We start from the raw sequence: 576,716 nt of genomic DNA, 5'->3' as shown, positions 1-576,716 counted from the left end.
TATCTCTGTAAACCCCCCTGTAATATGTGGTAGGCCCCTTCATTTGGGTAGGAATTTCTGCAGAAACTATTTCGGTTTGCTTTTATGTTTAATTTTTGGTTGCGTTGGGTCTTTGTTGCTGTGTGTGGGCTTCTCATTGCGGTGGCTTCTCTTGTTGCAGAGCACGGGCTCTAGGTGCGCGGGCTTCAGTAGTTGTGGCACACGGGCTCAATAGCTGTGGCTCTCGGGCTCTAGAGCGCAGGCTCACTAGTTGTGGCGCACAGGCTTAGTTGCTCCACGGCATGTGGGATCTTCCCAGACCAGGGCTCGAACCCATGTCCCCTGCATTGGCAGGCAGATTCTTAACCACTGCGCCACCAGGGAATTCCCACTATTTCATATTATAGTTGTATAGCTACAGCTCCTGTGCTCTCATCAGAACTATAGAGTGAAAGAAAAATCTATTTTCCCCAGTTTCTCCCAAACTGCCCAAATTAAGTCATCTGTTATTTGTACCCTAGAAATAAGTACAGAGATAGACTTGGAAAAAAGTAACTTCTAACTGACTATAAGAGTATGAAGAGGCTTAGGAGTAGAAAAGGGGGAAGGAATACCACCTATCTAGTTATACATGAGCACTGTGCTTGGGTGAGATTTCTTTCCTCTGAGCTTCTGTGGTTGAATACTTATCTTTCTTTTTCTGCAACCCTGTTGGCTAAAGAGGTGTACAGATCCCACAAGCACGAGCCTCTATAGACTAGAAGGTGAGCTTATACCGAAAAAATGGAATATTCAGCTTTGAAGAGCAAAATATCAAATAAAGTAAAACAAAAAAGAAGCAGCCAGTGAAGAAAAGCCAAAGCCCAGAGAGGCTAAATAGGGGCTTGATATCCTTGCAACCTCCAACATGTGTTCCATTATTCTTTCTGTAACATCTGTTACACTATATTAATGTTCTCTTTTCATTCCTAATCTTGCTTATTTGCAATTTCCTTCTTTAAAAAATCAATATAGCTAGAGCTATATTTTTCTTTCCAAAGAACCAATGTTAGTCTTTGTTCATTCTTTCTATAATACCTCGGTTTTCCTATTTTGGCCCTTATTCTTTCCTCCTATTCTCTTTGGGTTTATTCTGTTCTTTTTCTAACTTCTTAAGTGTACGCTTAGCTCATTCTTTTAAAATTCTCCTTTTATTGCATAATGCCACGAACTTCCATCCAAATTTTCATAGGCAGTATCTTAATTATAATTCATTTCCAAATACTTTATTTCCATAATGATTCTTCTTTGAAGTCTGTTTTTAAGCTTACAGTTATGAGGAACTTTATTTATCTTTGTGTTTCTGATTTCTAACTTAATTGCATAATGGACAGAGAAAGTAATATGTTTGATACAGACTATCTGGTATATTTAGACATGATTTTTAACTTCGCATATGGTCAGTTTTGTTAAGCTCCATTTATGCTTCTAAAGAATGAGAATTCTCTAACTGTTGTCATTATATAAAGCTTGCTAATTGCACTATTTGAATTTTCTTTAATATTTTTTCATCTCCTTGAGCTATTAATTCGTGGGAGAAATATGGATTCTCTCATTGTCTTTGGATTTTTATCAAATTTTGCTTTATATTTTCTTATATTCTTTCTGGAATACAAGAGAAAAAACCCTCAGGAGTATTAAAGAACATACAACCTAGAGTAATAGATTTCCACTGATTGAATGTATCATTAGTTGGATTTGATTAATTTGAATATTCCCCCCACTTTCACTTTTCCAGGCTTTTTAGCCTGAGGCTTGTTTAATGCCTTGTTACTTTTATGGTTCCATTACAGTCACCGTGCCCAGGGCAGAGCTTTGTTAAAAGAGATAGGAGCTGCTTCCAGGAGATTTCATGCCACCTGGAACCTGATGGTGCCTGCTTGTCTGATGGCTTCCTTTGGAGGTTTGCATTTCCATTAGTAGGGGTTTGTCACTTGCTGGTGACTCCAGCAAGTGGGAGGGAGTGAATGGGCGCTGTGTCTGCACACCTTCTTACACAATCTGTCATAGTTGAAGAAGGAGAAAAAGAGGCCCTGCCAGTCTATCACATGAGTCGAATTTAATAAATTCTCCTAGCCATGATTTAATGGCCTTCTTTTCCCATTTCATCTTCCTTGTTTCGTTTTATTCTCTTGATCCCCTTTATAACCACAAGGAGGACATTGGGTCACTGGTATCTGTTTTCTTCTTTTTTAACAGTAAATTTTTTGGAGATAATTTTAGCTTTAAAGAATTGCAAAAACAATATGGAGTTCTCACACACCCTTCATCTTTACGTGAACATTTTCCATAACCATATACACTTTTGTCCTATGTGACCATCTTCCATGAGCACAGTACATTTATCAAAAGAGAGAAATTAAGCTTGTTACAGTACTATTAACTGAAATTAATAAAATAAATAAGATAAACACAGATTTCACCAGGTTTTCAATGAATGTCTTTTTTCTGTTCTAGGATCCGATCCAGGATCTCACATTACATTTAGTGGTTGCATCTCCTCCGTCTCCTCCAATCTGTGACGGTGCCTCTTTCTTCCCTTGTCTTTCATGACCTTGGTACTCTCTCTGCTCGGTTATTTTGTGGAATATCCCTCACTTTGGGTTTGGTCGATGTTTTCTCATGATTATGCTGAAGTCCTGCATCGTTGGGAAGGACACGACAGAAGCGATGTGCCTTCCTCAATGCACCCTATCAGGGGGTACCTGACATCAGTATAGAGGTATCCCCATGTTAACCATGATCGCTTGGCTAAGGTAATGTCTGCCAGGAAGCTCCTCTGTCAATTTATTATTTTCCCTTTGTGAATTACTACATATTGCGGGGGAGGCACTTTGAGACTATGCAAATACCCTATTAGGCCTTGAACTTTTTGCGTCAGGCTACCCAAGGTCTAGTCCTCTGTGGGCATAAAATAGAAGCCCATAGGCTACTGAAACTTCCTCCTTCCTTCAAACAGGAGTCTTTCACCAGGTCAGCTTACAAGCTTACCTTGCAGGTTTGCAGTTTCCTTTTCATTTTGGCCCCAAAGGAATTGCTTCTTACTGTCTAACAAGCTCAGTTAATACACTTGAAAGAATACTTATATTTTATCCAACATTTCTCTGTGTTTCGTAATGAAAGACTTTTTTTTCAGATGATGTCAACATCTTGCTGAAAGTGAGCATTGCTCCACCCACACACAGGCACTGACACCGATATTCTCAAGGCCATCATTCCAATGGCTGTATTTTCTGAGTCCAAAATCAAGATTCCTCTTCTGAAAAAAGGACTTTTCTTGATTTGTGAAATTTTTTATGTGAAAAGACTTACAATTGTGTAAACATTACATTATCTTATACATTTAGTCAATCTTTCAGTCTTTTTTTGAAAAAATAAGATTACTTAAAATGTAGAAAATACTGGACATAGTTCTCTGCACCTATAGCTCGCTAATCATGTTGCTCAACTTCTCTGTTTCTGTTCTGGGCACGTGACCTCCTACAACACGGCTGCATCTATGGAGCACTGAGCTCCGTTGTTTTTCTGTGTTTGATGAAGATGATGATATGAGCAAATGACTATTGTTTCTAAATAGTAGGTAAATACGCAGTCTACTTAACAAAATAGTTCTTCTTAACAATTCTTAAAAATTGTTTTGATCATCTCTCATTGCTATTTTACTACGTCATCCATGTCTGACTTCTATACTGATACCACTGATACCCTTCCAGCCTGCTTCTTTCTATGTAGCTTTTTTTTTTTTTTGACTGGTACCATCTGTCATTATAACTCATCTTCCATGCTGAGTGGATTTTCACGTGGTGATTACTGGTTTCCTAGCCACTTGGATCTCACAGTTCTCCATGAAAGAGGAGGACCTCAGTCTGGCTGTATTCAGATACCTAACTCATCTGAATTTCCTGCTGAGATGAAAACCTGAAATGGAAAGTCCATCAAGTGTTTTCTGTTTAGGCTGGGATGGAGGTTGGCTCTGTGTGTGTGTGTGTGTGTGTGTGTGTGTGTGTGTACCTGCAAGTGTGCTCATTTGGAGAGTGAAGCTAGGTCTCATTGCTTAGGTCTCATTGCTCAATAAAGCAAGGAGCAGATGGCACTGTCAGTTCCAGGCACAGCACAATCACACACCATATGAGCATTCCAAAACTGTGCTGCATACGCAAACCCAAGCTGCCAGCAATCCCTCTGATACTTAAATCCCCAGAGCGCCAAGAGAGCATATTGCACTGCATTCCTGTGAACGGTAAAAATTGCTTGACTTTCTGCCTTCCCTCTACATTCTTTCCCACACCCTGCTGCCTGGGGCTAGTTGGAGATGAGCTTCAAACTAAAATTTTATGAAATCGAGTCTTTAGTCATTTGTTCTCTAAGGCAAACAGACACTGACACACGGTGATGCTAGAAATAAATGAGTGGGACTCATCATAATAAATGTGAAAATTATTTATTCACTGAACAAATATACGAAAATCTCCCTTTATGAGCAAAAGCCTATGTGGAATAGACAATAATATATATTTTTTAAAAGTACAATCCCTGCCCTCAAGCCTGTAATAAATCAGAGGTGATAAGATACACAATGTAATCAAAATATGAGCTGGACTATAAACAGCATAAAGTGAAAAAGAGTTTAAATGAATGACATCATTGCTAATTGAGAGGATAAACCTTATGGAAACAGTGGCATTTGAATTGGACTTTGAGAAAGTCAGTGTTTAGTTATAAGACAAGGGGGTGGTAGTTTAATAATGAATTAATAAAAATTATATACGTAGTAGTAGAATAATTTCTATTTTTATCACTAGTCATTTAGCCCACGGAAAATTAAAACGAGAAAAAAGTATTACATTAACTAGTTTGGGGATTTGAGTGTATTTGAGTGAGTTTCTTCTCAATGAAGATATTCCTGTGCAACATTTTCTCCTCTGCTTGAAAACTTTCAATCCAACTGGAACTCATACATTGCTGCTTGAGTGTAAACTGGTACTACCATTTGGGAAAAGTAAAACTAAATACAGGCATATCTTATGATCCAAAAAGTCCACTCCTATATTTAGTCACCAAAAGGCACCGTCTAGAATATTAACAGCAGCATTATGTAGCCCCAAACTGGAAGCTACCCAAATGCCCACTGACTTTAAAAATTGATGACTAGGGGCTTCCCTGGTGGCGCAGTGGTTGAGAATCTGCCTGCTAATGCAGGGGACGTGGGTTTGAGCCCTGGTCTGGGAGGATCCCACGTGCCGCGGAGCGGCTGGGCCCGTGGGCCACAACTGCTGAGCCTGTGGGTCTGGAGCCTGTGCTCCGCGACAAGAGAGGCCGCGATAGTGAGAGGCCCGTGCACCGTGATGAAGAGTGGCCCCCACTTGCCACAACTAGAGAAGGCCCTTGCACAGAAACGGGGACCCGGCACAGCCAAAAATAAATAAATAAATAAATTAATTAAAAAAAAAATTTGATGACTGTATCATGGAATATTCACTTAACGGAATACCATAGAGAGATCAATGAATGGTATATACATATCTACATACATATGGATGGATCTCTTAGACATAAAGTTGAGCATAAAAGACAGATACAAGAGAGTAGATAATGTATGATTCCTTTTATATAAAATACATAAACTGGCTAAAGTAATCTGAGCTGTTAGCAGTCAGAGTAATTGTTACCTTGAGGGGTAGTTAGTGGATGGGACCACAAGGAGGGGTTTCTGAGGTGTCGGTAAATTTACAATTTCTTTTTCTGGGTTCTGGTTAAGTGAGTACGTTCAGTTTATAAAAAATTACCAAATTTTATTTTTATAATATGTACACTTTTCTGTAATATAGTTTGATGAAAAGTCTTAAAATATTTTCTCAAATCAAGATAGCTTAGATTTCTCAAATATGAAGCTTAGAATAATCAACTTAATTGACCTTGCTTTTGATCTTTGAAGCCTAGTTCTTTGTCTTATTATTATTATAAAAATCCGATTTGATCTCTAAATCTCTAATGACTCTTTTGTACAGATAATATGTATTTTTCTTCAACATGAAAGCTTGGACTAAGTCAGGATTGATGTTCTTTAGGTTCTTCTTCTCCTTGAATATTGTTCTACACAGTTCTGTCCTTATATCGTTTCTCTTTGCATTCTCTCCCATCTCTACATGCTCTCTCATTCACCTCATGGCTTCAGTTTCCACCACTGATGAGTAAGACTCACTTTTCCTCCTTAGCTCCAGAGACCTTAATGGCGTCTTCACCTGGATGTCTCACAGGTCCTTTAAATGTCACATGTGCCAAATGGAGCTTGGTATCTCTCCACCCAAGGCTCTTTCCCCCCGTACTCCCTGTCCTGGTGAAAGACCCTGCTGTCCAATTCACAGTCTGACCATCATCCTAGACTCTACTCTCTTCCTTCTTCCTCACTCCCACATCTAATTAGTCCACAGGTTCTGTCACAACTACTCCCTAAAGAGCTCCTCAATCTTTATTCTTTTTTAGTCCCAAGTCCACTCAAAAAAGCTTGTGGAGATAATAAGTCTCTTCTACTAGTTGCTCAGAACAAAAATCTTTGGGTTGGTTGTCCTTGACTCATCTCATACACATCCAATTGGATAACTCCATCTTCAGAATATATCCAGAAACTGGCCATTTGTTATCACCTCTCACCCATCCTTACCACCTTGATTCAGCACAAGCCACTCTCATACCTGTATCTCGTGCTCCACTCACACTGTCCAGTGAGCTGTGCCCCAGTACACTACACCACCGTGAATGCACACTCTCTTCTCATGCTAGGGATGCCCAGCCCTCACTTAACAATCTGGAAATTCTTTCTCATCATCTAAGATGCACATATACCTCTGTCTCTCTAGGAAATCTTCCCTGGACTCTCAGGCTGAGCTAACACTCTACGTTTTTATTTATCTTTATATTCTGACTGCTGGCATGTAGTTTGTTCTCAATAAATTCAGAGACGCTGATGATGAACTAACCTACCACACTGTAATAGAGCCCTGCCATATTGTCTCTTGCAAACGTTTATCATAATAATTATCGCATCCCATTGCGATTTTTGATTTTCATGTCTAACTTCCTCACCAGGTTATGAGCTATTCAAGGTCAGGAAACGTGTGTCTTAATCATTTTCGCATTCTCTGTATGCTCCTAGTAGTGTTCAAGAATAATTGCTAAAAGGATAAGAACACAGATGAGTTGGGAGTGCATTTATAAGTCTCTTGTGCTAACTGCTATGAATTGAATTGTGTTGCCCTAATCTTCATATGTTGAAGCCCTAACCTTCAATTTGATGCTGTTAGGAGATGAGGCCTTTGGGAGTTAATCAGGTTTAGATGAGGTCATGGGGTGGGGGGCGGTCATGATGGGATTACTGTCCTTATACAAAGAGACACCAGATTCTCTCTCTCTTTTCTATGTGAGAACACAGCTAGAATCAGCTGTCTGAATACCAGGAAGAGTGATCTCATCAGAACTTGATCATCCTGGGACCCTGATCTTGCACTTCCTAGCCTCTAGAAACATGAGAAAATAAATTTCTATTGTCGGAGTCAACCAGTCTGTGGTATTTTGTTACGGCAGCCTGAGCAGATGAATACACATTCCATCTAAATTAGCTACTTCTGTCTATTGTTGACGACAAAGACTGAGAACCTCCCTGAAAATACACGTAACACTTTCTCTACAAATTATTGCCTTGTCTTGACTGTACGTTTCAACTGGTTAGTATATGGCACGAATAAGGCCAAGATCAATCAGCCTGTCATAGTACAAAGTCACAAATTACATTCTTAGCCACAACCTGTCATCTGAGGAAAAGTGAAACTGAATAACCCCACCACTAGGAAATCAGTCCAAAGCCCATTTCCTCCTAAGCAGGTGTTTATAAATGCCATGTTTATAAACTAAGAACAGAATATTGTTCCGATATACTTTCAATTACTTTCCTGTAATTGACTATTACCATTGGTCACTAATTTTTTTCCTCTTTGCTTGACTCACAGGATAATGAATAGCTCTTCATTTATGTCACCACAGTTACTTAATTTTTATATTGAATTAGGTTTTCAAGGATCTGAAAGAATCTGTTTACTTTGTGTGTTTTTAGAAGGAATATTTCCTTCCTCCACTTTTCAATTTCTCTCCAGAGAGAACTCACCTGCATCAGTTGATCCCCATGGAAGAACAACAGGTGTATTTAGAGCTTTGGGTTAATATTGTTAAGTCCAGCATACGTCCACGGCAGAGACACCGGGCAGCTGCTTGCACAGCACCAGTTTTCTTGGACTATTGCCAATGGAGAGGTTGCAGTAAACTGTAAATGTGAAACCAGAAAGGCCCAAGTCAAGTTGTAACCCCCTAATTGATTGTCTGATTCTTTTAATTTGGCGACTCAATTTAATATTCAGAAAGGAGAAGACCGAAGACTGACTTAGACCAGGGAGGGAATGATTATCTAACACTTCCCCATTGAGTTGCTTAAAGGGAAGTGCACACCAATTCTGTGTGCCTTGCCTTCTTAGTTTCTGCACTAGTTTATTCCTAAATAAAGAATAAGGAAGAGAACGGTATGTTAAGGGTCGTGGCCCATGCTGTCAAAACATAGCTGTGGCGTGGTTATAGGATGATGAGTGTTCTTCTTAAAAACAAAAGCAGGGACTTCCCTGGTGGTCCAGTGGTTAAGACTACGCTTCTACTGCGGGGTGGGGGTGCAGGTTCGATCCCTGATCAGGGAACTCCCGTGGCCAAAAAAAAAGCAAACAACAACAAACTCAAAATAGGAAAGGCTAATTCCACTGATTTCAGAGTTATGCCATCTGACACTATTATAATGAAACAGAGCAAAACTCATACCAGGGTGCAGGCTCACAAAACAGTGATCTACCTTTAAGCTCTCACTGTTTCACGCCTGCCCTATGTGCTTCCTCTAGTGCTTTCCTGGACCTTCTGAGCTCTTGCCTTTAGAAGCGATCTTTTATTTGGGGGATGGGGAGTATTAGTCTAGGTTTAGTTGGTGAGGCACCAGCTGTCTCATTACCAGAGTGATAAAATATTTACTGCATCAAACTGACAATGTCACCAGTTTTCTCTAAGCAAGTTCCCTTCAGGCTCTTCAGCAAGAAAGAAAACCACAAAGTTCAATGTGCCACTCCAGCAGTAGTACATCATGAATGTGACCCATCAAAATAGTAACTGGGGCATTTCGCCCCAGCTCTTCTGGGAGGGAAACAGCCTCTGTGTTGGAAAGTCTGAAGGAAACTGATGGCTTGGCTGTGCTTTGGCAAGTACTTCCTAGGAGGCCAAGCACACTGGCAAGAGAGAGCCAATAGAATCCAAAACTCGTGGGCTTAAATTTGCAGCACATATGCAGGCAGATGATGGTTCTCTTTGGCTCTCATACCCTGCCACTGCTTCTTTCAGGCAAATTCTCTCACCAGCTTTGCTGTTCCAGCCCTGTAGGGCCAACCAAGCAAGGAGGCAGAGCTGACTGCTGCTGAAGCTCGACTCTCAGCAGACCTCTTCAAACCCTCTTCTTCCCACTTTGCACTGCATGTGATCCTTAAGACATTAATCTAAAAACCCATCAACAAAAGAGGCTATATCCAGTCTACAGGATCCTCAATTCAGACAATGGTCTTTATCTTGACCCGAAGTTAACATGCGTTAAGACTTAAGATTTGTTTTGAATTTTGTGATATGTAGCATGATTTCCAGCTAAAATCCACTGATCAAAATATTGTGCTCAATTAAAAAGGAGAAGAGGGGTTTCCCTGGTGGCGCAGTGGTTGAGAATCTGCCTGCTAATGCAGGGGACACGGGTTCGAGCCCTGGTCTGGGAAGATTCCACATGCCACGGAGCAACTAGACCCGTGAGCCACAACTACTGAGCCTGCGCGTCTGGAGCCTGTGCTCCGCAACAGGAGAGGCCGCGACAGTGAGAGGCCCGCGCACCGTGATGAAGAGTGGCCCCCACTTGCCGCAACTAGAGAAAGCCCTCGCACAGAAATGAAGACCCAACACAGCCATAAATAAAATAAATAAATAAAATTTAAAAAAAAGAAAAGAAAATGCTCCCTATTTCACTTACAAAATTAATTACAAAAAAAAAAAGAAGAATGTGCATAAGTCCACATTTCAAACAAAATTTTATTTTGTTGGTGAAAGAAAATGGCTGTAAATTTCCTTGAAGAGAGTGGTCAGGACAGGCCCACAGCACTGACTGAAGACTCTGTTAGTCATTAGCAAGAGTTCCAGAGCAAGAAAACCCTGGCACTGCATTTCGTTGCCATCTCCTCTTGGACTTCTCTCATTTTCTTCCAGGAGAGGCCTTTTAAATGCATGAGAACTCACACACCCAAATCAAACGTAATAGAGACAGGCTGAGCATTCATAACTCTACTTAGACTCTCTGTAATTATATTCCTCCAAAGAAGGGTACCATTGAGGAGACATCTGATTAGCTATCACGAGACACGGCAGGAAGCCCAAGGAAAGTCAGGTTCAAGTTGCCTGATGTAATTACTGATGCATTTAATTAAATCATGTACAAAGGCATTAAATATTTCAGCCAAGTCTGTTTTAAGTTGTTTCACCTCTTGAAAGACACTAATATGAAATGATTTTCTCAGGTAAATGAGATTTAGCTGTGTTGGTGGGTAGAGCAGACACAGCAGCTGCAGGTTTAATTAAACGTTTGCCTAACCATGTAAAAAGGCAGTGATGTATCCTCATAGCATCTGGCAGCATCCCCGTCCCTCCCGTCATTCTTTAATTAGCATGCTGGTGAATTTAACAGAAAATGGCTTTAACTCAGGAGCAGGTGGCTTTTCTGAGTGACAAGGGGAATGACAATTTGTCATGTTTACTTGGTATGTAGCTTTTCTAGTGGGAAAGATCCCTTCAAACACAGGCCTGGTGAAATCAGGGGTCGGGTTTAATATCTTCTGAAAGCAACCACTTCTGAATCTTATTCAATTAAAAACGTCTGACTTGTGAGCTTCCAGAGATGGTTTTCCTTTGTCTCTCTGTGCTCATTTCTCATATTTTATGACAAGACTAGTCTTTCAGTTGCTGAGTTTTACATAAATTTATATAGTTTCTCCAAGGTAGATAAAACTGTCTGTTGGACCTATAACAGTCTCTGAAATAATCATCATCAGAGTTTTAAAGTTTAGGAAACAGGAATCCCATCTCCTCCTAGCTGGCAATTGGCTTGAGAGAAGAAGGGGAAAAATAGCTCTACTTTTCACAGATGTTGCTTTTGAAATGAAAGAAACAGGTAGGAAATTCTAAGGATTAAGAAAAATAAAAATTCATAAGTGTTGGTGTGCTTTGGTTCTTACGAGTCTATATTTAGAAGCTTCTTTCATACGTAAACGCTTTTCCTGTGGGTCTCTGGTCCCCGTGTGCACACTTGTGAGATAGCCATGCTGCACCTAGGAAATTTTAAACAATGAGTTTAGTTCACTTTACATGGTTAAGATTGACAGGGTCAAAAATGGACAATTTATCTGTTTGGATTAAGAGTATTATTTCTCCATTTCTCCATTTCTTCTCAGGTTTTCAATTGCAGACAAACTAGTCCAAACCAGTCATGTGCATGTACACGTGCTAATAACTGCCACTTGTAATATTAGGTACTTTATTTAAATTATCTCATTTAGTTCTCACAATAAGGACGTAAGCCTGTAACCCTTTATTACAAATGAAGAGACAGCTTATAAAGGTTACATGAGTGTCTGGACTGGTTTTGGATATAGGTCTATCAGACAGCAGTATTATTCTCTCTTCCAGGTGTTACACTGTTTAGAGACCATTCATTGCTCATGCCTGGAGACACATGTATCACATCTAATCATGTGCCAGACAGATACTGGGGATCCAAAGACCCTTAGCCCTTTGGCCTTGCCCTTGAGGAACTCTCATCTCAAGGGGTAGAGAGATGTATAGTCATAAACACAATTATTGTGGTAAGAAATACAATAAAGCTGCAGGCAACTACTTTGTGAGCCCAGAGGCAGCAGCAGGAGATTATTTCCAGGTATCATGCAGAAATTGACATTGAATTTGGTCTCTTTTTTATCCCAGTTTGATTTGAGGTATAATTGACAAATAAAAATTGTGTATATTTATGGTGTACAACGTGATGTTTTGATATATATATAAATCATGAAATGATTACCAAAATCAAGTTAATTAACATTTTCGTCACTTCACAGAGTTAACATTTGTGTGTGTGTGTGTAGGGGGAGATGGGTGTGTGTGTGTGTGTGGGTGGTGAGAATACTTAAGATCTACTCTCTTGGCAAATTACAAGCATACAATACAGTATTATTAACTAGAGTCACCATGGTGTACATTAAATCTACAGAACTTACTCATCCTGCATAATTAACTCTGTACCCTTTGACCAACATCTCCCCATTTATCCCACCCTCAGCCCCTGGCAACCACCTTTCTTTCTTTGTGTGTGTGTGTGTGTGTGTGTGTGTTTTAGTTATTTTTAAAATTTTTATTGGAGTATAGTTGATTTACAATGTTGTGTTAGTTTCTGCTGTACAGTAAAGTGAAACAGTTATACATTTATATACACCCACTCTTTTTTAGGTTCTTTTCCCGTATAGGCCATTACAGTATACTGAGTAGAGTTCCCTGTGCTATACAGTAGGTCCTTATTAGTTATCTATTTTATACATAGTAGTATGTATGTCAGTCCCAATCTCCCAATTTTTCCATCCCCTTCCTTACCTCCTGGTAACCATAAGTTTGCTTTCTACATCTGTAACTATTTCTGTTTTGTAGATAAGTTCATTTGTACCCTTTTTTTAGATTCCACATATAAGCGATATCATATGATATTTGTCTGTCTCTGTCTGACTTACTTCACTCAGTATGACAATCTCTAGGTCCATCCATGTTGCTGCAATGGCATTATTTGGTTCTTTTTTTGGCTGAGTAATATTCTATTATATACAGGTACCAAATCTTCTTTATCCATTCCTCTGCTGATGGACAGGCAACCACCTTTCTACTCTCTGCATCTGTGAATTCAATATTTTGAGATTCCACATATGTGATATTATGCAGTATTTGTTGTTCCCTGACTGGCTTATTTCACTTAACATAATGTCCTGCAGGGTCATCTATGTTGTCACAAATGGCAGGATTTCCTTCTCTCTCTCTCTCTCTTTTTTTAAGGCTGAGTAATATTCCACTGTATATATTTATACCACATTTTCTTTACCCATTCAATCTTCAATAGACACTTGGGTTGTTTCTTGTCTTAACTATTGTGAGTAATGCTGAAATGCACATGGGACTGCAGGTGTCTCTTCAAGGTTCCGGTTATATTTCCTTTGGATATATACCCAGAAGTGGGATTGCTGGGTCATGTGGTAGTTATATTTTTAATTTTTTGAGGAACCTCTATACCATTTTCCATGTCTGTACTAATTTATATTCCCTTTTCTCCACATCCTCACCAACACTTGTCTTTTGTCTTTTTAATGATAGCCATCTAACAGGTATGAGATGATAGCTCATTGTGGTTTTGATTAGGGATGTTGAACACATTTTCATGTGTCTTTTTCAATACCAGTATTATACTGTTTTGATTACTGTAGATTTATAATATATTTTGAAATCAGGAAGTGTGATGTCTCCAGCTTTGTTCTTCTTGCTCAAAATCGTTTTGGCTATTCAAGATCTTTTGTGGTTTCACATGAATTTTAGGATTGTTTTTTATATTTCTGTGAAAAATGTCATTGGAATCTTGACAGAGATTGCATTGACTCTGTAGATCATTTTGGGTAGTATGGACATTTTAAAAATATTAATTCTTCCAGTACATGAACATGGAATATCTTTTCATTTATTTGTATCCTTTTCAATTACTTTCATCAATGTTTTGTAGTTTTCATTGTACAGATCTTTCACCCCTTTCATTAAATTTATTCCTGAGTATTTTATTGTTTTTGATGCTATTATAAATGGGATTGTTTTATTTATTTCTTTTTCAGATAGATTGTTGTTCATGTATAGAAATGAGACTAATTTTTGTATATTGATCTTGTACCCTGCAATTTTACTGAATTCACTGATTAGTTCTAACAAGGTTTTTGTGGCGTCTCTAGGATTTTGCATGTATAACATCATATCATCTGTAAATGATTTTACTTTTTACTTTCCAATTTGGATACCTTTTAGTTCTTTTTCTTGCCTAATTGCTGTCTGGGACTTCCCGTACTATGCTAAATGAAAGTGGGGAGTGTGGGCATTCTTATCTTGTTCCTGATCTTACAGGAAAAACTTTCAGCTTTTTACCATTGAGTATGTTGTTAGCTGTGGGGTTGTCATATATTGCCTTTATTATGTTGAAGTATATTCCTTCTATACTTAATTTTCTAAGCGTCTTTTTTTAAACATGAAAGGATATTGAATTTTGTCAAATGCTTTTCTGCATATATTGAGACAATAATGTGGTTTCTATTCTTTATTCTGTTAATGTGGCATATCACATTTATTGATCTGCATATGTTGAACCATACTTGTATCCCAGAAATAAATCCACTTGCGCATGGTGTATGATCCTTTCAATATGCTGTTGAATTGGTTTGCCAGTATTTTGCTGGGATTTTTGCTTCTCTATTCATCAGAGATATTGATCTGCAATTTTCTTTCCTTGTAGTATCCTTGTTTGGCTTTGGTATCAGGGTAATTCTGGCCTTGTAAAATAAGTTTGGAAGTTTTCTCTCCTCTTCAGTTTTTTGGAAGAGTTTGAGAAGGATTAGCATTAATTCTTCTTTAAATCTTTGGTAGAATTCACCAGTGAAGCCATCTGGTCCTGGACTTTTCTTTGTTTTTGATTGCTGTTTCTGTTGGTAACTTACTGATTTATTCTCCTTACTCATTATGGGGTCTATTCAGAGTTTCTGTTTCTTCATGATTCAGTCTTGGTAGATTGTATGTTTTTAGGAATTTATCTGTTTCTTCTAGGTTATCCAATTTTTACCAACAAATATAATTGTACATAATATAATTGAGCTTGATTAATTGAAATTCTTAATATTTTTGAAACAAGTGGCCCCATAGTTTTGTTTGCACTGAGCCCCATAAATTATGTCACTGGTCCTGGGCAAGAGGTCTGCTTTTCTTTTGTAATGCAGAGGAGAAGAGCAATGTAAAAGGGGTGGTGGGAACAGGCCCACACCCAGGCAAAACGGTTTTAGAAAAGAGTGCACAAGAAATTTGAGGATCTAGAAGTAGATTTCCTGAACACCTTTTGGAAAATCTCATACCCTCAAGGGCGCGTGTGGCCCAGTTTGAAGACTACTGCTCTTGTCTTCCGGTTGGCACATGGCAAGACTGCTGGCCTGCTGGATTTTTACCACTTTATTCTTGAAAATGACTGTACAATATTTCTAATCAGCCTCACCCAAGTTGAGCATCATGCATTTCACCAGCAACAAAATTATTACTAATGTCTTTCATGCTACTCAATAGACCCTCTAGCGTATACTTTGCATAAGGACAGGTGAAGTGAGTAACCATTTCTGAAAGTGGGGTGTAGAGGCTTGATTAGAGAGTCTCAAAATACTAATTAATTATGCTGTAGATTAGGATTAATTTGTACCCAGTCATCTCATGGTTTTTATACTGAATTATCTTAAATTGCCACACGGACAACATTAGAGCAATCAACAGTTGCCCACTATATCAGGCTCAGGCTTTCTGACTCCAAATTTAATGCTACTTTTATTTTTTCTAATTAAAAACCATTTTTTAAAATACATCTTTATTGGAGTATAATTGCTTCACAATGCTGTGTTAGTTTCTGTTGTACAACAAAATGAATCAGCTATATGCATACACATGTCCCCATATCCCCTCCCTCTTGAGCCTCCCTCCCACCCTCCCTATCCCACCCCTCTAGGTGGTCACAAAGCACCGAGCTGATCTCCCTGTGCTACACGGCTGCTTCCCACTAGCTATTTTACGTTTGGTAGTGTGTATATGTTGATGCTACTCTCACTTCATCCCAGCTTCCCCTTCACCCCCACCTGTGTCTTCAAGTCCATTCTCTATGTCTATGTCTTTATTCCTGCCCTGCCACTAGGTTTATCAGTACCTTTTTTTTTTTTTTTTTTTTTAGATTCTATATATATGCATTAGCATACGGTATTTGTTTTTCTCTTTCTGGCTTACTTCACTCTGTATGACAGACTCTAGGTCCATCCACCTCATTACAAATAACTCAATTTTGTTTCTTTTTATGGCTGAGTAACATTCCATTGTATATATGTGCCACATCTTCTTTATCCATTCATCTGTCGATGGACATTTAGGTTGCTTCCATTAATACGCTATGCTTGTGTATTATTTTTAATACACTACATAGGAAGAAGAACTGTATCAGTCTCAGAGCTGACAGTGATGGGCAAGTGGGGTCCACGTGGTTCTGATGAGCTTCTTTTTTTTTTTTAAATCTGGGTATGTTATCTTCGCAAATGGCTGCTCTTTCTTTTTTTTTTTTTTTTAAACTTTGGGTTTATTTATTTATTTATTTATGGCTGCGTTGGGTCTTCATTTCTGTGGAGGGCTTTCTCTAGTTGCGGCAAGCGGGGGCCACTCCTCATCGCGGTGCGCGGGCCTCTCACCATCGCGGCCTCTCCTGTTGCGGAGCACAAGCTCCAGACGCGCAGGCTCAGCAACCGTGGCTCACGGGCCCAGTTGCTCCGCGGCATGCGGGATCCTCCCAGACCAGGGCTCGAACCCGTGTCCCCTGCATTGGCAGGCAGACTCTCAACCACTGCGCCACCAGGGAAGCCCCTGATGAGCTTCTTGATCCACAACATCCTGGCTTGTGTGTTTGTGTCATTTTGAAAATTATTTAGTTGATGAATTCTGCTCTAGATAAAAATATCATTCAATATCATGTAATAAAGTATTTTCTTTCTTGCAATACATCTGAACAAATGTCTAAAAACATTTTAGGACAAATGTTTAGGCTCTTAGAGACAAAATAAAGCAACTGAGCTCTAAGCAACAGAAGAGAAAGAAGTAATATTTCTGGTAATGGTGAGGAAAAGTGAAACAATTGAGTTACACTGACTCAGTGACAGAAAGATAATCGAAATGAAAGCTATTGAAATTTAAGTGGAAAGTGAAATTAACACCATCCATTCTTTCATGCACCTAATGCTTATTCATGATTACTGTACTTGAAATAAGATTAGTTGGGTTTTAATCTTAGCCCTACAATTTTCTGAATCACTGAACTTCTTGAAGACATAATTTTTGCTTCTATAAGATGATTCTAAGTACTATCTGCCCGGTGCCGCTTATAGGAATGTGTAAATTCACAGGAGAAAATAAACCTCAATTATCCTGCTGTTTCACTATTAAACATGTAACTGGTATGCGTTTTCAGGATACTAACTCAAAAGTATCAAATAAGTATATATATTTATTTCAAGCCCACATTCTGTATATAGAGAAAACTTAATCTAGTTAATTGTAAGCAAATACCATCATTTTGAGGGTTAAATTCAATCAATAAAAATCCCCTCTCCCTCCATCTTTTCTCCATGAGAGCATGAAATATCCAAGAGGCTTTTTATTTCATTTTAGAATTTTATTTTGATTTATCTATAGTATCTTTGAGCGTACTTTGAGTATGTTTTGTGTGTGTGTGTGTGTGTGTGTGTGTGTGTGTGTGTGTGTCTATCTTATCAGTGGTTAAATGATGACTGGTATTGTCATTTAACTGTTCGAGTGAAGTGTAGGACCTTATCTCCCTTTATATCCCTTCACTTTCTCCCATTTATAGTACAGTTGTTTAAACATTTCCTCGACATAAATGCATAACCACATGAGACCAGTGTTGTAATAAGTCAATGTTGGCAATGGCAGATAAAATAGTTATACTCTGTTCTGTAGAGCTATGTCCTCAAGCAGACCCTAAGAAATACCCTATAGTCCGTGGATCAGGCATCCCTGCTGAAGAAGCTGGAGCAGAACTGCTTTGTGTTTAAGTTCATGGAGATTTCCACAGTGGGTCTCAGCCAAGGTTGACCTAAGCATGAACAGTTTATCTTCCTGTGATTTGAGTGGCACCAGGAAGTTTCATCTGCTTCCAAATACTCACCCAGTCAAGTGCCTGAAATTCCTCCACTAGAGATTGGTGTATCCCGGGTTAAGTATGAGGCAATAATACAGTGCTTAGTATCTAGCAGGCATTCATTGCATCACTGCCATTGTTCTTTCTATTATAAGTATGATCTTCTCAGGTCGCGGATCTTAACTGAGAGTATTTGTAGATGTGTGGGAGCACTTTTTGGGTATCATGGTGCTGGAGGAGGGGGATTGGAAGGGCAGAAATGAGGCAGGCAGGGTGACTAAATTTCCTGTGGAGGGGAGGACTGTCTTATATAAGGATGAATTGTTCTACTGCAATCACCAGGTTTTTCTTTTATCATGTATTATAGGAAGAAAAAAAAATCTGATTTATTACTCTCTCCTTAGTGTGCCTTTATTTATCTGATTTATTTTCTTTTTAACCTAAGAAACCTATGTGCCATGCAAAACCTATGTGCCTGTGGAGATGGGGAAGCACCAAAACCCAAGCTGGCCTGATTTATAAACACAAACCTGCTAGGGGCAGGAAGGGGGTTAGGAGGGAACAGAATTAAATCAGTAAGTCTTTTGGAAATCAGCCTGTTTCTTTTTTGCACTCCCAGACCCTCACACATTTATGTGTAGATACAAGTTCAGAATATTGGAAAAAACAAGAAATGTAGAAGGATTATCTGTAAAAGAGGACAGCATAACCCTGGGAGATTTTAAGTTGGCTCTGACTTAGCCACGGGAATGGGAAAGGTGGAAGGTGGCCCACTCGACGACATGGGCGTTTCAGGATGGAAGAACCAGGTGGAGTTTATCTTGCTCCGTCACTCAAGTCATTTCAGCAGCCACAATAGTGTGCATTGAACCCATTTCGGACAATAGCATTGATCTTGTTCTGCCTAGTGGGCTGTGATGAAGCCCACGTGCCTCCCAGACAAAGCTTCACTTCCTGTGCGTGCAGTTTTCAGAGGAGTGTGGAGAATGCTCCCTTTGTTCTCCTCCAGGTTTTTTATTAGCACCTGCCAGGGTCTATGCCTCTCACCGCACCTGCTGAGTTAGCAATCTTTCAGCGTAAGTCCTGTCCGCTGAGATTGCCCTGACAGAGATCTCATGCACTGCAGCCTTCCCTTGGAGCTCTGGCAATGAGAGATTTTGAGAACTGACCTGCCTACTCTCTTCTCAAAGACCACTTGGGGATCATGCAAACATAAACATGTGGACTTTTTTAATATATGGGAAAATAAGATCCTAAAATGATTTGATGTGTCTGGGAAATAAGTTTAGCAGCCTCTGTACAAAGAACATGCTATAATTAGCCTTCAGCAAATGCAAGTGTGTGTTATCACGAATTTGAAGATATTTAAAATAAGTCTTGGAGTCAAGATCGTAGGGAATCAATAAGTGTTTTCCAAACGGTTACGAGTGAAGTTCTGTTTCAATGTGATGTTGTCTGAGCTTGGATCCAGAATGGGCTATCAGTAGAATAATGTGATAATTGCCTCATAATTCCTAGAAAACAAGCTTACCCTCTGATTGTAATTGTCAAAATGTGAGGGCTGAACTCTGTACTGATAACACTCTAGAAACAAACTATAAATTATAGCCTCACTTAAAAGGTAAAAGAATTCTGATTGTGGAGATTACAAACAAAACTTTCCATGCAGTCCTGGTCTCTGGTTCTTACCCTTCCCGTACAAGCCCCATCATTTCCTTCATCTCTGTCTCACTGCCACACACACACACACACACACACACACACACACACACACACACACACACACATACGAGAGTCATTCTGATAAAAGCAAAAGGCTCGGGCCACTGATTTCTCCAGGGACTGTTTCAGGTGAGGACCCTGGGGGAGAAAGAGATAGCAAGGCACAAATTTTAGCTGGGAGGGGTCGTGCTTCTGAGCACAAGGTCTCCTAGGGATGCGGTCTTTACAGCAGGAAGTCTGAGGCCCCTTCACAATAAAAACTCAGTTCTGGCCACAGTTATAGCCCTGTGACCACCACTGCAGACCACCCAACGGGGAAGATCATTGTTCAGTAGCAGGGCGATCATGGTATTTATTCTTACAGCTAAATAAGATGCATTCTTCCCTCCTTCTCGCCTCTCTTTATTTTTTAAAATATACATTTAAAGTGCTAAGCATTGTACTTGACTCTAGAAATGCAAGACTGAGAAAGACACAGTTCCAGCAAACAGAATATTTTGTCTGTCAGGAACCATAAACATGTACAGAAATGACCGTACTATGGGAAGATTTAGGTTAATAGACAGTCAGGAGGTCATTTTTCTCCACAATCCTGGGTATCAGGAAGAGAGCATATGAAGAGAACTTAAAAGTCGACCAACATTTCAGGGTAAATCGTGGAAAAAAGTTTGAATTAGGACTTTATCTTGAAAAACAATCCACAAAAATGGAAAATATGTATATATTTCTGAGAGAGCCAAAATTTAGTAAAAATTACTTCTATACACTAATTCACAAAATGAACAGTGATAAAACAAGCATTCATTTAGACAGTGGTATAAAAATTCTCCTTCAAATTATATTCAGCCATTTGGGATTTATGGGCCATTTGGTGGTCAGTTTGCAAAAATATTTGAGGACTTATCAATTTTTTTCAAGAGCTTTCTTAATCTTCTGGTTTAGAAGGCATTCTCTTTTGGAACTTCAATGATCTGTTTATATAGAAAATAAACTTCAACACACCTGGATGCCCAGCCAGTGCATAAGCAGCCTTTGAATTAATTCTTTATTCCTCAGCCAAGGGCTTCACTACCTCTTCTGTCTCCCCTCATGTCTGCAAGTTCGGAGAATTTCCAAGGTCCTATGAGGGTAACTCCGGCAGATTCTTCCAGCCCTTGAGCTCCCCTGTCTCTAAGTCATTGCCACTCCTTCTTTGCCTTTCTTTCTTCCAAAAATGCACTGGTATTTTTCATCCACAGATGTCTCTGTTTTTTTTGAATGATATGTGCATTCTTTCCTTTACCCTTATTTAAATGGAATCCTGTGAAGGCTTGGAGGACATCACATGAGGTGGGTCTACCACGTGAAGCAGGAGCCTGTGCAGGTTTGGATGCTGACAAGATCACCCTTGTATCCATGGAAGCTGAAATAGACAGAGCCAAGGCAGGAGGAACAGCTGGGAGGTTGTCCCTTCCCCCATTCACAGTGAGCTTCTAGACGACACAGTCTGCATTTACTGCCTCCACATTTTCCCTTGTGGGTGTTCTTTAATCTACTTCAGTGTGGCTTCTGTCACCATCACTCCAAGTGAATCTGCTTTTGCCAAGCTTACCAGGAATTTCCTCGTTGCTAAATCTAGTAGACACCCAGTAGTCTTTCTCTTAATTGGTCCACTGCAAATTTTCTTTAAAGTCTCTCCTCTTTTGACATATAGATGGCCAAGAGGCATATGAAAAGGTGCTCAATATCACTAATTATTAGAGAAATGCAAATCAAAACCACAATGAGGTATCACCTCATACCAGTCAGAATAGCCATCATTAAAAAGTCTACAAATAAACGCTGGAGACGGTGTAGAGAAAAGGGAACGCTGTTGGTAGGAATGTAAATTGGTACAACTTCTATGGAAAACAGTATAGAGGGTCCTTAAAAAACTAAAAAGAGTTACCATATGATCCAGCAAACCTACTCCTGGGCATATATCGGGAGAAAACTGTAATTCGAAAAGATACACACACCCCAAAGTTCATACCATCGCTATTTACAATAGCCAAGACATGGAAGCAACCTAAGTGTCCCTCAACAGATGAATGGATAAAGAAGATGTGGTATATTTATACAGTGGAATACTACTCAGCCATAAAAAAGAATGAAATAGTGCCATTTACAGCAAAATGGATGGACTTAGATATTATCATATTAATTGAAGTAAGTCAGACAGAGAAAGACAAATATCATATGATATCACTTGTATGTGGAATCTAAAAAAAAATTATATAAATGAACTTATTTTCAAAACAAAAATAGACTCACAGACAGAAAACAAACTTATGGTCCCCAGAGGGGATGGGGAGGGCAGCAGTAGGAGACAAATTGAGAGTTTGGGATTAACATATGTATAAAATAAACAACACAAGACCCACTGTATAGCACAGTGAACTATATTCAATGTCTTGTAATAACCCATAAGGGAAAAGAATCTAAAAAAGAATATATATATGTATTCTTTATCCCTTTGCTATACACCTAAAGCTAACACAACATTGTAAATTAACTATAGTTCAATTTTTTTAAATGGTTTTTGAAAAAAGTCTATTCTCTTTTGGTTTCTGTGCTTTCTCTCCAGGTTTTTCTGGCTGCTGTTGTTTTATCTTTTACATCCCTGCCCCATTAATAAATGTTGACATAACCCAATGTTCTATCTTTGCCCATCTTCTGTTACACGCTTCACTCTCCTTTGATTCCAAATTTAATTTCAGTCTCCTTCCCTTTCCTGAGGTCCAGATTCTTGTGTCCAAATAACTAACAAGACATCTTCATTTCGATTTTCCATGGGCACTTCGAACTCAGTATGTTTAAAATGAAAGCTCTGTTCCCTCAACTAATCTATTTCTCCTCCTTTATTCCCCATTTTCATGAATGATGCCACCATGTCGTTGGCTGCTAAGCAAAGAACCTGAATCAAATCTTTAATGCTTTCTTTTCCTTCGTGTCCCACTGCTAATAAGTCACTAAGTTTTGTTGCTTTTTCCTCCCTAAATTTCTCAACTTTTTTTCCTCCTCTTAAATCCTAAAGCCAAAACCTTAATACAGGTCTTTATCACATCTCTACTTAATTACTGCGATAACCACCTAACTTACTTAACTGTCTCATTCTGTTTCCTTGCCAATTATTTCTCCGTAATTCATAATGCCATTACATTTTTTGTTTTGTTAATCTTATCACATCACTCCTTTGTATTAGTTATCTCTTGCTGCGTAACAAATCAGCCTAAAACATAATGGCTTAAAACAGTAATAAGCATTTATTAATCTCATTGTTTCGTGGGTTAGGAATTCAGGCATGGCTTAGCTAGGTGTTTCTGTTCTAAGATTTTTCAAAAGATGACAGTCAAAATGTTGGCTTGATTGAGGCTGGCAGATGCATCTCCAAGGTGGTTCTCTCCTGTGTCTGGCTAGGTGATGCTGGCTGTTGACAGGAGGCCCTAGTTCCTCCTCACATGGTCTTCTCCACAGGCTGCTTGAGCATCCTCACAGCGTGGCTGCTGGCTCCCCACTACAGCAAGTGATCCAGGAGAGGAAGAGCCATGCAGAAGCGAACCATTTTGTGACCTAGCCTCCGAAGTCACTAGCATCACTTTGTGCCACGTTCTATTCATTTGAAGGGAAAGGAGGAAAATTATGTTTCATCTTTTGGGGCGAGGACTATGAAAAAAATTCAAAGACACATTGTAAGACCATCATACCTTATAAAATCTTTCGATGCCCTTTACAATATTCATGCCACTTCCTTCATATCCTTATCCTTCAGGTCTGAACTACTCACAGCTATACAAACCCACTGTGATTTCTCTGTGGCTGGACTTTTGCCCATGCCATTCTCTTTGCTTGTAATAGCCTTCTTTTTTTACCTTGCTAGTATCTACTTATCCTTCAGAACCCTACTCAGACATCAACATTACCAAAGTCTCCTACCTGGTTCTGCAGACCCACCACTTGCCTTCTACCAATTAGACTCAGTATGGTGCACTGTTTTGCGCCCCCTCCCTTTGTTTAACTATTTCTCCACATCTATAAGGTAAGGCTAATATCTATAATCTCTGAATCCTCATTGCTTAGCACAGCTCCTGCCACAGTTGTGGCAATACCTGGCAACTAAGAGTTTATAAAATGAAGGTGTGAATCTATTAATATTAGTGCCTGACCCTCACAAAAGCTCAACAAATAAATACACAAACAAAATAAAGTACTAAGGACTTTAACCAAGTCAGCAGCAGTAGGTATGAGAGAGAGGAAAGGGTCTGAGAAAAATGCAGGGACTGCATATAGGAAAGAGACAGGGAAGAAAGAATCAGGATGCTTTGGGAGTGTCTAATCGAGCTATTAGGTTAAGAGAAAAGAAGAGTGAGTGATAGGGGAGAACGAAGGAGGAGTTTGGTTCTGAAGAAGCAGGTCTGGGGATGCCTGTGTTTCTTTTATAGACTTGCCTTATAGGTTCTAGAAAAAAAGGTCTGTAAGTCAGGAGAAAGGTTACACCAGATATAAATATGAGAGATGTTATCTATCCCTCAAGTTACTTCATTGTTCTGGATATAGAGGGAATCATAAAAAATAAGAAAAAATATTGTGAAGGGGGAAGAGAGGCAGAATAGTTGTTACCTTTCTTAAGGTCACAAGGGCAGAGAAAAGGCTGACATTCCTTACTGCCCTTCATTCTCTGAGTGTTACTCACACCAGATATTCTGGCCAACTGGAAGTACTGCCTTCTTGAACATCATTCATGAACTACTGTGAGTGAAGCATTGGCTACTCCCTACTCCAGTATCCAGTGGTTTAGAGATTTTTACAGTTTTCAATTGCTGTACTGAATGTACGGAAGCTCAATTCAATTTCATTCATAATTCTGAAGCACCACTTAGAATTGTTGATAAACCAATCCGTTTGTTGGCTTACCTCGTATTCTAAGTGCATCTTATTTATTATTGATTTAACTATACAAATCATTTCTTTTTTTTGAACATAAAAGATAAAACTATTCTCCCAGAAGCGATTGAAGTTAGTTTGTCTGTAAGTGACACCCTCTTTAATCAGCATAAGGAAGAGGGAGAAATAGGCTTCCATGTATGCATTTTTGAAAATTAGTCTAATTCTGCCATCATCCCATGACAAATTCGAGTAATGTGCTAACAAGTTTGGGGAGAAAATCAGTGTTCAGGGTGGTTCATTTATTTTCCCAGTCAATGTTTTTTTTTCCAAACCTTGTTTGTTTTTTAAACTTGGAATACATTTGAGAAAGTTCTCAGATTCAACTTCCATAGAGTCGAATAGAGATACAGCTTCTAACCATGTCGGCAAATGTAAAAGAAGTCAACCGTAGAAGCCAGCATGAGACATACCAAAGCACTTTGGATCATTTTATTAGCGATTTCACTCTTTCAAAAGCTGGGACAAGAGGTTGTCAGAGCTCGTGCCGCTCCCAGTGTGGGCGTTTTCTCACCTCACTCCTCCTCAGCTAAAAGCAGTTGCAAGCTGGGTGGAGTAAGTTTGTCCTCTCTCCCTTCACTTTGAGCATCTTAGTGACCCAAGGGCTTTAGGCAAGCAGAAGTGCTTGTGTGTCCGGCTCTGTCTGACCTCTGCAGTCGGGGCCTCGTTGGAGAAGCAGCACCGCAGTGCACCTTGCTGTGAGTTATGTGTGCTCATAAAAACACGGTGCGGTTCACAAAGCTGTCAACTCTCAGCCACGAGACAAAAACACCTGTCAAAGAGTTTTATTCTAACTTGTTCATGACACCACAAGTAGACAGAGGACAATGCCATCATCTCAGGGGACAGTTTTACACAGCAGGCCTCTTCCGGGGCATTCAGAATACTGCAGGCTGCCTCTGATCGCTAATTAGAGACACTCCTCCACTGACACCATGAACCAGCTGTCATCAGGGAACTGCACTCTGTGTGCATGTGTTATGCAGGGCTCTGCGTGTGTTAGCAGAGGCCAAACCCCACAGCAATTACCACTGTCCAGTAGTTCCCGGACAGGGCTCATTACTCAGCAGATATCTATATCTGTCTCATAGTTCTGAGATAAAGTTGCTTATTAGGTACCATTTTGCTAATTACATTCATAGATGCAAACTCTGGAGCTCAAGCCATTGGGATAAGTTTGGAGGAGAACTCACAAAAGAACCTAACCCCTTACTGCACAGAATCCCTGAGTTCCTTGTAAGAATACAGAGCTAGATTTGGGATGGCCAGGCTTCGGCCAACCTAAGCACCCGATACAGGGTGCACTGGGGGTGGGGTTGGGCATGCCCTGTTGGGTGGAGACATTCACCCCAGCTAGTAGCTTCTTTTAGGGGCCATCCACCAGAAGGAATATCAGCAATGGAAACGGCATTAAGCACCGCTACGGGCTGAATCCCCCCCCCCCCAGATTTGTATGTTGAAGCTCTAACCTCCGTCGACTGAAAAACAAAACGCACAACCTAAAAGTTAAGAATTACGTTTTATTGGGCCAACTTGCTGAGGATTTCAAGCCCAGGACGCAGCCTCTCAGACAGCTCCGAGGGAAGGCTCCAAAGAGGGCAGGGAGGAACCAGGATATATAGGAGTTTTTATAATAAAGGCCAGGCAGTCGGAACATCAAAAGATTACTGTTAATTAAAGAAAACGAGACATCTCAAGTCAATGAATTTAGTGCTTTTTCTATGTATGGGAAGAGGCAAGAGTCTGGGCTCACTGAAATAATTGCTTTGATATGCACCTTAGCTGTCTGGGGCCAGGATCCTGTGCTTGCCCATTCTGAGTCCCCTGAGGGTGCACCGCTCTGGGGGGGCTGCAGTGGTTGAGGGCTTGGCAGTGGGCAGCCCGTTTGTCTCCATCCTGTAGGGGTAGCGGTAGTGACTGATGGCTTGATGGCACCATCCTTAGTTTGCTGATATGGCAGGCCACATTTTTCATTCACACCCCTTGTACCTCAGAAGGTGTTTGGAGATAGGGTTTTTAAAGAGGTGGTTCATTAAAAATGAGGTCAGGAGGGCGGGCCCTACTCCAATATGATTGGTGTCCTTATAAGAAGAGGAAATTAGGACACAGACCTAATTAAGATACAGAGGGAAGACTATATGAAGACACAGGTAGGAGAAGACAGGCATCTACAATCCAAGGAGAGAGGCCTCAGAAGAAACCAACCCTGCTCTCACCTGGAGGTTGGAATCTAGAGCTTGATCTTGGACGTCCAGCCTCCAGAACTCTGAAAAAATAAATTGCTGTTGTTTAAGCCACCCAATCCGAGGTATTTTGTTATGGAAGCCCTAGCAAATGAATACAAACATTTTCTAAAATCTCTTATAAAAATATGTTATTTAAACAGATGGTGACTGCCGATGACCAGTGTACTTCTCTAGAAGAGAAAGAGACAAGAACGTTTCCTTGCCTTAGGCCACATGCAAAGTAAGTCCAGTGGTTGTAATTGAATTGGGTGCACAGAACATTTGTAACAATTTAGTCCAATAGACGCATAGATTGATTTACGTTTCCGTGAAACAGCAAAAGTAACTTTAAAAAAAAATAAGGAGAAATACTATTTTTAAAAGTTTGGGGAAAGTGCTTTCGAACAAAGTTTATTTTAAAGTTAAAATGGTCAAAACTATTTCCTGGATTTACTATGGGTGAGTCTTTTGTAATAAAGATTGAGTTAAGTCTTCATTAGAGCACTGCTAACTTTTTCGAGTAAGTTATCACATTACTACTTGACTTTGTAGACCTTTCATTCCCGCCCTAGATATTGCCACTTATTTCCTCTCTGCTCAGCCCTGGAGAATGAATGAAACCCTTCCCGCCCAAGGCCTTATGAGGAAAGAACGTAACTTACCACTTAACAGCAGTGCAATCACTGCACAAGTTGCTCCTGGGCATAGAGAAGGGAGAATCAAGAAATCTGCCTGAAGAAGTCAGGGGATCCTTCACTGGAAGAGAGAAAAAGAATATCACTGTCAGCAACATGGATGGACCTAGATATTGTCATGTTAAGTGAAGTAAGTCAGAGAAAGACAGATATCATATGGTATCACTTATATGTGGAATCTAAAAAAAAAAAAGATACAAATGAACCTATTTACAAAACAGAAATAGACTCACAGACATAGAAAACAAACTTATGGTTACCAAGGGGATGGCGGGGGCGGGGAGAGATAAATTAGGAGATTGGGATGAACATAAACACACTACTGTATATAAAACAGATAAACAACAAGGACCTACTGTATAGCACAGGGAACTATATTCAATATCTTGTAATAACCTATAATGGAAAATAATCTGCAAAAAGAATATATATATGTATATATATATATGTATAACTGAATCACTTTGCTGTACACTTGAACTAACACAACATTGTAAATTAACTATATTTCAAAAAAATTACAAAAAAACCCTCCAAAACAATAACCCACCCCCCCACCCCCCCACACACAAAAAAAGATTATCACTGTGAAAAGAACCACTGCGTGACCCAGGGAAAATTAATGAACTTTCAACCCTTGGTGCCTCTTCTATAAAATTGGGAATAACAATGTATTCCTCTTAGAGACTTCAGGAAGAGTTTGTGTCACCAGAGTATCTGGCTCCTAATTTATACTCAGTAGATTTTCTTCCTTCTCTGTAGTTTTTCTCCTCCTGGTTCTGTCCCTCTTTCTCCTTCCCCCGCTCTCCCCTTCCCTCTCCTCATCCTCTTCCTCTTCCTCCTTCATCTTTGTCTGGTCTTAAAGTCTTCCTCCCACTTTAATCATCTCTCAGGCTCCGTTCTAGCAAAAAGCACCCTAAGTCCCTGCCAAGGCACCAGTGAGTCATCCATTTAGGAACTTGCCAAAACTAGACCAGGCCTGTTGACTAGGCCTAACTGTATGTACCTATCTGAAAAATAAAATTAAAAAAATAAATGAAGCCGGAGATTCTGGACCTCCAGAGACCCAGCCACCAGTCATAGAGCTATTGTTCACATCCATTTAGTTTTTGTTTTTTTAATTGGGGTATAGTTGCTTTACAATGTTGTGTCAGTTTCTGCTGTACAACAAAGTGAATCAGCTATATGTACACATATATCCCCTCTCTCTTGGACCTCCCTCCCACCCCACCATCCCACCCATCTAGGTCACCACAGAGCACCGAGCTGAGCTCCCTGCGCTATACAGCGGGTTCGCACTAGCTACCTGCTTTACACGTGGTAGTGTATATATGTCAGTCCTAATCACTCCAGACACTATTATACAACCTTATGCCAGCGTGTAACCAACATGTTACCTCACTGGTTTCAGCCCTCCAGTGGGGGGAGTTCTCCTTTTGTTTCAAGTGTCCAAGGAGAAATGTATCCCCAGATGTTTAGGATGCATATGCAAATGGTCTGATATAACAAAACATTTGTTTCCAGATGAAGTCCATATTTGGGCCCATCTTCTAACCTCTCTTGGAGTATAAATGACTGGACATGGTAAAGTCCAACGAACACCTCATTACCTCCTTTAAAGCTAGAACAATGAACAGATCCCTATCTGGATTTTTTTTTTTTAAGTAGTATTAAACAGCAAGCCAGCACAGTTTTGTGCAGTGATTTCTCATAGGAACTTTGCAAGTATGATCTAATCTATTTGTTGCAATAATGAGAAATTTATCTTTCATAGAAATTCATTGTGTGATTTATTTTAGTACAGTAAGCAGTCTCCATTTGCTGATTTCTTTTATTTCCCACAAGAAGGGAAAATTTAATGCCAGCCTGGTAAATGTTAAGAAGTTTGAGGTCAATAAAGGGAAATTCGGCTAAGAATTTCCCAGAAGACATGAATATCAAAAATGGGAAAATTTATACTTAAAAAACTTCTACATGATATGTTAAAATACCACTAAACTTGTCATCATGGGGAAAAAAATCAGAATTTAGTTGCACTTTGTTATATGAGTTTTCTGGTGTAATATTCTTTTTCTTTTGAATTAAATATTTTGAGGAGTGGCGTGGGTTAGAAAGGTCCCATGGTCTTGCTAGAGATTGGTAAAGGTCTTAATCTGACCATGCCTTGAGTCATTATCAAATAGGTAATCCCAAAGCTATTACAATTATAGTTTTGCTTATAGAAAAAGAAGGTATGTTTAAAACATACATGGGATATGGGAAGAGCAAGGTGGTGCATTTAGACTGGCTGGCTGGGCTCGGGAGCTGTGTGTGCGACAGAAAAAGGGACACAGTGGCCACATTTAGAACAGGGATTCTTCAGAACAAAAGATGAGAAATGCTGGTTTCAATTACCACGTGTTATAGTGGAAAATTTCCCCATGACCCTAGCAAGGAACATTAATGATAATTTTGATTCCTGTGAAAAACAGATTTGAGTAGAACTATATTAGAAATGAGTTTTTCAAAGAGAAGGATAAAATCAGGAATGTAAAAGATCACCAGGGAAGCACAATTTTTTCCCAAAATATGAACAATCCATGGAAAGCCATATCACTGGGCTCGGCCTCTGCAGCCCCATTCCCTGAAATTCCATTCCACCAGCTCATAAGATGTTGAGTGCTTTGAAACTGAAAACTGGGGGCTCCCAGTTAATACCACTGTGTGGGTCTGAAATATAAGTAGAATGCTAGTATTCTGTAGCGCTTATTGTGTATAGACACACTTCTAAATACTTTATATTAATTCATTTAATGTTACTTATACGAGGTAGATGTCAACTTTTATTATCCCATTACACAAATATGGACACTGAGGTGCAGGGGTACAAAAGTAACATGCTCAAGGACACACAACTGGTAAGAGGCAGACCTACTAACTGAACCCAAGTGGTACGGATCCCGAGTTCACTTGCCTGACTACTTAGCTATCCTACTTCTCAGTACGTGTAAGATGTGTAGTCTTTGACAATCATGACAGTACACTCTAGATTTTCTGGGGCATTCTGTTTTCAAATACTCTGCTCATTGCACCCACATAAATTCCAGTATCCCAGATACTTTTGGTCACACACAACAGGTGTTTGTATATATTTGTGTATGGATGTAGAATTTCCAGTTCCCAAATGTTCTGATTTTAAATGTTCCAGCAAAAACTATTCTATACTTTCCATTATCTACCTTTGTGCAAATAAAATGTTTATACCCATGATTCGTTGGCATGAGAACATCCAACTTCTGTGGCCCTCAGTCTCCTCATCTTTAAAATGGGTGTTGGACCAGATGGGTTTCCAGTGTCAAGATTTTCTATTTTACATGTGTCAGTTATATTCAGGTTTTTCTTTTTTTTTTTTTTTTATTTTATTTATTTATTTATTTATTTTTGGCTGTGTTGGGTCTTCGTTTCTGTGCGAGGGCTTTCTCCAGTTGCGGCAAGCGGGGGCCACTCTTCATCGCGGTGCGCGGTCCTCTCACTGTCGCGGCCTCTCTTGTTGCGGAGCACAGGCTCCAGACACGCAGGCTCAGTAGTTGTGGCTCACGGGCCCAGTTGCTCCGCGGCATGTGGGATCCTCCCAGACCAGGGCTCGAACCCGCGTCCCCTGCATTAGCAGGCAGATTCTCAACCACTGCGCCACCAGGGAAGCCCAGGTTTTTCTATTTGACATCTGTCGGTTATATCCTCATTTTTGCTGAAGTAGCATGCAATCAGTCCTCTAGGAAATGATGGTGAAAATCCATTCATATGCTCTAAGGTTCAGGGTAGCACATTCCTAGAGGTAATTGAGTCAGCTCAAATCAATGTCATCGGCCATCTGTAACTCTCCACGGGTTAATTACCAACACCATTGTCAAGACTCTAACCTGCTTGTGCTTAGAAAAATGTTTCTGTGGTTTTACTCTTAATTTGGCAGTAGCTGATATTAATTCAGATCCCACATTATGCTCATTGGTCTTCCACGACTGCCACCTCCCACAGGCGAGCCGATCATCCTACCCACAAAAACAGCAGCAAGCACCCAGCTTGTAAGGTAGCAGATGAACAAGGCTCAGGGAGTGAGCGTTATGTACTAAATGGGGCGTGAAGTTCATTGCTCTCCCTATCACGGTCAAGAGGACTTGTAACAGAGAGAAGAAATAAGTCATGTAAATAAACCGGAAGCGATAAAGGAAGAATTCAAAAATCGCTCAGCCAGTTAAAACCAATTTAGTACCTTCACTGAGTTTAGGACCTTTCTACGTAAAGTCCTTCAGTAGATTAAATATCCAGAGGGCTGGCAAAGAGAAAGGAACTAACATTTATGGGCATCGAATATGTGCCTGACATTGTGCAGTCTTTAAGATAATCGTAAAATAAAATAATAATAACAACAAACGCTTGTGTATGGACAATTCTAACTGCTTTACATGTCACATCAACCCCAAGGAGTAAGTACCATTTTTATCCCAATGTTATTATTGCTTTCAATCTAATAACAAATGTAAGAGAGAGTCAATATTGTCCTTATTTTTCAAATGAGACACTGTGTTTCAGAGAAGTTTATAATCTGGCCATGGTCCCGCAGATAATAAATAACTAAGACAGAGTTCACACTTATACCTGTCTGGCCCCAAAGTTGTATTTTTCCCTGCCTCACCATGAATCCCGATGCTTTTGAAAAACTCTGCGTTCTACCTTGCACCTGAGAATTTCCAAGGCGGAAAGGACTTTGATGATCCCAAGCTCATTGCTTTTATTTTATAAAAAAAATTGCTTCCTTCAAATGGTTGGCTCGCCTGAAACCTGGGTCCCCGACTTCTTGCCCTAAATCAACTTTACTTCTGTAATTGCTGGTCCATAGAACTCACACCAAAAACAATGATGTGTAAGCGGGGGTACGCATCAGAGAGCTCACCTATGGCACTTTAAAAAATACAGATTTTCCAGCACCACCATAGATCTAGCTATTGTATCCAAGTTACCTAGTCAGCGAATGTGTGATTCTGATGTCACTCTAATTTCACACAGTACCAATATAATTACTTGCTCTAAACTCCTAGAAACTAAATTTTAAGGCACCTTATTGCTGCAGAATGATAATGGGCTGGGCCTCAAGATATACTGGGACTTCAGTAGAACAAGCAAGTAGAGAGGCACGATCAGAGACTATGGGTTTTGACTCAGCGGTACGGTCATCTGTAGATCTGACCCTAACAGTGCCTAAACACTAACCCTAACCCAGGAGTTACATGACACGAATCACACAATGCCCTTTCAGTTCTTTTTCTTCTTATCTCTTTCAGTATCTTGTCACCTGCATCTTTCCCTTTATAGCCACTCTACACTCCAGCTATACTGACCTACCCAAGGCACCATTTTCTCTCCTTGCAGCACTTTTCCCTCTACATAAGAAAACTCTCTCCATCCTCTCAACCTTTTCTACCGTCTTCCCTGTCTTTATTTACACTTCTGCGAAGACTCCATGCCCTTCCAGGCGCTGTCTTGCATCCTATACCTGGCCCCTTTCAGTACTTATCATAGTGTCTGTTCAGTGGATAGCTGATTGTATTAAGCAATATTCTGAACAGTAAAATTGATTAACTCAAGCTTGCTGACAGTTGCTTTAAATCATGACCTAAAGTGATTCGATTTATCTCAAGATCACCTCATTTTTGAGCGTATTTGTTGTATCCATTAAACTGATCATAAACAGCTCTCCATGAAAATCCTTTCATTCCATGCCATATTCTGTACGCCTGTTCTTTATAAGGCTTGAATTGAAATAAAGCTGTGGCTGAGGTTCTTTAAAATGATCATTTCATGAGAAATCTGTCTGAGAGAGAATTTCTGAATCTATCTGCAGAGCTGCCATCAATCTGTCACCTTAAAATATTTTCACTAGCCGTTCCCACATGTACCAATATTATTGTCATGGAACTCACACAGTGATTTTGTTGAATGAATGAATGTTGATAAACACATGATAACGATGCTTATCAGAAACCTGAAGGTCCCCTGGGGAGAGAGGAAAGCTGTGAGGATGAGTGGGTCTCATGAAGGCCTCCAAGTTGGGACCTGTTGCGAACACCATGCAGACAGGCATGTGGCAGGATTAAGAGACTGCAGGGGACAGAATAAGGAAAACATTTAGTCGTTCAGAAGTAAAGAAGGAAACCAAGCTTCTGCACAAAATGGCTAGACTAGATAGCAAGAATGAGAATGGCAATTTTTATTGATCACTTTCCTAGTTATTTTATCTCATTCACTGAGCCTGTTATACCTAAGCTTTTGCAGAGAATAGAGCAAGGGAATACCAAACAGAAAAATGCCTTATAATGCAAAATAGTCCTATATTGACCATGTTAGCCAGAGTTCTTTGTTACAAGCAAAAGAGATCTACTCTGATTGATTCAAGCACAAATGAAATTTATTAAAAAGACACTGGGTAGTTCACAGGATAGTAACAAGGCTGGAGAATGTGGCTTGGAGGCTACTCAGCTACACACAGAAAAGTCCCCAAACACACATCTAAGCTTGTTGCTAGCCTATGCAGCTTGTACTACCAATGCTGTTGGCCTTGGAGATTGACCAGTGGCCGGAGGACACCATTATGAGTACTTATGCCACTGCTACCCTGCAAACTTCATTTACTTTAACTTTCATCACTGTGTGAGAAAACCCTTTGCCTTTCTGAACCTCTACTTCCCAAGTTAAATTCAAGGGCAGGTATGTCAGATGCTGTACAGCGAAAATAAATGACAAACAGCTACCACAACCAAACACATGAATTGATAGACTATATTGCATACATTCAACTACATTAAAATCAAGGATTCTGTTCATCCAAAACCATCATCAAGAGATTTCAAAACAAGTCAAAAGCCACAAGAAGATATTTACTTCATGTGTATTCAACAGAGGGTTTTTATTTGGAATACATAACACATTCCTCTGAATCCATAAGAAGAAATAGAGAAATGAGCAAACATAGCAAGAATTTCACAGAAACTTTAAAAGCTTATAAACATGACAAATCTTTAATATTATATATAATCAGGAAAATGGAAGTTTAAAAAAAAATTAAGATACAATTTTGTATTCATCGAATTAGCAAAAATTAAAGTCTGACCAGAATGAGTATTTGTAAGGATGTAAAAACAAAGATTTCTCATACGCTGCTGGTGTTAGCCTTAATGGAAGTAAATCTTTTAGAAAACAGTTTGGTTTTGGTTAGTAAAGTTCAACAAATATGTGGGTTCTGGGCTAGACAGAACCTAGGGCTATAACACAAAGAAACTGTTGCTTATGGGGATAAGACCTAGTAAGTATATAGCAACGTTGTTTGTGATGTAAATTGGAAATAGCCAAATGTTTATTAATAGTAGGAGTGGAATACTATACAATAGTGAAAAAAATCAATGACGTGCGGTTACTCATATCATCATGCATGGCCCTCAAAACACGGTAATGAATAAAAGAAGTAATTCTAGATGAAAACCTACAATATACTCTATTTATATAAAGTTCAAAAACTCAGCAATATATTGTTAAGGATAATCCAAGTGATTAAACTACAAAAAAGAACAACACACTGATGAAGTAAAATTCAGAATGTTGCTTGAATGGGAAAGGAGACGGAAAGAATTCACGGGGACCACAAATACAGCATCCAAAGTACCGGTTGTCTTTTATTTTTCAAGAGTTGTCTGGAGATGATATGGATGTTCATTTCACTGTTACCTTTAATATATACACATAAGCTTATTCACTCTTTGGAATGTGTCCTAAATTTCACAAGTAACAAAATTGAAGTGCTAATTAGGCAATGGGAATGGTGGTGGTGGTATTCGAAAGAATGACCATATTTTTGAGCTATGTGTTAGTGCTTACTTTTTCTGTCCCACGGGGCGTATTTGTAGACGCCCTCCTGGAGTTGTGTTGGAGACAGCTTCCTTACATGCCTCTCCCTAAGTGAGTACCAGTGCCCCTCCTGAGGGTTGGCAGCTGTTTATTGAAAGAGTTGGGGGAGGGGGAAATGAGTGGCAGGTCCAAGGAGAGAGGATGTGGGTTTTGTGCCCTTGGTCTAGCTTTCTTGTAGCACAACTACGATGTTTGCTGTCTAGGCTTTTTGCCAAGAGTCCCATGTGGATACTTCTAGATCTCCTGCCTCTCTCATTCCTTACTCTCTGCTTTCTTTATCTTGCAAAGCACTCCTCCTTTAACCTGTTCTCCCTCCTGTGTTCCTGTTTTGTCCACCTCTGCATCCCCAGCCTCTTTAACCTGGGTCCCCCTGATTCAACAGTCTCTTCATATTTAATAAATCTTACTACCTAGTGTGTTGAATTGCAGTTACGTTTCTCCTCCATCCAATTACAGCTGTGCCACAAAGAGGTGTGAGTGGTTTCTGGCTGACGCGACTTCCTAAGCCTGGGGAAAATAGTAAAGTGAGTTTTAGTCCTACAGAGGGTAGGGGGCTTATGTGGCTACGAGGAGAAGGCTTTCACCCTGGGCTGCAGCTACTTCTCTCCTGTGGTATCCAGTCAAACATCTCACCACGGTGCACATTGGTTTCCTGCCCAAAACATCTAGCGCACAGAAAAATTCATATTCTGCCTATCATGTCATTTTGACATCTCCTTTTTTTTGACAACCAGTACTAAATAGTTGGGACTTATTATCCTGAAATATGCTTGCACTAATAAGGACCTACTGTATAGCACAGGGAACTCTATTCAATACTCTGTAATGACCTATATGGGAAAAGAATCTAAAAAAGAGTGGATAGATATATATATATCTGATTCACTTTGCTGTACAGCAGAAACTAACCCATTTTAAATCAACTATACTTCAATAAAAAAAATTTTTTTAAGCCAAAAATAAATAAATAAATAAAATACGCTTACCCCGTTTTTGCCCTGAGTTGCATTACAAAACACTCTCTGCTAACTGACACTGATTGGTAAGAAACAGGAGAGCTAAGGGGGTGTTTGTGCTGCTTTTAGAAGTAGGTTGTTTGGGTTTGAATATCAGCTTCACCCCTTCACAGCTGGCTAACCTCGGACGAGTGACCTAACCACTCTGGATCAACTGTCTCCATCACATGGAAATAACGACGATCCTACCCCATCAATTAAGTGAAATAGTCTATGTAAAGTACCTGGCGCACGGCCAAGTTTCAATGTTAGTTATTATTATGTCTTGCACAAGCCACATCTGTCTAATTACAGGGTTTTCCCTTGTGAATGAGGAGGTGTGTGGGTGCGGATAGGGCAGAGCGACGCAGGGAGAGATTGATGCTTTAACATTGGGTGTTTTCATCCCAAGTGATATGTACTTTGGAAACACAACATTCATTTCTCTGGTTGGACAGGTTGGTAGATGTCAAAACAGGGCGACGATCAGTTTAAAAGCAAGAGTATTTCTTGAACCTAAATAGATCACTTTTTAAAAAATCATCAAACCTTTTACTTGATTTTTTTTCAGTGTATGCCAGAAAGACATTTGGACATATCTGCTCTTAGGAAGAGGTTTAAGAATCTGCCTTCATTCTAAATTTTCCTCTGAGGAGGAGAGATATGGCAAATGAATGTAAATAGTTAAGGGTCTCTTGTTCTTTTTTTTTTTTTTTTTTCTTTTTCTGTCAAAAGACAAGGCTGACGTGTTAAATTTCAAATTGGATCTGGAGCACAGATTTTGGAAGAAATGTCAGCTCTCAAAAGTTTCAGAGAACACTGGGAAGCAAAAGTGAATTAGATTAGGGGGATGGGGGCATGCCAATGCTGGCCTGGCCTGCCAGTGGCTGCAGATATGATTTCCCTCTGTCCTGCCAACATTTGGGGAAAAGGAGCTGGCTGCTCTTGTAAACAGAAATAAACAATAGAAGCTGACAGGAAGCTTAAGAAAGGCAAAACCTGCGTGTGTAATGGGGGTGCCAGGGAATATAAGGCTCCAGCCTAGAATAAGCAGGTTCTCCCTCTCAGATTCTTCTAGAACTCCAAATCTTAAAAAGGTATTTTAATACATTGTTAGGAAAACACTGCTCAAGCCAGTGCTTGTATCTGATATCTCCGTAGTATTTTACCTGTAGCTAGTAGTTTGAGAATTGCGGGGTGATTTTAAGCCTGTTGTATTTAGCTTTCTAACTTCTTCCCTGACGTAGTGATATGGAAATCTGTTTCCCCATCTCCACCCTATGGACATCTAGAAGTGTATCTGCATGAAAGACCCTGACATACACTGTGAAAGGCATCCAGACAAAAAGAAGAAAAAGAGGCTGTGTTCCACCCGCTTGCGGAGGGCGAATTGCAAAGGTGCCAGTCACTCCAAGATTGGGAGAAGTCAGGGGATCCTCCTAACTTTGGAACACAAGATCTGGGGTGGTAAAAGAGACCTGTGAATATAGGATGAAGCTCTGTTATCCTGGGGAACTTTCTGGACACAGACTGGATCCAGGTTTCTAAACCTGAAAGGAAAAAACTGCCTTTCATGGAAGCCGAGAGGTGAGACCTGCACTTAAAAAGACCCTGCAATCTGAGGACACCTAGCTTTCCTGCACAATATTAAGAAATGGGCCACCGATTCTCGGAGGGAATGAGGAGACCATTGTACCTGTGACAAGGACGTGGTGGTGGCACATGTTAGCAAAGCAGCCATTGGTGGACCCATGCTGTGAAACCTCCAATAAAATAAGCTAGAGGTTCCAGCTAAATGTGTCTCTGATTGTGACCCAAGATCCTTGACTCCTGTGGCCAGTGGGATCTGGAAGACATGGAAATACATAGAAATATATAAGAATAAATGGATCAGCATAACATATGATCTCAGAGTCAACTCTGGGAATATCGTAAGCCAGAAACTTCTTGGATTTGGGAAAGTATAAAAGAAATATTTATTTTCTTAATATCATCAAGAATCATCGAGATTTGTTCTGGGAATACTAGGAATTAAGGAACAGGTTTCAGGAGCTTTCTCTGTCTCTTTTATAGATTTGATGACATGTAAGTTGTTGTTATGCAAACATATTATTCACTTATTTACCCAGTTCTTACTACAAGCATTCCCCACGATGTGCCAGTTTAGCCTGGCCCATTGCCTCGCCTTTTCCTGGGCACACGTATTCATGACTAAAGTGGTACAAGTCCACTTTCACACCCTTAAACCAAACTCACATACGCATTCACACATACATCTTTCAGGCACACATAACCACACGTTCATGCCCATGCCAATGCATGGTTATTTGGGAGGACCTAGGCTGGGAGGCAGGAAATATGGAATCTAGTCGTGGCTGTCTCGGTAATAATTGGAAGACTTACATTGTTTGTGATTCAGCTTCTTCATCACAGGATGAGCGGGGTTGGAGTTTCCAAATATAATAAGTTTTTTCCTCCAAGAAGTTGTAGATGAAGAGGGGTAGAGTGAGAGGTTAGTGAATGGAGAAGCATTTAAGGCATTTCTAAGCAGTAGAGAAAGTGGAAATACAGACTTCTCTTGGGAAACGTACACACAAATACTCATAGAGTAAGTCAAATTATAAAATTTGGAGACCCTACTATTTATTGGATCTTTTCAAGTCACAGGATTACAATGCTGCAAGGGCCATATTTCTCTTTCCATCTGTCTGATACCTCGGCCACCTCCATAGCTTTCCAAGATAACCCATTCATTGCTGGTGGCTCTAATCATTTTAAAATTCCTTCTTTAGTTGAGATAAAGCCTGCCTCTTCTTGATTCTTTTCATTATTATTTAAATCCTTTTCTTCCAACCAGAATGTGGAACAAGCAGGGAACAATAGTGCGTGACAAAAGTGGGCAAAGACAGCTCTCCAAAGAGACTATGTGCAGCTGCGTTCTATTGAAAGTCAGCCCTTGACAATAAATAAATTAAAAAAAAAGAGAGATTATGCAAATGCCATTAAGTGTAAGAAAAGATGCACACTTTCTTTAGTCATCAGGGGAATGCAAACTAAAACCAGAATGAATTATCTCTGCACAAAAATCAGAATGGCAAAAATTTTAAAGTCTAACAAGTCCAAGCATGAGCAGGGATGTGAAGCAACCGAAACTCTCGTATGTTGCCGGCTAGAATGTCAAATAACACAAGCACGGTGGAAAACTCTTTGACAATTTCTGCTACAACTAACATAGGCCCATCTTATGATCCAGCAATTCACACAGAGATCAAGAAATGTGTATGTCCACAAAAATGCATGCATGAGAATATTCAGAGCAGTTTTATACATAATAAACTCAAATTAGAAATAACCCGAGTGCCCACCCACTGAAAAATTAATAGGAGCATATTCATACACTGGAAAACTACATAGTGCTCAAGAGAACAAAGTACTGAAATACACAACAGCAGGAACGTATCTCACAGAAATTAGGTTCATTGGAAAAAGCCAGACACAAAGAAACTACCTCCTACACGCCGTCCATTCACTCGAGGTTCAAGAAGGGTCAAAACTAACCAATGATAATAAAATTCAGAATTGTGGTTCTCTGTGGAAGTGGGAGGTGGATCTAGAGTGCAAAGGGGCACGAGGGAAAGTCATCGGGGGCCGGACATGTTCTATACCTTGATCTGCATGATGATCATAGAAATACATGCATGTGTAAAAATCTTAAACCTGTACTCTTATTATAAATTCACCTTATGCACTATCTCTCAATAAAAAATTAATAACTGTAAGTAAACAAAAAAGACATGAGTGTGGAGCAGGAAGACCTGTTTGGATATAGACATGAAGATAGGGAGGGCTGTGTGCCTTGGGTCTAGAACAGGCAAGGAACTGGGGGCTGGAAATATTACACTGAACTAAACCGGAACCACCGTAGAGTCTGCAAAGAGTACAGTGAATTAGTTTATTTCTCTCCAGCATTTCATTCTGACTAAGGGGTGACGAAGTTGAGAATTGTCTTAAGGTGGGTTCCCTGGAGACATGTTCTGAGATGGAGATTTTTGTGTAGGAGTTTTGCCAGGGGATGTGCTTAGGATCGTCACGAGCAAGGAAGAGAGGGGAGCAGGGCTGGGCAGGATGGTGATGTTGTTTTAGCAGAGCCAGTCGGTGCTACGGGGAGTTCTTGAGCTTGGATGGTCCTTCAGAGTTGTCCCAAATTGCAGCAGGGGGCCCAGGCCTCCGTACCCTGCAGCAATCGTTCATTAGATGTGAGCTGCCCTAGGGAGGGGTACAGATTTGGATAAGATGCTCCCTTTGTGGAGAGCAACCTCAAGAGATGGATCCAGCTATGAGACATTAGCAGTCAACACTCTTGGCAGCTGGACAAACTATCGCATTGGTCTGAAGGGGCCAATCTGGGCAACACACCGAGGTATGTATCCCTTGCACCACTTCTTATAGTAAGTTCACCGCCATCTGGGACCAGCTTCTCTGGGACTCTAATTGGTCTCATTTCCTGGGTAAACCCACAAGAGGAAGGTTAGTGGGATGAGCTGCAGACCCCACCACCCTAACTGGCTTCAAGGTCACAACTAATTCTCATCATCTCTTTTTCTACTACCCATTCAATATGCTTTTCATCCTTGGCTAGTGGCTCTGCTGGTCTAGGTGGTTTTCCTTAAAGCATGATTCTTATCTTCATCCCTGAGGGGTTTGAACTCCCAGTCACCTTGCCCTTCTCAAGCCAGGACTACTGAACTTGTCCATGTACTGTTAAAAGCGGACGGGAGTGTTCCAAGACACCTTCCCGAGAGCAAAGCTATTCTTCCCTCATCCACTGGACATTGTAAACACAAAGTCCCAAAGGGGGCTTGTTGGTAGGCAAGCCCACTCCCACTTCAACTTCCTTGGATCTTGGGCCCAATTTTCTACTTATTGAGGATGGAGCACTGTAGAATGGTCTTTTAACTGAGTTCATATTCATCTTCCAGAAGGCTAGCACTCAATTCTTGCAGGGTATCATCTTCAAATTGGTGCTTTATCTTTGTCTTTGAAAGGTAATTCCATCATTCTTTTTTTTTTTTTTTAACATCTTTTATGGACTATAATTGCTTTACAATGGTGTGTTCGTTTCAGCTTTTTTTTTTTTAACATCTTTATTGACGTATAATTGAATTCCATCATTCTTGTCCACTTGGGAGATTCTGGGTGGTGTGGTTTGTGATATCATCAGTGGATACCCTGTGCCCACAGCTGCACCTCTTTTGGCAGAAAGTGGGTCTCTTGGTCTGAGGTGCTGCTGTGCATGATACCATAGGAGTGGATCGAATATTCTGTAAGCTTTCAGGGACTGGTGCTGACTGGGGCTCCGAGAAGAGGAAAGGCAAACTCTTACCTTGAGTATGTTACTCTTCCAGTCAAAATGAATCACCGCTTCCCTCTAGGATGAAAGAGGTTCAGCGTAGCCAGTTTGCCAAATGGCTGATTTGTTCCTTCTAGGGATGGTTCTATCTAGGGGATCATTTCTTCTAGGGATAGGATATCAGGGACTGAGTGTTGATTTATGTTGCTGGCAGTTTGGATGTTCAGAGTGGCAGAAATAGATCAACCTTATGTGTGGGAGCTCATGCTATTGCAACCATGTATAGCCTTCTCCTCTGACATCATGGCTGTATTGTGCCAGAGCTGGGACGGCTGATGACAGAGACCGGATGACAGCAACCAACTGAGGCTTTTGTCTAGTTGGTTGTTTAGTGCCCCTTCCGCAGTGCATGCTCTCAGGTGGGTGCTAACCTGCGATGCACAGGTCTTCGTATTCTGTGCCCACTTCTAGGTGCATCTGCATACCTCTTCCCAGACCCCTTTCTACCTTTCTCCTTCTAGACTGCTGACTCACAAGCCAAGCCATTCACCACTGTATGTATTTATCTGTATGTATTTATGGCAGATCATTTGTCTTTATTTATAAAGTAGGTGATCAGGGATACTTCCTATATACCTCTGGTAACTGGAAAGATTTTCTTTCACCTGTGTCTTTTAGCACCACTTGAGAGTGGAGTTATATGAGACCAAAGGTTTATTTTTGGCTTGCACCTACATACCAAGACTACCCATTCTCTTTCTTTCTTCCTTCCTTCCTTCTTTCCTTCCTTCCTTCCTTCCTTTCTTTCTTCCTTCCTTTGTTTCTTTCTTCCTTTCTTCCTTCTTTTCTTCCTTTCTTCCTTCCTTTCTTCCTTTCTTCCTTCCCTCCTTCCTTCCTTCCTTCTTTCCTTCCTTCCTTCCTTCCTTCCTTCCTTCCTTCCTTTCTTCCTTCCTTCCTTTCTTTCTTCCTTTCTTCCTTTCTTCCTTTCTTTCTTCCTTTCTTCCTTCCTTTCTTCCTTCCTTTCTTCCTTCCTTTCTTCCTTCCTTTCTTCCTTCCTTTCTTCCTTTCTCTGTTTTGGCTGCACCAGATCTTAGTGGCAACATACGGACTTCTTAGTTGGGGCATGCATGTGGGATTTAGTTTCCCGACCAGGGATTAAACCCAGGGCCCCTGTATTGGGAGTGTGGAGTCTTACCCACTGAACCACCAAGGAAGTCCCTCAAAACTACCCATTCTTAAACCAAGCCTGGCCCTTCTTCCTCCTTTGTCAGCCGGGGCCGCATATATGCAGCAATAGATGCGCATTGAAAGAGAGGCAGTGATGTAATAGTAGGGAATGACACAGGGGTCACGACGCTCTGACTCCTACCCTCTGGCTCTGGCTCATGTCCAGAAACTGGGCAAAGGCTCATAACTTTTTATTGAGGCAGCTGCCTCAGCCTCTTGATCTTTCTCCTTGATTTCTTTTGGTTTTATAGCTTGAGCAGTAAATTTCTTGGTTGTCCATCCATCTTGTCCTTCGAGATTCCATTTCCTATTAACCAACTCCGTAGCTCTCTGTGGGTCATGAATCCCTAGTTGCCACTTGACCCGAGCACTTATTATGGTAAATTTATTCACTTGTTTTTGGATGTTAAGCACCACCAACCTGCCTCCATTATCAGCATCTTATCGTTCTCACTGCTGTCACAGACGCAGTTCTGTAATAGCATCTCCTACCATCAGCCAGGCCTATAGGGGAAAGACACCACTGAGCTTCTCAGTGAGGCAGGTTTCCTCCAGGCCCTCCCACTCTCCATAGTCAGTTGTGGGTTTCCACTCTCATGTGGTATATTCTCTCTAGCATACCCACTTTCGTGAGCCTTTTCATTTCTTCCACCGTTTGCCAAAACCACTCTGGCACTTCTACTTCATTTAGCGGAAGCCATCACTTATCCTAGGCTTTCAAGAGCCATCCTACTAGCATAATAGCATTGTCTCATGAGGTCTTTGCCAGAGTGTCATATTCTGTGTCTCAGGACAGTAGGCCCACACTGATAAACTCTCTCTTACACGATTTGACATTCTGCCTTCCTGGGATCTAGTTCCACGGTGTTCTCTCTGCTCCTGTAGTCTCTGCTCACTAGGTCCTAGAGCTTCTTCAGGGATAGCCTGTTTTCTCTCTTATGAGGATCAGCACTTAGCTAGCTGGGTGGGTGCTGCAAGGCTGATGCCTCTGTGTTGTCTTCAAAGGGTGAGGAGGAGTGCTACCCTTTAACAGCAGGGAAGGGGCCACTTCTGTGGGCCCAGAGAGTCCACGATGGCCTGAGGTTTCAGGTTCTTGACTGTATTGACCCAGACGTCCCCATCCCAAATTTTAGCCTCCTCTTCCTTCCTAATCAGGACCCTGCCCTTGGCATAGCAGGCTTGCTGGGGTTGGGAATTTAATAGTCTCTGGAGTCCTGAGACTGTTCCTCAGGTTTTTTTTTTTTTTTTCTGTATTCTAGCTGTAGAGGAGATGAGAGTCTATTTATATGTAATAAATGAGGCCCTCTGACTTTTACAATTCACCTTATATTAGTGATTAATCACTCTGGTGGTTTTAAACACATCAGCAAATTTTGACATACCAGCCAGTCTTTGTGACTCACTTCTAACAAATAAAATGTGGTCGAACTGACGCTGCATGACCTCTGAAGCCAAGCCATAAAAGCAATACAGCTTCCTCCTACTGTTTCCCCTCTTGGCGCTTTTGCCCTGGGAATCCAGCTACCACGCTGTGAGAGAGTCAAGAAGCTGAATGGAAGGAAGGGCCGCATGTAGTTGTTCCACTGACAGCTGGCATCGACTGCAAGACCTAAGACTCAGCAAGCCCTTGGATGATTCCAGCCTCTAGCATTTCAGCCACTCCCTCTGATGCTGAGAGTAAGAAAGATATGCTATCTTCTCTGGGTCCTGCCCAACCGCGGATTTGTGAACAAAATAAATATTGTCATTGTTGCCACTAAGTTGTTTTCTTTTTTTGCTTCTTGACCCCAGACATTTATTAAATGATTTCCCTCCAAACACTGGAAAATGTTTTATGCACATGAAGATACAACCTGAAAGACAAAGGTGGTTCCAACGAGGAAGGGAAGTCACGGTAATGCCCTAATCTGGACCATAACAAGAGCCAGTATTTATTGCCTTCTGTGCACTTTGTGTGGTTACTACTATGTGATTTGATTATATGTATTACCCCAGGTTCTCCCAATAATCATGCAAAATAGGCATCTTAATGATCCTCATTTTATGGATGAGGAAACTGACTCAAGGTCAAAAAAGCTAATAGGGTTGCCTGGTTCCAAAGTCTATGTTTTTCCATTTTGTAATTTTCTCATCATTTGAGCAAAAATGATATCTTTGCCTCAGATTCAAGATACTATTAGATTTCTCCTTCCACATCAGTGGCCAAGGAAAGGAACTAACATTTACTCCATCAAGGAAGCCACTAAGTTTTAAGTTGGCTTGTTACAGAGCAATAGATACCACGACAATCACTTGCAACATTCTGTTGTGTTTCTGCAGTGCACTGGTAGCACCTAGTAACTGCTACCCAGTTTCGTAGTCTTTATAATTATTAATTCCCTTATAGCTTTCAAACACGTGAGATATTATACCAGCTGGCATCTTCTTTTCCACTGGTATCTCTTCCCAGTTCTGCTTTGAGGAAAGTCTTAACAAATTGTACAACTATAGCACATGGCATGCCAAGGGCTATGAGGACAACACCTACCACTAGTAAAGGGGCTCTCGTTGTCATCAAAAAAATCTCACTTTAAATTCTGCTTTCTAGGACCTCTCCACCACCTCTTGTCACAGGTTTCTGGAGATGGGCATTGTCTGAGAAGAGAATTTGTGTACAGGGTATTTATGGGGGATGGCACTCAGAAATAACACATATAAGGAAATGATGGAGCCAAAACTGGGTAAAGGTAGAAGTCGAACTGTGATACAGATTCAAATTAGACCTTGGCAAATAACATGAGGTAGTCTACAGCTGGGATAGCCATTTATAATGGTCCCAAATTCAGATAGTAAGCTAGGTCTTTGACTCTTGCATTAACACAAGCAGAGGGCATAACCTTGGGCGAAGCATCTCCCAGAGGGAAAACCAGAGAGGACTGCAGAAGCCAATACTACCAAAAGTTTTGGTGGATGAATCCCAGAATTACTTCTGTAGTGAAGATCTGGGTGATGCATCACAATTTCTATTACAGAGTCTGGATGGCTCTGGATCGGAGAAGGTGATGGGAGCTGAAATCATGACAATGGGAAGCTAAGGAATTTTCAGGACAGGGTGAGAAGAAGCAATGAGGTCATGCATTCTTTGCATGATCAGGTCGCCCCAGATCATGGCACCCCATGTAACTAAATCAAACAAAGACCAGAAAAATGTGCTTTATTTTCTGCCAGCCAATGAGAGGTCATACACATATATGTAGTCACTGCTTTAAATTACTTGATGTTGTACCTTGGTATTGCACAGTTGCTCTCTGAGCATGCTCAAGAATATTTTATCACATCACTTTTAGAATCAACTCCTTGAGGACATTTTCTTTAATATCTTTACCGACTTTCCTTTAGTTCAGCAGAAATCCATTAATTTCTTTTTCTCCTACCCAAATGTCCCAACTATTTTCATGTCATCTTAAAATATTTATCTTGGACCAGTTTCCAGTCTTGCTTGATTCATCTCATCTTGCTTCAAGGGGAAATTTCCTTTGATGTTAATAGTAAACTGCTTTCTTGAAAGAGTACATGCAGTTATTTAGAAGGATGAGAAAGAATCTTGATCAGATCACTCAGTCAGGCTGTCAAGTCTCTCATTCTTTTAAACTTACCTCCAATGAGTTCCTTCAGACCCTCTGACCTGTATGGATAAGTTTCCCATTTGGGGGGGAAGGGAGTTTTTGGGTTTTCTGCCTCTTTAAAAAAAAAAACAAAACTGTTCTCATCATGGAATGGCACCATGGCACAAATATCTGCATTAAAAAAATTTATCCTAAGAGAATTTTCTTCCACGTTCCTTCCAATTTAGTGAAAAAGTAAGTAGTAGATTTTGACTTTTGGCTATATTTTAAATGCCTTTTCTTTATCTTTTTAACAACTTTCAACTCATGCTTCAATACCTTGAATTGCAAATATCACCTTCTTTTGTAAAACTTTTCTTTATCTCTCTACTACATGTCAAAAATTGTACTGAATTCATAAAATAGATATAGGGAAATCCCTGCTTTCTTGGACCAGTAAAAGAGAGAAAGAATTAAACAGTGACTGTAATATAGTGCCATACAGGTATAAAGAGGTAGACATAGAGAAAGGACTTGAGGACATGGGGTGGGAGGGGGAAGCTGGGGCAAAGTGAGAGTAGCATTGACGTATATACACTACTCAGTGTAAAATAGTAGGATGGTGGGAAGCAGCTGCATAGCACAAGGAGATCAGCTCGGTGCTTTGCGATGACCTAGAGGGGTGGGATAGGGAGGGTGGGAGGGAGGCTCAAGAGGGAGGGGATATGGGGACATGTGTATGCACATGGCTGATTCGCTTTGTTGTGCAACAGAAACTAACACAGTATTGTGAAGCAATTAACCTCCAATAAAGATTAAAAAAAAAAAATATATATATATATATAGTGCCATAATTTCTTCGACAGAGGAAGCAAAGGATGCTGAACAAACAGAATAGGGACTATCCATTCTGACTGAGTCTTAAAGAATGAATGAGTGTTTCCCAGTTGGGACGTGGATGGACATTTTTTGATAGGGAGGAATCAGTCTGAACAGAGGCAGCCTTTTGAAAGAGAATTACATGTAGCTAGGAAAGGCTAATGACCCACACATATGGAGGGAAAGGCGGTCAAGAGGGTTGGAAAGGAAGACGAATCCATGCTGAGTCACTTGGGAAGCCACTGAAGGTTTATCGCTAAGGGGGTGACATGATCACATTTGCATATTATTTTACTATAAAAGAGCTAACTATAAAATACAGTAATAATAATTTACCTAAAGGGAGAGATAAAAATATTGGATAAGCAAGTAAAAAGTAAGGGTAATATTTATAACAAATAAAATACATAGATTTAATATTCTTAGTATATAATTAGTTCTTAAAATCAGTTAAGAAAACCACTAGCATTCCAATAGTGGGCAAAGGACACATATTAACAATTCACAAAAGAAAACATTAACCATGGTTTTCTCCATATGGTGGATTAATGGGTTATTTTTTACTTTCTCTGTATCTATATCTGCACTTTTCCAAATTATTTTAAATGATTATATATTACTTTTAAAGTTATTTGGTAATGGTAAAGAAAATAATTTAAAAGATCCTCTAGTAAAAATGTGGATGAATTATAGGAGAGTCAGATGAAGGTGTTGCAACAGAATACCACAGACTGGGTGGCTTAAACAACAGAAACTTACTTCTCACTGCTCTGGAACCTGGAAGTCTGGACCAAGATCAAGTCCTTGGTGAGGATCCCCTTCTTGGTTTGAGATGGTGCTTTCTTGGATCCTCGCTTGCCCAAGAGAGAGATCATCTCTCTAGTGCCTCTTCCTATAAGGGCACTAATCCCACCATGAGGGTTCCTCCCTTTTGACCTTCCCCGAAGGTCAAAGTTGCTTCCCCGAAACCCCACCTCCTAATACCATCATATTGGGGATTAGAGCTTCTACATATGAATTTTGGGGCAACACAGACCTTCAGTGCATAACAAGGAGTGAATTATATCACAAAGTAGGAAGGTTTAAAAAGAAGCGGTGTCTGCAGCATGAAGAAGAACTGAATTGAAGACATACTTAAATGGAAAATAAATAAGACATAATGACAAATGCTACTCTGAAGTTGTATATATGGATTTGGAGTTTGGGAGGAAGGGTAGATATTTATAAAGACTGTTGTTCTAAATTATCTTATAAGGACCTATCTGTATAGGAGACACATCAAAATTCCAGAACATCATGCTGAGAACTGAGTTGGGAGTTAAGTGATTACAGAGATTCACAATAGATGCGATTAGATTAATGTTTCCTATGATATGTTAATTGATGGTACAAGATGAAAGATTTCCCTGGACAGGAGGTTTGGGAAGCTCCGGGTTAACAGGCTTCTATAGGTACATTTATGGGATAGAGTTTCTCAGAGTGTCTAATATACTAAAGTGAATGGTGAGTCACTAGTAGCGGTGATCTCGGGTGGTCTCAGCCTGCAGCGGCTTGAAGCAAGGTTTAGGTTTCCAGCCAGAGATTGAGGTCGGGCCGCGGCAGTGAGAGTGCTGAATCCTAGCCACTAGACCACCAGGGACCAGTGACCAGTGACAAGGCCCTGACCCGTCAGCTGTGTAGAAATGAATTTCCAAAAAGAGGTGGAAAGTAGTGAAGCAAGGAAAGTGTTTTTTAGGAGGAAAAGAGTGTGTGTGGATAGACACATGGGCGGGCTCAGAGAGAGAGAGAGTCAAGTCCTCGTGGTAGTTTGAATTACTTTCATGGGGCATTTCTTCTGGGTTTCCTTTGACAAATCGTCTTGCTTTGCCTGGTTCTGAGTGTGTATTTGGTATATCTCAGGGTCCTCCCCTGTGTGCGCGTGCATCTCTTACCCAAGATGGATTCTAGTGAAGAGGCCTATGGGTAGGTTGACATCACTTACTATGGGGTGGTGCCCCCTCCCATTTTGACCTCCAAGGAGCCTTTCTGTGCATGTGTAGTTGGGAAGGTCTCCTTGATTTCTAGAATGAGGAATATGTGGTCTTTTATCTCTTATCTGGGCAGGGCTCAGCTCTTCTCCTTCCTGCTATTTTGGAGTATCCGTCCACAGGAGAGAAACTGTGCAGCCTGGGGTCCATCTATCCCCTGCCTCAGTGGCATATAGTGTGCTGCATTTCCAAAACCTATTGAACAATGGGCCACTTTTTTCAGAATACCTCTGGGACAAATGTTCTGTAATACCAACTGGAAACCACAGATTAAACATTTGTAAAAATATTTTAAATACAAGATGTATATTGGGACTAAGAAGAAAAAAGAAAGAATCAAGGAACATCTACCCAGTGCACATGGCAGTAACAAACGTAAAAAAAGATTTATATCAAGAGAAGCATATTGATCGACAATAAAGCATAGAAACATAGATGAAATAATAATGGTTAATAACATTCTTAAGGCAAAGAATGGGATGACCTCCCCATGGACTTTCCCTAGGTAATCTCTGGAAGGAATTCCCTGCTGTGGGGATGGATGCATCTTCAGGCTATCCCATTAATTAACTTTGAGGTCAGCATGTAGCAATATTTCTCTTTATAAATTAATAAATTAGCATTCCGCTTATACTGGAACATGACGTATCTTGCATGATTAAGTCAACTTGAGCCTGATGAACTCTGGAGGACTGAAAATTGAGTTTCTGGATTTATGTAAACTGAGGGTTAAGCCATAATGCATGGTCCATACTCCAAGGTAATTCAACACACTTTCCTCTGCCAGACCCCTCTACTTCCCTGCAGACTTTCCTTTAAACTTTAACACCCTTTCGGGGTCAAGCTTTTTCATTTTGATATCACCACTTTGTAGATAAGTAACAGACACATAATTGGTATCAGAAGAACATAGCACTTCATTTTTCATGGAAAGCTGCAGCAAGAATAATTGTAGTTGTTGCTTTTTGAGCCCTGTGATAAAGAGGTAGAGAGATCTCAAGTGATAGATCAAGCAGTGAAGTATATAATTCAATGATTCCTTTTAGCAGTGGTGTTTCTTGTCTAGTTCCATGAAGGCTCCTATTCCCGGGTCATACCTGAGTCATGGTGTGGGTTCTAAGTAAATAATGAGGCTGTTCTTTAATGTTGAATTTGTCTTGGATTCACCTTCTAATATTTTTCACTTTGTCTACAGGTGTATGCAGCCAACTGCAGGAAGAAGGAAGGCACATTTGCAGTGTTTCCAAGCTCTTGGTTTACCCATTGTCCCAAGAATGGATGTTGAATGTGTTATTTTCTGTGCTTGCTATAACCTCTCTAATAAGAGCTGATTCATGTTTTTCTAGTTTGCATTCTCTGTCATGAGGAGAAATGATGATTTGTTCTTTTCGAAATAGAACATAAAGGGCTAGACACTCTTAAGAGGTTTATACACAGGTGTATTCCAGTTGGTAAATGTTTCCTGCTTTGAGTGATGGTCCATACCACCTCATCCGCATGGAAATAGCATGAGGAAAGGCGGGAGCTAGGTTGGTAGGGAATGGACAATGCATCAAATAGTAAGAAGGTGAGGTCAAAGCGTTACAGTTTATTACCATCATGTTTCACAGAATCTATGAGCCATTAAAATTCCAATACTGTGCCATATTATCATGATAAAGGTTGTAGCAGAAGGAAGGCATGACAACACATGAATCTGTCGTAATACTTCTGGTGGTAACATGTGCAAGGAGAGGCACAAACAAAGCCCATTCCTATATAACATGGAAATGCGCATCTAATGCTCCTGCTCTGAAACCCAAGACTCTAGCCATATATCAAAGTGAGTAAAAATAACATCAGGATGATTAATAATGTCATATTTTAGTGGACAACTTGTGGGGGGGTGATTAATCATTCTTAATTCTACAACGTGATAACCATTCCTAACCTGCTTTTGCCCAGTTTTAAATGTGTCTCTTCCATTGCCTCTCTTCATGATGCAACAGTAGTAAGAACTATGCTGTATATACTATAGCTGTTAAGAGCTCATCGGGCGCTGGTGTCAAGAAGTCCAATTCTGCATGCGTTAGCAGTACAACCCTTGTATTACTTACCCTTTCTGCATTGCAGTTTCTTCATCTGTCACATGAGAGAAAAAAATATACCTGCATCAAAGGGTGACTTTGACATAAAATAGAGAGCATGGAGCACACCATATACGTGTAGTACCATGATGGGACCGGGAGGGATTTGCTATTTTAGGTAGGATGGGGAAAGCCTCTCAGAAGAGGTGACTTTTAAGCAAAAATCTGAATTCTGAGTGGAAAAAGCCAAACGAGAAATAACACATTCATTATAAGCCCATTTATATAAAGTTCTAGTAAATGCAAATTAATCTATAGTGAGAAAAAACAGATTTGGAGATAGGATAAGGGCCGGGGCAGTGCAGGGGAGGGGAATAAGGAAAGGGGCAGGAGGAAACTTTTGGGGGTGATGGATATTTTCATAATTTTGACTGGTGGTGGGGTTCACAGTTATGTACATATATAAAAATTCATCAAATCTACACTTTAAATATATGCAGCTCATTTTATATCAATTGTACTGCAATAAAACTATTAAAAATAAATTTAAATTTAAAAATTACCAAACAAACCAACAATAAAAAAAAATCCCATCGTTCAAAATTCAGTGCCAAAATGATTTTTTTAATGTCTAAATTTGTGTAGTTTGTATAGGGACCAGGCAGAAAGCCTCTGGCCATTTCAGAGTATGGACTTACTGGTTAACTCAGTTGGTTAAGACTCGTACTCAAGAGCTCACTAATGGTGGGTAAGCCTTTAGAGAAGCTTAATGATAAAGCGTTCTTGGCTGGAGGGAAGTTGGTCTGACTCTAGGTCCTGTCTTGCCTTTACTAGGTGGGTGGCCTTGGTCCAGTTGCTCAACTGCTCTATTATCTAAAAATAATAACTAATGAGATTATTAACCACATAAATGAGAGAAATTGAGAGAAAAGCACCTGTTAGCATTGTGCTTTTGTTGTCAGGACTCTTGTTACACAGAAGTGAATCAGCCCAAGGATAGTCATGGAAACAACAGTTCCCATAGTCGAACTAACCGTCCACACCCACCCACCCAGATGCTGAGGCGTTCATTCATCGGCAAACGTTGCTTACAGAAATGCTCACGTGGTCAAACCCTGTTCGGAGGTAAAATAAGGAACTATAGTTCTGGCATCTTCAGGTGTGCTTTGTTCAAGGAATCTTGCTGGGTGGAAGTTCTGCTCCCCACCCGCCCCCATCCTGCCTTTTTGTTAAGTCGTGGGGCAAGATGGCCCCATGCATCTCTGCTTTCACAGACTTTGGATTGTCACCGCATGTCTTTGGATGGCTAATCCAAAAACGCTTTGTGAGCTCAAGAGGACCCACCATCTTTGTTTGCTCTCCCCCTGGGTTAGTCATCATACTCACCTATAGTCCCTTCAACAGATGGTTAATTTAGCTCCATAACCTGCCACCTTCAGTAAATCACAGTCACTCCACAAACACAGGTATGCCCCTTAAGGCCATGTATTTGATAGATCTTGATAGATCTTGCCACCCACCATGTGTTCGATAGATCCATTTTACAGTTACCTTAGCCACAGTCAATACCAGTGATCTGTACTTCAAGCAAGAGAGTGTCACAAAGAGAATATGTGCGCCCATGCCAGCCATTTGCAAATGCATAGGATGGCTTTTTTTTTAAATCAAGTGATAAGTGATAAAAAGCGGGGCAAACTCCTCACTATTAGAGGAAAATTAGTGCAAACGGACCAGAATGAGCAGATAAACAGCATCATCATATTCCGACTCTATCTCCCCCTTGAGGCTTACTTCCTTTCTTCTCCAGACTATGATCATTTAGTTCAGGGGTTGGCAAACCTCTACTGTAAATGGCCAAGTAGTAAATATTTTAGGGTTTGCTGGCCAAGAGGCAAAAGCAAAGATTTCATGAAGGTAATTATGTAACAATTTAAAATGAAACCATTAAAAGACATTCTTAGTCTGTGGGCTATTAAAGAGAAAGCAAGAAAGAGAAAAAGAGAGAAAGGGAGAAAGAGAGAGAGGAGAGAGAAAGAGAGAGAGAAAGAAAGAAGAAAGAAAGGAGGGAGGGAGGGGGAAGGAAAGGAGAAAGAGAAAGAAAGAAACAAGCAGAGGGCTGAAACTGCCCCACTGGCAATAGTTGGACGATCCCTGATTTCGTTGCATGTGATTTAGCTTCAGTAATTTAACACTCATGGAATCTAATTTTAAAGAGTTCTTTTTCTAACTTAATTGAAACTTGACAACATTTGTTGTTATATCCTGGTGACTTATTTTAGGACATGAGGGGGTTAAACCTCACACAGGACTTACTGGACTTACTCCAGTGGAATTACTGGGAATCTGGACTCCCTCCACTGTTTCTCTTTGAGATGTTTACCACTTCAATATTTTTGGGCTTCTTCCATAACCTATTTAACAGAAACCACATTTTCATCAGTGTCTTTAGTCTTTTCCATACTGGCATCCTTTGGATCTTAAAAAGGAACACTGTTGGGCTCATTAGTTACTTTGCAAACACTCAGAAATCAGCATTCTTTTTTGTTATTAGTATTGGTGGATGTTAGCCTAAATCGCTAGAATGCTTTTAACATATTAATATTTCTTAGATGACTAAATATTTCCTTGGATAAATGCCTTTCTGGAATCCAACTTTTCTTGGGAGATAAACTCTCACAGAACAACTTGTGCTTTTTATCCCTAAGTAATTAAAGTGATTGAGATTCCACTTGAGATAATTTTGTGTCCACTCTTTTTCAACATTTGGATCTCAGCTCCAGTAGAAATGTCAACAGCCATGTAGAACTTTCAGTCTGCCTAGGATTTGCCCCAACAAATATGCTACATTTTCCCCACCCTCTCTGAGACTGCAGCCCCACCTCCACATTCCTCATTCTCAAGAGAGGACCTTTCCTCATTTTGAATAATTGAGAACATATATCAGGACTTCAGCATTTCTGCATCTCCAGCTCAAAATTTATGGGCATCTTCACTTGCCTTTTCTTGCTTTGTTCTTATTTCTGAAGAGAGCATGGTTTTTCTCTCAAATTCTTAGCTGCTTCTTGATCTCATACACTGTTTCTTACTCCAGGATACTACTCTATTCACAAAATATTTATGGAGTTTTTTTCCTTTCCACTACTCCTTCTCTTGGCCATAAGTATACTCATATGTCTCCTATCATTAAAAATCATAACCTTGCTCTCCACCATGTAAGAACACAGCTGGAAGGTGACCATCCACAAGCCAGGGATAGAGTTCTCACCAGAAACAAAATCTGCTGGCACTCTGATCTCAGACTTCCATCCTCCAGAACTAAGTATGGAAGAATTCTTCTTTCAGGATGGAGCAGAAGTGGGGATGTGACCAAGAGGGTGTAGTAGGAAGACCCTGAGCTCACCTCCTCTCACAGATGATACACCAAAATTATAACTATTTATAGAGCAACTATTGATGAGAATGACATGAAGACTAGCAGAGAAGATTTTCCACAACTAAATATGTAAAGAAGGAACCACAACGACAAGGGTAAAAGGGGTGGAGATGCAGTATAGTCAAGACCAACACCCCCAGACAGGCAACCCACAAATAAGAGGATAATCACAACTGCAGAGGTTCTCCCCAAGGAGAAAGGGGTTTGAGCCTCACATAAGACTTTCCAGCCTGAAGGTCCTTCATTGGGAAGACAGGTCCCCAGAATGCCTGGCTTTGAAGGCCAGTGGGGCTTCCATATGGGATAGCTAGAGGGCTGTAGGGAAGATAGACTCTGCTCTTAAAAGGCACCTGCAAAATCTCACATGCTCCAAGACCCAACGCAGATGCAGTAATTTGAAAGGTGCCTGGGTCAGACCCAATTGTTGATCTTGGAGAGCCTTCTGGAGAGGTAGGAGGCAACTGGGACTCCTTCTGGGGCATAGACACTGGCAGTGGCCATTTTGGGGAGCTCCTTCTTCCGCCAGAACACTGGTGGGGGCAAGCGCGATTTTGGAGTCCTCGCACTAGCCCGTGGGAGAAGCCTCTCATTTTTAAAGAATTGTCTTGGGGACTTCCCTGGTGGTCCAGTGGGTAAGACTCCACACTCCCAATGCAGGAGGCCCAGGTTCGATCCCTGGCCGGGGAACTAGATCCCCCATGCATGCCACAACTAAGAAGCCTGCATGCCACAACTAAAAAGATCCTGCATGCCACAACTAAGACCAGGCGCAGTCAAAATAAAAATAAATAAACTAAAAAAAAAAAAGGAATTGTCTTGGCTATCATTGGACTTTTATTCTTTCATATGAATCTTAATTTGTTCAATTCCATGAAAAACCTATTGGGAATTTTTATTGGAATTGCATTTATTTTGTCAATTAAGTTGGGGAGAATTATCTGTATATTACTGAATCTTCTTCGTGAACGTGGTGTATTCTTTTACTTATTTAAATCTCTTATTTACTTCTATGCCCTTCAATAATGTCTTGTAATTTTCTCTATAAACAATTTGTACGTCTGGTACAAACTTATTCATAGTTAAATTTTTTGTATTTCTTATTACTGGGTGAGCCAAAAGGTTCGTTCAGTTTTTTTCCATAAGATGGCTCTAGTAGCACTTAGCTGTCTTTAACTTCATTCGAAGCAATTTTGTTAGATTGTGACAGCTGTCATATCAGCGTGCATTTTAAAAAAGACATCAAAATTGGTGAATTTTTGTGTAGCCATTTTAATATTGAAGATGGAAGAAAGAAAGCAACATTTTCAGCATATTACGCTTCATTATTTCGAGAAAGGTAAAAACGCAAGGGAAATGCACAAAAAGATTTGTGCAGTGTATGGAGAAGGTGCTGTGACTGATCGAACGTGTCAAAAGCGGTTTGCGAAGTTTCATGCTGGAGGTTTCTCGCTGGACGATGCGCCACGGTCGGGTAGACCAGTTGAAGTTGATAGTGATCAGATCAAAACAATAACTGAGAACAATCAACATTATACCACGCGGGAGATAGCCGACATGCTCAAAATATCCAAATCAAACGCTGAAAATCATTTGCACCAGCTAGGTTATGTGAATCGCTTTGATGCTTGGGTTCCACATAAGTTAAGCAAAAAAAACCTTCTTGACCATATTTCTGCATGCAATTCTCTACTCAAACATAATGAAAACGTTCCGTTTTTAAAACAAATTTTGATGGGCAATGAAAAGTGGATACTGTACAATAATGTGGAATGGAAAATATTGTGGGGCAAGTGAAATGAACTACCACCAACCACACCAAAAGCTGGTCTTCATCCAAAGAAGGTGATGTTGTGTATATGGTGGGATTGGAAAGGAGTCCTCTATTATGAGCTCCTTCTGGAAAACCAAACGATTAATTTCAACACGTTCTGCTCCCAGTTAGACCAACTGAAAGCAGCAGTCGACGAAAAGCATCCAGAATTAGTCAACAGAAAGCGCATAATCTTCCATCAGGATATAAGACCGCATGTTTCTTTGATGACCAGGCAGAAACTGTTACAGCTTGGCTGGGAAGTTCTAATTCATCCACTATATTCACCAGACATTGCACCTTCAGATTTCCATTTATTTCAGCCTTTACAAAATTCTCTTAATGGAAAAAATTTTCAATTCCCTGGAAAACTGTACAAGGCACCTGGAACTGTTCTTTGCTCAAAAACATAAAAAGTTTTGGGAAGATGGAATTATGAAGTTGCCTAAAAAATGGCAGAAGGTAGTGGAACAAAAGGGTGAATATGTTGTTCAATAAAGTTCTTGGTGAAAATGAAAAATGTGTCTTTTATTTTTACTTAAAAAACTGAGGACACTTTTTGGCCCGCCCAATACATTTTCTTATTGTTTACTGTCTGCATACAGGGTTGTTAATTTTTATGTTGATCATATATCAACTGGCCTCAATGAAATCTTTCATTAGCTTTAATTGTTTGTAAATTCTCTTGGGTTTTCTATGTGCACAATCATATTGTCAGAAGAAAATGTCAATTTTGTCTCTCCCTTTCAAGCACTACACAGCTTCTGTTTTTCCTGGTATTTTCACACTGGCTAGGCTCATCTGTATAATGTTGAATGACAAGGATGACAGTGGACATCCTCATCTCATTCCTTATTTAAGTGAGAATCTTTCTATTGTTGCATCATTAAGAATTATGTTTATTGTATGTTTTGGGAAAACATACTTTATCAGGCAAATGAAGTATCCTTCAATTCTAAATTGCTGGAAGTTATTAATTGTAAAGGAATTTTGAATATCTTTGAATGTTTTTCTACATCTAATGAAATAACCACATGTTTTTTTTCTCTGTTAATTATGATAGTGGATTAAAATCATATTTTTTTTTGGTCAAACAGCCATTGCATCGTGGATAAGCCCTAGGTAGTCCTGTTTGTTAGTTGCTTGATTTGTTTGATTAGTTGACAGAAGGAATTGCTTTGCTATTTCAACAGGCCTGAAAAACTGGAAGTTCTGGTTGAGACTCTAAAATGACAGCCATCAGACACAGCAGTGAACTTGAAACAGACTACTCCAGAGAATTTGGAAAAGAGGTGACTGCAGGCTTGTTAGATGATTAAAACTTTCACCTATATCAAGGGTATAAGGGATTCTGGAGGCAGAGTTTCAAAAGGGTATTTAGAAGAGCATTTTTCTGTAAAAAGTTGTAGTGTGAGCCATCCACCCACACCCTACTATCACCCCAAGGGGTGGTGTTGGGACAGGGTTTCTGCATAAGTCTGTGCTTAGTGTTCAGCACATAAGGACACACGGCAGAGGGAATGCATAGGGCCCCAAATCCCTTGTGCTCACCAAGGGGTTTGCCTGTGTGTTCTGAAGCAGGAGGGTCTTCACCTAGAGGAAGGATTGCCCTTTTCTATTTCAAGCTGAGGAACTGTTTGGGACAGTTCTGCTCTTCTCTTTAAAACTAGTGGAAAGAGTTCAACAGGATCAGTCGTGGAGCTTGCTATGCATAATTTAAACGTAGAGGGACAAAGTAGACTGATGTCTGACTCCCACCTACAGATCTAAGGGGATGAAGATGATTGGCTTCTGCTGACAGCTCAGGCCTTTGGGATCAGCCTCCCCCCCAACCCCCACCCAGAGTTGGTCCGGGAAAGAGGTGTCATATGTAAGAGAGAGTCATTATTTAAAGTTCCTCATTATTTTTTCAAATAGTACAGGGATCTTAGAATTTTTAAACTGTGACCTTACATTTCCATCTTCCATGCTATTTTTAGTTATTGTTTTCATTTTGCTTTTTAAAAAGCCATCAAAACCTCTCATTTTTATTGTTGTATGCTTACAACCAATGCACTTTTCAGTGCAAAAAATAAAAATAAAAAATAAAATAAAATAAAATGTTCTTAGAAAAAACTGTGCTTCGCTTATTATTGCTTACGTATTCCACCACTTCTTTCTAGGTTTAACTGCCTTCTTCTTAAATCATATTCTTTAATAGTTACTTTGGTGAAAGCCTGTGAACAATAATTTCTCTGGGTGCTGAATTGTATAAATATATCTTTGTTTTACCTTCGTTCTTGAATGACAGTAATATCAGTTACATAAATCTAGGTTGACAATTATTTTCCTTCAACACTATTAAGGTATTACTTTACTTTTGGGGAGCATCTATTGTTGCTGATGAGAAAATTTCTGTCAGCTGAATTGTCATTCTTTAGGGGTAACCATCTTTAAGAAAGAGAAGGTAGAAGGATTGGAAGATAAGAAAAATTAAGAATGCTACAATTCTCCAATATAAAAGCCAATAGAATCTATAGCATAACTATCTGAAGTAATATTTAAGAATGTTTATTAAGGTTAATCAGAGATTATACAAATTAACAGTATTTATATAGTCATCTATAACCAAAATCTTTGGGAAAGAGAACAGAATTTATAAAGGAACAGAACCAGAGAAAATGAAGTTCATCCTTCATGGCTGGAGTGCATGGACTAGGGTAGAGAGGGGTAGTTGACTGGACTGGAGAGAAAGAGAGGTGCCAGTTTATAAAAGAACCATCTAAGTCATACCAGAGAATGTAAGTGTAGTACTAAAAACAACGAGATCCACTTGAAGGGTATTAAGGAGAATGCAAATAATAATATTTATCATTTTAGAAAAAGCCACTGGGCTGAGAGATAGAGAAAGGATTAGAGGGGGCAAGATTAAAGATAAGGAGTGTTCTGAGAAGGTAGGTGAGAAATGCCGGTGGTCTTCAAGTGGGCTGTGGGAGTGAGGCAAAAGGGGAGGAGACACATTGGCAAGTTGTATAGAAGGTAGAGTTGATTGGATACAGCGAGTGAAGTAAGGGGGGGAATCCCAAGCAATGATCAGGTTTCTGGCACAGGTGGTGAAGTAAACGGTGCTAAGAAAGATCGGAATCCAGTTCAGCTTACATTGAACGACAGCATCTTGTAGGACTTCTACGAGGACATCTTAGAGAAAAGCTTGATATATGGACCAGCAGCTCAGAAGAGAGATGTGGGCCCCCAAATCCATACTGGGAATAACTGGGTACAGATGGTAACTGAAGTCAGAGAAGTGAATGAGATCAACACAGTGGACAGTAAATGGGCTTAGGACAGACCAAGAAACAGTTCCAAGAAATGGATTTTGCAAGATGGACATTAAAAACGTTGTTGGTATATAAAATAAAAACTGGGCAGTCAGAAGGATAGGAGCAAATCAAGAAAGTTCATGTAACTGAAGCCAACAGAAAAAATTGCTTTAAAGCTTTGTTTTCAATATAAGCGATATCATCAAAATGGGGAAATAAGAGTTTTCTACTGCTCTCCCTGCCCCCCTCATTATGATAATCATCTGTGAGTGAGAATGCCTTTGTAGAAGTCAAGGAGTCCAGTGGAGAAGTTCCAGCGCACTGTTGGAGGGAGAAAAAAAAAATCCAAGATGGGACACAGTGAAGAGGGGAAAGGGAACAGTTTACCCACATCACTCTTCCCCCAAGGTGGCAGAGCTCAGTGTAAAGAGAAACCTTCACAGCCTGTGATTTCTCCCATGGGGGAAAGTGAGAGTGTGTAAGAGCCTAATTTCTCCAGCCGTGCAGGACATTGCCAAAGAAACCCACTTATCTCCTGCCCCATCCAGAATACCGAGGTGTGCTGCATAATTGGGGGTGGGGAGCAGCTGGGAGAATAGCCTCTGGGGTTCTTGGAGGACATCAAAGTGATACAGGTCCTATCGTACTAACTGCTTTGCAGGGTCCGCCAGGAAGCCCACCCATGAGCCGCTGCGGATGCCTCACCTGTATATCTGCCCAACTGGTACTCGGGCACACCCAGCACTCTGCACACCTTACTCACACCCCCAGCTCCCTGTGCACACCCTGAGGGCAGGGAGAGCATATGCCTGGTGAGAATGTGCAGAGAACTGGCCCAATTCTGTGGGATTGGGAGAAAGCACACTAACTTGAGCCGTCCGTACTGCCATAGGGAAAGCAAACAAGAGGCTGCCACCTGCAGACTTGGCTCTGCACGATGAAGAGAAGGCATACAATCTTGACAATTTCTCTCCAAGAGGAAACAAGAAGTGTGGAACAGGTGTATCCGTAGAAAAGATCTGAGAAAGTCTCAGCATCCCTAACAGGGCTGACAGAAAGTATTTCTTCCTGAAGCCAGTTAGTTTAGACTGGAGGAGGAGATTGCTTCTTCAAATGTGAAGACAGCAATGCAAGACTTCAAGGAACATGAAAAATCCAGGAAACATGACACCACCAAAGAAACACAATCATTTTCCAGTATCGAGGGCAAAGAATTGAAGTTATTTGATTTTCCCAATAAAGAATCCAAAACAGTTGTTTTAGGGCAGCCCATTGGGGTACAAAAAAAACACAGAGAGACAATACAGTGAAATCAGGAAAACAATACATTCACAAAACAAGACGTTTAGCAAAGAGATAAAAATCATACAAAAGAACCAAAGAGAAATTCTGGAATGGAAAAAATACAATGAATGAAATAAAAAATGCAATATCTTGGCAATAATTTTTTGGATATTACACCAAAAGCACAGCGATAAACATAAAAATCAACAGGTGAGAGACTACGTTAAACTAAACAGCCTGCAGAGCAAAAGAAACAGTCAACAAAATGAAAAGGCAACCTCCAGAACGGGAGATAATATTTGCAAACCATATTTCTGATGAGGGGTTAATATCCAAAGTATATAAAGAGCTCATACAACTCAATAACCAGAACAAACAAACAAAAAACAAATAACAGAACAGACATTTTTCCAGAGAAGATATATAAATAGTCAACACGCACATGAAAAGATGCTTAACATCACTAATCATGAGGAACATGCAAACCAAAACCAAAATGAGATATCACCTCACCCTTCTTAGAATGGCTAAAATTAAGAAGACAAGAGATAACAAGTGTTTTTGAGAATGTGGAGAAAAGGGAACCTTAGTGCACTGTTGGTGTGAATGTAAATCACTATGGAAAACAGTACAGAATTTTCTCAAAAACTGAAAGTAGAGCTACCATGTGATCCAGCAATCCCACTTATGGTTATATACTCGAAGGAAATAAAATAACTATCTTGAAGAGATAGCTACACTTCCATGTTCATTGCAACATCATTCACAATAGCCAAGGCGTATATATAATAATAATATATATTATATATATATATATATATAAAAGAATATTATTTGGCCATAAAAAGAAGGAAATCCTGCCATCTGTGACAACATGGATGGATTCTGAGGGCATTATTATGCTAAGCAAAATAAGTCAGACAAAGAAAGATAAATACTGTATAATCTCACTTATATGTGGAATATAAAAAAGCTGAACTCATCGACACAGAGAGTATAATGGTATTTGGGGTAGGGGGTGGGTAAAATGGGGAGATGTTGGTCAAAGGGTACAAACTTTCAGTTCTGAGATTGATTAGTTTTGGGGACCTAGTATTCAGCACGGTGATTTTAGTTAATAATACTGTATTATACACTTGAAAGTTACCGAGAGAGTTAAATGTTCTGACCACACACAAAGAAATGGTAATTATGTAAGGTGACAGAGGTCTTAACTAACATTATTATGGTAATTATTTTGCAACATATATGTGCATCAAATCATCAAGTTGCACACCTTAAACTTACACAGAGTTATATGTTAATTATATCTCAATATATCTGGGGCAGGGGAGGGGGGAGACTTTGTTTTCTGCAGTATTGTATCCCCAACACATTAGTAAGTGATCAAGGTACACTTGTTAAACGAGTGAATGAAGAAAGGACTCACTATTTTTGGAGACTTCCTAGAGGCCAAGTAAGATGAGGACTAAGAAAAGTACATTGAATTCTCTGGTGTCTTTGGCAGGAATTGTTCCTGTGGAAAGGCAGGTGTTGAGTCCAGCCGGCAGGTGTGTTGAGGGGTAGAGAACAGTGCCACAGTGAAGATGAAAAGTGTAGAGAACTTTTTCAGTTGGAGAAAAGAGAGAAAGAACAGTATCTGGAAGATATTGTGAGATCAAAGCATTTTTTTATGTTTATTTTTTTAAGATCTGAGCAATTTGACTATGTTTAAGTGCTGATGAGAAAAACTCAGTGAGCTCAGAATGCCTGAGAGCTAGAAAATGAAGACTGAAGATACAGGAAAAAGAAGGATAATTCTAAGATATGGTCATGGGAATGGGGTCCAGAGTTCAGATAGTGAATCAGCCTTAAACAGTGGAGGGACCCCTCATCCCTGCCAGCTAGATGTATGCCAGTTTGCAGATATGGTGCAGGGAAGCTAAGGAAGGTCCTATTTAATGATACCTAATTTTTCTGTAAAGCAGAGAGCAAGAGCATTTGCTGGGAATTAGGGAAAATAATTAATTTCCTAGGCTGCCTGGAAGTTCTTACTTTATATTTCTATGGAACACATATCATCCTTAGGACATCCCCGAGAACTGTTAGTAATTAAGGTTTTTTAATAGGCCAACTGTAAGTGTTAATTTTCATCCTTTATTTCCTAATTTATGCTGCTCTCCGGCAAGAAAACTGTCATGTTATTTGGCAAAGCTAGACGTCCATCTCTCTCCTCGCAACTGTTGATTATAAGGTTCCTAAATTCTTTACCATCAGGGATCCTTGTATAATATTTTCCCACTAGTCCTTACATATTTGAAAGATACTGTCTAGCAAATGAGCTATATTTATAAAGTAATAAATAAATTTCTATTTTTTAATTGATTTCGTATAACATTTGCTCTCAGCCAAAAAAAGTAACTGATCAGCATGAGTAATCATGTTTGATTAATCTAATTCTAATGAAAATTGAAAGAATATAACATTTCAGTTATCCTGGGCAGTCTTACTGAGGATAAATGTATGGTGTTTTGGGGAGTTTCTTTTAAATATTAAAAACAACTTCTGTACTCCCATTATTATTTAATAGAATCTTGGGGGAAAGACTACTGATATACCGTGACCACCTCAGCCTTGACTGTGATCCAGCTTTAAAGTGCTTTCTTTCCCAAACCAAGGATGTGAACTCCAATTCCCCTCCATGTATACCAACCCTTTAGGAAACCAGACCATCATGTACAGAATATCTTGAAAGAGATATTTCAACCCAAATACCTTGAAGTAATTGCAAGCTTTTAGCTTTTCTTTGGGAATAACAGTGAGTAATGACTTTGTAATAAAGCTATTAAGGATGATTTTGTCTATTTCAATTCCGATGTTTTAAAATAGGTTATTAAGATTATGTAGGAAAAAAAATCCATCCATTCAATAAATATATCTTCAGACTACTGGTGAACCACACACGTGATCACTTTCAAATCTTCACAACCAGAAAGAGCTGGTGATTCGTTTGTGTATTCATTCCCATTCCTCACCTTAACTAAGGAAATGAAATGAAAACCTTTGGTGGTCAACTTCATTCTATTTAATCATTGCCCAGGGGGAGCTCTGGTGATGTCATGGTTTTCTTAGCATCACTCAATTTAAGGTGATTATTATAAATGTCACGTCTTCAATTTAAAGGTTAACTTAGAGAGATCCATGCTATTATTTGTAAAAGAAAGGCAGCACAAAGTTAATGTATGTATTTTCAGTGTAGGAGATTTAAAAGGCACTTCCCTATTCCAGAAAACTCAACAGACATGATTGTCCTGTACTTGAGCTAGTTATAATGCACAGTTCATCTTCTAAAGGGTGGAGTAACACATAAACCAGAGAGATATTCCTTGGTTAATGAATGGTCTACTAAAGAGAACTTTCTGAAAGTGTATTTGTTCTCTACAGGCATTCAGTCTTATCAGCTCTCACCACTTCCTTTTAGACAGTTACTCTACCTGTTTTTAGATAAATAAGTTGCCAGGTATAGTTAAGACTGGGAACCTAAGATCTTATAAAGCACACAAAAAAACCAGGAGGGGAGTACTTCCCAACCGTTGCTACGCAGCCCCTGGGGAATTCGTAAGATAATTGCAAAGGATCTAAAAATATAATACATACCAAATATATATTTCACACACAGATATGTACTATTATTTTCCAGATATGTATGGGCTACTGTGATAAAAAGCATTGCCAGTTTAAAGCGTTGCTGAATTCATAATAACTTTTTTTGTTCATTATATTTTTTCAGTCAATAGGTAGAAGAAACATGATTGTATTACCATTTTTTTAAACTAGAAATAAATTATGCTGCTCCGAAAATTTAGAAACTATGACTACACATTGAGTTGACTGATTAAAGCCATGGCTTGGGGGCTTCCCTGGTGGCGCAGTGGTTGAGAATCTGCCTGCCAATGCAGGGGACACGGGTTCGAGCCCTGGTCTGGGAAGATCCCACATGCCGCGGAGCAGCTGGGCCCGTGAGCCACAACTACTGAGCCTGCGCATCTGGAGCCTGTGCTCCGCAACAAGTAGAGGCCGTGATAGTGAGAGGCCCGCGCACCGCAATGAAGAGTGGCCCCACTTGCCGCAACTAGAGAAAGCCCTCGCACAGAAACAAAGACCCAACACAGCCAAAAATAAATTAAAAAAAAAAAAAAAAAGCCATGGTTTTTCAGCTTTTGATCACACATCACTATCAGTTAAAAAATTGAGTTCACACATCCCAATTAATGTATATTTATTTATAAGCAATATGTATGTACTGCTATGCTATATATTTAAGCGCTTTACAAAAGTTCTGTAAAAGAAAATTTTTAAAATAATCAGCTAAAAAATAAATACAAGTGTTAAAAATTTCTTCCGGTACCCCTGAAATTTGGTAGCCCATTTTGGAAGCTCACTGGATAGAGAGAAAGATACTAAGGGCTGTCTGTAGAAATAAGAGGAATTAGGTTAGTATGTTCTAGGAGAAACTGTGCAGGTCAGTTAGACCTTGTTACAGGGCTTCTGGGTGCTGCTGACATTAGATTTTCTACTGACTCTGGCCATTAGTATAGCAATAAATGGCAAAGGCACTGCTCTACATTGTCTCACCTGTTTTACACATCAGCACTGCTGTTTGGAAAGAAATATAGAGTAGAAATGGAAAAAATCTCGCTGTCCTCGCGCCCCATATAGACTGACCTGTATTTAGAGCAATCTTGACAGCCTGCTCTGTCCTTTGATTGCCATTCACACTTTCCCATAACCCTGAGAGCGGAGCCCGTTATCCACATGGCAGAGTGAACAGTGTGTTGGAACTGGTCTCTGTGGGGACTCACTGGGGCCTGGCATGACCTCACAGGGTTAACTTTCTTACAGGGATCCTAAATCCAGGTCAGTATATATTTGATATTGTGTATCCTTCAAAACACTTGGTGGTGGTACTGGGGAGATGTTCCTACTTGTAAAACCCAAGGAGCTATCACTAGATGAAGGGAAAAGGCTGAAATGCATGGGGACCAGACTTAGTCATTGTTAGAGTTACTGATGGCAGAGAAATGAAGCTTCGACAGCAGGCAGGTTTAAACAGCTTGAGGTGTAAATGGTCCAGTCCTTGGCTTACAGGTCCCCAATTGTCCATGCTTGTGTGTGCCATTCTTTAACAATTCATTGATCCACTTCTTACCTCATTTTCAGAAGTGCTCAGCACAAGAAGCCCCATTGCCTGCCACTTCCAGTGGCCTGAGGTTGCCTGCTTCTGTCTCCAGAAACAGTTAGCCGTGGGTTCCGATGACTACCTAGCACGCCAGCCCTGGCAGAGGAGAGTGAGCCTCTACAAGGTGCTGAAAACCTGGGCCTCATCAACTTACCATCCTAAGGTCCTGCTTTAACCCTTTGAAGTAAATAGACAAGAGCCCACAGAAACCATAAATCACTTTGATGGTGAGGAATTACACCCTGCTTCCCTAGAACAAGCCCAGATGATGTCTTTGCGTTACACTAACCGCAGCCCACACCTGAAGAGACACCCGCCCCCCCCGTAGCATTTCCACCAACGCTCATTTCCTCTTACTTCTTTTCTCCTTTTCTCTCGCAATCTCCTTGCCCAGCAATCACTCCAAAAAAATTACATGAGGGAGATGGCCTTTCAAAGAACTTTTTTAAATCTCTTTCTTCCTCTTCAGGCTAACCAGCAAACTGGAAGCCTTCATTAATACTTAATAAAGTAATTTATATTGAGCCTTCAGCCGATGTTTTCAAAGGGCTTTGCAAGCCTCAGCTCATAAATCTTTACCCAAGAACATCATTATGCTATCAAAGGTGGAAGAACTAAGACACAAAATTGTTAAGAGAGTCTCTCAAGGTTTCATGGTGAAAGATACACCACAATGCTTGAGTACGCTCTGCATCCTTAAGCCACTGAGACAAAAGAGGGCTTGGTGCCCAAGTCAGTAGCTCCAGGTAGCGTCTCCTCAAATTGTGGCCTCATGCTGGCCTGTCCCTGCCTGCTCACGGCTCACCACCTCTGGGGAGACAAGACCTCCCTGGGAACCTGCTGCCTCTCCCGAACTCCGTGTCGACGGATAACAGCATCTCCAGCCAGGCTGGGAGTTTCTTCAACCTCTCTCTTCTCACTTCCTCTGTGTCAGCAATTTCTATGAATCCTGCCTCAAAAACCTCTCTCTACATCCATTCACTTTCCCTTTCAACCATTAGTTAATCCTTTAATTAGTCCATCCTTTATTATCCTTCGTATGGACTTTTGCTTCAATCTTCTAAGTGATTTTCCATTATTTCCCCCCTCTTTGAGGCATCTTTTATTCCACCCATTGGAATGACACTTCTAAAATATAAATCTGAGCAAGTCACTTCCTTTCTTATAAAAAGATGTAATCTCCCTGCCACCATAGCAATCTATTGAACCATTGGAAGTTGGATCAAAAATATACACCCAAATTCTGTAAGTTTAAAAAGCCCCTTCCTCTTCTGATTTTTCGGAGGGTCCCTGGGGTGTTACACTATAGGCATGTGTCGTGTGGTTTACTTTGTGTGTTACTGCCTACTTAACACCGGACTTCTTCACAATCCCAGCCCTCATGGACCTTAGTTGATGTCTATACAAGCCAAGGAAGGAATGTCTCATTTAACCTTGGCAATAGTATTTTATCCACCATGGGTTCTTAAATCAGAAAAGATGACCTAGGGCTTCCCTGGTGGTGCAGTGGTTAAGAGTCCGCCTGCCAATGCTGGGGACATGGGTTTGAGCCCTGGTCCGGGAAGATCCCACATGCCATGGAGCAACTAAGCCTGTGAGCCACAACTACTGAGCCTGCGCTCTAGGGGCCATGAGCCACAACTACTGCGCCCATGGGCCACAATAACTGAAGCCTGCACGCCTAGAGCCCGTGTGCTCCACAACAAGAGAAGCCACCACAATGAGAAGCCCGCGCACCGCAACGAAGAGTAGCCCCCGCTCACCACAACTAGAGAAAGCCTGCACGAAGAAACGAAGACCCAACACAGCCAAAAAGAAATAAATAAAATAAATAAATAAATAAACAAAAAAGATGACCTAAGTGATATAGAACACATGTTGTGTTCTGGCATGTTTTTATGTACATATAATTGAGTATTTTGTTTATTAAGGGTTTCTTCATGAATGTTAAAACAATCATATTTATACTTAGAAGTAATCACATTTCCAGAATGCGCTAGGATTCATCATGTTATAGTTCATTTTTAATTGGATTTGCAAATATATCAATAGCATATAGAAAGGTGACTATGGCATAATGGCCCAGTAATATGGATGTCTGTTAGTTCTTTTCCTCAAGTCCAGGCTTCCGTCATTGGGTGACTAGGTAGATGGCAGTACCATCTTCTGAGATGTTAAAAAGAGAAGAAAAAATACATCTGGGGAAAATTATGCTGAATCTAGCTTTGAATATTGTGGTAGTCATTAATGCTTTTTTCTAAATATGTTCAGTTTTCCATTTTCCAGGCACATGGAGGGATTATACTGACTTCTGGTTGAATGGGGACATGTGACTAGCTCTGGCTAATAAATTGTGAAAAAAAATCATGTCACTTAACTGCCAGTGTGGGATCCTCGGAGCTCGCTCTCTCCCTGCCTTGACAACTGACAATCCTCCGTACGGTGCCCGCTCTGTCAACCTGGATCTCTAAGTGAGGGCCATGTGGAACAGAGTCACACCACTCCATGGTGCACATATAGCATGAGAGAGAATCACATCTCCTTTTAAGCCACTGAGCATAACTTAGTCTAACCTGAGTGGTACAGAAATGTCAAATGCCTGTGGAACATTCCGGTAGAGAAATCCGATAGGCAGATAGATATATGAGTCTGAAATAGAGGCTACAAGAATAGTATGTCAATGATCTGTTACATGTAGGAGTTCAGACTAGAAGAACATATGAAATTACCCAAGGAGAGTGATATGGCTGTTGTCCTCTCTTAAATAATCTAATGCATGACTAAGAAAATGCTCAGTTACTGTCAGTTGCTGTGGACCAAGGATGAAACCCTGGGAAACATTAACATTTAAAGAAAATTGAGAAAGAATAAATGAAATATGTCATATAAAGTTACTTTAAAAACATTAAAAGCAGGTTTGAGATTAGGCTGGGATTTCTTTTAGCACTATTAGTAAAAAGATCAATTTTATATAGATGCAAGTAATGGATTAGCAAACAACAGCCAAAAGCCTACTGGTGATGGAATATAACTTCTTCAGGATGGAAAAAAAATTAACTATGCTGATCATTTCTCTCTAAAGACAAATCACATGGAGGAGTCCACTCTCTCCCTGCAGACAGATATGAGGTTAGAGCAGGTGAGTAATCATGACGCATCGATCTTCAAACTGAGAAAACCCATACTACCCAAGGACTCTTGGCTAAATTCTGCAACAGAAAAAGGGCTGGTGGAGATGCCTTAAGGCCTCAATGAGAGACACCATTCCCAGAAAACCAAGAATGATTTGGGGCGGGGGACGGAGGGTTTGCATTTGTTTTACTCAAAGCCAGAGAAAGACCCTGGCAGATGAAGTAGAGCTTTTCACAGTGAAGGAATAAGGAGAAAGGTGTGAATTGCTTTATATTTTAATCTAAAAATTTCCGTCCCCTTATATCGTTGTTCCCAATCTAATTTATGTCTATGCCATGTTTTAAAAGTTACAGGAAGCACATTGAGCCAGCACTTAGTGAATTGCTTCCCTTTGAAAACCACCACTGAACCACAAGGCCAATAGCCCAGGAATCCCCATGATCTGTTGGAAACTTCACATCTCAGGCACAATGCTTAGAAAGAGAAGTAATTATGAGAATGTCCTACTTCTATTCCCAATCCTGGTGAACCCTCAGATCTCCCTTTATTTTCTCTGAAAATCAAGCCTAAGTAATTAGCTTTAAGTTTGTTCTCTTTCTCCTAAAACCTCAGACCTTCAAGGGCAAGATCATCTTCCAATCAAAGAGTAAACCCAACCCAATTTTACCCCCCAGCATAAAGAGACAAAAGCAATCTCGAAGGAGTAGAACAAACTTGAGTCCTCAGCTTCTATCTCAAAAACTCTACTCCCAAAAGAGTGGCCCTACGTGTCTCCATCTTGCCTCTATTTGGCCCTGAATGACCCCCAGAGCTGGATAGTACCAACAGTGGAGATGGCCCTACTGGTAATAGAGAAGCACCTGCTAAGACCCAATACTCGCCAGGTATTATGCCAGGCATTTCACAAACAACATCCCTCATCCCTGAACAACACTGCAAAGTTGCCTTCCTTATCTCCACTTAATATAACCCAATTCTCTGTGCTCTGTATATATATATTGTCTCATTAAATCCTCACACACTCTAGACCAGGCATTGTTATTTTTATTTTATGGCTAAAAATAATTGAGTTTCATTGAGAAGTAACTCACCTTGGCTCCTTTACATATTAAGGAGCAAAACGAGAATTCTCACTTAAGTCTCTGTAATAGGCTTCTGATGATCTAGTCTTAAAAATCCACATGGATAAGGAGTGACCCCATCACTATATATTTGAATGTATATCCTTGTCTCTCCTTCTAAATTAGGAAACACTTTGAATATAATTGGAAAGAAATAAAACTGAGTTTGGAAAAATTGTGATGATGAACGAATTAGTCATAATGGCAAAACAATCAATTAATCACTATGGCTATATCTAATTATCAAAGCTGTTCATTAATTCTGAGTTAGTTAATTGTAAAAATATCTAAAAGTTAATATTAAGTCAAGAAAAGATATCATCCAACATTTTTATAATTGAGACAAAATAACAGATATGCTTTTTATTCTACACTGCATGTGCCAGACTGTCTCACCCCTCACTGTGCCCCTGTTTAGTCTTTTTTATGCTTAAATGTGTTTAAACACTGCCAGCCCCACAGAGCTCGGTCCATGGGTGGGAATAGCTCCTCTCTGGTTTTACACCTGTGTTTAGCTGCAGGCTTTGCCTGTTTCTCATGTGTCTTGCTTGGCTCCTATGTCCAGTCTTCTCTGGTTTGGTTCAAGGTCACTACTAACTTAGTTGGTCCTCATTCTGTCATTGGCAGGTGTAATAATTTTCTATGGCTGCTTTACAAATTCCCAAGCGCTTAGTCACTTAAGCAATGTAAATTTATTATCATTCAGTACTGGGGGTCAGAAATTCAAAATGGGTTTCATTAGGCTAAATTTAAGGAATCAAAAAGCCTGTGTTCCCTTTTTTTTTTTTTTTTTTTGGATGCTCTAGGGGAGGATATTAGTTAGGATTCTCCAGGGAAACAGAACCAATAGTATACAGATATAGATACAAATATAGACGTAGATATAGATGAGATTTATTATGAAGATTATTATGGCTCACAATCACGGCAGCTAAGAAGTCTCACAATCTGCTGTCCACAAGCTGACCCAGGAAATCTGGAGGTGTAATTCAGTCTGAGTCCAAAGGCCTGAGAACCAGGGAAGCAAAACTTCAGTCCAAGGGCAGGAATAGACTGATGTCCCAGCTCAAGCAATCAAATAGAGAAAAAAACAACTCCCTTTCTGTGGTTTTTGTTCCATTCAGACCCTCACCCACCAATGTGGGTGGATTGATGCCCACCCACAGTTTCAAGGAGGGTGACCTACTTTACTGAGTCCATCAATTCAATTCAAATGCTTTACTGAGTCCATCAGTTCAATCTCGTCTGGACACACCTTCACGGGCATACCTAGAAATAATGTTTAATCTATGCACCCCATGGACCAGTTACATTGACCATAAAAGTAACCTTCACATGGAGAATCCACTTCCTTGTCTTTTCCAGTTTCTAGAGGCTGCCTGTACTCCTTGGCTTGTAGTCTCACCCTCCTACTTCAAAGCCAGCAATGGCCAGTTGAGTTTTCTCACATTGCATCACTCTAAGCTGCATCTCGTCACATCTGCCTCCCTCTCACTTGTGATCACATTGGACCAACCCTGATAATCCAGGATAATCTCTGTATCTTAAGGTCAGTTGATTAGCAACCTGATTTCCATCTGCAACCTTAACTCCCCTTTGCCATGTAACCTATTATATTCACAGATTCTGGGGATTTGGATGCAGACATCTTTGGGCATCCTCTATTCTGCCTACCATAGAAGAGCATGAACGTGGTCCTATAGATGGATAGAGTCATGAGGAGTGGGTAACAGGGCAAGGATGGAGAGCGTCGCATCTCGACTGAGCACGTGGCCTCTGCACTCTGGGGGAACTGAGTTCAGATCTCAGCCTCACCGCTTGCAGCCATATGGGATTCAGCAGGTCACTTCACATCTACCAGCTCAGTTCTATCATCTGTAAAGTACCTTAGTAACGGTACCCTAACAACGAGCCTGAAACATCAGAATAACAACCATAGTACCTACTATTTTTGAGCTCTTACTAAGTGCTCAGTAAAATTGCAGGTATTATTTTGATGATGATGATGAAAAAAATCAGTCTGAGCTGAAGTTTGGCGAGTCAGCAGTCTAACAAGTGGGAATGAAACCAAAGGATTTTTTTTTTTGATGTGGACCATTTTTAAAGTCTTTATTGAATTTGTTACAATATTGCTTCCGTTTTATGTTTTGGTTTTTTGTCTGTGAGGCATGTGGGATCTTAGCTCCCCGACCAGGGATCGAACCCGCATCCCTTGCATTGGAAAGCGAAGTCTTAACCATTGGACAGCCAGGGAAGTCCCGAAACCAAAGGATTAATATAGCAAAGCACTGGAGCCTGTGGTGATCTTAGTAATAATCATTACAAACTACCCACAGGGCATTTGCTCCAGTTAAAGCCAAGGAAAATTTGCCCTGTATCTTTAGATACAGCTTAATTTGCTGTATCTTACCCTACTCTTCCTACCCCTTAGAACTTCAAGACCACTGCTAGCATCTTGCCTGATTCTTCAAGGTCACTGTGCCCTGGCAGCCTCTCAAGATGCATAACGAAGTTCAAGAGCAAATCCAAATCACCAGTGCTCAGGACCTGTGTCTCCAGATGTCTCCTTATCACCTACATGGTTGGGTAGAGGCGTTAGCCTTGAAGTGATTTAAAAGACTATCCTCATGTAAAATACGCCCTCTTCATCTTAGAAAGAACACCCTTGTGAAGTAGTTCAGCTAATGGCACATTAACTGACAGAAACAATTTAGCAACTGTCATCATATAACAAAATAATGTCATCTTGGGTTTCAGGGAGAGACTGACTTACTAGGAGAGAATATCTCAGGACGACTCAGACAAAGTCGAAAACCGTTTGCCTAAATCAAGTGACAAATATGAATATTATTAAATAGCTATGGACCCATGCATATATTTCTTATTTTGTTTTTGGTAACATTAAATGGGTTTCTTATTTTAAAATGTGCCTGTGTGCTAATTTATTTGCTGTGTTTCACCCTACTCTCCCTGCCTCCTGGGCTCCTGTAAAATATTATAGCACGATGATGAAATCCAAGTCTCTAACGCAGAGGTGATCACTGGTTGAAATGCATGCTGTCCATCTGCTTCGTGCACCCCCCACCTCCACGATGGGCATAACTGAGCAATCAGCCGCAGAATCTTGGTCGATTCTGCTTTACAGGCAGGCACTACAAATCTTGTGAACGACCCACAAGTATCATCTGTGCAGACCTCCCTGAGCTACAGCATTTCAATTATACACAGAAAGGGTTGCCATCAAAGAACAAAGAGCTGCTCACATCTTATGGAAGCAAAGTCAGCAGCTGAGGTCATACAAGGAACTAGAATATTCTTTCTAAGAAATCAATTTTTTAATTAATTAAATACATAGGTAATTAAAATATTTCCCATGAGGTTAGAAATCACTTTAGCCACCGCTGTAATCTCAGCAGCTTCTTATTTTTCCAGGTCTTTTTCTGTGTATCTAAATATACCCATTTATACACAAAGAAATGTACATTATTGTCATACATTAGTTGGAGTCTTATAAAACCAAACTGTAGCTCTGAAAGGTTAATGAAAAAAGTGTATGGACATAAGTCACAAAAAAAGAAGTACAAATGACGAATAAACATATGAAAAATAGCCAACCCTTTTAAAATAAAAATTAAAATAAGTTACTATTTTGGGCATCAAATGGTCACAGGTCTGTTATACGAATATTGCCAAGATTATAGTGAGGTAGGTGCTCTCATAACAATGACGGAATAGCAAATTGGTAAAACTTTTCTAAAATGCATTTTAAAATAGATATCAAGGAACTGAACAAATATTTAGACTTCAGACTTAGTAATTTTGTTATAAATATTTATTATGTAGTTTAAAATACATGTACCTAAATATTCATCTCATTATAATCATAAAGAATTATACTTGATGTATACAGTATTTATAAGGACTCTTTATATGTTATGTGATTTTTGGAGGACATATAATCCTGAAAAAAAGAGGCTTTTGAAGAATTTTAAGTAATATGAGCAAATGGGTAAAAAAAAAACAAGCATGAGACAAGTGTATACATACCATGATCCCCATTATGTAAAACACACACACACACAAAACTAAAACTAAAGTGATATAAAATGATAGTAGTAACTATCTTCCTGGTTGTGAGATTGCTGTTGACTTTTATTTCCTTCTTTGTACTTTTTCTAAATCTTGCACATTTTAAAGAGGAATAGTTTTTACTTTTATAATACAAAATAGACACAAAACATGCTAAAAATATTGATACAATGGAAAACATTAAAACTAAGGTAAGAATTTGTGTTCTTAAAAGATGTAATAGCAAAGAGAGAATGGAATCTACAAAGTGGGAAAAGATATTTTGCAATATACATACTCAGCAAAGGGATATACAGAGAATGTGTCCCAGACTACATAGGGGAAGAGGGGGAGAGAAAGAGAGAAAGAGAAAGAGAAAGAGACTGATTTTAAATGTCAAAAAGTAAAATCTTAAAATGGGTAAAAGACTTGAACAGACACCTCACACAAGAGAATATCCAAATGATCAATAAAAATATTCAAAGACGCTCAAAATCTTAGGCTTCAGAAATATGTAAATCAAATGCTCCGGGGTGCTGCAATAAACCTACCAACACCATTAAAAAGAACAAGATGGACGATGCCAAAAATGTAAGTGGAGGAATTGGAACCCTCATACATTGCTGGTGGGAATGTAAGTTGGTACAGGAGTATGGAAAGGCATTTGGCAGTTTCTATTAAAGATAAATTGTGTACATATCCTATGACTTGGCATGTCCACTATTTGATGTATAGTCAACAGAAACGCATATGTACATTCACTGAAAGACAAGTGTTAGAATGTTCATATCAGTACTGCTGCAATGCCCATCGGCCATAAAATAAATAAATAAACTGTGGAATATTAACAATGGAATTCAGGCAATGAGAACGAAAAGTCATCCACAACAGGGATGAATCTCACAATCATAATGTTGATTGAAAATAGTATTAAAATAGTACATATTGTATGACTCTATTTACATAAAGTACAAAAACAGGCAAAACTAATCTATGGTGGGATAGTGATTGGAAAGGGACATGAGAGATGTTTGTGCTGCTGGTAATATTATTTCATGGGATGAGTAAAGATACATGGGTCTTTTCAGACTGGGACTTTATGGAGCTTCTTTTTATAGCTATTACATCATGGCTTCCAATCTGGAAAGGAGATTATTCTTGTTGTTCACATGAGCTATTCTCATTCAACTCAGTCTTTAACTCCCACTAGATAGATTACTTGATTCCATTTTACATTTCTTTGTTTCTTAAGATACGTACAGGTATTTTCTGTCTAAATCTAAAGCCTTTTGAATCTGATAGCTTCCTAAGATGCAGATGTGTTTTCTATTATGCTGATAACTTTAAACGTGATGAAATTCTACATTTTCTCCTTCATTTTTATGATCATATAACTCTTCTGCCTTTAAAAGATTAAACAACTGAATTTGGATAGTGCTAACATTTGCCTAATGTGGTGACAACTTATGATGTTATTCTACTGAATGAGACCAAACCTGTGCCACAATTTTGTTTGAAGTAAATTTTATTAGCTAAAAAAAAATGTAATGCAAATATTTTAAAATTAAATTAATTTTATTTTTTAGAATAATACATAGTAGTTGTGGCTCAAGGTTAAATACAGACATGGATTCAGATTCAAGTTCTATTATTCAAGAGTTCTATAGCATGGGGCTTTCCTCTTTCGTAACTTTCAGCAAGATTTATCTGTTAAATTGGGTCAATAACATCATTTTATTTTATATGGTTGTTTTGAGGATTAAATGAATAACACAGTATTGGCCTACTGTGAAACCTTAATAAACATTAGCTGTTACCATTATGATATTGTCACTATAGAAAACTTGGAAGATATAGAAAACAGATAGAGGAAAAAGTCACATGTAGTTCTATGTCTATAGATCAGCACAGATACAGCTTTGTGGTCCTTTGTCCAAGATGGCAGTGACCATTGTCAAGGCCCAGCCGTGTGTGTTGCTATCCTTTTTTGTATCCTGGGTTGCACTGCTTCTCCTCCATCTCATGGCTATGGCTTCCAACGTGCTGGTGAGAGATAACTACAGGGTGGAAAGTCCTGGTCAGGAAACCTAAGAAACTTACATAAGAAAAGTTTAAAGTTGGCCAAGCCATTCATATTCTAGGGATCCCTTCCAGCTCTGACGTTCTATTATTCTGTCTCCTCGTCCATCAATAACTTTGATATCCACTTATGTTCTCTCACATTGGTTCCCCGGCATCTGCAGACTAAACACACACTCGATGGACAGAATCTCTCTGCATGATACCAGAAGCCTGACTGCAAGTACTTCCTGTCTATTTGGTTTGATTTCATGTAAGCACTGCCTAGACTGGTCACTTTTTAAGTCTTTTGTTGAGGCATTATAAAGAGATATATCTTAATGACTAAAAAGACAAAGCTCTTCAGACCTTTATCTTATATTTTAGACAAGATGTTCAGCCCTTTGGCCTACTTTCCAGAGACTGGGACTCTTAGATATTAAACATAATAATAAATAACTATACCTTAATTTATGTTTTGTTAGTAAATTTTCCTTTTCATTTCTTTATTCAGTTATCCACCTGCTATATACTCTCTTGGTGACCTGCATTATCTGCTTCCTAACACTTCATTAATTTAAATAATTTCTCTTGTAAAGTTTTGGATTTTAGCCTTGTCACTAAACTGTAGTTCCAGGAGAATGGTAACTAGGTCTTTTCGTTTTGTTATCTTCAGAGTATACTGCAGTACATGGCACATAGTATAAGAGCTAATAAATATTGTCCCTTTCAATATTATTTATAGTTCCCTGTGCTGAGGATACAAAGATGAATAAGATAACAATACTTTTCCTCAAGGAACTCACAGTATAGTGGAGAAAACTAAGTACATTGACAGACACATCCACAGAGTATTACAGGAACATGAGGAAAGGGTGCCTAAGGTTGATAGGTAGAGGCATGAAGCGATGCCAGGGTGGGCTTCCTGGAGGCAATGAAATCTGAGTTAAGCATTCATTGCAAATGGACTTCAGTTCAGTCATGCACTGAACTCTTAGGTTCTTTTTGGTGGACAAACGTAGCCACCCAAGAAGTCTGAGATGGTGGGGGTCAGCCACTCCCTCATACCCTTGCTACCAGGTTATAAAGAAAGCCTCAGACCAAATTCAACCACATTTATTCACCAAGACACTCATTAGCAAAGCAGACACAAAATATCCCTACAAATGTTCTGTAAGGTCAGAGAAGTTTTGAAAGTTCCATTTCAGGAAGACAGGGCAACCATCTGAAACAAGGTTCTCTGCCTTTTTTGTCTGCGTGCTGCAGTCAAAACCCATCCTAAACCAATGGCCAAGTAGAAGACCATTAAAGAGTAGGTCTAGGGCACCATGCTTGAAAGCACAGGTTAGAAACTTAGCTGCACACTTGCCGGCTCTTCATGCTAGAGTAGAGAGTGGCTTTAAATTCTTTTGGTGACTCCACTTACCATCAATACATTTAATTTCATCAATGAGAGCTTTAACAGTCATCATGGAAACAAGTCACTAGATTTCCTAACACTCCGCACACTAAAATAATGTCACGTATGGACGGCGATACAGTTAACAGAAGGCTTGCAGTAGCTCCCGAGAAAGAGAGTGCTTTGGGCCACCCAGCCCTAGACTGGGCGTTGTTGATGGCATGTTAGCACCCCCCCCCCCCCCAGCTAAAGCATAAACTGGCTGGCACATACATAATACCATCTGATTAAAAAAAGCATTTTAAAGTGAACTAGTGATACTGTAACAATCCGATCAACGCTAGTGTTAAAAATATTACTCAGCCATAAAAAGAAATGAAATTGAGTGATTTGTAGTGAGGTGGATGGACCTAGAGTCTGTCATACAGAGTGAAGTAAGTCAGAAAGAGAAAAAGAAATACCGTATGCTAACACATATATATGGAATCTAAAAAAAAAATGGTACTGATGAACCTAGTTGCAGGGCAGGAATAAAGAGGTAGACATAGAGAATGGACTTGAGGACACGGGGTGAGAGGGCAAAGCTGGGGCAAACTGAGAGTAGCCTCGACATACATACACTACCGAATGTAAAGGAGTTGGCGGGTGGGAAGCAGCCGCATAGCACAGGGAGATCAGCTCGGTGCTTTGCGATGACCTAGAGGGGTGGGATAGGGAGGGTGGGAGGGAGGCTCAAGAGGGAGGGGATATGGGGATATATGTATGCATATAGCTGATTCACTTTGGTGTACAACAGAAACTAACACAGTATTGTAACGCAATTATGCTCCAATAAAGATCTATTAAAAAAAAAAAAAAAAGTAAGCGCTCCCTGGGCTAGGGGAAGGTTCTGCCTTCTAGGAAGAGGGGGAAGTTGGCAGTGTCTCAAATCCTCCAAGCCCATTCCTACCTCACAGCTTTGCAATTATCTCCCCTCTGCCTGGACGGCTCCTCCCCTAATGTTCTCATGGTTCCCTCCCTCACTTCACTTGGGTTTCTGCACAAAAGACTCCTACAGAGAAGCTTTTGCTGACCAATCAATCTAAAATTTCTCCTACCACCGCTCTGTTATCTTAGCAATTTTCATTTTTCTTCATAGCTTTTTTCCAGTCTGAAATTATACATATACAACTAGTCTTAAAAATCTACATCCATTTTTAGAACAAGCTCCACAAAAGGAGACACTGTTTTGATCCTCTGTCTCCCCAGGGTTCAAGTTCCTGGCGCACAGTAAGTGCTCAATAAGGCAGGATCAATACATCTATCCTTCTCTCTGAATATATGCATAGAAAAGTGTCTGGAATGGTGTTTTTCCAATGTTAATGGTTGTATGAGCACAGGAGCATATAGAGTGAGTTTTTCCTTTCTTTTTCTTTTTTTTTTTTTTTCTTTTTTTGGACCTCTCTATGTTGTTTAAATCCTTTAAAATGATCATCAATCATTTTTACATGCAAAAAGAATCATTAGTTAAAAAAATAAACTCTACTGATATATGCAGTTGGGAGAATGGTATTAGTGGGGGCAGAGAATCAGCAAACTTGGGTTCAAGTTCCAACTGGCCACTTACTTGGGTAAGCTGCTTGACTTCTTCAAGCCCAATTTCTTCATTTGTAAGTGGAAATGTTAACACTAGCTCAGTGGAGTAGCTGGGAGGTGTTATTAAGATGTACCACACATAAAGGTGCCCTAGCATTGTATGCACATGAAATGGTTTTTTTTATGGTCAGTTTTAGTGAGACTTTTACCTTCAGTAAAATTCACCTTTTTTGAAAGAAATAATGCAATTTGCAGCAATATAGATGGACCTAGAGATTATCATACTAAGTGAAGTAAGTCAGAAAGAGAAAGACAAATACCATATGATATCACTTATATGTGGAATCTAAAATATGCCACAAATGAACTTATCTATGAAACAGAAACAGACTCACAGACATAGAGAACAGGCTTGTGGTTGCCAAGGGGGAGAAAAGAGCAGAAAGGATGGGGGAGGGATGTATTGGGAGTTTGAGGTTAGCAGATACAAACTATATATATAGAATGGATAAGCAACAAGGTCCTACTGTATAGCACAGGGAACTATCTTCAATATCCTGAGATAAAACATAATGGAAAAGATTATGAAAAAGAATGTATATATTTACATAACTGCATCACTTTGCTGTACAGCAGAAATTAACACAACTTTGTAAATCAACTGTATTTCAATAAAATAAATTTGAAAATAAAAATAAAATTCATCCTTTTTAAGTTCAATGAGTATAGCCACCACTGCAATCAAGATCACTCCTTAAAGTTCCTTCATTTCCCTTATCAGCTAATTCTCTCTCGTTATACGCAGCCCCTGACAACCAGGGATTTTGGATTCTTTCCCTGTTTTCCAAAATGTCGTATAACTTTGGTATGTAACCTTTTAAAAGAGCCTGGCCTCTTTCACTAAACGTAATGCTTTTGAGATTCGTCCATGTTGGTGGGTAAAATTAGTAGTTTGTTCCCCCTTTTTGCTGACAAGTATGCCATTGTACTGATTAATCATAATTTGTTTATCCACTCATTACCTTATTGGTTGTTTCTGGTTTGGGGCTATTACAAATAAAGCTTCTATAAACATTCACGTACAAGTCTTTGTGGGCATGCATGCTTTCATTTCTCTTGGGTAAATGCTTAGGAATGGGGTTGTTGGGTTGTAAATACATATATTTTAATCTGGAAAAACTTTAACTTGAAAGTTTTGAGTTGTTCATATTTCCTAAGTGGTGAATTTACCAAATAGAGATAAACTCCATTTGTTCTGAGTTAAAAAAAGAAAAAAAAAAAAAAACAGAGAGAAGTGCTTACTTATCACCCTAGAGAAACACCTAAATGCAGTAAAATTAACTTAACAATGGTGAACCTTCAAGCTGAGAAGTTAGGAGCTGTTTTTAACAGCTGTGATATAAACTAGGTATATATTTTAGCAGAACTAAATAATTTCCTGAAGTGTAGGACTAGAATTCCTTAGATTCTTTAGAATTCAATGTGTTCTCTGATGACCATTTGTTTGTAAGAATACGGAAACACAATAGAAGGAACAGAATAAAGACATACAGACATTTTCTTGATGTCATGCTGGAGAAGAAGTCTGAAATCACCACAAATGGACTATTGACTCAGGTTTTTCTTTGTTTGTATTTTAAATAACACAGACTTTGGAAAAGTACATATGTGGGACTTTTATGAAGTTCAAAGAACTAATTCACTTACCTGGGTGGGGTTTATTCTAAAATTTTTTTAAAAATCTGAATATATCTGAAAAGAAATATTTCTAAAAAAAAAAAATTAAAAGGGACAGTCCTACCTCCTCCATTGTAGCAAGAGGTAAATCCTGAAGAGCAGACTTTACCTGAGAGTTAGGGAAAAGCACAGTCTCTTTGATCCAGAGCCAGGAGGGGGAGATTTGCTATAGGTTCTGAGACATGGGATGCTTCCACCCACAATGAGATGGGCAAGAGCAGAAAGTTGGCAGCAGGTGGGAACAGAGGCTGCTTTGTGAAGGCGGGCTGGAAGAGACCCCCAGGTCAGTTTGGGAACGTGAGAGCTAAAAGAAGACACTTTCAGTAGCAGTTGGAAATGGCCTTTTTTTTTTTTTTTTCTGTTGGTAGTTTCCCTTCCTTTAGCTGAGCACCTACCAAGTAAAGTTTAACTAGAAGATATAACTGTGCTTCAGCTGTGCTGTGGGGAGCTAGGAAAGGGTGCACTTCGTGGTGTGAACTTTGCGGCAAAAGAAAAGTCCCCTTCCTCCCGAGGCCAAGGGTTTGGACGGTGTTCTTGCTGGCCAGTGACAGCTGTGTCACAAGAAATATGGACATCAAAGCAAGAGAGTGGGGACCAAGGACCGAGAAGATGAGGATACAAGGCTTGATCCTGGTCACCCCAGAAATAGCCTCCTTGGAATACTCAGAAATGGCAAGGGGAAACTTGGAGGGAAAGCAATTTCTGGCTACAGTAATTTGAGCATTGAAAAGAGCAGTGACCCTACAATGTTCTCATGGGGTGTTGAGGTCTAGAATATTTATGGAGTGCTTATCCCAAAGTCTGCATATTGGATAGCATTAATCATCAAATGTGTAAAAAATAGGAATTCAAATCTGAATTTCCCTTACACAGAACAAAGCTTGACTCCTAAGGAATTAAAAACACTCCTTCCCCACCCCTTCTTCCAAATCTAAGAGAGTTATGTCAGTCAGGTGAGATCTTGCCCTGGCTGTGAAGGGATGTTAAGACAAATTTAGGGATGTATATGGGAGAGTGGGTGTGACTTATGAAGTCGGTTCAAACTTTAAATATAATATACTATTTAATGGGTTCTTACTATGTAACTCTGTAAACCCTTCCACCAGGACCCCATACGTAGGCTGTCCATATGTGGGCTCTAGAAATTCAATCACGTAAAACACAGAGATATGTTATTAAGAAGCTAGCGCAATGACCACCTCAATGCAGAATTCCCAGGGGTCCAGATGCAGGTTCCAAATCAGCCCAGTCCTGGCTGCAGCTGGGGCTCCGGGTGGTGGTTTTTCACTCAGGCTTCAATATAGATGAGGATTTTCTAGGTTCTGAAATGGCTGGGGATTCCAGGACAGCAGCCGCAATTTTAGGAATTGTTGGGTAGTTGGCACCCGTTTCATTGGCTCTATCTGAGGATATTGGGCCTGGAGAGTGCTGGGGACTAGGGGACCCACCCTTCTCCTCCTCATTTCTTGAAAGGGAGTTGCTTGTCATTTCTCCTTCCCACCTCACACTCTCCTGCTCTCTGGCGCCCTCTCCAGTTACTTCCCGGAAGAGCCGAAAGCCAAACTTGGCTTTAACCAAGATTGACTCTATTTCAGAGGTTTAGTTCATTATTATATTGAATAGACTTAAATATAATATAGTACATTGGTGAATGCAGTATATTGTTAACTGTCTCTTTAGTCCCTTTTTGTGGCTTTAAATTGCTATAAAATATATTTACTTTCTGAGAGTGCTATCTGAAGACCAGGAAGTCACTTACGTTTTTATTATTTTAATGATATTTTTCATTAAACCATATGGCTGTGCCTTGTCATTAATTAGACATTAACCAAAGAACCCATCACATTCAAGCAAGAGCTATACTTAACAAAAATCAATATTTTTAAGTCCTAGCCTCCAGCTCTTCATGCAGAAAGGTCTTGGAATGGAAGTTGCCTCACACTGGAAGGAAAATGAAAGAAAATGCAGAACAGACCAGCTGTGAAGCTGTTGTTGCTACTTGTCACAATCTTGAACTTGATAAAAATTCACTAAGTTGTCTCTATAATGTGGACCTCTAGGAACCTTCTAATTTCGAACATAGACCCAAGTGGGCCTTTCTTAGAGATTCATTAAGTTTTTGTTGAATTGATGAAAGAAGAATGAATAAACCAATACATTGAGTCCAGCCTACTCATTTTATGGATGATAGAGATGAGGCTCAGAGATGTCAAGTGCCTGCCCAAAGTCACACAGCCAAAGAGTGACTAAAACGGTACTGGAACATGTGTTATCCACTTACCAAACTGAAATTGTTTCCTCCATCCTACAAGCACTTTGAACTTGAATTTGAGCCCCCCCCAAGTGAATTTTCAAACTCTAATTTAATATTTCCCCTAGAGACATTTTGCCCCTGGAATTGGTTAATTTTATGTGTCACATTGTCTAGGCTATGGTGTCCAGTTGTTTGGTCAAACGTCAGCCTAGATGTTGCTGTGAAGGTATTTTTTAGACGTGATTAAATTTAGATCAGGAGACTGGGTAAAGATTATCCTCCATAATGTGAATGTGTCTCATGCAATCAGTTGAAAGTCACAAGAGAAAAGGCTGAGGGAAGGAATTCTGCCTCCAGATGGCCTTCAGACTCAGGACAGCAGCATCAAAAGTGAAATAAGTCAGACAGAGAAAGACAAATACTGTATGATAATACTTAGTTGTGGAATCTAAAATAGTCAAACTCAGGGAACCAGCGAGCAGAGTGATGGTTACCAGGGGCTGAGGGGTGGAAGAAATGGGGAGGTATTGGTTAAAGGGTACAAACTTCCAGTTATAAGACTAACAAGTGTGGGGATCTAATGTACAGCATGGTAATTATAGCTAATAATACTACATATTTACTTGAAAGATATTAAGAGAGTAGATCTTAAATGTTCTCCACACAAGGAAGTAATGGTAACTATGGGACAGGATGGAGGAGTGAGCTTATACTTTGCAATACATAGGGGTATTAAATTAACATGTTGTATGCCTTAAACTTACACAATGTTACCTGTCAATTACATCTCAATAAAGCTTGGGCAGGGAAGTGGGGGTAGAACTACTGCATCAACTCTTTCTGGAATTTCCAGCCTGCCAACCTGCCCTGCAAATGTGGAACTTGCCAGCCCCAGAATTGCATGAGCCAGTTCCTTAAAATAAATGAGCCAGTTCCTTAAAATCCCTATCTATCTACCCATCTAGTTACCTATTTATCTATCTCCTATTGGTTCTGTTTCTCTGGAGAATCCTGATGAACCCAGCCAATATAATTAATAGACGAAAAGAATTTAAAAGCTGTATGTTGCTTGAGGTCAAGCAACATTCTGGGCTCTGGACAAATGGACGACAGTAGGATTCATCTTAAAGAATTCTGAAGTAGAAAAGGGGCTATAAAGTCGCCTCATCTTGGGGTGGATTATTCTGGATTTTGTGCACTCAGTTGGGCATGGTCCTGAAGAATGAGGTAATCCATCCCGTTGCCTGGATAGGCAGCTCCAGATCTCAGACCTCCCGTCCTTTTTGGGGGTCCTGTAATCTTCATCTCTCAATAGGCCTTTAGCAATCTTCTTGGGACTTGGGGCCCCCTCTTTCTTGATAGAAAAGTTTCTATAATTTTTTGAGGAACCATTTCAGCTCAAAATTATACCTATATGTTTTCACTAAAATCTTTCCCTGTCATTATGTTAGACAGTTTACACAGGTGAAATTAGACTGTATATATTCGTTTTGATTAATACAGATCAAATTCCTCTTTAAAGATTTTCAAGAGCAAAAATCCATACGCATGAACTAGGTTTTCACAGCACTCTAAAGCAGAGGTAAAATTATTACACAATGCAAGCAAGGCGAAAGAGAGAGCTTGAAGAGAGGGGCTCCCCCCAAATTCTTCATTATTATAATATTGCAACATCTCAACTCAAGGAGAAACTACCGAAAACCAGCCCATCGGCATAAACTATATTTTCCCTATTCAGCTGGTTGTTTGAGCTCTGCCAGCTCCCCAGCAACACTAACTTTGCCCACGTCTGTGAATTGATTAGCCTCAGGGTGTTGCCCAGCTCAAAGACTACCTGTTGTACATCCTTGAAGCAAGTCCATTATCATTCTCATATGATGAATCTTCCAATCGGCATCCCTCTCCCAGGAGAACACCAGTGAAAACTTGGGCTTGTGCTAGGGATAAAATAGGAAAAGAGCAGAAAAATGATTTCCCTGCGACAGGTAGCTTTCTCTCCTCATTACTGCAAGGATGTCAGAGTGACTGATGGCAGCTAAAGGCTAATCAGCAAGTTAATTTATCTCAAATCTCAAAAGAGCCAGCAGTTTGGATTTTAAGGTTTACCTCCAGAGAGCAATCTCTTTCCTTGATCAAACTTCTGCTGTGATCTACAGACCTGCCACAAAGATCCTCAGCATGATAACTCACACTTCACCAGCCAGAGAGAGAAAAGGCTGCACCCCCGGCACAAAGATGAGAAGGAAGCAGGGCCTCACCATTCCTGCGGGTCCATAGTTCCTGTCCCACATGTGTACCGCTACCCTTGAACCTGCGTTCACTGGCAGGGCACGCACCAGGCTGCAAGTTTGGACGCAGATGTTTTTTTACCTAAGGGCCATCTTCTAACACCGATGGCAGAAAGTTTTATTTCAAGTTTATTTTGTTCCCCTTTTCTGCAGTTAATTTTTTAAAAAATCTGCACGAACATTTTCTTCTGGAATAACCCATTATTTATTTATGACTGTTTATAAGGTGTGTCGTGTGTGCTTCTTAGCAGGAGAAACGTAATGAACTGGACATCCTAGCAGTTACGCTGCGAAGAAACCAGGCAGCTTCTGTGTTCAGAGACACTCAAACAATATTAAGGTCATTTGTTACACAGGGTTTAAAATTGAGTTTTTATTAATTTGGTTCATAAAGCAAGGTTACCCTTCTGAAAAATGGTCGATGGCTTGTCACCAAATAACTACGTCCTGGTATCAGCCAGGGTTCAACCAGGGAAGCAGGACCATTGGGAGATATATGTTAAGAGGTTTATTGCAAGGAACTGACTTGGACGGCTGTGAGTGGAGGTGAGCGGAGCTGGGCGGGCTGTCAGGCAGCGCAGGCTGCGAACCTCAGGCACGCGGGCACTGCTGAAGCTGCGGCCCACAGGCGGGGTTTCTTCCTCAGGGAAGCCTAGGCTTTGCTCCTAAATCCTTTCAACTGATGGAATCAGACCCACCCAGATTACTTAACCTCATCTCCCTATTTTAAGGTCACCTGAATGAAGCAAACTTAATTCTCCCTTGAACACAACATATGGGCAGATGGTGGACATCTTGGGGGCTAGTTTTCTGCCTATCACATCTCTCTAGTAATGTTCTTTTTTTGAGAGAATCTTCCTACGCAGGTCAAGAAATACTGCCTTCTACCCTGAGCACCATTTCTCAAATGGTCCGCAAAATGTATCTGAACTTGTTCTGTTTTCAAGGTTCCCGCTTCAGGTCTCACAGAGACCGCACTACTCGCCTTGGCCGGTGGCACTTGGCTGTGAAGAACTTTGTCAGAATCTTCTCCACCGACACATAACACATACAAGTTATCACTGCTCATCTCCCAAGGGAGAATTCTAAATTGCTATTCAATTCTGAAAGATGAGAACATTTAAGAAAAACAGATTGGATGTTGTATTGAAACAGGGTGGAGAAATCTATGTTGAGGTGGGAAGATATTATCAATATTTGTTTATCTGGACAGTGTTGGTTGTCGATCTTTCCATGCAAGCCTCAAAAGAATATTTTGCCAAGGATGATGCTTAAAGATTAAATTATATATAAAACACTTTTAAAAGATCAAAATGCTATAACTACTCCGTAAAAAAGAGCAGAATGTTAGAGCTTAAAAATGACTAATGAGCATCTAATTTAATTAAAGATATAATGGATTTGGTTTTTTTCCTCCTCAATACCCTTTGTTTTTTTTTTTGAAGGTTTTCAAGTGACAGCTGTTTTTTGTGTTTTTTTAAAATTAATTAATCTATTTGTTTATTTTTGGCTGCGCTGGGCCCCCGCTGCTGTGCCCGGGCTTCCCCTACCCGCGGAGAGCAGGGGTGGGGGGAGCCACCCCCCACCGGGGTGCGCTGACCCCCCGCAGCGAGGCGGCCTCCTCTGCCGACGAGCACGGGCTCCAGGCACACAGGTCCCAGCAGCCGCGGCTCGCGGGCTCCAATGCTTAGGCTCAGTAGTTGTGTCTCGCGGGCTCCAGAGCGCAGGCTCAGTAGTTGTGGCGCACGGGCTTAGTTGCTCCGCGGCATGTGGGATCTTCCCGGACCAGGGCTCGAACCCGTGTCCCCCGCACTGGCAGGCGGACTCCCAATCACCGCGCCACCGGGGAAGCCCCGGGGAAGCCCCTCCTCAATACTTTTTAAATGCATTTTCTGATTGTTCAGAAGACAGTTTTCTCCAGAGGTCTGGACTTTTTTCTAAAGATTCATATCTTAAGATATCAATCTTATTTTAAGGTCAAGATAACTTATACATAATTCATCTTTACATTTCTAGACTAATGAAAATGACTTTTGATTTCCAAAAAGTAGAAAAAAACGAAGTAAGCACTGCACATATTTTAAAACACCCATGCCCTTTAATGTTCCTGGAAATTTTCTCTCTTAGCTAACCCTCCTTAGATTCCAGATAAGGAGAGTGGGGCAAAGAGAGCTCTTGTTTCAGGGCAGAGCTGGGGTATAAACATGGCTTTCCCAAATCGCGATTCAGAGTTCTCTTTTTTGTGCCATCATTTTCTGTAAGGTGTTTATTATCGCTCCTACTGTTTTTCTGACCCTTCAACACTGAGTTGTGTGTTTGGAAGTGACCTTCGGATGACCTTCTCTACTTTTGCTGAGCAATCCCTAGTCCTGGCTGTCCCTTTTGTGAACAGAGGCACCCATTTCAAGGCAGTAAACCACCCTCTCCTTCTTTATTTAACTAACTCTTTGTGTCCAGAACTGTCAGACACATGAGAGAAATCCAGGAAATCAACATGCTGTTTCTTCTTGGCTTTCATGCTTGACCATACTGTCCACTATTTAAAATCCTCTGTGACTCTCTTTTCCTTCAAGTTAAAGTCCCAAACTCCTTAGCCAGCCCTGCAAAGCCTCACATGCTGGGCCCCCACTAACCCCTCCACTGTCATTTGTTACAGCCCCTTCCTCACCCCAAACCCTACCCTATGCAACAGACCCACGGCCAGACCTCGTTCTGTCCTGCTTCTTGGCCTTTGCGCATCAGACCTCAAGACCTAGGATAGCTTTCCCCACCGTTTGATCCCTCTGGGTAATTGCCACCTGTCTTTCAAGTGTCGGCGTGTCTCCTCATCTAGCACGTCTTCCCTGACCACTGTCGAACTGGGTCAGCTTCATCTCCAGTGGGGCACAACCTCCGGCTCTGTGCTCACCCTTATCCAGCCCTGACCACATGTCTTGTTTCCTTCTCTATCTTCTTCAGGAAGATTGTCTGTCTTTCTATCCCCAGTACCCAGCGCCATGCCTGGCTCATAGGCGGCCCCCAGTACCTGCTGTGGAATAAACGAATGAATGAGGACATGAAGGAAGGAGCCATGTGGCCAGTCGCTCACCCAGGCCCCGGGCACAGTGTCCACTAAGCGGTCCCAGCTCCACCCACCTTTCTGCTCCCTCTGAAGGATGCCTGGGCAATCGTGTGCTTGTCCACTATCCAAGAACAGTGCTTCCAGAGGCCTGGAATTTGTGTATACCTGCAGTCAGCAGGTGACTTTGCTTTGAAACTTTCGATATTAACTGTGACTCATAAGAGATGCTGAGAACGTAACATGAAGAGTTTACATAATGCTTTTCCATAAGCTTAGATTGGGAGAGGAGGAAATCAGCATTGGGGTTTTTGTTGAAGCAACATTCTATAGCATCTTCGGAATATCTTCTTTAAGCAAGCTATTGGCAAGAATTGCCATTACCTGACATAGAATCGGAGCGTTGAATAGCGTTGCCCTGAAAACAGTCTTTTTTAGTGTCTTCAAATACAGCGCTGGTCCCTTGGTAGTTTTCCTCATCAATCACAATTCAGCCTGCCTGGTGGTGTGCCTAGCCAGACTCATGCGAAAGACATTCTTCCTTTCCTTTTTTTTAATCCTTCCCTCTTGGGGGAGAAGAGAGGGAAATGTAGGAGGAGGAAATAGATTTGTTTTAGTGATTAATGTGAGAGAAAAATCAATCTCTCCTTCCCCTAATTTGATAGTTGACTTTTTTTCATCAGTAGCCCCGATTCCTGTTGTAAACACACAAATTGTTTACAGTTTTGTTCTTGATTTTGGCATGCAGGTGACAGGAGACTCCAAATAACAGATCCCAGAGAGGGAATTGGCTTTTTAGAGAAGATTACAAGTCTCCTTGGTTACTATCTGACCAATATAAATGAGAGAACTTAATGTTCCTGTTTTATTCCTTCCATTATTCATATATCTGTTCATGGAGGGACCTTTAATTCCTTTATGTTTTAAAGAAGTATTTGTTGAGTGTCTGCTGTATGTCAGACCCTGTGCTGGGTGTCAGTGATGCAGTCAGTATCTTGGTTACTGCATGGAGCCAAGGAGTTGTGGAAAGAAAGTGGTGTAGTGGTGGGAAAATATTTTAATCACATAACAACCTCCCAAATGTAAAATCACAGCCATTGCACATACTACAAAAGAGAAATACATAGCTCTATCAGTTAACAATTTCTGAAAGCAAATAACAAAGGACATCTCAGCACCAATGAACAATAGCCATTTCTTTAGTTCTATAGCCCAGTTAGGGTTGGCTGATCTAAGATGGGCTTTATTGGTATGGCTCTACTCACATGGCTTTCATCCTGCCCTTGGACCCAGCAGGCAACCTGGGAGTGTTCTTTTCATGGCAAAGGCAGAGGCACAAGAAGATGAAACCAATTGTACAGGCCCTTTTCAGAATTCTTCTGTGTTATCTACTTTCATGCCATTGGCAAAAGAAAATCAATACCAAGCTCAACATCAACAGATACTCTTCTCTTGGAAATGGGGAGGGCGTGGGTTACTTCCAGACAATACTGCAGCCCACTGCAGTGGTTCGTGGAGAGGACATTGTGGATGATTCTAGTAGGATCATCTCATCATCTTCAAATCTATTTGAATTTGAATGAAACAAATCTATTTCCGAGCAGGGGCTTCTCTTCGTTGAGGTGCACGGGTTTCTCATTGCGGTGGCTTCTCCTGTTGCGGAACACGGGCTCTAGGCACACGGGCTTCAGTAGTTGTGACTCTCGGGCTTAGTTGCTCCGCGGCATGTGGGATCTTCCCAGACCAGGGCTCGAACCCGGGTCCCCTGCATTGGTAGGTGGATTCTTAACCACTGCACCACCAGGGAAGTCCCTCTGTTCAATATTATGTGACAACCTAAATGGGAAAAGAATTTGAAAAAGGATAGATAGGTGTACGTGTATAACTGAATCACTTTGCGGTACACCTGAAATTAGCACAACATTGTTAATCAACTATACTCCAATATAAAATAAAAAGTTTAGGGCTTCCCTGGTGGCGCAGTGGTTGAGAATCTGCCTGCCAATGAAGGGGACACGGGTTCGTGCCCTGGTCTGGGAAGATCCCACATGCCGCGGAGCGGCTGGGCCCATGAGTCACAATTACTGAGCCTGCGCGTCTGGAGCCTGTGCTCCGCAACAAGAGAGGCCACGATAGTGAGAGGCCCGCGCACCGCGATGAAGAGTGGCCCCCACTTGCCGCAACTAGAGAAAGCCCTCACACAGAAACGAAGACCCAACACAGCCATAAATAAATAAATAAAAATTTAAAAAATATATATATATTTAAAAAAATAATAAAATAAAATAAAATAAAAAGTTTAAAAGAAAAAAAAGAATAATGTATAAACCAAGACTCTCCTGGGAAAACTGGACACCAGCTCATCCCAAGTATATACAGATAGAGTTAAGCCCGTTAAGACACAAGGTGTTTCTTCTTCCCTATACAGTTAGGCAGATGATAAGCAGTACAGGATCTTGTGCATGATTCCCAAGAATTACAAAAGCTGACAACAGATTGGATGCTAACGACTGGAAGAATAAAGCATGGCTCTGTAGAGAATTGTATGTATCTAAAAAAGGAGGGGGCCATGGTATGTGGGGAAGGGTACAGGCGCTGGTGGCAGATAGACCTTTGTGCACAGCTCAGTATGCACTGTGAGCACATTGTTTTACCATCCTATGTCTCAGTTTCCTCTTCAGTAACTCGTAGGCTTGTGTGAATCTGATGAAGATACACCTAACACGTAGTAACCACTCAACAAAAGTTACTATATGCAGTAAACTAAAAATGATGTATTATGGAACAATGCCCAGTTCCTCATTACAAAGAAACTGGTAAGTAAAGTGACCAAGATACAGTAGACTCCAGTATGATTCCCTGGGTGACCCATTTCCCTCGTCCCTTGAGCTGTCTGGTTGGGGACATCTGCTTCTTGCTTCACAGGTCTTATTAGTCATTCCAGAAAATGCCTATTGTTTGTATTGCAGATGCTAGAGGTAGACACTGATCACTGAATCTTCATGAATTGCCATCTCTAGAGGACTTTTCTTCCTTCCTGATTGCTCCATGGAATGCTGACTCTCTACGTCACCTGTGGGTGGACACAGCTGCTTTCTCTGCTGAGATCAGAATTGGACACAAGGTAGAAATCCCAAGAAGTTTCCAAATCTATTTTGGAGGAAAGGGATTTTAAGCACAGAGCGATAGCTGACATCGGGTCCCCTTGCAGAGATCCATGACACGTCCTGATAACACATTAAATGTGCTCTAGTGACAGCAGATCAGAGACAGTGCTGTTTAATCATTTCCTGCTTCTATCTTTAGGGCTAGATTATACCAACACCTACTACTGTTATCTATTCAGTCTCAAGTTGCTAGCAGATACCCGGATGCCTACCAGGATTTCAGCTAGATTTCTGTTGCTCTCTCTTTATAGCAATATTCTAAATGTATTCAAGAGGATACTTTCGCCATGTACTCACATTCAAGGTCAGCTGGGTCTGGGAAATGCTGCATGCCATAGCTCCTTCTTCATAATTCATTAACATATTAAAGACTGATATGTCCTGCAGGAAAGAAATTGGTTTAACGTTGACTAAGCGTAACCAGACTTATTTGACCATGGCACTCTTTGGTCATTAGCAACTATTAACAACTATGCCACTACTAGGGAACACCCACGGAAAAGGCTGCTCCACAGGGGATAGTTCTCTTCCTCTTCATCTCAGATATTCTTTTAAAAACATCTCCTTTTGAAGGCACCATGCAGAGGTAATTCTGCTTTATTCCTCTTGGAAGGCATATGGAAATCAGTAAATTAGCTCCAAAGTGGTTTACATGATTACATGATAAATCTGAAGCACATGCAAATTACCCTGGAGTCTTTACCGTATGTGACCTATTGTAAAAGAAATCAAGCTAAGGGTGAGCAATTAAGTAGTTTAATAATACTTGAAAGAAGAATGGATAGCACAAGGTTACCAACTAGTATTGGATTCATCTGTTATGCTCTCATTTCTATGCAACTGATAAGCATGGAGTAAATCTGGGGTTAAAAATATGTCAGTCCTCTGACCACTACACGTATTGATAATTTAGGAGATTAGAACTCTGAGGGGGTTGGGCTAGCCAAGTGGGTGGAGTTAGGGAGGACTTTGGTCAAATCCCCAACTTTGCATGTTCAGAAGGTTAAACTTTATTAATTTCTCTACGAGTAATAAATTCTAAAGGACTGATCCAATTTCATAAGCCTTAGAGTCCTAAATCTAAATCTAAATTCATTCATTCCTAATTAGGGCTATTACTTTTAAAGATGGGAGGTATTTTTTCTATTTAAGGTAAAATTTATTGAGAGTGAAATACACAGATCTTCATTGTACTATTTGATGAGTTTTGATAAATATATTCATACTGAAGCCTATATTCAGGTTTCCTCTCCCTTTCCTCCACCTCCTTTCTGTCCCCATCCCATTTAGCCCTTTTCCAACTCTACCATCAAGGAACGACTCAAAATAATTTAATATCTAAGGGGAGAAGAGTAAGGAGAATCTTGTATTCTTATGAAACATTTTACGTCAACTATTGTGGAACCCAAGAAAATATCCCTTATCTACCTTTTTAATGACAAAAAGCTCAAATCTTCCATATGCTATAGGCACCCGTCTCTTAGTTGGAGCAGGAAAAATGTTAAAAATGCCTTCTCTTTTATTAGTCAGAATGTTCTCTAGCCAATAATGAATCCTAAATCAGTTAAGCACCTTAGTTTTGTTCACGTCAACTGATGTCTCTTTAGAATAACTAAATTTTAAAAAAACATAATGGTTTATTAGAAGGTTCACTGGGCCTTAGTGAGTCTAAGTGGCTTGTTGAAAATCTAACTTCTGCTAATTCTGTTCTTTGAAGAATCCAAGACTCTGATATTACCTTTACTAAAAGAACAGATACCATATTTCAACAATTAGCACCACAGACTTTTATTCAAGGATGAAGATTACAAAATTTAAATAGAATTAGTAACTGAGGGGTGATTGGAATTCCTGTGTGAAACAAGCAGAATTTTAAAACACTAGTGCATTTGAGGCATTAACTGGTTAATTAATCTGAATTCTTTGCTAAAAGTAAAGTCAGTTCTAAAGGCCTGCCATTAATATAATTTATATCATTTCTAGAAGTGAAATCATTTCAGGTTTTAATTTTAGTGATTTAACAAAGGATCGACAGAGGATTTTTCCTGGTAGAATTTCAGGAGCACAGGGTAAACAAATAATCTTGTCCCTGTGTTATTGATACTTGGTCCAAGGATAAGAAATTACAGCTGTTTGCACAGAAAATTTCTAAAATTAGACACAGGAGTTGGGCAATCTCTAGCTTGCTTTTGTTTATAATGTTACAGCTGTGTACTGTAAGAAATCCTTTGATGGAAAGTTAGTTAAGGCTTTTCCTTACAAAATGTAGTAATAACATTTGTCAAAATGAGAGAAAATTTCCCCTATTCTTTCGAGAAGTGTATGAGAAGATAGATGCTGGACCCACAAGACGGAAAATGTCTTTTCTTTATTAAAATCCCCTTCATGTCCTTAAAGAACATTTAAAGTACACAACCATCTCCATCCTAAATGGAAGGGCACACATACACAATAAAGTATGAGTCCAAATAACATTCTTAGCTACTCTTAAAACCCAAATAGACAACAAAGCAGTTTGATTGGGTTTGAAAAACACATGAGTGGATTGCAGTTGGGACTGCTCTGGCCCAAGCAAACTAGTACTTCCCTGGGGGAACCTAAACTCTTACATTGCACCGAGCGCTCATCTAAAATGAGGAGACATTTGAATTTCCCTTCCCAGAACCCAGGGATGACGATGTTTGGAGAGGTCAACTTAGGATAGATGGCCCGATTTTGCTGTTTTTATGATTTGTATTGACTTTGGAGATTAAGCCCAGTTGGCCTGTTGAGTCTATCAAAAAGGTTTAATTATTTCTGTCGAAAAGGTTTAATTAGGTACATAGACGCCATTTACCCCTTCTGAACTGTGATGTCAGGGTTAGCAGGATCACATAATAATAATCCCTTAAATGCATGGAGTGCTTTAAAGTCTAAGTGCTTTCATGCTTTCTGACTTAGTCCTTTCCGATAGATCAACGTGACCAGTAGTGGACACCAGTAGTAGGGTAATAATCAATCCTTGGCATGATATTCTAGGCCTATAATGAAAGTCTCTGTTCATCTACATAACCTCATCTCCTACAGCTCGTTGTAAACGCCTGCCTTCCAGTACTGCTGAATCACTCGTGGTGTCTTTAATGGGCCATGTTCTCTGTGATTTTCCTTCTGCGTGTTCCTGACGGTAAGTACGGTGTTAGTCTGGCTTACCATAATATCCCAATCCTTGCATACGATAGGAGCTCAGCAAATATTTGTTGAGTATTTGCTTAGATTACCCTTCCCCGCCTAGCCCTTCACACCTCAGCTAAGATACCAGCTTCTCAAAGACGTCTTTCTCAAGTCTCTCTCACATCTCATCAGACACCCTGCACTATGCATACATCTAGCATTAGCACTCAGGACCCTCTGAGGTCACTACTGATTTATTTCACTCTGGGCTGTGACTGCCTTGAGGCCAATGACTGTGTCTCATTCACATTTTTCTCTCCAGCACCTACAGAGTACCTGTCAGATAGAAGGGTCCTGAAGGCAATCTTGAGGGAAAAAAACGGAGCTGGAGGAATCAGACTCCCTGACTTGAGACTGTACTACAAAGCTACAATAATCAAGACAATACGGTACTGGCACAAAAACAGAAATATAGATCAATGGAACAAGATAGGAAGCCCAGAGATAAACCCACACACTTATGGTCAACTAATCTATGACAAAGAGGGCAAGGATATACAATGGAGAAAAGACAGTCTCTTCAATAAGTGGTGCTGGGAAAACTGGACAGCTACATGTAAAAGAATGAAATTAGAACACTCTCTAACACCATACACAAAAATAAACTCAAAATGGATTAAAGACCTAAATGTAAGGCCAGACACTATAAAACTCTTAGAGAAAAACATAGGCAGAACACTCCATGACATAAATCACAGCAAGATCCTTTTTGACCCACCTCCTAGAGAAATGGAAATAAAAACAAAAATAAACAAATGGGACCTAATGAAACTTAAAGGTTTTGCACAGCAAAGGAAACCATAAACAAGATGAAAAGACAACCCTCAGAATGGGAGAAAATATTTGCAAATGAAGCAACTGACAAAGGATTAATCTCCAAAACATACAAGCATATCATGCAGCTCAATATCAAAAAAACAAACAACCCACCCAAAAATGGGCAGAAGACCTAAATAGACATTTCTCCAAAGAAGATATACAGATTGCCAACAAACACATAGAAGGATGCTCAACATCACTAATCATTAGAGAAATGCAAATCAGAACTACAATGAGATATCACCTCACACCGGTCAGAATGGCCATCATCAAAAAATCTACAAACAATAAATGCTGGAGAGGGTGTGGAGAAAAGGGAACCCTCTTGCACTGTTGGTGGGAATGTAAATTGATGCAGCCACTATGGAGAACAGTATGGAGGTTCCTTAAAAACCTAAACATTGAACTACCATATGACCCAGCAATTGCACTACTGGGCATATATCCTGAGAAAACCATAATTCAAAGAGTCATGTACTAAAATGTTCATTGCAGCACTGTTTACAATAGCCAGGACGTGGAAGCAACCTAAGTGTCCATCGACAGATGAATGGATAAAGAAGATGTGGCACATATATACAATGGAATATTACTCAGCCATAAAAAGAAATGAAATTGAGTTATTTGTAGTGAGGTGGATGGACCTAGAGACTGTCATACAGAGTGAAGTAAGTCAGAAAGAGAAAAACAAATACTGTATGCTAACACATATATATGGAATCTAAAAAAAAAAAAATGGTTCTGAAAAACCTAGGTGCAGGACAGGAATAAAGACACAGACGTAGAGAATGGACTTGAGGATAAGGGGAGGGGGAAGGGTAAGCTGGGACGAAGTGAGAGAGAGGCATGGACATATATACACTACCAAATGTAAAATAGCTAGCTAGTGGGAAGCAGCCGCATAGCACAGGGAGACCAGCTCGGTGCTTTGTGACCACCTAGAGGGGTGGGATAGGGAGGGTAGGAGGGAGACACAAGAGGGAGGGGATATGGGGATGTATGTATATGTATAGCTGATTCACTTTGTTATACAGCAGAAACTAACACACCATTGTAAAGCAATTATACTCCAATAAGATGTTTTTAAAAAAAAATCCTCTAAAGAAGAATCCAACCAAATTACCATAAATTGTCAGAGAAACCCATTGATTTCTTTTAATAAGTAGAATTATTATTTTTTTAGAAGATTTGTAGAGCTCAAAAGGAGAAAATAGACCACCTAATTATACATCTTTATTTTATAAATGAGGACACTGGTCTCCTAAGAGGTTTTGGATAGTCATTCATTTATTTAACAAATTTACTTAATGTCTCCTCTTTGCCAGGTATTACCAAAATGCTTGTGCTTAAAGCTAATAAGGTAATCTTTGCCCTTCACAAAATGTATCTTCTCATGAAGGTGACTGTCACATAAAGAGGCTATCACAATATAACTCGATCAGAAAGTTCGTGCTTGAACCCAGCCTAAGGGCCTGTATTCCTTAGTAACCCAGGGCTTGCCCCCAGTCAACTTGTTGTGATGACTAGGAAGGCATTTCAGAATTGACTCTTTATTGGTAAGGCCTTTGAAAGTCAGGGCTTACTATTCAAGAGGACTTGGATGTATTAATCTCAACTGCAGTCTCTGTCACTTGTCTTTTACATGTGAGTTACATGAAAGAATTATAACCTTTGAATGATTTACAACTATTGAGAAGCAGCATAAGTTTACTTTAAACTAAAATTAAAGCACCCTTTGATAAACTTCTTTAAATCATTACAGAGTGTATCAGCTAGAAAAATTCCTGACTCCTTTTGACCTTTAAAAATACCTATAGCAGGATGCTGACTTTACAGATTACTATCACTTTCCCTTTTGCAAATAAAAAGAGCTATGTAAATGTTAACAGGAAATTATTTCTGAAAACTGGGCACTTTGCAAAAAACATATATGCCAAAAGAGGTCACCTCTTGGAAATTTTGAAGAGGGATCCCAAAATGTGGAAGCTAATTTTTGTATCCAAATTAGTAATTTTGTTAACTCTTCACTTCAAGCTAGCACTTCTTTTTATTTGTTAGGAATTTCCAATTAAGAAAAATTCACCTTTATTCCAGGACTTAAAATCATTCTCAGCCAGCATCAGAGAGAAAATTCTAAAACTCTATAAGTTTGAAAAAAGTACTAGTATAGATGAAGTGGTTACCTGAGATTCTGAAACCGTATTCTATTTGAGATGCATTTTGAACTTTTTGGTTAAGACAAATCACCAGATTTCTACAAAATATTATTATTTATTAAGGTTTCTGGGAAGAACTTTGTAAAAGTGTCTGTTTCCCTTAGTGTTGTTAATATTAATTGAAACTCATTTCAGTGAAGTGCCCTTTATGCTTATGTGTGAGATGAACATGTATAAATAACACTTTATAAATAAACTGTGAAAACGTGATCATTTTCAGAGGCAGTGAAATCTCATTAGGCCTTTTTTTTTCTTCTTGGATATGTAGGTAACAAAACTTTCAAAATTCTTAAAGGTTAAATTTGTGACTTCAGCAGATTTATTAGAGATGGAAATCTCTCCTCAGGAGGGGTAAGTGAAAATAAAAAGAGGCAAAGGCATAATAATTAATGGTTTCTCTGGGGAGATTGTTTCATGACATAGCTTACTGCTTCCTATACCAGTGGTGCCAAGTCTGTAATGCCTTTGTGCCTTCTCTGTTTTCCACTGAAACTACACCCCGTTTAGAAAAAAATTTAGAGGAATTAGATAAAAGGATATTGAATCGAGATTGGTTTTATTATAAAACCAAGGGTCAATCCAGTGTTGACTGGCCAAAGATGAATATAAAATGCAAAGGAAGCCCGTTGCTGTGGAGTTAGGAAAAACAGGTACCCTGTGGCATTAACTGGGCACCTGCATTGCACAAAAGATTACCAACTGCAGGGGACTGAGCTGAGCCCACAGGCAGGGAGGGGAAGCAGTGTGGTTCACATGCCTCCCATACTTCAACCATCATCCGTGTCTGCAGAATCGGCAATTCTGAGACACAAAACCCTCAACTTGCCCATGCTGGTCTTAGCAATAAAAATCCTTATTTATTTAAAAGTACACTTTGCACTTCTATTTTCATCTGAGGATTCCAAATAGCTTTCTGGGGAGACAGGCACGATTAATTCCACTTTACATGATTGGATCAAGGTCTTAACCAGAAGCCATGGTTGCCCTACACATTTCCAAGTTCAGTTTTGCTGCACAGAGAGATACATGTTGGAGAGAATTTTTCTTTAATGAGAATGTTAAGAATGAATACCCAGAATCCTTTCTCTGCTTTTTCCCTGTGGAAGTTAGATTCATTCAGTAGGACAAGTATAAATACTGTACCGTTATGTCAACTGAACTTAGTCTGAAAATGCACTTTGTCATTTCTTCCCTGCCATGGATGTTTAATAAAATAGAGAATTCTGGTCTGGTTCTCCACAACATATACTGACTTGATAAATAGGGTGGTACTTCCTCTTTCTTTTTCAAAAGAGACTTATTTCAGCTAGCCAGCAGGAAAAAACCTAAATGTATAGATGCAACATAACCCACATTTGCTCTTTTAAACAGATTGTTCAAGCACTCTGACAGTCTGACAGCACATGCCCAGAATGCGTGACTTACCTTCCATGCTGTGATGGGAGCACGCGATCGAAAGGGAATTGTCTAGGTCTGTTAAAATAGATAACCAACAAGGACCTATTATAAAAAAAATTTTTTTTAATATTTATTAAAAGACAAACCCCCCCAAAACAAAATAGATAAACAACAAGGACCCACTGTATAGCACAGGGAACTCTACTCAATATCTTGTAATAACCTATAATGGAAAAGAACCTGAAAAAGAATATATATGTGTGTGTGTATATATATATACAGAGAGAGAGAGAATATATATATATATATGGAACCGTATCTCTTTCTTGTACACCTGAAACTAACACAACATTGTAAATTAACTGTAATTCAATTAAAAAATGGTTTAAAAAAAGAAAAAAAAAATCACCTAGGTCTGCATGAGCCCAGGGATTGAGGGATGCGGGGGAGGAGGGTGAAGTAAACAAAGGTTCAGTGGAAGCTTTTTGACAATGACAAGGAGGTGAAATTAAAAAGAGGATTTAGAGCCACCAAAATGTCTGACCTCCTCTGTTAATGAAAGATGATTATCACAGATAATAATATTTAGTGATATTTAAGTAAAAAATGGAATCTACTAAAAAGCTATTTAATTATTCATAAAATAGCTGAGAAATGATTTTATTGGGATAGTAATATATCATTGTTGTATGTTTTATTAATAATAAGTTATGAAAATGGATGGATTTGTCATTTCGAATAAAGAAATCAATTGCAGACTCAGAGGTTTCTTTATTCACCTTTGGGTGATTCAAGGTTTAGAAATAAAAGGCTATAGAAACAGAGGACACAAGGCTTTTATCACCCTCCAAATTTAGGGCTTTGGCTGATAAGGGCTCTGAGTGTTATAACCCAATGCAATTCCACCTACAAAGTGCTAAAGTTAAATTGCCATTTATTCGAAGTCTCTGAGATAGCGTGTTTCATTCTTATTTTGTTTTATTTGATCTATTTCCTGGGAGCAAGCTTGGTCCTACAGGGAAAAATATTAAAGTTGCCTCTAGGGCTTCCCTGGTGGCGCAGTGATTGAGAATCTGCCTGCCAATGCAGGGGACACGGGTTCGAGCCCTGGGCTGGGAAGATCCCACATGCCGCGGAGCAACTAGGCCCGTGAGCCACAATTGCTGAGCCTGCGCGTCTGGAGCCTGTGCTCCGCAACAAGAGAGGCCGTGATAGTGAGAGGCCCGCGCACCGCGATGAAGAGTGGCCCCCGCTTGCCACAACTAGAGAAAGCCCTCGCACAGAAACGAAGACCCAACACAGCCATAAAAATAAATAAATAAATAAATAAATAAATAAATAAAATAAAGTTGCCTCTATACTATGATATGAAAACTGTGACCAGCCCTGGCTGGGAAAACATATCCTGGGAAAACAGATCCTGGGAAAACAGATCCTATCTACCAAGTTTTATTGGACAGACATCTGTCCCATGACATTAAGTATGGCTAAAGAAGAAAGCTCCAGTTTAAAATGTGTAAATATAATCTGACAAAGAATTTGGGGCTCTCTCTCACTAGCACCTTAGGAGAAATTATCTTCTGGAGTTAAGATGCTGGTTTCTTGATGGCGGGATGGGAATAGGAAGAAAGATAAAGGCCAACAGAAAGCAACAATTGGCATCCCTCGATGAAGAAAAACCATGGAGGCAAACCAGATTTCTACTAATATTTGCTAGAGTCAGGCCTGCAGGCAAGAAACTCGGTTTTAAAAGTTTTTCTTCTGATCCAGATCCATCCTCAGCTGCAGCAGACAGAAGATGAAGGTGGGAAAAAGAAGGGGAAAAAAGGAAGTGGGAAGATGCAAAGGCAAATCATGAGTGCTGAATCTTCAAGCTGTGACAAACCAGAAATTGTGTGAGGACCTTCTGAGCTACAGTTTCCCCTCTGATTTTGGAAGGGAGGAGAAGAACAGTTTAGGAGAGACCAGAGGACTTTCTCATTTAAAAATAATGTAGGGGCTTCCCTGGTGGCGCAGTGGTTAAGAATCCGCCTGCCAATGCAGGGGACACGGGTTCGAGCCCTGGTCTGGGAAGATCCCACATACCGCGGAGCGACTGGGCCCATGAGCCACAACTACTGAGCCTGCGCGTCTGGAGCCTGTGCTCCGCAACAAGAGAGGCCGCGACAGTGAGAGGCCCGCGCACCGCGATGAAGAGTGGCCCCCACTTGCCACAACTGGAGAAAGCCCTTGCACAGAGACGAGGACCAAACACAGCCATAAAAAAATAAAAATAAATTAAAAAAAATTTTAAAAATAATGTAGTGCCTGCTAACTCTAAGATATTGCTGAGAAAATAATGCTCATTTGCCTTAGAACCAGCCAAAGTGAGGTTGAATAATCCAGCACTAAGATCTCACACTGCCCACAAGTGTCAGCAAGGATTTGGAGAATAAGAAACCTCCTACACTGTTGGTGGGAACGTAAATTGGTGCAGCCACTATGGAAAACAGTATGGAGGTTCCTCAAAAAATTAAAAATAGAACTACAATACCATCCAGCAATTCTACTTCTGGGTATTCAACCAAAAAAAATGAAAACCGTAACCTGAAAACATACATGCACCCCCGTGTTCATTGCAGCATTATTTACAATAGCCAAGAAATATAAACAACCTAAGTGTCCATCAATGGATAAATTGATAAAGAAATTGTACTATATACATACATTTTTTTCCCAATAGAATATTATTCAGCCATAAAAAATAATGAAGTCTTGCCATTTGTGACAACATAGATGGATCTTGGGGACATTATCCTAAGTGAAATAAGTCAGAAACAGAAAGACAAATAATGTAAAATCTCTCTTATATGTGATATATATATATATATATATAAAACCAAGCTCATAGATACAGAGAACAGATTGGTGATTGCCAGAGTTGGATAGGTCAGGGGGTGGGAAAATGGGTGAAGAGTGTTAAAAGTAAAAAGAAAAAAGATAAAAAAGATTCCCCACTGCTTTAGGTATATTACAGTTCCTATATTTTAAAAAATTTTATTTCACATAGTTTACCACAAATGCAGTTTAACATATTGTTGTCTATTTAGAGCTCACTATTTTTCCTAATCCTCATCAAACAGCAGGGTTAAAGAATTTTTGCAAAGCAACTGTGTTATGTAGCAGAAAAACCCTTGATCTTAGAAGCAGAAGAGCTAGGCTTGTGTGACTGCGGCTAATTAGCTTTGTACATTTTTTTTTATCTTTTTTTTTTTTTTTTTACTTTTTTTGGGGGGGGGTTATTTATTTATTTTATTTATTTATTTATGGCTGTGTTGGGTCTTCGTTTCTGTGCGAGGGCTTTCTCTAGTTGTGGCAAGTGGGGGCCACTCTTCATCGCGGCGCACGGGCCTCTCATTATCGCGGCCTCTCTTGTTGCGGAGCACAGGCTCCAGACGCGCAGGCTCAGTTGTTGTGGCTCACGGACCTAGTTGCTCCGCGTCATGTGGGATCCTCCCAGACCAGGGCTCGAACCCGTGTCCCCTGCATTGGCAGGCAGATTCTCAACCACTGCGCCACCAGGGAAGCCCCCGTGTACATTTTTGTAATTCTTATAAATTCACTGAGTCACCCATAATATGGGGAAAATCAGATAATATATGAAAGTATTTTATGAACTGTAAAGCACTAAATAATTTTGTATCCACATTAAGGTTTTTTTTTTAGTTAACATCAAATTGGACCTGGCATTGAACTGAACATTTAATGTTAAATATATGTTATAAAAGTTGGGTTTTACCTAGTTACAACGTAGCCTACAACAGAAAGGGGAAATTCAGTCTCTAATTCTGGCTTTACTCTGCGGACACTCCTTCCTAGAGTGGGATGACACAGGCAACATGGTTAATCCAACCCGTTTCCAAGAATGATAGTAATCCCCACTTTCAAAAAACTAACTCTTTAGAATGGAAAATTTCAACACATGGAATCATGTGTTGGTGTCTTTGAGGGGACATTTTTACTCCATATCCTGTTCTGAAAAAATTGAGTGATAAAAAGTAAGGCAGGTGGGAAATCAAAATAGCATCTCTATAACTGAAATGAAGTTGGGAGAACATAGTTTAGTTGGAGAATCTAATATGTCTGCTAACCAAATCCTGGAATTAGAAACACTTACCCACCCAAGTCAAAAGAGTAGGTCACCGGGGTAGCCCTTTTATATATGCCCAACTTAATTCTTCAAACTTTACTAGTAGAACAAATCGCTACACCGCTGCCACCTTGGGGCGAAATGAGTAAAAGGCAGAGAGAGGCCAGGAGTTACACTTAATCGTGTTCCCTTCACAAGAAGGAAACATCAAGAGTAGTGAAAAAATATTCCTCATAACATTTCCCATTTTGATCTCTTAATTCTTTGGGCTTTTCTCTCAATCTCTAGTGGAGACGGGACCAGCAATCTTTCGAGACATTTCTGTTCTCATCTTTTGGACATTCCCCAGAATAACCACTGCTCCTCCAATAATAAAATGTATAGGTATAATTCACTAATAAAATCCAACAACATTGAGGTATTTGTTTGCTAGGGCTGCTATTACAAAGTATCACAGATGTAAGCAACAGAAATTCATTTTCTCACAAATGTAGAGGCTAGAAGTCTGAGATCAAAATGTTCGCAGTGTGAATGAAAACTCTTGCCTGCCATATCTGTAAACAAAAGATGTTGCAGCCATCAAGTCACTGCAGGCACCCCCAACGGTGCACCCTTAGGGGACTCAGGATGGGAAAGAATAGGAGCCTGGCCCCAGATAGCTGAGGTGCATAACATAGAAATGATTTCGGTGAGTCCAGACTCTTGCATCTTCCCCCACATAGAAAAGTGCTAAATTCATTAACTTGAGATGTCTGGTTTTCTTAATTAATGGTAATCTTTTGATGTTCCAAATACCTGGTCTTCGTTGCCAAAACCCCTATATATCCTGGCTCTTCCGTTACCTCTTTGGAGCCGTCCCTCAGAGCTATCTGAGAAACTGTGCTTGAAGTCCCCAGAAAGCCTGCCAAATAACACATAATTCTCAACCTTTAGGTTCTGCTTTTTTTTTTTCCCCAGTCGCTAGCAGGATTGGTTTCTTCGGTTTGTTTCTTCTGAGGTCTCTCTCCTTGACTTGCAGATGGTTATCTTCTCCTTGTCTTTACATGGCTTTCCCTCTGTACCTGCCTGTGTCTTAATCTCTTCTTTTATAAGGACACCAGTCAGATTGGATTAGGGCTCACTATAATGACCTCACAGGTAATTTTTTGTTTTTACATTACCTCTTTAAAGACCCCATATTCAAATGCAGTCACCTTCTGAGGTACTGGGAGTTAGGATTCAACATGTGAATTTTGGGAGGGACACAAGTCAACACATAACAGTTTAGGTACTCCAGATTTTAATATAAACCCCTCTTTCAATTTCAAATTTCCAAGGAGAATTTAATGTTACATTTCATTGCAGTTTGAAGTCCAAAGACTTTGAAGTCCAAAGACTTTAAATTATCTTGCCCTGTGAACTTAGACGTTTAAAGTCCAAAGTTCTTGTTAAATTAAACCAAGGACTGTCCTCTCTAATGTGTTCTTTTGCTCAGTCCAGCATATAAAAGTCTCCATGTCTCGATAGAGTTAGGGCTTTGTCAGCAGCTGCAGCCTGGGCTTTCTCGAACTGGAGTGTGTGTAGTTTCTTCTTGATAAAGTCAAGAGTCTCATCTCCTTCATTTTTTTATAGAGTCCAAAGAATTAATAGGAAATGCAATTTTATAGGATCTCACACCCACCAAATTTAGAAAACATGCCAAACCACAGTCTCTAGAGCAGGAAACAATTATGTTTCCACGACCTAGAACTTAGTTTGGTAGAAGGCCGTAGTAGATACTCAACGGTACCTAGGAGATAAAGGAAAAACAAATATATCCTTAGTTTCAGCTTTGACAGGATGCCAGTCGATGCCAGTTTTGCAGAATCTACAACTTGTAAAGAAAGTACCTTGGGGAAAGTCTCCCAACAAGAGGTTGAACTTGGCCTTATCAATACAGCCTCCACAATGTCCATGCAGACTTGTGCCTACATGCCTTTGCTAAGGCTCAGAGCCCCTTTTTAAGACCTAGTGAGCACCTCGATAGAAACTTCTATAATATTGGGTTGGCCAAAAAAGTCCATCTTATGGAAAACCCCGAACGAACTTTTTGGCCAACCCAATACTTGCCTGGGGACAAAGTCACCACAAGGTGCAATTAAAAGTCAAACGCCAAAATACTGTGCAGCCTAAACTTAAATCTCCTGTGGGTGAAGAACTTAAATGCCAGCCCGATATAGATTACTACACATCCCCAACATCTGAACTTCCTGCCCACATGCTAAAAAAGCCACACACACACACACAAAAGCCACAAAGCCCAAAGCCACAGTTCTGGCACCACCAAAATCCTCACCATATGCATACTTTCCCCACAAATTCCCTTAAAAATAAACTCATTCAACATTTATGTAGCTAATATTTTGTAACTTTTAATTTCATATTTACAGAAAAGTTACAAGAATAGTACAAAGAACTCTCATCGAGTGCATGTATATTAAATATGAGACATACTATTGATAATATATATATTATTGATACGTATGTGACACCACAGACACACATACACACATCACAGATTCACCAGTTGTATTCACTTTGCCCCACTTGTTCTATAATTCTTTGTGTATGTGTATGTATGTATTCTTATCTGAACCAATTTAGAATAAGTGGAAACATCAAGTCCTTTCACCCATAAGTACAGTGTCATTTAAGTTAAGAAATCTAATGTTGATAAAACTTTATTATGTAGTTCAAATCCATATTCAACTTTTATCAACTGCCCCTTTATAGCTTTTATTCCCTTGGTTCAGAATCAAATTTAAGATCATAAATGTTTGATTAACATTTTTTAATCTTAAAGAATCCCTCAGCTATTCTTTGTCTTTTCGCCTTTGATGTTTCTGAAGAGTACAAACCAACTATTTTGCAGAATATCTCTCAATTTGTGTTTGTCTGATGTCTCCTTATGAGTAAATCTAGGTTACACATTTTTGACAGGAACACCCCCTAAAATGAGGTTGTGTCCTTTTCAGGGTATTTTATAAGAGAGCACATGATCTTGATTTCACTATTAGTGAAATCAAGTTTAATAACTTGATTAAGATGGTGTTCAACAAGTTTACTTTGTAAAAGTACTATTTTCCCCTTTGTAATCAATAAGTGATTTGTGGGAGAGATACTTTATGACTATGTAAGTATCATGTTAATTGTGAAACTTCCACTCACTAGTTTTGGTATCCATTGAAGATCTTCTGGTTCTATTCTTCTTTCCATTTTTATTAGTTAGCATTTGATTATAAGGAAAAGTTTTTCCTTCTCCACATTTATGTATGTATATCTATATGGATTTATGAATACTTATTTGATTCAATGGATTATAATTTATTGCTCTCATTATTTATTTTCATTCTCAATTGTCCGAGATTTGGCCCATGGGAACCCCTTCAAACTCGCTTCCTTTTGACATAAGTCTCTGAACACATTTTTACTTTTGTACTTAAAATGGTGCAATACAATATTCCAGATTCGTTTTATACTTACGCTGCCCCTGCTCTGGAACTAGCCATTTCTCCAAGAAGATCAGGTCGCTTTTAACAGAAAATGGTAATTAAAAACCAAGATTTGGGAGCTAGGTGTGCTCATTCCAATATCTGTGTCACTGTCTCTAGCACTTTAAGCGACAGACCTAGGTAATACATGTTATATAAAACATATGTTTTATTTTTTATGTATGATCACACACATATATACACATATATCTTTATTTGTTTCTCTTTCTATCTATCAATCCATCCATCTATCTTAGAAATCTTTAGTTCATACTGATATCTCTAATTCCAATCCAGCAACACAGGGCGTTTCCATATTTGTAACTCCCCAAAGTGAGAAACCTGGCTCCCACTACCCTCAATATATTTACTCATTTACTCTAGCTTAGAATGCCCATAAGGTAGTTTCAGAACTGCAAAGCCGTACCGCTGTGAAAAGGAAAACTACTAACGAGAGTTCATATTTGTTTACAGTGTTTTTAGATAAAATCCATAGGTACTAAAATGCACAAGTCACTCTTTTGTTTTTATATCCTAAATTTTCCTACCTAAATTAAAACTTGTTTATTTACTTTTTAAGAATATCCACTAACGATATCTCTCTTTTCTGCCTCTACTGAGTAAATGAGAAATAAAACAAAGAGTAAGGCAGACGGAAGATCAAAATGAGAAAGTAGCTGGACTTTGTCAAATAGGCTTGCCACCTGAACCCTAGAAGTCAGCACGGTTCCTCATGCAACCAACGCCCTGCTGCAGCAGCCTTGACATGTCTCCTGCCACCCTGCAGGCAGAGAACATGTCCTGGGAGAAGCAGAACAGAATGCCTGCTTCCTGGTGGCATTTTATCCCCAGGGAGAAGAACTGGGCTAGGCTTGCAGAGTTGGTCTCCTCAAATCTACCAAAGGGTCTGAGAGAAACTAGAAATTAAATGAGCTTCCTCACAGAAAGGAAACCTCAAGCACTAGGAAGAAAGTACTCCCTCCCTCATCATTTTAATATTGTATTTATTTTGGAACTTTATTTGATTTTTTCAAATAACAATGGGAATTCATGTTATTTACAATAAGTAAAACACTATGATACAACTTTATAAAAACAAAGATAAACATCACCACTCTCTCACACCATTACAGGGACTTCCCTGGTGGTCCAATGGTTAGGACTCCGCGCTTCCACTGCAGGGGGCACAGGTCGGGGAGCTAAGGTCTTGCATGTCGCCGGGCGCAGCCAAAGAAAGAAAGAAGATCTTACACCATTACAACTCTCCCTGAGGTGACCAAGCTCATTAACTTTCCAGTGTATGCATCCTTCCAATTGTTCTAATTTTCCTTTTTCTAAGATATTTTCTTTATTTTGCTTGTAATGTTTCTCCCATCCCTAGGCAACAAATGTGAGCTCCTTGATTTTTTTGCAAGAAACGAAAATATTTATTATCTCATGGTTTCTGTAAGTCAGAAATCCAGGCACAGTTTAACTGGGTCCCCAGCTTCAGCAGTTTTCACAAGCCATAATCAAGATATTGGTCGCGGCTGCTGCCATCTCAAGGCTCCAGTGGGGAAGAAGTCATAGGTAAGAGTCAGATCTTGGTGGGTTGCTGGTTCTCCACTGGTTGTTGGCTGGAGGCTTCCCTCTGTTCCTTACTGCATGGGGCTCTTCACAGGGCAGCTTCCCACGTGGCAGCTTGCTTCATCAGAGGAAGCAAGAGCCAGAGAGAGAGCGAGAGTGCTGGCAAGACGGAAGTCACCATCATTGTAACCTAATCTTGGCAGCAGCGGCCCATCATCTTTGCCACATTCTACTCATTCAAAGCAAGTCTTTAGGGACAGTCAGCACTCAAGAGGAGGAGACTGTAAGAGGGCATGAATTCCAGGAGGCAGGGAATTCTGGAGGCCAACTCAGAAGTCTGTCTAGACCCCTCTCTGAAATATTGTTGCTTTAGAGCAGTAATAATAGCAGGCTTTCTTGCCTAGCTCCTGATTTTAGCATTTGGCCGTTTGGAGTAATATTTGTAGTTTGTCTTTCCTAAATAGTGTTTATCCATCCCCATAAAACCTAGAGTTTTTTAATTAAGAATATCTGCTCTGTTCTATTAAATAATTTTTTGGTGTCTATTAATCTAATTATACGCCTTTTCCTTTCACTTTAATGAACTGAATTGCACTGACAGATTTCCTGATAATAAAAAGAATCCTTGCATTCTTGGAATATATTCTAGTTAGTCATAGTGTACTAGTCCTTTGCTACACTGTTGGATTTTATTTGCCAATATTTTAGTTATAATTTTTACACCTACATTTAGTGCAGATGATTGTTTACAGCTTTCTTTTATGTACTATTGCTATAAAATTTTGATATTAAACTTGAGCTGGATTTAAGGAACCATAGAGTGTTCCGTCTTTTTCTGGGGTTGAAAATAGTTTAACAAATGATAGACTCATCTGTTTTTTTAATGATTAGATAAAATTCAGCTGTGAGGCCATCTGGTTCTGGAACCTTTTTAATGAAAGTTCTTTAATCACCTTTTCAATCTCTTCTATGGTAGTTGGTCTAATCATGTTTTTTATGTATTAATTTAATTTGGGTATTTTATATTTCATCAGGAAATCTCCTATTTCTTCTACATTTTTTCAAATTTGTTGCCTTGGAGTTGCAGGTATTGTTTTATAATTCTTATTTTCACATGACTATTATTATTATCATCACAAATTAAATGATCACATTCCTACTTGCTTTTTCACCCCTCCTTTTGCGATCAAAATAGATACCGAAGTCCTTCTGGGAATGAGGTAGGGGATAAATATGCATACATATACACAGAAGCTTGAATGCATTAGTGAATCAACTGCAACACCCTGGTCCATGCCATCCAATTCCTAGCACTTAAGGGAGCACTGATAATTACTGACGGAATGAATCACCTGCTGTATTAGTCAGCTCAGGATGCCATAACAAAATACCACAGACTGGGAGGCTTAAACAAGAATTTATTTCTTACAGTTCTGGAGGCTGGGAAGTCCACGATCAAGGTGCTGGACAATTCAGTTCCCTGATGAGGGCTCCCTTTCTGGCTTGCAGATGGCTGCCTTCTTGTTGCGTCCTCCCATGGCAAAGAGAGAGAGAGCAAGCTCTCTGGTATTTCTCCTTCTAAGGGCACTAATCCCATCATGATGGCCCCACTCTCCTGACCTCCTCTAAACCTAATTACTGTCCAAAGGCCCCATTTCCAAATATCATTACCTTGGGGGTTAGGACTTGACTTGTGAATTTGGGAGGGGGCCACAATTCAGTCCATAGCACCTGCTATGATAGTACCAAGTACTCATGTTGTGGGTTTAATTGTGTCCCCCAAATAGATATATTCAACTTCTAACTCCTGGTACCTGTGAATGTGACCTATTTGGAAATAGGATCTTTACAGATGTAATCAAGTTAAAATGAGGTCATAGTAGATCAAGGTGGTCTCTAACCCCCAGTGACAGGTGACTTTATAAGAAAAGGGAAACTGGGATACAGACACAGACAGGAAGAGAATACCGTGTGTCCATGGAGGCAGAGATTGGAGAGATCTCTGTTCTCCTTGACCATGGCCGTTTTACCCCTGAACCCTTCAGTTTAATTCCTACAGATAAATAAACGCTTCTCAAATATTACTCACATCATGTCACTTCTTTGTTAAAAAAATGACCCCAATGAGATTCCATCTTCTCTCGCTATCACTAAATTCTTGTCTATCTTGTTTTTGAGTTCCCAAACAATCATATACGTTTTTTTTCACATTTTTCCTTTTCTAATTGGGTTGAACTCTTTCCTGTCCAGACATACTCCACGTCCTCTTCTGTTTTCAAGGTTTTTTCCCTTCTTGCAGTTTCCTCTACCATCCTGCTTTGTAAATGTCATGCTCCCTTTGAGGTCAAAATCAAAGTGGAAATCACACTTTTCATTCATTCTGCCAACACTTCTTAACTCCTCTCCTCTGAATTTATAGAAATGTTGGAATCAATACCTCAAAATGTTGCTCCTTATTATGTATCACTTGCTTTATCTGTGCTTATCTTGACGGCTCCTCTTTGAGGTGAACACCATTTCATACTTCTGAGGCTCCCTCAGGCCTAGAGCAGTGATAAGATATGCAAGAAAGACTTTCTAATTAATTTGTAACCTCCACATGCATACTAATTGCACCCACCACGTGCATAATAAATATTGCATTTCAACATATATGCGTCCATCCTGGCCAAAGATGGCACTCTTCTGACCTACTCCATTCATAGTGCCTCTGACCTAAATTTTTCCCCACTTGAAGAAAACTAAGAGGAAACGAAGCTTCCTTTAGTCGACATGCAAAATAAGAGCTGGGACATGAGGATGATCCTGGTGGTCATTTGCAAGTGCTCTGGTTTGAGGAAACATAGAGGTTTTTTTTTTTCATAATTTAACTCAATAATCCATTATAGTCAGAAAGCACGATAAGGAAAGAGAAATTCTCTCCTGTTATCCACAGGACTCATTTATTGGTCCCTTTTGTCTTGAGAGCTACCTCATGGGACATCTGAGCTATCTGCCTATTCCAGTCTCTGCCTTTGACAATTCTCTAGGGGAGTAATTCAGTATCTGGACTTTCTCTTTGCTTCTCCCCATTGACAGTCCCAATTACTGGCGGTCTCAAGTGAACCCCACGTGCCCGCCTGTCTTAGTTTGTGCTGCCCTAACAGAAATACCAGAGACTGGGTGGCTTACAGCAGAAATTTATTTCTTACAGTTCTAGAGGTTGGGAAGCCCAAGATAAGGTGCCAGCAGATTTGGTTCGTGGTGAGGGCCCTCTTTCTTGTTTCCAGATGCCTTCTCACTGTATTCTCACATAATAGAGGTCACCTCTCTTTTCTATTTTTATAAGAGCACTAATCCCATTGTGAGAGGTCCACTCATGACTTACTTGCCTCCCAGAGGTTCCGCCTCCAAACACCCTCACACTGAGATTATGGCTTCACTATGTGAATCGGGGAAGACACAGACATTCAGACTGTAGCACGGCTCTCATTTAATTTAACTGCATATACTACGACCTTCTTTCTGATTTATCTCCTAGCTTTCTCCTCTTTGCTCAACCAGCTCTGGCCACACAGCGAATTTGCTGCTCCTCAAAGAAGGCCAAGAACACATGAGTTCTCTCTGTGTGGAATGTTCTTTCTCCAGACAGACTCATGTCTCACTCCTTACTTCATCTAGGTCTCTGCTCAGATGTCACACCCTCTGTTTTAAAATACAGTACATTCATAGACAATTTGAGGTATGGTAAGGCCAACAGATCAGGAAACACTGCCGTGGAAAGGATAGCTTGCTGCTTGCAGTTGTCAAGAAGAGGGGGCATGTCATACATGCTGGGCCCCCCGGGGATCCACCAGGGTCAGTCATGACATGCAGAAGGTGCTCTGGAATGATTAGGGCAGGTGGATAGTGGTCCCGGGTGTGAGAACCCAGTCAAGGAGGTGATTGGGGTGTGGGCTCTGGATTGGTTGGTTTACATTTGAAACACACACTAATGGGAGAGCTGTTGACTATCTCTAGGAATTGGCTAACCGAGAGAGGTAGTCCCTACGGGGTCAGGAAGACCCCCAGATGTCAAATCTTCAGAACACAGAAAATAAAATAAACGGTTACTACAATCCTCAAAGAGGCCTTCCCTGACATCCTTAGAGAGCATCCTACACTCCATCATCAGTCTCTATTCTCTTCTCCTTTATTTGTCTTCATAGCACTTCATAGAATATACCTGACAGATATTTGTTGTATGTCTTCCTCCACCAGAATGTAAACTCTATCAGAACTTATATGCCATAAGGTTACTTACTACTGTATCTCCAGTACATGGAAGGGCTTAGATCTGTTCCCAGCCCGCAGTTCATGCTCAACAAATATTTGCTGAATAGATGCATAAATGTGATATAAAGTGGTACATACATCTTGGAATATAATTTTCAGGGATAGCAGTATATGTGGATTCTGTATCACCAAAAATTACATGGACATAAAGATGTTATACTCTAGAAAAATTGTTGGATAACTGTAAAATGGCTCTAGTAATGACAGAGATTGACATAAAAAGTATATATAATGCATTTGAATAAATTTTTTTCAGGAAATATGAGAATGAAAAAGCAGTATTTCTAAATTAAACAAAACTATGATATATATTATACAATTGTCTCTGAGTTTATAAAACATATTAAGCACTATTTAATATGTAATTAGCATGTGTATAACTAAATTAACATACTGAAATTTAACAATTTCATCTACATCTGTAAAACTGTATCTATTCAAGTGGGTCAAAAAATTATCCTTGGGAAAATTACCTTATATTCGGGGTTGCTCTATATTCAGGCCTATAAAGTGTTCTTTCAGTCTACTTAATTTGGGATTGTGTTAATGTCAAAGAGTATTTGCTAGAAAGCCATTAAAAAGAAGAGAAGACAATACTGTCCAAAGTAAATTAGTGTCAATCATGGAAACATAAGAGATATAGAACCAATGCCATGTCTCCTTATCTGTTCTCATCTTGGAAGAGAAAAAGATTGGTTCTCCTTCATGCAAAGAAGCTACAGCAGAGGGCAGCAGAAGCAGAGATCACTAGGAGAATGAACTGAAGCTTCTAAGAAGAGAATTAACTTCCTTGAAAGTTAACTTCCTTTCAGTAATAACTATGCAAGTAATTAAAGAATCCTCCTTGAAAGTCCTGGAGGGAAAAAAGAAGGCCCTAAAATTTCGAGTCTTGGGGGAGCCTGAAAGAATGATGGCACCACCATTCTGAGAAAAGGAGAAAGGTTTGGGAGGTGGGGTATCTGGTCCATATATTTTGAGTTTGAAGTGATCGCAGAACATCCAAGAGGTTCTGAGAAGGGAGTGAGTTGAGCCAGACTGAAGGTTCTCAGCCATAAATGCACATTAGGATCTGTAGAAATTTCCGCGGTAGCAATCTGTCCCTCTTCCCCAGAAACTCTGATTCAGTTGATCTAGGGTGAGGCCAGGGCAGTTGTTTAAGTGACCGGGCTTAGAGATGCAAATCTCCTGCATAGAGACAGAGGTCAGGTTCAAGCTGTTTAGGTGGAGCAATCCGTCCTACCTTAAGGCAGTGTGGTTGATTGACAAGAACAGTGAGAGAGGACCAGACCTGGGTTTACATCCTTGCTCTGCCACTTCCTGGGTATTGGGACCTTCAACAGGTAATTAACGTTTCTGAGACTCACTTCCCTTTTTCGTATAATATAGATAACATCTTCTATCTATAAGATGGATATGAAAAGATTGAAGTCTACTCAGTTATAGTATGTCATCAAGTGATTCTATTCTCCCTTCTTTTTTTATATTGAAGTCTTGAAAATGGTTGTTTTTTTAAACTCATTTGCATAGTTACTGATTTGTAATACGTACTTTGCTTTTAAAAATATATTGACCAAGTACATTCTTCTATACTGATCAAGTTGCATGTTCCATTTACTGGGTGCTGAAGGGGCAGTGATAGCCATAGTGCTGATTAATGGACACTGTGACCCATGGTACATGTTTAAAGAGGGACAGTAATTGCTTGCATAAAACTGGAAAATATGCATAAAATTCCCGATGGACCATGGAACTTACGTTTAAATGTCCATGTATAATATACACCTGTATTAAACATGCAGACACATACATATCCCTGTGGCCTTCACCTACGTCTATGAAGACTCATGTGTCCTTCATTTCCTTGACAAATCTTCATTTCCTTTTATACATCATGGAAATCAAAATTCTCCATCTTCCAAGTTATGTAGACTCTTTTGACAGGAGGGTAATACCATCCAAAGCAAGAAATAGATTCTGTGAGCCTTAAAAAAATAGACCCAATGAATTGAACTAGAGACAAAAATCTGAAACCTTGAAGGTAATTTGTGTTAATGATATAGTTTGCAATAGATAAATTAAACATTTAATCTGTATGTTCCCATTTTGAAATGTTTCTATTGACATCACTCCCTTGGCAAACACCCATTTTCTCTCAATAGTTAGAATTTATCAACTACAGCATCAGTAAAAAGAGCCAAACACATGTGGCCATCAAAAATGCCTCCTCACTGTTATTCAACTATAAATAATAATCTATAAAATTATATGGTATCATTCAGTAATTGCTATGGGCTGAATGTTTGTGTCCCCCCGTCCAAATTCTTATGTTGAAATTCTAATGTCCAACGTGAGAGTGTTAGGGCCTTTGGAAGGTGGGGTCTTTGGAAGGTGTGTATGTCATGAGGATGGAGCCTTCATGAACGGGATTAGTGCCTTTATAAAAGAGATGCCCCAGAGCTCCCTAGCCCCTTCCCCTATGTGAAGACACAGTGAGAAGATGACCATTTATGAACTGGGGAGCAGGCCTTCACCAGACATAGACCTGACCACACAAGCACCCTCACTTCAGACTTCCAGCCCCCAGAACAGTGAGATATAAATTTCTGTTGTTTATAAGCTACCCAGTCTACCGTATTTTGTTATAATGGCCAGAAAGGACTAAAACAGTAATAGTCATAGTCATTATTATTGTGGTTTTTAACTTGACCTCCAGCTCTACATCTTTTATTTTCACTGTCTTGAGTTCCAAAGAAACACAGCTAGAAACACAGATTCATATAAAATTGATTTACTAAGAGAATGCCACTGAGAGGTACTTCTTCACGGGTCTCTCATACTTCTGTATGTTTTATGAGCACAGGTACTGTCTGCCTTTGTTCTGAGCTATCTTTTCAAGGTTATTTATACAACAAAGCCTTGGAAGCTAGAGATAGTGTCTCCCTCCACAGCAGAAGATCAGTTTGTTTATTGTGTAGTGAATTAAAGATAACATCTCCTTCCAGGACAAAGGAACTGATTCAATATACTGTTCTTGTAGCTGAATGTATACTTGGTAATGATGTTTTTCATGCTTATACTATGAATGCTCACAAGTGCCAGAGCAGATTCTCCTGATAGCAGAAAACCACATGTGGATACATTCTGGTGCCTTGGGGACCTCACAGCTAATGATTCCCTTGAGCTACAGATTTTTGTAGCTAGTGATCTTGATGATTTGAGTCTCTGGCAAAGGAACGTAGCCTCCACTTGGAGATGCCCTTTAGTCTTCTGGACTTGTTGTCTCTCTGATAGAACAGCTAAGTCCACCCCTTTTGAACAGCTATCAGCCTGCTACTGGGATCTTGTCAAAACTGAATGCCGAACCAATGGAAGTCTTGTGATTCTCTGCCTACTTTTCTAATTTGGGGTAAGACAACACAGAACTCAATGACTGACAAGGTGGAAAGGGTTAAGCAAGTCTCACTTTCAAATGAAAATGCAGAATGCAGCCAGCCTGATGCCAGGCAATCCCTGCAAAGCAAGAACTAGGCTCAATTATTCCATCTGAACTAGGAACCCAAGGCCTGCCAGGCTGCCAGGAGGCCACTTTAGAGGTACTGCCAACAACAAGTTAAACAACGCTTTCTTTCCAGGAGGGCCATCAATGCCCTTAGGATTGTATTTACGTGGAAAGTGGATATTAACATTCCTCCCTCCCAGAAAATACAGTGATTTAAGTTTATTCGTAAGAGATCTCTAAGTGTTTAGAAGACATCACGAATTGATGGTATAGCCCTCAGAAAAGGAAAGAGATCTTTCTAAATTAAGACTGCCCTTTGTTATTCAGGAGAGCTTTTCAGAGGGAAAACTAAGTCATTATTTATGTGTGCCTGAAAGTGTTATCCGTACAACAGGAGTCATCCAGTTAGAAAAGGCAGGACAAAATTTGTCCCTGACTGTAGCTAAAGGGACAGGATTGATGGCATCACCTTGGTCCTTGGAGGCATTCAGGTCAGTCTCAACAAACTGGCCAGGGGCTTAATGGATGATAGAATTGCCTTAGCTTTCCTTCTGTGGGTCGAGGCAGAGTCTGTGCAATTGCTAATACATCCTTTGTATCTGAGTTAATGCCTCAGGGCAAAGTAGAAGGGTCAATATGGAAACGAAGAAGATGCCTCCTGACTTTCTAAGGAAGATGCTTATGTTTTATGAGATTTATTTGGCTGAATGAGTCTGAGGCCCCAGGGTCATAGTTGAGGTCAATATTTTGTTTGGCCTTATCCTGGAGTATTATTGATAGTACCCTTAATTAATCCCATATAAAGTAAATTGAACAATTTGATCCTCACCTTTGTAAATCAGGTTAATCATTGATGAAGTGATGTAATCATGGGAAATTTTTTTCAGATACCAAGAGGATGTAGAAATGGGAGCAGAATATTATTGGGTGGCAATCCCCTTAGGTGTTTCACATCTCTGCATGCTCTGTGAGCAGAGGAATTGGCTACCTGTGTTCTGAACTATCTTTTCAAGAGTGTTTGTAGAGTGAACAGCTTTGGAAGATAGAGATACTAAATCCCTTGCAACAAAGGGCAGGTTTGCTCACTCCCTGCTATAAAATGTTCAGGATCCCTGAGCTTGGGGTGTTTCTCCCGTGTCATGATTGCATGTGCCGCTGTCATTTGGCCCTCTGAGGATAGGGGATTGGGGAATTAACATGACAATGCTGACTCTGGCTACTGCATTGCTATGTGTAGTAAACTGTCCTTTGCTCCTGATACAGGAGTCTCCTCTCTCCTTCTGCATCCATGAAAATGCGGCAGGTTAAGAGCAAATCTCCAACCCTTCACACTTCTTTACAGCGATCTCGATCTCAGGGGAGTGAGGGAAGCCAAATGGGGGGAAGGGAAGTAGTTAAGCTGTGAAGTGGCTTCAGATGAAGTCTATGCTTACCTGCATCTAATGGGGAACACTGGAGTTTAAATTAAACCTGATGTCCCACTGGAGGAGAAAATGGGTCTTTTGTATCCCTCCTGGGGACAGTCATTGGCTCTGGGTCACCCAGGGGTGATAGTGGGTGGAGGGCATCCCACCCAGACACCTCCTAGCAAGGATGGTCCAAACACCGAAGGGCAAGCCTCCACAGCCAGCTGAAGTCCGGAGGAGCAGCGACAGCCTCTGCAGCCTGTAAGTGGGGTTCCTGGGGCAAACTGTGTCTCAAAATACTGAGATTACTTTTGAAAAGATGCATGAAACCTTATCCGTGTGTTTTGGAGAACTATGGGGAAGAGAAGAAATGCTCAAAGTTCATGACCACATATGGTTTTAATTTTCCCAAAGAAGAAAGTAGATTATTTTGCTCTTAATAGCAATCTTGAGGAAAATTGTAAAATTAATGTCTTGGAAATAATGATCTGTGAGGCAATCTTCAGAAGAAGAAATGGTGATTACCAAGCCAGCATGTGTTAATTTAAAATGTTGTATAAAATTATTACATTTTCTTTTTTGGAAAGGATTACTAGACCAGCACAACAGAAGGTGATACATATGATGATTCTGGAATTCAGCAAGCCATTTGACATAACATCCAGTGGACATGCTGGGGAAATTGGGGCTGGGTAAGTTTATAACTGAGTATATGCAAAACTGATTTATCAGTGGTTGCTAGGGACTTCCCTGGTGTTCCAGTGGTTAAGACTCCACACTTCCAATGTAGGGGACACGGGTTCGATCCCTGGTCGGGGCACTAAGATCCCACATGCCCCACGGTGTGGTCAAAAAACCACAAATCGTTGCTAAACATACTGATTGATTTCCTTGGCCTCGTCTGGCTCACGATTTTAAGCAATGGGATGCTTATAAAATTGGTGGTCACATGAAGCTGTGAGAGGTGAAATATGTGTTGAATGACACAATATGGTCCAAAAAGGATCCCTTAGGCCACACTTTATATTTAGGGTGGATAAATGTAAGGTCAGGAACTTGAATCCAAATATAAAATTGATGAGACCAGGCTTAACAGGAGTATGTGTGAAAAGGGTTTTAAAACTCTTTAGATCAAAGTTGAGAATAAGTTCAAAATGAGGCAGCAGTGCAATGGAACTTCCAGAAAGTCTACTAGGCTATTATCATAAAAGTGTTATATATCAAAGAGAGAATGGCATTGGTTAGATATATTCGGAATATCAAGTTTATCTCACCCCCAGTCATTTCATAACACCCACTCAAATGGGATGTCTCCTCAGAAATCTTAGAAACAAGAGTCTTCACAAATCAATGGAGAACTCGAAAGACAAGAGAAATTCCAAAGTGAAGGAATGTATCTTGGCAATCTCCTTGATGAATGATGATGGTTTGAGGGTCTGGAATGTCATCATCAAAGACCAGTTGTTGATATGCTAGGATGAGATCAAATTTCACAAAGGCCTCCTCACTCCTCCCCTTCCCCGCCCCCTGCCTGTGAAATCCACAGAAAGTTGCTGACCTGACTGCAAGCAGTGGAAAGTGTAGGGACCGTGTAAACACTTCACGGACAGTGCACTTGAACTCATTATGACTTCCTTTTCCATTTGGCACCATTGGCACATATGCAAAAGACTCGAGAACATAGTTATGTTTACTCCTTTGCAAAATTTTCCTTTTTTTTTGTTTTTTCCACCTCTCTCAGAGCGATTATTCTCAAAGCCAGATCCATAGACCATTTGTTCTTCAAGAACATGAAACTGAATCTGTGGTCAAACAAGTGAGCAGGCTTAGTTGGAATTTTTTATTTTTAAATTGAAGTTTCACTTGTTATCAAGTAACAAAAACACAATGTTTAAAAATCAGGTGCTTCTACAGGCTTAAACAAAAATAAGCATATCTCATCTTATTTTTCCTCATACCCAATACCCTTTACATGAGACCCAATTTTTATTATTTTTCTCATCTCTAGAAGCTTCTAGGAACTTCTTTTTGTTCCCTGAACTTTGAAACTTCGTGTTGTTGTGCTAAACTGTGTGTGTGTTTGTGTGTTCCCAACTAATACACATTCTACTTTACAGCTTCCAATGTTTTGATGCCATCTCTTGTTTGCTCTTTACCTCTTTCCTATTTCCTGTTTTCTTTGTCCTTGTGGCTTCTTTTTTAAAAATCCCTGTAACTGACATTTTATCAGCAGTTAATGACGGAGCAGATAGAAGTATATGTGTGTCTAATCCACTAGGTTTTCTCAATGTTTTCTTTACTGTAGGACTTCTAAGAACCTAAAATATGCTCAAATTCTTTTTGAATATCTGCGAAGGGGATATCCTGTACAGTATTTTTACATTAGTTGATGTTGCTGCGGTAACAAACAACCCTTGAATTTCAGCAGTTTACAATACAACAAAGATCTATTTTTTATGATACATGTCACTAGTTGCAGGTCATCATGGCTCTGACCCACATGCCTACTCATTCCAGGACTCAGGCTGAAAGAACAGCCCTGACCTAGAACATGCTATTCTTGTAGGAGATATGACAGCAAGAAGGCTGGCGGAAACTTCCAAGGCATCTTAGAACTTCTGCTTGGAAGTTCATATTCCATTGGCCAAAACATGCCACACGCTGAGCCCAAAGGCTGTAGGGCAAGGGACGTCTATCTCGCCAACAGAAGGCACTGTGGATCACACGGTGATTGGCAGGGATGCAAGATTCTCTTACAAGGAAGGGGAGAGTAGACACCTGAGAACAAGAGTATCTAGCAATGATCACAAACGTGTTTGACCATGGAACCCCGTTTTTTTAATAATGGTTGCTAACATTTCATAGAATTCATGTTTCAGGGAACATGATTTGGGAAAATGTTTTCTATGAGCACGAAGTATATTGATAAAGAAGCAGAGTGATGTCACGGGAAAAATCTCAGAGTTTGAAAGCCAATCTTCATTTCAGACAATGGGTCTATCACTTGCTTAATTATGTGGCTTTGGGAAAGTTAATCTCTCTGAGGGTCTTTCCTCATTTGTAAAATGGGCATAATAACACATATTCTTCAGCTTTAATGAGAGGATTAGATATAATGTATGTAAAGGGTCTAGCATGCCATACTCTGCCATTAATAAATATTTACTGAATAAACGAATGAATAGATGAATGAATTAATAAATCAATAAAAGATATTAAGTAAAATGGTGCAATGGCTCAGTTCAGTTGAATTTGGGTTCTTCAGTGTATCAGAAGCCTAAAATGGGAGTGCCATTATTTGGGTAACCAGTTGATGAATCATAGTAATTAGACTATTTCAGTGGTGTGAATGCTTTTAACACAATCTTTTCCCAAGAAAACTTTGCATTGTTCTTCTTGCCAAATTTATATCTTACATTTATATTTTATACCTTATAAAATTTATATCATCTTGAATCTGCAAGCAGAATATAAGTATAGACAGTTTCCTGCATAATCAGAAGGAAGTATGTCTAAACTGATCCAAAGATAACCAGTGGGCAGGCATTTCCTGTGTTCCTGTGTCACACCATTGGCAAGTGTTCTTAGCTATATGCTGTGGACATTTAGATGCTCTCTCTTCAATTCTGAGCCAATTTGTGAAACATGTTTGCTAAGTTTTGGTTCATTTTTGGGGACAGTTGTAAGTAATAAATTTCCTCCATCACGAGATAGCTTTGGAGAAGTTCAGCATGAACTCCAAATACAAAGATATATCCCATAATATATCACCTAAAAAGTTCTTTTGCCTCAATAAAAAAATCAAATGAGAAGGACAATCCTGTAACTAAATGAAATACAATCTAGGATGAAATAAGAACTAAAACAAAACAAAAAACAAACAAAAAATCACTAAGTACCAGTATGGAAACAGACCGTTTGGCTGCAGAATATAATTAGAATTGCCTTTCCAAACTCATTGATTCCTTTTATGAGATGTTTGACTCTGAGTAATTACCAATCATGTTGGTGAGAAACGTACCTTTAATTACTCCAGAAGTCTTTCAAATGCCCCAGGTTTTGGTTTGGTTTTGTTTTTAATTAAATAATTAATTATTATTATTATTTTTTGGCTGCATTGGGTCTTCGTTACTGCACACGGGCTTTCTCTAGTTGCCACGAGCAGGGGCTACTCTTTGCTGCGGTGTGTGTGCTTCTCATTGCCGTGGCTTCTCTTGTAGTGGAGCACGGGCTCTAGGCACACGGGCTTCAGTAGTTGTGGCGCTCAGTTTGGTTGCTCCATGGCATGTGGGATCTTCCCGGACCAGGGCTCGAACTCACGTCCCCTGCATTGGCAGGCGGATTCTTAACCACTGCACCACCAGGGAAGTTCCAAATGCCCCAGTTTTAAACGATGAACCAATGGTGAGAAATTGTGTTGTGGGAAAACTGTGCACTTCACAAATTGTCACCAACACAGCATCTGGTTGAGAACTTTCTATTCTGTTTTCTTCCAGACAGAACGAGAGCCTTTGCTCTGCATGGCTTGCAGAAAGATGACTAACTCCACATTCATCCAGATGCCCTGTGTGGTTATTTACAGTACAAGGTGTGCTAGGGTTCTCTGGAAGAAATCACATTAATTTGCTTATGAGTAGTTCCCCTTCCAAACTCATTCTTATTATGATTAAGATTTCTTTGGGTAGGGGGAGGGAAGGGTAGTCACAGAGACAGTAAGTGTTGGATAAAAGTATTGCTTTATTGAGGCAGAATTATTCTGGCCTAACTTCACAAATCATAGAGGCATGCCACCCAGAAACTCAAAAGGCTTGAGAAATGATAATGTTTAATCACACGTTCCTTAGTTCATGTATATAATAGGTCCTTCCACCTTAAATGATTTGAAATAGAAAAAAAATTTTGAATGGGGTTTGCACTTATGAAAGATTTTCAAAGTGCTCTTTATCACTCCATAGGGAAAACATTGGTAGCAGTGATATGAAAATATCCCCCGAAAATCCAACTCCAAAGCGATCTGCTCTCCCAAATTGCCTCTGAAAGCTCTTGTGTAATGGATGAAAACGATGCAGAGTGACCCACTAAACTTACAGGCAGAAGAACTGGCTTTTTGAAAAAGAATAAGTGAGGGAAACTTTGCAGACTTTGAGAACACAGGAAGGTGTGTTTCAGGGCAAGCTATGTGATATTGTAAAATAGAGGTTCCACTGGTGAATCGGGCAGGGATGCGGCAGTTTTCAAAGCTCTGTGAGTACAGTCAGTTGAATCTATTAGAATCCTCCTTGAGGTCCATTTGGAGACTCCATCCTCCTGTCATTGCCTGACTAATCCTTCATTGCACCTTTTTGTCAAATGGAAAAAATAATCTGAGTTTACGTCGAAGCATAGGGGCTGGAAAGACTTAGGTGGGAAATAATGGTTTGTAGCTTATCCTTCATCAGAGGACCTCCAATGCTTTTCTACATGATCTTTTTTTTTTTCATCTTTTCCCGAGTTCTTGCCTGGATTAAGATAATAGGTACTTAATAGTTATGGAACTAGTGGTCCATGCTTGACCTAGTATCTGATGAGGAGGAAACAGTTAACACACAGTGGAATGAAGATCAAATTATAATGCCTTTTGTAAGAATAGAAACCACCTTTGTTTTATGATAAACCTGTTTCCATTACTGTATTTGGTCTCCCTCTACGTTCATGAAAACGATTTTTAAGGGCTAAAAATTGCAAGTGTAAATGTTCAGAATCCATCTCAGAGGACCCTCAAGGCCCACTGATGTTCAGGGTCCTGAAGAGAGATTGTCTTGTGCTTCTTCAGATGCCCGTCTAAACGTCTCAGAGAGAAAATTACCCAAAAATTATACACTTTAAATCTCTCCCCTAATAAAGGAACTCTTTGGATCAGGGGTGATTATCCACCCAAATTTAGGCTTATGTACAATTTGTTTTTAATATATATCTCAAGCTTCACATCTTTTCTTAAGCCATATGTCCAAAACTTTAACAAAGGAATATTCTTTGGAGGTATGCTTTGGACTTGTGCTTAGTGTAGAATGTAGTACCAGGACCATATTCGCAAAAGCACAGAGTTACATTTGAGAAACCGAATATGCAAATGGACTATGTCTGGGTCATATGTAAAAAAAGAACTCTGACCCAGAACCTGCCCCAGAAACCAACCCCCCCTTATCTACAATCAACAGCCCAGGAAGCCAGCCTGCTAAGCGTTAAGACTTCCAGGAGGCCAGATTGCCATCACCAGTAACAATCCAGGAAGCTGAACAATAACTTCTGCCACATTCAACCCCAAATGGCCAGGACTTAATTAGTAATTGAGTTTTTCTAACTTTTGTTCCCACTTCCAACTTCAGACCAACTAGAGAAAGCCAATATGCACCCCTAACCAATCACATAGGATGTCCTGCTTCTGTTAACCCGCCTACGGCTTCCCCATGACAACAGCGCCCACTCAAGACATACCTGAACCTTCCTTTTAGTCCACAGTAAAGCTTTTCCATTCCTCTGCCTGCTTTTGAATATCCGCCAAATGCAAGTAATGATGGCTGACTCCTGTGTAGCAAGCTCTGAATAAATAGGCTTTGCTTTTCTCATTTGGTTGGTCTTTGTTTACTTCCACACTTCTAACTTCAAAGAGGGGTATGACAACTTGGTCAAGATGTCTGCGGCTATTGAATGTGGTAAGAATGAGAAAGTCAAGGGAATACTGAAGTGTTTTATTGCAGAAATTATCAAATATTTAGAGCTGATCATGCAAGAACTAAAGAACTAGCACTGCTTTTCAAATGATTTGCTTTTCACTCACAAGCCTGATTGAATCAGGTCAAGATAAGAGGGCATTGTCTAGAAGAGATGAAGTTGTTAGATTTAAAACAGCAACACATGTATGCCATGTGAGACAGGCAACTGTAGCTGACCGTTTCCTCCAGGAATGTACAATTAAAAAGAAATCTGTTGCCAGAACAGAACAGCTGGAATATGAACACAAGAGTTTTAAATTTCATCCTTAGGCCTATGATATTAGTAAACCAGGAAAGTGACAGGCTTCTCTGTATATTTTATATTGAACTGCCCAAACAGGATTAAAGAACTGAGGTTATAATAATAAAAAGATAAGACAAATGAAAATCAAAGGATGTTCAAAATAACGATTATATGAGTCTAATAATCTGAATGTATTTCTTTCACCAAGAAGCCTGTGATTAGCTGTTGTATTCTAGGATGAGAGGTCGCAGTGAAAAGTCTATCACTGTACAATACTTCAGGGAAAAAAGACATGAGATTATTTTACTTTGGATCAAAATAATTACATTCACTCCCAGTTATTAAGTAGGATGAATTAATTATTGAAATATGTTTGTCCATTGCCAGTTATAAAGGCCCACTATGTGCCAGCAATGTGGTGCGAGCTGGAGCTGGAAATGGGCGTGAAAATAAATACTTATAGATACAACACGATATGTACAAGTGTCAATGTGACAATGCTTGTCAGCTCTCAATATGTGGTTGCTCAATGACTGAATGGCTGCAGAACAGAGCGTAAAAGGATGAGAGAGACTTCCCAACTGCACTGGGTCAAGGAGTCTTTGTTAGTGAAGTACCATAAGGCTGCATTTGTACTGCTGCCTTTTCATCAAAGTGGCCCCAACCCACCATTTTTTGGGAGTTTGGGCATATGCTGCTTTGATTTCTGATCCCTACCTTGCAGTTGAAACAAACCCTGATAGCCCATCAACAACTATTGTACCAGGTACCTGTGCATGAGCTGAAGCATCTGTATGCCAGTTGGGTACCAGGTAAATGAACCACCTCTGAGCCTCTGTACTCTGTACTCATCTTCTCTTGCTGCCATAATAACTTACCACAGCTTAAAACAAGAGCCATTTATTATCTCACAGTTTTGGTAGGCAGGAGTCCCAGAACGGTGGGACTCAGAGGGCTTCCTGCATGGATCTCACTGCACTGAAATTAAGATGTCAGCAGGGCCGCATGCCAGGTCCCTGTTTCTTGACTGGCTGTGGGCTGGAGCATCCCCGGCGAGTAGGGCCGCCTAAATTCCCAACTTCATGGTCCCTTTCCTCCATCGTCAAAGTCGCCAGCAAACACAGGTCAAGTCCTTCCCCTGCTTCCGCATCTTTTCTCCTTCCTCTTCTTCTGGTGCATCTGTGCCACTTCTGCCTCCCTCTTCCACTTTGAAAAGCCCATGTGATTACATTGGGCCCACCTGATAATCTAGGATAATATACTTTAAGATCTATAAACTTCATCTCATTTGCAAAGTCCCTTTTGCCCTGTGGGGTAATGTATATGAAGTTTCCGGGGATTAGGGCATGGACATCTTTGGGGGACCATTATTCTGCCTACCACCCTCCCCTGAAAGCTCCACAATATAGTTGTCCCACACCTGTATAGAGTGGCAGCAAGCCAATGCCACGAAAGCCTTTCTTTTAGATGAACCAAGATAAAGTACTTTCTTAAAGTTCTGGTTGTCATCTAAAAAAGGCAAAGCTGTTTTTCCAGTTTACTGTGAAGCTCCTATATACGTTCCATTTAGGGAAGAAATGAAACCTTGGGTGATGTTGGCTTCTATTCACAGCCCTGCACATCTTTGCAAAAGTTCTCCAATAATTCGGAGCCTATCTGTAATCTGAGCTTATATCTACTTCTAGCAGGCTCAATGGATGGACTGATACAATATAAAAGGTCACATTTGAGCTGTGTCTTAAAAAGAAACTAGGAAGTTTGGGGGTGGAATAACATTATTGAGGCCCTTTATACGTTAAGAACTATGATATATATATCCCTTGAACAACACGGATTGAATTGCACAGGTCCACCTACATGTGGATTTTTTTCAATAGTAAATACTACAGTACTACCCCATCACTGGTTGGTTGAATCCAAGGGTACCGTGGATATGCAGGAACTCCGTATACAGAGGGCTGCCTATAAGTTATATGCGAATTTTCGTACTAGCTCATATGATTATGGAAGCCAGCAAGTCCCACATCTGCAGGGTGTGCCAACAGGCTTGAGACCCAGGGAAGAACCAACGTTGCAGTTCAAATCTGCAAATCAGTTAGCAAAATTCCTTCTGGCTTTGGGTGAGTATGGAGAGTGAAGATCAGTTTTCTATTCAGGCCTTCAACTGATCAGATGAAGCCCATCCACATTACAGAGGGCAATTTGCTTTACTATGAAAGTCCACTGATTCAAATGAAAATTTTATTCAAAAACACGCTCACAGAAACATTCAGAGTAATGTTTGACCAAGTATTTGGGGACTGTGGCCCAGCCAAGTTGACACATAACATTTTAACCGTATCAGGCAAGTTATCAACTATTTGTATTTCATCAGTATCAAGGGTCCCCTCATACTTGTGTTTTGTGATCGTTTTTTGATGGGTGTTTGGTGAAGAGGGGGAAGCTCACAATATCCAATTAAACTTCTTGATAGCATTCTGGAAAAAAGAAGTCCATTTTTTACTCCAAAATTTCCAGGTGAATCTAGCATTAAAATTTAAAAAAAAAAAGAAAAAATTATACAAGTACTATAAGAAAACATGGGTGAATTTTTATATACTTTAAACAATGTTATATAATATTTCCTAAGTCCCCAAAGGTTGACAACTCTGACTATATTAAAAGAGAAAAGACAAAAGTTGAGAAAAAACTTTCAATACATCTGTCTAACAAAAGTCTAATTTCCTTAATGTTCTAAAAACTATAAACCAGGAAGAAAAAGTCAATAATTACATAGAAAATTGTGCAAAAGTCTTCACCAGTCTTCAGCAAACTAAGAAAGCTTCAACTTAAATCCTTCTAAGAAGAGAACATTTTTCGTATATCAAAGTAACAAAAATCAAAGTTTGATGAGACATTGCATGTGGAGGAAATGTGAAACAAAATGAATGCATTTCTGCTCTGAGTGTATATTGTTACAGCTTTATGGAGGGCAACTTGAAAATATCCAATAAAATGCAAAATGCATATTGCTTTGACTCAGCAGTTCTATTGCTTGGAAGTTATCCTATATATAGTCTCTCACATGTTCACAAAGACATATGCAGAAGAGTGTTTATTACAGCAACTGCTTGCAAGAGCAAAATGTTTAAAAACAACATAGTGTACATTAATAAATATTTGTTAAGTCAACTACAGTCCACCCACACAATAAAATACTAGCAGATATTTTAAAAAGTCATCTCTATATGTACTAAAATGGGGTCATTTCTAAAATACAGTAACAAGTGAAAAAAGTAAGACAGAGAAAAGTACATACAGTACGCTTCTGTGTATGTAAATTAATGGGGGGATAAAATATACGGTATAGGTCTGTAGAAGGATGCTCAAGAATCTGGGTAAAGCAATGAGAAACCAAGGACTGTGGGACAAAATGGGAGGAAAACAACTTCTCACTACTGTATATTATTTCATACCTTTTAAAACTGTGCACCATGTGTATACATCACCTCTTCTAAATGAATAAATAAATTCAAGGTGATTGGAAATTCTATGGGCAGAGAATTTACAAAATCAAATTGTTTAAAAAAGAAATGTTATTATAGCAATAGGAGCCACTGATGATAAGATTGTCTATTCTGTTCGTAGCATTCTTGGATAGCTAAAGACTGCATATAAGAAGTCTTCATATGCATATATGTGTATATATATTTGATATAAAAAAACTTGAAGAAAGAGGGTCAAGCAAGACATTGCAATTTCTGGACCAAGAAGTATGGGAATGATTTATGATTCATTTTTTCAACAATGAACTGAACACAATTATATGTCAAGCAATAGGAATGATAATATAAAGAAGAAAAAAATCCTTATTTCCTGCACTCAAGCCACTTAAAACTTAATAGACTAATGGGTCCAAGATAACAAGAAAGACAAAAAAACTAATGAGAAGCACTGATTAAAATAACTTGAGGTGGCTCAACTAACACTAAAAGGTTATTGTAGAGAAGTCTTACAGAAATTAAAATCTTGACCCTCTCTGACTTTCAAGACCTTAATACCTCACTGATAAAGAACCAACTCTTCCAGTTTCAAGTGAAGTTCTCAGCTACCAACAATGGCTCTTGCTACCCATGATCACCCACGTAGTTTCCATTTCCCTTAGCTGGGAATATTCTGTGCTGACTTAGCACATAGCATGGATGTGCAGCTGTCAAACAGCCAGCAACTCAGCCCCAGGGGCCAGGAGGTCTTGTCAGGCTGCAGTATGGGGGAATGGATTCTATAAATAGTGCACAGAATGCTTCAGGAAATACTTTGTAATCACTATCAGGAACATCTCTGTAGCTCCAAAGGATTAAAGAAAGCAAAAATTGACTAGAGATATTCTGATATGTAATGCAAATATGGAGAAAGTTCCACACATTCTAGTTTATCTTTATGTATAATCCCCCCTTTTCCAGGATTTTTAATTTGGTAGAGGAAAAAAAAAAAGCTCTAAAAACAATGCTTCCAAATGTACATTTTTTGGGGTACCTTCTACATTGACTTACACTTGCCATTGACTTACATATATTCTGTTTACAGTTGACAATTAGTAAAAACTTCAACTTTGGTTTAAAACTGGATTGTAAGAAAGTGCCGTCAACACTTCATTTAAAAGTTGAGGTTCTTTCCCAAAAACTCAAAAAAGATTCAGGGGCTTCCCTGGTGGCGCAGTGGTTGAGAATCTGCCTGCCAAGGCGGGGGACGCGGGTTCGAGCCCTGGTCTGGGAAGATCCCACATGCCGCGGAGCAGCTGGGCCCATGAGCCACAACTACTGAGCCTGCGCGTCTGGAGCCTGTGCTCCGCAACAAGAGAGGCCGCGATAGTGAGAGGCCCGCGCACCGCGATGAAGAGTGGCCCCCGCTCGCCGCAACTAGAGAAAGCCCTCGCACAGAAACGAAGACCAAACATAGCCAAAAATAAATAAATTAATTAAAAAAAAAAAAAGATTCAAACACAATCATCTCAGATGTGTAGATAAGCGATCAGCAATCTGTGGCTTGTGAGCCAAATCTAGCCCACAGCCTGATTTTGTAAATAAAATTCTTTTGGAACATAGCCACTATCAGTTGCTTACATGTTGCCCGCGGCGGCTTTCACGCTGTAACAGCCAAGTGGAGTAGTTGCTTTAGAGACCACATGACCGAAGCCTGAAATATTTACTGCCTGGTCCTTTTCAGAAAAAGTTTGCTGACTCCTGGTTGAGACTCATGGGGTTAGAGCCTGAAATAGCCAGAAGAAATTTTGATTCTTGGCTATGGGATTGCATCAGCGATCATTAAGATTCTCACTCTGATAATAGCTAGGACTCTGAAGCTGGAGAGGCTTGGGTTTCAATCCTTGGTCTATCATGCTTTTGCATATTAATCAAGTTACTTGTTCTCTTGGTTCATATTTTCTCATGTATCTGTAATACAAGTGTAATAATACACATGGTGCAAGATTATTGTGAGAATTATAAAGAGATGCCATTTATAATAACCATGGGGCAAGGTAAAGAAGCCAATGGATAAGAATCCAACTATCTCGGACTTCCCTGGCCGCGCAGTGGTTAAGAATCCACCTGCCAATGCAGGAGACACGGGTTCGATCCCGGGTCCGGGAAGATCCCACATGCCACGGAGCAACTAAGCCCATGCACCACAACTACTGAGCCTGCGCTCTAGAGCCCACGAGCCACATCTACTGAAGCCTGTGTGCCTAAAGCCCATGCTCTGCAACAAAAGAAGCCACCGCAGTGAGAAGACCACTCACAGCAACGAAGAGTAGCCCCTGCTCACTGCAACTAGAGAAAGCCCGTGTGCAGCAACGAAGACCCAATGCAGCCAATAAATAAATAAATAAAATTTTAAAAATAAATAAATTAATTTTTTTAAAAAAGAATCCAACTATCTCAAAGAATGCACCTTTCTGTGTGTTCAAGAATTTATTGGGGGCTTCCCTGGTGGCGCAGTGGTTGAGAATCCTCCTGCCGACGCAGTGGACACGTGTTCGAGCCCTGGTCCAGGAAGATTCCACATGCCGCGGAGCAACTAAGCCCGTGCGCCACAACTACTGAGCCCACGTGCCACAACTACTGAAGTTGGTGCGCCTAGAGCCAGTGCTCCTCAACAAGAGAAGCCACCGCAATGAGAAGACCATGCACAGCAACGAAGAGTAGCCCCTGCTCACCGCAATTAGAGAAAGCCCATGTGCAGCAATGAAGACCCAATGCTGTGAATAAATAAATAAATAAATTTATTTAAAAAAAAAGAATTTATTGGGCTTAAGACAACAAGCATTTTATTACATCACAATTGTGTGGTTAAGAGAGTCAGGCAGAGCTTAGCTGAGTGATTCCATTGTTCCACATGGGATTGACTGGATGGGCTCGTCTGGAGGTTTCAGATAGCTTCACTCCCACGTGACTTGGTAGGGTAGCTAAAAAGGCTGGGCTCAGCTCAGACTGCCTACTGGAAAACTTACATGTGGCCTATCTACCCTGGCAATCCCAGTGTGGGTGGACTTCTTAGAGGGCAGCTCAGGGCTACAGAGAGTGTGTTCCAGAGACAAAAGCAGAAGCAGCAAGACTTCTTATGACCCAGCCTGGGGAGTCACAGAGTGTCACTCCTCTAAGGCCAGACTTTACTGGGAGGACTCATGGAGAATTTATGGCCATCATTAATCTACCATGCCCTATTTTATATACATAAAATAATTTCACTAAAATCTACCACCAAAGCAACAAGAATCAGATTCAACCAAAGAACTGGGGGATTTAGGGTTGCATGACGCTGGTTTACATTAATTTGCCAATTTTCTACAAATGTTTTGGCAGCATTTAAACACAACTTGTCCATCCTAACAACCAAAGAGGTTGGAATTCTCAATACCCCTATTTTTATTTTCTAGAATTTACCAGATAGCTGAGCTACCGTGTTTTCGTTACACTTATAAAATGAGCCCAAAAAAGGTGTTTTCCTCTTCCCAAGGAAATAAGTACAGTGTATCTGAAAATATGAAGGATTTTAGCCATATTTGAGAAGTATTTTGAGCAATTTGGAATGAAAAGTCGTAGCCATCTACTATCTTTTTTCCTTCCTTGAATGTGGAAATGTAATTTGTACTTACATTTTCAAATCCATTTTTATTCCAGATGTATTGGGAGAGGAAAAAACCCGTGATGGTGAGGAATTCAGTAATATATCATTGAGCAGATCCAAGTGGGTGGTTCTTCCAAGAAATGCAGTGAAACGGAATCAGAAAAGTGAAGATCAGTCCATGAGCTGAACAGATGTTAGACCCGCAATAGACACACGTGCCCCAGAGCTCAGCTGAGGCAGAAGCTCTGTGGAACAAGGTAACAGTTTTACTTTTGGTGTTTTCTCACAAATAGTGCAAACCGTAAAAAGCGTGATGGGAGGGACGATCTGAAGTTTTATGTGTGAAAAAGAGTATCATTCTCCAAATGAGAGAAATAACTGAAACCTATTCTGGAAATTCTCCTTTTGAGCAAATTTATAGGAAACTGTATTTGGAAAATGTACTTTTCTTCTTAAAATATCACTCTCTGATACATAAAAGAATGAATTTTTAAAATAGTGTTTATTGTATTTATGTCACTTTAGTGGGCATGGCTGAGTAGCTGGATGGGAGATTGGCCAGTAAAATCCTTGGGGTACATTAGGCCTAGAATCACACTCAGTTATTTTAACCCCTAGTGTTTCACTTGAGAAAAATCAGGTCATCCATGGACACTCTAAGGTCAGAAGCATTGTTTTCATTTCCAAAGAATGCTTTCCAAAAGAACATCCGTTAATCAGATCAGCAATGAACACTTTTCAGTTTAAATAAAGCAAGTTCTTCCATTTTTTTTTCTTTAGTAATCTTAAGAACGAAAGATTAAGAAAACTCATGAACGCTGAAATCACTAAAATGTTAACCATTAGTAATTTAATATTATTATTTAAACATTTAAACCATAAAAATTGTTGAGTTTATCATTTAAGATATAATAAACTGGAAACCATGTTTTGCTTTTTTAAAAAAATATATAGGCTCTTCAACTAGAAATGTTTTGGTTCTGAGGTTGGCTCTCGGAGGGAAGATCTAAATTTGGCACACAATGTATATCTTCACGCTGAAAAATGCCATTCATGAAAGCTGAAATACCCAGACACGGGCTGTGGCTTCTTAGAAAGGAACCAGTGTTCAAGAATCCCATCCATTGATAATCACCCCCATATTTATAGTACATAGCAGTTTACAAAATGTTTTCACATAAATTGCCTCATTTGATCCTCACAAGCCTGTGAGGTAGGTTTTACTAGACCCATTCTATCGTTAAAGACTCTGAGACTCTGAAAACATAAAGCCTTTTTTTTTTTCTGTTTTCCCCCAAATCCTTGACCAGTCTCAGGCTAAGTCAGGACTCTGAATTACGTGCTTTCCACCACACCCTCCTCCTACCCTCCACCCTGCTCACCAGGGTTCCCTATTCTGGTCACATTAATTTTCTTCCTGTCACCCATACAACCTGTTCTCTCACCTGTTTGCTTGTTTGCTTTGTGTTGTTTGTTTAAATGCTGCTTCTCTTGTCCGAATACCTTTAACCCAGAAAGACTTCCCTAAACACTGTCAGCCCACATCTCTCTCACTCTTTTACAATACCCCCCCATCACTTAATATCTGTGATGCACCCCATGGCATTTGCTTGTGTCGTTTCCCCTTCCTTCTCTAATATTTGCAAGTCCTAGGCATCCAAGTGGCACATGAACACCTTGAGGGTAGGGGCCATACCACTTATTTACTCTCCTTCCCCCAAGTGCCAAGCACAGTTCTGTGTCCAGAGTAGGAGAGTACTTATTATTCAAATGAACAATTTGAAAGTCTCTTTTCTTGAGCCGGGAGCCTGGGTCTCATTCCTCTGAAGTCTGAAACACCCTCTCTGCTTCCACTTTCCTTACTCCGAATTATCCTGCAGATCACATGTCACCCTCTTTGTGAAGCTGTCCTGAATCATCAGGGAAACTTTAGTCACTGTCTCCCAGCATTTGTCACCCTCAAAGGTGATTATTTACATGTCTGTCTCTCCCAACAAACAACCCAGAACGTACACGCAGAGATCAATACCAGCCACGGTTTCAAATACCTCCTGTATGTTTCTCTAATTGTTAATAGAAGGAATTCTTAACCCCAATTTGATTGTAAACTCCTTTAGAGTAAAGAATATGGCTTGGTAGATATTTGTGGAGTGAATGAAGTCTTTGGAAAAAGATCAGCTCTAAAGCAGTGAAATCATCTCCAATGAAATGCATTCATTCATTCCTGAAAAGGAATAAAATTACCCCACAAAGCCTTTTTGAAAATCACTCAGACATTTTCAGAGGAAGTTGGTATATTTATCTGAATTTTTTGTCATAAACAAATCATTATATTCACTACGCACTTCGCATAATCCTGTTGGAAGAAAATTGATGGCGAGCAAAGGTAGCTGTCACGTAAATCACTTTTACAAAGAAAATGTCTGATGCAAATATTTCTCACGGCTCGAGGATAAGCATATTTATGTGCTCCATAAAGATTTCATCTAATTTCTAAAATATATGGAATTTGGCTTTCCATAGCATATTTTACAATCCAGATAATGAAAAGTAATGAGCTGAATATAGTCTATTACATCAAAGTGAATAGGATGATCATTATTCATTCTGAACATTAGAATCTATTTTCATTACAGCTTAGTGAATTTAGTCTATTTTAATAATATCTTAGTGAATTGTGTGGTGTGAAAGTGTATTTCATGAAAATGTAGAGTTCTGGATCAGGAATGGCAATACTACATATACAAGATTAGCCTTATATAGGAATGAATATAAGAACCAGAGCTCAGACTGCAGAATCAGGATCACCTGGGAAACTTGTTAAATATACAGATGCTCTGGCCTCAGCACCAGAAATCTGCATCAACCTCTGTACTTTTAATAAAAGTGATAGTGATTCACCCCAAAATTTGGGAACAAGTAGACTAGGGGGATAAACTCAGGGATGTGCTGAAATCAGCTCCTACTGGCTTTCTCATCTCTACCCAACTCTGCACTCTCTGGTGACACACTGCTAACTAAGCCAGTCAATGGGGCAGTATTTACACCATGGAAATTGGCAACCACTATGTTGTTAAATATTTACCAGCACTCTACTCAATAAGAAATCAAAGCCTTGGTCTCTCTTTGTAAGAGAACTTTTTGGATAAACTTTGGTCCTGTTGAAATTGTCTGATAAACAATTTTGTTATGGATTGAGGAAGAGGTCTAGTAGAAACTCAACGTTCCCAAGTTGTTAAATTAGGTATTTTTCCTTAATGAAGTGAAAATTAAAAGGCTCAAGGAAGTGAGTTAACAGTCATTTTAAAAGCAAGGAAAACTAAAATGTCTTGAGATGGTGAATATTATTAAGGATTTATGGCCCAGGTTTTACCCTGCATAAGGTGACAGGAAAGGTGTAAAGTGGGGTGACCTACAAATCTGCATTGCCAATGTTCTCACATTTAATCAGGTTCAACTGCCCTGTTGTTTTCCAACTGCAAGCCAACTCTGACTCAGATACGGGGACTTGATTGGGAGGATTACATAGTGTACACTCTCCCACTTCTCCCGGACAGGCGGTAGGCATTTATGCTCACATGATTGCCTAAAAACAAACCAGAACTTGACAGGGACAATGCTAATTTAATATTTTATCAAATAACACAGGAAACTCAGAGATTTGGCTTTCAGATTTGAATTCTTTCTCCACTCCTGCATCACACGTGAATTTTGGAATGCTTGGGTCAGCAAGGAGTCCCATGACTCTGAAACATATTCATGCTGTAGAGGGTTGTGTGCAATGTCTCAGAGTGGGAAAGCTACAGTTTTGAAGGAGAAAAAAAACCTATCTTGCAGCTTCACGCACTGATGTAAATCGAGTGATAAAAGCTTTTAAAAAAATAACTGGCAGAGTGTAATAGGTCTGGCTTCACAAGAGAATTACAAAGGATCAGGTGTTTAAGGATAATAAATATACCAAAAACTGTCTTCGGGATGAGTCTGCAATCTAAACGCTATGTGGCGTCGTGTATATTGACTGTCTGTGCCAGCTTTCCTGGTACAGTTATGATTTTTGTAAAATTCTAGTTTCTCCAGTAAAAGATTTCCATTACTGACTAACTAAATGGGATTAATGTATAGCTCATAAAGATTAAGTGACTCCACAAATCAAAAAAGAAAATCCTTTAGCCAGATGATATGACCCAGTTTGAGATTTGGAGAATATTATCACCATGTTTATAGAATTCATGATAAGATAGATTCCTTATAGCTAGATATTTGTCCAGAATTAGACTCTGTGTTTTGAAATTAAGAGCACACACACGGACACTCCCAGCATCTTAGTTTAAGTAGAAGGCTTATTTCTCGGCCCCTGCCCTCCCCTGAATCAGACCCTCTTACCTCTCTTAAGGCAGGAAGTCTGTTGAATTAGACAAAGGCCAGCAGTCTCAAGTGTCACAAGGAAAGTAATCGATGCTTCTTGGGCTATAGGTGGATCTATGGAACTAAATTAAAAACGGAAAAGACAGAGGTAAATAATAAAATCATTCTGGGAGAATGAGTGTTTTCCTAAATGCTTAACTTACTGCCATTTTCCCCAAATTTGTTCCTCCTTAATAAGAGTCATTCCATGTAGGGGTGGGTCTCTTAGGAGAGGGGATATGGGACCTGAGGATGTATACCTAGGAACAAGCTTATTGTGAGGCCTGGAGATTGAACTCTGGGTGGTGCCTGCCTGAACGGTGCAACTACGTGGTACCTAAATTCACAGGTGCCAGTGAATATCCCACACAGAAACTGCTCCCCTACATCTGATTTTCCCTGAGGAACACTGCACAATGTTTCACTGTTTTCCTCCTGAGATGGCCAAGTAGTGGCTAACGTTAGGCCCCGATATTCATGAGTCAATCTTGCCCACCCTCAAGGAACATTTTGAATGATCATGTTTTAAAAGAAATAACATTCCTAACTTAGACATTCGAAAGATGTATCGGGAAAAGGGATAGGAAAAGATCAAGGAATAAAAAGTGGTCTGTATTAACAGTTTCTAAAGTATATTCTATTTTGGGAAAATGTGTTTTATACCCTCGCATTTTAAATAATATTGCACTTGGACATAATAAAGGTTCTGAGATATCCTGCAGTTAAAACAAACATTCTTAGATTTGTTTTTCTTTCTTTTCCGTGTTAAAGTTAAATTGTGTTAAAATACACACAGCATAAACTTTACTATTTTAACCATTTCTAAACGTACAGTTCAATGGTATTAAATACATTCACATTGCTGTGCAGCTATCACCACCATCAATCCCCATAACTCTTTCATCTTGGAAAACTGAAACCCTATACCTATTAAACAATAACTCCCCATTTTCCCCTCCAACAGCCCCTGGCAACCACCATGCTACTTTCTGTCTTTATGATTTTGACCACCCTAGGTACCTCATATAACTGGACTGGATTATTTCACTTAGCATAATGTCCTTGAGGTTCAGCTATATAACACGTGTAAGAACTTCCTTTTTGTGGCTGAATAATATTCCATTGTACGTTTAGCCCACATTTTGTTTTATCCATTCATCAGTCAATGGACACTTGGGTTGCTTCCATGTTTTAGCTATTATGAATAAAGCTGCTATGAACATGGGTGCACAAATATCTCTTTAAGACTTTGCTTTCAATCCTTTTAGGTATATGCCCAGAAGCAGATAGATTTGTTTTTAATTCAGCATTTCCCAAGCTTTTAAATTATAGATCCCTGTGTATATTGAACCCCTATTAACCCATGTTCTGTAGCCCATTAGTTGGAATATCAGTCAGATATGACACTTTCTTCAGAAAAAAACAAAACAAAAAAACCTTAGAGAAGCTCCTTCCCTTGTATAGAGCTTCATACTCAAGGGTGCTTCACCAGACCAACCCACTTCTGAACTAATCAGCTGCTTAGTGAGAGCTGGGCCACAGGCAGATAATTGGACCCTTGAGGTGACCAGAGCAAAGCATTCCTGCTCAGAAGGGAAGGAAGCCAGGCCTCCACTTCTAGAGCTCAATGGTTTGCACTCCAGGGATGGCACTTCTGCTCAGGTTCCAAATGTCACTCTGACAACTCATAATTAAAGTCATCGATTTCCTTTTCTGGGGAGGTTTTACTATCCACCACATGTGCCCTATCTTTAGTGTGCATTTGTTATTGAATTATAATTCATAACTTTTTCTTGCCAAATTATTTCTAAAAAATAAATCCTCAAATCCCTTGCAGTCATACGCACAACGTGCGGATGCCGAGACGCTCAGTAATAAAAGGAAAGCTGCTAATGTAGACGCACCCATATATTCTAAAGGAGCCGAGGGATCGTAACCTCGATTCTGCAGGCAGTGGGGTGTGCTGACCTCCATGGCTTACTCACCGGGCTTTCTAGAGTCAGATGTCACTTACAGCCAGCAAGCAGATCTCTTTCACTCCTTCCGTATCCTGAGATTCTAAGTTCCCTGGTATTTAAGATGAGCTTTTCCCAGTGCCTCTTCTGTGTCTACCCAGCAAATGCCAAGCAAAAGAAGCTTAGGAAAGGGGAGGGGTAGAAGCTTTGTGTTGCAGCTCAGCAGGGAGCTCTGGGAAGGGGAGCACAGACGTCACAATACCAAGAACTGGGACTTCCCTGGCAGTCCAGTGGTTAAGACTCCACGCTTCCACTGTAGGGGACGCGGGTTCGACCCGGGGAACTAAGATCCCACATCCCTACCTGCCAAGCAACGTGGCCAAAAAAAACCCCAAGAACTGAGCATTGAGGAAATTCACATTCCTTGGGGCTGGTCCAAAGGGGATCTGGTGTTCATGAAAAGGGAGCCCTTTGGGAGTTTTCAGGGCCTTAGTGGGAAGGGCGGGCTCCTGCCCACACTGCTGGCATGTCACCCTGTAACTGTACGGGACACAAGGGCCCCCAGCTGGCTAGAGAGATGGAATGCAGAGAAACAGCCCTCTCTAAAGCGTGGTTCTCTACCACGACATGCTTCCCTCCAGACAGCCAGGGGCGCCGCCCTGAGTCCCTCTGCTGGAGCGCCCTTCTCCGGCCAACCTCCAGCCACATGTCTCTCTGGGGGACAATGTGAGGCACCAAGCCCAGGCCACCCTCCTCTCCTCCACCACACTCCAGGTGCCCAGCATCACGGAATTCCCCATCCAAGGGCTTCCGTCACTGCCAGCCTGCAGGGAGCGCATCCCTCCTCTGGAGGGCCCATCCTAAGGCCTGCAAGGTGGCCAAGGAGTGCTTATTTGCAGGACAGGAGGCACGTGGGTTTGGACAGAGCTTAGGCGTGCAGGCTGGGGTATCACACACATGCCTGGGTGAGGTACCTCGAAGTGAGGGACAGAGCTGAGAGTGGGAACGAAGTGGGAGTGGGCATAAGTTGTATTCTTGCCCCCAAGCCCTGCAGATGATGGAGCTGAACCCACTGAATCTGTCCTTTTAGGCGTCACGTGACACTGGCCAGCAGACATCACCATACACTAAACAAAGGCCTCTTGCTTTGCTGGGTACAGTAAATGATCCTCATTGCAAAAGCTACCAGCCCTTAATGTGTGCCAGACTCTGTGCTAAGAAGTTTACATGCGTTCTCTCACTTCATTAACGATGCTATATGAGAAATAATATCATTCCCATTTTACAGATGAAGAAGTCGAGGCTGAGGGGGTTAAGTAATTTGTCCAGGTTGACACAGGTCATAAGTGATGGACAGGGGCTCAAACTCTAGATGAGATCTCCAACCTGAGGAGGGGGCCGAGAAGGCTGAAGCCATGCAGGTGGGAGTTTGGTTCCTGAGGTGGAGAGAGAGCCGTGGACACCTAGGAAGGGGGCGGGAAAGAAGCAGAAACACTCCTAGAAAATGGAATGACTTCAGAAAGAGGAGAAGTGAGTCAGAGGCCAAGGACAAAGTGTTGCCAAGAGCTGGAGGCCTTATGGGTGCTGGAGGAAAATTCCAGCTTCTCCTCTGAAGACAGCCCAGCTCCATTCGCGAATTGTCTTAAAGCAAATCATGCAGGTAATCACGCAGGTAATCACGCAGGTAATCACGCAGCACACCTCGCAACCAGCTGGACCAAAATCTAATTCAATCCGAGAGAAAATTTACATTTTAGACAAAAGTAAATAGCTGGCTCTCAATGTTTGTAGTTCAAAGGAGGAGTTGCCTTTTTTTTTTTAAACTGAAATATAGCTGGAAAATCTACGAAAGGCCCTTGTCATGGGCTCCTTCACATAGTTGCAACAGCTACAGTTGTTTTTGCTTGTTGTCTAGAAACCTGGGAGGATCTGTAGGGCTGAACTTCTGAAAGAGAACTTACAGAAACCAGGTCAGTTAGAATCAAGGCAACTAGGCCTACAAGTCCTGGATGTGAATTATTCAATTAACAAATATATATTTATCGTGAAGGTCCATTTAAAGTCAGCTTGTTGAGTTTGGGGAGAAATGAAAAGTAATAAAGAAAAGTGACCCAATTAATTTAAATATGCCTGCTACCTCTTCTTTCATAATTACAGAAGAGGTTTATGAAATATCTGTATATAAGTGAATAAAGAGCACTTCCTCATTTCCCAGAAACATAAATTTTAGGACAATGAAATAACAGAAGAAAAATAGGTAGTGTCAGGGCTGTGATAATAAAATAAAGCACAAAGAGCAGCACAATCTCTCAGTACTTTGCAATTTTGTTCTTGATGCCCTGTCCCTGCCAGTTCTCTATGAAGCAGATGTCTATCAAAAACTCTTCCTTCTCTGACTACAGAGTCTGACGTTTCCCCTCCTTTTAGTTGCCAAAAACAAAAGTAACGATCCGTATCTGCAAGAGAAAAAAAATATTTTTTTTCAGAATAAGAAATGAATGCAGCAGGAATGAAGGAACACTAAACGAGCCTTCCAACAAGCCTGCTGGCGCCCGCCCCGCTGACGATAAAATTCTAGACCTGTCTTTTGGAAGTTAGGCTCACTAGAGGCACTTGATATATGTTAGTATTTTGTAAGCTTCACAGCACTTCACTTGGATTACCACCCCCCTTGTACAGTGAAGGAAATGAATATATTGGTCAATGAATTTTTACCTCATTTAAACTTTTTCTTAATTTTCTTAAACTTGCATTGAGTCAAAAGTGGATAGTCAAGGTGTAAAAATAGGGATGAAAGTAAAAACATTAATACTCCAACTCCGAACAACTTCATAATAAAGAACAGTGAAAAGGTTCCCCAGTGTAAATATAGAATTTGACTCTGCGTGTGTTGGGATAGGGAATCTATAAAGATTTTTCACAAGCATCCAGGGAATGACAAATATTCGAAAACTGAATTTTATTGGATTGTCTTTTTGTTTAACCTGAGTCCTAAGTATGTTTTCTTTTGAGAAGCCTTGTCGTACTACGACATTAGCCACAGATGCTTTTGCATCATTTTGCAAATAAAGAAAAATTGCTTTTATGATAAAGCAACTGAGTTTCTCCAGAACTTTCCAGTGCAAAGCTGTTGTTCTTGCTGCTACAAGTGGCACAGTCTAATGGGTAAGGACACAGGCTTTGAAAACTAGATGGTCTGGGTATAAATCTTGGCTCTGCCACTTCCTCATTTTGTAACTTTGGGCAAATTACTTTGGACAAAATGTCTCTTTGCCACCCTTTTCTTCATGTGGAAAGTGGTGATAATAATAGCATATACTCTTAAATATTTGCTGTGAGGGTGAAATGCATGTACATAGCTGAGAACAGTGCCTGGGAAATAGCAAGCACTAGCAGTGATTAAAGACAAAGAAAGTCTAAAACTGTAGAGGGCTATCTCAGCGTCACACTCTTCATGTAGACACAGGTACAAAGGATAGTAACCTCAAACTCAGAGAAACAGCTTGATAAGAGATTGGCAGAGCTTTCATCAAATGGAGCCATGGCTACTGCATATTATAAACAGCATACCAGGAGGAAGGACCATGACTAATTCATGTGCTGCTGGCATAGACTTCACAACTGGCTGAAGATGTATAAGTCGAATAATATAAGATTTGTCTGGTCTTTGTGCCAGGTTCCTAGGATGGAGCTTCTGAACCCTTGACATTTCCTCAGTGATAAGAGTGTTTTTGTTTTTCATGATGGGTCCCATGATGGGTCCCTAGATAGTTTCAGGCTGGGGGCCGGCCACGCATGAAAGACCTATTGTGTAACTAGGGGGTTGGCACTGTGAACCACGTGATATTAGATGTCTCTCCTAGGAGGAGAGGGATGCTGGCGACGGAGTTCAATCACGTGGCTTATGATTCAATCAGTCATGCCTATGTGGTGAAATCCCGATAAGAACTCTGAACGTTGAAGCTTGGCCAAACTTCTGGTATGAATACATTTGTATGCCAAGAGGGTGGTGCATCCTGATTTCACAGGGAGAAGACATGGGAACTCTGTATTCAGGACTGTCCCAGCCCTTGCCCTACATGCTGTTCTTTTGGCTGGTCCTGATTTGTAACCTTTATAATAAAACTGTAATCACAAGTATAGAGCTTTCCAGAGTTCTGTGAGTCATTGTAGCAAATTATGAAATCTGAGGGCGTCTTGGGAACTCCTGAACTTATAGCCAATTGGCCAGAAGTCTAGATGCCCTAGGGACTCCCGAACTTGCAGCTGGTATCTGAAGTGGACAGTCTTGTTGGGGACTCTGCCCTTGACCTATGCCGTGTGCACGAACTCTGGGTCATTCGTGTCAGAATTGAATTGCGGTATTGTATTGCATGAACTGGCCCTTAGCATATGTGCACTATGTGTATGGAGTAGATAGGCATGCAGACGCTCGGACATATTCAACACTGAAACCACGATTTGGAAAAGGAAAAATTTTTTTCAGTTAAGGATTCTTTTATGAGCCATGGTGTAGACTGGAAAAAAACGTGTTGACATGAACACCGACAGAGCGTGAGCTAAAGTCTCAGCAAGGAAAGGTCTCTGCCAGCATCCACTGAGCACTTCACATAGAGATGGCAGCTGTCAGTCAACAAATGACTCCTCCTCTGAATTCCATGGTTGTGGTGAGAAGGACAATTGTGATGCAATCAAATTAAGCCTAGGGAATAAGTGTACTGTCAGCCTACTCTGCAAATAAATTATCAGCGTAAGCCTATTTTTTCCACTCTGAAATTCCCCTACTCTCAAAGGAGAAGCTGCTCGTGTCAGCCTTTGAAGTTAAAGTTATGATAAAGCCAGATCATCACAACACTTATAAGGCCATTAAAAACCATTTCTATGCTTCCATGAAGCTTAGTCAAGTGTCATAGCTCAACAATATATCAAGAATCCTGAAGAGCCTAAACGTCTCACTTCAGAGGTGATATTTCAAGACGTCACTGCTAAAGATATGATATCAGAAATTTCTAAGAAAGCCAAGATAGGATAAAATGATCGCTGAGAGTTTAGTTCCCTCTAGAAAGTATGTGAACTACTTCACTCAACAGAGGAATTAGTGAACTTCATATTAGCTGGTATTTTAAAACCACCTTCATATGATGCAGTGGAAAGGGAAAAAAATTACTTTCCAAGGCGTAGATTAGGAAACCATAAGCTGCTTTATCCCAGGCTGAAACACTCATAAATCTGTCACGTTTACACCTGACAGAGTGCCAGAGGTCATCTTCAGTGAGAGATCACTCCTGGAATTCTGAATTCTTGCCTTGCCGTGAAAAATAGTTAACAAAGTCACAGATCATTTGCTTTCTTTTTGACTTAGCAGTTCTAATTGAGTAAAAAATAAAGAAGAAAAGAATGCTGAACCTCACTGCTGGCTAGTGTTATCTACCATCAAGCTGGATACAGTAACTTGGGAAATATTATCCATTTAACTAATATGGATTTATCATTTAAAAAATTATTTTCATTAACAAGAGCAACGACATTTATTTTACATTTTTGTAAAATTGACAGTCACTTTCCTGGATGCCTATTAACTGAGCCTCAAAATTTAAAAATAGGCCTAATAGGAAATGGGACTCTTGGAATGATGTGAATATCTAGATGGAGATCCAGGTGAATTCTCTAACAAAACGCCATTTAACTTGGTGGAAGTTATAAAAATAGAAACAGAAAAAACAACCATTTAAAATCTGTGGAAATTGCCCTAAGGATGTACAGCAGTTGGAGAGGTATTTACTCAAATTATGTTAATCTTGATAAAAAGAGAAAGTTTTTAGCATTTGAGTTAGGACCTGCTCCCATCACCCTGCCCACACTCTCTGTGATGGTAGAACTAGTCCTTGTGGATGCAGGCAAAAAGACGGCGTCTCCTGCTCCCCTTAGCTTCTACTCTATATCTTACTGTAGCTTATTTAGTATAAATCTGAAGGTGATTATGATAAAATAGGGTGCATATCGTATGCCCTAGAGCAATCACTAAGAAAATAACTGAAAAATGTATAGTTAAAAATCAATAAAGGAACAACGAGATACCACTACACACCTACTAGAATGGTTAAAATACAAAAATCTGACAACACCAATTGCTGGCAAGGATACAGAGCAACAGAAATGCTCATTCACTGACTGAAGGAATACAATCAACGGTGCAGCCATTGTTTGCTTGCATGGTCCAGTCACTGTGGAAGACAACCTGGCAGTTTCCTGACAAAGGTAAGCATAGTCTTACCCTATGATCCAGCAATCGTGCTCCTAGGTACTTAATCAACTGATTTGTAATCTTATGTTCACACAAAATCAGGAAGCAATTATTTATTGATTTACGATTGCCAAAAACTGGAAACAATTAATATGTCCTTTAATAGGTGAATGAATAAACAAACTGCTACAGCCATATAAAGGGATAACATTCAGTGATAAAAAGGAATGTGCGACAAGCCATAGAGGAATAAATCTCAAGTATGTACTGCAAAGTGAAAGAAGCCAGTCTGGAAGGGCGACATAGTATCTGATTCCATTTATATGACATTCTGGGAAAGGTAAAACTATGAAGACAGTGAAAATACAGTGGCTGTTAGGGGATGGGGTGGGGAGGGAGGATTGAAAGGGTGAAACACAAGGAATTTTTTTAGGGCAGTGCGATAATTCTGTATATTATGTTGGTGGATATATGACACTAGGCATTAACCAATACCCATAGAACTTTATAGCACAAATAGGAGACTTTTTTTTTTTTTAATGTGCTCTTTAGCCATGCTATCGCTATAGGAGATTGGTTTTTCCTTCAATATTCTCCTCAAAATATGAACTGCTAATTTCCTATTAGTCCAGGAAGGGCTTTCCCTTTTAGTGAGGTGTCAGAGCTCAGACTGGCTCAAATCTGATCCCACCACACTTTGCTTCCAGGATTTTTGTCCTGCCGGAGCCAAGGAATGTTAAGTTTCCTTTCATAAGAAGCTTTTTCTAACTGAAGATAATGAAACCTTCCCCCTTATTGTGAAGAAAAAGTGTGCAAACTGCTTCCTGTGTTACAGAAAAAATTTGTACTCAGAGGCTACCATTTTTTAAAATTTATTTATTTTATTTTTATTTATTTTTGGCTGCACTGGGTCTTCATTGCAGTGCGGGCTTTCTCTAGTTGTGGTGAGCAGGGGCTACTGTTTGTTGCGGTGCACAGGCTTCTCACTGCAGTGGCTTCTCTTGTTGCAGAGCACAGTCTCTTGGTGCTCGGGCTTCAGTAGATGTGGCATGCGGGCTCAGTAGTTGTGGCTCGCAGGCTCTAGAGCTCAGGCTCAGTAGTTGTGGCGCACGGGCTTAGCTGCTCCACGGCATGTGGGATCTTCCTGGACCAGGGCTCAAACCCGTGTCCCCTGCATTGACAGGCTGATTGTTAACCACTGCGTCACCAGGGAAGCCCGAGGCTACCATTTTTTATCAGGTAATGCAGCTAGAAATAATGATGTGTTTTGAATAAATAACGTGTTCTAGGTAGGGAATTACACGCTCCATAGACATTATTTCTTATAATACTTTCAAATAGCCTTCAAGGTAAATAAAAACACATGTTCTTTTCATAACACAAGGTAGGAGGACTTCATTCCCATTATACTGTATGCTAAATTTGCACTGATTCTTATGTATTTTGTTAGTAGGAGAACCATATGTTCTGTTAATGCATGTATGACAAATTTTAAAAGCATCATTTAGGAAGTCAGGGGAATCCCTGGATGGAATGAAGAATGTGAAAAAATCATCTAAATGAAAAAAAACAGAATTAAAGGGAAAGATAGACTATTCAACAATAATAGTTGGGGGCTTCAATATCCCACTTAGTGGAACTAGGCAGAACATCAGTAAGGATATAGAAAATTTGTACAACTCTAACCCAGCTAGACCTAACAGACATCTATAGAACACTTCATCCAACCACAGCAGAATGCATAGTTTCCTCTAGTACACAGGGAACATTGTCTGGACCATATGCTAGACCATAAAAACTGGCCTATAGGTTAATAATCTAAGTTCTTGGGCATAATGGACAAGATCCGGGTTTTATTCATGAAATTCAACAACTTTTATCGAACGTCTATTAAATGACAAGCACTGATCTGGAGGTTGGCATAGCAATTACTTTCAAGAAAATTACAATCAAGGAAGGCAGACACACAAACAAATAATCAGCAAGATAATTCTAGAGTGTTTTATTAGTCTGGAGGAAATAAACAAAGTGATAGGATAGTACTTGGGTAGTGAGGGGTGGGTAAGGGGTGGCCACGTAAATTAGATCACTCTACTTGAACGAAAATCCAAAAGCTAGGAAGGTGTTGGTCATTCAAATATATAAAAGCCCAAAATCTAGCAGAGGGAACAGCAAATATGAAGGCCCTGAAGATGAAGCAAAAAAAGTGGGGGTGGCTGGAGAATGTAGACAAAATGAAGTTAGAAGTGCAAGCAAGAAGCAAACCCCATCTGCCAAACCCCAAGGGATTTGGTTTTATTCAGAGGTGATAAAAGGCCAAAGGTCCAAGTTAGGGAAGTAGCATGATCAGATTTGTATTTGTATAAAAAGATAATTCTTACAAAAATACGAGAGAGCTGAGAGGCATGGATTACAGTAATAATCAAGGTGGCCATGGAGAAAAATAGGCAGATTTCGGATTTGTTTTGGATGTGGGCTCGGATGTGAAAGCGAAGGAAGAAGGATGACTTTTTAATTTTCAGCTTCAGTAACTGTGGGTATGGTTGCCCTTGACAGAGATGAATAAAACTGGAGGAGAAAATAAGTAGAAGAGAGAAAATCAGGGTTCTGTTTTGGACACATGTAGCTTGCATGCTGTCAGATATCTTCATGGAAACAGGTAGGTGGCAGTTGGATGTTTGGCTCTAGGGCTCAGTGAGGGGAGAATTCAGGACTGGAAATACAAACGTGGCTGTCACCAGCAATTAAGTGGCAGATGAGGTCCTTGTCCCACTCACTAGCTTCATTCTACTCTGACCCTACCCTCCTGACAGGAAGTGTCACCTCCATTTCCTCACTGTACCCAGCTCGCCTTTGCCCCCATGCCCTTGCCCGTCTGCTCTCATTTCCTGGAAGCCCTCTCTCACCACATCCAACTGCTGAGTATCTACTGATTTTTCTATTACTGAGAAAGAATTTGCAAGTACTATTCACTATATATGTTATTAACAACTTTGCAAGCTACTATAATCCCAATCTACACCTAATCTTTGCTTACCTAAAAATTCTCAGAAAACAACAACAAAACTTATAGAAATTAAACATGATATGTACTAAACTGAACCAAAGGTGGGTCCTAAGGCTCTAAGTGCAAAACCAAGGCCAAAATGAATGTATATATATGCATCACTGAATCACTTTGCTGTACAGCAGAAATGAACACAACATTGTAAATCAACTATACTTCAATGGAAAAAAACCCCAAAAACTGAGGCCAATCTGTTAAGCATTGTTGCTAAGCATTCAATCCGAGATTTTGCTAAACAACTCATTCTGCCTAGAAAGTCTATCCTAAGATTCTTGAGGAGTCTGTTTCTTTAATGACTCCCGTGTGTGTGCGCACGTGTGTGTATATATGTGTACACATGACAATAATAAGGTCTGACAAGTGCTCAATTCGGTAGCTGATTTTTCTTTAACAAGAACAAAACTCAAGTGACAACTCCTCTATATAGCTTTCCATCAATGGCAAGATAAAATAACTGCTTCCTACTATATTCCTAACTGGATCCTGTACAAACTTCTTTAATTGTAGCTCCACGTATTAACATGTCTGTCTCCCCATTCGACTGCTCCTTGAGGGTTGGACCTTTTGTTTGTAGTGTATTCTCTCATTTATAGACATAGCTCTCGTCACTTAAAAATGTAAGCTAGGGAGGGAGGGAGGGAGAAAACTGTATGCAGCGTGTTTCAAAAACAGTACAGTTCTTAATACTTTATTTAATAGGCATTCATAATTTACATTTTCTGATTTCCTAGAAAACTTGACAGCCCCCATTAAAAAAAAATATGCACCTAGCTATAACCAGAGATCATTAAAATGCAACATTGTAGTCAATTGTTTAACTAGGTCAAAACAATTCTTTCTTCCATCTCATTTCTTGCCAAACTGCCCAACACCTTTCTTTACTAATTGAATAGCTCAAAACCTCTTGCCAGAGGCAGAAAAAAAAAAAATCTAGTGAGTGAAAATGTCTGCATCAGCGACCTGACACTCAAGCAAAGCTCATGGGAATCGCTCCTTGAGAGCCTAATCGCGTCCAGAAGCAGGCCCTGATCCGTGGGAAAGCCTGCTGACAATCTCCAGCCGCAGAGGAGGGCAGGACCAGGACGCAGAGAGAAATTCCCAAGATTCTGAACTCAGGAGAGAAGGAAGTACTCATCCTGGCTACCAGCTCTGGGGTCCTGCAGTTTGGGCTGAACGTTTCTTATTGGTGTTTGTGAAAGTTTCAGGTGGTGTAACTAACACTCAGGTTTTTCTATTTCCTGCACAGCGCCTCCTGGTACATCTTTTCAACGCTCCTCCCATTGGCAGAGCTCTTCCTCCAGCACCTGATTGGACACACATAGGTCTGAACTGTTGCACGGGGAGATGGAATTTAAAGTAAACACCACATCCAATCAGATGAGTGTTGTGAACTTTTATTAAAAATATCAGTCCGTGAAAGAGCTGTGGAGAGTCCTTCTTCATTAGGTGCCGGTCTGACCAAATAGATCTTCAGGGCCTGTGACAGCTCACGTTTAGAGGTTTTATATATATTATCCAAGGAAGCTAATTGTCAGAGAACTCTAGAGCCATTGTGGACAGAAAATTTCCAATTCAGAGTCAGATGCAGACTCTTAACATTATGTAAAAGATGTTTTTATTGATTCCTAAATACATAACCGAGCATCAGACTTCAAAATGTGAAAATATTGAGTGAAAATAAAAATCACATTTACTGAGCACTCGCTTTTTGCTAAGCATTATGTTGAGGGTTTCTCATTAGGTAAGTATTATCACCTCCAGTTAACAGATGAGGAAACAGAGGTTTAGAGATTACCATTCTTGTCCAGCTAGTAAGTGGCAAAAATAGGTCTCCAACCCAAGACTGTTTTACAGTGATCTGTTATTAGTCCATGGCTTTAAACTCCAAGCGTAGCTAGGGATTACGACCGAAAAATAGAATGATTTAATCCAAAAAAGAACCAAAGAAGCAAAACCATGAAACAAGAAAGGTCAGAGCCCTCTTTTCCAGGACCCCGAGAGTTGGCTAGTGGGGTTCCAGCCAGGCCAAAGATGAATGGTCTGGAGAAAACTGCCCAGTCTGCCCTGGTCTGGTGTCTATCTAGACCCGTGGAGGAAAAAATACAATTGGTAACAGCTGACACATGCTCAGGAAGGAAGATCTAAGGCACTGTGGAAGACACACAGAATTCTATATCATCATTTTTACCTTGAGACTAAAACTGTCCTAATGAAATCAGAATTTTATTCTCAAATCCTTCTGGTATAACTGTTATCTCTCGGAAATCAATTATGGAGAGACTGAAAGTTTCCAATACGTAAAGGAACTACTAGCCACCCCTACTGGACACCTATTTACCCGGTACTACTTACTGCTCACTCCTGTTCTTCTTCTCAGCCTAGATTCCTACCAAAGAGTCAATCCCCTACGTTTCTAATTCATAACCCTTTACTAAATTGTGTGGCAGCTCTTTTCGAGAATCATCAACTGAGCCACTTTGGGTTCTTTTTATGTGAAAATAGATTTACAGGTGTATCTTTCTTTGGAAACAAGGTGTGTTCCTGTTTGAAGTCAGAATACTGTAGTTCCATTCATGTATTAAATGTATTAGAGGAGCATGCATGCCATTTAAATTATTACTCATCATTATATGTTGTGGAAATGTAGATTTTTCTTTTCTACTAAAAAGAAATGAGGAAGCCACACCTATGTTAGTAAATATTGCTGAAAAGACAATGCAGACGACTCCTTGGAGAAGAATAAGAAAATACCTGTTTTCTATTCTTTCATTTGTAATAACATTCACTTCCATTTCAAACTCAAGGTGCCTCATTTCCTCAGTAGGACATACCTGATACTCTCCAAAGTCAATAACCTTGACAGTGGTGAGGATGGTACCAGGATGGCACTCTCCACAACAGATAAAAGTAGTGAACCAGATGTATATGTGTGACTAGGGTTAATATGGAGGCTTGCTGTATCCTTCCTTATGGCTTTCTCTTTTAGTATCTTAACTTATTTTTCAAATGCAAATGAATAGTCCCTAGACCATACCTCCTGAATAATAATCTCTGACAGTTAGACCCAAGCATCTGTCCTTTTAATGAGCAGTACAGTAGGGGAAAAGTTGAGTGATCATTTTAATGCCTAGGAAGTTATTGGTAATCTTTTAATGCATAAATTATCTCTTGCATTGCCTCCAAGACACCACAGAGTGCCATAAAAGAAACCCAATCCTTGCAGTATAAACAAATAGATTTCTAATCTGTGTTTACTTTAGCAGAGCAAACCGATGGATTTTGTGCTTGGTAGAATTTCTCCATATGGAGTTAATTCACAGCACAGTCTCCAAACTAGTTTGCTGGGAAACTTCCTTTGACTCCCATTTTAAGAACTTTTGCACCCCACCTTTGACCCCTGCTGTGCTTTCTGCAGAAGACCCCGAGGAAAAGTTCTGGAGAAACTCCTTCCAGATGTAGTGTGCAATTATTTGCGCTTATTCTTGTCTTAAATGTTTTCTTCTTAAAGACCCTTAGGAGCCATCAGATAAGGAGGATTTAGGGTTTAGATTTCAAAGGACATCAGATTTATATCTTACCCATATATCTAGTTTGGGTAATTAATGTGTCACATCATTTTCCAAAGAATCACTGAAAAGTCTACAGCAACTGATATTCTTAGACACAACTACAAACAAACCCATGTGCCAACAGAAAGCCTGTGGCTGAAGTTCCTCAGTATAGCTGTTAAATTCATTCAGTCGTGCAGCCAATATTTATTGAACGCTAACAATGAGACAAAGGCAGTGCTAAGTAAGAAGGACAAAAACATTGTCCCTGTAACGACAACAGTCAAATGATACACATTAGGCGATTAATTCATTGCAACTTTGGTAATAGGAGGGTCTGCAGAGAAGCTCACCTCATCTGAGGCAGGAGGAATCAGCAGTGGTTTTATGTGTGGCCTCAATTATGCATAGGGTATAGCTAGGCTGAGAGAGGTACAGAATGATGTTCTAGGCAGGCAGGACAGGAGAGCAAATGCTACAAGGCATTTGATGTCTTGCCCCGTTGCAGAAACCAAAAGGAAGACAATGCAGTCCAGCACAATAGATGAAAGGAGAAGAATGACAAGAGACAGGGTGGTTAGAGACATACAGACTAGGTAAAACAAGAGAAGCAAGAAGTCACCGAGGCAGGGGAATGATTGGATCTGTGGTTTTACACATTGATTATTTCACCAGGCTGGAAAATGGGTTTAGAGGAGAGCAAGTGAGGAGATGGGAAGATGCCTTCAGAGTGTGCAGATAAGAAGGGGTATATTTGTCTGCAACGTATTAATCTCCTAATGTCTAATAAATATTGGCTGCAATGTATTTTTTAAACATGATATATAAATATACCTATATGTATGTACACATGTGTGTATGTTATATAATAGTATAATGTGTAACGACATGCAAATATATGTAGCTCTTTTAAATATCTACGCTAGAGGTGACTACTTAACATGCAATCTACCCTCATTAGACATCCATTCACCAGAGGCAGCAGCAACAAATATCTTCAAATATCACTATTCAACCTTCACCAGAGAGTTGGGTCATTGGCAGAGGAATGCCAGAAAGAATATTTCACTGGTAAAAGGTGTGACATTCAAAATTTTTGCATTGACTTTGGTCAACTATACAATCACTTCTACTTTGGCGTGAACGGTGTTCTGAGAGTCTCAGGGGCCCAGCAGGCTCTCTCACCCTTAGGAGCAGTAACCTAGGTCTTCGTAACCAGACACTTGGTTCTTTGTCCCACTACTTAGCAGAGGGCTCTGCTCCAAAAGAAGATGACTTGAATCCTGCTGCTAGAATATTGTCACATCTGCTCAAGTGAACGCTTCATGGTGGGTGCTTTTCAAAGTGCCTTATGTACAAATAAGTGGAACAGATTGTATGACGGTTTTTGTGCTTACTTGCAAACAAATGTTTGTATATGGGGCAGAATCTCATCGGAGTCTTGCTTTAATTGTAACATCCCATCTGGTGGTAAATCTGAGGAAGAGATACTTACAGCTCTCATAATCTCCAAACCTCCTAAGCTACTGATGTTTACAACAAGAACCTGAATGTGCGATTGGCTAAATTGGCTCAGATCCGTTCACAATAACTAGATTAAGACAGCATCAGTGGAAATGGAGAAGAGTGGAACTACCTAAAGGGTAGAATTGATGTGGAAAAGGGAGAGGAAGGCATCTAGGATGACTAAGGTTTCCGACATGAGCAACTTGGCTCATGGTCGTGTGATACACAAAGAACACTGGGGACAGAGCTGGTTTAGGAGGAAGATTACAAATTCAGTTTTGGACAGTGGGTTTGACATATGTGTGGGTTTGCTAAATGGAGATGTTGCATATGCAGTTGGGTATAAGATGTTTGGGGCTGACTATATACCCTTGCGAGCCTTTGGGAAATGGATGTAATTGAAGCCATGGGAATATGAGATTGCCCAGGAAGGTAATGGTGGAGAAGGGAAGAAGGCACTGAAGAGCTCCACCACCGAAAGTCTGAGAACCGGAGCACATAAGTCAATAACGATTCTGTTACTCTAGCAAATATGTGGCATTTTTACATAGTTTTGGAACGGATAGAAAAATTCCTTTTCAAGTAAGAATTGCCTTAATTTGAAAAAATACTCTTTTGAGCCAAGTGAAGAAGAGAACCCTGGAGTATGCTTCAGTAGTTCACAATGAAACAGGAACACAGAACCACTATGCAGCAGAGAAAAAGAATTTAGTTTGCTCTTTAAAGAAAAGAGGAGGCCAGAGGAGGCAGCCCACTGAAGAGACCAGGTTGGTGTGTTTATTGGAACTTCACAGTGGAAGGCAGCTAAAGGAAGGTAGTCTGCTGTTCCACTGACAGCTGTTTGCAATGTGGCATTGCAAATCCCTCCTCCAGCTTCACCTACCGAATCTTCAGTAAAACCTAAAAAAACTCATAAATGCTTACTGTGAGCAATTTTCTTTTATAGAAACCAAAGAAAAACCTGAGTTTTATGTCAGGGGCAAAGAAATAAAGGACAAAGGCAGCATATGGGTATATACGAGGTAGCCTCTAAAAACATTCCCCCCAGGGATTTGCAGAAATTTGGGGGCTGGCTTTGAACTCTAATAGGCTATGGAATTGAAGAGCTTATTTTCCATATGTTTTGACGGATAGACATATCTGTCCTCTCATAGCTGGGTTATACATTTTTAAATAATCTCTTTGTATTATTTTAAAATTATTTTTGAATAGGTAATGTAGTCATAACTTTAACAATACGAAGGGCACTTAAAGTAAGTCTCCTTCCCATCCCTGTATCTTATCCAGAGGCAACTACCATGGTCTGTTTCTTACTTATCTTTCTACAGATATTTCACTGGTATAAAGCAAATACACGTATATTCTTTAAAAATGTTCACAGAAATTTTAACATATTGTATAAATTCTTCTGCATCTTGCTCTTCTCTCTTAGCAGACACTGAAGATGTCTCTGTATCAGTACAGAAATGCAGCCCGTATAGTGTCTCCTACTGAAGCTTATTTCTATGTGTGCTACAAGTTAAGCATTCATTTTTAAAAAAAATTATTATGATTGATATTATAGGCTAATATATGCTAATAGAACTGTAACAAAGAGTACTCGTTTTAAGAATTTAAATGCATAGAAAAACTTAAGGGTCACAGTAAAAGATAAAATATGTCAACAGTAGAGCTATCACAGTGTATGACGCATAGTAAGTGATCAGTAAACACTTTTTAAATGAATAAATAATTAAAAGAAAAATACCAGGATATCAAAAGCCCTAAGAAAACATTGTGGGCGAGCCAAACTAAACATCTCAGACAATCCTGTGTATTAATAGGAGACACAGTATAATTTTCAAAATATGACGAGCAACAGTTCCTCCCCATATCCCAGAGAAATGGCAATTGTGAAAATTGTCAAGAAAAAAAATAGAAGGAAAGTTTCCAGATCCAATTGCTGGTGGAAGTAATTTAGCCTCAGCATTGCCATAGATGGCCTCAGAGCATGACATTCTCTCCCTGCTCTCATTCACGTTAAAAAGTTTCTTATTTTTCATCACTGCCATTTATTTTCAGATCTGAACGTTTACTTTAATGATCACTTGAGTGCACAAAACTAGAATAGAGAATATTGTCCTTTTTCCACAACAGGTGAACTCCTCCAGGGAAAAATCAATTATTTTCTCACTGACCCCCACTGGTAGGTGTTAGTGCAGTGACCCAGATCGTGGCAACCTCTTGCTCTGCTCTGGGGAATTAGTCCAATTCTGTTCCCTCAAAAATTGCTCTTGAGGTGACAGGCAGTTTCTTCTTGATCCTGTGGGCTTGCTGGAAACTGGTATAACAATCCAGTGGTCTCATTTCCATGAAGGCTCTCTGGGGAGACCCTCTCCACGTTATGACAGAAAGCCTGAATCAAAGAGGGGTACCTGCACATTTGATGTTCTGACAAATTCACTCTATCCCCAAGGGCTGAAAAGAGAGTTTTGGTTTTTTTTTTAATTAATTAATTTTTTGGTTGAAGTACAGTTGATTTATACAATATTGTGTTGGTTTCAGGTGTACAGCATAGCGATTCAGTTATACACATATATATATTCTTTTTCAGATCCTTTTCCCTTATATGTTATTACAAAATATTGAGTATAGTTCCCTGTGCCATACAGTAGGTCTTTGTCGATTATCTATTTTATATTGGGTTGGCCAAAAAGTTCGTTCGGGTTTTTCCGTAGGAGAGTATGGAAAAATCCGAACGAACTTTTTGGCCAATCAATATACAGTAGCGTGTATATGTTAATCCCAATTTCCGAATTTATCCCTCCTCCCACCTGCAAAAACAGGTTTTGTAAAGAGCACTTTGGTATTAACAAAAATGCTGAATGGATTTTGTCTTCTACCTTCCCTTCACAGCTACCCTTCTTGTTTTTGTAACTTTGTAATAAGGCATGAATGATACACAGAAACCTGACCATGTTTAATGTATATAATTTGATGAGTTTGGACATATGTACACATCCATGATACCATCACCACAATCAAGGTAACATATCCATCACCTTCAAATGCTTCCTTATGTCTCTTTTTTTGTGTGTGCTAAAAAGACTCAACATGAGATCTACAATATGAACAAAATGTTATTATCTTTTTTAATAAATTTACTTATTCATTTATTTTTGGCTGCACTCGGTCTCCGTTGCTGTGCATGGGCTTTCTCTAGTTGTGGTGAGCGGGGGCTACTCTTTGTTGCGGTGCGCGGGCTTCTCGTTGCGGTGGCTTCTCTTGTTGCAGAGCACGGGCTCTAGGCGCGAGGGCTTCAGTAGTTGTGGCACGCAGTCTCAGTAGTTGTGGCTCACGGGCTCAGTAGTTGTGGCACATGGGATTAGCTGCTCTGCAGATGTGGGATCTTCCTGGACCAGGGCTCAAACCCGTGTTCCCTGCACTGGCAGATGGATTCTTAACCACTGTGCCACCAGGGAAGTCCCTGAATAAAATTTTAAGTGCACAGTACCTTATTGTTAACTGCAGGCACCGTGTTGTAGAGCAGGTCTCCAGAGCTGACTCATCTTGTATAGCTGTGACTTTATACCCACTGAACAGAAATTCCCCATTTTCTACCCACACCCACAGCTAGGTTTCTTGAAAGAGCATAATTTTCTTCTTCTTTATCTCTTATTCAGTCTTCTACACCTAACAATTTAAGTTCCACCCCACCACTCTACTACAACTGCTCTTTTCTGTGGTCATTATTAAACTTCTCATTATTAAGTCAAATAAATATGCCTTGGCTCCCCCAAAGTATTTGCCCTAAACACTATTGAGAACTCCTCCCTCCCTCTTGAAATTCTCTTCTCTTTCACGGGTATCTGTAATAGTATCTTCTTTTGAATTTTCTCCTACCTCTGACTGCTCCTTCAACAGGGACCCTGATTTCAGTGTTCTTATCCTTTCAGTGATGATGTTCCCTAAGGTTTCTTCTGCATCCATTTCTTATTAATGCCCAAATACTCACTGATATTGTCCAAATCTATTATCTACAGACCCAAAATTTCTCCTGAGCCGGAAGCCTTAATTTTCAGCTACCCACAAGGCATCTCCACCTGGATATCTCACAGGCATCTCACACACCACGTCTTTCCTATTTTCACGTTCTTTCATATCCCATCTGTGTGTGTGGCACTCCCATCCACCCAACTGCCCCCGCTAGAGACCTGTACCACCTCTCCTCCCATCCTTACCACTCTCTATATCCCAAGGATCTGATTCTATCCCCCTGTCCTTTCTAATCTGCCCCATCCTCTTCACCTCCACTAACTTTGCCTACCTAGGTTGGGGCCCTAACGCTTCTCGCCTGGATGACATTACCCTATTTGTTTGTCCCCTTTTCCCAGGCACTTAGACCACTGTAGGTGTTCAACAGCTCTTTGTTGGTGGGATGAGTACATTGTGACAATTCCTCTCCCCACCTCTGCCCCTCACTGACTCACTATGCTTGCTCCAGGCATCTTTCTAAAACACATAGGTAGTCATGCTGCATCTCCCCCTATGCCAAATCCTTCCACTGCCTCTAGGATCAATTTTGATCCACTTAGCATGGCACACAAAGCACTTCTTGCCCTTTTCGTGCCTCATCTCCTACCATCCCCCAATGCACACTCAGTGCAGCCCTGTGAGATAACCCACAGCACCAGTACTCTTTAAGAACCTTCCCCCACCCCGTCTCTTTTTATTAAAGTACAATGAACATACAATAAGCATACAATGAAGTGCATGTATCGATCGATTCTGGCAAGTGTATACATCCATGTAACTACCACCCTCATCAATATACAGAACATTCCTATCATCTCAGGAAGTTCCCTATGTCCTCACCAGTTAATCACCTCAAATAAATCAGTCCTGATATCTGTCACCATATATTAGTTTTGCCCCTGTGTCTGGCTTCTTTTGTTCAGCATAATGTTTGTGAGATTCGTCGATGTTGTCATGTATACTAGAAATTCATTCTTTTTCATTGACGAGTAGTATTCCATTGTTTAAATATATCATAATTTCTTTATGTATTGGTGGACATTTGAGTTGTTCTCAGTGTTGGATTATTATGAACTCCAAACATTTTAATGCCATTTTTTGTGGACATTTTTTTTTTTTTTGCATGAATACCTAGAAGAGGAATTCCTATGGTTAACTTAAGAAAAACTGCCTAATTGTTTCCAACCACACATCTCCATACTTGGCAACATTTGGTGTTGTAATTTCTTTTTTTTATTTTAGTCATTCTAGTGTATGTTAAGTGGTGTTTCACTGTGGCTCCGAGTCTCATATTCTTCTTGACTATTGATGTTGAGCACCTTTTCAATGTGATTATTGGCATTTGTGTATCTTCTTTTGTAAAATATTCCATTTATTTTAACCATTCAAAAAATTGAGTTGTTTGTCTTTTTATTATTTCTTTGAAAGAGTTATTTGGAATATAAGTTCTTTGCCAGATATGTAACTTTTCGAGGCTTTGGCTTACCTTTTTGTTTTCTTAATGATGTCTCTGAAGTGCAGAAAATCATCATTTATCATCTTTCTTTTTCTTATGCCCTTTAAATTTATCTTTAATAAATAAATTAAGGTAAAGGATTCCAGTTTACCTGGGAGAAACTTCCTCCTTATCTTTGAGAGTCAATTGACATAATGGGACATGTAATCACTGATGTTCTTCTTCGTTTTCCCCCATAAGCTTAGGAGCAACTTGAGAGCAGGGGTTGTACTTTATGGAGTGCTTTACATATAGTAGTAGAATGCCTAGCAAGTAGCAGAAGCTCAAGAACTATTTGTTACTCAAATACACAAATAAATATGTTGAAAATTGGAAGAGGCAATTCAATTTCATCAATTAACTTCTTTACGTATCATCTTCTCTTCCTAAAAACAAGGAAAACTCCCCACTTACCTCAAAAGCATGTACAAGCAACGAAAGCTTTACGAGGTTGTGAATGGAGCTTTTTTGGTGCCTTACGTGTACATCAGTAAGCAGCCTGTGAATATATACTTTTCATAGATTTTATATTACTGTTATTATTAATATTATTTCATGAATCTTGATTTTCACTTGAAAAGCTGTATACGTAATTCTTTATTTTTTAGTATAATTCTTAATACATCAGATGCTCCTCATCAAATGCTGGGACATCTTGAACCAAAGAAAAATACGACTAGTCAGAATAGAGATACAAGGGTTTGCCAGTTGACTTGACCATGTCAGAGTGATCAGCTTTTTATCCTAGTGAGGTTCACTAATGTCTAAAACCCTAAGGATTACATAAAAATGACAATGTTATCATTAAATCTGTCCAAGAAATGAGACCTTAATGAATTCCATTGAGAACTCCAACTTGATAATGAGAGCTAAGAAGTCATAACACTATTCTGACAGGAAGGTACAGTTAAAGAAATTTGAAAAGCACCAGCAATACACGAAAATGATGGGCTAATTGAGGAAGCAAAGTGCAATCTTCTCCTCCCGGCAGGAAGCCACAGAGTGGAGAAGCCCCTGCTCAGTGGACAAAGAGATACAATCAAACGGCATTCAGCGCATGAAGAATTAAGCATCTGAGAGCAGAGTGACTTTTTCCATAGCAACAAAGCCTCAGAAAGCCCAGAATGTTATTGGCCAGAGTCTTGTATTGTTCTTCCAGGGCTACATCAATCCTCACCCTGGATGATTAAAAGTGCCAGAAGCAAGTGTGATATTCGGATATTCAAGTTAAATGATAAATGTGCATAGAATGAATAGAAAATATAGTTACATGTGTAAATAGCCAGAATGTTCAATTTCCAAATATGAAAAGTATATAGTTTAGAAACTAATTGAAATGGAAGTTTTAAGGATTTGATGCTTACTCAGCATCGCCTAATAAAAGAATGTATCCATTATCCAATCTTTGCTTTCGAAAGAGTTGGTTCTGTTAGGGGGTTGTGAAAGGGTCCAAATCTTTCTCTCTAGTCAAGGCTTTATGCTGGTAACAGGAGTGTGAAAGAATCTTCCTCAATGGCCAAGATCCCTGAAAGAACAGAGGTATGAAACTGCCCCTGGCACAGAAGCACCGAAGAAATGCAGCGCCTTGTAGAAAGTGGAGAAGCAGCACGTCACTGTCAGCTTGTGACCACTCTGTCATCACCCATGGAGACTGAACCGTGACCTGGTTTTCATTGCCTTCAACCACTTCTAAATATTGTCCATATTCTCAAACTTCATCCAAAATAGACTTGAAATTCTTCTCTTGTAAGGATTGGATCATGATTGAAGTGCAATGAACAGGCAGTTAGAATTCTGGTTGCAAAGAATTTAAGTTGAAAGCAGGAATTATGTCTTACTCACCTGTAATAACTTGTGTGCCGAGAGTAACTCCTGGTTGGATGACTAGTGGGTGAATGAATAGGAGGCCTAAAAATGAAATGGAAAATTTACGGGACAGTTGGAGTTGAAAGGCTGCCTTTAGGAAATTAAAGAAGCAAACCCCATAACTGAATTAACACTCTATGACACACTGAGCTACTGATCAAAGAGAGAATTTATTCACAGAGCTTTTCAAATACAAACAAAATAGCACGTTTTTATTTTTTACAAAATGAATATTGGAATAAATGTGGTACAGCACAGTACAATAATGGACGAAAGAAAACAAGATCTAGTGACTGGAAAATGTCTCTCATTACTCTCACATCTTCAACTGAATTCTCTCCTACAGTGGACAGAAAGTTGCCCCTTTACTTCGTAAGAATACCATAGCAGAAGCTACTCAGAGAAATATTGCATATTTTTTGAATAATATTGAAATACAAAGGCTTAATTCTAAAGATCTGCATAAACACTGAAAACATGTTGAGGGCATAAAGAGTTTATGCAGAGTATACAAAATACTGATAAGAGTGGCTTATTGGTCCATTTATTAGGTTTAATGTATACTTTATAAAGTGATAATACTGTATTTTAAATGTGTATTAAAAAGAAAACAGAGGAGTAATGCACTGCTAAACCTCTCATACAGACTGTGCAACAATTTAAATGTCTGTGTATGGGCATGTGTGTGGATGCGTACATCCGTAGGTGCTCGTGTGCTTTCAGAAGTGCCATGACTTACCGGGAACGTCTGTGCGTTACCCTGCTTCCCAACCTCATACTGTTTCTACTAGCCCTTTTGATTCTCTAAGTCATCATCCTTAAAAAAAAAAAAACCTTGTTTGCATATATAGGTTTGTTTTGTGTATGTGTGTGTTCTACATCAACAATACTCTGTGGAATAGAAACACCCAACACCCTGCAATATTTTTAGCCTTTGGTCCATTTTTCTCTACCATTCCATGCTCTACATTTCTTTCACAAATCTTGCACAACCCTTCCACATGGTATAATGTTTTTAATTCCACTGGGTTTCATTTCATTAGTGTTGTATGGTTTAGAACCACTATTCCACCTTTTGAGAATAGCTGGATGCTTCAGTCCCTCCCAGCCCCTTCAGCCCATCTTCTCCTCTGTTTGCTCTTGGTGGCTCCATCTCAGTATGGGTACTGTTTCTGTTTCTTGCCTGAGAAGCAAGCCAGCCATGTGCATAGCAGCATGGCGGTGGCAGCACCTGCTCCCGTGCAGTAGTAGGCCCAACCGATTTCACACTTACCTAGGGACACAAGAGAAGGAGAGAAAGCAGGCACAGATCAGGATGATTTTACAGGAGGTTCTGTTATTTCTCCCAGGGTGTGTGTTCCTGGTGTACCAAAGTGAAACTGAAATACTCATTTGAAATGTGACACTCACTCAAATGGAATGATAACAAGGGCTGAAACTTATCCCATGATGGAAGACAGCCGGAATAGTTGTGTGCATTTCAGAAGGACCTCAAGGCCTATGTCTCCTGCTAGCTAGTGATAGAAACCTTTTCTCCCCAACTGCAATGCTCACTCCCGTGGCTGAAGAAAAGGAGGAATAACAGCAATCAGGATAGGAGAGATGAAGGTATTAGTTCTGATTTAAATCACCCAAACTCATATGCATAATGAGGTACCTTAGAAAAAAATTCAAAATACAGGTAAGTCCTAAATATAGATACAGTTTCTGCAAAAGGGCCACTCTAAGGAGGAGATCCCTTTGAAGAATAATGCTAAAGTGAAAGAATCTACAAAAAAACTCCTGGAACTACTAAGTGACAACAGAAATGTTGCAGGATACAAGGGTAATATATAAAATTCAATTGCTTCCTATATACCAGTAATGAACAAGTGGAATTTGAAATTAAAAACACAATACTATTTATATTAGCATCCCGCAAAATGAAATAAGTAAAAATCTGACAAAATAGTACAAGGTCTTTATGAGGAAAACTATAAAACTGATGAATGAAATCAAAGAACTAAATAAATGAAGAGATATTCCATGTTCATGGATAGGAAGGCTCAATATTGTCAAGATGTCAGTTCCTCCCAATGTGATCTACAGATTCAATGTAATTCTAATCAAAATTCCAGAAAGTTATTTTGTGGATATCAGCAAACTTATTCTAAAGTTTATATGGAGAAACAAAAGACCCAGAATAACCAACACAATATCGAAGGAGAAGAACAAAGTTAGAGGACTGACACTACCTGAAATCAGGACTTACTATAAATCTCCAGTAGTCAAGACAGTGTGATATTGGTGAAAAAAATAGACAAATAGACTAAGGCAACAGAATAGAGAGCCCAGAAGCAGACCCACATAAATATAGTTAACTGATCTTTAACAAAGGAACAAAGGCAGTACAATGAAGCAAAGACAGTATTTTCAATAAATGGTGCTGGAACAACTGGACATCCACATGCAAAAAAAGGAAATTGGACACAGACCTTACACCCTTCACAAAAATCAACTAAAAATGGAGCACATGCTGAAATGTAAAACGTACAACTATGAAAATCCTAGAAGATAACATAAGAGAAAATCTAGATGACCTTGGGTATGGTAATGACTCTAGATATAACACAATCCATGAAAGAACTAACTGATAAGCTGAACTTTATTAAAATTAAAAAAACCTTCTGCTCTGTGACAGACAGTGTCAAGAGAATGAAAAAACAAACTGCAGACTGAGAGAAAGATGTGCAAAAGACACATCTGATAAAGGACTGTTATCCAAAATATACAAACACTTAAAACTCAACAATAAGAAAACAAACCTGGTTAAAAAATGGGCCAAACAGCTCAGACCACAGACACCTTACCAAAGAAGATATACAGATGCAGATAAGCATATGAAAAGACACTCCACATCATGTCATCAGGGAAATGCAAATTAAAATGACAATGATATGCCACTACATACCTATTAGAATGGCCAAAATCTGGAACACGGACACCACCAAACGTTGGTGAGGATGTGGAGAAACAGGAACTCTCATACATTGGTGGTAAGAATGTGAAATGTTACAACCATTTTAGAAGACAGTATGGTGGTTTCTTAGAAAACTAAACATACTCTTACCATACAATCCAGCAGTTGCATTCCTTGGTGTTTACCTAAAGGAGCTGAAAACCTGTGTCCACACAAACATCTGCACCTGGATATTTATAGCAGCTTTATCCATAATTGCCAAAACTTTGAAGCAATGGAGGTGCCTTTCAGAGTCAGGACTCAAATCTGGGTTCCAGGTTCTAAGAATAAGAAGTCACTGACCCAAAATATCCTACTTGAATTAGTGGAATAGGTTTCCGCATTCATTAATCCTTTTTTTTAAAACAACATTCAAGTTATTCTTTTTGCATGTACAGTAAGGAAGTCCTCTATATCTCTCATTCAACATTGTCTTTCCTGCCCTAATTGAATCCCCTTTTTAGTCAGTCTTAAGAAAATCAGAAATCAGACAATGCTCCAACAACAACCATTTTCTCCCTTTTCTTTTGGTTTTGTTTATCCATTACATTAGCTAAAACACATACAACCAGATGCTTGGATTTCACAGTCATTGAACATATAAACCATAGTTTGAAAACCGTATCTTTTTTTTACATGTCAGTCATTTTTACCTTGTTCATTAATAACTTCTTTATTGAAAACTACAAAGACTGTTAGGTGTAGCATGCAGTTTGACTTCCTATCTTCACTGAAGTCTACTGAAGCGGTAGTTAGCATGTGCCCCATTTACAGATAAGAAGGTGAGGTGAGGCAAAGCTTGAGTCATTGGCTTGTAGTTGCCATAAGCCAATAGTAACAAAATTAGACCAAGAGCCTCCACATCTTAAAAGTACTCTAGGGCACTACCTATGTACCAGACAATAGGATATGTTCAGCCTTCAACTTTGATTTCTCCCTCTCCATATCCAATAATAAATAATAACAATTAAGAAATAGCAAACACAGATTGATTAATATTTGCTCTGAATTGTAGAAGAGCTTTCGTGGAGTAAATATTAATACATTTAATCCTCATAAGAACACGATGTGGTAGGTACCTGAATATCATCCCCATCATTCGCATGGGGACACTAAGGCCAAGGAAAGTTCGGTAACCTGCCCAAGGACTCACCTGTAGAGTAAGAGGCGAGTCCTTTGCGTCTCTCTCCACAATTTATTCTGTGTGCCTCCACTCCTCAAGTGCCTACAGCAACCCCCGGCAGTCTTACCTGCTGTCATTGCTTTCCTGTCTCCCTGCTTTTGTTTATAGTATCATCAACAGCAAAGAGGGCAGCTATCTTTTCAAAAATCAATCATGTTAAGTCGCTCTCTTACTTAAAATCCTTTAATGATTTCTCAAACATGCAATCTCCTTCCAAAGGCCTGTGAGCCCCTGAATGAGCTGGCATCTGCCTACTTCTCAGACCTCATGACCACCTTCCCTCTTGTCTTCTTTCTGGCCATACTGGCTGTCTTCTCTGGACAACATCAGGCTTCTTGGTGGCTCCAGTGCTTCTCACTCATTATTCCTTCCACCCAAAAAATTCTACTTCCAGATCATTAGAGAGCTGGAGCTTTCTCAGATGGAATCTACCTGCCCCCCTCAACTTGTCTCATCAAAGTCACTCTATTCCTTCACCTCAATTTATTGCCTTTGTAGCACTTGCCATGGTTTGTAAATATTGTGTGTGCATGTGTTTAACTTCAGTCTATCCCACTAGAATGAAAGTTTCAATTTGGGGAGACCTTTGTATATTTTGTTCCCTACTGTACCCCTACAAAAGTGCCTGGCTCACAGTAGGCACTCAGTAAATAAATGCTGAATGAAAGACAAGGTAAAAGAAAGAGAGAAAGAAAGGAAACAAAGTAGGCAGATAGCTAGTCTTTCAAAAATAAAGTATGGGATTTTAAGAGTAACTCCAGTCTTATTTGACACAGAACTTCCGGAGAGAAGTTCCCAAACCAACTGTGCATTTATAGCTTTGTACAGAGTGTGTTCAATTTAAAAGGACAATAGATCCTGAAAGAGCACATCTCCACCCCAGGCTGGGTCTCACTGGCACAACGACCTCCATTAATACTGACAGATAGAATCAGTCTTTTCAAGGGTAACAGAGTCTCCTTCATGGACCAGATTTTCTGATAACCATAGGCTAATGTGGCTGTGAGTCTTGGGAATAATCTCCATTTTGAATTATTCTTTAGCTGGACTAAACAAATCTAGGAGGGAGAATTAATAGGTAGCTAAGAGATGGCAGGTGGTTTAGAACCAAAAAGTCAGCAAAATCTGTGGTCAGTCCATTCAGTATAAGGCTCATAACACAGAACACAATCAGTTGTTCATTAATAACAAGGTGTTGATCTTCCATGACCTAACATGAAAAGTGGAATACATAACTCTTTATTAATTATTGGACACTCACTCAAGAAAAAGTAGTTGGTGAGGCTATTTAAGAATAGTGTATGTAACAGTAGCCACGTGTGTTAAATAAAGATTAAAAAAAAAAAAAGCTACTAAAGCATTGACTATCAGAGAACCCAGGAAAGACAGTATAACTTTTTCTCTCCTCTAGAAAAGTCAATAAAATAGCGTAAGTTTAAATCTTAGGGGCTCTGAACTGGCAGGGTTGCTGTAGCAGATGGTGTAGATGCTCCACCCAATTCCTTTGGATCCCTTTGCTGGTTCTGGGCTCTCATCCATCAGTTACTGATTGCACTTTGCTCCTAACAGCTTATACTTGCAACCCTCTTCAGAGGACCCGTGAGTTGGGGGGCCACTTTGCTCCAACTCAGAAAGTTGAAGTACCCCTGGTGGGACCGGTAGCCAATGACGGGCTGGTGCAGGAGTCTAAAAGCCCTCCTTCTTGCCTCCAGGTGAGACAAACTCTGCTGTGGCATGAATGTTCCAGCGCTCGTAGGAGTCCAGACTGAGGCTGGGACCTCACCTGAAACTGCACCCTTGCTTCGCGTCTACGCTTTCACTATCTTGCTTTCCCTCTTCCTACTGGTTTCTCCTCGGCTCATTTCCTTGATCCCTTGGACAGGAATCCTCATCTCAGGGTCTCGGCTCTGGGGAACCCGATTTCAGAGAAGAGCAAATGAACACAGTCTTTCTTGTTTTTCTTTAACATGATAAGGGTCTGTGAAGTTTCTTCAGTTGTTAGAGGCTCAACCCACCCACCTACCCACCCAAGCCCTGCCATGCCCTGAAAGACCCAGAGCCAGGACAGAGCCTTCAGCCCGTCCTCCCTATGCTACCAGCTTCCCAGGGCCAATCCAACTCCTTGCCTTGATACGTGTGTATGTGTCATTTCTAATAACTGTTATGTTTCTGGAGCCTTTCTTGTTTGTGTCATAAAACAGGCAGTCAACTCAGCAGACCAACTGTCCATCACATGAAAATGGAAAGGTAGGACACCAAATAAAGGTACTTAAAGGTAGAAAATGTTTGAGGATGTTACACAGTCTTGCTGCTAATTACACACATGTGCTAGTTTATGTGTGTGATTTATACATTTTGTGGTTTAAATTTAGCAACTGGCTAAGATCCAAAATGAGCAACTAATGATCAGTGTGATTTAAAAGAAAATTATTCCTCTATTTCAGATATGAAGACTTTGGTTTGCTAAGTAATTGATAAAGTAAATCATTATTAAATCAATAAGGATTTATTCTGGTATTTTGGATTATACAGAAATATGGCCACCCCATCAATCTAACTTCAAAAAAATATACAAAAGCATACACCACACACACACGTATCTTCTGAGAAACAAAAAATGGTCAAGATCAGTGTAGTAAGATCAAGATGTGTCAATAAAATTTAGGCAAATCTAAAGAAACACTAAGTCATCCATCCCCTAATTCTTTATTCCCTTCTTCCCACCCTCTCTCTCTCCTTCAATTCTTTCATAAATTCAACAAATTACAAAAAAATTTTATTGGAGTATAGTTGACTTACAATGTTGTGTTAGTTTCAGGTGTACAGCAAAGTGAAACAGTTATACATATATCCACTCTTTTTTTTTTTTTTTTTTTTAGGCTTCTTTTCCCATGTAGGCCATTACAGAGCACTGAGTAGAGTTCCCTGTGCCCTACAGCAGATTATTATTAGTTATCTATTTTATATATAGTACTGTGTATATGTCAGTCCCAATCTCCCACAACAAATATTTTTTAACCGCTCACTCCAACTAGGAATCACTGGATGCTAGGGATGTACTCTGGAAAAAGATAAATACAGCCCCTGCCATCAAGGAGCCATCGTCTAGTCAAGGGCGTATTAAACAATAATTACTTAGATATTTATATAATGATAATTGTGATATGTGCTTTGAAGAAAAAACATCCAGGATGCTAAGACAGCAAATCACAAGGACTTTTATACAGTGAGGTCCGTGAAGGACAGCCTTAAATTAGAAGTGAAATTTAAGCTGAGACCTGGCAGATGAGCAGGGGCTAGCCAAGCCTGAATGCGGGAGGCCAGGGAAGAGTGTATTTGCACCAGGGGGATGGGAAATGTAACGGAGAAACGTAAGCAGATTTGGGTCTCGTTAAAGTACCGTTCAAATAAGAGATGGATGCCACTGTGCATGTAAACAAGAGATGGGGTTGGGTGTGACCACCTCCAGAGTTTCAGAGCTGGAAGCCTGAAGACTTCCTCTTCAAATGTTCATCTACACTGGTGTATAGACATGTGAGATAGTCAACACCCATCGGTAAGTCTTGAGCACCTACTCTTTGTGTTGCAATGTTACAGGAGACCAACGAGGGAACAAGACAGATAGCATCTTTGGTTTTACAAAGCTTATGTTCTAGTAAGGCCGATTCTTGAGTATCACTCACATCAGCTGCATTATTTTGAAACCATTCCTTGTATATTTTACACACGTCTGTTAGAAATTCAGTTAACAAGATTAACTAGATATAAAAGGGAATTTTTTTCATGAAACTATAAATGTAAATGTACCTCGAATTTCTTCAAAGGAGAAGAAAGATTTTTCTTCTTCCTGAGCATGATTCCTTCCATTGTTAAAACCCACACGCTCAATAATGAGAAATTAGCACTGTGTTTTACAGTAATAGGAGAAAAAGTCTTTCTGAGTACATTAGGCTATTAGGAAAGAGCAGATGTTTAAGTTAATATGTTTTAAACCTTACTGTAGTCCATGAGTAGTAACGGAACCAAAGGAAACCAGGAAATATGGGACCATTCTTCCCTGGCCTCTCACTTCCCCTGTCGTGGCAAAAAATTCTTGTTATTTTAATGCAAACCGAAAGCATTTTGCTAGAGGGCAAGTTTTGTCTGTGATCCTTTCAGGAAATTAGAGAAGCAAATCTGCTAAACTTTCTCTTTTGCTCTCTGTAATGCTCCATCAAACAGGACTCCAAGCACACAGGGTTGGCAAACTGCTGCTTTCAACGACGGGGAATGCCACTCTTGACAGATAAAATAGAGGTTACTGGGACAGAAAGCAGCAAACCACAGCCACCTGCAAAATCAATGGGAAAAGGTTCTGTGGCTGCATTCCAGGGCAGCCCCAGGGAGAAGATGGGTGGGAGAGGTGTGGTTGATTCTTTAGGGTGCCTCAAACTAGTTTTTAGTGCATCTTCTGTTAGTAACAGAGACAGAGGAAAAGGTACAAAGAACCCAGCTTTACTACAAATAACAGTGAAATTCCAGGGATCAGTTCATCTTTTGAGGACATTGATTGTATTCATTCACTCATTTGATTACTCTTTCAGAGCCCACCATGTGACTGCCTGTCTCATTCCTGTATCCCAAAGCTCAGTACAATGATGCCTGGACCACAGCAGACAATTGATACATATTTGTGGTGTGAATGGCTATCAGACACCATACCTGTGCTGAGAACAGAGATCTGAAATTATTAATTATATAATAGCTGTCATGGACAGCCTGTGAGCCAGGTGTTGAACAGTTTAGAAGTGGCATCTCATTTAACCATTTTTGCCTATGATGCTTTCCAGAAATTAGAGAAGCAAATCTGTTTATACTTTCCCAACATCATTCCCATTTTGAAGATGAAGACACTGAGTTAACATGCAAGATAAGTCACTGGCCCAGTATCTCAAATAAATGATGAAGCTTGAACTTGAACTTGAGTCAGTTCCAAAACTTTTTCGTGTGTTCAGATATGTTTTAGGAAGATCTGTATCACATTTTCCCCATTTGTCTCTGCTAGAACTTACGTGCCACAAAGAAATAAGATATATTTTGAGTGAAGGAAGTCAGAAAGAGAAAAACAAATATCGTATATTAATGCATATATGTGGAACCTAGAAAAATGGTACAGATGAACCGGTCTGCAGGGCAGAAATAGAGACACAGATGTAGAGAACAAACGTATGGACACGAAGGGGGGAAACTGATAGGGGGTGGTGGTGGTGGGATGAATTGGGAGACTGGGATTGACATATATACACTAATATGTATAAAATAGATAACTAATAAGAATCTGCTGTATAAAAAGTAAATAAAATTCAAAAATTAAAAAAAAAAAGATATATTTTGCATCTTTGAATTTACGAGTCTCCTTAGAAGACTCCATACACCCGTGCCTACCTTGCACAATTCTAGTTATTAAAGACCTGCAAGACTTGGCTCTCCCAATTTCAGGGCCAATGAAACCAAACTGGCACTCTCTTGGCAATCCCATCCCCCTAGGGATGTGAGGCAGTGGGGTCCAATACACTTGCTTGATCAAATTCAGATAACTGATTTTTCCTGGGTGATACCTGGCTATGGGCACGCCCTCAAACTGGATGCTTCTGACCTGCCCCCGCCAGAGCGGAGCTGAGAAAGGGCTCCAGGCCCTGGGCACCCTCCAGCCTGTAAACCCCTGGCCATCGTGCCATCCTCATACCCAGAGACTTTGCCACAGCGCCTCCTGCTGTCACAGTGATGCTCATTTAAGCACACAACAGGGTCCCTCAGGTAGTCCTGCCCTGTGACTGACGCTGTCCAACGCAAAGCTCCCTGTGTCTCCGACCTTCCCCGTGCTCTGCATTTGAACCTGAGCCCTGCCCGTTCCCAGCTCACTTCTTTCCTCACTGGGTCACTGCTGAGTTCCCAGCCTTGTGGCCACAGGTGCCTGAGTCCAGATATAAGCTGACTGCCTTCATTCATCAGGCAGAATATCTTTCATCTGTGATATTTAAAGTTTTTCAGCATGTAAAGATATCAATGCAAAGTTTGTGTAGAGAAGAAGCAGGCATGTCAGATTTCATCCCTTTTGCTGTACAAATAATGAAGGCAGAAAGGTGGAGGGATCTGTAGAGAAAAAAACTTTTGTATTCTTAAATACCATGGGTGGAAGTCTCTTCTTGAGTAAATTCCTTCCTACCTCTTCATATTCAGACCATCTTGTCTGCCCTGTGCATTAAAACCAAGAACAAAAGAATCCGTAGTGGGACCAATTCCTTTTGTCCTTTTGGGCAGTTACTGAACAGAGGTGTTGCTAGTGAGAAACAACAACAACAGGTTTTCAAATTTGACCTAAAACATACAAAAGCTTTAATTCAAACTTTTAATGGAACAAGGAGTTAAAATGACACCTGTGTCTGAAAAGAGAAGAGTGGAACTCAAACTTGATCGCTGGGCAAAAAATGTAGAAATGAAAAGGCTGAGGGAAGATAGTTTGTGAGATGGGGCTCATTTTAAAGCTCTTTGCTTGTTTCTGTCTGTTTAGGAATAGAAGCGTAAACTCACACTGCTGACCAGGGTCGTCCTGGACACAACCTCAGGGCACCATTTATACTGTACTCCCTGAGATGGACTCTAGGAGGTACTGTCCACAAGCAGATCTCAGTAACGGGGCCCCCATGGGTGCTTCCCAAGAGTAGATAGTATGGAGGTACGTGCAATGGTAGAACCCCCCTTACCCCCCAAAGACTGAGCACTGAGTCTGTGCAGAGTGTCCCAGGCAGCAGAGGCCACCTTCACGCCTCCTGTTTCCAGAGTGCGGCACAGTGGACAGACCCAGCATTTCTCCTCAAGAACTGCTGCTCTGGACTCTCATGAGCGAGGCTGCCTAAATCTTCTACCTCCCCTGCCCCTTCGCTCCCAGGTTTAGGGGACTGGACAGTTGGATTTGAACTCTCCTGGGAGTTGAATGGTACCTTTTCCCCCCAAACACATAGTACATCTCAGTGTATAAGGGTCTAGCTTGGAGCACTGGACTTCTACAAATAGACTCTTAAAAGACTCTCCACCTTCTTTGTCTGCCCTACTTGCTCCACGGAGGTATCCAGGAATGTAGAGTTAGCATATAACGCATCATGTGTCCATTGGTAAGAGCTGACACACTCAAGCTATGGCATTTGTAAGTACTCTCCATAACCTGCATGTCCAAGGGAGCAGGGATTTACTCTCTGGAAAAGATAAGATATGTTTCTGCAAAGCGCTCCTAACAGCACTATGTCTAAGGAGATATGTTACAGTCAGTTTTGATAGGGCTGGCAGACGAGTACGTGACGGGTAATGACCGCTGTGCAAGCACTGTACTCAAATATGAGCTCATGTTACATGGGTCTCAGGTTTTAGGGGGAAAAAAACCTTCTGAGTTACACATTAATTCTATTCTATTCAGTGGCATAAATTTCTCTTCTGGATTCCCACAAAGATTTTGTTAAAGAGCCATAATTTTAATTTGCTCTGTTGTGTCTCTCTTGCCCCTATAGACGTGTTTTTAGCTCCACCTTTAGGGTAAGGAGCTGAGAAATAAAGAAAAAAAGAGTTCTCCCAGGTACTATTTACCGTCTCCCATGGAAACAGCACTAGCCATCATCAACTTAGAGATTTACTAGAAAGTACCTATCCGAGGTCCCACACTTACACAGCTGCTCAAATTCATGAAAAGGCAGGACATCCAGAACAGCAGCTGGACTTGATATAAGGTTCAGCTGTTCTGACCCCAAACTATACATCAGGGGAGAAAAGACATTATGATTTATTATTATCACTTTTATTTTTATTATTAATACTTTCTGGAATCTTAAGTTCTAATATCAGAGTGTAGATTTGGACAGCAAGCTTTTTAAAAAAACTTTTTGAGCATCTGGAGATTTAAAATACTACTTTACGTTTGTTATTTTCTGAAAATGGAAAACCATGAAGTAGAAATAAAGTCCAGAACAAACAATATCTGTTATGAGAAAAATAAATTCCATCTCTCTCATGCATAATTTTATAATCACACTTATCAATCTGTAGATTAAAGTATTGTATCAATGTTAATTTCTTAATTTTGATAACTTTACTACTACATAAAAGAATGTAATTTTAAGGAATTATTCACTTAAGTGTCTAGGCATGGGGGCATCCTGTCTGAGGGAGAGATAATGGAGCAGGACAGAGGGGGAGAAGGACAAAGCAAATACGATGATACTTAACATGAAGGGAATCTGGGTGCAGAGTATATGAGAAGTTTTTGTACTATTTTTGCAACTTTTCTATAAATCTGAAATCATTTCAAAACCAAAACGAAATAAACATAAAAGTTCATATATGTAGATGTATACACAAATATATATGTGCACGCACACATATACATATATATACATATACATACATATACAGATGGTTCCTGACTTATGATGGTTTGACTTACAATACTTTGACTCTATGATAGTATGAAAGCAATACATTTAGTAGAAACCGTACTTTGAATTTTGCGTTTGGTCTTTGCCAGGGGCTAGTGATGTGCAGTCGGATCCCCTTTCTTGATGGTGGGCAGTGAGCGCAGCTGCCAGTCAGCCAGGCGATCACGAGGGTGAACAACCGATATACTTACAACCACTCTGTTTTTCACTATCAGTACAGTATTCAATAAATTGCATGAGATATTCAACACTTTATTATAAAAAAGTGTTTTATGTTAGATGATTTTCCCCAACTGCAGGCTAATGTAAGTGTTCTGAGCACGCTAAAGGAGGCTAGGCTAAGCTCTGATGTTAGGTAGGTTAGGTGTATTAAATCCATTTTCAACTCAGGGTATTTTCAACTTACGATGGGTTTATTGGGATGTAATCCCATCATAGGTTGAGGATCTGCATATAATACCAGTGGGAGGGAAGTTCCCTGGGGGTCCAGTGGTTAGGACGTGGGCCCGGGGTTCAATCCCTGGTCGGGGAACTAAGATCCTGCAAGCTGTGTTGCATGGCCAAAAATAAATAAATTAATTAAAATAAAACCAGTGGGAGACTTTTATACTTGTAAGTACAGAGAGCAAGAACTCAATACATTGGTAACATATGGCGTGCAACATGAGAAATCTGCATAATGACAATTTTTGTTGTGTAATTAAAACATGACAGCCAATGAAACAAACAGCCTATGGATTTAATCCACCTAAATAAGGAGGACATTTTAGCATGAATCATGAAACGCTGGGAAACGGCAACTGGGAAGGGATATGCGTGCAGGACACCCAGGAAACTGAGCGCGGGGCTCTGTCTTCTCCAGGATGTTCCCTGGGGGAGACCAGAGCAGCACGTGGGCACAGAGGACCGATTTTCCTCCACAAAATTACTCGGGCCTGGGAAGATGTAGGGGTTATACACTCTTTCCTTCTTACCGAAGGAAAAGGGTTTTCCAACTGATGTATAGAAGGATTTCACACAAGCTAAGCGTGTGCTCCAGAAGCAAAAGACAATAGGGATTTTTATGTGCAATCAAAGCTGTCCCCAGGCAGCTCCAGCTGTGGGTGCTTGAGGCAAAACAGGAAGGCGGGAGGAATGAGGACTACAGTAAAGGGATTAAACCTGAACAGGACAGCGGCATTTTTACATTCAAGCCTCGTCAAGAGCCAGTGCATCCACCTCCATTTCTGTGTCCTTTTGACTTTATGCTTTCTTCATCAAGGGTTGGCAACCTTTTTCTCAAAAGGGCCAGAGAGTAAATAGTTTAGGTCAAAAGCAGTCATAGACACACAGTAAACACATGAGCATAAATGTGTTCCGATAAAACTTTATTTAAAAAACAGGCAAAACAGATTTGTCTCATAGTTTGTGGATTCTCGATCTAGGTCATCTGTATTTCACTGATGAGGACCCTGTGGCCCGGGAGACTAAAGTGACTTTCCCAGATCTTTTGAACGTGTTCTCTTCAGTAGGAGAGTCTTTCTCTTCGTTTATAATGGAACATTTCCCAGTTCCCAATCTAAAGCAGGGTGCTGATGCTGGGTTATTCTTAACCAAAAATCTAGTTCTATTTGAGTAATAAGTCTCTGCACTACACAATTACCTGCTTGCACATTTAAAGTTAATTTCACATAGCTAAAGCAATAATTACAAAGTTGTGAGGGGGAAAAAAGTAAAGCAACAACCTCTTTTAAGAGCAAACCAGTACATTTAGACATATGGACTTCATGTCCATTTAAGTAAATCACTAGTGTGAAAACAGCTCTAGATACAAATGAGCAGGGTTAGATGAATGGATAAACAAAACGTGGTCCATCCACAATGGAATGTTATTTAGCCTTAAAAAGGAGTGAATGCTACAAGACGGATGAACCTTGAAGACATTATGCTAAGTGCAAGAAGCCAGACACAAAAGGACAAATATTGTATGATTCTACTTATTATATGAGGTACCTAGAAGAGGCAAATTCATAGAGACAGAAAGCAGCAGAGTGGTTACCAGGGGCTGGAGGTAGGAGATAATGGAGCGTTATTATTTAATGGGTATAGATGCTATTTGGGATGATGAAAAAGCTCTGGAAACAGACAGTGCTGATGGTTGCACAACATTGTGAATGTACTTAATGCCACTGAATTGTATACTTTAAAATGATTAAAATGGTAAATGTCATGCTATATACATTTTACCACAATTTCACAAAAAAGGAGCAGTGTTATGTGGGATAGAGAACAGAGCCGAGATGGGTCCGTCAGAGAAACTGGAAGCTCTGAGAACTAGAACTCCAGGTGACTTTGCTGGGCGTGGCTGCCTGGGAACCGACGCGTTTTCACTTCCGCTCACACCTGGGCTCCCAGGGGTTTCCCTTGTGAACCACAGAAAACCTGCTCATTGCTTTCTTTCATGTCAGATCCATCCAGGGTCCTTCCTCCTAAAGTCTACACTAAATCAGGGCCCTGCATCATCTTATCCTGAAACCCCTGTCAGAATCACATAACCACGAAAATGGTGGCAGAGATGCCTTGCCTACACAGCATTCCCACAAGACAGAGGAATAGCAAGAGAAATAAACATACCCCGGGGCCTTCAGAAAAGTGATTAAATTTCAGTTTAAGTTCAGAAAAGTAGGGTAAGTGGTGCAGCATCTGAATTCTTTTTGTTTTTTAAAACTTAAAATCTATAAATTTAACATTTAATTTTAAACAAGTTTTAAAGATGATAATTGAAGCATGTATATTACTTATTATTAGATAAGATGGTCTTAGTATTGTGAAGTTACCTAATTTATATCACAGTGCCATTAGAAGTTAATTGTATTTATCTTCATATATAGGGTACCATATGGCACACATATGATGAGATAAGTTTGTTACTATGAATATTCATATATAAAAAGAGAAAAATCTGTTACATTCTTAATACTATGACTTTTTATATTTTGGAGATCCTGCACTATATTTTAGGAATATAAAAGAATAGAAAGGTAAAGAGATTATACTCAGTAGCATTGCTGTACCAATCAAAATAATAACACTAAAAGTGTCTTTCCAGCCATGTCAGATAATTCAAGGTTTTCTATATAATCTTTAGGAAGGCAAAACACTGAAAGTTCAGTGTGTTTTACATCTCGTCACTACATATTGGTGAACTGACCACATCTCTGACAGGCAGTGCGCTAAGCAGGGACACAGGTTATCTACCATAGTCAGGGCTGGGTATTTTTCAATTTTCTCATCTTTGAAAAAAGTGCAACATATCCAGGTTCAGGTTTTTCGATACGACACATGCAGTGACATCATATCATCCTGTGGGTACGGTTATTCATTGCCATTTCTTAAAGATACCAAGATCTGTATCTGTGCCTAAGATCCCTCCCAGGAGCAGCATGTGAATTCTTATGATCACACCAATCAAATGGACCTCTGTTCCATGGCCCGGTGGATAGTTTTGTTACTATACATTTGCACGATTTACCCATAACGATGGTTTACGCTTTGTCCAGTCTGGCCAGCGGAGTCTCTGCTGGCGCGGTTGTTTATTAGTTCTTGCCCCTTAGCACCGGATCCACCCTAAAAGTTTCACTAGAGATAATGCCGTTGTTCAGATGATGAGGCACACATATTGGCTCCACATACAGAATGTGTAGCGCTGGCCTTTGTGTTCATGCTGTGAACTGACACAGAATCCCAACTCCGTGTGGAGGTGGCTGAGATAACCAGCGGTGCCTTATTCAGTGCCTGGCGATAAAGATTATCCTTTGGTTTCTTTCTATAGCTGCCATTTATAAAGGCCGAAACTACCTGAAATTCAGCTCCTTTGACTCACGGATGGCCCCAAAGACAGTGTGAAAGGACCCAGGCTGTCTCTAATTGCTGCTTCCCAGTGTGGCCTGTGCCTGCTGCCAATCTTCCAACAATCCCACGAGCCAGTTTCCAGCCGGATGGCATTTTATCTACCCTCCCGTTTGCACCTGTCACGCTTTCATTGGCCACCGAGCAGCCTCTGAATACAGTCTCGGTATCCAGTGAAATGGAAATGTGTGGCCGCAAGGGCTGCTTTGATCTTGGGTAGCTGCCCTCGGTCCAAAAGGTTTCCTTGATGATCGCTCCTTGCTTGTAAGGTAGCTCTTGGGAACGGACTTAATCCAGTTTGGTCAAGCACAACCTTGAGACTCTGGTAAATTACAACACCCACTGAAGAAGCAAGAGGGATGGTAAGGCGTAGCTACTCTCCAACAACCTCATTTCCAAGTTATCATGAAAGCAAGTCTCGGACCACATCCTGCTACACATACCGACACTTATTAAACAAACACTTACCAAAAAGCAGGCACAAATCAGCTCACTAAACTGTTCTGAGAGCTAGTTAAATCCTAGCTCCCTATCATTTTAAGTGATTGGGCTACCATCTTGCATGAAAGAAACACTGGAGGCAAATGAAGCAAGGTCCAGGGAAGAATTCTGTTCCTTCCGGCAACAAATAACCAAAAATCCTCTGAACCAAAGACTAGAAACGGAGTCCTTAGGGAGGATCAAGCTTTGACTGCCATTCCTAAGGACACAATGGGCACAGCTGGAATGCTGTAGTAAAGCTGTTCTCATTGTTAAAAATACTAAAACACATATCGCTGTACTGGTGCATGAACAGCCACTGCCCCAAGTTCTCCACATGCCCCACTGGCCCCTCGCTCCTCTGAGAACCCTAGGGAATCCTGTGTCCCAGGAGTAAAAAAGCTAGTGCTTGGCCGAGCAGGGCCCCTTGGGCGCCTGCTCCAGCATTTGTTTTAGTTTGGATTAGTCAGGGCCCATGACATACTGGTTATTAAATATTTTAAATATCTTTCAGACTTACAATAATGGCTATATGCCTGGATGGCTGTTTAAATCCTTTCACAGGGATACTCCAGTACAGGGAGTAGCTCTAGCTCTTTAAGCCAATCCATAATCTTGAATATCTTTAATTTCACCAATGACAGTCCATTTTTAACATTTATCATGTTAATAAGTAAAACACCAATTCCACCATTAAAATCCAATTCCACCATTAAAACACCAGTTTTAATAATAAAACACCAATTCTACTATTAAAATCCATTTCTGACCATGGCTATACTAATAGTGAGGCTTCTGGTGTTGGTCGAGATATGGGTAATAGTAGCCTTGAGTTTCCACTCTGGATCCTGAACCTGAGCTGTGACTTCCTATAACTCACACACACATCTCAGTCTGTCTATTCGAAAGTATTTTTAAACGAATAACAGGCATCGTAACAGTGGTCTTAAGAACTTTGAAGAATCTGAGATCTTATTCTACTCGTAAGCTAACAAGTCAGCCTGCCCCACTTTCACGGATGCTGGCGAAAGCTAGGAGACTTCTGGATCGGAGATGGAGGACTGGGTTATTACCCTCAGCACAGCAGCCAGCATGAGCTTCACGTCTGGTGAAGAATCCATCCCACAGGGGCTGACGCAGTAAACTCAGTAAGTTTGTGTCACCGTGAAGGAATCCTAAGCTTACGGATCCCCAATTTTTTTTTATAACAGGCTGCAAGCAAATCCACCCACACTTTGCCCCAGAGGGAGACATTATTATAGGGAACAATAAACAAAACCTGTCCTCTGCTCCAGCAGGAGTCATTGTCTTCCAAGGCTGCTCACTATACAAACATCTTTGAAAAGGCAGTTCAGAACAACGTGCTCCCCAGGCATGGTGGAGGACGGCCCACTAAAGAACCTGGCTAGGATTCTAAGTGGAAGCGTATTCCATTCCTTAGGAAGGTGGAACGCTCATTTTCACAGATACGATTTCAAATTAGAATTGGTGTCTGGGAGTATTTATTTGCAATAATGCCTATTGCAAGTAGAGATGTTTCTCCCTATAACCTCCCTCTGACAAACACTTTGGTAGATAATGAAATCAAGTCAAAGGAACCCAATGGCCTTCCAGCTTCCTGGGGAGATTTGAGGATTGTTGGGAGACTAGGTCTAGAATTCAGGCTTCTAAGCTTTCCAGTGTCAGACTTCCAAATGCTGCTTACCACAGGCTCTGAGTCTTCATGTGCCAGGAATCCACTTGAATAATAAATAAAAACTATGAATACTCTTTCCAGAAGAAAGCACATATGCGCAAGCATATAAACTCTGCACAGTTTTCGGTGGGGTAACAAATTCCCTGAAGCCTGTTGATGGATGGACTTTGGGCTTCTTGAATGGTCTGGAGACCCCAAGTTAAAACTCATCCCTAGAACAAGGGTTACTGTAACATTGAACTCAATTACCAGTGTCATCAAAACACCCAGCTGCTAACCCAAGCAGCTGACGTACTAAGATATCATGTAGCAGCTCTCCAAAGCATGACCCCAAATCAAGAGGTTGAAAAAAAACCCTGTCCAGAACATACAAAAATCAGTGCCTCAAAGATGCACAGTGCACAGAAACAGAGCTGAACTGTGTTTTTTTAAAGCACACTTCTCAGATGATTTATGATGACTTGAGAAAGGACACAAATTAGAAGTAAAAGAATAGGAGAGAAAGGGGTAATTAAGAACTGCAATGAATAATCGCTGACAGGGTGACATAAAACTGTTGCAAAACAACTACAAAAAGAGCAGAAAGAACTCAAAGATTTTTTCAGTCTTGGTTATTTAGTAAAAGGGCAAATCACTCAACAAATGTCCATGGCTCTTGGGGATGACTCCGCATGACAGCATAGCAAGCTAATGATTTTTTTTTTTTAAGTCTTGTTTATCTTTTATATATTCTGGCTAAAGCGATGGAAAAGTATATGATACATTCTCAGACTTTTTCAACATGACTAAAACAGGAAATGTGTTGGTGTTTCAGGCAGCAAGGAGGAACTGATATTTATTTGTACGTCTTCATGTGCAAAAGCATCTTTCACTACCCCCTTCAATCCTTTTAACAGGCAGGTGAAGCAGGTACTGTTATCTTCTTTTAGAGAATGAAGAACTGAAGTTCTGAGAGCTCAAATAACTTGCCCAGAATCAAACAGCTCTCGGGGAGTGAAACTGAGATTCAAATCCAGTCCATGTTTTTTCCTTTAAGAGGAAAATTCATTTATCTGGAATAACTCATTTGTACAGAACTTTCTGAAAAGAGCTGATAAATGAGTTTTACTCTACAAATTCTCTATATTAATTAGTTTTTGTCAACACTCTACCAGGTTAAAAATCAGGTGAAAAGTCAGATCAGCCCTTTGATTACTTTGTTACATTTTTGGTTTTATTCAAAAACCACTTTTGATGGATTATTAATCACTAATGCTTACCAATGACCCTTTCCTCACAGGAGACCTGTTAAGAGGTCTATCTTCTATTTCTATTACAGAACAAAGGCAAAAACACACAGGAAGGTCACTAACATAGGAGTTAACACAGTAATGTGAATTCTCAATTCTGGGGCAGAAATATTTCTCCCAGGATTAACAGCCACAATATAAAGATTTGAAAGAACTCTCCTCTAACGTTCATATAGACACATCTCCCAGGAACATTAGTGAAAGGTCTTTCCTCAGTGTTACTATTCCGAACGAATAGACAATTAGATAAGAGGATGGTCTAAGACAAATCTGTGTGAAATCTCTCAACTGTAATCTCCTTGAGGGCAGGGAGCTGGTAGGAGACTTCCCAAAGGGGTTGTATTACGTTATCAGAAGGAATTATCAGCTTGGGATGTTGGGGGTGGGCAGTAGATTCTTCTTTTTAATTAATAGATTTATCCCTAAATCCTTAACTATCAGAAACATTCAATAAATCTACATATTTATTCAAGATGATGTTCATATAGCCCATTTGTCTTAATTGCTCTTTCTCAGAGTCACTGTTAACATAATCGATTAAACAAAGTTCATTCCTGAGAGAGGATCTAAAACATCAAAACCCGTTAAATTTAGTGTTAGTGTATTTCTACCCCCAGATTAATATTCAAACGAAACATACTAGGAAATAGTAAAGCGCACATAATACAAAAGAATAACGAGAATGAACCAGTTCAATCTCCTAAACTTCCTTCAGTAAACTGAATCTAAAATGGCACACCACTCAGGTATATCATTTTCTGTTTTTATAAAAGGATAACATTGAAAAAACATGAAGAAGGATCTTTAAAAGACAGACTAACATATTCTTCCCAATAGTTTGGTGGCCATATCTTAATATTTCTTAATATCTCAGTATTAAGATACAGCCACCAAAATACTGGGAAGAATGATATTTCTCATTTCCTGCAGGTTTTCTAAGCACATTTCCTTTTTTCCACTAGCATTGAATTTCACTGCTGCAAATCGCTGCAAGTCACTTTAGGTTTTTAAAAGGCACTGATACAACAATGGGCAAGATCCTGCTCTAAAATAACCAGACCAAAAAAGACTTTAGGAAGAAAAGATTTAGAGCAATTTCTTTTTTCATCTACCAGGGCTTTTGGTTTTTTAAACTATGACCCTGAACTTGATTACTTTCTAGGAGATGGTTAAGCCATTAGTCCCTTAGAGAGTAATGTCATGATTCTCACCAGGATATCAGTGGCCAAGTGGATACAGAAACATGATGGCAGCTGCCTTTTTAGTGGTCAAAAATGAGCCATAGGGTTTCTTCCTTTTTATCTTCTCTCTTCCTTCCTTTTCTCTCTCAGCCTCCCTCTCTCCCTTCTTTTAACCATTTCATAGACAGCAGATATGTGACGTGCAGGTAAGAATCATATCTATCTAATTCATAATTTTATTCTAAGTATCTGGCACAATTTTTGGAACCTAGAATGTGCTTAATAAATATTTGTTGAATAAATAAATATGTCTATTAAATACTGCTATGAGCCAAACACTGAGATAGGCACCAAAGTTGCAAAAATCCTGTCCCATAGGAACCTGCAAAGATGTGTTTAGGGAAGCAGATAGAATTGGATCTATGATTATACAGAATGGGGTGCTTTTTCCTAAAGCAGGATCAGAGGCATTTACTCAGCTATAACTTAAAGTGGAAATGTTCATGCTCTAATGTTATTGTCATGGTCCCAGGAATGGGCGGGTTGAATTTATGCCCCTGAAATGAATTGATTCTTCTCCCTACTTTCTGAAATGAACACAGAAAATCCTTCATCTCCTGAAAATGAGGCCCCTAGGAAAGCTGAGTGACCAACAAAGCTGATTGTTTTTTCCTTGGAGACACTTTGCTCCGTCACTTCATCACCAGCCAAGTTGGACCTCCTCTGCCTGTGGCGGCTTCCCAGCATCCTTTCCAGCATCACCTTCTAGAATGTTCTCATGGGTCCCCCCAGGCCTACCAGTTTAGGTCTTGGTTTAACTCACAGCAGCTGCCCGGCTTCCCTCTGTCACCCTCCTGCACTAGAGCCGAGAGAAGGAATATAGGCTCATGCTGGACCTTCTAAGTGACTTCCAGCGATTAGCACTTAAGTGTCAAAAGTTTGGAACTGTTCCAGATAATAGCCACGGAGGAGGCGGGAAATCATCACTGCTTTAAAGACTTTACCTTTGGCTAAATCTCAATGCATATTCAACACCTTACCTCTAACCCGTCTCCCAAATAGCAGTCTCATAACAGGATCATCAATTACCTTTAAGCAATGACCAGAAACGCATCAAGTGTTAGCGGTCTCTTCCCAAACGGAGCAACAGATGCTGCCTGTTGCTCTTTGGGAGCGCCTAGCAGGCCAGCCCAGCTCCCGCACAGCTCAGACGGCTGCAGCCCCTGGGCAAAGCCTCCGCTTGGTCTGCATGAAGCAGCCTCAAAAGTCCACGTAAGTCACTGGAGTCTTCTCACTTCTGGCCAAAGGGATGCTTGTTTTATTCAATATCACAGAAGCTGAGAGCAGCTTCTCCTGCTATTGTCTGCAGAAATAGAAGCTTCTATGTGGACATCAGGAAAACTGGGTCACTCAGCTTCAGAAACACCCACTAACGCCAAGCTTGAGAAAGCTCAAAAAAGAAATTTTCTACTTTCGTTCCCATTTTGGCCCACTGACCCCCCCATAGCTTGCTAATCATTTTTTTTTTCAAGTGCAGTTTGATTTGGGATGAGAGAAAACACGAGTCAGGAGTCAAAGAGCTCAAGGAGACGTATCCAAAGAGATGTGCAATGGTCGTTGCTCAGATCAGAGGAGAAGAGATTTCTTCCCTGGAGTGAAAATTTGGAAGAAACAGACTCTCTTCTTTTCTGACACTGAGAGGTTCTGAGTTTTCCGAGTGTATGGTACTGTTCTTGAGAAGCCAAGAGCATAATTTCAAGAACAGGAAACATGATGGCTTCTTAATCAAATTAAATAGCAAAGTGAAAGCAATAATTACTCAAATTTACTTGGCAAATTAGCAAGACAAATTAATTGAAACTCTACTTTTTATTTTTTTAAATGTTTAAAATTTTAAAGTTTTTTTGAAACTCTATTTTTGATCATAAGGATATAGTTAGAAAAGTCTTTGGTGGATGAAAATATCTCTGAGGCATGAATTAAATCAACTGGACAGCCTGATGATAAAGCCCTTATGCTTAATGTGTAAATCCCAACTTGCTGGCATGGACTATAAAGGAAGAATAGAGATTATCAGCAAATATTCATTAAAAATGGTCCTGTACAAACAATGTGCATAATAACAGCAAACATCTACTGGGCTTTTGTTACGCGAAGATGCTGTGCTACACTATGTATTATTCTTTTCACTTGTACTGTTTTGTTCTCTTAAAAATTAATAAAGAGAATCATTACCACTTGCACAGCATAAACCATTACTGTCCCTTTGTCCACAACCATGGACTTCATGACAGAAGGAGCACAGAGCACCAAAGTCGGACAAAAAATAGAGACTGAGATGCCTTTTCTCCTCTTAGTCTCATCTTCCGCTTACAAACGTCACTACTTCTCAGTAAATCTGGTTCTGTAAAACTCTGAACACATCCACGCTGGGCCACAAGAAGCCAATCTGTACATGGTATTGCCTGACAGCAGCATTTCATTCAAGATGGGCACACGTGACAAATTGGTCCAACTAGACCGAGGAGAGAGACTTTTATTCCATTACTGGGGGAGAAGCTCGCCCTCGCCTATGTGATGTGAACAAGGATGCTTAGAGCCACAAGTGCCAAATGCAGTCCTCTTCCGACCAAGGGGAGAGCTAGCCTCAGGATGAAGGACTTCGAGATGGACAACCTCTTTGAGCCCCTGGCTCAGTCAAGTCTGAAGTTCACCTTGGCTCTGGCCTTCCTGTAATAAGGGATCTTAAATGTCTTCTTTGTTTAAGCCAGTTGCCATCAGATTTTTGTAACCTAAAGTTAAAGCCTCCTAATTTATATAAAACAAAATGAATGAATGTTTGTTAAACTAAATTCTAGCAAGACAAAAAATTAATTTTTCTATATAAATTAAGGCTTTTTTAAAAAAGTATGGTCGCTGACCACTTATACCTGAATCACCGGGGATCCTTGTTTGAAACACAAATGAGAGAAGCATAATATCCAAGGCATAGAAACTAAAAATCTATTCTCTCAACCAGCCTACCTCTGATTCCAATGCTAAAGGTTGAGAACGACTGTCAAGGCAAGCTATAAAATTTCAGTGGGGGAATTTAGAAATTCATTATGCAGCCTGTTTTAAATTCTTGTTTCCCTGTTTTTAAAATGTGTGTATTCAAACCTGCTCCTTGCTTCCTCATAAATAAGTGTGATCTAAAGGTAAGCAGAGTAACAGTCTTTGATTTGTGAAAGTGGATATTTTTGCAAAATTGCTTCAAAGCTCAGGACTTGATAAAATACGAAAATGCTTGAGAAATAATCAATAGCCTGATAAAACTGTTTTCGATGAATGTAAAACAAATTCTCCCCCAAGTGCCTTTCTAAGGAAAGCAGGCATTTAAAAAAGTAGATTCTATTAGGCTCCCACCACGTTATGTTACAACCACAAATGTGAGCTTTTTACATAGCCCCTTCCTTGCCTAAACAGTACTCATATTTCTGGACTCAGTTTAAATGCTCTTTCCCTGGGAGGCCCTTCCTAGCCCCCCAAGGATTCCTACCCCCTCTGGTGCCTAATCAGGCTTCTTCCTGACTCTTCTCCCTGACCTGCCTGCAACCTACCTCCCTGTCACCCTAAAACACGCCCACATTCACCCTTTACCTACCTAAATCCTCTACAGCCTTGAGGGGTCAGCTAAAAATAACACCTCCTTAAGAAGCACCTAGGTGAGGTCAGGGCCCCTGGTGAAATAGCAACTAAATGAAATACCAATCGGGCTGCTTTTGGCTGCAAGTAAGAGAAGGCCTGCCTCCATCTTTTACCCTGTAAGGAAATGAATTACTGTGTGTCAGCAAGGCTGGAAATTCTAGGGAATGCCTGCCCACAGGCTGGTTTCTCTGCCCGCCTCTGCCCTGCAGCCTGCACCTTCCTGCTATTCCACCTTGTCGGGGTGGCTGCCAGAGGGAGGGAGACCATGGCCTCTGAAGCCTCTTCCTTAGGCATGTGATTCCATCTTTCTCAGAAGCCTCTGGAAACATCTCCAGTCTCACTCGCCCAAATGAGCTTAAGCTTTCCATGCTAGTGTTACGAGGTGGGATGACCAAGCTTAAATAATGGTGCTTTTCACACCTTATGTCACAACACGACACAACAAGAAAATGGTAGTATTTACAAAGGACACTAGGATAACTGGATGGGGCTGCTCGGTGCCAAGTCTTGGACTGTCCTATATCCTGACCGACTGAAGGAATCGATAAATCAGCACAAATGGAATGAACACATTTCTGGCACATCAGGGGGACGCTTTGCTTGAGGTCAGGGGTCTCAGACTACAGCTCCACTACCCGTTTGTGTAAATAACGTTTTATTGGGACACAGTCACACCCATTCATATAGGAACTGTCTTACCATGTACTTGGCCATATGGCTTGCAAAGCTGAAAATATTCATGATCTGACTCTGGCTCTTTATGGAAACATTTGCCAAACTTTGGCTTAGACTGACCAACTAGAGTGGAATAATATTGGCAAGACAACCACAATGCCCATTACAGTGCCTGACCCTTTTTAACACACTTTCCATATATATATATGTGTGTGTGTGTGTGTATATACACACACATACACACACACACACACACACACACACACATATATATATATATATATATATATATATATATATATATATTCAAGTATATGTGCCTTTCCTGTTAGTTTTTAAGTTCCATGAGGGGAATAAATAGTGTCTTTTTAAATTCGTTCCTGATGCCATGTCCCCAGCACCTTGCACAAGGTCTGGCACATCGAAAGCACCCTATAAATATTCCTTTGCTGAATAATTGAATGAATGCACTCCTTAAATAATCTGCCAAAGTGGGAACAAAAGCAACAATGATTTCTTTGGGGACATGCTCTAAAGCAGCGGTCCCCAACCTTTCTGGCACCAGGGACTGGTTTCCTGAAAATTTTTCCTCAGATGGGGGGCGGGGAATGGTTCAGACGGTAATGTGAGCAACGGGGGAGCAATCGGGGTGGCAGATGAAGCTTCACTCACTCGCCCGCCGCTCACCTCCTGCTGTGCGGCCCGGTTCCTAACAGGTTGGGGACCCCTGCTCTAAAGACAGCAATCACGGTTCAGTACCGGCACGCCAAGAAATGCACCCACATTCCACTATAAGGAGGCCGTGAACCTTAATAACATCAGTAACATTGCCCGACCCTCGGGAGGAAAGATTCATTCACACGCTGTCTATGGAGAGGAGCAGAAACGAGCTCAGATTCTCAGAAGTGGCACAGGCGGTACGGCCATGGCTAGCAGCGTGAACGCCACTAAAACGGGGCTACAGAGTCACCCTTACGGAGAACGCTCACCCTCCCATGCGGCCCCCAGCCCAGCCCTAGGCTCCTTCACGTCTGCTCCGTAATCTCTGACGTCACTCACTCCCTGAAGTTCAGCTCTCATCAGTGTTCCAGAGAACGGGAATACTTTCGTAAAGACAGAAAACACAGGAAGTTCGGTGGGAGAGGTGTGGTGACATCTCCATGCCACGGTTTCCCTTTAGGTCTTCTTTAGGAAGAAAAGATCACAGAGTCTGGAAAACTAATAGTAACCTGGAGAAATGCAACTCGATAAACCCAAAATACTTCTTCAGGGGACCCAGAACTCATTTTATCTGTAGATAATGCCAGTTTTGATTTTTTTTCTCATCATCCAATCTAAGAGAAATTTAAAACTAAAAAGGCCAAAATTAAAACAACGCTGTCATTTGAAGGTTGCTAAAATGGCTTTAGTGAGTTTATAACATAAGAAAATTATCATCACTAGCAAAGAAAGAGGCAAGTGTTTTGTTTTAAAAGTTAATTTTGACATTCAAATTTTTCATCCTCAGCGCTGAGAAGCTGTAAAATCCTGGGGTGCGGTAGCGAAAACTGCAAAAACAGGATCTGAGTTTCATTATAACCTGCTAATTAATACGGCAAAACACAACAGCAGGACACCAGCAAGAACAGAATCCTAACCAAGTTGAGGCCTGTGTGAAACAGCAAAGAATCCCTCAAATACCAGAGAAAGAAAAATGCCAAACACTGTATTGCAATATCTCCCCTGGACACAGTTTGCTTTCCAAAAAAAAAAACAGGATAGCCTAGCGGTTAACTTTGTGCCAGCATTTTCCCCTTCTCTGCATTTACAACAATCACAAACTAATCTAGCCTTAGGATGGCTTTGCCTTCAATGAGGGAAGAATGGGCAGAGGGAAATCTCTTATTTTTTATCCATGCAAATTGGGTGGTATTTCAGGCACCATCTCCTCTACCCCAAAGAGCCAGTAGTATTGTGAGGGAAGCAGGTGTTTGTCATCCATTGAGTCAAACAAAAATTGCTTCATTTTCAAATTCACAGACTTTCTATATGATATCACATCTGCCCATTTTTCTCAGTATCCAACAGAATTTTTTTCTTATAAGTTCTTTTATTTATTTATTTTTTGCTGCATCACGTGGCATGCGGGATATTAGTTCCCAGACCAGAGATCGAACCCGCGCCCCCCTGCAGTGGGAGCACGGAGTCTTAATCGCTGGACTGCCAGAGAAGTGTCTTTTTTTTTTTTTTTAATAAGTTCTAACAAAAACTTTTTAAATGAATTGGGATATAGTAATACTGCCGTTAGACCAGTTCCCTCGAAATTTTTCTACTTAGAAATATTTAATGTGAAAAGCAGATAGATGTTTAAGTTAGTAACTCATTATGCGCTCATTGTCAAAAACTTAATCTGTCTATCCATATATTAGGGAAAAATATGTTGGCTATCATTTGGCAATAAGTGTTTTATGGGCTCATAATCTTCGGTCTAGTTAACACCAATTCTAGAAAAACATCCTAAGAAAATAATTCAGTCAAGAGACTTATATTCATTAAACTACTCCTTACAGTATGTTTACGTAACACAAACCGAGTAGACAAAATACCCAACTAGAAAGAAATAAGCAAGTGGTTAAGTAAATGTAGGTTTCTCAACCAACTGAAATATTAGCTAACCATTACAAATTATAATGGTACAAACCATGTTGTATTATGCAAAACATTTTTATAGGTTGCCAAGTAAGTAAAATACATTCTCTGTACAAGTGAGAAGTATCTGAAATTTTCTGATTAGTACACAGAAAAAATCATGAGCCCTTCATCGAGGTGTGAACTGTGGCCTACTTAATCACAGACCCTATTTCCTGGGTCTCTATGGTCCCCTGATGAGCTTTCTTCATCCCTCCCCTGTGCTTTGCTGAACTTTAATCCTTGCCTGCCAGAAAATCCACACGCATCACTTTAAGACCCAGCTCCATTCCCGTCTCTTTCACAAAGTTGTGTATTACCCTGGAGTGAAACTGCTTTAGATTCCTTAGCACTGACTGTCATTTTTTTTTTAAATTATTTATTTATTTATTTATGGCTGTGTTGGGTCTTCGTTTCTGTGCGAGGGCTTTCTCTAGTTGCGGCAAGTGGGGGCCACTCATCATCGCGGTGCACGGGCCTCTCACTGTCGCGGCCTCTCTTGTTGTGGAGCACAGGCTCCGGACGCGCAGGCTCAGTAGTTGTGGCTCACGGGCCCAGTTGCTCTGCGGCACGTGGGATCTTCCCAGACCAGGGCTCGAACCCGTGTCCCCTGCATTGGCAGGCAGATTCTCAACCACTGTGCCACCAGGGAAGCCCTGTCATTTTCTTGATCATATTATTTACTTTATCTTCTCAGATAGACAGTGAATTCCAAAGAGAGTTGTTTTTAGTGCATGAAATGACTCAAATATATGATTCTGAATGAATTAATTAATGAATATTAACTCCTCATAGCAAGGACCATTTCTTTTCTTTGTATCTACAGTACTTCCCATAGTACAGGCCAACAGTAGATTATACATAGCTCTTTACTAAACAGTTGAATAAATGAATGTATGTGTATTGTTACACGTGTCTGCTGGCTCCAACCCTGGGATGTGTTTTTCTTCCCCATCCCTTTTCCTCCACCTTCTCCTTCTAGGAAAGATCAGAGAAGGTTCTCTCCTAAAAGGAGTCCTATCCATGAAGAGAACTTACCCAGGTCAAACTGGCCAGAAATGTAGCCACAAGTCTGCCGGACTTCCTCACTGTCCCAGCCCAGGGGGTACAGGGCACAGCCAGCACCGATCAACAAGCCTGCAAAGAGAAAAGACGACAGGACTTTAGCAATGCCCCTCTGCAGCCCTAGATAAAGGTACAAGGGAGAAAAAATCAATATAGGCAATATGACAACGGAACATGGGGTCTGCTTTTGGGAAAGCACCAACCAGCCAAGCTCCCTTTAGTGACCTAAGTTCAGTTTAATTCCAAGAACATTCCAAGTCTGCTTAAAAGGGGGTGGGAGGTGGGAAGAACAACCTTGACAGACAGCTCAGTTTGGTTCCAACTTCCCCTTTTAAGGCATTAAAAGCCTTGCAAATCCTGTTTAGGGAGTACAGTCCAGAAGCCCTTTTAATCACTCTTGTAAAAAGCCAACCCATTCCACCCTCAATCCATGTAAACAAGTAATTCGAGAGCCAGCAAAAGGGCCTCATCGGTTATCCATCATCATTCATTAGATTGCTTTTTCCAATTTAAGAATCAAAATAGAATGTTTCAGCATCATCGAATTTTACCAGGGACGGAGAGAGCACAAAGATTTTCATGAACCACTTCAGCACATTGACCGAACTCGTGGACCATGCTACGGTTACCATGCTCCCTTGAGAAGCCGAGAATCACCAAGTGTCCACGCATCTTGGAAATACTCAAGAACACAGACGCTTACTGTGACTTCAGTTCTTCTTGCAGCGAAGACCAAAAGGTTTGATGATTAAACTAAAGCAAGTGACGGTTTTATTTTAAGTCAAGGTATCATGGCAGCTCACCCTGAGCGGACAGCTTTCGATTGGTGAGTCTTTAGTTTTGCACCAAAACCTATCAACAATATGGTTTTATGAGAAGCTGAATGAGACTGAAGCACTGACCAATCAAATCCGAGGGCTAATCTGAAAGTATCATCTTGTCACATCAGTCAGCGAGTATTAACATCACCCGTAAATCCACAAGTGTGCTGAGCCAGTGGGACCAATGCATACACTGTCTGATTGTCTGCAGGATTGTGGGTTAAAAGGCGCTAAATAAGGGAGGCCCCTAAATTAGAAAACCTGTTAATGTGGTAACGTATAGGCCGAACAACAGCGTCCCCAAAGGCATCTAAGGGAGACCTTCAGTATTTCTGGATTGAGTCTCTTCCTGTCGCCCTTTTGCTTCTCCCTTGCCCCTGGTGGATGACTTGAGTAGTTGTAACCCGTACAAATTGTCTGTTTCCTCACAGGCATCTAAGGAGGTGCTGCTTTCCACCCCACTCCCCCAACCTCTATGCCAGCTGTGTGGAGAGACACATTTTCCACCCCGTTGCCCCTCCCTCCGATCCATCCCTTAGACCGCAGTCAAACGAGCATCTAATGCAGAAGGGCTGTGATCCGAGGGAATGCCTGCAAAGAATCACTGCAGCTGCAGATCACAAATTCCAGGATACCTGTATGCAACTGTGTAAATATGAATTGTGTTGAGGCTGAAGAATAATTCAAAAAGCAATGATACGAGGTTTGCTGACTAAGCAAATGTCCCTGTGACCAGTTTCCTTAGGCTTTTTGCCTTAGGATAAAATTTATAGCATTCTGAAGACAATTCCAAACTAGTGTTATCCACCATCAGGTAAAGAGAGAATTAATGAGGATGCCAGAGTTTGTGTAAACTGAATTCCATGAATGTTGAATAAATAATGTGGCATCACTTCCATGATACTCAGTTCTTAAATTAATAAGTAACACCACTTTTTGAGATCTGGTGAGCAATGTTTAAATGATGACTCATGCAGAAAGGCAGTGAGATATAAAACGTTCAAGGGGAAGTAAAATGAAGAACAGTAAAATTTAAACCATCAGTATTCCCTTTATCTGATAGGCAAACAAATGCTAAACAGTCTCAGTTGCTGATGTTCTTACAGTACGGCAGAAAAATATGTCATGTGTTCATGAAAGAAGCCGCTGTTTTTTGTTTTGTTTTCTGTTTTGTTGTTGTTTTTATCAGAATTTATTCTTAACTTCTGAAAAGAATTGCTTTTATTTACAGTTATCCAATGCAGGTTGTTGTGTCTATATGAATTTCTTTTTTTATTTTATTGATTTATTAATTTATTTAATACAGCAGGTTCTTATTAGTTATCTATTTTATACATATTAGTGTATATATGTCAATCCCAATCTCCCAATTCATCCCCCTCCCCGCCCAAGAAGCCGCTTTCGTCCAGTATAAGGATCCCAGCATTTTGCGAGACTAAACAGAGAGGAACTTTTAAGTGCCTATTATGGAGCAAACGGGCCTGTGATTCTCTAAGTGGTACAACACTTGGTAGTCAGGGTTCTTTTGTGTAATAGAATATTGGGCTGTCTTTGTAACACTAAGAAATGTGGAGTCAACCATATAAATTAGAAATAATTTTATACATAGGAAACCTGTGTTAGGTGTAAGAATTAAAAAAAGAAAAATACCATGAGCATATGCTCACATTAAAAAAGTATTCAGTGGAGGGCAACTGGCTTATCTGGATTTTAGTACTCATGTTTATGTAGCCGTTGTTGTGTCATCTGCTAATGTTTGCTAACAGCAAAGATACTGCAGATTCTGAAGATGCGGGGAACATTTCTGGGAGAAAAGTGCACGCTGCAAACTCCTCAGGCTAAGTGATTGTTGCAGTGATTAGGTTCTGTAGGTAAATATCTGGCCTCCCCACTACCTCACTACTATTATACATTAAGGTGAAAGCAAGTCTCGGGCCGAATTCAGCCAACTACGCAACAACTGTTTACTAGCAGGCTGGCACAAAAAGCGATCAGATGACCAATACTCTAAACTCAGTGAAACCCTCCCCCCAACGCCATCAGATAGTCACTCTAACAAATACCTTCAAAACACAATAAATACAACAATTATTCAGCTAGCAGGATCAGGAACACTTCAGGTCAGATGAGACAGTATCTTTCAGTTGACGGAATGGGAGAAGTTGCAGGAGTCAAGTTCTACACCTGCCCTGCCCCAGGCAGTAGCCAGGAGCTACATGTAGCTATCTAAGTTTAAATTTAAGTTAGGGAATTCCCTGCCGCTCCAGTGGGTAAGACTGGGTGCTTTCACTGCCGGGGCCTGGGTTCAATCCCTGGTCGGGGAACTAAGATCCTGCAAGCCACGCGGTGCAGCAAAACAAAACAAAACAAAACAAATTAAGTTAATTAAAATTAAATACAAATAAAATTCAGTTCTTCAGTTGCACTAACCACATTTCAAATGCCTACTAACCACATGGCACTAGTGGCTACCGTATTAGACAGTGCAAATACAGACCATTTTCATAATCACAGAAAGTGCTACTGGAGAGGGCTGCTCTAGACCTAAGACACCACTTCAAAAGGATGGGAAAAAACTTGCCACTCTAAAATGTCCCTTTGGAATGTGGATTATTTCTAACTAAAAACAATCAAGGCCCGAAAGATTCAGGAAGAACGTTTGACCTTCCCCTTAACTGCCTAAAAGAATGTAGACAGAGGGCCTGTTCCAGGAATACAGCTATCACCAGAGATATTTGCAAAGAATATGGGCAAGTGTGGTGGAGGAAACTCTACGCAGGGATTAAAGAACAGAGTCCACTCTATGTCCCACTGTCTCTGCCCAGCCCAGTAAACATATATTTACCAAACATTTGCTTCTCCATCTCCATGTAAATTGCCTTCCTCCCCTCTGAAGCCCCAAAGGACTAACCCCCAGCATTCTCTTTGTCTTAGCTGAAGATGGTATTTAAAGTCAGTGATGGTTTTGCCATTTCAGGGAATCACTCAGTTTTTCCTGAGTCTCTCTCATGTACACATGTTATTAAACGTTTGTTTGATTTTCCTCCTCTTAATCTATCTCATGTCAAGTCAATTTAATTCTTAGGCCAGCCACAAGAACCTAGAAGGGTAATGGAAAATTTCTTCCTCCCCGACACTGGGCTGGCCAGATTCTTACACCTATGCCTGAGACTGCTTGTTAACAATCAAAGTCATCCTTACTCTTTTAGATTCTCCCTTTGTGGGTGGGGGTGATGGGTGGCTAGAAGCCAGGAAACTACGTTTCAAAAACTCTCCTGCTAGCAGAAGTTCTGGCTCATAGTCCGTCAATGAGCAGGTAAAAGGGAGGAATAAACCCTATTCCCCATTGGCAGCTGCAGCCAGATGACATGCTCTTGTGCAGACAGTAGACATGATATTTGGGGTGTGGCTTCCTGGCATCCCTCTCAGCCTCAACTCTCTAAGGGCAGATCATCAGCTGCCCTCACTTTCTATTTTTTTTTTGGATAATTTTTGATTTTTTAAAAAAAATTATTTTATTTATTTTTGGTTTTGTTGGGTCTTCGTTGCTGCACGCGGGCTTTCTCTAGTTGCGGTGAGCAGGGGCTACTCTTCGTTGTGGCGCGCGGGCTTCTCATCGAGGTGGCTTCTCTTGTTGCAGAGCACAGGCTCTAGGAACGCGGGCTTCAGTAGTTCTGGCACGCGGGCTCAGTAGTTGTGGCTCACGGGCTCTAGAGTGCAGGGTCAGTAGTTGTGGTGCACGGGCTCCGGGCATGTGGGATCTTCCCGGACCAGAGCTCGAACCCGTGTCCCCTGCACTGGCAGGTGGATTCCTAATCACTGCCCCACCAGGGAAGTCCTGCCCTCATTTTTGATCCCTGCACTTCCTGAGCTTCTGAATTCTTCAAAACAGCTTCTCTGACCTCCACTTCCCCAGACCTCCTGGTAAGTCTGTGAAACTTTAAATCCCTGGGTTACATTCCCTGCTGCTTGAAATACCTAGAGTGGTTTCTTCTATTGGCCAATCCCTGGCTGGTACGTGCCCTACTTGTGCAAGGGCAGAGGGGCTGATACGAATCTTTCTATCTGTCCATTACTTAAACATCCATTTTCTCAATTAAAAATGATCTCTAATACAATTTATGCCAATTACTAAACCTTGGGGTAAGTACAGTGATATTAAAAGGCTTTGTGTTAACTGCCTCTGTGGTGAGATCTCTGGTTAGGGAACTTATGCTAATTAACTTCTAGAGTGTGGATTTCAAAAGAGGATACATCATATGTTAACTAACTGCCTTTATATTGGCATCAACTAGAATTGTATCGTCTATACTGAGTTACTAATATTGTAAAGTTAGAGAAAATTAGGATTGGCATATATACACTACCATGTGTAAAACAGATAGCTAGCGGTAACCTACTGTACAGCCCAGGGAACTCAGCTCGGTGCTCTGTGGTGAGCTAGGTGGGTGGGATGGGGGTAGGGGTGGGAGGGAGGTCCAAGAGGGAGGGGATATATGTGTACACATAGCTGATTCACTTCTTTGTACAGCAGAAACTAACACAACATTGTAAAGCAATTATACTCCAAAAAAAAAAAAAAAACCCATAAAAATGAGAACATCCTTTTAATGGAAGAAATCTGCCATTGTTCAGTTTTAGCAGTGTTAAGTCTTAGACCATGTTGTGGAAATCAATGTTTGATGGAAACATAGTTTGAAAATCCCTGAATTAGATATCACTTAGATATTATACTTTGTGCTGAAATGAGGCTCAGAAAATATTCTGGAATGTGAAGTGGTTGCCCAAATGAAATCTTCGGGACCTAATGAGTTTTTATGGTTCTAGCTGATTAATTTGCTCCTGGGGAGTAAACGGTTCAATTAAAATCTCTGGCTCACAAACTTTTATATTATTTACGTGGATTTTCTCTATTACATTTATAAACCCTGTGGTTACCTCATGGGGCTTAATTACGTGGTATTTTAACCGAATTCCCATTTCACTGCCATTACAGACATCATGAAAAAAAGTCACACTCTGTGAAAATCTGTGCATATAGGAATGGAAGTGAGGAAAGAGGCTGTGAATCGGAGGAAACAACCTGAGGAAGGTGGTAACAGAGGTAGGTGATTAGAGGAGGTGTGAACTCATTTGCAGCTACAGGCTCATTTGCAATTAAGAAGAAGTCTATTCTTGCAATCCTAAAGACTTTGCAACTTTTAAAGGATCATGAGTCAATCACAAATTAGTGTAAATTAGTTCAGTCTTTAGTTTTCACAGGGCACCTCACTGGAATCAGTTATAGGACATCACAGACCATGGGAAAGGTCACTGTGTAGGAGGTCTTGGGGATTTAGAAAGACACTGCTTCCTAAAAAAGGAAAAAAATAATAATCCAAACAAATGACTCAATAGTTTATAAATTAAAACACACGCACACACATTTGAATCATGCATTGACTATTAGGCCATTTTAACCTGAGTCCTCTAGGGTTTGGCCTCACCCTCTTCAAGATAACTAAAATGTCTGAAGAGTCAGGTCAGTGGAATGACCTTGAAGGAGAAGCCAGTGTTAATGGAGAAGAAAGAGCCCGGATAAATGCAGAAAGGTGGATGCTGGGAGCTGCGCTGTGATGCTGTGTTATCAAAGGGGTCTGCCTTTAGCCCCACATGGGCTCCTGGGCCTAAATCTTAGGACACACTCTGCCTGCCGGTAAACTACCTTGGGGAGAGAGAGGGTCCCAGTGGAAACGCTATTCATTTTCGCACCACGCTGGAGATACCTGCCATGATATTAATTATTTTTCAGAATTTGAGTGTGAAGTCTGAAGTTTGTAAAGAGCTCCATGGTCAAAGTAAGAACCCGAGGCTGGGAATTTTCCCTTCTGCAAACCTTTTTCTATTCAGTCAGTACTTCACACTTAGCCAACGGAATATTAACATAACAATTCGGCTCCTGCCAAGAAGGCAAAACAAACCTCCAGTCAGCCAATGCCAATTGCTCCCCACAGGTGGTAAGAATAGAGTCCTCGTGTTAAACTCATAAAGTCTTATTTTTTTTCCAGGCCACTCTTGAAAGATTTTATGTGATCTCACTTTTTTTCCATGACTATTGCTCCATTCGTTTCCATGGTTTATTATTTTTTTTAATAGCCTGACTTTTTCCACCTATTGCCCCTGGAGGGGTCACACAAGCCTTTCCCATCAATTCATCTTTTATGTTTTTTGGATACTTTCATCCGTCCTCCAGTTCCTTTATCTTCCTTTCTGTGGCAAGCACCGAGGGAAATTGTTTTCTTTACTTTTCTCATGAAAGCTGCTCGGTCTTGTAGCCCGTTATCTGGACTTTTCTTTGGAAGAGGCTGGCGTATCTCCAAGTCACCGTATGTTAATTTATGTACACGATATTCATCCATTTTCAGCCCTCGATAACCGTCCTTTTACAAAATGTAACAGCAAAATAAATCCAGTAGTGGGGAGGGCACAAGGGCAAGGGCCAGTATTATAACTCTTCGGACTCTGAATTCACAATGAGGAGGAAACTACTGAAGTATTCTAGAAGAAAGAGGCTTGGTGAGGCTCTCGTAAGCCGTACCTCCTTTCACAGTGCTTTCTGAAAACTGAGGCACAGGGGATGGAGGCGGCTTGTGCAAGGACACAGAGCCCAAATCAACCCCAGGGCCCCCAGGGCCCAGCCCACGGCTCTTTTCCACCTATCGTGATCCCAATGCTTGGACATAAGTCCACTCCAAGCTCATACACTCCCTGCCCACAACCTGAGTTCAGGCCATACGTGTTGGATTTGAACAACATGGTGTTTTACTACGTCAGATTTTTCACCTGCAAGTCCAGATATCTTGACTCTCTTGAATAACTGAAAGATATGCCCATCCTGGGCCTACACCCAGCTGGCTAAAGCCAGGTCATGGCGGTCCCATTAAATGGCTCAGGCACCCTGGCCAGTTCCCCAAGGCATATCGGACTGGGGACCACTGGTTCTCTGAATATGTCTCGAATGACCTCATCTCTGAAAGTTGAATCGCTCCTCTCTAACTGAGACACTTTTATTCCTTACTTACCTACACTCAGACTCACAAACATACTAGCTGTTAAGGTCTAGAAGCCTCAACAGGCAGCTTGCCCTGGCCACCCCAGCAGTGAGCTACAGGTTTCACTCCCTCCTGTGAGCTCCTCCTGGGATGCGCTCTGTACCATTTATTTGCGGTTTACCACCTTGCACTGTAGTTATTTAAGTATCACGTTTCCTGAAAGGCCAGAAACTCTACTGTAGGCTTACTTGCATCCAACTCACTGGTTCATGATATTGGTTAAATACTAAATAGCAGTGATACTATTTATTCAGTATTTACAAAAGCTTCAAAATAATTATATAATAGTTATCGAATAGATAATAGATGATATTAAATTGTAGTGATACTATTTATTCAATATTTACAAAAGCTTCAAAATAATTATATAATAGTTATCTAATAGATAATAGATGATATTCAATTGTAGTGATACTATTTATTCAGTATTTACAAAAGCTTCAAAATAATTATATAATAGTTATCTAATAGGTAATAGATAATTGCCTTTATTTAGCAGAGGAGGAAACTGAAGCTTAGAGAAGCAGGTTCTTACTCATGCAGCTACGAAATGGTAGATCCAGGCACTGACTTTTAGGCCAGTCTGAGCTAATTCTCCTCACCACTACCTTCTAATGACGCCCAGATCCCCAAGTGTTCATGGTTCCAGCTCTGACCTTACCTCCCATGTTCACACGTGTATTGAACCCTGTGTATAAATGGAGAAGTAGGAATGGGGTAAAAAATCAGGAGAGATTTCAAGTCACCAATTCTCTACGACTGACTCTGCTTTAGCGACAGGGAGCATTTCTGCTGCTGCCTGCTACCAAAGACAAGGGACAGGCTCCTGCGAACCCTACAGATCCCCGCTTCCCTGGGTGCTGGTGAGGGAGAAGCCGGATGTGAGTTTCAGCACACAACGAGCTCTGTCCACATAGAGCACGTTGAGGCATAAAGATGAGAAATGGATTCTCCCTCATGAGAAGTTTAGCCAAGGGAAGCATATCTCATCGTAACGCTAAAACATAATAAAGAAACATGACCACTTCTGAACTATCAAAAATACTGTTACAAATCACAATAAAACTATTTCTTTGCTGAAAACATCCTGCAGAAGAGAATATACTTCAGGTTCTCTTAAAATATTTTCCAAAATGGCTCCTTGATTCTCATGTCTTCCCCTTTTCCAGTTCATGCAGCAGAAGACACAAAAGACACCAGGCGCCAGAATACCTGCTCCTTAGCTCAGGGTGAAAAATCACAAGCTGATTTCAGCTAGGAGTGACTTGTCGTCTTTGCTCTTTCTAGAGTCCTAGGCAATCATTGGTAGAAAAATTAAAGTTGCTTCAAACAGTGCAATGTGGGGGAGATTCTGTAATTCCTATGTGACAGTTTTCTGGTAAATTACATCTGCTCGAAAGCAACATCTCTCTAACCCCAGTAGTTAAGAGCACCTCGTTTCCACCGTTTCACCTCTTTAGGTCTCCACTTTTCTTATCTGTAAAATGGGGGCGGGAGGGACCTCCTTCTCAGGGTTATTGCAAGGATCAAATGAGATAGTGTATGTAAAGAGATGGGCACAATACTCACAGTAAGAGTTCAATGAATGGTCTCTACTGCTAAGCTTCGGACTTTGAGCTGATGTAGGGGAGGGTGGTGGATTTGGTTCAAGCCAATGTGTGCTTGTACTTCTCTCAGAGAAGGTCCTCTTCTTAGACAGAACGCAGAGAGGGTTCCAGCAAGGATATTCGTAGAACTGAGTCAGGAACACTTGCAGTCCTATCAGCCATGCAAACCTCAGTAAGCACGACTGAAACAGCCACAGCCTGATGACCCTCACGCTTAGGCAAAGGATCCACACACAACTCTAAGGATAATAATACTTTCATCTGTTGTGGTTTTTGTTTTTTTCTTTTTACTTTGTTGTTGTTGTTTTTTTAAAATTTATTTATTTACTTTTGGCTGTGTTGGGTCTTCGTTTCTGTGCGAGGGCTTTCTCTAGTTGCGGCAAGCGGGGGCCACTCTTCATCGCGGTGCGCGGGCCTCTCACTATCGCGGCCTCTCTTGTTGCGGAGCACAGGCTCCAGACGCGCAGGCTCAGTAGTTGTGGCTCACGGGCCCAGCTGCTCCGCGGCATGTGGGATCTTCCCAGACCAGGGCTCGAACCCTTGTCCCCTGCATTGGAAGGCAGACTCTCAACCACTGCGCCACCAGGGAAGCCCTCTTTTTACTTTTAAAGGCACTGTGACCTTTCTGTGAGGCAGACAGAGAGCCAGAACTGATGTCCCCACTTGGTTAGGATGGAGTCACAGACAAGAGCGCAGATCTGAGGGTCCCCGGGGAGATAATCAGAGGCACTGTGAACTCAGGGCCCCGGACTCCTGCTTCTATGCTTTGGTTCACTGCCTTCACTCTGAGGCTGCTGGGAAGGGAGCTGGCAAGGCTGAGGGCTGCAGCTCCAGCTCTGAAACAAAAGAAACCCTAATTTTCACTGACCCTAAGGTGTCCCGTGTTACACCAGAGGAAAAGAAAGACACAGTCCCACATTTCCAGAGGAACGTGGTTTCGGACCGTGCTTCTCAGACTAGACATGTACACAAAACAGCTGGGGGGCTTGTTAAAGGGCAGATTCTGGTTGTGCAGGGTGAGGGCAGGGCTGGGTCTCCTGCACGTTGAACCAGCTCCTGGCGAGACCCAGGCTGCTGTGTACGCCACACTTTGGGCAGCGAGGGTCCAGTGGGAATAGTGCAGGCTCTGGGGTGGTCACGGCAGGTGTGAATCCTGCCACCACCTCACCAGATGCGTGACCTCGAACAGCAAGCTTCTGACTTCCCTGAACCCAGATTTTCATCTATAAAATAGACCTAATGGTGCCCATATCTTTAGCATTGTTATTAGAAATAAATAAAAGGCTTAATAAAGGTGCCCAGTTCAGGGCTTGGCATAAGACAAGAGCTCAGTAAATGGTATCAATAGCTGTGTATCAGTATTAATAATAATACTGTATCACGGGAGTTGCAAACATTTCATTCTGTTTTTACCTGCTGCTTTCCACTTCTTCGTTACCAGCTCCAGATAATTACCGGTTTACAAGAAACCCCCAAACAAAAACTGCCTAAGAAAAGCAGAGGGCTCTGCCTTACTGCTTGCTTACATCTTCTGAATAAATATATTTTCTGGAACTAAGACCACAGCTCTACAGCGAAGGATTATGACATTTCTTCTTTGTTCCCTCCAACATTATGTTATGAAAAATTTCAAACTTAGGGCGAAGTTGGAAGAATTGTATCGTGAGCACCTAGATACCCACCATCTAGGTTCTATGATGAACAGGTTTTTTTATTTTATTTTATTTTTTTTTTATTTTTTTTTTATTTATTTTTGGCTGTGTTGGGTCTGCGTTTCTGTGCGAGGGCTTTCTCCAGTTGCGGCAAGTGGGGGCCACTCTTCATCGCGGTGCGCGGGCCTCTCACTATCGCGGCCTCTCTTGTTGCGGAGCACAGGCTCCAGACGCGCAGGCTCAGTAGTTGTGGCTCACAGGCTTAGTTGCTCTGCGGCATGTGGGATCCTCCCAGACCAGGGCTCGAACCCGTGTCCCCTGCATTAGCAGGCAGACTCTCAACCACTGCGCCACCAGGGAAGCCCTGATTAACAGGTTTTTAAAATTTGCTTTATCACCTGTCTTTCCATTTTTCCATTCCTCTATCGATCCATCAAGGCATCTTTTTTTGGGGGGGAGGGGGATTAGGGAGATGCTTGTCACAGGTTTTCAACATCAGGACATACGAAGTTCCTTTTCATTATTCATGCTCCACTCTCTTTTTTTTCCCCTTGGCCCAATGGTCTGCACAGACCTATGAGGTACACGCAAAAGTTAGACCCCAAACCCACAACTGTCACAACATTGCATCCCTAAGGCCTGATGGCACTAAGTGGGGACGCATCAACCTAGAAGTAACTTATATACGAATCTAAAGCAAGGAATACCTCTAAGCTTTCCACATTTCTCAAATAAGCACCCTATGACCTAAAATGGGATCAGCGTGCTTCTGCTGTCTGACCCAGAAATACCAGTAAGAGCTTCAAGAGACATTTCACCGAACCCAGAATGACAACAACATAAAGAGTTCCAGCCCAGCCCAGCCACGCAGCTCAGTTTCCAGTGGACACATTTTCTCTCAAGGATGCCTGCTGTTTTGTACAAAACGAATCGCTCCCAATACTCTTTAAATAAGAAAAAAAGGGTGCACAGAATCATCACGCTGCAACGTGAAAGCTTTCTAGGAACAAGGCTGGGCTCCAACAATATCCTGTTAGGAAAGTCTGACCAAGTCATGAAAGCAAAAACCAGACAAACAAAAACACCCAGGTGTAAGTAAATTTATACTGCAAGCCTGGATACATTCCACCCCTGCCCTGGATGTGCAACGTCAAGTCCAAAGCAGACTCTGGTCTGGTCAGTGCATGCTGGTTAACTGTGGTCACTTGCCCTCACTCACCTAGATATTCAAGACGTGGACTGTTAGGAACAAGGCCTTTGGAGTCTGAGAGTCCTGTATGCAAATACCGAGTGTGCTACTTAATAGATACTGACGGAGGAGGCCTCTTAAATTTGAGCCCTAAGAATTTCATCTCTAAAATGTATATACCAGTTTTTCTTTACAGAGCTGTTGAGGGGATTAGATAAAATGTCCCAGCAGAGTGCAGAGCATATAGAAGTAGTTTTGCTCTTATGAAATAAGGAAGAAAGAGAAGGGAAAAGCAATAAACACTTTTTAAAATTTAATGTGTACGAGAGTGGCTTATGAGAACAAAGTACCCCGGCACCAGGATGCTTTGCTTATTGGACAGGTTTGCAGAACTTCTGCTGGGATTGCAGGGCAGATGACACCACGTGTCTGAAGCCTCACAGAGAACACATCGTAACACATCACATGGGCTTCCCTGGTGGCGCAGTGGTTGAGAATCTGCCTGCCAATGCAGGGGACACGGGTTCGAGCCCTGGTCTGGGAAGATCCCACATGCCGCAGAGCAACTAGGCCCGTGAGCCACAACTACTGAGCCTGCGCGTCTGGAGCCTGTGCTCCGCAACAAGAGAGGCCGCGACAGTGAGAGGCCCGCGCACCGCGATGAAGAGTGGCCCCCGCTCGCCACAACTAGAGAAAGCCCTCGCACAGAAACGAAGACCCAACACAGACAAAAATAAAAATAAATAAATAAACACATCACATCATAAGCTAGAACGCCATCCCCAGCTACCTCCGAGCCTTCCCCTGACATGCGTACCGATCTTTGCTTTGATTCCTCCTGAATCACTAACTCCCAGTGTCCTTACCCTCGGGCCTGTTAGAGTGATTTGCCCTGGGTGTGGGAAATCACATCGCTGCCCATCTGACTGTGTAATTCTCCCAGAGGCCCTGGGTGAGCTGACACCAGTGACATTGGTGAAGGGACTGAGGGCCCAGCAGTGTATAGACAGAGTTGCCTGGAAAAGAGGCTCCTGCAATACACCATCTCCTGCAAGAATCAGAGTAGATTTGGGGGTTGTGTCCTGTTTGAACAGAGACAACAGCGAAACCAAGCTGCCCCAGTTCTGTGTGGATCCCGTGAGGAACTACGCTGTTTACCGCATTCATACACAACGAAGCTGTGCATCTGGGGACTCAGGGAGGGGGCTGGCTGAGTCGGGAACTATTAGAGTATCAGTAACAAAACTCCTTTGGAAGAAATAAGGGGCAGGATTGTGGGTTGGGGAGAAAGGGACCAGAGAATGAACCTCTTCATAGGGCTGCAAAAAACATTAACTTATTTTTATTATTTCTAGCCAAAGAGTCTGGAGAAAGGGCATGGCTAGGTTTTAACTCAAGCAGGGTCCTGACTTGGAAGAAGCCTGTCGCAGAGAAAGGGCAGATGGCTTGGGAGCCAGAGGCCCTTCAGTGTGGAGCCAGCCTCTGCCCTGGTTGACGGCTGATGTTCACATGGGAAAGGGGAGGGTTCCCTGGAGATCACTCAGGAAAAGCACAGAGAGAGAGGGCAATATCTCCCTCCCTATTTCTGATCTCCTAATATCATAAAGTTACCCAAGACAGTGGAGAACTCGGGTAGAGGAGTCTTCTAGAAGAGTGATGAGAGGCCTGGGGCTTTTTACTTCAGCTTTCCTACGATAAATTCCATTTTAAAAACCTGTTTCAGTTCTAACACAACAAGATTTAGGAGGAAGAGTAAAACCTCCCGTCCCACTAGTGTCTTTAACCAATACATCAAGTGCCCAAGGATGGACGGATTCTGTGTTCCAAACCCTATTCATTCATTTCTACTGGACTTAACAAAAAAGTATCACGGTTGGACATGATTTATCTTCCTATTTATTTCTAAGGTCCTTAAGTATTTAATCAGGGACCCCATGACAACACTAAAGTAGAATGTCGGGCACATTTTGAAAAAGTAGTAAACTCTACAGGTGATGAAATGAATGGTTAGTGAAAGGCTTTCTACAGGTTGACATCGAGGAGCCGTCTGTGCTGTCTGCACTTGAAGCCTCAACGCTTCAGCAGATGGAAAGAGTGATTAAAATACTTCTGAAGATGTAATGCAGAGGCTATCAAATGAAAATCCTGTGTAGTACTGAAAACAAGCCTATAATGCACCAATAGGCCACTTTTTCTTTGAGATCTAGATATTCTGATGGCAGATATTCCTTATACTTGGCTTCCAAACAAAAAAGTTAAAGCATGAGGCTGCCTGGATTTTTATCTTGACAAACTACCGTAGCAGAGGCTAGACATAAATCTAGGTTTTTACAACTGATGCTGAAGCCACAGTGAGAATCCAATACGGCACAGGTTTCACAAAGACAGCTACAATATCGTGGGATGATTCAGAGCACAGCCTTGGAAGTCTGACCATCTCTCTTTTGGCTTCGGGATCCTGAGTAACTTCCTTGCCTTTCTCTCGAGTATGTTTCCTCATTAGTAAAATAGGAATAAAATCCATATCAGAGCTGTTTATAAATAAGGATTATTTTATATACATATGCACACACACATATACATACATGCATACATACATATGTGTGCATATGCCCACATATACACAAACTCTATATATGATTGTATATATCTAGCTTATATTATTATTTGATTATAATATATACAAATTATATATGCACATATATATCTTTTGACTAGAATATATAAGACACTTGTAACAGGTTTCTACTAACTTTCTGGCTTAGCATATATACTATTCTCACTACTTATATACTCATAAGGTACGTTTTTCACCACTAAAAAATTAGAGAGTATGAAGATACCATAAGATCATTGATGGATGCCATACATGAGATGGTACAGGCGGCTAATGCACTTAAAACAGTTCTTGAAAGATATTTTTTTCCTTCATCCACCGTCTGAGACATCAGGAAAGAAAAACCGCATCTATTTTCTTCAGGTCTTTTTAAAATACCATCAGTTCCACTAAAAAACAGTAAAGCCATCTGGAATAGCTGACAGACAACAATTTGGAAGCAATGTCTTCAAGACAGCTCTAATGATTTTCCTTTTCTGTTTTCTTTCCCTCTTGAAATGTCAAGGATAACCAACGCTTTTTACTTTTCCATCTGTGATTTACTGATCGGTCCCAAACACATTTTGAAAGGACTCGAGAATTTGTTTCCAGTCAGTCCAATACTGGTTTTTAAAATTTTAATTCGATTTTTAAAGTACCATATTTTGTCATGTGTTTTTTTGATATTTAAAAATATAAAATATTTTAAAACATACATTGAAATGTGATCACAAAGTCTTTCACTGAGAAATGAGAAAAAAATACTCTGAGTGTTTAAAATACTATCGCAAGCAGTCACAAAGAAATCACTGGGATCTTTTTCAAATAGGTTATCCTAAGAAACTTATTAAAATAAATGAAAAAAGAAGTCCCAAATGGATAAATGCTGCTTCTCACATAGCAAAACTAGCAGAAGATAGAGTCAGGAATTCTCATTCTTACCCTGCTGATCTAGCTAGCTACCTGAAAATGAATTTTACACAAAGACTTTAAAACTGAACACCAGATGTATCCCCAAGGTCTAATGAGATATATTTAGAAATATATTTCTATACATTATATATATTTGGTAGAGAAAACAATACTAATTGATGTCTGCTTCATTAATTGAGCTGGTGGACTTTTGGGTCTGTGCAAAGCATGGTGCTTACACAGTGGAAAAATTAAAAACCTGAAGAAGGTCCATTCATTCTAGCATCTGCAAGAAAGAGAAGTAACACAGAAATATTTCAAGCTTGTACTTGTGTGATGCTAGCAGCAAAATGAACAGTTAACATAGAAATCAGTTAATTTTGGGTGGGAAACAAGAGACGGTGGTCTTTGAAAGATGAATGGGGTTTTGATAAGTAGATGGAGTCATGCCAGGTGAAGAAGGGGGGCCTGGAGATGGACAGGTACAAGGCAGGCTTGAGGAAAATGAAACTAGACTAAGTTGGGAACCAAGGGAGTAGAGGAGAGTAGTGGCCAAGTGGTTGGGATGTGGTCAGTGACCTTGAGGAGGTTGGTAACTCTGGGCCAAGGAAGTTGATCTTTATTCAGTCAGCAAAAGGACCTTAATGTTTGTGAACTGAGTTCTCAAATGTAAGCACTGAAAGGGACCCTCCAGATGATCTAAGCTAGTGCTTCTCAAAATCTGCCATCAAAATATTCCTAAGGACCAAGAGGAGTGAATTTCATACCTTACAGAGTCAAGTGTCCTACTTGAATCAGTCCTCCTCTGAAATAGGTCTTCTTTTTCGACTTGAGAAATTACTGTGGGATTTTCCATTCTACTCCACTTATAGCCTTATTTTTTTGTGTAAAAATGCTTTCTCCAAACTGGAGTTGGAGTAAAATGGATGCTCCCATAAGATATTTGGGGTTCATCCTGTGGCTTCACATGTGCATAGCAAAGCACCCTTTTCTCTCTCTTTTTAAAAAATTTTTTATACTGGAGTATAGTTGATTAACAATGTTGTGTTAGTTTCAGGTGTACAGCAAAGTGATTCATCTATCCATATACACATATCTATTCTTTTTCAAATTCTTTTCTCACTTAGGTTGTTACACAGTATTGAGCAGAGTTCCCTGTGCTATACAGTAGGTCCTTGTTGGTTATCTATTTTAAATATAGCAGTGCATACATGTCAATCCCAAAGACCTTTTCTCTTTCAGTGTATGTATGAGCTCAGTTTTAGAAGAATGAATCTATGAATCCAGGCTGCAGCTCAAAAAGATGAAGTGACAGTAAAGGAATCAGAAATGAAATGCTCAAAGTCATAGTTGGTAAAAGAATCAGAAATGGAATGACATCTTTTGGCCCTCTGTTCAAAGCTTGTTCTGCAACATCACATTGTCACACAAAAAAGTACCAGTGCTGATGGGCACAGGGCACATCACATTCAAAAAGGTTCAGAGGTCACCTAGTGCTACCCAATGAGTGAGAGGGAGACTTCTCCAGTTGGTCCCACGGACCCCATCACGCCCCACCATGCCAGCCACTGCTCCCCACAGGCTGCAAACAGAACAGTCTCTGGTGATGTGAAAGAAATGGTTTAGACGAGGCTTCCTCCAAGGGAACTATTTCCAACATCGAAATTTCCAGCTTATTTATGAAGGGAGAACAGAGCCTCACATAAATGCCTCCCTTCCCAAGTGGAACTGAGCAGCTGCTAATCAAAGGCTGTCAAGCATGATTTGTACCACCCAGGACTTCATGGAAGGCACAAAAAGAAAGATCATAACACCATGTTTATCTCCCTCTCATTGCTGGTTCTGGCAATAGTATTACAGTCAGGCAGGCTGAGTCAAAACAATTTTCTAAAAATATGGGTCAGCTGAGACCATTTAAAGCCTCCTTTTATGGAGTTCATGTTAGGACTTTCCCCTTGGGCTGTCCTGTGTATTCTTTCCCAGAGCCTGCCCCTCCAGCAGCACCTAGCCATCTAAAATATACAATTCTGTCTCCTTGCCAGGGGATCCCAGCCTCCCAAAGACTGATAAGCAAGTCTGCATCCTTCCCAGGAGCCTGGGTAACTATTCCAGAGGGCTCCATCGTTCAGGGTGGGATGTGGTATAAGCCTCCGTCAGAGTTTCCGGTGAGGAATAATTGGTTTTGTTGGTGGACCTGGTGCTGCCCCGCAGGAGGGACTGGCAGTGAATCTGTCTGTTTCAATCCTTCCAAGGATGAGCTTCTACTTTCCCAATTTTTATGAAAGGAGAGAGTTCGACTCTAGAGGGTGAACTGAATGCCATGATATTATATGGACGTTCAATTTTAGGGGGAAACAAAAGCAACCCCTCATCTGTATTAAGCTTTTCACCGAACTCTGTTTTGGTTTTTATAAAAAATAAATTTATTTATTTATTTATTTATGGCTGCGTTGGGTCTTTGTTGCTGCACGTGGGCTTTCTCTAGTTGTGGCGAGCGGGGGCTACTCTTCCTTGTGGTGAGTGGGCTTCTCATTGCGGTGGCTTCTCTTGTTGCAGAGCACGGGCTCTAGGCGCGTGGGCTTCAGTAGTTGTGGCATGCAGGCTCAGTAGTTGTGGTGCACGGGCTTAGTTGCTCCGCGGCATGTGGGATCTTCCCGGACCAGGGCTCGAACCTGTGTCCCCTGCATTGGCAGGTGGATTCTTAACCACTGTGCCAGCAGGGAAGCCCCCAACTCTGTTTGAAGGGCTGCTGGTGACAAGACCAAAGGGACACTGAAGGAGGTTTGTTTCCAGTATAGAGCCCATTTCATTTCTATTAAAACCAATAAACAAAGGAAACGCAACTGCTTTCAAACAAGCTTTGTAAACAGACTGTTTTCAGAATTTATGCTTCTTAAAGCTGTTTGCTATCAAGGAATGGGATCTGACTTGAGAAAGGAACCCAATGTATATCAGTTCCACAGCTTTTCATGCTGTGCCCCTCGAAGCCCTGGGGGGCTCTCCACGGTGTCTAAAGAGCGTGCACTCAGGTGGGAAGGGGCGAGGAGACGTCAGGGTGGGGTGGGAGGTGAGGGGTGGAAAGCATGAAGGTCCCAGGCTCCACTACTGCTCCCACCAGGGCAGCATTGCTCTGATCTGCACTCATACTGGGCTTCTACGTGATATTTTATATGCGGGGAAGGTGCAGCTCCTAAGTATTTTTGAAACTACCCTACCCTAGTATTATCGGTTGAATTATGTCCCCCTTCCCCAGAGAGATATATTGAGGTCCTAACCCCCAGTACCTCAAAGTGTGACCTTATTTGGAAATAGGGTCATTGCAGATGTAATTAGTTAAGATGAGGTCATCCTGGAAGAGAGGGGGCCCCTAATCCAATATCACTGGTGTCCTTATAAGAAAACAGCCATTTGAAGACACCCAGACACAGAGGGAAGACGGTCCTGTGAAGACGGCGGTGGAGTCCGGAGTGATGCTGCCACAAGCCCATGAACGCCTGGGGCCACCAGCAGCTAGAAGAGGCAGGGAAGGACTCTTCCCTAGAACCTTTAGAGGGGCATAACCCAGCGAACGCCTCGATTTCAGACCTCCAGCCTCCAGAACTGCAACAGAATACATTGCTCTTGTTTTAAGCCACTCAGTTTGTGGTCCTTTCTTACAGCAGCCCCAGGAAGCCACTATACCTGGTCAAAAATATTCTCTTCTCTCACTGTTCAATTCTTTTACCCTCTTAGGCAATAAGTTGATAAAGGAAAAGTGCATTAAAAGAAAAAAGTGGTACTTGGTATTTTCTCAGTTTACTAACCAAGTCCTGCCCCTCACCCCGCCCCCATCCCTTATGTCTCTTAAGAAAACTCATCCAAGAAGAGACATACACAGAGGCTCTGATTTCTCCAGGCACGGCGCCGAGGTTCAAAGAGGCTGCCTGCACTCCGATGCCACAGGTAGCGCCATAAATCTCTGCCTCACTTACCACTGGGTCAGAGAACGAAGGTCGATCAGGGGTCCTCATCTTTATAACCCGGAGGAAGCATAACTGAACAGATCAGACGCAGCTAACCATGCGTGCCTGACATGTGAGATGCAAGCTGTGTGATCATAATTTATATTTAAATAGCTTCTTTCGCCAAAAGGCTGAAAGAAATTTACAGACTTTTACTTAATTAATCCTTGTAAGCCATCCATGAAGAAGGTAAAGTAAGGTCATATATTCCCCTTTCCTCTGGCATCTCAAGGTTTGGCCACTTTTTCTCCTCTTTATTCTAGTTTGCAGGATTGCTGAGCTTCCCTTCTCCCAAATGCAGGCTTTTATTTTGAAGCTGATGCTCCTATTTCCATATAACCCTATTTCTGGGAGCTCCTGCTTAGAAGAAAATTAGCCCCATTTCCTGCCCCCCTCCTTTTTTGGGGGGGGGTGCTCTGAAAGGTCCAATCTATTTCGAAATTACCATTTATTTAAAGCTTTAACTCCCGAAGTATCTTGAGGTCTGGGAGACTAAGTGTTCACCAACGTGTGCATCATGTGTAGGGAGAGAAAGAGAAGCAACAGCCTTGCCAAGTGGCATTAGGACGCCATAAAAAGTGTTTCAGGGGTGGAGACAGGATCTCAGCATCTCAGCAGACACCTCATTGTTATACACATCTTTCGTAACTTTTTTGGTCCGTTTTCAGATGGTGTTCCATTTGCACTCCTCCTGTGATTGCCATGGCTGGGAAATGTGGAGGAGAAATACTCAAGAAAGCTGAAGAAGAAAGGACTTTTATCCTTAACCCTATTCCAAACAGGGCTGCTCTTCCTTTGCCTGTTTTCCTCTTGATCCTCTGACTAAGCAATTCCAACTCCTGAGGATGTTAGGCAAAGATTCCAGAAAGCTTCGTAAGTTTCTTTGAGCTCTTTGGAAAAAGAAATTATTAAAAAGAAAGCAGCAGTGCCATGAAACACTTGGTTCTCTGTGAGGCTCTGCCTTTAATTTACCTTCATGAGAGACATTAATATCCGTATTTCTCGATGTGCTAAGCGCTAAGGCTCTTCTGCACAGGGCAGAACAAGAGTTAGCCATAAAGCCACTTCAATCTGTACTCATCCGTATTTGAGGTGACTCAGTGAAGGGCTGCGTTTAACCAACTTGGAATCTTTGCTGGTACTAGTTTGCCTTCTTGGATATTGTGGATCGATAGGATTTAGCCAAGTACCACCAGCCTCTAATACAGCAGGGCACTTTTTACAATCATTTGACATGTGTGCGGCCAACCCACCTCACAACTGCAAGTCTTTCCTCGAGCCAATAATTAGTGCAAGAACTCAAGTTTTTAAAACCCTATGGTTTTTCAGACGCTATAAAAATTCCAACCCCGGGCTTTCAAAGTTTCAACACAAGTGTTTGCAAGCCAAAAGAGCTTAACGCTCAATCTGGTTTATTCTGCTGCTTATATTAAAATCTGTTACTAACCACATTTTTATAGTACTTGCAGCCATCTTGTTGAGAAAGAGTACAGAAGTCACAGTCTAAAGCGGTTTTGATATACTCATTTCTGCTCAAAATAATCTGAAGGATTCAGAGGGAAACTAAGTCTAGCCTCTTTGAACAGAAGGATGTTAAAACAGAAGGTTCTAAGACAGCAAGAAAAGCATATTAATTAGCATTGATTAGAAGAGGAAAGTGAGCTAGGAAGGAGACAATTAGAAAGGGGGGAGCACAGGTCCTTTCTAAATTCGTATCAAAAATATTTATGTAGGTATGTCTTAATTGCAAGTTTATGACAGCAGAATTGGGAAAGCAGGGCAGGAATTATTAATTCCTCTGTGTGGAAGTGGGAGAAGCATGGTGCCTGGAAGGATAGTGTCCTATAAGATCAAGCTGCAGAAAAGAAAGAAATTCACTGAGAGGTCAAAATGTTATGGCATATGCCTAATGCTGACTGTTGTGTCTTGGGCAAGATGAATTCCATCGTTATCAACACCCAAAAGGAGTTGGAAGGGCTCTGGAGATCAGAGGACTCTTGACTGTCAGGGTTAAAACAAAGAAACACATACATAAAATATGATCCAGGAGAGCAAATCTAAGTGAAGGGGAAATTAATAATAGTCATATTTAAAAAGAGGGATGGCGATAATGTGTACTGATTCAGCACGATAGATTTTGCTTCAGTTGATATTTTGTTAGCATTCACTTGTAAAAAAAAAAAAAGTTGACCTGATTGTAATCAAAATGTAAAGTAAATATTCAGTTTCTCAATAACACTAGCCACATTTCACATCTCCAATAGCAACACAGGGCTAGTGTCTACTGCATAGACAGCATAGATATAAGACATTTTCATCATTTGCAGACAATTCTGTTGGACAGTGCTGCATTAGAGGGGACACCTTTTAGATCTTTTAGACTATTATAAGAATGGCTGACATGAGTAAGGTCATTCTGTATCTTCCCAGCACCAAAATGCCAGTCAGCCTCAATCACTGTGTTTACTCTCATCTTTCTTGATTTCTTCTCATTATTATGTCTCAGTTTCGCCTATTTTCAAGCTTAACCACTAATGAAATAGATGAGGGTGAAACATTATAGAAAAAGATCACTTAAACATAAATCAAGCCATCTTATAATTAATATACAGAAAACCAGTTTGGATTATTCCTTTGTAGAGCTATGTGACATTAAATTCTGGTCTCACAACTATGTTGAGTGTAACTGAAAATATTCATAGCAGACAAACTGAGTATTCTAAGTCCAACAATTATAGAGCCCCCAAAGTCCTTTCAAATGTGAGTAATTTGACAACATTTATTTGGACTTTGAAAAAAATGCACACAAGTGCCAAAGTCACTTGCATGAACCCTCTTATATAAATAACAATGAAAGTGGAAACTAGAAACGAAGAAAACAAAGTACAGTTTGTTCCTCTTTCTGTTTCTCTCCTTTAAAACTGAGAACATCACTGTTTTCACTGAAGAGGAGAAATTCATCAGCTTCATCAGGATACAGATTAGGGCCACTTGGAGTCAACAGGGGGAAATGACCTCACCGTCTCATGCTGTCAGGTTCAAAAAGGTTTGGAGAGGGGTGTTTTCCATCTGTGCCTATTCTCACCAGGGGTTACATTACGTTGGTGCTAAAGCAGAAAGATTAGCAGTATGAACATTTCTGAACTTTTTGGAGATATACACACTCAGCCTTTCCTTTCTGTTTTTTTAAAATTTAGGTTTCACAAAAGAATCATGAGCTCTATTGCTCAATCATTCTCATACCTTTCATGATTTGCCAATACTCTGCCCCCATGAGCCATCAGTCTGTTTCTTATCATTTTTATATTGCTATGAACACTTAACCAACATGGTTCAGTTAGGGTGTGGGACTAAAAGACATGTTTGAATTCCATAAGGCCAATTAGCTCTCCTCCAGCAATACCTTTAACCCTGTCATCAAAATTAGGGGCATCAATCAGGAGAACCACTTGGAAAACAAGGAAGGATCTGGGCATACACTTTAAAAAAAAATCAACCCAAATGAAAAGCTAAATGGGAAATGGATTATTCAGATAACAGGTTTCTTAGTGATATTATTGATATACAGACTTCTGCTGTCCAATATGGTAGCCACTAGCCACTAGCACTTGAAATGTGGCTGGTCCAAACTGAAGTATGTTGAAAGTGTAAAAGACACACTAATTACAAAGACTTAGTATGAAAAAAGGAAAAGGAAAATACCTCATGAATCATTTTTATATTGATTTTATATTGATTACATGTTGAAATAATATTTTGCTATACTGGGTCACTTAAAATATATTATTAAAGCTAATTTCATGCTTCTTTTTGCTTTTTAAAATATAGCTCTTAGAAAATGTTAAATGACCTATGTGGCCACATTATATTTCTGTTGATGACATAGATATAGACCATGATCACAGGCTCTATTTGTAATACAAAAGAGCTTAGAAAATGCTGACTCATGAAAAGCAATTCTAAAAGTCATTCTAAAAGCAAGGCAAAATAATCCTCTGGCAACAAGAGCAGAAGAGTTGCTGGAATTGGAGAAGACATCATAAATATCCCCACTGTTGAGAGCAACAAAAAGGCCTGGCCAGCAGCTGAAGCTACCGCAATCTAGTATCAAAAAGACATCAAACGCAGATTTCAAAATCCCTGCCTTGTCTTTTGAACTGACTGTGGGAAAGTAGCTCTCACAGTCCGAGCAGCTGGGGCTGTGACTCCTGAGGTACTCAGATCGTCACTTTGATTTTCTCTTGATCAAAGATGGCACCTCATTATTGAAACAGAGCCAAAGGCTCCTGGGAAGAATTCTCCCAGTAGGGTACACAACGACCCAGGGAGACAGCAAGATAATTCGATAATTACATCCCAGGGTTTCCTGAATAATATTCAAATCCCCAGATATTGAGAAATAACGAAAAATAGGGATCAATAGAGTATTAGACCTGGGAGAAGCCATAGTTTTATCAAGTGGCAATTCAAGTCATTCACAGAGTCGGACAATGAAGGCTTTGCCAGTTTAGACAAGGGAACATCCAAGCAGCTCTCCTTTTCTTCCTTTATTTCCAAGTTTACACCCCTGCACTCTATAAACTCTTTGTTCTATAAATAGGCAAGAAGGGAAGTTAATGAGCATCAGCTTTCTCATCCAAAAAGAATTTTTTCCCTGCTTCCTCTCCCATCTTTCCAGGCTTAGAGATGACCATTACTCCCCTGTCACAAAGTTTGTAATTTACTTTCAGTTACTGCATAATTATCAGTGTGATACTGTGCATACACCACCAGTTGGTTTAAACATTCCCGTCCAGGAGTCATCAGCTAACACGTTATGAAGAATGTCCAAGCCAGGGTGGCAAGTAACATTCGATGAGAAAGAGCCACAGTCAAGAGGCAGCTAAGACAAGCCCTGCTGTTATCTGCAAATCAGTCAAGAGCAGAAACCAACCCTGCCAACTGCAAATAAATATCAAGGATAGGTTTTTACTGGTGAAAGTAACGTTTTGTTAATTAGCATGATGGGTGTAATAATAGGATCTCATTAGGTGACCCTTTGGATTTTTCAAAGTTTGTGCCTGAGCAAAAATAAGCCAGCTGTACCCCCTCTGCTGCATGAGGTTATAAGTATCCAGCCTGGTCAGTATCCTGTTAGGCCTGAATCTTGCACCTCTTAGATGCATGGTGCCTGTGGTTGGATCCCTAGTTGGATCTGTGCTCAGCCATTGTTTTAGAAGGATTTCTGACTTAAGATGCCAAGTAGAAGGGCTGGAATCCTGCCGTGTAAATGCTGTTGTTTTTGTCCCAAGTAAACCTTTCATAAAAGAGAAGGTCAGCACACCTAGAAATACAGAAAGCTGAGACTTTGTGGAGCTTAAAGGACAAAGTGTCTGATCTGTCTTGTGTCTGTTTTCCTAAAGGCTGTTTATTAAATAAGTGTGCCACAGAATTTTGTCTGAAATTTACATGTTCGTAACCTAGTAGCCAGGTCATAAGGGAGTGGCTTTCTCTCACCCACTTGCAATTTCTTATTTGCTATTACTTATCTAACAAACTGAACCTCAGTGACCAAGCCAGCAGACAGCAGCCCCATTCTTCACCCTGATGCAACAAATGAGCCTTCTTTCAGCCCTCGAGTGTATAATCCTTCCTGCCTTGAGGGGCTATGAAGTCCCCTCTGAGTTCTTTACTTGGCCCATTCTGATTCACCCTTCAGGTCTCAGAATAAATAACTAGCTCAGACTTGGCTGCACATCAGAATCGGCTTCTCAATAATCCCACAGCCCAGGTCGCACCCCATACAGATTAAATCAGAACACGTGGAGCTGGGAGCCAGGCATCAATATTTTTTAAAGATTCCCTGGCTGATTCCACTGGGCAGCCATTTGGGAACCATGGACTTCAATGTTATTTTCTTCAGTGAAGTCTTTGCTAATCACTCCACCTAATTTATGTCCCTCTGTCATTTCATTTCCTCTGTCTCAGAGCTCTCTGTACGTTTTCTCATTTTATAATTAGCTGTGCCATTTCTGTTTTGACACCACCTGCCTCCTAGACTGTATGCTCTATGAGGGCCAACAAACTTGGCTGTTCTTCTCATCTCAGTAGCTCTACAGGGCCTGCTACATAGAAGGTGTTCAGGACATAATTGTGTAAAATAAGTGAATAAGTGAATTCAGTATTTATCTTCTCACTGATACTTTCTCCCCCAATAAAAACTAGTCAACTAACCAAATATTTGAGTGCTAATTGAATGATCAGTTTTCTAACAGGTACTTTGGAATGATGGGAGGGAACTTGTAATCTATTTGTAGGCAGGATTAGTGCATATGAAATCATAAGAGAACTGGATAAGGCTGACTATATAAAAAGCAAGGGCTTAAAGCAACAGTGAGTGCAAGGTGATGAGTAGCCCACACATACGGGCATTTGTCCTCCTAGACTCATGTGAATGAACTTGGGCATCGACAGTCAAATTATAAGCCATAATAGTGCAGACTGTCTCTATTCATCCCAGAATACTGTGTATTCTGTCTCTCAGATTTTTGAATTCCACCACCTGGCAAGTTCTCCCAATCTTCATGCAGCGTTCACCTAATTCAGCAGCCTTTTGTTTGTCCGAATTGGAAAACTAGATGCACTCGCAAAATTTGAAAAAAAGTCACCGTCTTGAAAACTGATTGTCATCTTTATTTAATTTTGATCAAGCCCTGGGATAATATTTAAATGATTAGCCTGATGAATCATAGGGCTGTGCTAGAAGAAACAGATTTGTTTGTGCACTCTAAAATATTTATTCTGCTCTAAAATATTCTCCTCACATTCTATCTTCCACCCAAATTCTTGACGACGTAAACATTTTCTAGGCTGTCTCTACAAACCACAATTCCTACATCTAGCATGGATAGATCACTTCTAAGCAGAAACTCAGATTAGGGGGAGGGGGCCATAAATGTTCTTGCTAATTTCAAGAACCAACACATAAACAAACAGACGAAAAGAAGCTCCCGGGCCCTTCTGCCTCATAACATAAGCAGGTGCCGTAAAATAAGGTAATGTTCGTGGGCCACAGCAGAGAGTGAGGATGAATACATTTTAGGGAGCTCCAGGGTGAAGGAAATCATGTGGCAAAAGTATTAAAGGATATGCAAGATTAGTCCGAGCTGCCTGGGGGCAGGGACAGCCCTTTTTCTCTAAGCTAAATATGAGTTAAGGCAAGACTCATCCTATTAAAGCAAAGGATGGAATTTGTCCAAACTATTTTTGCAACGGGTAACCTTAAAGAGGCCTCGTGGGTGTGACTGACATTAATTTATTATTCCGTATTGTAAGCGAGCTCCCCAGGGTTCAGGATGAATGGGAAATGACAATAGAGCGTTGAGCACAATTTCCCTCCGTGGTCCAGCTCAGTCTTGTGTCTTAAAAGGCAACAGATACTCTTTCCCATCAGGGCTTGAGACTGTTACATAAAACGTTGTCCAGTTGGGTGCCTTTTCTTTTCAATAAACAGTACACCATTTGAGGAAGAATTGTATCAGGATATTACCAGAGTGTGACTTTTAATATCTCCAAGGCTGGTTTTTGTGCACAGTTAAGATTATCCTGAAGTTATTTTCTTAAAAATAAATATTCCCGAAGTTTCTAAATCCACTTTGTAAAATCTTTTATTCTCTTTTGAAATTTAGTAAATATTAACAGTGGCTTTTAAGTGATCTTTGATCAACAACTGGTCCTGTTTATTAACTTAATCCAACCCCTTAAACATTTTAAACTACATTTACAAATTTACTACCTTTGATTTCCTTCATTGCCTCAATTATTAGAGTACAAACTCTACCACATACATAAGCAGTTCTTATAAATATAACAAATTAAACCTTAAACTTAGTTGATCTTAAGTTATCTCAAATGGTTCAATATTGTTTATAAACTTATTAATATTTTGACTTAAAACCGCAAGTCTGAATAGTCAATTACCCATTTTTAATTTAATCACAGGGCTCAGTGCAGATACTCAAACACTTAAGATGCCATATACATTCAGATTTCTTAATACAAAAACATTTACTATTATGGGGTGATTTTTAAAAACATTGCACATTTAATTTTAAGTCTTCTTATGAAAACAACCAAATCACCTTAAACAAGTTTGTGGTCATGCTGACATGTAGATGTTTGAGATTATATTTCTCCACTAGGAGTGACTGAATATCAACCACAGGTTTTAGCCTAGAGGTATACTCTGGGACTGCAAGAGATCCAGGGTAGTTTTTCTCACTACCATCATCAACATGCCAAGGAAATTCTGTTTTGACAGTCAATAGGCAACATGGACCTCAAGACCATGATCTCCATAGATGGTCTTCTAGCCCAGGTCTCTAGATTAAAGTCATATCTTCATTTAATTTTCCTCTTCTAACAGAATTTTGCAGCCTATATTAAGCTTAGAGCTAATATCCTTCGCTGTTTCAAATGTATTTATTTGGGTTTCATAGGTATTTCGTTTCTTCATTGGATCCCACAGATCTCCTCCCTTTAAAAAAATTCTGTACTGACCAAGGAGTTAATGATTTTCCTAGTCTCTCCAATATGGTTGTAGATCTTCTGACTGAGAATTTCTAGGGCAGAATCTGGTTCTTCCAGACCAAGCCCCTGAGTACTCCATATTCTGGACACAGCTCAGCACGAAGTTTACCCTGATGCAGGCTAAGGCATTACTATACAGCATGCAAGTTTTCCTTTTTCCAGATCTTCAGCTATAAAACATCTTCACTAACTTTTGATCCTTCCCAGGTAAGTGCCAATTGGAGCATACGTGAAACAACTCAGAAACTGAAAACTGGAAGAATCAAGTCTGTCATCAAAACTTAGTATTTGCTAAGGAAAATGACCCAGAAAAGCTTTAGAAAATATCTGCTTGATTGAAAAAAAGGTGTTTATACAATGGAGAAAAGACAGTCTCTTCAATAAGTGGTGCTGGGAAAACTGGACAGCTACATGTAAAAGAATGAAATTAGAATACTCCCTAACACCATACACAAAAATAAACTCAAAATGGATTCGAGACCTAAATGTAAGACCGGACACTATAAAACTCTTAGGGGAAAACATAGGAAGAACACTCTTTGACATAAATTACAGCAAGATCTTTTTTGATCCACCTCCTAGAGTAATGGAAATAAAACCAAAAATAAACAAATGGGACCTAATGAAACTTCAAAGCTTTTGCACAGCAAAGGAAACCATGAACAAGACGAAAAGACAACCCTCAGAATGGGCGAAAATATTTGCAAACGAATCAACGGACAAAGGATTAATCTCCAAAATATATAAACAGCTCATGCAGCTCAATATTAAAGAAACAAACAACCCAATCCAAAAATGGGCAGAAGACCTAAATAGACATTTCTCCAAAGAAGACATACAGATGGCCAAGAAGCACATGAAAAGATGCTCAACATCACTAATTATTAGAGAAATGCAAATCAAAACTACAATGAGGTATCACCTCACACCAGTTAGAATGGGCATCATCAGAAAATCTACAAACAACAAATGCTGGAGAGGGTGTGGAGAAAAGGGAACCCTCTTGCACTGTTGGTGGGAAGGTAAATTGATACAGCCACTATGGAGAACAGTATGGAGGTTCCTTAAAGAACTAAAAATAGAATTACCATATGACCCAGCAATCCCACTACTGGGCATATACTCAGAGAAAACCGTAATTCAAAAAGTGCCCAATGTTCATTGCAGCACTATTTACAATAGCCAGGTCATGGAAGCAACCTAAATGCCCATCGACAGACGAATGGATAAAGAAGATTTGGTACATATATACAACGGAATATTACTCAGCCATAAAAAGGAATGAAATTGAGTCATTTGTTGAGACGTGGATGGATCTAGAGACTGTCATACAGAGTGAAGTAAGTCAGAAAGAGAAAAACAAATATCGTATATTAACGCATGTATGTGGAACCTAGAAAAATGGTACAGATGAACCGGTTTGCAGGGCAGAAGTTGAGACACAGATGTAGAGAACAAACGTATGGACACCAAGGGGGGAAAACCGCGGTGGGGTGGGGATGGTGGTGTGCTGAATTGGGCGATTGGGATTGACATGTATACAGTGATGTGTATAAAACTGAACACTGATTAAAAAAAAAAAACAAAAAAAGGTGTTGAGCTGCAAATACAATATAATGAGGTATGAAAGTGACGCTTTTCTACATAATAAATATTTGTTTGAAAAGGTGTTTCACCTTAATATTCACTGACCCATCCGTATACAGAAATACACAAAACATATACCTGACCCATCCATAAACAGAAATACACAGAACATATACCTTTGCACATGATTATTAATAATAACCGATTTTTGACCCATCAAGTTTTTAAAGATTTTAAGAACCACTTTACAAAAGTTGCAGTTTAATTAATCATCAATGACTATATAACAAACCAATCATTAGAGTCAGGTAAACAGTACTGGATTCGGAAAGAAACAGGGGCAATTCTTTTCTGAGAACTCATGAAGGTGGCAGATGCCTGTCTGGGACACAGTGTCCAGCATTGGGCTTTCTTTCTGCATAACAACCAAGTGTGGAAGTGGATGGCAGAGACTACTTCTTCATCTTTGTACCTGCCATAGTATAAATCAGGACGTTTGCATTCAGCTATCTCAAATCCCTCTTGAAATACAACTGGAAATTAAATAAGCAAACATGACATACATGCAATCCTAAGAATGTCAAAAACTATCTGAATAAACTATTCAATTATGCTGAGAAATAGCTGAGTTTTAGGTAAACTTATTTACAAGTCAGTTACAGAAATTGAAATTGCTTTTTATTTATAACAATATCTTCATGGTCTAACCAGTAGACTAAAATAAAGTACCCTAACACAGGCAGAAATCTCAGCCCAGACTATCAGACCAGAAGGCCAGGGAATTATGCCATAGTAATGAAGATACCTTTTCATACTCAAATTAAAAATAATGTTACAAAGTTCCAAAGTTCACAAAGTGATGATACAAAGTATAATCACTTCAATTAAGTATAATTTATTTGATCCCTTTTACAGATCTTCCAGAATTCCTGCTTGCCTATAGCCAATTATAAATACCCAGAGACTTTTCAGTTCTCATTAAAGGAAACTAAAATGCTCTAATAAATAATGTACCCTCCCACAGTTTGGGCCCATTCTATTTTTGTTACGGTGCTTTCCTATATCTTGCACCAAACACACAATAAACACTTGTTTCTTACACTGATGCCAGATTGAACTTCTGTGGCTTGAGTCATTGAAAAATAAAAATCAAGTTCAGATAGAAGTAGACCATGACAGACAACCAGTTGCCTTGTCAAAAGACACTCTGCCTGTCAACTTCAAAAAAAGCAAGCCAGAATAGTTTGGAGCTTCCAGTGACATGACCAGAAACAAAATATTCAGAGAATATATATTTTTTAAAATTAATTAATTAATTTATTTATTTATGGCTGTGTTGGGTCTTTGTTTCTGTGCGAGGGCTTTCTCTAGTTGCGGCAAGCGGGGGCCACTCTTCATCGCCGTGCGCGGGCCTCTCACTATCGTGGCCTCTCTTGTTACGGAGCACAGGCTCCAGACGCGCGGCTCAGTAGTTGTGGCTCACGGGCCTAGTTGCTCCGCGGCATGTGGGAATCTTCCCAGACCAGGGCTCGAACCTGTGTCCCCTGCATTGGCAGGCAGACTCTCACCCACTGCGCCACCAGGGAAGCCCAGAGAATATTTTTAATAGTAATGGAAAGAATGAGAAGTTTGTGTTATGATTTTTTTTGAATTGGCTAAATTGGGCGACTTTAAGAAAACAAGGACTTCTAATTTGTCTTATTCCACCCAAATTATCCTTAATGTTTTGTAAAGAGCCACCACAACAATGATGGATAGTGTACCATAGTTGGAAAGTGGCCTAGTGCACCCTAAAATATGAGGAATTTGTAGTTCGAAGCAGGTGACTTTGACAACATCACTTAGATCTATAATCAAAACTGGTTTTTGATTTATAATTCTAAGTGGGTTTTCTCTTCAAGACATAGCTCCTTGGTTTATCTGACCTGACATCTAAATACTTTATAGTTCAAATTGAGAATCACTGAGATGTTATACATGACTGGCATTTTTTGTTATCATAGTGTTCTTAAGCCCTGATGAGCTTTGGAGACTCATATATGTCTTTGGACCAAGCTGTTCTTACTAAGTGCCTTCCACCAAACACAAACAAACATGACAGTTCAACATACATAATAGCTCTTTACATTTTCTAAAGTAACCATTAAGCTACTTGGATAAAACTTATCAGAATGGTCTTTGGGTAATGGTCTTTAAAACTGGTACTTGGGAGGGAAGAGATAATGTGACCAAAAAAAAAAAAAAAAAACCCAGAAAAATCAAAATAATTCGTTCTGTAACACAGGCTCCTTTTGGCATTAGTCATCTTCTAGAAAAAGAATAATTCAACATTGCTCAATGCTATTCAACAGTACAGCAGGATCCCTAAGCCAGGTTGTAGATAGTTTTTCATTTTTGTTCCAGATAAAATAATCCTGTCCTGGAGCTTACTCAGTACCAAGTGCCAAAAAAATGTTTACAAGGGGAGCTTCTATTTAAGATAAAAATTGTTAAAAAGATTTTATAGATTGGAAATCACTGTTCAGATACCCAAATATTTTATCTATAAGTTTATGTGCTAAACTTGTCTACCTGTCTGAATTACACATCACATTTTGGTTAACAAGGACATCACCTGAAGAAAAAAATTTCTAGCTGTGATTTAAAAAAAAAAAAGTCAGGAAACAAAAAGTCTTTCACAACAGTTCAAAAATCCTGAGGCCAAATTTATTCATTCACTTGGCTTTCAAGCAGGCAACTGCTTTGTCCCCAGCAGTATTATGCAAGCTTACTTAAGAATGCAGAAGAGCTTGGAGAGCTGAAAATTCTATTCCCATTGCCATGGTGAAAACCACAGAGTATGAAGATAACAGCCCCCAGCACAAGTAGGGTGGTCTCCTGTATTCCCTCGGAACCCCGCCACTGCACTTAAAAACAAATATTACAACTTAGAAATGAACTCTCTGTTTAGGATCTAGAAAACATCACTTCAAATATCATTTAAGGGAAACAGAACTTTCCCACCTCTCATCAGCAGTGAAACAAAAAAAAACAGCATGAAAGATAAGAATTTTCCTGTATCTGGAAAAAATGTATGAATAACATTCACAAATAGATACTTCTCACATCTTGGGGAAGGGCAGCTCCTTGTAGTATAACCTAAACCCAAGTATTTTGTACAAAACCACCCAGAGGACACTCCCACTGGTATGATCAATCAACGCACAGTGGCTTTGGGATGTTTTCCAAGAGCAAAGTCTCCGGAAGAATGTTAACATTTCATTACTTCCTTCTTTTCTGAAGGTTATTGAATCAGGAAGCCATTGTCCCCGATTAATCTTTGAAGGGAAAAAAAATATATAATGGCAGGAATTGACAATAACTTCCCCACAGCACAGCACAGCTGCTTGGCTTCTAATCCCATGCCATATTTCACATTAAACCAAACAATTATAAATAAGTGGTGTATCATAGGGAAACTCTCCCAGGTGAATGTCTCTGTCAAAAGGATATTTGAATAAAAGGCTAAATTTATTTTTCGTTATGTTATGTTGCCTATAATAAACATATTTCCGCATGGGTGGTATGACATGTAAGTGTGAATAATCTGTGTACTCTGCACCCTACGGGCAATTAGTTGCTCTAACTAGGAATATACACTTCAACTGTAGGTAGCTCGTGTTTCATCAAAAGGCCACATTCCAGGGTGGTTGTTACAGATTTACTGTCATTAGTTTTTCCTCTATATTAACCTTAGAAAGTTTTATAATTGGCAACATGAATGTAAGAGGTGGGAGGTTTGTTAGTGAAATTATTGGTGCTTTAAGGTAGGTGGATTGGCTAGAATAGAAAGACATTCTTCATTCTTAGGTGTACATGCTAGAAGAATCTAGAAGAATCTGATTAGCTATGGAGGATTAACTCTCTGAATTGGCTCATGAGACTTGATTCCAAAACAGTGCTGTATCTAGGAAGGATTCATAGCACTTCAGTTGCCTGATTCCATCTCTCAAGTTAATTGAAGTCCTGGCCCTAGAATAGTGATGTGTTTATCTCAAGGGGACTCACTCCTTCACATAAGCTGTGATGGAAACACCTAAAAGGACAGATAGCTGGGATTTTGATAAGCTTCAGAAAAGACACTATCGTGTTAGGACCTGATGACTGATAAATACATGTGTGAAAAATTTTGTTCTAATTATGCTTCCATATTTGTAGTGGGATGGTCCCAGAGGGAAGCTGTAACTCTCACCTACCTCTAAATCCTAGCAAACACTGCTAGCTGTTTCCAAAACTCAGTTTCTTTTTCTGGGGCACACACACACTTCAACTACGTTCGCCAGCCTGTCTTCAGTTGAATGTGGGCATAAACTGAAGCCTAGTCAAAGGAATGTGAGAGGAAGTGATGTGGGCCATTTCATATCATGGCTTTTAAAAAGTTAATGCAGCACCTCCGTGCTCTTTTCCCCCTTGTGTCAGGTGGATATAGGGGTAGCTGAGGTTCAGGGTACACACACAGAAGGAACCTGGGTCCTTGAGTCATCATAGGGAAGCTGACTAGTGATATCTACTTGGACTGTAATGGGAGCTAAGAATAAACTTTTATTGCATTTCGGCCATTATACATTCTTGGGTCTGTTAATACAGTTTAGCCTATGTAACTGAATCAGGAGACTGTCAATATTTACCAAAAGAACCTAATAATTGTGCACGACCAGACTGAATGAGAACAGTTTGCATACATTTAACTACAAGTGATCAACACACTCTATTTGCAGAATATCTGAGAAAAAAAAGTTGTGTTTGGGAATTAGCAGACAGAAACTTGACTTTTTGACTGACCACTACTCCTAGGTCTTTTGAATTTTGTTTTTTTTCTTTTTCTCATTCAGGAATCATAACTGGACTCATACTGATACCACAATAGCTAAAAATAGCAGCTAACAATGATTGAACTGTGTGTCTGGAACTGTTCTCAGAATTTTATGCATCTAATTCATTTAATCTTTATAAAAACCCTAGGAAATAGGTGCCACAATTATCCCCCCTCCCCATTTTATATATAAGGAAACGAGTACAGAGAGACTGTTTACCCAAAGTTATACCACTTATAAAGGACAGAGAGGGGACTTGAGCCCATGCAGTTGGGCACCAGTGCACACGCCCTTAACCTCATCACCGATACTGCCTGTCTCCAGAATATCACAGGAGATTCAAAGATGAATGAGATTTGAGTTTATAAAATTAAATATTCAATATAATACAAGGTAGCCCATGTATCACTAAGGGGAATACAAAATACTGTGGAGTTTCAAAGATGGGAGAGATAATATCTAATCAAAGAAATCTGGAATATTTTATGGAGGAAAAATAGCATTTGTTATTCATTTTAATGCAATTCCACATACTTTTATTGAGCACCATTTTATGCCGACTCTTTAAAGACTTTATAGCCAAGTAATAACTACAAACTGTATCCACACTAATATGTGCTCAGGAAAATATTCTACCATTTAAAGTAAGAAAACGAGATTTGAATAGTCACAAAATAAGTTTTTATTTAAACTTCATATCCTGAGCTAATTTTGTGTTTCTTTTTAAGTATGTCTGAAATGAGTTTTTCTGCAGTTACTTTCTTTAATAAGTGAACATGTGTTTGCATTTGCACAAGTGTATTGAATCTCACATGCCTATTGAAAAGTGCACATACAGGGGCAAGGCTCAAAGAATTTTCATAAAGTGAATGTAACCTTGTAACCTTTACTCAGATTAAAAAACAAAATATGACTGGCACCTCAGAAGCCTTTCTTTTGCTCCTTTTTAATCACCACCCTATCCCAAGGGTCAGCAACATCCTAACTTCTAGCAGAACGGATTGGTTTTGCCTGGCTTTGTATTGATATAAATGGAATCGTAAAATTTGGACTCTCGTTATGGCTTCTTTCACTCCACGTTATGTTTGTGAGACGTTTATGTCATCCACATCGTTGAGCATCACTGTAATTGGTTGGTTGTAATTGTTGCATTGCATCCAGTTGTGAATATACCACAGTTTAGCCACTTTACTGTTGATAGGCATTTTGATAGTTACCAGTTTTTGTTTGCTACAAAAGATGCTTCATCTCATATATGTCTTTTCATGCACATAACTACATCTTGCTGTTTGAAATATACCTAGGATTGGAATGACTAGATCACAGGGTATGCAGGCATCTAAAAAGATATTTCCTACCTGGAAATTAAGCTCAAAAATAATGTTATGTGTGAGTAACAGTCCAAGTCACATCAGAAAGCCTTAATAAAATAAGCATTGGGCTTCCCTGGTGGCACGGTGGTTGAGAATCTGCCTGCCAATGCAGGGATCACGGGTTCGAGCCCTGGTCTGGGAGGATCCCACATGCCGCGGAGCAACTGGGCCCATGAGCCACAACTACTGAGCCTGTGCGTCTGGAGCCTGTGCTCCGCAACAAGAGAGGCCGCGACAGTGAGAGGCCCGCGCACTGCGATGAAGAGTGGCCCCCACTTGCCACAACTGGAGAAAGCCCTCGCACAGAAACGAAGACCCAACACAGCCATACATACATACATACATACATACATACATAAATTTAAAAATTAAAAAAAAAAAAAGAGTCCACAGGCCCAGCTTGTTGAAATCAGCCGTTGGCTGCACTTGGGCCACGGTGGTGCAATGAATAAAATAAGCATTGGTTGTAAGAATAGACGTGTCAACATTCACACTACATATTCTTCCTCATTACTCTTTCTAGAGTCAGATTTAGGCCACCGTTCAGTGGGAGCCTATCAAGGACACTGGCTCTTGCTGTCATTTTCCAAGAAATTGCTTTTACACTTTCATACTGAGCTTTAGGGCCTGTGCTTCAGGACATCTAAAAATGTCTTCATGGCCGATTTTGGCTGGAATACAGTTAGGACAAGGTCCCCTGCTCTTGGTGTTACGAGCCTCAGGGGAATCTCTCTTGGGACACTTTTTTCCCTTGTTCTTCTTCTAATACAGTGAAGTAAATTTCACATATAATGCTTCAAGTCCTGTTTGCTGTGGACTCATTTTTTGCCGTTTGTGTTAAAACCTGTTATGAAACTTTTGCATAGGAAACATTAACAAAGGGCATAGTAATGCCAATTATTAGTCTTATGTCTGCCTAAACACCTAAATAGCATAATTCCTTGGCAGTTCAGGGTATTTTCCATGCCCTACTGGCATTTAGACCCTTGGGAGTGTTAGACAGTTTGGGGTAAATTAAACTGAAAGAAATCAGGAGGTTAACTTATTTCAAAACATAAATAAGTTCCAAGAACCAGGCCAAATCAATGTCTTTGTCTTTACATTGGGCATGATATTTTTCTTAAAACACTTATAATTCAAGGGATCACGAAGACTTTAAAGTCTGGGCTTCTCCCTCTTCCTAACCCTTAGGTAGCAAGCACATGATCAGGTCATTTGGTGAAAAGCACATACCTCAGCCCCTGGGACAGGCCAACTTGGCCTGGTTTAACCTGGCCTGTACTTTTTTGTAATAGCAACCCTAGACGGAAAACATCTGGAAAAATACCATGACTGAGCTGGTGGGATCAAAGACCAACATGAAATGGTCTATTGTTAATTTCTAGGAACTGACATAGAGTGTAGAATGAAATAATTCAGTTGGGCATGAATCCTGTCGGATTTCTGAAAGGCTTGCATATGACTGTATTGCCGCGCCAGATAGTAGAAGGAGAAGTAGTGCAGCAAAGCTGAGGAAAAATAAATCCTGCCGTATGTGTGTGTGTGTGTACGTGTGTGCACTCAGTGTGTGCACACACATGTCAGACAACTCAAATCTGTAATCGATATGTTCCTGGTGGAGTCCTCTGATGGCAGGGACAACCTGCCATAAAAATGCTGAAAAAATACAAAAACCAGCTGAAGAAACACTGAAGTCCTGAATTGTGCTTGGAAGAAGCACCCTGGTTCCCCACTGAACTGAATTCCAGAGGCAATGGCTGTCTGGTTTATCCTTGCTTTCCACAGCGACTGGTCAGGGTCTGGTACATAGTCTGCAATGACCAAAAGTCTACTGGCTGAAGAAGAAATGAACTTATAAGTGAATGGGAGAATAAATAAAATAAGCAGCCAAGCTCTATAGTCTAAGGGCTGAATTTGACTCTTCTCAAGCGTTTCCCATTGGCAGTCAATTTATCTCCTTGACGTTTAAGTAAATACATTAAGGAAAGAGGAGAGAAAAGAAAACAATACTTACCTAACTTGAGTGGATATTTGATACTTAGGTATTTACAGAATAAGGACTAGAAAGACTTTTCAGATATCACCTCTCTATTTCTCTGCCCATGGGAAGTGTTTAGTGGGAAAGAAATGGATGCCGGAGGTTGAAGAAATGTCCAATGGATGAGATTATGAAGGTTTGCCGGGTAATATCTGAAAGCAGAGCACTGAGTAAATATAAACCACAGTGGGAATGGTAAAAAAAAAAAAATTAATATGAGCTAAAGTCCTTGCTAGGATTATGAATATTGAAAAAATCTCAGGGAAAAATCTAAACAATTAGAATCAGGTTCTATGACTCCCACAAAGAATCTGCCCTAGAATATAAACCCCAAGGGGCTGGTATCTTTATCTGTTTTGTTCACTGATGTATCTATCCCAAGGGGGTCTAGGACAATGTATGGCACATTACAGATGCTCAGCATCTATGTGTTGGATGAATGAATAAACCTTAAAATGTTAAAATGAAAAAAAGGGGGAGAAGGCATTAAAGGCTATTGTGTTAGTTACATTAGTTGGCCAGTTCACTTATTCTACATCTCAGCTGAAAGCAGAGGTCATCAATACTGTCCAACTGGGGTGCTGCATAATGATACCTATGACTGAACAATTTAAAGGACAAAAAGATGGAGAATAAAAGGTTTTGTCTGTTCTCCCACCTTGAGCTTCTTTTCCCTACAACCTCTTAATACTTGGGCAATAAAGTCAAAAGTTCGAAACTGAAGAACAGTAAAATCAGATTCATCTATTTAATGTGTGATGCATTATTTAGTTACAAGAAAGAAGAGAAAGTGCCAGCTTTCTCTCTTTTACAGTTTGTGTGAACGTAAATCAAATACAGGGAAGTCGTAAAGCCACTGTGCAGTTTTTTAAACTTTTATAACTCCGGTGTCAGGAGTGTTAGAAATCATTTGTAAATGGCATGCAAATCAAATTTTCTTCCTCAAGTTGTTAAAACCTCAGTTCTGTTAGTCCCAGCACCTATTTTTATCTTGTCGCCTATAATAGGCATATAAACGTTTGTCACGTGCAGGCATTGAAATGATGAATACATTTTGTATAATCACAAAAGGTTTTTTTCATAAAGGTGAAAACACTTTTGTTTTAAAGTGTCATTTGCAGATTTCTTCTGTCCTTGCCTAAACACTTAGGTTATTACAAATTTAGAAAAGCCCAAGGATGTATGGAGTCTCTTCTCAACTCCAGGAAGAAACAAGGGCAGAACAGGCAAAGTTGCTTTTATTATACTTTTGATCAGTGTCTTTTCTCTCCAGTGAATTCACCCTGGCTTCTTCATACCCTCATGAGAATGAGACTGGGCTTTACCCTAAAGACGGACTACTCAGCCTTTCTCCCAAAGGCAGTGTCTGTTGGCAGCCGCGGTGCAGAATCTGTGGCAATCCCTTGACTCTGACTTGTATGTGGATTGACAAGGCTAAATTAGGTCCTAGCCGCTGCATAATATTAAATGAGGCAAGGGTTGCATGGGGGAATCCACGAGAGGCCTCCATTCCTAAAAGCATGAATTAGAAGCCAAAGTGGGAGTTCTTGTTTTGCTTTTTTAAGATACATCTTTCTGTGCCCCTCTATCATTTAATCCACATCATCTCTAACTTTCCTCCCCCTCGAAAGGGCCAAGAGAAGGCGGGAAGGAGTCATCTCAATGACATGTTTCCTTCAGCAAAATTCTTCCTTGTTAGCCATTCTGCAAAAGTTCGTTAGCTGAATAAACCATTCTCTCCAGACCGCATCTTTATTCCTCTCTCTTTTCCCCTCCCCCTTCCTTTCTTTTTAACCTTTCAGCTCAGAATTAAGTCTTTGTGATATTCAGCACATCAATGAACTCTCGTCCGGCCCCTCCCCTGGGGGGCGGGTTGGTTGGCTCCTGGGCCTGGGCAGGGGCGACCCTGAGGGCTGCATTCCAATTCAGTGTGGAGGCAACAAGGAACCCAGCCCAGCCGTGAAACGGACCCTGTGTCTGAGTATGATTCATAACACAAACATGTTTAGAAAGCAAAAGAAAGGAAGAAAAAGGCATGGGATTTGGAGTCATTGAGTCAGTATTGTTGGAAGATTTAGAGCATTATGCGGGGAGAGAAAGAGGATTTATTCTTGTGTCCTGGAGGCACCCAATCAATCCACAGGCAGATCTACTTCAAAAGAAGGCCAGTGACATTCTACAACAGCTTCCAAAATAAGCTCAAGTTAAAACCAAACCAAACCAGACCCACATCTACTCTTCCCACCCCGCTAGCCCGCTTCTACCCTGTCATGGCAAAATAAATACATGAATGAGTGAACGAATGAATGAAATAAACAAGTCCTTTTCCTTTCGTTTTTTTTTTTTTTAACAAGTCCTTTTCGACATATGGCCAGCTCTGTCTATAATTTTTCTTTCTTTTGGATCATGTAGGGGCAAAAGCTGAATTAGCTGCTAATTTTTTTTATGACATTTGGAAGAAACAATGCTGCAGGGATATTTAAACAGTCAGTGAACTTAAAGAACAAACTAATTTAGGTGTTCTTATTTATCCACATGGAGTGTAGTAGATTCAAAACTAAATAACTGATTGGCTAGACATATGCTCTGATTCCTAAAATAAAATTTTTAAGGAAAAGATTAAAGCTTTTTTATTTTTTTAAGGATGCAGTAGAACTGGCCATGTCTCATTTTTGTATTACCCCCTAATTTGTAATAAATTTATGTACATTTTACATTTTATCCAGCAATCTCCTTATAATGGATATGGCCGAATATTAAAAACGGTAGAAGCTAATACCACTTTGAATGTGTGCAGTCACTGATGCCTACTGTATGTTTTAAATGATCGACGTCTCAAGACTCTCATTAAGGCAGAATGCCTTAAAGCTCCAAATAGCAGCTGTGCATTTTCTTCAGTTATCCAAATAAACTATCTGATTTAGTCACAGAAATCTCACAATAGTGCCTTATCTTTGGGAAATTAAAGAGCTTTGCCTTTCCTATTTCATACCCTCAGTAATCTCTGGCATTAACATTAAATATCCACTGTGGCCAACCAGCCCTGAGGACTTTACGGCAAATAAACAGTCATATTCATCCTAAGTTGCCTGGGAGAGTAAAGGTGGAAAATGGATTCCACTATTTAAAGATGCTGCCCGATGACCAAAACAAGGATTCCAGATTCGCTGTTTCTGGAATGTTTCAGCAGTGCTACTCTACCCCCTGCCCCTTTTTTTTTTTTTTTAAGTAATAGTTAGGGGATGGATTAAGTGCAGTTTGCCAACAGGTGTACATTTTAAACGTTAGGTTGCAAATCCATCCACTGAGTTTATTAAAATAGTCCCACAAAACGCAGGAGACTCTGCACTCCCTTATGTACGGACCTCAGTCTTCCTTACAAAAGAGAACAAACACTTTTAAATGTGGAATAAATGATACAGAATAAGGGGTTGTTTCTCTACTCTGGGACGTCTTGCTTCTTGTAAAGGACAAGCATCATTTCACCTCCTCTCTTCAGTGAGTTTAGACTGATGTCATTGGTGGGACCACAGTGGTCTGAGGTCAAAGTCTTTTATACTGTTGAACAAAGAAAGAGAGGCGCATTTTCAGGCAGCTCTGGATGAAATGGTTTCAAAATCAATTTGGTATTCCCACCCTCTTCTCTAAAAAAAAAGTGAAAAAAAATTATAGTTCTTATTTAATAAAATTCATTTAAAAACTCTAAGTAAAAAACTTTACAACCAATAAATTCCACATTCACTGTATGTGAAATAAGAGTTGAGTCAGTATTCTCAAATTAATTAAAATGTTTTAACTTCCACTAAAGCTGTTATATTCTTAATCACCTGGGCAAAGTTAAGTTCATACTTCCTTCTAAATCCTAATTTTTATTGAAATTTTTAATCATTACGAGGGCTGCACATACCAGACCCAAATTTTAAAAAACAATACATTCCCCCGCCGACAAGGAATTCAGAAATGATTTTTCTTTGTTTCTTGAGGGTCTTTCCCCAATTTGAAGCTTGCCAATACGGATGAGAATTAACAAAAACGTTTTCTAAAGATATTTTTAAAACCCAAGTACTTTTTATAACTGTTAGTAACTGTTAATATTTCTTTCACAGAAGTCAAAATGGAGGAGTAATGATTTTCAATAAAGTGACCGAAGGCACAAAGAGGTTTTATAGAGAAAACACACAGCTTAATAGCCTGTGTGTCTCTAGGTCTGGATCACCAGCTGCGTTTGCACCTGCTGAGCTGCCCCTGGCCTTTATATTATCAGGCAAGCCTCCTTCAAATTAGGCTCTCTGGAGTCTGTACCCACTGTCTCTGGCATCTCCTTTCCTAACTAATGCAAACCACACTCTCAGAAATAGGGATTATTTCCCAGACTTTGGAGTGTCTGAAGATTATGGTCTGGGTTACTATGCAATCTTCAACATACAGAGTATGCCTGAGCCTACCAAAGTGTAATCTGTACCTCAACTTGAACCCCATTAGGTGGGTTTGATTAATGCACCATTCACCCTTTGTGTCTTATTTCTATAGGTAGCAATTAATGTTGTTAGTATTATGAGGGGGAAAATAAGACTTTGCCATTTAATAGAACTGTTCTAAAGGAAGCACAGAGAATGTTCACATCCAGAAACTGGAACCCACCTCACCAATTTTCTTAACACGTTGAAGTTACAGGATTCCTTTTATACTTAAGTATATAACCCAAGACCCCTCAAAGAACTGGCTTGTGAAAATCAAGACAGGTGAGCTCTGTGATATTTGGGGAGGGAAGAAAACGCCTTAGGACTTTCACCAAGGCAGGAAAAGGGGTCTTGTCAAAAGTTAAAAAACTTTCAAAAGGCTATTTGAAAGTCTTGAAAGAATTGTATTTTCACTTTCATTGTAAGAGATACCTAAGGGACCTACCGTATAGCTCAAGGAACTATAATCAATAACTTGTAATAATCTATAAGGGAAAAGAATCTGAAAAAGAGTGTGTGTGTGTGTGCGTGTGTGTGTTATAACTGAAACACTTTGCTGTACACCTGAAACTAACACAGCATTGGAAATCAACTATACATCAATAAAAAAAAGGGAAATAAAATCTGGTGAGAGGTGGAAAAAGAGGATCTTCCTGGTGTGTGGCTGCAAATAACAACTGTAGGCAAGATAAAAATGACTATGAATTCTACAGTCTGTTTCTGTCCCGTAGGTCTGACTTTACCTGTCCTGGCAAGAACTTACCTCCTTTCCTACAGTGCTGTCCTTATAAACAGCAATACCTTGTCTTTAAATTCTCAAAACTAAGAAATAGTTTGGAAACAGAATTTAAAAGGAGTTGTGCTTTATCATTTCTGTTTTGCCAGGAGGACATTCTTATTCCTGGAGGTAGCAATATCTAATATCTGTCTATCAGATCACGAAGAAAACTGAAATTACAAAAGGGGATGCCCATCTACTTTCCTATTATGTCCCCGACAGACAGGCTGTCAATCATGGAGAAAAGCCAAAAGACTGAAAGTAAAACTTCAAAATGCACCAAAGTGATGCTTGGATATCATATTTGCTTATTGGTTTGAAATTCAATTACAAAGATGTTTTTCAAATATTTTGCAAAATATAACTAATAATTTAAAATTACTCTTTATCGATTTTACTAAATGTTGAATTCATAAACCTCTAAGCCTTAGGTTCATAACATACTAATCACACACATACTATAATGAAATAGATTCCAGCTTTATGACTGATCCTACATACTGAAAGAATTTAAAAACCATTCTCAATGTCATTTAGAATGATTTCATTGGGTGAATGACAGTCCACTGTTCCAATTTTTGTTTTACAAGGTATGAAATCAGATGTTTCATACCAATAATGGTCATCATTCCCAAATGAACATTTACTTGGCAACATCCCTTGTTAATGGACTGACAAGTTCAAGGTTCCAAGTTCATTGTCACTGAGAAACAGTGGAGAAATTAATGGGGCCATCTTGGAAACTCACAGCTGTCATCTGTTTCTACGTACGCAAAGCAGTCCAATAAAAGGACCTTAGAGCAGGGAGGATGAAGAAGTGTTCAAAAGTGGCTTCAGAATGCTGTAATTTGAAGGTTGGCTATATGAACAAGGCCACTTATATAACATATTTGATTCTGTTCCCTTACCTGGCAAAATACACACCCACAAAACCAACCTGAGGAATATGCTCATAAAGTACAATCAGGCAGACCGGCTTTCTTAAATCTCGGCTAGCACAGTAACAGAAGGAAAGAAGTAAGCATAGACAATTGGTTTGGGTGTTTTGTTATTTATTTATTTATTTTTGCTTAAATCTTCAGGAGATAACCTTGTTTCATGTCCCAGTTAGCAGATTGTGTCAGAGATGATCATGGGTCAATAACTTCTGGGCAAGTACCAAGACAAGTTATGAAAGAAGTTATGCTGCTCTCATGATCTACACAAAAAGCAGCAGACTACAAGGTCTGTTTTAACGTTAGGTATTATTAATTAAAAAAAAAAAAGTGATGCTGCTGTATCTCATTTCAAGAAAATACAGGGCTTCCCTGGTGGCGCAGTGGTTGAGAATCTGCCTGCCAATGCAGGGGACACAGGTTCGAGCCCTGGTCTGGGAAGATCCCACACGCCGCGGAGCAACTGGGCCCGTGAGCCACAACTACTGAGCCTGCGCGTCTGGAGCCTGTGCTCCGCAACAAGAGAGGCCGCGATAGTGAGAGGCCCGCGCACCGCGATGAAGAGTGGCCCCCGCTTGCCGCAACTAGAGAAAGCCCTCGCACAGAAACGAAGACCCAACACAGCCATAAATAAAATAAATAAATAAATAATTAATTAAAAAAAAAAAAAAAAGAAAGAAAATACAGCGGGTGACGGCCACAAGTTCCCTACAAAAATAAGCGTTTAATCCCAAAGCTCTCATTCCAGCTCCCTTCCCTCAGCAATTTATTTTAGGTCAGGAGCTTCTTTTGTGTGGCCTTTACTGGAATCAAGAATCAGTAAAAGGATGCTTTGTGTGCATAATTCTCCGCAGGTCTCTTACTGTACCGAGAGCATCTCAGACATTACACACGCATGTACCTGGCTGGAATATCAGCGCTTCAATACGCCAAATGACTTTAGTTAAGTCTTGCCTCAGGAATATTTGAAGATTATTTGAAACACAATATTTGTGTTTGATAGACTTTTCAAACACACAGTGCAATGAAATAGTCAAAGTTATACAGACTCTAGAGCATTAAGGACTTATACATTATTATACAATCATCACCACTATTCATCTCTAGGACTTTTTCTTCATCCCAAACTGAAACTCTGTCCCCGTTAAAAGATAACTCCCCATTCCCCCAGCCGCCTCACCCCTGGTAACCAGTATTCTGCTTTCTGTCTCTGTGAATTTGACTAATCTAGGTAACTCATTATAAGTGAAATTAGGTTGGCTTAATTTTAAAAGGCTTAAGTAGAATAATACTTATCTCAAAAAATAAACACATCAAGCTAATTAAGTTGCCTTTTATTTATGTGTAGCCCTCTTTTTTTGGCTCAGGTATCTTTAAAATAGAAAGAAAAAGTCCTCACTTTTTGCTCTAAAATGATTACAAATCCATTTAGTTTATTTTGTACGCCAAGATAACTCATTTGTCACTCAGCTCCTATCATATACCAGATACTATGCTAGGCAGGCCAGGAGCATAAAATGGTGATCAAGACAGACTATAGTTCCTAGCTTCACATAGCTTATGGTATAGTGGGAAAAACAGATAGTTAACAGAGAATTCGAAAGCTCTAATAAAGGTTCTGATAGGAGAAATGCAGCGTGCTTCCAGATACACAAAGGAGAAGCATCAAACTCAGGCTGGGAAAAGGAAGGCTTCTAGGGAAAAGTAATGTATAAGCCGAGACATGAAAGATAAGTAAAAATTAGGAGGTGGGAGAGAGTGATTCCAGGCACAGGAAAGAGTATCTGTGAAAAAGACCTCGAAGAATTTCAATGGAGAATGAGTCAAGTATGAGAAAGAGACTAGAGAGAGGTGAGATAAAGCGGGGGCAGAGCACACTGGACCTTCTGTAAGTCACGCTGATTGTCTGCATTCTTTTTCCAAAGCAATGAGGAGTTGTAGAAGGAATCTATGCAGTATTGTGACACGATTATATTTCAGAATGCTCACTCTGGCTAGAACTGGATTAGAAGTGGGAGAAACTGGACCAGGTAAAACCAGTTGGGAAATTATGGTAGTAATCCAAGGATGGCACTGGCATGAGCTATAGCAAAGGCAATGGGAGGGAAGTAAGTGAAATCTCCTTTATGTTGAATTCCTGTAAACCAGTGTAAACACACACACACACACATACACACACATTTTAAAGAGCATATGCAAAATAGTTATATGAAACCACGGCTGTTCCTAAAGGGGCTCATGAATTAAAATGAAAATATAACTGAAAATTATGTGGAATTAGATAATAAAATCAAAGAGCTTTTAAAAAATGATTTGACCTTAGATTTGGAAATTCAATGAAAATTAGAAAAAGTGCATTTCCATCTTAGAGTCTCAATCCCACCATTTGGAGGAATAAAGTTTTAAGAAAGTGTAAATAAATGAAAGTTGTCAAAATGAGAAGCACCAAGTATCAACAGTTACGGAGAGACTTCCAACTAAAGCTGTCAACGATTGCCCCATGAGCTCAGCCTCATCGCGCTGATAATAATAATGTGGACTGTGTAGGAAACACCCATATTGTGTGACTGTGAAGTACAAGGGCACGTGAGTCAGGGAAACTGCAAAGTGGCGCTCCAGAAAAATTAACTTGTTTATGTGCCAGGCATATATAGGCAGTGAGATGAAATCCAATTTAAAATGACGGGGATTTTTACAAAGTTAAAAGAACGTTATTGCAATTTTTCAAAATGATGAAAATGTCCTTATGAAATGTATAATTTCAGAGGTCTGGAATCGTTGTGGCTATCATATCTCATTTCTGTCTGCAATAAATTAATATGAAACTCAGAGAGAGGGCAATGTACGTTTTTAGAATATTTCCCAGACCTCTTAACAGTAAATAGGGCAAAGTATCTTAGCATTTTTTGACTACTAAAGTTACAATTTTATTTTGTACCCTTAAACTGTTTTAGATAGATTTATTAAGTATAAATGACATACAATAAATTCCACACACTTAAAATGTGCAATCTGATAAAATTAGGCATGTATATATACTCATGGCCACAATCAAGATAATGAACTCCCCAAAGTTTCCTTGTGCCCCTCTTTAACCCCTCTCTCTTTCCCCTGCCAGCATCTCTTCTTCCACAGACAACCACTGATTGGTTTCCAGTCATTACAGGTAAGTTTGCATTCTCTAGAGTTTTATATAAATGGAGACAGGCAGTATGTACTCTTTGGCGTCTTTCACTCAGCGTAATTATTTTGAGATTCATCCATGCTTTAGCATGTATCAGCAGTTCGTTCATTTTGTCTAGTAATCTTCCCTTGTATGGATATACCACAATTTGCTTGTCAAATGTTTTATAACATTTGTGTTGTTTTCATTTTTGTATACTGTTACAAACAAAGCTGCTATAGGCATTTGTATACAAATCTATGTATGGACTTATATTTCCTTTACTTATGGGAAAATACCTAAGAGTGGAATGGCTGGTCATATGATAGGTGTTATGTTTAACTTTTGATGTAAGTGCCAAACTCTTTTCCAGAGTGGCTTTACCATTTTTCTTTCCCACCAGCAGTGTATGAAAATTTCAGTTCATTCACATTCTCACCCACATTTTGTATAGTCCTTCTTGCTCATTTTAACCATTCTAATAGTTGCATGGTGGTATCTCATTGTGGTTTTGACTTGCATTTGATTTGATTTTCAACTATTCTTTCTCTACTGAATTGCCTTTGCACCTTTGTCAAAAATTGGTTGCCCATGTATGTGCTTGTTGCTAATATTCAATATAAAAAGATACAATTAATTTTTGTATAGCAATCTTACATCCTGCAACTTTGCTAAGTTTATTTATTAGTTCAAGAAGCTTTTTTAGGGGATTTGTTCAGATTTTCTATACGGACATACATTATATCTGAGAGTAAAGACTTTTTCTTTCATCCTCTCTAATCTGGATGCTTTGTATTTCTTTTTCTTACTTTATTGCACTGGTTAGAACTTCTAGTTCAGTGTTGGATGAAAGGGGGAGAGAGGACATCCTTGCCTTGTTCCTGATCTTCAGGGAAAGCATTCAGTCTTTCATCATAAAGAATGATGTTAGCTATAGATTTTCCATAGATGCCATTAGGCTGTAGAAGTTCCATTCTATTTCTAGTTTGCTGAGAGTTTTTATCAGGTATGGATGTTGGATTTTGTCAAACACTTTACTGCATCTATTGAAATAATCATATACTTTAATTTTTTAAAGTTTTAAAAATATAGTGATTTATATTGGGTTGATTTTTTAACTTTTTATTTTATATTGGAGTACAGTTGATTAAAAATGCTGTGCTAGCTTCAGGTGTACAACAAAGTGACTCAATTATACATGCACATGTATCTATTCTTTTTCAAATTCTCCTCCCAATTAGGTTGTTACAGAATATTGAGGAGAGTTCCGTGCACTATACAGTAGGTCCCTGTTGTTTATCCATTTTATTTATTTATTTTTATACATCTTTATTGGAGTATAATTGCTTCACAATACTGTGTTAGTTCCTGTTGTACAACAAAGTGAATCAGCCATATGCATACATATATCCCCATATCCCCTCCCTCTGAAGCCTCCCTCCCAGCCTCACTATCCCACCCCTCTAGGTCACTGCAAAACACCGAGCTGATCTCCCTGCACTATTTGGCTGCTTCCCACTAGTTATCTATTTTATATTTGGTAGTGTATGTATGTTGATGCTACTTTCCCTTCGCCCCAGCTTCCCCCTCCCTGCAACCCCCTCCCAAGCGTCCTCAAGTCCATTCTCTATGTCTATGTCTTTATTCCTGCCCTGCCACTAGGTTCATCAGTACCATTTTTTTTTTTTAGATTCCATATATATGCGTTATCATACAGTATTTGTTTTCCTCTTTCTCACTTACTTCACTTTGTATGACAGACTCTAGGTCCATCCAGCTCACTACAAATAACTCAATTTCATTTCTTTTTATGGCTGAGTAATATTCCATTGTATATATGTGCCACATCTTCTTTATCCATTCATCTGTCCATGGACATTTAGGTTGCTTCCATGTCCTGGCTATTGTAAATAGTGCTGCAATGAACATTGTGGTACATGTCTCTTTTTGAATTATGGTTTCCTCAGGGTATATGCACAGTAGTGGGATTACTGGGTCATATGGTAGTTCTATTTTTCATTTTTTAAGAAACCCCCATACTGTTCTCCATAGTGGCTGTATCAATTTACATTCCCACCAACAGTGCAAGAGGGTTCCCTTTTCACCACATCTTTCCAGCATTTATTGTTTCTGGATGTTTTGATAATGGCCATTCTGACGGATGTGAAGTGATACCTCATTGTAGTTTTGATTTGCATTTCTCTAATAATTAGTGACGTTGAGCACCTTTACATGTGCCTCTTGGCCATCTGTATGTCTTCTTTGGTGAAATGTCTATTTACGTCTTCTGCCCATTTTTTAATTGGGTTGCTTGTTTTTTTGATACTGAGCTCCATGAACTGTTTGTATATTTTGGAGATTAATCCTTTGTCTGTTGCTTCATTTGCAAATATTTTCTCCCATTCTGAGGGTTGTCTTTTTGTCTTGTTTACGGTTTCCTTTGCTGTGCAAAAGCTTTTAAGTTTCATTAGGTCCCATTTGTTTATTTTTGTTTTTATTTCCATTACTCTAGGAGGTGAGTCAAAAAAATCTTGCTGTGGTTTATGTCTAAGAGTGTTTTTCCTATGTTTTCCTCTAAGAGTTTTATAGTGTCTTACATTTAGGTCTTTAATCCATTTGGAGTTTATTTTTGTGTATGGTGTTAGGTAGTGTTCTAACTTCATTCTTTTACATGTAGCTGTCCAGTTTTCCCAGCACCACTTATTGAAGAGGCTGTCTTTTCTCCATTGTATGTTCTTGCCTCCTTTGTCATATATGAGGTGACTATATGTGCGTGGGTTTACCTCTGCATTTTCTATCCTGTACCATTGATCTATATTTCTCTTTTTGTGCCAGTACCATACTGTCTTGATTACTTTAGCTTTGTAGTATAGTTTGAAGTTGGGGAGCCTGATTCCTCCAGCTCTGTTTTTCTTTCTCAAGATTGCTTTGGCTATTGGGGGTCTTTGTGTTTCCATAGAATTGCAAAATTTTTTGTTTCTAATTCTGTGAAGAATGCCATTGGCAGTTTGATAGGGACTGCATTGAATCTGTAGATTGCTTTGGGTAGTATAGTCATTTTCACAATATTGATTCTTCCAATCCAAGAACATGGTATATTTCTCCATCTGATTATGTCATCTTTGATTTCTTTCATCAGTGTTTTCTAGTTTTCTGAGTACAAGTCTTTCACCTCCTTAGGTAGGTTTAGTCCCAGGTATTTTATTCTTTTTGCTGCGATGGTAAATGGGATTGTTTCCTTAATTTCTCTTTCTGTTTTTTCGTTGTTAGTGTACAGGAATGCCAGAGATTTCTGTGCATTAATTTTGTATCCTGCAACCTTGCCAAATTCACTGATTAGTTCTAGTAGTTTTCTGGTGGCATCTTTAGGATTTTCTATGTATAGTATCATGTCATCTGCAAACAGTGACAGTTTTACTTCTTTTCCAAATTGTATGCATTTTATTTCTTTTTCTTCTCTGACTGCTGTGGCTAGGACTTCCAAAACTATGTTGAATAAGAGTGGCAAGAGTGGACATCCTTGTTCTGTTCCTGATCTTAGTGGAAATGCTTTCAGTTTTTCACCATTGAGTATGAGGTTTGCTGTGGGTTTGTCATATATGGCCTTTATTATGTTGAGGTAGGTTCAATCTATGCCCATTTTTCTGGAGAGTTTTTTTTTATCATTAATGGGTATTGAAATTTGTCAAAAGCTTTTTCTGCATCTACTGAGATGATCATATGGTTTTTATTCCTTAATTTGTTAATATTGTGCATCACACTGATTGACTTGCATATATTGAAGAACTCTTGCATCCTTGGGATAAATCCCACTTGACCATGGTGTATGATGTTGCTGGTGCATGTGTATAACTTTCTAAAGGACATTTGGTAATATGCCTCAAAAGTTTTGAAGAGTGTTTGTCTTAATACAGCAATTCTACTTTTAGAAACATATCCCAAGGAAATCTTTACAGTTCTAGAAAGAAACAAAATGCCCCCAAACAGGAGATTGGTGGAATTAATTTTGAAAGTTCAGTGTATTGGTATTGCAGTGGTTTTCAAAGTGTGGTCTGTGGACCACTGGCAGGGGATTCATAAGGTCAGATCTGCTTTCATAATAACTCAATGTTTTTGAGCCATTTTCACTGTGCTGATATTTGTACTGACAGTGCAAAAACAAAAGAGGCTAAAATTGTAGGTTCCTTCGTATAAGTCAAGACAGTCACATCAAACTGTACTAGCAGCCACCAAACTGTACTCGTCTTCACCACCATATATTTGTAACTGATGAAAAATGCCAGTGTCACTTAAGAATATCCTTGTTTGAAATTAAGATATAATTGACATAAAACATTGCATTTGTTTTAGGGGTACAATGCAATGATTTGATATATGTATATGCTGTGAAATGATCACCACAATAAGTTAATATCCATCACCACCCGTAGCTTATTTTTTTCTTGTGATGAGAACTTTTAAGATTTACTTTCTTAGCAACTTTCAAGTATGCAATATAGTATTGTAAACTATAGCCACCATGCTGTACATTACATCCCCAGGATCTTAAACTGGAAATGTGTACCTTTGTACCTTTTGACCACCTTCATCCATATCACCCACTCCTCATCCCCATGACTGGAAATCAAAAATATCCTTGATGTACAAATAACAAATGCTGGAGAGGGTGTGGAGAAAAGGGAACCCTCCTACACTGTTGGTGGGAATACAAGTTGGTGCAGCCACTATGGAAAACAGTACTGAGGTTCCTCAGAAAACTAAAAATACAATTACCATATGATCCAGCAATCCCACTCCTGGCCATATACCCAGACGAAACTATAATTCAAAAAGATCATGCACCACTATGTTCATAGCAGCACTATTCACAACAGCCAAGACATGGAAACAACCTAACTATCCATCGACAGATGAATGGATAAAGAAGATGTGGTACTTATATATTGTACAATGAAATACTACTCAGCCATAAAAAAAGAATGAAATACTGCCATCTGCAGCAACATGGATGCAACTAGAGATTATCATACTAAGTGAAGTAAGTCAGAAAGAGAAAGACAAATACCATATGACATCAATTATATGTGGAATCTAAAATATGGCACAAATGAACCTATCTATAAAACAGAAACAGACTCACAGACAAAGAGAACAGACTTGTGGTTGCCAAGGGTAGGGGGGAAAGGAGAAGGATGGACTGGGAAGTTGGGGTTGGTAGATGCAAACTATTACATTTAGAATGGATAAACACCAAGATCCTACCGTATAGCACAGGGAGCTATATACAATCTCCTGGAATAAACCATAATGGAAAAGAATATTAAAAAAGAATGTATATATGTGTATAACTGAGTCACTTTCCTGTACAGCACAACATTGTAAATCAACTATACTTCAGTAAAAAAATTTTTTTAAAATGAAAAGATACCCAAATTTCTCACTGTTAAAAAGAAAGACTATCCTTGATGAAGAAGTAAAAATTATTAAATTTGTTAAACATCAATTCCTGAGCATGTGCCTTTTTAATATTCTATGGGACAAACCAGGAAGTATGTACACAGAAATATACTAGTTTTCTTGAGGTAAAACGCTTGTGTAATTTAAACATAATTTTTAATTATTGTAAAGTCCAATGTATCAATACTTGGAAGATCTACGTGACTCAGTAAATCAATTTTCCAAATGATTAATATATGACGTCACAAAAGTATGCAAGGTAAGGGCTCCATTCGAAATGCAAGGTAGGACAATGGATTTTAATACAACAGAATATAAAAGGTGATGGATTCCACATTTCAACCAACTTTGTCAAGTTTTGATGTAGCTTCAAAGGAGAATATCCATACTTATCTGAAAATGTCATTAAAATACTGTTTCCTTTTACAACTATATGTCTGTGTGAGCACGGATTTGCTTAACATACTTATTCAAAACAACGTATTGCAACAGACTGAGTGCACAGATATGAAAATTTAGTCGTCTTCTATTAAACCAGATGTCAAAGAAATTTACAAAAATGTGAAACAACGTCACTCTTCTTAACTATTTTTTTACTGGGAAAATATAGTTATTTATATTAACATGTACTGGGCTTAATATTTTTAAATAAATATGTTCATCTTTTCTCAGTTTTAATTTCTACTAAAGTAAATATCAATAGTTAATACTCATATAAACCAGAGTGAGTTCCTTGAAGTCTTCAAAAACTTTTAAGCATGTAAAGAGGTCCTATGAACAAACTGTTTGAGAACAGGTGATATATGAGAATTTTATGTAGCCACTCAGTATTCCAAACTGTTAACAAACTAATACTTAGATTGTCATACATGGTCATAGCTTTAGTCTAGGAAAGAAACTTTTCTAATTCTTCACTGCACTCTTCATTTTTATTCAATCCCTTCCTTTCTGCCCGACCGGTTCCTGATATGCACATTACTTCTCAACTGCCCCGCCTCCTGGTTGAGGTTTCCTAACCCTCTAGGTCTCACAATACTTTATCTTAGAAGCTTTCCTATCATCTGAAGGTTATCTATAAACACTGAAGTCATTGGTCTCCGCAATATGTATTAAAAGCCCCGTAACAACGCCACGCTTCATGCAATCATACCTGCCGCAGGTTGCACATCAGATTATGTTGATCATGCAATTTCTTCATCCAGTCTCACTCTTCAGCATCCCACTGCACACCTAACAACAGCTGTGAAATAGAGCCGCAGTCCAAACAATGGCGGAGGGGGTAAGAAGGATGACCTACATGTTGGATCCACTTAGACACTTGATGGCTCTGTGGTTCAGCCACTGGGATCCAACAGAACTGGGAGAAAACCCACAGTCGTGAATCCCTCCATATGTTTTATAACCTCTCTAAATCTCAGATTCTTCATCCAAACACTGAGGAACTTTACAGTTATTATAGATATAAAAAGTCTTACAAATTCTGGTAGATGGTTAAGTGCTCATAAAATGCTAGCTGCTGTGCTTTTATTATATTATTTTAATTCTCCATTTAGTCCTGCTTTCCTTAGACATCAATGTAACGGGGAACAGTGGTTACTTTCTTTTCTAGTCCAACCTCATTAAATAAACTGTACATTGAATCAGTTAATACACAGAGCCTGAAAGGCTGAAGTTGCAGCATAGCTTAAAAGGGACAGAGACCACATAATCTGTAGCCTAGATGGCCAGGAGGTATTTTAGAAAAAGCAACTTGGACCAATTATGCAATGATATATCACACCTCATAAAGAAGAGGTGGATATAATGGGTGGGGAAAGGGGACAGGTTTGAAGACAAGTTTTGCCAACTTCATGTTTTTCTCTCGAGTTGACTGAAAACAGTGCTTTCGGGAATACATTGCAGACTCTTGTTTCAAAAAGAGAGGGCAAATACCTGGACCCTTTCTTTAATTTTATTTATAATCTCCAGTTACACCCCTTCCTGGTGCTTGATATCTGCTTGATTAAATGCGTTGGTTAACAGGCTCTCACTTAATCAAGAGGTAAAAAAGCCTAAAAAATGATCTGAGACCACCACGGCCATAGGAATATAAAATATGTCTGAAATAGCAATTTGTAGACCAAGGGTACTTTGTTTTATGCATTTTTTTCCCAGTTGAGGTTTTTAATACAGGAGGAAAAAACCAGCCCCTTCTTAACACATTGCTCAAATTTTCTCATTTATCAAATTTAGGATTCCTCAAAAAAAAAATAAAGACTTCTTTCAGTAAATATCAAATAGTCTTCCAAGGTTGGGGGAGAGACCTGAGTCTTTTAAAAAATAATAGTAATAATAGAAAAGTTTGAATATCTCAAAAAGTATACTGTTAAATTGTTTAAAATGTTATATCACAAATTCTCTATTTCTTATTAGGAGACATATCTGTGAGTATTAAGAAATGATGAGTAAGTCCTACAGTGTAAGAAGCTCTTGGGAACAAACGTATGGACACCAAGGGGGTAAAGTGGGGTGTGGTGGTGATGGGATGAATTGGGAGACTGGGATTGACATGTATACACTGATATGTATAAAATAGATAACTCTAATACGAACCTGCTGTATAAAAAATAAATAAATTAATTAAAAAATAATAATAATAAAAAACCAAACCAAACAAAAAAATTCTACCATACATTTAAAGAAGAATTAATAACAATTCTTCACACACAAAAAACAAAAACAAAAACAAAACCAAGAAGCTCTTGGGCTAATTTTAAGAAAAAAACAAAAACACAAAATGTCCTGTGGAGAGAAACTTTCTGGAAAGATTCACATTCACGTTTAAAATACCACTTTAATCAAAACTTTGGAAATGCTAAAAGGGTGTGAGTGGGCCTTGACTGGCTACAAAGGCAACAGAAAGTGTAAAGTCGCAAAAGCCCTGGGTTGGGCCCCAGGAGATGGAACTGATCCAGGATCCACTGCTGATGAGTTGTGTGTCTTTGCCCAAGTGCCTTTATCCTTCCGGACCTCAGCTGCTCCGTGGGTGTGTAACATTGGGAAGGTTAGGCTTAAACATCTCAGAGGTCTCTTCGAGCTCTGAAATTCTATTTGTAATTTCTTTTCTTGTGTTGTGAATTTTTGCCTTGTCACCCCCTCCTGGATGTCTCTGCATCACTGACACGACTGACAACAGTCTCCTTCTGAAAAGTCTTTCCTTGGCTTTTACTGTGAAGGCAACTCAGGGTCTCATTCCAGGGACTTCCGTCCTCAGTCGTGACCCTCAGGGTTCAGCTCCTGAACTGCCTCTCTTTCTCTCCTTTCTCCGTTTAAATAGCTGAGCACTTCTAGTGTCTTCTACTAGTACCTCTATTTCGGTAACTTACAAATCTCTATCTCTAGTCCTAATGATGTCACATCGCACAAGGAAAATGAATTATGGGAATGGATTTGGAGATTTAACAATATTTAGAGATGTTCTTTAACTCAGGGCTTTGTAAAAACCTGTTGAAAATAACTTTTCCAATTTCACCAATTAAGAAACGTAAGACAAGAGACATCAGAATAATTATCCATCCAGCTACCAAAATTAACAGGAAAGTGCCCAGCCCTAGTGCAGAGCAGATTTCAACAAACTTTTGTTAAAGTATTCTTTGGAATCCCTCCCAGGTGGGGTATTAAAAGAGACAAATAATTTAAGTACTCAGGGGTGGGTAGTTACCCAGTACTTGCTCTTTATAATTTACTTGGCAACCCTTTCCAAAGAGTTATTCAATTGTCCACGTAAGTACAGATTTGGTACAACCCACTTACTTGCTGCAGAATAAAACAAACAAGAAGTGGTGCAGTTAGAACAACCTGGCCTCTTCAAAAGGCAGCCCAGAGTCCTTCAAGAAGACCCACTACCTTAGAGCACATCCAAGCTCATTTGGGACGGAAACAGCTTCTCCAAACTGGGTCTGCAAAGATGGCCAAGTTCTGCAGGACAGTTTTAGATTTAGGCTTTACTATATGGTACTTTAAGTATAACAGATGGGTCTTCATAATTAGCATCCCATTTGCATTTTTCTCTCCACAAAAAAAAAGAGCTAATAATCTTGGAAGGAGAATTAAAAAGCATCATTCCATCGTTGTTTTATTGATCTTACTTATAATTTGTAAGCAAATTTGAGCAAATCTGCAAATGAGGAAACGAGCAGATAGTTACTCAGGACCACAAACTCGAAAATGACTTTTGGACTAGAACTAACTGGAAGGCCCTGATAAAGTGGAAGAAATATGGAGACTCAGATACAACGCTAAGCCCGTCCATGTGATTTCCACCAAAAGAATAGGCCTATTTATCTTTGTGTACATTTCTGTGAGACTCGCATCCTCTCTGTGCTATGTAACTCCCATCGCTCAGAACCATTTAGTTTAAAGGGGCTATTAAATAAATGAAATCACTGAACAAACTGCCCTCCCAGGCAAGCTCTCCTGGTCTGTGGCTCCAGACAGCAGGTGACATGAACTAAGCTGGGGCATGGAGGCTGAAGAGATGCCACCTTCAGCGGCAGAGCACAGAGGGGTGGGAAGAGACACTGTGACACTGCCTACGGGAGAAAGCGTACCCCAGGGGAGCAGGGCCAGTGTAAACAAAGATCGTATCCCATCCCGGGTATAACAGGTAGCATCTTGATAATCCTCATAACTCCCCTGTGAAGCTGATCTCATCCTCATTTTGTAGATAAAGAAACTTAAGAGAAGAGAAACATCTTGCCCAAAGTCCTTTAGTAAAGTCGCAAAGCCAGGATTTTCATCTAGGTCGTATTCAACAGCAAACTTCGCTATCATAACTCATACACCATTTTGACCTGCCAAGTCCATGCAATAATTTTGCTTTGGTAATGACTTGGCCTTGATTCATTCACACACGATCTTCCGTAATCAATAGCATAACTTTGCAAGTCACCTGAATAGGAATCGGGAGTGTAATCAATGACCATGAAACAGAGAAGAGAAAACCCGTCCACAGGGAAACTAAACCTTTGACCTTAAGCTCTTGAGGGCTGACTTCTAACCAATTCAGTTAATTAGCCACAGACTATTACGTGAACAAATTAGGGTCCCAATCCTCTCAAACCACAAATCTGAGCTGACCCTTCTAGGCATACAGAGTTAACGTGCACTGATTTTGTGTGTGCCCTCACTGAACACACTGCAGGCCTTCTGAGTATCTCCAAACACATGAAGCTATAAGGGAAAATTATAATATTATTTTGAAGTTCTCTTGCAATAACAATGCCTATGCTTTGCTACATCTTTTTTTTTTTTTTTTTTTGCGTTGGAAAATGATACATCTAACTTAGGAATCAGTTTAAAAGAATCAGTTTTTCATCAGACTCATTATTCCTCCCCAGAGGCAAAATTAGACCTTAAATTCTTGAGTTGGAAGGATCCCATGGAAGACAGTGTGTCCTAAACAAGAAGCAATAGCACCACACACGTGACTGCTAAGATCTGTAAACCCAGGCACCCTGTAAAGGACACCCCTGCCCCAACCTGTTGCTACTGGGCTTCGAGCCTCTTCAACAGCACACTGAGCCCGTTCACACAAGGCTCAGTCCCTCCGATCACTTCTCACTTGAACCAGTCACTTAAGGGCTAGGTTCTCGCAAAGCAGGAGAAGGAAAGAGAAGGAAGTAAGAAGAAGGAGTTGTACCCTCCACCTGGTAACAGTATGGGGGCCACTGCCCTTCTCCACCTTCCGTAAACTCTTGATAATTTTGAAAGGACTGGAAAGTGAGAAACAGAAAGGATAAGGGGAAGGAAGAAAGGAGGGGAAGGGAACCCATCTGAGCTGCTCTTCTATTCCTCCTCCCTCCCCCTGACATCTTCCCTTTATCTTCACTGTAATTCCTTGTACCACCTTATTCCCAAATCCTAATCTCCTCCACTGTAGCCACGCCCCAGGGCACAGCAATCACGCCAGCCTTGTGGGTGTCTTTCCCACATCTCGGGAATGGTAAGAAGGCATAGATCTCAAAGCTACAGGATTTCAGTGAGAGCAGACTTGTTGGTTGCATTTAATATAAAAGTCTGTCTTTTCATAGAAACTGTTCTCCGAGATGACTTAAGTTTGATAAAACTGTTATCCTGGGTATATTCTGAGCTAAGTAGGCTTTCAGGGGCTGGCTTTAGATCTTCAACATCATTTATAACATAATATTCTGAGTCCCAATGCTTCTGTGTAGGAGCTGCGCCTGTACTGCATTGTGCATATTTATTCACTGGGTAGAAAAAGGAGGAAACACGCAAAATAGAGAAGTGCACCTGGCAGAGGCAGGGACATGCTAGCTAAAGAGTGTGGCACATGGGATAAGTTCTGTAATTACGAAGAGTAAGACCAGGCATTACATGCACTAGAAATGCATCATTTGTTCCAACATCTCTTCTTTTATTTTCCATAAACGATGTACAGTTTTATGTAAAAGAAAAAAAAATTGCTCTCATAATGTCTGGTGGCTGCTCTAGATTCAGTTATGAAAAAACCCTATTAAGAGAAATCACATGGCTGCAATTCTTTTTAATGGAATTTTTCAAACCATCATTCATGAGAGAACTCTAAATCCAGAAAGGTGATGGATTCCAATTTCCTGGTGTTAATCTGAGAAGATCATTTGGAAATATTTAAACTGCCAGGAACAGAAATCATTTACTGGAAGACTATAATAAATTCCTTCATGAGTTTATTTCAGGGCAAAAAAGAAGAGTAATGCTCCGTTTTTCAAAGGAAAAAAACCTAACAGGATTAGATTTGCAATGAAAGGAGCTTGAGGGGAACTCGGCCAATTGGAGCTGGCAAAACTGTGCGAGCAGATGCATTAGGAATCATCTGATCTGGGAGACACTGATCCCAAAGCTGTCATACCTCCTCAAACTGCCTCAGCCATGTGGATGCAAAAATGGAATTTTATTTCTAGTTTGCAGTTTCATAGAGGCAAGGGAGGTACCACTTACCTCACAGTCAGAGGGAGAAGCTTTTCAATGGCATTGGATGTCTCTCCCTTTCACAGAAACAGAAGTCCAGCTCAACTGGCAACTGACCTACTGGACTGAATGACCACTGATATTCCTTAGTATATTTCATGATAGTTACATTTAAATATGCATTAACCCATATGTGTTTGAAATGGACTTTAATGGCAAACCCAAGAAACTAACAAACACCTAATTCTAAATCAGACAAGTTAATACGAATTTTTTTACTTATATAAAGGGCTAGAGCTATAATCAATATTTCCTGATCTATCATAGTCAAGACTGCAAGTGGAAACGGTATTAGGAATCATGGAAAAGTAATGTTGATAGGAAAAGCATTTTTTCAAAGTTGTTAGCAGTATGGTTTTGCCATTTAAAAAATGTCATGACTGTGAAATATTCAACATTCACTTCAAGGTTTAGAATTAAAAGTGAGCCTAAATGTATGCAACACACCACCCTACCTTTAATTTACATGGTGGAGCTGATTTTCAGAATAGAATATAAGACGTATATATAGATAATGATTCAAGTATCCAAGCAGCTAAGCTTACTGTAGACACCGTTAGAAGCCACACTGAAATCTAAATGGGATTATGCCAACCAAGAGATGGTAACTAGAGCTGTGATTTAATTACCAAGTCCACCCAAGACAAATGGTTAAGGGTTCAATGACTCTGAGGTGAAAAAAGCCAAGAGGAATTTCAAATTAAAATGGAATAACTTTACCATCAGATTTACCATCCCTGTTTCCTTACTGTGACACCTCACTTATCCACAAATATTTACCTGGCAATCTCACACATTTGGAACATAACTAAAAAGCAATTAATCAAACCACGAAATTCAAGCAAAAAAAACTGTTAACTGTGTCTTGAAGGAGAGAGTCTTACACCATTTACTTTAAAGATTATTTGCACATAGCAGAAGAATTATGGTCGTTCTTATGTGTGATTCATTTAGAAAAGTTCATGTTTTCTTTGGCTAGTCCACTGAACAAGTCATGAAAGTACTAATTCATTTTGGAAAGGTATCCATTTAAAAGGCTTAAAACAATATCTACATGTATGTGTGTGTGTGTGTGCATGTATGGGTGGGTGGGTATCCATCTATCTATTGAGAGAGAGGCTTAGATGCAAAGAACTTCAAGCTGATATTGCCTGAGTTCAATTTTCCATTAGTTACATACTTCTTAAATTTAGCATAGTGTCTAGAATATAGAAGTAATAATAAAAAGAAAACAAATCTTCTTTATTGGTTATGGATTAAGTCCCAAACACTCTGCTAAGCTTTTTTCATACATTATTTCTAATTCTCAAAATGGCAGAGAAAGGTAGGTCTTGCCATGTCCCTTTTATCAGTGAGGAAGCTGGGCTCAGGAAAGGTAGATCACTTGCCCCAAGTTTAGAATGAAAGGGCCAGGGTCTGGACAGAAACACAGGACTGACTTATTCTGAAGTCCATGCTCTTTTCACGGTACTAATCCTTGCCCCGGAAGCACTTAGTGGATGGCTTCTTGATTTGAACCACTAAATAGTGGGGTTTTGATAGATCTGATCTAAATGAATGCCATTTTTGTAGGTGAAAAGTAGTCAAATATTGGCAATTTCATGTGGCCATAGCTAATAAGTATACATTTCAAAGCATTATGGACCACTTTGTGATGTGTTTATCTTCTTCACGTTATATTTTACTTAGGTCAATTGTAAAATTAAATTAGATTGTAAGCATAGAGTAACTGGAGAGTGAGACCCCTGTAATGAAAAGTATGGTTAATAGTCTAATAGAAATCACTGCAACGAAAAAAGTTGATATTCGAAAGATCATATATTAGAACTCTCAATTACCACAGTTTCACCATTAAGAGTTTAATATTTGATAGTATTTTATTTCTATCACCAAGAAGATAGCTGGTTGTTGACTTCTAATCACCCAGGAAATCTACACCAAAGCTGAAGTGGAAACTGTAAGGTTTTTCTCCCAGTCATGAGTTCCATTTTGTTTGTTTATTATTTAGCAAGGAGGGAGGGGTAGTTACAAATAGTTTGTAGAGCCAATGGAAGAAATGATTATGCTTGTTTGTATCTCTGGTAAAAAAGAAAAATTTATGTTATTCTGCAGCAACTAAGATATTGGGTGATTAACAATGGCAAAAAGAAAAACGTCAAATGGCATTATGATTCTATTATGAGTAAATACCTTTCTAAGCTGGGTATATGCTTTTTGATTTATGAAGACCAAGGTTTATCATAATTGATAATCTTTTCTGAGAAATAACCTGCATTCAACCTAATTACATAACCTAGCCAAGGAGAGAAAAGAAGCCACTATACCAAACATTGGTACTATTTGTAGATGATTAAATGAGATTGTTTTGTACTGAAATGTATGTTATTCAGAAGATTAAAGTAGTACATTTTGAAAGTACACAAGTTTACAGCAAAGCATTTTATTATAATGGTGGCTTGACTGTTTACATGTTCTATTAGCATATGTCTCTACTGCTAACGTTCTCTTTCCAGTAAGTCTCATAAATTAGAGTTAAGGTAGGGCTTCCCTGGTGGCGCAGCGGTTAAGAATCCACCTGCCAATGCAGGGGACACGGGTTCGAGCCCTGGTCTGGGAAGATCCCACATGCTGCAGAGCAATTAAGCCCGTGCACCACAACTACTGAGCCCGCTCGCCACAACTACTGAAGCCCATGTGCCTAGAGCCTGTGCTCCTCAACAAGAGAAGCCACCGCAATGAGACGCCCGCGTACCGCAACAAAGGGTAGCCCCCGCTCGCTACAACTAGAGAAAGCCCGCACGTAGCAACGAAGACCCAACGCAGCCAAAAATAAATAAATAAAATAAATGAATTTATTAAAAAAAAGAGTTAAGCTAAGTTTAGGTTTAATCTTCCTGTTTGTTTTCAGCTTTATCAGGTTATACTCTTCACTAACACTTCTAAAGATTTAAGTATATTCAAACAGTTCTGTTAAATTTTGGGAGAAAAATCTTATTTTTCTCCCAAAATAAAATAAAATCTTATTTAAGAAATAAAATAAAATCTTATTTAAGCACAGCAATAAAACAACAGAAAGCAGAAGCACAAAGCTACAGGAAGTGTGTGTGTGTGCGCGTGCACACGCATTGCTCTCTCTTGAGGATAGATGAGCATAAGAAATATTTTTGGATCAGGGCCATGAACTGAATAAACATGGACTTCATACAGACCCAAGAGGACCCCTGCATAGTAAAGGAACAAAAGCTTTCTATAGAGAAGGCGGTATGTACAGCTACATCAAGTTAAAAAAAAAAAAAAAAAAGAGTGTAAATCGAGAGTGTAAAAGAGGTCAGTAGCATTACACCAGCTGGTCCCACTCCCCACCAGGCTGCAGGGGCAAGTGAGGCAATCCGCGGGATATCTGAGGTTTAATCCAAACAGAGCTTCACAGAAAAAAAAAAAAAAAATCAACACAGAGAGTTGCATTGAAAAATAATCTTCAACCACCCAGATTATCGCGTACTAATCGAACTGATAGTTTAAATGTTTGCCCTTCAAAAAGAACTCTTACATACTAAGCCAGTTAACCCAGGTTTTGATATGCATCGTCAAGTTCAGAAAGACAGGCTTCCCTTTAGAGAAGAGAAAGGGAGTCATACCTTTTGGTTAATGCAAACATAAAACCGCAATTGCCAACATTGCAATAATGTCTTAAAATCTGAAGCTGGGCGGTAAGCGAGATGCTCCTTCATCTCTTTACAAACACCGGAGTTGTCTCCCACGTGTGCTGGAGCGCGGGGCGACAGGAGGACTTTGCACAGGTCTTTGATATAGTCCCCTAGGATGCTACCCAGACGTGGCCATCTTCCACTGCCTCAAACACTGGAGTTAAGATGCTGAAGACTGTAATTCTAGCTAAAGGAAGAACAGCAGGAATAATGGCCAGTGCAGGATAAGTTAAAAACAGAGATACCCACTGATTTTACTAAATGGAAAGGCCATTCAGTTATAACAGAGGACATCATAGTCCTTTTCACTTACAATGCCTACCCTTGCCTAGCTGGCCCTCTTCTTTGTGTTCCAATCCACCCTCCGGCTTTGTCCATCTGTCCCAGTTTCCTCTGCCCAGAGAGTGTAACCTTATTGCTACTCAGCAGAAAGGCAGTAAATGCACGCGCCAAAGGCAGCCTTGGGAAAACAGAGAGACCAGCAAAAAAGAAGTCTCCCTGGAATCCTGACCTTTCGAAAGCTTTTTTATGGACACGTAGGAAAAAGAGAAGCCTTTACTCACCTACACACACCGGGCAAAGGAACATACAATGCCGTTCTATTTTAGACTTTACCCTGGGAGTCGGGTCATTCTTGCACCTAATATAATACATTTTCACTGGCTTTACTTGAAGAACTACATTTAAATGTTAACACTGTAGTTATGGCTTAAGACAAGGCTGGTTTCTTCAAATAAAATATCTAAGCAACCTATCATATGAGTGCAGTAAAAAAAAAAAAAGCAGCATCAGGCTAATTAAGAAAGATTAAGCTACATCAATTTCGGGTTTCTGAAGTATTTTTATTGTAAGCCTGGAAGTAAATCATGATGTGCATTTAAACTTACGTCGTGCCTTTCATTTAAAAATACAGAACCAGGGGCTTCCCTGGTGGCACAGTGGTTGAGAATCTACCCGCCAATGCAGGGAACATGGGTTCGATCCCTGGTCCGGGAAGATCCCACATGCCGCGGAGCAACTGGGCCCATGAGCCACAACTACTGAGCCTGCGCGTCTGGAGCCTGTGCTCCGCAACAAGAGAGGTCGCGACAGTGAGAGGCATGCGCACCGCGATGAGGAGGGGCCCCCGCTCGCCGCAACTAGAGAAAGCCCTTGCACAGCAACGAAGACCCAACACAACCAAATAAATAAATAAATAAATAAATTTATTTAAAAAAAAATAAAATAAAAATACAGAACCTCTTATCTTGAAAAGCACATAGGAACTTTTATGTATCATATTTCTTATAGTGTGAAATTTTAAAAATCTTACGTTAATGGTTTTAGCTCATTTTCATTAAAAGGCGTGGCACTGGCAAGGCAAGTACAAGTTGACATACAAAGAAGTTACATGAAAATCGAGGCACACAGTTGGTGATGGAGCGTGTCTACTTCTGCTTCATCATTTGCTACCTGATCTGACGTGAGTCCCTTGCCATCCCGGGGGAGGCTGCCCATTCACTCATTCTTTAATTCAATAGATGGACAAGACAGATGGCCTAATGTGAAGTCTTCACTATAAATGGAGAAAGACCTCAACAAGCAAGTCATGTGTGTGATATACTTAAAGAAAGAATTCTTAAAGAAAATAAGAGTCTAACCTTCTCTTCAATACACTTGAAAGTCAACCACCAGAGAGAACTGAGAAAAAGCCAAAGTCAAGACCAGAGGTTCTGAGTGTCTATATGTGCATGTCTACATGAACTCCAATTGAGCTCTTTCACTACATCCCCCAGACAAATAATTTTAGAATTATCCACTGCTTTGAATGGCCCACCCCAGTTTCCCTCCATCCTTGTGGATAATTAAGAACTGATGTAAAATGGAGAATGTGAAGAACATTAGATCTCAAATTACCCTAACCTTCTAATCAGTCTTTGTTGTAAATTATTATACCCTCTGCAGGACAGGGTAAGAGCCCAGAAAAATGAAACCAAGGTTCCTGAAACCTATAGTTTTACTTTAAAACATAATCCAACACCTTTTGGTCTTCTGGATTGGTGACATTCTTATTTCTTCTATTAACATGTTAAGAGTTGTAATCCAGGGGTGCTTGGGTAAGAGTTGGGTTCACTTTAAGGATAAGACTGAAGTTCTTTCTGTAATTCTACTTTAGCACCTGATTAACACAGATGCTTTAAAGAGCTGCTTTTTGTAGATAGAATGAATTCATTATTATAAGTATTCATCACTTTGGCTTCCTAGTGATACTGTTTAAAGAGTGGAGAGACAATGTCTGCATCCAAAAGGTCACAATGCATATAACTGCTGGCATTTTAACTCATTTGGAAAAATAAATGTTATCATTGTATCACTGGAGAGTGTCCTCCACTTTTTTCTTCTTAGCATTGTCACTTTGGAGATCCTGTTGGTAAAAAGTCAAGCAGTCTTCAGTTTTTTAATATCTAAATCATTTAATAAAATTCACTGAGCAGTCAGAGTACACGCAATTCTCCACCTGTAGCTGCTACAACCTGGTGGGCAGCAACCCCTAACCCAACCTGGGTGAGTCACTGAAGAACACAGGAAATGGAGAAGTTGAAATTTCCACAGCACACTCTGAAATAACTGAATATAAAGACACCCTCTGCTCCCATCAAAGAAGAAAAAGTGTGCCTTTGTTGTCACATACCATCAATATTTTCACTGTGGAATTAATTAAATCATTTGGATGACAAAGCCCATTTTCCATTTTGTTAAAAATAATAACCATTATTTTAAACTTCCAGACAGAGGAGACAGGCTAGTCACAGCAGCAACGACTCCTGCTTAGAAGCCTAAGGAAGAGAAATGGTTTATGAGAACAATAACCCGATTTTATTTCACTAGGGAACAAGGCTTTCAAGTCTCTCGTTACTTCTCACAGTAGATGTAATGTATTTATCAAATGTTACAAAGCGTTTACTTCATCTGCTCTAGTCATCAGTGGCAAATAAGATTACCATGTGAGAGAGAAGAAAAAAGAAGTGGTTTTTTTCCCTAACCACACGATCAATATTGCTGCTTAAATGAACAAAACACATATGAAAAACAAAATAAATCATAGACATTTGATTACATTTATGAGGAGCCACGGCATGTGTGCGTGCCCACATTCCTGCCTCTAAAAAATGATGACGGGGTAAAAGTCATCATCTCCTAGACACTCTACAGAACACACAAATATATTCAAGGTAATCAACTGTTGATTCTCAGAGCTTTGACTGCCAGAGGCTGAAAGCGGTAAAAGTGGGATTGCATTACTCAGCATGGTTAACGAGGAAATTAGAACAGTCTATTTGGGAACGAGAGGAGGATACAAGCTTCCTGAGGGCAAAAAGTCACTGCTAACATATTTGGACTCACATCTAGACAAGTGTCGGTTTCTTTTAAAGTTTATATTATCCGGCCTGAGCCAAATCTTCCTGTGGGTAACTTTCAGAGTGGCAGAAAATTAAGCCCTTGGAGATAAACTTAACCTTCCAAACTTCAGAGGGCTGTTTAGAAAATGACTAAGGATTTGACTTTACTCCCAAATCTACAAAAAGTTGATCTTGGAGAGCAAAAATACAAGTTTTCGTTTTTGATAATTGGGAAGATCAAAGGATCAACGTATTCCCCTACATGACACTATTTGACCTAAGACTCTAGAACAAGTCCAGAGATGTAAAGAGTTGAGGGAGGGATGTGAATTATCTAGTGTATCATTCTCTCTGGGTTTATCTCTGCATTTTGAAAACAAACATAATAATGCCAACCCTAACCAACTCCTTCAGAAATAGAGGAAGGGTGAACACATCCCAACTCATTTTATGAGACTATTAATACCCTGATGCCAAAAAAGCCAAAGACATCACAAGAAAAGAAAAGACCAATGGAAAAAAATTCTTACCAAAATATTACAACATTGAATCTAAAAATATATAATTAGGACAATATATCATGACCAAGTGGGGTTTATCCCAGGAAAGCAAGGCAATTAATGCAATTCACCAAGGTAATTCAGTGGGGTGAAAAGAGACTTTTCAACAAATGGAGCTGTATCAACTGGATATCTGTATGGAAAAAAAACACAACAACCTTGATTCTTAACCTCACATTACATTCAAAAATTAAGTCAAAATGGCACGTGAACCTAAATATAAGAACTAAAATCTTAGAAGAAAATATACAAGAAAGTATTTGTATCATTGGGTTTGGTAAAGATTTCTAAAACAAAGATTTCTTAAGCACAAATAGTTGAAGAAAAAATTGCTAAAATGGACTTCAGCAAGGCTAAAACTTTATTATTTGAAAGATACAGTTAAGAAAAAATTACGAGCAACAGACTGGGAGAACATTTTTGCAAACAATGTCCAAGAAAGAGCTTCTATCCAGAATATATAAAGAACTCCTGGGCTTCCCTGGTGGCGCAGTGGTTAAGAATCCGCCTGCCAAGGCAGGGGACACGGGTTCGAGCCCTGGTCCGGGAAGATCCCACATGCTGCGGAGCAACTAAGCCCGTGCACCACAACTACTGAGCCTGCAAGTCACAACTACTGAGCCCACGTGACACAACTACTGAAGCCCGCACGCCTACAGCCCGTGCTCTGCAACAAGAGAAGTCACCATGATGAGAAGCCCGCACACCGTAACGAAGAGTAGCCCCCGCTCACCGCAACTAGAGAAAGCCCATGTGCAGTAATGAAGACCCAATGCATCCAAAAATAAATAAATAATAAATAAATTTTTTAAAAAAAGAACTCTTACAATTCAAGAAGACGAACAATCCAATTAAAAGTGAGCAAAATATTTGAGCAGACATCACAAAAGAAGGTATATAAGTGGGCAATAAGTACATGAAAATATTTTTCACATCACCAGTCATTAGGGAAATGTAAATTAAAACCACAAGAGATATGACTATCCACCTCCTAGGCTGGCTGTAATTAAAAAGATGGACGGTAAAATTGATAGCTAGTGGGAAGCAGCTGCATAGCACAGGGAGATCAGCTTGGTGTTTTGTGACCACCTAGAGGGGTGGGATAGGGAGGATGGGAGGGAGATGCAAGAGGGAGGAGATATGGGGATATATGTATATGTATAGCTGATTCACTTTGTTATAAAGCAGAAACTAACATACCACTGTAAAGCAATTATACTCCAATAAAGATGTTAAAAAAAAGAAAAAAAAAAGATGGACAATATCAAGGCTGGAAAGGATGTAGAGCAGGTGGAATCTGCATACACTGCTGGTGAGAATAAAAAATGGTACCGATACTTTGGAAAACAGTGTGGCAATATCTTATAAAACTAAAGATATACTTGCCATATGATCCAGCAAATCCGTTCCTAGGAATTTATCCAAGATAAATGAAAACTTCAGTATGTACAAAGGCAAAACCACAGCGACAAAAAGAAATCAGTAGTAGAGGGTGAAAGTCGACTATAAAGGAACTTTTTTCAGATGAGGGACTTTGTTCTGTATTTTGATAGTGGTGATGGTAAAACTGTTTGGTAAACAATTTTGGTGCACTACCAAAATTCATCAAGCCATACCCTCAAAATGGGTGAATTTTATTGTATGAAATACATTAATAAATAAAATTGAAAATGATATAAATGTTTTTCTTTATCCATTGCCTTTTGGTAAAAAAATGGCACAGTCCCAGGGAAAACTACCACAGAAGAACACAGTGAAGTTAAGATTTTGAGAAGAGCGTGATCGAGAATCCAGATCCTAAAATAAGTCCAGCCCAAGCAAACTACCTTCCAACCCTATGAATATTATCCGGTAGCATTTTATTTTGTAGAAAAAAATGTTCATCAGGGGAGAAAGAAAACAGTAATAACAGCTGTTTCTGGGTACATTAAATTACATAATGGAGAAATAGCTCAATCCTATAACAGATTTCCAGTGTCAGTCTGCATTAGTAAACCCTGGAGAACTGGGGAGGAAAGAGTGAGAGGGGGGAGAGGATGGAGAGGAGAATGCAGTGTCATGCAGGAGAAAGAACAGCTGGGAAATAAACCAGGAAAAAGTACCAGGCGAAAGAAGTGAAGGGAAAAGCAGAGGAAGAGTTGGATAATGTCCAAGGAAAAGGACAAAGAAAGCTAAGAGCTATGAGCACGAACATCAAGGTAAATGAAAGCAAGCAAAGTTGGAAACCAACTATTGATAGAATGAGTCAAGAGAGAAGGAAAATATGGAAACTACACATAAGGAAGGAGAGAAATGAAGTAAAGGAGGGTTAAGCAGAGCAGCTTTGGATGGGAATGTGAGACAGAAGCCTGCCAGTGTATTATTTTGTTGGAAAATTAAAATATGTTCAGGAAATACCAGAGAAATAACTTGAAGAATTGCTTTCCAGATGTCCTCAACATAATTTTTGTCCCTCTTCTATGAAATGTAACCTTCCTGGAGCCTTTCAAAAATCTTGTTTGGCTCCCTTAAACTTAAATAACTCAAGACAAGATTTCTCTTCCAAGGACATTTTAATTTACAGGTTATTTTATTTTATTTTTTGTAATTCTTTTCAAAGATTTCAGCATGCTTATGAAGTGACGTCCCACTGTGAAGCAGAAAGACAAGAGGAAGGTATATTATATAAAGACAGACCTGTACTCTGCCTGGTTCCAGGATTGTCAGAAATTGTGTGAGTTGGACACGTCCCTTATTTTTTCTGTGTGTGTATGTGTGGGTGTATTTTAACAAAGCAATCTCTCTTGCAGTTCCATTTATTTGACTCTTCTTTCTTCCTTACCCCTTCCTTTATTCCTTCCTTCCCTCAATCCTTTCTTTATGGCTTTTTCTTTTTCCCTCTCTCCTTCCTTTCTTTTGCTGTCTTCCAACAAATATTGAGAGCATATGTCATGCTGAGTGCTGTGCCAGCTACTGGGGACACAAAGCCACAAGGGGTTCAGTTCTACTCAGGATTTGGACCGGCTTGGAGATAGCTAATTCATCAGTCACTTTCAGTGTTTTAACATTAAGAAGAAGCATCTTTTGGCTGTTCTATCCTCCAATATTACTTTTTTATAGTATAAAAGCAAGACTTTCTTTCCTATGGGAATTGTAAGCCTTTTTGAATACAGCATTTTTCTAGTTATACGCAATTATTTCTCTCCCTATTTCCTAAATGTCATGTCTTCACTATTCAGTTTGAAATGTAAAAACTCAGCCTGGCAAGACAGCCTGAGGCTGCAAACAACGATTCTGTGAATTTAAGGATAACCATTTGTGGCAACAACAAAAGCTCCAACAACCCAAAACATTAATACTTTTAGAAAAACGTGCCTCATTTTAGCAAAGAATTGGATGTGCAAGGGATCATTCAAAGGAGGTTTGAAAATACACTAACTGGTGTTGGCACATCAGCACACCTTTCAACTCTTTTAGATTCCCACAATTATTGGAAAGAATGTGGTGTAGGAGGATCTATTTTTTTTTAAGATAATATACCTTTATATATCTTAATCCCTCCTCTTCTTAACTTATTTTACGCTATTCAATGAATCTCTTGAGCACCTATTGAAATTTCTCTTTTCATGCTATGTCTAATTGATTTCTGCAAGCTAGCAGGCATTTCCACCCAAACATCACATGGGATGCTTGGTAGCCTACGTGACAGAACTCTGGAAGACACGGCAGGCTCAGGAAAGAGCAGAGCTCACAGCTACCTTCACACAAGTCAAGGCTCAAGAATTCAATGGCTGATTATTAAAAGTAAGATTATGAAAAGGTTTCTGACCAAATCGATAAGCAACTCCCATCCTTTCCTTTGGGAGAAAGATCACATCCCTGCTTGCCTCAGAGCTTGTCTAGCTTCTCCTAGTGCTTTCCAGCGATGGCTCAAAAGGAGACATTTGAACAGGAACCCTGGTGCAAATGTTAAAAGTGCAGGCTTGCAAAACATCATGCATGCTGGTTTCAACCTGGCAGAAGAGAAAACAACACAAACAGCAGCTAGCCCAAGAGTCACAGCAACTTTCAGCAATGCTAAATGATGATTTCTCAAACAGCAATAGCTGGTTCTTTTAAGTTCCTTGATACAGAACCCAGGACAACATTTGTGGGCACTTAACAGTATTTGCTGGCAAAACAAATACAAACAGCGTTGGTTATTTTGAAAGTCGTGCTCTTAAGTGATTTAAACTATTAACAGTGCTCTTCGTAGGAGTTACCTCCCTTGGGGTAGACATTTAGTTTGCTCTTTGGAAATATTAATGGGGAGAAAAGACTCTCTTTGTGGTCCTGCCAATGCTTTAAAACCAAATGTTCACATCCGTACGTGTTTACGGCTACTTGTGCAAAGGCAAGTCGCGGGGGGAGCAGAACCCCACGGCCAACAGCCCATCTGGAGAAGCCGACATCATCACAAGTCACTGCCCCTCAGGCTAGCTCTTCCTTACAGCTGAGGTTTGTACTCAGAGATGCTAAGGCTAGTCCATGCCCAGAAGGAGAAAACAACTGGTCCTTAGCTAGTTATCCCTAGGGAAAGGACCAGAGGAGAGCAGAGGGGAAGGAATAGTTGCAAAAGCCATGATAAAAGTCTACCTGGAAACTTGCTGCTGAAAGATGTGTATTGAAAAAGTCTCAAACCAGCAGACAATGGTACATCCAGCTGGAAGTTCTTCTTCCCTTAAGAAAAGCTTACTACAAGCGTTTATCACATCATCAACTAGTACTGCTTTTTCAATCCCCGAGTTGTTTTTAAGCGTTAGTTAGAAACCTCTCACAAGAACAGACAGAAGAGAGGTCCAGGATTTGTAGGAAAAAAGAAAAACAAACACCCTGGAGTTGAGTTTGTCATCTGGGGATTACGCAGTCAGTCCCCCATCTCAGGTCGGTGATCAGCAGAGGTAGGGCTGACGCTTTGGGTCTCCTGCCTCAGGGGCCCAGGGAACTTGAAGCCGGTCTTCTCTCCCTGCATCCTACACTCTCTGTGGATGGAGCAGATGCTCAGTGGCTGATCCCTTTCCCCTCATTATCTCCCTCTTCAGAAAGCCTGGGGGTGATGCTGCGCTCATAAGAGGAAGAAGAGATGACTCAAAGCTCAGAAACGCTCCTCCAAGGATTCATTCATTCATTCATTCATTCATTCATTTACAGCGGTCCCCAACCTTTTTGGCACCAGGGACCGGTTTCCTGGAAGACAATTTTTCCACGGATGGGGTAGGGGGTCGGGTATGGTTCAGGCGGTAATGCGAGCGAGGGGGAGCGGCTGTAAATACAGATGAAGCTTCGCTCGCTCGTCTGACGCCCACCTCCTGCTGTGCGGCCCGGTTCCTAACAGGCTGCGGACCGATAGCTGTCCGCGGCCCGGGGGTTGGGGGCTGCTGATTTACTATCAAAATGTCACAGCAAAACAGTGCTCCCTGGGGAGAGCTTCTTTTGGACTCCACCAAAAATCCCTTTGCATTGGTTGCCTTTATGTTTGTCTTTTTTTTTTTTTTTCCTAACACGTGTTCTACTCTATCTCAAACATCGTGTCTTTGGGAAAGTTTAGTGAATTGAAAAGATCCATCTTTTGCTCCCACTCACATAATTGTCAGTCAAATTTAAAGTCATTCCCCTCATTTCCAAATTCTACCAATTCTATCCATATACAGTTGCACATCATTCAGGACTTTTAGAGAAAGGGAACAAACCTGTATTAAGTAAAAAAATAGATGCCACACACTAGGCCACGCACTTTTCATTTCTGTCTCCCTCTATGAAGTGGGGCGTAGATGCAACTGTCACCAATGTACAGGTAAGTAAACAAATGCACGTAAGTCTCACACGTAGTAAATGGCGGAGGCAAGAATCAAACCCGAGTTTGTGTGATTCCAAGTTCCAGTGGTATGCTTTCCTCTGCTTCTTGTGACCCTCAGAAAGCCTGAGGAATTGAAGTTTTGTGAGGACAAGGTGAGAGTCATCTCTGAAAGGTTTGGAATCATCCTCCAGGTTAGGGCTGGGGATGTTATCGTGGTTATTTAGCCTCAAGGAAAAACTAAGCGACACTAAACCAGGCTGCAATAATGTGAGCTATTAGTGGCTAATGCCCTCTGGTTCTCCAAGAAGGGTCCATGAGCATGTTCAGGAAGGGAAAGTAACTCCCAGGGGAACTTTACATCCTCCGCAAATGCACTCTTCCTCTACCCCACCCACAAAGCCATCTAAGGCAGTGAAAGGAAATGGGTGGCATCACTACTGTCAACTCAGATTGAGAGACACTATCAAAAGTGATGGATTGAAAAGATTCTGGGCAATGACAAGAGTACAGAATCAATTAGCCAAGCCTCACTGCCCTCCCTCCATTTATGCTCCTGGTATGAGTCTAGCCAAACGATTTCAAACTCAATGACTTCAATCCCTCTACCATCATCCCTACAACTTTTCCCCAACCACAGAACGATTTTGTTCATTGGTGATTTACATGCTGTCAAAACTGGGGAGGCAGATCCAAGATCTAGAGTGTATCCTACTATGTTTACTCCACTGGCGCTGATGTAATTAGTGGAAACTGAGCAACAATAACCTTGGTGGGTTACCTATATTGATTATAAAACTATTCAACATAAAAAGTATGCAACATGAAATAATCTAATTGACCCAAACTTTCCTATTAAACACATACCTTGCATACAGATATTAATTTGGGGTAGGGGTGACAGTCATAGTATTTTAATCTCTAGGTGGGTGCCTGTGATGGTCCATGAGTTGCCGTGTAGGTGCAGAGACTCAACTGTTGGATGAGAAAGGTCTGATGATTTCAGCTGGAGACTTTCAATCAGGCAAATTAGGAGGGAGGTTGGCAGGGAGGTGTGGAACCTCATAGTTCTTATTCTTTGAAGTGGGGAATTCCCTTGCAGTCACTGGTTTCCTGAACGGTTCTGTGGTAGCACACCCATGGCCATGTGCAAATGAACAAATCTCGATTCACGGATCCCAGATACGATAAGTGTACACTGCAAGTAGTCTGCTAGTCCCGCCCATCTGGCTACAGGTTTTCTAGATATGCACATTGAGCAGCCCTAATACGCGGACGCTGGCTGGACATGGGGCCCCCCCACTGTGACGAGGTAGCCCCCAGCTGTTGCAGCTGACAAAAGTACCTCCAGAATTGCGATCTGGAGTCATAATTCATATGGTCACGAACTCTACACAGGTAAAATATGCCAGGCACAAGGGGAATTATGAACTAGGGAGCTGTTCAAAAAAGGTGAGTGTTCAAGTAGGTCAGTGATGTACATTTCTTTCTTATAAGCTCAGTGATGAAGTAGTTCATGGATTAGGTCTCAAAGGAGTGAAGCATTAAAAACAATCTCCAGGGGCTTCCCTGGTGGCGCAGTGGTTGGGAATCTGCCTGCCAATGCAGGGGACACGGGTTCGAGCCCTGGTCTGGGAAGATCCCACATGCCGTGGAGCGGCTGGGCCCGTGTGCCGCAACTACTGAGCCTGCGCGTCTGGAGCCTGTGCTCCGCAACAAGAGAGGCCGCGATAGTGAGAGGCCCGCGCACCGCGATGAAGAGTGGCCCCCGCTTGCCACAACTAGAGAAAGCCCTCGCACAGAAACGAAGACCCAACACAGCCAAAAATAAAATAAATAAATAAAAATTAAAAACAATCTCCAGTACAGCATGGGAACACTAGTAAGAATAGGTGGATTATACCAAACTACAAGTGATATTCTGGGGTCAATTAAATCTTTCCAATAGTAATTTTTATACAAATCAGTGAATTGAGGGACTGATGCTAGCAAACACACTCTAGATAAAAGAGCAAAGGATAAACATCATTTCACACCTGACCCAGACCAAAAAAGTGAAAATAAAGATGGAAGTCAAATGAAATTGAAGATAAACTCATAACCCTAATAGTTGCTAAAGACTATTCATCTTGAATTTTGGATGAACTGTACTAGTTGACTCCATGTGAAAGAATGGATGTAAAGAAATGTTTTAACCCCAAACTGCTACAAAAAATGTAAAGAAGTCCAAATCTGAAGTTCTTTAATTTTATTCAGTGAAATGTAGTAATTAAAGGCATAGCTAAATATGATTTTATCTCTGTAATATTTGAAAGATGGAATGTAAATAAATTCAAACATCAGGAAAAAAACAGTCCTTTGTCAGATCTAATGTCTTGATTTGGGTTTTAAATATTTGGTCACTACAAAAATAAAGTATATGACCTATTTCCAGAGAACTGGAAATAATGAACTTGTTTCTCTCCTTAGTCAATAACATACAATGGTTGGGGGGGGGCAAGGGAACATGGCTATAACTATTATTCAAGCTAATTATCCTGGGATGAGACCTCAGACTCACATACTGAAGGGGTCCTTCAGATAATTCAGTGTATATTATATCTGAGAAGAGTGTCTTCTAATAGGGGTATTTACTACCTAAAGAAGAACAAAGAGCCAGCAATCTTCGGGCATGGCTGCTGTCAAACAACATACATCAGGGACCACGATTGATTCACTAATTTGAGTAGTTAGGACAGATTTGGTTGCTATGGCAATAAAGGAAGGGCTGTTGAAGATTTGATCAACTGAGAGATTCCTTATTCTCATGGGATTTCGTAAGAAATCGCCCACCAGGTTATTGACTATAGCTGTAAGATAATACTTTACAATCACTTCCCCTCTGAAGCATTTAAATGGCTTTACCAATGCTAATTTCTAAGATGACCCAAGACAGCTGGTGGCATCCCCAATCTCTCATTAACAGCATGTTCAGTGAGGGGGTTCCCAGGCACTACATGAGCGAGAACTCAAAAACTCTAGGGTCTTCCTGTCTCTGTGACCTCTAAAGAACTCACTCTCCTAATTTAGGAACTACTTTCCCAACATATTCGAGGGCTTCAAATAGCCTTTACCCGATTACTGCAATTTTAGGTTAAAGAAAATGAGAGTCCACTGTCCTCAGGTCATATCCCCCTACACTGCTGCCCTTCACTCTGGCATCCAATTCCAGTAGCAACGGTTAGAAGCTGCGTACATCGTGTATAAGGATGATCCTCCAGAAAAGACAAACTGGGAAGTCACTTCATAATCCATTATTATTATTATTATTATTATTATTTGGCCGTACCACGTGGCATGCAGGATCTTAGTTCCCCGACCAGGGATCGAACCCGCACCCCCTGCGGTGGAAGCATGGAGTCTTAACCACTGGACCACCAGGGAAGTCCTCACTTCATAATCCTTGTCTGAAGATATCTGAAATGTTCATCTATAGGGGAAAAAAGGTCAAACCTATCCTACGTGGTTTCAAGAGGTAGAATTTCAGGGTGGCCTCAAAGAGCTGAGGCAGCGCCTTGTAAAGATCCTGGTTTGAATTAATACGAACAAAAAGAAGAAAAGAATCACCTGCATGGAGAGAGTTCCTTTCCCTGAAAAATGGTCCAGCAGAGGCCAGTAACGACCTATTGAGATGTGTGTCTGGAAGATGGCCTCCCATCGCTCAGACAACTGGGCTCCCGAGCTCGGTGGTGACTTCCTCTAAGGTCCTGTGACTGTGATGGTGTGAAGCTGCTGTGAAGGAAGTGCATCCCTTCCCTGGAGCACTGCCCCCCGTGCTCCCTGAAAAGGTTTTCCCTCTTAAATGCCAGCCTTTCGATCAAAGGGGGCTCTCTTCTGTGGAGAAAGACCACTACACTCCTCTCTGTTCCTCAGCTCTGTCCCTTTCACCAGGAAGAGAGGTCTGGAGACATTATTTAAGAAGCCTTAATAGGTGCAGCTGAAATATTTGTATCTGAGTTTGACTGATTGATTGATTGATTGACTGATTGATTTTCCTAAGGTTCTCGAAGTTGCCACATAATTCACACTCCCGGATTGAGAAAAATGGAACACTCAGTCCCAAAGACAAAGCAAGAGGGGAAAAGAAGATCTCCTGATTCAGACTCACCTCTACCTGATATTGGCATACATTCAAGTTGGCAAATATCAATTATACACTGGGCACATGCCCAGAACTGTTGTGAGAAAAGCAGGGATGACATTTCTCTGTATTTGTACCTTATCGTCTTACACAGAAGACTTGAAGTACCTTACGAGTAGGATGAATACGTAGTGCCTATTTCACAGAGAAATGAGACACAGAATACTCAAGATCTCCCTCCCCTGTAAGGTGCTTATTTAGGGGAGTCATTTAATTAAGTAGTTGGGAGCCCAGGCTTTGGAATCAGATGGTCTGGGCTGAAATAACACTCAGTCAATGACAAATGGTGTGACCGTAGGTGATTTGGAATTTATTCTTATTTTATAGCATTTACCAAAGTAATTAAAGCCCTTGCTCTTCACTCACATCTCTGTATAAAATAAATAATAAATGAGGTTACAAAAGACTCCACGGTTCATCAGCAAACACGCTTTCTGACCAAACCTCTAAAGCATTTATCGTATGATGATACTGCAGAATAAATTACCTTTGTTGTTCTTACGTAGGTTTTTCTAAGTAACTTTCTAGGAACCATCTATTAAATACAACAAGGGCTAAACACAGCAATTCAGCTCTATCTTTATTCATTTATTTGCTTCATTCTGTAAGTCCTACATTACTTTTTATAAACTGATCGTTGTTACTTAGGGGCAAAACGATGAAGACAACATAGAGGTCTGCCCTACTAGAAGAACAAAAGGTGAATATGGATAAAAGTAGACGAAGAGCTAGCACAAACTTTGATTCTTATTTACAGAAGGAATCTGGGTCTATTCTTCACCCTCTCCTTCGTGCCCCTACTATAAACCCTTAACTGCTTTAATTCGTCTATGACTCCTATCTTTCTTCTAGATCCTAAGTTTCCTGAGTTTGGGTACCCTGTCTTATTTGTGTTTTTATTCCTAAGGTTTAGGAATAAACTAAGGTTTAGTACAGGGTTAAGGAGTCCTCTTGCTTATCACGTTAATGCAATACTCATTCCTCTTGGCTCCATATTCCTTCCATTCGATGTCTTTAAGGTCTTTCTCAAGGGCTACCATCCCTGAAGTTCCTGAAATAGCACCCAACTGCTGTCTTTTCTACCAATCTACATAAATCCAAATCTTCATAGTTACCTTCAATACTGCAAACTTAGTATTTGCAGATCTGTGCAAGCCTCTGTATTACTGATATTCCTTTGTCACTTTTCTCCTACAGCCTTTCTGAAAATTCTTTACTCCTTGATTCATTCCTCTTACTTATCCTTTATTTTATTTTTTTTATAATAGACAAAGAACATTAAACAGTTCCCTTTATAGCTGCTGTACAGTAAGCATGCATTTCTGCCTGGCCTTAATCATTTGATTCGAAACAGTGAGCTGGTGAGGGCAGTAGGGACTGGGGCTTAGCTTTTGTCATCAGACAGGCCATCTTGTATCGAGTGGTTCCTGAAAAAAAAAATGCTGGTTGGTTTCTTGAACTGAGCCAAGATACATGCAGTATCTTGACGTTTCTGTCACCAGCATGATACTTCCATGATGTATCTCTTCATCCTTGGCTATGTCCTAAATATAATGTCATGGTTTGCACTCTGAAGTTCTTCAGGATTATTCATAGTCTCCAGGAAATTATCCCAATACAGCTTCCTAATCAAAAGTATCCAACATTACCCCCTTTTACATTCTCATTACCCACTACTTAGGACTTCTTTACACTTGATAAAAATTCTCAGAGGAAGCCATGTGTTAGATTCTTTCTTCTTCCATCAAAAACTCATCCTGGGCTTCCCTGGTGGCGCAGTGGTTGAGAATCTGCCTGCTAATGCAGGGGACACGGGTTCGAGCCCTGGTCTGGGAAGATCCCACATACCGCAGAGCAACTAGGCCCGTGAGCCACAACTACTGAGCCTGCGTGTCTGGAGCCTGTGCTCCGCAACAAGAGAGGCCGCGACAGTGAGAGGCCCGCGCACCGTGATGAAGAGTGGCCCCCACTCGCCGCAACTAGAGAAAGCCCTCGCACAGAAACGAAGACCCAACACAGCCATAAATAAATAAATAAATTAATTAATTAAAACAAAACAAAACAAAAAAACAACGTACCGATGACTGAGCCGCACCCCGCAGCAATTAAATCTGAATGTCTACAGATAGGACCCAGTCCAGACACTATACTTAAAAAAAAAAAAAAACCTCAATCCTGATTTCATAAGGGAATTACGTTATGATTAGCATCCTCTTTTCACCATTTGTACAGTTAGAAGATGCCAAGATACAAGAATAAAAACCCATACCAGGGTCAAAATTCAACATTCTCTTCAAGTAAACGCTGAAGCATTGTTTCCTGTGCTGGAAATGTTTTAACTAATTTTGTCTGCCTTGGGCTAGCAACCCTGTGTAAAGCCTAGAGCAGCAGTAGCTATTCTAGGAGAAAAATCATATTTATAAAGATTTAACGCTAGGGTACTAGTCGCTGCAGGAGACATTTCTCAACTCTCTTGCCAGGAGAGCCGTCCTCAAAGCACTTCAAGTCAGGCTCTGTCTTTTGTATCCTGGCCTCTGGACAGCTCCCTTCCCCACTCTCCCCACTGCTCTCTCACTCCCGCCCTCTGTGCTACCAGCAGCCAGGAAGTAACTGAGTGTTCAAAATACTCCTGGGATTCAGATTCCCACGGTCTCTCAGTTCCTAGCGCTCCTGGCCCGACCACTTCTCTATCATATGCAAACCACCGACCACCACTCTCTCCCCCTCTTTATCACATGGCTCATGGTCCTGTGGTTCTTTCCTCCTTCAATACAACTGATGTCTTTCTTCACTGTGTTTCACTCATACAAAAAGTGGGACATATCAGGTTCCCAGGATGCTTGTCTACAGTTGAGAATGACCCCTGAATGCCCCCTACGATGGCCCTGCTTCCTTGTTAGCCTTGGGAGCAAGCCAATGGGTAAGTGCTCAGGATGGAAAATAAATCAGGGGAAAGTCGTCAAAAGAGTGTAAGAGGGGCTTCCCTGGTGGTGCAGTGGTTAAGAATCCGCCGGCCAATGCAGGGTACAGGGGTTCGAGCCCTGGTCCGGGAAGATCCCACATGCCGCAGAGCAACTAAGCCAGCACTAAGCAACTAAGCAACTAAGCAACTGAGCCTGCACTCAAGAGCCCGCGGGCCACAACTCCTGAAGCCCAGGCGCATGAAGCCCATGCTCTGCAACAAGAGAAGCCACCACAATGAGAAGCCCGCGCACGGCAACGAAGAGTAGCCCCTGCTCACCGCAACTAGAGAAAGCCCACACACAGTAGCAAAGACCCAACGCAGCCAAAAATAAATAAATAAATAATAATAAAATTAAAAAAAAAAAAAAAAGAGTATAAGAAGCCCTGTCTTTGCAAGACCACGCAGGCTAATGGAGTGAACCTGTACTAGATATGTGTGGTTTCTGATTGACCAACTGAGCTCCATCTATCTCCTCACCAAAGTGAAACAGAATCAAAGTAATAATTAAAGACATCTCGTAAAGTATTTGCTGAGTATCTACTGTGTGCTAGGCACTAGGGAAACCAAAGATGAAAATGCCACACAACGTCTCTTTCTACAAGGTTCTTACAACCAGCTGTGGTCTCAGACACAGACACTCACAATCACACTGCGATGGCATTGTTACTACAACAGAAACACATGCAAAGCGCTATGAGGGCACGGATAGCCAGCAATTAATTATGCCTCGAGGAAGAGTCGCAGGGAATATTCAGAAAGTACTGCAAGAGGCAATATTTTTTGGTTTTTTGTTTCTTATAAATTTATTTATTTTATTTATTTATTTTTGGCTGTGCTGGGTCTTCGTTGCTGCGCACGGGCTTTCTCTAGTTGTGGCGAGCGGGGGCTACTCTTCATTGCGGTGCGCGGGTTTCTCATTGCGGTGGCTTCTCCTGTTGCAGAGCACGGGCTCTAGGTGTGCGGGCTTCAGTAGTTGTGGCGCATGGGCTCAGTAGTTGTGGCTCACGGGCTCTAGAGCGCAGGCTCAGTAGCTGTGGCGCACGGGCTTTGTTGTTCGTGGCATGTGGAATCTTCCTGGACCAGGGCTCGAACCCATGACCCCTGCATTGGCAGGCAGATTCTTAACCACTGCGCCACCAGGGAAGTCCCGCAAGAGGCAGTATTAATCTCCCAGACTTAAAGTGAAATGGCATTTGGGGTTAAATAATCAAGCTAACCATTTCATCTCTCAACTCACTTTTAAAATACACATAACCCAAGTCAAAATAGGCTATCTAAAATGAAAAATTCCTTTGGTAAATTCTGACTAAACTAAATGGGCAAGGTGAACTCTTTTTCGGTATCTCTCATATGAAATATAATGTTTTGTGCCAGACACATTCAAATAAGTGCAAAGGAAAACCATCTAATATGTTTAATTTGTTAAGAAATCTCCTGTCAAATTTAGAGAATAACAAGATTCAATTTAATTTAATATTTTGCAATTTATTCTGTTTATATTCTATTTTTTCACACTGTCAACTTTTTAATCACCATTGTGTGTCAGTTTTTTTCTATGATAATTAAACACTGGCTGCTAAGAACTAAAGAGGAAACTTCTTTTAATTACAAACACAGACGTTAAGAAATTCCAATAAATCAAAATGAAAATTTCTTTTCTTTTGGGATTTAACAGATTGCATTTCGGCTACACACACATTTCTAACTTACTAAGGGGAGGCATGGGCACACCTGCAAATTCATGTTCCATGATATGGAGGACAGATTTTATAATAAATAGTTAAAAAAAACCAAGATAAATAATACGAAAAAGTTTGATACTTGGTTCAACAACTTTATAAACCTGAAAGCTAATCTTAAAAAGCATCTGAGTAAAAAAATACTGATTTCAAACCAAGTGTAATAATTACTCAGGTTTTAGGCAATGCTTTGAAATGTATAAAATATTATTACATAATAAGAGTAAACATTTCAATTAGGATCCAAAACAGGAATCTGATCATCATTGTAAATGCTCTCTTTTCCCTCGCTCTCCACTTCAGACCTTCAGACATTTGCTCAATAAATATTCATCGTGTATCTACAATGAGCAAAGCTGTATTCTAGGAGCCACGATCTATGAGTGAAAAAAGAGAGTCCTCCTGAAAGGACTTGGAGACCAGCCAAGGAGACACCAACAACCATAGTTCAGGTTTGGTAGAAGTAGAGGCTGGATGCTGGGGGAACGTCCAATCAGAGTGAGGAAGAAAGTCTTCTGGAGGAAATGATCCCTGTGCTGAATTTTGAAAGACGGAGGAATGAGGAAGCATTGGCCAGAAGGAAGAGAGAAGCCTATTTCAGGCAAAGGAGGCAGGAATTTCTACTATTTCCACTTTTCCACCTTGAAGACATCACTGAAATCCGTTCCTTCCTCTCCACCCTCACTGCCACTGCTTTGTTTCAAATCCTCAACATTTTCTCCTGAAAGACATTAATACACGCATTTCCTAGAGACTTTGGGTACCATGGTAAGCTGGGCAGAAAGGAGAGGGATGTCACTTGCCCACGGCAGACAGCAACGATGCCGCAGCAGCCCCGTTATCCACACACAGGGCATCCGGGAGGGTCTACAAAAATGGTCACGAGATAGTCCCGGTGCCACAGGTACTCTGTGCCTCTTTGCCTCCCAGCCTCAGCTCTGAACCCCCTGCATATAGATCTATCAAGAACACATACTGATCTGCTAAGTTGGATTTTAGCTGGCTTTATGTTATGTACTGTACAATACATGTATTGTACCATGTGTATCACTGGAGACCAGGATGGTCAACCTTAGAAATCAACCAAGGCACTATAATTCATTTTTAAGGCATTAGAAAATGTCCTGTAGTGCAAAACTTCAAACTAATATAAACATGATTATCATTCCCGTTCATGGTTATCCTAGAAAAATACAAAGTTTTTTCAATAAAAAGGGACTTATTCTAAAAAATTTTTTCAGCAACGCATCATCAAATGATCCTTATCCTTGTGGTGTGGATGGGATACATGGAAGGCATTTATTCTTTTCCACGTGGTCTCATAGGAAGGGAATAAATACTCCAGACAGGTGAGGTGGTACTCCCAAACCACACAGCAAACTGGTGACAGAGCTGGTCTGAAACCTGACTCCCGGGTCTTCTGGTTCTCAATCCACTTTTCTTTCGCCTCATCTCACTGGTCCTGGACTTTTAATAGTTTATAAACATGCCTTCTTCCTGTGGCTGAGTGCATCCTTTTTCAAATCTATCCTATGCAGTCACTGGAGAAAAGAATCAGATTATAAAAACTAAAATCGCTGATTAGTTGAACCCAATTTAAAGCACCTTCCCCTCTTCGGTTACTAGCATCCTTACAGCTGCCACCTCCGTTTGCTTTTCTTAAGGGCTCCTCCTCCCCCCAGATGTGTGTAAGGAAGACTGTGAGAGTCCCCCCCACCCCGCAGAAACAAATCTTCCCCCTTTCTCACTCTCCCGGCGTCTTTGTTGTTACAGGACTCCTGCTTTAAAGTCTGATAAACACCACGTGGCTCCCACTCGTTTTATTTATTTCCTGGGGAATATGTCAAGGCTCAGCAGTGAGAGCAGGAACTTCTTTTTTTCTCTTGATGAACTTGCAAGGTTTCTTCTCTTCTTTTATTAACCGTAGTCCTCTGCACCGGTACAGCTCTTTCTGCAACTGCAGCTAAAATCCCTTGAAGGTATTGGCACTCCAGCGATAAGTTCTCATTATGTGAGTGGTAATTACAGAATGAAGGGGACAGCCGAAGGGAGAGGGTGGCGTGCGAGTGACGAACGGACGTTTTCATGGAGCTCTCCTCTCAAATGTGAGCTCTAAAATTGGCCCAGGTCTTCTCTGCATCTACACCAGCAAGGTTTTGATGCCACCTCAGCTGTCTCCTTCAAACAGGTGTGCTTTAAGAACTAAAGGTCTTCAGGGCAATGCCCAACTCTTCCAGAATAAGGACGGGAAGACACAAGATCAAATACACACAGACTCACGAACACACACAAATTGAACACAAAATGCCACACGGAGACATGTATTATTAAACTTGCAGGCAATCACTGAGCTCCTTAGAAACTCCAGAGTGGGAGAATGAAAGCCAATACTACTTCAGCTGAAGGATGTGGCATTTTTGTTCCCCTACAATGCTATTCAAACTTAATTTCTTCCACTATAAATGTGTCCAGTTTCACTTTTTCTATAAGGTTAATCTACAAGATTTTACAGAGTTGAGCTCCCTAAAGTCTCCTTTCTTTCAGGGGCACTGACAGCAGTCTCCCCGCAATGTCATCCATAGAAGTCCTTCTTGGGTCACTTTCCATGAACCTGTCACACACCGATTTTCAGTATGAAATAATCTTTCACTGGACAGGAGTAGAAAGTAAAACTCAAAACAATTGTATTACTTAGAATTTATGAGAGCCAAATACTATGTCCAGTTACAGAGTAAATGCCATTGACATTATTTCTAAACTGGAAGCCGTGCACAAGTGCTACTGGGCTACAAAAAAAAACACTGAATGGCTGAAAACTCCAAGTGCAGGCGCTCACATTGAATGAAGAGGGCGGTTCTGAACGGAAATGGTATTTACATGAGGATGTAAATATCAACAGGTAACTCCTTGGCCAGTTGTTTGCTGATACAAATTCTCACAAATTTATAATCAGATATCCAACTTAGCACCCTGGCAAAGAGCAACTTTAAAGCTTAATAAAACCATCAATGCTACTTTAGAATCTCTTTGGATTCTTTTTGTATGACTAAGGAGTACGTTAAGTCCAATTTCTTTCTTCCTCGGTTCTTCCAGAGAAACAAAAAGAGAAATGGGGAGAAAAAAAAAAACTTTCCAAAACTTGATGACCATCTAGTAGATTTCCAATTACACAAAACGTCCTCAATATGTTAGGACAGAGTTTGGAGAGAGGGTAACTATTCAATACACAGTCATTATTGGAGGGCAAGGGTGGATAGTTTATCTTCCTGAGTAACATTGCAATTGCAACATCAGAGGTATTCTGCCACAAGCCTACAGATATTTTATGGGTATGCCTTTTCTTTTTCTTTTTTGGCTGTGTTGGGTCTTCATTGCTGCACGTGGGCTTTTCTCTAGTTGTGGCGAGCAGGGGCTACTCTTCGTTGCGGTGCGTGGGCTTCTCACTGCGGTGGCTTCTCTTGTTGTGGAGCACGGGCTCTAGGCGCACGGGCTTCAGTAGTTGTGGCGCACGGGCTTAGTTCCTCCGCAGCGTGTGGGATCTTCCTGGACCAGGGATCGAAACCATGTCCCCTGCATTGGCAGGCGGATTCTTAACCACTGTGCCACCAGGGAAGTCCCCAGGGTATGCCTTTTTTATGACCTGTATTAAACGTTCTGTATCTTGTGGTCTGAGAAGATGTAATAAAAACTTTTAAGTAATATCACTTTAGAAAGAAAAGGAATAAATTGTCTACATGTAGTAATACAGCTTTTCTATTTTATGGACTTGTTTAAAATAACAATACAAATTATTTTTCAGTTTCATGGCGAGAATTTCACTTGCCTTTATTTTTCCATTTTTCTTGGTCTAAGTCAATGTTCCAATTTTTCACGTAAGAAGGAACTTGGCAAGACAAGTGAGTAACAACTTTTTATTTTTATTTATACTTGGTCTTTATCTCATAATTTAAAATGTCATGTTATTATTTGCCCCTCATTTGTTTAAACAGGATCTCTTTTTAAAAAGAAGAAGAAAATACTATTTCTTCACCATCTTTCTTACTCTTCTGGAGTCAAATTAACAAGTCAGTCTGAGTTTAATTTCAAGGATGCTCGTAGGGTTAATTTAATGCCATGGCACGCTAATCCTGAGCTGGCAGTGAACAAATAAGCGCTTTTTAAACTCTGCTGGTGCTAAGTACTGGACAAAGGGAGCTGTCAGATGATGTCGCAGCCCACAGGGACAGACCAGTGGCAGGGCCAGGCAAGCACAGCAGACAGTGAAGTATCTCACACCACACAAGGCTAGAGGAGCAGGTGGAGAGGAGAAGCCTCGGGCAGGAGAGACCCCAGCAAGTAAGGGAGGGCCTCCTAGATGGACGATGGTGGAACTCAGCCTTCCAAGAAGGAATCTGTTTCATAGGTCAATGGTTCTTACATTTTAGGTTGAAACTGTTAAAAATAGACTCCAACTCTGCTCTCCCAGAGAATGTTACACAACACATCTCAGATCTGACCCAGAAATCTGTGTTTGTGATAAGCTTCCCATCTGATCTTGATTCACGTGGTCCCAGGACCACCCTTGGAGAACCACAAAGTAGACATATGGGGGAGTTAATCTGGGTGGGGGGCGACCGACCAGGCAGGAGGAACCATCTGTGAAGCTACAAAGTAGGGCAGTGTACATGGCCACTGAGGGACCGGGAAATCATGAAGGCCCTGCTTGCCATGTGGAATGACTTGAATCTGATCGTGAGTGTGCTGAAGAACCCATTTCAGTGTTAAAAAAATGAGAAATGAGAACAGATGTGCTCAATAATTTAATGATAGTAACAAAGCTGAGAATCAATCCTTTCAATTTGATTAGTTGATCCATTTTTTAAAGCCATGAAAAAACGAGAAATACCTTTTCTGCTGTTGTTTTTCATGCAGACATTAGTGTCAGAATACAATGGTTTCATATGCCCACCAAAATCTGGGGGGTGCCATGGTGGCAGCATACCTCCTAACAGATGATGCCAAGTGGCCCATGGATACAGCAGACACCGTCTACAGCAGCATGCAAGGGGGCTTCCAAGACAGCACCCACCTTCCAGTTGGCACCATGACATATTCTGAGACAGCCCTGCCTCCCAGGGGAGACCACCGGCGGCTGGGAGATGTCAGTTAACATCACAGGGGGACGCCCACATGAAGTAGTAGCAATGGGCTATCATGATCAGAGTATAAATGAAGCAACACCAGTCCCTGGTCCAGTAAAAACGTCAGAGGACTCATCCCACACCACCTAGGGAGAGCCCAGACAATGACAAGTGACAGTGATGCCTGGAATAAAGGGCTGAGTTCACGGCATCCTTGAATAAAGCAGCTATCTCATAAAAAAAAGCATCCCACGACAGAGGAAATGAAAAATCACATAGGTGACAGTGTGTGCTTATATCTGTGTCCTGACTATATATTACCAGTGATTTTTAAAATTATTTCATCCAAAGTAAAAAAACATTAATTGCCTTTTCCCATAAAATGATTATTTACTATTCCTATTAATGAATTACAGTAAAAGCATATGATCAATAATGTATTTAACCTAATGGAGCATCTATCCTGTTTTTTAGTCTGTATAAGGACATCTACTTTTATTTAAACATATATTAATTAAAAATAAAAATCTGAACTACAAAATAAAAACATAAGCTCTATTTTTTTGTTTTTATAAATTTATCTATTTATTTATTTATTCTTGGCTGTGTTGGGTCTTCGTTGCTGCACGTGGGCTTTCTTTAGTTGCAGTGAGCGGGGGCTACTCTTCCTTGCGGTGCGTGGGCTTCTCATTGCAGTGGCTTCTCTTGTTGTGGAGCACGGGCTCTAGGCGTGCGGGCTTCAGTAGTTGTGGCAAACGGGCTTAGTTGCTCCGCGGCATGTGGGATCTTCCCAGACCAGGGCTCAAACCCGTGTCCCCTGCATTGGCAGGCAGATTCCTAACCACTGCACCACCAGGGAAGCCCAAATAAGCTCTATTTTAAATTCAATTACTCACACACTATTTGAATAAAGGTTTGCAACTAAAATAAGATACCATGTGCCAAAGAGGTATTTGGTCTTTAGCATAACTTCTAAATTCTCACTAAAGATCTAGTAAGAATTCGGCTAAGTAGCCTAAAGAGATTCTGCTGAAGGTAATGAAAACCGAATTGAGGGCAAAGTGCATTGTTATTGTTTTTTCAAGTTTCCAATGTAATTTATATCAACTGTAGCATCACTAGAAAAATGTCTGGTTAAAAAATTTTTCAATATATTTCAGGGGTGAAGAATCTATAAACCATATTTGCAACGCGACACCAACAATAATATTTAACAATGTATGTACTCAATATTACAGAACCTGTAAGGAGCCTCCTCCCTCCAAGATGATGGCAAACAAAGGCTCCCAGGCTTAGAAGTAGTGTCCTTCATATCTAACGAAACACGCAGTCTTTGGGCCTCATTAAATGTGAGGCCCACTGCTTCAGTGCAAAGGAGGGTGTTTGTGGTTACATACAGTGAATGTCTGATAAGCTGCTGACAATATCTGCAAATAGTAACAGATCAAACAAGGGTAGGAAAAGAGAAGTTGTGACACTTTAAAACGTCATTCTTGGACTTCCCCGGTGGTGCAGTGGTTAAGAATCCGCCTGCCAACGCAGGGGACACGGGTTCAAGCCCTGGTCGGGGAAGATCCCACATGCCGCAGAGCAACTGGGCCCGTACGTCACAACTACTGAGCCTGCGCTCTAGAGCCCGCGATCCACAACTACTGAGCCCGCGTGCCACAACTACTGAAAAAAACAAAAACCAAAACCTTCATTCTCATTTCCCTTTGCACCCGAGCATGCATTTTATGCTTTCAGAACCTTGTTTTCTCACGTTCAGCCCACCCAACTCTCCCCCACCTCCTCTGACGTCACCACCACCAGGTCCCCCCGGCCCGGCCCCTGCTTCTGAGCTGTGACAGTCATCATGCCCAGATTCCTCCTCCATGACTCTGAAGCTTTTCTGTTCCATCTCAGTCGGGCTCTCTCCTTTGCCTAAACCACTGCTGTATATACAGTCAGCACCACATCGCTTGGTTTATGACAGCACTTCATGTGCCTCTGCCTCCCTCTCTAAGTAGGTTTCACGGGAAGGGACTTATTCCCAAGTATTTTTAGAATTCTGTTAGCATCTCTACCATGTGAACTATAGAATACCATGTTTAGCAGTAGGACTTGACCTGCAAGCGTGCTCTTTTTCTCAGGAGGATTTGTGAAGGGGAACACGCCTCTGTTACTGAATCCCCCAGCTACATATCCTAGGATGCTGTCAGGAAGGAAAAGAGTCTTCTGTTTATAAACCAAGGGCACTTTTGTAGGACATGGGAGTCCATCCCCAGATGAAACATGTTGCCTCTTGTTTGCTGATACACCTGCTCCCTAGTTAAGTGGGAAGAAAGTGTGACTTCTGAGAGGAAAAAAAAGACCCAAGGATTTCTCGGTTCTAGGTCCAGCTTTTCTCATGGTTTATGAGAAGCCCCTTAGCATGGTGTCATGGAATCAACAGGTAGCTAATAAGTAATGAGGGTCTCACTGAGCACGAATCATCTGTCTATTGATTTCCCTGAAAGTTGGTAATGGATAAACTTATCCAAAAAGAATGTGGATGGAAGTATGGAGTTACAAGCGAATCAATGCCAATTTAACAGCATTGAACTGGAGACCAATGTCCAATTTTGAGAGGAATTAAACTAAGAAAATGTTTCAAAATGAGGACCATCTTCCCATTTATGAAATCGAACTAAAGCATGATCAGTGTTTATTGAGCACTTACTATATGCACAGCACCATTCTAAGGAGGAACAGGGAAGGAGGTCTTTAAAAAGTGAGTGTCCTGTCCTACAAGGAGTTTTCACCCTGTGATTAATGGAAGTTCTGAGAAGTGATATCTGAATGAAATTTAGAATACTCACAGAAGGCATTGTGGAAGTCATTGGATATTTATCGGATTTTTCTTTAGAAAAGCAGAACTAAACTGTAAACATTTTCTGAGCCTCTGTGGGGTGCCAGGCACCATACCAAATGCTAGAAATGTAATAATGAACAAATAACAGTTGAAAGAAGTCACGGACTAGGAAGGGAACTAGACCTATGAACACACAAGTGTTAACTATACAACTTGTATACTAACAGTACATTACATATACTTTGGATGGATATTTTGTCTTTTTAAAAATCTAGCTCCATTACCTGGGTTTTAAGATGAACCTACCTAGAATGGTCATGAACAGAGGAAAAGCAAGACAACACAAATGCCTTTTTGGAGTGAGAGGTAGGACATAACAATTCAGAAGACATCTCTTGAGTGCTGGGAAAATCTTTGCAGAAGTTGACCCAAAAGTACTTTATCTCAATTCACAGAGGAAGTCTCTGATCCCTTCCCCAGAGGAGTTCAATCAGCCACAAGGTCAGGCAGGGACTGCAGTTTCCAGAGCTGTCTCAGGGTCACTGCAAAGCTATTGCGTGATCACAATGTGAAACAGAAAAACAGAGACAGAAATTAAAAGGAAGGACAAGGTAGGAATAAATAACAGACATCATCAACAGTAATCAGCACTCTGTGTAGCTGGGTCAGTAAACATATATTAAGGGCAGATCAACAGTGACAGTCCCCTGTGACTGACATGAACACACTTGAGATGCAAGTGCCAGGGCAAGGCAGAGACAAAAACCCATTAACATGGATCCAAGCACATTTATGACCTATTTCACGGCCCGAGTTTTTAAACTTACAGTATAAAATCAGCCTTTTCCCGTGTTATTGGAAACTCTGCAAACAAGTTAATTTGACAAACTGGAAAATATAGATAAAAAATAAAAAAGAGAAACTCCACCCATAATTCCACAAGCATTGAAAACTCCCATTAATATTTTGGCACCGATTCTTCCAAAGGTGCCAGTTGTAAGAAGGTCTTGAGAAAGTCAAGAGTATTAGTGAAGACCAAGAAGAAGAAAATCTGAAGCTGGACTTGAACTATGAGACACGTAACGCTAACCTCCTGGATGAAGATTTTTATGCATATTTAAATGAAAGGGCTCACCACCCAAAACACATGATAATTCCATGGGAATTTTATACTAGCATCTTGATACAGAAGCATCTATATCCGGCTATTTATATTAGCATTACTATGTATGTTTCATACAGAGCACCCACTTACTGTAACTCTTTTCAACTGGCCCTGACATTTGCCCACTGTTATCCACGATAAAGGGTCCCTTCTGGCACTCTTAAGAAGGAGGGATACCAAGGTGAACCGCCATTCACTGTTACCCGCAAAAGGATTTGTCTAATTAGCAGCTCGTGAATAGGTCACAGAGACAATGACACAACAGGAAGATCTCTTGTGTGGACAGAGTCCTTTCCTCTCACACGGGCTCCTTGGTTTAAGAGCCCAACCTTTTTCACTCGACAAAAATCCCTGTAGAAAGATTAGCCCCTGGAGATGGTAAATCAAAGCAGAATGAGGCAACTATGCAAACACAAAGAGACTACAAGCTTATCTCTTACCAATATTGCTAAAAGGACAAACCTTGGAATCATAGAACTCGAAATTATTTTTAAAGGTCAGAAAGAGGTACATGTTGCAATGTCATTTTAGTATTGAAAAAAGTGGAATTAACTGAATATTCATAAATAATGAATGAATTATGACATAGCTATAGGGACAAAGCATTATTTAGCTATTAAAAATATATTTCCTAGCGTGAATATTTCAATCTAATGTATTATATATTTATATGTCCATAGGCAGGTATTTATATGTCCATATGCAGATAATTATATGCAAATTATTGAGTACTGTGCACTGGTTTTCTCTCTTATTATAGTTCACTTATACTTTTAAGTTTGTCTAACCAACTTGTATTAGTCTTGGAATAAAAAAAAACTGTAAAAAATGTCCAAAAAGAGAGGAAAATGCTAATTTTATGATAGTAATTGAAAAAATCAAACAATTATATAAGGGACAATTAAAATATAGTATTTTCGTTTACAGTAAAAAAGGACTAAAGGAAACTACTTTAAAATATTTGTTCAATAATCATTCAGCCCCTATTTAATTTAGCACCTACTTTGTACCAAGCACTGTTCTATTCCTTGAGTATAAAGTGGCAAATAAAACATACAAGATTGCTGCTTTCCTGGAGTCTACATTCTAAATGAATAAAACACAATGACCAAATACTTAAAGAAGCAAGATCTTTTCAGATACTGGTAAGTACCATGACGAATGTGATGGAAGGTAAGTGGGAGGGACGGTGCTACTTTAGACCATGCAATTAGGGATTGCTGCTTTGAGGAAAGAGATCTGGGATGGAACCAGAACAGTAGGAGAAAGCAGCCAGCACGTGAGGATGTCAGGACAGGGAGGAATAAGTAACAATGAGGATAAAGACCCCTAAGTTAAATGAGCTTGTTGGGGCTAGAAAACAGAAAGCAAAAAATGGGGAGATGGGTACAAGATGCATTCAGAGGAACAGGTAACAGTCAGATCATGCAAGGCCAGAGGAATGAGCTTGTATTTTATTTTAGTTAATGAGAATTTATTTTAAGATATTAAACAGAGGTGTGACATCATCTGAGTACTTTTTGGGAGAAGAAGAGACATCAAACATGACTCCAAAGTCTCGAGCTATGGCTAGATGGCGGTGCCATACTGTGATGACCACTAAGAGGGGCACACATTTTAGAGGAATAGAATGTGGATCTAGAGAATCAAAAGTTGGTTCTGGCCATGTTTTGTTGGACATACCATGTGGAGTGCCTAGTAGGCAATTGGCTATCTGAAGCTCAGTGGAGAGGACTGGTGAAAAACTTAGGAATTATTGGCATGTAGATAAAATTTAAAGCATGGCTCCAGGGACTTCCCTGGAGGGCAGTGGTTAGGACTCTACGCTTTCACTACCGAGGGCCCGGGTTCAATACCTGGTTGGTCAGGTAACTAAGATCCCGCAAGCTGTGCAGCTCAGCCATCAAAAAAAAAAAAAGCATGGTGCTGGATGGAATCACATATTCCAGAAGAACCAATCCTGTTCAAACTAACAGGTCAAGCAGAGGGAGATGTGAAAAATAGCTGGTGAGTTGGAAGATTAGGAGGCCATGGTATCTTGGAAGATGAGCCAAAAGACTATTTCAAAAAGGAGAAATCGTCAACATGTCAAAAGCTGCACAGAGATTTAGTAAATTGGGACAAAGAACTGGCCACTGGATTTGCAACACAGAGGTCATACATGACCCAGACAACGGCAGTTTTGGCAGAGTGATGGAGCAGGATGAGGAAAGAGAATAGGAGAGGGGAAAATAAAGACAGCAAATATAGAAAATTCAATTGTGTGAAAGCTGGTAAAGTAGTAGCACTTGGAAGGGAATGCAGAGTTTCATTTAAGAAGGGAGGTACAAAAGCCTTATAACTGAAAGAGAATGGATTAGATACAGGACTCAAGTGGAAGGTCATCTTACAGCCATTGTAACAAATGGGGAGTCAGAGAATACGGAACAGATGCAGGTAGCCTGGTAAACATTATAGAGGATGGGTAGGGGGAACTTCCAAGTTTATCTTTCCAATTTTAACCGTAGTTACTCTGATGGGTTGGATTATTGGTGAATTTTACTTTAGTGTTAGAACACATTTTTGAATTTTCCAAAGTTTCTGTAATGAATATATACTATACTCATAACAAAAACACACATTGATACACCAAAAAAAGTTTTTTACTTTGATTTGGTTTATTTTAAAATGAGCTATAACTGACATATAATATTATATTCATTTCAGGTATATAACATAGTGACTTGATATTTTTATACATTATGAAATGATCATCACAATAAAACAAATATTAAATGAAAGTTAAAACCACACTGGAAACATCTGAAAACTTTAAAAATTGTAATGTTATATGAGAGATTCACTTGAACATACATTAAAAAGAGAGCAAAATTTTGTGGCATAATCTCTGCCCTGTTTTAGCTCTCCAGCTGTCAAAAACACTTCCCATCTCGTCTATTTCTTTCTAGGGGTTGTGTTTGGGGCAAGGGCCCCAGCAGCTGTACCATTGTGTCTTTGGAACTCAACCAGAAAATGGAACTTTTTTTGCCCCTAACTCAAGTCTAACATTAAAACGTCACATACACAAAAACAATAGGTCTAGATTATCCCAAACTCCTGTCTTCCTGGTCACAAATTTTTAACAAAACTACATCCTGCTGCTTTCCATTCAATTCTGCCTCAGGCGAAAACATTTTATGTTGTCATGAAATACACAGCTTACTGGTACAGATTCTATTTCCTTTTAATTTTTTTTTTTTTTTAGATGAAATACTGATGCAGTTTTCTTCGTTGGTTTCAGAATCCACATAGACCCCATTTAGGGTTTTACAAAAGCACCAAAAATCAGTGCGGAGAGGAAAAAGATGGAGCCTCCAACAGGAAAAGCTTATGACTGAGAAACAGGAAGTAGCTAAAGACAGTCAGTCATCACTTGTGAGTATCTGTCGCCCTATTCCCTCCATGGAAGAAAACGTCTTGAGACACACGGAGCCCAGTTTGCCTTTAACGTTTGTGAGATGTTTAAGGTAGTTTAAAAGCTGGCATTCCATAAGGAAGAAGGATATTACTGATCACAGCCACAAGAATTACTAGTTATCTTCTTAGTTGAATAATACGTTATTTTTCTCAGTTAAAACAGATTCACTTGATGGAGTACACTTACACAGGTACTTTTTTTTAGTTCTACTTTCCAAAGGTAGTTTTCTAAATTTCTCTTTAGTTTGCTGCAGTTGTAAGAAAATTTAATGAAAGGAAACCCTGGCTGGTCAGAAAAATCATTTCTTCAACAAACTCAGGATCGTGAATTATAAATAGGGTGGATTCTCTTGGGGAAAACCAGCCACTGATGGAAAATTCACACTGCGCCTTCCTCTCCTGCCTTCCCTCTCCTCTTATGCTTCTCCTCCCTCCCTTCCTATACTGAGATGATTTATTTTCCTTTTTGGATTGTTTTCAATGAACATGAATTTCTTCTGAAAGATCCAAGCATCACAGCAGGAGGCTGTAGCCAGTTATGAGGGTTTTACATACCAGCCTTCATCTCATTCACATTTATAATAAACTACTTTCGGGAATATCTTTCATTATATGCAGAAGGGTGAATATCAAAACGAGGAGGTGCAGGCCTGTGTGTGGTAGGCGAGTTCCCTGGAGATCGGTGTATGCGACTGCCTACCATCACCTTAACCTTCAGAATGACTGAGGGGACTTTTTTTCTTCCCTTCCTTGCATCGCAAGAGAGAACTTACTGATATTTACAGTGATGAAAACAACTGACCAAACCTGGCAGTTTTCATCTCGAGTCACAATTCACAATTATCCACCCGTAAGCCTGTGGATTCTCCACGGCCGATTTTCAATTCCAGAAAGGTTTCTATTGATACGTCCTATCCTTCAGGGTCATTCTCCCCTCATTAGTCAGTTACTGCTCAGGGAATACCAAGGACATCTAATATCAGATTAAGCAAATTATGAAGGAAAATAAATCAGCAGGAAAATTCATATTGCATACAAAGCACAAATAGGAATGTTTTTGGTATACAACATCCTTTGTATTATCAACACCACCACTTTCTAACTGAACAAAGGCATTTTAAAACGCTGAAAATTTTATTTGTATATCAGATTCAGAGAAATGAGTTCAGCTATTTTCCAAGTATCTTAAAATTAATTATCTAATTTATAAATGATTCAAGGAAAATCTGTTCTTCTGTCACCTGATAGCCATCTTTTATTCATTTCATTAGCAGCACCATGGGACAATGGGAAAGAAATAGGGAAAGAAAGATAAAAACCAGTTCACTTTGCTACTTAATAGGTTCCTGGAAGAATTCTGGTAAATTCAAGACCAGACTAGAAAGTAGACTAAAATAAGATTTCTCCATGTTCTACCTCGGAATTTCAATTATTTATGTGTTCCTTGGTTTCTGCCACTGTGAATAATCAAGAGCTAGCCAACAGGAAGGCAGCAATGAAATTCAGTACATTTTCAAAGAACAAAACAAATCAGGATAGAACTAAAGGAAAATGATGAATAGCTCCAACTTTTCAAACTCTAGAAAGTGTAGTGAAAGGAATTTAGTTTGCTTTGACCCCCTATAACATTTACACCAATATCACCAGTTTGGCACTTAGCACACTGGCTTGTGCCATTACTGTTATTAGTAATAATACCGATCTTTTACAAAGTTCTAGGCTGTGAAAGGCTGTGTACCTTTCAAACAATGTTTCCAATCCTGACAACATTCCTGCAAGATAAGTATTATCATTCAAATTTTATTGATAAGAAAGCAAAGGTTCAGGGGTAAGTAACCTGCTCAAGGCCATCAAAGTCCCTTGGGTCAGTGGTGCACAAGGGTTGGACTCAAGACTGGTTGACCCTCAAGCCCTCTCCACACAGCTTTTTCAGTGTCCGGGGGGACTGGTTACAGGTCTTATTCTCCTTCCTAACAAGACTGTAAGCATCTGATGGAGGCTGGGGTTGGAATCCTTAGTGGGACATGGACCTGGACGTTCCATATCTTTGCATCACTCATTGTCTCCAGGGCAGTGCGCTCAGTAAGTGCTATTGATTGTGGCTCCATCTTGGTAGGGGATTTTTATTTGTTTTGGTGTCATTTTTGTTTCTACAGAAAGGCCAGCTGCAGCAATGCAGTTGCTATGTGTGGGGATAGTAGTGATTCTGCTACCAATGGTATAGACTGTGTCAGCTAACATAATATTTTAAAAAATGTACAGAGCCCTGTGCTATCGGTTACAGACAGGCAATATACACACCAATCCATCCCAGCGCCCACTAGGAGCAGGTGCCGGGGTACAAACTGTATCATCCCAAGCAGTCACTGAGTATCACTGCCAACGCAATGACACCGGTCAGGGTGCCTTGCTCCACTCTAAAGATAGATTTGTCAGGAAGAGAGGCATTGCAACCTGTCACTACTAGTGGAAGTGTAATCTCTTGAAAAGCAGGGGTCATTCTGAGCCCCTTTTATAGAATAGAAAGACATGCTAGCATATCAGGGTGTCTCATTTCAAAAGAGAAAACAGTGTAGCTCCTGGATTGCTCTGCTTCATTAATTTATAACAAGTGGGTAGCCATAAAGAAAAGATTGAAAATGTGTCTCTGCTTATGAAAAATCACTAAAAGGTGTTTGAATATTCTTGTTAATTCACTCAGTGGTACTTAATCAGCACACGACGAAGACTGCAGTACAAATGCTGTCATCTTCTGAAGCAGCTACAGCTTCCACAGGGGTCACCACCCAACTCACTGAATGCACATTTACCCTTTTCATCCAAAGGAAGATGATGAAATTTGAGGTCTTTCTGAGAAACTAAGCATATAATCTTGGAAGCTTTTGGAAACTATCATACAGACAAAAAGGGCCACTCCAAAAAGGCTTTCTTCCAAAAATTGTTAAAAATGATAAATGGACCATCAGTCCGTTCGAGCCATACCACGTGCCTTTCTTATGTTATTCAAGAAACAAATGGGGATGGAATAGAGATTCCTCAGTTCTCAAAAACTTTGTAGTGCCTTTGGGGCTTGATTTTTAGTGGGCAAAAGAGCAATCTCTCCATTTTTAGTAGACAAAGGACCGTGCTTCAGGCTGGAGCTCTCCTGTCCTGCTCCAGCTGCACCACTGACTTCCTCAGAGACCTCGGGTAAAGCTCTTAACCTTCTCGCATTTTAGTGTGTGCAACTGTGCAATAAGAAAGATAATGACAACAATGATAAAGGCTCAGGACCTACATACCTCATTGAAGGGTTTTATGAATTAATCATATTGGGCTTTGAAAGTGCCTTTATGCTGTAAAAGTATTTGACAACAGCAAATTCCCACATTAATGTAATATACATAGTTCATAGGATTAAGTCAGAGGCTTTGCAGGGTAAAGAGCTTGCAGGTAACTTCCTGGGCAAGGCTTTAGGTAACATTAAAAGAGATGCATTCTTTAATTGCTATTGCTATTTATCCCGGGGAGGAACAGGAAGAAAAGCAATTTAAAAACATTGTAACCAGTTCAGTGAGAATTATAAAAGTAACCAGAAAAGGATGAAACTTTGACAGTTCTAATTCCAGCTCTGAGAAGCCATAATGGATAGCTGTGAGGTGATTCTCCCTTTTATCCCAGCAGTTTATTACTTTTCCCGGTCTGCCCTTAACACGATCATGATGAGCTCTCTCACACTCCACCATAACCTGTCCTTTCCCATCAGAGATGCAACTTCTAAGGTTAGATAAACCCTGCTTCTATCAGTCTAGCCACATGGAGAAAATCTTAACTATTACATGAAGTCGTAATTACCTTGTTAGAGGATGTAATTCATTGTTAGTTGCAGTGAACTTTATGCTGACACATGATCCCCATTAGATTGTCAGTGTAGGTGCCAAGCCCTGGGTTCCCACTTCCTAAAGAGTGATACTGACCCAGGACGGTGCTCCTCAGTTCCATAGCCATGGTGCTTATTCACTTAAAAACCATGTGTAGGGCTTCCCTGGTGGTGCAGTGGTTAAGAATCCGCCTGCCAGTGCAGGGGACACGGGTTCGAGGCCTGGTCCGGGAAGATCCCACATGCCGTGGCGCAACTAAGCCTGTGCGCCACAACTACTGAGCCCACGAGCAACTAAGCCCATGCGCCACAACTACTGAGCCCACGTTGCCACCACTACTGAAGCCTGAGCGCCTAAAGCCCGTGCTCTGCAGCAAGAGAAGCCACCGCAATGAGAAGCCCTCGCACCACAACGAAGAGTAGCCCCTGCTCGCCGCAACTAGAGAAAACCCCGTGCGCAGCAACGAAGACCCAATGCAGCCAAAAATAAATAAATAAAAAATTTAAAAACCAGTGTGTAGATATTTATCATAGCGCAAGTTTTCAAAAATACGCTATCACCAATACTCACTACTTGGACTCAACACATGTGACTCTGTAGATATCACTTTAGATTCTGTGTGCTTCGTCACGAATGTAGAAGATGTGGACAAAAACTTCCTTACTGGAAACGTGTTCAGTTTATGTCGCTCCTGTGCCTTCCTTTATCTGTTGGGTTACTTTCCTTTCCCCCATCTCTCATGCCCAATATCATTTAAAGACTCCCATCTCTCCTTTCCTATAAAGACAGATCTGACAGTAAATTGTTCAGTCCTGGGGTTTTTGGGTTTTTTTTTTTTGCTGCAGAGGGTTTTGTGGTATCTCGTCAAGCGGTTGTGGCTGGTGATTTACATCACAACCTGTGTGCCAGACTCATTGAACGATGGCGTTAGAACCTGAACGCTAACCATCAGGAGGTCTAGGGCGCTGCTGTGCTGCCCTGAGGAACTGCTTTGCAAGGCTGATAGTTTCTTCTATCTCTAGTGTTAAAGAAACTCCTTGATGGCGCACTGACCTGGAAGACAGGGACCTGGGTTCTAGTCTCAGGGCTAACCCTGAGCAGGAGCACGACCTCAGACAAGGTACTTCAGTTCCCTAAGCTGCGGATGTTCCTTCAGAAGGGCTGAACTTGTGCTATACAGTAGGTTCCTTGCTGGTTATCTATTTTAAATATAGTGGTGTGTATCTGTCACCTGAAACTAACACAACATTGTTATCAACTATACTCCATTATAAAACAAAAAAGGTTAAACTTGATGACCTCTCAGCTACCTATTATTTTATTTTATTTTTTTATTTTAATTAATTTATTTTTAATTTTATTTTTATGGCTGTGTTGGGTCTTTGTTTCTGTGCGAGGGCTTCCTCTAGTTGGGGCAAGTGGGGGCCACTCTTCATCGCGATGCGCGGGCCTCTCACTATCGCGGCCTCTCTTGTTGCGGAGCACAGGCTCCAGACGCGCAGGCTCAGTATTTGTGGCTCATGGGCCCAGCCGCTCCGCGGCATGCGGGATCCTCCCAGACCAGGGCTCGAACCTGTGTCCCCTGCATTGGCAGGCAGATTCTCAACCACTGCGCCACCAGGGAAGCCCCCTATTATTTTTAAATATGGGCACGTGTGTGTGTGTGTGTGTGTGTGTGTGTGTGTGTGTGTGTGTGAGAGAGAGAGAGAGAGAGAGAGTATGCACTATAGTATGATTCCATGACTTCTCATAATCATGTTTTTTGTAAAGATACATTAAAGGAATAGAGAAAACTGCTGTGGTTTCTTTAAATGACTGATCCTGGTTTTCTATTCAAACTTTGGAGAGCTAAAGTGTAAACTTCTATTTAGAATCCACCAAAAAAACAAAAAACAAAAAACAGTCCTCATAAACAAGAAAAGGTAACAGGCATGAAATTAAAAGCAAGCATCAATTTAAATAAAATCCAAACTGCTATTCCTGTACCAGAAGTTGAAAACAGCAAATAAAGGAATAATAGCTAACAAAAAAATAAAGTAACGGAATAAAGAGGATCCTGTGGGGACCCTGACCTCTCCTTCTACCTCTCTCCTTCCTATTCATTGATCCCAAAAGACACAGGAATTGCTTAGGCCTTTTTTATGTCCTGAATAGAGAGAACAGAGCTGCAATAAGAGTACAAACCAAGAGGGAAATAAGTCCATACAAGCCTGATAGGAGAACAAAGCAAGGTGGACAAAATCATAGCCTCTAAAGGGTAGATGGATGAATCAGTTTATAAAATGTCCCAAAGAGAAACAATTCTAGTTTTTGCCAGTGGTAGGGTATTTCTCAGGTATATCAGTCTCTGTGTTAACTCCAACTCCACTCTGGAAAAAGATGATGCTGGATGCAATGAATACTGATGTGCTGAAGTGTTTAGGAAAAGGATATGACTCCAGTAAATAAGCAGTCACTAATGCTGGAATTACAGCTACATCTGTGGCCACGTAAGTAGCTGGAAAGCTCAGCATCTGTCACAAAATTGCAACTACGATATGTGAACCACTAACACTAACAATTAAAACAATAACACCACAAAGCCTCAAAGAAGCTTTAATTATTCATTTAATTTGGAAAGTAAAGCTGGAGAGGACAGCCGCTAAAGATTCAGCTTTTCTTTACTCCTTCCTACCTGTTTGGCTCTCGAAATTTTTCTGTTGTTCATGTGATCCTCTTCTGTATTTAATGAACCCTGATTTTCCTGGAGGTCCTACCATAAAGTTCCGTGTTCAGTCCCCATACTTCCAATTACAACAGGCGTGTGAGCAAATTATTAGCTCTCTGAAATGGACATTCAACTCCAACTTCACTAGAATAGGGCCATTCTGGTATTTAATACCCTCAAATAGTGTCATTAAAATAAAGATAGTGACTGCTGTGTACCTCTAAATGTAGTCAACAAAAATCATGAGTCTTCACCATGGCACATTGAAACTACTCTTAAACTTTACAGTCAAGAAGAGGGGGATAGCACAGGGAGATCAGCTCGGTGCTTTGTGACCACCTAGAGGGGTGGGACAGGGAGGGTGGGAGTGAGACGCAAGAGGGAGGAGATATGGGGATATATGTATATGTATAGCTGATTCACTTTGTTGTAAAGCAGAAACTAACACAACATTGTAAAACAATTATACTCCAATAAAGATGTTAAAAAAAAAAAAAGAAGAAGAGGGGGGCTTCCCTGGTGGTGCAGTGGTTAAGAATCCGCCTGCCAATTCAGGGGACACGGGTTCAAGGCCTTGTCCGGGAAGATCCCACATGCCGCGGAGCAGCTAAGCCCGTGCACCACAGCTACCGAGCCTGAGCTCTAGAGCCTGTGAGCCACAACTACTGAGCCCGCGTGCCACAACTACTGAAGCCCTCGCACCTAGAGCCCGTGCTCCGCAACAAGAGAAGCCACTGCAATGAGAAGCCCGCGCACCGCAACGAAGAGTAGCCACCACACACCGCAACGAACAGTAGCCCGCGCTCACCACAACTAGAGAAAGCCGGTACACAACAATGAAGACCCAATGCAGCCAAAAATAAACAAAATAAATAAATAAATTTAAAAAAAGAGAAAAAGTGATGAGCAAAAAATACAATACAGTTTGCTATGCAGTAATGCCATGGAGGTGTTACAGATTTTGAGCCATAAGCAAGGAGGGGGAAGGGGGGGACTTCTGATTGGAGATAAAGACAGACTTAGGGCAGAGGTGGCATCTGAAGTCATTCTTAGTCTGGGCGAAGAGGGGAAGTGACATTTCTGACAGCTGGGCTAACATGAAGGGTAACTCAGAGGCAAAAAAGAGAAGAGGGAGCTTGGGAGATGGGGAGTGGTTACAGCTAGCTGAAGTCATAGATATAAGGCCTGAAAGGGAGTAGAGGATGGGTTACATATGGGACTTGTCCAAAGAGTCTGGATTTTATTGGGAAGTCAAGAGATAATTCAAGTAACATTTTAAAACGGGGGAGCCACAGGTCATCATGGTTCTTTAAGAATCATCTGTCTGATGAGGATGGGCAGGCTCAATTTCGAAGGAAATCCCTGGTGTTTACTTGGTGTGTGTATGGGGGGGTGCACAATAATAGTCTAAGAAGAACTTGGTGAGGACGTGGAGTGGAGGTGGTGGGGAAGAAGAGTGATACACTTCTTCCTAGAGTGCACTGGTCCAATACAACTTTCCGTGATGACAGAAACAGTCTATATCTGCCCTGTCCAATGTGGTATTCACAGCCACCCCACGTGCCCAATCGGGATTTGAAATGCGGCTACTGTGACAGAGGAATTGAATTTTAAATTTTATTTAATTTTAAATAGCTTTGCGTGTCTCGTGACTACTGTATTGGACAGCACAGTTTTCAAGTAATAAACACTGCACAGGTAAGAAGTCAAAAAACTAGAGAGAAATAATACTAAAAATGTTTAAGGAACAGAAGGTAGAAATTTACACACTTTTTGTAACTTCCCCCCCTATTTTTTTTAACTTCCCCCAAATTTTGATCTGAGTCAAGTGCCTGTTAAAATACATTAAGCTGTGACCTTTTAGAAAGCAAGAATAGTTTTCTGTTCATCTTTCTGTCTCCTAGTCCTTAGTACAGACCTGAGTACTGTAAGTACTCAATAAACAACTCTGAATGACTACATGAGTGAGTTAATGAGTGAACACATTGCATGCATGCAGTTTAGAGCTCACCATTCAAAGAGCTGAGTTTAGGCAAATGTCTTAATGGGTGAAGGTCGCAACTATGGGCTATCTCTATAGCTTCATTCCCTGATTGCTCCAAAATTCAAGATTCTAGAGTATATGGACAGAAGAGTCCAGAGAACTGAAGTTTCATTTTCTTAGTGAAATTGGTAGTGTTAACTTTTCTCAAGAGCTTTAAAAAAGCCAAAAGGATTCATATGAATGGTAGAAACTTAACACCATCATGCATTTAGTTTAAGACTTTTAGAAAGCTGTTTTCTGCTTCTTAAAGCAATATATATTTCTTACAGAAACTTTGGAATATATTTAAATAATACAGGAGAAAATAAAATTATCTACAATTCTATAACCAGCGGTCCTCACTGCTGAGGTATTATTGTCATCAAACCAAACTTGGTTCTGCTCACCCATTCTCAGCAAAGCTAATATACTGACACAGGATTGTGATGAAGGAAAGTGCAGCATTTATTGCAGGGCACCAAGGAAGAGTCCAGGCAGCTAATGCTCAAAAGACCCAAACTCCCCAAAGGCTTTCAGGGAAAGGTTTTTAAAGACAGGGTGAGGGAGAGGGTTGTGGGGTGCATGATCAGCTTGTAGACATTCTTCTGATTGATTGGTTGTGAGGTAACTGGGATTCAACATCATCAACCTTCTGGTTCCAGCCAGCCTGGGGTCTAAATACTAGTGGTCAGCATAGAGTTAATTTTTTTCCAGCTGGTGGCAGTTTCAATATCTGCAAAATAACTCAAGCATATGGCTTAGGATATTATCTGTAGCCCTTGAGGAGGAACGAAAGGTTCTTGACTTGGTTTAACAACTAAAGTATTATTGTTTTGTCACGCTTGACTGTTTTCCATTGTTTCTGCATTTTCTCACTTCTCTGATTAAATTTGTTCTTTGGAACTCCTGGAAGGCCTAGAAGGCTAGTTTTTCTACAAACCAGAGGCAGGTGGAGGACATGGGGCAGTCTATCCCGAGGGAGCACCACTGGGTCCTGCTCAGTTACAATCCCCCCTTTTATTTGATACTGTTCAGTCTTGAGGGGGAACGGGTACAGAACAAGAAAGGGAATAAAGTTTTGGATAGAGACGTTCATCATAAACTTGGCATGGGAACTTGATTTTAGGGAGACTCGGTCTTATTATTATATTTCTTTTATGTCTTTTTTTCTGTACAAAATATATATATAAATATGTATATATACATATATATAAACCTCTTCTCCAAAAGAAGTAAATCTTTATACCATGAGCTATGTCAACATTCTACTAATTTTCATAGCTGCATAATATTCCATCATGTTAACATGCCATGATTTATATAACCATACCTTTACTGCTGGTCACATACATTGTGTCCAATCTTCTAGAATGCCATTTGGAAATTTATATTGTGACTTAAAATATCTATAAACTTGACTGGTAACTCCACTTCTAGGAAAATATCTTAAGGAAAAGAACTTCAGTGGGCATCAAAGAATTATTTATAATAGTGTAAGACTGCTAAAAGACTTCAAAATCAACTAACAAAAGATAGTAAATTATGTTACAATGAATATTACAAAACTTATGAAAGTTGTTTACGAAAAATTTGAAGACAGAAAATACTTACAAAAGGAAACAAAAAACCTCATACAATATCAAATTACATAGATAATATAATTACCAGTTTTTAAACCAAAACCTATACATAAAGAGGGGGATAAAAGCCTGGGAAACATATAGCAAAATATAGGCAAACCTTGGAGATACTGTGGGTTCAGTTCCAGACCACCACAATAAAGCAAATATCACAATAGAGTCCTATGAATTTTTTGATTTCCTAGTGCACATAAAAGTTATGTTTACACTACACTGTAGTCTATTAAGTGTGCAGTAGCAGTAGGTCTAAAAGACAATGTACATATCTTAATTAAAAAATACTTTATTGCTAAAAAATGCTAACCATCATCTGAGCCTGCAGCGAGTTGTGGTTTTAAGAGTGAAGATCACTGATCACAGATCACCATAACAAATATAATAAAGATGGAAATGTTTGAAATATTGTGAGAATTACCAAAATGAGATGGGGGGACATGAAGTGACAAATGTTGGAAAAATGGCAAGAACAGACTTGCTTGACGCAGGGTTGCTACAAACCTTCAGTTTGTAAAAAACAAAAACAAACAAACAAAAAAACAATCAGTATCTGTGAAGGGCAATAAAGCAAAGCACAGTAACATGAGGTATGCCCGTATTAGCAATGATTGTCCTTGGCCTAGAGACTAGAAAGCAATTTTATTTGCTTCCACCCCCAATGTTTCCACATAGTAAAAAGTTCTATAATAGGCAGTTTTCTCTTCAGGAGCCACAGAGCGTAGTAGTTAAGACCACAGGGTGCTCTGACGCTCTCACTAACGTCCTCAAGGAAGACTTCATGGCCCATGGTGACATTTTTAGGAAGCTGTGAGTATTCCTATATAGAAAAGCAAGCAAGCATAATTTCTAAGCAAGCAGAGACTTAACAGGGAGTTTGAACACACTGCACGTTCTCAGTTCTCTTCAGAGAGGGGCACAAGGATGTGGTGAGCTTACTTAAAACCTCAGACAACAGTCACTGAATGTTAACTTCATCCACTTCCCATTAGGAAGAAAAATCATTACGTTACCGTGTCAGAGAGTCTCAGGTCTCCTGTAGGGGGTTCGGCCAGCGGTGCCCCATATACAGGGCAGATACACCAGGCGGCTGGCGTTTGTTTATAGACCACAGTGCTGAACCAATCACCCAAGTGACAAGGCAGTAAGTACAACTAAAGCGCGCTGGCCCCAGATGTTGTAACCACTTGCAGGACTATTCCAGTATGGGCGTCTTTTAGTGCTGTCTGTAGCAAGGCCCTACGCTAAGCACTTCACATTATTTTTCAACATTCATTTCCCCTTTGGCAGATGAGGAAATATCAATTAAGAGCTTGTTAATATCCCCCATTCTATATATGGGAAAATGGAAGGGCAAAGAGAATAAGCAAACTGCCTGAGATCCCTTACTTTAAGAAGCCTCAAAGGTGGGATTTCACCCCAGTCAGTCTGGCTCCAGAGCCTGACTCCACGTCCTCTTCTCTTCTTAAAAGCATCGCTTCACCATGCTTTTAACCTCTGCTCCGAACATTATTTACATAATCAGCATGAAGTTTGTATACTTATTTATATGTAGAGCATTTCTAGCTAATGTGAACAATTATCCCAATAGCATTACATTGAAAGAAAAATAATTCAACAAAACCCCTTTCCATAGCTAGAGCTCACTAAACTATGGATTCTCTGGAGTACTCAGTTTGAAATGGGTTACACAGTCATTTAAGATTTAATTGGAATAAAATTTGCCAAACTTACTGGATTGTAGTACTCACAGGAGAACAGAAGTGTCCCATGCCAAAAGACATGTTTCTCTGACTGAGATTATACGTATCCTTTTTCTAATGAATTAGCTCAGAATTTTCCATTTTTATTAACCCATTGTTTGTATCACTGATCACATGATCTGGAAATAAGAAAGTGACTATGTAACTATGAACTGTCTGTACCTTCATGCCACTACATTCCACATGTCATCCTGAGGCATTGAGTTAGAACAAGAAATGACGGCATGCACCCTGTTCTCCTGTCCCAAATTGTCCGTGCTCTCCACACTCATATCTGTCGGTGGAAGGGACAGATGGAAAACAGCTGAACTCAGTCACCTTTCAGGCTTAAAAGAAAAATAGGCGTTCAGAAACAGACACTGTGGATCAAACAGGGGAAGGTCCAGTTGCCAAGTCCATCCATTGTACATTGCCTCAGGGCCTTGTGACACATTTTATTAACATGAAAATACATCTCAGGTCAGTGGATCTATTCAGATTTCAGGTGGTGGGGTTCCCAGGACCTATACTAAGTTTATATTCCCAGTTTACAACCACTTGCACTCTGACCTGTGATTTCATTTAATAGGATTCAGTAAATCTGATCACTCATGTATGCAATTTTTCTTATCATTTGTTTTATGATAAGCATACCTTTCATTTGGATTGTAATTACAGTTCTCAAAGCATTCATTGAGTGATAACATTGCAGTGACAGGCATAAAAAGAAATTATGCCCATTTTAGAGGCTAAGAGTGAAGAGACAAGAGTTGTGGTACAATATTGAGAAAGGACACATCTCCTTTCAACAGCCATATTGGGATTTGTTTATAAGTCAGTCCATGAGTCAAACATTACAGATTGCTTACTAACTGCCAAAACCTGCTAGGCATCCAATTAATGTTGATTATGTGCCTACTAAGGGCCACGCACGGAGCTTGGGCTGGGATGTAACTCAAGAGTTTGGGATGTAACTCAAGAGCTTGGGACGTAACTCAAGGATTGGTTGTGTAACTAACTCTCCAGGTTACGCTACTGTCCAGCCAAGGTCAGGACCAGAAGTGCTGTGGAAAGAGTTCAGGCTTCAGGAACCCAGGTGACCTGGAGTTGAAATTCTGGCTCAACTGCTTACCAACCAGGTGACTTTGGGAGTCATTTTACTTTTCTGAGCTTCAGTTTCTTCATCTAGAGCCAACGGAAACAACCTCTCAGAGCAAATGTACAGGTAAAATGAGATAATGGATACAAATGGTCTGGCACGAGGTAGGGATTCAATTAAGAGTAACTCTATAGGGTTTCCCTGGTGGCGCAGTAGTTAAGAATCCACTTGCCAATGCAGGGGACACAGGTTCGAGCCCTGGTCCGGGAAGATCCCACATGCCGTGGAGAAACTAAGCCCGTGCGCCACAACTACTGAGCCTGTGCTCTAGAGCCCATGAGCCACAACTACTGAAGCCTGTGCGCCTACAGCCCATGCTCCACAGCAAAATAGGCCACTGCAGTGAGAAGCCCACGTACAGCAATGAAGACCCAATGCAGCCAAAAATAAAAACAAATAAATAAATTTATTTAAAAAAAAGAAAAAGAGTAACTCTATGGAAAGAGTAGATGAGAGGGGGAGGAAGAAAAAGACAGAGAGCTCAGCCAACTCAATCCCTTGATACCTTGATTAGTCCACTGTTCCGAAATGGGATATAACAGACCCTAAAGCAGACTCTTTCAAAACCCAGCACTTCAAAAACGCATGCATGCGGTGGCACTTATACCTCCCAAATGCAGAGAAGGACCAAGTGTCTGAATGCCAAAGAAAGACATCCCTCCTGCACACAACAGACTGGTAACTCAACAGCAGAGAGCTACAGAAAAGAGTGTCCAGCACCATGAGCGGCTAGGCTGAATACAGTCACCACAGGAAGGCAAGCAACCTGTTATTAGAGAAAAGGCTAATGACATCCCATTTTAGAAAACATTTGCCCTGCTGGTCACTTCAGAGATCCAGAGGTCACTCGTGCCATAGGCATTTCCAATGGCTGACTGGGCGTGAGGCACGGTCATTACTTTCTAGGAAACCCTGGGTACAGTGTGGTCCACCAGAGCACCGGCAGCGCCACTGCTGGGCAGGCTGCAGGTGGTCGCGCGAAACCTCTCTACTACCTGAAATCCTAACCCACCTCAATCCAAAATGCAGAAACTCATCCCAAATCTAACTCCTGGCTGGAAACTGTGGAGCCAGAAAGAGAAAACTGGGCAACTAAACTTCAGTAAGGAATCTGGATTTAGTGATAGATCATTCCACCCATCATCTTGTGCAAATAAACTACTTTCCAAAGCTACTAGCGGGCTTTCAGCCAAACACCCACTTAACTGCAGTCTCCACAAGAGGCAGAGCAGGGCATGACGTCAGGTTTTATGGCAATGCTAAGCAAAAACGAGGTAGGAAATCAGGTGATCGTGAAACCACGGGGTTTAGTTACTGGCACTGACTGCGAACACTATGGGAGGGACAGGTCAGGATGACAGAGGTCTCAAAGAGCTGATTTTATTCTTGATTCGTTGGCTGTATGTCATTAACTTCACCACGAAGGAGGGAGAGAAGTGAAAAGTGAGCTCTATTTACAGGGACTCCACCAAATGCCCAGTAGGAATTTCATGTCATCCCTCAAGATGCTTTCATGCTACAGAGGCATGAGGAACAAACCCCTTAGAAGAGCAAAGCGTGCATTTTTAAAAGCACTTGGTTCAACGTTACCAGCATAATTTACTCCTCTTGTGCAGCAAGAAGTTGTCTTCTTACTTTTTACAGTCGTGGGAAAAATTAGTTCAGAAATAATGAATTTTTACTGTTTGTATAGGAGTCAATCAGTGATAAGCCTTCCTGCTTTGATTTCGTATTTACTCTTCTGATATTATGACAGCAATCCCAAAGATGGGGGGAGACGCACACAGCTATTTAACTTAGGGTTTCTTTTCTCCACTCTCTTTATAGTGTTAAGCATGCCAGCGATGACGGTAATGGCCTTAACTGATCTGATTTGAGTGGCAGTCTTTTCAAATTAATAACTCTGATGGCAGCTTCCCTGTCATGCTGCCAAGTTTAATTCCCACTTCTGCCACAATTAATACTCTAATGAAGACGCGGTCTGATTTTAGTGCTAGGACACACTTAGAAAGCGTCACTCTTCTTAGCTACAATTCAAGCCTCTGCAGTGAACCATGATAAATCACCCCCGCCGAGAGTCTCTATCAGTTGAAGACTAAAAACCACTGGACATTTCCATTTCTCTCTAAAACTTGATTACACCACGATGTATTTAACATTTTAGCATCACTTTATTTTCCAAGCGTTTTACTCTGTTTTGGGGGATTCTGCCCACACCATTCCACAAAAGGTAAGTAAGTGATCTGGTCCCTACTGAAGACCTAGAGGGCAAGTGACTTTCCCGAGAGAGGAATTATCCAATGTCCAATCAAGAATTAACTCAGTGTCCATCGAACTCCATCTTTGCCTCTAAGATCTGAGATGAATGGATAAAGATGTGGTATATATACACAACGGAATATTACTCAGACATGAAAAAGAATGAAATAATGCTATTTGCAGCAACATGGATGGACCTAGAGATTATCATACTAAGTGAAGTCAGACCGAGAAAGACAAATATCAATGATATCACTTATATGTGGAATCTAAAAAAAATGTGATAAATGAACTTACTTGCAAAACAGAAATAGACTCACAGACGCAGAAAACAAACTTACGATTACCCAAGGGGAAGGGAAGGGAGGGATAAATTAGCAGTTTGGGATTAACAGATACACACTACTATATATAAAATAGATAACCAACAAGGACCTACTGTATAGCACAGGGAACTATAGTCAATGTTTTATAATAACCTATAATGGAAAAGAATATATATATATATATATATATATATATAACTGAATCACTTTGCTGTACACCTGAAGCTAACACAACATTGTAAATTAACTATACTTCAATTTAAAAAATGGTTTAAGAAGTATATATATATATATATAAAGAATTAACTGAAAACTTTGTTTTCTAGTCAATTGCCCCATTAAGGTAAAGAGCATCGATCAAGCGCCCACTCAGGTGGGGGGTTGGGCTAAGCCTGGCCAACAGGAGTTAATCATGTTCCCTTTGTTAAAGTGCTTCCCAAGTTTTGCACATGTTCCATCTACATATAGTACAGGAGGTATCAGGATACTTTTTAATTCTAGAAATACATATTAGCCACTTTTCCTCCTGTGATTTCTTTTTTTTTTTTTAATTTTATTTATTTATTTATTTATGGCTGTACTGGGTCTTCGTTTCTGTGCGAGGGCTCTCTCCAGTTGCGGCGAGTGGGGGCCACTCTTCATTGCAGTGCGCAGGCCTCTCACTATCGCGGCCTCTCCTGTTGCGGAGCACAGGCTCCAGACGCGCAGGCTCAGCAGTTGTGGCTCACGGGCCCAGCCGCTCCGCGGCATGTGAGATCTTCCCAGACCAGGGCTCGAACCCGTGTCCCCCGCATTGGCAGGCAGACTCTCAACCACTGCGCCACCAGGGAAGCCCCCTCCTGCGATTTCTTGATTTCAAAGGTTTAAATCAAGGAGAGAAAGTCATCAGAGACTGAAGCTCTGAGTTCTGAGTGTGCAGTTGTGGTCAAGAAGTCAAAAACACAGCCCGGCGCTCAACGCTTACGGTTTACGGCTACACTGGGAGGGGGCACACAAGCCCCCAAGTATCTAGTTTGACAAAGGAAACAAAAAGGCACGTGAGCACCGCCAGCTCTGTGTGCTAAGAAGTCAAGGATAAAGGATGTAGGGAGCAAATGTCCACCGCCAGCTCTGTGCGCTAAGAAGTCAAGGATAAAGGATGTAGGGAGCAAATGTCCACAGTCACATCTCTGGCCGGCGGACAGTGGCTCTTCGGTCCCCACCAGCAGCTATGAAAACCTCCCACGGTGTGATTGTGAGGTTTGCTGCTTCTCCAAACGTCTGAACTTCACCGTGACTAGGAACAGCATCAACTGATCTCTCTTCTGTACTCCAGGCATGACAATGAGGTATTTTTCTTTCATTGTGCTGTTAAAAGCCATGGTGATTACTTCTTTACAGTCATGGTCAAAGTTGGTCCTCTTTGGTTTTGAAGAAACAACTCCCAGCCTGGCCCTCATCAGTCTGTACGGGGGTCACGGCAGCAGCCTCCCTGCTGATCTTTCTTCTTCAATCCCCTCTTCCTCCTCCTTCAAATATCCCTACAGAGGATGACCCTGAAGCCCAGGACCTAGGCACACCTTTCCAACATACCTGTTCAGTGGAACCACCCGCTACCACTCAGTCCACGAGGTCCGGGTGTCAATAGCTCTACCCACCCCTCTTCCAGGAAGGACCTGGATGTGGTCTAGCCTATCCGAACCCAATTCGAGGACATTGCCTGGGTTTCTGAGCATCTGAAGCTGCACAGAGCTCCTGGCTACCTGCTTATCACCAAGAGATGGGCATCTCCCTGAGAACGGAGCTGACTCAGAGATGGCAAGAAAAGGACCTTGCTGGAGCTCCTGGATCCAGCAGGCCCGGAGCCAGGCTATCTTTGAACTTCAGTGACATAGCCAATAAATTCTCCTTTTTTGATTCAGTCACTCGAGAACTCTTCCAATGTGCTGTTTTGCTGAGGATTCTTGCAGAGTTTCCTGGGAAATCCAAACTGGTCCATCCTTCCTTTCCAAACTCCTCTCTTTGCAATTTGGTACCTTTACCTCCAGATGTGCCACTTTCTCTCTGCCTTGACCCTCCAGGTCCTGGCTCAGTGCTTTCCTTTATCATCTCCCTTTCCAAATAAAAGTCCTTTGCCTCTTTCAGTGCAAACTCATCTGAATTCCGCATTCCACCTCTTGTCAGCACTTATTCATTTCCTGTACTCCATCAGTATGCAGGTGATGACAGATTAATGGAGATGTGGTTACCTCAATTAAATTATAAATTTATTATTCCCTTATTTTAATATCCTCAAATCTTTTAAACTTCATGTTGCCCCTTTTGATAACTAAAAATTCTATTCCTCTTTTAATATCATCGGAAATTTCAAAACAAATTAAATATGATGACTAAAACCAAGCTCAATATTTATTGTAATATTAAATATGCACTTCTAAATTCAACTTGGACTAGAAAGTTGGATTGTATCCCCAAGACCAGTGGTCCTGAAACTTCAGTGATCGTCAGCATCACCTGGAAAGCTTAGGATAGCTCAGACTGCTAGGGCCCCAGAGTTTGCTTTTCAGTGGGTCTGGGGTAAGGGCATGAGGCATGTGCACTTCTAACAAGTTCCCAAGTGATGCTCTGGTTTAAGCACCACAGTTTGAGAAGCACGGCCCTCCACCCTATTTGTTGAGACGAGCATGGTCTTTGAATTCTAGGTCTAGAACTCCATCTCTGCCTCTATGATCTGAGGCAATAGAGCTTAAGGCTCTGAGTATGACCTGTAGTCACACAGAACAGGGTACCATCCAGACCTACCATGTTGCTGGGTGACCTTGATCGGGCAAATTCCTCACTCTCCCTAAGTTTCCATTTCCTAACGTGTAGCATGAAGCAACAAGCGTGCTTACCTCACAGAAAGGGTTAAAAGTGGAGTGCTTCTCACAATACTCGGCACATAGTAAGTGCACAGTAAATGCTGACTGTTATTCCTGGTGGTGGTGTTACTGCTGTCAGCAATAGGAAGTCAGCGGTCTTCTGATTCCCTGTCCAGGATTCTTTTAACTCAGCCACCATAACTCTTATGTGAATATACCTTTCATTATAATGCCAGCCTCTAATATGATCCTTTCTCATATCTCATTCTATTATTTTCATTTATTACAATGTTTGAAATTATCTTTCTTTGATCAGCCCAGAAATTTTTCCTTCTATGACAGAATGTGTTTTTTCCTTCGGCCTAATTCAATTAAAACTCAATTTTTAGAATGTCTGTGCGTTACAACAAGTAAGACACTGGGACTAAAACAGCCCCGATTCCTTTCCCCCTGACAATTATTTTCCTACAGAATATATTGAGGCTTCCCATAGGCGCTCTATCTATGGAATTCTCAACTGTACAACCATCATGGAGGATGGTTATTTGTGACATTTCACAAAAACAAGAGGAAAACAAGATCCATTGTTTCCTGCTCTCTCTCATTTACCCCATGAAGAGTGCAGGCCAGACGCTTGCTCTTCACGTGGTCATGGAGCTTCTGACGAGGTATCCACCACATGTTCAAAAGCTTGACAAGGGGCTGGGCCAGAGAGAGCCAGGGCAGAGAAGCAGGATGCTAAGGAAAATAGGAGCTAGGAGTCAAGCAATTAACGTTTTTTTCATGCTTCACTATAATTAGCCAGATCAAAGGGGACCTGGGCTTACGGAATTCACCAGCCCACGTGACTCTCTGAGGACAGTTAGGAAACAGCCCTGTAGGCCTGCAGTATGACTAATTGTTCACAGGCAGAATTTGTCTTCTTATAAATCACTCCTTTGTGAATTTACCGGCTATTCTTATCCTGAAGTGCTGCACTTGAGAACACCAGCAGGACACCTATAGTTCCTGTTTCCTGAGTGTTTCCTGCGTGTTGCAGGTGACCTGTGAACACCTCAAACCCGCCCTGCAAGGTAGGCACTGGGGTTCCAGGTTCCATGACTTGACCAGTGCTTCACTGCTAGGAAGTCGCAGGAACTGAACTCAGATCTTTCAAAAAGTCAGTGATTTGCAAACACTCCTGATCATAAAAGAATCCCCTGAGCTGCTTATTAAAAATACACCTTTTAAGCCAGGAGATCTGGAGTGAGGCTGGGAAACAGGATCTTTAAAAAGCTCCAAGTGATTCTTATTTTCCCTCAGGTTGGGTAAACCAATTGCAAAATATAAGAGAGCATCTAATTACCCGCAACGTATTGAAAACAGAAACTCCATTTCATGGGAGTCTTACAGATTTCACATGTCAGTCTCCTCTAGTCTTTTTCTCAGAGACCCAGAGTAATAAACTCATTTCTATCACTATCCACATATATGTCAGTCCCCTGCCCAGGACCCTGACTGGTTCCCAATTGCGCTCAGCGTCACAGACAGAATCCTTACCATGGCCTGCAAGGACTCCATGATCTGGCCCACTCTTACCTCTGGGACACCCTCGCTCTTTCACTCATTCCTTCGCAAACACACAGCCCCTTGCCATCCCAGAAACACTCCAATTCCTACCCTGTGCCTTTGTACTTGCTGTTCCCTCTGCCTGGAACATCCTTCCTCCAGAGATCCACTTGGCCAAGCCCCTTACCTTCTGTAAGTCTCCACTCAAACACCAGCTCCATAAGGTCTGCCCTGATCATCCCATTTAAAATTCAACCATTCTCAACTCCTGTTAACTCCTAATCCCCTGTACTAACCGCCACTATTTTCTTTTTGCCATTTACTATTGTATACATACATACACTAAAGCATATATATACCTTCTAACACACCATACAATAAGATACTCTGTAATTTATACATTATGCTTATTGTTTATTTGTTATCTTCTCCTGCTACAGAGTGAGCTCCACAATATCAGAGATATTTGTCTACTGATGTATCCCAAGCACCCAGAACAGTGCCTGATATGTAGTAGGTGCTTAATAAATATATGTTAAATTAATCAATATGACTGAAACAAGATTTTACACAACACTTCACCTTACTATGCCGATGTACTCCAATATGGTCCATCCAATTCTCTTCTAATTTACTTTACTAAACTGTTGGCTGCAACTCATTACTTGGTCACCCAACAGTTTGAAAAGCACTGACATAATTAAGGGACTTCCCTGGTGGCGCAGTGATTAAGAATCCGCCTGCCAATACAGGGGACACGGGTTTCAGCCCTGGTCCGGGAAGATCCCACGTCTGCGGAGCAACTAAGCCCATGCGCCACAACTACTGAGCCCACGTGACACAACTACTGAAGCCCGCACGCCTAGAGCCCGTGCTCCACAACAAGAGAAGCCACCACAATGAGAAGCCTGCACACCGCAAAGAAGAGTAGCCCCCGCTCGCCGCAACTAGAGAAAGCCCGTGCGCAGCAACAAAGACCCAGTGTGGCCAAAAATAAAAAGACTACATATGACACAACATTGTAAATCAACTATACTTCAATAAAATAAATTTTAAAAACCCCAAAAAACCATAGCCTCATTCTGCACCACCATCTTCCAAATTACCGTCATTACAATACAACTTTCTAGGGAACATTGTGAAGGTTTCCAATATTCAGCACTGGTTTCCAATATTCCTATTCCTTGACCAACACGGCAATTAAACCTTGTGATTTTGGACAAAAAAAAAACCCACAAAGGCATAAAATATAAACGAAAATAAAATATATATGAAAACAGACTTCTGTTACTGCTGCTAATATATCTGCCAAGCTTTTAACAAGGGGTGAGGGTTCGAATGTTCGGTGGCAAACACAGTGATCAACTGTGAGAAAGGACCTCAGGGGCACAGGAACGGCGGGACGCAGAGAAGAGAGTAAACATCTGTCAAAATTAAGTTCCATCTGATCTCACGCTCTGCTGAGCAGCGGAAATCAAAATCACCTAATTTTCTCCCCAGCCAGGCTGGGCCGATCATCCACAGTGAGAAACATTCCACACTCCTCATTTATTTTATTTTATTTTATTTTTCGCTTGTCACCCTTAAATTAATCAGGGCCACCGCCATTCAGCAGCTTAATCAACAGAGCTCCATCATCCTATCCTGTCAGCTCCTTAAGAAGAAGGAAGTGGAGGGGAGAAAGCTGGGGTGGGGGAAGAGTGGGGCAGAGAAGGAAGAAGGTGGCTAAGGATTGAGAGAGCAAGGTGTAGAAAAATAATGTGAGATCTCACATATAATGTGAAGCTGAGGCAGCCATGTAATTATGAAGCTAGCTTTTCTTTCACTTGACGGCAGAAGAATAGGAGGTGAAGAGAAGCTTTTAAATGAAACACGACATTCCCTTATTTAAAGTCTGATTTCGCTTTTAAACGACTTAGCACTTTGCATCTTTACTTCCACACTCTGGGTTATCCAAGGAGTAGACGTTTAATGAAAAAAGAAACTACAATATTTTGGAAGAACATACGCATGTTTCTAAACACACAGTCTCTTTATCAACATTTTTATGTTGATAAAAGCTTTTTATGTTATCCAAGCAGTAGTTGGGCACTGTTTGGTGAGCATAAATGTATTCTGACTTACAGGGAAAATGCATGGTATGCCTTTTGTTTAAAAATAACATGATGCATAATGTGTGCAATGCATGAAGAATTTATTGCCCATTTCTGCTTCAATTCCTCTTTACAGGGGACAGCCCACAGAAACTGTGCATCCTTACAAGCAGAGCTTGGTGGCCCACACTGCACCAGAGCATTGCATGTTGGGACCTGTAGACCACAAACAGGAGGGCAGCTGCAGTACATTTTCTGTGCGATGAGAGGTCTAACAAGTTTCAGGCTTTATTTTCCATCTCACAGCAAAAGATGATGCTACTTCTTTCCTCCCCACACCTGAAACAGAGCAGGACCCTATGGTCCTCCTCTCCCCTCCCATGTCCTCTGCCTGCCTTTTGTCTGGAGAAAAACTTTAGTCAAGAATAAGTTTAATCAGAGAAGTGAGGAAATGCAGAAGCAAAGGAAAGCAGTCCAACAAGACCAAATAATAATAGTTTAGTCAGTAAGCAAAGTCAAGGACCTTTAGTTCCTTCTCAAGGGCTACAGATCATATTCTGAGCCATATCCTGTGAGCTGTCTTGTAGATACTGTAACCCCCACCAGGTGGAAGAAGTTAACTACATGATGACCAGACTGTAGCCATGACATAAGCTGCCACAATTCTGAGAATTGGCCTCAAGGAAATGGGAACAAACTGACCCTGGAACTGAAGCCTAATTGTACTTGAAACAATCAAGATGACGCTGATCAGATCACTGCAGGACCAATTTCAAGATGACTGACAGAGCTGGCGGTGCTGCTTCTGCCTGGAGGCCCCTCCTTCCACCTATAGAAAGCTCTGGCCCACCAGCTGTCAGTGGTGGGGAGTCGGCCTTTGGACACGAGTCCACCCCCCGCCCCCCAGCTGCCAGCCTCCAAAATAAAGCAAACTTTCCTTTCCACCAACCTTGCCTCTTTATTGGCTTTAGAGCAGCGAGCAGCTGGACCCCCCTTTCGATAACACACCCACTTAAACATCCCCTCCACCCCACGGGACTCCAGACATTTCCCCCAAAGTGGGATGAAGATACTCCAGTGGCTGCAGTTTGCACCTGCGTGATAAATATCATCACTAGGAGTCATAATAATGCCTAATGTTTATAAGGACATCTGCATATGGCAAAATATTTTTACATACTTTATGTACATATGAGGTGGATGTTATAAACCTCGTTTTATAGAAAAGAAAACTGAGGCTCACAGAATGCAATTTACCCACAGATACACAGCAAGGAAATGACAAGTGCAAGACCCCAACCCAGGTCTCTGACTTTGGTCCAGGCCTTTTCCTCCCTCCCTCTCTCCTTTCTCTTTTCTTTCTTTGTCCTTTCTTTCCCTTTGTCCTTCCCTTCTCTTCTCTTTTCTTTCCCTTTCTTTTTAACAGTTTTATTGAGGTATAATTGACATAATAAGCTGAACTTACTTGAAGTGTACAGCTTGATAAATTTTGATGTGTATATAAAAGTAAAAACATGACCATAAATAAGATAACAAAGTATCCATTATCCCATCAAGTTTCCTCCTGATCTTCCGGAATTCCTCCCCACTCCATTTCCTACTCTGCCATCCCAGACATCCCCTAATCTGCTTTCTTTCACTATACATTAGTTTGAGTTTTTGAGAATTTTATATAAATGAAATCATACAGTATGTACTCTTTTTTTGTCTGGCTTCTTTCACTCAGCATTATTATTTCTAGCTTCACCCATGCCGTCACATGTATTGATATCATAAAGTCATTCCTTTTTATTGCTGAATAATATTCCTGTGAATGGATGTGCCACAATTTGCTCATCCATTCATCTGTTGACGAACATCTGGATTGTTTCCAGGTTGGGGTGATTATAATTACAGATCCTACGAACATTCATACACAAGTCTTTGTATGAATGCATGCATTCATTTCTCTTTGGTAAATTCCTAGGAGTGGAAGGGCTGGGTAGCATGGTACGTGTGTGTTTCACTTTTTAAGACGCTGCCAAGTTGTTTTCTGAAGTGGTTGTATCATTTTACGTGGCTATTAGCAGCGTGTGAACGTTTTAGTTCATCCGCATCCTCACTAACACTTAGTACATTAGTCTTTTTAACCATAATCCTTCAAACAGGTGCTAAATGATATCTCATTGTGGTTTTCACTTATGGAATTAGCTTTTAATTTAGGAAACAAACATCATTTCTCTGGTGATAAATGACATTGAACATCTTTTCATGTGGTTCTTTGCCAACATATAGCTTCTTTGTTCAAACATTTTACCCACTTTAAATGGCATTGTTTGTTTTCTTATCATCAAGTTTCGAGTGTTTTTTTTTTTAGAAATTTTGGATACAAGTTCTTTATCAGATATGTAATTTGCAAATATTTTCTCCAAGTGTTTTTCAAAGAACACATGTTCTTAATTTTGACAAAGTCAGATTTAGTCATTTTTCGTTTATGAATCATGCTTTTGATGTTGTATTTAAGAAATCTTAGCCTAACACAGGTCACAAATATTTCTTCCTATGTTTTCTTCTAGACGTTTTATAGTTTGAGATTGTACATTTAGGAATATAACATGTTTGGGGTTAATTATGGGGTTTTTTTTAACATCTTTATTGGAGTATAATTGCTTTACCATGGTGTGTTAGCTTCTGCTTTATAACAAAGTGAATCAGCTATACATACACATATATCCCCATATCTCTTCCCTCTTGTGTCTCCCTCCCTCCCACCCTCCCTATCCCACCCCCCCATCCCACCCCTCTAGGTGGACACAAAGCACCGAGCTGATCTCCCTGTGCTATGCGGCTGCTTCCCACTAGCTATCTATTTTACATTTGGTAGTGTATATATGTCCATGCCACTCTCTCACTTTGTCCCAGCTTACCCTTCCCCCTCCCTGTGTCCTCAGGTCCATTCTCTAGTAGGTCTGCGTCTTTATTCCTGTCCTGCCCCTAGGTTCTTCATGACCTTTTTTTTTTTAGATTCCATATATATGTGTTAGCATACGGTATTTGTTTTTCTCTTTCTGATTTACTTCACTCTGTATGACAGACTCTGGGTCTACCCACCTCACTACAAATAACTCAGTTTCGTTTCTTTTTATGGCTTAGTAATATTCCATTGTATATATGTGCCACATTTTCTTTATCCATTCATCTGTCAATGGACACTTAGGCTGCTTCCATGTCCTGGCTATTGTAAATAGTGCTGCAATGAACACTGTGGTACGTGACTCTTTTTGAATTATGGTTTTCTCAGGGTATATGCCCAGTAGAGGGATTCCTGGGTCGTATGGTAATTCTATTTTTAGTTTTTTAAGGAACCTCCATACTGTTCTCCATAGTGGCTGTATCAATTTACATTTCCACCAGCAGTGCAAGAGGGTTCCCTTTTCTCCACACCCTCTCCAGCATTTATTGTTTCTAGATTTTTTGATATGGCCATTCTGACTGGTGTGAGATGATATCTCATTGTAGTTTTGATTTGCATTTCTCTAATGATTAATGATGTTGAGCATTCTTTCATGTGTTTGTTGGCAATCTGTGTATCTTCTTTGGAAAAATGTCTATTTAGGTCTTCTGCCCATTTTTGGATTGGGTTGTTTGTTTTTTTGATATTGAGCTTCATGAGCTGCTTGTGAATTTTGGAGATTAATCCTTTGTCTGTTGCTTCATTTGCAAATATTTTCTCCCATTCTGAGGGTTGTCTTTTGGTCTTGTTTATGGTTTCCTTTGCTGTGCAAAAGCTTTTAAGTTTCATTAGGTCCCATTTGTTTATTTTTGTTTTTATTTCCATTTCTGTAGGAGGTGGGTCAAAAAGGATCTTGCTGTGGTTTATGTCATAGAGTGTTCTGCCTATGTTTTCCTCTAAGAGTTTTATAGTGTCTGGCCTTACATTTAGGTCTTTAATCCATTTTGAGTTTATTTTTGTGTATGGTGTTAGGGAGTGTTCTAATTTCATTCTTTTACATGTAGCTGTCCAGTTTTCCCAGCACCACTTATTGAAGAGGCTGTCTTTTCTCCATTGTATATTCTTGCCTCCTTTATCAAAAATAAGGTCACCATATGTGTGTGGGTTTATCTCTGCGCTTTTTATCCTGTTCCATTGATCTCTATTTCTGTTTTTGTGCCAGTACCGTACTGTCTTGATTACTGTACCTTTGTAGTATAGTCTGAAGTCAGGGAGCCTGATTCCTCCAGCTCCGTTTTTCTTTCTCAAGATTGCTTTGGCTATTCGGGGTCTTTTGTGTTTCCACGCAAATTGTGAAATTTTTTGTTCTAGTTCTGTGAAAAATGCCAGTGGTAGTTTGATAGGGATTGCACTGAATCTGTAGATTGCTTTGGGCAGTAGAGTCATTTTCACAATGTTGATTCTTCCAATCCAAGAACATGGTATTTCTCTCCATCTATTTGTGTCATCTTTAATTTCTTTCATCAGTGTCATATAGTTTTCTGCATACTTGGGTTAATTTTGAATATGGCATAAGTTATGGGCTGAAGTTCTTTTGCATATGTATATTTCTTTTTATTTCACTAGTCTATATTTGACTATTTTTTTTATTTTATTTTTAACTATTTTAAAGCATTCTTCTATTCTGATTATTGTCATTGCTTTTTCTTTAAGAATGACGAGATGATGAATAAACAAGAGATTTAAAAACACAGATAGTAAATATCATAAAGTAGACAATATTAAAGTAACAACAAACAAGTTACAAGAAATAGGAAAGGCTCTTTGAGAGGAACTCACTAGACTCAGAGAATCCTGATGGAAGGCTGAAGTCCATTCAATTTGGTTACTGATTGTTCTGCAGTGGGTAAAGTGAACATAGTAAATGAGCATTGTTCTAGAATCCTAGTCAATCAAGGCACCTCAGGAGAGACTGAAAAGCTAGGTAAAAATAGCATCACCCATTAAAGGTAGAGTTAAGTCTATCAAGTCATAAATTCCAAGCAGTATTGGTTTATAAGTAACATTCCTCATGTTTCCTTTATCTTCCTCCCCCCAGCTATAATACACTGTTTTCCAGAAGTGCTACTTTTGCCCTGAGGCAAACAGGGGTGGAAATGTCTGTAGTAACTGTCAAGAGGGCTGCTTTGTCCCTTTCCAGGGTAGGTTACTAGAAACTGAAAATCCAGAAACAATTGTTTCTCCTGATGCCCCAGGATTTTACTTTTAGCATTGAGAGCCAGGACTGCTGGGTACCAGAGAAACTGTATTTTTTACATACGTCTGAAATCATTAGATCTGTAACTTAAATTCTTCACCAAACCCTATGTTAATCAAGATATCAGCAAGCATCTTTCCAGAAAAAAAAAAACAAGGCGGGGGAAGGGAGGAGAATGGGGAAGAAAGTATCAAGTTAGGAGACATAGGAATTAGTTGCAAGTATTCTTTATAGAAATGGATAACTTTGCCTCCTGAACGGAAAAGTTAAGTAAAACAAAACAAAACAGTCAAAGAGAAAAACTGCAATTTTAAATTTGTAGTTTAAACCTGAAATTAAATTACTGGAACTGGCATCCTTGATTATTATTTTTTAAATATTTTCTCATGAAGTATTTCAAAATCACAGAAAGCCACAGATTAGTATATTGAACATTTCTGTATCCAAATCCTGATTTACCAAATCTTAACATTTTACCAAATTTGTCTCTTAAAATAATACAATATTACAATAAAGTTGTTCTTGACTAAAAATTTACAAATGAGAATAAACTGCAGAATATATTTAACATACTTCCTCCTACAGGCATTTAGTAATTTTCCATAGTCATCAGTAATCAGGCATTTAGTAATTTTCCATAGTCATCAGTAATCAATCACAGCACTCTTTGCCCCAACCTCTATTGATTGATTAAAATTGGTTCAAAAAAAATAAAAAGAAAATGTCACCATCCTTGACAATGCATAGGAGGAGCAAAACAAAGGGTTCAACATAGAAACAGGCGGGGGGAAATTGAACTTTCTAGACCAATTAGCTTGACTTTATGAATAAGTACAGAAATTTTGCTTTATGAAAAATGAACAACATCAAGCCACAATGCCTTTTTTTTTTTAAGATTTTTTTTGATGTGGACCATTTTTAAAGTCTTTATTGAATTTGTTACAATATTGCTTCTGTTTTATGTTTTGTTTTTTTGGCTGCAAGGCATGTGGGATCTCAGCTCCCCGACCAGGGATCGAACCCACAGCCCCTGCATTGGAAGGTGAAGTCTTAACCACTGGACCACCAGGGAAGTCCCACACATTGTCTTCCTTTTGTGAAATATCCACGGTATTTAAAGAAAGGGCTAAGGTTAGGAGGACAATGAAAAGGTTTTTTTTCCTATGAATTTTAGTAACATTTTGGAATCAATCACCAATTTAAAGTCTAGTTTTCTCTGGATCAAAGTTACACTGAAAAGGTATTTGCTATCTGTTTTCTGGTGCTCCATAGTAAGGTTCTGCCTGCTGTTAGGTGTATGCCTTCTGGAACAAAAACAGGTGCGGCACTGCCCTTGAGAAATGCTTCTTGATAATAACAGTGACACAGGGTCCCTTCCCGCACCCTCCCTTGTAACTTTGTATTGTTCCCTCCATGTTTTCCATAACTTTCTGGAGCACCTACCTGTGAGATTTCTCACCCAACCCAGCCAATGCCTGCAGGCTCTGAAAAGTTTCCGTCTCCAGACAAGCGGTTCACAAGACTCTCCCAGAGACCACTGATGAATACCTATTGTTTTTTGGTCCTGAAGTGGTTAAAATATATTTTTTTTAAAGTTATTTATTTATTTATTTATTTATTTAGCCTGTGTTGGGTCTTCGTTTCTGTGCGAGGGCTTTCTCTAGTTGCGGCAAGTGGGGGCCACTCTTCATCGCGGTGCGCGGGCCTCTCACTGTCACGGCCTCTCTTGTTGCGGAGCACAGGCTCCAGATGCGCAGGCTCAGTAATTGTGGCTCATGGGCCCAGTTGCTCCGCGGCATGTGGGATCTTCCCAGACCAGGGCTCGAACCCGTGTCCCCTGCATTGGCAGGCAGATTCTCAACCACTGCGCCACCAGGGAAGCCCGGTTAAAATATTTTTTATTTGAAGACAGTAAGTATAAAGATCCTATCAAGTTTTAAATACTTACCCACGATTTCAACAACTTCCCAACGCTTACCTTCTCCTTCACGCTGAGTGAATGCTCTGTCTTCATGTTGTCTCTTTTCTCACCCTAATTCTGGAACTCTGTCTGCGTGGCATCTGTTTCCTTGATTGAACACCAACTAACACCTTTCATTCTTTCCTTTCATAGTATGTAAGATGTATGAGAAATAAAGTCAAACTGCTCTCTGTCATCAGTTACAAAATGATTGAGCCAATCCTTTCCAATTTTTTAATTTTACTCTGTGAAGTTGTTTTGGAAAATATTCATATCTTCAGACTGCTCTTCAAATCTAAAAAGAGTTAGAGGAGCTTGACCGAGCCAGGCCGGGGATGCCTGGAATCTGGAAGAACACAGCATAAGAATCCACACTCTCTTCCTGCCAGTTTTGTTCTAAGGACCATCTCTTGCCCTTGGAGGGTTTGGATAGCAGGCAGGGGTGGGAAAGGCCCACCCAGTTATGTGATACATTGGTCTGCCTTTCCTTTCTCTGCCACTGGCCACTAGAGAGACCACACTTACCATGACTTACGGCCAAGATGTGCTGGGTGCTGTTAGAGAAGAAATATCCTCACCATTTGCTGGCTTTGCCTTTCCCTGGCCCCCATATCTCTTCCTTTGGAAGCTCAAAGGGCATTTTTTGAATAATAGTGAATAAGCTTAAAAATTTACTAACTGGAAATATTGGTTATAGAAGTGTGTCTAAGGTTAGATTCAGTCATTTTAGATCAAATCAAATAACTTCCAGTTGGAAGCAAAAGGAAATGACTCTTCTCATGGCATTCATGGAATTCTGACCTAAAGCAATTCTTTCATTCTAATCATCAAGATAAAGTCTTCTCAGCCCTTATCTCTTATACAAACTGCCAAATTTGTAGCATCTTCTACACTCAGTCTTGCTTCTGGGTTGTATTTCTATTCTACATCTTCCAGTAGCCTTGTTTATTTGAATCTGTCAAAACAGTCTTTAAAAGTCTTAAGGGCTAAACTTATATACAGTTAGAAAGTTCTGACAGTGAAGAAACAAGTACATATGTTCATTAAGATGCTTAGAAAGCTAGTTCATGGGGAAATGTGAAAATAATAAAAGTAAACTGTATTTATTGAGTGCCTATGATGTGACAAGCAGTGCAGTAGGAGCTTTCATATTAGTGTATTTATTCTTCACAATAATTCTAAAAAGTAAGTATTGTTTCCACTTTACAGGTAGGAAACGGAGCTTCAGAGAGGATACACTTCATCGTCCAAGGTCACATCTTCTAAGTCAAGACTATACCCAGGCCTTTATGATTACAACATGGATACGACCCTTTCTCCACCTATACTTAGGAAGCGTTTATCGAGTATGTATTATGTGATCCCTACTGTACTGGTATTTTGTGGGATAAATAATTTATGCAATTTAGTGCCTGGCCTCAACAGCTTTTAGTAGAATATATTCCATTTCTGCGAGGTAAGAGCCAAGTAAAAAATTGGTGGTGGGGTGGAAGTAGATTAGGACCCTCAGGCTTAAAGAGTAATCAACTCAACAAAGCTTACACAGCTAGAGGATCAAACCTGGACTTGAACTTGTTCCTTCTCCAATTTTATGCTTCTTCCACATGCTATAGTGCCAAAGCATTCTTTTTTTTCCTTTAGTTGAAGTATGGTTGATTTATAATGTTGTATTAGTTTCTGGTGTACAACAAAGTGATTTAGTTCTACATATCTCTTCTTTTTCAGATTCATTTCCATTGTAGGTTATTATAAGATATTGAATATAGTTCCCTGTGCTATACAGTAGTTCCTTGTTGTTTATCTATTTTATATATATAGTAGGGTGTATCTGTTAATCCCAAACTGCTAATTTATCCCTCCCCCCTTCCACCTTTCCCCTTTGGTAACCATAACTTTGTTTTCTATGTCCGTGAGTCTGTTTTTGTTTTGTAAATAGGTTCATCTGTGTCATTTTTTTTAGATTCCACATATAAGCGATATCATATGATATTTGTCTTTCTCCGTCTGCCTTACTTCACTTAGTATGATAATCTCTAGGTCCATCCAAAGCATTCTTCACGTTCATTCATTCATTCTTCAAGAAATATTAAATTCCAGTGTGTCTGAGAGACTGTGACAGATGCCAGGGAAATAACAGGGAATATGCTAGGTGTGGCCCCAGCCCTGCAGAGCTTAGAGCTAGATACAGACTCTCACGCTCCCTCCCCGCCGTATAGCTAATAATAAAGGCATAGAGCTACAGAACAGTTGTTTCTCCTTCCTGAAGTTTAACTGATATTAATTATCTATGAATATTACTCTATTCTCATATAAATGCTTCCTTTTAACTTACTCAGTTCCATGACTCTAGGTTATGCCAAAAGACGGTGAGAAGGCATTGTTTAGATCACTGGGTCTCAAACTTTGGTGTGCATTAGAAGCCCTTGGAAGCCTCATTAAAACACAGATTGCCAGACTCCACCCCAGAATTTGCGATACAGAGTAGTTCAGAGATGGGGCCCAAGGATTTGCATTTCTAACAAGTTTCTAGGCAGTGCTGGTGCTGGTGTGCGGACCACACTTTAAAAACCACTGGTTTAGTTCAACCCCAGAATGATCAGCCTCCCACGCAAGAAACTTAGGACAGCGGGGATAACTCCTATCATCTCTTACCTGTGATGATAAGGACTGTTGTTCTGATTTTACACATGAGAAAGCTGAGGCCAGTGAAAAATCAAAAGCTTGTCCAGGAATAGGTATGTGTCTCCTGACTAATCATGAACACGGGAGGTCAGATTTCTCCGAGCAAAACTGAAAAGGTTTTACAGAGACTAGTAGCTAGATCCTTATGAAGTATTCAAGGAATTCTGCCCTCTTTCCAACTCTGAGGACCAGTCAAGAAAACCGATGAGCCCCTCCTAAGCCTACTCTTTCCAACTTGATTCTTGAAATCCGACAATTCATCTTCATAATCCCTACTCCCGGCCATTACACCCATCTCGGTGGGAAGTTGAGTGATGAATGAGGACTGTTTTAGGACCGAAGGTCAGGAGACCCACATTCTGGTCCATCTCAGGCACTGAGTATTTCAACTGGCTGAATTAAAGTAACCGGGTTCAACTTCCTTCCTCTGTGCACTGAATAACTGCAAAGAGGACTTCTGAAGTCCCATCGAGCTCCAGCACTCTGCAATTCCCTCTGATTTTCCTGGTTAGGAATGAATTAGAAATAGATGAAAGGAGGGCTGGAGCCACAAGTGACAAAGCTCTGAGTGCAACGGTCTCTTCCAAAAGCAGAGAACAAGAATCTCATCCTCTCTCCGCACCTGCGGCTCAGCAGGGCAACGACTAGTCCGTTCTCTTGAAGTCTGATCAGTCTACTTGCTGTTTACAGCCCACAGAGGAAATGCACTTTGGCATCAACACTGGTCCCTTGGCACCGCGTTCGTACCTACTCTGAAAAGCAGGTTAACGTGGCGATCCAGTTACAAATGGGGACCACAGCAGTCAGAGCAGGAATGGCGTGCTGCATGTGAAAATAAAATTTACCAAAGAAATGTGAGCCACAAAACCCCCCAGAGTGGCTCATTATTATTCAGCCGAGGTTAAGTGAGTGCCAAGGGATGGGAGGAGGGAAAGGCACACCCCTTGTTAACTCAGCAGAGCCTCCAAACCAGCAGCAAAGCACGGACTCCAATGTAAAATGCATTTCTGCACTTACGTGGAAAGGAAAGAATTTCATATCCCCGAAGCTGAAGAAGCCAACCCAGGACATAACCGATTGATGTAAAAATTTTAATTCCAGCCAGCCAAAAACCAAAAGAAAAATAGTGAAGTGGTAAAGGATAGGGACTCCTATCCCCCATGTCACAATGCCACGTGTTAGAAACAAGCTCAAAGACTGTGTATGAGGAACATGTGAGTTTTCTGGGCATTTGTAGGAATAGACCAAATCAGTCAATAACTAGCAAATCAGTCCTAGGCATTCCTTTGAGAGCCTTCTGAGCCACTGCTGTTGAACTGCATTCATTTGATCCTGATGAGACCTGAACCCCCTTTAAATGGAATGGCTGCACTTCTAACGGCTCTGCCCACTTGGCCTGCAAAGACTCTTATTCTGTTTTACCCCTGGTGGCTTTTCTGACAAAACACTGTCCCTGCCTGTTAGCTCCACTTCTAAGCAATACAAGCCAGGGATGAGCCCGGCTGCCTTCAAGACGGGATGCACCTCACAACTTCTGCACCCACTTCAGGCTTTGCCCACTTTCCCATCAAGGGTCGATGATTTTTTTTTCCAGAAGCAAAATAAAGCCTGAAGTACACAAAAGCTATAAATCAGCATCAGGAAACAAGGTCACGTGTTTTACAGCCCATGATCCAAACACATGCTGTGCCATATTGGCCTTCAGTCACTTGAACTGACATAAAACGTGCCAGGTCTGACACTTTTATTTTCACCATTTGCCCTTATTGCAAGATAAAGGCTGTCGCCTCATCCTTCCTGGGAATTCCTCTCTGGTTGAACAGCTTCCTAAATGCTGGCCTTTGTTTGATAATCATTTTCAGGCATTGCTTTAAATCATCTTTCTCCCTTTCCAATGTATCTCCGCCTGACAGCAAAGCAGCTCCAGAGCTATCTGTGCCGAGGCAGGTGATTAAGTGGCTCGCTGATTACCTCTATGTTAGCATCAACGTTGCTTTCCCAGCCACCCTGACGCGTGAGTGCCGATGACGGAAGGTGGGGAGAGACCCAAACTGAACAAATTGCTTAAATAAAAAGCATTATTAACTGAGCGGGAAAACCAATAATCAAAAACATCTGCTTTCATTAAAAAAAAAAAATTACTCTGGGTATTCCACAGGAGAGACAAAAACTGTAGCTTGAATATAGCTTTAGATGAATTCAAACCTCAAAAGTTACATGTAATTACAGTATGCCCTTTCTCTTTATTCATGCTACTCACTTAATAGGTTTAAACTAAATTTCAACCGAGGCATTTTTTTTTGAAGTGTTTTGCCGTCTAGCATATCCTAGAAGGCTCAAGACTGTGGAGGCTAATTACAGGCTCTTACTGTCTAATCCTTCTGGAATGGTCTCCTAGCTGGATTCCTGCAAGCTCCACATTTGGTTTCGGGGCAGACAAAGCCCTTCAGGGCCAGCCACAAAAATCTAGCAGCTATGCCACACTTGCAGCAGCCTCTAGGAAATGAAAGCAAAACATTTCTCTCGTGGCAAAGGCTCCGTGCCCCTGAAATGATGTCATCTATTTGCAGGCCATCCTGCCTTCTGCCATGCCAGCCTCAAATACCAGACAGCACATGACTATCATTCCGCCCCACACAAGCATCCTAGTGGTAAACCTGAGCCTGATTTTGCTGGCCTGGGGTAACAAATCCCTAGAGAGCTGCATCTGCCATGCAAGAGATTATCATAATTGATCACTGCATGTTTTTCACTTGCATATAAAAGATAATTCATGAACACGCAGACTTCCCATAAGGTCCCACTGGTGTTGAAGGCCCTTAAACACAGCCAGTTCGTAAGGAGACAAACAAGGATGCATTGGAGGTGAATGAACTAAAAGAAAACTCTGCGCTAAGACACTGACATGCTAGACAACCTTGACCAAGGCACTTGGGCTCTGTAAGCCTCAATGAGCTGAACAGTAAAACTGAATAAAATCAAAACCTTGATGAAAATTTGACATTGAATTTAATTCACTCGGATGAACTTTCTGGAGTAAGTTACAATCCCGAAGACAACAGTCAAAACACGAAGCAAACATCAACAGTGCCAACATGGGAGGGAGTTGTATCACTGCAACTGTCCAACTTGTTACATTGTCTCTTAAATCAGCCTGTGCAGCGTTCTCTTAATGGAAAGCACATGACATGATGGCAATTTAAATCCTTCATACTGGAAATAGAGTGTGCTATGTCATTTTAAGGAGAGAAGAAGGTTTAAAAAAATAAAACCATTCTGATCTCCCTACATGATCCCAAAATAATACCTCTTCCTAGAAATTGCTTTAAAGAAACCCTACCATGGCGTCAAAGGGAAAGGCTTGCCAAGTGCTCTAAGGATTACAAAGAAAAATACTGTAGGCTGTAGGGGGGCTAATGAGAACTTCTACACTTCTAAGTTATATAAGTAGTTCCTGAGTACCCAAGACTATTTAACAGGCACTTTGCTGATTGGAAAGGAAAAACGATAATGAAGTTCAAAGAGGATAAATGAAGATACCACTAGTTAAGCCAGTAGAATGTTCACGGTATGGGAGGGAAAAAAGCAACCACCCTATTCGCTCCTGCTCCAAGCATTCAAGATTTTCAGGAGGATCAGATGACAAAAATGCTTTTTTGCTCTGTTTTTACAAAGAGAGACAGGGTCTTTGGCTCCCTTTTCTTTATTCAAAATCTGAAATAACATCAAGTAATCCAGGCGTCAACCTTTATCACTATGACCTACACTGAAGAGGCCAAATACGTCTCCAGCCCATTTTCCAGATCCAGATTTCTATCCAGTTTTCCTCAGCTTGCCCCAAATCCTTAGAAGTTGTCTCTGTTCTCTCTACAGCTAATACTGATGTATGTCCCTGTCTGTCCGGGACAGTTCCAGTCGGTGCCTGTTGCCCTGAAGTAATTATTAATAGTGCTTCCTTTCACGCGCACGATGGTCCAGATTGGAAGGATGAATTACGTGGTCACCACATCCACGTTCCCTGCTTACCGCACTCCACCCACCCCAGCTTCAGGGTGTATCATCTTCTGGATCAGCATCTCCCGCCCAGACTGCTGAAATATGCTATTAGCTGCGCTTCCCATCTCCATGGTGCCCTTCCCTTCCTCCAATTCATCCAGCACAGGTGGATCTTTTGAAAGTGAAAATCTAATCCATCACCTCCCTGCTTCATTGCCCCTCCTCCCTGCTACTTTCAGAATAAAGTTTTAAACGCTTTAGAGTGCTCAAGTTCAAAGTCCTCCATGATTTGACTTCACTCAAAAAAATCAACATTGTCTTCTATAGCCATATCGACACGTGAGTGGTGAGAGAGATGGAAGGAAGAGACACAAACTGAAGGAATTTCTTATATAAAAAGCACTATTAACTGGGAGGGGAGACCAATGACACAAACTATTTGCATGGTTGTTACATTTTTGTTGAAAAATGTATGACGTGTTGAACTTAACTCTACAGGAACCTCCCTATTAATAATAATAACGCAAAACATAGAGTTCATTTTCCCAGATCCTGAAGTGTTGAAGAACCAACATTCCAGGTCCTGAACAACTTCTTTCTGGTAAAAGACGAGAGATGTGAGACAATCTGGTTACTGTTCCCAGTAGCTGTGTTTCAAAAACTGTGACAGTCTTTTCGTATTTTGTAGCAACTTACATTTTAAATGTACTAGAGAAGCTTTCTATTTGAAACAGCCCTGTAGAAAATTCTTCTGAATGATGAAGAATTCTCTTTTAATGTATATTTTTCGGTTGGTTAACTTCTCATTTTCATAACTTCTAAATTTTTCTAAGACTTTCTGACACCTCATGTTGGACCAAACTACAAGGAATCTCAGGGTTGGAAAAGTCTCTAAAGGGCATGCCTGTCTGGTATTTATTTCAGTCCTTCTAAGATAGCCTTTCTCAGCTTTGGGATACATTAGAATCACCTAGGGAGCTTTTCAAAAATACAGATGCTCGGGCACCCCACCTGTGGTTTAATGACTCAGAATCTTCAGAGATGAGGCCCAAACAAGTGTGTTTGCTGATTTTCCCTGAAGCTGGGCAATGATGAGTAGTATTCAGTCCATGATGGGACACGCAGAGAAATGACAAACCAGCAGAACCAAAGCCTAGTTGGTTTCAATGTGAAAATAAATTACTAAACCAAGCAATAAACATAGTAGCTTCTGGGAAAATCGGAGCCCAAGTATGTGAGAAACTATGTAAAATATGTAAATATTTTTAAACTGGGGCTTATTTCTAATAATCTTGCTTCATACTATTCAAACTAGTCAAATTTTACATAACCCTAAAACTATGTCTACACATACCCAAGAGCACAGTGGAGGTAAGCAAATTGTCAATTTGTCTACATAAGAAGCTGATTAAAGAAGCCTGGATGTGGAGTTCGAACCGTGATCCACTCTGTGATCATATAAGTTTTCACATGTTGCATATAGGTTTATTCATTATATTGATCGTGATACAACCGGTCCAGGGTGAATCTTAAAGACATAGATATGAACACCAGCAATGTTAACTTGCGAGCCAATATACATAACTAAGAAAGTGAGAGGGGCAGGCAAACGTGCATTCGCTATACATTCTTTTCCTGAAAATGTTTCTATTTTCTTTAGGGCTAAGAATTAAGGTCAAAATAGCTAACTAAGCTTATAAGAGCTCGGAAACGTAAGGTAGGATTATCCATCACTATCTGTAAAGCGAGGTATGCCGGAAGCACTTCATTCTTACCAAAAAGTAGAAGGAGTTGTCACAAAACACAACACTACTAACGGCAATTTAATTTAAAAAAATAAAGCAAAAGAAATTGGATAGTCCTCCTTTGCATCAGCTCTCGGTGAATCCAAAATCCCCCAGCCTCCCACACTCATGGCTTCTACAAGTTGATTCAACTGGGTTTCTCACCTCAGGGCCACAGTTCAACCTGTCTGGCAAAATACTTGCCAAATCAATGCATATTCCTATAAAATGAGGCTTTCACTCAGAAAGCATCAAGGGACAAACAAATGGGTACTCAAAGCTAGTTAGTGACTTCTTTGCATACTATAACATAACCAGGTTCGAATTCCCCTTCAAACTCACAGCAATAACAAAAAGCAACCTGCTCATAAAAACCATACATTTAACCAATCAAATCTTGGAAGAGCAGCAACGTTCTACCAAAATGCAAATACTGTCATTAAAATGTCTTTCTTCTAAGCTGCCTCAAAACCACAATCACAAGCATGTATGTAGTAATGTTACATAACTAAACAAAGTTACACATTTTGCAAGTCCAGTGCAAATATAAATATACTGGAAGAGTTTGCTAATGATAGAAGGTCTACAATAAATCCACTTCTAAAACGTTGCCGATTTTATTTGCCTTAGGTTTGGCTTTTGAACGTAAGAAATTTTCAATGAGGCCAGCAAGAACTTTTTCCTCAAATTACTGATTAGGTTGGCATCAAAGTCCCAAGACACTCTGAATATTACAAGAGTTATCAAACACTAGTTCTTCTCCTTCTATATCTTCAGCTCCATCTGCAACTGATGTCAGATCAATTAGACCAGGGGGATTTCCTCATCTCATGGCTTTAACAACAAACAAAATCCTTACTTATTCAACACTCATGGGTAATTTTTTCTAAGCCTTTACACCAGCTAAAACAGTGAAACAGCATGACATATGAGAAATCTGTCATCAAGGCTGAGAATGGAAGCTCGAATTCATTCTTACTCTTCCTGTGACCTTTAGGTGAATCCCATACTTTCTCCTTCTATGTCAATAAAAGAATGAGCATCTACAAACCGTAATATCTCAATTTCTGGAGGATAAAGTAATATATGAAGCACCCTGGGTATTAACAAAGAAAAAAACTGAAATGAGGTTAAATCTACCCAAAGCACATCACTAATATTCAAGCCCAGACCTGTGGGGAACCCAGCTCATGCACTAACCACTGGACTCACCAGACGGAGAGATTCAGAGGAATGGTCCATGCTACAGAGGACTTCTAGCCTTGTAAATCAGTGATCTCAGTGGAAAGTGGGATGTATCAGAATCTCCCGAAGGTTCTGATCCACTCTCCTTGTCTAGGAGCATAACACCCAGCAGGTGGTCTTCAAAATGGGTTCATCCGAACCAATGCCTTTCACCATGAAAAGGGCTCTGTAAGATTCAGTGACCTACAGTTAGGGCAGAGTAAGTATATTTGAAAGGGCAGGAATCAAGAATTAGACACAGCTTTTCAACTAAAACAGACTCTGGGGGAAGCAGGACAAGATGCAGCCTCAAGGGCATCAGGTCAAATCGACCTAGCACGAGGCTACTTGAGAATATGGTGTCTGGTGGTTACTGGGACCAGGTGTCATATCAGGGACACAAGAGTGTGTCCTGGGAGAGAGAATACTGAAAAGGGGGCATTCAGGAATGGTGTCCCCTATGGAACACCTAATTAGCACTAAGAGATTCTACAGGCAATTCCCCAAGGGCAAAAAATAAAATAAAAAATCATAAAGAGTTCCAGTCTTCTAAAGACTGTGATGAACTAGGCAGATTAACGAGTCATGAACTCAGCCATAGGGAAAGAAAGCTGAACTCCAGTCATGAGAACTGGGGGGTCAAAGAGGGTTGGGGTCAAAGGGGATTTGGGTCTCTGATGCTTGTAGAGAAACCAGCTTCCAAAAGTGTACCCGTGTCAAGGTCAAGCAGCAAATATCACGGCGATGCGGAGCCAAAGAGTGTTCACCTTGAACTCCTGAGATCCCTCCTGCCTGAGGTGCAGGTGGTCTCCAGAGCGGGGCTTCCTGAGAGCCCATTAGAACCGCTGATGCCAATCTCATCACATCAGACTCCGGGCGTGGGGTCTGGGCACTGGTAGTTTTTAGCGCACAAGGTGATTTCACTGTGCAGCCAGGGTGGAGAATGACTGGGAAAGGACGACTACCGGGTCACGTGGAGTCCTAGCCATGGGAAAAGGCAACTGGACCCGTAAGCAAAAGCTTGCTGGGACCCAGACAGGATCTGAAAACACAGGTCCGTAATCAAATCCTATGGATACCTAATCCTGAACCTGTGTCTACACAGACACCGATTCTGTTCCTTTCTTTTAACAACGTTCTTACCTTCATAGGTCTCAGGTAGCATAAGGTACCTGCGGCCTTTTAGAAAGAGCATTTCGACAAATGAGAGGCAGAAACAAAGACCCTTGCTCAGGCTTCAGTGAATATTTCCTCCAAGTTGGAAGTAACGACTCCCGATTTTTAAACTACCTCCCTTATCCAGGGCTGCTTGCTACGATACTTATGTGATCCTTCTGTCTCGAATTGAATCTTAGAAAGAGAGCTTCAGAGTGTCCAAAAATACCAATTATTACATATAGCCAGCTTCTCTGTTAACATATCACTTGCTGGATATTACATACATTTCATGTGATGAAAAGGAGGTTAAAAAATGAGAAGCACATATCTTCTACTCCACATGAAGAACTTCTGGCTTGATTATCAGGTTCACACCATTTGGTCAGAGGCAGAGACGCAGGATTTTACGTAGCAACTGGACCGCTGATAAGACATGCTGTGTGCTGGGGGTTCTTATGTGTGTTTGTTGTTTATTAACCACATCGACACAGTGAGCAGCGAACTGGATGCTTTCCTCATGTTACAGAAGTAAAACGTGGTCGTGATGAAGAGTCATCACCTATCCAAGTACTGACAACATGTCTAATGGTGCCCACTGCAGAGCAGCTGAAAGATTCTTGACTGTTGACTAGCTTAGCTGATAACTTCTTTCCTCAGAAGGTGGAAGAGAACAAAAAGGAAGCTTGTGCACTGAGATTTAAATCTGACCAACCAACAAGGACAGGCCAATTAGCAAAGGGAAAACTAATGGAATACTAAATGAAGTGGTCCTCTTGATACTCTCTTTTAGACCCTTCCTCTTTACTTCTTACCTATCCCACTGGCTCTCATTGCTTTCACTCACCCCGACGCCCAGTACACACACACACACACACACACACACACACACACACACGCACGCACGCACGCGGCCTCTAACTAGCCCATCTTTCTCACTGCCACCAGTGTAAACACTCTGCCATCCAACTTTTGTCATGTCAATTTCTTCCTCCAAACAAAAAATCTCTCCTCTTTAACAAGCACTTAGTACTTACCATTTGGCAGGCATTGTGTAAGAGCTTAACAAATGGTAACTCAGTTAATCCTCACAAAAAACTTACAAGGTAGCTGATGTTTTAACTTCATTTTGCAGATAGGGAAACCGAGGCACAGGTTTTAGTAAATTACCTAGGGTTACATGGCTAGTAAAGGGCACGGCAGGATTCAAGCCAAGGCAGTCTGACTCCAGAGTCTGTGTTCCTAACCAGTACACTGTTGACAGCATGGCCAAGTCCAAGATCTCAGCATGGTAGAAGTCTATGACCAAACCCTCCAACACGACTGTACCCTGCACCCCCTACGCATTCCACATCCCATTCCATTCCACAAGTCAAAGCAGACGACTTAACTGTTTCACGCACATGGCCGGCGCCAGTCCATCTGCATATGTACAGGCAATGTTCTCTTATCCCGTATGGACCTCTGTGTCCCCTTTAAGATTCAGCTGGCATACTACTCTTGAGATGGAGCCTTCTCTCTACAAGGTCTACAAGTAGGTCTACAAGACCTACTCTCTTCCATTTCAAATTTCCCGGATCTTTCTACATCTGAGAGGAAATTCATCATGTTTTGCTTATATTAACCTGTGTACTTGCCTATTCCCTCTTGCCCCAAATCACAAAAAGACTGGGTTTTGTTCAGTGTGTCATCTGCAGAGGATCTGTTGTAGTGCCTCACTCTTGTTGATTTCAGTCGCATTAAATTCTAATGAACGATGTAAAAATATGGGCTGAACGGCAGTATGGTTAAATGGAGTCATAGATTGTTGCTCAACTCTCTCCAAAATGTGTTGATAAATGGACAGTCACCCTGATAGGAAGTTTCCGGTGGGCAACTCTCCTATGTTCTTGGTCCTGTCAATAACTTTCAGGCAGACACAGAATGAATATTTCTCAGGTCATTGGATGATGCCAAAATACGAGAAGAATAGAAAATAGACAACAAGACAAAATCAGCTCAGAAAATGGGTTAAAACTACATAATTAGAATATCATCAGAATAAGTATAAAGACCTGAAACCAACAGCATTAGAATGTAGGATGAGGGAAATGCAAGCTCAGGAGTCTTTGAAGAGAAGAAAAATAACCAAACCTGCCTAGATCCATGCTTACTTGGACAATGTACATACTCACTTTGAGTCTTTATTTAATCCTCTATATAATTTTATACTTTAGACCTGATATATGTGAAGTGCCCGTTATACAGAAAGTATGCAGTTTCTTGTTATTATTATTGTCATTATTATTATAAAGGGTTTAGGTTTCTAGAAACTCAATACTAGCCAGCCATGTGGCATGATTACTAAGGTTAGCATAGGCTTAAGCTGCATTAATAGATATGAAGACCCAGATCATAAGAGGAATGGAACAACTGGACTCTTCATTGGTCAGAGAACTTAGCAATGGCACTGGATTCTGAAGAACATTCCAGAATGACGTCAAAAAAAAAAAAAAAAAAGTAAAAAGCCTGAAAGAGAAATCCTAGGTATGGAATTTACTTTTTTATCATTTTCTACCACAGTAACTCTGCTCTCTAAGCAGGTATATCCATACAAGACCCATTTATTTTACAAACGATGAAAAAGTAAGTATAAGTTCCAGAATTAAGGCTGGTATTAGAATCAATGAGAGAAAAAGAACAGAGAGGATCTTAATGGAGCAGAGCTTGAAGAATAAAGAAAGACTCCATAAATACACGGGGTGAACTTCAAAAGAAAGTTAACATTATCTTAACATGGAAAAGAAAGGATCATTTGAATAGTCATATGAAGGAAGGACAGGAGAAGATGGCACATGTACAAATAAAGGATAATACAAAGCAAGGGCCGATGACAGGGTGGTTGATATACAAACAGATCATACTTTAAAGAGTGTACTGATGGTATGAAATATGAAACAGATGCTTAGATAAAGGGAAGAAAGAAGTTAAGGGATACAGAAACGCTGCTGTAACCTTGAGAATTAAATATTCAACAAATATCTCCTTAGTACATACACTGAGGAAAATCCAATGTATACTGGTTTTATATAGACTGGACTTTCATCCAAATAAGCAGTTTTTAAATGAAAGATGCAATTCACAGGCAGGACTTGGAAAAAAAGCGGGGTGGGGGAGATTCTAAGTGGGTCCATAAAAACCACATTTATTAATATACCTTTCAAAATTCATTACAATTTTCTATCATATAATTTGTAAGAACTGAACATATTTGGAGCTGGTACCATTGCCTGACTCAAAGGTTCACTAAAAGAAAAAAGAACAAGATCTTGATTCAACCCTTTGGAATATTTTGCAGTTGTCTGTTTTGATGTGTAGATGACGCAAAAGGAGAAGGATACCTGGGCTTTGAGAAAACCCTGCCCTTCTTTAGCTAAAAGCACCTTGAAGGAATGGAATAATTAACAGCTATATGTGACTGCCTTTCTCTGCACCTACGATGCAGCAGTGGATTTAGTGGGAGATGAGACAGATGGGTCTCTCGCGCTCAGGGAGCTCACAGGCCATCAGGAGAGGAGATCTAACACAACTGGGCACAGAAATAATGAACTATTGGGCTGGCCAAGAAGTTCGTTCGGGACTTTCATAACATCTTAGGGTAAAGCCCGAACGAACTTTTTGGCCAATCCAATATTTCCATTGGAAATGTTGTAAGTAAGTAGAAAGGAAGGGGCATTAAAATCCCCTATAAATGGGGGTTCTGCCCAAGTCTGGGGTATATGGAATGATGAGAATATTAAATCAACAAAGGAAATAAAACTTCTTGAATAATTCTTTTACCTGTCAGGAGTGGCAACTTGGCTACGCCACTGATGAAATAATGGCTAGAAAATAAGCCCAGCAGATAGAAATGAAAGAGAACACGACTGGCAGAGGCAGAAAAAGAAAAATGCATTTGTGGACCACCTATGGTACACGCTCAGGGCGTCTGAGTTCTGTACAAGGAGCCAGAGAAGAGCCCCGGTCCATGGGCAGAAGGTGGCCATGGAGACGTCAGTTGCTTTCTTTCCAATCTTGATGTAACCCTTCAAGGGCTTGTTTTTATTTTTTATTTTTCATTTTTTGGGATGTGAATCATATTCCCACTCTCAGATCCTTTTAAAAGTCATTTTCATTACAAAACCTCATCTTGGGTTGATTTCCGAGGTCACTGCCTGAAAAGGGATATTGTCTTTATAACACTTGGGTTTCATAGTTGGGTGACACAGTTCTCCCTCTGACTTAAAATTTATATGAAAGGAGATAATAAAATAACTAATTTCCATAGCAACATTTTTTTCATAGTATTGTATTTCTGGAAGGATATTATCCAATTTGGTAACGAATTTCTCTGCTTTTAATAGTATCTTAAGCCTTCATGTCAGCCGTAATAAGTTTAATGTTATTCACTAATTCCAGATGAACCACTCAAGGGTTAATTTAAATATCACTGAGCCATTGGCAAGGAAGGGTGACTGATAAGTGCCGACATAACCTCGCATCTTCTTCTTTACACACTTGGACATTGAAGAATAATGATGATAAAAAGGTAAGGATGGTCAGGTAAAAGACACAAACCCAAAAGTCGAATCATGCATTGAAGAAGCTTTAACACTTTTAAAGCGAATTCGTTAGGAAACTCTTATAATCGTATGGTAGAAACCAGTGCACCGTTCATGCAAGAGGCATTTATTATCACCCAACACAGTAAAAGCATAATCCTCACAAAAAGTCTCAAGGTTACTAATACATAATAACAAGTTTTTTTCTCATTTTACATAAAACTCAGTGGATATAGGAAGGTTAAATGAAATGCTTCTGACTAGTCCCAGAGAAAGCGCTAGCCCTTAACATGCCTAATAGGCACTCATCCTAACCAATGCAGCGTCCTTGATAGAACCAAGTCTTGCCAGTTAAAAAGACTCTCACCTTCCTCTTCTAACATTGTTTCATAATATTATCTTTGCATAATATTATCTTTGCATTTCATAATATTATCTTTGCAGAAAAAATACATGCATTATCATATCGCCAAACAGACAGAAACCTAAAAATAATCTTGTAAATAGACAACACCCCTATATTGACTAATGACACTCCTGGAACTTATTTACAATTGATCCCAAGTTCCCAGTACAAGGACTAGCATATGGTCGTGCTCAATAAATTCTAGTAAGTGCTGGCACTCTGTTGGCTCAGTGACTTTTGATACATTAAGCAGTATAAATAACTAGAAATTAGGATGCTGGGTTAAAAGACTTTATGTTCTCCTTTGTCCAATCATTTCTTACTAAACCATGACTGGATGGTGTTCGCATTTTCCCCACTGTCTTTCTTCCCTCAACTAATCCCAACCCACCAAGCTTTCATGCCCATCCCTAGCAAAGAGGCTACAGCCTGAAGTGCTCTACTTTCAACCAAAGCCAGGGATAATATCATGCAATAAGCAAGGGGAGCTCTGTAGGCTGCAAGGATGGTTCTTAGGGAAGAGACAATAAATAGCTTCAGTTAGGGCTAACGTACTGCTCATAAGAGATTTCTGTTTATTGTCCATTTTTGAACTATGGACCACATGGCTCCATCTGTTGCCCCAAGAGTACATATTCTACAATCTAATGAAACCTCAATTCTACCTCTTGAGAGGCTGATGACATGTCCGGGGTTGCTTCTTCCTTCTTTCCTATGATGGATTCACGCTGGAAGGTTTGGACCTAGCTAGTCAAGAGCAATTCCACAGGGCAACACAATGTTCCCAGGAGCAAAAACCATTTAACGCTCCATGGTCAGAACAGACTGTGTCAGCTTTCAAGTTCTGCACTGAACCCAAGAGCTTCCCAAGACTGGTATCAAATGGGGGCCATTTCTAATTATGCAGTTATTTTCCTGTGTCCTTGTTCCTTAGCTTCAGTGTTTGCTTTCAGACTTCCCCAAGAGATGATAAAATCAGCAGGACAGGGATATACTCTCATACTTCTCTTTATTTATATCCCAGAAACTTCCCTGCACATGCCAAGGGTTTGACCAAGTTATCAAACTTACATATTTAAGAACTTCCAGTTACTTCTGCTAGATATAAAATCTGCAGTCACAAAAATTCAAGCTAGAAAACAGAAGTTTTGTATCTGGCCTGTCTCCTGTTCTGTACGGACTTAGAGATCACGGTTTACTTCTAAATCATACAGAATCTCATCTCCTTCCACCTGAGATGCCCCTACGAAAAGTGAAGTCACCATAAAAGGACCTAGGAGGGGTCGACACTATGAATCAAGCGAGAACTCAGACAGAAGCACTCTTGGGCACATTCTTAACCCTGGGACTCAAGAGTCCAGGCCAGCTCCACACTCACTAACACGGTCCAGTCCTGTCCCGTCCCCGCAAACCGGGCTGAATCCGCTGCTCGGTGGGGATACTTGCTGCTCACCCCTCAACTTACAAAGCCTTCCTCTCCCCTCTGACTGAAAAGAGCTAGGCCTCTGAATACTGTGCAAGCTGACTTAGAAAGGGAAAGTAAAGGACTTCTAATCAGCTCCCGCGGTCACCTCCTAGTGCCTTTAACCTCAGCGGGGAGACCCCAGACAGGAACGGTCATGACAGGCCCAACAGCATCTTGAAGCGCCTGAGTGTCAGGCTGCGGGGTATCCCCCCCTCTCTCCCAGAAGCCAGCCACTAAAATAGACAAGCGTCCCTGTGACGGTTCGTTCACCCTAGTGTCACCATAACAAATAAAAGGGGAATTTTCCCATCTCTCTCTATGATATTAAAAATTATTTCCATTTTAGGGGAAGCGGCAGGCAAGACAAAACGTAGTGAGAAACAGAACTTAGGCGCTGCTTCCCGTACAACTGGGCGACAATTCTTGCACTTGTCACCCCCGTTGACAAGCTTAAAATAAAAGCCTGAGTTTTATTTTTAGGTCCCCAGATAGTCTTCCAGGAATTCCCTTTAAATTCATTTCCCGCCCCCCCCTTTGGCAAGAAGAATTAACACAGAATGAATAATAAATGTATTTATTGTGTTGCTTAGACCCTTTGGAAGGAAAAAAATGTATATGACTAGATTTTCCAAATAATGGCTCTCTTTTGTTAACAGAAAGAAAGATGGCTAAGGCAGTGCCAGTTAGCTTCTGTTGAAGACAGCTGGGAGGCAAGGTCACTATTTCCTAGTACCCGATTAGCAGAGATGCCACTGCCAAAGAATAATATATAATATTCATGCTAATTCCGTCATTTCTATGTAAACATATTTAATGATAGAAACCTTGTGTGCTCTGTCTCTTTATTCAATAGACATTCATGAGTCCCTGCTATGCTCAAAGTCACAGGCATGGAGGATGGAGAGGATTAGTAATGGGTAGACTCCTTAGTATCTTCATTCATACTAAGGTGTCGGGCTCTGTACTGGAAATGTACGGAACATGTTCTCATTTAAAGTCTAAGGACAAAGTAAAAACAAATAAACCTTGCTGACTTGATCTCATTTGACGTTTTTATCTCCAATACACAAATGGGGAATCCAGGATTTAGGAAAATTAATTTGCCCAGCTAGCAAGAAGTGGAGTTGAAATTCAGTCTATTCTACTCTAATTTTTGCTTTTTTGCAATTTACTGAGCTATTTGTTGGGAAACAAAGAAAAACTACGATCTTGTACTCCAAGTACTTATGGTCCAGATGGAGAAAATGCACAGATAAAATAAGCAACCACCACACAATGTAAATGAAAACAAAGCGGTAATTTTAAAGAAGTTTTGCACAAACTGCCAAGAAAGAGAAAGTTTTATAAAAGAGAGAAGTATATGCTGAGGCTTCTCCAAGGATCAATTGATCCAAATCAAGACTATACCTGAGCACCTTCTATGTGCTTAACGTAATGCACGATGCATAGTAGATGCTCAATAAATAGCTGTTGAATTACTGAATGAGTGAGTAGGATTTCCTTAGATGAACATCAAATGGGGAAAGTATCACTAAAGAAGAGATTATGTAAGACACGGAGACCTCAAAAAAGGCCAGCTCCCTTCTGGGAGCTGGAAGAGGGCGGGGAGAAGAGTCAGAAGGGAGGTGCCTGGGGTACCAGCCAGGGGCAGACTGTGCAGCATCGTACTTACCTGTGTTTAAGAACCTGAACTGAATCCCATCGGGGATGATGGGACATTTTACCACCGGGATGTGCACAACGTGGGTACTCAAGATCGGAGTTATCACATCCCACAGATCCAAAGGGCACCACCCACTTCACATTTTATATGAATAGTGCCCCTGAACTGGGCAAACGGAAGTAGATAAATGATATTGCACGCCTGTGACTGAATCTAGGGAAGCAGAAGATGGAAAAGAGCCTAAAAATCTCAGTGAGAGTCCAAACTTCCAACCACATAACATCAGAGACAAAGACGGTTCCTCAAAGGACATTCCCTGTCAAAACCACAGTGCCAGTTGTAGAATCAAACAGAAACTCCTCAATTAATGTGAACTTTTCCACTATATATAAAATAGATAACCAATAAGGACCTACTGTATAGAACAGGGAACTATAGTCAATATTTTGTAATAACCTACAAGGGAAAAGAGTCTGAAAAAAAATTATACATATATATGTATAACTGAATTATACATACATATGCATATATGTATAACTGAAAAATTATACATATATATGTATTGCTGTACACCTGAAACTAACACAACATTGTAAGTCAACTGCACTTCAATAAAATAAATACAAAAAAAAAACAAAAAACCAGAAACTCCATCTGAAACCACTGCCTCCTACTTGCTAAAGACCAGAAGACATTCAGTTAATTAAAAATAGTAACAAAGGTGGCATTCATCAGGTATTCTACAGTATCATAAGCAATATACACTTAACTGCCTCAGCTTTCCACAGAGTAACTATTTGCAAGTTATCTCATGCCAAGATCACGTATTACAGTTAATGACCAGACTGCGGCTTTTTCCAATGACATGTGTGAGGAACTTAAAAGTGCATATTAAAAACAATCTAGACATGGACCATTCCCTCGTGACATACTATTAGGAAACATCCTTATTTTTCTGGATAAATTGCCTCTAGTTTGTAATAGAAAAAGAAGCCGTATTGGTAGAAATGGCTTTTATGTAAATGAGAATTAATAAACCTCACTGTCTCTGTCAACAGTTGTGCTTACATTTTGTTCCCCTTTGGACACAACAAACTTAAAAATAAAGAAAGAATTAAAGCCACCTAAACAAAATGGGAAAAGTTATTTGAAATGAACAAAATGTACTTTGAGGTTCTGGTAAGATTCTAAACAACTCAAGTCAAAACCATGTTGTGAAATAAATAAATAAATAATCTTTTACTTAAAAAACAAAAAAACAAAAAACAACCATGTTGTGGGGTTGGAGCAGGCACGTACATTTAGAAATAAAACTGTACCACACAGAAGTACCAAATTTCAATTAGGAATTTATGAACCCTGAGGTTTAAGCAACAAAAGCTAGCTGGACCTCTTGTAGATTTCTTGCAAGTACCACACCGCTCCATCAACTGCCAAGCAATGGATATGGGTAGCCTAGAGGCTTTGCAAATCTCCTAACAAAAGTTCAACCATCACATTAAGAGCACGGGAAATTCAACTAAAGAGTAAATAACTTGGGCTCAACAAATAACACTTTACAGAACATAGTTTCATAATTCAACCCTTCTGCCACAAACATGCTCAGGGAAGGAGAGTTATGGACAAAGGGTCACGTGACATAAGCAAAGACCGTGAAAATACATCTGTTGGTTCTTTATCAATAGCTGTCAAAAGGCAACCATGAAAACTGACACGGCTTTTATATTTTCAAGTGCAGTCGTGTGCTTTCACTTTTTCATCTTTTATTATTGATTTATGTTTCTAAAAGCCCACACATCAGCTATATACAAAATATAATGCCTGTAGTAGGAGTGTGAAACATAGAAATTCTGAAAATTATCCCTGAAGCATCTTCTGTTCGTGCCTCTACCCTGGATGGTTGCAGTAGAGAATAATCCTACCTCCTGCCTGATAATCTGGCCTCCCTCCAGTATTTGCCCTCCCCAAACCATTTTTTTTTGTTCTGATGTCAGATTGCTCTTTTTAAAGAACACTAATTCTATTCCTGTCCTGTTCAGAAACCTTCAGTGGCCCCCAAATGCCTACCAAATTAAGTGTGAATTCACACCCTCCACCATACAACCCAAGTCTCTGTTTTCCAATCTAACAATCACCACAGCTTTACTAACACCAACAATGGTTTTTCAACTTATTTTTGTTGCAGCATCGCCATTTTTTGCCATTCATCTTACAGTGCAAATAAGATAAAGCAGATAAAATGGGTTATTATTAGAATATATGTATTTCATACATTCAAATTTATATAATTTTCATTTATGAAGACAAATGCTACTCTTGGGCTGGCCAAAAAGTTCGTTCGGGTTTTTCCGTAAGATGCTCCTGAACGAACTTTTGGCCAACCCAATACTTTTTAATTGTACCATGTATATAGCCCATGGGACCAAATGTGAAGAACTCCTCCAGACCTTGAAAATAAGGTAAATATGGTTCCCCTCTATGAGTTAAAGTTTTAATCAACAAGATGGATGAGATACATAGTCATCTTTAACAGAGACACTTGGTTTACACACCAGCAAGATACAAACAATTGTAACCCTGTAACACTGTAATCCCAAGCTATGTTTCAGAAGAACACTAGTTCCACAAAATGTTAATAGGTGTTCCAAAGAAAGAGATGCATGGTCAAATACTACTGGAAACATTGCACCATATCTCCCACTGGCAGGTTGGTGGTGGTAGTTTCTCATTATAGCTCTGAAGAAACTGGCTATATGACCCACAACTTTTCACACTTACTGTCTTCAAATCATTCCCTACACCTTTTTTAGAAGAACACTCATGTGATATTGTGATTTACAATAAATAGATATTTTGATCTTCATCCACAGTTCCGGGCTCATAGCTCCCAAAACTGTTGGAATGTCCTGAGCGATAACAGCAATGGGGGCATATTTTGTTATAATATTTGGTCTCTTTTCCTCAGTTCCTGAAATCACTTCAGAGCCATAAAGATGAAATGGGTGTCATACTATTCATAACAAGACCCTCTGCACCACAACTGGGTTTATGTTAATGAGGTGACTTTTGGAAAGCACCTAAGGATGTGGCTGGTTGCCAGGGAAACCCAACTTTGAATAGAGGGATGGAACTCTCAGTCCCTACCCCTGACTTTCAGGGAGGGGAGAGGGGCTGGAGGTTGAATCAACCACTAATGATCACTGATTTAACCAATAATGCCTATGTAATGAAGCCTCCAGAAAAACCCAAAAGGAGGGGGTTCGAAGAGCTTCCAGTTTGGGGAAATAGAATGCTTCCACATGCCACCATGCCGCCAGCACCAGACTCCACTGGGACAGAACCTCTTTTGTTCAGGACTTGGCTCTATGTATCTCTTCGTCTGGCTGATTCATATCCTTTAACATCCTTTGTAGAAAACCAATAACCTAGTGAGTAAACAGGTTTTCTGAGTTCTGTGAGCCGTTCTAGCAAATTGACTAAGGATGGAGGCTGCGGGGTCATAGGAACCTCTGATTTATAGCCAGCAGGTCAGAAGCACAGATGACAACCTAGACTTGTGATTTACATCTGAAGTGGAGGGCAGTCTTGTGAGATTGAGCCCTTAACCTGTGGAATCTGATGCCATCTCTGGGTAGATAGTGTCAGAATCCAGTTGAATTATAGGACACCAAACTGGTGTCAGAGAATTGCTTGTTGGTGTGGGGGAACCCCTCCCTCATGTTGGAACTGGGTACTGAATCTATAACCCATTAATACAAGTTTCCTGAAAAGTAGCTTGGAAAATATTGCTATAACCAACTTGATACTAACAAGTCTCATCTCATGCCATAAACATTCCTAAAACATAAAATTAAATCAAGGAAACAAGAGAATTGTCATCTTGGGGATTTAGGCTGCTCTGAGACTAGTAATCTGTATGTTTATATTTGATTCTAGAAGGTAGCTAAAAGATGTGGGTGGTCTAGTTCCTTACTAATAATATTTGAGCACATGGATGTATCAGTTAGGGCACAATCTAAGCTGCTGAAACAAAGAGCACCACACAAGACAGTCGTTTCTTTCTCCCTTGAGGAATAACCCATGGTGGCAGTGTGGCTTCCCTCTTGAGTAGAAGGCGGCAGCTCCACCACCAGCACGTGGATATCTGAACAGCAGTAAACAGAAAAGGAAGGTGTGCACACTCACTCCTTCCAGGGTCCTGGCCTGGAGTACCCCACATTACTTCCATCCACATCCCATTGACCAGAATTTGGTTACCTGCCATACTAGCTGCAAAGGAGGCTGGTATAAACCCCCAAGCTGGGGTGCTGATGGAAAACCATCAGCTTCTGCTACCACAGAGCTCTAGGAAAGATATAACCAACTAAAACAAGGGGGTCCCCTCTACTGTCCAAGTCCATGGCAAGAATGGGGAGTTTTTGGTGTACGGTAGTCCCCCCCTTATCAGAAGTTTCATCTCCAGCTGTTTCAGTTACCCCCGGTCAACCAGTCATAAACTATTAAATGTAACATTCCAGAAATAAACAATTCGTATGTGTTACATTGCATGCCATTCTGAGTAGTGTGATGAAATCTCATGCCTTCCAGCTCCATCTCACCCAGGGCGTGAATCATCCCTTTGTCCAGCTCATCCCACACATTAGTCATTTACTAGCCATCTTGGTTATCAGATTGACTGTCCCGGTATTGCAGTGCTTGTGTTCAAGTATCCCTTATATTACTAAATAATGGCCCCAAAGCACAAAAGTCGCGCTGCTGGCAATTCGAACATTCTCTTACTGTGCCTAATTCATAAACTAAACTTCATCATATGTATGGGACAAAACATAGTATACCTAAGGTTCAATACTATCCACAGCCTCAAGGCATCCATTGGGGGTCTTGGAACACATCCCCCTGGATAAGGGGCACCACTTTTGTGCTTTCAAAAGTAATGGTCTATTTACCCCGTTTCTACAGCAGATTGGACGACTTCTCTATTTCCAAGTCTGAAACTGGGAAATAATGCCACAGATACCTCCCCACTTCTTTGTGGCCACAGACAACATTCCACATCTTTCCAATTCCCAGCTGTCAAGTTTCCAGTGAAGAATCCATATTTGAACCCCGGGTGGTAGTGACAGTCACAGTAATCTTAGGGTGGCACGTTGGAGAGTACACGTAATTGACTCTCATCCGTAGTATAAAATACATAGGTACCCTTGTTTTGATCCCAGTTGAGAACATTCAAAAACATCAAAACCAGGCTCTGCTTTGCTTCAAATAAATTCTATAACAGAAAAATTAGATTTACAGCACCAAAGAAATAATGTTTTTTCAGTAATGACAAGTAAAACACAAGAGATAAGGATTTTAACATAAAACTAACCTTGAGGCAGTTGGCAGTAATCAGAACTACCTACAAAAATTTCCATTTTTTTATTCGTTTCAGCAGCCTACAGTACAAATGGAACTTGATCCTGTTCCACTAGTAAATATGTATTTTTTTAATGTTCTTTCGGTCGAGGAAATTGAAGCTTTCTTGTTCATCCTCCTGCTCCCAGCCAAGCACAGGTTAAATGAAATCTGTAAACCACTTTGCACAGTGCCTAGTAGATGGTAGTTTTCAAAAGGTGGTAGTATTAAGCATTCCATAATATACGGTTGTGTGGTACACTCACACGATAATAGCAACAGAAACAGTTATTGGGTTTCATAAATGGAATTCTGTATGTCAATTTTAAATATTCCTTATTACAAAGTAGCTCTACAAGTGTCAATATGCAAAGATCTCAAAGAGATATTGTAAATGAAAAACTCAGGGGTCAAAATGCATAAACAGCATGTTGTCACTTGTTGAGAGGAGATGGGAAAGGAAAGTAGATATTCTTACATGCTTGTACATGCATCACATACTTTTTGAATGATACCCAAGAAAGTGTTAACAGTGGATGTCCTCTGGAGGAGACCTAGGTAGGTGTGGGAAAATGTAGCAAGAGATGCTTTTACTATATGTACTTTATACCTTTATAACTGTGGACCATATACATGCATCACTAATTTAAATACATTAAAAAATATAAAATTATATATTTTTTCCTTTGAAAAAAGAGGGTGTAACCCTTCACTCTCTTACCATTTAAAATACTGCCTCTATTATTTTCCTAGGGCTGTCATAAAGTACCGCAAACTGGGTGTCGCAAAACCATAAAAATTTGTCCCCCACTGCTCTGGAGGCTAGAAATCCGAAATCAAGGTGTTGGCAGGGCCATACTCCCTGTGGAGCCTCGAGGGGAGGATTTTCCTTTGCCTCTTCCAGCTTCACTGGCCCCAGGCATTCTTTGATTTGTGGCAGCATAACTAATCCCTGACTCCATGGCCACATGGCATTTTCTGGGTTTATCTCTCTGTCCGAATTTCCCTCTCCTTACAATGACATCAGTCATGTTGGTTTAGGGCCTACCTTAGTCCAGTATAACCTTATCTTAACTTGATTACATCTGTAAAGACATTATTTTTCCAAACAAGGTCATATTCACAGGTACCTGGGGTTAGGACTTCAACATATGTTTCTGGAGGACACAAGTCAACTCACAACACTACCGTCATCCAGGTGATCATTCCCTACATTCTATAGACCTCGTTTCTCTGGCCCTTCTTTTTGGTGGGAGCTCAATACAGCAGAGTGCCTGGGTGACCCTGAGGCTCACGTGTCTTCCTTTTAAAGATCTGGCTGGCATTGTAAAAATGAAAATGTACTCTTCGTGGCAGAAATTTAAATAAAAGTTCGGAAGAACAGAAGAGTAGATATTTTTTAGCTCTATTAATAGGGAAACAAGGTCACTATATACCACTAAAGGGAATTTCAGGCACTTGATGAGGTGGCTCTGTGAATTCAGGGATAGTGAACACACACTGTTTTTCTAGCATCAATTTTTTTCTGGTTGAAGTTGACCTACATAGATATGTGTGCTGCTAAATTTTATAGCTAAATTGAAGCAAATAAAAAATTACATTGAAGCTTTGCTAGAAACAAAAACACCTTTCTTCTGCTGTGATTTTTACCTCTTCCTTTGAGAGTCATAATCACCTGTTGTTAGCTATTACAGGTAGTAAACAATTATGCTCGGGACAGGAGAAAGAAGGGGTAAGGGGTTAGGCAGAGACCATCAGCATTCTAAATAAATGACTGAAGTAAGTCGAGATCAGAATAAACTTACCCAACCATTCACAAAGCATTAATTAATATTAATTGATCACCTACTTCAGCCCTCTACTTGACAATCTATAGGAAAGGAAAAATGAGACATGGTAATCTCACTCCTCTCCTAATGCATTAAGTGTCTTTTTCACGGTCGAGTTAATAAAAGATCTATCTGTTTTTCAGGTCACAGCCCGAAGTTCACAAGCAGCAAGTAGTAAACTTGCATTATCAAAACACGGCAGAAAAAAAACAAAAAAAAAACATAGCAGCAATCTCTAAAATGTTTTTAAAAATGCATTGCGAAGTGTCATTATCTTTGAATTATACAACCAAGTGATTGCTACAAGGGCATGGAAACCAAGAATGAAGACGGGCAGGAGTGACAGAGGTTGCTTTCATGGACAATCTTGTCTGTGGCAGCCATAAACTTGCACCACTCAGAGGGGAGCAAGGTCACCAGAGTGGACACCAGTCACCGTATCTTTAGTCCCTCAACAACGATGCCAAAGCCACGCCTCCCCCAAGGTTGTGCCAGCCAATGACTGAGCAGTGTGAGTGTAACACTAAGTCTAGCCATTCTTGCCCAACTATGGACTCTTCCCATGGGCAATCAATCCATCCTCAGAGACTTGCCACTGGTCTGGGCGAGTTCTGCACTGAAGTCTGAAGTTCTTCCCACCCAACCATTCTTCCTTCCTCTCTCATTTCACAGGGGTCAGCCCTCCAGCCCAGTCCAGTAGCTCTCTCCACCTTTCCCCGATTCCTCCCATCACTCACCAGTGTTTCCCCCAACTCCAATCTCTTGCATGTCTGACCAATTGAATGCACTTAAAATTCTACTTAAACTACTATAATAGTGAATCAGTCAGTAATTAATCCAGTTCAGATTTATCTTTTGTCTACTTAAGACTTCAAGGGCAGGTGATGGGCAGTGTCTTTGTAGGCAGTCACTTTTCCTGAAACCATGAAGCGTAATTCTTTATTTTTCAACTCTGGAGCCTTGACCATCCCCTCTCGGTCCCTAACACATCCACCCTCCAGGAGCAGCTCCGACATTTCCCTGAGGTCATTACAAGGCTGTGCAACACGTTCCCTCTGACAGGCTTGTACTTCTGCACCTGTCATTTTGATAAACTGGCTGCCTACTGACGGGAGCCCTTTGAGCCTCGCGGGAATTTTTAAAGCTCATGTTCACTGTTCTCTGTTGGCAGTGTCTTCCTGCCTCTCACTCTATCCCTCCTTCTGCAAGGTACATAAATGCACTGCTGTCTGAAAATAATGGGACAGGTGAGGTCACTGGCAGCTCTATGTTCACAGTCCTAAACACACACACAAAACAATCCTACGTGGCTTTAGCTGAGACACATAAAATGCTACCTCTGGACTGTAAAACGCAGGTTTATGAACCAAGGAAATCAGAGTTACGAGTCAAAATAGAAAACTCAGACTAACACAGTGGAAGTCCACCTTCTAAGTTTGGAGGTTCCAGCCTGTGTCTGCCTCAGGGAGATTTATTCTTCCACACACACAGTTTATTTCGTGCCAGAGAAGGAGCCCCTGCAACTGTCACGTGAAGAAATTTCAATGCTTTAAAATTTCATTCAAATGTTTCAATGACTGTAATTACTTAAATGCAATTATTACCTTATAGCTTGGGTTTCTCTATCTAAGTTGGAATCACAACCTCCACATCTCATTATCAATCATTACAATTTTTAATCAAGTCGTTGGTTTTCTCCCATGTTACTTAAAAACGAAGAAAGGAATACAACAAAAGCAAAACCCTCAACAACTCAGAACCCAAACAAGGCAAAATTATCAGGAAAATAGGTCTAGGCCCATTCTTCTAAACCATGACTATAGAACTTCATTGAGTCAGAACACAATCCAGGGACAAGACCACTTAAAAAAGCAATAAGAGTCAAGATCAGGTTACCATGCTGAGGGGCAGCCTGGAACAGTACAGAAAGCAGGAAATCAATGTTGGGTTGCAAGTTCCATTTCTAACTCTTTATTTCTTGTACTATGTCTTCACTTCTTGGACGCCATGCCATTTTTCCCATTTTTAAAAGAATCTGTTGACTAAGCCAATGGTCAGTGTTCGTGTCACCAATGGTGGCACCAGTCTTCAGATTTGATGCAGATTTGAGGGCCACGTCTCATGATTCTGGACTACGATATGTAACCTGAATTCAGTGGGGACCTAACTTCCAGTTTAGAGTAAATCCAGGGTAGACAGGAACATACTAGTTTACACCCATCAAAAGCAATCAGACACATGACAGGAGGCGGGCCATTCTACAGGACAAGTGGCATGGCCTTTCCAGGAAGTCAGTGTCATGAAAAAAGGGACATATCTTAAGAAAAGGAGACCTTAGAGGTATCAGATGTAAGGCACAGCCCTGACTGGCTCCTGGCAAGGACAAACCAGTTGTAAATTACATTTTGGAAACAATTCAGAAGTTTGTATACGAACTGGTATCAAATTACATTAAGGAATTACTATCAGTTTTGTTATATATAATAATTTTAATTTGGCTACACAGAAAGTATTATTTTTTGAGATATCCACTGAAGAAGTTAGAGGTAGAAAGTGAGGATATCTGTAATTTACACTAAAAATCGCTAAATTAAATGTGATCTATTCATCTACCACAGGGTGATACGTATACCCCAGAGATTGACAAACTTTTTCTGTAAAGGGCAAGACAGTAAATATTTCAGGCTTTACAGACCATAGGGACTCTGTTGCATTTACTCAGTTTTACTGTCGTAGCACAAAAGCAGCCATAGACAATGCATAAATGAATGTGCATGGTTGTTTTCAATAAAACTTTATTTACAAAAACAAAGGGTCTACGGGTCATTGTTTGCTGACCTCTGATCTACTCCTTCATTTAAAAATAGATGCTGGGGGGCGGAGTCAAGATGGCAGACTAGGAGAACACGGAATTCACATCTCCACAAAACTAGGGCATCTATCAGGCACCAGTGGGGGACCACGGTCACCCAAGGGGACAGGAGGAACCGCCAGTGACTGGTTTGTGGGATCTTGGTTCCCAGACCGGAGGTAAGCCCAAGCTCCTGTGGTGAGAGCTCCAAGTCCAAACCGCTAGACTAACAGAGAACCTCAGACCCCAGGGAATATTAATCGGAGTGAGGCCTCCTGGAGGTCCTAATCTCAGCACCAAAACCCGGCTCTATCCAACTGCCTGCAAACTCCAGTCCTGGATGCCTCAGGCCAAATAACCAGTAAGACAGGAATAGAGCCCCACCCATCAAAAACAAAAAAAAAAACATGAAACAACAAAAGAATATATTACAGACAAAGGAGCAAGGTAAAAACCCACAAGACCAAATAAATGAAGACAAAATAGGCAACATACCTGAAAAAGAATTTAGAGTAATGATAGTAAAGATGATCCAAAATCTCGGAAACAAAATGGAGAAAACACAAGAGACATTTAACAAGGATCTAGAAGAACTAAAGAGCAAACGAACAGTGATGAACAACATAATAACTGAAATTAAAAATACTCTAGAAGGACTCAATAGCAAAGTAACTGAGAGAGAATAACGGATAAGTGAGCTGGAAGATAAAATGGTGGAAATAACTGCCAGGGTGCAGAATAAAGAGAAAAGCACGAAAAGAATTGAGGACAGTCTCAGAGACCTCTGGGACAACATTAAATGCACCAACATTCAAATTATAGGGGTCCCAGAAGACGAAGAGAAAAAGAAAGGGTCTGAGAAAAAATTTGAAGAGATTGTAGTCAAACACTTCCCTAACATGGGAAAGGAAATAGTCAATCAAGTCCAGAAAGCACAGAGTCCCATACCAGATAAACCCAAAGAGAAACATGCCGAGACACATATTAATCAAACTATCAAAAATTAAATACAAAGAAAAAATATTAAAAGCAGCAAGGGAAAAGCAACAAATAGTATACAAGGGAATCCCCATAAGTTTAACAGCTGATCTTTCAGCAGAAACTCTGCAAGCCAGAAGGGAGTGGCAAGACATATTTAAAGTGATGAAAGGGAAAAACCTACAACCAAGATTACTCTACCAAGCAATGATCTCATTCAGATTTCACAAAGAAATTAAAACCTTTACAGACAAGCAAAAGTTAAGAGAGTTCAGCACCACCAAACCAGCTTTACAACAAATGCTAAAGGAACTTCTCTAGGCAGGAAACACAAGAGAAGGAAAAGACCTACAATAACAAACCCAAAACAATTAAGAAAATGGTAATAGGAACATACATATCAATAATTACTTTAAATGTAAATGGACTAAATGCTCCGACCAAAAGACACAGACTCGTTGAATGGATACAAAAACAAGACCCATATATAGGCTGTCTACAAGAGACCCACTTCACACCAAGGGACACATACAGACTGAAAGTGAGGGGATGGAAAAAGATATTCCATGCAAATGGAAACCAAAAGAAAGCTGGAGTAGCAATTCTCATATCAGACAAAACAGACTTTAAAACAAAGACTATTACAAGAGACAAAGAAGGACACTAGATAATGATCAAGGGAACAATCCAAGAAGAAGATATAACAATTGGAAATATTTATGCAGCCAACATAGGAACACCTCAATACATAAGGCAAATGCTAACAGCCATAAAAGGGGAAATCGACAGTAACACAATCATAGTAGGGGACTTTAACACCCCACTTTCACCAATGAACAGATCATCCAAAATGAAAAAAAAATAAGGAAACACAAGCTTTAAATGACACATTAAACAAGATGGACTTAATTGACATTCCATCGAAAAACAACAGAATACACTTTTTTCTCAAGTGCTCATAGAACATTCTCCAGAATAGACCATATCTTGGGTCACAAGTCAAGTCTTGGTGATAAATTTAAGAAAACTGAAATTGTATCAAGTATCTTTTCCGACCACAACCTTATGAGACTAGGTGTCAATTACAGGAAAAACACTGTAAAAAATACAAACACATGGAGGCTAAACAATCTGCTACTAAATAACCAAGAGATCACTGAAGAAATCAAAGAGGAAATCAAAAAACACCTAGAAACAAATGACAATGAAAACATGATGACCCAAAACCTATGGGATGCAGCAAAAGCAGTTCTAAGAGAGAAGTTTATAGCAATACAATCCTACCTCAAGAAACAAGAAACATCTCAAATAAACAACCTACCCTTACACCTAAAGCAATTAGAGAAAGAAGAACAAAAAACCCCCAAAGTTAGCAGAAGGAAGAAAATCATAAAGATCAGATCAGAAATAAATGAAAAAGAAATGAAGGAAATGATAGCAAAGATCAATAAAACTAAAACCTGGTTCTTTGAGAAGATAAACAAAATTGATAAACCATTTGCCAAACTCATCAAGAAAAAAAGGGAGAAGACTCAAATCAACAGAATTAGAAATGAAAAAGAAGAATTAACAACTGACACTGCAGAAATACAAAGGATCATGCGTGATTACTACAAGCAACTATATGCCAATAAAATGGACAACCTGGAAGAAATGGACAAATTCTTAGAAAAGTACAACCTTCCGAGACTGAACCAGGAAGAAATAGAAAATATAAACAGACCAATCACAAGCACTGAAATTGAAACTGTGATTAAAAATCTTCCAACAAACCAAAGTCCAGGACCAGATGGCTTCACAGGCGAATTCTACCAAACATTTAGAGAAGAGCTAACACCTATTCTTCTCAAACGCTTCCAAAATATAGCAGAGGAAGGAACACTCCCAAACTCATTCTACAGGGCCACCATCAACCTGCTACCAAAACCAGACAAAGATGTCACAAAAAAAGAAAACTACAGGCCAGTACCACTGATGAACATAGATGCAAAAATGCTCAACAAAATACTAGCAAACAGAATCCAACAGCACATTAAAAGGATCATACACCATGATCAAGTGGGGTTTATCCCAGGAATGCAAGTATTCTTCAATATATGCAAATCAATCAATGTGATATACCATAGTAACAAATTGAAGAATAAAAACCATATGATAACCTCAATAGATGCAGAAAAAGCTTTTGACAAAATTCAACACCCATTTATGATAAAAACTCTCCAAAGCAGGCATAGAGGGAAACTACCTCAAAATAATAATGGCCATATATGACAAACCCACAGCCAACATTGTTCTCAATAGTGAAAAACTGAAACCGTTTCCTCTAAGATCAGGAACACGACAAGGTTGCCCACTCTCACCACTATTATTCAACATAGTTTTGGAAGTTTTAGCCACAGCAATCAGAGAAGAAAAAGAAATAAAAGGAATCCAAATTGGAAAGGAAGAAGTAAAACTGTCACTGTTTGCAGATGACATGATACTATACATAGAGAATCCAAAGATCCTACCAGAAAACTACTAGAGCTAATCAATGAATTTGGTAGAGTAGCAGGATACAAAATTAATGCACAGAAATCTCTTACATTCCTATACACTAATGACGAAAAATCTGAAAGAGAAATGAAGGAAACACTCCCATTTACCATTGCAAAAAAAAAGAATAAAATACCTAGGAATAAACCTACTTAAGGAGACAAAAAACCTGTATGCAAAAAACTATAAGACACTGATATAAGAAATTAAAGATGATACCGATGGAGAGATACACCAAGTTCTTGGATTGGAAGAATCAACACTGTGAAAATGACTACACTACCCAAAGCAATCTACAGATTCAGTGTAATCCCTATGAAACTACCAATGGTATATTTCACAGAACTAGAACAAAAAATTTCACAATTTGTATGGAAACACAAAAGACCCCGAACAGCCAAAGCAATCTTGCAAAGGAAAAACGGAGCTGGAGGAATCAGGCTCCCTGACTTCAGACTATACTACAAAGGTACAGTAATCAAGACACTATGGTACTGGCACAAAAACAGAAATATAGGTCAATGGAACAGGATAGAAAGCCCAGAGATAAACCCACGCACATATGGTCACCTTATCTTTGATAAAGGAGGCAAGAGTATACAATGGAGAAAAGACAGCCTCTCCAATAAGTGCTGCCGGGAAAATTGGACAGCTACATGTAAAAGAATGAAATTAGAACACTCTCTAACACCATACACAAAAATAAACTCAAAATGGATTAAAGACCTAAAACTCTTAGAGGAAATCACAGGCAGAACACTCTATGACATAAATCACAGCAAGATCCTTTTTGACCCAGCTCCTAGAGAAATGGAAATAAAAACAAAAATAAACAAATGGGACCTAATGAAACTTAAAGGTTTTGCACAGCAAAGGAAACCATAAACAAGATGAAAAGACAACCCTCAGAATGGGAGAAAATATTTACAAACGAAGCAACTGACAAAGGATTAATCTCCAAAACATACAAGCATATCATGCAGCTCAATATCAAACAAACAACCCATCCAAAAATGGGCAGAAGACCTAAACAGACATTTCTCCAAAGAAGATATACAGATTGCCAACAAACACATGGAAGGATGCTCAACATCACTAATCATTAGAGAAATGCAAATCAAAACTACAATGAGGTACCACCTCACACCAGTCAGAATGGCCATCATCAAAAAATCTACAAACAATAAATGCTGGAGAGGGTGTGGAGAAAAGGGAACCCTCTTGCACTGTTGGTGTGAATGTAAACTGATACAGCCACTATGGAGAACAGTATGGAGGTTCCTTAAAAAACTAAAAATAGAACTACCATACGACCCAACAATCCACTACTGGGCATATACCCTGAGAAAACCATAATTCAAAAAGAGACATGCACCACAATGTTCATTGCAGCTCTATTTACAATAGCCAGGACATGGAAGCAACCTAAGTGTCCACTGACAGATGAATGGATAAAGAAGATGTGGCACATATACACAATGGACTATCACTCAGCCATAAAAAAAAATATTACTCAAGACGAAATTGAGTTATTTGTAATGAGGTGGATGGACCTAGAGTCTGTCATACAGAATGAAGCAAGTCAGAAAGAGAAAAACAAATACCGTATGCTAACACATATATATGGAATCTAAAAAAAAACAAAAAATGGTATTGATGAACCTAGTTGCAGGACAGTAATAAAGAGAGAGACATAGAGAATGGACTTGATGACATGGGGTGAGAGGGTGAATCTGGGGCGAAGTGAGTAGCATCGACATATATACACTACCGACTGTAAAATAGTTGGTGGGTGGGAAGCAGCAGTATAGCACAGGGAGATCAGCTTGGTGCTTTGCAATGACCTAGAGGGGTGGAATAGGGAGGACGGGAGGGAGGCTCAAGAGGGAGGGGATATGGGGATATATGTATGCATATGGCTGATTCGCTTTGTTTTGCAACAGAAACTAACATGGTATTATGAAGCAATTATACTCTAATAAATATTAAAAAAAAAAACTGTATGTCGTTAACTTTTATGGAATATGGCATGTCATGAAATTTGAATAGACTTAGTACCTAAAAGAGTTCCATAGAGATAATGAGTAAATACCGAGAGAAAATTCATGTTATATAGATTCTCTATTAATAAAAAGAAATCTAAATCATGATTTAGATTTTGGGGGAAAAAAATCCACAGAGTTAAGACAGCGTATAAATTCTTCGGAAATGAGAAGCGGGGGTAGGGGTGGAGGAGTGAAACCCCTGCCAAGTTGCAAGGTCATAAAAGGAGTTGAAATAAAATACAAAGCTATATATAGAACCACATTTTTCATGGTAATATACTTTATGGTTCAAACTGGCAGTAAAGTAGGAGACTTGTGATGTGAAAAAATACCACATTAGATTCTTCAAATTAATTCTATGTATTATTTGGGGATTCTTAATTTAAATTGACCAGAAATGACATAAGAAAAAAGTTACTACTGTTAAGCCTTATTAGAAAGTTGTTTGTTGAAACATGTTATTTATTTTTAAAATAACTGCTTTTAAGTATTGTACCCACCCAAGACATAATACGTACATTATTAGAAATACTATTGTACTTCTACAATAATTTATGCCCTGAAATTTATGCAAATTTGTCAAGAGGAGGGGAGATTTATCTCTGCCCTAACCCAACAGAAAGGATTTTCTGATGAGAAATAAGGTCCTCAGGGATATATGTCATCTACTTAATGTAATAAGTTTTCATCCCATTGTGGGACTTTTTGGGTTAGCAATTAATATCATAATTATAAAATAGATGTGTCCTTCTATAAAACAGGCTTCCATTGGAAAATGCTTACCTAACCAAGTTGAAAAAACTATTGTAATGGGAAATAATAAAATTACATTCCTTTCAAAGAATTTGAAATTGTCAAACCTCGGTTTAGCTAATCGGGGATTACTTCTTTCCTGACCTGTACCAGCCACTGAGAAATGGCACTTCTCCAGTGAATGCTGCCAAACCTGAAATAAATCCATGAGCAAAAGGTTCCGCCAGTTTTGAAATCATAATTTTTTTATGAATCAAAGAACATACCTAATGTTTCCAAGCTCTTTTTTTCAATATTTATTCCTTCCTTTGTCTTCTGACATTGTTAAGAATGAAGTGTCATTCTGATATAAATTACTAATTTCATTTGTCAGAAACAATAGGTTAAGTGAAGCCAAAATGCCCCAAGGTAGGGAACAGTATGCAATGCTCTACCTTAGATGCAAACTTAAACCATTTTCCTTTTGGTAAAAAACAAGTCTACATACACCCACCCTCACCCCACTCACTCTACCCTCATCCCCAGAAAAGCAACAAAATTTAAAGGTCTTACTTCACAGATAAAACAATTATCAAGGCAAGATAAGAAGGGCTAGGTGATGTTCGCAAAGTATTATGAAAGATTGCTTCCAAAGAGTACGTCTAGGTGACTAAATTAACTTAAATAGAATATTATGGAAATATCACCTGGGAAATTACTCACTACAAAGGATTTAATAATAGAATATATTAGGAATTCAAAGCAGATAATCCTCCCCAATAACAAACCAATGGGCAAGTTTAGGTATCAAAGACTGTGTCCCTGTATGGTTTGTTTGATTGCTGTTATTCTGATAATGTCAGGAGAAAATCTTTGAAAAACGACAGATTCTACAAGTAACAGCAGAATCTCATATTAAAGGAACATCTGCATAATTGTAAACTATGGAAAGAACCAGTAATCTTTTCTATTGTTTTCCCACTGTTTGGAATAGCAGCACATCTCCCCATGGTAGGTTAGGTATGGGACAGCTAAGGACCTGTCTTAAGCCAACTCATAGTCACTGCCAAACTTTCTTCCTTATTATTTCTTGGTTGGAAAAATCACACCCTTAACTTCAGAATAAAATTAATGCCCAAAATTATTATGCAAAATTACTCATAAATCTATGTTATGTGTTAGCGGAGGAAAGAGATTTTTTTAAATTATCAAAATTCTGCTCCCTAATATTATGTTCTCAGCAAAAGGAATCAGAGATGGGTGATTACAGGATGGGCAGGGAAAGTAGTACAAGGTGAGACTTGGGACATCTTGTTATGCCAGAAAACAAAAAAAATGCTTGAAAAAAAGATGACAGTATGCCATGAGGATGCAAGGGCCAGCTTGAAAGCATCAAAAGCACTATTCATAAAGGGGGACATTGATAAATTAGACTTCATCAAAATCAGAAACTTCTGCTCTTTGAAAAACATTGTTGAGAAGAAAATGAAAAGATAGGTCACAGACAGAAAATATTTGCAAAATACATATCTGATAAAAAAAAGCTTTTATCCAGGGTATATAAGAAACTCTCAAACCTTAATCCTACTAAAACAATCCTATTACAAAATGAACAAAGATTCTGAAGAGACGCTTCCTCAAAAAGGATACATAGATGGCAGCGAGCAGGCATATGAAATAACGCTCACTGATCAGCAAGAAAATGCAAATTGAAATTGCATATATGGTCAGTTGATTTTTCAACCAAAGTGCAAAGGCAATTTAATGGAGAATCTTTACAACAAATGATGTTGGAATAACTGTATGTCCATAGGCAAAACAAACAAACAAACAAAAAAGACCCTTTGACTTCCACGATAGACCAAAGCACAAAATCTAAAACAATTAAACTTCCAGAAGAAAACATGGAAGAGATCTTTGTGACCTTGGGTTAGGCAAAGATTTCTTAGATACACCACGCAAACCACAATGAGATACCACTACACACACATAAAAATAGCTAAAATTAGAAAGACAGATCATACAAAGTATTGACAAGGATGCAGAGTAACTAAACTCTCACATGCTGCTGGTGGGCATGCACAATGGTACTGTCACTTAGGAAAACAGTTTGGCTTGTACAGTTAGGCACACATGTACCATACAGCCCAGCAATCTGATTCCTAGTCATTTACTCAAGAGAAATGGAAACTCAATGTTCACACAAACTTTTAGGCAAATGCTTATGGTAGCTATATTCACAGTCACTAAAAACAGAAAAGAAAGGAAAACAAACATCCTGTAACTAGGATATATAATACCACAATGTGGTACATGCCTACAATGGTATATTCCTCAGCAAGAAAAGAAAACAAGGTATTATATGCAACAACATGGATGAATCTCAAATGCATTATGCCAAGTGAAAGAAGCCAGACTCAAAAGGCTACATGAGATACAGAAAGCAGATTAACAGTTCCCCAAGACTGGGAAGGTTGAGGGGTCACAGGGAGTGACTACTAATGGGTATTGGGTTTCTTTTTGGAGTAATGAAAATGCTCTAAAATTGATTATGATGATGGTAGCACAACTTTGTGAATATTCTAAAAACCATTGAATTGTACACTTTAAATGGATAAATTGCAGGGCGTGTAAATTTTCTCAATAAAGCTTTTTTTTAAAGGTTATACATTGTATGATTCCACTTATATGACATTCTACAAAAGGCAAAAATCCACAGGCACCGAAAACAGATCATTGGTTGCCAGGGGCTGGGGTGGGTGGAGGATTTGACTACAAAGGGCTTGAGGGAACTTTCTGGTGGGTGATGGAACTCTTGTGTATCTTGATTGTGGTAGAGGTTACACAATTGAATGTGTTTGTCAAAACTCATGCAACAGTTAACCTAGCAAGATGAATTTAACTGCAAGTAAATAATACCTCAATAAATTTGACATTAAAAAACAACTATACCTCCTATCAGAAAAATAGTCATTAGCTTTACGGATTTTAGTTCTGTTACCAAGTCCAAGCTTGCTCTGCTCACTGCACGACAGGCCAATAAATCGGGAGATGAGGCGTTGAGGCAGGGATACGACGTTATTCAGAAAGCCGGCAGACCGAGAAGATCATGGACTAGGGTCCCCCCAAAACCATCTTGTCGGGGGTCTGGATGCCAGTTTCTTTTATAGAATCAGAGAGGGAAGCAAAGTAAAAAGGCAGAGTAGAGAGGAAGAGTCAGGGAGGAAGTAAGGTAAAAAGGGCCATCAGTCTTGCAAAATATCTCCTGGAATGGCCAGCCTCCAGGAGGGGATATGTTAATTTCTTCTTTCTGGCAGCCATTCACAGGTGGGTAGGGTTCCCTGAGGCAGGCCATTATGTACGATTATAATATCAAAAGCAACGGAAAGCAAAGGCTAAAGTAAAAGAAACAGATCCAACTTGGAGTCAAAATGGGCTCTTCCCTGTTACAGTTTCTATATTGGAGACAGTATAATTCACCTTCCCCCAGATACCATATTATCAAGTGGTCTGTCACAAACAAAACATCTACGAATATACGGTTTGTCATTACATTTTTAAACCGAAGTGGTTTTATTCCATTTTTTAAACACTTTTTAAAAATAAATACAAGGGGTAATACAGTAATATGCAATTCCAGTCACAACTGCAAAACCTGATTCTATTTATTACAGTTTTATGAATAAGATAAATTCAGTTTACATGTGCTTTTTATATTAAAAACGGACTTTAGATTCTTGAGAAACACAGACAGAGGGAAATTTAATTGCCTATTTAAGAGAAATGTTCCAAAATTGAATTATTTCATTTTTGGATATTTTATTATTATTTTTTAAAATCTATTTATTTAATTTATTTATTTTTGGCTGTGTTGGGTCTTCGTTTCTGCGCATGGGCTTTCTCTAATTGCGGCAAGCAGGGGCTACTTTTCGTTGTGCTGCGCGGGCTTCTCACTGTGGTGGCTTCTCTTGTTGCAGAGCACGGGCTCTAGGCGTGCGGGCTTCAGTAGTTGTGGCACGCGGGCTCAGTAGTTGTGGCTTGCGGGCTCTAGAGCACAGGCTCAGTAGTGGTGGTGCACGGGCTTAGCTGCTCCGCGGCATGTGGGATCTTCCCAGACCAGGGCTCGAACCCGTGTCCCCTGCATTGGCAGGCAGATTCGCAACCACTGCACCACAAGGGAAGCCCGGATATTTTCTTATAAAGTATGTTAGATTTTTTCTACTAAAGAATTAGAATATTTTTAAATCTTAAAAAAACTGAAAAAAAAACCCCTGAAAATTTGAAAGAATAAGAACATCTATATACCAAGTACCCAGATTCACCTATTTCTGACCTTTTACCCTAAATGTTGTCATTTTCTTTCTCACATATGTATCAGTCTAGTTCTGGGCTCTCTAGTCTGTTCCACTGATCTATGTGTCTACCTTTTCACTAATACTGTACGGCCTTAATTAATGCAGCTTTCCAGTTAAGCTTGAAATCTTCCAATTTTGTTCTTCCTTTTCAAAACTGTTTTTTTTTTAAATATCTTTATTGGCAGATAATTGCTTTACAATGTTGTGTTAGTTTCTGCTGTACAACAAAGTGAATCAGCTATATGTATACATATATCCCCATATCCCCTCCCTCTTGCGCCTCCCTCCCTCCCACCCTCCCTATCCCACCCCTGTAGGTGGTCACAAAGCACCGAGCTGATCTCCCTGTGCTATGCAGCAGCTTCCCACTAGCAATTTTACATTTGGTAGTGTATATATGTCCATGCCACTCTCTCACTTCGTCCCAGCTTTTGTCTATTCTAGTTCCATTACCTTCTCATTTAAATTTTTGAATCAACTTGTCAATAACTACAAAAAGTCCTGCTGGTATTCTGATTAGGAATGCACTGAATCTATAAATCAATTGGGGGAGAACTGACATCTTAACAGTATTGACTCTTCCAATGAAGGACTATTTTATCTCTCCATTTATTTAGGTCTTCCTTGATTTTTTTTCCCTAAGGAGAGACTTAGTTTTTAATTCTAGCATCTTCTTTTTCATCCCTACATATCCCTCACTCCATTCCCCAAAGTCAAGTTTTGACACATTAAAGAATGTGCTGAAGACATGGATACTTCCATATTTTTAAATTTTCAGTTACTGACATAATGATAGTCCTTTGTACCTAAAAGTTTCCACTTAATGACTCAGAACATCTTGGCTAACTTCCTTAATTATATGTGAATAAGGTAAATACAGTTGACCTGGGCTTTTTATTGGACAAGGTAATGATTAAAACATCAGAAAAAAACTCATGAGAACATAAGATTTTTTAAATCAGTACCCTCTGTGCCACGTACCATTCCCTTCATGAATCCGAAACAATATGTGATTATCTCATTCACAAGGTTTTTTGACCAAAATAAGTTGTACACACGGGTAATCTAAACCCAAAGTCAACAGTCCAGCTTAAACATGTACCCCTGAAGCCTGTCCCAGAGGCAGGGGCCAGCATTAACATAAGCAGAATCCATTAACTGAGAGGAACACACACAGCCATATTGAAGGTCTGTGACTGTGACAGTAATTGGTAAACTGGATATTTTGCAAAAAGCCCCGTTCTTAATGTCATCGAAACCATCCTTGGCTATACCACTGTCACCAACATGAACAACAGTGGTGAGTATTGGTGCATGCAAGGATCAAAAACTGTGCTGAAAGGGCTTGCAATTAATAATAATTGCTCCCCAAGTGTCTATTTTACATAAAGATTCCACTTCATAAGGGATGCATTCAAGTCCACTGGATAGGCTTAATATTTTCCCTGTGGGTGGTCCTTTCTGGGAAAGTTATTCAAAGGCTCTGCAAGGAGCTAGCAAAACATCATTAATAAGAATGATACAGAAGAATTATAGAGACAAAGCACACCTTGCCAACTGGTGACATCTTACAAAGCAGCCCATGCAGTTTCTGAAGCCTGTGAAATGAAGGGCTCCCTGAGACAATGAGGACATAATCACTTATTTACTCAAGTCTTTTATTTATGGGGGCTTTTGGGGAGGTGCTGACGGAGAGTGGGGTTGACACTTGTAAGCCTGGTTGTATGCTTAACTATTATTTTTCTGTGGGTAATTTTAAGTAAAGAGGAAAATTTTATTAATGCTTTTGAATGGAGTTAAAGACAAAAATGTAAAGCAGCAAGAACCAAGTAAAGGGAAAACAGAATCATATTCCTATAACCGCAACAAAGTGAGAAATTTAAATAGATACCAACACTTTTATGCTCACACTGGAAAATCATTTATTTTAATCTTCATTAGGAAGCAAATGAATGTAATTAGTGAAATACAATTTTTTAATTATTTTCATAATCACTTAATAATGATGAATCATGTGGTAAATTGATTAAAATAGCCCCATTCTTCACCCCTCCTTATACCTAGACTCCTTGCAGTGAAAATTTACAGCTTGACCCACTGAAGTTTGACTGGCCTTGTGACTTGCTTTGGCCACAAGGATACAGTGGAACTGATATTATGTTGGTACTGAGACTAGATCTCAAAAGGCCAGGCATGCCGTGGAATCCTGCCCTGCTGTCATGGAAACAAGCCTGAGCTAACCTGTTGGATGATGAGAAACAGAGAGAGAGCCATCTCAGCTGAGACCACCACACACCAGCCACCAGCCAATCTATCTACAGACTGAAGACATATGAGTGAGAGCAGGTGACACTATCCTAGGCCATCCCAGGCCTGATGAATTGCCCTGCCAACATATAAACTCATGAGAATAATTAATATATAATTGTTTTGCCATGAAATTTGGGGGTTGCTTGTTACATGGTACAAGCTAACTGATACAATCACCTACCTTTGCAAGTTGCTCCTTGAATTTCATTCTATACCATTCTCTTCCTGCCCTTGTGTTTTCAAAGTGACCAATATCACCATTACTAGTCCTATGACTCCTGATTATTCAGTCCACTTTGACTTCTGCCTCTCCTGTACTTCCCATAATCAGTCCCTTAGTCTTGCAGTTTCAATACAGAAGTGAGCCTCAAATCTATCTGCTAAAGCTGGAATCACTTGTCTTCTAAAATCTCTCCTTTCCTCCTCACTGTTTTGTTTTTTTAATACATTCTTTTTTTTTTTTTTTTTTTAAGGGAGATTGGCTGGGTTGGCCAATTCCAATCATAGGACCCTTTTTAAAAAATTTTTTTTATTTTATTTTTGGCTGCATTGGGTCTTCGTTGCTGCATGCAGGCTTTCTCTAGTTGCGGTGAGAGGGGGTTACTCTTCATTGCAGTGCGCGGGCTTCCATTGCAGTGGCTTCTCTTGTTGCGGAGCATGGGCTCTAGGCGCGTGGGCTTCAGTAGTTCTGGCTCATGGGCTCTAGAGCGCAGGCTCTAGAAGATTAGCCCTTGCGCATCGCAACTAGAGAAAGCCCGCGTGCAGCAACGAAGACCCAACACAGCCAAAAAATAAACATATAAAAATAAATAAATTTATTTATTTAAAAAATAAAATGCATGATTGGACCTCTCAGCTGTGTAATGCTCTTTTTTCCCCATCATTCAGCATTCTTTCATGATGCTGAAATATTTTATTCTCACCAATAGCACTTGCCTCAAAATCCTGTTTATTAGATGGCAGGATGAGAATGCCATAAAAAGAGCCACAATAAATTTATTCATGAAAACAGGTCTGACACAAGTTTTACTAAAGTTGTATGCTGGCATATGAAATAAGGTCAGGGAATATCTGACTGTAACTTTGGTTAGTAGAAAATACCATTGAGAGTAAAAACGCTTGATCTAACTTTCTCCCCAATACTAGGCAGGATACCCTATTTTAGGAAGGGAAGTACCTGTTCTTTTCTTAAATGATGTTTTCTAATCTTTAAATGCCACCCTTTTTACATGTGTTAAACCAAAGTTGACCTTTTTTGAAAATCCTTATTGGGGACTTCCCTGGTGGCGCAATGGTTGAGAATCCGCCTGCCAATGCAGGGGACACGGGTTCGAGTCCTGGTCTGGGAAGATCCCACATGCCACGGAGCAACTAGGCCCGTGAGCCACAACTACTGAGCCTGCGCGTCTGGAGCCTGTGCTCCGCAACAAGAGGCCGCGATAGTGAGAGGCCCGCACACCGCGATGAAGACTGGCCCCGGCTCGCCGCAACTAGAGAAAGCCCTCGCACAGAAACGAAGACCCAACACAGCCTAAATAAATAAATAAATAAATAGCGTTCCTTTAAAAAAAAAAAAAAAATCCTTACTGGAAATGAGGAACATTCTATGAAACACTCCGTTCTATAAAATCCCTATTCATTTAATGTAATCATGCTTTGGGTCTTGATCCGCTCAAGTTTTGTTTTGTTTTGTTGTTAAGATTTTTTTGATGTGGACCATTTTTAAAGTCTTTATTGAATCTGTTACAATATTGCTTCTGTTTTATGTTTTAGTTTTTGGCCACGAGGCATTATGGGTGGGATCTTCGCTCCTCGACCAGGGACCGGGCCGTACCCCCCTGCATTGGAAGTCGAGGTCTTAACCACTGGACCACCAGGGAAATCCCAGTCCACTCAAGTTTAATTGGACAAAACAGACTAGGAGGGGTCAGAGCCTGGAAGCAGAGCTCCCCACTGGAGAGATGCTGGTGTGGGTGCTGAGATAAGGGCCCGCCTATCAGACCAAACACAGCATCCAAGGAGATGATTACAGGCAGGTGCTGGAGGTCTCAGTAACAGTTAGCAGCAAGGGAGAGATGAGGTGGAAGGCCACGGCAGCATTCAGTGCCTCTCCTCCAGGGACAGGGGGAGATGTCCTCCCAGGAAAGCGACATCTGACACACGCAGTCGAGGCCCTCTGGCTCCATCCCCCATGCTGGGATTCAGAGACAGCGTAGGGTTTCTGGGAAGGGGAGTTATGGAGGAGACGAGGTCTTTCTTCTAATGTGATTGGCTTAAATGAACAGGAAACCAGATATGGATGCAGACAGGGTTCAAGAGAGGCACTTGTATCTCAAAAGCAATATGCAGAATAGGGCACAGCGCCAGAATGGGACTGATTGAAGAGGACACTGCAGGTCCCCAGAGCTCCTTGAGCCCCAAGGGGCCTTCACCCCACCTCCCCCAGTGTCATTCCTTTCTAGTGAGCACAGTACGTCTCATAGAAGAATTGTGAAGATGAAAGCATCTACTGAAAGCCACCTTTGTGTCCCTGCTCCAGGCAGTGGGAAATCAAAGATGAGGAAGACCACTGTCCGCCTTAAGAAGCCCGAAGTCCAGTAAAGGAGGTGAAATGTGACGGGTACTGCACTGCTGATGGTTACTACACGCTGCAGAGCACAGGCCAAGCCATCTAACCCAGATCTGCTTCAGGTAGGAAGACCTTCTCAAATGGACTGAGTATGTTTTATGGAACTAAATCCTTGGGCAGTTACTAGAGCAAACCCCTATCTTTTCTTCCTTAGACAGAAACATTTCTTTGACTTTCTTATTTTTAAACATTTAAGGAAATCCTTCCCATTCTTTACTGAACATCCTCTAAATTCTCTCAGAGTACTGTCAGATCAGACCACCAGTGATCCTTGCCACCTACAAGACCAACTGAGCTTCTAAGATGGTTTAAGAAGTCATCGGAATACCACACGGGAGAAAAGGCACTCGACAATCCATCAGTAGGGCTGCTGTCCAAATCCGCTGGGTTATTTCTTAGGCAGGAGTTTATATGAGCTCAAAATTGACATTATTAATAATGAGAAGTTAGCAAACACCTCCTGTAAGCACTAAACTGCATACTTTGCCCAAAAAATGGTGTTTCGATGAATGAAATAAATGAGTCATCTTCACAATTATTCTGTGAGATAGTCTTTATGACTTCCACTCTATAGATGAACAAACTAAGATTCAGAAAGCAAATAAATGTTCCCAACACATTAGCTAGAAAGTAAAATCCTTCTAGTGGGGGGAAAATTCAATTCCTGCTGTTTGTCTCCAAAGCCTGTAGAGGCTAAATATCCTCTTCTCACCTACAGTCTTAATCTTTCCATTTACTACCCAGGAATATTCCAGGGCACTCTACTTTAAGTTACGCAAATTACCTAAAATGATATGGCAGTGGGCTATTCCAGAGCAGTTTTACATGAATCATGCAACAGTTCTGCTAAACCTCTTGACTGCATATTGGCTCCAGCATTGAGCCTGAGGTCTTAGTTTGGCAAACGGGACCAGCCCTTCACCAACTGGCCCAAGGTGAGCATTCTAGCCTCCTCTCTTGCCATCCTTCCCCCTTCCTCTGCTTTCCTAACCCTCTATGCTGGAGCCAGCCTATGTCCACGTCCCTGTTGCCGCCTCTGACCAAAGGCCTTTCCCACTTTTCTGCCTGGTAAATTGACTCAGCACTTCAGGGCCCAGAGGGCCCACTTCACGGAAGCTTTGCCTGCCTCTTCCCATCTCTCCAGCGCTAACTGACTGCTCCCTCTTTACGCTCTGAGCATACTTTGGGATGCCAGGATTTGCAGCCCTTACCACCCTGCATTAGGACCTGTTTGCCAACCTCTCCCTAAAGGCTTAATTAGTCAAGATGTGGTCCGTGGACCAACAGCGCTGACATCTCTGGGGGTTCTCAGGTGCTCCCCAAACCCACAGCACCAGAATAGACAATGCTAACAAGATCTCCTTGACTTTGGTACACGTTAGCCTTTTGAGAAGAACTTCTCTCAGAGTCTGTGAATTTCAGCATAACAATGGTGGAGTTCTATTATTCTCCGAACTTAGCACAGGGCCCAGTACTGAGTGAATACTCTGTAAATGTCTGTTGAATCAAAGTGCATATGTGACCTCATTTGATTCTTATAACAACTTTCTAAGATAGGAATTACGCTATGTCCCAGGTGAGAAAACTGACGTCAGGGACTTGAAGGAAATTTCCTAAAACACATAGCCAGTTGATTAGCAGGATGAGGTCCAAATCTTCTAACTTCTAATTCTGTATTCTTTTCATCTCCCTATTCTATATCCCAGGCATTATAAATAAGAGCAAATATTTATCCAGTAATTCACAAGATACTTATTTTAGCATTAGAATTTTGCCAAGGTCGGGTTAGCAGACACCTTGCTTTCACGTTCATGCACCCGTTAACTCCTTCTTTGTATCTTTAGCAGTAGAAGATCTTTCCTGGTAGGTCGCGGTCATTTTCATCAATGGCTGTTCCATAAATAGTTGTAATTTTGGTGTGCCCATGAGAGCAGGTGAGCTCAGGGTCACTCTACTCCTCCATCTCGGCGGACCTCTCACTCACTCACTCCTTCATGGAGTAAAATCTTGCTGAGCAGCCACCATGTGCCATGCATTGTACTCAGAATCAAAGACGTAGAGTCTTGCCAAATCTATTCCTGCCCTCATGGCGACACCACCAAATAAAGAGCAGCCTTCGCCCAGCGTGAGAGGTGCCACGCTGGGAGTCCCGGGTGTGATGGAAACATGGAGGAGAGACCCAGGATTCAGACACAGAGTCAGGCTCTCTATGAAAATGAAAAGCACATGTTAGAACTTAGTTTATTTCATTTATCTCTGCATTTTCTAAGACCACACCTGTGAACGTGTGCACGCTGTGTGTACACAATGTGCATACAATAAAGAGGGAAACACGAGGACAAGCACTTAAAACAACCTACAGCACCTGCTGCCAAACAAACTCTGGTAAGGTAGGATAGAGAAAAAGACCCACCAGGGCACCATATGGTTTTCAATGCATCAAAGATTTACACACTCTTCCTATTATCATTAATGGCTGTTATGAACGTAATTTGTCCCCAAGCACCAAGGGGAGAATAAATTTCTCACCAAGGGAAGAAACAGAGGGTATTCAAAGAAAAAATACTTTATGCAGAAAGCTGATGACTGCTAGCTGGTAATGAATGCGGGAGGAGTAATAACAATTTTTTTAAATTCCTCATTAAACGAGTCATAAAGGTCACAGGGCAATACCAGAAACAAACACACACATACACACACACATACACACACACACACACACACACACTCACACACAGCATCTCCGAATTATCCAACAAAGCAACGATAACAAAAATTCCTTTTTTAAATGCAGGGCTAAATAAATTAAAAATAAAAATGACAATAAAAAGGAGGTGTAATTTCCAATAAGTTTAAATTACAAAGGCCATATAAAAAGCAAAAAAAAAAAGTAGGAGGATGGAGCAAGTAAGAAAACCCCTTCTCTGCTAGTGCATTCTCCCTGAAGTCACTAAATCTGCTGAGGACAGAAACAAAATATAGTGCGATATCTTTGTGCAGAGGCAGACAGCACACACGCTCCTAAGGGACCAGAATAAATGAGTCCGGTGGGTTGCGAAGTGACTTATACAGTTCAATATGGGTGTCAGAGAATGAGACAAGGGACCAGAAGTGTTCATTGAGGGTAAAAGCATACAAGTCAGCAGTCCGGAGGAATTCTGGAAAGCAGCAGGGTTGCGTATTTTCATGCCTTCTTCGCTAATAAGAATCACACAGACAGGCCGAGGGGAGGTATGGGACTTGGAACACCATTTCTACTTTCCTGGGAGCAGCATTTCTTCAGGTGATTGGAGGTTTCTGCTCCTCATCAGATCTTGATCAATCCATTGTCAGGTCTCTGTATGTTATTATCCCTACCAGGCTAACAGACTACAGTCACGATTTCAGATCATAAACTCTAACAGCTAACTCATGGGATTGGAAGCGAAATTAAGACTCAAGAATGGCACGTTCCTTTACTTGTCAGAGCCCGTGCCTCCTCCCCTGTAAAACGAGGCTGACAGCCACTCTCCCCTAGGAATGTCGAGTAAGAGGACAGACACTCGTTGTGTAGTCCCCAGAGGCAACCAAAATTGTGTCATATGTATGAAAGCCTCATAATACCACGCAGGACCATGGTGAGCTCTCAGTAAACATGGGCTACTATTATCACTGCCTTGGAAGGCTTCCTGCCCTGGAAAGTCATTAAATCCAGGAAATTCTGAGCTGTTTTCCTCTGGAGAGTTTGTTTTATTTTTTTTTTTAAAGAAATACAGCACAGGTTTAGCCAAATCAGCAGGTAAGTTGCCAAGGCTAAGGATAAACTCTCTTTCGTATACTCTGAATATAGTACCTAGCACACCATTATAAATACACAGTGCTTAATGAGGCTGTGTATTTAACTACATGGAGTAGTTGATAAAAATGGTGAAGTCTACTTACTGCCAGGATTAAATGAGGTGACCTCTTTGGATTTCCTCCAAATGGAGGCAGTTACAGAAAATGTGAACATTAAATACCTACCTACCTATCTACCTATCTATCCCTAATCCATCCTGACTATGTCATCCAGACTGGGCCAGAGCAACCTGTATCTGTGAATCTTCCTATTTCTAAACTGCAGGAAGTGGCCCATGCAGTACAAACTCAAGAACAGTAAATAATGATCCTCCATTCTGCTTGTACTACGTCACCTGTAACCACGTCACCTAGAGGTGAACCCTGTATCAAAAAGAATTACTATGGCCCCAAAAGAGACTCCCATAAAACTGCACTGTGATATCGCATTATTTCAGTTGCCTTTGGGAAATATACAAGTCGAAAACATCTAACCATGGAAAAATGAATTGAGTTTGGACCTTAGGAAACAGAAACGCTGATGAAAGAATGTTTGCTTATTTAAATATAAAGGCTTTGTGCATAAAGGGTTAAGAATACCACTTCTATATTCTGCCAGCGAACAATTCTCATCTGGAAATTGGAACGGTATGTTAACTCTCATGCAACAAAATGAGAAAAATGCTGATGGGGGCAAGGTTCTATAAACCTGTCTACATATTGTATTATATCTTGATATTGTATAGCTAGCATCCCTCAATAATAAGCAAAATAAATACAAAGGGCAACAAATTAAAGACTGCTTTCTCACACTGGGTGAATAGCAATCCCAAGGCATAAACATTCCTCCACAGTCCAAAGTCCCGAGAACACCCCTAAAACCAGAATGATCGATACTGTTTAAAGATACCATTGGCTTAGAATAAAAACTAAACAGTCCTGAAATAAGCTTGCCATCAAGCGCATCCCATATCCAGAGGGAAGACGAACCCAGGGAGAAAAAACAGAGGGCAGAGCCATCAAACCGAATTATAATACATCCCATCACAGGGTGATAAAAGTCTTCTTTTAGGGACACAATTCCAATCCAGTTTAGGTCAGAGAGCATCATTTCTAAACACTATAGTCAAAAAGAAAGTTGGCTGTTTTTTTTTAAAATTTCATTTTGAGTTCAAGTTTACTGCAAATTACATATGACAATACAGTTCTTAAATAGTGCAAAATGAAGCTCCAACTGTAATTTCGGTGTCATGGTTTTTATAGTTACGTAGTTCTTAAAATAAGCTGGAATGCTGGCAGAGACAACAGAAAACAATGAGGAGGAAATGGCCAAGGAAACAGAGCAGGAAAGTGATGGGCAGTTGGAAAGGGATTTTGATGGGAATGGTGGGGTTTTTTCAGTCTGGATTAATTGGGTTATTTCCGAATGAAAACTGATTATTATAAGAGAACAGTCTGCATAATCTAGTAAAAATCTGTAAATTTTTGGCAGGGTCGATATGAAAGTAGGAGGCTGACAAGCCCTTCTTTTGAAAATCTGATGACTCTTTGCATGAGAATTATCACTCTGAAGTGTGCAAATTCCAGGCCTGTTGACTCACTGTCTCGGCCACCTACACTGGGGCTCCCAACCCAAAGGGGCTCTAGCCCACTGTCGTGGGGATTCCAGCACCAACCCAGCTCACAGAGTCATGTGGAGAATAACAGATGTGATGAGAAAGCTGACTGCCAAATAAAAAAGAGCCCAATCAACAGAAAAGCCACAAGGCCATTTTGTTTATATTTTAACTCGACTTTTAAACTATTACACCCAAAAATATATCTGAAACACACACTCAAATAAATGCAGACAGGGCTTCTGGGAACATGAGAAACTGTAAATACTTTTTAGAGCAAGAATGTGTCTCTCAAGTTCAAATGTCAAAGTATGATTTTCGCCTGTTGGAAAGACTAGAAAAAAGAAGGAGGAGGAGGAAGTCTTCAAAGGGAACCCCTCACCACCTCTTTAAGAAGGTGGAAACTGTATTTAGCCAAGAGGAACAAAGGAGCATCTGACCACTGATAGTCTAGTACCTCCTTTTCGCTTATATGAAGGCAACTGATTTTCCTACTTGCTATACTTTAAGCATCATTTTGAGATAATACATCCTTAGAAAGCAGAAATGGTATCTCCATGACTCTCAATATAGGCATACCTGTTTTAATCGCATTTTTCTTACAAATGGAAGGTTGGTGGCAACCCTGAGTCAAGCAAATCTACGGGCTCCATTTTTCCAACAGCATTTGCTCACTACATGTCTCTGTGTCACTTTTTGGCAATTCTTGCACCATCTTAAACTTTTCCATCATTATTATATTCGTTTTGGTGATCTGTGATCAGTGATCTTTCATTTATTTATTTATTTTTTAACATATTTATTGGAGTATAATTGCTTTACAGTGGTGTGTTAGTTTCTGCTGTATAACAAAGTGAATCAGCTATACATATACATATATCCCCATATCCCCTCCCTCTTGCGTCTCCCTCCCACCCTCCCTATCCCACCCCTCCAGGTGGTCACAAAGCACCAAGCTGCGATCAGTGATCTTTGATGTTGCTATTGTAACTGTTCTGGGGTACCATGAACCACACCCATATAAGACAGCGAACTTAACTGATAAATGTTGAGTGTGTTCTGACTACTCCACCAGCAGGCCACTGCCCCATTGTGAATGCAAAGGAAAAGTTTGAAGAAAATTAGAAGTGCTACTCCAGTGAACACATAGCCTACGGCTGATATGGAGGAAGTTTTAGTGGTCTGAATAGAAGACCAAACCACAACATCCCCTTAAGCCAAAGCCTAATCAAAGCCAAAGCAAGACTAACTCTCTTCAGTTCTGTGAAGGCTGAGAGAGGTAAGGAAGCTGCAGAAGAAAAGTTTGAAGCTAGCAGAGGTTGGTTCATGAGGTTGAAGGAAAGAAGCCATGTCCATGACACGAAAGTACAAGGTGTAGTAGTAAGTGCTGATGTAGAAGCTGCAGTAAGTTATCCAGATCTAGCTAAGATCATTAATGAAGGTGGTTACACTAAACAACAGGTTTTCAGTATAGACGAAACAGCCTTATATTGGAAGAAGATGCCATCTAGGACGTTCATAGGTAGAGAGGAGAAGTCACTGTCTGGCTTCGAAGCTTCAAAGGACAGGTGAAGTCTCCTCTTAGGGGCTGATGCAGCTGGTGACTTTAGGCGGAAGTCAATGCTCTTTTACCCTTCTGAAAATCCTACAGCTCTTAAGAACTATGCTAAATCTACTCTGCCTGTGCTCTCTAAACGGAACAACAAAGCCTGGATGTCAGCACATCTGTTTATAACATGGTTTACTGAATATGTTCAGCCCATTGTTGAGACCTGCTACTCAGAGAAAAAGATCCCTTTCAAAATATGACTGTTCACTGACAATGCACCTGGGCACCCAAGGGCCCTGATGGAGATGAACATGGAGATTCATGTTATTTTCATGCCTGCTAACAAAACATCCATTCTGTAGCCCACGGATCAAGCAGTAATTTCGACTTTCAAGTCTCATTATTTAAGAAATACATTTCATAAGGCTATTGCTGCCACAGATAGTGATTCCTCTGATGGATCTAGGCAAAGTAAATGGAAAACCTTCTGGAAAGGATTCACCATTCTAGATGCCATTAGGAACATCCACGATTCAGGGGAAGAGGTCAAAATATCAATATGAACAGGAGTTTGGAGGAAGTTGATTCCAACCCTCATAGATGACTGTGAGGGATCAAGACTTCAGTGGAGGAAGCAACTGCAGATGTGGTGGCAAAGCAAGAGAAGTAGAATTAGAAGTGTAGCCCTAAGATGTGATTGAATTGCTGCAATCTCATGATAAAACTTGGTAACAGATGAAGAGTCGCTTCTTATGGATGAGCAAAGAAAGTGCTTCCTTGAGATGTAATCTATTCCTGGAGAAGATGCTGTGAAGATTGTTGAAATGACAACAAAGGATTTAGAACATGACATAAACTTAGTTGATAAAGCAGTAACAGGGTTTGAGAGGATTGACTTCCACCTTGAAAGAAGTTCTACTATGGGCAAATACTACCAGATGGTATTACATGCCACAGAGAAATCATTCATGAAAGGAAGAGTCAACTGATGCAGCAAACTTCATTGTCTTATTTTAAGAAATTGCTGCAGTAATGAGAGTGCTTCATTAATAAAACTTTTCTCTCACCCTTTCCACTATGGCAAGAACTATAAAAAATAGCCTTAGTTCCTTAGTTGAGAGGGGTTTTTGTTTGTTTGTTTGTTTGGCTACTGTTAAACACCATAAAAGCCAAGAAATTTTATACATGAAACCAGAGCTGGGGAGAGAAAACTTCTGGGCATCCATTTATTTCTTTAAATGGGTGGCATGTATTTTCATAGTCTGTGTAGCAGAGAATGGGAAATACTGCCTCTTATGAAATGTTGAAAGAAAACAATATGAAGCTGAAATAGCCTGTCCAAAAGCCCAGAATAGGATATACAACATAAACTTAGGCAAGAAAAACACCCTTTTGTGGTACATGAACATCGGGTGAGCTGGCATGGTGCTTTAGAAAACAGCTGCTCAAGTTACTCGGGACAATGACCTGCTCAGTTCTGAAAATGTCACTTCTACCTATTGATTTCAATTCAGCCTAGAAAAATGCACAAAACAGTGTAAATAGGGCAAGGCACCGTACATATCTGCCTATATGAATACAAATATCTAACTCAAATCAGATCGTTTTCAAAAGCTGCATTTCTCAGCTTTCTCTCAATTCTGTAAACAGAATCTTTTATCCTAGAAATTAAATTTGGAAAACATTAGGAAATGGTTTTCATATTCTGCATTTCACTTTCGCTCTGCATGATGCTGGAGTCAAAGCTCCTTCCTACCCATCTCAGAAGCGCCAGACTCCGGCTCCCCTGCAGCCACTGCCACTGCTTGCTCTGTCCAGTTAAAGCGGGGCCGACACAGCCTTCAGGGAAGGACTCTTGCTTTGCCACCCAGCAGCAGACCAGAATCTGAGTTGATTTTATTCAGCGACCTCCATTCTGGAGATCAGGGAATGATAGAGGATTCAACACTCCGAGAGGGTTTTCTGGTGAGCCCTCACCCATTCTCTTCAGTCACCCTTCCGCAATCTGAGGAGTTAACCATTTTCACTGGTGCTTGAAACCATTTTCCATATTGGTTTTCATTACTGCCTGAAAATCGAAAACCCCAGTATAGTAAGCTCATGTCTGCCTTGCTCACCAATGTATCTTCAGTCCTTAGCTCAGTGCCTGGTACACAGTAAATATAAATAAATATTGTTGGATGAATGGATGGATGGATGAAAATGCCAAACATCAGAATCATGTTTGATTTTTTTTGTTTAACATCTTTATTGGAGTATAATTGCTTTACAATGGTGTGTTAGTTTCTGCTTTATAACAAAGTGAATCAGCTATACATAAACATATATCCCCGTATCTCCTCCCTCTTGCGTCTCCCTCCCACCCTCCCTATCCCACCCCTCTAGGTGGTCACAAAGCTGATCTCCCTGTGCTATGCGGCTGCTTCCCACTAGCTATCTATTTTACATTTGGTAGTGTATATATGTCCATGCTACTCTCTCACTTCGTCCCAGCTTACCCTTCCCCCTCCCCGTGTCCTCAAGTCCATTCTCTACATCTGCATCTTTATTCCTGTCCTGCCCCTAGGTTCTTAAACTATGTTATGTTTAGCCATACATGTATTTGCAAACATATCTGAGTAATTGTTAAACATGGTGATTTAGGAGTTTATAAATACAGGGACTAACTAGCAATGAATTGACGACCAGGATATGAGCAAACGTACATTACCTAGTTGGCCAGATCTTGGAGCCTTTCAAACTACTCATTTTCAAAAGGGAAAAAAAAAACTTTAGTTTTTGGAAACATAGATCAATCATTTTATATTGAGAACCTGAAAAAAATGTAGATTTAATTATTAACCATATAGTCTAAAAGATTTACTCAAGAGAAAGATTACCAGAAAGCAGTGCTATATCACTAAGAATAAAGTGTATTTAATTCACCTCACCTTTAGTTTTCTGTTTGTTTGTTTTTGTGGCCGCCCTGAGCAGCATGAGGGATCTTAGTTCCCAAACTAGAGATCAAACCCACGCCCCCTGCAGTGGAAGTGCGGAGTCTTAACCACTGGACCCACAGGGAAGTCCCTCCACCACCTTTAGTTTTGATAAATTAAGGATGTGTCTTGATTTCAGCAAGATATTTGACAATGTTAATGTTCTTTATCGTCAAAATGAAAAAATGTAGATTGGATGGCAGGACGGTAAGGTGGATTCAAAACCGATGGAAAAATTATCACTAAAGAGTGTTATAAATAAATTTGTATCTTAATCCTTGTCTGTACAGAAGGTGCAACTAGAAACAACAGAAATCAGAGGAAAGCGTAAGCTTAAATAATGAAATAATGAAAATACTAACAATTCGGAAGGTTGTAAAATGGATAAATCAACTTCCAGAAGTCTTAAGCACCTATTCAAGCTCAGGGTGGCTCTGACTATCTAGAAAGGATGTTGTTGAATGGTGAGAGATAAATAAACTCTTGTGTACTTTTCGTTTTAAAATTTTATAAGTCTGCAGAGTATCTATATAGAAGGAGACTGAGGATATACAAATGAAAAACCGTAAGTAGAGGTTCTCCCTCCAATTAAGCTTTTCCAACTTAATCTTTATTTACTCCTTTTGTATTCATCACTCCAGCAAAAGTATACTACGTGTAGTTTCCCAAACGCACTCCACAATTTCCCACCTTTGCAGATTTTTTCTCTTTTTCTGAAAGACAGCATCAATATTTTATATTAATTACGTTAATATTTTAATTTTATTCCGTTATTAAAATTATCTTCATCCTCACAGGCCCATCATATACGCTATTTTTACACTTTTCTTCATCCCATCCACCCTCAAAAAAATAGTTTTTATCTTGACCTTTCCTGGGCTTTTGTAATGCCATGTTTGTAAGTCTTACAAGGCATGTTGTACTGATATTTGGCATCTACTATGCTCAGCGGTCTATTGGCTTCTACACGCTTTCTTAATTATCTCACTAACTCCCATACCTTTAAGATCACCATACACAGACGAGTACAAAGTTTATTCCTAACAAAAACAAAAAATTAACCATTTCATATAGTCCAAATTTTAGCCAAGCCTTTCTTTTTAGGAAATCTCAAGAGATGCCTCATTCTATAAATCAGGCTTAAGAATCAATGTTTGGGGCTTCCCTAGTGGCGCAGTGGTTGAGAATCTGCCTGCCAATGCAGGGGACACGGGTTCGAGCCCTGGTCTGGGAAGATCCCACATGCCGCGGAGCAACTGGGCCCGTGAGCCACAATTGCTGAGCCTGCGTGTCTGGAGCCTGTGCTCCGCAACAAGAGAGGCCACGATAGTGAGAGGACCGCGCACCACGATGAAGAGTGGCCCCCGCTTGCCACAACTGGAGAAAGCCCTCGCACAGAAACGAAGACCCAACACAGCCAAAAATAAATAAATAAATTAAAAAAAAAAAAAAAGAATCAATGTTTGTGATCACATACATTAAAAATTATAAATATAATAATTAAATTAAGGGGAGGGAAAAATTAATTAAAAAAAATTAAAGGGAGCTACTTCCCTGGTGGCACAGTGGTTAAGAATCCACCTGCCAATGCAGAGGGCATGGGTTCGATCCCTGGTCTGGGAAGATCCCATATGCCATGGAGCAACTAAGCCTGTGCACCACAACTACTGAGCCTGCGCTCTAGAGCCCGCGAGCCACAACTACTGAAGCCCACGCGCCTAGAGCCCGTGCTCCGCAACAAGAGAAGCCCCTGCAATGAGAAGCCCGCGCACCGCAACGAAGAGTAGCCCCCACGCGCAGCAACGAAGACCCAACACAGCCAAAAATAAATAAATAAATAAATAAATTTATTTATTTTTTAAATTAATTTATTAAAGGGAAAAGATATGAACTGGACAATGATATTTTACCATAGGACAAGGAATTCCTAAGTAGTATTTGTGTCCTACGTAAGTGATAGTCAGATGGCAAGATAGTAAGCTTTCACAGAAATACCTGACAGTCACCTAAAAGGAAATACAATCAAATATTAAATAAAACATTTAAGACACTGAGCAATCTAACAAGTTACTCATCTAAGGCTCAGAGTTGTAGTAGTGGATTGTTTGCTTTTTAAACTTTGTGTGTGTCACAGTGTCCACTGGGAATCAGATGAAAGAATGATACCTCTTTTCAGAAATGGCTACAACACACACGAATGCAGGGCCAGATGTAGATTTCCTACGAATAATGAATTAAGAAGTCCTAATTTAGAGGTTCAAGTCCTATGCTCAATAAACTATTACACATTATGTGCACTGCCTACTACTCAAAAACCGCTCTTTAAAAAGCAAAAGCTTCCAGATGGCCAACAGGCACATGGAAAGACTCTTAACATCACTAATTATTAGAGAAATGTAAATCAAAATTACAATGAGGTATCACCTCACACCAGTCAGAATGGCCATCATCAAAAAATCTACAAACAATAAATGCTGGAAAGGGTGTGGAGAAAAGGGGACCTTCCTACACTGTTGGTGGGAATGTAAATTGGTGCATCCACTACGGAAAACAGTATGGAGGTTCCTCAAAAAACTAAAACTAGAGTTATCATACGATCCAGCAATCCCACTCTTGGGCATCTATACAGAAAAGACAAAACCTGTAATTCGAAAAGATACATGCACCCCAATGTTCACTGCAGCACTATTTACAATAAAGACATGCAAGCAACCTAAATGTCCATCAACAGATGAATGGATAAAGAAGATGTGGTACATATATACAATGGAATATTACTCAGCCATAAAAAAGAATGAAGTAATGCCATTTGCAGCAACATGGATGGACCTAGAGAATGGATGGACCTTACTTCACTTACTTACTAAGTGAAGTCAGACAGACAAACACAAATATCATTTGATATCACTTATATGTGGAATCTAAAATACAATACAAATGAACTTATTTGCAAAACAGAAGCAGACTCACAGACAGAAAACAAACTTATGGTTAACAAAGGGGAAAGGGGATGGGGGAGGGATAAATTAGGAGCTTGGGATTAACAGATACACACTACTATGTAAAACAGATAAACAACAAGGTCCTACTATATAGCACAGGGAACTATATTGAATATCTTGTAATAACCTATAATGGAAAAGAATCTGAAAAAGAATGTATATACATATACATACATATATACACACATATATACATATATATATATATCTGAATCACTTTGCTGTATACCAGAAACTAATACATTAGTAAATCAACTATACTTCAATAAAAAAGTCAATGTCTAACCAAAAAAAAAATACATATAAAATATTAAAAAGGAAGGTTGAAATATTTTTCCTCTATTTCTAATTATTCAAACCATAGATGTTTCCAGGCTTAGTTCAAAACCTACATTTGGGTCCATGGCACCTTCTCTGATCATTCCAGAGAAAACTGAGGTTTGGCATCTTGACAGAAGACATACAGCTTTACTACACTCCATCTGTGTCACAGCGACAGAAGAACCACGTTACAGAGGGAAGAGGGACATGAGCTTTTTGCTCCAAGCTCTTGACCTCTCTAAACCTCAGCTTTCTCACCTGTGAAATGGGGCCAACCCTCCCTTACAAAAATGTGGTGAAGATTACAAACAAAAGCGTCCAGCTGACAGTGAGTATGTAATAGATCACAATTCCTATTATTTAGATTATTCATCCATTTTTGTGTGTCTGATCTTGCCCTCCCAGCTCCACTGCAGAGCAAGCTCTGGCATCAGGATTTAGCTGGATGATGACATGCCGAGGTTCCTGTGAGTTGACACTCTTCACAGGAGGCTAGAAGCACGGAGAAAGGATACCAGCAGGATGTGCTTCCTTCCTTTACCAGGAAAGGAGGAGGGTCTAACACGTTTCCATTCCATTCTCTCCTCCCCACTCTGCCTCATCAAATGGAAACACAATCATGACCACGTACATGGGTGACCAGAGAGCTACGTTCCCCTTCCTCTTCCTGAGGGTAGCAGGGCACAAAGCATTACATGAAGGCAGAAAGATAAGATAAGCCCTGGTTTGTGATCTAGCTAATGCCCACAGGCCATCATTTCAGAAGCTGCTGATAACATTTTGCTTGCGTTTCACACTTTAACACATAGTTAAGTGATGACTGTTTCTTAAATACACTTTTCCCAGGCTACTAGCGTTTCATTATCTATATAAATTTAAAACTACTATAATGGAAATCCACAGATTGTCCTATCATTTTAGTCACATCTTCCTCCTTCACTACAAAATCTTTATGTCCAAGGATCAAGAAGTACAAGCGGCCAGATTTATTTTTAGCATCATTTTCATTCCAAAAGGTCTACCTTTTGGTTGTAAGTGATATGCCATGAAGGCATCAACTAGAGGATAAGATAAGAAGCAGCAAACGATGCTGGTAGCAGTTTAACCTTCAGAAAGTTCAAAGTCCCGGGCAGGGAGGACACCAGGACGGTTCTGGAGGGAGTGAGGGGCTTCCTTGTGGGTCCGATGTGCAAGGTTTCTCCCTGTGGCTCACTTCCAGCCATTGGACAGCCCGGGTGGAGGCTGTCGGCTCCTCCCGATCTGCAGATTTACTTTCAGTGGCTGAGGATCATCTGTGCTGACAAGTCTGATTAGAAATCACCAATCTACTTTTAAATCTGCGGAGACGCATAGGGGCCAACATTTACTTTCCACTCAGGTTTATGTACTGTGCGAGCAGCCCTGAAGAACATATCTCTTCCTTCTGCTTTATTACAATTCAATTTTGCTTGTACACTAAACCTACCCCAGGGGATTTCTTAAACAGAAAGGTTTCTCTTACCTCTTCCTGGGACCGGTGACTCTTTGGCAATTCCATTTTGAACTTGTTTCTATGTCTCCAAAACCAAAGAGGAAATAAGCTCATTTGTCACTGCTCTAATTTATAATCATTTAACCAAAGCTCATACCAACTAAATTTGGGTCAAAATGATTTACTGGTGCAACACAGCTAAAGTCAGTAACATAAATACTAGCGCTGTGGAACAGAACAGATTGCTCAGGTTGATGGAGTTTACTGCTTTAAATTTTATGCTAAGAAAATTGGCACAGGCTGACTTCAAAGACAGTAAATTAAGCATCAGTTCAAATTTGCGGTGTGACAGATGCTAGTATTAGGTACTCGTTTTCACTGTTTCATTAGGAATCAAAGAAGCAAAGCTTTTATACTATTAACTAGAAATGAAAGAATAGAATATGTTTAATTCACAAGCAAAAACAGGAAGGACTGGAATTCGAACTTCTGGCTCTTTCCTGCATTACAGCAAGGCCACTTCACAGTGCACAACCTGTGCAACTGTACAGGGCCACCACTGTTCTCAGTGCTCTGCTGTCACCATCTTGCGATTCTTAATTTTTGAGCAAGGGGCCCTGCGTCTTCCTTTTGCACTGGCATTATGTCACCAGTCCTGCATGAGAGGTGTGAACATTATTAATCTATTGTCCTTCCCTCCTTACAAACAGAATAGAAATCATTCAATCATTTATTCATTCAATGGCTATTTGCTGAGACCTACTGTGTGCTAATGGGAGAAACTCTAAGACAGGTATATTCATTATCCTCATGGAGTTAACAGACTAAAGGAAAAAAAAAAAACACAGTGAAAACGATAACATTTAAATAAGAAAAATATTTAAGTGCTAAACTGACCTTTAAAACTTCAACGAAAATTCCACGTGGCAGTTAAAAAGGATGTGTTCCCAAACTGAAGAAATACACCCACCTCTGCTGCTCCTCTTAAAAAGTACCTGTCCCTTCTCTCCTCCAGGCCACACACTGAGTGACAAGGCAGCGCCCCTCTGAGCAAAACTGAGGTAGTGGACACTCGAGGGCCAACTGAATTCACAGTTTCAGGAAGTCATTTTACAAATTTGGAAAAGTCAGCATTTTGGAAAAGAGCACAAGTGCTTCCAAGGACCAGTTAAAGGAATGAAACTCAATGCACACACACTCAAGTGTTCCACTTGACTCAAAAGGACCAAGTCCCACCCACCCACCATGAGCTTCTGTCCCATTAGTGTCTCTATGTGCCCCACTGTGATCTACCAGAGGCAGTCTGGCATGGTGGCCCTAATGAACATCACAACACCCGCATTCACTCATGGTTTATGGGTATCTCTCCAATAACCCCAACACTGGTGCCTAGATTTGCTAATATTTTGATACAGAAACAAGGTTTGGTAACACGGAAGCAAGAACATCCTGGCAGCTCGCCAGATAAGACATGCTCTCCATCAACAAAGAGTGAACGGAAGAGAAGCCTGCTGAGCACATTTACCACCTTTAAAATATACCCTGAGAGCACGTCTCAACCCGTATCACTGACAACTTCTCCTTTTCCTTTCCGGGAAAGAAGCAATCGAGTTAGTTTTTATATAAAGGAAATGGGTGAATCAATCACCGTGGAGTGACAGGACCAAAGAACCCTATTCAAAACCCCTGACAAAAATGACTAAATCAACATGGAGTAAATAGCTGTGAACTATCTCGGTAACTTTTTCGATTGTTGGCTATCTCAGTACTGTCTGCTGGTTCAAATGTAACTGAAACGGGAACAGGTAAAAGAAGATCATCTTTTGAAATGAACTCGATCAGAAATATTTGCACTTAAACAGGTCTCCGTTTTAAGCACTGGGCCACTGGCATCCAAAACAGAAAATTCCACCACGTCTGTATTTTGCTATCACGTACGATAGTACCGGACAGAGGAAGTGACCTAGCCAAAAGCACAAGGGTAGTAATTAACAGTGTAACATAAAGGACACAGGCCAAGCGTGTCATGGACCCCAAATTAGAAGCTTGCTCACATGAATACCTGGATTTAAAATTTTCCGGAATGATTTTTAGCAAGTCATCCATCAAATGAATGTAAATAGTGTGATAAGTACAGGGTATGCTGAGAGATTATAGCTGAGGGGTGTGCAGTCACACACAGGAGATAGTGATCCCCCCTCCAGGGCCTCCACCAGAAAAAGAAACAGTTGATAAAGCTTCAAGGAAGCTCAAGAAAGGCAGGATTCCTTCAAGCTGTGCAATCAGGGAAGACTTTATGGAGAAGTCAACATTCAAAGCAAGCCCTAAAAGGCAAGTGAACTTGGGGTCTGTGTCCAGGGGAAGCGGAACAGGGCCAGCAAAGGCACAAAAGTGGGATTGAGTGGAGAGTGCAGAAGAAAGATTGTGAAATTCAGTTTGGGCAAAGCGGAACCCACAGGAAGGATGCCAGTGGATGGTAATGTGACAAATGGGGCACGTGGGACACAGTGTAAATGGCCTTTATCCTACAGGGAGCAACAGAGGAATCTAGAGCAGGAAGGGCCATGATCCCAGGGAAGAAGACGACGACGGAGGCACCACAAGGACGGCCAGGAGGGAGGCAGGTATGGAGGAAGGGAGCCCAGGCAAAAGATGGACATCCGCCACCTAGCACGGGTCCCCTGAGCTGTTTGAAATAAATGTGACAGGGCACCATGACACTAAATTGGAACACAATTTAATGCCCTTTTAACTAATGGCTTTTTCATAATTAATAGCTTCTTAAATGGTCACTCAGAGATCATGACTATCGTAGTAACACGGTTCAATTACATACAGCTACATATTACATTAACTTTCTCATAATACATTCAAGACAATAAAATTTCTCATCCTTCTACAGGCCAGCCTCTGATATCAAAATAAATGACTGTTTTACAGCATGTTCTTCTGTTCTTCTCTAGCCTCAATTTCAAAATACATTTTATCTTTCTCTTATAATGTACTTGGTACAGTTTTCAAAGAATTATATACAAGCATCAAAGATATTTTCTTTTTATTTTGCTCAGTTCCCCCCAGGATCAGAAATGAAAGCTCCAAAACCCCTGAATTGAGCTTTAATCTTAGAGAACATCACTGCAACACATTACTGCAAATATCACTGGCAAGGTTCATTTTGTGAAGATAAAATAACGATCTAGCTGTAGAACACAATACTGAAGCTGGCTGTTGGTAGAATATCAATGACATTTTTCTGAGGGAAAGTCCAGTGACCAAAGCCATGAATTTATAAACTCCTTGAGGTCACAACCTTGTATTATATTTACTTCTTTTGTTTCCCACAGCACGAAGCTGCAGCAGGATTTTAAGATTAAATAAGGAAATCTGCACAAAAGTGTTCTGTATATTATAAAATGATGTATTAAAAGTAGCTAACATTAATTGACCTGGAACTCTAAAGAACTAATTTTCCTTTCAGTTGGTCTCTGTGGTTATTTGAAAAGGATAAAAACATGGACAGGTAGTAATCAGGCTGTGAATACGTCAGGGTGCGTCCGAGGAGAGATAGAGGGTTAAAGGAAGAAACCTCACAAAACCTAAAGATAGTATAAAAAAATACCACTGAGATGGAGAAAACCCACAACATGGGAACATGAGCTAAAACAAACAAGCAAACAAAAAACACTTCTCCAGATGTTGAATAGATATTCAGATTACATCTCAAATTATGATCCACAGGGGTCAAATACAGCTAGTGACAAGGTGTATTTACTAGGTCCTGAGTAGTAAGTCACCTGCAGATAAGACTATTACTAGTTCAAAAATTAGTTTGGGGGGCTTCCCTGGTGGCACAGTGGTTAAGAATCTGCCTGCCAATGCAGGGTACACGGGTTCAAGCCCTGGTCTGGGAAGATCCCACATGCTACGGAGCAACTAGGCCCGTGAGCCACAATTACTGAGCTTGCGCTCTAGAGCCCGTGAGCCACAACTACTGAGCCCACGTGCCACAACTACTGAAGCCCACGTGCCTAGAGCCCGTGCTCCACAACAAGAGAAGCCACTGCAATGAGAAGCCCGCGCACCGCAAGGAAGAGTAGCCCCTGCTCGCAGCAACTAGAGAAAGCCTGCTCGCAGCAACTAGAGAAAGCCCGCGCGCAGCAATGAAGACCCAATGCAGCCAAAAATAAATAAATAAATAAAATTAAAAAAAAAAATTAGTTTGGGAAATGCAGCAGAGTGCAATAGCAAACTAAAAGTAGACGAAAGTATAATCAAAGTTCTTTTAGCTCTTTATAGTTCATTCTTGGTTTGTTCTATTCATTATGTTACCCTCATATCTAGAATGCTGCCTAACAGAGAGCAGGGATTCAATAAATATTTGTGAAATGAACGAAGCTTATTAACTTTTTAAGTTAAAGTGTAAAATTTTAAGTCAAATAAACTATTGGTAATGGCCACCATTTACTGGGAAGCTACCTTTTCAGGCCTGATATTACATGACTTACACATATGTAAACTTCACAAAAACCCAATGAGTTAGTATTACTATTAGTAATAAGTGAAGGAACGGAGGCTGAGTCAGTTGCTTTCCCAGGGCCACGAAGCTGATGAGTGGCAGAATTCAACCCTGTCTGTCCAGATCCTGTGTTCACTTGGCTTTACACAACAATACACAGCCAAAGAAAAATGTAAACACAAGAACAAAAAAGTACTAACATTTCATTTTACTTACAGTCTTACAGAAACAGTTTCTTCTGCAATCTGATTGCACGCAAAATTCTGAAGCATCCCATGTGGGGAAAACTTCTGTTATTCTAATCCTAGGCTGTAAGTAATGCTACAAAAACAATCAGCCACAACTTAACAAGCCTAACAAGCTAAAGAGGGAAAGTATGGAAAAATGAAAACATTTCCCTCCTCCAATATTTTCCACCATCTTAAAGTCTCATCAGATTCAGATTTCCAGATCTGCTCTAAGTGAACTGCAAGATGATTATGGTAAAACCATACCACTCAAAGCACGACTGTCTGAAATTACACGGAAGTCAAATGTACGTAAAATGGCGCCACACAGAGAAGAAGAGCTCATTGCTGTGTAATTTCATGAAACCTGCTGGGCACCAAGGTCACAGGCAGCCAAAGTGAATTTTAAATGGTGCCGACCAGGAGCCTATAATCAGGATAGCCACCAGTGGGCGGATGAGATAAATGAACTAACCAACTTTCTTCCACCAGGCGATCAAAATAGAATGCCATCTTTATGCATGAGACCAAAAATTTTTTTTAAAGTTAAAGTATTCATCCTTCACACCTCTGCTTTTTCACTACATTTCTAGCCTCTTCCTTCCTCAAGGTGCCTTTATGTTAGTGAACATCATGCAGTGTGATTTTTATTCCTACCTTGAGTGTTCTTCCATCTATTCCTGGAAAATAAAATCTATTCCTACAAAGCACAAACTTCTCCGTAACCCTGGTCCACCAGCAGAGTAGCTGTTGAGCAGCTGTCACTGTCCAAGGGCAAGCTTAGAACTGATGATTGAGGGACTTCCCTGGCGGTCCAGTGGTTAGGACTTCGCCTTCCAATGCAAGGGGTGAAGGTTCGATCCCTGGTCGGGGAGCTAAGCTCCCACATGCCTTGGGGCCAAAAAACCAAAACATAAAACAGAAGCACTATTGTAACAAACTCAATAAAGACTTAAAAAAAAAATGGTCCACATCAAAAAAAAAAAAAAAAAATCTTAAAAAAAACCCAAAAAACTGATGATTGAGTCAGACGCAGCCAGGAGCTTGCCTTCCAACCAGGACAGTCAAATGGTAAAAGAAAGTGTCAGGATATAAAAAGCCATGTCTTTTTTTTTTTTTTTTTTTTGGCTGTGTTGGGTCTTCATTGCAGTGCGCAGGCTTCAGTAGTTGCAGCACACAGGCTCAGTAGTTGTGGCTCACGGGCTCTAGAGCATAGGCTCAGTAGTTGTGGTGCACGGGCTTAATTGCTCCACAGCATGTGTATCTTCCCGGACCAGGGCTCAAACCCGTGTCCCCTGCAGGCGGATTCTCAACCACTGCGCCACCAGGGAAGCCCCCCATGTCTTTTTTATTTATTTTATTTTATTAATTAATTAATTAATTACTTTTTATTTATTTATTTAATTTATTTATTTATGGCTGTGTTGGGTCTTCGTTGCTGTGCATGGGCTTTCTCTAGTTGTAGCAAGCGGGGGCTACTCTTCGTTGAAGTGCACAGGCTTCTCATTGCGGTGGCTTCTTGTGTTGCGGAGCATGGGCTCTAGGTGTGCAGGCTTCAGTAGCTGTGGCTCGCGGGCTCTAGAGCGCAGGCTCAGTAGTTGTGGCGCACGGGCTTAGTTGCTCCGCACATGTGGGATCTTCCCGGACCAGGGCTCGAACCCGTGTCCCCTGCATTGGCAGGCGGATTCTTAACCACTGTGCCATCAGGGAAGCCCCCGTGTCTTTTGAAGAGTGACTGAAGTAATACTTTCTCATAGAAGGTTCTCAAAGACACTATAAACCTATATATTCAACCCTGGTCTCTCTCATGAGCTCTGTGCCCACGTTGCCAACTGCCCACCTAACCTTCCACCTTGAAGTCCCCCCAGACCCAGAACCACAAACTGTGGATTCAGGAGATGTTCTTTGGTGGATATCCTCCAGGCCCTGTGAGATGTATGTATTGAGTAGGCTGCCGAGCAGGGCAGCTGCTGCCAGCCTTAGCCAAACTCGGCTGCAGACCCTGAGTCCTTTCTCCTGGGTCCTCAGCACTGCCGATTGATCGAAAAAGTCAGAAGGGCCAGGTATAGGGACAACAGGAGCTCTGGAATGTCTCACTACTGATCAAATTCCTTCGTAAAATGCTTTTTGCATTTGTTGGGGAGTCACATGACCTCCTTGTCTAAGCAGCGGCAAGATCACTTTTCTTCTCCTCCCACCTTGCTTTACCTTGATAAAGCAAGGGTTGGCTGCCTTGATTTCCTGATTTTCCCTACCCTCCAAGTCCCTCAATAAGATAAAAGTCTCACCAAACTGCTCTTGGAGTGCTTGGGCTTTGCTGTCCCCTCCTTAGACTCTGGGAAATGGAAGAGACAAATGTACTGGGTTTGCCAAAAAGTTCATTTGGGTTTTTCTGTAACATCTTACCAAACTTTTTGGCCAACCCAAAAGATACAAAACATAGGGTGGAAATACAATCAACGTGACTTGGCAAGTCCTGTCTGTGCACCTCCTAGAAGGAGGCTGTGGTTATGAGCAGTGCGACGCCCGCAGGAGGCGTGGTTTATGAGGCAAGGTGACTACAGAGATTATCAAAGAATTGCCTGAACACCTAAGGATTATAATTTTCTATTTAAATCAGGTAATGCATCCCCTAAAAACAAAACAAACATACAAAAGACATGAACAGCAGCAAAAACGATGTCTTACCGCACGCTCAACTGTAGAATATAGTGACTCCATTGTAGGTCCAATCTAGACATGGAGAGAACACGGGAAATCCTACATTGACATCCAAGACAACTGTGCACATATGTGGAGAAGGAGATATAGTACGGGGAGCTTGGATTGTTACGGGGAGCCAACTGTGGCCAGGAGTGAGAAAAGGCTACACCGACTTTGACCATGAACCTATGTCCCCCTTTCCAGCCACATGCACGGTGGAATGCCATGGTCCCGTAGGGAATCCTGGTCTGCCCAGGTGTGCCCAGCTCCTCCCAACATCATCAGCTACAATCTGCTACCCATACGGAAGGTACGTTCATAGACTGCAGAGAGGACCAACTGGGTAATCTCGTCATAAGGTAACACTGGGGCATGAGTTTCAGGAAAACTCTGGGGCTCAGAAGTAGAGATAAACAAACACTAAGAAAGTCATGCCTCATAACGTAGCAACTCTCACCAAGGAGGAGTATATCAAATGAGGACTGGATTTCATCACAGAATCATACTATTTTAGAGCTTAAAGGCACATTTCTTTTTTTCAAAGATTTGATCGACAAACATATGGAAACTGTAACTTACAATGGAATGACACAAGGACATTTCGTGTTTCATGGCCTTTAATGCAAATGACTCATGGCACATAAATAATAATCACTGATAATATTAACTCATAGGTAATAACCAAGGGATAACCAGTTTCCTTTCTTGCTCTGCCTTATTACACAGCTGTAACATGACTAACATAAGCTATGACAGGACTCTATTAGGTCTCCTAACTAAAAGATTCCTTTACTACAAGTAATGGATAGCAATGTTCAATTACAAACATATTGACAATAACACTTATGCTTTATAGATAAAATAAAGGTATAACTGAAAATGTCAAATTTTCTATGAAAATAAGATGTATAAAATCAATCTTACATCTACTTATATTTATGTATTTGCACACTTATTATTTCCTGCACTTTTAGGGAGAGAAAAAGAAAATATCTGTTTGTGAGAAGCCAGTGAAGTTCAATGACACGACACTGAGAGTCACTTTAGGTGTCATCAAAAATGCTCCTCTTAGAAGCCCCCAGGTGTGCTGAGCAGTCAGTAACCCTCATTTGCACACAGGTGAATGTGAAACAGTTATAAAATTAGAGATGTCTACATTGTAATTTTATACAGTAAGTTACATCTACATACTGTGGTAGCAATGTTTGTTACTTTTTTAAATGTTTCACTCTGTAAATCAAAACAGAGCTGCTATAATTTATGTTTTCTTGTTTGTTTTTTAATTTTCTGAGGAACTAGGGAAAAAAATGCCTGGTTTTTTATATACACGGAAATATAAAATTACTGAGACATCATTCATTTATTCATTTATTCATCTAAAAATAGGAGCAGCAAAACCCGTTTGCCTCTATCTCAGAAATGTCTTCAAAATCGTTTTCTCTGTGTTTCCAAAGCTTCGATGAGGTTCTCCCCATCTCTGGCCAAGCCTGCTGTAACAGGCCTCTTGCTGCCTTCCCTGGTTTTATCATTTCCCCAAATCAGTCTTTACTCCTCATTTGCTATTGGATTATACAGTTCCTAAGTCAACTTCACCCATAACCACTCAAAAACTTCATTTAACTTTAGTGAAGTGTAGAATTCTTACCATACAATCTGAACAGGGACCTTCAGACCTGATCCTTTGTCACATCACCTCTGCCCCATACCTTAGAGTATGCTGCCATTCCCTGAATTCCCATCAGATCTTTTTACAACTCCTTGGCTTTGAGAATTTGACATTTCACCTGCTCGAAATCCCAGGGAGCCTCTGCTCATCCTTCTGACCCAGCTCAATAGCACCTCTGCTATGACGCCTTTCCAAACCCCTCCAGGCACAAGGTCCTTCCCTTTCCTGTGTTCCTACAGCATTTTATGCACACTTCAATGGACCCTGGGCATTTTTAAACATCTGTGATTTATGCCTATTCACCAAAACCCCCCAAAAGTTCATAGTATGACATAATCTGCCACTTGGCTAAGGTAGGAATTTGAATTATATATTGTATTTTAGCCAGGCTCCAGGAAAGCAGAAACCATCCTAAGTATTTCAAAGACAGAGGATTTAATGTAATAAAGGAAATTGGTTACACAGACGACAGAAGAGCTAAAACGCCAGACAGGAGTTAAAGAGGTGACCCAGAAACTGGCATCAGCAGAAAACTGCTACCCTCCATGAGACTGGAGTGATGTCGGGGGGAAGATGGCATTACTGATGACTAGAGGAACCGGACTGTGTGACTAGGGGAGGGTCATGACAGTGGCTCCTGATGGGACCTGGGACCGTGAAGGGCTGGGCTTTCCAGAAGGAGAGGCAACTGCTGCCGAAGATTCTGCCCAAGGGAGAGCTAGAGAGGGAGAAATACCCTGGCTTCTCCCTGCCTCCCATCCCTCCACTGGCTGCATCTACCCAGATGCCAGGTGTCGAGGCTTCTGGGAAATGCCGTCTCCTGTGATGCAGGAAAATGACTGGCGCACCATGTGAGGCTGGTGAGCATCTCACTTGGCAGCTGAACAAGCCTCACCAGCCGATCACTGTATGCAATGGAGTGGATGTCTGTATCATGAGCCCTTTGGATTGTGATTATACTTCGCATGTTGGTTTCCTCCAGAAGACCGTGAGCTCCGCTATAGCAGGGACCTTATCTCAACTTGCATCCCAGCACCTAGCATGGTATTTGACATATAGTGGGCACTCAATAAACACTGCTAAATGTCCATAAACACTAATTCCCTGGATTTATAACATATTTTAACTCAGCATTTCCTAAAGTTTGTTGTGCTGGCCATTAATTCAAAAAGACGCTGTTGCCTGTAACAGGCAAGTAGGACTCTGCCATTCCCAAATAAGTCTGTGAACCATACCGTTAAACAAATTAAGCTGGTCTCTTGGTCCATTCGAGCTGCAATAACAAAGTACCACAGACGAGGTGGCTTAGAAACAACAGAAATTTATTTCTCCCAGTTCTGGGGGCCGGAAGTCTAAGATTACGGTGTCAGGGTGGTTGGGTGAGGGTGCTTTTCTCCTTGTATCCTCACATGGCAGAAGGGGCAAGGATGCTCTCTCAAACTTCTTTTATAAAGGCATTAATCTCATTCATGAGGGCTCCACCTTCAGGACCTAATCATCTCCCAAAGCCCTCACCTCCTAATACCATCCCATTTGACATTAGGATTTCAACAAATGAATTTTGGGGGTGTCACAAATATTCAGACCACAGAAGCTTGTTTCTTTATTGCAGATAATACAGTTCACTCAGAGGTTTCAAAATGTGCTTGAGGACAGAGATGCAGAATTATGCAACATCTTTTCAACATATATGACTATGGAACACTTTTATCAAAAGACTGACATTACACAGGAACATCAGTTAGGGGGTCATTGCTTTAAGTGTCTTCACATTTGTGACATTTTATTTCTTCTTTGAAATAGTCCTGTGAGGTATAGAAGAACAAGGGCACACCTTTCAAATAAAAATGTTGCTAATAAATAATTAAAACTAACTAATATATCAAGTATTAATCGAATATACAAGATGTCATTTACTATTCTAGTCACCGTAGGGATAGAAGCAAAATGTAAATCTTAGTTCTTGCTCTATTTGAAGAGATAGGGCATACAAGAAAAAAAGAACCATAAAATGGTACTTTCTTCTTATCCAACAATATTTTTATATGTGTTTTTAGTACATCATGGTATCTGATGTTGCCTGATTACTGAAAATGAGGCACATGGAAGGTTAAATTATTCACTGAAGTTATACGCAGGTCAGTTCTGGACCTTACATTAACACTTGAGCTTTGTGAATTCTAAAAGAAAATCACTAACTGGTATGATGTCTATCATATAAAGAAAAGAAAGGATAACTAGATCCCCCAATAATTAGTCAGCAATATCAATGCACCAACACTGGGGTATTGTTGAATCCAACCTCGTGATCTTCTAAAAATGACCATTCAAAAGTCCCCGGGAAATCACCAGACTCCTTTAGAGGGATCTAGCTAGAACTCTCTGTGTTTCTATCATAATATTTTATTGATCAAGGTTGACAAAGTAGAACATTACCTTTCGTTTCTAAAGAGAGACACAAGGTCCTCGGTTTTGTTATTTAAGAAGTGTGTCCTCACCAAATGAACCTACCTACGAAACAGAAACAGACTCACAGACATAGAGAACAGACCTGCGGTTGCCAAGGGTGGGGGGAGGGAGAGGGATGGAGTGTGAGTTTGGGGTGAGCAGATGCAAACCATTATACACAGAAGAGATAAACAACAAGGTCCTACTGTATAGCACAGGGAACTGTATTCAATACCCTGTGATAAACCATAATGGCAAAGAATATAATAAAGAACGTGTGTCTATATATATGTTAATCACTTTGCTATACAGCAGAAATTAACACAACATTTTAAATCATCTATACTTCAATTTAAAAAAAAAAAAGAAGTGTGTCCTCTAAAATTAACATTATCTTCAGTCTTAACAAAAGATTATTACAAGGGTTTCTAACAATGGGGAACTCACACTAGGGAACTTACACTAGAAAACTTGGCCAAGCATGTATTAATGAGAGATAAATTCTTCTGTCACATAGTTTTTTAAAGACAGCATATTTGCTTTGGTTGGAGGTTTTGGCATTCTCCCCTAATGACCTCTCTACTGCATGTTACCTTATTAACATTAACCTGTTCTGAGAATTGGCAAAAAGTTGCTATATCATATTACTTCAAGTGGTTCTATGGTACTACAAACGTAAACTGGGGACCAAAGAAACAATAAAAATATTCACCTATGTTAAGAAACTTATTATTTTTTTTTATTATTTATTTATTTATTTATTTATTTATTTATTTTTGGCTGTGCTGGGTCTTTGTTTCTGTGCAAGGGCTTTCTCTAGTTGCGGCAAGTGGGGGCCACTCTTCATCGCAGTGCGCGGGCCTCTCACTATCGCAGCCTCTCTTGTTGCGGAGCGCGGGCTCCAGACGCGCAGGCTCAGTAGTTGTGGCTCACGGGCTTAACTGCTCCACGGCATGTGGGATCTTCCCAGACCAGGGCTCGAACCCGTGTCCCCTGCACTGGCAAGCAGACTCTCAACCACTGCGCCACCAGGGAAGCCCAAGAGACTTATTATTCATAATGGTCAGAAACTCTGAATTGTACAGATAATACAAGGTGGAATTTCAATTAACACTTTAATATTATGATGACAGCATTCACAGCTCAACAAGTAACTAATGGGATAACTCTGGGTGTCACTCTCTAAAATTCAGTGTTCACAGTTGTTTAAAAAAAAAAAAGAGAGAGAGAGAGAGAACAAATTACCTGCCTCACTGGGGTGAAAGAAATGAGAACTGAATATGTTCCAAGGATCACTGGACCCTTCAGGGAGCCAGTTCCAAATTAGCTAGGGAAACACTTAACACTACACTTAACACTATACCTTCCCCACGCCCCCAGGAGACTGGTGTAAGCGTTAACATACTCCAGGCTCTGTGAAGTTCTGCTGTAATGAAATTTACTAACTTTCCATAACCAAGTGTTTCTCCAATCTACTTGTTCCCAAAACGATTCTGCTTTTTCAACACCTACTGGTACCCCCTCAGGAACCAGTGCTCCCAGAACACACTTGAGGGTGATGCCTCATGAAAACAAAAAGATGAATTTTAACGACCTCCAGGAATGAAAGCTTTGAACTTAATGCTGTTATTCTTTCTGATTATAAGCAACGCACACAATAAGACACCCTTGCCAGGCTGGAGGGAGCTGCAGAGCTCAAGTACCGGCGATGTAACGGTGATGAGTTTATTCGGAGAGCAAATTGGATGCATTTCGTGATGTTGCCTACACAGAATGAGGTAACACTCTCCTGAGTGTGCCTTTAAAGTTTTCCTTTTAGAATTGGTTGTGAATTCACATGTCTCAGTTGGTTTTCCTTGTAACTGAAAATACGTTTTTTTACAAGGCAACAAACCAATCTGCAATCTATGTGTTGGTGAAGCTAAGCAGCCCGGACGGACCCTGGCCTCAGAAGGATCAGGCTACAGGTGGTGGCAACAAAGGGAAGTAAGTTAAAAATCAAATGATTCTCCTAAAATATGGCACAAATGAAACCACCTACGAAACGGAAATCGCCTCACAGACATAGAGAAAAGACCTGTGGTTGCCAAGGTGGGGAGGGGTGGGGGCGGGGAGGAGGGTGGGAGAGGGAAGGACTGGGAGTTTGGGATTAGCAGCCGCAAACCAGTATGCATAGAATGGATGGACAACAAGGTCCTACTGTACAGCACACGGAACTATATTCAACATCCTATAATCAACCATAATGGAAAATAAGATGAAAAAGGATGTATACATATAAAACTGAGTCACCTTGCTGTATGCCAGAAACTAACACAACATTGTAAATCAACTATACTTCAATTAAAAATAAATAAATTTTTTTAAAAGGGAAAAAAAAATCAAATGATCCTCTTAGAAAGACTCTACTCCACATAAAGTAAATGAAGGTTTGAACCCTGTCAAAAAAAAAAAAAAAATCTAAATAATTCTAGGGAAAAAGTCTTTCAGAGCTGCTAATATGATATGCCCAAGTTCAATGGACAACTCCTTACTCCTCCATTTTTAAGATTTAGTATCATTATTATGCTTTACTTCAGAGATACAATCTTGGAAGTCAAAGCTAATAACAGAAGATAAGAGAAAACTGAGTATACTTGGCAGAAAAGAAGCCAGGGATTTGGGCACAGTCTACCTGAACAGGAACCAGCCACACCTCACTGATACAGGGTGAATGACACAAAACACAGCACTGGCAACGAGGGCAGGCCTGTATTGCAATTGGAGACATAGGCAGAAATAGCATCTTCATCTATGTGAAGCATGGAAAAGATTTGGTTTTTCCCCTTTCTGGGTGTATACACAGGCCTGACCATCCCAGTAACATCTAAGGCCACTAATATAAAGGAAAACACAGTTATAAACTGCTCTGTTCCTACACTAATTCTGATATCTGTTGCTTATATCACATCATCCCCCAAACAACAACTATCATGGAAACAGACTGATAATCCAGACTTAGCTTTACAGAAGTCTGTGCTCCCACACCAGTAACATATAAGATTTTAAGTGAATAAAATTGTTCATGTTTCTCAAAATGTGATCCATGGACCATCTATGTCTAGAACTGCTGGAGAGTTTGTTAAAAGTGCTTCCCCTGGGCCCCCGCCCCCAGACCTACCAAATCACACACTCTGGGGCAGGGCTTTGGATTCTCCAGTGGAATAAACTGTCAGGTAACTTTCAGGCCCACTAGAGAACTAAAAGAATATTGCACTGAATTCTGATGTCAATTACTGATGTGGAGAACTTGGAAGCTTCACAGAAAAGTCTGAAAACAATGAAACACTTTCCAAAGTAAGACAAAAAACAAGTTCCTCTGGGGTGGTGGGGGAGTATGTTAAAAAATAAATAAATAAAACCGGTGGCAATGACTACTTGGAAATGTAATTTTAAAACATTATTAGATTAAACATATAAAACTCAGTGTTTTAGATCTTATAAAAGATCAGTTAATTCATCAACATCCCTGCCTTTAACAAATCCTGAGCTCGGAGTAGATGCTATCTGTGGTGTTCGTTTGAGCTGTCTACACTGCATCTCCCTTTCCCTTCTTCCTGGCTGCCAAGCCCCACTCACACCCTTGCACTGTTTAGGTCTCCATCTCAAGCTTGCTCTCTGTCGTAACAGTGTGCCTGGGATGTCTGAGTGTGATGGAAGGCGTGGACTGTGGTCCTAGAAAGTACTGTCAGTCAGCATCAGCTTCTTCCCTAGAGATGCTTAAGACCATGACTTCGTAGTCAAAGCTGATTTAAGTACCATCCTGCTTAGGAGCAGAAGCTCAGAGTGGCTGGTTCCTGAGTGCCCTCCTGGCCTAATCATTCTGGCTTTTCCAAGATACACGTGGCTTTAGGGAGTTGGGACCAAGAACTGTCTTGGCCCATCTCTGTGATCTGCAGTAAGATCTTTGTGTCTTTCAGTTAGCCAATTCCTTACCGCAAATCCACTGCCTGAGAACTACAGAGGAAGTATTAAGGTCTTATTTTGAGTTCTCCATCTGTCAAATCTTGTTTCTGGTACAGGGCAATGATAAATAAAAGAATACATATATAATACATACATGATCATTATGATATATATATAATACGTATTAAGAGAGAGAATTCCAGGATAACAATTTTCTGTGATAAAAACCAGGATAGATCGATGTGTTCAGTCAATACCAAACTACAGAGATGGGGTCTTTTTACAGTCCAGTCAGAGAGGTGTAAATAAGATCATGATAAAAACTAAACATTAACTAAATTCTGAATGTAAGCCATCTACCAGAAGTCACATCTTAAAAAATACAAAATGATTAACTTAGAGCAGGGTTCTCAAGGCGGTGGTCTCAGAACCAGCATCATCTGGGAACTTGTTAGAAATGCACATTATCAACTCCCCTGGCCACCCCCCCAAAACCTACTAATCAGGGAGCCGCCCTGGGTGGGCTCCAAAAATCTGTTTTAAAAAGTCCTGAGGGTGACTCCAACGCATGCTAAAGTTTGAGAACCACTGGCTCAGAACTCAAGGCCGCTTGCGTGGACTTTATATTGTAAGGTTAGAGGGAGCTGAAGGAAACAGCAGTCGTTTGCGATCTATGAGGCGCAATTTAAAGAGGAACAAAAAGAGCTCTGCCTGCTCCCCCAACTGGCCCAAGAAATGCCTCGATTTCTTAAAATTAGAGCAACTTCTTTCAGTTAAGACACTGTCACTAAAAAGCCACCATGCCCATTAATACGCCAACACTTATTTATCTAATTCCTCAGCTGTCGCTTGATAGAGCCTGGATATGAAGGAAAGCACAATGGGACACACCATATGTCAGGTCAGGTTCAAAGTGGAGCAAGAGGAGGAGAAGTCCCAAGCCCTCATCCAAAGGGATGAAAGACAGCCCAGGTGGAGCCCTGTGAGGGGACCCTGAGAGGCAAATGATGCTTTCAGCACAGAGACAGGGATGCCCTAAGAAACACTTTGTCATCATTACCGTCTTGAGCAGCGCTTAACCATCAATTAGTTGAGGAGATGGTCTCCCCTGGCTTCTCAGAACAGAGCAGTGTCTACACTGGGAAGGTAGTTGTTTGCTACTGATTAGTAGTCTACACTCATTTTATACATATATGTGACTCACGTCCAAACTAAGTGTGGAATAATACCAATTTGGGACTCTTTTCCATACCCCCTCGTTAGAGCACCAACAGTTCCCAAAGATGAAATCTACAAATTCAGACCCTGACAATTGCAAGCACCAGTGGACAGAACTTAAGATAGCCTTAATATGTCTTTACAGTGTTCCTACATGCTTCATTTACAGAGCACGTAAATAAGATATTTTACTAACACGCATGTCCAAAGTTTGGTATGAAGTTTCAAAAATTCTGTTAAAGTACTTAATGACTACAACAGTATTTGAAAGCACGTGATTTTGTGTTCCACAAACAAAAACATTACAACCTCCATTTTCTCATAACACCATTATCATACTCTCTGCATGTTAACATTTTTATTACACGTGGTATTTCTCAAAGGCTTTCTACATGCCTTTTAAAAATTCAATTGAGGGTAAAACTCAACCCAGGCTGGTTTTTAAAAATTACGACCAAGACATGACTTAAAATATAAGATGGAGATGGTGGCAATTAAAGTTTATGCTCAAGTTACCACAAGAAAGGCAGAAGTCATTGACTCCTTGAAGTATTTCTTTTATAGGTAGTAAATGTCCATGGACAACAGTCCCATTTTGTGTTGTTCCACCCGTTTACAGGTGACATTTTAACCTCTAACCAACCATAGCAAGACAAGTCAAAATGAAGGTTGACACTTTGTCCTTTAACTAGTTCCAAAGTACTGCAGGGGTTTTACTGCCTGATGTTACACCATATGTGCAAACTCCAGACACAGTAGTCATGTTTAAGCAGCATGCCTCTGTACTTTGCCATTATCCTGTTTCCTGTTGTTCTGGAGCAATCCTAACTTTAGCTAAACATAACCTTTCTGGGTGAATCATTTTTAGTAGAAGAATCCGCCTTATAGCAGAGTGCCCTGCACTTTGACTGTATTTCGGAAGCATGGCCATTGATGGAATTCATAGATCCCAGTGGTTTGGTATTTTGCAGTCTTTATGAAACCCACCCATTTTACGAAAACTTTCATAAAATAAAATTATTTACCACTTTTTTTTTATGAATAAAAACTCAAACAATTATGAAATGAACAACAGGAGTAATTCTTTCTGAAGCATTTTTTTGGTCAACTGGTCTATCACTAAATGGTAATGTTTAATGGCAGATTTTTCAAAACGTTTTCCGTAATTCAAGTTATTTTTTAATTCTAAAATGACTACTATCTTGGGTAACGGGATACATTTACTTACTCGGGCCCTCAAAAGGTTCGAATCAGAAAAGCCCTCTTAGGTTTTATATTCAGAATTATTTTCTGCCAGGATTTGAGAAATGCTAATAATAACCTATATCCGGGCTTCCCTGGTGGCGCAGTGGTTAAGAATCTGCCTACCAATGCAAGGGACACGGGTTCAAGTCCAGGCTCGGGAAGATCCCACATGCTGCGGAGCAACTAAGTCTGTGTGCCACAACTTCTGAGCCTGTGATCAAGAGCCCGCAAGCCACAACTACTGAGCCTACGTGCCACAACTACTGAAGCCTGCGTGCCTAGAGCCCGTGCTCCGCAACAAGAGAAGCCGCGACAATGAGAAGCCCGCGTACCGCACCGAAGAGTAGCCCCCTCTCACCACAACTAGAGAAAGCCCGTGCACAGCAACGAAGACCCAACGCAGCGAAAAATAAAAACAAACAAATAAATAAATAAATTTTAAAAAAATAAATAAATAACCTATATCCTCAGCTCAATGTCAGTAACTCTTACCAAACCAGAGTTCATGAAGAGCATATACTAAGGAAAAAACAGTCCTTTAAAAAGTATACATAACTTCCCCAATGGCCTTTCCCCTTGAGTTTTATGTAAAGTAGAACATTTAGCTCTTTATAATTCCCTCAAATCTATAAATCTCACCAGTCTCAGATTCACTTCCTGTTGCCTTCCTTCATTATACATTTAAAGGTAATCAATAAAAACTGATTTCTCTTTGCAAGCACTTTCCTGTTCTGCCAGAAATAACAGTAGTCCCTGCCCTAAAACGAAGAAAAGGAAAAGGAATATTTACCAGGAGAGGAGAAAAAGAAACCGCCCCAGCATTTTTCCTGAGCCAAGTGAAACACAAACAGCAAATCAAGTTTATTCTTAAAGAAAAAAAACCTTTAAAATATTCCTGGCATTAGTCCTATTCTTCAAATCTGTGGTATCAACAAGTTTTTAACTCTGGGTTTGTATTTCCACTCTCTACAAAAACCTCATTATACTGCCTAATAGCTTTACTGTACTGTCTTTCTGTAGGAATCCACATATCACACGCAAGACTTGTGCTCAATGCTGAACAGTGAAGCAGCAGAGGAAGGATAGTAAGTCCCCCAGCTTGCCTCCTAGGGCAGAGTGGGATGCAAAACCAGTGGGAAAAAACAGATGAGAACAAAGTTACATCTGGTAAGGAAATCAAGCACTGCAACAATGTATCTCTGACTCAGAAACGCAAAACTTTCGCCACTTGAATTTTTAGCACAAGAATTTTCTGACTCAAAAGTTACTTGAAGGTTTTATATTAAATCATCTGAAATCATCTGTTGGGGTTTCTCCAATATATAGACTCTACTTCAGAACTCTCCATTTTTAATGTTTTTTCTTCTGCATTTTTTACCAAAGACCATGAGAAAACACCCAAAGAAAGAGCAACAGACTTTTACTTTGTGATGAAGTTAGGAATACATTTTATACGTTTTCCTGGCTTCCTGTTTTCTTGAACTCTGTACTGTCTACAGAGGTTGTCCTATTTCACCAAGGCAGATTATAAATCACACAAGTTCAGCCCGTCAGGTTGAAAAATGGAGGTGAAAGGCACAGCAGAAAATACATGAAGTATAATTAAAACCATATGACCAGAGATATTGAAGCAATACTTGTTGGAGGCAACCCAAGTAAAAATCAAACCTTTCCTAGTGTTAGTGAGACTGGCCAGTCCCTTTAAAACAAACACACATCACTTGCTAAATACTCTTTTTTTTTTTCTCCTTCACAGCAAAAGCAGGGGGAGAAGTTCAGCCCTAACAAGGTAATTAAGCCTATCTTTGTGGCATAAATTCATAGTTGTTAATGTAAAACTGATCTCTCAATTAAAACAGTAATCATTTATTTAGAAATATAGTTTAAGATGGGGCAGGGCTCAATTTTACATCCACCAAAAAGGATTAAAGGCTTATGATGACAATGTTGAATCAAAAACCTTTTCTTTTCTACTTTCCTATGAAGTTTTCATCTCTTAAGACCTGAGGATTCCAGAAAGACACAGATACTGTAATTGCTTGTTGTTGATCGTAAAGAGCCAGCAGCTATAAAATCCAAACTGTCTCCTGGACTACACTATAAACAACCTAGACACCACTGCCTCACAGATGTGGTACTGAGCTGGCCAATAATGTACAAGTTTAAGGATGTACAGAAATTAAGAGCTCTTGAAGTTGTAAAGCATCTTTGACTTTGGCAATCTGTCCCCAGAGCCTATGTCCCCTGACTGTTCCAAGGGTCAATTACCATAATCTCAGTAGATAACTGGAACACAACCTTCAATATTGCTTTGGGGTTCCAGTAAACAATGTTAAGTTTAGCGAAGTCACTTACCCCCCAGAAACTGAATTCCTCCAGCCACTCTTCCCACTGTCCGGGAGATGAGCTCCGACACACAGCAGCCCATGAGGGCGGTGAGCGCCACAAGGAGGAGGAGGCCACAGCCCAGGCCTGTCACGATGGTAGAAATCCTCCATTCTGCGCTGGGGATGCCCTGGAAGGAGGCGTAGCGCCCACATTCCTCCACCATCACCATCATCTGCCGACTCTCATCGTGCACGGGATACGAGCACCTCCGGAAAGTACCGAAGGACACAGGCTTGCCCAGCTGAGATCCCCAGAGCCAGTAAGGCATGAAGAACCCCACGCAGGAGGTGGCAGCACAAAGAAACGAGAGCAAAGCCCAGATGACCCCGGTGCAAGTCAGACTGGATGCCATCTTTCACCAGACAGGGCAAGGAGGACTCAAAGTAACTGTTCTGGGTCTGCAGGAGGGAGTGAAGGTGTGAAGCCAGCGGGGGCCCACAGGTAATCCACAGTTCTGTGATGGGGGAGTGTCTATTAACAGAACGGATCTTCAGTCTTACTGGGCATCAACTTCCCATCCTGTGCAGTAAGGAAGATGGTCCCTGGTAAAACCATAAGAAATATTAAAAGTTAAATGTTTTTAGAGACGCGATTAAAACCGATTCAGTTGGTCTACAACTTTCAACTAATAAATAGTCAAAGACGCCTCCATACTTCAAAAGTGAGAAGAATTCCTTCTCTCTATAAACTTCTCCGTAATTCAAATGCTGTCAGACTGGCTCAAACCTTTTTCATGTCTTTATCTCCTATAAATGTCCCCAAATTAACTCATGCACTTAAAGAAATGCATGACTTCTACTTGCCAAGCCAGTGAATTCATTTCATATACTCACATTAAAAGTAATGTAGCATATTTACCGGCAGTAAACATAATTCCAAATGTTATAATAAAATGAACCATACTGTGGTTTGTTCAGTTGGCTTGCAAGTTCATGCTCATAACTTGTCACAACTTCTCTGTGTCCCTTTAGGTGCATTAACACTCTGCACGAGCCCGAACAAAATAATTAGGATCACTTTCACAATTATAGACTGCCCAGGCCTACAGAATGGATGGGACTATTAGGCATCCCCAGTCCTCATTCAGTAGCATTTGTGAATGCCTTCAATCTCAACTATCTTCTAGTGTCAACGAAAGAAAGCCTGTGTACGACTTATTTTCATATCTGCAATTTTGATTCACGGCCTCCAATTATTGGAACCATCTCTGCTGCTGAAGGAGTGTCAGTGTCTAATCTGAAAAAGAACCCATACTCGCCAGGACTCTACATCGAACCGCAGTCATTCTAGTGATTCCACGTGCATTCACTTCCAAACCTCCCTCCCTCTCAAAAAGAGTTCCAGAACCACTTCCCACACTTTTCAGAGAGAATACACAAGCCCAGAGCCACGCACCCCAGTTCCATCCCCAGGACTCTTTTAACTCCAGCGTAATCTCACCCACCCCCTCTCCTTTCCCAACCCTCGCCCCTGCCCTTTCCTTCCCACCCACCGCCCCATTTCCACCCCAGTGTGTCACTCCAGGGTTGCTCCGGCTACTTTTTTTTTTTTTTTAATCTTGTCAACTGCGGTCAGCATCAGCATTAGCGGCTGAAGTTGGTCTGCTGGGCCCTGAGGCTGGGGAAGACGGGTGGCACGGGGAGGTGGGGTGGAGACCGCCCTCACCTCGCGCTGGGGCAAGGCGCCCCGGGGTTAGCCAGCCCCCGGCAAAGGCCTCCCCCACCCCACCCCGAAGACACACAAGGATCCCTCAACCCCCAAAGCGGGAGAGGGGCGTTTTCCAGCCGGGCCCGCGCGGAGGGAGCGGATGAGGATGGGCAGGCAGCACCCCCCGGAGGCAGACGCCAGCAGCGGACGCGGCGGGCAGGGAGAGCCGGCCGGCAGCACAGCTCAGGAAGTCCGGAGCCCGGGCGCAGCCCAACTCCGGCGTCCGGAGAGAAAGGAGCGAAGCCCGCGCCCCGGGTCAGCCGCGCGCGGGACTCACATGGCTGGCGGGCGGAGGCCACCTTCTCTCCCGGCGCCGGGGCGCACTCACAACTTGCTGTCTCTCCCGGGCGGAGCATCCACGGCACGCGAGACCGTCCTTCCCTCTTCGCCGCGGTCCCTAACAGCCGCGGAGCCCCCGGGCCCGACGCGGGAGGGAGAGCAGGGGCCGGCGGCAGGCGGAGGGCTCCGGGAGGACGCGCGGCGCCGCCGTCCGTGCAGCCCCGCTCCCCGCGGCTCTCCGGCGGCGGCTCGGGCGGAGCGCTGTGGCCGCGCGCGGGGCTCCGTGGCTCGCGGGCGGAGGGGCGGATCTGCCTTTGGCAGGCGAGGCACGCAGCGCCTCCTCCCCACCGCCGCCCGGCCCTCCTCTCTCTCCTGTCCCCTCCCCTCGCGCCCGCCGGGACCCGGAGCGGACGCCGCGAGGGCGCGGCGCGGCAAGGCGGGGACCCTCCCGGCACGCGGGGCGGGGCGGGGCGCGCGGCCGCCGAGCGCCGGGGTCTCCTCCCACCCCCCGGGCGGCTGTCTGGGCTCCGCCAGCCCCGCGCCCTCTCCCGCCCTCCTGGCCCCGCGACTCCTTCCAACGCGAGAGCGGCGGAGGCAGAGAGACCGAGAAGTAGGGGCGAAAGTTGCTTGTCCTCTCGGGTGCTCTCCAGGGGCCTGGAAGATGAAACACGCTCCCTGTTCGCTTTTCGGGGGTCTGGTATTTGGGGTTTAAGCTCCGGTTTCCGACCGCCTTTAGGAGACGGAGATGGAAAAGAGCGCCTTAGAGACTGGGCGCAGTGACCCTTTTGAGCTTTCAGGAGCTCTTGGCACGTGGTCACCTTGGAAGGGGGTGAACAAGGCCCGTGTGGGCGTGGGAATGAGAGGCGAGAGCGGAGAGCCCGAGGCTCAGGGATTCCGTCAGGCAGCCGCCTTTCCAGCCAAGCCAGGGAGAAAGCAGGGGGAGATGACAGCGAGCCTCCCCCAAGAAACATCCTCTTCGGGAACCTCTCTCAAAGCATTTCTCCCTGTCTGTCCCCCTCTCTCCTCTTTCTCTCTCTGTCTCTGTCTCTCTCTCGCTCTCTCCCTCTCCTCTCTCTTCCCCTCCCCCCTTTCTCTTCCATCCCTCCGTCCAATCAATCTTGAAATCAATACCGCCATTGAATTTCTTTACTGAGAAACACGGATTCTGATTTCCCCTCTGGACTTAAGGTCTATTTTTTTTTTTTTTTTTTTGCTTGTCATTAGCGCTAACCTCTCTGGAAGTTTAGAGCTACATTCAGTAGACTGTGGGTCTCTGCTGAAGACGGTATTTTAAGAATCCTGCCATCTGGGAATAGCAGTTTGTGAAGTAGCTACTTCCTCAGTACAGTTTGTGCTTTTCAAAGTAGTTGAAAGTTAATAACTGGGTAGGTATATATTTCATAGTAAAATTTCAAATTGTACCCTTTTAATTAGCCATGGTGGAGTACTTTTTTTTTTTTTAATTACAGCTGGAGATGTGCGTTCTTTCATTATTATTTTGAAAGGCTTTGTGTAATTAGTTCCAACCCTTTATGAGGTCATAGACCTTTTTAAGAATATGGTGAAGCTGATAAGCCTCCCAGAAAAAGAAAAAAATGCACACAAAAAAAGTTTTCTCACAGTGGTTCTCAAGGGAGAGAAGAAGGGAGAGTATGACCCCTCCCAGGGGATATTAGGCAAGGTCTGGAGATATTTTTGATTATCATGAACCAGCATCTGGTGGGCAGAGGTCAGGGACGCTGCTAAACACCCTACAAGGCACAGGACAGACCCCCGGAATTATCCAGCCCCAAATATCGGTAGTTCTGAGGTTGAGAAAACCTGTTTCAATAAAATGTCAGATGGTTCCCTGTTCCCCTGCATCGCATCCGTGCTCAGAATCCCTGATCAAATGCTCTGATTTAAGTTATTTTTATTTGTCTTGTACAAGTCACTGGTTAATGAGTTCCGTGACTGTGTCATGATTGGCCTGACTTTCAGTTATGTATCCTGACCTAGTTATTACACAGAGCCTTCAGATCTGTATCATGTATAAGTAGAAGGTATGACTCCATAAAGACAAAATAATGAGAGTGAGATTCGGACTCACCCTTCTGTGGATATCCACCCACTGTGGATATTGGTCTAGGGCACTTTCTCAATTTGGAGTTTGAAGCACCGAGATGGCTGGCTGAGATTAAGTCCTGGCTGTGTCTCAGTCCCTACACTAAGTCTTCTTAATAGACTATTTTACCTAGTCCTCAAAATAAAAGCGGAAACATATGAAGGAGGTACAATTATTACTTTACAGAGACGTTAAGTAATTTGCCTGAGACCTTACAGCTAAAAGGTGGACTTCAAAAAAAAAAATCTCATTCTCTGCATTCTATTAAACAGAGTAAATGCTATTGAAGAGATTCTGCCTAAGATGAAGATGAAGATAGAGGAGGAGGCTGGTTGTTTTCTTTTTTAATCTATCAGGAAGCAGTATCAATTACTCATGAAAGCATAATGTATTACATACTAGGACTCAAATTTCTGACTTAGAGGAGTGAATTTGGACAAGCGGTGCCCTTTCTGGGCCTAAGTTCTCTCATTTGTAAAAAGAGGTTGGAAATAGATGACTCTACCTCATGACTCCTAGCATCATGATTATATAGATACTGTTATATTTGAGAAGAAGTTTAGGGTCATCTAATTTTGTTCAAGTATATAATTTTACAGATGAGGAAGCAGAGGCTCAGAAGCCTTCCAGTGTCTTACCCAGAGCTGAGCCTTGAATCCAGGTATCCTGGTCTCTCATTTCATTCCACCATGTAATTATCTTCCCAAACTACCGAGTCATCTGAGTTACTCCTTGAGTTCTTGTATGCACACTTCATAGGCAAAATGCATTATACTATTTTTTAAAACCCTTGCATTAAATTTGCACCTTCAAAAGGATCTTTAAATTACTTCCCAGCCAGAAGTTCTCACATAGCAAATGCTGCTTATACCTCTTATTCCAGGTTTGAGTTTCTAGCATGTTTGGATGGTAGTCCCATTAAGTCATAAGATGAGATCATGAATGTAAAAATATGTGGAAAGCTATAAAGCATCTATGACAATACTCTTGGTTAGCTACCAAATATTAATTCCCAGTCCCTCTTTCTTATTCACTAGATACTTTTGGTGGCCACATGACCCTGTTCTAGACAATCAATCAGCTGAGGAGTCCTCTAGGGAAGACTGTATTCTCTGATTAAGGAAGGAGGCATGAGAGAACAGTTCTCTCACCATCTTGGCCGCCTTTTGGACACATTATTGAAAAATAAAATGCTTAGAGTTCTGGCAGCCTTTTTTGTAACTACGAGGAAAATCACAGAAATAAATCCTAGCACCCTAAGATTGTGGAGCTACTCACCTCCTTTTGAATTTGTTAGAAGTAAATTATAGACTGTAAGTAGATTTAAGTCATTGTTATGTAAATTTTCTGCTTTTTAGTATCTGAAAAAAAGCATTTCTAATTGATAAAGCACTGTACAGCTAAGACATTTACTCAATGATTAAAAAAACACACACATTAGTCAACATTGTATCCCAGTGCTTGGCAATAGAAGATAGATACTCAATAATTTGAACATTAACTGAGGGAATTCATAAACAAATCAATATTATTGTGATTATTTTCCTGTTCTAGTGCGGCCTACAGAGTGGGTATTTAACTTTTAAACAGAGAAAGTGTGCTATGTGAAATTAGGGAAGGAGTATGATAGTGAAATATAGAAAACACCATGGAATCAATCACTGCTGACCATTGGGGATTGGTTGAAAAGGGGCTTCTTCAGTTCACATATGTGGCAATCACTATAGTTTGGCTGATACAGTGTCCTTTCCCAACCCTCTTCTTCCATACCTTTCTCTCCAATCGAAGCAGTGAAATCTAAAATCTCCATTTCCCAGCTGGTCTTGAAATTTGAGGGGCATGTGACAGTGCTAGCCAATAAGAGGAAAGTGGAGGGATGCTGGTCCCATCACATCCACATCCTCTTTCTTCAACCTTAGAAAATGGATGTGGTACACTTTGTAGCACAGCAGGCACCTTTCAACCATGAGGTGAAAAGCCTGAGGACAAAGCCCACATACTAAGAATGATGGAGTAAAATGGTGAGTCTGGATCCATGGTATCTTCCTTGGGCCGCTACATTATTCTCAGACTTCTCTTAGGTGAGACCAATAACCCTTAGCTGTTTAAATCTGTGATTAGCAATAAATAAATACCTGCTAGACTATTCAAACTAACTGTTCTCTTGCAGTCCAAGAGCTAGCACCACAGTTAAGTGGATTAGAGCACGGACGCTAAGCAGAGCAGAGAAGAGAGAGGGCAGAACGATGTCAAGGGAGAATTCATTCTCCAGCAATTGGTGGCTGCAGTAGGCATTCCTCGTCTATAGCATGTATTAGAGAAGATGGACCCTCCTTACAACTTGGCAATAGAAACAGGAATAGCTATGAAGATAGTTGATAAAATGTCTCCCCTTAAAGTCTTAACTTTGAGAAATTCAGGGAGACTGAAATTCTAAGCATTATAAATGGCCTGATACAAGGAGGTACGCCTCAAAGACAGACCAGCAAGAGAGAGATGCAGGAAGATGTAAGATGCACAAGAGAACTAGCGGATAACGAAAGGCGAGACTCCATATAGAGCCAGGGAAGAGAGATTTTCCTTAACTGTTTCTGGCTGGGGAGTTTATCAGTTTATTATCAGGATGGATCCTCTGTTCCTCACCAGATGCTGGGAGATGCCCCAAGAAATGTTCCCCTAGCTAAAAAACTATAACCAGATTTTTCAGCACAGAAACAGCAAACGGTTAAAATAAGTAGAGACCACGGTAAGTTCTTCCTTTTTGCCATTTCCTTCCTTCCTAAACTACCCCTTCCCTTCATGAATGCCTTCTTAAAACAGATTTAACGAGGTATTGCTATGGTGTCCATCTTATTTGTAGGGAAAAAAAAAAATCTCACGGGACAAGTGACCTTTCAGATTTCCTGGTCTCCATTTCAAGTAGTCTCTGGATGAGATCATGGATTGCTTTTAGGATGCTTATTCTTCCGTTTGTATACATACATTTACCATAGCTATCCTAACATCCTGTTTAAGTAAGGTTGCCTATTTCATTTTCTAGGATAGAAATAGAATAGGATAGGATAGGATAGGATGTGTTTGATAGACTCAAGACCCCTCTTCCCTGTAGAAATTGCATGTCTCCTTATGTACAATTTCTAAACATAGTGATTTGTATGACTATATTCCCCAGGAGCTCTCATGGAAATAAGATGCATACAGTCTGTGGCCTGCTCCCAGAGGTGCTGTCTGCATTATTCATTTAAAGTTTGTGAATTACTTTGGAAATACAAACTGCCATATAATTTCTCTATGTTATTCTTTTATGAATTAAAGTAGCATACAAATTTTAAATCAATAACTTATTCATAAGAAGAAAAAAATGTGAAGTGTTAAATCACATTTAACACAGCAAACACTTCACATTAAACCATCAAAATGGGAAATGTCCATAATATGTATATTTTTGCTACATGACCCAGTATGCATTTTAAAGCAGTGCATAATTATGTTTAATACTGAATCAGTGTTATGCTTTTGCTACTTTTAAATTATGCTTCTTTTTTCTTCTAGTATCAAAAGTCATCTCAGGCTTTTTCAGTGTTACAACTATGTTTTCTGATTTTTTAAAAAATTTCCCAGAATATATAGAAAGAGAAATATAACAATCTCCATAGAAACAGATAAAAATTTTGTGTATATGTAGATAATAATATTTTCCACCAGTGTCATAACTTCTGAGAGAATTCACAAAGATTTGTACTACAGTATTTTAAAAATCTTAAATCCCACCCTCCTTCACCAAAATAAGATGCATTGCAAGGATTGAATATACTAATGCAACAGTCTAACAGAAGAAAGCCAAACTTAAATGCTGAATTTGGTATTATAATACTAAGAGGGGTTAACAAACACTGATTTTTCTAAAGTAAATAATTTCATATTACAGCCATTGTGAAATGGCAGAGGGGAAATGCGTCTTCCCCAGTTCCCTGGATTTCCTCAGGAGAAATCTAGCTGAAATGTACCCGGCCTCTCTCCACTCATTTAAACCCTTGGGGCAACTGGTGTCTCCAGGGAGAAACCACCTGCCAGTGTGCGTGGTCAGGGCTGCTTCTCTCTTGTGGGTGAACCTCCCACATGGGAGACCTGCCCTCATCCACGTTGCTGAGAAGAAAGGGTGGGTGAATCTGGTGAGTTCTGGGCTCCATTAGCAGACCCTTTGCCCCTCACTAAGCCACATCCTCCGCTTTAGCCTTTATCAGTAATAATCATAATATTTTAGTCTCCATCTGCCTCTTTTTCCCCCTCAGTTTGTTCATATTGCAGCTGGGGAAGAAAAGTGCTATTTATTGGCCCCCGTGAGAGACCCCACTAAGAACTATCACAAATTGAATGTGTGCATGCTTAAATATTACTTAAATATCACTATTTTGTGACCAATATGCCAGCAACACCAGGTCTTTACTAACAGGGATCAAGGAGAAAAGAAGGGAACTAATTTTCAGCAGTTAGCATTGAGTCAAAAGGCCAAAGATTGTCTCTTAAATGCTGTGCTTGGTTGAGTCGCCAGCTAGAGTGAAGGGGTGGATGAAAAGAGAAAGCTTTTTTGCTAGTGATGTCTCCGAAAGATCAGTGTCTCAGTGTGTTAAAAGCAAAAGAGCATGGGCAAGGTGACAAGAAGCAGAAGATATAAGAATAAAAATACAATTAAGAGCAGTGTCAACAGGTAGACATTAGAAGTGGTGATGGGGGTAATAAACAGCGGAGTTGGGGAGAGGAGAGAGGGGGAGGGAGGAAAAGAGGCTGGGAAGGGGAGAGAGGGAGAGAGTGACAGAGACAGAGGGAGGGAGAGGGAGGGGGAGGAGAGGGGCAGAAAGAGAGCCACACAGAGAGGGAGACCAACAAAGAGTGAGAAGACAGGTGTTCTGTTTCTGGGTTTTGGTTCTGTTTTGCTTTGTCTCCCGGGAGGGAGGGATAAAGAACAATGCTGTATCTTCTACCTTGAAGGCACAGACATAGGATACTTGCCATGTCTGGTGAAGGATGGGAAAAATATGGATCCCGTGATGCAATTGCTACTACGAGGGCATCAATGTGTCATGAGGAGGACATGTCCACTTGGAATGTCAAAGGGACATTCACTATGTCGACTGAAATAAAAATGCACGATGGAAGAGCTGTGCATTTCAGGTTTATTTGGGGACTACTAAAGACTATATAGCCCAGGAGACAGCCTCTCAGAGAGCTCTGAGGAACTGCTCTGAAGAGGTAAGGGGGGAGGTCAGTGTATATGTGATTTGGGCAAAGGGGGTACATGCAACCAAGCACGTTTCCGTAGAAGTTTGCTGCTAGTCACAAGGAATAGACATCTTAGTTAATGGTTTTAGTGCTTTTCTAAGTATGGGAAGATGCAAGAATCCAGGTTCACACAAAATTTCTCCTGAAAGTATCTGACTACCTGAAGGCCTGCTCTACCAGTTTTCCCAGAGCAGGGAGTGCCTTATTCCTGATCTCCGCCCTGAACTCCTTTCAAGGTAGAAGATACAGATACTAGCCACTGTGACTGCAGTGGCTAGTGCCTCCATTCTTGTAGAGCCAGATGGCAAACGACATTTTTCAGTTGTCAACTATATGCAGGGAGATGATAAGCTATGTTTCCCAACCCTTTGCCAGGTTCTATAGTAGCAATCCAGTGTAATAACTGATGTTTGATGTGATGCCTTTTCCAACTGGCTCAGGCAACTAACCCACCCTCCCCTGTGCTTCCCATCAGTTCATACCTACTTCTGCTATAGAGCTTATGATGATGGTAATTGTAATTACTTGGTTGTGAGTGTATATCCCAAACTTGATTGTTAGTTTTTCAAGAGCTACCTTACTCATCCTGCTAGGCACATAGCAGGTGCTTACACTGTAAGGCCTAACATTTCATGGGCTGCCTTGACATCTTTGAGCCTCACACAGCCCTGAAGGCCTAGCCATGAGTTCCCATGCTCTTGCCAGATATGCCCCCATCCAGAAAAACAGGCTGCCCGCCTGACTAGCTCCCCTATTAGCCAGATCAGCTGCAGCCCATCTGGTCCTCCACCCAATGGATTTCATCTCTGTCCCAGCTCACAAAATGATTCAAACCAATCAATCACATCCTCCCGTGGGAACAAGGGAGCCCTGCACCCTCTTGTTAATACAAAGCCTGTCTCTTACAGCCCCTGCTGGCTTCCTCTGCTCTTAAGTGCAACGCAGGTGTGGCCCTATGTGATGTGCGGGACCCTCTGTCCCTGGGCTGTGTGTATATGTGACTAATAAGTGATTGTCGTGATTGTCATCTCATTTGTTCGGTGTCAGGAGTCGTGTGTTCCGCCAGCTCATACTCTTTGAGGTTGGGGACCCCTGTCTCATCAATGAAGTGACCAGGAGGCGATCAGAACATTGTTGAATAAATTATTTGATTAAAAATGTAATGTCTGAACCCAAATCGTCGTATCATCAAAAAAGACTACATTATACATTTCTGTGTTTTTCTTAAAGGCATTAAATTATACAATCTGCTTTGGGAATATTTCCATATAGCAAAAATATTAAGTTTAGATGTGAAATCCTTAGCTATCTAGAACTATCTTAACCAAATCAGCCACTCCTTGATTGGTGCTGGTAAAAATTTTACTATGTAATTGAAATAAGCAATTACGTACCAATTATTAAAATCAAAATGTGGTAAGATTGAGGGATTTTTTTTTCTTTTGGCTTATCTGTATTTCCTAATCTTTCCTCAAATAACCTGGATTACTTACATAATTAAAATGTTTAATTAGAAGTAGAAGCCAATTATCAATTGAACGAGCTTTCGGAAACACAGAATAACTAAACCTAACCCACTGGATAGGACAACTATGAAGAAGTGAATTTCAGGTCAAAGTAAGGAAGGGTAGGAGTCGTCCCCGGTGGAACATGCACTTCAAAAACTTGTGAACTCCAACACAATCAGCGTCCGCTCAAATTGCAGATCTGTGTCAGGAATGTTGTAGAAAACAATCCAGGTTTGGTCTGAAGTTCTAGAGCCTTTTCTGTTCCCTTAGATTCTTCTGGAGTCAACATTCTTTAACACTTCTGTAATAGCTTAATTTCATTTCCAGTGAGGCTCCTACATTTTTGCAAATCGCCTGGAGAAACTCTAGTCTCTTCTCACTAAGCTGTGGGTCTCACACCTGTCTTACCCCAGGTTCCTCGTAGCAAACCCCAAGTGGTAAAAGACCTCTTCTTCTTTATCTCCCAAGTAAGGCCACACCAGGTGGCAGGTTTTTCAGAGACTTAGAGGAAGACCAGGGAGGGGGGTGCATTTTAGCGCTGCATAACAATCTGCCTAAGATGCAATACTAGAGCCCCCTGCCATGCGGAGTCTCACAGGGCTCCTTAGAGAGCTCTGCCTCCAGCCGTCATTCTCAGCCAGGTGGGTCCCTCTTTCTGGACCATCCTTCAGTTGCTCCTTCCTGCACCTCTAAATTTTCTGAACCACTTAGCTCCTGTCTTGCAGGCTGCCTTGGAAACTTAAGTTTCTGTTCTCTGTATTGTTCGAGCAGTTCACTTTGCCTCTTTGTCTCACTGTTGTTCATCCTCTGGGGATGATCATAGCCACAGGCACTAAATAACACCCCCCTCCGCTGACCCAATTTTTAAAAAATGTTCTCTTGCTGAGGAGATTTGAATTTGCGCCTTCTTCAGATGTTAACTGGCTCAAACATCAGCCTGCTTTTTAAAAACATAAGATAAACTTATTTAAAATATATTATTAGATTATGCTTCAAAAGGCACGTCTCTAAAAACAATAAGTTCTATGACCTCTTAGAGACCCTTTGAGCCAAAATATTAAAGTAAAAAGCCCACATTATTACTGGTTTGAGAAAGAATACATAAAACACACCAATACACTGCCTTCCAAAAAATGTATGTTTTCCACGAGGATTTAGAGCCAGCTTCTGACCATTATAAGCAAAACCCACACTGTTCAGCGGTAGAACACTATATGGGGGGTCAAAGACCTGAGTTTAAATTCAGAGTCTGGATCTTGACCATACTAGTTACGACTCAGATATCAGTTCTATTGTAACCCATTTACACCAGGCAGTGGCTTTACCTAGTAAGGCTAGTCACCATTGCATCTAACCGCTTGCCTGAGATGAAATGAATCAATTAATTTATTCATATCAGTTAGTGGTAGAGTTTGAATTAATGGTGGTGCTTGGATTAAAATGTGATTGTCTTGAATGTTGTATTTGTTTCTTTATACCAGAAGCCTCCTAGTGGCAGAAAGGCAGCAAAAAGGACCTTCAGTAATTTTTCTTCTAGGTATAAGGGTGAATGTAAGATTTCAGCCTAACACTGTCTGACTTTTCTGTTAATAACTGATTAGCATCCAATGTCTCTACTCTTAACATATTAACATGGGAGCAGATTTGGTTTAGTATAGTTATATTAAAAATGTCATTAGCCAAGAGAAACCCAAGTTCTATCCTTGCTATAAACTCCCTATCAGTTACATTCTGTTCCTTCTTCTTGTGTTTTTGTTTTTACATATATGGCTATTATTTCTTCCATGGTCATGATACTCAATCAGAAATTATGCGTAATGTGTTTACTCCAAAATTTTAAGACTTCACTTACAACTTGCTTTTGATCCAAAAGTATTGCAAGTCTTACTTGAACTTGGATATTGCTTAGAAAACAAATAATTATGGTGTAGTGAAGAGAGGAAAGACCTGGTTTCCTCGATTCAAAAGAGCCTCTGAGTCTGTTAAACAGAACAGAGAATAAATGTCTGGTTTTTGATGGATGCTTCCTAATCTTGATTTTTGTCTGTAAAGAGGCAGAAAAGGGAGAGGCACAAAAAGGAGATCTAAACGCAGGGTAGAAGTCTGGAATACCCAGTTCTGGGCCGGGTTTAGCTGCTAAATTGTTGCTTGACCTTGGACAAGTAACAGTGAAAAGTGAGAGGTCTGATCTGATTGTTCTCTCCTCCAAAAACAGCTGCATCGTTCTTCAATGAATTGGATAATATGATTACCAATAGCCAGTCAGGCCAGGATCAGGCAATTCCCCGCTGTAGTATGTTTGCTAAAACTACGTGAGATCAACTTCTGGAGGGCTCAACGAACCCCAGCAGGAACATGGATGGAAAGATGCACCATTTTGCCATGGATTAACTCTTTCCCAATTTTTTGTTCCTGTACTTTTTAGACAAAAAGAACACCCTAAAGCCTTAATAACAAGTCTCTTGTCCTAATCAGTGCTGGAGAATGATAGGACAACCTGACGTCAAGCTTCCCAATGTAATAAGTTAATCCAAACCATCAATTTTGAATTGTTTATTTTTCCCTAGCCAGGTTCTGCAGAATTTTTCTTCTGCCATCTTAGAATTCATTCAGTAACAATAACAAGAAAGAAAATCCAACATGTTCAAACCTACAGTAAAAGTTCGACCTACCCTTCTACGATGAATTCGAGGGTGCAATTAGTTTGCCAAGAGCATGCAAAGAGCAAGACCCTTTTAGGGGTCATAACAGTTTAATGAACCTAAATTTAATTGCTTTTCTTGTTTTATATTGAAGAGAAAAGTTATCTTTGTTGGGGAGGGGTGGCATGTCTGGGTATTTTCCAGAGTTTCTTGGATTAAGTGCTGCTATATAATAAAGGTAAAAAGTAGTATAAGATATAGCATAATGACTTGCTGCCACCAAGATAGGATTGATCTGAATTTGATTTAGCCATAGAAATATCTCCTATGGGAAGAAAGCCTGTTAGGGCTTAGAGCAGGCAGATTCTGGGCTTGGCCACTTACTGGTTTTCTCATCTTGGGTAAGTCAGTTATTCAGCCTCTCTAAAACTCAATTTGCTCATCTGTAAAATGGAGCTTATGTCTTCCCATAGTGTTATTCTACAGACTAAATGAGAAAACATATGTAAAGTTCTTATCACACTGCCAGGCACACAGAAAACTGCTCAGTAAATGGTAGTTATTATTTTAGGAAGATCTCTCTTCTACTATCTTAGAATTCATTTAGCAGCAAATAATCCCCAACACATTCAAACCTACAAAAAGTTCTGACCTACTCTCTTAAGATGATAAAATTTAAGAGAGCTTTCTTTTTAAAGTATTCAATATGTAATCTGGTGTTTCCCACGATTCTTTTTAAGAGAGAAGAAAAATTTTGACCACATTTTTCATACAAATAAAAGTATCAAAGTAGACTCTGATATATTGTTTAGTATGCTATATTATACAAAATGGTAGCCAATAAAAGTTTTCCAATGGAAATAATCTTTGACACTTCAATACATCAAATTAATGAACATTGAACTTTGAGAAAGCAATAGAAATATGCATTTATCCAAGGGTGAAGTCCCCCAAAGCTAAATTCTGTGGGTCCAATTTTTTTCTTCTAATCAAGTCTGACTCTCTACACCATAACCCCTCCCTTCTTTCTTTCTTTTTTCCCTTCCTATCTCTGAATCTATCTTGACCATCCAGTTTAGCAGGGACATATATATATAAGTTGGGGTCTACAGGGAAGACACATTAATACAATCCCAAAGTCCTTATTAAATAATAGCTCATAAGTGATATAGCCCTCACTGATTTCTATCAATTCTAGCTAATAAAAATTAATAGCCTTCGTGGATAAAACACAAAACATACTAGTCTGCAATAACATCAATCATCTTCTAATTCTTTACCTTACTGACTATTGTGAAAATAGAAATACCTATCTGAGTACAAACCCAAGAAAACATTTTTTCCTGCTGTAATAGACTTCCGACTTTAGAATTGATGTAGAAACCCCCAGACACCATTTTATCTTGATCAGGTTTCGGAAACCAAATAAATGTTATTTTGATTGTTAAAAATGGATAATATCCTTCCAGGAAAGAATTACAATAATGGGTATAGCAGGACGCCTCTTCATCAATCTGCTGCGAGTTTATTATTTACGCAGAGACCTGTGAGCTAGAAACGGCAGGGTTGCTACTCACTAGCGCCATCTTGTGGTGACCTAGGAGTATGGTTTGCCACATTAGGAAACTTCTCCCTGGCACAGACCTGGCTTAAATCAAGCATAGTTAACTCTTAGCATGAAAGTATTTTCTGGTTTGTGGATTTCTAGGTCTTTAATGACTCTCCATTCTTACACCCATTCTCTGCCGTTGGTTGAAAGGCTAAGCTTAGCATTCTTACCAGAGGTTAAGTAAGCAGGGAATAAAAAAGGAAGCTCGCATCAATCACTATTGTTTTTGTTATTTGATGGTTTAAAAAAATATGAAGTTTCCTTACAGAAGGATTCTAAATAATATATGTAGACACCCCCGCCATCCCCACTCAGGAGGCGGAACTTATCCCCTCCCCCACTCCCTGGAGGGGGGGTGGACTCAATGTCTCACAAAGAATAAAGTATGGAAAGGAAAAAAAAAATAGTAACTTTCCAGTGGAGAAGCCTGACAGATAACACCTTAACCAGGTGACCTAGATGAACATTACTGGCCACGTGTGGATTCCAGGTTCCCCCAATATGATGTGACCAAAGCACACTTCACTTCCATGGTATTCTTTCCAAAAACCCATCACCCCACTCTAATCACACCCGACCAAACCATATTGGGGGACATTCTACAAAATACCGGATCAGTACTCCTCAGAACTGTCAAGGTTACGAAAAAACCAGGGGAGGCTGAGACACTGTCACAGATCAGAGGAGGCTGAGGAGACACGGTAACTAAATGCAATGTGGTCTCCTGGATGGGATCCTGCAACAGAAAAAGGGCGTCAGTAGAAACACTGGGGAAACCCAAATAAAATCTGGAGTTTAGTCCGCAGTAAGATGCCAATGTTGGTTTCTTAGTTTTGACAAATGTACCACAGTATGTAAGATGAAAACGTCTGAGGGGAAACTGAAACTGGATGAGGGGTATATGGGAATACTCTATTCTATCTCCGCAAAATTCTGTGCAGTTCCAAGTAGTCCAAAATAACAAATTTATTTTTTATTAAAGTATTAAGTATTTGTTGTATGTCCATGTCTACGCTGGACGTTCTTGAGGATGACGTTTCATATTTGAAGAACATGTCACACATGAAAACACGTTTTCATGTACTTTCATCTAAACTTCCATGGCAGCCTGCAAGGTAGGCAAGATGGGATTATTTCCATCGACAGTGTAGAGATGAGGCAGCAGAAATTAAGAGTTTCTGTCCTTCTGCAAGTCACTCAAGGAGGAAGAAGAAGAGCCAGGACTCAAGCCAGGACTGGTGGTTCCACCTCCAGGACTCTTTCTATACCTCATAAATTCCTCACTTTTAAATTCGAATCCTAGTGGTTCTGGGCTTCCCTGGTGGTGCAGTGGTTAAGAATCTGCCTGCCAACGCAGGGGACACGGGTTCGAGCCCTGGTCCGGGAAGATCCCACATGCCGTGGAGCAACTAAGCCCATGAGCCACAACTACCGAGCCTGCACTCTAGAGCCTGCAAGCCACAACTAGAGAAAACTCGCGCACAGCAACAAAGACCCAAAGCAGCCAAAAATAAATAAATAAAAATTTAAAAAATAATAATAATAAATAAATTCTAATCCTAGTGGTTCTGTTGGGTGTGGCTGACATGAGATTGTTAGATTTAATGTACTCATGTTATCCTGACCCCTCTGTGTGAGGATTTGAGTGTGGAAAATAGCAATGAATGCTATAAGAAAAAAAATTGAAATGGGAAAGAGTAAGTCAAAGTTCCAATATTTATTTACTCCCAGACTTCATCATGAAGTAATAAAGTTCCCTCCGCCAAGAAAAATCCCTCTCATCTTTAGGGCTTGGCTCAGGAATTACTTTGCGAGTCCGTCCTCCGGGCTCCCCACGGCATTCATGGTGCACACGTCTCCGAAGTCTGTACTTCTGTAGCACTTTTCACTGCTTCTTTTGCTTGTTTCTTTGTTTGTTTGGGATAAATATTAGAAATATACATTCATATTCTTGCTACATATAAAATGACTCTCCCATTTCTCCTTTTCTTAAGCCACTTCTTCTATCCAGATTTAAGCCTCAAATTTAATTAATTTAATCCTCATTTTTTTTTTCTAGCCAAATGGCTCATTGTGGATGGGCATGTTAAATTCCTTAAGTTAAAAGTCTCAAACTCAAATGTCTACAGGAAACAGGGAAGGAGTATAAATGGGTAAAGTAGATCCAAGCATAAGAAAAGTCAATTGGCCTTCTGTGTCTCTTATTTTCCCACTTTCAAAAAACCAACAAAAATGGATATTTTTCTACTATAAGAAAAATGGTACTTGATGATCAATGGTAACTGATATTTGACCTCAGGATTTGTAGGGGAACAAGAGAGTGATCTGGGGACTTCCCTGCTGGTGCAGTGGTTAAGAATCCGCCTGCTAACGCAGGGGACACGGTTAGATCCCTGGTCCAGGAAGATCCCACATGCCGCGGAGCAACTAAGCCCGTGTGTAACAACTACTGAGCTCACGTGCCACAACTACTGAAGCCTGCACACCTAGAGCCCGTGCTCTGCAACAAGAGAAGCCACTGCAATGAGAAGCCTGCACACCACAACAAAGGGTAGCTCCCGCTCGCCGCAACTAGAGAAAGCCCGCGCACACAACGAAGACCCAACGCAGCCCAATAAATAAATAAATAAATAAATAAATAAATAAATAAATAAATAAATTTTTTTAAAAAGAGAGAGTGATCTGAATTGTGGCAAATAGGAAAGTTAATGCTTGAATAACTAGAGATGCTCTGAGAATTATTCAAGATCCTTTGAAAGACTCAAACGTTGCCTTGATTATTCCTTACGTCTACCATATAGAAGCAATCAGAGATGCTGCCAAGCGCTTAAAGGTCCAGCAGAGAAGTAGCTAGGTAACGGGAGGCAGGAGAACCGAGGACCAATTTCCAGGGAAAGATATGACATTGTCATGTCGACTCACAAGGCTAACTATGGGCAAAACAATGACAAAGACTATACTTTCTAACCTTCCCAATTCTCCATGTCTAGTTTGGGGCTTCTCTCTTTTCATAAAACGTTCAGTACCCTGAGGTAAGGCTGCCCCTGCTATGCTCAAGCCTTCTCAGGAAAGCCCAGCCCCTTCCATCTCCCATTCTTTGTGGCCATTTCCCATTCTTCCAAGTTCTCTCAGCTGAAATTCTATTGGAATAACATTACCTCCTTCATTGGATGCATTTTAAGTAGGACTCTATGTCTATGATGTTGAGCACTTTTTCCTATGCTTCTTGACAATTAAGTATTCTCTTTTGTGAATTTTCTGTCCAAATCCTTTGCCTAATTTCTATTAGGTTACATAGAGGGGATTTAACAAATAAGTAAATATATTAGGGCTAATGGAAACTAAGTTTCTTACGGAGAAGGGAGTTACAATCACAGAAAGGAAGAAAATGAAAATGAATCCTGTGTTGTTGATTGGAAATAGAAGGATTGAAGTGAGGCCATGGTTTTCGGTATACATAGATGGATACGTAGATATCCGTGTAGGCAGGGAAAAGTATGAGATAAGTCTGAAGTATATTATTATGACAGAAAGAAAGCAAATACTCAATGATGGAATTGTATTAAGACGTCACAGAAGCTGGTTTGGACAGCCTCCCTCTGGTCAAGTCTGAGACAATTTGAACATAAAAATAAATAACAATAGCAATAGATTATGACTCATTGAATAAGATAAGATACTATGAGTCCTAAACAAACAAGCAAGTTTTAAACTTGTTTGAGGGACTTCCCTGATGGTGCAGTGGTTAAGAATCCACCTGCCAATGCGGGGGACACGGGTTCGAGCCCTGGTCCAAGAAGATCCTACGTGCCGCGGAGCAACTAAGCCCACACGCCACAACTACTGAGCCTGCATGCTACAACTACTGAAGCCCACGCGTCCCCATTCCCTCAAAGTCCCATGGGGGCAACACAGAGGGCCCACATGGCACCTGCACATGCAGTGGGTTGCAGTACAGGGAGAAACACTGACCTTGGGGAACCTGCTGCTTTATAATAAACAGCAAGCCTAATCTTTGCCCAGAACATTGCCTCACCCCTCAACGTTGCTCATTGCAAACAGAACACTGATACGTACCCAAGGAATAGTGTGTGCCACAGGAATTTTTGTGGCAGTATTCCTATTATTCTTACTATTGCAAGGTTGTGAACAACTGAAGTGTCCATCAACAGTACATAAGTAAATTATGGTGTATTCAGAACTAAAGGAAAAGGAATGAACTAGTGTTCCATAAAAGAATATGGATGAATCTTACAAATCTAAGGTTAAATGATTGCATTCAGACACAGAAAATATACAGCGTATTGTTTCATTTGTATAAAGTTGAAAAATGGACAAAACTATGGGACACAGAGGTCAAAAGAGTTGGGGTCCTGGAAGTAGTGTCTAGAAGGGGCTTGAGGGAGGTTTCTGAGATGCTAGCAGTTGTTTTTTCTTTATCTGTGCGGTGGTGTCATGCTTGGGTTCACTTTGTGATAATTCATTGAGCAGAACACTCATGATATGTGCAGTTTCCTATGTTTTTACTTCAACTTAAGATTTAAATGTGAAAAGAATGCTAGTGCATGCTTATATAAGTGAAATAATATAAAGATGTGTAAAAGAGAGGCTAATAACTTTCCCAGCTTCCTAGTCTCCTGGGGTATCCGTTTTTAATAGACCAGTATTCCTCCCGTTATACTGTCTCCTAATTAAACAAGCAAATACAATCATGTATACACAAATAGCTCTGCTTTCTCTTTTTTTGCTTTTATCCATTACGTAATACTTTATAGACTTTAAACTCTAATATTTTTATTTGACAATTTGTCATGGACTTTCTGTAAGTCAATAGCTACAGTTAGAACCTTTAGTCTATTTTTCTACCCACACTTCTGTAATTTTACACAAATAAGTACATATACTGTTTTCTGTTTTTAGTGAAGCCTTTTTTTTCTATGCATCCCCCCTCCCACACATAATCTCTCTTACTTCTTGAAAAATCTGGTATTTTTCTCCCTACTTATATTACCATTTATAAATGAATAATTTGTGTATTTAATTATTCATGTATATAAAATGAAAATTTATATACAAATGTATAAAATATGTTCATATTAATAATCTCAAACTTATTAATTTTGTTTAATATTTCTACTCTATCTTGTTCCCAAAATACATTTAATGTAGCACTTTCACCTATGTAATAATCAAAGCTCCATATGGTGTATGGCCCTTCAAAATATACAAACATACATTGTTATTACAAATACAGCATTTTAAAGGTAAAAAAAGTGTGACTAGTTTTACTTTTCATCACAATTTGATTATTTGGGCAAATAGTACCTTCTTTGAATTAAACATAAGGCTTTACCAAGGTGTATTGTTTACACCAACTGGAAGCAAATGGAAATATTAGCCTCAATAACATGCACTAATTTTTCTGTTCAATATCTGCATTTTAATCTCCTATCTCTGGTGGGGAAAAAAACTCATTATTAAATCATTAATGTCATTGCCTAGAAGTTAACTAGATGTTCTTTTGTTATACTTAATTTAAATTAACCCTTATCTGTTGCAGGATACCATAATTTCAACAAATAATTAAGTTTGCTTTCTATTTTTTAAGTAAATCACCCGTAAATTGACATCTATTGCTTCAGAAAACAAGGTTAATTAACATGTGGAATTAAAACAAATGCAGTGGCATGTTATGGCATTTTCATTTTTTTCTTTAAGAAAAAAAGAGCTTACAAAAATTTTACATTGCTTTATAAACTTACATGGGAATGAGGAACATCAGTGACTTTAAAAGAAATTTTCAATTTAAAAATCCATCATTGTAAATTTGTGTCAAGCATGGCAAAGTATGTAGACATATACTTCACCAGTAATTTTTATTTTGATGTCAATTTCCTATCAGAGGCAGGTGATTTATAAGCTTTTTAGTGTTAGTAACAAAATTAATAACAGTGCCTATCCTTTACCCTAAAAAATAGAAAATAAGCTTTAGAAATAGGACTTCAAGGGATAGCCTGGAATTATGCAAGAGATCATTTCTCCTTTTATTTATTTCTTTATTAAAAAAATTTTTTTAAATAAATTTATTTATTTTATTTATTTATTTTTGGCTGTGTTGGGTCTTTGTTGCTGTGTGCGGGCTTTCTCTGGTTGCGGTGAGCAGGGGCTACTCTTCATTGCAGTGCGTGGGCTTCTCACTGCGGTGGCTTCTCTTGTTGCGGAGCACGGGCTCTAGCTGCGCGGGCTTCAGTAGTTGTGGCTTGCAGGCTCAGTAGTTGTGGCGCACGGGTTTAGTTGCTGCACGGCATGTGGGATCTTCCCGGACCAGGGCTCGATCCCGTGTCCCCTGCATTGGCAGGCGATTCTTAACCACTGCGCCACCAGGGAAGCCCCGGATTTCTCCTTTTATATCATCATTCATCTGGTATGTTTTCTGGTCTGAGGTCCCAAAGAGAGATTGGGTGTGGTTTCTGCTAATTAGGCTTTGGAATCATGTTTTGATTAAAGAACCTCCCCTTAAGAAAAATCTGTTTACTCTGAGATTATTAGAGCACACTGTTTTTGCTCCTTCAGATGTAAAGAGTAGGGCTGGCTCAATAACACACATCCATATTTTATCAGGCCTCTCACACCAATATGTTGGTTCATCGCAAAGGTTGCTGTTCACCTATTGTCACACCTTCCCAAGCTTTTCTCTCTGCTCTTCTCTGGTACAAAGTGCCAGCTGGTTTTGGTGGCTCTGTTCCTTGGCCTCACGATTGAATTTCTTGTTCAGAATGAACCACTCCATCTCTGACAGTAGGCAGCTCTTGAAACAGATTGGCCCCAAACTGCAAACCAAATAACCCCAGGGGTCAGCTATTCATTAGGAGGGAATTGTTCATAATCATATGCCAATTGCTGGAGAGCAATTCCAATTTTACTAACCAGTCACTGTTGACAGCTTTGCTTTCAAACCTCCTGTAATAGACTCTCACCTGACTTAGGTCTTGCTGTTTCTGTGAGATTACTGCTTTAAGCTGACAAAAATTGCATTGCATTAATATTTAAAATAAAAATCAATGATTATTCTAGTACAGTGACAGAATGCTGCTGCTGAATGCCACTGAATTTCTCATTAATATTAATTTGTAGTTTGTAGAGAAATGGTTTAACAACCATTGAGCTACACACATGTAATTCAAATATTGATGAACTGAGCCATAAGTCTGTAATCGTGAGAGAAATTGCTCATAACTGTCTGTGTTTGATTATTTTCCAATTTCTGACCAGCATAAATTTGTTTTAGGTTGCCAGGAATGACATAAAATTTCCCAAATGAGATTTGTATCTAAAGGCATGATAACCCTGATATCAATATTGTCATCATCAATCATGATTTACTGAGTATATTTTAAGGACCTGGGACTGAACTAAGACTGATTTTCCTTAGTATGAAAAAAGGATGCTGTGGATCCAAAGTTAGTAGGATGCTTTTTTGATTGTTTTTCTTGATCATGGTAATTAACTTCCACTTAGCTATAAACACATATATATCACGTTTGCAACATTAGATGAACATGTGCCCACCGAATAGTAATTAAAGATCCACCATCCTAACTGGATGCGTCTGTAGATTCCAAACAGAAAACTTGCTTTTTATAAGAGAAAAGTTTTTGTTCATTAATAAATCTCTATTGGCGGTATGAGGCATTACACTAATTTTTGCTATGAGGTATATAAGTAAATAACACATGTATTGTACCATAAGCTAGGAAATTAATGAAGCATGTATGTAATAACCATAATACAAATTCCATTTTTGATACATTTATTTTATTACAACCTCCTTGGGTTTGTGAGAACCAGAGAGAAAGAATAACAAAATTACTGTAGAAATGAAGCTTCTCTTCGGGGCCTATCACATATGGATGTGCTTTTACTGAAAAACACAGAGTAGTATGACACAAATGTCAACACATATCAGAAGCTTCTGGAGGACTTGTTAAAACACAGTTTGCTGGGCCTCACCCTCAGAATTTCCAATTCAGTGGGCCTATGGCGGGGCCTGAGAATCTACATTTCTAACAAGTTTCCAGGTGATGGTGAAGTTCTGCGTTGAGGAATCACTTTGAAAAACCACTGGATTAGAGACTCCCAAGGTTGTTTAGTAGTAAAAGAAAATATGCAGGGAGCATTTTCTTTCTTTCTTTCTTCCTTTTAAAACCTTTCCTGTCCTTTTTTCCCTCCCACCCTTCCTTCCTCGTTTCTTTCTTTCCTTTTTAATATAGATCTTCCTCTTCCTCAGTCTTAAGAGACTCAGTGGGTCTGTGCCGAGAATAAAAAGTCAACACTTTTTAGGGACTTCCCTGGTGGCGCAGTGGTTAAGAATCTGCCTGCCAATGCGGGGGACACGGGTTTGATCCCTGATCTGGGAAGATCCCACATGCCGCGGAGCAACTAAGCCCGTGTGCCACAACTACTGAGCCTGTGCGCCACAACTACTGAAGCCCGCGCGCCTAGAGCCCGTGCTCCGCAACAAGAGAAGCCACTGCAATGAGAAGCCCGTGCACCGCAATGAAGAGTAGCCCCTGCTCGCCACCGCAACTAGACAAAGCCCACATGTAGCAACGAAGACCCAAAACAGCCAAAAGTAAATAAATAATACAAATAAATTTATTTTAAAAAAGTCAACACTTTTTAAAAGCTTCACTATAATTTGCTGAATTCCAGGTGAGTTAATTTTCCTTTCCTCTGTACTGGGGAATGTTAAATAGGGGAGAGGATTGAGTGAACATGGTAGGTAAGCACAGTATAAAGGGATTGGTTAAATAAAGTGGAGAATTTGCACTCTTCGATTTGATTCACATACAGACACTAAAACTTCCCTCCATATAAACGCCCAGTGGGCATCCTCAGATATCCAAAGGTGGCAGAATTTAAAACATTCTAAAAGGTCAGTTCTGGACTTCCCTGGCGGTCTAGTGGTTAAGACTCTGCACTTCCAGTGCAGTGGGCTCGGGTTGGATCCCTGGTTGGGGAACTGAGATCCCACGTGCCACACGGTGTGGCCAAGAAAAAGAAAAAGTCAGTTCTGATTGCTGATAGGCTGTGCACTTCCAGGCCTGGGGCTCTTTAGGAGCCAAGGGTGGCGCTGTATCGGGGCAGTCATGAGGAATTACTGAATTCCTGTGACCTTTCCTCTGCCTGCTCCACATCATGGATGTTATCCTATTTTTAAGCTACTTCAAGGTCCCATGTCATTTTTCACTCTCACTATCCTTAATCCAGTAACAGATCTTTCTGTTTCCCAAACTGGAAGATGGGAACACCACAAATAGGTACGGGGCACCTTCCAGGAGCATCAGTTTCAATGAAAAAGTGCACTGCCACATTGTCTCCCAGAAGAGACTCTAATGCTATTTCAAGCACCATGGAAGCGTGTGTGTGAATGCATGTGTGTGCACGTGTGTGTGTGTGCTTTATACTTTTGTGCTGGGAGGATAGTAACAGTCCTTCTAGTCATAAACAATGCTTGCAACTATTTCTTCTGATTGCTAAATGGTCAAAACTGGGTGTGGAAGATAGAAAAACTAGCCCTGCAATAAATTATGTAACTTCCATTACCTCAATTGCCTTCATTATCTGTGCCTATGGAACATGGCTGGATGATATCAGACTGAATTAACAGATTTAATAATTCTTGTTAGCAGCAGGACAGCCGGTCCTCCAGAGTAAGCTCGGACATAATCAGTTACTGAGGGAGTTAACTTGTAAAAGGATAAGCAAACCTATCAAATCCTGAAATCACTTCCTGTTCTTAAAATGGTATCTTATACATGTGTTAGTCAATAAATAAGACCAGAAATGGTTCATACAATTGAGATATGGCAGATGACTTTAAAATATAACAGCATCCTCCTTGGGAGTGGCCTTTAGAGATTTGGTGTTTTCTTTCTGCTCCAAATCATAGACTCATGCCATTGAAAGGAACTTCAATTTGATGTCACACCAAGTGGAGAAGTCTCTTCTGCAGCTCTCAAGGGATTGTCGGCTGGCACCTGCTTCACCCCGTCTACTGAGAGTAAATGTGTGACCATTCCCTTGTCAGTTATTTTGAAATGATAGAGGGTTCTTCCTTTCTAAAATTTTCACCAAAATGCTAATCCTCCTCCCATGAGTCAGGTCTCTTTGATTCCAAAGCCCATATTGTTTTACAGTACCACACTGCCTCCGAATGAATGCCTATTATGTGCCAAGACATTTGCAAGATAATTTAGGAATAGAAAAATTAATGAGACCCAGCACCTCTTCTTAAGGTGTTTATAACCTGACCATAGAACAGATAATACATGCACATAATTCTAATTCAAGTGCCAAAGAGAACGTTTAACATCTATGAACCTTTGTTCAGATGAGGTAAAAAGGATGATACCCAAATGGAAGGAGGTTTCATGAAGGAGAAAAATGGTAGGTGGGGATACAGAAGCAAAGTGGGGAGAGCATATAAGGCAGAAGAGTGGGCACGTGCACGGTGGGGATGAAAAGCACTGGACATGTTTAGAAACAAGGGATTAAATGCATGCAGTGCAGCATAAGATAGGTACAGGGAAGCAATGAGAGTAAAATATAAGGATATATTTCTCGGATGGGTTGGGGTCAAATTATAGAGCAGCTGGAAGCCAGAGACAGCACCATGGACTTGATTCTCTACACTGGCGTGCTCCAACGTGGGGCATAACCCCAGGATGGATGTCAGAGAGTGGAGAGCGCAATGGGGTGCAAGATGATGTCAAAACTTTTAATTTTTAATGTTAGAAATGAAAGAAATGATGCATTACTGAAATGCACTCTGTGGGTTGACTCCAGTTCCCTCACCGTCCATATTTCAAGGTCACAGATCTCATGTCATGTACAGTCTGCGAGGCATCCTGAGGGAAGGGTGGGCACTCCATAATGCCAGGATTGGGAGGGAGTCATAGTTTTTTGCTAGTTTTCAGTGTGTTGCTCACTGCAACAGGCGACCTTGCAATGAGTTTGCAGACGTGAGGGCCCAGTTTGGTGGATTATAGATTATGTCATCTAACTTTAACTAAACATCCTCCAAAATGGCAAATAGCCTAAAAAGATGCCTTCAGAGAACCCACAGATTGAAGATAGTACTAATAATACAATCACAAATAAATTAAAAAGTGGCAGAGCTGACATTCCTTATCCTCCAAGTATAAGATATTCATCACCTACATTACAAGACAAAACCAAGGATAATCTAATGAGAGGTGATAAGAAATAGTACTAGAAAAAGTGATATTTGAAACATAGGTATAGACCCCGTGTTATTTCTGTTGAACCCTCTCATCTATGGTATAATAGTTTTGTGCCTTTGTGAAATCTTGAGTTTTTTTCCATGATAGCCCTTGAACGAGGTATTAAAATAAACTGAACTTGGAATGAGAGCAGCCACTTCAGTTGCTGTATCACAAAGTATTAACCAAAGTTTTAAAAAATAATGAAGCATATATATATATATATATATATATACACACACACATACCATAAATATGAATAAATACATATAAAATCTTTTAATGTAAAACAATTAAGCAGACATAATATCTATAAATTGTATGCATACGTAAGTAAACATGTATGATATAATATGAATAATAAAAATTTACAGATTTAAAAAGTTCTTTGAACCTTAATAAAATAAAAATTATTCAAAATATTTAATTTTCTCTTTATCTCAACATTTTATGTTTTTGTGCCTGTTTAAGAATGCAACGTATGCCCGTTTATATCTCTAGCATGTTATTACAGTCATAACTTAAATATATAGTTATAAATATGTATGTATGTGTACTCTGCACACTCTCAAGATGTTTTAGCTAAAGGGGGGTGATACTTTTGAAAAGTTTGGGGATCGCTGCTTTACATTTGGAATAGGGATGCATTGAAGGTTTTGATCCAGGAAGTGATATATCAATACTTCAAGACATATCAAGAACTGTATTTAAGAAAAAAATCTGGTACCAATGTACTATAAGAGACTATTTCACGGACTATAAAAGACTATTTTATAATGAACTGTGAAAGAGTAAGAAGGGAAGTGGTTAATAAATTGTTGAGAAAATTCTGGTCTTGAATAGGGAGGTACCAATGGGACTAGGAAGGGGGAGCTAGAGGCAGCAGATACAAGGGTTCTGTGAAGGATTTCAATACACGATTCATTACCAGGGAAAGTGAGGGGTGTAGTGGAGATGAAGCAGAGATAACCCTGAGTTTCTCCTCTGGGTAAATGAATGAAGGGTGAGGACATTAATATTAACAAAAATGCTGTGTTTTCAGCTTGGTTTAGAATAGAATATATTTTCTACAATTTGGGTCATCGTTTATTCAAATACATCAGTCTATTCATTTATTCATATTGATTTTTAATTTATTCAACAAATACTTATCAAATTCCAACAACATTTCAGAAACTGCATGAAGTGTCAAGTATTCAAAGATGAATGAGATGGTTTCTAGACTCAGGGAGCTCACAGATTAGCGCGAATAATATCATCAAAATGTGTCGATAATGACATAGAGTGTGAAAGTGCAGTGAGAGAACCACCTGGAGGGTGATTCGAGAGCACATGGAAGGGACAGCTGGCCTGATTCGGTACATTTTTGGAAGAGGAGGCTCCTGAGAGTCTAAAAGAATGAGTAAGTGTTAGTCAAGGGAGGAAGAAAGAAAATGCGTTCCAGGCAAAGGGATGGATATGATGGCCAAAGCACAGCACAGCGTAGGTGGGAAACTCAAGCGGAAAAAGAGTTCAACAGACATCAGATTCCCTGTGACAGGTGGACTGCTTAATTCTGATAAAAGGCCATGGACTCATCTATTATGAAAACAAAATCAGTAACAATCAATTAAAAGCCAAAAGCTGTCAGACCTATGCAGAACAGTGACAGGTGGAGACCAAATCAAAAGAAGGGGAAATAGATTGTTTATATGTTAAAGCTGCAGCATAGAAATTGGACAACGAAAATAGCACCTGTGGCTATTTAAATTGGAGACATTACTACCTGGTGATTACGTGTAGTATGTGTTAAATAAGAGAGGCCAGCTGGCAACCCTGTAGATTCGGACCACAGGAATGAACAAGTAGACACAATGAGGCCTGTTACTGGAGAATACATGCATATGTATAAGGAAAGAGGGAACGGCCAGAAGAAACTCCAGAAAGCGCACGGATGCTTACACCTTAGTATTAAACTACATATGTACATGTATGCGTACACGTGAGTGCCAGATGGAACTTGACGCTGAAAGGAGATAGGAACTTGACGCTGAAAAAATATATATGCTTTATTTATCTGAGAATGTGGGACTGTTGTCTGAAACTTGGGCAGGAATGGATTATTGCATAGTTCACTGAGAGTGTGTGAAATAGCTCAGATAAATGTGGCAACTATGTGTTACTTTCTTGATTATATAATACCTCTTATGCCTATCTTACTTCATCTAATCCTCATTACTCAACAACCCAGGTAGTGTTATAGCATTTTGCACATGAGGAGATTAAGAATTGGAGGCAAAATGTGAGTTGCCCGGGGGCATACAGTGGCAGAGCTGAGATTCAAACCAGGCTTTCTGACTCTGGAACCAGGGCACCAACCATTTTACCAGTGGTTTCAACATTTCAATAGCTTTCTGGAGAATTATCATTTGATAATTAAGGTTTTTTTGGTTTTTAAAAAATGTATAAAGATAGCTTTTGTGTGTAGAAAGGAATTCTTACATCTGCATTCATTTTCACTAATAGCTCATACCTTACAATTTTGATTGTAAGTTGAAGATACAACTTAAATATTAAGTAAATCTACTTACAAATCTAGTGATTGTTAATTAATACTCAACTTGCTTCTAAATTTAAGATATTAAATTTCCCCAAGCATTTAAGTACAACTCATAAATTTAATTCATGTATTATTTTAAATATATCATATTAAAGTCATGCAAGTTATGTTCTCCTAAATATTTAAGAATTTTTTTGTGATTGATTTAATTATCTAAAACTTTTCAACTTAAATATTTCATATATCTGGTTTTCTAAAGTACTTCAAACAGATAAGCAGGTGGAATTACAAACCTAACACACAAAATATTCTTAAGTACTTAAATGATACTTGAAAACCTAATAATAAAGATTTGATGATTCAGATTTATTTAAACTTATAAATGCTGTTAAAACTTATCAAATACTATTATACCTTTTAAAATTAAAATCACACACAAAAAATTTTCAAGTTGAAATTACAAGTTTAATACGTCAGATTTAAAAACAAGACAACCCATATTTTTCAGATGATTATACACTGTTCAAATTTCCCATTTTCTTTTTCATTTATTTTCTGCAGTTGTGGTCACCTAGATTTGCCCTTAACATTCCAAACTGGTATAAAAATATTGATTCCAAGGATTTTATCATTATTTTCCCCATGCTTATTTTTACATATTCCTGGAGTTGCTAAGTCATTTTATCTTCTCTTTACTCAAAAAATTTCAGGCTGTGGTTAGAGATTCTGGACAGAGACCTTGGACAGAGACCTGGAACCTAGTGGCAGTTTCCAGAATAATCTACCTGAGCTGCCTGTTAATATGCCAATCCTGTTCATCTAGAAATGGTTTCATCTGGCTACTTCTTAGCCATTTTATTTTTACTCTAACTTCTGACACAACTCTTACTATAACCCCTGTCATATATATAATTGTCTAATTTGGGTGCCCGACATCTCATACTCACACTATCTCCCACCCCACTGAGTTGCAACTAATCTCTGTTTGCTCGAAGCTAATTAAAATCTGCATGACAGTCCCATCTACCCCCAGTGCTGGGGCTGTAACTAAACTCTTTATCTAGTTGGATTTTGCACCTTTTAAATATAGATTATTTCCTAATCTGTCTCACAGACCACAAATTTATAGTTATTATGTTGACCAGAATTACCTCTCCAGTACTGTGTGCTGTTGGGTTTGAAACCAAGCAGGACCCTGTAGGGCCTTCCCAGGCACAGACATCCTCATGTCCCCTGCCTCTTGTCTGTAAAAAGCTTTAGCCTCCTAGGCCTTTCCAGAGTTCCAAAGAGCAAATTTAATCAGAGAAGTGAAAAAAATGCAGAAACAAAGGCAAACAGTCAAACAAGACAATATCATAGTAGTTCAGCCATAAAACAAAATCAAGAACCTTTAATTCTTCCTCAATGGCTATAGATAAAATCCTGAGTCATATCCTTGAGTTGTTTTATAGATACTAAAACCCCAACCAGATGGAAGAAGTTAACTGCATGCTGACCACCAGCACGTAGATCCCAAACTGGTTGGAACCAGAAGGTTGATGACGGAGATTCCTGAAACATCACCCTGTTACCTTACCATCAACCAATCAGAGAATTCTGCACAAGCTGATCATGCACCCTGGGATTCTCTCCCTCACAGTCTTTAAAAACCCTTCCCTGAAAGCCACTGGGGAGTTCTGGTCTTCTGAGCATGAGCTGCACGTTTCCCTTGCTTTGCCCCACGCTTGGCACTTTGCAATAAATGCTGCACTTTTCTTCACTACAACCTGGTGTTGGTAGATTGGCTTTGCTGTGTTTTGGCCGAGCGCACCCAGGTTTGGTTTGGTAACAGGTTGGAACCATAAAACATGGTGTCCTGACCAATGGATGGGCATGTGGTCAAAGTTTACTTGCTTTAGGACTTTGAATGTTGAGCAAAGGCAGAAAAAAGAATTAGCAGCAGTGCCCCAAAAACCAACAAGTGGTTCCACTTACTGAGAGCCTGAGTTGCTGCTGGTTCCCAGCTGGACCTTCAGCCTTCCCTTCAGTTGTCTGAGCTGCCTTCACATCCTTCCAGTAAATTACACTGTTACTTTGCAACCCCAAACTCCAACTGGTACAGGCAGCCAAGGGGAGGCTGCACAGATGAGAAAAAAAGGTGTACTTAGCAAAGAAAGCCGGCCCTTACCCAGGCTCCAGTCAGACCAGCCGCAGTTATTCATTCTGCAGATCGCATTTGCAGGTTTGAAATCATTTTATTGCTAAAGAGGTATGAAATCATTACATTCATGACTGCTAAGGTTTCAGTTATGAAACCTTAAAACTGGAGAATTATAAGGACAAACTGAAGGATGAGAACTATGGCAGAAAATATGCCTGAATCAAAAAAAGAAAATGAAAAATTTGAAGCAGCTTTCAAAATTCATAAGGTTTCAGAGAAAACAGAGAAATCAGGAACTATTTCCATGTGAGAAGCCTCAATGCCTAAAAATCAAGGACTAGGCAGTAAAGCAGGTAATAGAAGGTGCAAAGAAAAGGCTCAGGGAGTCGTGATTAAAAAGAGATAGGAAATGTGGGACCGATGCTTCAAAGTCCCTGAGAGAAATACACAGGAGAGACAGTACATGTTACCAGGCTTTCCACGGAGAAATTGACATAACTAACAATGAAAGGTAAACATTTCCTACTGGATTTCTCAGCCTTTGTAGAAGACAGAGCATGGACATGTGCTTTAGGTTCACCTAACCAGACACACAAATGTAGAAACACAACCTGAGGACAAAAAGAAACTGGCACTGCAGGGAATCAAGAGAAACTGACACAAAAGCATAGATGGGGACAACTCCTTGGGAGGTGGTAGAATTTTAAACAACACAGTCTCCAGAGACAGCTCTGGCAGTTGTGTGGTGGAGGCATCCTAAATTCCAGGGTCAGTGGGTGAAGTGACCTGTCGGTCCAGGCTTCAGCAGTAATGACATTGGGGTCCACAATGAGCTGCTCTCTGGAGTGATTTTGATGATGGCAATGTGTCCCCAGCTTCCTTCTGTTTCCCCATGTTCTCTTCCAAGTGTGGTCCTTCATCCTTGCTATTAATTCTGAGACTTACCCAAAATCCTCTTGATAAATAAATTTCTATTTAAGTCGTCCCCCGTCAGTCCTATTCATTGCAATTAAGAACTCTAATTCCATTTTTAGTTTTTTAAGGAAACTCCGTACTGTTCTCCATAATGGCTGCACCAGTTTACATTCCCACCAACAGTGTAGGAAGGTTCCCTTTTCTCCACACCCTCTCCAGCAGGCTTTTTGTAGGCTTTTTGATGATGGCCATCCTGACCAGTGTGAGGTGATACCTCATTGTAGTTTTGATTTGCATTTCTCTAATAATTAGGAATGTTGAGCATCTTTTCATGTGCCTGTAGGCCATCTGTATGTCTTTGGAGAAATGTCTACTTAGGTCTTCTGCCCATATTTTGATTGGTTGTTTGTTTTGATATTTAGCTGTATGAGCTGTTTGTATATTTTGGATATTAAGCCCTTGTAGGTTGCATCGTTTGCAAATATTTTCTCCCATTCCATAGGTTGTCTTTTCATTTTGTTCATGGTTTCCTTTGCTGTGCAAAAGCTTATAAGTTCGAGTAAGCCCCATTTGTTTATTTTTGCTTTTATTTCTTTTGTCTTGAGAGACTGATCTAAGAAAACATTGTTATGATTATGTCAGAGCATTTTTTGCCTATGTTCTCTTCTAGGAGTTTTATAGTTTCATGTCTTATATTTAAGTCTTTCAGTTATTTTGAGTTCATTTTTGTATGATACAGCAATCCCACTCCTGGGCATATATCTGGAAAAGACGAAAACTCTAATTTGAAAAGATGCATGCACCCCAATGTTCACAGCAGCACTATTTACAATAGCCAAGACATGGAAGCAACCTAAGTGTCCATCAACAGATGAATGGATAAAGAAGATTTATACAATGGAATATAACTCAGCCATAAAAAGGAATGAAATAATGTCATTTGCAGCAACATGGATGGACCTAGAGATTATCATACTAAGTGAAGTAAGTCAGACAGAGAAAGACAAATATCATATAATGTCACTTATATGTGGAATCTAAAAAAAGATACAAATTAATTTATTTATAAACCAGAAATAGACTCATAGACATAGAAAACAAATTTATGGTTATCAAAGGGGAAGAAGGGGAGGAATAAATTAGGAGTTTGGGATTAACAGATACTACTATATGCAAAATAGATAAACAACAAGGTCCTACTGTATAGCACAGGGAACTATATTCAATACCTTGAAATAACCTATAATAGAAAAGAATCTGAAAAATAATTTATATATATACATATACGTATATATAACTGAATCACTTTGCTGTACAGCAGAAACTAACACAACATTGTAAATCAACTATAATTCAAAAGAAAAAAAACTCTAACTTATAAAGCTGTAAAACTTCATTTCGGGACTTCCCTGGTGGTGCAGTGGTTGGTAGTCTGCCTGCCAATGCAGGGGACACAGGTTCAATCCCTGGTCCGGGAAGATCCCACATGCCGCGGAGCAGCTAAAACCGTGTGCCACAACTACTGAGCCTGTGCTCTAGAGCCCGTGAGCCCTAACTACTGAGCCTGTGCTCTAGAGCCCGTGCTCTGCAACAAGAGAAGCCACCACAATGAGAAGCCCACACACCACAACGAAGAGTAGCCCACACTCACCACAACTAGAGAAAAGCCCGTGCGCAGCAATGAAGACCCAACACAGCCAAAATTAATAAAATTAAAAAAACACAAAAAATTCATTTCAATACTTTTCATTCAGTAAGCCTTTAATAAGCACATATATTGGGTAAGATATTGTGCTGTAAACCAGGAGGGCAAAGTCCCCATCATCCAGGTACTTAGAGTCTAGTGGAGGAACACAAAACTTAAATAAATTTAAAAATAATTGTATGACACAAGTTATAGAGGTGTTGTATTATATTAAGTGCTATGGAATTTGCATGACATATCAATTAATTCTGCCCAAGGACAGATGGGGAGCTATGTGAAGGTACAGAGAAGAAGTGATACTTGAGTGGAGCCAGATGGACAAATAGGACTTCACCAGTTTCACAGGAGCACACATTCCTGGAAGAGTGAGTTGTATGAGCCAATGTATGGAGACTTAAAAGTTTGGGATGTGTTTGTGGCCCAGAAAATACAGGTGGCTTGAGTGTTGTAATCACAAGCAAGTACCTAGAAATAAAACTACAGTGATACTCTGAGATCTGATTATGAAGGTATGTGTACACCATACTAAAAAGTTATTTTATTCAGTAACTGCCATCATGGTTTTTAAAGCAAAAAAGTGATAGGACCAAATCTGTTTTAGAGAAATAGTGCTGGTGTCAGTGCAAAGGTAGTAAGAACAGTGTCAAGGCAACACCAACACAGAATACATTTGAAAGTTTGGCTGCAAAAGTTTTTGCCTACATTCCAAGTGAGAGGTGTACACAACTCAAAATGAAAACTGAGGAAGCAGTAGTAGAATTTGAAAACTACTGCCAACTTGTCTGGTAACTAACGATGAGATGTGAGGTAGCCTTATGTCCTCGGAAAGACTTCCGTAGCCTTGGATTACTCATCATAAACAGAATACTAATGACATGATAAAATGGTAATGATCCCTATGTTGCAGGGTAGTTATGCAGATAACAATAGTGTATTAAAAGGATCCAGCATTGAGCCTGATTCTCAATAAATTTGGACACTAAATAATAGAAGCTATTGTTTTTTTGTTTTTGTTTTTGTTTTTTTTGGTCTGTGTTGGGTCTTTGTTTCTGTGCGAGGGCTTTCTCTAGTTGTGGCGAGCGGGAGCCACTCTTCATCATGGTGCACGGGCCTCTCACTGTCACGGCCTCTCTTGTTGCGGAGCACAGGCTCCAGACGCACAGGCTCAGTAGTTGTGGCTCACGGGCCCAGTTGCTCCGCGGCATATGGGATCTTCCCAGACCAGGGCTTGAACCCGTGTCCCCTGCATTGGCAGGCAGATTCTCAACCACTGCGCCACCAGGGAAGCCCGAAGATATTGTTTTTAATACAGGGAAGAATGTACAGGACTGAACATTCTATTTTATTCTATGATTCACCAGACATGGCTTTAATAAATGCCATATTATATTTTGATGAAGTCACAGTGGCCAAAATGATGTGACTTCCACTTATTTCAGAAGCCAAAGAGCAGGAAAGTTTTAATAACCAACCAAAGGGGAAGAGGGGCAAATTCAAATGGCCCTCCTTTCAACTGCTACTTGGAAGGTAAAAATGTCCACGTTTTACACTTCAGCATGGTTCTTCTGTGGTTATATAAAAATGCTTTGTTAGGGACTTCCCTGGTGGCACAGTGGTTAAGAATCTGCCTGCCAATACAGGGGACATGGGTTCAAGCCCTGGTCCGGGAAGATCCCACATGCCACGGAGCAACTAAGCCCATGTGCCACAACTACTGAGCCTGTGCTCTAGAGCCTTCAAGCCACAACTACTGAGCCTGCGCTCTAGAGCCCGCGAGCCACAACTACTGAGCCCACTTGCCACAACTACTGAAGCCCGCGCACCTAGAGCCCATGCTCTGCAGCAAAGAGAAGCCACCGCAATGAGAAGCCCATGCACCGCAACGAAGAGTAGCCCCCACTCGCCACAACTAGAGAAAGCCCACGCAAAGAAACAGACCCAATGCAGCCAAAAACAAACAAATAAATAAATTTATTAAAAAAAAAAAGCTTTGTTATATAAAAATGCTTTACTCTTTTACATGCATGTATTTGCTCTCCCATTAAATTAAAATATTTAGGTCAGAGCCTGTCTCTAATACTTTCAGTGTCTACTATATTAAGAAGTTCAATATACATAAATATCTTTTACATTTTCAATAAAAGAAAACCTTTATCTTCAATAAAAATTGTTATATATAAATATTATCTATACACATATATAAATATATACATATATAAAACCTAGGTCTCTGATGAGGCTTACCTGAATATTTATTTTAACTGTTGGAAAATACTGCTTTGAACTGTTGAAAAGTATTGATTTCAAGCCCTTAACTTAGAATTTATAGTTAGCCTTATAAAAGAATGATAGGTGAACATTAAAAAATATACAAATTGCTTTAAATATATTTAAATTTTACAATAATTTCCCTGTCTTCATCCTACTATATCATGCTAATTTTCAAATTATTTTGTTTCCTTTTTTTTACAATTGCAAATTCAGAGAAGTACAAATAAACACAGAAAAGTAGGCCATAATTACCTTACCTTAATAACCGCTGTTGATATATTAAGTAACCCACGGGGAAGATGAGAAAGTTCAGTCCGTTTGGAAAGGTACAAAATGAAAATTGGAAGCCTCTCTTCCAAAGGAATGCCATCCTGAAAAAAAAAAAAAAAAAGCCTAAATTTACACGTACCTCTATTTCACACACACACCACACACACACACACCACACAAGTAATCACACTATACACACTGTAACTCACCTTGCTTTTTCACGTACTATATTTTGGAATTCTTTCCACAGCTGCATTTAAATCTCCTTCATTGCAGGAAACAGTTACAAAGTATTCTAAAGTGAACTTAACTAGAGTTAGCTTTTACTAAACATAGTTGCCCAGGCCCAGGCCTCAGTGTATTTTACTTAAGTCTAGCTCAGACTTTCACACATTCAGGATCCCGAAGTGCCTTTAATCCCATAAACCGTAATCCCCAAACTCCACACCTGATTTGAATTTCAGTCCACTTTGCAAAATCTCGCGTTACTCTCCTCCTCTCACCCCGCGGGTCTTGCTCCGCCTCCGCCGACTTCTCTAACTCCCAGCAGCTGCTACCACTTCTAGCAACCTGGCGGCAGGGAGTGGGCGGAGCAGAGCCTTCCGAGGGCGCATGCGCGGCAGCTGCGCGCCTGCGCGCTACGGGGTTGCCGGCGCGTCCGTGCTCTGGGTTGAGGCGGCTGGGGCCGAGTTGGCGGGCGGGGGCGCGGCGCTATGGCCGAGGGCAGCGGGGAAGTAGTCGCCGTGCCCGCGACCGGGGCTGTCAACGCCCTCAACAATGGGGCCGGCGGGACCTCGGCGCAGACTAACAACCCGCTATCGCGGAAGCTGCGTAAGATCCTGGACACACGGCTGGACAACGACAAGGTGAGCGGGGCTGGAGGGGTCGAGGGTGCTGCGTCGTCCGCGGGTCGGACCCGGGCTGGGGGCGGTGTCTGTCCTGCACCCTCGGGTTCGTCCCTTATCCCCGCCGCGGAGGGGACCCCAGGCCCACGAGACCCGCTGCGCTGCCGGCGTGGGGCAGGTGAGAAAGGGGAGGCCGAGGAGCCCTTGGAAGAGCGAAGAGGTTTCCTGGGTGTTGCCCCATATTTAACTTCTTCGAAGACTCTGGATCGGGAAGGCAAACGGTGAAGTCCCCTGCCCCCGCAGGTGTTCGGGGGTCTGAGCAGTGAGGGGAGGGGAGAGCCCCGGGCAGGAGAAGAAACATGCAAAAGAGCAAACTACAAAATAAGGCAGCGCGAATGGGGAGCTTAGGAGGAACGGGAGATCAGGGCTAAGCATCCTTGAGCCTTTCCATTGACAGGTGAAAAGAATTAAAATAATTTGCAGCGCTAAAGGGCTACCACCTGCTCATGGCTACTAGTTTTTTTGTTTGTTTTTTTTAAAGTCTTTATTGAATTTGTTACAAGCTACTACTTTTTGTTGTGAGCTAAGCACTGTCCATGATGTATGGGCTCATGCTGTATTTCTTTACAAGATAAACTGTCCGCATTCTCTCCCAAGTACCTCCTGAAACTTAGATTGGACTTTCCATCTCCCGTGGTAGCAGATTATCTCTTCTGTATCACTGAGTCGCTGGGTATATTGGTCATGCCATGGTGGCATAAAGAAAAAAGAATGTGTATAAGTGAGAGTTTTATAGATAAGTTTCTATCTAAAATTTTTAGATAAGTTTCATAGATAAATTTTTATTTTTTATACATATTTTAGACTATGTTTAAGTGAGTTTTACAGATACATTTTTAATAGATAAAAATAGAATTTTTTATCTATATAGATATAGATAGATATAGAATTTTTAATCTATAAAAATTTTATTTTTATAGATAAAGTTATAGATAAATTTTTATTTATATTTATTTATTATTTACATTTTTATTTTATTTATATTTTTTATTTATAAATTTTTATTTATAAATTTTTATTTATTTTTATTTTTTACTGTAACTGATAGTAAGCTGTCAATAAGAATTGGTGTGTAAAAATTAGCATTATACTAAAATGAGTAAGAAAGATTGGCTCTGGGACCACCACTTATTAGATATAACCACCAAATTGGTGCATTACGGTTTCAATAAGTCCCTTAATTTCTGTGAGCTGACGTTAAGTTTCTAAATTGGGAATACTGCCAGTAACCTCCTCAGGGTTGTTGGCGGGTTCAATGAGAGAATCCAGGTGAAATGCTCAGCACAGGGCCGCAGCAGTTATTTCTTGTTAAATGTTAACTCTTTTTTTTTTTTAAATTTATTTATTTATTTTTGGCTGCGTTGGGTCTTCATTGCTGGGCGCGGGCTTTCTCTAGTTGCGGCGAGCGGGGGCTACTCTTCCTTGTGGTGCACGGGCTTCTCATTGCGGTGGCTTCTCTTGTTGTGGAGCATGGGATCTAGGGACGCGGGCTTCAGCAGTTGCAGCATGTGGGCTCAGTAGTTGCACCACTCGGGCCGTAGAGAGTACAGGCTTCAGTAGTTGGCAGCATGTGGGCTCAGCAGTTGTGGCTCGCAGGCTCTGGAGCGCAGGCTCAGTAGTTGTGGCTCACGGGCTTAGTTGCTCCATGGCATGTGGGATCTTCCCAGACCAGGACTCGAACCCGTGTCCCCTGCATTGGCAGGCAGATTCTTAACCACTGCGCCACCAGGGAAGTCCCAAGAATTTCCACTTTTTTTCAATGGCTGTATCATAATGTCTTTAAACCAATCCTTTTTAGATGGACATTAGGGTTTTTTTCTAATCTTTGCGGTTCCAAACAATTCTGTGTTGAATAACGTATATATGTCACAATGCACAAGTAAGTATGTCCTTATTGTGTCTCAGAAATAAGTTTACTGTTGAGTAATGTGAAGGTCATCCAATATTTTTTGGATTGTGTAATGGAAACAAATTATTTGGAAATGATTTCATTAAAATTTTACTTGAGATTAGAAAAACATTTGAAAATCGGTCCCAATAATGTTCTTTTATTGTCAATTATGTAGGAGATGTTGGAAGCTCTCAAGGCACTCTCAACCTTTTTTGTTGAAAATAGTTTGCGCACTCGAAGAAATTTACGTGGAGATATTGAACGCAGAAGTTTAGCCATCAATGAAGAGTTTGTAAGCATTTTCAAGGAAGTGAAGGAAGTATGTAAACTGTTTTCATTTACCATTTATTGAGAGCTTACTATATGCCTGGCTCTGTGCTGAGCTTCTCTATGCATAGAGTTGATATGTTTGCTACTCGTGTACCGTGCTCAAATAGAAATTTAGCTACTTACTCCAGCAGCTTCTAGGTCTTTCTTTGGATTAGTGTGATTTCTAAATCTTTAACCTCCACTAGTGCTGCTTTTTGGAAAGTTGTAACATTTGTTCCAGGATATTCTTTTAGGAATCTTAGCTTTTGAAACAAACAAACAAAAAATAACACTTCTCTGAGTGGTTTTCCAGTAGAAATAGTCCCTCATTTAATAAACCTCCCTTAGATAACCACTTCTCCACTGCAGATTAATTAGGATTGAGTTACTTTACTGCATCCTAAATTATGAAATTTTCAGATTAATTAAGATCAGTGACTTCAGTTAATAAATAATGTTTCATTACACTTGAGTGAGCAGTCTACTCACCATAGGGTGAAAATGAATTTTATTTATTATGTTATATTTTATTTATGTATTATATAATACTTCATTAATTATGTTAATATTACTGAGTGATATTACATAGTTAATAGTTCTGTGTGAGTTGTATGAGAGTTTGATACATGGTTCTAGTGAGACAGATTATTTTTAACAGTGTAGTAGGATTTCATTGGCTGAAGGCTAATAATCTGGAAGATTAAAAGGGAAGTTTGGTAGTGTTCATAAAAATAGGGAGAGATAGTAGTGAAGAGCACATCTGAATTGTACTCTCTAAACACCATTTCCCACTGGAAGGAAGTACCAAAGTGAGGAAGCTGTAGAAGACTACTGGGAAGTGTCAGAAGGACTCTGGAGCTGACTTAAGAGGTTTCCACTGGCCAAATATAGGATGATTTGAGCATCAGTAAGAATGACTGCAGTGGACTGAAACACATGAAGCGTATTTAAATCCGTGAGTTCATAATGATACTAAAAACCAGCAGAACCCTCACTGGTTATCTTAGGTGGCTGTGAGGGAACCAACGTATCGTTTTGAAAACTACTAAATAAAAGGAAAGAGTCAAGCATTTATCCTGTCTTTAGTACCAACTATATACAATTGTTGAGGCAGGGCTTCCCTTTATTGTAATATTCCACTTAATAAATGAAGAAATGATAGAAGATTTTGTAACCACTGTTCAAAGGCTCTAGCACAGGGTTTCTTCGTCTTGGCACTGTTGACATGTTGGGCCCGGTAGTTGTTGAGGGTTGTCTTCTGCTTTGGAGGATGTTTGGCAGCTTCCCTGGCCTCTACCCACTAGGTACCAGGAGCGCCACCTTTCCTCAAGTTGTTCCAACCAAAAATGTTTCCGAACATTGCCAGATGCCCCCTTGGGGGACAGATTTGCCCAAGTTGAAAACCACTGATCATCAGTAACTGCTCATCTCACAAAAATAAACAGTCATATATGTGACTCCTAACAAAGGTATACAACATCACCTCTGAAGAATTCTTGGCAAGAAAATTGGACCAGAATAATGTCATAGTGCTAGTCTTATACCGTGAGATTTAAGGAAATAGATTAATTTGCCTGTTAGTACCTGTTTGCTATTGCTGACATTAATTGCTATTTTGAAATCATTCTTTTATTGTTTAAAGCAGTTTAGCACTTAAATAATTTGATTTACATCCTATTAATGGTAAGATACAGAGAATAACATTTGAAAATGTCTGGTGCTATGATTTTTATAATTCAAAGTACTTTATGTAGAGAAAGGAAAAAATTTAATTCTGGAACTAGGATGTATGCTCACATTCTTGTAAGTGACTTCCTAACTCTGGTTCATCCTTACATTTTGTTTGTAGTCCTGCTTGGTTGCTTTCTTATCTCTTGCCCTATGATTGGCCCATCCCTTCATAAAACTGTCATGTTTCTATTTGAAGGTTTGGGCATTGTGTTGAAAGAGACCATAGTAAGACCCTGTCTACCACTGAAACTTTCTTTCCTTGCATATCTTTCTGTTGTGTGACACTGAATTGAATTGGGAAAAAGAAGAGAATAGTGCAGTATGAAGTTAAATATAATTCTGTGATATCATTTTTTCATATTAAGAGATTGGTTCAGTAAAGATTGTAGGGAATGATTTAGGAAAGAGTTTGGAGCCGGGGAGGCCTGTTGGAAGACCGTTTTTTATCAGTGCATACAGGAGAAAGCAATTGAACTGAACTCAAGTAGTAGCTGTTTGGGTTGTAAAAAAAGAAGTGGATAAGATGTACATAATAAGGGCTATAAATGATAGAACTTAGTGACCAGTTAAATTCTTCCATATGTGGAGGGGGCTGGAGGTGGGAGTATATAGGGAAAGAATGTTACTGGGAGACTTACCAGATTTTTGGCATGATCTAATATGTGATTACTTTCAACCATATAGGAGGAGGCACTATTGTTAGTTTATTGGGTTTTCAAATTTTCTTGTTTTTTATTAATTAAAAGTTATAAATAATTCATTATAGAAAAGATAAATAATAAGGTCAGAAATAGAAGGAACTATCGATATTACTTATGATTCTATTACATAGAAATAACCTGTCAGTATTTTATTGTATAGCCCTTCATAGAGCCTTCCCTGTGTTCTTCTGCACACATATATATGTATTTTCCTAAAAAAAAAAAACCGGGAGGTATTATATGTATTGCTTTATAAGCCTTTTTTTAGCTTTGTATAGACATCTTTCCATGCTAATTTACACACACACACACACACGCACACACATAGATATTATCGTTAATGTATGCACAGATTTCCATTGTATGGTTGGAAACATTTCACATTTTCCATTTGTTTTAGGCAACTCTGTGTTGATCATCTCTTACATATATTGTTGTACACTTATCTGATTAATTTCTTAGGATAAATTCTTAGTATGAGAATTTCTGAATAAACAGGTATTCATATTCTTAAAGCATTTGCCATTTTCCTATTGTCAGACCCTCTAAAAAGAATATACTAGGTTTTCTTTTTTTTACATCTTTTCTTATACTAGATATTGTTCTCTTTAATCGTTTTCAGTCTTAAATATGGGATCTTTTGTCATGCTTTGGCAAGAAAGGGACAAAAGTAAGGATTTGGCTAAGAGAAGAGAAATTTCTTTAACAATATATAGTGGTTGATGTTACTTTTTTCCTTTTCAGGAACTTGAAAGCATACATGAAGAAGTTCAGGCAATGAGCAGCTGTTGTCAAGATATGACATGTCGCCTACAGGTACTGTATAGTGGCTGGATTTTAGCCTAGTTCCTGATAAACTTTCAGAAATTGCTAGATAGATCTACAAAATGTGTGGATATCTAATACATCATGCCCTGTAGGAAGTTTGAATATAAATATTATGCTTATTTTTTTTTAACTATAAATGTCTTTGTGTCTCTTTGGTGATGGTTTACTAATATTGTGCAGTTAACTCCAGAAGCCTTTATATTTTGATCTTGCCAGTATAGAGATAACTGTAAAATTTTGATAAACTTTTCAATCCCATAATATTCCACAAATGCAGCAGAAATAAATTCCTTAGTAGAAAGCCTTAGGAATAATTTCAAACTAATGCTATGCCCAATAAAGACCCAGCTTAATTATGATTTATGTTCAGCCTAAAAAATATCTCAGGAAAATGTATATAAGTTTAGGTCTGTTTATTAAAGCAGTTCCAAACCTCTGGTTTGGCTGTAGAGTTAACATTGACCTACATACTTCTGACTCATTTAATGCCCTGTGTTTCTACCTGCCTCAACCACTGACTTGTTTCTCTTCTCGTTAGTAACTGCCTTATTTTTGTAGTGTTCCCAGTTCAGGTCTTTGAGAGAGAATCTCATTGGTTACACTTGTTATGTGTTTCAATTCACTTTATAAATATTTTCCTAACCTTTGAAATACCTTTTCATCAAGTTTTCACTCCTGATCCTTTCAGCTCTGGTTTGGGAGAGAGAGGATTGTTTAGTATAACTTGGTCAGGAACAGCCCTCTGTCCTTTAGATGGGGCTATCTTTAATGTTCTCCAAAATCCTATATGAGAGTTTTCTTTTTTGTATATCCCAACTCTCAAATTTTTATCTCCATCTTGGGTATTTCTGTTGAGTTCCACAGCAGCGTATCAGTGACTTAACTTACAACTCCATTCAGAGGTTTCCTGGCACCTCAACTCAGCATGTCTGTAGCTGAAGTCCTGTTCTTCATCCTTAACTGGCTCTGGCAGCGCTTCTGTTCCACTGAAAAGCATCAGGAACTGTTAAATTCCTTAATAAACATCGTTGTGATACCTTTTTCTTTCTTGTAAGCCTTAGCATTATGTGTGTATTGAGAATTCTGAGTGAGTTCTTCTTATTAAACGTAGTGTATGAACCTTGAGTTACTTGGGCCTTTTTTAAACTTTTGAGTTCTGGAGTGTGATCTCATTTGCTATAGTCTGAACTCCAGTAAGTGGCAGTATTAGTTTTCTGAAGTTGAAAAAAATTGAAATGTACTGATAATAGATATGTTTATAATTTTAGGCAGCAAAGGAACAGACTCAAGATTTAATAACAAAAACCACTAAGCTTCAAGCTGAAAGGTAAGTTTTTCTTTACATAATCAACTCTTCATTAATTTGGAGATAACTCGGAAAGAAAATTATAGATAACTTCAAAGTTAAAACAATAATCAAAAATGTGACTCAAAAATGATACAAAGTATGAGGTTCTAAGCTGTTACCCAAGAGTAAAATAAACATAAAACAGTAGTTTAGGAACATTGATAATTGGGATGATTGAGAGATTATCCCTCTTTGGAAGTGATGATGCATTGTTTGTTTGCCATAGAATTAAAAAATGACTGCTTTTTAATATGTGGATTTTTCAAATTTTTAGTAATTTTATTATCTTTTTTCACAATTGTCTTTTATTTTTTACTTATGATTATGCATCCTGCTACAGTCAAGATACAGAACCGTTCCATCACCACACAGGTCTCTCCCATTGGTGCATGGCCACGATGAGAAAAGTTGCAGTCTCAGCTGATGTGAAGAGATGGTTGGCTCTACAGAGCAGCCAACTCTCTAAGGAAAGGCAGGTGCTGGATTTCTGTACTCAGAACTAAGCATGCGCCTTGAGCATCAAATTAGAATGTTTTTAGTATCACACCTAATCTTTTGAAAGAAAAGTTTCCTAGGAAAAAAATTTGCAGTTAGAGACCCACACATGAATTTTTCTGTTAAGTTATTGTTGGCTGACTATAAAAACATATATGGATTCAATTGAAAATTGTGGCTAAAACTAAGAGAGTAACAGATCACCAATCCTGTATACAAAGTTTGTGGTCTGAGTTTCTGGTCTGAGTTAAATCTTTCTCTTGCCATCTTTGCTGTAGTGTGTAGTACAGTCTCGTAACTAATGATTGGCTTGGTTGACTCTCTTTCCTACTAAACTGTGAGCTCCTTGAGAACGATGACAATTTCTTATTCTCTTTTTGTGTCTCCAATGTGTAACACATTGTAGATTCAATAAATAATTTTGGGTGAATGAATATGAAATATAGCTATTCCAATGTCAGGAAAGGAACATAAAATAAAAACTGAAAAATAAGTATTTTATTGGAGCTCGTAACATGTATGGGACTGGTTAATGTCTTCAGGAGGCAATATTAGAATATTGTCCTTCTGTTCATATGTTGTGAAAACTATTTAAGCAAGGTTGTTTATGTTTATTATTTTAGTAAGCCTATGAAAAAAGTGTTTTGGCCTGGCATGTTTCTGGGAAGCAAACATTTATGACATTCTAGTATCCCAAGAGCTATGGATTTGATGTGCCAAGTGAACATTTGTGTGAATGTATTTTAGGAAAATTACATAGCAGAAATCATAACAGATTCCTGGGTGCTGGCAAAGTTGTTTTTCCATTTTAAAAAATTACCTTTTCCTTTTTAATGAGAAACTTAGACAAGCATTTGGCTTTAGAAATAGAAATTCTATGGGCTTATTTGGATAACATGATATTCTTATTCAGACAGATTTATAAATGATATGAATATTTTTTCCAACTGAGTTAGAAGGAGGTCACTTTGACAGCTGTTGCTCTAATCGGTAAAGTTTGGTGTAGAATTGTCTCCACAGAACTGCAGTTTAACATTTGCCCTTAATGTTTAATTGACAGTCAGAAGATGGGTTTCATTTATGATTAGGAAGGGCTATGTCCAGATGAACATACCTCCATATTTTTGAATACCACTGAAATCACTATTTATTATGTATTTTTTTGTCTCTTGGAAAGGCCTACCAGCCAAATTTCTCTTTGGACTCAGAAAAACATAGTCTCTGGCGAATGTTTATGTTTATTTTTGAGGTGTAGTATGTTAGTGGAAAGAATGTAGACCTTGAAAATCTGAATTCTAATACAAATCTTGGGTAAGAGCTCATTAGATTTTTGATCTTACACGGGTTATTTCTTAACCTCCCACCGTCTCTGTTATCACATCTGAAAAAAGGAATAATAAACTATGTCACAGGGTATAGGGTGCTGAACACACTGTCTGACATACCTCAAGGAACTTTACCCTCCATATTTCTCCCCTTTTATTAGACAAAGTTGTGTAGCACATCTTGTTTCTACATTGGCTTTGGTGGCTGGACGCTTAGGCTGTTCTGCGCTTAATTGCGATAGCTTTCCTCAGCTATGTTATTTAAGTTCTCATTCTTTCTCTTTCTTTTTCTTTTTTTTATTTTAAATTTTATTTATTTTTGGCTGCATTGGGTGTTCGTTCCTGGGCGCAGGCTTTCTCTAGTTGGGGCAAGTGGGGGCTCCTCTTTGTTGCAGTGCGTGGGCTTCTCATTGCGGTGGCTTCTCTTGTGGAGCACAGGCTCTAAGCGCGCGGGCTTCAGTAGTTGCAGCACGTGAGCTCAGTAGTTGCGGCACACGGGCCCTAGAGCATGTGGGCTTCAGTAGTTGCAGCCTGTGGGCCCAGGGCATGTGGGCTTCAGTAATGTGACTTGGGGGCTCTAGAGCGCAGGCTCAGTAGTTGTGGCGCACGGGCTTAGTTGCTCCGGGGCATGTGGGATCTTCCCGGACCAGGGCTCGAACCCGTGTCCCCTGCATTGGCAGGCGGATTCTTAACAACTGCGCCACCAGTTTCTTACTATTTTATTTTTTAATGGTTTTGTAATTTTAATTATTTGTTATAAACTATTTTAATTTAGGTTTTGAAGTTGGTAACACATAAAAATATAAAAAGGATTTATTTTGCACAAATATACATGTAGAAATATAGAGCATATGTGATACATATTCTTTCATTGCCTGGTAAAAAGTTAGGAGAAGGCAGGGGAGTGTCACATCTTTCTTCTTTCTCCTCCTTTCTTTTATATATGCAAAACTTAAAGAAGAAAATTACAGATGTAGTTGTCGTTTCACCACCCAGACATAGCCACTGTTAACAGTTTGGTGTATCTTCTCCCAGAGTTAGTATGTGTGCATAGTTATATTTTACTTCACTCACTTAAAATTTCATGTTCATTTTCCTATATCTTTTATTTTTAAAAAACATGTTTTTTAATGTGGCATTGTATTTTTTCTTGTGAATGAACAAGCATTCTTAAATTATCAGATATTGTTTCCATTATTAAGCATAATGGTTAGGGAAATGTTTTTAAATCATTTTGTGCATTTCAGGTTATTTTCTTAGGATGAATTCCTAGAATTTAATTGTAATTAAAGAATCAAATGGTAGAAATTTTAAAAAGTATCTTCATATATATTGCCTAAATTTCTCTCCGGAAAGGTTATGCTGAATTTATACCTTCATCAGCAATATATGAGAATGTCTATTTTATTAAACCCTGTAGACACTAGACATTGTCATTAAAAACAGCAATTTTATAGATGAAAAAAGGTATCACACTATTTTAATTTACATTTCACTGAATATTGGTAGATCAACTTTTTTTCATTTTGTTTTGCCATGTATATTTCTTTGCTTTTTTTTTGTTTTGGTCTATATCTTATGCCTCCCCACCCCTTTTTTTTGCTAGCTTTTTTCAATTATTTTGAAATTATTTGGTGGAGATGAGTTTAGAAGTTAGAGTTAAAATATGACAGGGGTGTATTTTCAGGAAAAAAAAAGAATACCACAAGATTCATAAATCATGTTCTGGGATGGTTTAAAAGAATCATTATAAAAATGAAATAGTCTGTTTATTTTATATACTCAGGCAGTATGTGAATACATGTCCTGAAAATTCATGTGTATGTGTAAAGTTTCTTTTTAAAAGTACATGGGGGTTGCTGTATTTTTCTGTGACTTGTTTTTTGTACCTATAAAGTGCCTTATAGATAATTTTGTGTTAGTACATATAGCTCGGCCTCATTTTTATTTGCTGCATATTATTCCACAGTATGCATTTGCCATATTCACTTATGTTTTATATAACTTACATCATATACAGTGATTACATGAGTACACATAAAATACTCTTAGAAGTTTTAATTTACAGGAACCATTTATATGTTTTATTTTAACATTAATTTCATATACTTTTAATTTAGATACTAAAAACCCTCCAAAAGATACCATATTTCATTTGTGTTGTACGGTAGGGCAGGGTCTGTCTCATGTGCACCTTTTGTCACCTCAGACCCTAGCTCAGGGCCTTTACACCTTGGAGATCCCTGTTCATGCTACTTGATTGTACAAATACTCCTCAACTTTGTCAAGAATGGTTTTGAAATTTTACCTGGGAAGACTGTATATGGTAAAACTAAAGAGTAATGTGATTTAAATTATATCTTGAATTTACAGTTGATCCTTGAGCGATACGGGTTTGAACTGCACAGGTCCACTTATATGTGGATTTGTTTTCAGTTAATACATACTGCAGTCCTACACAGTCCATGGTGGGTTGAATCCTCTGGTGCAGAGGGCTGGCTGTAAAGTTGAATCTGGCTGGTGCAGATTTTCCATTGCACAGGGCAGGGGGTTGGGGCTGGGATCGGCGTCCCTGACCCCCACGGTGTTCAAGGGTCAACTGTACTAGATTTAGTTAAAACAAAATGAACCAATAAAGCGATGAATTTTCCGTTGTGCGTGATAAATTGACTATAAAGATCCAAAAGAAACTCTCAAAAGGTTTTCAGTGAAATGGTTAATTTGTATAGTCTCAAGGAATTTTATGAAGAGTTAAAATTGCTTTGAATCCTGTGTGATAACGATTTGAGCTTTATCTAAAAATATAAAACAAAACCTGTTTAGGTAACTATTAGATATCAGTATCAGTATTAATAAGATGATTAAGGACATAGGCTATTTAAATCTGTATAAATTTAATTAGGTGATTTACATTATTTGAGGAAAACAGAACATTACTGCCACCTGGAGGACTTTTCCTTTCTAACCTTCTGTGTCATTCAGCAGGAGCATTTGACTGTGAATTTAAAACCTCACAACTCAAGAGTACAAACAAAACAAAGATGGCATGTGTTGTACTGTCTGTTCAGATAGGGTTAATGTTTATCTTTGTTCAGTTTCATTTGAATATTGTTAGATTGTAGAATATTACTGCCCTGTGAATACTACTAGTGAAACACTTATAATTTTATTTATATATCTTCAAATCTAAGATCTAGAAGGCAGGGATGTTGAATTCCTGCTCTTGTAGTTTGTATTCCTGACTTGCCCTTAGATGGGGTCCTGCTCAGTCCTTCAGGTCCCTGCAGACTAGAGTGTGCCTTTTGCTAATTGTCAGCTTGTCTAGATAGGTTGCGTTCGGATAACATAATTGAAAAGACTTTTTTTTTATTATGATAGTATGCAGAAAAAGTGGGGAAGGGAGAGTGGAAGAGTGATTTTTTTGAATTAATGAGGGATTGCTAAATGAATTCTTGACTACTATTTCTAACCTAAAATAAAAAAATAATAGACCTGATTTTTGGTTGTTGTGTACTTCATGTGCAAGCTTCAAAGACTTAGGATTTTTTTAGTGACTGAGAAGAAATTAACTGGCATATTTCTCTTCTGTAAGATAACTTTGTTTTCAAGAGGCAAGCTATGCAAGTACACATAAATGGCTAAGGATTGTAATAACCCGGACCATTCATGAACTTATTTCTTCTTTTGCTTAATGATTAGTCATTTTACTGTGGCTTCTACTGAGGTAGAACAATATCAGCCAATTTTATCACCTACATGCCTGATGGGCTTCTAATATTTGAGGCAGAAATAAGGCTTTTGAAGATACTGAGACTCTTCCACACCTTTGTTTTAAAAGTTATGTCAGATGTAACTTGTTTTAAAGCTATGCAAATGCATAGTGTGCTTGATTTTTTTTGTTGCCTTTTTTAAAATATTACAGTCAAACATTAGAAATAAGAGCACAAGTTGCAGATGCCTTCTTATCCAAGTTCCAGCTGTCTTCTGATGAAATGAGTCTTCTCCGAGGTACAAGAGAAGGACCTATCACTGAGGTATTTGGCTTTCTGTTAAAATCACTTAAAGCATAGCAGTTACAGATGTTATAGAGAAATCACTCTTTTTTAAGGCTTTATTTTACCACCTAAAATTTTTTTTGATTTAAAAATGTTTTTAAATTTAGCAATTAAGGTGCATATTTTAAATTACCTTATTTTTCAAAGCAATACATATACTTTTTTTTGGTTGTTTTTAGAAGTCAAAGAGTACAACATGGCTTACAAAGAAAACCTACATCACCTATCCCACTCCTTCCCATCTCTGAGTCCTTTGGCAACCATTTTCAATCTTGTTAATTGCTTCTTTTGTAAATTCTGTATTCTAGATCTATAGTTAAAAAGAATATGCTTTAATTTTAAAGGATTTTTTCAAGGCATTGGGAAGAGTAAAACAGATTCATAATGATGTCAAAGTTCTCTTGCGTACAAACCAACAAACAGCAGGGTGAGTACCCTTTTCAGTTCATGATTGTTACCTTTTATATTTCCAAAATTTAAAGATTTTCTAGGTTCTTCTTAAAGTATATGACATTATGACATTTTGTGAAATAGAAGTTTAATCTTTATGTATCTTTGGATAAGGAGGAAGTTATACCCTGATACGTTTAGAGTAAAACAGCAGTTGGGTATCTAAGTGATGGTGTTAAACTTGGTGAAATTTAATTATAAAAATTTACTGAAAAATTATTCCACAAGATGATAAAAAGTTAATAGGCTATAACCAAATCACTCTAATTAAATAAAGTGATTAGGTTCTTAGATGTATTCAATAGCTATTGGCTAAAACTTTTTAATAAATTATAATAAACCTTTAATTTTTTTAGTTTAGAAATTATGGAACAGATGGCCTTGCTTCAAGAAACATCTTATGAAAGACTTTACCGGTGGGCTCAGAGTAAGTGATTTCTTTTATGCAGTCTAGATTCATGAATATTAGTGTTTGATTTTGTTATTTCACTTAGTCTTTACTTGATATCATTTTGTTCTTAGTAATCAAAAACTATTTTTTTTAAAAAAAACTTTATATTTGAACGTATTGTCTTTGTATTTGTCTCATAAACATCTGCTATCATTCAAGCACTGTCTATGATTAAGTATGGAAATAAAAAAATAAAGTCAGTATTTCTGCCCCAGATTATCTTAAAGTTGATTAGACATTTTTTTGTTATTTACATGACATGTTATTTACATGTAATAGTTACTACAACTATTATAAATGGTGAGTTTTTCTATTACTGCTGTAACAAATTTAACATAATCTTAATGGCTTAAAACAACACAAATTTATTATTTTATAGTTCTGTAGCCAGAAATCACCATGCTAAAATTAAAATGTGGGCAGGGCTGCATTCATTTCTGGAGGCTCTAAGGAGTAGTCTGTTTCCTTGCTCATTCAGTTTGTTGGCATAACTTAGTTCTTTGAGTCTGAGGACTGAGCTCTGAGTTGCCTTGCTGGCTGTCACTGAGGGTCTTTCCCAGCTTCTAGAGGCTGCCTGCATTCTTTGGCTTCTGGCCCCTTCCTCCATCTTCGAAGCCAGTAATGGGTAGATGGAGTCACTTTCTCACTTTGAATCTCTCCTGCCTCTTCTTCCATCTCATATCTCTTAACTCTTCTGCTAGCCTTTTTTACTTTTAAGACCTGTATGATTACCTTGGACCCACTTGGGTAATCTGGGAAAATGTCCCTATTTTAAGGTCTGTCACCTTAATTCCATCTGCAAAGTCCCTTTTGCCACGTAAGATGGCATATTCACAGGTTTCAGGGATTAGGGATCTTTGGAGGACCATTATTTTGCCTATCACAAATGGTTTATTTGCTTTAGATTTGCTTTAAAATGTTTCAGTAGTCTGTTCATAGAATTGCCTGTTAAAAACAAAGTAGATAGTTAAGACTTCAAGAATGGAACATGTGCCCAGGATATTTTAATAGATGTTACCAGCTGACTGTTGGAAGGAGTTGGGATTAAATCCAGTTAACCAGTACACTTGTACTTGACTGTGAAAAACCTTATTATCTGTTTCAGATGATTTACTCTTTATCTCCAAAATTTGTTTCTTTTTTTTTTTAATATTTATTTATGTACGTATGTATGGCTGTGTTGGATCTTCGTTGCTGCACACGGGCTTTCTCTAGTTGCGGCGAGCAGGAGCTACTCTTCGTTGCGGTGTGCAGGCTTCTCATTGCGGTGGCTTCTCTTGTAGCGGTGCACAGGCTCTAGGTGCGTGGGCTTCAGTAGTTGTGGTGCGCGGGCTTCAGTAGTTGTGGTGCGCGGGCTTCAGTAGTTGCGGCTCGCGGGCTCTAGAGCGCAGGCTCAGTAGTTGTGGCGCGTGGGCTCAGTTGCTCTGCGGCATGTGGGCTTTTCCCAGACCAGGGATCGAACCTGTGTCCCCTGAATTGGCAGGCAGATTCTTACCCACTGCGCCACCAGGGAAGCCCCAAAATTTGTTTCTTTTTCTACTTCTCTTGTTTGCACTGTTTACTCCTATTTGGAGTATGGTCTAGCTTTCCCTCTTTATATCCAAATCCTACCTCAGTCTTCAAAGTCAGGCTTAGGTTCTACATCTTCCTGGAACTCTCCACAACTGCATTAAATCATAGTGGCTTTTCCCGTCTCTGAACACTAACTGCTGAATATATTTATTTGGTATTCAGTAATTTACTACTCTAACATAACTTTTCGTATATGTATGTCTTAGCTCTCCAGTTAGATTTCTGTTTTCATAAAGGCAAGGACATTGCCTCATATTTCTTTGTGCTCCCATGACGTCTAACATGGAAGTTCCAAACTGACATTCTGACTCCTAAGGACTCTGGAGTCATTGTAAGATAGCTCCAATCCCATACACGTGTATGTTTTTCTCAGTCAGTGTATGCTAGAAAAATATACTGCTAGTGTGAGGTCCTCATATTCCAAAAGGTTGGGAACTTCTGAACATACTCTGAGATTTTTGAGCAGAGTAGACATGTAATAAGTATTTTATAGATAGGATAGTAAAATAAAGGACATATTGGTGTAGAGATTTTTTAAACAGTTTGAAATTATAATCTTAATACTATATATTAGTTACCCATATAAACATTTTAGCAAACTGCTTGAAGATTGCTCCCAAGGTAAGGAACTGGTAATATGTGTTTGGTACTACCTTCCCTCCTTGACATTGCCATGTGTATAGCAGTTATTTAGTGCATGTTTGTTCATTGACTGGTTTTTTCAGAACCCTAGTTTTTTATAATAATAAAATATGTGTGGGTTTCCTTGGTGGCACAGTGGTTAAGAATCCACGTGCTAATGCAGGGGACATGGGTTCGAGCCCTGGTCCGGGAAGATCCCATATGCTGTGGAGCAACTAAGCCTGAGCGCCACAACTACTGAGCCTGCGCTCTAGAGCCTGTGAGCCACAACTGCCGAGCCCACGTGCTGCAACTGCTGAGGCCCACGCACCTGGAGCCTGTGCTCCACAACAAGAGAGGCCACCGCAATGAGAAGCCCGCGCACCGCAACGAAGAGTAGCCCCCGCTTGCTTCAACTAGAGAAAGCCCATGCGCAGCAACAAAAACCCAACACAGCCAAAAAGAAAAAAAAAAAGAAAAAAAAAATATGTATGTGGTATGCCAGATAGCAGATGTGGTCATTTGAAGTTATATAGGTATTTAAGCTTACATTTTTAGTTTGACAGCATGAACTAGTTTTTGATTGGCATGCTCTCTAGGCTTTTCCAGGCATTTTTTTAATGCAGTATTTAGACTCTGGCTGTACAACAGATGTAATAAAGACCTAATTTTAATTTAACAAGTGTTATAATGTTATAATGATTATATAACACAATAAGTGTTACAATGATTTTTCAGGTGAATGCAGAACATTGACACAAGAATCATGTGACATATCTCCAGTACTGACTCAGGCAATGGAAGCCCTGCAGGATAGACCTGTCTTATATAAGTGGGTGACTTTTTCCTAATTAAAAAAAAAAAAAACTTACTTTTTCTTTGATAATTTACATTGACTTTCAGTATTATCAAATTCATATACAATAGTTTGAGCAATATAATAATTTACAGTGATGTTTTTATCTCATCTCGGTACCATTGGGGCATCAGCTTATTTGCATATTATTACTTGCTGTAGAATGCAACATGGAGATGAAAACCAAGGTGTCCCTGTATCTAGAATACCTCTTATTTGTGTAGAGGCTAAGGGCTTTTCCCCAATCTGTCATCTCGTTAACGACCTAGGAATTGTATGTAACTAAAACTCCTGTATCACCCCTGCCCCGGAGAGAAGGTCGAATAGACTGACAAATAATAATTACCCAGAGATGAAAAAAGAAAATTTAAAATGAGAATTCCATTAGTAGGACTCAAGAAAGAAAGAGTTCAGGTATTTGATCCTGTAAGTTATGTCAGCCATGTGCTATGTGATAATGCTTTGGATAAGAACTTTATGCATTATTAACATAAATTTTTTATTATTCTGTATTTTAATTTTCTTTTACTTTTCATATAAAATAGAAGTAAATACCTTTTTACTTTTAATGCCTGGAATAGTATGGAAATAGGAAGACCAAGCGGGGAGTTAAAATTCAGGAAACAGAAAGCCAGGGGACTCCTGCATAGGCATTAACCCTGCTCTGAGTCATGCCTTTCATATGCTTATATATTTTTAGAGGATTTCCTTCTTACTCTGTTTTCTGATTGGAGCATTACTTGTCCTGTAATAAGGTTCCAGAACACAAATGCTGGACAGCTACATAAAACAATAACAGCCCAGTGCTACTTACTGAGTACTCACTATGTGTTAAGCACAGTTCTAAGTGCGGCAGACTTAACATCAATAAAACGTTGCCTTCAAATTGCTTTGTTTTATTGAACAAATAAACAGATCCACTTTAATGAATATATTAATTGCTTTTCTAAAAGTCAAGTCTCAAGTGCTTTGTGGCTCAAGTAGTCTGTGGTGGGGAAGGGAGTGAATATTAGAGGAAATTCCCCCCAGGAAGTAGGTATGAAATGACTTCTTAAGGTTGATAAGCATTTTCCAGGACGAAAAGGGAGGAGAGAACATCCCAGGTTGAGGGAACAGCAGGTGCAAAGGTGTGGGTTGAGGAGGAACATGTACCTTTAGGAAACTGCAAAAGCTTGCCCTGGCTGTTGGGTTAGTAGCAGGAGCTGGATCATAATAGCCCCGCATGTTGTGCAGGTGCCTGTGATAAGCTGATGTTCACTCTTGACCACCAGCTCAGCAGATCTTATCGACTTCGAAATTTCTTTCCCAGCTTTTTCATTGTAAGGTATTGGTGTTTGATTATGAGAGTCTTTTGGTACTTAAAACATTTGGTGTTTGTTTAATAATGTGTAACATTGTCCACAGATTCATAATTGTTCACAAGGTTAATCTTTTTAAAAAAAATGCCTTTGTCTGTTTTGGGCATCTGAAAAGGTCAGCTGACTTCTACTATATAAACATATTTTTTCTAAATTTTGATTCTTGATCAACACTTGGAAAGGAGCAATATTGCATAATGGTTTAAAAGGTGGGCTCTGAGTTAGATTTTTTGATGAACCCGTGCACCTTTATAAGCTTCAGTTTCTCGAGCTGTAAAATGAGGATAAAAATAGTGCCTGTCTTGCCGGGTTGTTGGGAAGATTAAATTAGAATGTTCCCATAAGGTGTTTAGCATAATGCTTTGCTCATCACAAAATATTAGCTATTATTTCTATTTTGAAAGGAGATAAACTGGAAAGTTTTCAACTAAAGAGAAGTGTATTTAAGGCCTGCACGACAGTAAGGCAAAATGCTTGAAAGACAAAGAATAGAACTAAAATAGGCAAAGACTTATCTCCCAAGGGCAGACAGGGGATGGGGGCAGTAGTGCAGTATGGAAGGTTGTAAGAAGCATTTGCGGGTTGAATGGGGAAGCGGGAGGACTTTAGTGACAGTTAAGTACCATAAGATGAATAAAAAAGAGAAAAAAAGAGAAAATGGGCCTTTCATCTTAAGTATCACCTATTTCCAAAAGTGGTGGTTTCTTTAAATTTAGGGAAAACTTAATAGTATATCATGTTAACCACCAGATGGCACTATATGAACTTGATTTAAGTGATGTGTAAAAGCTTCACTGTTCATTAGTGTGTCTCACATGTGTAAGTATCACGTACAAGAAAATGTCAGTTATTGAAGTCTTTGGGGAAAGTTGCCATACTCAGTTTTTCTTAGGTATTATATAACTGGAATGCTAATGCATTATTGACTTTTAATAAATCAAGTACAGAAGTTTCTTCAGAAAGAAATTTATTACAAGTAGAAATGAACAAATTGATGTTGTCTTCTTTCCATTGGTAAACCTTCAGCATATAAATTATTAAAGAACATAGTAATATGTGCAATGCTGATTTTTCTTCATTTTTTTATTTGTTGCATTTCTTAGAGAGGTTTTTACACTATTTTATCTTTTAATTCTTTTTTGGACAAATTTTTTCATCTTTTAATTTGCTTTTTGACCAGAATTTTTCTTTTTCTACTATGGCTAGATATAAAAAAAATGGAGATTTAAATTTTTATTTTAACTAGAGGCATTTTAGAATATTTACATAATTTTAACAGTCACCTTTGTAAAGCTGCATTTTCGGTTTTTGACCTTTGTTGGAAGAGAATCCGTTTTGGTCAAAGAAATTTTCTTCTGTCTCTCGGAAAAGATGTTTCATGTCTTCAGGTATCATTGAAGGTTCCTTTTAGTTCATGCTGTTCTTCAAATTATACCTATTGCAGGAAAATAAGCATTAATATTGTTTATTTATATTTTGTAGTAAACAGATTCTAGTGTGTGTCAGGCTTCTTAAATTGCCCCTCCCCCCATTTAAAATGCCAGTGGATTCACTGGTTTCCAATATAACTTGTGGTCACAGTGAATAGTCCTAGAAACAGAAGTTACATTGTTTCTGTTTATTACACAGCCATTTGGGTCCAGAGGGTGAAGATTAGTTTTACATATTTAAGAAGTTAAAAGTTTGTGAATTTTGTGCTGTCATAAGGAGTCGTCTGATCACAAGTCATTTCATGGAATTGATGATCATTTAAAGCAGGGGCCCCCAACCCCCCGGGCTGCAGACCGGTACGGGTCCTCGGCCTGCTAGGAGCCACGGGGCCGCACAGCCGGGGGTGAGCGGTGAGCTAGCGAGGCTTCCTCTGCCGCTCCCTGTCGCCCGCGTTACAGCCTGAGCCATCCCACCCCCCCCCCCCCCCCCCCGGCCCTTCTGTGGAAGAATTGTCTTCCACGAAACGGGTCCCTGGTGCCGAAAAGGTTGGGGACCGCTGATTTAAAGGAATGCATTCTTTACCCTGAACTTTATAATTTGACAGCATGAGGCAAAAAATAGAAATAAGCATTTTGGTTCTAATTTATTTGAAAAAATAGAAAGTGAATGCAAGGCAATTGTGTACCTTAGCAACACTTAGCTTGATACTGCGTTTTCATCTTGACGTATATCTGGTATGTCACTTCAGGGTATTTCAAAACCATTTCTGCCTCTGTTACTGATTCCAAATCCCAGCATTCTTTCTTAGGCATAAAAAGATGCACCTTTAGGTTGAATTATCATTATGATAAAGTTATTTCATAAATATTTTTTGTTGTTTAAAACAGTATTGCTTGAGAGAATTGTGTAAAAAAGCTTTAGATATCTTAGAAAGTGCATGAATAGTTTGATGTAACCATTAGGAAGAAAAGCAACTGTTTGTTAATAACTTGTTTCTTCTAGGTATACCTTAGATGAGTTTGGAACAGCCAGAAGAAGTACAGTTGTTCGTGGATTTATCGATGCTCTTACAAGAGGGGGCCCAGGAGGTACACCTAGACCCATTGAAATGCACTCCCATGACCCTTTGAGGTATAGTAGTCAGACAGTATTGGAGTATTCGATGTTTTTCTGAAGGAAATCTTTACTAACATTTAGTTTTTTCATTAGATATGTAGGAGATATGTTGGCTTGGCTCCATCAGGCCACTGCTTCTGAAAAAGAACACCTTGAAGCTCTCTTAAAGCATGTAACTACACAAGGTGGGTCCTCTGATTGTTACCGCTCATGCCCAGATCTAGTAAATCACGCAGGACTTCTCTGTTTCTGTTCTTATTGCTGTTTTCTTCTCGGAGGTAAACTCTTCACACTGGGTGATTTAGTAAGCATCCTAATTAAACTTCCTGTCTCTCGTTTCCCCCTTTTTCTGCTAGTAGACTTTCTTTTCCATCACTTTCATTTTGTCACACAGCTGATCACATTTTTATACTGGACCCTCGGGACCTTTCCTTGTAAGCCTAGACCCCTCTGCTTCACTTTTAAGGCACCTCTGGAGTGCCTGGCCTACATTACCTCAGCCACCATCCTTTAAAGGCAAAAGGTGATGTTCTCTTCATTTTATTTATGAGTACACAGGCTCAGTCAGTGACTGGCTTAAGGTCATTAAGCTACGACTTCTTTCATTTCTACTATCCAGCCCCTTTTTTCATTCTCATGTGACTATTTTAAAGTTTTTTGAATAATTACCTATGTACTGGGACTTCCCTGGTGGTCCAGTGGTCAAGAATCCGCCTTCCAGTGCAGGGAACGCGGGTTTGATCCCTGGTCGGGGAACTAAGATCCCGCATGCTGCGGGGCAACTAAGCCCGTGCGCCACAACTAGAGAGCCTGCGTGCCGCAAACTACAGAGCCCATGCGCCCTGGAGCCTGCGCGCCGCAACTAGAGAGAAGCCCACATGCTGCAATGAAGAGCCTGCGCGTCGCAGCGAAAGATCCTGCATGCCTCAGAGAAGACCCAGCGTGCCGCAACTAAGACCTGATGCAGCCAAATAAATAAATAAATAAAAAATAATTAGCTATGTACTAAATATACCTAAAATTTTGGTCTTGATTTCAAAGAAGAAAAATGATTATTTTTGAGTTGCAAACGTCTGTTTACAGAATTTCAAATCTTCTTAGTTGTGACTACCTTAAGACGCCTGTTGTAGAAGGGGTTAGTAGATAATTAAGTTGCTCTGGCTTTGATAGGAAATGAAGAGAGATGTTGTGGCTGGTATCACTTACCTATTTTGAACAGCTCAGCCCCACGTCATCCTGGTTCAGCACGTCATCTGCAGGAGAGGCCAGTGTACGAATGGGTGCAGGACTTAACCTCCTCGTTTTTAACTCTTTGATATTGAGACTAGATTCAGCATATATGATAGGTTGGCACAAAGTCTGCACTTTTTAAAGTTGTTTTCTGTTATGCTAATTACCCAGTTTAAAAGAATGTATTTGTTAAAAGATGTAGGAAAATTTACATGAGAGGTAACATTAAGAAGTGGGAAGAAAATAATTGGAGTTAGAAATAAGTTATTCTGTGGGAATGGCATGAATTCTTCTAAACCTGAGTCTCTCCATCTGTAAAAAATGAAGGTGGTTACAAGCAGTACATGTCAAGTACCCAGTACAGACCTCGATAAATAGTCAATAATCAGTAAATGTTGGTTTTTCCATTAGATTGCAAGGCGTGTTTTCCATCTTTATACCCGTAGTTTGTGTGCTTAGCACTGCTGCCTAGAGTAAGGAGTTTGTGGAACGAATGCTAATACATCTGCACATCACCTCCTTCAGTTAATAAATTTCAGTCTGTTTTTCATACATTTACTCTTTTTCACGAAGAAATAATGTTCATTAATCAACAGTCAAATCAATTGATAAGGCTTTAGACTCATATTAATATAATTAGTAATGTCCTAAAGATATTAAACTTAATAAAATATCGTTAATTGTTATTTTAAATGTTTATTAATGCCATTAATCATATGTATTAGTGTTTGTTAATTTTCTAAACTTATGTGAAGCAAAGTGTAATATGGAAAAAAAATTTTAGTTATGTTATAATTAATTGTAGGTGTTGAAGAAAATATTCAAGAAGTTGTTGGACATATTACTGAGGGTGTGTGCAGGCCTCTAAAGGTAAAATAGTTTGTTTTTATATATGTTATATGGTAGCTGGTTAAATTAGTGACTTATTCTGATTTTAAAGAAACCAGCTTGAATTCAGGCTGTAATTTTGTCAAATTAACACATGTAGGGTAATAAAACACATTTTAAAATAATCATTGCCAATTTTCTATGCAAGAGGTTTTTGTATACTCATATACATGTATTTATAAAATATCATTTTAGCAGATCACATTCGTTAGTATTATGACGGACTCCAAAATCTAAATGTTTTCAAAAGCATTTGTTTATTGAACATCTCTTGTGTATGTCCTGTTCTACCAAATGCTGCAGAGATGTAAGAGAACCAGAAAGCACAATGTCTGTGTTTAGAATCCAGTTAGGAAACAAGAAGACACATATGTTATCAGCAGCTTAATAAGCATAGATGTAATATAATATGTAAGTAAGCACATTCAGTGTGGTTTAGATTGTATTTGTTAATTAGGGAATATAAAGTAAGGGAAAGATTAGTGAGGGATGGATTTTAATTAGAAAAGATTCCTAGTAGTTAAACTTGAGCATGTCAAGTTAATCTTGAACTAGATCTGAGATATTGCCCTGGCAGTATTATAATTGGCCAAATAGGTTGGTGCTAATTCAAGATTTATCTGCTTTCCTATTCTCTAACAGAAAGAAACTTGGTATAGTTGTTTAAAGAGAAGATTTTTTTTTTCATTTTTTTCCTTAATATTCATTCATAGAGCAGTACCTTTTCACTGATAATCTGTTTTTAGGAATGTAACAGCTGCTTTGCAATTTAGTGCTAAGCTAAATTCCATTATATGCTGGTGAAAAACCTCAAGATGACCTCATTGTATTGATTATTTCTGATAGCAATAGCCTTGAACCAAATTCTGTAGGTAATGGATCATTTTTTTGTAGAGCATATCTGTGCTAAAGTTTCTGTGTTGTTTTACCATCCTCTATGATTTGATATTCAGAAATTCTTTATTTAGAAGGAATTTTGTGATTTCTGCAATAATAAAATTTAATCTTTTTAATGCTATTCGTACCACATGTGATTAATGAAGAAAAGTTACACTTTTAAGAAATGTTTAGTTTTTTCTTACGTGTTTTTTAATAGGTTCGAATTGAACAAGTAATAGTTGCTGAACCTGGGGCAGTTTTATTATATAAAATTTCTAACCTCCTCAAATTTTATCACCATACAATCAGGTAAGTGGAAAGGTTAAATGTGCTTGTTAAATCCCATGTGACACCTCTTTCAGTTAGAACACAGTGTAATATTTTTTGTGTGTATATTCTATGCATGACTTAAGTGTAAATAGTAGAACCTCCACACCATATGAATCATTATATGCACATTATACATACTGTACTTTTGAGGTCCATCATTTCCTTTTCCCTTTCTTCAAGCATAAGTACACACACACACACATACACACATTTGCACACACAAATGCAGCAGTGTAAGTCTATAATATAAGTATTTTTTGAGTCCTCCTGTATTAGTAAAAGAGATCCATGGCACCTAAAGCAACTATATATTATACTCAGAATAGGGCATAATTAGTAAAATGTCCTATTCTGGATGTTTACATAAATTCTTCTTTAACATTTAGTTTTCCATTAGTGATAAAACAGAACGATAGCTTTATCTCCTCTAAGTAATAGCTGTCTTATCTTCTCTAAATAAAAGTGACTTTATAGATAAGACAAGTGATTCTTATCAGATAAAATATGATCTTCAACTCCAAAATTTGCATTCATTTTCACCTTGCAAATATCTTTTGGTGGTATACATACACTTGAGCCTTATTGTAGATGTCACTATAAGATCGTTATATGTGTAGTTGTGTTAAAAGTGTTCTTCCAAGCTATGTTTTTGATAGTTTTCATATTAGCCTATTAAAAAATGATTTAAAATTACTTTTTATCAAGCATGCCAGTATCAGGAACAGAAGAGTCACTTTCAGTACATGAATAGGAGAATATAATAGGGAGTTGTTTTATATACATGCTTGTCTTACATTCTGCCAAAAATGAGAAACCCCATTGGATAAGTCTAAGAAATATCCTTGTAATATAAAATTGAGAATTATGGAATGTAGAATAATTATTTCAAAATGTTATCAGATTTTTCATAATTAGTCTTAATATATTGCTATTTAGGTAGCTGTATAAAAATTGAGAAGCTTTATAATTTACAGGTGTGTTATTGATACGGTATAACAGTTTTAATTTAAAAAACTCAGTATTTAAAAATTATTTTCTCAATAGAGCTATTGATGGAATGGCTTCCTTAAAATTAAAATCAGATCTTCTTGGAAAATCAAGACATGCATTTACTATAATAGAGGAAAAATAGAGACATGGGTTTGCATATTATAAGTGTCTGTTCTAACCCACTGCTTTTCTAAGAGATTGTGAAATATTTAAAACACTGTAGTTTGTTTTCATTTGTTCATCACCTAACTTAAAAGGAAAAAACACCTCATTTTTATATGAAACTAGAGTAATTGTTTTTAATTCACAGGTTATATTCTATATAAAAACTTTTATTTAAATCTAGATCTTCTTAAAGAATTCTACTCAGTTAAAGAGCTGGGTTGTTTTGGCCTGTTTTGCAACCTGAAATATTCTTTGCTTTTAGTGGCATTGTTGGAAATAGTGCAACTACATTGTTGACTACCATTGAAGAAATGCATTTGCTGAGCAAAAAAATATTCTTCAGTAGCTTGAGTCTTCATGCCAGCAAATTAATGGACAAGGTATGTTTGGAAAATGCAATTCTTAAACTACGTGAATGTGAGTTTTTCACATTTAAAAATGTTGTTTTACTGTTTTCATATTGATGACAGTTTTTTCCCATTCCATTCAGCGTTCTTTTGAGTTCTTCCTGTGAACAACAAAATTCATTTTGAGGCGGCTTACAGGATGTAGGCTTATAATCTGTTCCTGGAACAGTGTAATTTTGAGTCATAATTGGTGGTAGACTCTCAAGCCCTAGTTTCACTACCATTTTTCAATAACCAAAAATTTGTAATTAAAGCAGACTTACTATATTTGATAGGTCAGGGCTAAAATGACATACAGATTGGAAAGCTTGAACTTTTACTAAATGTTTTTTCTAAACAGCTTATTTAAGTTTTACACTCATGGTCCAGCTTTGTCCTTATGAAATTTATGTTCCTTTGAGTTATATACTGTAATTAATTATGGAAACAAACAAGATACAAAAAACTCCCACAAAAACAAACAAGGGAACAAAAAACTCCCACAAAAACAAACAACAAAACCTGAAAGAGTTCTGTGAGAGCTAATATTTTAAATTGAGCATTGTGTTGTGCAGCAGTAAATTGGAAAGACCTTAAGGAATGGGTTTATAATGATCAAATCCTTCTTTGTTTTTATTTCATTATTAAAGACTTAAGTTTTTCAAGGATGCATCACAGTCACCATTCTGGCTTTTTTTTTTTTTTTTTTTTTTTTTTTTAATTGTACTGGTCTATCTAACAGCCTGGTTATATTAGACACAGGTTTGTAGAATAGTGTGGAACAGTCAGTAGCAATCCAATCCAAAGTACCTGGTCTATTTTTATATTCCTAAGCTCAGAGAAACCTAATAAGAGTCTGCTTTCTGACCCCCGTGCAAGACTCATATTTTTTTGGAGAAGCAGCATGAATTTGTGGAGCTGGAGTATTTTCCTTATATGTTTTCTTGTATCACAGGAAGTTTCCTAACAGTCAATCAGTTCTCATTATAGATATGTTTACATGAGTTCTTATTTAGACAGAATTTTTCTAAAATCATTCATGCATGATATAGGCTTTGCATGTGAACAAACATGTGCTTGCTAATGAGTACAAAGCAAACAATCAAGGTCTGTTGGTCTCAGGTTACTTTTCCTTTCATGGAAAATAGTCTAATAAATTGGCGATTACTATAGAATACATGTTTTATGAAAGACGTGCCCAAGGTGCTATGCTAGCACAATAAGAAGAGTATGTATAATAATATACGTATACAGAGAGGGAGCTTTCCAGAGAGGGAGTTAACAACAATTGAACTTGAAGGACATGGGGGATTAGATAGGTAAAAAAGGAGTGGGTAAAGGTCATCCTAAGTAGAGGAAACAAATAGAATATGCAAGCTAAGAGTCATCAGTACACAAATTTTCATTTATTAAAAATCAGTTGGAAACTGGTGTGGCATGTAGATAGGAGAGAGCCAGGTTGCAGACAGGATAGCTAAGGGATTGTCGAAGTAGTTTTTATGAAATACCTACTCTAAGGAAGAGCCATAAGGGGACAGATTCTTGAGGGCCGAAGATAAACCTTCGAAAGCTGGTGACTGCTTCAATGTGGTTAAATGAGAGGGAAGAGTTCTAAAATAATTCCTAAGTTACCAATCTGGGAATATTGATACTAATCACAAGTATCTGGAATAGAGAGAAAGTGTAAAACTGGGGGGATAAAGATGATGATATTGTCTAAGTTAGACAAGATACATGTGGGATATCCTTCTGCAATCAGTCTGATCTAATAGGGAGCTGTACATTTGGATTTATGGAGTTTTGCATGTAAAAGATAGTTGAATCCATGTGTTTGTCTGAGGTCACTAGGAATCATGTTTAATAAGAGTAGAGCTTCCAGGACACACAGTCTTGAGAAACAGTGACATTTAAGAGAAGAAAATAAGCCCTACCATGGTAGAATGCTGAGGAAGGGTGATTGGAGAGGCAGGAGAGAAATGAGAAGAGGGTTTTATCAGTAAAGCCAAGAGAATAGACTGTCAAGGAAGAGGGCATAGTTGATGACAGATACTGTATGAAGAGTTCTAGTAAAACGAGGGTGGCAGGTTTGTTGTCTTTGTCAGTGTGTGGATGACCCGTGGCTTACTGAGGACCGCTCTCAGTACGAGACGAGAGCCGAAGTGCAGCGTGGGACACGCGTGAGCACGTTACCCAAAGCTTTACCAACTGGAAAACATCTGGGCTAAAAACTGGAAGTAAAGTGTATTAGGCATTCTTCCTGTGAAATTTGAAGGAGAATAGTAAAGCAGAATGGTAAAAGGAAAGATGGAAGTACATTTCTATGATAAATTAGGAAACAGGAAAACAAAATTGATTATTTGTTGAAAAGGTCAACAAAATTGACAACCTTCTAGCAATTCTTTAACCAAGGAAAAAATAAAATTTAAAATTATAATATCAGAATTAGAGGTAATAACCAGAGATGAGGATTAAACTTACTAGAGAATACCATATTAAAGTATATAAATTTTATTCTAAAATATGTAAAAAGGATGATTTTAAGAAAATAAAATTGACAAAAAATGATTCAAAATGAGGTAGGAAACTTGAACACACCTAGGGAGGAAAGAAAAATTATTAATGAACATGCTGCTAGACTTAATTCAGGTTATATAGATAGCTTTATTTACACCTACAAAGAACAGAATTCTCCAGAACACAGAAAAATATGGAAAGCTTCCCAGTTCCTTTTAGGTGGTGTAATGCTGACATAAAAACCCTTTAAAGACAGTACAAAAGTGACAGCCTCAAATCAGTCACCTTTTAAGTTTTTAAAAAGGTAAATAATTGTAAAAATAAATCCAGCATTATATTAAAACCAAGTATTGGTTATTCCCAGGAATGTAAGAATACTTCAGTGTTAAGAAATATATTAAATGTTTCAGTGTTAAATTATATTCTCATGATATTTAATTAAATTGTTGAGGGGAAAATATTAGTAAATAAAAAAGTAAAAATACTTCCTTAACCATATAAAGATGAATAAAACTAACAGCCAACCTCATGATTAACATAGAAGCACTAGTAGTATATTCTATTTAAGTCAAGAAAGAACAAGAAAAGAATATTTGCCAATAACACGTTTAAATAATAGAAAGTCCAGATAAAGAAATGACAGATATAAATATTTTAAAGGAGGAAATATTAGATTATTTGTGGATGCTCTGACTGTACTTCAAAAACCAAGAGAATTAATTGAAAAGTTGTAGAACTAGTAAATGGATTTAGAAAGGTAATTGGTGACAAGATCAATATACAAAGATCAGTAATTTTCAGGGAAGGTGGCAAAGTAGGAAGCACCAGGAATCTGTCACCCCACCTAGATGACAGTTGCACTAGCAGTATTTGTCTAATGTAACTATTTTGGAACTCTGGAGTCTATTGAAGAATTGCAATTTCTAGGGGAAGGCTCAGTAGTAATAAATTGCAGTCAATTTTGGTCAACTTCAACTCTTAGCATAGTTGCAGCTACCCATCTTCCACCCCCAGTGCTGTGGCAGGCAGCTGTACACTTGTTCCTTGAGCACCTTGCACACAGCTTGTAGAGCCAGGGTGAGCCAAAAGGAGGATGCTGTCCTCTACACTTCTGGGATCTGTGCTCTCATCCCAGAGTTGTGAAGAGGAAGGTGGCCATTGGTTTTGCACCTCCCCGTTGTGTCAGACACCTCCTCCTCTGGCTAAAGTGACTTCCTGGGGATTTCAAAGGCTAGTGCATTTTTCCACCCCCTTAATTTTTTTCTTTTTCCCATTTTGGGAGTCAGACATTAAAGTCTAGGACATTCAAAAGCAACTGTATGTATGAGGAAAATTAGAAAGTGACCACATGTTCAGGGAAAGGAGCAGGCTCAGAAAGACCTGAGAAGAACTTCAGTTTATACCTCAACCTGATCCTTGGCTCAGAGAGAGCCTACAACAATTTTTTTTAAAAACCCCAAAGTAGTAACAGAAAATGGCATCCCTGGAGGAGGGGGAGAATCTGATTTCCAGGGTTAAATTATTACATTCAAATGTTGTTTATCAACAAAAAAAAATCACAAGACACACAAAGGAACAGGAAAATATGGCCCATTCAAAGGAAAAAAAAATCAACAGGAACCATTCCTGAAAAAGACCTGATGGCATATCTACTAGATAGAGACTTTAAAACAGTCACGTTAAAGATGAGTCAAGAGAACAGCGTATGAACAAAAGGGAAATATCTATTAGAGTTAGAAAAATCTCAAGGGAAACCAAAAAGAAATTCTGGAGTTGAAAAGTATAATAACTAGCAAACCAAATGAGGAAGCCTTTAAAAAAGACTCTACAGCATGATCAACTGGGATCTATCCCTGGAATGCAAGGATAGTTCAGCGTATGAAAGTCAGTATAATTACCACAGTAACAGAACAAAGGGGGGAAAAAAATCACATGATCATCTCAATTGATGCAGAAAAAGCATTTGACAAAATTCAACACTGTTTTATCATAAAAATACTCAACAAACTAGGAATAGAGGGAAACTACTGCAACATAATAAATGCCATACATGAAAAACCCACAGCTAACATTATACTCAATAGAGTAAGACTTAAAGCTTTTCGTTTAAGATGAGGAACAAGTGAAGGATGCCCACTTTTGCCACTTCTGTTCAATATAGTGCAAGCATTACCTCATTTTATCGTGCTTCTCTTTATTGCACTTTGCAGATAATTGCGTTTTTTTTTAACAAAGTGAAGTTTTGTGGCAACTCTGTTTAACAAGTCTGTTGGTGCCATTTTCCAACAGCATTTGCTCATTTCATGTCTTTGTGTCACATTTTGGTTAATTCTCACAGTATTTCCAACTTCTCATCATTATTTGTTACGGTGTTCTGTGTGATCAGTGATCTTTAATGTTATTATTGTAATTGTTTTTTTGCTTTGTAGTTTTAAATTAAGTTATATACATTGTTTTTTAGACATAATGCCATTGCACTCTTAAAAGACTAAAGTATAGTTTAAACATTTTATGTGCACTGGGAAACCAAAAAATTTGGTCTCCAACATCAGCAAAGCCCTCCATGATGTCCAGCAATCCTGCATGTCCTCAGGCAGCCCCACATATTTAACTTCCTTTCACTTATTTTCTCAAATCTACCGTACTGTCTGCTACCAGAAGTGCCAAATTTTGCAAAGTTGGATAATAGCCATTTTAAAATATCTTTGCCAATATGAGCAAAAAGTACTATCTTTTTTTTTTTTAATTTAGATTTCAGTTTTTCTAGTGAGAATGAACATTTTAAAATATGTTTATTGGCTGTTTGTGAATTGTTTTCTCATGTCCTTTGCCATTTTCCTACTAGGCTGTATCTTGTTATTGTCTGATATTTTTTATACATTAAGAGTATTATCTGTCATATGTATTATAAATCTTTTCTCCATGTCATCATGTACCATTTAATTTTGCTTGTAGTAGTTTCTGATGCGTCACTTTTAATGTTTACATAGTAAAATCTAACATTTTTTTTTTTCCTTATTGTTTCTTCTTTGGGAACATGCCATACAACATACTTCAAAAACTTTCCCACAACAAGAAAATACATGTAGAATTTATTATATGCTAAAGTTAACATCTATCAGTAGGAAAGTGTTCGATTATTTAATAAATTCATTTAAATGTATGTTCTTAGGTCTTCCTGTAGTTTCACTTTTATATCAAATTTTTAATCTACCTGAAGTTTATTTTTGTCCATGCTGGGAAGGAAGGATCATATTAATTTTTCCCAAATGGTTATCCATTTATTTTATTTTCTTTTCACTCAGAAAACCCCACTAAGTTCTTAAATACTTTATTTCTCTTATGAAGTTAAAATGAAAGTTGCAGGAAAATAAAATGGCTAATAAAAGGCAAGTTTTAAGCATGGTGTATCTTCCAGTTAAAACCCAGAATAGGATAGGATAAAAACAGGGAAAGAAAGAATTGTAATTTGAATATATTAAGTACCAATTAATAACTGCAGCCTATGTGAGTTTATAGCAGTGACGGGTTTTCGCTATTATTTTTATTTATTGTTGTCATTATCATCAATAATTGTACCCTGAAATGTTTTTCTTAGATATGAATTGGGTCATATTTAGGGATATTTTAACATTAAATTGAGATTGGAATATGATACTGTTTACAGCTTATGTGTTGCTTATGTATACAACCATTTCAGGTTTCTTTCAGGAATTATCTTTCCTTCACCAAATTTTAATGTTCCATATTTTATGTTAATTAATCTTCATCTTATTCTGCCTCTTGTAAACCATTCATCTCTTCTAAGAAGAGTCTAGGCTTATGAGGAAAACAACACTTACTGCAGAATGGTCTTCATTAGCAAAGCACCCAAGTGGAAATTTTTGTTAATAGAATTTTAAGTGGATAGTAAAATTGTTACGAACAGCTTTTAAAATAAATATAGCCAGAGATGAACTCTGTTCATGATTCCTTCTCTGCTTTTAAAAAGACATATTTGGGAACTAATTCTTTAGTATGAAAAAAGAAAATGCAAGGACATTATTTTATTGAAAGATGTACCTTTTCCCTAACAAAGCATTTGAAGCACTTGAGTATTCAAGTGTGTGTACTCCCTTCCTTATCAGGCTCTCCTGAAACATTCACAACTGTGAATCTAGCAAAGTCTAAAGGGAATATGTCTCTGTACTACAAAAGATACAGTGTCATATCCCTTTTAGCTAGAGAGACATTTTCTAAAATTCTTTTCACTATAGTAATAGTACAATTCTAATTTAAAAGGTATGGTATGTCATAAAAGAAACCCATATCAAATTAATAGTAGGCAGGATTGATTTGACCAGCTCTGTGGAAAAAAACCCTAAGTGGTCCTTTAAATTTTGATTTAAATTCTAGGATATCATTACTGTTTAGAATCTCTTTTTACTGTTCAAATTATAGTACTTGGACCAGCAGCTTGGATATCACCTAGGAGTTTATTAGTTTATCGGAGATTAAAAATCTCAGGCCCCACCCCAGACCTACAGAGTCAGAATGTGCATTTTAACCAGATTCCCTGGTCATTCATATGCATGTTAAAGTTTGAAAAGTGCTTTTTTTAGATGAGTATTTTGAGTTTTACATTATACCTTGCAGATTATTCTGCTAGGAAAAACAAACAAGAACAGTGTTTTCAGCTAAAATGCTTTTTAAATTTTAAATTATGTGAAATAAAAAGTTGTAGTTATTTGAAGTTATATCAAACAGATGTTAGTTTGCACTCTTAAATTTATCTTGAATAATATTATTGACTTAAAAAATTTAATTCCATAAGTAAGGTAAGGGGAAACTTTTGGAGGTAATGGATATGGTTTATGGAATGTGGTGATGGTTTCATGGTTATGTTACCAAGTAGGGGCTCATGTGCCCGCAGTTCCAGAAAGCCAAACTCTGACAGTGGGTGTTTGCAGCAAAGTAAGGGTTTATTTGCAGGGTACCAAGCAAGGAGAATGGGCAGGTCATGCTCAAAAGATTGGAATTCCTTGATGGCTTTCAGGCAAGGGTTTTTAAAGACGGTGTTAGGGGAGAGGGTCCTAGGATGCGTGATCAGTTTGTAGACCTTCTGGTTGGTTGGTGGTAAGGTAACAGGGTGATGTTTTGGGAATCTTAACCTTCTGGTTTCAACCAGTCTGGGGTCTAGTGCTTGTGGTCAGCAGGTAGTCACCATCCTCCACCTGGATGGGGGTCTTAGTTTCTCCAGGACAACTCAAAGTATGCATCAGATTGTTATTTATATCCCTTCAGGAGGAACTAGAAGTCTTGTGACTCTGTTGTCCTGATCATTAACTGCTTGGGTCGGCTCTTTGGAACTCACAGAAGGCCTAGGAGGCTAAAGCCTTTTGTTCTACAGACAAGAAATGGGGGACACAGAAGGGCTTTTGTACCTGGGAAGGCCTCACAAGGTCCTGCTTGGTTTCAGTCTCCCCTTTTCTTTGATACTTCTCAGTCCTGAGAGGAACAGGGGTGGGACAAGAAAGAGAGTAAAACTTTGGATAAAGAGGTTGTTCATAAACTCTGTAAGGGAACTTGGTTTTAGGGGGCCTTGGTTTCAGGTATATACTTATCTCTAAATTCATCAAGTTGTATACATTAAATATTTACAGCTTTTTGTATGTCAATCATATCTCAATAAAGTGGTTGAAAAAAAACACTTTAGTTCCATTTACTGTTAATTACTGGAACATATATGTATTTAGAGTGAAAGGAGTCTATATATAAAATGAAGCAGTTAATTTAAAAATATGAGGGTTTTTGGGCTTCCCTGGTGGCGCAGTGGTTGGGAATCCACCTGCCAGTGCAAGGGACATGGGTTCGAGCCCTGGTCTGGGAAGATCCCACGTGCCGCGGAGCAACTAAGCCCGTGAGCCACAACTACTGAAGCCCGCATGCCTAGAGCCCATGCTCTGCAACAAGAGAAGCCACTACAATGAGAAGCCTGTGTACCGCAACGAAGAGTAGCCCCCGCTTGCTGCAACTAGAGAAAGCCAGGGTGCAGCAGCGAAGAGTCAGCGCAGCCAAAAATAAAAAATAAATTAATTAATTAATTAAAAAAATTAAAGTATGTATTAAAAAAATACGAGGGTGTTTGGTGTTGATTTTATTTTTTTGAAAGCGCATGGGCAAGTGGTCTTCTAAGAAGCTACAGTACAGAAAATTGGAGGACCTTAAATGGAGGATATTTCAAAGAATAAAACTAAAGTTGGCAGTGGAATGAGGCTATAAAAACAGCTTTTGGAACTTTTATGGTGCAACCTTTTCATTTTCCTCTAATAGAGCACGTACCTACAAAGGGATGAAAAACGTCGTAGTAAACAGTCACAAGAACAATGAGAACTTTGTTCAGTGTTATAGCTCTATGCATTAAAAAAAAAAGAGGTTCTAATATATAGATTGTGAAGTTTTCAGTAGACCAAATGCTTTTAAATGTGAAATTTTTCTTTATACTTCAACTTTAATAGTTGGGAAATGTACATAAAAGTTATGAATGTATCTTGCATAAAGTTCTTTTGTGCCTTATAATTATTAATATTATTAATCACTTGAATTTTGGATATTTTTATAAAACCTTGTTGATTATCAATATTTACATAATATAAACAGAAAAAGATTAAATGAATTTTCAGGGTAAATGGAGATAAAACTTACAGTATACAATCTTAAACTTACAGTATAATATCTTAAGTTCATTGAATTTTTGTATTTGTATGTATGTTCATTAATCATCACCCAGATTGACATAGAAAACATTTCCAGCACCTCAGAAAGCTTCTTCATGCTCCTTCCCAGTCAAAACCCCCCAAAGTCAATCACCATCTGACTTCTGTTTCCTGTTTTTGTGTGCTATTGAAATTCACATAAGTAAATTCATACAGGTGAACTCTTTTGGGTCTGACTTCTTGCATTTAGTATTATATCTGTAAGATTCATCCATGTTGTGTTTAGCAGTAGTTCATTTTTTTTTTAACCACGGTGTAATAATTCTAGTATATAAATTTACTACAGTTTATTGATAGATGTTTGTATTGTTTCTATTTCTTAGATATTGTAAATAAAGCGCCTATGAATATTCTTTTTCATGTCTTTTGGTGGACATAAGTTTTCATTTCTCTTGTGTGTATACACAGTAATGGAATATCTGGGTTGATAGCTTTCATAGCTTCTGCCAAGCATTTCTGCAAAGTGATTGTACCAGTTTACTCCACCAGAAATGTGTGGGAATTTGAGTTGCTCCACATCCTCTCCAGTACTTGATATTGTTGGTCTTTAATTTTAGCCATTGTGGAAGTTGTGTGGTGGTATTTCATTTGTGATTTGTACTTTTCTGAAGGCTAATGATGTTGAACAGTTTTTGTGTGTTTATTGACTTCGGAATACATTCTTGTGTTAATCATCATCAGTTTAACAACGTTCTAGAATCTTTTTTAAATTGGATGAATGGGTAGAAAATAGTTTTATAAAGATGACTTCATATTTTGGAGTTTTTCTGAGTTCAGATTTATTTGAATGTAATAGAAAAAAGGAACCAAAACTGAAGGAGGTATCAAACTTGACATAACTATTTCTTCACCACAAGAGATACTTTTCCCTTCTGTTTTGTCAGTTTTGGCTTCATGTATTTTTTGGCTCTGTTGTTAGATGCATGTATGTTTATAGTTGTTATATTTTCTTTATAATAAGCATTATAAAATGCCCTCCTTTCTAGCAGCAGTGTTTGTCTTAAAGTCTTTTTTGCCTGAAATTAGTATAGCTACTCTAGCACTCTTGGTTATTGTTTGCAAGATACATCTTTTTCTGTCCTTTTACTTTCAGTCTGTTTTTGTCTTTAAAGTGTGTTTCTTGAATATAGCATATAGTTGGGTCATGTATTTCTTTTTTCTTTTATCCATCTGCCAGCCTCTGCTTTTTTGGTTAGCATGTTTACATTTAATTTAATTGCTGATAAAGTAGCATTTATGTCTGCCATTTTGCACCATGTTTTTGTATGTTCTAAGTGTTTTTATTTCTCTGTCCCTCCATTACTGCCTTCTTTTGTGTTAAGTAAATATTTTCTAGTACACTGCTTTAATTCCCTTATTGTTTACGTAAATATATATGTATGTGTATGTGTGTAGTTAGTTATTTTTTTAGTGGTGCCCTGGGAATAATAATTACCATCTTAATTTTTTAATAATCTAGCTGGTTTGGATCAATACCAACTTATTTTCAATAGTGTACTAAAGCTTTGCTCCTGTATAGCCCCATTTTCCCCTTCCTTTATGATACTGTTGTTACAAATGACATCTTTCTGCATTGTGTGCTTATCAACGTAGATTTAAAATGATTGCTTCATTCAGTTGTCTTTTAAATCCAGGAAAAAGGGGTTACAAGCAGAAAGTACATTAAACTGCCTTTTACATTTACTGATGTCAGAAACTTGACTGCTGTTCTTTATTCTTACAAATTTGAGTTACTGTCTAGTGTCCCTTCATTTTAGCTTGAAGGATTCCCTTTAATATTTCTTTTTTTTTTTTTTAATTTTTTTATTTTTGGCTGCGTTGGGTCTTCGTTGCTGTGTGCGAGCTTTCTCTAGTTGTGGTGAGCGGGGGCTACTCTTGTGGTGCGTGGGCTTCTCATTGCGGTGGCTTCTCTTGTTGTGGAGCACAGGCTCTAGGTGTGTGGGCTTCAGTAGTTGTGGCACACGGACTCAGCAATTGTGGCTCGCGGGCTCCAGAGCGCAGGCTCAGTAGTTGTGGTGCACGGGCTTAGTTGCTCTGTGGCATGTGGGATCTTCCCGGACCAGGGCTCGAACCCTTGTCCCCTGCATTGGCAGGTGGGTTCTTAACCACTGTGCCACCAGGGAAGCCCCCTTTTAATATTTCTTGTAGCGCAGTTTTGCTGGTAAAGAATTTTTGGTTTTGTTTATTGGGAATGTCTCAATTTCTTCTTCATTCTTGCAGAGTAGTTTTGGGAATGTCTTAATTTCTTCTTCAGTCTTACAGAGTAGTTTTGTTGAATACAGAATTCTTGGTTGACAGTATATTTCTTTCAGCCCATGAATATATCATCCAGTGTCTTCTGATCTCCATGATGAGAAATCAACTGTTAGGCTTATTGAGAATCCTTTGTTCAGAATGAGTTACTTCTCTCTTGTTGATTTCAAGATTCTCTCTTTGTCTTTTGACAGTTTGATTATGTGTCCCAGTGTGGATCTATTTAAGTTTATTCTGCTTGGAGTTCATGAACTTCTTGGATGTTTAGATTAATTTTTTAAATCAAATTTGCTAAGTCTTCTCCCACTATTTCTTTAAATATTCTTCTTGCATGCCCCCTTTTTTCCTGCCTCTGAGATCCCCATTGTACTGATGATGATGATGGTGTTGCATAGGTGTCTGAGGCTCTGTTAATTTTCTTTCTTCTTTTTTCCTTCTGTTCCTCACAGCAGTTAATCTTAATTGACCTATCTTCAAGTTCACTGATTATTTATTCATTCTGTTCAGATCTCCTGTTGATTCCCTGTAGTGAATTTTTCATTTCAGTTATTGTGCTTTTTCAACTCCAGCATTTTTATTTGGTTATTTTTTTTTAACCGTTTCTATCTCTCTATTGATATTCTCTATTTTGTAAGATTTTTTCTCATACTTTCCTTTAATTCATTAACAGTTTCCTTTAGTTTGTGAACATATTTAAAAGAGCTGATTTAAAGTCTTTGGCTAGTATTTCCAACATCTGGGCTTCCTCAGGGAGTTGCTATTGATTGTTTTTTCTGTAAATGATCATACTTTTTTGTTTGTTGGCATGTCTCATAATTTGTGTTTTTGTTGCTTTTATGAAGGAGGGAGGATTTTCAGAGGTCCATACTTTGCCATTCCTGCTGATGTCACTTATGTATTAACTTTTATACATGAAACATTCTTAATATAAATACTGATATTATAAAATTCTTATGCCTTTCTATCTACCTGACATGAGAGTGTGGTGTTACATGGATTTCTGAGTACCAGATTTTGTTTCATTTACAAAATCTGACTTTATTAGTATTATAAGTACTTCAAAAAATGTTTTGAAAAAATTCACAGGCACCTCTTCTTGGATATCATGATGGTGTCAAGTAGAGATGATGAACGTAGCCAGTTAATAAGTATGAGAGGGGCTTCCCTGGTGGCGCAGTGGTTGAGAGTCTGCCTGCTAATGCAGGGGACACGGGTTCGAGCCCTGGTCTGGGAGGATCCCACATGCCGCGGAGCAACTAGACCCATGAGCCACAACTACTGAGCCTGTGCGTCTGGAGCCTGTGCTCTGCAACAAGAGAGGTCACGATGGTGAGAGGCCCACGCACCGCGATGAAGAGTGGCCCCCGCTTGCCGCAACTAGAGAAAGCCCTAGCACAGAAACGAAGACCCAACATAGCAATCAATCAATCAATCAATCAATTAAAAAAAAAATCTTTAAAAAAAAAAAATAAGTATGAGATACTCTACTCAGTAGTTGAGATGCAGCAATACCATTTAATCTTTACAGAATCCCTCTGAGTCTCTGAGAATTTAAATAGCTTTTCCAAGGTCACACAACTAGTAAGTGCTAGTTACAAAATGTAAAATTAATCTCTTTAACTCCAGAATTCAAGATTTTAGTGGCAGTGTTGTACTGTTTCTGTGAAGTGTGTGGCTCATGGACCAGGGTCCTGAAAACCACCTGGGGTGCTTGTTGAAAGATAGATTTCTAGACCCTGAACCTATACATATTGAGCCACAGTATCTGAGATTGGGGTGTGCAGGTGAGTGATGATTCTCAATAATATTGTAGTAGGTGAAGTGCTGGTCTCTGGATTACTTCTTTCTTAAGACTTGAGCTAAAAAACAAAACAGCAGGCCATTTCAAATCCATATGAAAATATAATTCTACAATTCAAAGACTGCTAACTTTCCTCGTAATTTTTTGAATTAAAGTACAAATTCTGTACTTTTAATTGTGATATATTCTGAGGTAATCTAACAAAAAACTTATGCATCACTTTCTGTGCTGATTTTGATTAGTGTGATAAAAAATAAGCTATTGATAGATAATAGATTTTGTAATGTGTCAGCAAAGCTTTACATCTTTCATATGAATTATTTTACTGTGAACTGGCATTTATTTAGACACTAAAATTTAGTAGAAAAATATAAGCAGTGGATAAGTCATCCTTCATTTTAGGTTGAACTCCCACCGCCTGATCTTGGACCAAGTTCTGCATTAAATCAGACACTCATGTTGTTGCGTGAAGTTTTGGCATCTCATGATTCTTCAGTTGTACCATTAGATGCCCGTCAAGCTGATTTTGTGCAGGTGTGTTGTAAATTCACTTTTAATGATTCTTATTGCTCCTCTATTGTACATTCTTTTGAAATTCTGGCACTTTATAACCCATGTATCTTGACAATCCTTCCCATTGCTTTTTCCTTCAAATATTAAACCAGTTCCCTCTAATTTAAAAAGTAAATATTCAGTGATGCTTGTTTTAAAAACTATTACAGTTATGGTACCATTTAATCTTTTTCTTATGCGCTTTTGTAAGTTGGCCCGCTCCCCATTAGTTTGACATTCATTCTGAAGCGCCGTTAACACAGACCTGTATCACTGGTTGGGAAATAAAGAATACATTTGATTTTATTTTTCATTTATAGGTTTTATCATGTGTCTTGGATCCTCTTCTCCAGATGTGTACTGTATCAGCCAGCAATTTAGGCACGGCTGACATGGCTACCTTCATGGTCAATTCACTATATATGATGAAGACAACATTAGCTCTGTTTGAATTCACTGACAGACGTCTGGAAATGCTACAGTTCCAGGTTAATTTTGCCATAAAATGACTGCTCACTGTGATGAAATCTTTTTTCTGTACATGATCTCAGTTACCGGCTTTAAGATAATTTCAGTGACCTGATTTATATGAATCCCTTGTTATAGTCTGATGGAACCCCCCCCCCCAAGCCCCCATGCATATTCATTATTTTAGTTTCATTTTGGAGAAGCCAGAATATGTAACAGGTAAGATATTTTGTTCAAGCCATAGTATGTGGTGGTAGAATGGAGCTTTTCTGACTAATTTGAGCTGTTATTCTGTATGCAGATTTCAGTTTCTATACTGTGAATAACGTGCTATATTTTTCAAGCTGTGTAGCTAGTGCAGAAGGTGTTGCAGAGGACAGATATATTTTTATCTATGTGTAAATCAGTGTTAGGCACAACATTACAGTTTCTTATAGCAGTCACTCTGGTCCTATAAGCCAAGTGGTATCACTCAAGAGTCACAACAAGGCCATTTATAAAATTTACCAGATACTTGGCTTTTGATTTTGAAATAGTGATTTTTGGTATATAAAATGTTTAAAAAAAACAACAACTCTGAGTCTTCTTTGTCATCACAAGTATATAAACAATTTGGCAGTGGCTACAGTAAAAATTTGTCGTTTTGGGTTTTTCTAAGGAATGAGTTTGAGACCTCTAAATTTGTGATATTTTCTACTTTCTAATTCTTTTAAAAGAAATATAATGAAGTATGATTAATTTTTCTTTTTTGCATAATTGTTTAAGTATAATTAGTAAAATCTTTTTAAAAAATATTCATTGGTTTTTAATGTATTTATCACTGATTCAACCGGAAACTCTGCCATTTGTCTAAATCTCTACTCAAGATGTGCACATATATCTGTTGTCCAGCAATCTGTTTTATCACCAATTATCTTTGTTTCTCAAATAATCCAAAATCGTTTTTTGCATTCCAAGAGGACAATCCTCACCATGTAAGTGCTTACTGAGCCTGCATCATTCTTGCTGATGGGCTGGTGGCCGGCGCTGGTCACGTGGACCAGCCAGAGTCAGTGTGGAGAGGACTGGGCAAGGGTGTGGATGCTGGAGGGCACGGGCCCCACAGTGATAGTTTTCCTTGTCGAGTAAAAGAGTCTTGATTTTCAGATCTTTTCTATCACTGGTCTATTAATTTTCTTCCATTCTTTCTTCTTCCAGTGTTTCAAGTAAGAAATCTAGGCTAGTCTGATTCTCTTTTGTTTGTGATAACCTATTTTATTCATGTGGAAGCTTACAAGGATTTTCCTTTGAGTTCAGATATTTCCTCAGGATATTTTTCGGTATGTCTCTTTTTCTATTATTTCCATCTTGGATTTTGCAAAGGCTTTTCAGTCTGAAGATTCCACCCTTTTTTTTTTTTTGCTCAGTAAAGTTTTCTGTTATCTGTAATTAATTATCACTTCTCTAATTTTTTTTTTTTTTAATATTCTGAAGCTCCTGTCCTTAGTTGGCTTTATCTCCTAAATTTGTCTTCTAATTTATGTTTAAATCTCTTCACTTTAATATATTTCTTTGATATTTACTCTGTGTTACTATTCTTCCACTTTTCTTTCAGATACTAATTTGGTTCTTAGCAATAACTCTTTCATTAAATATTTACATTTGCAATCTTGTTTTTCTTGGATTTCCAGTAAGACTAGTAAGTAAGGGTTCTAAGGTTCTAATTGTACTTTCTTGGGCATTCACTTAAAAAAAAAACTAAGGTACCCTGCGTCTTTCAATAGTGTTGCCTCAGGAAAAGATACTTGTTCTCATTATTCAGGTGGGTTTTCTCATAGAACCTACTCACCTCTTTTAAATCAGTTGTAAGTTTTTTACGAGGAGGGACTCAGCTGCTGGAGTGACTTTGACAATGGCAAACATTCAGATGGTAACAGATAGCATCTCTTAATAGCATACTATGCCACTGGTAAACAAGCTGGTAAAACTGAGGGGACTCTCCGGTGAGGGATAAGAGGAAGATCTCGAGACTTACAGGCCTGTACTGGTTAAAGGAAGGAGCAGCCGACTTCTTCCCACCTGGGAATACTTCATCCCATCAGGTAGTCTCCTTCTGTGGCTTCTGCCCCCATTAGCATTAGGTAGCTTCCCCAAGAACAGCACAAAACAGGTGACCACGTACAACTCACACCTGCTAGCTGGGTCTTTTTAGGCAGCTCCTGTACTTGACATCTTTGACCAGCCTTCTGCTGGTTCCTCAACAGTCCCCTAGTTGTCGCAAATCTGCTTTCCTCTGGAGAACTTACTGCCTCAGCCCCCGTGGGATTTCCTTCAGACTTCTCCAGATGATGTATTTGATTGGTTGAGTTAGTCCAGCAAGTTGGGAGCATGAGGCAGTGTGGATGTGAGGGACATCAGGTCCTCATCTTCCCAGAATGCTTTCTAAGTGTTTTATTTTACACTGTTGTTTACGAGTAGTTTTTGTTTGTGTTTTGCTTAATACCAGCTTTTAAAAGAGCTAAGAAGCAACCCAAATTTTTCGACTAGTGGCTAGTCCTGTAATCCTCAAGTAAGACTTTCCCTCCCTTTTGTAAGAGGACTTCCTCTTTGGGGAAGGAAAAGTCTTTGTATAGGAGCAGCCCCTATCCCTCATATTCTGGCCTCATAGCCGCTGCAAGGAACACGTCCATGATGAAGAGCTAAGACTCCAGGCTAGTCTACTTCTACTCTCAGTCAGTCTTATTCTTCTTTTAAAATATTTTCTTTTAATTGTGTTTTATTTTAGATTGAAGCACATTTGGACACACTTATAAATGAGCAAGCTTCTTATGTTTTAACTAGAGCAGGCGTGAGTTATATCTACAACACCGCACAGCAACATAAACCCGAACAGGTAAGCACATGGATCTTCCTAACTAGAGAGATACACCAAGTTAGAGTACGGCTTCTAGAGCTAGACACTTGGTAGCAATTTTTCACTGGGAAAGTGACTGCTCTCTCTGGTTCCTCATCTGTAGATTGAGGGTAATAATATCTGTAACATAGGATTGTTCTAAGATTGAGATAATACCTGTGTAGTTCTTGGAGGACTGTCTGAGATATAGTAGGGTGTCCCAAAATACTATCTTTTTTACTATAGATAGTTTGGGTTACAAGTAATGAAAATATACAAAAATTAGTATTGAAAAATATATAAAGAATATTCATATTGGTAAATTTTTCAGTCCTTTATCACCATTGATCTATTAAATGCATAGATTACTCTATAAATAGCAGTCATTCCCCCTTTTAATTTAGCAAATCATGGTCTATTACATTGGAAAGGTAAATACTTCTGGGGCTAACATCTGATCTTGTTAAGTTATAGAACTCCAGTAGAATTAGAAAATGGAGTGGTGGGAACCCTGGAAAACCATGTAAGCCTCTTTCTTTAAAAAGCAAAAAACTTTTAAATAATTATTAACATGAAGAATATTTTATAGCCCAGGGACTCTTAAGTGAAGCTCTCAAAAAATCACAAGGTTTGAATTTTTTCTTTTGATAAGGTAATAAGCAAATTTCCACCAGTAGGAGCAAATTCTGCTGCCTTTTTATATTATCTAAAATTATCAAGGAAACTCTTAAAGCCCCCATGTCTTACTGCCATTCCTCAGCGCTTTATTGCCCTTTTTTTCTTGCTTACGATTAAATCTGAAGTATCCTTTTATTTCCATTGTTAATAAACTTATGTGCTTCTCACTCCAACAAATATTATCGCGTGCCTTCACGCTAGTTACACAAAAATGAACAAATCATAGTCCCGCTTTTAATTGCGGTTGGAGATAGGGCACTTGAGTTCTTTGGAAATAAGCTAAATTTTCAAATTTGGGCAATCTACTAATGTACTGTATTTGACAAGTGAATTGTAACATATAGCACCTGTTTTCATCTTGGTTTTGCCCCCTTTTTTTTTTTAAGGGCCCTTTAGCTAATTTTCCCAACCTAGATTCTGTGGCACTGAAGGCTGCAATGGTAAGTACATAATAAAGCATTTCAACATACGTTTCCTTATGGAACATTATTCTTATCTTTTCCCGTGTGATAATTTTTGTCTTGGGTGATAATTTTATCTCTTCATATGCTGTATTCACGTTGGGTCCAGTCATAATGATTGCGCATGTATTCCTTTAACTAAGGAGATCTGACCAAGACATACATTTGTAGTAATATTGCACCATACCCTAACAGTGTCATTATTCCTGTTTAGATTTTCTTCAGTTTCGGAGTTTTACTCCTAACCTAATGGAGAAAGGAATGAGAGACATGAAGAAGTTAGCTGTATATCATTATAGACTTCCATCTGTCAGTGATCCTGGGCTTATAGTTCTTGACTTCTTCCTGAGTTGATAACTGAAATTGGATTCCAGTCTTAAAATATTACTCTTGAGTGTGACGCTCACTGAACCTCCACTTTATTACCTTCTTTTCAAGTGATGAGCTTGCTTTCACATCCCTTTCTGCATGAGCACCACTTTCTGTAGCATGTTTCCACATCTTAAGTACATACTTTGCATATGTATGTGTGTGTACACACACACACACACACACACACACACACACACACACACACACACACACACAGCCATCAGTTGGATGACACTCATTTAGCCCTCATAGGAATGATCTCCTTTGGAAGCTTTTCATGATACTAATTCTAGTAGTAATAATAAACAGTAAGTAATGACAATGACCATTAACATGTATTGAGCATGACACACATTTTTAATGTACTAACTCTTTAATCCTCCTAACAACCCCATTCAACCCAGTACTTATGCTCTTACCTACTATATGTACTGCCTATCCTGTGTGTTTCAATACTCACTACCACAGTGGTTTGACTTTGATAAATAGTTCTCTTGGGTGACTTTTTTGATGCCAGGGCTTTCCTATCTATCATCTGACAGAACTAAATTTAACTGAAAATAAAGAGGTAGACCCGCAAGATACCCAACAAATGCAAAGAATACAGAGCTGACAGAGTTAATATTAGACAAGGTAGATTTTAAAAACACTAAATATCATAAATAAAGAACATTATGTCATGATAAAAGACAATATATAAAAAGTAAGTCATAACTTGTGTATATCCAACATAACAGTAAAAACTGTAGAAATGCAAAGAAGATTTGATTCTGAAAAGTTCAAAAATAAATGAATAAATTTTACACTCATTAAAAAAGATAAGTTTCTTTGAAAGTTAAGTGTACACTCGCCATACCGCCCAGTAATTCCACTTTAAGGTATTTACTGCCCTCCCCTGCCCCAGCAAAATGACAATATAGGTCTACGCAGAGATCAGTAACCTTAGTACTCAGTAAATGTGTGTGTCTCGCCTATTTCTCCTCCTCCAAAGACGCATATCCAGTTCATAATATAAACTCACAAAATATATTTAAGCCCTATTACAGGTTCGTATATGCCTGATCTTAACTTTAAAAACAATTGAGTTGAATATCTTAGGTCTCTCTAAAGAAACAAACTCTTGATTGAGTTTTATGTGTGATCCATTGTTTTATCTATAACCTTCTGGTGCCCCAACTTGGATGCTTCAAAGGTGCCTCAGTTCACCATATCCCAAACTGAGCTCTTCTAACTCTTCCCCACCAGCCCCAACCCCAGGTCCTTTTCCAAGTGTTCTTAACTCAGAAAGTATAAGAGCATCTGTCCACTAAATTATTTCAGCAATTATTAACCAAGTATCTGCTATTATTTAGGCATCATGCTGAGAACTGGGATGAAAATAGGCATGGTCTAGTAAGAGATGCGGTTATCACACAACTAAATAAATGTATAAAGAGTACAGTTGTGAATGGTGATAATGCTGTGAATTATACAGATCTAAAACCTGGGAGTCGACCCCTTCATCCTGTCTGTCACTAACCAAATCTTGATGATTTTGCTCTCTAATTCTCTCAAGTATCTTCTCTTCACCCCTATTGCCCTTGGCGTTTAAGATGCCGCAAGAGCTACCTATGTGGTGTCCTTGCATCTGCTATTACAACCTCCCCTTCCGTTCTTCTTGCTGTAGCCAGATTTAGCTTCTTAAAATTTAAATCAGATTATTTCCCTTCTTCGATGGTTTCCTAATGCTTTTACAGTAAGAATTAAAATCTTCTAGAAACCATTCAAGTCCTGCATGAACTGACCTCTGGTAGCCATCCTCTTGCTCACCTAAGCTTTCATCCACACTATCCCCACTACACACTTAACCTAACGTCTATTCATCATTAAGATTTCACCTAAAACGACCTTTCCTCAGAAATGCTTTTGCCAAATATACAGATTAGGTCTGTGTCCTCCTGATTGATGCTTTTATAGTACCTTGGTTTTTCCTTTATTTACATTATTATTTGTTTACTACCTCTCTCACTGGACCATAAGCTCTGTGAAGCTAGGGACTGCCCTCTTTTGCTCACCGTTATATTTACATTATGTTATATGGCACCTTACCAATAACAGGTACTCCATAAATATTAATTGAATGAATAGAGGAGTGAATAATTAAGAGATACATTGGATTTAAGAAAGTAAGGTAGACTTGAAATCTGAATACTTTACTTCTTGCTAATATTATTACCCAAGAAATTTGGTGAGGGAGATCAGGATAAATGGCTTGGATCGGAATTTTGAAAGTAGGTATTGCTGATACTGACTGCATTAAAGAGTTGACACTTTCAGTGAGTTTTTAGTTAAAATGTGTAAGGAATAACTCATTTTGATCACGAAGAACTCGTTATTTGGAATATGGGATTTTTACTAAGATTTAATCCTTAAAAGAGATGCTTATTTGGGATGTTTGTTAGCAGATATATGCACTTTGTGTTTTGGATTTCTCTGTTTTGTTTAGGTTCAGTTTGATCGCTATCTGTCAGCCCCAGACAACCTGTTAATGCCACAGCTGAACTTTCTTCTAAGTGCCACAGTGAAGTAAGTATTTTTTGGTCCCAATTAGCTGGTAAAGAGTCACATATTTTTAAATGCCAAGCACATTTCTAAGAAAAAAAATTATTTTCAAGAATAGGAGATTTGTCATTAAAGATTTATAGTTCTCAACCTTTTTTTTCTGCCTTAGCACCCCTAAGAGATCTGACCTTACCCTGTTCATACATTTTCCTTACATGTTTGTAGCTTCAAAATCTCCATGTAGTGAATGATTTTTAAAAATAATATGAATTATATAATTGAAGCCACACAGTGATAATACCAAATTCCCTTGTATTAACACACATGTCCAAATGGCACTGAATGTGTCATGAAAGAATCAGTAATATATTCATTGTGCAACATAGATGACCTACTGTTTAGACTATTTTGGACCCAAGCAGTTTCTGTAGATATATTATGAAATTGTTCAGTATCACATATTTATCAGGAATGTGTTCGGGACAAAAAACTATACATTAAAATATTAGAATATTACAATTAGAAGAAAGTGAGAGATTATACTGAGTTAACTTTTCTGATTTTAAGAAAAATATTGACAAACTAAAATTGCCTACAAGTAGGAAATTAGACATCTATACATTTTTTTTTCTTTCCATTCAACTAGTGTATTAAGTGCTCTCTGTGTACCAGGCACTACAGAGTAAGATTTAAAAGGCATTTTCACTATCTTAATGGAGATTATAGTCTGACATGTCAGTTACACACATAAACAAATACTTACATTAAAAAGTATGGTAAAGAAAGAACTGTCGAACTTGAAGAAAGTGCTTCAAATATCTGAAAGGAGGCAGTGGTACAGGGGTGGTCCACTTATTTTCTATTGTTCTGGGGAGCAATACATAGAGCAAGGAGGCAGCTTTTGGCTCAACATGAGGAAGAATTTGGTGTCAATTAGAATTGGCTGGAAACGGGTTCTCTCAGACATAGAGCTAGGGAATTTCCATATTAGGTGTGGTCAGAGTAAATGGTTTTAATCTTTTTTGACTTTTATATTTTATTATCCTAGAAGGTCTCATACTGTACACCTAACCAGAATTCTAAAGACCTGAGAGATTATAAGACGAATTCCATTATGCCGTAATTCAAATTGCATGTGTTTCTTAGTTACTTTTTTTAACCAAATACCTGCAGTTCTTTTATATTTAACCACACATTTCAGTACTTAGTATTTGAATGTTGAATTCTTTGGCGCATCACTAAGTATAAAACATACCATTATTCTTTTCCTAATAGTCAGCTCTCCATATCTGCAGGTTCCACATCCACATATTCCACCAACTGCGGATTGAAAATAGTTGGCCCCCCCCAAAAAAGAAAAACAATTCTGGAAAGTTCCAAAAAGCAGAGCTTGAATTTGCTGCACACTGGCAGCTCTTTACATAGCATTTACATTGTATCAGGTATTAGAAGTAACCTAGAGATGATTTAAAGTTTATGGGAGGGTATGTGGAGATTAGATGCAAATACTGTGCCATTTTATATAAGGGATTTGAGCATCCTGGATTTTCATATCTGAGGGGGTCCTGGAACCAGTCCCCCTCGGTTACTGGGGTCTGACTCTATAATGATTGAGGGGAAGTTTTAATGTGTTTCAAAGGGTGGCATGTAATCCAGATGCCATAAGGAAAAAGACAGATTTGGCTACATAACACTTTGAAATTTTTACAGAAAAAGACTATATAAACTAAAATGTAAACAATAATGTGGAAAAAATTGCAAATTATATAACAGACCTATTATGCTTAACTGTATTATCCTTAATATAGAATAGATCCCACAAATCACTACAAAATAATGCACCATATATTTGGACAGTTCATAGAAGAAATGCAAATGGCAAACAAATATATGAGAAGATAATTATCAAAACATGCAAATTAAAACAGCAGTGAGAATTTCTGCCTATTAAATTACTGAAAATAAAAAGTTTGTTGTTATATGGCAATTGAAATGGTCTGGGAAAATAGGCATTTTTACACTGTTGGCGATAGTATAAATTAGTATAATCCTTTTAGAGGTCAATTTGGCAACATTTATCAAAATTTAAAAGTATTTGTCCTTATACTCAAGGATACCTCTTAATAGATCTTTTTTCTTTTCTTAGTAAGAGTTTAAAATAAAGTTACTGAATTAGCAGTGGGATTAAGCACTTTATATGGATCTATCTGAATTCTTTATCTCTGAGGACTTCTCAGATTTTCTAAAGCTTAAATGATATTTCAAATCAAATGTTTGTGTTCTGTCACTGAAGAAATATTTTAGCTTTCCACTTTTATTGTCCCATTGTTTAACAGTAATAATTTAATGTGGTAATAATTTCTGTGCGATCTCATTCTATATTAAGGATAATATAATTAAGGATAATTGGTCTGTTACATAATTTGCAAATATTTTTTCACATTATTGTTTATATTTTAATTTAGTTTATATTGTGTTTTTCTGTAAAAACTTCATAGTGTTATGTAGCCAACTCTGTTTTATTAGCAGAGTCAAATGAACATCGTTTTTGGTACATTACTTAAAAATCTAAACTTTTAAATTAGTATTTTGATAGTATAGTATGGACCTAACATCCTGTTATAAATTCATACTAATTATAATGACATTAAAAAATTGAGATATACATATGATTTATGTAAATAATAGTGCAACTAAGAATTGGTCAGTACCAATTTACCCCTTTTTTCATTCAGAAAATTTCTAAAGTGTTGTTTGCAAAGTATTCTAAAATTAAATGTAACGTATGAATGTATTTTCAGATTTTTTTAAGAAGAAAAATTATGGTATCAGTTTGGCTACTTATTTTAAAAATCAGGTTGCTATGAAAATTAAGTCATTTAACACATTTAAGATTCAACATTAAAGCAGATTTTCTAACTGCTTTTTCCCCTTTTTTTGATTGATGGCAGGTCCTACTCAAAAATACTTTCTGTTCGTATTTCTCCTACTGTATAGGCATGGTATTATATTTGATCTTATTTATAAAGCATTTGAAATAATAGGAGATAACTTTCATTTAGTTAAATTTTGAACCTTTTCAAAATGGTAATTCATTTTTAAGCAAAAATATTTTCATGTCTTTATGTTCTCAATTTCTTTCTATTCATATTGTATTTAAAATGTCAATTGTTCCTTTGAAATGTACAACTTTCTTTTTTTTATTCCTGTCTCATTTTGTTTTGTTAATATTCTATTCTCCTGAACTTTGCTTGTCTCTGTGGTTGCAGTACCTTTGGGACACCTGTCATTCTTGTCTCCCTTTTTCTTGTCTTGTAGTTTGACTGCCTTTCAAAGGAGATTTTGACTGAGCACTTCATCCTTGGAATAAACTATTGAATACATTTAGGTAGCCAGAAAGTGAGGTTGTATAGATAATGGAGAAAAGAATAGAAAATTAAAATATCCTTAAAGAATTCTTCCTTCCTTGTGGTGAATTAGAAGGGCGTTTTTCTTTTTTCAACTCCAGACTCCAACATTTACCTTTTAATGGTATAAAAGTAGAGGTTGGACTACAGAAACCACAATTATGCATATTTATAAAATATTCTCAGTGTCTTTTCTTACTGAGTCAGAATTGTTTATATGAGTAATTTAAGAAATAAAGAGAGTATAGATACTTCCTAAAGTGAGCATGTAGAAAAGTGGGTATGATTTGAGGATTCTTTTATTCAGGAATCTTCCTCTATTATATATGCTAGAAACAAAGCAGGTATCTTTAAAAAGAATTACTTTGGTTTTTTAAAAGAGGTAAATGAAATAATTTTCTTCTCTTTAACTGCCTCCTTTTAAGCCACCTGTCTTTAACTATCAGGAATACCTGTGTAAACAAAAATAGCGCAGGTTTGGGAGTGGGGGTGGGGTGAGCCTACCAGAGGAATAACGACTAATGGAAACAGGCTTTAGAGACCTTGGAAAGTCTAAGCCTTAAAAGTAAGGCTAGTCTGTTCTACAGTAAAGGCTACTTTTGACCCACACTAATAAAGCTTAAAAACAAACCTCTAGAAGATCACGTGGATCTTTACTAAATTAACTGCCTTCCAGAACAAAACTTAGCACTCGTAAGTATGACAGAATACAGACAATCAACAGTGTAGCATTTATAATGCTGAGCATGCAATAAAAGAAACACTTAGGTTTTAAGCAGTAGGAAAATATGAACCAAAACTAGAAGCAAAATCTGTCAATAGAAACAGACTTACTGACAGAGTTTACAGAATTAGCAGATAACGTTTTTAAGACAGCCATTTAAGTGTGTTCAAGGACTTCAAGGAAAATTATATTGAGAGGAAAAGTTGGGAATTTTATAAAATCGGAATTCTAGGCCTGAAAAGTGAAGTATCTAAAATGAAAAACTCACTGGATAGGCTTAACTGCCAGTTGGACATTCTAGAGGGAAAGATAAGTCAGCTTGAAAAAAGGACAATAGAAATTGTCCAAACGGAAGCACAGATAGGAAAAAATTAAAAGCTAGAAAAAAGATGAAGAGAGTCTAGGTGAATTGTGAGATAATAATAAGCATTCTAATACAGGTGTAAGTGAAGTGTCATAGTGAGATTGAGGCATAAAAAATTTGAAGGCATAAAATAATTTTTTTCAAATGTGATAGAAAACATGAACCCACAGACTGAAGAAGCTAAATAAATCACAACAAGGAAAGCTGTACCAAGGTACACCATAATTAAATTACTGAAAACCAGTGATAAAGAGGAAAAAACTTAAAAAGCAGCCAGAGGAAAAAAAGATGTATTATATGTGGGGAACAATGATAAGTATACTACTGACTTCTTGTTAGAAACATTTCAAACCAGAAAACAATAGAATAGCATCTTTAAAAAGGTGGATGATAAAACACTTTCAACTTTGTGTATTCATCAGAAGTATTTTTCAAACTGAAAGTGAAATAAACACATTTTGAGATAAGATAAACAAAAGTAGAGAGGATTTATCATCAGTATACTGCAAGAAATGATAAAGGAAGTTCTTCAGGCTGAAGGAAAATGTTACCAGAAGAAAACTCCTATTTACACAGAGGAATGACAAGTGCAGGAAATGCTAAATATAAAAGATAGTAGACCGTTTGAAATAAAAATAATAACTGAATTTTGGAGTTCTTAACACAGAGAAAGTTTATGACTACAAAAGCACAAAAGATGGAGTGGGAGGGAAGTAGTAGTATACTGTTGTGATGTAAGTTTACTCATGAAGTGTATAATATTGTTTGAAGGTAGATCGTAAACCTTACAGCAAGCACTAAAGTAAATATTATCTAACATGCCAACAGATAAGATAGAATGTTAAAAAAACTGTTATATCAAAAGAAGGCTGAAAAGGAGAAAAAAAGAACAGATGGGACAAATATAAAACAAGTAACATGGTGATAGACTTAAATTCATCCTTATAAGTAACTATATTAAATGTAAAAGAACTACACACTCCAGTTAAAAAGCAGAGGTATTAGATTGGGTGAAAAAGCATGGCCCAACTGTCTGCTGTCTATAAGAAGTCCACTTTAAATATAAGGACACAGTTTAAAAATATGGTATAAGATATACCATGCAAATAAAAATTATAATAAAGTTGAAGTAGCTATATTCTGATATTAATATCAGAAAAATTAGACTGACGGACAGATAATACCAAAGATAAAGAGGGATATTTCACAATAATAGGATCAATTCATGAAGAAGCTATAATAGTAAATATGGGCAACTCGTAGCAGAGCTTCATAAAACATGAAGTATAAGTTTATAGAATTGAGGAAGAATAGATAAATTGACATTTATTTTGATATTTCAACCCTCCTTTCTCAATAATTGATAGGAAAATTAGAAAACTAGCTCAGTGTAAAAGAACTGAACAATGTCACTAATCAGCTCAACCCAATAGAAAGAGAATACCACACACAACTATGGAAAATAACATTCTTTTAAAGTGCATGTAGAACATTCACCAACCTAATGTAAAAATGAACAAAAAGAAAATAAGAAAGCCCCTAGTGAGTATTCCCATCTATGAACATGGTATGCCTGTTTATCCAGATCTTCTTTCAGAATTTTCAATAAAGATTTACAGTTTTTTCATATAATTTTCCATGTATGTTATTGGGTTTATTTTTAAGAAACAATTCTGTGGCTTTTATAAGATCTTTTATTTTCCATTACATGTTCTGATTAGATATTGCTGATGTACAGGGAAAGTACTAAATTTTATGTTAATTTTGAATCTGGCCAGTTAACTAAACTCTTAGTTCTATTAGTTTATCAATTGTTTGCCTTGATTTTTTGTTTTTGGTACAGACATCTTAAGTTAATGAGTTTCATTAATGTTTTTCAGTTTTATGACTAAACTCATTATATTGGCTAGGTGCTCCAAAGTAAACAGTAGATGTAATGGTGAGTGTGCGTATTTTATTTTGAACTTTAATGTTTCTGATGTTTCATCATCAATTGTGATGTTTGCTGTAGATTTCCAGTGTTCCAACATGGACACATGGTATTCATCTCTAACTGGGTATGTAGTGTAGTAATCTGTAAATTCAGCATAACTCCAGTCAAAATTGCCGTGGAACCATTTTATTAAACATTTATCTAGAAAGAAATATATGAGAGGAGACTCTGGTCACTTTTGACCATCTCCACAGTTGCCACTCTGATCAAAGGTAGTATCATCTGTGCCTGGATTATCATGTTAGCCTTGGATCTATTCTGTTTTCGCCCTTGCTCTCTCTATCATTGCCACACCAACCTCTACAATCTAATCTTAGCATCTCAACTAGAGTGATCCTTGAAAGGGTCGCCTTCACTTAACCCTCCATTTTACAGAAGAGGACATTTTTAGAAAGGTTAAATAATTGAAACAAGGTGAAACAATTAGCAAGAAGCAGAGCCAAGATTCAAATCCAGTATTCCAGAGCCTATTCTCTTTAACACTAGCTTGTACAGTATTTTTATTAACTCCTTCTATGTTGAGATTACATTGTTTTATTATTTTTAGAGGAAGCTCAGAAATGTTAGGCATGTGTGATAGATAAGGCTTATGTGAGATATGTGCCTTGGTCTCATCTAAAATATGCTTTAATTTTACTGTGAATGACAGAAAGCTGACCCACTATGGCATCTTTGGTGTTTATATTGTGATAAAGAGAAATCAAAAATATGCATTTTTAAACCAGTCTATTATATTTTTTTCTTAGTTTTTCAGGTTTAAACTGTTAACACCTTCTTTTCTCCTATGGCTTGTTTGATTGCACTCTTAACTGTGGCGCTGTAATAAAGCTCAATTTTAGTGATCACAGAACCTGAATGTTGAAGTAAGTTATTTTTAGAAGTGCTGGGTTTATGGTAATGATGAAAGTTGTATTACGTTGTTATGGCAACCAAAATCCTAAAGTACTGATTAATGACAAGCTCACTGATTCTGGAAGTAAGCAGTTCATTTCTTATCACGGCTCAGTACTTTAAATAATTATTTAAAATATACATAATTTCAATGAACATATTTTAAAATGTGAATGGTATGTCCATTTAGTTATACAATTATCTTTGTTAGTGTTTTTGAAATGTATAATACCATATTTTTATGGCATTATGACATTTATAACTGGACAAGTTAAATTTCTTAAGGTATGGAATACCCATGCATAAGTAACTAAAATATGTTGCCTTTATGTGAAATTATGTAACAAACTCATCTTCTCCTCATTTATTTCTTCTTCTTTTTTCTCATAGCACATTAGCTATATCTTTGATATATACTGGTATAGCAAACTATATGGGAAAAAAAAAAACTGTACTTTGCAAAAGTAAGAAAGACTTTCCAAAACATGAAAATAAAGCATATAGGGTCTGGGAGAACAGCACGTCTTTTTTTTTTTTTTAATTAATTAATTAATTAATTTATTTATGGCTTTGTTGGGTCTTCGTTGCTGCGCATGGGCTTTCTCTAGTTGCGGCGAGAGGGGGCTGCTCTTTGTTGCTGTGTGCGGGCTTCTCATTGTGGTGGCTTCTCTTGTTGCGGAGCACGGGCTCTAGGTGCATGGGCCTCACTGGTTGTGGCATGTGGGCTCAGTAGTTGTGGCTCGCGGGCTCTAGAGCGCAGGCTCAGTAGTTGTGGCGCACGGGGTTAGTTGCTCTGCGGCATGTGGGATCTTCCTGGACCAGGGCTCGAACCTGTGTCCCCTGCATTGGCAGGCGGATTCTTAACCACTGCACCACCAGGGAAGCCCCAGCATGTCTTTTCAGTGTCATACTGAAACATTGTTAACAGGCCCATCAGAAATTACTTAATTATTCAGGGGAATGCACCCTTGTTTGCTTTTCTGTTTACTCTTGATTAAAGGTTCCATGTTTTTCAAATCCTGTGTTTTTTCTTGCTCCATGGGACGTTAACTCATTTTATATGTAACTTAATTTATTCTAACCTTCCTTTTCAAATCCCTGTAAATGACCAGTTGCTCAAAATGTTTTAACCAGCTTTACCATCTTAGTAATTTCCTCATTGAGTTATTAAATTTTTGACATTCTTTATTTGTATGAGTCATGTTTTTAAATTTTTTGAAATTACTATGAGAATTTTATGGTAGTAAAGAGACCAAGAAAGTTAATGGTCTAACTTTATAGATCAATCTTGGGTTACATTCAGATTTTGCTTTTCTGTTTTAACTGACCTTTTGCATATCTGTTGGTCATGTGAAAAGCAGAACTTACCTTTAGAATTTTGACATAGAGAAACAGTTCTAAATGTACTCCGTCCATCAGCTATGTGATTGGCTGTGATTGATCAAAATACAGAAAGTAAAATCTGAGGTGGGTGCCCATGCTGGAAAATAGCATACATGACTGAAAAAAAGAAAAAAGGTACTGCTTTTCTTTACCTATAGATGAAGTGATCAGTAGATAAGGACATTCTACGTTTTCAGAAGCACATAACTAGACTGAGATGATTTGCTGGTCATTTTGTATTTATAGAATTCCTGAATTTTTCTATTTTGAATATTGATTTTATTTGTCACTATAATGATTTATCATTATTTGAACTGTGTATTTCATACATGATATTAGTGAATAATTTGGGCCACGACACCAGGCAGGCAGGCAGGCAGGCAGGCAGATATACAGATACATGCGTATACTTTTTGACATAAAGGGTGTACTTACACAGTAATTAGCATTATAAATAAGAAGGAGGAGATAGTAAAATGGCAAGAAAATTGCTTTCGCACTTTAGAAACACCACCCATTTTTATACAAGTAACTGATATGTTTACTACACTTCATTATTTAGGGAACCCAATTCTCCAAAGTAATGTGTGTGTCTGTATGTATATGTGTATGTATGGGTGTAAATAAACACGCAGAGATTTTTTTAACCACAGTTCATTAAAATGCTCTTAACTCTCAATGAAATGATATAATTTTAAAGCTGGAAGTGTCTTGTAAAGATTATCGAGGTCAGTATTTTGTTTTACAAGAGTGAAATTCAGTCCTGGAACGGTTAAATTACTTGTTCAAGGCAGCAGTAAGCAGCAGAACTTCAACGAGAGTCAAGATCCTCTGACAGTAATGTCGTTCACTATACCATTTTATCTCTACCATATATAATTCATTAGAAAAACATTAATGAACATGAGTGTATGGACATGTACCTGGCTTTGGTAGTGATAAATGAACTCTTAACATTTGTCCAGAAATACGGAATCACTGTCAGGCACAGTTCTTGCTCTTTACAGTTTGGATTTGACTGAGATTCACTTGGAGAATCTATTTCCATTGCATTTCTATCCTCTGGATTTTTTCTTTTTTTTTTCTTATTAAGTTATGAGCACTTCTTTTTTTTTTTTTTTCTTATTAGTCATCAATTTAATACACATCAGTGAATACGTCAATCCCAATCGCCCAATTCAGCACACCACCACCACACCCCCGCTGCTTTCCCCCCTTTGTGTCCATACGTTTGTTCTCTACATCTGTGTCTCAATTTCTGCCCTGCAAACTGGTTCATCTATACCATTTTTCTAGGTTCCACATATATGCGTTAATATACGATATTTGTTTTTCTCTTTCTGACTTACTTCACTTTGACAGTCTCTAGATCCATCCACGTCTCAACAAATGACCCAATTTCCTTCCTTTTTATGGCTGAGTAATATTCCATTGTATATATGTACCACATCTTCTTTATCCGTTCCTCTGTCGATGGGCATTTAGATTGCTTCCATGACCTGGCTATTGTAAATAGGGCTGCAATGAACATTGGGGTGCACATGTCTTTTTGAATTATGGTTTTCTCTGGGTATATGCCCAGTAGTGGGATTGCTGGATGATATGGTAATTCTATTTTTAGTTCTTTAAGGAACCTCCATACTCTTCTCCATAGTGGCTGTATCAATTTACATTCCCACCAACAGTGCAAGAGGGTTCCCTTTTCTCCACACCCTCTCCAGCATTTGTTGTTTGTAGATTTTCTGATGATGCCCATTCTAACTGGTGTGAGGTGATACCTCATTGTACTTTTGATTTGCATTTCTCTAATAATTAGTGATGTTGAGCAGCATCTCTGAAACCAGAAGAAGCCATGGAACCTCCTTGAAGAAAGGCCTTGGGTAGGGGAGAGACACGATAAAAGGTTTGCTTTAGAAAGATTAATCTAAGAGCAGTGCTCATGATACTTTAAGTGGGGAAGAGACTGGATGGGGAAAGACCAGGTAGGAGTTTTTCTTAGATACTCCAGGCAAGAAAAGTTTATTAGGGCCTGAACTGAGGTGATGAGACATAGTTATGCCATTGACAGAAGCAGGAAACAGAAGTAGGTTTGGGAGTGAAGCTTTAAAGACACATTTTTAATTTAGTTATACAAGTCAGAAAAAGGTGTTTTCATCAGTAGGTATATAGAAATAGAAGTAGCTGGGGATGACGAAGTAAATGTCATGAAAACATAAAGGGTTAATGCAGATTTAATGAGCCCAGTGTTATTTTTTTCTAAAAACATTGGCTTCAGTTTATTTAAAACTATTTCTATTGTTTTATGTACTTATGTAGAAATGCGTAGTTGAAAATGCCGTGATTTGTTGTAGGCAAGTGTCACGTTTTTGCAAGAGATGAGAAATCTAGGAGATATGGTTATTGGTGTAGGAGCTATAGGTGAAAGGATAGTACATTATAAGTTATTCTGAGATTTGAAGTGTTGATAAATTTGAGCAGCTACAGGTGAAAGGACAGTATATTGTAAGTTATTCTGAGATTTGAAGTATTGATAAATTTGAATAATTATAAGCCTCTTTCTGTAAGGTTAATGTGTTATCAGTCATGTTTGCAAAATCAGTACATTGATGGTGGTCACGGTTTCCATTTCTTGTTTAGTAATCCATGGTATATCAGGCACTGTTCTAGCCCTAAAGATAAGGCAGTGAACAAAACACAGCTCCTGCCCTCCTGAAACCTGCATACTAATGGAGAAGATTTAATAAAGAAATAATAAATATAAAAAACCCTTTTATCCCCAAACCAAAATAACTAACTTATGTAGTTGTACAATGGTTTTTAATAATATATATGTGATAATTATGAAAACGAAATTCGTTGGTTCATGTATGGAGCTTTCTCACAGTGCTTAGTGTTTCATTCTCAGATTATGTGTTCACATTTTGTTTGTTTATCAATAGAGAGCAGATCATAAAACAGTCTACAGAATTAGTCTGCAGAGCCTATGGTGAAGTGTATGCAGCTGTGATGAATCCAGTCAATGAATACAAAGATCCAGAGAGCATTCTACACCGATCACCGCAGCAAGTGCAGACACTTCTCTCCTGATTATCTTCTTTGAATGTGTTAGCAAAATATTGCACTCCTAAAACACTGAAGGTTTTCTTGGTTTTTAGTCTGTTAGTCTTTACTTTGAAATTTGATGGTTACAGTTTTCTTTGTATCATAAGAATGCAGCTCCCAATAACTGCTCTGCTTTGGTCACAGTAAGGTGAAAGTAAGTAACACATGTTGACCTGAGTTGGCATTGCTCTGTATCTGCATTCCACATCTCTCCAGCTCTGCAGTTCCCCTCAATTCTGGAATATAAATATGTGGGAAAAGAGTAGTATGAGAGGCATGAGGGATTTTTTTTTTTACAAGATTAGTTCTAAATTAACTGTACATTAAAAAATTATCTAAACTTAGGAATTAGTTTAAAGATATGACCTAATAAATATCTCTTTACCTAAAGATTCATTTGCTTTCTTGCTAGATACTGTGAGTAGGTATACTTAGACTGAGGAGCAGAAATGTACATTCAGCAAAAATAGGAAAAAGAGAGAAGTAATTTAAAGGTGACTTCTACTCTGTGTCTGCCCTAGACTGAATTCAAGGTGAAGTCTGGCACTTCATATGGGATGTGGGCATCCTGTGCTACTTGTAAATCTAGTGTTTAAAGAAGAATATTTGTGGTACAACGTGGACTCTAACTTCAACCATCTACACACTTTGGTGTTCAAACCAAAGAAATCAGGTGTCCTCTCACCCTGCACGAAAAATGCCAGAGTAGCGATGGCTAATTGACAGTATGTCTAGCCCTATGGTGGCCCCTTGTTTGGGCTCTGACTTTAGAACCATACCAAGAGTAAGATTCAAAATCACTGTTTTTTGTTTTTTTTTTTTTAAAAACAAAACAAAACAAATCTAAATGTGTTTGATGTGACTTGATTTTGACTTTGTTGGTAAGATTTTGAGGACAGATTTTTATTAGCAAAATATCTTAATTTCTGGTAAATCCATAAAAAGAGCTAAGTCTCTAAATTATAAATGAGAAAATGAGGCATAAGGAAAAAATTGACTAGGTTAAAATATTTTGAAAAGTAGTAAGATAAAATTACTATTTATATAGCAAATACAGAATATATAACAAATTAGTATTTACAGAACATGGCGTGTTCATCTATCTGAAGTATGATTTTTTTGGAGCAAGAGTGATTGATTATATATCATCTCTTTTGGTATTTAATCTGTATTTTTAGTCTTTTTCCTTCAGTGAGTATATGTGATATATAAAAGATAGAAAATAAAGTATGATATAAATCAAGAGCTTAAATTTTATATAATTTATATCTACTGTGAGGAAAGATTGCTTACTTACCATTAGTGAATTCCTTTGATTTCTAGGAAAAAAGTATATTTAGTTTTTTACCTAATTTTTTCAAATAAAATATTAAACTGTTTTTCGAGCAGCAATCATTGCAGTATTTTTATACATCTCATCAGTGTGTTTTTAGAAAATATGCTAATAGGAAAGAAGGTACAATATAGGGCCAAATTGAGATAACCAATGGAAGATTGATGAGCAGAATGTGGTATCAGTGTGATCTTGAAAACTTAGTTAAAATAAACGATTTTAAGTGTTAATTCATTAGCTTAACACTGTATTTGCTATTTACTTCATAGTTTGCATTTTGAACTGTTTTGAGATGGCGTAAGTATAACCTTAGGTAATGCGTGTCAGCCTTTCCTTCAGAGAGAAAAGGTATTTGCCTGACCAAAACCTCTCTGGTTGAACGTTTCCATTTCTTTCTTTGTGCTTGTACTTGAACAGGTGAATGTTATCTGAGAAAAATCACACAAATAGACTGATTGACTTTTTAAATTCATGATCACAGTCTTCAAATGGCACTCAGTATTGCTTTATAGTTCTACTCTGTCTCTGGTAAACTCACCTCCCCACTTTTCAAGATGACTTTTCCACCCTCACTTAGTTAATGACCTTCATAATTCATTGAGAAAACGGAGCTGTTAGGCTTATCTCCTGCATTTTTCTACCCTCATATATTGCACTCATCTTCGTCTTTCCTCCTTTTGTGTTGGAGACAGTGTCCCTCCTCCTGTGACAGGCTGTTCCCTTCCTTTGGACTCTGGATTCCATTCTCTCACCTTCTCAGAGACGTTTCTGAGTTATCCCTCTCTTTTGCTTCAGCAACTTGTGACTTCTCTGTAGGATTATTCTCAACAGCATACAGAATGCTGTAGTGTTGATAGTACTTTTTAAAACTTTCCACCTCCCAGATCCTCACACCTCCATTTCTCTGCTGCTTTTTTTTATGGTCACCTATGCATGCTGGCTTATATTTCTGCTGCCATTATGTCTTAAATTAGCCCCATATGGCTTCAGCATCACCACTACAACACCACTAACCCTGATGAGATCTCCATAGTATTGTATGTTATCAAATCCAATGGATTCTTCTCATTCCTTATTTTATTAAACTTTCAATAGCATTCCACACACTTACGTCTGAAATACTGTACTTCCTAGGCTTTCACAGCACAACTTTCTGCTAGTTTTCCTTCCACTTCATTAGCCAAACCCCTCTCAACCTCCTTCCTTGGTTCTTTTGCCTCTTTGTGACCTTTAAAAGTTCGCATACTCTAGGGCTTGATCCTCAAATTTTTTTCCTTGCCCTAGGAGTTTTTTATTATCTCACCATAGCCTGGCCTTTTCTGACTGCTATTAGCTCACGTCCTTAGGTCTATCCATATAGTGGAATACTCTACAGCAGTGAAAAATGAAGTAATTTCCAAATACATAATGTTGAACAAAAAAAAAATCACAGAATAATATAGTATGAGTCCATTTATAGAATTTTAAAATAAAAGATAAAACAAATTTATACATTATTCATGGATACACATGTGGTAAAGCTATAAGGAAATATAGGAAATGATTAACGCAGAATTCAAGATTATCTCACAGGATCTTTAGAAGTTACTAATGTTCTATTCTTACATTGGAGTGTTGGTATATGTATATTCATTTTGTTATTTTCTAAAATTTACATATATGTGACGTGAACTCTTGTCTATATATTCCACAATTTTAAAAAGAGTTAAAAAAAATTGTTTAACACAGGGCCTGGGGTAAAGTTAGAACTCAGTATGTGTTAGCTAATATTTTTCATTGTGCTTGTTATTAAACACATTTATTAAGTACCAACTGGGGCAGGCTCTGTGATAAGCAACAAGGTTTTAAAAGACCACTAAGATGTGCTTCTGTCATTGAATTCCCTGTCTTGCACAGATATCACATGTATTATAAGTAGACGCAATGCAGTTTGATAGGGTGTTTGTGCATGTAGGTAAGAGGAAAAAATGAACTAACATCATTTTTTATGAAAGCCACATGTATGTACTTGAGGTTGAAGAGGCTGAGAGCATAGAAAAGAAAGTTTTAAAACACAACCATACATTTTAAATTCTTTGGTGATCATAATGACTGGGTTATACTAATTAGCTATTTGATTAAGATGCAAAATTGTCTTATAGGTTGGGGACATCAGCAGAAACGTTGGATTAAGGAATTCCAAAATCCTGCCTCTCCCTAAAAGAAACAATAAAACTGGCCTTGAAAAACTGTCAAGATCAACTTTTTCAGAATTCTAGAAACCAACTAAAAGCTAATAGCAGTTAGATTATGCTTATTAAAAAACTAAGCAAAACAAGCTGAGTCTTGGTATGCTTTGTGGTATTTTAACTTAGGCTAGTCCTATACTTTGCTCCCAAACTCAGCAGTAGCCTTGAAAATAACATCCCACATATTTTGGTACTGGAGAAAGCAGAATGGACCAAGTTTGCAAAGATTGTCCTTATTTGACATGTCTCATGCCTCCCTGGGAGACCCATTGGAAAAGCTTATCTTTCTCTTGCCTAACTTGGAACTTGCCCAGTGGGGAGGGGGAGGGGCCAGTTGAGGGGAGGGGCCAGTCGAGGGGAGGACACTTCTCTGCTGCCTGAAGTCAGGACAAATGGTAGACTAAGGTAAAAGCTTGGGAAGAAAAGTTAGAAATGAAATAATAAGGGTTTTGAAACACTCTGACATATTCTTGGCAATCTAGAAATCTAGTGCACATGTCTAGCACTGTGCATGCTCAAAAAAGACCAGAAAGACCCTAAGCACTTGCCTCTGGGTAACCTTGAGGCTTTGTGGAAGCAGAAAGTGAAGGCTGAAGCAAAGTTAGATGCTACCTGGCTGAATGTTGAAGGAATGCCCCAACACTCACACAGAACATCTCAGCAAAGACTGGGAGATTTTTTTGGTTCCAGACATTGAAATCTCTGTCCAGTCATTAGCTGACAACCAAGCTAATGGACCACTTTAACTGGTCACGCACAACAAAGAATATAGATTTTACAAAATTAGTTCAAGAAGGTCACTGAAACACGCAATAACAACCACAAAAAGCACCAACAGCAGACTCTGAGGGATGGGGTGAGAAAATCTGATTTCCTAACAGAATGGGCACATCATAATATTAAAAATGCTCATGCTTCAAGAAAAAAAAAAAAAGGCAAGGTGCTCAAAGTATGGCCAATACACAGAAGGAAAAAAAAAAAACAGTCAATAGAAGCTGTCCCTGAGGAAGCCCAGATGTTGGACTTACTAGACAAAAGACTTTAAAACATCTCTTTTAAATATGTTCAAGGGCTGAAAGTAAGTATGAGAACAATATCTTACCAAATAGAGAATATCAATAAAGGTAGAAATTTCAAAAAGGATGTTTTTATAGTTATAAATTTATAATCATAAAAATAATTGTCATAATTTTATAAAAATTATAGAAAAGAAACTTCTGGAGTTGAAAAGTATATTAACTGAAATGAAAAATTCACTGTAGGAGTTCATCAGATTTGTTCAGGCAGAAAAAAGTATCAGCAAACTTGAAGATAGGTCAATTGAGATTATCCAGTCTGAGGAACAGAAAGAAAAGAATGAATGAGAATGAACAGAACCTCAGAGACCTTTGGGATATTATCAACAATATTCACACAATGGGAGTCTCAGAAAGAAAAAAGAGGGAGAAAAGGGCCAAAAGAATATTTGAAGAAATATTGGCAGGAAACTTTACAAATTTGATGAAAACCTTAATATACGCACTCAAGAAATTCACCAAGCTCTATGTAGGATAAATTCAAAGAAATACACACACCAAGTCACATCACAATCAAACTATCAAAAACCAAAGACCAAGAAGGAATCTTGAAAGCAAGAGAAAGAACTCATCATTTGCAGGTGATCCCCAATAACACCTGATTTCTCATCAGAAACCACAGAGGCCAGAAAGCACTGGATGACATATTCAAAATGGTGGAAGAACAACTGTTAAGTTAGAATTCTGTATCCAGCAAAACTGTGAAAATATAGGAGAAAGTAAGACATTCTAAGATAAAAAACAATCATACTTACCATACATGAATGTTCAAGGGTTCTTGAGGCTGAGATGAAAGGGTACTAGACAGTAACTCAAATTAGCAAAGAAATAAAGAACAGCAAGGAAATAGAAGACATGGGCAACCCTATAAACCAACTAGATTTAATAGACATCTACAGAACACTCCATCCAGCAACAGAGTATACAGCCCTCTCATGGGCACATGCTGTATTATCGAAGACCACATGTTAGGCCACAATACAAGTCTCAGTAAATTTAAAAATATTAAAGTGTGTTCTCCAGCCACAATGACATGAAATTAGAAATCAATAACAAAAGGAAATTTTGAAAATGAATATGCGGAAATTAAATAGCATACTTTTAAATAACCAATGGGTCAAAGAAGAAATAAGGAAATTAGAGAAAACTTTGAGATAGAAGTTTGGTATTAAAACAGCATATCAATTCTTATGGGATAGAGCGAAAACAGTGCTCAGAGGGAAATTTATAGCCTACATTAAAGAAAAATAAGTTGAAAACCTACCTTTATACCTTAAAAAACTAGGAAAAGAAAAGCAAACAACTGAAAGCAAGAAGGAGGAAATAGTAAAGATTATAGCAGACACAGAAAAAAATACAGAATAGAGAAGTAAGTGTTATTTCAGCAAATGGATGTGCTAACCATTCTGTAATGCATGTACAGATGTGTTTGAGTACACATGTAAAAAAGATGTTTCAAAAATTGTTTCTTACACGGCATGTTGAAAAGAGTTATTTCTGAGACTGTATGGGCTGACCATTGTGTGATGCATGCAGACAGGTGTTTCAAGACATGTAAGAAGAAGTTTCTAGGAGTGCTCCCTGCTTATTGTGTTAAGAATAATGTTACTTCAGTTACTGGATGTGCTGACCACTCAGTATATTGCATGTAGAGAGGTGTTTATATATTTAAAAATATAAAATAGGAAATACGGAACAGAAAAGTTGGTTCTTTGAAAAAATTTTTTTAAAAAATGACTACCCTTTAGCTGGACCAAGGAAAAAAAAGACACAAAATTACTAAAATCAGATGTGAAAAGAAGGGACATTACTACCTCACAGACATAAAAATGATAACAATACTACAAATAAATACATGTCAACAGATAATATAGATGAAATGGACAAATATTTTAAAAAACACAAACTAAACTGACTCAGGAAGAAATAGAAAATCTGAATAGACCTATAGTAAAGAGACTGAGTCAATAATAAAAACACTTGTAATTTTAAAAAAAAGCCCAGGACTAGATGTCTTCACTGGTGAATTCTACCAAATGTTTGAAGGATTAGCACTAATCCTTATCAAATTCTTCCAAAAAATAGAAGAGCAGGGAGCACATCCTGACATATTCTATGAGCCCAGTATTTGTTACTGGTATGACGAAGCCAGAAGAGGCACCACAAGAAAACTACAGACCAATATCCTTTGTGAATATTGACACAAAATCCTTAACAAAATACTAGCAAACAGAATCTAGCAACATATTAAAGGGTTATATACTATGATTAAGTGGATTTATTCCAGATGCAAGGTCAGTTTAACACGAAAGTCAGTCAATGTACTATACCATATTAATAGAATAAATGAAGAATAAAATGCATGATCACCTCAATAGATGGAGGAAAATGCAACACCCCTTCATGCTAAAATAAAAAAACACTCAACAAACCAGGAATAGAAGAGAATTTCTTCAACTGAAAGGACATTTATGAAAAACACACTGCTAACATTGTACTTAGTGATGAAAAACTGAAGACTCCCCCCTGCCAAGATTATGAACAAGATAAGGACGTACTCTTGCCACTTCTATTCCACATTATACCAGAAATTCTAGCAGAGCAATTAGGTAAGAAAAAATTAAAGGCACACAGATTGAGAAGGAAGAAGAAACACTGTTTATTTGCTGATGATTATGGTCTATATATATTTATATATATATATATATATGGTCTCTATATATTTATATATATATAATACTAAAGAATAAAAAACCCAAAACTATAAGAACTAATAATGTAGCAACATTGCAGTATACAAGATCAGGATGCAAAAGTCTGTTGTATTTCTAAACATTAGCAATGAACAATCTGAAAATTAAAATAAGAAAACAATTCCGTTTATGGTAGCACCACAAAGAATAAAATACTTAGTAGATTTAACCAAGGAAGTGAAATACTTTTCCACTGAAGACTACAATACCCTGTTGAAAGCAATTAAAGATGCCCTAAGTAATTGGAAAGACATTTCATGTTCATGGATTGGAAGACTGAAGATTGTTAAGATGGCAATGTTCCCCAAATTGATCTATAGATTCAATGCAACCTCTATCAAAATTCCATCTGCCTTTTTGTGTTCCAGAAATAGGCTGATTCTAAAATTCCTATGGCCATACGGGGGACCTTGAATAGCCAAAACAATCTTGAATCTTCCCAGTTTCAAAACTTGTTACAATGCCACAGTAAACAAAACAGTGTGATAGTGGCATAAGGATAGACATATAGTTCAATGGAACAATTTAGAGTTCAGAAATAAACCCATGCATCCATCATCAATTGATTTTTTACAAGGCTGCCAAGACCATTCAATGGGGAAAGAATAGTCTTTTTAACAAATGGCACTGGAACAACTGGAAAACCACGTGGAAAAGATTGAAGCTGGACCTATATCTCATACCATATCCAAAAATCAACTCAAAATCGAAGGTCTAAATGTAAAAGCTAAAAACTAAAACTCTGAGAAGGAAACATAGGTGTAAATCTTTGTGGCCTTGTATTAAGCAACAAGTTTTCATCTTTTATACAATAATGGATTTTTAAATAAAAATGTAAGTAAAATGCAGAGTCACATAATAATGTTGAATACTTGCAGTAGGTCAGTTTATTTTTCCTGTTAGTTAAATATGCTGTTAACAATTATAAATAGATAGGCCTACATATGGTTACTTTTGGGCTATAGTTGTATTTAAGTACAACTATCTGGAAAATACATATTTATTCCTCCTCAGAATATGCTTTTGGAAATGGATAATATAATTATGTATTTTTATGGATCCAAATATAAAACTACCGTAAATTGGCTATGAAATGAATATAATAATCATATTAATACCAGCATGCTAGCCTATCAAATTCAACTAACATTAATGCCAGTGAATATTAAAAAATAAAAACTTTCCTAGCACTGATAACGTAATAAGTAAAAATAAACTGTACTAAATTTATAAAAATGAGATGAATTGGGGAAAAATTTTGATAGGGCCAGGGAAAGTCCAAGCCAATCTAGAGTTTTCAAAGTTCATAGCTTTGCCACCAGGAAATTAATTTACTTGAGTATGCTTTTTATTTCCATTAATGTCAAGATCTGAAATTCTCCTGGAACAAGCATTAGTTTTTTGCCCACTAACTGCAAAATGACAAGGAACAAGAGTGATTTTCCTTATGCAAGCCATCATCAAAAGTTGGGTCTCCTGTGTAGAGCCCAGCCTTTCTACGGGTGTCATATGTATGAGCGTAGTTTCCGGATTCAGACAAGAGCTGGCTACTGTTGCTAGCCAGGCCTCTGATGGAATATAAAATGGTAATGGGGATTGAACTGAGGTAGAAAAATGCACTTGCCTTAGAAGCCACGTCTTAAAAAGGAAACCAAAGATTTGATTAATATTCCACAGGCTTGCAATATGTATTTAATAGCAGATCAGGAATCTTTCTTGCTTAACAACTGTTTTAGTTCCTTTTCATAAAGATGTAAGCAAAGCAAGCATTCGAAAGCCAAAAGGCTGTCGTTAAAAACAAAAGTAAACAACAAAAAAAAATCAAGGTATCCTGCTTTTATTCTGAATCTTACAAAGAAGAAAATCACTTATCCACTGAGTAGTAACAGGTTAAGGTAATGAATCATACAATATTAAACCATGATGGAATTTGCAGAAACCAAAAATGTGCAAATTCACTCATGATTTACCGAAAGACTCTCTTTTTGCAAGTGGTAAATCATTAGCGGTGGTGTTGCTCTTGGTAACCGCAGGTCCTAAGGGATGGTGCAGAATCAGTATTGCTTCCTACTTTATGTCATCATGGTGGGGTGAGGCTAGTGCCATCTCTGTCATATATCTAATTTCCACATACGTGGATACATTTCTGGATCTTTGTTGCATTCTTCTCATGGGTATATTTATTCCTGCACCAATAACTGATATTTGAATTGTCAGAGCTTTATAATAAATCTTGATATCAGGTAGGGTGTTCCATTTTATTTTCTTCACCTAGAGTGCTTTGGGCATTCTTGGCTTTTTGCTATTTCACTTAGGTCTTAGAATCAACTTGATATTTCTCAAACAGCAGTTGGGAATATGGTTGTGATTACTTTGAATCTATATATAAATTTGGATAGAATTAATATCTTTATGATCTTAAATAATTCAAGTTATGAACCTGTTGAATTTTCCCTATTTAGTTAGGGTCGGGTTAGTGTCCCTTAGAAAAATTTTTATAATTTTCTCCATATAAATCTAAGAAAATTTTGTTATATTTTTTCCTAAGAAACTTACAGTTCTTGTTTATAGTGTAAGTGGTATCTATTTTTAAGTTACATTTTTAAATTATTGGTTGCTGTATATAGAAATGGAATTGACTTTTGTGTTTTGATTACATTAGATCCAAGCATTAACTAACTTTTTATTTCTGATGATTTTACTTTGGATTTTCTGTATAGACATTTATATTATTTGAGACTAGATGACACTTTTGTTTCTTTCTTTGCAATCTATAAGCCCTTTATTTCTTTTTCTTGCCTTAATATGCTGACTACGACCTCTAGCACAATGTAACTAATAGCAATGATAATAGACACTTAATTCTGATTTTAAAGGTAACGCTTGCAGTATCTCACCACTAAGAATTAGGTTTTTAGTTGATTAATCAGAGAGGAAGTTCTTTATATTCTTACATGCTCTTAGTTATTAATTATGAATAAGTTGAATTTTATTAAATGACTTTCAGAATCTGTTGAGATGTGCATGTGGCTTTTTTCTTTTACTTGTTAATCTGGTAAATGACATTTATACTTTTTCTGATGATAAAGAACTCTTGCATTCCTGGGATAATCCTAAATTGATCATATTATTTTCTCTTTTTGTATAAACCACTGGATTTAGTTGTGTTTATTTTTGTATGTTGACTAGTGACCTTGCCAAATTTACCAATTAATTCTAAATTTTATCTGTAGATTCTTTTGTAAACTTTATCCATACATTCCATCACATAGTCTGTGATTAATGGGAGTTTTGATTCTTCTTTTAATTTTTTTGATTCTTCTTTTAATTTTTCTAGCTCTGTGGTACTGTATAATGTTTAACCGGTACGATGTTACAGTGTTGAATAGAAGTGGTGAGAGTAGTCACCCTTGTCACCCTTCTAAAATGTGGGGAAGGAGGGAAAGCTTTCACTAGTAGATATTTTGTAGATAAGCTTTATCAGATTAATAAAGTTCAATTCTGTTCTAATTACTTTAAATTATGAATGAGTATTGAATATTATCAGAAAACTTTTTTCTCTATCTATTTAGATAACCATATGGTACCCCTCCCAAATATTTGCTTAATGTGGAGAATTTCAAATGTCAAAATAACCTTGCCTTCCTGGAATAAATCCAATGGGCATAATGTACAATCTCTTTTTATATATCTCTTGATTTCTTTTATTAATATTCTATTTAGAATTTTTGCATCATGTTCATGAGAGAGATTGCTCTGTAATTTTCCTTTTTTTTCAATGTCCTTGTCAGGTTTTGGTAACAAAGTTATGCTAACCTCATAAAACTAAGTGGGACGTGTTTTCCCTTTTTCTCTTGTCTGGAATAGTTTATGTAAAATTGTTATTACTTCTTCCTTAAATGTTTAGAAGAATTCCAGGTGAAACTAGCTTACCTGGTGATGTCTTCGTGGGAAGGGTTTAAATTACAGAATTAGTTTTAAAAATAGATATAGGACTATGCATATGGTCTATTTCTTCTTGTGTTAGTTTTGATGAATTCTGTTTTTCAAGGTATATGTCCATTTCATCTAAATTTATTGTCATCCTCTTTTTTAATGTCTGTGGACCTGGTAATAGTAATTTGTGTTTTCTTTATTTCTTTTTTTGTTTCTTTTTTAGTCTTGCTAAGAGTTATGGACTTTGCTAGTCTTGTCAGAGAATCTGTTTTTGATGTGATTGATTATGTTTGTTTTCTATTTTGTTGATTTTTTTCCTTATCTGTATTATTTCCTTCCTACTACATTATTGGTATTTTATTTGCTCTTCTTTTTCTACCTTCTTTTTTTTCGGCCGTGCTGCTCAGTTTGCAGTATCTTAGTTCCCTGACTGGGATCCAACCCATGCCCCCTACAGGGGAAGCATGGAGTCCTAACCACTGGACCACCAGGGAATTCCCTTTTCCTACCTTCTTGAAGTGGATGTTATATCATCAGTTTTCAAATTTTCTTCTTTTGTAATATATTCACTTAAATATGTTCATCTATATTTCCTTCTAACACAGACTTAGCTATATCCATAACTTTTATGTCATATTTTTATTATCTTTCACTTCAAAGTATTCTCTCATTTCCATTGTGATTTCTTTTTTGACTCATGAATTATTTAGAAATGTATTTCCAAATATATGAAGATTTCCTAGTTATCTTTTTATTATTGATTTTGAGCTTCATTCTACTGTAGCCAGGAAATATATATTGTATATCAGTCCTTTTATATTTGTTCATACTTGCTTTAGGGTCCAGCATATGACCTATTTAAGTGAACAATATCTCCCTTACACTTGAAAATGATGTGTTCTGTAGTTATTGGGTGCAGCGTTCCACATGTGTTAAGAGGATAAACATTGTTAATCTTGTGCAGATCATCTATAGTCATGACTTTTGATCTGCATGTTGTATCAGCTACTGAGAGATATTTAAAAAAAAATTTTTTAACTGTGATTGTGGATTGGCTTATATTTCTTTTTAGTTTTGTCAGTTTATGCTTTATATGCTTTGAAGCTATTTCTCAATATTTAAATTTTATTCATTATAATTTTTTCTTTGAACCATTAGTTACTTAGAAGTACGTCATTTGCATTTTTGCTCTTAAAGTTTTTAGCAAGGGAATGAGGCAATAAAATTTATTTCTTAAAAAGAATTATTGATGATGATGTCGATTTCCTTCTGCCCTGCCCCTTTGGCATCCACTGGCTGTGTCCTACTCCACAGTTATAAACGTGAACTGTAGACTTACCAATTAAGCTGATGTATGAACTAGTGGCAGCACCAGTCACTATGATCCCATGATAAATTCAGCTAAATCCTCACATTCGTATTGTTCACTTCGATCCTTCTCTCTCAAACCCTGGGTTGCGTGACGTGGATTCTGTTGGCTCTTACTGGTTTTTGAATACTAGCCTATGACTTTAATCTCTAAGAGATCTTGATATCTTATATACTAGAGACAATCTGATTTAATTGACCAAAATGACCTCATCTCAAAGTGAGTTATGGTACATAAAAACGTTAACAAGTATAAGCAAGTATATCACACTGGTTTCCAGCTCCCAGTTTTTTGAGATAATAAAATGTGAATCCTTTTTATCACTGAACATTGCAATATTCATTGTAGATGGTTTCTTGAACAAAATAAGGAGGCAGTTTTCTTGTTTGGTGGACATTCTGCTATTTATAAAATCCTCCATAACCTGAAGCATACACGTAATGTAAAATTCAGTTTGGTTTATATCCAATAGCTTCTGAGAGTTTTCCATGGAATTTTGGTGGTCGGCAAAGGACTTATTGGAATAGAAATATCACAGCTTCTGTGCTGTGTGCGGATGCTTACTGAGTGTGATGAAGGAATCATTCTCTATCTAACTGAGCACATATTCTGAGCAATTAGGCCAAGTGCCAAAACCATTAAGGCTCAAATGCCAAGTGCCTGTAGGGAGGGTTCTGTTACTGGATTTAGCAACCAACCCCTGGCTCACTTACCAGAGGGGGGCACTCCAGGCTTCCTGATCGCCGTGCCAGCCTGGCTGAGACTCAACAGCTGTCACCCGGCTGCTGCTGGCTTCTACACGCTCTCCCCATCGCTGCCTCTGTCCCCCCTCTTCTCGCCCATCTGCCCTCCATGTGGCTGCCACTTGAGTGGTGGGCGCACAGTTGGAGGCACCTTACAAGTTGAGTCATGACACCAGCTGACACATTGCATTCACCTTTCCTGTGCCTCCATACCCCCCCAAGCCCCTTCTCCAGCTTGGCAGCTTGAAAGGAAAGGATTGCCAATTCCCGTTTCATAACATTTCAAGGGCTCCCTTCTGAGGCTCTGGAGTATCCTGGCACTCAAGGAAACTGAGCGTGGGGGTGGGAGAGGGAGAGCCGCACGGGAAATTATGGACATCCAGGCAAGCCCTGGCCTGCCCCCAACAAAACCTGGGGAGACAGGGAACGAGAGTAGCATTTGTAACTCCAAAATTGTATCAAGATGAGCTGAAGTCTGGTTCTGTCACTTCCCCATCCTGCCCTGTCCCACAACCATCACCACCCCCACCCCCCAAAAAAAAAGCCAGAGTGGTGCAATTTCTTAACAATTTGACTTTTATCCAGAACTGAGGCTCTTTGTTTGTTGGAGCTAAGCATTTGGTCCAGGACTGTCTGATTCTTTCTTCAGCACCCGCCACCCCAGGCCCCATAGAAGAAGCAGATGGGGATCTTGGCGAGGTTCGGAAGTCCAGGACTTGGACAGGTGGAGAGTTCCATTTGCCAGGCTGACTGGCTTGTAATTAAAAAGCTTCTCCTCCTCCTCTTTTGCACTTCTGAACTTATCTGAGGAATCAAGAGAGTGTTTAATCATGCATAGAGACAAATCTGTCCGTATAAGTGCAGATCTGCATTTGAAGTCAAGGGCTTACCAGCAGAGGTGAGTCATCACGCAGGCTGGTGAGGGCGATGGGGCACCCCCAGTGTTCTCTGCACGGTTAGGGCTGGGGTGTGCAACCCCCCTTCCGCTCTGTGTGCATCTCCAGTCCTTCACCTAAGCTGCGCCTACACCAAACACCCCTGGACTGCAGGATTCTGAAGTGGGTTTTGGGCCTTGTTAGTGACACTGACACCAGATTGTTAATGTTTATCTGCTTTCTAATACTCAAAATAAGTCATTAGTCTCGATATTTTAATGTGTGAGTGTTCTGAGAAAAAACTTAAACTTGCTCCTTTGGACTAAGTTGTGCTCATTGTCAGATTGAATGCATGTTAGAAACTTAAGAACAAAGTGAGGCATGACCACTTGCGGCTCTTGGGGTAATAAGAACTTGGAGTTATTTTCACAAATATCTGTTTTTTTCTTTAAAATGTTCTAAAAGTGCCGAGGAGCTGGGGTCTTCTCCCTAGAGGAGCTCTTCAATGGGGCATTGGTGATTTGGGGGGCGGATTTGGAGGGGGCAACAGCAGGCAGCACTGTGGTCAGTGCCCACCTGGGACGGAAGAAGAGTGTTATTTCTCTGTGTGTTCATGGGGGGATCGTTTACTGATCTCACCAGAGTCGTGTGCACACTTCCAGGGCAGGAGGGGAAGATGTCACTTGTAGGGGCTTCCTTACAGGTTGGCAAGGACCGTGCTGCTACCAGGGGGTGTTTCCCCCTGTAGTCGTTCTCTGATTCTTAGATTTCCCTCTCACACAGGCATACGGCTCCCGTTCCTGCTCTGAATTCTGCCAGGAAAGCAGGAGAAGTGCCAGTTGTCCAGCTTGCTTGGGTAGCCACACCAGGAGGAACTCTGGAGACGGTGGAGGGACAGGGATCTCTCCTCTACAAGACTAGAGCTTTATCTTCCAAAGTGGAGACCCCTGCCCCAGCAGGAGGTGAGACCCAGTTCCCGTTAGTTGGTCCCGTTCTGAGTCATCACTGCCCGAAGCAGCTGCCAGCTGTGGGCTTCACCAGTCCTTCCGAGGACCCCACGGTCACCAGGGTCCCCTCCGACCTCGTGGCACTGTGAGACACTCTCAGATCGCTCCCACTCACGTTCATTTATGCAGTTTTGTTTTTCTTGCAGTTTAACACACGCATCTCCCTCTCTCTCTCTCACACCCAGGCACAGTGAGATTCAGTAACCCATTTTAATGAGGCAATTATATTTTAACTCTATTATGTGCAATTATCCCCTCACTTCAGTTGCCTCAGCTGGAGAGCCTGGTGTTGAGGTCCCGCTGGCACTCGCTTGCTGGCCCCTGGGGGCAGCTGGGTGGCTGGGCCTCTGAATGCTGGAACGCGGACACTGCCGCTGCCCCCGCCCCGCCACTCTCCACAGGTGGCTCAGTGCTACCACAGGGCAGGGACAACTGCAGTTTCTGGCCCACTCAGTGGAGCTCTTCATTGCTGTGTGGGTGGCCTAGATCTTTCCCATCTGCTCTGCTGTGCTGGCTGGGTTGTTTATCCAGGCCCCAGAGCCCCAGGTAGCCTTCAAGCTTGGAGGGGCCAGAAAAACAGACTTGGGTAATCGGAGCCATGCACCTTGGTCTGGGGGGTTTTTTCTATAGTCATCTAGGCTTTAGGTACCTAGGAGTGAGGGTGGAAGACGGGGGCTGCTGTATGCCCATCCTACCTTTGCAGGAAAGTCCCAGTGGTAACTTTAGAAAAGAAGGTTTTAATTATATCTGCTTCATGCAGAGTAATATATCTAATTTATATGGTAGCACAATGCGTAACAAAGCAGTCACCCATGGACTTAACCACCCAGCTTAATAACTAGAATACTTCCAATACCTTTGCATCTACCTGTGGCCATTTAGTCTACCCTTGCCTATGCTTAGAGGGAGCCATTTGCTTGAATTTTGTCCCTACCTTTCACTTGGCTTTTTTCAAACTTTTATCACATATATATGTATCTGCATTTGTTATTTGTTAGTTTTGCTTGCTTTGAGTTTAATTGAAACGGTGTCCTTCTATAGGTAGCCTTCTGTAACTTACTCTTCTCCACATAGTGTAATGTTAAAAGATTCATCTTTGCAGCTGTGTTGATCTGCAGTTCATTTATATTCACTGCTGTATAATATCCCAAGTTATTTGTCCATCCCATCCTCCCATCAAAGGAACTTTTGGCTTTTCTTGATATTTTTTGTTTTGTTTTTTTGTTTTTCATTATGAACAATGCTTCCATACATTCCTGTGTACATATACCAGTGCACATGCACGAGAATTCCTCTGTCTTGGAGTGGAATTTCTGGGTTGTAGAGCATGAAAATGGTCAAGATTATAGAAGAGTGCCAAATTGTTTTCTAAAGTGGTTCAACCGACTCGTAGCCCTTCCAGCCAGGCAGTATCTTTTGCGCTTTTTCAGATTCCTAAGTGTTCTATGTCCAATGTGACACAACGGTTAAGAGCATTATTTGGATATGAATTCCAGATGTTGGCTCTGGGACCTTGCAAAAATTAGTTGTTCTCTCTAAGCCTCAGTTTTTTCATCTGTAAAGTGTGGGGAAATACTTGAGTACAGTACCTAATATCTAGTGTTCACCTTGGCAAACTCCTTGCCTTATGAAAATGCAGCATCCCCCAGCAACCCAGCGCCAAGTGGAGCAAACCAGAATCCCCTGTGCTGTTGTTCAGGATATTAGCTACTTAGTACCATTCACAATTTAAATCTGTCCTGCAAAGAAAATGAGAGAATGTGTCAGTAAGATATCAGAAGGTATAAACATTTTCTGGTTTGTATCAGAGGTGGTAATTTGGTGATTTACCTAATTAACACCCACCACTACTGCTGGTATCTCGTACATACCAGTTGGGTTTTCTCTCTGGGCTGTCAGTGGAACACCTGTGCCCTCAGAGCCCCTTAGACAGCGCGAGCTACACCAAGACTCCCTCTCATTGGAGCTGCCCTCAGAGACAGCCAATGATGATGCTACAAGCAGTAACGTTAGGACCGGGCTTTTACAAAGCACATTTCTGGAAGGCCTATCATTGTCTCCCCACTGAGGTCCTCATAGTTAAATGTTATTTCTATTCCCATGTCTTACAGATAAAGGAACTGAGCCTTAGAGGCAATTAAGTGACTTGTGTCATGTAAATTGCAGAAGCTTGACTGAGGCCCAAGTCTTCTGTCACTGGATCCAGTGCTTCCCCCACCTCCTCACTGTGTCTTACTGTGTCGTGCTCCCTAGTACGTGTTCATTCATTTTTCCTTTCTGTGTTATTAATATAATCCACTCGATTATAGAAAAACAAAAAGAAATCCATTTGTGTCTGCGGAGGTGGCTGTAGCCAATAGCCAGGATACCGAATAAAGTTCACTGTCGAATTTGCTTTAAGTACAGTTCAAGAATTAAATTGTGAAATTCTCATTCATAATGAAAAAGGCTTCATATCACGGGCTTTAATTTCTCCAAGTTTTTTTTTTTTAATTTTTATTTTAATTAATTAATTAATTTATTTATTTATGGCTGTGTTGGGTCTTCGTTTCTGTGCGAGGGCTTTCTCTAGTTGCGGCGAGCGGGGGCCACTCTTCATCGCGATGCGCGGGCCTCTCACTATCGCTGCCTCTCCTGCTGCGGAGCACAGGCTCCAGACGCGCAGGCTCAGTAGTTGTGGCTCACGGGCCCAGTTGCTCCGCGGCATGTGGGATCCTCCCAGACCAGGGCTCGAACCCATGTCCCTTGCATTGGCAGGCAGATTCTCAACCACTGCGCCACCAGGGAAGCCCTCTCCAAGTTTTAATGACTGAAAAGTTTGGTAACAGCTGAAGCGAGTAGTTCCTGCATCTTTATTGCTGGGAGGCTTTTTCACGAGGAGCTTTTTCACCAGGCATTTTCACCACTGCCTCATCGTCTTCTCCTGTCGTTTCTACAAGACCTCACTTGATAATCTTAATCGTCTTTTTAATGTTCACTTTCACTAAAAAAAACCTCTCTGGGCTCAGGCATCAGCTGCTCCTCGGTGACTGGGCCTCATGTCTGTCTGTCTGCCGCTCAGATGGTGAGGGCCTAGCTGTGGCTCTGCCCCGCTCCACCGCCTGCACAGGCCAGCAAGAGGACACAGTGCCACCGCTTGCGTCATTCCACTCAAGACTGAGGGATGAGAACCACCCCGATTCCCAGTGACTCAGGGCCCATCCTGCCCTCCGGAGTCTCACTCAGCAGGTCACAGAGCCAACAGTCTTTCTGGCTTACTTCCCACAGATGCTGAAAGGCACTCGCCCCCCTCAGGTCACACTGCAAGATTTCCAGGCACTTCTTGGTGCACCGTCTTGATGTCGAGCAAGATCAGCCAGGTGTGATTGTCCCGGAGGCATCCAGACGGAGGTAGGGTGTGCGGTAAGCCTCAGCCTTCCCCCAGGTCTCCCCGGGAGGACCCTGCCCTGCTGTCAGTCCTGTCACACGGTCATCACAGAGAGCGGCGACTGGACCCTGGAGCAGGGAGTTGAGGAAGTGCATTGGCGCAGGTTTTGTCTCTGCAGGAGAGTCCTGATTTAAGCCCTGATTTGAGTAAATGTAACTCCACTGGTCCTTTCTTTTCTTACAGACATGTTTCCTGCCCTCAAGGAGCTTATCGTCTTCATTTCCTCAGCTCTTCATTGTTTGAGGGCAAGAGCTGGGTCTTACTCTGTGTTCTTTGCAAGGACACCAGCCCCTGGGTATTAGTTGAACTGACTTGGTCTTTGAATCTCAGAGAAGTTCTCAATAAACACCTGAAATAGACTTTCCTAAAGTTAATCCCTGGCACTGTGGTGTCACATAATTTACCATCTACTTCCTGGCTCTGAGACCCTTCTCAGACTCCCCTTCGTGGCGTGAGAACTCAGTTCTTGACCTCTTTTGGATGGTTCCAGTAAACAAGTACCTGACATCACTTATAGTCTCTTTAGAAAACAGAAAAACATCCCTCTTCCAATTACCCTGGGCTCTCTTGCCCCTGCTGAGGAACTGAAGGGTTTTCCAAAGCATCCAAATACTCTAGCCAGAGGTCCTAGTCTCAGACCAGCAACCAGCTAGTAAAGACCTATGCTCCTGTCAATTTCCCAGGGACCGAATTCCTTCTATACACTTGCCATTTTGAATCATCAGTTTGGGGCCAGGCACTTTGTATATTTCACATCTCACTGTCACCTAAACCCCATAAGGCAGACATCGGTATTGCTGTTGTTCAGTGAGAATCAGGAGGGTCTGAGAGGTTGAGGCTCGTTCCCCAGTGGCAGAGCAGGGATCAAAGCCAATTCTGTCCCCTCTCTGCTCTTCTTACCTCTCCACTCTTCTTCCATCCTAGCTACAGGAAGGGAGAAATAGCAAATCTGTCTCCAAGGCAACCAGAGGAAGGAGGGTGGCATTCCGAGCGTGCAGCTCATTTGGGATATTTATGTACACTTGTTTCTTGGGAAGAGGCTTGGGCTGGGGTTGAAGCAGCAATGAGCACTTTCCAAATGGACTTCCCTGGCTGTTTGAGGGGAGAGAGCTTCGTGTGATCTGGATTCCCCTAACAGTGAGAGTCTTGAGCAGTGGAGATCGCTTGTGAGGCTTCTGACAAAGGAAAAAAGATTTTATGCCATTTATATATTTTTCCTCTAACAACCAAAGAGGCCAGGACACAATGATTTTCAATAATTAGAAGCTGATTATCTGTTTCTACGTCTGCTTTGATTAGAACAGGAGGAAAAGAAAACAAAGTACAAACTCTGAACTGAAGATTGTCTGATTTTAATTGGCAGTGCCCAGTCAGTAAAGAGCCGGGCCACTATCTTTGGTCCGTTATCTGGAGTATAGTAGTCATTGGAATATAGAAATTCTGCCCCAGCCTAATTTCAATCAGGATACTTTTAATGCTGGTAGTTTTGTAGAACTAGGTTAATTCTTTCCTATGACTTGAGCGCCATCCACCTAATAATCAGCTGCTTATTATTTAAAAGTAAATGCATTCCTTAGAATAAGAAATGCTGTGATAGCTTGTGTAAGACCTATCATGCTGTACTCTACCAGTCCAGGTGGAAATGGAAGTTATGAATCTACTGACATTGTTGTTTGCTCCATGATATCTAACTATTGGCTGAAATGTACCTAAAAATGAATCACGAAAGGGAACACGAAGGCGGTAAGGAGTTTGGGTAGATTAGTGTAAAATGGTTAGGTGAACACCCACGTGTGTGTGGTGTGTGCTGAGTGGACAAACCCCAAAGTGGTCCCTCGGTTCCCAGAGCGGGATTGTCTAATTGCAGGAAAGGACCCAGCCAACTGCTTCCCTAACTGTATTAATAGGGCAAACCAGAGCGTGCTATTTATAGAATGCTCACCAATAAGCCCCAAGTTCATATCTGCCAAAGGAAACCTTAGTCTCAACTTTCAAAGTCTTCCATATTCTCTATTTTTTCCCAAACTTCATATAATTTTAAAACTTTATAAATGTACTGTACATTTTGAAGGCTCCTTTCTTCTAATAGAAAGTTACTTTTTATAAGTTGTTACCAATCATTTCTGGTGCTTAGAACAGAATATAACGTACACATTAAATACGGGGTTTTTTTTAAACATTAAAAAAAAATTTATTTTATTTATTTTTGACTGCGTTGCATCTTCATTGACGCGCACGGGCTTTCTCTAGTCCCGGCCAGCGGGGGCTACTCTTCATTGCGGTGCGCGGGCTTCTCATTGTGGTGGTTTCTCTTGTTGTGGAGCACGGGCTCTAGGCACGCAGGCTTCAGTAGTTGTGGCACACGGGCTCCAGAGCACAGGCTCAGTCGTTGTGGAGCACGGGCTTAGTTGCTCCGTGGCATGTGGGATCTTCCTGGACCAGGGCTCAAACCCATGTCCCCCTGCATTGGCAGGCAGATTCTTAACCACTGCGCCACCAGGGAAGCCCTTAAATACGCTTTTGAAAAACTCTGAGAACTATGTTTAGTGTTTGGTACAACTTACATCATTCTCAAAAGCTCTTCTCTTTGATCTGTGGATTTGGATGTTAAGAAATTTCTTTCCTGTAGATTTTTATACTGATTCTTTTGTCAGTCTTCGTGTTTATAATTATTTTTATCAGCAGTTTGGGGCAAACTTTTTAATATTTTACACCTAGAAAGTTTACAAAGATGCAAAATTTGTAAAGTTTGTGTTTTCACATTATTGAGAAATCACCATGGTTATATTCAGGAAATTCTGAAGAAGTGAGATTGCAAATTCATTAGTAATGATTATGTAAAATAGGGGTTATGAAAATGCAAAGCCACAACAATGACCCTGAAGTATCAATGAAATATCAACACTTAGACAGGGGAATAGGCATTTCCATTGCTTTCCCAGCCCCCAAGGAAGGTCTGCTTTTACTGAGAAGCCATCGGGTGTAGTGGTGGGTACACAGTCTCTGGAGCCCAGGCCTTCGAGTCCCATCCTCTCTCTGTCATCTGTTACCTAAGGCAGGTTACCCTGGCAAAGTAACATTGCCTTCTTGTGCCTCATTTTCCTCATGGGTAAGATGGGGATAATGGTTTTGCTACTCAAGCTAAAACACATAAAAAGTGTAGAGTAGTGCAGTGCACATAATAAGCATAATAAGCTAACAGGATGTTAGCTGTTCTTATTTTCATTACAGTTATATTGCTAAAATTTGGATTGGAGAAAAAGAAAAAAAAAAAACACACAACTCAGTGATCTCTACCCATTTAATCCTTGGTATAACACACAAAGGTCTAGACAAAGAGTGAAGACATCTGGGTTCTGGTCCTGGCTTTGACTCAGTCTAGCTTTGTGACCCTACTGCACATCCAGGGGCTTGGTTTCCTCAGCACTAAAATGAGAAGATTGTAGTGGAGATCCATTCCCTTCACCTCTAACATCTAAGATAGTGCTCAAGTGGGTCAAAAAGCCCTAAGAATTTAGTTATTTTTTTCATGTAGTATTACATCTTAATACATCAAAACAAAGCATCCAGATGCCAGCTAAAGTGAGAGCTGGAAATATTCTAAAACAGTGTTTTCAGAGATACTCTGAAAGACATTTTTTAGGCAAAATTGTGATCAACAAAGAGTTGGGAAAATATGACTGTTTTTAAAAAGCCAAAGAAAACAACTGCAAGAGAAGAGTAATATCAGCTCTTTTATTCTAGTGTCTGGCTTTGTTTCTAGGAACCATTAGATGAAACAAACAAGCAGAGGAAGGAGGAGGAGGAGGAGGAGGGAGTGAGGGAACAAGAGAAATAAAGTACAACTTGTGTGTCACGTGTGGTGGTTATTTTAAGAAAATGTATTCTGACCAATTTTATTCAAAGAATAAATCAACAAATACCAAGTAGCAATCTGCCCCAAGATTTTTTTTCCCCAATATAGACCTAATCAAAATAATCAGGTTGTGTCAAAAAAGTTTCCAGTAAAATGGTTGTCTCTATCTTTTCCAGTGTTATTGTTAAATATTAGCCACTGTGGAGTTGCACAGCCCCCTTGCCTGGTAGTCTTAGCTGAGTAAACATTAACACTGTTCATTTTCCCCTTGGAAAAATGAAGGCGAACAATGGGAAAAGATGTAACAAATGTTTTGCAACCTTACTATAAATATTTTATGAATGAATCAGAGAAATTAAAGATGAAAAGCCCACTAACTCTTGCCGGTACCCTGAAGTCTACTGCTGTATACTTTTAAGTGGTTTGTCTGGTCTAGTTTTTAGTGACTCAGGTTGTAGGGAATTTACCACTTCCCTCTAAGCTGCTTTCCAAGTGGAGACTATCTGGCCTGCTAGGAAAGTTTGACAAATTCCCCTTGCTTTGTTTGATTTTCTCATTAATCTCATTTGATTTAGCCTATTTAATTGCTTATCTTTAGTGTCTTTAGATTCTTCATTGTTTTGTATGAAACAGTGTGTTTTTCGTTTCTTTCTTTTCATTTAGCCTTTCTCTCTTCACTTTTTGCCTGGAAGGGAGCAAAGATTTTTTTTTTTGCTTGTAGATAGGTGAGCAGTAACCATCATTCAACAAATTCACAGCAGCAACAACAATGTGAAGTGATCACTTACCATGTCAGGTGTCGTATTAAATACTTTGTATACATTATCTCATTTATTAAGTACCTACTATTCGCCTGATACCAGGAATGCAAAGTTAAATATGACCCTACATTTTTGACAAAGCTTATAATGTACTGGAGGGGACAAGCATTCAAACAGGTAATGTCAGCATAGCGTACCCAGTGCATGGGGCTGTCTTCAGAGTATTGTTGGAACATGGAGGATGTCCGGTCCAGCAGTGAAGAGAAGGGGACAAAGGCAGAGGTCAGGTGGGGTGAGAGGATGATATCCCAGATGAGACGGACTCTACACCAAATCCTTAAAGAGTTAGAAAGGGCGTGTGAAGTTGGAGAGAAATTACATAGAGTTCAATGTTTTCAAGTTGAAAATCGCGAGGATTGTTGGGAGGTAAGCTAGGCCAGGGTCCGATTGTAGAAAACTCTGTATTACCTGGTGGTGAAAACCTTGGACTTTGTTCTGGATTTTAAGCAGGGAAGTGACGTGACTGCCGAAAACATCCAGGAGTGGGGGCCGGAGATTGTGACTGTGGATTCTGTCCTGGTGAGGTGCAATGAGTGTTGAGATTCCAGGGTCAGGTTAGCTGTTCTTGGCTGGAATATATTTAAGGCCACCCGTCGCCTTTGACTCTAAGTAGTCAAGTACCTTCTGAATCTCTGAATGGATGCTCCAGATACCTTGATACTGAGAAGTTGGTAATGGAGAGCACATATTTGCTGCAGCCAGCGGGGTTATGTCAAATGATGGTGATTTGTTGACAACTGTCTAACAAGTTCTGAGGAAGACTAACTTTCTCTTGATTGCACATGTGAGGTGTGATGGGAGAGAGATACGAACTACCGCTTCCTAAGCATCCACTCTGTGCAAAGCCCAGTGCTATGGGCATTAACATTTATTGTATCAGCAAGGTGGCAGCAGAAGTTCAACCTTCTGAAAGTTAAGCAGTCCTAATCAACATATAATGGGAAACAACCACTTGCAGAAGTGATCCTATCTGAGATCACTTAGATAGGATCTAAGAGACCACTTGTTTCTATTTTCCTCCCAGCCTAAAAGTAATAGATGATAAAAGAAGCCTAATACTTGAGGTCAGTATCCAATTTGGTTAAGGTGATTATTGTATAGCCTCAGGATAGAAATGGCACTAAAGGAAGCTTCAGTCTGATAAATTATTCTGTAACAGGCTTGTCTGAAGTAGTAGTGAGATAATGTCTGTCTGAAGTTTAGAAAAAGCAGGAGAAGGCAAAAGGTCTCTATCAGGATTCATTCAGAACATCCAAGGAAAGGAGTGACTGTATGTAGCTGATGTGTGCATTGCCATCATTGGGTTTCTAAGAGTCTAGAAACACAGGATGTTCAGGAGCTTGGGTTAAATTGTCCTCCCAATTATTGAACACTTTTTCTGGAACCTGAGCTCATCAGATAATCTCCTTTGTATGAGCAGAGATGGAATGGGACAGTGGTAAACTGTGGGCTCTGCCTTCAGACCCCCTGGGCTGGTATCTTGGCTCTGACCCTCAGAAGCTATGTGTATTAGTTATCCATTGATGCGTAACAAATTACCCCAACCTAGCAGTTCCAAACAAATAAACAGCTCACAGTTTCTATAGGTCAGAGATTTAGAAGTGGCTAAGCTGGGCAGTTCTGGCTCAAGGTCTGTCATGTGGTTGCTGTCATCTGAAGGCTTGACTGAGGCAGAAGGACCTACTTCCAGGGTGGCTCACTTACACGGTGCTGGTTGTTGGTCTTCCCACGTGGGGGGAGTTCTGAAGATGTGATGACTGGCTTTCCCCAGGGTGAGCAATCCAAGAGAGAGCTGGGAAGAAGGGGCAATGTCTTTTATCCTAACCTAGGAAGCATATTCCATCACTTACACCACATTCTACTCATTTGAATTGAGTCTCTAAGTCTGATTCAACCAAGCGAGGGGGAGAATTATACTCCACTTTTTGAAAAGAGGACTTTCCAAGAATTGTGCACACAGTTTTACACCATCACACTGTGTAACCTTGGGCAATTTATCTAAAATCTCTGTGCTCCAGTTTCTTCATCAGTAAAATAGAAATGATATTAGTATCTGCCTTATAGAGTTGTATGAATAAAATGAATTAGTGGAAAGACCTTGAAACAGTGCAGGATATATGATAAGTGCTCAGTAAGTATTAGCAACTGTTACACTGATTACTAACTCTATTCCAGACCCTCTAGCCTGTGATGGGGCTAATCTGGAAGCAAGAGAAATGTATGCTGGCACCAGTCATGGGTTCCCCTTAAATCGATCCTTCTTACTAGCAACAGAGTTATCTCCACACCCTCCTGTTGGGCTTTGATGAACCTCAACACTGTTCTTGCCTATGCTGGGGATTCAGGACAGGCAGTATGTTTTCTTCTTTGTTAGGAAGACTCCTTATTATTTTCTCACCAGAGGAAGTGGTCTGGAAAGGTGCCAGCCAGACTGTGTGACTTCTCAGGTTCAATGGCATGGTGATGAGGAAAAACCAAATGGCACCCAGGGGTCCTGCTGAAGCCAAAGGTCTAACTCTCAGCTGAGCCATCAGGAGCCACCCAAGAACCCTTAAATAGATCCTGTCAGATTCTTAGGGTGGCTTCCCTGAGGAAGGGCCTCTCCAGAGCTCTGTCCTGAAGTCACTTCAGAAAGCTGTGTCTCTGACATCATAGGAAAGGGATCCAGGGCCAGAAATCACTTCAAAATTACCCACCTCGCTTCCTGAGAACTGAGCTATCAGGAAAAAGCATTGCGGGAATGTTCAATAATATGGCTTCCAAATAGTCCTTAGAGATATTATCCTAGATTAAATCAAATTAATAAATATTTATTAGGTATCTAGTATGAGTAAGTCACAGTGTTTCCTAAATTGGAAGAAACTTTCTGATGGCCAAAGAATGACTAGCATTTTAACCCGTGTAGGATCTTAGAAAGATTAGTTTGCTGTCTGCCACAGTCAAATTCACAGTGATATTCCAAGACCACGTGTCAGGAAGTTAAATAAGGAGAGAGTTTTGAATTTTTTACTTACAAACACTGTTCAAAGTAGAAACCCAGATCACTACCTACTCCTTACGGAAACAGCCCTCACACCAGCAAGCTTGCCTTCAAAAAGAGAGAAGAAGAAATATGATAGGGTGTACAGATATCCCAAGTCTGATAACTAACCAAATTAAAGTTAAAAGTTCAGAACTTTTAATATATAAAGCAACATGATGACTTGTTTCCATGGAAGGTGACACCCCCAGGAAGCAGAAAAGTCACCCTCAGGCATGCATGCCCTGGGGCTGACCCTTCCCTGAAAGAAATGTCCCTTCTATTCAAAGGCGGTATCGGGGTGAAGTAATTTATAGATTTTAATACAACAAATGAAAATTGCTATTTCTGGTCGGGTATTCATATTAATGTAGTTTCTCAAGGTATTACGCTTTCAGCTAATTTAATAGAAGACTCAGCTTCAGGATGAATATTTGCAAAATTTACATACACTCAAATATTACTTAGGGAGTTCTGAAGCTGTTTGGACATAGAATATTATGATCAAGTGGTAGCACAGAATTTTCAGGCAAAATTTACCTTTTTGAAAATGGATTATACACTACATAATTTCCCCTGGTGTTTATTCCCATGAAAGGATGCCACACCAGGAAGCAGGCAGAGACACAAAGAGAAGAGTCTTTTCCCTGCACAAAAGTCTACACAAGAAAAGGCGGGTGTCTCCTCAGCACCACGCACAGATGCGTGGCTGTGAACCGTGACCCATCTTTTCTTCTTGGAAAACGTTCTCCAATTAGACGAGCACGCGAGGTGAACTGCTGCTAACTAAGTAAAAAGTTCGTTACTTTCTGCAACAGTGAATGCCATTGAGTTATACCAGCGATGCCGAATTCTTTTTCCTCCGAAGGCCCCACTTGGCCTCTAAATCTCTTTCACAACACCCCACCCCCTCTTAAAAAATGTTTCCTATTCACTGGGAGGCTCTCGTCCAAGGAAAATAGATGGTGGTGAAGGACCTGGGGGCTGGGGACGCCGAGGGGAGCTGCTTTAGAGAAGAAGTGGCCGTGAGGACCGCTCCCCACAGATGCCATGGATGCCTATTAGGGTCGGAGGGCGCTTTTGGCAAACATCAAATTAGGACCAAGCACTCACCCCAATTCACTGGAACGTGCAAATTTGGTTGACAGGTTAGAGAAGAGAGGTTTTAAAAAATTAAATTCTTTTCCCTGAAAATGTGAAATGACTTTGTGCCACAGAACAAAAGTGGTAGCTAATGAGAAGGACTTTCTTTGTAGCATGAGAAGCAAAGAGGCTGGAAGAGAACTATTTCATATTTTAGATGCAGTCTGCAATAGCTGAATAACCTTCTTCTTTTGACTCACAGCTTCACACAATGCAGGCTTTCATCACATGAAGAGCCACAGCAGAGAGTTTTGGGCCATTTTCTCTTTTTATTCCTTTTCTGAGCCCTCCCCCTTCCCCATCTCCATTCCCCCGTTCCCTCTGTCTGGGTTTGAATAGCGGAAGTGTGCCCACAATATGTATGTACTAGACACATTGTTACCTCCCTTTTACTAAAAGCACCTGGCGGGGTCACCAGCCTCCAGAGCCCCGCCATGGAGTCTGGCTTAACTCTTTGAGTGACAGATGTCCAAATATATATGTTACAATGATTTTAACAAATATTAGAAACAGACTAACAAACCCATTAAAACCTAAAAAGAAAATCGATCCTGTCATGGTTTGTTCAGTTTTATAATTTCCCTTCCACTCTGCCTGGCTCTGGTGTCCCTTTCCCTTGGGTCCTTAACATGAAGATGTGAATTTGTTCTTCCCCGGCTGAATCGGTGGGATGGTTAATTGCTTTTAAATCTTATCCTGACAATATCTACAGACTTTGTGGTCACAAAACGAGCAACCACACTATGTGGTAAAGGGAAAAAAACAGTACCCATTATATAGCAAAGCATAAGAATAATCACATGCTTTGTATTTCTAAAAACCTATTCTTCTCAAGAGGCTGGAGGACAGTCAGAGAGTAACTTTTCAGATTTCTGCTTCCAGCCAAGACGGAGTAACAGGGACTGGATGTACCCTCCTGTCAGAAACAACTCCAAATCCAAAAAAAACTATAGGAAGTAATATTTTTGAGACACTGGACAATGGGCAGCTTAGGGTAATTTAAATCAGATGGAAATTTATTTTAGTTAGAAGTTGTAGTTTGGGTCATAAATAAAAGAGTTTAATTTCTTACTTGGCATGGGTGTAGAATGCTTCCCATGCTGATTGTAGTGACCAGTGGGCACCTCCACTCTTGTCCAAATCAGAGAGGAGTCTTCCCCAAGCACTACACACCAGTATTCTGCAAGAAGTATACATGGAAGGGGTTCTCTGAGGACAGACCTCGATCTGCTTCATTTTCATAGGGCCTTAGCTTAATGAAGATGAGGGCAGACCTATCCTTGGACATGACCATGAGCTGATCCGATTTGGAGCCCCAGTGAAAGACAGGAGCTGCTGCCTTCTCACCGTCACAGCAGGGCTGGCGATGGGCCCCTCAGGGGCAGCTCCTGGACCAGGCTGCTTAGGGAGCAAGAGTCCGTCTGTGGCTTGTGGCATCCTCTCTTTCTTAGGATGACTAGGTTAAAGGCTAAGGTTTCCAAATCTGGCTTTAAAAGTAAGTGCAGTCAGGGAGATCAGCTCGGTGCTTTGTGTCCACCTAGAGGGGTGGGATAGGGAGGATGGGAGGGAGAAGCAAGAGGGAGGGGATATGGGGATATATGTATACGTATAGCTGATTCACTTTGTTATACAGCAGAAACTAACACACCATTGTAAAGCAATTATACTCCAATAAAGATGTTAAAAATAAATAAAGTATGAGTTAAAGAAAAAGATTAAAAAAATAAGATGAATTCAAGAATTATTACATTATCTATAGCACAAGGAACTATATTCAATATCCTGTGATAAACTATAATGGAAAATAATATAAAAAGAGAATGTCTCTACGTGTATAACTGAGTCACTTTGCTGTCCAGCAGAGATTGGCACAGCATTGTAAATTAACTATACTTCAATTAAAAAAAAAGAATTATTAAAAAAAAAAAATAAGTGCAGTTTGTAGGGGAGCTTCTGGGGTGCTGGCGATGACCTGTTTCTTGTTCTGGAGGATGGTTACCAGTGTGTTCACTTTGAAATAGTTCATCAAGCTGTACACTGGTCATGGTGACTTTTTCTCTATGTATAAGTTCATTAAGAAGTTATAGAGGGAGTTCCCTGGTGCTCTAGTGGTTAGAATTCGGTGCTTTCACTGTCACGGCCCGAGTTCAATCCCTGGTCGGGGAACTGAGATCCTGAAAACTGAGCGGCATGGCCAAATAAATAAATAAAATTTGTTTAAAAAAAAAAGTTATAGAAATAAGCACAGTCGTTCACGTTAATTATGTACTTCTTTTTTTTTTTTAATTTTTATGTATTTATTTATGGCTGTGTTGGGTCTTCGTTTCTGTGCGAGGGCTTTCTCTAGTTGCGGCAAGCGGGGGCCACTCTTCATCGCGGTGCGCGGGCCTCTCACTGTCGCGGCCTCTCTTGTTGCGGAGCACAGGCTCCAGACGCGCAGGCTCAGCAATTGTGGCTCACGGGCCCAGTTGCTCTGCGGCATGTGGGATCTTCCCAGACCAGGGCTCGAACCCGTGTCCCCCGCATTGGCAGGCAGACTCTCAACCACTGCGCCGCCAGGGAAGCCCTATGTACTTCTTTTAACTGACCCTGCTTTGATCCAATTATTACTTTATTATAGAAGAATGTGTAGTAAAGCTTCAGTACTGATTCTACCTCATTTTTTTTTAAACTTTCTTCTCAAAGAATTTTTTTTTTTTTTAAATTTATATTTGGCTGCATTGGGTCTTCGTTTCTGTGCGAGGGCTTTCTCCAGTTGCGGCGAGCGGGGGCCACTCTTCATCGCGGTGAGCGGGCCTCTCACTGTTGCAGCCTCTCCCGTTGCGGAGCACGGCCTCCAGACGCGCAGGCTCAGTAGCTGTGGCTCACGGGCTTAGTTGCTCCGCGTCATGTGGGATCTTCCCGGACCAGGGCTCGAACCCTTGTGCCCTGCATTGGCAGGCAGACTCTCAACCACTGCGCCACCAGGGAAGCCCCCTACCTCATATTTTTAATTGTGATCCAAAAGGCCTTACGTATCTTCAGATAACGACAACAACAAAAGAATTCAGTCTCTTCATTCCTGCAGGTGGAGACAAAGCTATATTATTCTATCCTGTGCTCTTTGTTAGGAAACTTTTACTTCTCAAACAGAAATAAATATTCTCACTAACAAGAGCATGGTGGCCATGGATCTAGTGGGGTGGGATTATTTAGACATTTACTGATGGTCGGCAACATAAAAGCCTGGCTTTTTCAATTACTGCATGACTAATATTTATTTAATATTCGTTTGGGTTTTTTTCTTTAGTTTTCTTTTTTTCATTCCTAATGTTATAAGTGAACACAATATCTTATTTTAAAATTGTTTTACTCTCTTCTGTGTTTCATGTTAAATTCTTAAAGTCAGGAACTGTGTCTTTTCTGTTTCAAAATGATGCTACGGTTGGCAGTGTTACTCATGTGCTTGTGAGATTGAAAAGGACAATACTTCCCAGAGGGCTTCTTAGACTACAGACCAATCCAAACTAACCAGATATTCCATATTATGCAATACAGTCTCCAGTTTGGATTCTGATTCCACACCAGCAAATTACCTAGAATCTATCTCAGTTTAATCCCAGGACATCTGGACATGGTTTATCCGTTGACCTGGATCCCCCTCAAGTTAGGAGTAGCCATACACAATAGTAATACAATTTTCATATACAAGTGCAACTTCTGAGTTTAGAGAGAGGAATCTTTCATGCTTATATTGTTGAAGATCTTTGGAAATAAAAGTAACCCCAAGCCAGGTGAGATTATTTTTCATACTGGCCTAGAAAAAGCAGAAGCTGGGCTGGAGGTGTTCCCAAACAGCATGGAGCCTGGGGATTGAAAGTGTGGTCGACAGAGAAGCAAGGTGGTTGCCATGTGGCTTGACTTAGGGCTGGCGCAATCCGGTCCATTCCAGGCAGGACATCTAGCGTCAAGGAAGGGTAATGAGAAGGCTGTGCGTGGAAAAGTTACCATTACCTTCGTGGTGAGCTGGGAGCTTATATTCATGGAACTCTTAGGAGATACCTGTAAGCACCAGTCTGCCTAGGTCAGAGTACAGCCCATCTGACCTCACCAGCAAAGAAGGGCTCAACTCAGATGCAGGACCTTTCAGGCAAGCATCCCTCAAGGGCAATGGTGCTGCTGATAATAGCTGTGAGAAGTGAGTGGTCAGATCCAGGAGAAGTAGAAGCTTGGATCAGCTGGGAGACTCCAGCAGAGAGTTGGAGGAGACCACAGCCACCTGGAAGGAGCAGGTAGCCCCTGGGCACCAGATCTAAGCATCCAGTATTGGCTGAACATGCATTCTGCTCTAGGGGCTGTAAGCATTGGATCCAGAAGTCAAGACGACTGCCTTCAAGGAGTTCACAGTCTAGAACACAGCAGGCTCTCCACTGAGTTGGAATCAGTTGAAACTGTAAATAACCAGAGTTTTAAGTTTACTGTGAGAAAGTGAACGATTCCTATAGCAGTTGTCCATATGCCTATAAGATTTCCAACTCCTTTTTTCTTAGATTCAAAGTTAAGGAAACCTATGTGGATAAAGACGATGTCTTAACCAAGGCCCAGGGCCAGGAGAGAACAGTGAGTCCCTCCAAATAAATTCCGCAAGAGGGTAGAAAGAGAGTCATTTCTGAGCTGGCTCCTATGCTGAGCTGGCTGTTGAAGGAGGGGTGGTGCTTTGGAGTCGAGCTTGATGACCTGCTGTGGATTGGGCAGGAATTGGAGCAGAGGCCCCATTTCAGGCCCACAGCTTTGGTCAGGACCAACTAAAATACGTTTCAGCCTCATGGCCAATGCATGGCCAACAGAAGACCTCTTTGGACTGGCCAGTGGTGGCGTGGTTATCTTGCAATGGCCCTGAAGGTGACCTTGAGGGATGCATCTGAGCCCCTGCTGTAGTCGTGAGGCTGGAAAGCTAGGAACTGCTAGTAGTAACACCTGGGAATTCTGGGCTGTGTCAGGGTATATGGTAGGGAGATGAGGGGACAGGAGGTAGGATGGCTGGAAGTAATGAGACTGGACTTCCTGCTATAGGACCACGTGAGAAATGCAGTATTTTATTATGGGTCTCCACTGGTAAATGCTATCTTTCCAGATTTAAAGTGGACTTATCTCTATGATCATTTTCTAGTTACTATTCAGGAGTTTTTTTCATATATGCCATCCATATTTTAAATTGGTGTGTCTACCTAAACTTCTCCATCTGAATCAAAAAGGATCAGAGAACTTACCCTAATTCAACTATATCTACCAACCCTTTTATTTTTAAATTATTTGATGTTTTAAATATTTAGGGTACTTAGAAGAGATTTCAGCTGGAAGATTATATCCCATGCAACATTTTGATTTTCTAGCTATTAACTCGACTATAATTTTAACTAATTCCTCCAGCTTAGGGATTGAAGCAGAAAGACCAAGGCAACGCGGGAAGAGAGTAGGGGGCTAGCGTACTTGGAGGATGAAGGATTTTCCGCTTTGCTCAGCTTTGGGGAATGAAGGAAATGGTATATCAAAGCCAGGACCGGCCTCAGTGCCCTGGGATATAAATACGACGTGTAGTACGGAGAGTGGAATGATCCCTGTGGGGCGCGGCCACGGGAGAGCCCAGCAGTGCCGCCTCTGTGTATACATCCCTGGCTCAGGAAATCCTGCGCTCCTGACAGCAGGAAAGGGAGGAGCGCGCTGAAACCCGAGGGCTTACAGGAGACCCCCTCACCCTGGGAGGAGCGTCAGCAGGCGGAGCAGAGGAAGCTCTGTGAACTCAAGGGAGAAGAGAGGAGGAAACCTGTTACCCAAAACAACTAGGCTCTCAGGCTGCGCTAAAGGGAGAAGTTTTCCCCTCCAAGACTACAGGAAGCTGGTCCAGACCTCCGCAGCGGCATGAATAGGCAGAGGAAGAAGTGTGAAGGCAGATAAAGAGGGTGGCTGGAACGCAGGCTCTGCCTGTTCCCGTTCATCTGACACGGAGTGAAGAATAGTGCAAGCCCGGAAAAGGGCCTGTGGCTCTGACGACGGTGGGGGGGGGGGGGGGGGGAGGGGAGGCGGGAGGCGCGGTGGTTCGGGCTGGAAGGTTTAGGAATCCCATCTCCGGAAAACGACCACCCCCATGCCGTCAGTGATACTGAAACAGGCTTTGCAGAGAGAAAACCGTACTCATGCTTGCGCTTGCGAGACTCAACTTTCCGGCAATAGAATTTCAGACAAACATGAAACTGAGCATCATGTGTTAAAGCGCCCCCAGGAAGAGCCGTTCTGTGATGTGCGTTCTCTTTAGCCCCGCTGAGTTGAGGTCTCCAGATTCTGGAGATGACATCGGATTTTACCCACAGCAGCACTCTTAAGTCATTGGTAGATTCAAGCAAACTTTTACGTGTTGAATGACCAGTCGATTCCCACTCACCCCTCTGAGAGTCTAGCATAGATGTGAATAGAAAGAAGACAGATCACATAGCCTCCCACTCACAATTCAGCAACTGTACCTTCTTAAGACACTATTTCATCTGAAATACTAGAAGCGGCTGAGACACAATGTTATTAATCACATTATGAGCCCCTGGAGATTGCTTACTGGAAAGTATTTTGAGAAATTTACAGATGGGAAATGGAAGGCACCACAAGTCTGCTGGTTCTCTGCCCATTTTTTTTTCAAAGGTAGGAAATGTCTCTTTTCACTGTGAGATTGGCTCACCACTCTATGAACTGCAGTGAGTAGACTGGGTCAAGGGTCAGGGGAGTGGAGTGAACAAAAGGGCGTGGTGGTCCCTGCACAAAGGACCAGCTCCTGGCAAGGGGGTCAAGTTTGGTTTCAGCAAAGGGCTTTTGCATTGCCTGCCAAGAAGATGGGGCTAATTAGGTAGGAAAGCGGAGGAGGAAACTAATGTTAGTGGAACATTTAACTGGATGCTTTAGCATTTAACGCGATTCTGTATCAGATGGAGTGTGTGTGTCTATAGTTAATTCTCACAACAACCCTATGGAATGAGAACTAGCAGTCTCATTTTACAGATGAGACAAACTCAGATTAAGTAAACTTGCCTGGTGGCACAGAGTTATGAAAGGCATAGTAGGATTTAGAACAAACATCTGGCACAGACTTCTATGCTTTTGCACTTTTAAAATAATTCACTCCTTTATTTAGCGTTAGCCACACATGTATATAATTTTATTTTTATTTAAATAGTGGAGTTGGCGGACAACAGTGCTTCCTTCTGGAATTTCAGGCACTCAGGACAGAGGTGTGGAGAAAAGATGTTATGGAGTGGGATTTTCTCAAAGCGCCGTGCTTACAGCTTCCCCTGTGTGACAGCTGTCACCACTACACAATAACTGCTGTAAGCAGAGCGCCCAGTTGCCCTCTCCATCTTCACAGGTCCACCCTCACATGGCACTCAGTACATGGTCCTGGATGAGTCTTTCCATCAGCCATCACTGTGAGTGCTCAGGAATGTGGAGCATTCCATGCAGGAAATTGCACCATCAGCAACATTGTCTTTGAATGTTGACACTTGCTCAAGGTCAGGCCAGCCCAGGGACCATCATCATCATCTTGTGACCTGTGCAGGACCTTATGCTTCTGGAACCGTTCCAGGTGTGGGAGGTGATGAGGTCTTGGAAAACTCTGCTCGGTGCCCTGGCTTGTAGAAACGTGGCCAGATGGTTTTGTCATCAGCCTCTGTCTACACTGTACTCTATTTGATGGGAATGAACCAAATGGAAACTCAGATTTACTGAGACAGACAATAATAGGCACATACAGCACGTAGGATACAGCATGTAGGATTGCTGTGAGCATTAAACAAACAAACATACGAAAAGCACTGAACATAGTGTCTGACAAACTGTTAGCACTAATTAAACATTCGTTATTATTATTATTGATATTCTTGTCTTAAATGTATGTTGTTCTCTAAATGACTTTAATTTTCATAGATTATTAAAAGATAGAATGAACTGAAGAAAATTAAGCCCTAGAGATCCATTTATTGAACAACCTTTTTTCCCTGTCACTCTTTCCTTTTCTCTTAAACATCACAATTCCTTTTGTGTTGTCACAAAAGTTACTTACTTCAGTTGGCAGAGATAGTATTATGCAGGGGATGATTAAAATATCCTCACTTGTAGTTGTTGGTTTTAAATTTTATTATTTATTAGTAGGTAATAACATGTATACTGCAAAAAATTCCAAAGGTACGCAAGGATATACAGTGAAAATGTAGTCTCCCCCTCACCCAGAACCTTAGTCATCAAAGTCTCTCCCCCAGAAGAATTCTCTTACTTTTTATGGTATATCTTTTTAGCTGATTCTCTTAGGTTTTCCAGAGAAAACAGTTGTTTCCCAAAAAACAATCACATCACCTGCAAAAATAATTCTGCCTCCTTAAATTTTATACCTCTGTTTTTTCCTATGGTCTAATTGCAGTGACTGGTAGCTATGGAACAAAATAAACGATATTGCAGACAAAGGACATGTTTTCTTGTTGCAGAGCTTAAAGATAATGCTTTAGCAAGAGGCTGGTATACATACATACATACGTACATAAATACATTCATACACACATCCTCCCTCTCCCTTTTTCTCTATCTCTGCATCTAGATATATACTATATCTTTATCTAAATAGACATTAGATATAGATATGTGTATGTGTGTATAATTCATGTTAAGAAGTAGCTATTTTTAGTATTTAGTATTTAACATTTTTTATCTAAAATGGATATTATATTAAAGGTCTTTAAGCATCTATGGAGATGATAATATGAGTTTTCTCTTTTAACCAATTAATATGATGATCTATATTAATATAGTAATAGATTTCCTAATATTTAATGATCTGGGCATTACTGGAGGATTCTGTTTGCTGATCTCTTATTTAGGGTTTTGCATCAGTATTCATAAGTGAGCACGGTCTGTAGGTTTCCTTTTTTTGTATGTCATCTTTGTGGAATTTTTGTAATTTAGCTTTGCAAGAAATTTTTACAGACTTCTATTTATGAAAATATGGTGTGGGACTTCCCTGGCAGTCCAGTGGTTAAGACTCCGCACTTCCACTGTAGGGAACACGGGTTCGATCCCTGGTCCAGGAACTAAGATCCTGTGTGCTGTGTAGAGTGGCCAAAAAACTTAAAAAAAGAAAAATGGTGTGTTACATATCTGAAAATAACTTCTCATTACAGAGCACATAAAAATGTTGACTAAAATAATGGAAACATATTTTTTAAATTAATTAGGTTTTTAAAAATCTCTTCTGGTGTCAGTTTTGGAAAGTTTTATTTTAATAAACAACCATGCATTACATTTTGGTTCCCAAATTTATTTGCAGAGAGTTGAAGTACTTTCCTATGATCCCATTGAAGTCTTTGTATCTGTGATCATTTTCTATTATTTCTACTTAATACTTATTTTCTTTATTAAATTAGGTAATTGTTTATTCACTTTATTATTTTTAAAATATGTAGCCCTTGAATTTATTAACTGTATTATTTTTTGTTTTGAATTGATTAATTTCAATTTTAATACTTATCAAATCTTTCCTATTGCTCTACTTTTGTCATTTACTTTCTAGCTTCTTGAGATAAATTTTTTTCCAAAATTTTACTGTGGTGAACTTTAGACATAGAACACAGTTGAAATAATTTTACAGGGAATGCATAGATTTACTCACCTCATAGAGTCTACCAAGAACATTTTTCTATGCTCATTTTATGACATATCTGTCTATCCATCCAGCAATCCATCTTACTTACTTTGTTGACTCATTTCAAAGTAAATTACAGAAATCAGTTCACTTCCCCTGTTTCACATACATATCATAAAATGGTTAAACATTTGCTACAATTTTTCCTTTTGGTGTAAGAGTTACATACAATGAAAAGCACAAATCTTAAATATACATTTGCTGGGTTTTGACAGATATATACATATGTATAACTAAGACCCTATCAAGATATAGAATATGAACATAACCCCCAAATTTTCCTCCTGCCCCTCCAACTCAATCACTGCCTCACATCCCTTCCAGAGACTATCATTATTTTGATCTTTTCTCAAGGTAGATTAGTTTTGCCTGTTTTGGAAACTCATATAATGTACTCATACAGTATGTACTCTGTTGCGTTTCTTTTACTCAACCTGTTTTTGAGATTTATCCATGTTGGTGCCCGTATCAGTAGTTGTTTCTTGTTATTGCTTAGTAGTATTCCCTGGTATCCTATTATTAGCAGACACTGAGCTTTTCCCTGAGTGCGGCTATTATGGATAAAGCTACAGTGAACAATGTTGTCTGTGAATATATTTTTCATTTTTCTTAGGTCAAAACTTAGGAGTTGGGGTTTTACAAGACACTGCCAGAACTTTTTCCAAAGTGGTTTTACCGTATTCCCATCAACAATATATGAGAATTCCAGCTCTACATCCTTACCAACATTTGCTGTGGTATTTTTAATTTTTAATTTCTAATTTTGATCGTTCTGGTGAAGAGTAATGTTATCTCATTGTTTTAATTTGCACCCCCTGGTGACTAATGATGTTAAGGACTTTTTCATGTGCTTAATGATTAGTTATGTATCTTTTTTGGCAAAGTGTATGCTCAAGTCTTTTGTGCATTTTTGCTTTCTGTTAGCGATTTTTTGTAGTTTATATTATTGAGACCTTGCATGCCTTTTGTTAAATTTACTCCTAAGTATTTTATGGGGTTTTGTTCTTGGTGTTAAGATAAATGGAATTTTATTTCATCTCATTTTCTGGTAAAATAATTTTTAATCTTGTTATTTTTTAGTAATAGTTTTATAGATTTTAAAGCATTTCCTGTACAAACAGTGCTACCTGAAAATGCAGTCAGGTTTTCTTCTTCCTTTCTGATGCTATGCCTCTGCTTGTTTATTTGTTGTATCGTAAAGTTTCGGACCTGCAATGCAAAGCTGAATCAGAATGGTGAGAGTGGGCATCCTTGCCTTGTTCTCAATATTATGGGGAGAAAAAGTTTTGAAATTTCCCATTAGGTGTGATGTTAACCGTTGGCTTTTGGCATATGTCCTTTGTCAAAATGAGGGATTCAGGAAGTTATCTTCTAAGGTCTTAGTTTGCTGAGAGGTATTTTGTTTGTTTTTGTTTTGTTTGTTTAATCCTGAATGGGTGTTGAGTTTTGTTCAGTGCTTTTCTTTGCATTTTAAAAATGATCATATATTGATTGATTTTTAAATCTTAAACCAATTTTACAATCCTGAGATAAACTCTACTTAGTTTTGAGGTATCATTCTTGTATATGTTACTGAGCTCTATTTGCTAATATTTTATTAAAAATGTTTGGATCTGTGTTTGAGGAATGTTAAATGATTATTTTTAATCTTCTCCTTTTTTATTATTTGTATTTAAGGTCACAGATCTTTTTTACCAAACATTACTTTACCTGTTAGTAAGAAGTTCCCTATATGGTGTTTTTATATCCTTATGTTCTGAAATATTCTGCAATTCACATTTTAAATTTCTCTTTTTTAGATTGGCAGGTGGTAGAGGTTTTTTCCTCTTTTTTAGTTTTTATATTAATTTCTAGATTTATTTCATGTAATCAGAGAATGTTATTTGTATTATTTCTACATGCTAGAATTAATGGATTTTCTCACTGTGGCCTAATACATGACATTGTAGTGAGTGTTGCATGGACACTTGAGACCAAAGTTTGCCTGGGACCGAAAGAGTACCCGGAATGTAAGACTTAACAGTGCAAAAGCTGGGACTGCCCTGAATAAACTAGGGCAGGTTGGTCACCTTATTTAAGAATAAAATTCGTAGGTCATTTTCATTCATTGAAGACTTTGTAGGCCTTGCTGACCTTTAGCTGTGAACATAACAAGAAAATAGTTTGAGAACGGTGTGAGTCTTTCTCCTCCACTATAGGTGATTTGGTATTTTTTCTTTAAAATCAGTAACTTTACTGTCTCAAAATCAATTCTGCTATGTCAGTTTTTCCTGGGGCATTCTGTATCACCTGAATTGTAGAATTAAATCTTTGCTTAATTCCTGAACATTAAAAAAATTTAACATTCAATAAATATTCTCCACTTCCATTAGGTTTTCCCTTCTTTAAGGACATCAGTTATACCTTTTTGACCCTCCTCAATTTTATATATATATGGATATAAACTTGCTTTTCTCAATTCTCCTCTCTATAATCCTTGCTGTATTTCTTATTTGTTTGCTTCAATTTAGGCTTTGTTTGTGGGAGAATTTTAATTTTTAATTTCTCTTTTTCCTGATTTCCCTTTTTTCTGAGTTATATCAGCTCAGGTGTCACCTCCTTCTATTGTCCAACCATGACTTCTCTGAGCTCTTACATTTCTGCTTTATGCCTTTGATTTAGAGATGTGGTTGCTTCTTCATGAGTTAAAATTGTTTCAGTGATATCTTTGGTTTACATTTTCATTTGTTAAATGCAACTTTTTTTTTCTGGTGTAAGTGCCTTCTGTATATTTTAAATTCCTGTTTAATCCATCTGCCCTCCCCCTTTGTGGTATCTTTGAAGGAGATGAATTCTTTCTGGGTCAGCTGTTTGTAATCGTTTTATGTGGAAGATGCGTGAGTTCCGTGTTTCAGGCTAGTGGAAAGTCTTCCTAATACTCAGGGTTGTGTGTGTATGTGAGTGAATAAAGGTTGAAACCTTGTGTCTGTCTAACTACTCAGAAACTCAGTACTCTGCATCCTTGTCTCATAGACTGTTTCCTCCTTGTCTCATAGACTGTTTCAAGGTGGCTTGTCTCTGCGATTCCTCATTTAGTCTTACCTTCCATGCTTCCTGAAGCTACCAAGAGTATCTATGCTTCTTCTTTCAAACAAGAGATGGCTGGTTTTGTACCTCTAAGGGACAAACGTCCTGGAATTGTACTCTGTTGATTCTCTGAGAACTGCAGCTGTGAACCTTCCAACTTGGTACTTGATCTTTATTGCTTTCGTCAGCTTATCTTACGTACTGTATTTCAGGATCACTACACCTCCTTGTTTGCCATCAATGGAGTGTGCCTTTCTATTTCTACTCCTTGATGTTTTCCTCTGCACTTTTTCTATAATTCCAGTGTTATTCTAAATGGCCTATTTTGAAAGGGCCCAGAGCATTAACATTAATAATTTAAAAAATCCTTTCTTCCTCTCTCAGATATCTCTGCAACAGAAAAATGGAGAAATTTTTGTTGATGTGAAGTGGTTAAACTGATGGGTGAGGAGAGGCAGCTGGGATCATCAAAATTTTAGGTAAAACATCTTGAAGAGTCAATTTTCATGGAGGAGTGGTAAGAAAAAAGAGACAAGAGAGGGTAATTACCCCAGAGCTAATAGTCAGTGGGTACACATAGGTACAGATGAACCACATATTTACAGATGACATTGAATCGGATTGGGCAAGGATCTGTTCTGATTTTTAGTTTCTGTACCGTACTATTTTGTTACATATTTTGAACATTACCCATCTACTCAACACAAAGTAGAGATTTGTTCATTGTTTGAATACTTCAGTCTGTGTGGATAGCCAATTTGGAGGCGTTCTTGAATTTTTTTGCACTGACTACGTTAACCAGGTAATTGCCATATATCCAAAGTATTACCTGATGCTGACACTAGCTCTTCTATTTATTCCTCTTGTTTCTTCTTGACTCTACAGAAAAATTAACTCTGTGGTGGCTTCACTTCTTATCCAAATATTTTATTTATGAATAGGACACTCTGATTCAGATTTTCTATGTTAATGCCAAAGCACTGTTTATATACTAACAGTAAACTGGACTGTTTATGCAGTATAGCCAGACTGGCTTGTCATGGTTTCAGGGGAGCCCTTTTCTCAGGACATGAAAGCTCTAGTGTTAGATATTAATAAACTCTTTCAGAACCCATCAACAGTAGCCAAAAACCCTTTCCATCCAGCCACATGTACTAGTTTGGGTCCTTTCCTCCATCAGGGATTAAAGAAACAAACACAAAAACAAAAACAGCCTATTGAATCACACCCCTGAACTGTGTTAAGCCCATTTCTGTTGGGGCGAGAATGAGAGTTCTGATTGCATTCAGATTGATTCTGTCTTCCTCCAGTGTTCTTATGAAATGTTTCCACCCTGCAAGACTGGCTTAATTCACATCTTATCTGGTAAGATTCTGCAGGGCAGTTAGTAATGCTTACATTTAATGAGCATTTACCATGCGCCAGGAGCTGTGTTTTCCGTGCCTTACTCATTTGATCCTCAGAACAACTCTATTAAGATGGAAACATTACCAAGCCAATTTATGGAAATTAAATCTCCGATTTAAGGAAATGGATGATGAGGGAGGATAAGCACATTGTAAGCTAGTTAGCATTAGAACCAACAGTCTAACCTGGCCCATATGACCCCACTAAGCAATGCCCACCCTGTATGCACACTTCCTCTACTTTGGGCTTCTGTTATTTATGCCCTGCCTTCTGAAACCAATGGTTTTCAATCCTGGCTGCACATTAGAATTACCTGTTGAACTTTTTAAACAGTATTAATTTCCAAAGATACTAATTTAATCTGTTTGAATGCAGCTCCAACTGGTATTTTTTAAAAGTTCCCGGGGTTGAGAAACACAGCCTTGACACCTAACATGCTGATTTATGTATAATAGGTCCCCAATAAGTACATCTTTAAATGAATTAGAGACTAAATTGTTAACTGATTTATTTAGTAGGGTGTGTAGTACAGCTGTGTACACCAAAAAAAAAAAAAAAAAAAAATCAGTGTCTTAAATGAGCAGTTCTTGTCAAGTAAAAAGACATTATTTGATTTTTTATTCCCATTCTCTCATGAGTGGATAGTGGAGTTTTCCTGAGACTTCGAGATTGTAGAATGACATTATCATTCTGACAGATAATAGGATATATGCTGATGTATTCTTGTGTTTTAAAATGTTCTCAGATTTAATTTCAAATATTGTGAATACAGATGGGTATGATTTTTTGGTTTCACAATAATTTTTAAGATGGTAAAAGAGGTTCTGAGACCAAAAAGTTTGAGAACTGCTACCTTAAGTGATGCTTTAGTGGCTTTGGTTAGTAAATACATGTTTAGAAATTGTGAAACTTACATCTGCACTCACAGTAGGGCCTAAAATCATTAAAGTTCTTGCTACTCAAAGTGTAATCCATGTAGCAGGAGCAATAACATTTCCAGGAGCTTGTTTGAAATGCAGAATCTTGGGGTCACCCAGACTTTCTGAATCAAAACCTTCATTTTGACAAGATCCCCATATAATTTTTGTGACCATTATAATCCAAGAAGCGCTGACTTAGAGAATTAGCCTTATTGATTATACTTGTTAGTAATAGTCCCACATCATTTTTATCATCTGTAATAGAACACACATTTGTTTTTCCCTTTCACTTCTAGCATTATGCCTTTATTGAATTTACTCTTATGTAGAAGTTCATGACAAGTATCAGCATCTCAATTTATAGATGGAGAAACTGAGAAACAAAAAGTTGAAGAGGTTTGACTGTGTCCCAGAGTTAAATCAAATGCCAAAGTGACAAGAAAATGCAGAGCAGCTGTCTCATGCACCGATGCACCTCCCATTAAAGGACAGGAAGAGAACAACCCCAAACTCACAACATGGAAACTCACTATTACATAGGACCTTGGGATTTTATAAATGTAAAGGGCTTAAGAACATCTCCAGGGCTTCCCTGGTGGCGCAGTGGTTAAGAATCCGCCTGCCAATGCAGGGGACGCAGGTTCGAGCCCTGATCCAGGAAGATCCCACATGCCACGGAGCAACTAAGCCCGTTCGCCACAACTACTGAGTTTGTGCTCTAGAGCCCACGTGCCACAACTACTGAAGCCCATGTGCCTAGAGCCCATGCTCTGCAACAAGAGAAGCCACTGCAACGAGAAGCCCACGCACCACAACGAAGAGTAGCCCCCGCTCACTGCAACTAGAGAAAGCTCATGTGCAGCAACGAAAACCCAATGCAGCCAAAAATAAATTAACTAAATAAATAAATTAAAAAAAAAAAAGAATAAGACACAATTCTTTAAAAAAAAGAGAACCTCTCCAAACATGAAATAGATCCATTCAATGATAAGCAGATTTAAAGCCTTCCTCCTCAGTACTCCCATGGTGCTCTATGTTTTGTGTCTACAGAGGTATTGATCATTTTATGTTGAAATGATTGGTTTATATGTCTGTTTCCCAAACTGGACTCCATGATTTCTAGGATCAAGGACTATGTTTTATTTTTCTTTCACTCTCACGGTTTAACCCAGTACTGGGCACATAGAAAGAGCTCAATAAACACTATCTTAGTTGGCTCCAGCTACCATAACAAAATACCATAGACTTGGTGGCTTAAACAACAGAAATTTATTTTCTCATGGTTTCCAGAAGCTGGAAGTCCAAGGTCAAGGTACCGGCATGGTCACCTTCTGGTGAGGATTCCCTTCCTGGCTTGTAGATGGCCTCCTTTTCACTGTGTCCTTACATGGCAGACCTTAAGCTCTCATCCTAGACTGATCTCAAGGCTCAGGGGCCTGCAAATTGGTGAAGATCTTCCATGCCAGTCTGCAAAGACTGGAAAAGGTAGCTGGTTTTTCAAATGCCCAATTTCAACAAAAGATCACAGGCATGCAAAGAAACAAGGAAATTTGACTCATTCAAAAAGACAAAACAGATATCCAGAAACAGTCCCTGAAAAAGCATATGCTTCAGACTTACTTTAAAATAACTATCTTAAGTATGCTCAAAGAACTAAGGGAAATCAGGAAAACAATATTTGAATGAAATGAGAGCATCTACAAGAAGATAGAAATTATTTAAAAAACAAACAAATTCTGGAGCTGAAAGATACAATAACTGAATTGGAAAATGTACTAGAGAGATTCAAAGACAAACTCAAACAGGCAGAAAAATGAGTCAGCAAATATGAAGATAAGTCATTTGAAATTACTGAGTCTGAGGAGCAAAAAGAAAAAAGAATGAAGAAATTGAACAGACCCTAAGGGACTTATGGGATACCATAAAAAGCAATATATGCATTATGAGAACTCCAGAAGAAGAAGAAGAAGAGAGAGAAGAGAACAGAGAGATTATTTGAAGAATTAATGGATGATAACTTCCAAAATTAGAGGAAAGACATGGTTATACTAATTCAAGAAGCTCATTGAAATCTAAGTAGGGTAAATCCAAAGAGATCCACATGCAGACACATTATAGTTAAACTGTCAAAAACCAAGGACATAGAGTCTTGGAAGTAGCAAGAGAAAAGTGACATCATGCACAAGGGAGCCTCAGTAAGATTTCTAGCAGATTTCTCAGCAGAAACCTTGAAGGCCAGAGGCAGTGAGATAATATAGTTAAAGTGGTGAAAGAAAAAAACCTGTCAACCAAGAATTCTATATATGGCAAACTGTCTTTAAAAAATGAGGGAAAATTAAGAGATTCCCAGACAAACAAAAACTAAGGGAGTTCATTACCACTAGACCTGCCCAACGGGAGATGCTAAAGGGAGTCCTTTAAGCTGAAATAAAAGACCACTAGACAGAAACTTGAAGCCATACAAAAATATAAAGTTTTCCAGTAAAAGTAAATACATGAATAAATATTAAAAATACAGTATTATTGTAATTTTGGCTTATAACTCCACTTTTAATTTTTTTACAGAATTTAAAAGACAAATGCATAATAAATAATTATAAATCTATGTTAATGAGTATATAATATTATTATAAAGATGTAATTGTGACATCAATAACATAAAGTGAGAGTGGAGCTATAAATGAATAGTTTTTGTATGTGATTGAAGTTAAGTTGGTATCAATTTAAAATTGATTATTATAAATTTAGGATGTTATATGTAATCCTGATGGTAACCACAAAGAAAATATCTGTAGAATACACACAAAAGGAAATGAGAAGGGAATTAAAGTGTGTCACTACAAAAAATTAACTAAACACAGAGAAATGCAGAAATGGAGGAAATGTGGGGAAAATGCTATAATACATGCAGAAAACAAATAACAAAATGGTGGGATGAATTGGGAGATTGGGATTGACATATATACACTAATATGTGTAAATTAGATAACTAATAAGAACCTGCTGTATTAAAAATAAAATAAAATAAATTAAAAAAAAGAAAATACAACAACAAAAACCAAAATGGCAAAAGTAAGTCCTTCATTATCAATAATCACTTTAAATGTAAAGAAATTAAATTTCCCAATCAAAAGACATAGATTGGAATAAAAAAATGAGATTCAACTCTATGCTGTCTACAGTTTAGATGTAAGGACATGCATAAGTTTAAAGTGAAAACACGGAGAAAGATATTCCATGCAGATAGTAATGAAAAGAGAGCAGGGTGGCTATACAAATATTAGATAAAACACACTAAATAAAAAACTTATGATACAAAGAAGGACATTATATAATGACAAACGGGTCAATTCACCAGAAGATATTAGTAGTTATAAACATTTATATACCAAACATCGGAGTTTCAAAGTATATGAAGCAAAACTGATAGAATTGAAGAGAGAAACAGACAACTCTACAATAATAGTAGGAATCTTCAATATCACACTTGTAATAATGCGTACAACAGCCAGACAGAAGATCTATAAAGGAAATACAGGACTTGAACAACACTATAGACCACCTGGACCTAATAAAAATGTATAGAATACTCTATCCAGTGACAACAGAACAGACATTTTTCTCAATTGCACATAGATCATTAACCAGGATAGACAATATTTTAGGCCAAAAAACAAGTCAATAAATTTTACAGGATTGAAATCATACAAAGTGTCTTTTCTGATCACAGTAGAATGAAACTAGAAATAAAAAGCAGAAAGAAAACTAGAAAACTGACAAACATGTGGAAATAAAACAAAATACTCTTAAGCAACCAATGGATTAAGGAAGAAATTACAAAGAAAATATCTTGAGACAAATGAAAATGAGAAAAACAGCATACCAACTTAATGGATTCAGCAAAAGCAGTTCTAAGAGGGAAATCTATAGTTATAAATACATGAAAAGAAGAAAAGCCTCAAATCAGTAACCTAACTCTATACCTTAAGGAACTAGAAAAAACCAAACTAATTCCAAAGCTAGTAGAAGGAAGGAAGTCATAAAGATTAAATCAGAGATAAATAAAATAAGGAATAGAAAAACAGAAAAGACAGTCTTTTCAACATATGGTGTTAGGAAAACTGTATACCCCCATACAGAAGAAAGAAATTAGACCCTTACCTTATATGAAAATGAACTCAAAATAGATTAAAACCTAAACATAAGATCTAAAACTATAAAACTCTTAGAAGAAAACATGGAGGAAAATCTTCGTGTCTTTTGATTTGGCCGTGAGTTCTTGGATATCACACTAAAGAAACAGAGAATAAAAGAAAAAATAATTAAGTGGACTTCAAAATTAAAACTTTTGTACACCAACAGAATGAAAGGTAAGCCACAGAATGGGAGAAAATATTTGCAAATCAAATATCTGATAAAGGATTTTTACAGAGAATATATAAAGAATTCTCACAACTCAACAATAACAACAAAAAACAACCCAATTAAAAAATAGGCACAGGACTTAAATAGACATCACACCAAAGAAGATATATGCAAATGACCAATAAGCACATGAAAAGATGGTCAACATCACTAATCATTAGGCAAATGCAAATCAAAACCACAATGAGATACCACTTAATACCCATTAGGTTGGCTATTATTGAGAAAACAGAAAATAACAAGTGTTGACAAGCTTTTGGAGTAGTTGGAACCCTTGTGCATTGCTGGTGGGAATGTTAAGAGTGGATCTGTCATGGAAAACAGTATGGTGATTCCTCAAAAAATTAAACATAGAATTACCATATGGTCCAGTAATTCCATTTCTGGTATACATGCAAAAGAAATGAAATCAGGGACTCGTACAGATATTTGTACACTTATGTTCATAGCAGCACTATTCACAATAACCAAAAAGTGGAAACAACACAAGTGTCTTTCAGTGGATGAATGGATGAACAAAATGTGGTATATGCATACAATGGAATATTATTCAGCCTTAAAAAGGAAGGAAATTTTGACACATGCTACACCATGGATGAATCTTGAAGACATTTTGCTACATGAAATAAGCCAGACACAAAAGGACAAATTTGTATATGATTCCACTTTTGTGTGGTACCTAGAGTAGTCAAACTCTTAGGGACAGAAAGTAGAATGGTGGTTACTCTGGTCTGAGGGAAGGGTGAATGGTGAGTTAGTGATTAATGGGTAGAAAGTTTCAGTTGGAGAAGATGAAGAAGTTTTGGAGATGGATGGTAATTGATGGTTGCACAATAATGTGAATGTACTTATTGCAACAGAACCGTACACTTAAAAATGGCTAAAATGGTACAATTTGTTATGTATATTTTACCACAAAAATTAATAATGCCAGAAAAGAGTCAAATCTTAAAAAGAAAGAGCTTTATTAGATCAGATGACCCATCAAATTTCCTTTTTTTCCTGGAAAACTTGCTCCCGGGGGCCTCCTTTCTTTTCTCTAATGTGGCTGCATTGATGATATCCAGGGACTCAGTGGTCATCCAGGGATTTCCCTGCCCAGCTCTGTTGTTGGGGCCACTGCTTCCTTAATCTATTTCTTGATTTATTCCCTTGTTTAGGTGGATAATATTCTCTATGAAAGGATGCATGGGTATTTAATCTTCTGGATCCTTGCGTGTTCCAGAATTTCTTTATTTTTGCCCTTAGCTAAATTGTGGTTCAGTTTTCCTCAGAACTTCTCCATTTACTTCTAGCCTCCACGGCAGTTCTTTCTTAGTTGTTCCATCACCCCTTTGTCCTTATGCCTCAACCTCTGTCCATCGTCTCTATCTTGTAGGTTTTAGTGAATCTGATTTCTGACTTGAAGACTGTGTCCCGCTACATGTTTTTGTAAAATGAACAAGACGATTGGCGAATACCGTTCACTGATGTTTTCTTCCCATGTTTACCTACTGGGTTCAATCCTTTGCTCCCTGCCGTGCCCAGGAAATCGTTGGAACTCCAGAGCTATAACCCAACTGTATAAAAAGCGGCTTTGTAAATTGTCCATAGTCTTAACTTTCCCTGACTTTTTGTTTCATTTCAGAATAGCTTTGGAGTTGGATTTGCTATTTCTGGTCTTTAAAATTTTTTTAAAAAGTAGATCCCCAGAAGAACAAAACAGCAACTAAATAAAAACCTCTGTTTGTTTGAAAACTTAACTTGTTAGCTATTATGCTACCTTCATAATTTTCATCTTAGACTGTTATTATTAACCAAAAACCAGTGTTTGCAGAGATCAGATCCTTTCGCCTGAGACAGCGTGACACTGAGGGTTAAGAAAACAGATTTCAGATTTCATTTTCCATTTTTTTTGTTTTGTTTACTTTGTTCCTTTGTATGTGTTCCCATCTAAGTGTTTTCAGTTTTTAAATAAATATTTAAGACCCAGATCTATCTTTGAATGCATGCATAGTCAACATCACCTTCAGTTAAATCTTCTACATTTTGCAACAAATGGCAGAAATTGACCTTGATATTTTCCAGAAGGACAAATTTATAAATATGAAAAGAGAAAAGAAAATCCTACACCAAGATAGCAAATGACTCAATATAGTTTCTGTAGTGAAATGAAGACAATTCACAAGGCCGGCATATTTATGAAAAGTACAATAAATTATGTAATACCGCAAATAAGCACAGATAATATGAGCCTGTGCCTTTTTCTTGATGCTGGCAATTTTTATGTATCTAAGCCTATATGTGTTTTACCTTCAGTGGGTTTTGTCCATAAAAGCTAAATGTTCTGGAAAGACCCGCCACTCCCCACGGTGAAACTGTCATTTGAAATCCTCCTTTTGCTTTGTTACAGATGCTTTGTGTGGAAAGGAATAAAACCAGCCTTTGTTTTTTTGATGTAAAGAGAGTTAGAGAAAACATTGACGAAGAATATCTATACACAACTTTTAAAAAAATGGCCACTATTTGACCTTCCTGACTCAGTAAATCTTTTTAACTGAGCAGCGAGTCATTGGACTAGTGGGTTAGTTGGAGTTTCACCATACTTTAATTTTTCCCCAACCTATCCTTTGACAAGCACAGAAAGGCTACATGGTGAAGCAAAGGAGGAAGCAGGAAGTGGAAGAAAGTCCTGGGTAGCATGTACATAGAGACATGGGTGTGGGCTCTAGGCAGCCCAGATTTTCCCCAGCAGGATGTAGTGCTACGTGCGGGGCGCTTCCTCAGGGACAGGCCTACTCCTCAGGCTCAGCCCCTTCTCCCTGTGTTCCTTGTCGCCACCAGGGAATATTCAGTTGTCTACACCCATCACCACTCACTTTATCCCAGGAAGTTCACACCCACCTCCTCCTCCTGCCTCCGCAAGCCTTCGTGGAGAGTGGGCCCAGTACATGAGCTGCCCTGATATTCACTATTCCCTGAGACAGGTCCTTTTGAAACGAGCTTAGTGCATAAGGGGAAGACGCGGATGAAGAACCCCAAGCCCAGCGTCGGCTGGGGTGTCCCCAGGTGATCAGCGTGATCTGGGGGCTGTATGTCCACCGTCACATTCAGTCCTTCTGAAGAGCTGCCCGTCCGAGGCAGGGAACCTCACGTCTCAGCGAGGTTAGGGAGTTTTCTCTAGGTCACTTCAATGCCCACATTCTTTATATGAAACCACGTCCCCCAGCCCAAGTGACAGAGTCTAACAAAGTTCCAAGGCTCCCCTTCGGAAGCCCCTGAGCTCTCTGTTGCCTCTGCTTCTTACACAGCGCCCCTGCCACCCAGAGGTCACCACTGAGGAAGGACGTCTGCGCCTTGTGTTCCTTGAGAAGATAAGTTGCAGATGACAGCGTCTGGGGAGGACCCACAGGTCCTGCTGGTCTTGGTCTGTGCCAGGAGAGAGCCGTTTCTGCCACCACACTTCAGGTATCTGTCACCCCCCAGTGCTCCACCCCCAGCGGCTCATGCATCTGGGGCTTGTAAGGTAGTTGGGTGAGAGTCCTCAGAATTGGAACTGGACGCGCCCTTCCCATTGAAGTGGAAATGCTGGTTTTGTGAGATGAAGTTTGGCCGGCAAAGAACGTTTTAAGGCTGGCTATGAGACGCAGTAGGCATGCGTTCATATTCTCCCAGTAACCTCAGGTTGTTGAATGTAACCTGGCGGGTGTGCGTTGCTCTTTCAAAGCGCTTTCACATGTATTCACTTATCCTATTTTACAAGGGAGGAAATCGAGACTCAAAGAAGTGGCTTGTCCAAAAAAAAAAGAAAAAAAGAAAGGGGCGGGGCAGCTGAAGTAAAATACAGATATTTTGAAATCTATGCTAGAAAACTTTTCCCTATGACTTTGTGGCCTTTTCTTTAATATCAGGTCCTACTGGACATCACTCCCTTCTCACAGCTATTTCTTTTCATCTCTTGTATTTTCTTTTTTTCTTTTGGGCAGAGTTACCTCATTTATTATTGGTATTGATTAAGGGAGACAGCAGAAACTTGAGAACTGATTACTTATACAGTTGACCTTTGAAGAATGCAGGGGTTGGGACGCCAGCACCCGTGCAGCCGAAAATCCACGTATAACTTAGAGTTCACCCTCTGTATCCTCAGATTCAACCAACTACTGTAGTATTTACCACAGAAAAAAGTCCGCGTGTGAGAGGACCCGTGCGGTTCAAACCTGTGTTGTTCAAGGGTCAACTGTACTACCTTCTTTGGGTTCTGGGCTGACAGAAAAGAAAACATAATCTTTAGGGAACACTACTTTAGTATGGAAATATTAAAGTAGGGACTCATTTTTTTTTTTTTAAAGCTTCTTTATTTATTTATTTATTTTTGGCTGTGTTGGGTCTTCGTTTCTGTGCGAGGGCTTTCTCTAGTTGTGACTAGCGGGGGCCACTCTTCATCGCGGTGCGCGGGCCTCTCACTGTTGTGGCCTCTCTTGTTGCGGAGCACAAGCTCCAGACGCGCAGGCTCAGTAGTTGTGGCTCACGGGCCTAGTTGCTCCGCGGCATGTGGGATCTTCCCAGACCAGGGCTCGAACCCGTGTCCCCTGCATTGGCAGGCAGATTCTCAACCACTGCGCCACCAGGGAAGCCCAGGGACTCATTTTTATAATGCCCACACCTACATATTTTACAGTTATTGTTGATAAGAATATGAATATCAATAACTGAGAAGTTTCAAGAGGAATATATGTGTGTGTGTGTGTGTATATATATATATATATATATATAGTCTGCATGCATATATATCCATGCATGTATAAACAAACATACATTTGTACACAAGAAAAATACAGGGACTTCCCTGGTGACACAGTGGTTAAGAATCCACCTGCCAATGCAGGGGACACGGGTTCGAGCCCTGGTCCGGGAAGATCCCATGTGTGTTGGAGCAACTAAGCCCGTGCACCACAACTACTGAGCCTGCGCTCTAGAGCCTCCGAGCCACAACTACTGAAGCCCGCATGCCTAGAGGCCGTGCTCCGCAACAAGATAAGCCACTGCAATGAGAAGCCTGTGCACCACAATGAAAGGTAGCCCCCGCTTGCCGCAACTAGAGAAAGCCCGAGCGCAGCAACAAAGACCCAGCGCAGCCAAAAATAAATAAATAAATTTTAAAAAACCAATACTGTGTGCTCAATACCATTGTTGTTATTTAAAAATCAAAAGAAAAATACAAATGGCTCCAGTAGAATAATAGAACTCTCAATTAATATTTTTGTTTGTTTGTTTTAGACAAATGTTTGCTTCTTATTGCTCTTCTACGGCCGATTTCTTTTCTACTTTAGAGTGCCATTACTATGGTTTCCTGCTCAGCATAATAATTTCTATCTGTATGAAACTATCCTGATTGCTACCTGCAAGTCTCTGTGATTTCAATTGTGAGGGGAACGTGGTGTCATTCAGATAATGTTCAAAAATGCAAATATTCCCAGTAGGAATGTCCACAGAAGTCTTTCCCCCACATTACATCGGAGAAAAAAACAGAAGCAGAAGTGTGATGGTAGTAAATGTGTACAAAAGAACTAAAACACTGCGGGGGTGATTGTTAAAAGTTAAAGTGAGGAAGACAGCGTTCTTGTTGAAAGGTTTTACAAATCAGTGGTATAAACTCAACCGCCTCAAACTCTGATTTTCGTGTGAAATGAAACCAACAAAGGACTTGGTCAGATTTCAGATTCTACTTGGAACGGTTTTAGAATCAGCTCCCAGATGTTTACGATTAGAGTGTCTACCTCTTGACACTCTTTGAGCCAAGCTATTTTTAAGCATCTGCACAGACTTTTGCTTCCTCGAGCTTCAGGACTCCTGATTTCTGTGTATCAACGTCAAGCTTCCAGCTGTTTAAGTCATAGACAGGGGGCAGAGTGTGTCCTATTGATGGGGAAGATGGAGGCTCTAGAAACTCGTGTAGTTAAGAGAGACAAAGAGTGAAGGAGAGAGGCGCAGGCAGACTGGACTCTGGACGTCTGTGTCCGGAAGTCCAGCCCCGAGCAGCCAGCTCCTCTGGAGTTGAAACCACCCGTTTTAAGGACTGTGAAGCCAATTCCTAATGAGTCAGCTCGTCCTCTTTTTGTTGTTCGTCTGTCAGGAACATAGAGCACGGTTTCTCAACGTTGGCAGTACTGACATTTGGGGCCACATCATTCTTAGTCATGGGGGCTGCCCTGTGCATTAAACAAAATTTAGCAGCGTCCCTGGCTAGCACCCACTAGATGTCAGTAGTGCCCCCTTAGCTGTGACAATCAAAAATGTCTCCAGACATTACCAAACGCCCACTGGGGTAAGGGTGCAGAGCAGTATCGCTCCTGGCAGAGAACCGCTGAAATACAATATTGTTTGGGGTACTTATTCATTAAGACCAATTTTTCTAAATTATTGGCTCTCAAACATTATTTTCCTCTTGCCTTAAAAAGGAAAGTGTTAAAGTTTTACAGTTATGTGGCCCCTAATATGTATTACACTTTTAAAAATTAACTAATTAATTAATTAATTAATTTTTGTCCACGTTGGGTCTTCGTTGCAGTGCGTGGGCTCTTCTCTAGGTGCGGGAGTGGGGGCTACTCTTCACTGCGGTGCGCGGGCTTCTCATTGCGGTGGCTTCTCTTATTGCAGAGCACGGGCTCTAGGCGCGCGGGCTTCAGTAGTTGTGGCACGTGGGCTCAGTAGTTGTGGTGCACGGGCTCAGTTGCTCTGCGGTGTGTGGGATCTTCCCGGACCAGGGCTTGAACCTGTGTCCCCTGCATTGGCAGGCAGATTCTTAACCACTGCGCCACCAGGGAAGCCCCCTACACTTTTTTTAATGATGAATTTTTTATATAACAGTAGTGACCACTTTATAAAGGCAACTCTTTTTTTTTAAAGGACCTGTTTGCAGGTCTCTTGTTCCCTCTATTTTTCTCTTGTCCTTCTTCTCCATACCCCAATTCTTCCAGAACCTTCATAGAAAGTGAAAGGAATGGAGGTTGTGTTTCCCTCTGTAAGGTTGAAGATACGATGATGCATTTTGGGGAGATTGCTAGATCTAAGAGGAAACAGAGAAAGCAAGATGAGGAATGATGATGCTAGATTAAATTCTAACTCAGAAAAATAAGGAGCTTGGTGATATATAATATTAGACATTTTGGAAGAAGGTGACTATGTCCTCTTTATATTTGTCCTGGAGAAGAATACACTGAAGGACTCAGATATGTACCCTAGACTTTGGACCCCTGAAGCAGACCTCTACAATCTTAGAGGTTGATGTAGTTATAGAAAGGGAACACCCATAAGAAATATGGCTCTGGCGGAAGGAAGAGTCTCAAGTGTCACGAGATGACTCCCAGTGAGGATAAGAGACCAACCATCCAAAGAACCAATGTGAAATTCCTAGAGAACCAGAACCCAAGAACCCTCATTTAAAATTCCTCTTTATCCCACACCTTGCCCTCTACCTTTTGCGTTGTTTATATAATATATTGAAAACACTGAATTTAAGCTCTTAATGTTATGCAGATTGTGCCTACATTGTTGAGATAAAGGTAGACATTGTTGAGTCTGTTTTTGGAAATCTTCCAAATCCATCCTAATTCGTTTCAGTTTTATGTTGTGGTTTGGGTCCCAGAGTTAATCGTAATAACGGGTGTCCTTTGGCTCTTGTCCGCAGTATGTGTATTTCCCTTGGGCCATGAATAAAAGAAATGTCTGGATTTGGGTATTCTTGGTGTCCTTTGCACGATCTTTTTAAATTTTGCCTTTTATTTTTATTTTTAACACTGTTATCTTTGTTTTGTTCATCAGTTTGAATTTTTGTTGCTCAAATAGCAACAGAGACTTTTACCAGAGGCTTTATGTGTCTTCTTGCTTCCTAAAGCTTTTAGGCAGGCCAGTCACCCTGTGAAGCCATTAGAAATACTAGATTTTGAAACATGCTTGAAAAGTGACAAGATTTAGTCTTCTACTTGGGCAAAATCTCTATAGGCTTATGACAGTTTTACAGACCCAACATGTTATTCTAAGTGAGTCTGTTCATTTCATCTCATCCACATTCTCACTCAAATCAGCCAGAAATTCTGAATTTATGGCATGTATTTTATAGAATCATATTCACAACTTGTTGCTGGATTAAATTTGACCCTAGATGACAAATTTCAAAGCTGTAATTCCCTTATGCACTTTGGTTTTAGCAGAGAAATTTGTCCAAGTGCTTGGACCATATTGGTCCCCAATAAAACAAAATGTGTAGGTATTGTCTGGAGATAAAAAAAATAACCAGAATAGATTCTTATACTACCTCTATTTTTAATACTGTTCTTTTTTAAAGAGAAACTTTACAAGATGCCGTATATAACATGGTTGTATGAAAAGATATCCTGAAGTTTAAGGGAGATTTCTCCCTCAAATTGTAACAATTTAAGTGCTTTTCTTAAGGATTTTTATTTGTTTATTTTATTTTATTATTTTTTAAATTTTTTGGCCATGCCCCGCGGCATGTGGGATCTTAGTTCCCCAACCAGGGATCGAACCCACGCCCCCTGCATTGGAAGCACGGAATTTTAACCACTGGACCACCAGGGAAGTCCTCAGGATTTTTATTTTAAAAGATAAAGGTTTTGATTTGAAGTATTTTCTCCTTTTCTAACCTTCAAAATCCTGAGGTCAGTATGTCACTGCTCTCCAAGTGAGCTGGAGATGATCCAGACTGAAAACAGAACCCCATGTGCTTGAAGATGCTCTGATTCAAGTACTTACAAAGTTCAGAACTCTTTTTAAGAAATTGAAGGGCTCTCGTGCCAGCAGCCAGAAGGTGAATGTGAGAAGAATGGAATAGGTTTTAATTTTTTTAACCAAATACATTTCCCATCAGGACAGGCTACATAATTTTTCTAGGCCAGTGTCAAATGAACATGCAGGGCCTCTTATTCAAAACATTAAGAATTTCAGGACAGTGACAGCAGACCATGAAACCAAGTGAGGGCCTCTTCTAAGCATGACATTGTTTGAGAGACACTTTTCCTTCTACTTATCTAGTCCCTCCCTCTAGTTCAGCTGGGTACTTTGTCACTCAGGGAATGCCTTTACTTGTTCAGAATGGGCCAGGGAGATTAATTCCATGGTTCATCTTGTATTTACAAGAAAACACGTGAATTTTGGATAATAGCATAAACCTGCAAAATACTTTTTTTTTTTTTAATATACAAGAAATACTTTTTTTTTTTTAAGATTGATTGATTGATTGATTGATTGATTGCTATGTTGGGTCTTCATTTCTGTGCTAGGGTTTTCTCCAGTTGCGGCAAGCGGGGGCCACTCCTCATCGCGGCGCGCGGGCCTCTCACTATCGCGGCCTCTCTTGTTGCGGAGCACAGGCTCCAGACACGCAGGCTCAGTAGTTGTGGCTCACGGGCCCAGTTGCTCCGCGGCATGTGGGATCTTCCCAGACCAGGGCTCGAACCCATGTCCCCTGCATTAGCAGGCAGACTCTCAACCACTGCGCCACCAGGGAAGCCCTGCAAAATACTTTTAACCCAAACTGTATTTTATTAAATTTAGCCATCCTCCATTGTGAGAAACACTACTGTTTTATGTACATTAAGAAAGAAAAGATGCTGCTGTTCAATGTGATGCATCGTCCATTGTAAAATGAACTGTAAATTCAGAGACATTAAAATGTTAAAGGCCTTAGGGATGATGAAACTGAGGATCTCAGCAGAGAGGGTTTGCAACGCCATGGGTGATCTGCCGTTATCTCCCCACCACCCAGCTGTATAAGGCTCTTCTGTTAATAGAAGTGAGGCACAGGGCCTTAAGGAGATGTGCTCGGGTCATGTGCTTTGCTGGGGGTAGAGCGGTAGGCTCGGCCACTGGGACTGAGCTGGTGCTTTCTCCTCATAGCCCAACTGCCTTGTCTCTTCAGTGGGGTCTTTCCCTGGGTCAGAGAAGGTCAGTGGCAAAGAAAGAAGAAAATGACAGAAAACTAGATGAGAAAAGGAGAAATAGGCATGCAAATATTAATGTTTTCTCTGTCTCTCTCTTCACACACACACACACACACACACACACATACATATATATGTATTTTACTATATATATGTATTTTTTTAAATGAATTTGGGAAGCAATATTTTTGATGTGAAATTTAATCAATTTATGCCTCACTTTTAATTAGTTTCAAGCTGTTGATGATTACATATATATACATATATATATCATTTCAAGCTGTTGATATATGTATGTATACGCATATGCATTTTATATTTGGGGGAGTGAGTGGTGTAATTATTTGTGCAATAAACACCATAAAAGTTTAATGTAGACTATACATAAAGTTACCCATTAAGATGAAAGACAATTCAGTAAATAAGCCACAGGGTCAATGAAGATTAGGGAAAGTGTTGTCATCTCTGCATTTAAAATGTCTTGAATGTGAGCAATCTAAAATTGAAAAAGAACTTTTTTGGAGATATTTACCAGAAATTCTTTCTTCTTCACTAGCATCCACCTTACCCACACACACGCGTGCACACACACTCGCCCACAATATGCCCACACACCATCTCCTGAAGCCTCCATTGCAACCTTATGGTCTCATAACTGAGGTTCATTGTGTAACTGAAAAAGCAAAAAAGAGGAAGATTTCCACTTCTGTTGCTCTCCCTAAGAGATGGGCTCTTCCTTCAGAGACTGAAATCTCCACGACAGGCTTTGTCTCTCACCCCCACTCCATCCTGCTTTGGGAGTGGAGGATGGGGGCTGGGCCGGGATGTGGCAATGTGGGAATTTGCTTCAATACACTGGGTCCCGTGGCGGAGAGCCCTGCGGGGACAGGGCTCAGATGCCTCTGGAATTCCAGGGGGACAATGGCAAATGGGCACTGTGGGTTGTGTCTGTGTGCCAATGACTAAAGCTCAGACATCTAATACAAGGTACTGGAGCCAAACAAAAGCCAATATTGAAGTCGATCCTTTGGAAAAGGAGGAGTGAAAGGAAAGGGATTTGGAGAAAAGCTGTTGACACCGTAGCTTTTAAGACTCAAGCAGCCAAAGACAAATTCAAGTTATGTTCTTCCGAAGATATTCTTCTTCAGCCTGAAAGCCACAACTGGTAGAAATTTGCAAAAGCCTCGGACAGAGGTGGACTTACCCACATTCAGGTGGGAAAAAATAAATGAAGAATGTGTTAGAAAATAAACTTTAGTTCCTAACTTCCTCCCCCATCTGCTTTTCCCTTTGCTTTCCTTTGGCTCCTTAGTGGGAGGGGAAAAAAAAAGATATCCATTCTATTATTCCTTAATTTTCATCTCGCAGCTCATTATCTCAATCAGCACATCACAGATGAGTGCACTGATTTCTGAGAAAAATTCCAGCGGGTTCTTGTAGCTGTGGCTAATCGCCACAGTTAAGATTTTCTGTCATGACCTGAAAGGGATGGTAAGCGTTTGATTGGCAGGAAGGTTAAATAAAGAAATAGCAGGCAGAAGTGATCATGTTCTTTCTTGGCTCTTGGGGATCTGGGGTGGGAGGAAGGAGGTCAGGGATCATGAAACAGTAACCACCCAAGACCAGTTAAAGAATAATTTTATCTGGACCCAAATGTGGTCCCAGCATTACAGTGTGCATTGAAGGAGAGGTGCGGGTGCCCAGGGCTTTGGAATAAAGCATCTTCTGATGTGAAAGGTGGAAGAATCTGGTCTACAAAGGGAAGGCTAGTCACTGGGACTCGATGGAGAACTTGGGCGAAGACAGCAGACTCCCTTGGGTGAGAGCAGCCAGAAGCAAGGGCTGGGAGTTTGAATCACTGCTTACCTCTAGTTTGGTGCTCTAGACTCAATCTCTCTCTGCTTTCAGCCTCCCCATGTGTGAAATGAAGGAAATAGAAATGAATTTACCTCCTAGGGTGTCTTCATGGCATAATGTATAAAAAAGGTTTGCAAGGGACAAATGGAACAATCTGAGGGCATTCTGGGCCACAGTTAACATCAGTTAGCTGGAGAATTAAAGTACATGAGGCTTGAAATGAAAGAATGCAAAACCCAAACCTATAGTGTCCCTCCCCAAAAGAAAGAATGAAAAAAATACATAAGAAAGAAAACTGAAAACTGTGAAAGAAAAGCCCGTGGGGCATGATGTCCCTCAGGGGTGTGATACATCAATGTGATCAGTGTCAAGTGTGCACTGAGAACCTCCAGAGAGGGCAGTAGGTTTATAAACTGTAACATTTATAAGATCAGGACACACCTGTGGCTGTGGGTGGCAGGGGAAATTGAAGAGACGCAAAAGAGAAATTAACATTGGTCTATAAACAGAAGGAGCATGACATAATCGGAAAGAAGGAAGAGAAGCAAAAAGGGTAAAGGGAGTGGAATATATGAAATACAGTTTTAAAAAATCAGTTAAAAAAACCCCCACACCCTCCCCTGCACCAAAACAAAAAACAAAAAAACCCTAGTTAATTTAGAGTAAAAAAACAAAAACTAAACTAAAAGAAACAAAAAAGCCTCCTCTCTTCTCTCCACAGCCAAATGGATTGTTGGAATTACACAGGCAGTTAAGCCAAAATGGTTATCTGGTTGCTTCCTGCAAACACAATCTTAATGAGCAGCTTTACACTTGGTCCTAGAATACATAGGATCAGATTCTGGGGAGGACCAAGTAAAACACAATGAGTCATGAATCAGAACCATCCAACTCGTATGCAGTAGAAAGCAGAACAAAGCAGATGTTTCCTCCCTGCTGCTGAAGCCCTTGGCATCGAGGCTGGATGGTTGTATTTGGGGAGAGTGGGCAGGATGGGTGAGGGGCACAGGCCTCCCTTGTTCTTTCCTTCTCTCTGGTAGAGTCACCTGTGGACTATGGGGAATGGGGTTAGAGGGAGGGTTCTTTGTATTCTAAACAAAGCAAAGGGACCGGTGCTGCCTTCCTCTGCCTATGATAGAACCTGAATTCCAAAATGCTGAGATAGGGCACAGGGGAGCAAAGCATAATAAAGTACTGATTTGGAAACCAACCCAGATCAAACCTTATTTTCAAGGCAATATGAATGAAAAATAAGCTTTCAGAATCAAGGCTGACGATTGACGCCCTCTTTCTTTTCATTTCAGCATATGATTAGGTAGCCAAGGCAAAGGCAAATGAAATCTAAGTCACCAGTGTCCTGGTCAAGTATCAGGAAATGCCTTCCCTACCACAGCCGTCTTCCATGGAATTTCAAAACTGTGGTGTTTCTCCATCATACTTGAATAATTTGTGGCTTCCAGGAAGGCATCAGGCTTGTTAGAACTACACATGCTTTGGATAGTGAATATTTTTCTTTGGAAGTCAAGAGGAATGACACAGCAGACGTAAAATAGGTTCCCTGCCCACCACTTCCTGCCTCTATGTCTTCTCTACACTGATAATACCACCTTCCTCAATAGGCACAGCAGGTGGACACATCCCGGGAAGATGGGCACATCCTCCCACCTCTTGGTGTTCTCAACACAATTTCCTTCTTCCAGCGCTTTTCCAAAAAGAAGAAAAATTTCCTAACCAAAAGAAGAAAGGCTTTAGATTAGGAGAATTAGCAATGGAGAATGTCCTGACTCGATTGCAATCTTATCTCAGATGAAACTGAAAGGAGGGAGCCCTGTCCAAGCCACTGGCTGTGCTCACTGTTTATTTCCCTTAAATCAAGATCGCAGGCACTGGGCCCTGGAAAAGTAGGTTTTGGACACGTCTTAGTACCTGTCATCAAGGACTCATGTCTCCCATGACATATGGACATTTTAAGATCTGCAAATAAATATACTAGGCAATAAAAGGTCTGTCTGTGAGCTCAGAGTGGCAAATGGAAAATTCTGGGGGATTTTCAAAGTTCTCACATCAAAGGAGATGGGGACACACATCATTCGATTTTAGGTTGAGCCAACACCATTTCCTGGGAAAATGGCGCTAACCTCCTAACTGGCTTCTCCTTTTATGCCCTAACCACCCCCGTCCACCCTTCTCTTTTTCTATGAAATACGTGTGAATACAGCTTTCCCTGGAAGTGAGCCCTAAGACTCAAATTTATGCTGCTTATTTGAAATGATTTAAAACAAATATTTTTGTGAAGCTTGGATCCTCGAATTGGGAAGGACTGTTTATAAACAGACACGGACACAGTTGATGACACAGTTGGCTTGAAAAACGTAAGCCTGCCTTCAGTCTGGCCCTTGAAATAGTATTTGTAAATGATGAATTTGTGTATAAAGGAACAATTTCCTGTAAATCAATGTACCTTACTTTAGATTTCAGTTTAATACAGAAAACCCTCTGTCCTTGGAAATCAAACGGCACACAAATTGTTCATGGTCTTCATAGGAAAAAGCCATATGTTATTTGGAGTGATTTATCTAGACATTCAATCCCTTCTCATTGGAAACCTGTATTTTTCAATAATGTTCCAATTAACCTGACCCAGCAGAATAAATCTGGGATACCTGCGTTGACAATAGATGAACACAGGCTGATTCTTTGGGCATTTTCATTGTAGGATGCACCCTAATAAAGAACAACAGATGCTTTTAATGATACCATTGCCATGAAATGGCTCTTGGCTTTTCCAGTTTCAGACCTTCTCAGAGCTATTTCAGTTATTAAAGAGAAGAAAAACAAACAAGGGCCACTCATTATGATTGAGGACAAGCATGGTGGAGTCAGTGCACAGGAAGGAGAATCCTTTGTCAGTTTCAGCCATACTATCCACGGCAGGTTGTTGAAGCTAGACTCATGTTTGAGGTGTGTTGTTAGAATAGCAGATTTTTTTGGTCTCTTTGCAGCGGTATTTATAAAAGTGTCATATGATTCTGCTCGTCTTTTAAAGGAGAATATGGGTAAAAACATTCTCTTTTCTGATGGGTACTTTTCCTGCAGAAATCAAATTCCTCACTCCCTAAAATTTAGGCCTGAGGGAGGTACCTTGTTGTTTCTTGCATCTTGGGAATCTTTGCACCAATTGGGAGAAACTTGAATGTACCCAAGGGAGCATTTTTGACTTCAGAGCAGGAAATTACATCCTGGGAGGAGCAGTCTTTTGCATAGTTCCCAGAGGCCTGGAGAGCTGGAGGGACCCTGGAATAAGCATAGGGAGGGCCCAAACTACCAAGGATAGTGGTGCTTTCCATTTGTTAGGAGAAAACAGAGCAAGGTTGGCTAGAAATTCAGGGAGCTGCTGTTCAACTCTGTGTTTCCATCTTCCAGAAGCATTGGCTCACAGGTCATTTCCTGGGAATTTTTGTTACAAAGAAACACCTTTCTCCTGTAATGTAAACAGGATGATGACCTAGACCAAGGTTTTGATGCTGTTTTTTTTTTTAATATCATATTCTAGCCAAAAGGTCTTGTTCCATGACTATTTATGTGACATTTGACAAGTAATTTTATTTGGTCCTCATTTTTGCCTCCAACAAAGTGATGACAATATTTTCTGCCCCAAATAGCCTGAAACGGGTCTTATAAAAATAAGTATGAACATTTATATAATTTACTTCTCCTTGTGTTAAAGTAAATAAAGACAAGATGTTTTATAGGATTACTATTTTTATTTTCAGTAACATGAATCCCAAGACAAGCATGATTACAGTATCATGGTCTTATAGTGCTCTATGGTTTATAAAGCATTTTTTAATATATGCTAACTCATTTGATATTTACAAAAAATACTAGAAGACAAACCAGATAGCTGTTATTTTTTCTATTTCCTAAATTAAGAAATAAATAAGCAGAAAGGTTAAAGGATTTATATTAGGTCACACAGTCTGGAAAAGAAGATTTAAAACCCCTGGTTTATGATAATTTTTAATGTCTTTCATTCCTCTTTGGTGCCAGGGTTTTATCACATCACTAAATCTGTCTTTACTTTCTGAGCCAAGTTGCTTAAAATCTTAATATTCTTATTTTTCAAGTATTGCAATTTTAGCGTAGAAAGAAAACTGTGACCAGTCTGTTGGGTTGTGAGTCTTTGTGTGAAAGATTTGACAGCGCGGTAAAACTCAACCTAGATGCCTCATAAATAAACTGACTTAATAGAGAGTTAGGGGATTTCTATTTCCAAGTTTATGATGGAAAGAAGTATTAGTATCTAACTAATTTTTTTTTCTGTGTAGACCTTATTGAATTTTTTCCCCAACTTACCCTCTAATAATTCTTCAGAGTCTTTTCATACAATAATTGCCCACTCTCCTGGCCTCAACTTTTGGTCTTAGTGTAGACCCCCCCCCCAAACCAAACAACCAATTAGAGTCCTTTCCCTGGGAGTCACAGGCAGAGGGAGATGCAGTCTTCTCCAGTGGATAGGCCTGTGATGGGTAGATTTCTGGGATCATGGTTCTCGTCACATGGATTCCAGAGCAGAAGAACACAGAGACTGAGAGAGAGAGAGACAGGGGGAGGGAGGTGGGGGGTTGGGACAGGGCACGGGGGCGTGGAGGGAGAGAGAGAGAGAGAGATCTGAAGTAAGGCTTTGGGAGAAGAGATGAGATTCAGAGAGAGTCCTGACAGATTTCCAAACCCTAGTTCCAATCCCTTCCTGGGGACTTGTGGCATCCCTGCCCTTGGGTTTTGGGAGATAACCCTGAAGCCTTATTAATATATGAACCTGGATTTAATGTGCTTAAGATCACCTTTCAATCCTGCTGAAACAGTTGTTCAAAGTAATTGCCTTCCCAGGCGGAACATTTTACCTTCAGCTCTTTAATCCACACCATGTATCATGAACACAGTGAAGCATTGATGTAATTATGTGAAGGACAGAGTGGAAATGAAAAGGAGGAAACGCCGGCTGGTGGTTAGATTGGCAAACTAAATGTCAGAAGTTTTGTTTCTGTTTTTGACATGACTCTGGGGACACAGTCTTAGGCTCTCTGCTGTCACCCCGCCAGAGCCCAAGAGACCAGGTTTGTTTCCTACTTAGATGAGCATAGCTTCTGATACTCTGGGACCCTTGTGATGGTAAGAAGATGCTTCTAAAAGTGGAGAAGTCACAAGCCCAGGCAGAGTGAAAGGTCAGTTTCACAGTTGGCCCATACTTTCTCGTCTACAAAGCAGAGGACAGCATAAGTCATACTTGATGGGGCCAGTTTCAATTACGGGAATCAAAGGCGACCTACTTTTTATCTTGTGACATAGTTACCAGCTCAACACAGAGGAAATCTGGTATGGTGGGACTGACAGTTTTTTCTGTATATTTGAATAGAGACAAGCGCTCTTTTTAAAAAAATCCTGCCCTTCTTCTTCCATAGAACAATCACTTGTCTTTCAAAACCATGATGTGGCAGCACTCTTTAGTCCAGAATCCTTTATGTTTTCTATTAGGATTTTCTGATTGGCTCAAAAAATCATTGCACGTTCCTTCTTACATATGACATGATTGTCTGTGTAGAAAATCCCCCCCAAAATAAAATATGTATAAATTAAACAAAACATGTACAAGATCTGTATACTGAAAGTTATAAAATGCTGATAAAAGAAATTTAAAAACACCTGAATAAATGGAAAGGTATACTGTGTTCACTGATGGGAAAATTTAATATAGTAAAGATATCAGTTCTTCCTAAATCGATCTATAGGTTTAATGTAATTCCTACCAAAATACCAGCAAAGTTTTTTGTAGACATAAACAACCTTTTTCTAAATTTATGGTGCAGATCCTAGAATAGCTAAAAGCATCTTGGCAAAGAAGGATGAAGAGAGAGGAATCACTCTACCTACTATTAAGGCTCACTGTGGAGCTCTAGGAATCAAGACAATGTGGTATTAACAGACGGATAGACATATATTCAGTACATCACAGAACAGAGTAGAGAACCAGATATAGACCCACACAGGTGTGCTCCTTTGATTTTTTTGAGGAAAGTGGAAAAGCAGTTCAATGTAGGATAGCCTTATCAACAAATGTTGCTGGAGTGATTGAACATCTATAGGTTAAAAAAATTGAACCTCACACATTATACAAAAATTGATTCCAAATGGATCGCTAACTGAAAAATAAAGTGTAGAATTTAAAAACTTTCAGAAAAAATCTTAGGAGAAAAATCTTCAGAATCTAAAACTAGGCAAAGAGTTCTTAGACTTGTTGCCAAAATGATAAACTGATAAAATGGACTTCATCAAAATTGAAAAGTTTTACTCTGCAAGAGACCCTGTTAAGATGAAAATACAAGGTACAGACTAAGAAAGAATATTTGCAAACCATATATTGACAAAGGACTAATATCTAAACTATATAAAGTACTCTTAAAAGTCAATGGTGAAAAAACAAATAATTCAGTTAGAAAATATGCAAAAGACGAGAACAGACACTTCACCAGAGGAGATTTACAGGCAAGTACATGTATGTAAAGATGCTCATCATCAATCACTATTAGGGAAATGAAATTAGAACCCAAATGAGATATCACTACATACCTATCAGAATGGCTGAAATTAAAAAAAAAGCGAAACAGTGACAGCACCAAATGATGGAGATGAAGCTGAAATCATTTATACATTACTGATGGGAATTTAAAATGGAACATATAGTACCATTTAAAATGAAAAATAGTTTGGCAGTTTCTTATAAAATGAAATACTTAATTGCCATTTGACCCAACAATTGCAGTCTTTGTCATTTATCCCAGAGAAATGCAATTTATTTTCATACTAAAACCCATACATGTTTATAGCAGCTTTATTTGTAATAGCCCCAAAGTGGAAACAACCCAAGTGTTCTTCAGTAGGTGAATGGATAAACAAATGGTACATCAACATCATGGACCACTACTCAGTGATAAAAAGGAACAGACCACATTGGTTCACACAACAACTTGGATAAATCTCAATGGAATTACACTGAGGGAGAAAAAGCCAGTATCCCAAAAGGTTACATACTGTATTACTTTTATGTTGCTCCTGCAACAAACTACCACAAACTTAGTGGCTTAAACACAAATTTTTAATCTTACAGCTCTGGAAGTTAGGACTCCGAAATCAATCTCTAAAGCTTTAAAAAGTCAAGGTGTTGACAGGGTTCGTGCCTTCTGGAAACTCTAAGGGAAAATCCATTTCCTTGACTTCTTCAGCTTCTAGAGGATATCTACATCCCTTGGCTTGTGGCCCTTTCCTTGTATCCCCCCAACCTCTGTCTCCATCACATCTCCTACTACTATACCTCTGATCTCTTGCCTCCCTCTAATCAGAACTTTTTGGACTCATTCAGATAATCCAGGAAAGCCTCCCTCTCTGAAGATCCTTAACATGGTCACATCTGCAAAGTATCTTTCACTATGTAGGCTAATATATTCACAGGTTCAAGGAATTAGGATGTGAGCATCTTTGGGAGACCATTTTTCAGTTTATTACATATACTGCTTGATTTGATTTCTATAACATTATTTAAATGAAAAAAAAATCATAGAACTGAAGAACAGATTAGTGGTTGCCAGGGTGAGGGGGAGAGGGTAGGTGTGGCTCTAAAAGGGCAACACAAGGGGTGTGTCTTGACTGCTTTGTACCTTGACTGTGGTGGTACAGGCACCATCTACACATAGGTAAAATTGCATGGAACTAAATACACACACACAAACACAAATGAGTATAAATAAAACTGGGCAAATTTGAACAAGATAGGTGGATTGTATCAAAGCTAATATCCTGCTTCTGATATTGTCCTATGGTTTTGCAAGATGTTATTATTGAAGGAAACTAGGTAAAAGAAACTAGGTTATTATTGAAGGAAACTAGAAAACTAGGTAAAGGGTATGTGGAATCTCTTTGTGTTTCTTACAACTGCAAGTCAATCTGTAATTATCTCAAAATAGAAAGTTAAAAAAATCAAAGCAACAAACCCCAGAAAGTCATAGTGATTATTCTAGAAAGGTAATAATACCTTAGGTTGGATCCCAAGCCCAGCTGGTAGTCAGAATTATTTGCGGGCCGGGCAGGGGGGTGTTGTAAGAATACAGATTCCGTGACCCCATCTTGGACCTACTTGATTAGAATTTTGTGGGATAACAGCCAAGAACCTCCAGTTTTAAAAACTTCACAAGTGATTTATCATCAACTAGGTTTAGAAACCACTGTATCATAGCCAGGACATGGAAGCAACCTAACTGTCCATCGACCGATGAATGGATAAAGAAGATGTGGCACATATACACAACGGAATTTCACTCAGCCATAAAAAGGAAATGAAATTGAGTTACTTGTAGTGAGGTGGATGGACCTAGAGTCTGTCATACAGAGTGAAGTCAGAAAGAGAAAAACAAATACCGTATGCTAACACATATATATGGAATCTAAAAAAAAAGATGGTTCTGATGAACCTAGGGGCAGGACAGGAATAAAGACGCAGACTTAGAGAATGCACTTGAGGACATGGGGAGGGAGAAGGGTAAGCTGGAGCGAAGTGAGAGAGTGGCACTGACATATATACACTACCAAATGTAAAATAGATAGCTAGTGGGAAGCAGCCGCATAGCACAGGGAGATCAACTAGGTGCTGCGTGACCACCTAGAGGGGTGGGATAGTGAGGGTGGGCGGGAGACACAAGAGGGAGGAGATATGGGGATATATGTATACGTATAGCTGATTCACTTTGGTATAAAGCAGAAACTAACACAACATTGTAAAGCAATTATACTCCAATAAAGATGTTAAAAAAAAAAAAAGATCCCTCATAAAAAAAAAAAGAATATTTTAACAGTGATTTTAGATTTTTTTTCTTGGTTTTCACATGACTCTTATTTTTGAAAAAAAATTATGTACAACTGTAAAAATATTTTGAAAAGAAAATGTCTATGATCTCATAACCATAAAATTTATTCTTTTTTCATATAACTTATTAGCCCTTGACTCCATGTATGTGTTTTTTATGTAATTGGCTAATATATGCATACCATTTTGTTTTCTGCTCTTTTATGTAATAAACATTTCCCCTGTGTCTAAAAAAAAAGAAACCACTGTATCATATGATGTACTGCTTTTCTTCAAATGGTTTTGCACGTAGTACTTTCTGTTCACATAAAATTTCAAGAAGCACATAGGTCCATCTTACCAAGATGATAGTAGAGGAATAGACAGTCCCTTCACATATACTCTTCAGGTGGAGTTCTGAGTAAGATTAGGGAAAAATTGAGTAAGAATGGGAGAAACTTGGGATATTGAGTTTAACGGTAATCAGGTAGATGATTCACATCGGAATTAACCTACTAGAAAGATAGTGGTTTTGAGGTTCTCCCCAACAGGGGAGAAGACTATTGTTTGGAGGAGACCCCTAGCAAGAGAGGTGACAGGTGTGACATAAAAAGGAGACACATTGATTGGAGATACCCTGAGTGCTGCTTTGGATGTGAATTTTTTTTTTTAATTTATTTATTTTTATTTATTTATGGCTGTGTTGGGTCTTCGTTTCTGTGCGAGGGCTTTCTCTAGTTGTGGCAAGTGGGGGCCACTCTTCATCGCGGTGCGCGGGCCTCTCACTATTGCGGCCTCTCTTGTTGCGGAGCACAGGCTCCAGACGCGCAGGCTCAGTAATTGTGGCTCACGGGCCCAGTTGCTCCGTGGTATGTGGGATCTTCCCAGACCAGGGCTCGAACCCGTGTCCCCTGCATTGGCAGGCAGACTCTCAACCACTGCACCACCAGGGAAGCCCTGGATGTGAAATTTATTTTAAAATTTTATTTTGTGTTACTGTGCATGATTGTTTGAAGGTTCTAATTGTGGCTTTGGGAGTCAGGATATGAAGAGAGCCTTCATTTTAAGTTGCCAAATTGGTGGGAAAATCAAAATGGCCAGGTACAGAGACTGGAGAAGAGAATAGATTAAATGGCAATTCAAAGGGCAAAGGTAACTTAAAAGTTTGTGAGTGGAAAAAAAATTTTTTGAGTGCACTTGGGTGGGAGCCAATAGAAATGTCTCTTAAAAGATAATGTGTGTCTTTTGTGCTTGTTTGACATAAATAGGTGTTGTACGAATAAAGTTGAGAACCCTACAGTCTATGAGTTGACACTAGCCCAATTCAATCAATTGAGAAATTGTTAATTTGGAAGCTTTCCCTAAAAACCAGGGCCTGTGTCCCATCCACAAAGTTAATAAAAAACCTGATGGGGGTAAATTAAGACATGCAGGCAATTAAAATTAGATGTCATGGAAGGAAACAGTATACCCTGTTCCTACACAGCAAGCTTGGGGATTGACTGATAACCAGACCTAAGCCAACTGTTACTTTCCTGGTTACTGCTCACGTCCCCATTCCTCTCAGCACTGGAGAGGTCTAAGATCCAAGATCAAGACAGCCAATATTTGGAACTTCATCAGAAAAGCCTGTGTGATGAGATTACCTACCCTGTAACCCACCTTGGGCAGCATTTGCCCCGTGTTTCCAAGAGTAGAGGGAATAGGTCTTAAGATACTGACCCTGTTCCTGCCCAAATTTCTCCATATGCAAAGGCAGCCACTGTACATGCTCTCCTCTGCCCATCAGATGCTCATCATTTAGTGAAGGGACTCCCTGCTTTGATACCATATTCCTGGAGCTGTAGCTCTGCAAGTAGAGCTATAATCACTGGCCATATACAGGGAGAAACGAATACTTCTGCCACCAATATTTGCTAAGAGATTAAGTGATATTAGATGATACTTGTTGTGGGGACTTAATGGGTTCTGGGACCTTAATCTACTGTAATGTGCCAGCCTCAGGGTATGTAATATTTGTTAATGTTCTTTAAAAAAATTTTTTTTTAATTTATTTGTTTATTTTTGTCTGTGTTGGGTTTTCTCCAGTTGCATCAAGCAGGGGCTTCTCTTGCTGTGGAGCATGGGCTCTAGGCGCGCGGGCTTCAGTAGTTGTAGTGAGTGGGCTCAGTAGTTCTGGCTCTTGGGCTTAGTTGCTCTGTGGCATGTGGGATCTTCCCAGACCAGGGCTCGAACCCGTGTCCCCTGCATTGGCAGACCGATTCTTAACCACTGCGCCACCAGGGAAGTCCCTATTGTTCTTTTTAGTAATAAAATATTCATTTAATATGCTGTAGCCAGAGTTGTTGGGAAGGGAGCTGTTGCTAGTTTACTGGGCTTTTGAGGAAACTTGCAACGGTGTTTGGGTGGCAGCCGGCGGATGTGCATGCCTCTGGAAAGATAGTTAAGTCTGTTGTGCGTCACAAATGGAACAGGAGATGCATGAATGGAGGTGATAATCTGCAGCCCATGAGCAGACCCTCTCACAGTTGATATACAACTGGGGCCGTGTCTCCATTCTGCTTCCTGGCCCTCAAAGGTTGGGGAAGAAGCAGTATTCTCCCAGCAGATGCTCGGCTTGGAAACTGGACATTTTTGAGAATGATTGTCTCTGGGGTCAAATATGATGCTCCCAATTCTAGTCCTTGATATTGAATCCAAACTCCAGGAACAGAGATGGGACTTATTTGGCCAGGATCATCTCATTCTGCCCCGTGCTATTCCAAGCCCTTCCCTGTACATTTTTAACATGATGATTTATATCAAATCACTTGTCTGGCCCTGAAACACTGCAAGAATCCAACATCTTGAATCTTAAAGCCTAATCCTTAATGCCTTCTAGTTTTTTAGTATTTTTTCACATAACTCTCTGGATCAGACCCTCCTGATCTTTGGGGCGTGTACTTTATTGTGCTCTGCTCATTGGCACACGCATGTCAGAACATGCTAGAGTGGAATGGTGACCCATTAGTCAGCGAGCTGAAAGGAGTAAATAATTTAGGTATTGTTGGATATGTCTACAATTTCCTACAGGTGAGCAACTCATACAACATTGTACTTAAAATTCCAATACCATTCTCCTCTGGAGCTTAATAAACATTTTGGGAACTAAGCCAACATTACTCTCCCATATCTGCCCTTTCAAGTCAAAGGGATAAAGGCTGAGATTGTTCCTCTACGGTTTTATCATTAGCTTTTCTTTTCCTGGGTCAAGGACTTTCCTTTGGCCTAAGAAACCCAGTACCATCACCCCAGTCTCACTTTGCTGACCAACATCTGTACCTAGTCCCTTGGGTGTGAGATAACTTTAATCAAATCAGTACAGACTTGGCTGCGATCTGAAACACTTGTGAATACAAGGATTGTCTCCCATCCACCTGGCCTTTTTACTATAGGATTACTGTGTTGAAATAAGGCTGGAGATCCTGTGACAAAGATCAGATTTACTGTAAACACTGTAATTTATTCCTCCCCAGAGACTTTTAAGAGACCAGGTATTCTGTTGCTCTGGTGTTTTAATTCCATGTCAGCAACAGAGGTAGAGAATTAAATTGATTCTCAATGACATCTCAAGTCCCTAGCTAGTTCTCACCTCCAACCCCATACTTCTAGTAAATGGCTGGGTTATATATCACCACTGTAGCCAGGAGCCACTCTTTTCATGTCATTTCCTGAGTGTAGGTACTTGCATTCTGAAGGGCTTTTGAAATTTCTTTCAGATCTTCTTTGTAAATCCCTTATGGAACAGCCCCGTGAGGCGTGTAAGGCACATTTCTTTTGAATGTATAGAATATCATCTTTTGGATGTGAAATGTCTCAAAATGTATAATAGTACGTGCTTGGGGATATGTGCTTTTGAAAATTGATCATGGCATTCTCTCTGGGATTTGTCACTCTGGCTTCTTATCTGAGGTCCAAGTTGATGGCACCCATGTGAGATATACAGCACCAGACCAGAGGGTGGACCCCAGGCAACAACAAGGCCCAACACACCTGGCCTACTTTGCTCAGACTGCCTACCACTGCTCCTTGCCCAGATCTTCTGGGTATTGGGCTGCCCCCAATGCCCTCACACACATGCCACATTCCAACTTCTCTTTTTCTCTTTTATTATCTCATCTTCACCTTTGCCCTTTTACCAACATGAATTTCAACATCTTAACCTCTGAATGCCAGATCCCTTCTACCATCAACACCCAATTCAAGTTCTTCTTTGTCATTCATCCAACACACATTTATTGGTCCATACCAATCAACATGCTAGGTTTGGGGCACCCATTGGTGAACAAACAAGCCTGCTCTCTGCCCGGGGGAGGTCACAGCATATACAGGGAGGCAGACAAGTAACTGGAAAGCCAACAAATAAGCAATAAAAAATGAGCAATGAGATGGAATAACAGGGAGCACGCACTTAGAGAAGGTCAGGAATAACAGGGAGCACACAGTTAGAGAAGGTGGTGACCTTTAAGCTAAGACCTGAAAAATCAGGAGAAGTCAGGTGTCCTTTGAGAGTGAGAGTGGAGGGCACCTGGCAGAGCATGTGGTGTGATCGGATGCATGCTTTAAAAAGCTGTGCATGGACAGCAGATGGGAGGGGGACAGGAGTTAAAGCGGGGAGACCAGTAGGTGGCTGTAGAAGTAGTCCAGAGGAAAAACGATGGATGAGATGGTGGCAGTGAAAATGCAGGGAAGGGACCACACTGGATTGGATATAGGGTGAGACGGATGGAGAGGAGCCAGGAATGGATCATTCCCAACTAATTTAAGCCCCTACTCACTCTTGCAGACTAGTGCCAGGCACCCAGTAAAGATCAAAACATGTTCCTTCCCTACTTTCTTTGAAGACTTAGCAATTCCATACATGCCTTGTTTGGCAGTAACGCAGGTAACATCCTGCGACATCTCTTCCACTGTTTTTTAATCAAAGATACTAGAACATACCATCAGATAAACACTAAAAAGTGTACAATTTACCATCCTAGGACACGGCTCACATAGCTCTTTGAGGAAATAATCTCTTTCTGTGATAGCAAGGCCATGATTACAAAAAAGAACATCAATGATAACGTCTCTCTACGGTTTTAATTTTATCTGATATTCAATTCTTGATTAATTATGTCCTTAGGTTCCAGGGTAGTGTGAATTTCGGGTTCTTTTGCAGAGGTCCAAGGCATATTTCAGGCATGACCCTTACTCATGATCGTAGACCAGGAAGTAAATGGCAGAATTGCACTGGTGGCAAATCCTGAGGTCAAGCTGTATCTACGATGGATGGCCACTTTGCAAGGGGTCAATCAAATATTGTCACGTCGGGCTCCTTTGCACAGTAGAAGCAGAGGAGCTTGTGCTTGCCTGTTGGAGATTGGGGATGCGGGGAGAGAGAGGCACGCTGCTAAAGGAAGCTGAGTACAGATTGGTCCCCATCGCCTGTGGGCCAGTGTGCTTTGCTGTGGTTTCCAGTCGTGGTCTGAGAGCCAAAAAATGTCAGGTGGACTTGTGGGTGGCTTAGCTAGAGAATGTTCTGAGTGAGGTCCCTCAAAGACGAGTCTTGAGCCTGGAAATTTTTGAGCAGGAAGGTTTGGAAGACCCATGTGTAACCCGCTGGCGGGGTAGGGGTGAGACACTCAGCGGAGGAAATATGAGAAAGCCCCAGCCGTCAGACATCAATATTTAGAGGGAGGGGGAAAATCTTTTGTTAAGGAAAAAGACAGTCTTCATATAAATGCTTCTGTTGTGTAAACATGTCCAGAGTGTTGTGAAATCAACTTAGTAGTAAGCATTCTGCTGTACCTAAAATAGCCAAACAACAAACACAGGTTATTCAGTTTTTCCACTTGGGAAAAAGAAACACTGCCTCAGTTCAACCCCCAATTTCAGCCTGTGACCATGAGCTCTTTCCGTAGTAGAGGAGGGGTCTGACAGCGGCTTTGCTGCTGGCCACTCCAGCCATTTAGAAAGAGCCCCAGGCTGGCGCCTGCTGTGGGCAGAAACTGTGTCTAAACATCTGCAGCGGAATCAATGGACTGAGAATGTGGGTGAAGCCAATTAGCTGAGGCTCGGCCGGGCGGGTGAGCCACAGGCTGGGACGCCAGCTCAGTCTCCGCCCTTGTCTAGCGCTGGCAAGTGCCTAACCAATTATAGCGACTGCATTTTGATGCCCTCTTCAGTTCGCCCACAGGACAGACATATGCTCCTTTATTTGTTCAAGTACTAAAATGAAAATAAATACTGCCAGTCAAAAAGTACCAACTGAGAACGGGGAATGGAAAATGAGCAAGGAATTGTGGCCTCGTGATGATAGCATGGAAAGGCAAAGCTTTTGGAATCAGGTACTTTCATTTTGCAGTGGTATGGGTTTATTGTGCTTGCCCTTTCACGGAAATACACTGTTTTATTTTCAGTTCTGTGCTCAGCCTACAGGTCCCACCTTAGTCCCCAGAGATACACGTACTTGGCTATCATTTTCCTCCACATACTGGAAAGAAAACAAAGCGATCAGGAGACCTTCCTGAGTTAAGAGTTTTATAATGATACCAGTTACAATAGTAAAATGATTTTTTTACCCATTTATTTGTATGAGTCCCTTTTCTTACTATGTTGATGCATTTTCAAAAATGAAGACTGCCAAGACTGCCAAATTCAATACTATAATTCAGTTTTTTACTCTAAAACATTATTTATATGTTTGTCCTGGCAAACTAATCAAATGTTGATCACCTATATTCTTTAAGTTTCAAAAGGAGATACTTTGGCTTCTCCCATGGCCTTTGTAAAAGTGATACCGTGATGCTTGCTCAGACTGGATTTCTGTTGGAGTGACTGTTGCTTTTCTGGGCAGATGAGTTTCCTGAGTTGGCATTCCTTTTAAGTTTCTTACAGGAGCCATCTAATCAAGGTGATATTTGGGTTGAAGTTGTCTAAGACTGAAACCGTATCACAGATCATTAACCTGGTCAGGTGTGGCTGCTTTGAGAACTGTATGCTGTTATAAAATAAGAAAACAATGCTTCTGATTCCTATGTTGGGGATCACCTACATTTCACTCGTCATAAGGACCAGATGAGGGTCAGAAGTCCCCTAAGAGAATGTTACTCTCCACCATGCTCTCTTATAGCCTCAGTGTACACACCTGCATGATAGCATTAATCCCTTTGAAGGTAATTGTACATATTTGTTTGTCTCTTTCACTTAGTTATGAAGATTGAGGCAGTATGGTAGAAGGACAGGGTTGGGTTCAAATCCGTTTGGGCCACATTTTCATCTTGAGACACAGGTCGAGCTGTGTAACCTCCCTGAGTCTCTGTTTTATCATTTGGTAAAAAGATGAGAATGGTAATACCATATCACAGGGTTGAATAAGGGATACATATGTACTGACCTGCTATATATACCAGGTGCCTAAGAAATAAGAATGTCTACATCTAATTTTCAGGCTGTAATTTATCTTGCAATAATAGGCGCTTAGCCCTGTACCTGCCCTTAGTAGAGGATGCAATAAATGTATGTTAAATAAATAAATTGATGAAAAGATGCTGAGGGAGTCAGCAAGATCTTTGAGAAAGGAGTTTGTCTGGAAGACACTCCATTCTTTTTCCCCCCGTCAGTATCCCTCACCCAAATTCCTAACGCTTCGTACACACGTCCAGGGTTTGTTTACTCTTAGCATGGAGGTGGGGTGGAAGGGAAGGGCAGGGGCTCTGGACTTTCACTGCCTACTTTTGAGTGGGTCAGTTAGTCAGTTGAGTTGGTTAAAGACCACTGTTCTGTTTGTAAGCCTAAATCCACTAAAATGGGAACAAGTAGGTATTTCTCAAAATTCTTGCTGCCAGGTGTGAAGAAAAGCTCACAGTGTTATGAAGTGTGTCCCCAGGTAGCCCACTGGTGGTGACCCCTTGGCCCTGTGCTGGGGCAAGCTTCGAGGGGACTAGGGAAAGATGGAGCTCCACTCCCCGCCCACCATTTTTTAGTGCCAAGTACTTTCCATAAGCACTTTCTAAGCTAAAAGACAGACTTACACATCCATCGCTACTATTTCATTAGTTCCCCCTTCAAAATCATCTATCTCTTTCTCTGTGTCTTTGCCTGTTGCTCCAGGAGCAGAAAGTGATGAAAGGCAAGACTCCTCCAAGAAGATGAAAGGTCCACTTGTTATGAAACATTGCCTTTTCCATGGTTTAATACTCTTCAGAATGCAGGTAGAGCCCAGAGCAGTTTCCCTGGTGTTTGCCAAACCCCAAGCCGCAGACGGTAGAAGAGGCAGAACATGAGCAATGCAGGGATGTGGGCTGAGGGATTCTGTGTTTAGACAGATGCTGTCCAGCCGCGTGTTGAGCCAGAGAAAGCAGGAGTCCAGACCTGGAGCACCGGCCCCAGGGGAGCGAGTGGAGGCGTTTGCACCGACCATGTGAGGTTATGGGGAGAGCCAAGCGTGAAGACAGGGTTCTCAGTCATCATCACCCACAAAGTGTCACCAGGAAAGAGAAGGGTTCTAGTCATAAACTGGATAAATGGCTTATTTTTCTTGCAGAAGAGTCTTTATGAGAGTGAAGTCATTTGAAAAGGGGTATCAACATAAGAAGCACTAGTGACAGATTTGGGTGGGTGGGAGTGGTGAGGGGATGGTAATCCTACTTCCTTGTTATCTCCTGACCACTATGTATCCTTAGTCTAGACCTGGTTTATTCACTAGGTTTTAGTTCATGTGTCCACACGGATCAATTGGTAATGGCTACCTGGAATGTAGGGAAAGATCTGATGATTGATTACTGATGTCTGCCCCAGGACAGGAAAGAGGAATAGTTGGATTAATGCCATTTACTGGTCATCCCTGGTCTAGAACTCAGCTTGCTTTAGGCTTTACTTTCCTCATCTTGAAAACCAGGCCAACCAGAGTTGTGTGAATTATTTTAAGCCTAAGGTGTAACTAATGAGAGTATTGTTTGAGGGTTATTGTGGTTATATTAAGTTCACTTGCTTATAACACCATGTTTAGCATTTCAAGTAAATGAAAGTATTTAACCTTTTACATTATTTGTCATAATCCACTCATTGTGCATTGGTATCTGGGATTATAGTAGTCCTGCTATTATGTTATCATTTACATAATGCAGTGGTACCTGATATAGCCTTACGGATTATAGGCTTGATGTTGGTTGGTGTTTTATAGTGAAATGTTAAAGACTGAAACACTGCACAATTTATTATAGAAAAGGAGGAGGCACTTGAAACTGTCTTGGAGATCTATGTCTGTCTGTCCATCTCTATCTATCCATCTTCAAAATGTGGGAAATAAGAGTATTAGAGGTAAATAATAATATAAGCCTATATTTTAAACAACTGCCTTATAACAAATAAGCTTTTTGATAGCAAGACCTTCAAAAAATAGTCCTAGTCTCAAGGGTCTGGAAGAGACTTTGAGAATCCCCCTAACTTTCTAACCACCTCTTATATTCAGGCAGGACTTCATATAAAGAGCTTCCGGAACTATTTTACACAATTTTCTTCTTTAGAGTCCCTAAAGCAGATTTGACAGTCTCCTTGAATCCCCTATTGCATGATGGATCCAAGTTTTGTGGGACCTGGAGCTCAGACAAATTTCGGGGTTCCTTGTAGAGAAAAGGGATACAAGAATCTCTTTTACAAATTTTACATAAACATGAGACATGTAAGCACATTACCAAGTCCTCTGCCAGGGTTTTGGAAGGGGCTCATAGCCTTAACTTTATCAGCTCTGAAATGTTAACTTTATCAGCTTGGTATTCTTAGCAGTCAGTAATTTGGGCTAATTTCCTAATCCTGCAGGAATTGAGGAAATAGCTCCTTACGCACTTATCTAAGGTAAGAAAGTATGTAATGGATTCTGATTTCATGTATCACATTCTTCTAGGAAGCAGAGTCCAAGAAGTGAAAATGTGGGAGTGGGTACATTTTTTAAAATTGTTTATAAGACTATAGGCAATTATGTATAGAATAGCCATTTATACACTGGCACACATACAAAGAAGCATGAGGAGTTTTTCTCACTCTTTTCTGTGGTAAAATAATCTGGCCTCCAAAAATAACTAAATTTTTTATTTTTTCCCCCTTGCCACCCCCTGGCCTTCTCTCCTCTCCTCTCCTCTTCCTTTCTCCTTTCTCCTTCCTTCTCCTTTTCCATCTGCTTCTTTAATTTTCTTTTTCATTCTTTTCTTTCTTCTTCTCTACCTCCTGACCCTGCTGTCCTTCCTGCATCTCCTTTTTTGTATCTTTTTCTCTTCCTTCTCCTTTTAAGCTGCATATTAAAAATTCCAAAATATCACAACCAAAATGTTGACAACAGCAAAAAGTTAGGCTCATTGTTCCTAAATATTCCTTTCTTATTTACTTAATTTTTTTAGGGATATTGAACAAACTCAAATTAATTGTGATCCCACAAAAGGACCTGAAGGCCTAAGAATTACCCAAGAACAGAGTGAGTAAAAATAAGGTAGCAGTCAAGCCCCCAAAGTACAGATATTGGATGTAGACACATTTCTGGTATCCTGAACTCCAAACACAGGGATAAATCATTGAAACACAAAGAGGGGAAAAAAATTGTGTTTTTAATTTTCTTCTTTCAGAAAGCACTCTATTTCATTTTTTTCTCTAACCAGGTCTGCAGACATATTTTGCAGCTTTGTGAATTTTTGTCCTTTTGAAGTGATCTTCCCATTACTCAAGTTTAGGAACTTAGTTTTACTAAAATTTTAAAACATGAAATATTTCAAATCTCAGAAAACAATACAACAAACACCAAGAGAGCCCATCAATCAAATTGAGTAGATTTGCTGTATTGTTTCTGATCTCCAATTTTTTTTGAAGGAATAAGATATTTTTCATGTACAGTTAAGCCCCTCAGTATCAATGCTCCTTGGACCACAGACTGTAACTTGAATAACTAGGTTAAAACATAGAAACATATTAAAAAGACATGTATTCACAGTTCAGCTTTTCTATACCCTCAATATATTCTTTTTTGGCACTTTTATAACATAAAACACTGCATGATGAAAAGGTTTACAAACTGCCACTGTTAAGCAAATTTGTACATTGATTGCCCAAATTAGTTTTAAGCAAGATGATATTTTCACATCAATTAAGTTATTTCCATTAGTTTAACTTTGAAATGATGTTTGTTGGTTTTTTCCCATGGTGCCAGCGACAGCTCCAACACACAAATACATGTGGACACATTTCTTGAAAGAAATGTTCAGAAATGTGAACATCTTTTGCTGAAGTTCTCAGTGTAACAAATTTATGATTTGCAACAAACTTCCATGTTAAAAAAAATCGCAAAACTCAATGATTATTTCACCCAGGTCTATGGACATTTGAAAGTCAGCAATATGGAAGTGGTAATAAAAATGGTTTTTAATTTTTAAAAATATTAGTACATGTGATTCTTCTGGGCGAGAATCATTGTTTAGCATGGTCTAAAACCCAATGAAGGCAGCAACATATAGCACGACGTTGGGCAAGTTATTTAATTCTCCATATTTTATTTCCTTTTTTGTAAAATGAGGATAATAATACCAATTCTTACCTCACAGATTGTTGAGGGTGTTTAATGAGCTGATATATGTTAAGCAACCGAAACAGTCACTGATATAAACTAAGCATTCAGTCATTGTTATCTATTATTATTATTAATAATGACATTATTAGGAGTAGTAATGCAAAAAACTGGTAACAGAAATACAATTTGGGCTCTTCCCCCTGTCTATTTTAAAGATTTCAAGTCTTAATTTAGAACCCTTCTTTCCTTCTACTGAAGTCTAAAGCACTCAATCGAAGACTTCTGTTACAAAGACATGATTTTATATGTCAAAGAAGACTATTATTCAAAGTCTAATTACAGTTTGGATGAAGAAGAATTGATGTCTTTAGGCAATTGGCATTTCTCTCTAAATGCCTGCACTATAAAAAAAAGGGCTGTTAACTCTTGATGGTAGCATCTGCAGTTTCAGTCTAGTCTAATAACGCAATCCTAGTTTCATTAATTTAGAAGAGACCCCATGCAGATAATTTGTGTGACCCAATGTAGATAAAATTTTCATCAGTCAGGGTTCCAAGAAGAAATGGATGAGACCCTCCAGTGGGGCAATCTGAAGAGTAGAAGCGCTGTATACGAAGATGTTGTCAAGGAGTAGAGTTAATCAAGGGGACCCCACCCGGTTAGCAACTTCCCGAGCATTTACCCCCGGGGCCTGAAGGGGGCGCGCGGAGGGAGCCGTTACAGACCCTGGAGACCCAGAGGGTCTAAGGGGGGGCGGCCCTGTAGGACTGGAGAAGGCAGCAGGCCCTTGGTGACCCTGCAGGGAGGGAGCTGGGGACCAGCAGGAACTCCACTCTCCTCCTCTGATCTCCCTAGCTTGCTTCCCACGGGCCAGACCCAACTGGAAGCCAGAGAGTGTGGGTACCACAGCCAGTGAAAAACGATAGAGAGTGGACCCGCAGGGCCGAAGGGAAAAGATCCAGTACAGAGGTGCAGGCGATGAGCACGGGACTAATGAGAAAGCTGTTCTGTTTACCCCCCTCCTCTTACGCCATGAAGCTGGACCTAGAGAAGTAAGATGGCTCCTTCAAAGTTTAAATTATCTAAGCAACAAGTCCATTTAACATGTCAGCTTCAGAGACGTATGCCTCTCAGGTTAAATCTGAAAGTGACTTTATTTAAGATATTCACATATCCAAGGAAAGCATGTGCGCCCCAGAAGGAAGCCTGACAGAGCTGTTGCTTTCTAATCGGATGAGCAATTTTCTTTCCAAATTCCACCTGAATCTCAACTCTTTCTTCACTTAAATCACACAAACACGAAATCAGACAAATAACCTGCTCCAGATACGGACACTGGTGAATTGGGGTATGCTTACTTTCGCTTTAGAGTTTCAGGATTTTAAGTCATTTTATGATAAAATCATTTGGGCTTCACATACTTTTGAAAACTGCAGTTTATTCAAAAATATAAACTAGTCGATATATTTGGTTATTTGATAATAATCATTTTAAAGTATGTTGCACAGAGGCACATGGGCAGCATTTAGTATTTTTCAGATGGGATTATATAGATTCTGCTTTTATCTTGGTCTCTATAGTAAAATTATTGACAAAGTAATTAAACAAAAGATATATTGTTCTACGATTGTATGCCTTGTGCAATAGCTCTCAGCCTCTTATACCTTCCACCAGCAATTGTCTCCAATAGGTCTCAACATTAATGTTTTAGGTTTATTAGATTAATTAATTTACGTATTTATTAGAAATTTAAAAGCCCTCATTTTCAGGAAAGGTCAGATTTCATAAATAGCCTGTTATTATGTTTATCATTTATTATGTTAAACCTGTGAAAAATTGTAGCTGAAATTGCTAAGGGTTTAAAATAAGTAAGAACTATTCTTTTAGCAGTTGAAAATTGTAATTATATAGTTGAGTATAAGTTTTATTACTTTGATAACAGTAAAACATGTTCAGTAAAAACTATTGCCATCAAAAGGTTTTGTAAAATTCTAAAATGGCAGGTGGACAAAGCAGGAGAAAGGTGTTGGCATCCAGAGTTCAGGCGCTATGGAAATGAAGCTCAGGAGGTACAAAAAATAAATCAGGAACATGGTTGGTCAAAAGAAATGTAAAAGGGACAGTCAAATGGATATTCCTCAGTAAACAGGTTTATCGGGAAGTGGGATGACAATGACTTGTTGCACACACGGGAAGCAAGGGTTAGAAGAAATTTAGTCCAAGGTGTCAACAAGCATATCAAAAGTTATAGATCCCTGGAAGCGAGGGTCAGAAGGACGTCGCACGCCACAGACACGAGTGACAGCCAGTTATTAAGCTGCAATGTTAATTCTGTGTCTCCTCTAGGCTCTAGTGGGTTACAGAGCTTCTGGCCCGACCGTGGTACTTGGATCCCATGGTACTGGGATGCCTTAGCATATGTTGTGGCTCAGAGCTTTTTAGAAAACATGTTTTAGCTTGTTAGATATTCACAATGGCTTCAGTTATATGTCTGCTAAAATTTATTTTCCTTCTGAATCTAAGAATGCATTGCTTAAAGTAAACAACATATAAAAATCAGAATTAAAAAAAAAAAGAAAGAAAGATGTTGATTTCAGCTCTGAATTTAGAGAAAAGAATGTCACTTGCACACTGGCTAAGGTTTCCAACATAAGCCGGGGGACTAGAGAGGAGTGACAGTGGCAGGGACAGGCTCCAGCAGAGGTGGATGGCTTGCTGGCAGCAGCATTAATGTCCTTCAACCTGCTCCCCTGGTTTGACTCATCTATCAAGCCTCTTCCTGATAATAATCTGGCTTTCCTTGTAGATTTGTCTACAGGGGAGCAAATGAACCAGCAAGAAGATCTGGTCTGGTCCTTTGCTTTATGTTTCATTGTAAGTTAATCAATTGCCATTCTGGTTATTATACATCAGTAACTGGGGATCCAATTAATGTGAGTCTTTCCAGAGAGCAGGATCTACTCTTGATGTTCTGATTGATTGGGTTTCTAAGCTTGCAGGGCTCAGGACCAGACCCTGAATAGCAATGAATTCACTTAATCCACCAACGTTGTGGCATCCTTGGGGACCTCACTGGGAAATCTTTGCTAAGTTTGCTTTTCCATTCAAACCATAACAGGAGGTCTGATAAGACTGACTTTTACAAACCCCATAATGATCCCAATGGTTCGAATTGGTACACTTGATACACTTAATCTTGCTTACCTGAGCCTTGAACTGACACGAATTCTAGAAATTTCCCTGGTTTGGATATTGCTCAACACAAAACCTTCATACAAATCAATTAACTGAAAGAACAAGGAACAAATCTAAAAAGGATAAAGTTTTCTTCTGTATTTTTCTTCTTGGGGGAGAGCTACTACAGTGTGAAAGAAATGACATATGTCTTAACTCAGATACAAACTCTGAAGCTGGGATATTAAGCTAGAGTATTAAAGGTATTAACAGTGGACTCTCAAAAAATGCAAGGATAATTGGAAAATAATTAAGAGTAAAAAGACGGAAATAGGAATGGAAAGACAAAATTTTATTATCCTTCAGCTGACGAAGTAAACATTGAGTCTGAGTGGAATTTTGTCCCTCAGATCAATAAGTTGAACTGTAGATTATATCTATAAGCTAAGCCTCATAAGCTGAAATAAAGGCAAAGCATTTGAACTCACTTCTCCTTTAATTATTTATAATTTGTATATTTCCTAAAAGGACTGTGTGTTAGTTTATGCCATATAGCATGGATATAATAAAAGATAAAATCCAGTTGTGTAGGTGTGAACCACTTAGCCACTTGAATAAAAAGCATCTTAGGTCCACCCCATCCCCCCACCAAATATCAAACAAAATCTGTCTTTGAGCAAGATTTTGTAAGACACACAAAATCAAATATTAATTCGGGTATCTTCCCCACCTTTATTAGAGTACACTAGTACATTGCCCCAGCAATACAGGGAGGATACTTGTTCTTAGTTGATGGAGTTGCTGTTACATTAGCTTCAGAAGTGATCTGACCTTCGCGGCTGTCTGCCCGGCCCCCATGTTGAAGGAGGATCGCAGAGACCCCCCTACAGTGGCTTCTTCTTTTGTTTCAGTCTCAACCACGGAAACGTTTCCTATTGTTTTTAGCACCAAGACACTTGGTATGCGCATGGTTCCCCCTTATCCGAGTTCCTACCATCTGTGGGGTGATATACGGGAGGGGTCACTGGTGTCTTCAGGTGTTTACATGTGTCCATCCCCGTAGTCCCCTGTCTTGTCTCCCAGGCCCGAGGTCTTGGAAACATGGCCATCTCCTGCCTTTGTTTTCATCCTCTCATTAAAGCTCAAATCCCCAGTCACTCTCCTGTTTAATGCCCATCTCCTTGTTTGCTTCTCCCAAAGTGCTAAACATTTCCAAACAGAGACTGGGGGAAGGAATTATTTAGATCTCTAGTCCTGGAAACACTGCCAAGTCTCCCAAAGGCAGGACTTCAGAACTCAGACCCCAAAGGCCTTGCTGTGCTTTCTATAAAGAAAGAAAAAGAGGAAATTACCTTCTTTTTCTTCTTTACAAAACTGTCTATAGTACAAATATAATCAAGACCTCCAAGTGACTGCTTTTATGTAATAGCACAAAAATAAAATAACAAGACCTAATCAGTAAAAGATGTAAAATGATTATATTAGAAACCTCAGCAAATGAAGATTGGCTTTTTTCCCACTATTGTACAAACTTTTATCTGAGCATCTCAGCAGCTATGATGATAAAGGAAACAGTGGATTACCAAGCTCTTGCCTAAAAATAGTGGGTGAACACTTATCTGCACTGTATTGATAAACTACATATGCTAGTAAAGCATCTTCAGTATATGCTTTAATGAAACACAGGACTCTGCAGGAATTTGCTAAAATACTACCAGTGATTTGCAAGTAGAATTAAGCTTTCAGGCACCTTTAACTCAGGTCTGGGTCTGTTCTTGGAAAATGGTCTCCAGTTAGGCTTTGGGGATTGCCTATAATTGTTGTCGAGGAGTTATTCATGTTTTTAAAAAGCACTTTGGCCTGATTTGTTGATGTAACTGTTACTTTCTGTTTTTCACTGTCAAACCTAAGAGTATGCAGTTGGCAGGTCTCACAAGAAGCTGTTACTGGCCCCTGGAGTCAGGTGACAGCAGCACAGGGGGGTCTTGGTGGAGATAGCTCTGGGGACCCACTGGAGGGAAGGGTGGGTGTGCAAGCAGGGGAGGAGCTGCATCTCAGAACGGCCAGAGCTACAGCCAGAGTGCAGAGAAAAAGCTCACTCTGAGCCAGGGATGAAGGAAGGTGAGGAACTCAAGGGCCCAGAGCTGTGCCGAACCAGGAAATGGAAATCCACATGCAACACCCAAGCAGCAGAGGCCACGACTGGGAGCAGACGGGGCTGTGGTCAGTAGTCTAGAGCCAAACAGAATCCAGAGGAGGGGATGGGGATCCTTAACCATGTTACCTGTACTGCCAGATGTTCTGTGTCTTCTGTAATGCGCACACAATCCGGATGGTAGGTATTATTATCCTTGTTGTTTCACTTCATGACAGTAGCCAAGAACATGGTCCAGTGCATCACTAGCTTAAATGATAGAAGAAATTCATTAATATTCAGATCCATTTACTAATAAAACTCTGAATTTATATTAATAAAACGTTTATTTGTGGACACAATAAACACTGTGTACTTAACACAGGAGTTACCATTGTCTTTAGTGAGAGAGTTGAAAGCAGCAAGACCTAAGGGCCCAGCCCACCAGCGATGCTTGTCTTCCTGTGTGAGATGCACTTTTAGTAACTACAAGTGAATAAAAAGGAAAAAAAAAAAAGCAAATATAGAAAGGCAAGAATTCTTTTTATAAAAGATGTAATTGCATGCTTAGAAAGTTCAAGGACGGTAACCAAAAATTACATGGTAATTAAAAGGTGGAAAAAGAGATCCATAGAAAACCTTTTATCTTTTTTTTTTTAATTTAATTTTATTTATTTTTTCATACAGCAGGTTCTTATTAGTCATCAATTGTATACACATCAGTGTATACATGTCAGTCCCAATCGCCCAATTGATCACACCACTACCTCCACCCTTTGTGCTCTACATCTGTGTCTCAATTTCTGCCCTGCAAACCAGTTCATCTGTACCATTTTTCTAGGTTCCACATATATGCATTAACATATGATATTTGTTTTTCTCTTTCTGACTTACTTCACTCTGTATGACACTCTCTAGATCCAACCACGTCTCAACAAATGACCCAACTTTGTTCCTTTTTATGGCTGAGTAATATTCCATTGTATATATGTACCACCACTTCTTTATCCATTCGTTTGTCGATGGGCATTTAGGTTGCTTCCATGACCTGGCTATTGTAAATACTGCTGCAATGAACATTGGGGTGCACGTGTCTTTTTGAATTATGGTTTTCTCTGGGTATGTGCCCAGTAGTGGGATTGCTGGATGATATGCTAATTCTATTTTTAGTTTTTTTAAGGAACCTCCATACTGTTCGCCATAGTGGCTGTATCAATTTACATTCCCACCAACAGTGCAAGAGGGTTCCCTTTTCTCCACACCCTCTCCAGCATTTGTTGTTTGTAGATTTTCTGATGATGTCCATTCTAACTGGTGTGAGGTGATACCTCATTGTAGTTTTGGCTTGCATTTCTCTAATAATTAGTGATGTTGAGCAGCTTTTCATGTGCTTCTTGGCCAGCTGTATCTCTTCTTTGGAGAAATGTCTATTTAGGTCTTCTGCCCATTTTTGGATTGGGTTGTTTGTTTTTTTAATATTGAGATGCATGAGCTGTTTATATATTTTGGAGATTAATCCTTTGTCTGTTGATTCGTTTGCAAATATTTTCTCCCATTCTGTGGGTTGTCTTTTCGTCTTGTTTGTGGTTTCCTTTGATGTGCCAAAGCTTTGAAGTTTCATTAGGTCCCATTTGTTTATTTTTGTTTTTATTTCCATTATTCTAGGAGGTGGATCAAAAAAGATCTTGCTGTGATTTATGTCAAAGAGTGTTCTTCCTATGTTTTCCTCTAAGAGTTTTATAGTGTCCGGTCTTACATTTAGGTCTCTAATTCATTTTGAGTTTATTTTTGTGTTTGGTGTTAGGGAGTGTTCTAATTTCATTCTTTTACATGTAGCTGTCCAGTTCTCCCAGCACCACTTATTGAAGAGACTGTCTTTTCTCCATTGTATATCCTTGCCTCCTTTGTCATAGATTAGTTGACCATAGGTGCGTGGGTTTATCTCTGGGCTTTCTACCTTGTTCCATTGATCTATGTTTCTGTTTTTGTGCCAGTACCACGTTGTCTTGATTACTGTAGCTTTGTAGT

General features: G+C 39.7%; 2 protein-coding genes and 3 long non-coding RNA genes across 11 annotated transcripts; 3 read left to right on the top strand and 2 right to left on the bottom strand.

Moving 5' to 3' along the window:
• Positions 1 to 4,079: 4,079 nt before the first annotated feature.
• On the top strand, positions 4,080 to 17,733 carry LOC309647892. The gene is made up of 3 exons (XR_014256371.1): positions 4,080 to 12,237; positions 12,270 to 16,471; positions 16,843 to 17,733. It is a non-coding gene; the product is annotated as an uncharacterized lncRNA (long non-coding RNA).
• A 104,992-nt stretch (positions 17,734 to 122,725) lies between these two features.
• LOC309647897 lies at positions 122,726 to 155,065 on the bottom strand. Its single transcript, XR_014256376.1, has 2 exons — positions 125,245 to 155,065; positions 122,726 to 124,590 (listed from the first exon to the last, which is right to left on the bottom strand). It is a non-coding gene; the product is annotated as an uncharacterized lncRNA (long non-coding RNA).
• A 6,058-nt stretch (positions 155,066 to 161,123) lies between these two features.
• LHFPL6 (LHFPL tetraspan subfamily member 6) lies at positions 161,124 to 431,143 on the bottom strand. 3 transcript variants are annotated; one of them, XM_082435036.1, is made up of 5 exons: positions 431,011 to 431,143; positions 430,550 to 430,663; positions 394,276 to 394,850; positions 190,217 to 190,315; positions 161,124 to 162,245 (listed from the first exon to the last, which is right to left on the bottom strand). In XM_082435036.1, exons 3-5 carry the CDS (start codon positions 394,658 to 394,660, stop codon positions 162,127 to 162,129), a joined length of 603 nt encoding a protein of 200 aa, XP_082291162.1. In that variant the 5' UTR covers positions 394,661 to 394,850; positions 430,550 to 430,663; positions 431,011 to 431,143; the 3' UTR covers positions 161,124 to 162,126. The 3 variants fall into 3 exon arrangements, with proteins under 3 accessions (XP_082291162.1, XP_082291161.1, XP_082291160.1); XM_082435035.1 differs by lacking the exons at positions 430,550 to 430,663; positions 431,011 to 431,143 and adding an exon at positions 396,293 to 396,689; XM_082435034.1 differs by lacking the exons at positions 161,124 to 162,245; positions 190,217 to 190,315; positions 430,550 to 430,663; positions 431,011 to 431,143 and adding an exon at positions 396,293 to 400,585 and having other exon boundaries at positions 394,658 to 394,850.
• LOC309647599 lies at positions 200,363 to 203,355 on the top strand. Its single transcript, XR_014256182.1, has 2 exons — positions 200,363 to 201,467; positions 201,790 to 203,355. It is a non-coding gene; the product is annotated as an uncharacterized lncRNA (long non-coding RNA).
• A 50-nt stretch (positions 431,144 to 431,193) lies between the features above and the next one.
• COG6 (component of oligomeric golgi complex 6) lies at positions 431,194 to 508,613 on the top strand. Of its 5 annotated transcripts, XR_014256163.1 has the most exons (20): positions 431,194 to 431,428; positions 433,534 to 433,677; positions 436,844 to 436,915; positions 438,196 to 438,254; positions 444,018 to 444,129; positions 444,495 to 444,577; positions 444,957 to 445,027; positions 447,983 to 448,076; positions 451,892 to 452,020; positions 452,099 to 452,190; positions 454,041 to 454,105; positions 455,220 to 455,311; positions 456,750 to 456,867; positions 470,599 to 470,730; positions 471,069 to 471,236; positions 473,981 to 474,088; positions 475,153 to 475,206; positions 478,085 to 478,164; positions 488,719 to 488,805; positions 489,842 to 489,976. XR_014256163.1 is itself a non-coding variant. In XM_082435020.1 (19 exons), the coding sequence occupies exons 1-19, from the start codon at positions 431,276 to 431,278 to the stop codon at positions 508,596 to 508,598; spliced, it is 1,833 nt and encodes a 610-aa protein (XP_082291146.1). In that variant the 5' UTR covers positions 431,194 to 431,275; the 3' UTR covers positions 508,599 to 508,613. The 5 variants fall into 5 exon arrangements, 4 of the variants coding, with proteins under 4 accessions (XP_082291146.1, XP_082291145.1, XP_082291147.1 ...); XM_082435020.1 differs by lacking the exons at positions 488,719 to 488,805; positions 489,842 to 489,976 and adding an exon at positions 508,592 to 508,613; XM_082435019.1 differs by lacking the exons at positions 488,719 to 488,805; positions 489,842 to 489,976 and adding an exon at positions 481,459 to 485,953.
• Positions 508,614 to 576,716: the final 68,103 nt, after the last annotated feature.

This window comes from Balaenoptera physalus (genome assembly GCF_965194825.1).
Source record: "Balaenoptera physalus genome assembly, chromosome: 18".
In the NCBI taxonomy this organism is placed as follows: domain Eukaryota; kingdom Metazoa; phylum Chordata; class Mammalia; order Artiodactyla; family Balaenopteridae; genus Balaenoptera; species Balaenoptera physalus.
Note: the sequence above shows the minus strand (reverse complement) of the source record. Positions and strands in the feature narration are given on the sequence as shown.

Coding starts and splice junctions, on each gene's coding strand:
- LHFPL6 (XM_082435034.1), bottom strand. CDS start 397,265: ATGTTTCTTGGGGGAGGCTCGCTGTCATCTCCCCCTGCTTTCTCCCTG. Junction 394,851..396,292: donor GGCCTCCGCCCGCCAGCCAT/GTGAGTCCCGCG, acceptor TGGTTTTACCAG/GGACCATCTTCCTTACTGCA.
- COG6 (XM_082435018.1), top strand. CDS start 431,276: ATGGCCGAGGGCAGCGGGGAAGTAGTCGCCGTGCCCGCGACCGGGGCT. Junction 444,578..444,956: donor ACAAACCAACAAACAGCAGG/GTGAGTACCCTT, acceptor TAATTTTTTTAG/TTTAGAAATTATGGAACAGA. Junction 445,028..447,982: donor ACTTTACCGGTGGGCTCAGA/GTAAGTGATTTC, acceptor ATGATTTTTCAG/GTGAATGCAGAACATTGACA.